The 576,716-nt window shown below is 42.1% G+C and overlaps 1 protein-coding gene and 1 long non-coding RNA gene across 4 annotated transcripts; both read right to left on the bottom strand.

The window, feature by feature from the left end:
• Positions 1–11,010: 11,010 nt before the first annotated feature.
• On the bottom strand, positions 11,011–480,361 carry TSNARE1 (t-SNARE domain containing 1). 3 transcript variants are annotated; one of them, XM_063174900.1, is made up of 14 exons: positions 480,299–480,361; positions 465,088–465,181; positions 435,709–435,759; positions 379,874–379,996; positions 325,664–325,741; positions 318,029–318,098; positions 266,179–266,269; positions 262,779–262,853; positions 260,743–260,799; positions 230,132–230,299; positions 194,343–194,415; positions 182,275–182,357; positions 70,338–70,453; positions 11,011–11,393 (listed from the first exon to the last, which is right to left on the bottom strand). In XM_063174900.1, the coding sequence occupies exons 4-13, from the start codon at positions 379,956–379,958 to the stop codon at positions 70,358–70,360; spliced, it is 876 nt and encodes a 291-aa protein (XP_063030970.1). In that variant the 5' UTR covers positions 379,959–379,996; positions 435,709–435,759; positions 465,088–465,181; positions 480,299–480,361; the 3' UTR covers positions 11,011–11,393; positions 70,338–70,357. The 3 variants fall into 3 exon arrangements, with proteins under 3 accessions (XP_063030970.1, XP_063030980.1, XP_063030960.1); XM_063174910.1 differs by having other exon boundaries at positions 230,132–230,296; positions 465,083–465,181; XM_063174890.1 differs by having other exon boundaries at positions 465,083–465,181.
• Positions 274,898–290,430, bottom strand: LOC134430714 (uncharacterized). The gene is made up of 2 exons (XR_010030901.1): positions 290,352–290,430; positions 274,898–275,398 (listed from the first exon to the last, which is right to left on the bottom strand). It is a non-coding gene; the product is annotated as an uncharacterized LOC134430714 (long non-coding RNA).
• Positions 480,362–576,716: the final 96,355 nt, after the last annotated feature.

Raw genomic sequence — 576,716 nt, forward strand, 5'->3', positions numbered from 1 at the left:
TTTATAAAACTGTGGCAGCATAGCTTTTGTTACAAAAAATGCAAAACCAGCCAGGTGAAACCAGCAATGGATTGATAAGACAAAGCAGGTTTTCATTACACATGAGCAGTGGTTGTGTGATCATGGAATAAACACTAAAAGCTTTCACCAACCCTGCTGAGGCTTTTGTGGCTCACCCTCCAAATTACCTCTCTTTCTCCTGTTCCACTCCAGGGGTTTTACCTCACCTGCAATCATCCCTTCAGGCCTTCTGACACGGCCCAGCCACTTCCCCTGGCTCATATTTGTTTTTGTGACACTTATTGGCTGTGATGGAAACCAGCAAGGGGCAGTTCTCCCACCCCCATCTCCTGCCCCCATGGAACCGAGCGCTGAGTTGTGGCTGGGGAACATTAACTCTCCAAAGGAGCATGGAAATGTTTGCTCTGACTGGTGATCTGGGAGGTTTTATTGTCATGATTAGCGCTTTGGTCTTCTATTCTTAGCTCCAGTTCTTGCTTTTAGTGCCTGCCATATCTCAAGGGGTTTTGCAGAGACAGAAGTAATTTTATGGAGAGGAATGTGGAAGTTTCCATGTGGCAAAAAGTAGGGAATGGGAGTGCGGTCAAGTGGGCAGCAAATCAGGATATGAATCAAAGACTGCTGAAACTGAGAGGATCAATAATATGAACTGCAGGGTCTTTGGGTCCAATATAAATAGATATATAGATCTATCTATCTATCTATCTATCTATCTATCTATCTATCTATCTATCTATCTATCTATCCATCTATCTATATCTATATCTATATCTATCTATCTATCTATCTATCTATCTATCTATCTATCTATCTATATCTATAAATCTATATATATCTATATATCTGTATCTATATAGATATATATCTATATCTTATAATGCTGCATCTTTGTGTGGGGCAAAAATGTAAAAATATCACTTTTTTTGGTGAAAAACTATGTTTAATAATATGTAGGAGGGACTGCTAAGAGCAGGAAAACAGTGTATTTCTCAGTACTTCTCTATAATGTTTTGTCCCTTTAGTTGTAAAGTGTTTTACTGGGAGATTAAATACAATCCTTAAATCCTTTACTGTCAACAGCGTTTGAGTCCAAAGCAAACAATGCACAGAGCAGTATCAAGCATTTACTCCTGATCAAGCAGGGAATTGATGAGCTCAGAAGGCAGCGCCAGGGTTGCCTCTCTTGGCCACAGGTAAGGGGAAATCTCCGCTCCAAAATGAGCATCTGTGATCTTGCTTGCACAGATCAAACCCCTGTTTATACTGTTGTGAATTTGGGAGAAATCCATGGGAGACTGTGAAGAAGAAAAAGGTTTCAGTGCTGTGCACAGAGAGGTGGAAGGGGAAAAGTGACTTTTTGAATCTTCCCAAACATCCTCACCACTCCAGACCTCACTGGATTGTCTTCCTAACTCATCATCTCCCTTTATCCTCTCTCATTTTTATTCTTAACCTGTATTTCTTGGAGGCCTGACATCATCTTCACATTCTTCCCCTGGAATTCTACCACACTTTTGATGCCTTAAAGGGCTGGAAATGAGAGTGAGGATCCCAGAGGTGCCAGACAAGTGTTTTGCCTTTTGGGGCCATCTCACAGGGTTTTTTTGGTTTTTTTTTTTTTTTGCCACAGCTGACAGAACAATGAACTTTCTGATTCAATTACAAACTTTCATTTCCCCTCACCAGGAAAAATGAAGCAAAAACCCAATGCACACTTCTCATCAATAAAGCAGACAAAATCAAGCTCATGTACAGGCACAGATTAATTAGTTGTGAAGAATAACAACATACTAGGATGACAATTTGTCTTCTCAGTGCTTTTCTGTTGTCCCTTAGTCTTTGGAAACTGCCCCTGCCCTTCAGGAGAGGGCAAACCTCGACGAACTGAGTGGCTGGAGAAAGGCAGAAATATTCACCTCATGTAAGAAGCTGACAAAAGTGAAGTGATCTTTCCTTTCCTGGTTATTCTTCAGCTTCTAATACGAAATATTGATGATTTTTAGCCCATGGACACTCCATAGAAGTTGTTGATCATGGAAAGGGGTGGCTGACTGTCAGGATAGCATAATAGATCCTGTTTATGTTTTAAAGCATAGATTATTTGATCCCATTTCTCAATAAGATCAAAGATCAGAAACTGAATTCTATTGCTATAGATCCAACATGGAATAGGTCATACCTGGAATCCACGTGACTTGGAGGAACAAAACACATTAACTGAAGAATTAGCAACAGTTTCCACTTCTGCCTATCTCAGCTCAAACATGAAAAGTTGTTTTGTCTTTACTATATATCCATATAATCTGAATCCTCTTCAGCTGGTGTTCAATTTCCTCCCTGTGGATGTACCTTCTTTCTCTGAGTTTTCCCAATAAATTCCTTCACACTATCCAGTGCCAGAGTTTTGTGACCATAACCCACAGATATCATTTCTCAGGTGTCATCTACAGTGAAGTTCTTCACAACAAAGTTTTCTGATTTTAGTAATATATAAAGCCATTGATGAATCCTCTAATGACTTCAGGGAATGGAGAGTGACCTTTTTTTCAGTCTTTGCACTGTGCTTGCACTTTCTCCTTGGGGGACCTTAAATATTTCAGGGCATTTATAAAGTTTGACTTCTTCTTGCCTGCCTGCCTACCTCTGCGGAGTATTTTATTTGGTCTTATGTCAAATGAAGATGCAGGCTCAGAAGGTTAGTAACACTTAAAAGCAGAGGAAAGATCAATATGGGATTTGGAAAAGTGGGAAGAAGCAGCCCTGATGGAACTTTATAGCCCACCAGAGAGTGTTTTTATCTTGGAGCTTTGTGAAGGGAAAATCAGTCTAGACTCACCCTACCTAACTGAGGCTCTAAATTTTGAACACATCAGCCCTTGGGAAACATCAGAATCTCCAGAGGGTAGTAGAGTCTATCCCAAGATCTTTTTCCACTGACTGTAATAGGAGCTGAAAGTGGCTGTGCTCATTTTTAAATGCTTAAAGTAAGATAAGGTGAATCTGGGCTCAGCACTGAATCCAACTTACCTGTAAAGAAAACGAATGCTAAAACCATCCTGCAGATTGAAGAATTGCTGAGTCTGTGCTCGGAACGTGCAGGGCTGGAGGATCCTGGCAGAGGCTTCTCAGCACTTGGCCTTGCTGCTGAGCATGTCAGAAACGCCCCAGTGGAATCATAAAGCCAGGAAAGAAAAGGCAAAGGACACCCCAGAGCTGCCTGGTGTTTTCCTGCCTGCTGCTGTCAGCACTGCCTCTCATTCCAAACTTCTGCCTTTTGCCAACTGCCTGGTGGTCAGGAATTCCAGGAGCTGCTCTGGTGCATCAACATTCTCCATGAAGTCTTTTTTAGCTTTGCTTCCTTTCTTTATCTTGTGTGCCAGCAAGTTGGGTACTAAAAAGTTAGTGCCACAGTTAGACAGAGGTTTGGAGTACTCACTCCTGGGGTCCCTTTTTAGCAAAATCTACCCTGATCTTGTGAGACCTCTTCTTCAGTATTGTGGCCAAACCTCAGCCCCCAATACAAGAAAAATGCTGGAATGAGTCCAGAGAAGGACACCAAGTTGATCCCAGGGCTGGAACACCTCAGCAGTGGATCCAGGCTGGGAGAGCTGGGGTTGTCCAGCCTGGAGAAGAAAAGGCTCTGGGGAGACCCAAGAGCCTCTTCCAGTGCCTGAAGGGGATCCAAGAGATCTGGAGAGGGACGTTTCACAAGGGCATGAATAGCTAGGATGGGGGGTGATATTCTTAAACTGAAGAAGATTGGGTTCAGAAATTCTTTATGGTGAGGATGGTGAGGCCCTGGCACAGGTTGCCCAGAGAAGCTGTGGCTGCCCCATCCCTGGAAGTGTTCAACACCAGTCTGGATGAGACTCTGAGTAACCTGGGATAGTGGCAGCTGTCCCTGTGCATGGCAGAGGGGTTGGAAATAAATGACCTTTAAGATCCCTTCCAGACCAAACCATCTTGTGATTCCTTGATCCTGCTTTCATGTTTTGCAGCCAGCATGAGCCAGAGTCCCCTGGGCTCTCTGGTTTGTCTCTCAGGCAATTATTTTCTCCTCAGAGTTCAAGTCCTCCAGGGATGTCACTGCACTCAGCATGGAAGCACCTCTGCAGCTACACAAACACATCCAGACCCTGCAGGGTCTCTGAGCTGTGTCACCCCCTGAGACACACAGTGCAGTGACAGTAATGACCCATATAAACCCCAAGTTTATCCAGTAAATGCCTGCTACAAAGTCTTTCATTCATATCTACAAGCTGTGTGAGCAAAGGATGGAAAATGATGCTCCAGCTACACCTGTCATGAACTTTTTGGCTTTTTCCCCTTTAAATAAAAAGGAGGCTTAGGATGGGGATGATTCACTATATCCTACTGTACTCTTGTGATTCTTGAGCACAGGGAGATTCTGTCAAAGGGAGCAAAGCAGCCAGGCAGAAGTTGCAACAGTAGATTGAAAATTGAAGCAAAATATTTTGAAAAGTGATTTCAAGATGGGATTTTGAGGAATTTCCCCAGGTGGTTGGTAAGAGTCCCTCAATGGAGGTCAGAATTCATTTTTAATAGAGTTTTTTTCTGCATCTTCAAATATTCCACTTCAGGGGCAGAAAGATGTCACTTTAGATGGAAGGAAGTGGCAGAAGTGGCAGAAGTGGCAGAAGTGGCGGAAGTGGCGGAAGTGGCGGAAGTGGCGGAAGGAAGGAAGGAAGGAAGGAAGGAAGGAAGGAAGGAAGGAAGGAAGGAAGGAAGGAAGGAAGGAAGGAAGGAAGGAAGGAAGGAAGGAAGGAAGGAAGGAAGGAAGGAAGGAAGGAAGGAAGGAAGGAAGGAAGGAAGGAAGGAAGGAAGGAAGGAAGGAAGGAAGGAAGGAAGTGTCGGAAGGAAGGAAGGAAGGAAGGAAGGAAGGAAGGAAGGAAGGAAGGAAGGAAGGAAGGAAGGAAGGAAGGAAGGAAGGAAGGAAGGAAGGAAGGAAGGAAGGAAGGAAGGAAGGAAGGAAGGAAGGAAGGAAGGAAGGAAGGAAGGAAGGAAGGAAGTGTCGGAAGGAAGTGTCGGAAGGAAGGAAGGAAGGAAGGAAGTGTCGGAAGGAAGTGTCGGAAGGAAGTGTCGGAAGGAAGTGTCGGAAGGAAGTGTCGGAAGGAAGTGTCGGAAGGAAGTGTCGGAAGGAAGTGTCGGAAGGAAGGAAGGAAGGAAGGAAGGAAGGAAGGAAGGAAGGAAGGAAGGAAGGAAGGAAGGAAGGAAGGAAGGAAGGAAGGAAGGAAGGAAGGAAGGAAGGAAGGAAGGAAGGAAGGAAGGAAGGAAGGAAGGAAGGAAGGAAGGAAGGAAGGAAGGAAGGAAGGAAGGAAGGAAGGAAGGAAGGAAGGAAGTGTCGGAAGGAAGGAAGGAAGGAAGGAAGGAAGGAAGGAAGGAAGGAAGGAAGGAAGGAAGGAAGGAAGGAAGGAAGGAAGGAAGGAAGGAAGGAAGGAAGGAAGGAAGGAAGGAAGGAAGGAAGGAAGGAAGGAAGGAAGGAAGGAAGGAAGGAAGGAAGGAATATTTATCATCCTTACGCATTTTTCCAGGAACCTCACTATATGACTTTCCTTGCTCTGCTTATATCAACCAAAAACATGTTCACCTTGGAGGTAGGTTCTAATTTAATTTTTACATATATATATATGATTTCTAGCTATGATGATCAGAGATTTTGGCATTGGTCATAAATCCATTACACTGAAACAAAGATCACAAAGCAACAGTGACCTATTTCATTTTCTAAATGCTACCTGATACTCTTAAACCTGATATTCCTGCGGCTGACAGCATCCAAGGATCAGGAATCCCCATATTTTATTGTGAAACTCAGCAATTTCTGCCATCACTGTGTATAATCAGCAACCAAATTACTAATCATCATCATATTTTTGTTCATCTGCTTTCCATGGCAAGGTGAGGTGGATTTGGCCAAATGTCCAAAGCAAACGATAAATTCCGGAACCAGTAAAACAAAGAAGAAGCCAATTAAACTTCCTCATTATGTACTACTGAGCTGCCCCAGACCAATTACAACCATATTTCTTTGTGGTCTAATTAGGTTCAGCTCAGTTCCACAGTGTGGAAGGCTGTAATGAGTGAGCACATGAGAAGCACAGCCCAGACTCCATGTGAGGGATCATTAACATGCGCTGGGCTGCTGCCTTGGAAGAGACTGCACCTCATTATGTGGGTTAACACACTTAAACTAAATGGATGAATTGCAGCCACTCTCAGTGTTTCAAGTCCCCTTGGACTGACAGAACTGCAGATTAATAAGTTGTTAGAGAGTGATCTGCTGACCTGCTCCATTGTTCTTGGCTTTGGCTCCATCTGCTCTTGGAGGCGCGAAACGCTCAAGTGTAGGAATGTGTCAATCTCTGCATTTTCACTTTTGTGTCTCTCTCTGGTTTTTGACTAAGAAATTACCAAAATAGGTGAAAGGTAAAAATAAAATGCTTGGTATGTTCAATAAGTTCAGTTGGCACTGTATCAAAATGCAGCATGCACAGGAGGTAACAGGTCCCCTGCTAGCACAAAACAGCTCAGGGTAAAGGCTGAACTCTTTTCAGCTGGATGGGGCTGTCTAAAAGTCAGCATTTCACAGAATCAGAGAATGGTTTGGGTTGGAAGGAACCTTAAAGACCATCTTGTTCCAATCCCCTGCTGTGGGCAGGGACATCTTCCTCTAGACCACATTACTCCAACCTGGACACTTCCAGGGATGGGGCAACCACAGCTTCTCTGGGCAGCCTGTGCCAGGACCTCACCACCCTAATAATAAATAATTTCTTCCTAATATCTAATCTAAATCATTGCTCTTTGGGGTTTATATCCCTTGTTTAACAGGCTATGGAATTATGATGAGGTGGAAAGGGTGTATTGAAACTGACTGCCAACATCTTTTGTCAATGGAAGGAGAAAATGAATACGGAATTATAATAGTTGGAGCCAAATTAAATGAGAAAAAAATAAACAACAAAAACAAACCCTGGGATTTCAGGATTTCTTTTTTTTTTTTTTTTTTTTTCCTGTTGGTAGTAGATCTTTGAAACTTGTTTTCAAACCACACCATCACCTGGAAATGCCCTCAATGGAAAAATTAGGATTGAAGACGGTGAGATTATTAGATAGAAAAGACTGAAGGCACTTTTTCTGTCTCCCATTTACTTGTTTTTGCCACTGCTGGAGACAGAATACTGAGTGATGTGTAGCATTGAGCTGGGGCAGTAGAATTGTCCTCATGTCCTACCTTGTGCTGATGAAGGCATAGAAGGCTCCTCAAGGCTTCCTCCTGCTTAGTTCAAGCAGCTGTTTTCCCAGCACAGCAGATTTCACAGAATCACAGAATCCCCTGAGTTGGAAGGGACCTACAAGGTTCATCAAAGTCTGACTCTTGGAATTGTATATACAGTAAAATTTTTCATGTGTGTCCTGAAAGGGGAGAAAAAGTCACGAAAATTGTTGAAGAGGTGATGGTATGTGCAGCACTGTCAGTTTTGAGATCTGTCTCCTTTTGTGGACTCAGTTTTGGGCAATCAGTCATTTCTAAAGGTCTCAGAATCTGAGAAATTTCCCAGGCTCATGCATGGTTTGTCAGCAGCAGCACAAGGCACCCAAACAGGTTTCTTTTTTCATGTTCACATTTATCCTGAAGGCACCAGAGAAAAAACTGTTTCCTATTCCACTCCAGACTAAGAGGACCTGACAACTTAATAATTGAACTGGGTACTTAGCTCACCATGCCTCTGATGTGCCTCTTTTTAATTGATTTTGTCAGGATCTTTTTAACTTCTCTTCCACTGTTGCCAGCATGCTCTCACTCCTTGTAATGCCTTTGCAAAGAGGTTTTATTAGAATTTTCCCCTGTCATATCCCATTCTCACCTATTTGTTACCAATTAACCCTCTACACCATGGTGGTTTGCAGAACCTGCCAAAGTGAACTGTCTGCTGTTGGAAATCTTTGAGCTCTGTGTCTCTGCCAGAGATGATGCAAAGAGGAAGAAACTGTGCCTGTGTTTTCTCTCAAAGCATCAGTAACAAAAACAGCTGCTTAATGGCATTGTTAGATATTCTATTTTCCATGAGGAGGGCAAAGGAAAATGTACCTATGGAGTGAGTGAAGAAATAGAAAATAAATCTAGAAAATAAATCTTCACTTGCAGTTGCAGTCAATGGCTCATTGTCCAAATGGGGATTGGTAACAAGTTGTGTCCACGTGGAGCCAGCATGATTTAATATCATTATAAATGACACAGACATCAGGACTGAGGGCAGCCTTCTGCAGGGCTGTGAAGGATACCCTAGAAGGAAAGGATGCTGGGCAGGGGGAAATGTGAATTGTGTGAATCTGAACAAGGCCCAAGAACAAAGTCTTGCACCCCATCAGCAGTTCCTGCCCTGGGCAAAACACTCACTTGGGGAAATTAGTTTGATGTGTTACCAATGAAATCAGAGCAAGATGATGAGAAATAAACCCAAATGTTAAAACACCTTCCCCCCACTCCTCCCTGAATTTGACTTCTCAGTCTTTTGCCTGCTCCCCCTCAGTGGGGCAGAGGGGCAGGGAATGGGTCTTGCAGTCACTTCCTCACCATCTTTGCTGATCCTTCTTCCTCAGGGGAAGGAATGGTCTCCTCACATTCCTCCCCTGCTCCAGTGTGGGGTCCCTTCCACATGAAAGTTTTCCAGGAACTTCTGCAGTGTGAGTCATTTCCATGAGTCCTTTTCACAAACTGCTCCAGCATGGTCCCTTCCATGGGGGCAATCCTTCAGGAACAGGCTGAGCCTTTCTGGGATGCTTGTGGGGACAATCAAACCTTCTCCAGTGTGGGCTCCTCTCTCTGCAGGGTCACAGGTCCTGCCAGGAGTCCCCAAGAGCTGCAGGGGCTTGGCTGCCTCACCAGAGGGTGCAGGGGAATCTCTGCTCAGCTCCTGGAGCAGCTCCTGCCCCTCCTTCTGCTCTGACCTGCTCTGCAGAGCTGTTCTCTCACATTCTCACTCCTCTGGCTGCTGCTGGGGTTCCACTGCTCAGCCTGGAGAGGAAAAGGCTCTGCACAGACCTCATTGCACCATCTCAATTCATGAAGGGAGCTTATAAGAAAGACAGAGATTCCTTTCACCAGGGTGTGTAGTGACAGGAGAAGAGGCAAAGGTTTTAAACTGAAAGCAGGGAGATTTAGATTAGACAAAATGAACAAATTATTTATAGTGACGGTGGGGAGGCCCTGGCACAGGTTGCCCAGGGAAGCTGTGGCTGCCCCACCCCTGGAAGTGTTCAAAACCAGGTTGGAAAAGGGCTTGGAAAAACCTGGTTTAGAGGAAGGTCTCTGTGGCACGGACTTGGACTACACAATTCTTGAAAGTCCTTGCCAAACCAAACCATTTTCTAATTCTATGATTTGCCATGAATACACTGTTTTATAATGACCTTGTGAATAGTTTGCATTTTTTTAACAACATTTATCATTATAACCAAATTTCTAATACACAACACCCCATCTTTGTTGCCACTTGATTTCCTCCTTTCTTGACAACCTCTGTAGTTTCAGCAGAGAAATTCTTTACCTGGGTCATCAGTGCCAAATGATCTGCTGTGTGAGCTGGCCCAGGGAAAGCTCAGTCATACTAATGAGGTAATCACTGAGCTCCTAATGAATGGGATTAGTGACTGGGCAAAGATTGTTTGTCCTGGATCCCTTGTTCAAATGCAGCTCGAAGCTCTCAAAATATTTGCTTGCAATCAGCCACGAGCTGGGTTCATTTCAGCTCTCACTAACTAGATGAAAATTATTTTCATCTCTGCAGGATTTGCCAAATGTGCTGATGGAGGCAGTCTGCAGTTTGTGGGGGAGAGAAAAGGGGAGTTCTAGTTCAGAAGTAAACTCTCTGTAGTGAGGTAAAGCCATAGGTGTCATAATTTTTAATTTCATGCCAGCATGAAGCTCGGCTGGAGAAAAAGAAGAAGAGTGTCACTCTATTCATTAGCCTTTCTTAATAGCAATTAATGAATATTTAATGTAACATATACCAGTCCAGTTAGGTAGATTTTGTATATCTAAAGAAAAGCCACCAGAAACTGTGACTTGTGTTTCTTCTCCAAATCTGACTGTGCTGATTTAAGTTTCGCAGTTTTGACCCTGAGTGAGATTAAGCACCTGCAAATGCTCTCTGAGCATTTTCTGTGCTCAACCTTTACTGATGAAAGACTGTGTCAGCCCTTTGGAAAGGGAGCATGTAACTGATATCAGTGCAGGTGAGAATCCAGTTTAATATTTGTTATTAATTTCTAAAACTCCACAGCACCCAACCCCCATAACATAGAGAGGTAACATTTTTTTCTTTTTTTTTTTTTTCTTTTTCTGGTAATAAATATTTTTCAAAATCAAAAGATTTTGCTTTACCCAAAGAGTAAAAAATATATAATTTTGTTAAATTCTCTTTAATAATTCCTATGGTGTTTTAATTAAAACCATTTTTGAAATGCTTTATTTACTGGAGGAAAACTGCATTTATAACACATGACACATTTAAAGATGAATTTCAATGGCATTTTCAATCATGTTGTCAGGAGAAAACATTATGGATGAAAATGGAACAAACTCACAAACGCTGGTTGCATTGAAACATATTAAATGAAATCTGGAGCAAGACTTGGCATTTTTCATGAGATATCTTTCTTGTTTTTTTTTAAAGGCCACCAAAAAATCATAACATAATGTTTTGTTTATTTGTCCTGCTCTTTCAGTGAGATTTCTCATGAATAAATATGGTGTTCTGTGCATACAGTGGGATCAAATAAGCATCTAATTGATGTGTTGTAAACGGCACATGAAATTGTGGAAGTGCTTAGCTCAGATCCAGCAGAGCAAATTCTAAAGCAGCAGTGCACAGCAGGGAAATCTGAGCTAAATTAATTTTTAAACATACAAAAAGAGTAAAAAAATAAAAATAATAATAATAAAAAAAGAAGCAGACAAACATCTTGACTTTCACGGTTTTAAATGAGCAGAATTGGAGATCAGGAGCATGTTAAAAACACAAACAACAGAGATGAATTAACAGCTACTTGTCTTACAGCACATGGTATAGCAAATCTGGAGGCAAAGAAATCGAATTCCCCAGATAGAGGGGGCACAATTAAAATCTGTAACATAAGGTAAAACATGCCTGTGATGAAGAGGGGGAAAAATAGGCAAAATTATTCACAATGATACCAACACACAGTATAAAACTTGGCTTTTCTTTCATACAATTAGTGCTTGTTGGCTATAGCAGGATTAACATGACGTGATCAGAAATGCAGACACGGACGCGGGGCCTGAATGTGCAGTGCCTTGAGAATCCATCCCAGGGTGACCACGGCCTCTGTAAAACCAAGAACAGCTGGTGAGTATTCACAGGGCCCCCAGAGAATTTCTGGTGCAGAGGTGTCACTGATGGAAGGGTGGCTGCTCCCAAAAGGTACAGACAGCAACAAAGCAGATCAAGCTCAGGAAAGTGTATTTTCACTGATTCCAGACCAAGGTAATTGTGGAAGTGCGAGGGATGAGAAGACTGGGACAGATTACGCACAAAGGCTGTGGGCTCCTCATCCCTGGAAATGTTCAAAACCAAGTTGGGAGGGGCTGTGAATAACCAGGAAGGACTCCCTGTCCATGGCAGAGAGGTTGGAATGAGATCATCTTTAAGGTCCCTTCCAACCCAAACTTTTCCATGGTTCTGTGACTGAGAATACAGAAAAAAACCCAAATTCATCAAGAAAATACAGCATATAACCTGTAGCAAGGAAAAAAGTAAATTTTGTGTTCTCTTCAATGCCAGCAGTTCCCATACCTGGAGAAAAGTGCATTTAGTTTTAAAAATATAATTTTCTGCAAAATGGACAAAGAGTAGAAGACAGAGCATGGCACTGTGCACTTTGCTGGACAGAACAGAGCTGGGAAATTGTATTGTTTCCCATTTTTCCATGCCATTAAAAAACTAAAACCTTAGGCACTTCCTCTGACTAGGAACAACTCATTATAACTTGTAGATGTGTAATTAGAGATCAAAAACATGTAGATCTAAACCATAAAATGTTTACACTATTCATGTAGACAAGTTAATGGAATTTATTAAAAGGGCACTTTTTGATCAAAGAGTCTGTTTCTCTCCAATTACTATAAAAGAAACTTCTTAAGAAAGACATCAGCAGCAGGAAAGCACCTCCAAGATCAGCACTTTGCACTTCTGAGGTTACACAGATTGTATTTTTGCACTCACCACCTATGAAACAGCCCTGAGTGTTTGTAGGAAACATCACTATGAAATATATCAGCAGGCTTTTGTAGAATTTGTGTTTATTCTACCTCTGATTCCTCAGTGACTGTGTTTGTGTACACATTCAGTCTAAGAAAATCAGGTTAAACTTATTATCCAGGGTGAGGATAGGAATGAAAAACTGGATTGTCATTATTATTACTGAAAGCATAACTGATAACAACTTCTTTTCTTTTTTCTAGCTCTTTTTAATACAGGTGAAAGCCTCAGAAACACTGTTTTAATTATGCTTTGCTGCAAACCAACAAGGTGTTAAAATAGACCATGATCAGACACAAAGCAGCCAAATATAGACACAAACATATTTTCATTTATGCTAATTTTTAAACTGCTCATTATAAGATTGTTCAGATAATATTTTTGAAACCAGATGTCCATTATGTGCTGTGCTGCAGATACAAAGCAGAGATGAGGGTTCCTGCATTGTATTCACATAAACACCTCAAAGAGGCAATAGAAGCACTCTAATGGAAGGGTACCCTTCTGAAGATGACATTCATCCCAGCTAATTTAAGGTCTAAGCACCTCCATCTGAGTAGAATGACTCCCAGGCTCCAGGCTCCTATTACAGTAATTACAGATCTAATCAATACAGCCAAAGATTTTTAGGGTTTTTAGGGTGGGGATCATTTGAATAAAGTAATCAACTCCACATTGACCTAAATTTCACTGGCTGGTATTGACTCACATTAACTGCAAAGGGATCTTCAGGATGACTTTCCCAGATGCAGAGAGGGTCACTGTTGGCATCTAAATTTAGCTGCACAAATTCAGCAGCCAAAGTCCTTTTAATGTCACAGGAGGAGTTGCTCAAGTCACTCACACAAGTAAAAAGCCAGCTCTGGAAAGGAGATGCACACCACTAATCATTTAACCTTTCCTTCAACTTGGGAACTATTCTCACTTTTCTGAGATTTAATATTTCCCAGCACTTTTTAAAGAGGAAAGGCTCTAAGGTGAACTTTAAGGGTCTCTTCCAACCTAAACCATTTTATGGCATTATAGAATCCTATCCTATTTCTGCAGGTGCTAGCCAACAACATTAAGCACCTGTTCAAGTTACATAATCACAGAAATTCACAGATTCTGGAGATGAAGTAGGGTGAGAAGGGCTGTGCCCAGTTGGATTTTGAATAGTTCCAAAGCTGGAGGCTCCATAACTCTCAGCAACCCATTTCCCCATTTGGTCAATCTTATACTAAAAAAAAAAAAAAAAAAAAAAAAAAAAAAAAAAAAAAAAAAAAAAAAAAACCAAAAAAACCAAACCAAAGCAAAGAAAAAAAAAAAAAAGTGGTTTTACATGCCCAAAATATTTTTCATTTTTTTCAGGTTGTGATCACTGCCTTTTGACCTATCAGTAGAAACCACTGAGAAGAGCCTGCTTCTACCTTCTTTATCCCCCTGCCTCAGGTATTTACAGATGGGAAAGCTCCTACAGAGCCTTTCCTTCCCCAGATGCAATCCCAGCTCTCTCAGCCTCTCCTCACATGTCAGAGAGCTCCTGTGCAGGCACACACATGCCTGTGATCAGGAGAAAAAGAACACAGATCCTCTGGAGCTTGGACAGAATTCTCCAAGCACTGGGATGAAGATGGGTTGGACATGAATCCAAACCCTATGTCCAGCACAGACCCATTGCTCTTAGCAGGCTCTGCAGCTGCTAGGGATTCTGAATTTTGATTTGAAATCAAGGAAAATATTTATTTAAATATAAATATTTAAAATGCAAAAGCCATTTGGATAAGAAATAGGTAATCTACAAGGCTTGGAGTGCAGCAAGGGAGATTCTCCAGACACAAACTGGCTAAAAGATATTGTGGGCCAAAAACCCAACAGACTTCGTATACCTGTCAGGTGTGCTTGAGGATAAATATGAATTTAAGTTACTGAGAGAGAGTTTGAGTTCTGTCATACTCTTAGGTTTTGATTAAAGATTTTTTTTTACTTTTTGTGTAGTAATACTTATGCTAAGTTTAGCAGTTCTACTCATGGACCATACAGTCTTATCTTAGTTGTTGTACAAATAGAGAACTAAATAACAATCTTTGGAAAGAAATAAATTAAAATTATGCTGGAACGTATCTTAAGTTTTCTTTAATGTCTTGGGAACTTTATTGGTATAAACGTGTCTGACTTGAGGCTTTGTCTGTCTTTATTTCTGTGATTATTTTCATAGTCATTAAAAGGAAACAGATATATTTATCTTGATTTTTTCCTCCATGCATAAAGAGAGAGGGCAAATAAAAAAAGGACCCTGCTGCTATCAAGGTGCAAAAATTTTGCTTCTATAAGCTGACAGACCACTGAGAAGTGTAAAAGCAGCCTGTAAAGAGCTGCAACAAGAACCTTAGGTAAGGATCCATCCTCCAACTCTCCTTAGCTCAGAGAAGAATCTTTCCCCTCTTTGAGGTTTTCAGTGTAGACTCTGCTCGTTTATTTAGTCTGGGCTGTTCTGGCTGTGAATTAAAGAGGTGGTCTCATGGGAAGATAAATTATTAAGAGTAATAAATAATAATTTGTCCCTACCTGCTGTTGTTCCAAATCAAGTGAGATCTCTGTCTGGGCAAATATGAGGATGTGTATCACACTGTGTAAATAAGCTGTGATAATACAACCTTTGACATTTGCAAATTTACATGGATTTAGGACTTTCTCATAGATGCAAATCTCAAAGGATTTCTCTGTTGGAGAAGGCTCATCTAGACAAATCATATTCCGTTATTAATGATAGGTGACAATTATATATGCAGAGCTTTTGGGTGGTTGAATGTTTCTTTAAAAGTGTGAAACAATGACAATCATTGGAAGCTGATTGAGAGGATTGAAGGTGGCCCATGAAATTACCAAGTGGAATTTTGCCTCAGTGAAAGGGGAGAGATGACCCAAATCTCATTAAAGTCCTGGCAAACACTCTCACTGACTTTATCCAGCCCATAGGAAAGGTCTTGCAGCTGCTCTGCAAAGTCATAGAATGAACAGATGGATTTTGGTGGTGAGCACTGAAAACATGGACATGGAAACATCTCTTCAGAGTTATTTAAAGGCCCTTGCCAACGTGTCAAGCTCAGGCAGGGAGGGAGCCTGTGCCAGTGCTGGATGCTCAGTACAGGTGTCTTGAAAGACAGATAACCCACAGAAAGGAAATGTTAAGCCCTTGACTTGAGCTTGCCATTTTTTGTTTAATTCAGTTTTATTTTCTCTTATTTTGATTTTGATTTTCAGTGTTCTGGTGAACCTGTTTCCAAGTCACTATTGCCTTTTGATGTTTTCAAACTGAAACTTTCCCATATGCATAATTTACACTAATTAAATCCATGTCAAAACTTTATCTGCTTTCCTCTAAAACTGTTGCATACTTTATAGTTTCAGATGCACATTGCAAAGTAGCTTCCAAATATCACAAAGCTGAAATCCTGTGACATCATCTCATTCATGATGTGAATGTAGAACCTAAATTAATCTGTGAGGCTGACAGTGGAGACAGCATCTTATAACATGAGGATCTAAATTGTCTATTTCTGAAACCCCTAAGAGAGTATTAAAGGGAAACCAGGAAATCTATGGTTGTTTACATTTTTCTGGCTCTAGTTCCTTGTAGCTGCTAATATTCTGATTTTCATTTCCTGACAATATGGCAAATATGCTTTTCTTCTGTGTTTAGGATTCAACAGATCACCAGCTTTGGACATCAACATTATATTTATCCAAAGTCAGATAACCTTTCTCTGCAGTTGGGGTGCAATTCATGGCTTAACTCATTTGAAATTAATCTCTTCCATCTGTGGTGGCAGGGAATGGCCTCTGAAAACCCTTCCTGATCACTCTGTGAAGGTTTCAAAATGGGCTTGATATAAGTTTTATTTTATACATAAATTTTAATGATGTATTTTCAGGATAGAAAATAAAGAAAATAAAAGGAAAGAAAGAAAAAGGTCACAATACTAAGAAAACCTGTGACGTTTCCTGCCTCTTTGAAGCTGAAGTTAATCAGATAGCAAATTAGTCTGAGAATTACATTTCTGACATTGTAAACCTTCCAGGCCTTTAGCTGGGCCTTTTTTCAAGTGTAGTACACAATAAAGAAATTTTGCCTTCAGTACAGACTGTTGTTTCATCAGTTAAAGTTCATCTCTTTAAAGAATCCTTCCCACTAATTTTCTAGGGAAGCAAATGATGTCCACTTTTCATTGCAGAATTTCTTCAGTGCACGACTGCCCACAGCAGGAAAGCTGCTGCTCTTATTCAGCCACTCTGGTCATTTCTGCTTATTCTGGAGTTCTAACAGCAGCTTCTTAATATAGGACAGGCCTAATAACCCAAGAGTCTTCTGTCAGAAAAAAAATGAGATGGCAGGGTGATGATATACCCCATGCAATATGGCTTAATCTTCACTTACACTTTTATTTCCCCTGTGCTTTCTCTTAATTGCATCAATGGTTCCCAGAAGCCACCTTTGATTCAACTTCACTGAAATAATTTCTTTTTCTGCTTAGAAAGATGGCCCAGTAGAAATCCAGGCCCTTTGGAAGACTAGGGTATTTTGGGCCCTGATATGAAGTTCTTCAAATTTGGCAGCTGCAGCTCATTGTTAAAATAGGAGTTCTGGATAAAGATATTAAAGATATTAATGCAAGTGCATGGGTATCTGTCAGGGACCACCACAAGAGCATAGGTGTGTTTTATGGAGAGTATGGGTTAACCCTAAGGCAAAACTAAAACAAGGGATTAGATGATACTGGGAAAAAAACAAAACAAAACAAAACAAAACCCCAGGAACAAAACCCAAGCCCACAGTCCAGGCACTGTTTGGGGCTCCCAGACGGGTGTTGTCTATCCAAATCAGTTCCTTGGGATTCACTACACTAAAGGAAATCCCAAATCTTTTCCATCTTCATGTTTAGTCATGTTCCCAGTGGGAATTTACCCCTGTGCATTTCAGTCTGACCCCTAAAGATTTGTCTTAGCAGTGCACAGTACATGGCAAAGCTTTTAAGAAAATGTGCAACTGGTACTCATATAAACATGCAAAAAAGGTCCGCAGCAGCTCAGAATTTGCACCTGGGAGGCAAAGCTGCAGAAGATGACATAATAATGGCCAGGGATACAATGGGTGATATCATGATATCATATTTCAGAAGTGAATATTGCTAGCTGAACTTCGGGGATCATGAGAAAATTCATTTCTCAGAGGTGGAATGCCCAGAGCCTGGGAGGTGACACGTAATGAATTAGAGTAATTTTGCCCAACCTGTTAAAAACAAATGCTGTTATAGAAGTAGCAGGGCCATTTGCATAAAGATTTTTAAATTACCTGGTGTTGAATATGTGAAACATCAGGTAATGACATTGCAAACTCAGCTCTGATTAAATGGCAAGTGAAGAGCGAATCTCAGCAGCATTGTCTTATCACATTAAAACAAGGGGAAAATCTATTTATGAGTGAGCTGACCTCATTTTTTCTCTCATAGCCCGCTGTGTGTGGCAGAGTTCGGGATGATTGAAAAGTCATTGCATAGTTCTTTAACATGACAATGTTTAATACAAGAAAAAGTTCTTTTTCAACCTACAGCAACCTTTTTTTTTTTTTGAGTGATGGACCTGGTATAAGTCCCAAATGAATTTTTTGATGTTGTGTGAGGTTTAAAATTTGGGTTCTAACAAGTTGTCCCAGAAAGTTCTGACAGGAAACCTCAGGAGCTACTGAAGCACAAACTTCATTCCTGTACTATAGTAAGTCAGGAAATAGAAAGAATCAAACCCACCTAATAATTAGGCCTTGCTTCTTCTCAAGGTCACAAGTCACAGGAGATGCTTCCTCCAAAGAAATGTGTACTCATTTTCTCTTAATATTACTTTTCTTGTAGAAGCACTGTCACCCTGTTTAGCCTGGAGGAAAAGGGGTGACCTTATTGCTTTCTACAACTACCTTAAAGGAAGTAATAGTGAGGTGGGTGTCAGTCTCTTCTCTCAAGTAACAAAAGACAGAAGAAGAGGAAATGGTCTCAAATTGTGCCAGAGAAGATTTAGAGTTGATTTCTTTCATGGAAATGGTTGTATAGCAATGGAGCAGGCTGTCCATGGAAGTGGTAGAGTTGTCATCCCCGGAAGTGGAAAAAAACGTGTGGATATGCACTTGAGGATTTGGTTCAGTGGTGAACTTGGTAGTGGTGGTGGTAGGAGAACAGTACAACTCAATATTTTGAACCTCAACAATTCTATGATTTTACTTCTCAAAAAAAAAAAAAAATCCTTGGAAATTGGGATTTCCTTCACAACATCCCAATAACAAACTAAATAAATTTATCTGAAGTCATCTTTTTCTGAGGGCTGAAACTCAGAAGAGTGAGGCTCGAGTTACAGAGGAGGGCTGTGACTTTATTTTATTGCCTTGACAAGAAAGTTAAAATTTCTAGCAATGTGTGATCTAAATCTAAATGACTGAATGACCAAAAAAATACCATTGGTTGTTCTTCCTCCATGGGTTCACTTTGCAATTTAAGCTGCAGTAACTTTGCTCATTTGCAAGAAGGTTCTGTGAAAGAGGCCACATCCCTTCTGGTCTGAGCAGCCACTGCCTCTCCCTAGCAGGACAGGGCTCCCTGACTCACATTTGGCAACTCCTGCAGTGTGGAGGGAGGAAGGACAGAGAAAAGAAGCTTCATGAATATGTGGAATTATTCTGGGAAGCACTCAGGATAATGTAAAAACCAGAGACATAAAACACTGGCCAGCTGAGACACTAAGAGAGATTAGATAGCAGACCTGGCAACTCATCCATTTGCACCAGTGAGGCAAATTTTGTGGGTTTTTTGGGAACAAGCAGAGTTACTGGCATTAGACTTTCATCTTGGATTAAGCATCAGGAGGAAAAATGCTGACTTATGTTAAAATGTGTCTGGTTGCAGGACAGATTCAAGGAGATGGATGCCTAAGCACTGGAGCACACAGTCAAGGCTACCAAGGATGCAAATCTCTCAGTGCCCATCCAGTGCTTCGTTACTGTCCCACCATCCCTGAGAACCTGCCATGGGGAAATACCAGGCTTTCACCTTGCAGCTGCTTTTAACTACAGAGCAAGCAAATCACAGCCGTAAAAGGTGACAGAAACCCTTAAATTCTCATTCACGTGTTACTGGAAATAAACCTTAAAAAAGCCCACAGAAGACACACAAAATGGTTGGCATTAAAATATTCCAGCTAAGGGAGCAGGAGCTGTATGCTCCAGTTCTGCTGAAAGGGAGCTGGTGGCAGAATAATGTGGTTTGTGCAGAACTAGGGAAAATGAGAGCTGAAAATGTTCCCTATCAGGAAAGAAAAACACACTTGCATAGCAAGAGTTGCTGTCTCACACACTGATGGGTGTTCTCAGAGCAGCAGCAATGCATATTTAAACATAAGAAGTACCTTAGATAATTTTTTAAAGACTATTTAACTATGAAGGAAACAAAACTGGTTTTAGTCAATGAGGACAGAGATGGAATGGACAAAACTCTTAACACTGGAAATAGAACTGCAACTTATGACGTTTTCATTAAGAACAGCACAGGAAATAAATTGCTGCATAGAGAGCTAATTAAAAAAGAACTAATAAATTCTCTAGATGTAAATATAATGCATTTTTTTCATCCATCTGGGCTCTAGCTGTTGTTAACTCGGGGTGATGCTGGTTTTACATGCGTATGCTGGTGTTATTCCTACAGATGGTGCCAGGGCTGAGGCACAGGATGGAAGGAAGCTTCATGTTTGCTTTGCTTACATTCTAAGAGTCAGCACTGGATTAATGCAAACCCTAATCCCATCAGAAAAGAGATATTTTTGTAGACACCAGGGAGACTAATGCAGTTGATCCCTGCTTATGGCAGGAAAATGCACACATGTCAGGGATTTCACTCTGATATTTGTAGACAACCTTGGTAAACCTTTTGGACACCTCCTCATTTGGACCTTAGTGGGCTGTTCATAAATAAGGGTGAAAACAGCTGAGTTGACTTTCCTTTTGATCTCTTCCACCATTATTCCAGTGTAGGTGGGTGAAATATCCTGCCTAGTGGATGTTTATTCCCTTTTCTACTGCTCCAGATTAGTTAATATGGAATATTATGGATGAGATTCTTTGCATTCAAATTCAAATGTTCAGATCAACACAAATCACTCTCATTTCTCTTTAGAGAGGAGAGAGGACAATCTGGCTCAACTTTAATGAATCCATTCAACCGCTGAAAAAAAAAATTTATGCCTTAGCCTGAAAGGGAACATAAAGTAACAAGTTCAGGTTTAGTTGTCTAAACTTCAGTGACACTAATATAATCTTTCTTTTTGTTTTTAATATTCTAATGCTGGACCAAATATTTCTGTACTACCTTATTCTGTTCACAGGTTTTGATGGTTTACCCTGTATATTTTTTCTATAAACAAATCTTCAGTGACCAGATAAATGAGTGTTGCAACCACTAGGATCAGAAAGAAGCCTTTATTCATAACATGCCTTGTACATCTTCCTTCCTTCCTTCCTTCCTTCCTTCCTTCCTTCCTTCCTTCCTTCCTTCCTTCCTTCCTTCCTTCCTTCCTTCCTTCCTTCCTTCCTTCCTTCCTTCCTTCCTTCCTTCCTTCCTTCCTTCCTTCCTTCCTTCCTTCCTTCCTTCCTTCCTTCCTTCCTTCCTTCCTTCCTTCCTTCTTTTTTTTATTGTACACACAAAGTGTTCCTATTTTCATATGGAATCCAGATTATCTTCATTTTCTTGGGTAGCATTATTGGAAATAAGGATAAGTATCAACTCTCATGTCAGATCTTACTGGGACCCATCTAATTAAAACCTTATAAATTCTTTAGTTACTGTATGGACACAACTCCCATCTTGTTTTCCCCATAATATTCTTTGTGTACAGAAAAGCAATCCTATCCTCCACTATGTATGCTCTCCTACCATACTCACCAAAAATGAATAAAATGAAACCTACAGGTTGAAGGGAATAATAGAAAAATATTTCAAAGAAAGATCTCTGAGTTACTGAGCAAGGAACAATGTCAGAACTCCCTGAGTAGGAAATAATCAGAAGCTTGGACAGTGCCCAGGGAATGTTTTATGTACATCATTTGTTATTACTCTTCCTTGAGTGCCTGTTCATGGGTACTGCTGGAGACAATGAAGGGTGAAATATTTTGTGCTGGCCAGGCTGAGTGTCCTAAAATCCCCAAAATAGTTGTGTCAGATTTATCAGGGTGCTGCATCCATTTAACTCCTCCCTGTTTATTATCACTGCTGGGAAGACCAGCACTAAAGGCATTATGCAGAGTTCTACAAGTGTCTCCATTTTCTTTTGGAAAGAAACAGGATTTTGTTGGGGAGGGAAGACAATCATGAGTAATCACTGAAGAGTCAGCTATACATTACATATTCCGCATCGTGCCACTGGCTCCATTTTTGGGAGCAGAAATGATTAAGATTTTACTTACTCCTTAGCATGTAGTGCTATAAGGGATTAAGACAGAAAAGAGGGGAGATGAAGTATTTAAGGGCTCCAGTAGACACAGAGAAAGCATTTGTGTATCAAAAAAGCCATTTTTCAGCTCAAGTCTATTAGACAAGAGGCAAAGGAACTAAATAAAAGGGATCAGTTTTAACAGGTCTTGTGTACTACAGTGACTGAGGTGCTTAAGAGTGAAAAACTAGTGTAGACAAAATACAAGATAGGAAATTCCAGAGAGTTACTGTGAATTCATGGAATGGATAGAGATTTTTGAGGTTTCTTTATGTCTCTGTAGTTGTTTGAAAAGCAGAATAATTTTGGTAGTTGATGCACAGCCTTCTCTGTCCAGCACACCCAAGATCTCCAAGACAATGGTATTTAGCAATAACTTTTGGGACTTCCCATGGACTTTTTCAGAGGGCTTTTCCTGCACATCATGTTTAACAGGTCTGAACAAAAGCCTACACTTCACATGCACCAAACAAGTGGAGATCCTTTCCCCTCAGATACTGAACTGTCACAGACATCTTTTATGAAAAATCTTTTCCTTAGGATTTTTTCTCCTGAGAAGCTGAGAGGCCTCAGGAACAAAATGTAAACAATGATTATCTGTGCTGTGGAATGCAACAGGTGCATCTGTGATTGGTCTCATAGAGCTGTTTCTAATTAATGGCCAATCACAGTCAGCTGGCTTGGACTCTCTGTCCAAGACAGAAACTTTTGTTATCATTCTTATTCTATTCTTAGCTAGCCTTCTGATGAAATCCTTCCTTCTATTCTTTTAGTATAGTTTTAATTTAATATATATAATAAAATAATAAATCAAGCCTTCTGATACATGGAGTCAGATCCTCGTCTCTTCCCTCATCCTCAGACCCCTGTGCACATGGTCACACTGAACTTTCCTCTTAACAAGAATAACAGCAACACTGAAAAACCAAGCAAACAAACTAAAAAATCAAAGGCATAATATTTATTGTTCTTCACCTGCAGCTGGCAGCAGCTGGAAGAATCAGAATAAACTCAAAGTTGCCAACACCTTGCCAAGTGTTTCTTTAGATGTCTTTTGCCTTCTCTGCACTGGGTTCCTAGTTAGGAATTCCTTCTTTGGAGGTGGCAGATTCCTCCAGCACCGAACCCCAGCCCATCAGTGGAAGTGACACCTCAAAGCACACGATTCCTCTCTGTATTTCCCCCTCAATTAAGCTGTAGTGCAGCTGCATCTGGAAATAAAGAATTCCCTCCTCCTCTGCAGCAGGTGGAGCCCAGAGCACAGCCTTGTCTGCAGCAGCAGTGATGAGGCTGGGAAGATTCCTCCACAGTAGGAGGGATCACACACATTTGGGAGACCACTTTGCCTGTTATCCCCAACTCTGAGGATGAAGGAGAAGGAGGGGAGCACTCATTGAAACAGGTCAGGCTGTGATTTAGACCAGCTTCATCCTTGTTCTTTGGAGAGGAGTTATAAATATTTTAAGGAGAAACAGCGATGCTACTTAAAAAGCACTTACCTAATTAAACCTCAAGTGCAGGAATCTTTATTCTGCAGAGCTGCACTCTGTGATGCTCAGCACCTCGGGCTATACCTCAGCCATATGGCACTTTAATAGGCACTAGCAGAGGGAGCCCTTTTTATATTTTAACAGATGGGTGCAAGCTACTGGGGTTGGAGCAGAGGGCAGAATGAAAGGAAATGTAAGGGAAGAGAATAAAGAAAAAGACAAAGTTCAAATAATGAATTCTTATTGAACTCTTCCACTTCTGCTTGAAACAGCTTGAAGTCTTGTTTCTTTCCTAGAAGGAGCTTCTGTTGTTTGGACTCAGACTCACTGATCACAAACCATTTCACAGCAGATTTACCGTGTGAGGCTTTGTCCTTGCAGCAGAAATACCACTGCTGATTTCAGAATTTCAGAGTCTGCTGGCCCAACAAATACCTGTACGAGTTTAGAAGCAGGATTGAAACTTTTACAGTGTTTCCTCTGCTGTACCTGTGTCCCTGTATATCACAGTCTCAACAAGTTTGGGCTGTATCAGAGAATTACTGGAAGACCTCACAAAGGAAAGTCAGTACAGACATGTTGCTGGGGAAACAGAGTAAAGAGAATCCAAGAAAAGAGTCAGAAATGGGAAGCCTATTTGAAAATAACCGATTTATTGAAACATTTAGCTTTCAGATAGATCCTGATCTTGTGGCCAAGAAGATCAATGGGATCCTGGGATGCATCAGGAAGAGTATTGCCAGCAGACTGAGGGGGGTGATCCTGCCCCTCTGCTCAGCCCTGGTGAGGCACATCTGGAGTGCTCTGTCCAGCTCTGGGCTCCTCAGGACCAGGGAGGCAATGGAGCTCCTGGAGCAGGTCCAGGGAAGGGTGATGAAGATGATGAAGGGACTGGAGCATCACTGATAAGGAAAAGCTGAGGGAGCTGGGGCTGTTCAGCCTCAAAAAGAGACAACTGAGAGGTGACCTCATCCCTGTGTGTCTCTGTCTGCAGGGAGGGATCAGAGAGGGCCCAGGCTCTGCTCTGGGGGCCCAGCAGCGGGACAAGAGGAACAGGCAGGGACTGACCCCACAAAGTTCCACTGGACATGAGGCAGAACTTCTTCCCTGGGCAGTGACCAAGCCCTGATGAGATTGCCCGGAGAGGGTGTGGGGTCTCCCTCACTGGAGATATTCCAGAACTGTCTGGACACAATCCTGTGCCTGTGCTGGAGCAGAGAGGTGGCACCAGGTGACCCCACTGTGGTCCCTTCCAACCTGACCGATCCTGTGGCTCTGTGTGATCTGGTAAGACTGAGGTTTTAACTGCAGCAATTGCATTCAGCAAATAAGATCATCAGCCAAAAGGACCACAGGGCTAAAGGATCATTATTCCATTTACATTGAGGTTGCTACATGGTTTAATGTTTCCCAAATCGGCCATTTCATAGCTTTGTTGCCTCACCCAAAACATTGTGTGATTCCTGTCTCACCTTCCTGTCTTTCCTTGACTGTACTTCCATAAATATCATTCCTTCCATCCCATGCATTTGTTTCCCACTCCACAGGGTAAGTTTAATTTGTCCCAAAAGGCCTGTGGCAAGTTTTTACCCTCTGGGGATTGCTAGGGACCCCCTTCTAGGGAGCTCTGATGGAGAGTGGCTGCATCATTCCATGTGGCACTGCAAATAATTCTGCCTGATATTGCAGATATTCCTGCTGATATTCCTGCACCAGTTCTGGAACTGCATCACCCAGGGCGAAGCACCTGCGGCAGCTCAGTTTTCCTTCTGCAAGGGTACAAAACCTGCAAAGTATTTAATGTGTGCTTTTTATCAAACACTCTGTGTGTTACCTTGTTCTACAAAATCTGTGAATCCATTAAACATATTAAATATTTATTTAATCAGTGATTTTCCTCTATTTGTTCTATCTTCTAGTGTTCATCAATGTATCATAAAAAACAATGTTCTGTGAATGTGTTCTCAGAGCATTAATTCCTTTATTGAGAAAATCTCTTGTTATTTTAATCCTCCACCTGAATTCCTTATGAAGAAAATGTTAATTAATGTAGAGTTTTTATTTTCATTATTATTCATCACTCTCTGCAATAGCTCAGTATTTTAAAAAGGCAGAACTGGATGTTTCCAACAAAGCACAGATTTCATATTGGATTTCTACTGAATTTTAACTGCAAGGAATAATAAATGGAAATGTGTTAAAATGTTTATGTGTATTTCAAATTGTGTTTCCCAAACTATCTGTACATCTATGTCAGATTTGAATGTCTGTGTGAGAAAATTAGATCTACTCATGGCTCCCACATTGTAAGTTTTTTGATGGCCCTAGCAGGTTATGCCAGCCATGACATCAAATTTTATTCTTAGAACATTATCAATTCTTATATTAAATTTTCCTTTTAATTAACACACTTGAGACTTTTGACTGGAATTACCTGGTTTATATGTTTTAGGGTTTTTTTTCTATGTGGCCAGGCCTGTTTTGGTCAGGTTTTACCCAATAATTGAGAAGTAATTCTCATGGATCAGATGTACACAGGGGTGGGATATTCTAAGTCCAGCACAGGGTTCATGCAGTCAATAACAGAACTTCAGCAATGCACCTTTTTAATTTTTTTTATTTTTGGGAAGGGGATTTTTTTTTTAACATTTCTAGCTAATCCAACACTGTGCAAACTGAAAGGAAGAAGCTCTTCCAAGTTGAACGTCAGAAAACAGCCATGAACCCTCTGTTAGGAAACTGGAAAGGGTGTCACCATCTTTGGGAAGTTGGTTGTAAAACTGCTGTAAACACACTGGGTCTGGTTCTCACATTAGAAACATTTTATGCTTAATGTAATTCAGTTTATGGCCCCAGTGCACTGCAAGAGTGGTGTAAATTGGCATTAAAGTTAATGAGAATTAGGCCTAGGGAGTCTAATATTTGCTTTCTACAGTGGTTGAAATTACTTCTGTTGTTTTATAGCAATGTTTAAAAGTCAGCACAGAGACATTATAAATAAAAAAATCTTGGGTCACATCAATCCATCCATCCATCCATCCATCCATCCATCCATCCATCCATCCATCCATCCATCCATCCATCCACCAAAGAGAAATGCACTGCAACATTTAATACAGAGCCTAAGCCTTGATTTAATTACAAGTAGGATTAATTTGGCCTTTTAAATGTAGATGCAGATACAGTAATTTTTATAAATCCACATCTTTCAATCATTTAAAACTGTCAGCACTTTATTCAAAGGTAAAAGTTTTCATGAGCCTCATTTCACATTTCTTCTGTGAGTAAAAAATGATGCAAAGATAACAATGATAAATGAAAATAGTGTACCATGAATAAGTTTCAAAATGCTGACAGAAAATATTTGCCCTTGCATGAAATAAATGCTTTGGGAAAACAGAAATAGAGATTTCCTTTACCTTCAAATGTAATAACCTTTTTAATGACTTGGGAGCCATCTGATTGTTTGTTATGAAACTCACTGTTTCTGCTTATGTAGGGATTTTGTTTATTATTATGGTCGTATTTGTCTTTCTCTATCTGAAATTGGTTGGTGCCCAAAGGAAAGCATTAAAAAAGAATTCACAAATTTCTGATATTTCATCATTTCAGTTATATTTTAGCAAATATTCAGATCTCTGAGGTACTCTCAGAGCTGTGTTTTGCAGTGGTGTTATATTTCTATGAGGCAAGAGAGAAATATCCCAGAAATCCAAGACTATAAATGCATCAAGACTGTTCTTTTTAGGAGGAAAAATCTGTATGACTACAAAAAAGCAATTGCAATCCATGCAGATACTCTTTGCATTTTCTAACTAAAAATGATAATTTTTTAAAATAGATATTCTTCATATAAACCTAAGTTCTCTTGTAGGTTGAAATTTCATAGATATTCATGGTTTGTGTCTCTATGGTATGAAAATACTGTTGAAGAAACATTTTTTACATAGAATATTTAAATCTGGGATAACTGGAAATGTGAGAAAATGTGTCTCATGGGAATCTCTGCAAAACTCATTGACAAAATTACATGCTCCAGGCTTGAGGCTTCTTCTGAGTAATTAAAAAAGGACACATAAGAATTCCAAATCCAGTAAAGAAAAGGTCAAATTCAAAGTATCACATCCAAAATACTTTGAAGTATAGTCAGAAAACCATACAAAGGCTTTAATATAATCCTTTAACACAAACAGGAGTATGTGTTTTGGAAACTCGAGGAATTCTGACTCACTACTCACAGAGTTTGAAATCAAAATACACATAAATAGAATTTTTAGCTCAGGCTATTTTTTTTTTTTTTTTGGGTAGTCATTACAGAGGATGACTTAATAAAGGACTTGAATGGGGAGACAGATTTCCTTCTCTTTCCCTATGCAGGGATTGAGAGGGCAGAAATGCCAGGGTACACTTACTGCCTTGCAAAACAACGGCTGGCAATTAACATTTCTGTTTAGAAGTTGGTGTAATTTTCTCCCCTCCAGTATGCACCAATTAGCTCTGGAAATGCAAAACATGTTTGTGTAATTTTGTGGATTCTCGTTTTCTAAACTTTGCAATCAGGAGGACAGAAATTCCTATTAATGCCAATCTTTTTGCTTAATGCTTTTCTCTTTGGAGTCTTATTTTTGCTTGTTTTGTTTTAAAGGACTGCCAGTGAAAGATCCTCACTTTGTAGAATCTGTTTCTAAATTGAATAGAGGGATTTCCGAACTCTACAAAATCACACTTCTTAATGGAACAGAAGAGAGAAAAAAGGACAGTTTGCTGAAGCAAATTATCCCTTGAAAAATTCAGAACCACATGGGCTACCCTCAACATCAGCAGAACATCACATTTCAACATAAATATAAAAGATCCTAGAAAAAAATCCTAAATATTCCATCACCAGCACACCCATCTCCTTCTGCCATATGCCATTTCCCTTCTCCTATTTAATTTAAAAGTCTTCTACTGCATTTCCTTCATATCATATTTGGGGACGAGACCTCAGAAGAGATGGATTGAAAGGAAAACCTCTGTCACAGGCCCTGGTGTCACATGCTAGCAGTGCCTTTGTGGAGGTGACAGCTCATTTGAAGGGGACAGTCCTGGCTCTGCTACTTTCTCTTGCTTTCTATCTCTGCTCACACTGTGCCATGAAGCCCTGAACCCTTGCAGTTTTTAGCTCATGGACTCTAAATATGAGCTATGTTCACAGAATACAAGAATCAGAATGGTTTGGGTTAAAAGGGACCTTAAAGATCATCTCATTTCATCCCCTGCCATGGGCAGGGACACCTTCCACCATCCCAGAGTGCTCCAAGTCCCATCCAGCCTGGCCTTGGACACTTTCAGGGATGGGGCAGCCACAGCTTCTCTGAGCAACCTGTGCCAGGGCCTCACCACCCTCTGAATAAAGAATTTTTCCCCCTATTTAATCCAAACCTACTGTCTCTCAGTTTGAAACCACATGTTGTACAAATTATATAAGCCATGTCCAAACATAAACGAAAACTCACTGGGAAGTTGGGCTCTTGCCTTATCTCTGAAGAATAGAACTCCCTATCTTGCTGCTCTTGCTTTTGGGATGGGATGGGATGGGATGGGCAACAGAATGCAGAAGGACCTCATGGAACCTGAAGTGAAAAACATGAAAGTCCAGGTCTAACTTAAGTGTTATACAATATGGAGCACTTTGAATGATCAAAAAGCTTTAGTGATGTTCTGCCAAGAGGTACTGACCCCAAAATTGATTTAGGATCATGGGCTATCTCAGGTTGGAAGGGACCCATATTAAAACTAAACCATCTGACTAAAAGCTTTGTCCATACCTTCCTTGAACTCTGACAGACTTGGTGCCAGGACCACTACCCTGCTGAGTCCAGCAACTGACTTCCCTCTCAGTGAACAATCTGAAAATGTTTTTTATCCTAATGGAAAACCTTCCAATCCTGCTGGATGAGGATGTGGTGTGACTCACTGGGTTTCCTTAAAGGCTATAAATAAATGCAGATTGTGGGGTGCTTTCCTCTTCTTTTCATAAAACATTTGGAAGGCGGAGGGAACAGACAGTCTAATTTTCTGTTGTAACAGTGGCTTGTTATGTATGAAGTCATTAGGAACAATTAAGTGATAATGCTGAACAATTTAATAATGGAATTAGAAACCTGAGAAAGTACAGGAAATGTATAATCTACGTAATTTGGGTCCCAATTCACCCAGTTATGATGCTGCTACTGCTCTGTGCAGCTTCATCCCAGCAGACTGTGCTCTCTGTGACCTCCACCTTGGCACAGTGAGGAAGACTTTGGAATTCAACTCCCTTTGTGGGAATAAATAAATCCTCCTTGGATTTTAATATCAAATTCAGTTGGTAATGGGCTGGATTTGGTTTGTGTTCAGAGAAAAAAGTCACATTTTTTTTCAAAATCACAAAAAAAAGTTCAAGAAAAAGGAGAGAACAAAAAATATTATTTACAGCTTGAAATGAAAATTTTTGGGATAACTCATTCAAATTTCCTTTTGAGTATTGAGCCAGTAATCTTGTAAAGATGGGAAAAATTGTGTGTCAAAAAATTGTTATCTTTTTTATCCCTATTCTGGTAGCTGCAGATACTTTAGGTACTTTGGCACCTAAAGCTCCAAGTGCAGACCTGAACAATCTTGCCAAAATATGAAAGACTTAGGACTGCAGGGACTGTGTTCAGCCTCAGTGGAGCACAGGGCAGGGATCTCTGGGTTGTGTTAGATCTTTTAGAAGATGCACATAAGTTCGGCTTTTTTTTGGAAAAAAAAAAAAAGGAGTTCATTTCTTGTGTCCACAGCATCACTCAGTCCTTCTGGCACCAAACTCCAACCAGCTGCAAAGTTCATTAAAAAACAATATTCTGTCATGAATGGTTACATCAACACCGAAGCTGAAGCCAGCCAGCAATGGGACTTTTTTCTTTTTTCATATTTTATTTTTTTTAAGCAAAACAACAACAACAACAAAAAACCTCAGAAATTTAGTCAGATGAATATTTCATCGCCCAGTTTACTTCTTCACTTTGAACACAAATTGATGTTTCAGCAGGACTACAAGGCAGGCAGCCACCTACAGAACTTCCCCAGGCAGAATTATATGTACTTTTTGAAGTTAAACAGAAATAAGACAGTGACAATTTTTTCCGTTTTGTTCCCCTAATTGCCAGACAAAGTGCAATTTTCTGTTCTGTTCTATCAACCAGATGCCCTTGTCATCCACCATCGAGCTACTGTAATGGAACTTGACGTCCTCTTTGTTGTTTCTCGCTGCATTTGTGTGACTCACTGCTCAAAATAAAAATGTACTAAGAATACCAAAGGTTGTTGTCATAGAAAAGTTATGAAATTCCCTTCATCTAATTGCTTTCAGCTGTTTTTGGGGTTTTTTGCAGGGCTGGGGCTTTTGAAGTTATCTTGATATGCTGTGAGCACTCAGCCATGGGGTTATGTACCAGCCAACACATCAGTTTTCAGCAGAAATCTTGCTAAAGGTAAAGTTTTCCAAGGTACTTTGCCACCTCAAGCACCAAGTGCAGACCTGAGCAAACTTCCCAAAAATATGAAAGATTCAGGATTTCTTTTGAATACTTTATTCAGTTGAAAACCTGTCCAGAAATGACAAATGGCCACAAATTACCCCAGAGCACTACAAATCAGCTGAAGTTGTGGCGCTCAACACTCAAGGCACTGGAGCATCCCAAAAGGTTAAAAAGAAAGGAAGGAATTGTGCCATTGGTTCTTGAAGCCAGGACACACAGGTAAGTGTCAGCAGGAGAAATTCCTGCAATTTGTTAAGAATTAAGAAGGCAAATCAGCCATTCCATGACTGCTTTGCATCTCCACTCAGTAAAAACCTCAGACCAACTTTTATTTGTGAGGCCAATCCAAGACTGAGAGAGAAGTTTCACTTGGAAAGATAATGACATATTAAAAAATGGAATGGAATGGAATGGAATGGAATGGAATGGAATAGAATAGAATAGAATAGAATAGAATAGAATAGAATAGAATAGAATAGAATAGAATAGTTCAATAGGAATGAGCCTAAAATGACCATCTAGCCCAAGGGATTTATTTAAAAGTTCAGATCACTTTTCTTTACCAAAAAAGTAGATACACAAAAGTCAAAGCAAGGACAACAAGTACTGAAACAAAACTGAGGAACTGACTCATGGGAAGAAACATTAAAATTTAATGTAGTTAATTTTCCTTAGTGGTTTTGGAATATGGTGAGAATTTGTAACAATGGAAAATATAAAATTAGAAATGGCAGGAAAAACATTCAGAGTCCAAACGAGAATGAGGTGAAGAGATGGTGAGAATGGAATGACTGGTAAGAAGAAAATATTCTCCCAAACAAGAGGAAAAGATTGGGAGGTTTATTATGCAAATGCAATGACATGGTAATGTAGTTAAAAGCATGTAAAATAATCACATTTTACTAAAGTCGATTTATAACTCAGACTTCATCCAGAATTATATAGAATTATGGAGTGGGAATAAATTGAAAAGTTGTATTCCAAATGACTGACAAATCCACACATAAATCCACATCTGGATTGTGAAACCCACTGCCCTGTGATTCATTTCAGGTTTCAGTAGAACAATTCCTAGAGGTGTGGATAATAATGCCATCAAACATCATCCCGACATATTTTTAAGAATTGAGAGGGTATCACACTTTCACTGTTAATAGTTTTAAACCCCTACTTTGGGAATTAGAAAACAGTATGAAAGTAGAGTTTGGTCAAGATGAGAGAGGAAATATTTTCATCTATCTAAAGTAATTTGCATTTTATTCCAAATCTCTGCACCAGAGCTCAGGGATGCTCCTCTGCCGTGATTCCAGCCTAACTTGAGTCAAGGAGGTTATGGGCTGAAGAGTAAGAGCAGAAGTAAATCAATGATGTTCTAGGAAGAGAGGAGAGGTGAAAGTCCTGAATTGAGATGCATTTAGTACAAAACCAGACAAATTACTTCACCACAGCACCTCACCCAGACAGGAACCTCTGTCCCCAGCATCCCAACTGCACTGTGGCAGTCCGATGGCCTTAAAGATAATTTTGTACCTTCAAGTCTTGGGAAGTTTGTATATATTCTTATTTTCAGGGATTATTTTTCTGTATTCACTCTTACATCTGGCTCTCACAAGATTTGATGCAGGCCTGAGTGATTCAGAAGTTACATAAAATCATTCTAAACCAGAATGAGAGTCAGAGCACAAGGAAAAGCCACAAATTCAACTATTTTAAAAGTCAAAGGAATTTGAAAAGGCAAAATTCTTAAATCTAGAAATAATAACCTCCATTTCAACAGAGGCCAGAAGGACTCTGCCACACTCCTGCTCCCATAACCAACGTCTCACTCCAGGTACAGTGAGCTGTTAATAAAACTTTGCTTGACTTAGGATATTGCATACACAAGCTTTCATCCCAGGGGAATTTTGTTGTGTTTTGTGTATCAGATGATGAATGTAAAACTGAATTCAAGACTCCTTGCAGGCATTTTGAGCCACAAGGAGTTCAAATGGCTCACCAAGAGCTGTGAGATGAGCAGATGACAGAATTCACTTTTCATCACGGAAGTGGATAATATAAAGCTCAAAATTCTACTGCAACAGCTGTTGAAGACAGTGACCCATGTGCTTTAGTACCATTTGTTTTGCATGTATTTATCCTATAATTAGACAGCACAGTGTTCCCACCTTTCTATGCTGCAGTCGCCTACATTTATTTCAAGCTTTAATTTCCGCTCCCCGAGGATTTATCTCCATTGTCACACAGTTTATCGTGGCTGTTCCATCACTGGTTATCTCTGAACAGCAGTAGGAAAGAATTGGCTTTGTCAAAATCCTGGTTGTTCTTTTCTTTTTTTTCTCTACTTTTTTTTCTCTCTGTTTTGCTGACTTCTTTTTTTTTTATTTTTTTATTATTCTCTTCTTCTCCCAAGTTTGCAATGTGCAAGTGTATCCATTGCTGGAAATAACCTTAGCTTTAATAGCCTCATTGATGAGGCCATAAGGGGGCACATAACCATTTAAATGAGCTTACCCAGAAAGACTCGCTGCCAGAAATGCTTGAAACATCCTGTGCATCTCTGCCTCCCTTTCAATGAGGGTCATTTTTTGCTTGCTGATTACCACAGATCACCTCATACAGCGATGCAAACTCAGTAAACTGATTAAACTTTGCTCTTTTTTTATCCACAGCCCTAAAATATTCTTCAGATGCCTTGCTGAGAAATTCTAATGTAGCCATTTTTCAAACAGGGGACTGATACTGGCAGTGGCACCCAGAATATTGCTTTGGTCATTCATGTGAAAAATAGATACAGGGCTGGATTTGCCTGTGTTTACTATAAGCATAAGGATGTCCACTTCTGAATTCTTCAGAAATTTAAAATTCTTTAGAAATGTCACCTGCATGATCCATCCAGTTGCTCCAGTCTTCATCCCACAAGCTCTCAGGAAGTGCAGGCAAAGGCAATGCCTCTTCCATGCTTCCCTTGACTTTCACTCACAGGGAAACAACCATCCAACGACCTGGGTATCTGCAAGATTCTGGGAATGCACATCTGCTGATAAGACCTGTGGTGAGCCTACAGGCTGTCCTATGGCTCAGCTCTCAGAATAAAATAGGCTGTAAGCGTGAATAATTCGGCATCCAATCACTTTTGACAAAAACATCTCTGCACTTTGGGTCCTCATTCATAAAATCTGATCAAAAAAGGGTGATCCTACATAAAAGGGGTGCAATGATATGCAATGGTTAAGTGAGACATGGATGTTCCCAAAGAAGAGATTAGCTTTACATTTTTGGTTTAAGTGGTGTGCAGTAAATTATATCTGTGACCACATGGTAAAATGAAAGGGAGAAATGATTGTTCACTGGCTGCTCATCATTCTGTGCCTAATGTCATGTTCCTTAGATGACTGAAATTTATATCATACCAGAATATATACAAAAGAGAGCTGAAACAAATTATAGAAGCAATATTAATTTTTATCTTTGCTCACAATAGTTTAATTTTTAAATATTTTACTCCTTTTAAAGTTTGATATCTTTGCATAAATAGTTTGTACTCATTTCACATAAAACATGCTCCTGCTTTGTTGCTGAATCATGTGATTATTTTTTCTTAGCAGATTAAATTTAAGTTGAATATATGTGGAAAAGTGGTAATCCATACATAGCATAGTTTCATTTTAAAATACCACCAGACAACACTGAAAGTCAAGCACTGAATGCAAAATCCTTCATTCAGACATGACAGTTCTCTTTTTTTAGGTGCTTTGCCACACCATGCCACACATTTTTTTGGGGATAGCCTGTTTAAACCCAAATGCCACAGAGAGAATTCCTCTCCTGTTAGGTTCCAGTTAGGATTAGCCCTAACTGCACAGCTGGCTGCTCCCCTTTTACGAGGCTCATCTTGCTCTGCAGCCTGGCTGCTGAGGGCTCATTGCCTCTCCCTGGGTGTCAGATATAACTCGATGGGATGTGCCTTCAGGGGTTTCTTTACTCCCTGTTGGAGGAGCCAGTTGCCAGTGGAAGTTACAGATTCCAATATATCCATTTTGTCAAGGCTGTGTTAAAAATAAACCAATCCCTCCCTTAGCGTGGTGAGGCTGAGGTGCCTTTCACATTCATGGCAACTTCCTTTTGATGCTTGCAGGAGGCTCCCTGTGATGCCAATATCATTGTTCACATTTCATTGAATTTAATTGCTCAATGCAGGACTCATTACTGGCCTGGTGCTTCCCTGTCAGTGCTCTGGACTCTCCTCCCTGGGCAGGGACAGCAGAAGCATTGTGCAGTAGCTGCTCACAGTGTCACTGATGGAGAGCCAGAGCACAGGGGCTTCCTTGCTCTTTTCATGGATTATCATGGTCCAGGTGTGACTTAAGATTGGTGGTTTTAGGTTGTTTAAGATTGATGCTGCCCAGCTGTGGTCTGCAGCTTTCTCACTGATTTCTTCTCTCTGCTGAACAGTGACAGGACCTGAGGGAATGTCCTGAAGTTGTGTCAGGGGAAATTTTAGTGGGATATTAGGAAAATATCACTCAGAGGGTTGTTGGGCACTGCAGCAGTGGTCACAGCAGCAATCTGACAGAGCTCAAGGAGTGGAAAGTGTTTGAGGCCAGGCTGGATGGGGCTCTGGGCAACGTGGTCTGGTGGAATGTATCCCTGCCCATGGCAGGGGTTGGAACTGGATCATCTTTGAGATCTCTTCAACCCCAAACCATTCTGCTGTTCTTTTGACCCCTAGAATTAGACCGACCAGCATCTTCAAGGGAGCACTGCTGACTATCAAGGACCACACGGGCTCTGCTCTCAGACTATCTCATCCATTACAGCTCTCACAAAAAGAGCAACTCAAGCCAGGATGAACTGTGAGAAAACCCCCATAAAAGTGAATCCATTACAGCAGAGTTTGGGAGCACAGCAGTCGAGACCCTACTGCCAATGGGAGGTCCCACCAGCAAACAAGAGCCTTCAAAGATATCTTCATAGAAAGAGATGGTTCTTTCATCTGTCTCCTGCCAGAGAAGCAGGTTAGGGGAAACTTAGCAGCACTTTTTTTCTGAAGATGCTCAACAGGAGCCTGGCTGCAGAGATTGAGATGAAAATGGTTTCAGCTTCTCAGTGCTGGAAGGTTCAATTTGGTGGCAGTCACTTTGCAGCCTCTCCAAAGCAAATCAGTGGCCTCATCCCCATTCCTGGAAGGCCTTGATGGTTAAAGGTACCAATGATTGTGGCTGTGCTGCTGATATTGTCAGAGAGGTGCCAGGGGATAAATTCTTTGTGCCTCTCAAAGGTTTTCATGACTTTGAGAGACAGCACAAAGTCTTGTATGACCTTAGGCGAGAACTTAATCACTCATGAATTTCTTGAGTTTTGATAACACTTTCTCCCTCACAGATTAAATATATGTACTTATATATGCATATGTGTATAGGCAATTTTACCCAAACCACATAAATTAGCAGATCAAATTCAGGATGTGAAATGGGGAGGATATGACTGAGGATGTGAAATAAGACACACCATTCATACACTGAACAGGGATATGGAACAAAACTTTTCTCTCAACCATGAAAGATGTCCTTCCTCCCCATTCTTCATTTTCCCCTCCTTTTCATGCAGCATTTCTCATAACCTGTCACTTCAATCTGCTCTGTGTCCATGCAAAAGAGCCTGGGGTGGGTTCAGGTGCTCCCTATGTGCTCAGGGATGGTTTTTGCTGGATCTGGAGTCCTCCCACATGCTGGGTTAAGGATCCCACCAAAGCTCCCCAGTAACCTCCACACCACAGCACGAGGTGTTTGTGGGCAGAAATGTAAGGCCAAGGTCATAAAGACAAAACTAAGTTTTGATTCTTTTGCTCTATTGCCCCTTCTGAATTTTCTTGGGGGTGTTTCTAAAGTCTTTCAGAATGTAATGCTTAAATCCATTTAGTATGACAACTTACAGTCTTAATTAACCTCATATCTCTGCCTCTCCTGATGTCCCAGCTTAGATCCCTTCATGCTCTGTCCTGTTTTGAGAGACTGGAGAAGGGTAAAAAGCAGAATAATCTAAGTAAGTGCATTTTTAAACAGATAGATACACAATGAGAGTTAAAGTGTCAAATTTTCATCCTGTTGTCTGCAGACAGAACTGGGAACTGCAGGATCAATCAAATTAATGGAAGAGAATCACAGAATTATTAAAGCTGGAAAAGACCTTTAAGATGATCAGATTCAACTGTCAACCCAGCACCACCATGATCACCATTAAGCAATGTCCTCAATGCCACAGCCAGATGTTTTGGAGCACTTCCAAGGATGGAGACTCCACCACTGAGTGGTTTGGTTGGTGAACTTCATTCTATATTGTCTATATAGCCATGGATCTGCTCTAACACTGGGAAAAGCTATGGCTAAAATCAAGGCATTTCTAGGTCTTCTCCCAAGATATTAAACCTGTTGGGTTTAATTTCCAGACATCAGTGAGATTTTTTGTTTTGTTTTGTTGTTTTTGTTTTTTTTGTTTTTGTTTGTTTTTTGTTTGTTTTTTTGTTTGTTTGTGGTTTTTTTTGTTGTTGTTTTTTTGTTGTTGTTTTTTTTTTGGTTCTGGCTTTTTTGTTGATTTTGTTTCGTTCTCCTTTTTTACATATGAGATAATCTAGGGCAGGTGATGGCAATGAAACCATGTTTGAGCTGTTCCATGGGCAGCCTTCAGCTGAGATGTGAATGATTTCAGACAGACATGAGAGGCTCATCTTGTTCCATCAGATATTCCAAACTCTAATTGTTTCCAACCAAAATGTGTATCGGCTGAGGGAAATGATTTAGGCGTGGGGAGGAAGATTTTCAAAGGTACAAAAGCACAGTCTCTTTCTCACTGTACAGCAATGATTTATAACATTTTACACTTGATTTGGACCTTTGAAGTTCTCTTTTTTTCTTCATTAAAAAAATTATGCTCCTGCTGACTCATTCTGTGTAGATCCTTTACCCAAATAAGCACTAAAGCTCATAAGAAATCCACATGGCTACACCAGCCCATGTTTATGCATCTTCCAAAATAACTGGGACCCCAGATGATAACTTGAAACCACCAGCATAAATCAAACAGCATTGAGATAAATGCATCAGCTTCACACTGAGAGGGAAAAAGATTGTGAGATCCCTCCTGAACCCCAACACCTTTTAGGCTGCAACACCCTTCCATATTTCCATTCCCTCTGTTTCTGCCTGAGGTATTTCTGAACTTAAGCAGCTCTGCAGGCAGCACAGCGGCAATAACCAATGATGGAGAGCTACAAAGTTCTGTGAAGAGAGCACTTGCAAAAGCCATAATCCTGGAGAAATAAAAGAGTTCCCTTGTACAGCTTAGTAGACTGAGAATTCATGATTTTAGGTCCTTTTTGTTTTTTCTCTCTCTCTATGCATAAAGAAAATGCATGTCCTATATTGAGGTTTCATTGGTTTGCACTCTTCCCCCAGTTCCTAAAGAGTGTGCTTAAAGTGAGAGAGATATTGCATGAGTGGAGTGCTGGCATTTTTCCCAGCAAGGATCTGAGCACTGGCAGTTTTCCTGAACTAAGAGGGACATTTCTATTTTGTCCCTCTCTGTTTTATTTGAAGAAGGATAAAAAAAATGTGCAGCAATAAAAGGAATCAAGAAACCAACCAATCCTGCAGTTAATTCTACTTCCATGTCCTCCTATTTCACTCCAACACTGCTGCAGTGTCCAAGCCACTCTCTTATTTTCTCTACATAACACACCTCTCTCAGTGTTGTATTCCAGGTGGTGCCTGTGGAGACCAGCTGTTCCCAGGCCTGAATCTGAGCAACCAGCTCCACAATCAAAAGGTTTTTCATGAACCATTCCATATCTGTGATCAGCATCATTGCCTCCCTCTATATTTTGTTCCATGTTTCTATAACTTCCAGAGGCAGAGCAATTAGTCTGGCATGCAGCTTCTGTATCAGTGCATCCTGTGAATTTTTACAAGCCAGCTTAATGATGTTTTCTGGTTTGTTCTCAAACAGTTTTCAAATAATTCCTGTCATTATAATTGCCCTTTTGGCTGCCACTGAGCTGGCTTTTTCAGGTGATGACTTAACAATTTCTCCCCTTAGCTGGAATAGATAATTTGAGTTCTGACAATAATTACACACTGTTTTCATATTTTTTCCTATGCACCCATTTTTGTTTTTGTCAACAGTGAATTTTATTCTTTTGTGCAGTCATTGAGATAATTTGAAGACTCTTTAGCTCTAAATAACCTGAATAACTCTCTGTCAGCAGTAATTTTACCAGATCATTACCTCACTTCTTGAAAGAGAATTATGCACAGCGCAGCCAAGGCTCCTGTTCATAATTTCCTCCACCATGAAAATTAATCACCTTATTTCTGATCTCTTCTGTTTCTGATCTTTTTCTCACTGTTAGTTATCAACCTTCTCTCTTACATTGTGACAGCTTCTTTAAATGTGGATGTGGAAGCATTTTTTGGTGCAGGACTCTGTAGGAATCAAAGCCCCCTGTGCTGACCACTTGTTCTTGAGCCAGCCTGTTCACTCTGGGCTCTGACTCTGCATCTGACCCTCTGCTCATATAAAAAATAAGAAAACAACTTTGTTTTTTTTGCTGTGCTTCATTTACCCAGCAGTGCTGAAGATTCCTTTAAGACATTATCCTGCTGGATTGTCATTTAAAGTTTGTACCACTGAAATTGCACCAGCCAGGCTGGGAGAGGCTCACAAAGGGAGAACAGGCACAGACAGAATAAGAGCGAAGCAGAGGCTCTGACAAAACCCCAGATAACGAACAGCATATGGAACTGCAAACTTGTGCTGATATAAAACCAGATAAACAGTCAGGGATGCATTTCCAGTAAATCTCCAAGGATATGATCTCCAGTTCTGCAGTCCATTCTGCTTACACTGCACACCCAGCTGTCTGAAAAATACATTGTTTTGCTCGTCCCAATCTTGCCCTGAAACGTCTGACGGGTTTTATAACATCAAGCTGAGTTTATTTGTCTGCTGGGCAGGAGCCCCTTTGGAAGTCTAACAAGCTGAGTTATGGGGACTGACTGGGTCAGTGAGATATTCCCTTTGCCTCAGTGCTATCAGTGATGGAATAATAAGAATTTCAATAGGGCACAATGGCAATCAATGTAGGACTCATCACTTGAAAGGGAAGTCGCTGAAAATTAACCTCTGCACTCCTTCATTCCTAAAAACATCTGCTTTCACTTCTTCCAAAATGTTTTAATTTTAGTTTTTATGAGTACAAGGCTGCTATTTTCCTACTGAAGGAAAATAACTTTACTGAAGGTACAGTACTATAAATAAAGGGTGCAAAACAATACATACTATTTTCTTCCTGGTTGTCCAAAATCTGGGTAGTTTGAGTGCCTGGCTAAAAAAGACACAGATGTATCTTGCTGTTTCCTATGTAAGACATTTCTTTTACTAAAAAATAAAGGTAATCTTCATTTTCAGAGGTAACCATCAACTTCAGAGGAACAGGACTCAGCTTTTCTGAAGAGGCTTTTACTTCTTGCCATAACATGAACAAGTATAAGGCATGCATAGGGAAAAATAAAAACTTGAATGGGACTTCTGAACCCTCTTTGACAACAAATACATGATAATTACCTGCACCTCCAGCTCTCTGCTATTTTAATACATTTTTTAGATCTATGGGACTATTGTGGAAATGGAAAAGTACACAATGGATTTTCAGAGTTGGTTGTGTTTGTAATTGTGTTCAGTTGTTATTTCAAAACTTGAGTATCATATGGTTTTTATCCTGGGATGGACAATACTCAGACAAAGCTGGTGTAAAAGCAATTTATATGAAATTATTTGGAAGACTGTAGTAATTATAATGCCTCAAAAATAAATTTTTTGTTACAGGTCTATATCAACAACTAGAAATCATTTTCATGTGTCATTGGACTCACTGGATCATAGAACAGCCCAGGCTAGAAGGATCCTCAAAGCATCATCTGATCCAATGTTTTCTGGGAAAGGGAGTCTTGGTGATTCCATTTGGGACTCTGTCCAGGCACAGATTAAAAGCTTACAGGGACAGGGACTCTGTCACATCCCTTGGGAAGGTTTCCCAATGATTGGCTGTTCTCACTGTAAAAAAATTATTTCTTCTCTCAAGATGAACTTGTCCAACTTGTCTTGCCCATGTGCCTCCTTGTGATGAGAGAGCCTCTGTCCTCTTTGTAGCCACCCTTTAATTTCTAGAATACCATAAAGAGCCTTTCCCTCTCCAGAAAGAGCAAGTCTAACTCCTCCAGTCTTTCCCTGATATTTTCCTTATTATTTTTCCACTTTTATAAGGGTTATAATCAAAATAAGACTATATTTGATATTGTGCTGCTCCTGTTGGCACCTCTGCCAATCTCCCACCACTATTGTAGTCTGTCCTGCTCTTTTTTATCCAGACTTCCATCCTGATCCCACAAAGCTGCCCTTGATTCACTTCCACAATTTCCCGCCCCAAGTGGATCTCTCCCTTGCCTTACAGGGCCACTTTACCATGAAACTCTCCTTGCAAACCTCTCCAGCCCCCCATACTAAGTGAGATTGATGTGAAATTAAGAACACTTTGGGGAGTGTTTGTTCAGCTTGTACGGTCTGCAGTTCCATTGCTTTTTTGCATAGAATGTTACATTTATGCTAATTAAAGCTGGAAAATGGCTTCTGCTGCAATTGAGTGTTTGCAGGATCCTTTCTCTCCTTTTTATTTTGGAGTCAGAGAACAAGTTTTACTGAGGGAAAAGCTGGAAAGGGCCCCATGAAGGGTAGTATGGGTGTTCCTGAATTCCTTGGTGCACCAACCAACCTAAATATCATGACATCACTGAGCTCCTAGTCTGCCAAATTGGAATCAATATCACTTAGGACAACATTTCATTAGAATTTTATGCCCCTAATTATAATATATACTGCAGCTCGTGGAGGGCCTGTTCTCTGCTTGTCGATTCAAGTGCCCTTGCCAAGGTAACCTGTAAACTGCATTATATAGGATTTATTACATCATTTCCTTTGTGAATATAAGGTGATTATCACCTTCATTACCAGTCATAGATGTATGCACTATTGTATTTTAAGTGTATTAGTGCCTTCCACGTGGCACAGGGTAATTTACAATTACAATCGCTTCCCCTTAATCGTTGCACTACAGTCTATTAGCAAATTGCATTTCCTAAGGCCTAGAAACATTTTTTTAAATCATCCTTGAAACACAAGGGTTTTGGTTTCTTGATGGTTGATTGCTGTTTTACTTTTTACACTGACTTCCAAATTGTTTTTCCTTGTCTCCTATCACCCTTGAAACCAATGTGCTGACAGTATTACCCAGCAATCCTCACATTCTTATTCTGGAAAACACAAAAAAACCCAGGAAGACACTGAAAATTACCAAGAAATAAATTAAATTACCCTTTATCTTACACTTCTAAATGCATTTCTCAATTCTCTGCCAAAATCATCTCAACTGCAAAGCACCTCCAGAGCAATTTTTAAACCAAACCTGGATGGGAAAGGAGTTGGTACTTCAGGGCCTGAGGTATTTTCTCAGTGTTTTAAAACCCAAGGCTATCAATTAATCATCACTGTCAAACTCTATCCAGAATGCCACTATGCTGATAGTTAAGAAACCCTCTTCACAGTGAAATAGAGGAATAAAGGATAATATTATACAATCTGTGTGATTTTTTTTTCTTCAACTTCATCTTCAGTCATCTCCCCATATAAGACAGTGTTTCAGATATTTTTATACTTTTCTATAAGTAAAATTTACTGTTTACTCTTCAGTTTGTCAGGCCAGATTTGACTTGTCTGTAGATTTTCTGCCCCTCAGGGGATTGGATCATATCACAGAAGCTAAATGAAAATTTTTGTAGCTTCTAAATGAAAGAAAAATAAAATAGAATAGAATGATCTGTCCTCAAATTTGGGAAAATCTGCTAGAGTCTCTTAATGACCAAGAGTTTGACAACAGAATCTGCAAAACATGTTTTTCCTGAGAATATCCATTTCATATTGATTCAGAAGAGAGGAGACTGTATTTTGAATATAAACTAACACTCTTCCATCAATTCTTCTCAAGGCTTCTTGGCCAACAGCAGCAAGGAACAAAAAAATATTATCTAATTTGAGGCACCATTGATTAAATCCCTGGTGGGCATCCCAGCTGAGTGCTTGAACCCAAGAACCCATCCTTGGGAACTTCAGCAGGGCAGAGGATAGATCTTCACTTGTGGGAATGGTTTGGAAAGTGACAGTGACAGAGATTTGGGAAGTGACAGTGACAGTGGCTCAGGAAGTGACAGCAGAGCTGAATTTTGTATTGAGATCTGTGTTTCCCCATCAGAAAGGCTCTGGATGAGTGAAGTTGAACAAATGAGCCCAGAGTAGATATTCTGGTTCACTTATCTCCGAGCTGCAGTCTGCACTTAGCTGTGTTGAAGATTTTCTAATCTCTGTTTCCCCAGCATTAGAGTCGGGCAATGATGGCATGCTCAGTCAAGATTGCAGCACAGACTCTTCCTTTCTCTCCCTTTGACATTTAGAGATTTAATCCTTCCTAATCTCTGTGTGTCTCACTGCCCACTACAAGATGGTTTAACCCTTTGTTAGTCTCAGTCAGCATTTTTGAAACAGGACTGAAAAGAAACAGAAAAACCTCCCAAAAAAAAAGCAGTTTGAATACCGACTTCTGAACTGTCTACTGATCTGTATCAGGGACATGAAAGGGAAAGGAGGAAAAATTACATACAAAAGAGAACTTTGGGACAATGCATTGGTTTATTCACAGGTTTAAAAACTGGATCTGTGAATATTTCTTAGCTGGATATTTGTGATGGATTTACAGCAAGGGGTTGCATCCATTCCAAATTCCCTTTTGCAAAAAGAAGCAGCACAAGCCCTTTGTGGGCTCTGTCACATTTCACTGCACACAGGAACATGGGAGTGCTGAAGGAGAACTCACAGTAAATTGGGAAAACCATTGCAAGTGACCTCCACTACCTCTGAACAGGATCAAGTGCCCCAGCCCAGGAATGAAATTCAGCCCTGCTCATGGCCAAGCTGAGCTGACTGGGGCTTCTCCAGAGCTCAGCTGATCGGTAGAACCTCATTAGACACCTTTTGTAAGACAAGGTTGTGAAATTCAAAGTTGAGTTTCGTGTCAGGTACATACAGGCAAAGTGTGTATTTGTGATTGCAATGTGTGCAGAAACCAACCATGGGACAGTTATAAAAATGAATTCTAATAATAACTGAGAAAAATAAAGCATGGAAGAAGGCCTTTGAGCCTATCCTTTGTTTGCAATTAACCTTTATAAGTCTTAAGTGGATTTAGGAGCATTTGAATTAAAGCTTTAAGGATGTTGCTTTTTGACAGTAACTTTCTGCTTGTAAGCCTTAAAGAGTTTTGCAATAATAACCTTTTGAAGTATAATTTTAGAATATTTCTTGTAGTAAGGATCTTTTGAAACTATAGCTTTAGAATATATAAAAAGGAAACATGCAGCTTGAGAAAGGAAGATGGACATCAACTCAAGGACTAATAGGTTTTACCAAGGGAAGCTGGACATCACTGTTTTGAGATTTATAGTCCTTGCAATCAAAAGGTGGACCCACATCTGGAAACTGGACTTCGCCAGATGAAATACTCTTTCCTTCTTTTGGAAACTGGACTACCAGCACCTGGGATACTCCTTTCGGGATGTACATCCTGAGAAAAACTAAATCACAATAGTGTATAGAATTGTGGTGTAAAAATTGGGAATAGAAACTGCTGATGAGTAAAAATTGGGAATAGAAACTGCTGAGAAAGCTGATGAGTACCCCTATAAACACCTGTATGCCCCAACTATCTGTGTGCAGTTGGAGGGAAAACTTCCCCCACTGTACCCAGCTCTGTACTGCTCATACTTTACCATATTAATCAATAAATTGATTGCTGCTTGAATATTGACCTAGTCAAGCTTCTTATTTATAACAAGGTCTCCTCCTTGCTGCCACAACAAGCCCCTGCAGTGCTCCAGGACATTTCCAGAGTGTCTGGAAAGCTGCTCAGTAGGAAAAGCCCTGGGGATGCTGGCCAAGAGTGGCCGAACATAAGCCCGAGTGTGCCCAGATGATCTCCTGACCTTCTGTGTCAGAACCAGCGTGGCCAGCAGGACCAGGACAGGGATTGTCCCTCTGAGCTGGGCACTGGAGAGGCCACACCTCGAATTTTTGGGTCAGTTTTGGGCCTCTCACAAGAGAGACATTGAGGGTCTGGGGTGTATCCAGGGAAGGAAACGGAGCTGGGGAAGGGTCTGGGGCACAGGTCTGAAAAGGAGCAGCTGAGGGAGCTTTGCAGGGGCTCAGCCTGGAGAAAAGAAGCCTCAGAAGGGACCTTAACTCTCTCTACAACTCCCTGAAAGGAGACCGTAGCAAGGTAGGGGTTGGTGTTTTCTCCCAACTAACAAATAACAGACCAAGGGGAAATAGCCCCAAGTTGTGTCAGAAGAGGTTGCTATTAGGAAGAATTACATGGTCAGACACTGGAACAGACTGTTCAGGGAAATGGTGGAGTCACCATCCCTGGAAGTGTTAAGAAAACAAGCAGATGAGGAACTTTGTGATATGGTTTAGTGGGCCTGGTGGTATTTGGATGACAATTGGACTAAACGTGTCAATTGGACTAAATGTGACAATTAAACTAAATGATCTGGGAGGTATTTTAAGCCCTAATGATTCTGTGAGTCTGTGAATCACTGAGCAGTAACTGCTTCTCCCTCTGCTCCACCTTCCCAGTTTGAATTTAGATTTCTAAGCCATAAGTATGTGTTGTATTCCAGAGGGAAATCCTGTCATTGCCTGTGCAATGCCACAATTGTTTGTGTGTCCCTCCTGGAAATGATGAATTTAAAAAGGCCTCCTGAACATCCCACATCAATGCCTCACCCTCCAATCAGCCAAGTCCCTGGATAAGGAAAGAAGTGGCATCATTTCCCTGAGTATCTCTGCACTTTGCTGGTGAAAATCAGCTTTGTTTCTCTAAACTATCACTGAGAGGAAAATGAGATGGGTTCTACTCTGCCTCCTGTATAATGCACTCTATATTTTGCCTGAGTATTTGTGACAGGGTGTACTATTAGCAATGATAGGTGATTCAGAAAGAATAGGGGGATTGTCATATCCCACGCATGATCTGGTCTGTATCGAAAAACAAAACTTCCAACTGACACATAGAAATGTCAGTTCATTTTGTAGGAATGATTTCCCTTTCTGTTTCCACTGGAGATGTGCTATCTTTGGATTTCACTGCAGTGTGATTTTACACTCATTGTAGTACTGAAGAAACAGCTGCTCTTGTGAGCAGGAATGGCAAACAAAAATGCTGAATGTCCAATAATCTTGAAGTTCTGATGAAATTTTAAAGAAGAGGAATATTTTAAAATATTTTTAGCTAAAAGATGAGTGTCTTGGTTTGGAAAGACAGGAGTCTGCTGAGGACAGCAGGAGCCTTCCCTGAAATGGAGAATGTAAACCCCCCCCACCCCTCCAAATTGCTATAAATTTTAAATTAAGGGGCTCTCACGCAAAAATACTGGAGCAGGAAATAACTGTTCTTTAATGGAGAAAAGAAAAAAATAAAGGATAAAATAAACAATGCAGTAACTAGAACAACTCTGACAGAGTCAGAACCCAACCTGACACCCTGTGGGTCAGGCTGTTGGTACCAGTCCAATGGGAAATGTGGCTGCAGCCCTCCTGCAGTGTCAGGGGTGGTTCTGTTGGAGCAGGGGGTCCTGTAGAGAAGGATGTATTCTTCCTCCAAAGATCCAGTGGAAGAAGAGGCAGCTGCTGTTCCTGTGGGGAATTCAGTGGAGAAAACCGTGCTGGTGTCTCAAAACCTCTGGATTATATCTGGGTAGCAATGCTTGGCTCCTCCCTCTGGGCGGAGCATCTCACAATGGGATGTTCTAGTTCTTATCAGCCATGAAGTGACATTCAATAGTCTGTTATCAGCTGATGTCCCCTCCTGAGGGAGGAGTGATTGTGGTCACTCAAAGAGAGAGATAAGGCAAACTGCCCGCTTGACAAAGGTAATCTGCCATACAAATGGCAATGGAATAAATCTTGCATGCAATCTTCAGCAATGAGAGATTTAGATTAGATAATAGGAAGAAATTCTTCCTTGTGAGGGTGGTGAGGCCCTGGCACAGAGTGCCCAGAGAAGCTGTGGATGCCCCATTCCTGGAAAATTCAATGCCAGGTTGGATGGGACTTGGAGCAACCTGGGATAGTGGAAGGTGTCCCTACCTATGGGATGATACCATGAGATGATTCTGGCTTCCCTACAACCAAAACCATGTTATGATTCAATGATTTTTATTTTCTTTATTCTAAGTTATGTCTTTTAATCATTAAAAAACAATAAAGTGGGATTGACAGAAAGTAAAAACCTGTTGTCTCTCTCAATTCCTTTATGTCTTTATGTGAAATGGGAGAGATCCACATGTATTTTCTAAAGGTAGGGAAGATAAAAGGCCATACAGAACATGTCCTGCACAGCTGCAACTATTTCAGAATATGCAGATGACCACCATGCAAACAAATTCTTGTTTGAGATCCCAGAAGCAGGAGAGAAGATATTAACAAAGCATAAATCTGTTTTCTTACATTCCAAGAAACAGCATTAAGATCTCACTAAATCTGAAGTGAGCGAGAAATTGATGTTCTTTTTCATAATAATGCTAGAAGTATTGATGAAATTCCTAATAAATAAGTAAAGCTGAGTTTTCCTAGTCACACATAAAGAAAAAAAATCCAAAATCTTGGTGGAAATGTAATCAAAATTAATCTTTAATGTTCCAAGACCAAAATCCATAGCTTTTTCCACAGGAGAAGGAAGTCCTGTGCTGACTGCTCTGACAGAATAGGAAATATAAAACAAAAAAGACCAGATAATATATGAGGACAAATGTTAAATGCTTCATCAGGCAGGAGCAAGGAATTATCTCTTAACAGAAACAGTTCAGCCCTCTTTGGTTTGTTCTTGTAGAACTGAACTAAATAGACTCTAAAAACAACCTTTTATTTTACAGTGCAATGCAACAGATGTTCTCTTTTTTCACCTCTGATGCCTTTCCAGAACAGGGCTGTGTAAAGATAACTTTTAAGAAATGGAACATCTAGTGCAGTAAAAATACCTTATCTGGGAATGCATTTTTTAAGAACAACACAGTCTATAGAAAGATTATGAGGGTATTTAAGTTTACATAGTTTTCACTGTTTCTTAGCGGAAAAAAAAAAAAAGGGGGGGAGCATTTTGGTAATACAAAAAAGAATCTGTTCTCACCCTTTCAAAATCTAAATTTTGTCCCTGTACAGTTTTATTTTTGAGTCACAAAATCCTGTTTCTTTGATAAACCCGTTTAAGAGATTAATTTCTTAAACTACTAAGAATTAATGACAGAATTTCAAAGCAGTCCTGACTTCAGCAGATGTATCATTGAGGAGTGTGTCCTCCCAATATTTGTGCCCCTGTGATTCTCTCACTCACAAGTTACTGATTACTCTCTCAACCTTCTACAAAATATGCCAGAAAGTTCATAAAAAGGAAACAAAATCTGAAATAATTAGATTTGGTGGCAGTTGCGCAGTTTTCTGAAGGAGATGGCTGACTCCTAAGGAATTACTGGGGAGGAAAAGGCGATTACAGCAAATCTGAGCTCTTTGAGCCAACACATTGTGCTGGGCAAAAGGAACAAGGTAGAATAATTTCTGTGCATTCATGAATTTATTTAGATTATGCGGACTGAAGGGCATTGAAAATGCTGCCCTGGTTTCCTGTTGGCAGGCAGGACCATCCCAACACAATTAACTCCCAAATCCATTTAATAAATCCACAAATCACATATAAAAACAGCAGTAGGTCTCCCAGACATCCATGGAGCCAAATACAAAGCACAAAATCCAAACAGAGCTAAGGGGATTTGGTAAAGGAAGTTCATGTCACTCACTATCTACTTGCTAATGAAATTTGTGACAAGCTGCAAACTTGATCACACCATTGTTTGAGGATGTTTGGCTTGTCCAGGCAACAATGTTCCCAGTTTTCTCTAATTATCAGCACCTGAAATCAAAGAGTCTTGGAATGGCTGAGGTTGAAAGGGTTGATGTCCACAGGGAGCCTCTTGTGCTTCAGTTTGTGCCCATTTAATCTGATCCTGTCACTGGCAACCACTGGAATGAGCCTGGCTCAATCTTTGCTCCCTCCCTCCCTTCCCATATTTTGGGAATTAATTAGATTCCTCTACAGCTTTTCTTCTCCAGACTGAGCAGTCCCAGCTCTGGAAGAGATTCTCCAGACCCTGATTCCTCTTTGTGGCCCTTTTGCTGGACTCTCTCCATTATGTCCATGTGTCCCTTGTACTGAAGAGCCCAGAACTGGGAACAGCACTTCAGGTGTGGCTTGGAAGAGCTGAGCAGAGGTAAAGATCACCTCCCTCACCTGGCAATACATCCAGTGCAGCTGAGGATTCCCTCTGCTGCTTTTGCAGCAAGGTCCTGCTGCTGGCCCCTGCTCATCTTCCTGTTCACCAGCACCTTCAGGACATTTTCCACAGAACTTTCCAGAGAGCTTTTTCATAACTGGTAGGACCATTATTTTTTTTAATTAAAAGCACCAACATTTCTCTTAAGGGCATCCAGACCTTGCTTAAAAAGTAGGAAAGATGCAGAACTTGAGTTCCAGACTGGGCAGTAACACAAAGTGCTCAACCATGTGAGGACATCAAGCTGAGTGGGACAAGTCTTCAACCAAGGGGGAAGACAATTTTAAGGGAGACAACAGGATGGTTGGTTCATGGATGTGGATCATTACCAATCAGAGAATCATGTTATAGAATTATGGAATGGCTTGGGTTGGAAGGGACCTCAAAGATCACTTAGTTCCACCCCTGGCTATGGGTTGGGGCACATTCCAGCAGACCAACTTTCTCCAAGTCCTGTTCCAACCTGGCCATGGATACTTCCAGGGATGGGACAGCCACAGCTTCTCAGAGCAACCTGTTCCAGGGCCTCACCACCCTCTGAGTAAAGATTTTCTTCCTAAAATCTAATATAACCCTGCCCTCTGTCAGCTTAAAACCACTGCCCTTGTCCTGTCACTACAGGTCCTTGTCAAAAGTCTCTCGGCAGCCTTCCTGTAGGCTCCATTCAGGTACCTGAAGGTGAGAATAAAGTCACCCTGAAGCTGCCTTTTCTCCACTCCATCAAATAAAAAAAAAAAAAATATATATATATAAATATACATTTAATATATATATGTAAATATATATATACGTATATGTTTATATATATATATATATGTATATAAATACATATATTCACAACCCATTAATTTCCAGCAGTATGTCTGCAGTTTTGTTCTACCATTTCAGGAAAATGCTGTTGACAAAGAATGCCACAGCTTCCTGCACTCATAGTGGGAAATGACATTGATAATTTGACATTATTCTTCCAGGACCCCGTTAATATTATATAAACTTTGATAAATTTTAAACTACAACTGTCTTGCCACAAGATTCAAAGGTTGCTTAGGGGGCATGAACTCCCTCCACAAACAACATCAAACTGATAAAAATAGGTTTTTAACTCAAGTAGTGCAATCTTTACTCAAAAAATACATTGGTTCCAGTTTTAATACTGGCTGCATTAGCCCACAGGAGCCAGCAAGTCTCTCTGCTGGGTAAGGTACTTAGTCATTTGATGAAGACTGTTAAACTATTTAGCCATTACTGATAATACAATTTACCTTGCTATTAAGGTCATTATTATCAGTATTTATGTTGCTCCTGGAAGGTTGAATCAGACAATGCATTCACTAGCCTGGACTTCACCTGCAAACACAATAATTGCCTCCCATATGTTCTCCAAGCATCCTGCAGTGGATCAGAGTGGCCTTTCCCCATTCATGGAATTATTTCTATCACAATTTTGGCCTGGGTCAGCTACTCCTGCCTAGAAAACTTTCCTTTCCTAGAAAACTTGTAACTGTGGCTGAATGGTAGCAAGGACCAAGGACAATGGACTATTCCCTACATGGATACAGGAACTCTGCCAGCTGAGCCTTGACACTTTTTTCTGCAATGGATGTCGTAGGAGAGCTCAGCTCTTCCCAAACCAGCAGAACATGGGCAAGACAAACCAGATCTATTAATGTTATTGACCTCACTGCCATGTGATGGTGGCAGACACGTGACTGGGATGTGTCTCAGGAGAGGCAACCTTGCTAAAAAGGCCTGGCAAAAATACCTGGCCTGATATCCTTTATTTTACCTTTTTTTTTTTTTTTTCCTTCCTCTTAAACAAAACCTGGATGCTTTTTGAAAGCTGGGACTGCTGAGCAGGACCCAGGTGAATTCACCTGAGCTGGTGCAGGGCACTCTTCTGCAAGCTGGTTGATCACAGCGATCCCACTGTGGGTGGCCCCTAAAAAGCTCCAGGGATACTTCAAAGGAAATGCATTGAGATGAGGGGAGGACAATGGGAAGGAATTTGCATTTTAAATATGACACTCACATGAATGAATAATAAGGGATTTGTAAGGCTGGCCACCAAGAATTAAAATCATTGGTGCTACAGTTAATTCTTCAGGCCTGTTTTCCAGTGATATTAACTCACAGTTGCTTCCAGCAGAGGCTTTAGGCAGCCAAAATGATTAAAGCAGCCCATCAGTTAAATACCAGACTACTCTGGGGAAGGTGGAGCCCAGAACTTAATCTCATGACACTTGAAACCTGTCTAATTGGCAGCTGGACTTCACCAGTCAATTTTAGGAATGATCTGTACATCTTAATTATATGAAAATTAGCATGAAGCAGTTTTCCTAGTATTCCTTTAAAATGGAAGTAATGGTGATTTTTTTTATTTTAATTTACACTAGATTTCTCTATTTTCAATACTTCATGTGTAGCAGGTGGTGATACACATCAGGAGTAACTCAGCTGCATCTCCTCTGTGCTTGGGCCCTACAGTTTTGTGAGAGAAATTGGAGAATAGAGCAGTACATTCATCCTTCATTAGTCCTGGCCTCATTATTGTGAGCAATTTAATGTCCTACAAGATTCAGAGTCATATCTCATTTACAGCCCCCCAAACATGAGCCTTCCAGCAAGAAAAGTCTCCTGTGACACTGAACATGCTGAGAAACCTCAGGGATGAGCACAGCACAGGACTCCCATCAGAATTAATTAATTACTAAAAAATAAACAGATAAATAAATAATTTGTTATTTATTCATCTCCCAGTCTCAAGCAACTCCTCCCCTCAGTGATCAAACTGCATCTCAACAATGATCAGTTTGGAAAGGGACAGATTCCTTCTCTCCTGTCATCAGAGTAACAATTAAAACACGGATTTATCATTAAATCACATCTAACCAAGCACAGCTGGGTGCAAGAAATTCAGCTGACAGAGGATGGAGAAGATGATGCAGTTGAAATAACCATGTGGCAATCAAACAGGAGGAGTCAGGGTCCTGTGCTTTAAAGTCCTTTATTGTGGACTTTCAGTGTGATACTGGGAAAATTGCTAAACTGTGGGCTGCTGCTTCCTCAGTCACTAAAGCAGAGTTAATATCATGGGCTTTCAAAAGCATCTGGAGGTCTCCAGATGAGAAATTGTGGTGCACAGCAGACAGAATGCTTCTGCTTTTCATTATTGTTATTATTATAGGGAAAAAAAGGGACAAAATCAGGGTTGTTTCCTCCTCTGTAGTTTCCAGTATCATTTAGAAAGGAAAATAGAAAGCTATTTCTGGAATCATTCAAGGCATAAAATAAAAGCATAACTAGTATCTCACCTGAATATAAGAATTATTTTGAATTTTAGATTATTAAAAAAAAAGAAAGAATTATCAGAAGACACAACACTCTGCTTCTGGTAGCCGAAGGCAAATTATATATGATGTCATTGAAGCTACATTTTCAAGGTAAATTTCAAAGAAAGAGGTCTGAAGAATAAACAAGAATTTAATTTTAGACATCTTATTCTAATACTTGCCTTATTTTTATCTTTCATATACAAAGGAGAAAAAACCCCTATTTTTCTGCAGAAGCACCACATTATTTTTGTGGAGTTCTGTCCATTTTATTGAGCAGATTGTGCAATGAATCACATTACAGTAAAAAAGTCAGCAGTCCTAGCTCCAGGTACAGGCTTCCTGAATATGGAGCTGGATTCTTAAAAATATTTAGGCATTCAGTAAAGATTAAGTCATTTTTGAAGGTACTAAAATGCTGCTCCTACTCTCTGGTTTTTTAGCAAAGCCAAAAAGAAATGAACACAAAGAGCTGGGACAGTTGGAATAAAGTAGGACAGAAATCTGAACTCCACACTGGCATGTTGCAAGTTTTTGAGAGCTATTTTGAAGCAATTAATGATTTTTGTTCACCTGATGTCCTATAACACCAGGGTTGTTATTTCCAATAGTTTGGAAATAACAATAAACCAAATATAATCTTTTGTTATTTGCGATTGAGCTGTCCCCTTGCCTACACCCATGACCAGTTTGTCCTACTCTGTATTTGTCCTCAGTTTTAGCCGTGGGCTCTTCCCAAACAATGGGATAAAGCTTCATGTACTTCTCCATCTTCACTGTCTATTGGAGTAAATTAGAGCAAGTAAACAGAAAAGGTTGAGTTAAACTCCATGGTGATTTTTTTTAACTTAGCAATGCTCTAATTGGCTTCTTTAAATGCTTCTTGTTCTTTTTTTTTTTTTTTTTCCTCATATATTTCCTCAGTGTCCCTAAATGGGTCCCATTAAAAATCATGGTTGTGGACTGGATAGACTTCTGTCTTTAAATTCTCTTCTCCTTTCTCTCTTTCTCTTTCTCTTTCTCTTTCTCTTTCTCTTTCTCTTTCTCTTTCTCTTTCTCTTTCTCTTTCTCTTTCTCTTTCTCTTTCTCTTTCTCTCTCTCTCTTTCTTCCTCTTCCTCTTCCTCTTCCTCTTCCCTCCCCTTAATTTTCCTAAGGCCATTAACCCAGATCTGTGCAAAGCCATCAGGAAGGAGCAGGCAGCTCCCAAAGCTGTTTCATCATCTAGATACCATCAAGAGAGGCAGGACCGCTCAGCCTCTATTTATAGCTACAATTTTGGCTGTTCAAAGAGTTCAGAGAGCTCACTGAGGCTGAAAATCTAACTTTTAAATGGACAGGTTCAAGATGATGAATCTGACTTTCTTCAGTCTGCCTTTCCTTAGGAATCCTTACAGCTGGCTCACATGGGAATTTTTTTTTCTTTTTTGCATGAAACAAGGTGTAAGAAAGAAAATTTGATGTTAAATATCAACACCTTCCTCATGCAGGGGTCACAATCAATATTTGACCCAAAGACAGCAGTGGAATTATTAGCAGAGGTTGGTGGTGGGGGAATACATTTACACCTGAAATCCTTTAGATGGTGAAAAATACACTGGACTGGAAAATAATGAAACACTATTAAACCCAAACAAAATTATCAGCATGAAGACAAATGACCTACTGCAACCCAATAAAATCAATTCCCCAGCAGCCCCAATAGGTGGGACCAGTGTGCTTTAAAAACACACAGCAGAATTCCTGGTACCTACCCAGAAATGAGCAGCTCAAATTAATCCCCAAAGCACTTCTGCTGAAATCGCCAGATTTATGCCACAGATATTTTCCCTTCACTTATCTAAATGCATACTTTGTAAAGAGTGGGGTGCAAATAAAATCTCTTTGAGCTTGAATGGTGAGAGCTTTGGAGCAACTGACAAAACTGAGCTTCTCTAACAGCCTCCAGCAAAGTGACTTTAATCTCTTTACATCTCAGTTTTGCTGCCATTAAAACAAGAATATTGAAAGTTCTGCCCCTCAGAGGGGTGCTCGGAGTGTAAGCTGAGACCTGCTGGATGAAAGGCGTGCAGGGCTTTTATTTACATTTGTGTTACAGCATCTTCAGTTCAGCACACAGGTTTGTAAGAATGTGAGGCAAACAACACTGTTCAGCACTAAATGCTTCAATTTCTATTGATTCCAACAAAAAGAGTACCTGGATTCTCGCTGAATTACAGAACTGACAACCTGGGCTCACTTAATGCCAGCCTCCACAATGTCCTTTTATAAATCCATTTTTAATTTATTATTTTTTTACACTTGCCTACATTGCAATTCTGCTGCCTCTTGCTCAGGAATCAAACCCTTGGTCTCAGCCTTTGCAAAACCTGATAGTGCATTTCTCATTATGTCCATAGTAATTTCAATTATTTTCCTTTGTCTAAGACTTCTGTTACGCTTTGGTGCCTGTGGACATTTTAAGTAACTACCTTTTTTATTAGCTGACTCAACACATGACAGATTATTCTGTCCAGTTCTTCTTCTTAAGTCCTTTTATCAGCCTAAGTCCTTATGTGACCTCTCTTAATGTTCCTGTATTATCTGTGAGGAATACTCAGTGATTTGACATAAAAACACACCTTTAGGTCAGAGATTTACACCCATTTTTAGAAGAACTGACCTAAACGACCCAAAGGATTGAAACAATTGGTCCAAACACCACTGTCCAAATCTGGGAAAGAGAAATGAGCATAAAAATGGGCTGATTTTCCATGGAAAGGGACAGGTCAAAATCGAGATTTAAGCTGGGATTGTCATTTTTCCATCCAGTTCCTTATCAGTCATCAAATTAGTCCTTCAGTCCAAAGGAATGAAAATAAAATATAGGTTTTGTGCATTCTGGAACCTAATTGTTTGATTGTTTCTTGGGGTTTTCTTCTGTAGAAAAAGAAAGGCTGAAGTCCCTCAGCTGGAGTTGCTTTTCTTGCAGAAGCGTTTTCACTTTTGTCAATGTCTATGTCCCCAACAACATCAGAGCAGTCAAATATTTAAAATCTGTGCAACCTGAAGGTTTCTCTATGAACTGACATTCTCAGGCAGAACACACCATTTTCCTTCTGCCCAAGGGTCTTCCTAGGGGTCGATGACTCCAGGCCATTCCATTCCATTCCATTCCATTCCATTCCATTCCATTCCATTCCATTCCACTCCAATTATTCTATCCTCTCTCTTTGCTGAACACCACCACGCCTTTGAGAACCCTTACCACAAATCCTCTCCTTGCTGTCTCTCTGGAAATGACTCAAACACAGAAGTTTTAGGCACAAGCAAACACAGCTATTCCAAAATTTTTCCCAACTGAAGCTAAAAAAATCTCTACACCTCTTCCAGCAAATTCTGTGGAACATCTTGGCTTTTGCTCTCGTCCTCCTTAGCAGTGTGTAGAAATGTGGGTACTTCCAGTGTCAGAAACACAACTAAAAATATATAAAAATGTCTTAGGACCACAAAAAAACCACACAGGACTCAGAGAAGACTCAGAATTAAGGAATATGAGATGCTTCCCTAGACTGTGGAACTGCAGGATTTGCTCAAGTAACAAAGACGTAATTTAGCCCTGAGGCCAGCAAAATATTCTTGGTATTTTTAAAATCAGCAACACACCTGAGGCCCTGGAGGTCTGGCCTGAGCTAGAGCAAGGGCTGTGAATGGAGAATACACAAATGTTTATATTCAAGCATCATTTAGTCTGCTTTCACTGGCATGGCAATTTTCCTGTCTCTACCACCATTGCACTGAGTTTTCAACTCCTCTTCTCCCCCAAGAAAAGCAACAGCAAGCAAAGTTTGTGTCTGGAGAAAAATCCTCATTAGCACTCTGAAATAAGTTTGGTATATTGTGACATTTTCAAGAGATCTTCCTCCCTCTAGGATTCATTTCTCCAGGAATTTAAGGCGAAATGTACAGAAAAGAGACATCGTTTCCAATGAGTGACTCTTCTGTCAAAAGACAAAAGGATGAAATAACACATAAAATTTCCCCTAACCCTGAAACAACCCCCTTAAAAATCAAAGCCTTCCCTTCCTTCTGACATAACATCCTCACTGAAAAACAGCCTCTTTGATGGAATTGTTTCTGCTGTCTCTGGTTCTGGATACTGCGAGTTAAAAAAGAAAATAATTCGGAAACTAATATTAAGTTCAGAACAAGTCTTAGTGATCTCACTAAATGCTAATTGAGTTTTAATGCTGTTTTCATTAACTTTGTGCCCTTTCATATAAAGCTGGAGGGCTACTCAGTGATAAGAGAGCCCCACCAATAGAGTCATATGAATGGATGCTAAATGCAAATTCTGGAAGCACTGGGCAATGCTCACAGCAGGGCTTTGACAGGATAAAGATTTTATGGAGTGTCACATCAGGACTTGAGGAGGCTGAATGTCAAGAGTAAAAGCAACAGCAGGGAAAAATGAAAGCAAGAAGGACTCTGAAGTGATGAGGGTGTTTTGTCGGGTTTTTTTTTTTTTTTTTGGTTGGAAACCACAATTAAAAAAATTAACTTTCTACTGTAAGTAGCTAAAAACCCAAGAATAAGGAAGCTCATCTAAAGGAGATTAAAAATAAAAAATCAAAATCTGACAGAGAGCAAAACCCTGCCTTTCACTGAAAAGCCCAAGACAGGCTCACAGAATATTTCTGGCAGGCCTAAACTTTCCAAGCATGTTTCAGCGAGGGATTTGGTTCTCTGAGTGTAAAGCTTGGGCTGATTATTTTGTGGCAGGGATTGGATAAAGAACTTGTACTTAGGCTGGCAGGAGGAAGAATTCTCATGACCAGGAGAGCCTTACAAAACCAAAATGTCCCTGCATGGAACTACAGAGACCCCAGAACCCCTTCCAGTGCCTAAAGAGGCTCCAAGAGAGCTGGGGAGGATCTTTTCCAAGGGCATGGAGGGACAGGACAGGAGGGAATGGCTTCACATTGCCAGAGAGCAGGTTTTGACGGAATACTAGGAAGAAATTCTTTACTGTGAGGGTGGTGAGGCACTGAAACCTCTCTGGAAGTGCTCAAGGCCAGGCTGGATGGGGCTTTGAGCAACCTGGTCTGGAGGAAGGCATCCCTGCCCATGGGGGGAGGCTGGAACTGGATGGAGGTGGAAGGATGGAACATGGTGGGAGGTTTGAATGAGATGTTCTCAAAGGTCCCTTCAATTTCAGTTTCACATGGATGAGACAAGAAAAGTGGTGCAGTGCCCTGGAAGATGAAAATCTGCCCTGGAAGATGAAAATCTGCTTTCCTGGCTACTGCAGCTTTTCTCCACTTGGTGCCTGCGTGCACCAAGATCTTACCGGGAAAAGGCATTACATGGACTCACCGTGGGGTTTTCTGTTCCCATGGAAGTAAGCTCATTAACTTCCCTGGTGTTTAGACAAAAACAGCCCTCATGACCATTCATTATAAAAAAACACAAAAGAAAGAATGGCCACCTTTTTTGACTTAGAAAAAACCTTTCAAAGGGAACGCATTCAGTGCTTATTCACAGAAATGTAGTGTAATCTTAAAGCCCTTTGTTTTGTATTGAAACAACTGAAACTAACAGTATCCAATTTGTATGATATTTCATGGTGCAAATGAAATGAAACTAAATTGGTTTTAGCAAAGAAAGTGATCATACAATCAGAATGGCATGGGTTGGAAGGGACCTTTAAGATCATCTCACTCCAACGCCCTGTCATGGGCAAGGATGTCACTCACTGGATCAGGCTGCTCAGAGCCCCATCCCACCTGGCTCTGGACACTTCCAAGGATGGGGCAGCCACAGCTTCTCTGGGCAACCTGTTCCAGTGCTTTATCACCCTCTGAGTAGAGAATGTCTTCTGAACATCTCATCTAAACCTGCTCTCCTTCAGTTTATAACCACCTTCCCTTGTCCTGTCACTGTACAAAAAAAAGTCACCATCCCTTCTTTTTATCAGCACCTTTAAGGTACTGGATGGTGCTCTAAGATTTTCCCAGAACCTTTTCCTCTCCAGGCTGAACAACCCCAAATCTGTCTGTCTGACATAGATATGAACAGAAAAACACATATATACACACACAGATTAATGCACATAATACTTAATCCTGTTAGTACTTTTCCCTTCAGCTCCAAGAAAATGGAAGGGAAAGCTGGCCGTGTGTTAACCTCTTGCCCTTTCATTCCACTTCATAACTGGAGCTATCTCTACTTTTACCCTTGACTGTAATAATTTCTGTGAGTTTTTTCCATACACCAAGTTTAGGATTTTTGTTAGTTGCTGATAACCCCAGATTCCAGGTTTATGTGTGTGTGCATATACGTCTGAGTGTGCTCTAGCAAAAAAAATGAATGTTGAGTTCACCTAAAAAACAGAAAACTGAACTGAAATTGCCACACCAAAATGGCACCAGATGTACTAAAATTCAGTATATCCACAATTTTAGAGAAGAAATCCCAAGGCCATGGCCTTTCCTCACCCACCTTTTTCAACAATTGTATGAGACTCAAATTTCACTTTATCCCTGTGAGAATGAAGGACAGGAATGGCTCTGCCTTTGAGTACTCCTGAATTCTGTCACATTGGTTCCTTTAATCCCACAGGAGTGAAGGAGAACAGTTTAGGGCTCTGCAAAATATTCTTTCTAGCTTTATATTTATGGGGTTAAATGAGAAATCAGACCTAGATCTTGCCTTAAACCCTGAGTAAGGATTTGAACCAGATTCTGCCATAAGCCAGGAGGGTATGAGGCATGCAGGAGAGGTCACCATTTAATCTGTTTTGTAGTTGCTTCACTGTCCCAAAATTGTAAATGACTGCTGAGACAGACATTAAAGAGGCACAGTCCCATTGCTTGATGGCAAATACAGGAAGGAGAGGCAGTGCACTCAAATTCTGGTCTTTTCATCAATAAATATTTAAGTATTCATTGAAAGTGGAAAAGATGTAAGGAAAAGAAATTGATTTCTCTCTCCCATGTCTGAGCTGGTGTGAGTTCCCTTTACCAGACTGAGCATCATTCTGTCTCTGAGATAATTTGATTAGATTTAAGGTAGAGTTGCTCTTCAGTTTCTCTTCAGATCAAAATCAAGAATGCATTAGACATGGAGAACCTTCCCTGGTGATCTCTTGGAAAACCTGAGCCATGAAAAATCTGCCTCTCTCTGGCAGATATCAAACTCAGATGTGCCATGGATGAGGAACCCTCTGTCTCAGCCAGATACTGAGCAAAAGGCACAAGGAAACTCTGTTTTCCATATAACAGCTCATTACAAACAACAAAACAATAAATATTTAACTCAAATCCAGACTGGAAAATTGCCTCTCCAATTATCTCTGGAAAACTGGTGAGTTTGACTGCATGTGAAGCTACTGTGATATGCTTTGTTTATATTAAACAATAAACTATAGCTGCCCTTTTTGACCCAAGAAAAACACAGATGTAAATTAATACATGCCCAACTCAAGATCAGCATTTGCTACTGCCCAGAAAAACTCTTGATTAAAAGCCACAACTAAGTAGTTCACAGTAAATACAGTAGAAAATTATCCAAGACCAAAGAAGAAAATCAGAAACTATTGCTAGCAGTAGATGGCAGAGAAACATTAAAAAAAAAAGAAGCAAAACTAGCTATTAAAATATATTTTGTACTGATAAAATTAGTCTTAATGAACTATAAAATAAATAAGCCTTAATGAACTATAGCAGCCACTTGCAATTATTTCTGTACTAATAAGCTTGGAAAATACATTTGCCATATACTGGTCATTAACAAGATATTCTTTGAAATATGTAATTCAGTAAAGGAGAAGTTGTTACAAATTAAAGGGATTCCAGGAAATTTTTGTGCCTATTACTCCACAGAAATATTTGAATGTCAGAAGAGAAGATTTTCTAGGCCAGTGAATGCCCAAATTTGTTCAACAAGCTGAAATGGAGGTTTTATAGCCCCTCTCTTGCATTACATTTCTTCTCTATTGTCTTTTCAATACTGTGCTCTGGAAAAAATGTAAATAAACATTGGTCATTGGGATCTGCCTTGTAAGAACATTTAATAGGAGTCCTTAATTGCATGTTGTAAACATAATACAAATGGCAGTTGTAAAACTGAGAACAATTTTGTTCCAAATAATCAACAAGAATGCTTCTTCATAGAGCAAACTCTTACCAGGCATAGTGCTATACATCAAAAAAACCCAAAACCAAAACAAAAACAAAATAAAAAAAAAACAGAAACACCAATCCTTGCAGGAATTGAAGTGGAGGAAATTCCATTTTTGGCTAAAGAAAGAAACTCTTGTTCATTGGAAAGGATTTTATGAAAAAGCAGATGCCTTGAAAATATTCTACAGATGATACAGATTTTTTATTTTTTTCTTGAGAGGAGGCAGACAATGGAAAGGGATCAAATGATTGCTGTTCAGTGAGTTAGTGCTTGTCAGCTGAGAGGCAGCAATGGCTGGGATGTTACTCTTGGCAAGTTTTGATGACGTGACATCCGGACTAATGCATTTCACCCTGCGCTCTCAGCAGGCTGTGCATGGACAGCCAGGCAGTTCTGCTAACGAGAGGTAATTCAATCAACACCAGAAATTGCTAATTGAAGTCATCTCCCTCCACTCCACCTCGCTCTGTTTCAGTGACAAGGAGCTTTGCCCACTTTCTGGGCCGGGAGGATGAGATCCATGTGAGGTGCACAGCTGGAAATGAGGTGGCTCTTTGGACAAGACCCACAAATGCAGAGATTTCTGGTGGCCTATTTGGGAGAGGAATTAAATGGTTTATGGGCTATGCAGCAACACTGTAATGTGAAAAAAAAAATCCCATTTCAGTGTCAAAATATGGCTGTTGAGGAATTAAGAACCTATCAAAGCTCAAGCAACGTCCATACCAAACTCAAAAGTAAAAAAGCCTTTTCTCCAGAAGTTTCTTAGGAAACAAAGACTAAAGTCAAAAGTCTCCTTTTCCAGATACACCTCAAAAGTCTATTTTAGGAGCTGAAGTACATTTTGTAAATGAGTGATCCTTGTGAAGCAGATTTCAACTCCTTGTAAAGCCTGATGAAGCTACAAGGAATATTTCAGAAAATTCACTGAGTAGGATGGAATTATAATTCTCTTTTTAAAGTTGGTTTGAAGAATCTCACATCAGAGAGATGATTGCAATTAGGAGGTCACGATCTACATGTTGAATATATGATATATTCATATATCATATTCTTTGATATATTACCAAAATGTGGACATTTCTAGTTCTGCTTGAGGAGGTGGAGAGCTACCAAGGACATGGTTACCACTACATGAGAAAGAACACAGTAAAGTGGGAATTTAAGAATTTTTATCTTATTTTTTTATTTTTACAATTTTTATAACTTTATATTTTTTTATTTCCTAAGAAGAAAAGGAGGCCACCAAAACAGCATTGAAGGGGCTCTGATTTCACTCTCAGTTTGAAAGGATAAATCCCAGATCATCGTGGTGGCTTGGAAAGAGTTGCATGGCTCCAAAGGAGAATTTAACAACCTGCAGCACATCATGGGATAAGGCCGTGTCCCAAAAAAAAGGTTTACCACCTCCAGGGCTTCAGAGGAAATGGCTGGGACAAAGGACAACAATTCAAAGAGTACATTTAATTACTTGCAGTGATTTTCCTCTGACACTAAAACACTTTCCAACTTGTTGAACATCCTTAGACAGCACTCAAATTTTGGAACTGAAGAAACAGAACAATCTTCCCATCTACCTCACTCTGAGAGTCACAACACCAGACACACTGTCCTCTCCAGCACCTTTCTTCATGAAGAGATAATCACAGATTTATTGCCTTTCTAAGAGTCCAGCCCTGCTGGAACATGAGATTTCCAGCTAAACTGACAAAATATTTATTCTTTAACAGACTTTTACCAAAGAAAACCTCCTGGGCTGATTTTCAGGTTTTCTTCCAGAAAACACTGATCCAAAATTACCTTGCTTTGACACCACCACCAAGGATAACAGTCTAGTAACACTTTCAAGGAGCTTGGATAACAATAGGAATCAGGCCCTGTCATGTAGGGAATGGCTCTGATGAACTCTGTGTCGTCCTATCCCCAAGAAACCTCTGAGAGTCTGTGGTGGGTTGACCAGGTGATCACCAAGCTGCTCTGTCTCTCCCTTCCTCAGCAGGATTCCAGTGGTGTAGGTGGAAAAAATAAGATGAAGCAAATAAACACATTTGGAAAAGATAAAGGAAGTTTAACAAGGCAGAAGTAAATGCTGCACATGGAAGCAAAGGAAAATGGGAGATTTATTCTCTACTTTCCACCTACAGGCAATGTCCAGCCAGTGGAGATAACTGGAATGATGATAAAACACTCAGAATTTGTGGGTTTTTCTTGGATCAATACATGCTAGAACATAACTGGCCACCCCTGATCCCCCAAACACCAAACTCTGCACCCAGTGGCAGCAACATCACCCTCGTCCCCACCACATCCAGGACAAGAGGAATTGCTCTCCACAGAGGAATTCACTGCTTTAGCTTTATCAGAAAGAACCTCACACTTTCCCATGCTGACTTCACTGCAAGTCCACTCACTCCACAGTCCATGGGCACCAGGATGAATGAGGGACTCCCTTGTGCTGATCTTTGCTCTTGGCCCTCACTACAGCACAAGCTTGCTGCATTTTTGGGGCTCAATGAGACAGATAATTCCAGCATTGCCAACTGAAAATATCAGCTGATAGTGCTGCAGTGATGTGAGAGCAGTTCCTCACTCTGTGCTGCTCCTATAAAGAGTTTAATCCTCCCTTCTCCTGGGGCTACAGATTTATGCCTCAGAGAACCCTCCTGAGCCATTAATCAGTGCAACTGCTCCCTGAGCTGAGCACCAACTGCTCCCTCAGACATCACTGCTCCTGAGGAACCGGCACTACCCATAGGGAAGCGCTCACTTGGCACTGACTCATTCAAATATTTTAGACTTACACTCATCACAATCTTTTCAAGTCAAAATTGAAATTTTGGTCATCTAAAGCCTCACTTGGGCTGGTGTTGTCCATAATTCTTGCTGAAATATCAGCTTTTCACATGTTATTTCCTTAAACATCTGTGAATGGGACAGAAAGTGAGAGAATAACCATTGGTCTGAATCAGTGCATCCTTTTTTGTGCTGTTTCGCAGTTCAAACTGAATGTGATGAAAATCTCTGCCCTCTTCTACCAGTTCCTTAGAGGTGTGTCAGGATGGTTTAGGTTTAAAAGAGTTACAAAGCATAAATGATTAATGTCTTCAGAGTGCTTTGGGAAGCTCAGATCACAGACTTGGCATCCATCAGAAGGGTCAGCATTGCGCATTCACTGGGAGTATCCCATTTTCCTACTGATGGCAAAGAAACCTGAGATGGGATGGAGAAAGCTGCTGGCTGTTCCAAAGTCCTCCTGATTTTGGAATCAAATCAATGAGCTCAAGTTAATTGAGCTGCAGGAACTGTCTGCACATCGACTCTCAAGAAAATGTAATGTGATACATCCCCCCTTCACTCTCTCACAGAGTTAATGACCTGGCATTATGTGATACTTATAAAGGTCAAAGACCACAAGATGGGCAACAACCATAATCTAAAATACATTAAAACACAGTAACCTGATTGTGTGGTGTCCCATCAAAACATTAATCTGTTTGAAAGTTTGTCTCAATAGTAAGAACTCAGAGAAATTAGAAATGAATCTGCCTATTTCCTGGCACTTCTGCCTTTCTTGCCCTGTTATTTTGAGGGATTTTTTTTCACAAAGCAGACTCTTGTCTCTTAAAATTTCTTTTTCTACTAATAATAATTTCTTTCTTCTGCACATTTGTGGCAGCACATTTTTATTGTGCTGTCAGGGAAATAATTTAGTGGAGTGAAGTGGAGACATGGGCATTGGAATCAGGAAAATCTTAAAGAATACAAATGTTAGCCTAATTTAAGAAATTGGGCCAAACCATAAACCAAGACCCAGTAAATATTATCCAGGGAAAATCCAGGTCTCATTTCTCATATCTTAAATTTGAAGCAAAAAGTTACCGCAGAATAAGGATGTACCTCAGCCTTCTTGTCAGAGCAACAATTGAGCTGGGATGCCAGGATCTGAGCAATTAATTATAGGCTAAAAGACAAGAACTGAAATGACAAGAATTGACACCTGACTCTAAATGTTGGAACTTTTTCAAAGTAATAGGATACAGGGGAAAAAAATATTACAGAGCTATTGATTCCTGATTGTGCTGCACAGCAAACAAAGCAGCAGTGCCACAGCCAGGGCAGAGGGGTGAATTATTTTAGGATTTCAATGACAGCTGCCAAAAATATTATGACCCTTAGAGAGCTTGAAAGATTGAAACAAGGTTGAAAACTCAGCCACTCACACATTAAGCCACATATGGATGTGTGGTGAAAACAGAGACAACAAGAAAAGCCCTGTGATAACAATTTAAAAAGCAAAAGCAATACCACGAAACAAAACTCTCAGTGCTTTGCCTTTATTTACAAAGTTCCTTAGGTTAAATTATTTCTCTGTTCAACACTGAGTAGGAACTGCTGTGCTTTAGCAGCCTGACACAGCCAGGGAGAGATGAAACGGGCAAATGTCAGAATTTCTGCTGTGTGTGTCAGCAGAGGGTGCCCAGATTTGTCTCCTGCTTGGAAGGAACAAGAGACCTGCACAAGCCAAGTGCCACAAAGCCACCTGTCAATCTGTCCCGCTCTGCCACCCTGACCCTCATGACAAGGCTGTGATGCTGTGACTGCATCTGTTGGTGGCAAGAGGAGCAGCACACAGGGACAAGTGTCGTGCACGAGGCACTAAAATAATCCAGGGAAATCAAAAAGCAAAAGGTCTGAAAGAAAAACAAACACCAAGGATGGGCTGTGTAAAATCAGCTGTCTGAACCTCATCCTCATTGATCAGGTTACATAAAACACTTAACCACATTAGAAAGCCATAAATGAATTATGCAAGGAAAGCTGTAACTGTGAGGCTGGGGAAAAATAATCCAAACTAAAACAATATTTTATATTTTTCTATCATAATTAAATTTAAATTTAAAACAAGACAGTTGCATATTTTGGAAACACATACTTGGAGCCTGATTATTTCATTTTACATGGACTACAGCCCAATTAAGAAGACACTGTCCAAGACATTAAGTGAGATATTAGAAAGAAAATCTTTACAGAGAGAATGATGAGGCTCTGGAATGGAATTCCCAGAGAAGCTGTGGCTGCCCCATCCCTGGAAGTGTTCAAGGGATGGGGCTTGGAGCAACCTGGGATAGGGGAATGTTCCCTTGCCCATGGCAGGGGGTTGGAACTGGATGATCTTTAAGGTGCCATCTAAACTCAAACCATTCTGTGATTCTAAGGATTTTATGTCTGTACATTCAACATTACATGGAGACTGTAATCAGAGTGCAACTCCTCACTCACGATAGTCAACATTTTACAAGTTTAGGATGGTTCAAAGTCCAAATGGTCAAATTATCAAAAAAAGAATGAATCAATGTCCATTAAAGATTTAATAACTTGTCTCCTGTATCAGGAGGGCTTTGAGCTTCAAGCTGCTGAATGCTGGGACAATCTGTTGAGTCACAGCTCACGGGATTTAAGGAATCTACATGGTAAAGTGTGTGTGCTCAGTCTAGTACCCTTTATCTGACAGAAATGTGTCTTGGTAAGGGTGAAGGCACCTTCTGCTGCTTCCAAAAACAGGGCTCAGTCAAGTCATCACTGATTCTTTCTTGCTTTGGCCAATGGGATTGAGATTATGAAGTTGTTGTTGAAAACAATATTTTCCAGCTGTCACACACACACAGCAACTTTCTCAAAGTTTGTCACCTCTGTTTTCCTATAAAGAAGCCATAAAACTTAAGATTCCAGCAGTCTTGATTGTCACTTTGGATAAGTGTGCACTCATGCAAATGAGTCAAAAGAAGGGCACAGGAGGTCTGCCTAGCTGAAATATTGACACTACCCAAAAAAGCTCCTTTCAGACTGCTCCTGCAATCCTGTCCTTTTGAATGGTTGCTGATATTGATGGAACAGCAAGAAAAGAACAGCTGCAGCGTTGCTCCAAGATGCACACAACGTGACCCAAAAGTTCCTGGGCTATTTTCCTAAGGTGTCAGCAAACAAATGTACAGACACAAGTCCTCGGGAGTTTCTCTGCATTCGCTGTAGACACTTTCCTCTCTCTCTGCCAGACAAAACTGCCCCAAGGGAGCAGTGACACACTTATGGCAGGGCCCTGACAGGCAAAGCCAGGGCTGGGAGCTCTCCCGAGCAGCTGCTCTCCCTCTGTGATGGCACAGCTGCCTGGGAAACTCACAGGGAAAACTGCTTTTCACTTTGCAGGACTCACCAAGTGATCTCCCCTCTGGAAGGAATGGGCTTGATTGTCCAAGCCATGTGTGATTCATGGTGTGGGGAAAAAAATTCTTCTTTTGAGAAGAAAAAGTTGATTTGATACTGTTGATCAGTATCATTATATATATTATGTATTTGATACTGTTGTTCAGTATCATTGTTGCAAAAGCAGAAACATCAAGCAATTAAAAAAAATAAAATAAGAATACCTTATCTGCTAATGATCAAAACGATAACTATTAATCATAGATATTAATGACACAATTTCTTTAATTTACTGAATAATGACCTTCATATTTCTTCTCACCAGCCATGAAAGTTAAAGAAGCCTAACTTTAATATCCTGCAAATGGGATTTAAACCAATGGAATGGAGTCGTTGGGGCTTTATCTTCTGGCCCCTTACTCATCCAGCATGGAACAAACATTTTGAGGAGATGTTAAGTGGAAGGTCTTAAGACCAATTTTTGGATTTTATTTAGTGATATGTCCTGTGCCAACCAGAGTATTTAGTAATTAGTTCCCTCACCTGCTTTCCTCCCCTTATTTTGTCTGAAGTCATGCAGAGCTGTTACACATTAAACCCCAGCTGTTCCTTATCTCCCTAAAGTGTGTAAGAGAGTTTTATATGAACCTGTTTCTTGAGGTAATCTTTATGTACACTGATATTTTTAAAACCATGTATTTTTTAAAAATCTGTTTGCATTAAAATTCAGAACAGAATTTCATCTATCACTGTGGACACAGAAACCCTGAAAACATCCTGGTTTAGAAGTCCTCAAAGCATAAATATGAATTCTGCTGCACACCACTAGGGCTAAGCCAGACTTAGAACCATTTTTAAAGATCAGAAATCATCATTGTTCCTGTATAATTCAATGCAGGTCCTGCCTCCAGTTCTTCTGCTGCAGAGTAACTCTTGTTTTAGAAGCTCAATAATTAGTTTCACAACTGATGATGAAAAGTAGAGCATGATATTTTTCCTGGGGCTTTCATTAGTATCTCTAGGTTCACTTCCCTCAAGACATGGATCTCATAACAGGAGATTAATTTTAGTTTTCCAATGGAGTTTTATTGTAAGATTATTTTGTTCTCTGACTTTCTCCACTAAAGGGATTTTGATTAAAATGTGCCTAGACGAAGTCAACTGATGATAAGATTTGCAATTTCCAGTAGATAGGAATATTTAACTATACTAAAAGAAATTGTGTTATATTACAGATTATCCTGATGGAACAAATTTCCAAACTAATGCAGACTAAAAGCAGAGCAATGCAATTGAAATTATTGTAGTTGCTCTAGATTTAAATTACCAGTATAGATCCTTGTTTGAACCCATAAGCAGTGCCTCTTCTATAAAAATGTGATAAAAATATATAGAAATGATGGATAGATAGATAGATATGCTGTAAGAACATCAATATTCAGTCAATTAAAGGTCCATTTCACCAATATCATCCTTGTTTCGGGGCTGGCCAAACACCTAAGTAAAGATTCAAGTGTAGCACAATATTTCTACGTATTTCTCCTTGGGATCATCCTCATCCAAACCAGTGAGATGGTTCTTGACATCCTTCAACCAATTTTTTTTCTCTTTTTTTGATTTATACAATTCTTTATTGTACCCAAATTGTGATGACCACAATGTCGTGGCAGAAGAAGTGCCAAAGCTCAAGAAGTGTGAAGAATCCTCTTTCTATGATGGTTTTGAACCAACTCCTTTTAGTTCTCAGTGGAAAAAACGCACTTTAGAAGCCCCGCCCCACATGGAAGGAGAGCATTTTCAACTGAACCCTTGCTAAACAAAAGGATTAACAAAATCTCTCAATCCTTTGACTTTCCCAAGGATAGTTTCACAGGAGAGTTAGTGTCTGCAGGATAAGTCCCATTGCTGCTTTTGGGTTCTGACTTTACCATGATGCCTCAGGTTTTAGCTTTTATGTTTTTCAGATTCTGTGATGCTTTAGTGTGTGGTTCTGAGCTTAATATTAGGGGGTGGTGAGCTCTCTTCACAGAGTAGGGAGACAAAACAATTCCTGCTCTTGCTGGGGACCAAGGACAACTGATCCAAATCTCAGGCCCAAGAGCACAAACAATATGGACTGAAGAAAGAAAAACCAGAAGGATGAGACTTCATAAGCTAAAGCTGTAATTGGACAATTAACTCCAATATGCTAATGAACCAGAACCTATAAAAGTGTGAGACCCCGTGACTGGTCATCCGTTTTGTGACCATTTTGGTTTTATCTTATGTGTAGCCCTGGCTGGGCTCTTGTGCTGCCCAAGGTGGATCCATTGAGGCCTTCTAATAAATCTCCATTTTATTCTTTAAGTCTGTCCAGCCTCTATTCTAGGTCACAGCCTCCCTTTGGAGGGCAGAAAATCTGTAAATCTGATATCTCTCCTTGAACAATGGCCTGGCAACCTTTTAGAGAAGGAGAAACCCAGACATGCTTTGCATCAGAAAGAGAATATCAAAAATAATTGATGAGTCATTCTCCCAGGGCAATGAGGCAAGAAAGAAATTTTTTTTTTTTGTGTCTTATACTTTAAATTTAAACTAAATTTTGTATTATAAAATACAATTTGTATTACATTGTAAACATGCTATAGGTGAAACTTCACTAATAGGATGAAGGTGCTTTGATAACTCACCTATATTCCAAAGCCTACAGCCCAATCCTCCTACTAGAGACCAACATTCCTTCTAGGTGTAGATCCAGAGCAAAGATAACCAAAGATCCGTTTTTTTTTTTCATCCCTACTGACATCTGCAGTTGTTTGTCTTCCTGTTCCTCAAGAGGATCTCTGGAACATCTCAGAAGATAAAAGTACTTGGGAACACTTCAAGAACTTGGGAACACCAATATTCTTGGGCTGCTGGATTGCCCTTGACCCTGCTCCAGCCTGGAGTCTTTAAATCTGCTTCTGCATCTCTAACTCCTAATCTTAATAATTAGGATCCATTAGTTATTATTGCTATGAGATTCCTGTAAAATCATGGCACAAACAGCAGAGGAAAGGGTCATATGTTGTTTTGTTGGAATAACACCTTGGCTTAATTTTAAGGATCCATTAAGAATATCTCTAACACCCTTCAAAAGAAAATATTTTAGTATGCCAGACTTGACTCTGCAGGTGAAGATATTTTTTTCTTACCATGATCAGCTTCCTAAACTGTCTTTCAGGCACCTTACAGAGAGTGATAAAAGACTTGGCCAAAGGGTTTTACCTGTGGGAAGCTCAGGCAGGTCAGCGCTTGACAGAGACCGCGATGATGATGACAACGAGCAGCAGAACAGCCAAGGCGATGGACAGAAGGCAGCACTTCATCTTCCTGGCTCGTAGCTGAGGGGAGACAGACAAGAAAATTAATTCATAGAGATTAAATCCACTAAGAAATGGGTTTTTTCCATTGAAAGAATGGTTTGGAACAAGCTGAAGAAACATAGAGAATTTCATTATTTTTTTAGACTGATTTATCCTTCTGGATAATCCAGATTTCTCCTCCTGGACACAATCCCCTTTTTCTACAATACTTTCTTTCTGCCTAAATCATTGTGTCATACTAAATTTCCAGGCTCTGCTTGGAGGGCTGAACTTGGGTAAGGCCACTCAGTTTGGTTTTGGTCTGGGGTTGTTGGAGCTGCATCTGGCTGCCAGGTATAGGAATGTGCCCCCTGTTGACGGAGTGACAAAACTTTCCTTTGTCCCCTTAAAAAGGAAATAAGCCCAGGAGTTTCTCTCCTCAATTAGGTGAAAAGACATCTCATAGGACCTGGGGGACTTCACCTCAAACTTAAGGATAACTAATTGGACAGAAGCCAAAAAGTCCCGCCTGAGCAATTTACTAGAAAAAGAAGAGAACAAAGAAACTAATTGCTTTTGTGAGGTGTTTTACCAGGGGCAGGGGGCCTCTTGCACCTGGCTAAGTTTTTCTCTGTAAAGAATTTTGTTATTTTGCCTTTTATTAAAACCTTTTTTTTGCCAATATTACCACAGAAGCCATCCAGCTGATTTTATGCCTTCTAAGGTAGCTGAGCTATCTTGGGTGTGAAATAGATCTCCAAGAGCTCATGAGACATGGCTCGTTTCAGCCAGGAGAAAACTGTCCCCTGTAAGAGGAAAAGTTCCCTCTCCACTCTGCTGTGCAACAGAATCGAGACAAGCACTGACATGGGCCATTCACAGGGCAGGCAAATGTGCTCTCAGTGCTAACCACCCTGACCTCATCCACTTTCAGATATGGTAAAAGAGATTCTGTGGAATTTTAATTTTGATGTCTGTTTCTACTTCAACCCATCAGTCTTCCTAGTGACCTCTGTGGATATGATGTTGTTTCTTCCTATTTAAAATCTTTGCAGATAATCCAATTCCCCTGTCTCCTTTTTAGATGGATTTGAAGAAGGTTGTTTCCATGATCCCACAGTGTAAGGAGTCCTGTTATCCCATACACACAAAAAAGTAACTTTAGTGAAATCCTTAACTTCGATATTTTCCTTGAGACCAGATCAACCAGTCCTCCAGCCACCAGAGTTGATAACATCATCTTCATGTGACAAACCAGTTGCTTTATGCCAGAGTCCTTTACCTTCCTTACAACTGAAGCAACATTCTCACAGGAGAGATGATGTTAATGTCACTGGTCTTGTCCACTCTTCCTTCCTTTCCTTTCCCTAACTGCTGCAATCAGGTCTGCCAGTCTACCTTGGATATTTCTCTAACTTCTTTACATCACTCTGCCCTGCATTTCCCCAGAGCCATTGCTCCCCAGCTGCTCTGTTCTGTTCTGGGGATGTTTTGGTCTCTACACTGCAAAGGAGATTCATCTCTTCCATCGGTGCTCCAAATCCTGTTCTTCATTCTCAGTGCCCAAACAAGCTGGAGAAGCACTTCCAGCAGGGAACAGTGATGCATGACCTGTTCTCTCTTTCAGAATCAACCACCAATCAAACTGTGGTTTTATACAAGTGTGGATTTGCAGATTACTATTTTTTGCACCTAAAAATGCTGTACTGTCCTGCCTCCCTAACAGATAATCAGTGAATCATCATGGCTCTCCATCAGCTTTTCAATCACTCAAATAGAAAAGTTTTCTCTGATTTGGATGAGAAAAAAAGTTTTAAATATATCATTCCATGTGCATTTGTGAAGAGGGATCTTCTTGTCAGGCATGCCAGGAGGGAGTGTGAGAAGGGACACAATTCCACTTCCCAAAACCCCTGCTTTGGAGGGGGTTTTGATTTTTTAAAATGCAGATTTTTTCATGCTTTTCCATCAGTTTACTGTGACTGTGGGGGAGAATATGAGTGGGCAAAGGCCCACAGGAATTATTGTGATGGAGGTGAGGCCCTGGCACAGGTTGCCCAGAGAAGCTGTGGCTGCCCCATCCCTGGATGTGCTCAAGGCCAGGCTGGATGGGGCCTGGAGCAACCTGAGATAGTGGAAGGTGTCCCTGCCCATGGCAGGGGATGGAATGAGATTTTTAAGGTCTCTTCCAACCTAAAACATTCTGTGATTCTCTGATTTCTTTAACTTTTTTTATTTTTCAGACACAAAAGAAGGTTTCCTCACAGCAGATCCTCACCTAACACTTCAATTTCTTCAGAAGAAACTGCAATGCATCCTGAAAGCTCAGCCCATGAGACAACAGACTTGCTACGGGTTCCCCTTTAATTTTAACCTTCATTAATTCCAAATCAAACCAGGAAACCTCTGCTTCAAACTGCAGACTTTCAAAGGCACTAGGGTGTCCTTGTCCACTTCTAAAGTCAGAGCCTGAGTTTGGTCAGCAGAGGATGCTAATGGGTCATTTAGCTTCAAGCAGAATTCTCAAATAGTCCATTAAGAGCCTCAAAATTATCACTTCACATGGCTTTTCCATCATTCCCTTTGCAGAGAGATTCTCTTCTTTTCCTCTTTGCCAGCACTACAAAGTCCAAGTCAGTTTTATTTTGGATTTGCACAGTCTCTTCTCCCTTCCCTTTTTCCTTGCTTTTAACCAACTAAACCATAAACAGACTGAGACTGATCAGAGGACAGGAGAGCTGCAGCCCAGACTGAATCCTGGGATTTGGTTCACATTTTATGATCTTGTCCTGTCTGGCAAGTCAGGGCAATGATTCCTGCTCTTTAAAATATCTCCTAGTATATTTAGTATAACTGTTCTTCACAGCCATAAAACCCATGGCAGGATTCTCCTGTCTATTCCTAGTTTTGGCTTGTTTTTTTTCTTTATTCTTATTTTACATTTAAATAAGGAAAATGTTGAATTCTTTGAGTTGCTTTAGTCTCCAGCCATAAATCTGCACATGCTGGTGGATCAGTAGAAGCAGCTTCTGATCCCTTCCTGGACATACCACCTTTCCTACAGATCCTGAGGAAGACGGGCAGGATACCAGCACCCCAGGGGTTTGTCACTTTGTTAGAAAAATGCTGATATATGAACAAAAGCAGTGTGTCCCTTCACTGGACAGGTGCACACCCTGGTTCAGAAAGAGACTTTAAAGAATCCCTTCAATGAGACCTGGCATGAAGATTGGACTTGATGACCTTGGAGGTCTTTTCCAACCCTAATATTCTAAGATTTTATGATACCCTGTGGAGCTCACCAAGTCTGTCCTGTGGAGAGCACCAGCCTGAATTTCTGTGAGCTCTTGGGACCCCTTTCCTGCTTTTATCAGAGGAGAAAGATGCAAGAACAGAATGTGTTGAACAGATTCTCTTCCCCAGACAGGATCTGATGTGTGCTATGGGCACCCTCACTTAAATATTACATAAATATTCACTAATAAACAGCATAAACAATAATATTACATCTAACTAACTCTGCTATCATCCCCTAGTTTAGGTTAACAGAGTCTGATTGCCAAAGTGAAATTACAAATGGTGCCTTAATGCCCCACTGCCATTCTTGAAGGGCATTGATAGACAAAAGCAAACACATCTCTTTTAATGAGTTTTTCAAAGCGTTTTTTAAAGAACCCCGAGGTAACATTGCACACTGGAAGCACAGAAACCTCACAAATGTAAGCACTGAGCAGTGAAGAAATTTCAGAGTTTGTGTTTTCTATGTGTGCATATACAGGGAGCAATCTTTGCCTCTCTCTAAAGCAGGATTTCTGCCTCATTCAGTAAAGCAATAATTATTATGCTGTGTACATCATACATGTTTAGAAATTTTACTGATCTACTCAGGTTTTCTTAGGACATCTATCTAAAGTCGTGTTCACATGAGACCACGCAAAGATCTCACTTAATGTAAAGATCCTGATTTTTTTTCAAGGGGTTTCCATGACAGCAGAATCATATAATTAATGCTTTCCATCCCAAACATCAATGCAATGATGGGGTTATATCCATTTTAAGTGGAGGAAGTAGAAACACATCCCTTGGGTGAAAGTACAGCTGATCTCAAGAGAGTTCCAGTTTTCCCAAGGCATAAAAAACAAGAATAAAAAGCAAATGATGCTACCCTTTTCATCAAAGTTAATCTACACTGACATGGAAATGGAAAACTCTTTCCAAACCTGTAACGGGATTTCTCACCAGGACAAGTTCCTTTCTGCCTGAGACAGACACTACGAGGTTTCTGCCATAATTTTAGAAGTTTCAGAATAACAAAACCACAGCCACAGAAAAGTTGAGGAAAATTTTTAAAAATACAAAACTGAAACAACCCACAAGAAGCCAAACCCACTGTAAAATGAATCATTTATATTACAGCATATTTCTTCAGGGAGCTTTGCATTTTTGTAGCATTTCCCACATATTCAACTAAACCACAGTGGATTTCACTCATTTTTCCCCAATACTCTCTCCCCTCAGCTGCTGAGGCTCCTTCTCTCACACTCTGCATTATTCCTATTCCTGATCTTCCTTGACTTTCCTGGGAGCTCTGAGGCAACGTGACCTCCTCTCAGTTCCTGCAACTACACCCATGATTGCTCACATGAGCAATTTTTAGGTCATTTTGCCCAGAATCTTCCACCTGTCCTTGGAGTCAGATGTTTGCAGACAAGACAAACCCAAGGTCATTGGCACAGCAGATGGATCAACAGCTGAAGGGCATTTTTGGTACAAACCAAACTTGGATGGTCTTCACCTCAACTTCACAAAGTATGCAGAAAACCTGAGGAAATAACTGTTTTGTTGGGTTTTTTTTTTCCCCCAGGGACCTGGAGGTTTTGCCAAACACTCCTGGAGGTCACAAAAAAAAAAAAAAAAAAAAAAATCTATGGCTGCTCTCTCCATATTTTTTCCTGTTAAATTGTAAAACTCTGTCCACATACAGGAGCTGCTGGAATTTAACAAAACCTCCCCAAAACCATATTTCTCCCAGGGAAATGAATCCTGGAACTCCACCTTGGAAAGCACTGACTCCCTTTAAATATCTCTTAAAATAAGTATTTAAATACAGATACAGAAATCAACGCAACAAACAATTTCAGGCTGAATTTGGGAAAAGTTCAAAGCTACGAGATTATCTTCTGCTGGAAAATGTATGAGAAATAATTATAAGCTCACTGTCTGATTTCATTTTAATTATCTTAGCTTATTCTAAACCTTGAATGCTATGCTGCAGCACTGCTCTGGTTTTATACCTCTGTCTCAACCTGTTGTAAGTCCATTTCCCTTAATACCTAGAATTTGTTGATTAAATTGGAGCTAATCTATTTTCATTGTACACATTTTCCCAAGATGAAAAGAATGCAACATGGGACCAAAAAAATTCTAATCCTGTAGCAAGATGTAATGGCTTTTTACAGTTATTTTTTCTGGGCTCTCAGGGTTTTTTAGCAAAATAAGTAAAGATATATTTTAATCCTGACAGAGGCTCTTTAAACACACATGTGAAATAGGAGTGAAAAGCAGGGAAGGAATGAGCAAGGCTATTTAGGGACACAGCTGAAAAGCACTTTATATTGACAGGCAAACTGGATGTGACTGAGCCTGGAAGAAACCTTTCCCTCATCGTTTCAGAAAATTAAGCTGCAAGTCATATTTTACAGCCTAGAAGATATTTATTTCTTGGGGGTGAAATGTTGAAAAATATTTTAATTATGTCACAACAGATAGTTAAGTAATTAAAACCCATTAAAGCCCATTACGGCCCCGGGCCCAGAAGAGTAAGTTTCATCTTGGAAATTCCTAAGCAAACACATTTACAAGGAGAAAAATAAATGCTTTCTTGCTAAGGATTCAAAAACTAGCTGAGGCCAAGCATAAATAATAGAAGAGGCTAAAGGAAACTGTTTTTCCTGTATTTATATTGAATGGAGAAAAACAAACAAATAAAAAAGCACTTGATTCACATATAGAAAAGCAGCATTCTCCACCCTTGGTGGATTGATTACATTATGAAATGTAAGGCAGGGAGGAGTAAGGCAGTTATGGATTGTAAGGCAGGAGTTGAGATTTCTCAGCTGCCTCCACAAAGGAGGTGAAAATCCCTAGAAACAGGAATTCTAGTTCAGGCAGGGATTTGTACTAGAGCAGCTGCTCTATTCTGGGAACATCAGAGTGTGTGACACCACTTCAGAGCACAGTCACACCCTACAAATCCATGGCTGGGGAATTTTCTGGGTCTTCTGCAGGACAAAATTGGGCAGGTTGCTCTCATTAGAAATTAATTAAATTAATCTCTCCAGTATCCCACCTTTGTTCCATCACTCCCAGGTCTCAGCCCTGGCACTGGGATAAGGATGAAGACGGTAACCAAAGAGCTTTGCCCTAAAGGGTTAACCCAAGACCACCTGACTCTGCCTCTCCCTCCTGCAATGTTAAATAATAGAAACATTCATAGAAAAATGGGATTGTTGAGGCTGGAAAGGACCTCTAAGATCATCAAGTCCCACCTTCAACCCCTGTCCTTGAGTTTCATATCCACAGGTTTTTAAACACTTCCCCGGGCAGGTTCTTCCAATGCTTCCAAAGCTTAGGAGTGAGGACAAGAAACAGGTCTAGAAATGCCCTGAGCTTTTCAGTTTGGTTGTATGGGCAAGAATCTGTCTCCTAGTGAACAAGAACCAGTGTTCCATTATCATTTCTTAGGTTATTATGGTCAGCAAGCAAAAATCTACTCATGTACTCAATGCCAACGGACTCAATAAGAAAATCCATTTTACTTACAGAAATGCTTACTCATGTTTCAAACACATTTTTAAAATAAAGGACAATTCATGAAGCATCTTTGAACAGAGCCAGGAGTGCAAGAACTTCTGAAAGTACAATTCCACTACTGGAGCAAAGAAACCATTGCAGACTAATCTGCTCTGGAAATTTATTTCCTGCATACCCGTTGAGTAGATAAAAAACTAAAAATATTAAATTTAGCAACCACACAATAACAGCCTCCAGTTATCAGGTCAGGTCCTTTTAAGGGCCTCTGCTGGGCAATGAAAACGCACCCTGATTAATTTTCAAGTGCTGCTTCCTTTATTGTAAGATTAACAAATCTGTTTGACATAAAATGGTTCATTCTATATGCAAATCTCTGTAGAGAGTTTTGTGACATTAAAGAGGTTCATACAATTTTGTTCACCCTGACCTCAGAGGTCATTTGGAATTTCATGAAAGCATTTGTCTATGCTCTTAATATGCATTTTGAAAGCTAATTTGAGGTCTGCTGGATTGAGAGCCCAGGTTCTTAATTATGCTTGGACGTGTTTATACAGAGCTGATATTATAAATCTGAAACTGCTGTCATTCCAGTGGACAATGGCAAAAGCTCTGCTGAAGGCTGGAGAGGGAGAGGAAAAGAAAATATTGGAGCTACACAGTGGAAAGTTAGACCTTGTAGACGTGTGGTTACCTCCAAGAATTATGTAAACATACAGAGGGGGAAAATCCCCTTACACTTGCAACAGCATTATTATTATTATTATTATTATTATTATTATTATTATTATTAGTAGTAGTAGTAGTAGTAGTAGTAGTAGTAGTAGTAGTAGTAGTAGTAGTAGTAATAGTAATAATAATATTTTTTTCATATTCCATTTGCATTTATAAGCTCCCTTAACTAAGCCATACGCAATCAGCTCTGATAAGAGAGTAAACACTCTGTGTTATTGCAGTGGAAGGGAGGAACGTGACCTTTAACGTGTGTACAAATTAAAATGCACTGACCAAATTTGGTGACCTTTATGGTATGGCTTCCTTATAGAGCTACAATGAATTTGCTATCAAATATCACTGCTTCTGCAGGCAGGCTAGAAAAGGCCAGGAATATTATTAAGCACTTACAGTGTTTTTAAATGAGAACAAAGTAGACAAGTTGCAAATGAATAAAACTCACAAGATATGAGAGCAACACAGAAAGGCCAGCCCACAGCAGCAAGGAAATAGATCACTTGGCTTTGACATATTGTTTTTGAGCCTTCACTTGCATGTCATTTGGACTGATTCCATGCTTTCCATGATGTGTCTTTGTATTTTCTGCTTTCCACTAATTCTGCGCAGTTTTCCCATTCCCCATAAGTCTCTTCATGATCCCCTCCTCATTAATTAATTTTCTTTGCATACATCTCTGGAAGTGTTCAAGGACAGGTTGGGTGGGGCCCTCAGCAACTTGGTTTAATGGGAAGTGGCCCTGCCCATGGCTGAGGGGATGAACTGGATGATATTTAAGGTCCTTTCCAACCCAAACTATTCCATGACTCCCCATGTTTCTATGATATAACCCAGGTGAAGCCAAGTGCCATCTACAGGTATGATTCCTCAGCATAGCCTACTGCAAAACTATATTTTCTCCCACTTATTTATTCATGGACAACCACCTAGGATTGGATTTTTCATGCCTGGATCTACCCCAAGCTATTTCTTTTAAATAAAAATATGCCAGCCAAATCAAAGGAGAAAACTATTTTAAAAAAATCCAAGTATTCCATACTGAAAAAGATAATGGAAATATTTTCTCTAGTCTCTCCCTGCTTTGGAGAAAAATCACAGAATCATTGAGGTTGGAGAAGACCTCCAAGACCAACAAGTCCAACCTTTGGCTGATCACCACCTTGCCCATTAAACCATATGGAGAAGTGCCTTATCTGCTTGTTTTTTGAACGCTTACAGGGATGTTGAGTCCACCCTGCCTCCAGGCAGCCTGTTCCTTGATCACTCTTTCAGTGAATAAATTTTCCCAGATATCCAACCTGAACCTCCCCTGGTGTAACTTGAAGCCCTTTTCCCTTGTCCTGTGCAAGGAAGATTAGGGCGAAAAAGGAATGTGCCTTTGATGAAGGTCCTCATTTTACTGATTCTGGGAAATTTGGCTCAGTTTAGGAAAGATGTGACTTCTCTCAAACCTTTGTTCATGTACACTCTTGACTAGTTCAAAATTTGAGATAATTTTCACCATCTGCCACCTCTATCAGGACGAGGATGGCAGCACAGTGTTTTCTGTGCTGGCTTGCCTAAAAGCTGACAGGGGCTGATGCTGAGCCTGCACACACAGATTTAATTGCTGCATTTTCTACCTTCTGAATGCTTGAATTAGCAATCTTAATATTCTCCTAATACACTTGTTTTTCTAATGGCTGAGACATCATTTGTAATAACACATGATAATGGCTTACATTTCTAGCACGCCTTTCAAGGCAGCAAACCTCCAACGTGATTTACAAATTCACTATAAAGAGGATTATCTTTTTACCAGCTCTGGAATGAAGCCACCTACCTCTGGCAGCTGTTTTGAGTTCCACACAGCAGACCCAGCCAGCAATTTAAAGCAGGTAATGACTGGTGTGTGCACCTGAAACACCAGAGACTGCATTTCCCAAATCAGAATTCACCCAGAGTAGCAAAACAAACACACTTTTGTAGAAACCACCCTGAGATGCTTAAAAGCCCCACACAGGCAGATGCAGAGAGAATTTAACTCCCCCAACAATTCCAACCCAGAAACACTGCAAGGGAGCAGTGATTTGACCACATTAAAGCTGTGCCGTGCTCGAAGAAAACCTTCCTGCTGAGCTGTGTTGATTAGTTAGATTATAAAATTTTATGAATGGGTCTACTTGGAAGGATTGCAAATAACAGATTTTGGCTCATTGTGCTGCCAGTCTCAGCATTTTGAGCCCATAAGTTCATCCAGATTTCGACCAACCTCTTATCTGGTCTGTACATCATCAGTTTCTCTTTCAGGGCAGAAAGATTTAATTCTTGAACCATCTCAGCCTCTGCTCCCAAAACCACTTCAACCCTCCCCAGACTGGTTTCTTTTGCCAACAACAACCAGGTGAAACTTTGCAAAATCTTAAAAGGACCAGAGCCAAAAAAAGCATTTAGTCTGGCTTAACTCCAGTGTACTCTGATGAGACTTTGGACCAAATAATTCTAAGAATTTCTCCTCACTGCTCTGTATAAAGGTGCAAAAAAGAATATAGATGAAAATTCTAATAAAGATAAAATGCTTTACAAAAGAATGCAGCATCAGCCACGAAGGATCTTTTGAAAATTCTCAAACAAATACAAACAAAGAAAATAAAGAAAACGAAGGAACTTGCAGGGGGTAGTAAAGAAAGAATCCCAGAAGAATTTGGGCTGAGAAAGACCTCTAAGATCATCAAGTGCAAACAGCACTGCCAAGCCACCACTAAGCCATGTCCCATTTACACATTTTAAATCCTGCTAGGGATGGTGACTCCAACACTTCACTGGGCAGCCTTTTCGAGGGCTTGAGAACTCTTTTAGTGCAGAATTTTTTTCCTAATATTCAACCTAAACCTCCTCTGGTGCAATTTAAGGCTGTTTCTTCTTGTGGTACAACAATATTGTTCATGCTGGGACTGAAAGAAAGGTTTTCTGTCTTCAAGGTACCATGTTCTTGAACCCAAAATCGCCTTCAAATCTCACCAGTAATAAAGATAAATTAGGATTTTTTTTTAACTATGTCCATTGATTTAATATAGAACGTTGCTTCCTACAAACTTTGCTCACCACTATCACTAACATCACTACTATCTTTACTACTACTAAAATACTCCTGTCATTAGCATGTCAAACAGTGGTTGACAGGCACAAACTACCCTGAATTATTTTGTAAAATCACAGAACAGAGCTGAACTTGTGCTGCACTGAATTTTAAATAGACCTCTAATTGTTTGGTTTTTTTTTCCTGGTAGTAAAATCCAAAGAGAGCAGAAAATATTTACAAGCACCCACCATGTCCCTGCTGCTCCTTTTCAGAATACCTGTGAGCAGAGGGCGAAGGAAAAGTGAGAAAATTACATGAAGACCAGGCATGAAAACCTTCCTTTTGAAAAGTGACAACTTGTCTGCTAGGAACTCAAGGAATGCAAATCTCACATCTTGCCTAATAGAGACTGAAATCTATTTTACTGCTTCTTAAACCCATGTATACTTTTACAAATGTGAGTCTTCACCTGTTCAAAGTAGAGTTGAGACATAAAAGCTGAGAATCTTAAATAATTGCAAATGACAAAGGATATTTCCATTTTACTACTTACTTATATGTCTGTCACAAAAAAGAAGTTGATAAAGTCACATCTAGTGTAGCACCAGTAAAACTAAGCAGAAATAGAGCCACCATATCATTTTATCGGGTGGCACAGAATTAAATTTGAGGCAGCTTGATTTTCCTTAGAAGTCATGGAGAACTGGTCAGGCTGTCAAAATACCTGATCTAAGCCTTTGGTTAAACCCAAACAACTTCTTCAAGGTTTGAAGAGGATTTTGACTCTCTATTGTTTTTTCATTTTCATTTTTCTGGTGGATTAAATGCACAAATGGTAAGAGGTAGACTGAATTGATACTGAGCTTCTGACTCCAGGGGGAAGCAGCAACTATTGGGAAATCTTGTGTGAGACAGTTTTCTCCTGAGGTTTTCTGCTCAGGCTAACAGCTGAAGATCCAGAAAACGTCAAAGAGCAAAGTTCAGGACTGGTAAGAAGAGCCTTTCAATATAAATAACAAAAATAAATCTGAAAAGAGCAGGCAATGAGGGGAACTGTACAGGGAGATATAGCACTATTCATCCTTTTCTCATTAAATTGCAATGTGGCTATTTATAAGTCATTTAATTTCTTCATTCCGAATTTTCCATGTTGTAACATCAGGGATGTGACTTCATTAAATAAATAGAGCAAAAATAGTGACCCCTGTGATGATGGAGCCATTACTTGCCGCCAAGATCAACACACAAACATCATATTTTTAAATATCTAGTTTTTATAGGGATGGGTTTTTTTGGTTTTGTTTTAGGTAAACTGTTTGAGCCATTTCTAACTTAAAACCTTTATAATCTTCTGGGATGAAAGCATTTCTCTTTAATTATTTAATCACACAGTAGAGTTATGGATATGACACTGGAGCTCATCTTACAGAGGAATAAGTTTTTGTCCCTTCCTTCATCTCTCAAACAACCACTCTAAGCAGCATCCTTAAATGTGGTGGTGTTTGCAGGGGTCCCAAGGACGAGGGAAGAGATGAGAATCTTGACTCCATGCTTCAGAAGGCTGATCTATTCTTTTATGATCTATATTATATTAAAAGAAAATTGTATATTAAAACTACACTAAAGAAAGAGAAAGGAGACATCAGAAGGCTAGCAAAGAAAGAAAAGGAATTGAATGATAATAAAATCTTGTGAACTGACCAGAGTCCCAACGCAGCTGGACCTGTGATTGGTCATCAAGTAGAAACAATCCACATGAAACCAACCAAAGATGCACCTGCCACGTTTGACAGCAGCAGATAATTATTGTTTACATTTTGTTTCTGAGGCCTCTCAGCTTCTCAGGAGAAGAAATCCTGGCAAAAGGATTTTTCAGAAAATATGTGTGTGACACTTAAATACATCCTAAAGTGGAGCTTGGTCTGATCTGAGCTGAGGGGGACAATGAATATGAAAGCTGAGAATGACCAGAGGTCAAAACGTTTCAGTGTTCCTCAGTCCCTGGCAATGAGACAGCATTCAGAGCATCCTGAATTATTCACTGCCATCAAAGCTGAGAGTTTCCTGCCTCTGTGTCAAAATCACGGCGTAATTGCAAATTGCAGTGGATTCTGAATGAAAGAGATGATTGTAACAAACAATGGAATATCAGCACTGCTTCACAAATGGCCTTGGAGCCTGACCTTGCTGGTCAGAATCACAGCTCCCGTGTCTGGGCAGAGTCTTGTCAGCTCTGCCAGCACAAAGGGCTCCTTACGTGAAGAGTGTAGGAATAACTGGACTGTGATAGACAACATAATAGAGCTCTGGGAATGTCACAGAGCACAGTGCCAACAGGCTGTCCTACAGAGCATATCAATCCCTCACAGCAACGGGAGGACAGGCTGGAAGAGAAAGAATTAAATTAAATCACGGGTCTGTAAGGGTGGAAGTGAAAACAGCCCTCGTGTTTGAGTTTTATGTCATTGCAAGCATGGAAAGGGGCAGAAAGCAATGAAATGTATCAAATCCAACGTATATTTGTGTTTATGGTTTCTGTCATGGTGCCAGTTTGGAGCCAGATTCACATTAGAAAGCTCATTTACTCCATCCAGCTATTCTGGGTAAGGAACAACCTGTAAACATTTCCTCCAATTAACAGAACAGCAGAGAGATGGGATTCTCCAGAATGGCAGAACCCATGACATGCAGCCTAAAGGCCACATGTCACTCAACCATAATTAACTTTTAGCCAACAAAAACAAATTTAAGTTACACACCATCTAAAGAAAATATTCTTAGAGGCGCACAAACAACAAATTAATAAACTGCCAACTAAGTTAAGTTAAAAAGAAAGGAGTTTATGTAGTTCAGTTTGTTATGACATAGTTTTCTTAAACCATGCTGAGTGGTTCTCCTCCACTGCTGAGAAGATGAGGACATTAATCACTTTTTAGGATAAGGCTGATCTGAAAATCCTCCCAAACTTACCGACAAATTCTCCCAAAGTCCTGAAAACTGGACTGAACGAATGGCTTGAAGCTCTGAGAAAGTTTCTAAAGTAGTTCTGAGCACTTCCACCTAAACTGAAACCTCCATGGGAGATTATGCCCTGGTGCTATTTGGAGAACAGCTCAAAGACAGACATCTCCAGGGAGGTCCTGCTTATGGAATTTTTTTGAGGTTGACATTGAAGTCACCAGATATTTTTGAAGAGTCTGGAGAAGTGAAGGGAACCTCTGAACTTGTGAAGTGTCCCAGCTTTTTTTACAGGCAGCTGATCAAAGCTTTTAACTCTCCATCCCTTTTCTCCTGGCATCTATGACAAGAGCTTAAATAGTTGAGCTCCACGTGGGGAAAAGCCCATATAGATATCTGTAAGGATGTGTGTATATTTTCCCCTCACTGCTTGTCAGAGCCTCTGTACTTAACATATTAATTTACCAAGTTTAACTTTTTAATGCTAGCTCCTTTAAGTCATTAGAGATCCTTTTCTCATCATAATCCTCTTATTTGGTAATCAGTCTGAGCCTGTCTGTATTTTTTAAGAATATTTAAAAGTTTCTGGTGAAGATCAAGGGAAGTTTTCTCTTGCTCTACTTCACAAACTCCAACTTATTATTAGTAAGTGGTTCAGTGCAACACTTACTCCACAGTCAGTTTTTTGCTCTTCTGTCTCATCCTTTATACAACCATATTATCACAGAACTATTTAGGCTGAAAATCCCCTCAAGAATCATTGAGTTACAACCATTATGAATGGAAGTGTTACTTTTAAATGCATTATGGCTGTTGAAAGCTGACCAGAGGAGAGATGGAGGAATGGAAATGGACGTGGCAAAGATGGTGGTAATAGCTACTGTAATGTGCTCCAACTGGAGGAGCCACCAACAGACCCTTTTCCTTCATGAGTCATTCCTAAAATTAGTCATAATGCATTTCTTAATGCTCCTTTATTTGTCATGCAGGACAGTCATTGCACAAGAGGTCTCAGAAGATAAACTAATCTCAAGGCACCAGGCAGATATTACACCATGAGCAACAAACCCTCAGCCACCTCTGACTCAAGTTTCTATTTCTAAAGACAAATAAATCCACCCCTCACCATTACCACCCTTCCTGCTGGTAACTAGATGTGCTTTAACAGCCAGAGAAATCATGAATTCATAACTACATCATATCCCAGTTTGAATGCATCAAAGAAATTCCTCATAATCCCTTTGGATCTCAGCAAAGGGGCACAGTGAAACTCACTGAAACAAAGGCCCACAATAGACTTTGCAGAAGTTTAAAAGCTCTCCTACACCCTCTGTGAGCTTCCAAACTGCGTTTAAGATGGAACTACATTTATCCACATCAAGCCAAAAGCTCTATACAAAAAGCTGTTTATGCTTTTCCCTCATATTTAACGTTCACAGGGGGAGGGGAGAAAATAAGAAAATCAGTGTAAAGGCAGGCTCACATCAGCTAACCTCTGCAACCAATTAATTAAACAATTATATTAGCCAAGGCTTCACTTCTGACATGGCACAGCTGACATTAATTGGGCCACAATCAAGATAGTAATTCAGGTTAATTGGATTTCCACTGTCAGCAGCTATCAGCTTGTTTCAATATGCTGCTGTCATTTAAGAATAATTAATCATGGATGACTTTATTGGATGGCACTGGTTGACAGCTGATGGTGTGGTGACGCTTGAAGGAGTTGGTGATAGCTGCAGGCCTGGGGAAGGGGAAATCTGGATTCCTTTGGAGAGATTATTGTGCTTTCATTGCATACTGAGACCCAAAATGTGCTGCACGAGGTGTTGAGCCAGTGATAAAAAGAGGGGGCTGGAGAAAGGAAGAAGAGCACAGCAGAAGGTCAGAGGGATGGACAAGTTCCACCACCTTCAGGCACTCAGGGATTGTTTGGCTCTTGCTGCAGCAGCGCAGGATTCAATAAAATATCCATTCACGTGCTGCAGGAGCAGAAACGCCTTCATCTGGTGTTGCTTTTCTCCATTCATAATAGACCATTACCCTGGCTAACATTGGATAATATAATTTATTCAATCTGTTGTCAGAATGTCTGCAAAAAACGTCAAGGAGCTGATGGAGCCAAGTCTTTATTTGTTAATAACTTGAAGCAAAAAAAAAAAAAAAAAAGAAATGGGGAAAAAAACCATGATGAAATTGTTGTAGGGAAGCAGAGAGGGGGAAGCTAGAAATGAAAGTATAAGCTGAAAATAGTTTAGAGTGTTCCATGAGGGGTAATAGGAACACATTATGCCTCTGAAGAAAAAAAAAATAAAAACGCAATTTAAACTTGAGGGAAGAAAAAGCTTTAGCACCAAGTTCTATTAGACTACATAATTATTCCCCAAAGGGGAAAATATACATATATATTTAAAAGTAAAGTACAATTTTAGGTTATTCATGACAGAGTGCTAAAAAATCATACCAGAAGTGGCAACACTACTTTGACAGCTGGACGGTGAAAATTTTCCATCAGAAATATGATGAATTTATTGTGTAACTGCCAGAAACCAGTTCAAGATGGATGGAGTACACAGAATCAAATTTCTAAAGGAAAATTTGACACCACGGCTGATGAATTTGGCTCCCTCCTTTTTAGCAAAAATATTGGACAAAAAATGATCATGTGCACTGCTCAGCAGAGCACAAATTCCCATTTTGGAGATATTTTCTTGCTGTCAGAGAAGTCTGATGAGGCAAAAGCACCCATTAACCAAAGATGGGCAGAAGAAGCCATTAATTGTGACTTCTCTCCAAAATGGGTCTGGCACTGCTGTAGGTACGAGAGAGCAGCACACAGGAGGTTTTTACTTTCTGGGGGTTTCAATGCAGTGAAATTCTCCAGCATTTTACCTTCTATTATAGCCAAGACCTGGTTGCTTTCTTTACCTTTTTTTCTTAGGAAATTTGTGGGTTTACAGAATGCTTCTCTGCCAGGATGCAAATAAGCAGTCTGTTGAAAGCTAGGAAAACTCCTAGTTGAAATCCAACCTAGTCTGAACAATTGGAAAAACCATCTAAATTTTTTTTGTCTTTCTTTGTGTTTTGCATGACGCAGCACATCAAGGGAGGTGATTCTGTTCCTTGTGAGGTCCCACCTGGAACAATGTCCAGCTCTGGGCTCCTGAGCACAAGAAAGGTTTGGACTTCTTGGAGGAAGCCCAGAGGAGGCCACAAAGATTCTCTGAAGACTGAAGCACCTCTGCTGTGAAGACAGGTTGAGAGAATTGGGGTTATTCAGCCTGGAGAAGAGAAGGCCTTTGGGAAACCTCATTCCAGTGCGTTAAGGGGCTTTTAAAAAGGAGGGAGAGGGACTTTTGAAATGGAAAGGTAGATCAAACAAGGGGGGTGTTTTTTTAACTGAAAGAGGAGATGTTTAGCATATTTAGGAAGAAATTCTTTACAGTGAGGGTGGTGAGGCCCTGGCACAGGGTGCCCAGAGAAGCTGTGGCTGCCCCATCCCTGGATGTGTCCAAGGCTGGGCTGGATGGGGTTTGGAGAAACCTGGGATAGGGGAAGGTGTCCCTGCAAATGGCAGGAGGTGGAACTGGATGATTTTTAAAGTCTCTTCCAACACAAACCATGGGATTCTGTATCTCTTTTTCAAACCACGCAGTAGCTGGCTGCCATTTAAAAGAGGAGTAATTGGGAATGTCAATGAACTGCTTTGCTTAGTTCACCATTGAGTTGTTGGGATTTTTGGGCTTTTTTGGTTTTTTTAATCCATAATCCTGCTAAATCTTATCAAAATTCCTTATTAAATTGTGGGCATAAATTACTTCTCTAATAGGGGAGTTCCTAAAAGCCCAAAATGCTGCTGTACAAGTGAATGTTGCAAACAGTTGATGCTGATCAGATTATCTGTGGGATCATTGCTGACAGATAAAAAATTGAATCTGAAGCTACATGTTTTTAAATCTTTTTTTTGTCCTTCTACACATATCCTTTTAAATCAGGATTGATGTTTTTTGTCAGTAGCCTGTAATTTGCAGGAAAGCAGGTATTCTGTTTGTCAGTCCTTTTCCTGCTCCCAAGTGCTCCAAAACTTCTTTGCCAAATTCAATCACATCTGAGAGAGAAATGAAGCATCTAAAGTACTTCTGTTCTCAGGACACTTGATGCCTTGTACAGAAGACACCTCTTTCTTTGGTTAGGCAGAAATTAATTGCTTAAGCAGCAAATAATGCAGTTTCTGGAAATACAATATTCTTACAATTTATGTATAGTGGAGTATAAAGGGGAGAATGCAAGAAAAAGAGAAAATTTGGGTGAGAATGGCCACAGCTGACAGCAAATTAGAAATTTTTAATTCTGCTCTTTGGAGAAAAACTTGGGTTTCACTCCCAGAGTTTCAGGAAATGCATCTGGGACTCAGTGAAATGCAATGTCCTGCTCCCCATGACAGCTGCAGTCTGTGGATCCCTCTGCAGACCCAGCAGATCAGCATGGCAATATTTGGACAGGGTGATTCCAGTGGGTCCTTCCCAACTCAGGACTTTCTTTGGGTCTGTGATTCTATTTGAGGAAGAACCCGTCACAGGCAAAACATGATGGAATAATAATTCAATTTTTGTGTTATTTTCTCTTTATAAGGCAAACGTCCCTTTTGGATCTGCTCTCAAATAATTTATCCAGCCAAGAAAAACCTGAAAAAGCAGGAAACAGCAGCCATGCCTCTGAAGCAAGCAGATAAAATTCTAATGAGATCAAGAACAAACACTGCTCCCAGCCTTTTAGTAGTAAGGCCAAAGGTGAGCTGACCATGAACAGCATGGCCTATGCTCACATCTCCACATTTAATAAAAAAAATGAACCAAGGTGGAAGCAAAGGTTGCCTTCACAGGCAGCTGTTTCTTCCCTGGAGGTTTTGCTCTTGAATAAGAGATTTTCTGCTTTGTAGTCTCAGGCCACCCTCCTCCAGGAGCTCTCCAGTAACTAAAAACATGCGAAAAACAGGAGGAAAAGCCTAAACAGGCAGGTGAGCTCAGCTGCACCTGTGATGTGAACCATATGATGTGAACCATCAGAGCAAAGCTGATGTAGAATGGCCGTGAACGATGTCAGGGAGCTGTAAATTTGGGACTGCTGTTGCCTTCCAGGTGTTCACTAACATCTGATTTCTCATCCTGCAAGGAACATTGAGGCCATGACAATATTGCCAGGTGTTGTCATCTCTACAGGGTGACACTGCTGCCAAGGGGTGGGAGAAAGGAATGGCCAGGGATGTTGGAGCTGTGGCTTCAATGATGCTCTGGGCATAAAGCTCTAAATCTTGTTCCTTGCCAAATCTCTTCTCTTCTCTTCTCTTCTCTTCTCTTCTCTTCTCTTCTCTTCTCTTCTCTTCTCTTCTCTTCTCTTCTCTTCTCTTCTCTTCTCTTCTCTTCCAGATATCTTGGAACTGTTTTAATATTTTTTTTTAAATAAGGCTCAGAAAACAATCCCTATGGCAGGCAGGTGAATGTAGTGTTGTTATATTTTCATCTTGGAAAGACACAAAGATGATGTTTCCAAGATGAAAAAAAAAAAAAAAAATCAATGTCTTTTGTGCTCCACCTGCTCAATGGAACAGAAATTTTATCAAAAGATTTATGGGGGTAAATTAGTCATTATTTGTTTGTTTTATACAGCTAAACATCACATTGGAATATTCTGGGGGTTTGATAATTGTCTGAGCTAGTAGCTTAATTACTCAGAGCACATTGCCATTAATAACAGATCACAAAGACCTCACAGCTTTTAAGTCTAAAAACTGCAGAAAAAACCAAGGTGCTCCTCCTTGAGTGCTTATATAGAAATACCATCTGATGTAGCTTATACTTTAGAAAAAAAGGTGATTTTACCTCTCAAGTTTAGCAGTACGTAGCACCTGGATGTTAATAAAAAGATAAAAACAGGTCTTTCCTTTTAACCTCCTGTTGGAACAGCAGCTTACAAGGGGAGGTGGATCTCACATGTAGCATTTTTTGAATTTCTCAAATTCACACAGTTTGTAAAATCCCTGCAACTGGAGCCTTTTTGGATGCATGAGCCTATGATGTTCAAAGCAGTGGAACTGCAATAATTACCATCTCTCTGTAATTAGTTCTGCTAATCTCATTAGCTGGGCTCAGGTGTTGATCTGTTGATTGTCAACTTGTAACTGCCATGAATCAATGAATGACTCTGTGGGTGTGGTGGTGAGAGACGAGTGAGAAATTGTGTGGTTTTTAAAGGAGGTTTCTCTTTTTCTTAGACCTCCTCATTTTATTATTTGCATCTCCATTCAGTGGTTGATTCAAACATTAAAATGCCTTTTTTTTTTTTAAGAGCATAGAAGTTCTGGGTAAGCAGGCTCCAAAAATCCAAGTATTTCAGAAGAAAAGCCCCAAAATATAGGCAAGAGCATTTTCCTATCCCTCATCTCTTGTGACACTTTGGAGTGGCATTGCAAGAGAATAACACTTCAAAGGAGAGGTTTGTCTGAGCTCATGGCCTGTTCAACACTCCATCTTCACCAGGACAGCCAATGAGGATGCTCTTCTTGACCAGATTTTTCTGGTTAAGAAACTGGCTTGATCTTTTGTAGAATCATAGAAAATTAATGCTGGAATAAAAAAACCTCTCAGATCATGAAGTCCAACCTTTGATCCAAAACCACCACACCCACCAAATCATGTCAAGAAGTGAGACATGGACTCATTTTTTAAAATACTTCCAGAGAAAGTGACTCCATCGCTCCTCTAAGGAGCCTGTTCAATTCTTGACCACTCTTTTCAGTGAAGAAGTTTTTTCCTAATATCAAATGTGAACTGCTTTGCTGCAACTCAAGGCCTTTTCCCCCTTTTTTCCTGTTTGATTCCAGCTGTTCCCCAGCAGCTCAGCTGAGATAATTTGAGATACAACAGCTGTAAAACACTGCTAAATTCTAAAATGCTTCTGGGTGAGTGACAGAGATTGATGTAAATAAAAGGATACATCTGAGGTCTCACAGGAGAACATTATTGTGTGTGGTGTGTGTACAGGCATTTCTGGTAGGGAGATTCACAGTTCTGCACCTTGGCAGATGCTGAGCCCTGTCTTTGGAAGGGGAGGAAGTAGCCCATGAGGAGAGAAGGGCAGTGAATTTAATCTCTACCTGGCAGTTTAGTGATCTGGGAGCACATTTTGGGATGTTCACCCCCTCAGCTTTCCCAGAAAGTCAAACGAACCACTTCTAAGTATGTTTAGTACTTATTTAACAAGATTCAAAAAGGTGAGAGGGGCGGAGAGGACAACATTAGGAACTCTTCACCAAAGATACTGCTTTTTATTAAATAATTATTACCAAATAAGAATTTTATTTCTAAGCCACTATTGCAAAATAATTCACATTTCTGAAATTCAGTCCTACTAAGTAAAGCCCAGGAGCAGACACAGATGAGGGGATTTGTTATAACTATCAAATAAAAGAGAGAAAATGAAGTTACTCCTTAAACACCTGCCTGTTGATGAGAGAAGGTTAAAAATTAAAACCAGAATCTGTGTTGGGAAGCAAAATTTCAGTTTGTGAGGAATATGATTAAGGTTGCAAAGAGTCACTATTAATGCATAAAACCAGCAGCTGCTACTCCTTACTTTAGGCTGCTGTAGCCACAGCAAAATGCCTTGGTTGCACCTGATTATGAGGGATATAGATGAATTACTTACTGGGTTGGAAATCTGTAGGCACCCAGGGATGAGTGATCATGATTTGATTACATTCAAGATGAAAAACAGAATCAATTCTCAATCAGTACCATTTTATGTATGTAATTGGTGCCTCTAAAGGGCACATCTCCTGAAACTGAGAAAGTTCAGAGGAAAAAGAAAATCACAGCAGAAACCGTGTAAATAGGAAAATAAGAAGGAAAATTGAGTGTGCTCAAAAGAACAGCCCATTAACTGGTGAGGATGCCTTGATCTCGCACCAAAAATTTGAAAGTTTTAGCTAAAACCTCATCCTGGTTCAGTGATAAATTTTGGGCAGCAACTAGAAGTTGAAGGATTTGTCCTGTGAATGGGGGAGGAATGTTCTCTGCAATCCTCTAGTTCTACATCCAGACTGGAAATGTCCCTGCAGTGGTGACAACAGCTCTTGGAACTCTAAGGTCCCCTCAACCCAAACCATTCCATGGTTCTTTAATTCTCTTACAATGGAGGCCACAAATAGCATATCCATAGTCTGGAATCCCCAGGAGGGACACCCAAACCACACCTTACTCTGATACCCCAAAATCTCAGTTATGACAGATTGTGATAGAGTTTGATTAAATGCACCTCACTTCCTTAAGAGACGGAGCTTAAAAATATAAATGTACTATAAATAGGTTGAAAGGTCAGCCACACATTACAAAGAGAAGCTAAAAGCATCAGTAGAAACAATTCTTGGCCTGGCTAAGGAAAAAAGTTTTGGGGATCTGGGACAGAATGAAAGAAAAGAAACACACGAGCAGTGAGACAAGTAACTACTTGTGCTTCTTGACCCCAAAAGAATGCAACAGCACAGGACTCAACTGAGAATGAATTGAAGTGTGAGGCTGGACCAGAAGTAAACAATAGATACATATATAAATATTTAATTTTTAAAAAACATTAATTATTCAGATTATTTTCCCTGCATTCTGAAATTAGAGAAAAAACTGAACTGATTGCTGAAAGTGATTAACAATCCAATTGTCAAGTATGAGGTCCTTGACTTGCACAGCCCAGAACACTCTGATGGAAAATGCAGCACTGAGAAGTTTCCATGGAATCATAGAATGGCTTGGGTTGGAAAGGACCTTAAAGATCATCTTGTTCCAACCCCCCTGCCATGGGCAGGGACACCATTAAAGCATCTCCATTTCAAATAAAAGTGTGGGCATATTACCAGGGTAGACATCATTAAGGAATGAAGTTCAGGAAAGGAAAGGAAAGTCTGAGACCATCAATTATCCCTTCAAATCCATTTCCTGGGACATGGTCATATCCATAAAGCTTCCCAATTCTTCATGCTGTTGTTGAGGAACTCACTGAACAGAACAAGTTCTAAGGTGGTTTTCTGAAACAACCACTGGATCTGACATTTCTGATCTTTGCATCAGTGCTCAAAGTGCCGCAACGAGCACAAGGCAAAAGAGATGATGAAAGAGACCCAGTCAAACAAATTAAAGCATTTCAATGCAGATAAATGTAAATCTAAACATCTGAGAATTGCAAATATACACACTGGAAATGGGAAAATATATTTTAATATGTAGAGAGTGCAGAGGATTTAGGAGTCAAAGCAGATAAACAGCTCAAGATGAGCTCTTGGTGCAGTCATGTGGGCATGGGTCTGATGCAAACCTTGGCAGATTTCATGGCTGCGAGACACTGAAGAGATTGGGACTAAAATGTTCAACACATTTCAGTACTGGGTTAAAATGGATGATAAGTAACACGGCATGGGTCAGAAGACAAAAATTATTTAAGTTTTCTAAAAATCTTTTTCAGCAAAAAGACAGAACATTAAAACCTTTAAATAAATCCAGGGACAGAAAAACAAAAGCCACCTATTAAAAGATCCTTTAAGCTAATGGGAAAGACAACAAAAAAGAGTGTAATTGGAAACATCGATTATATTCTAATTAGAAACAAGGTGTGGTGCTTGGGAGATTGATTAACCACTGGAACAAATGGTCTAATTCCTGAATCTGGTTTACTGGTTAAGTTTGAACACGTTGGAGTAATAAATATTTTTAAATAAATAAAATGCTTTTAAAAAACACAGTTATGAGATTTAATAGACAAGTAATTGGGCTGGGATATAAGCAATCTGACAGATCTCTTAATTACTTCTGAAAATCAATGCATCATCAATGATCTACATATAAATTTTGTGAAGTTTCAGAAGTATAAATGTCACCACTTTAACTCAAAAAAGGGAATATTTGATTCAGCAAGGTTGTGTGCTTCTGCCAGGTGGAAAGCATCTGTATTGCCTAGATGCTGCACTTGCCCTGAACATGAGCTGCAGCGTTTCCAAACAGAATTATCAAAACTGTGTAAATGCATTCTATGTAAATATATCCATAAAATATGTCATTCAGGATAATTTGTTTATATTTAGACTACATGTCAGATAAAGTACTCTAGGAACACACCATTTAGATAGATCGAGGTGGAATGTGTTTATTTTTTAAGTGGTGCTGCATACAGTGCTACATTTAATAAAAGAGTGCATTGCACTGGGGAGAGACATAAAAAAGGGTACCAAAACACATGGATGTGTAAACAACAAATCTGCTGAGAAATTGTAATTACAAAAAGCATTTATTAGTTCTCTGGTAAAGGTAGCTAATACAGACCACACTGTTTTCTTTGAAGGCAAAGTATTGATCTCATTAATAACATGGTGAATCACCATGAATAACTTCATGGTGATCTCATTAATAACTTCTCGAGTTATGATGATTTCACCCTGATTTCATCACACCAACCCTCCCTGGCTTCTGTGAGGACCCAGAACCACAACCCATTGTTACCCATATTTAATGGGCGACATCTCTTCACATCCAGAGGGGTTGGAACTAAATTATCTTCAATGTCCCTTCCAAGCCAAACCACCCTGGGATATCCAAGAAGAAAAGCTTGTGTCACCTAGGGTGAAACAAGGCATCTTCATGAGGCTTAAATCGTCTGTTCTCTATATATTTATTATTTATGGTCTTTGCAGTTATGAAGAACTCTGTGAAAATATCTAAATCATGTCTATTAAGCCGTAGAGTACTTCCATGTTCCTGGAAATTATCACTACTTGCCCTCCAAAAAGCTTCTGTAGCATCAAGCCACAGGCACATTTTTCAACTATTGCATTCCCTGCTCTGAGGAAGAATGGTGTGGTTTCTTTTTCACTCATTTTAGTGTCACCTACAGCAGCTGAGGTGGGAGGTAAGGAGACAAACAGCCCCCTGCAAACTCAAGTGATCTGCACTCCAGATTGTTCCCAACACCATCACCAGGAATCCTTACTGGAAGGCAGGTGGGATCTGCCTGTAAATGCATCATTAGCATTTCCCATCTGCTCTTGCAGACAGCAGGACCACCTGTTGTGAGCAGCACGGCTCTTCTTCCAAGAATTCTCTCCCATAATAAATAAATAAATGAGTAGGGGGCCCACACAAACCCCTGCAAAGTTCTGCACCTGGGATGAACAACCCCCAGTGTCACGAGGCTGGGGATGGGAGTTTGAGAGCAGAGAAGGATTTGGGGATTCTGGCCAGGACTCAGCAGGGTGAAGGTGCTGTCAGTGGTTTTGTGGGTGTAGCAGGATGCCTCACCCCAATAAATCTTCCCTGCTTGCCTTGGAACCCAGTCAGGAGACACAAACAGTACAAACTGTCTGTGGTGAGTTACCTGAGGCACCAGTGGAAATTTTTTGGTGTTGAATCTGCTCAAAAACCAATCTGGCTGATTGCTCTCAAGCACACATCTGTCCCTCTGAGGTGAGGTTTGGCAGATAAGCTGTTAAACTGCCCTAAAGGGACGTGACTGGCAGCTCTGTTATCCTGTAAATCCAGAATGCCTTCCATACAGTCAGATTCTTCCATATAGGCCTCAAAGAACATGGAGCTTTTCCATGGGACAATTCTTCATGGTTGCTTCCCAGGGATTGAGAGGAAGAGGGAGAAGTACCCCAAAAACAAAGGGAGAGTGGTGACACACATCACTCTCTCCTTAATGTTTTGGGGTTTTTTGCTAGTTTTAATATATGATTGCTTTAATGTTATTCCTTTAATATAGTGCACTTTGCCCTTTAATGTTATAGTCAATTATTGTTTTTAGCATTCTACTGTGCAGCAATTCTGATTCAGATCTTCTGTCTGTCCATTTGCCCTAATAAATAAAACATCTTTCATAAATATAGCTGATTTATCATCATTAAAACTTACAGGACAAAGTTTCAAAACTTAAACTGTTGAGTATAAGATTGGAGCCAGCTGTCTCTAAACTCCTCTGAGGAGGGTTTTGAAAGCCAGGGGCTCTTTTTAGTGCCTCATGACTCAGCCTCAGGGCTTCTTTAATAAACTTTGAAGCTCCTACTCCATCCATGACAGGGGCTGCAAAAAAAGCAGGGTGGGCAGCAGGAGAGGGGGGTGATTCTGCCCCTCTGCTCTGGTGAGACCCAGTTCCGTGGTCCCCACATTTGGAAGATTTGGGCCTGTTGGGGTGGGCCCTGAGGAGAGCCACAGAAATGACCACAAGGATGGAAGCATCTCTCCTATGAAGAAAGACACAGAGAGGCTGTGTTGTTCAGTCTGGGGAAGATAAGGCTCCAGGGAGACCTTTCTGGAGCCTTCCAGTGCCTCAAGGGGACTTGGAGAAAGATGGGGACAGACTTTTGCTGTCACTGTAGGGATACAACATGAAATGGTTTTAAATTAAATGAGGGGGCATTTAGGTCTGACAAAAGAAGAAACTTTTTTGCAATGAGAGTGGCAAGACACAGGAACAGGGTGTCCAAAGAAACTGTGGATGTCCCATCCCTGGAGGTCAAGGCCTCATTGGATGGGGATTTTAGGAACCTGGTCTAGTGGAAGGTGTCTCTGTCCATGGCAAGGAGACTAAACTAGATTGTCTTCAGAAGTCGCTTCCAACCCAAACCATTCTATGATTTTATGATACAGAATCACTTTGATTATGCCATAACCACATTAAATAGTTTTATGTTTCATTTGGTTCTTCTCCAGTGCCTTATATATTATATATTATATATTATATATTATATATTATATATTATATATTATATTTTATATATTATATTTTATATATTATATATTATATATTATATATCTAATATTATATATCTAATATTATATATCTAATATTATTCTATTGGTAAGTATTGACTGCATCTGACCACAGTGTACCTGGGAATATTGTGCCCACAATTCAACAGCTGGTTTCAACCAGCTCCGGAGAGAAGAGCTGAGCACTTCTGGAGAGAGGGAGTTTGCAGTTCTGCTCCATTAGCCATTTCCAGTTCTTGCCTTCTCAAGAAAAATCCAATGAAATAATTCTCTTTCTGTCAAAGTAATGAACACAAAATTCATCACAGCTGAGTCCACAACTGTGAGACTGAAGCATCCCATGCTGTACAGAGAAAAAATGTTCAGAGGAAGGAAAAAAACTAAAATCTCTACTACTTCTGGAAGGGAAGAACTGCTGGCAAGTTCTATATTTTGTTTAAAACCAACCCAGGTTCACAGTGATTCAAGAAAAAGAGTTCAATCATTTGGTGTCTGAAAAAAAAAAATCTGTTTACTCACTTTTTTTCAGTTTAAGTAGGAGAAGGAAGAGGTACTGACTTCGCAATTTTTAAGTGGTGCACTCCTTTCAAAACTGGTAGTGTTCCCTTTTTAAATGGAGTTTGTGCCACTGACGGTGTTACTACATCATTTTCCACTCTGTTATTCCAGACCAGCATGGGTAATCAATCATTTACTTATCACACCAGCAAAACAGACTTCTCTTGGAAGGAGTGTAAAAAGTACCACAATAAAGCAATTTTGCCAATTTGAGTGTTCCACTTGACAACTATTTGCATAATAAGGTTTTGCCAAGATAAGAAGATTGGTAATTTTCAGCAGTATGGAGGGGATTGAAGTTTTTAAGCTTTTTTGCCCACTATCTACACACTCACAGACCTCCGCTCTTGATGTATGGTTCTTTTTAAAGTACTCCATCTGTCTCTGTTGTGTAATGAATTCTGTCACTCTCAATTGTGCTCCTGAGCACTGAGCAGTGGAAGGGAGTTTGCATTTTGATTACTAAAAGGTACCGTCAGCTCTTATTACAATGGAAAACCCATCTCCATGTGAAATTTTAAGGCACTTATAAGCTTAGTTTCCCCCTGAGAAGCTGCCTGTACATCACCCTGTCACCATCTGACAGTGAGAGCACAGGGATGGGCTGCACTGCACAGAAGAGAAGTTCAGGGAAATGGGAATAAATCCAGTTTCTCCCCTAAGAAGCTCATGGGGAGGGATGCTGTCATGTACAAGTTGTTCCACGTGCAGCTTGTGCTGGAGCTCTGAGGGAAAAGGGTGGCAGGAGGAGATCAAGCCTGTCAGCTTAAGTCTCTTTCCATCTCCTCACCCTCATGAGCCAGTTTATCTCATCCTGAGACTTGTCAGCAGTTTTCTGCTTGGGATAGTGGGAGGGCAGGAGAAAGATTAGCAGAGCTTTTACAGGTTAAGCATTAACATACTTTTAGGGGCTTTGATAGCAAAGTGCTCAAGGAGGATTAGGATGCTGGGGAAAATGTAGAAACACTCTGCACCATGCAGAAAGAGCTGCACAGATCCTGAGCTGGGTGGGAATAAACCTCCTCATTGTGATGCTGTCTGGAACTGAGACTCTCACTCCTGCTAATGGACCCAGTAAAGAAGACCACCATAAATTGGCTTTTTCCTAAACACTCTGGAAGCACGTTTGCAGATTCAAAGTGTCCGCTGTCCAGCCAGCTCAATGGGCAACTTTTAGCCCAATTTTAGCTCCAGGTGTGGTGCAGGTGTGTTATGAGTAAAAAGTTGTCCAAAGTTCACAAGTTAAACCAATTGCTGCCAAGTTGGAGTTCTAACTATTTATTGTTAATAATTTCATGTTGTAATCTCCCTTTAGCTGGATGAAGAAAACAGGTGATAATCACAGAAGTCTTGGCTGTAGTGAACCCCAATTAGTGTAGCTCAAGATCCTGAAAGGATAAAGAGGAACCCAGTACAAACCCCAGACTTCATGAAAACATGTTTTAATTTGCTGAGGGAGCCAGTCAGTGGATCCCATGTGAGGCTATTCTGAAGAGGAATGAATGGAGTTCAGAAAATCTAGCAGATTTTAAAACTAGCAGATTCCATTTAAAACTAGTTTTAAAGTCAGCATCCTCTAAGCACAACAATGGTGGCAATGGGGCATCCCAACACTTAAAATACAATCAGACATATCATAACATGAGTTTGGCTATGAAGAAAATTCCTGACAGGCTCCAATGTGCAAAGGCAGGACTCAGGGGGCAGAGGCAGCAGGTTTGGAGCTAGAGTTTGAACTGCAGAGCTGTTGAAGTCACTTTGAGCCTGAGTAATCAACTAATCTTATGCACTCCCCTGGAAAAAATCATCACCTACCAAACCCAAACCATGAGCTAAACAATGTGGAAAATAAAGAAAATTAATCCTTTCATTCCCAGTTCTGGATTTGTGTGTCCCAGGTCTGTAGTTCTACATCTGGGGAGGAATAGTCCCACATACCAGCAAGGGCTGAGAGCTGGGATTTTTCCTAGAAAATTCTCAGATGTATTTTATTCATGTGTTCTGGTACCTGAAGAGAAACCCTAAAGGGTGACAGGTGAGAGAACAAGAGGCAATGGGACTATTAAATTAAAATAGAATAAATTTCCTTTAAACACAGGATTTAACATTCTTGTTTCGTGAAGGCGACCAAACATGGGAACAGCTTGCCCAGAGAGGTAGAGGAGTCTCCATCCTTGGAGATATTCAAACCTCAACCCTGAGAAACCTGCTCTGGCTGACCCTGCTTTGAGAAGAGGCCTGGACGATGCTTTCTCCAGAGATGCCACAAATGGAATTATTCTGTGATTCCTACTATTATTATTATTATTATTATTATTATTATTATTATTATTATTATTATTATTATTATTATTATTATTATTAATTGTTTATTATATTATTTATTCTTTATTATTCCTATATATATGGAATTATTCTGTGACCCTATTTTGAGAAGAGGCCTGGATGATGCTTTCTACAGAGATGCCACAAATAAAATTATTCTGTGATTCTGTGAGTGCATTCCACGCCAGCTCCCAGACATGGCCTTCATAGTCCTGACCCAAGAGTCTGTTTTGCTTTGCCACCCCTCTTTCCTCTCATTACAGTGTTCCAGAGAGTGTCCCTGACTGCAGAGAGCAGTGAGAAGAGCAGTGCCCAGTTAAAAAGCAGCCAGTGCAAGGTCACAGAACCCACGTGGCAAGAAAAACCCCATCCAGAGGCTGCAGATGCTGCTCCTCACTGCCCTCCAATCTGGGCTACCAGCTGTCATATTAAGGTAGGAGCTGGCATGATAACAGTGTTAAAACTACATCTGTGCCTCCAAACCATTCCTCCACCCTTCCCTTTTAAATCCCTTTGTAAAACCCACTTTATGGCTGACAGCCTCTTAGGCACTTAGCAATAAAGAGGTTTAAATGAAATAATCACAATAACTAACTAATAAACATTCTTCATTATTTCGAAGATGATAATAATCCCTTGCACTTGCATTGCACTTTACATATTCAGGCACTTTATAATCATTAACTAATTAGTCCTTGCAAAGCTCATCTAAATATTATTATCCTGTTAATGCAGAAAGAGAAGCTGTAAGAGAGAAGGTAGAGAATTTGCCTAAGGGCATACATCAAGCCATTTGCAGAGCCAAGATTGGAGTTCAGCTCTTCAGCATCCTAATCCTTGGCTCATATCCCTCTTGCTGTCTCTGATAATATGGGCTAAATTACATGATAGTAGGATCATTTTCTTTAATATCCATCCCCAAATGCATGACGTGGGATATTACATTCCGCCTCTTTGTTGTCCTCAGGATCACTTATTTCTTTCTCCCTCGCCTTCTGTGCTGATATTTCCTCCTGCATTTTATCATGAGGAAACACCCATGGCCTAGCTCCCATTTCTGCACTGGGATATTGGAATTGGCCATGTTATCCAGGGATAAAAAGAGCAAAATTTGGGCATGAACCTTTGAGCAAGCACAGGAAACTCCAATTCTTAAGGGAATAAACTTATTGATGGTTCACAGACAGAAACTCCATCATCAGCCCTTTGATATTCCTCTTGTGAAGCCTCAACTTCACAGGGAGAGGTACAGGCTGATTTACCCCAATACCTTTTATACCCCCAAAATAAGTGTGAGGATCAGCCCCTTTCCATAATTTTTTAGATAAATTGGGGGTGGTGGTGATCACAGAATCATAAAATGGTTTGGGTTGTCAAGGATCATAAAGATCATCTCATTCTAACACCTGCCATGGGCAGGGACACCTTCCAGTGTCGCAGGTTGCTCAGAACTCCATCCAACCTGGCCTTGGACACTTCCAGGGATAGGGCAGCCACAGCTTCTCTGGGAAATTTGTGCCAGGGCCTCACCACCCTCAAAGTAAAGACTTTTTGTTTTAAAACCTAATCTAAACTCACTCTCTGCCAGTCTGAAGCCATTCCCCCTTGTCCTGTCACTCCAAGCCTATGTAAATAGTCTCTCTCCATCTTTCTTGCCATCTCCTTCAGGTACTGAAAGGCTGAAATTAAAACACCCCAAATCCTCCTTTTCTCCAGGCTGAACAATCCCAGTTCTCTCAGCTTTTCCTTGCAGTGGGGCTGCTCCATCCCTCTGATGCTTTTGGTGCCTCCTCTGGATTCTTCCAACATCTCCACATCCTTCCAGAGCTGGGCCCAGGGCTGGGGCAGCTCTGCAGGTGGGGTCCCACCTGAGTGGAACAGAGGAGCAGAATCCCCTCCTTTACCCTTTTAACCTGCTGGTGCTGAAAGGAATTTTGGGGATTTTTTTTTTTTTTTTGTGGTTTATTTTTCCCCCACTCAGATAATTTATACAAGAAAACCAGACCTTCACATGAAAATATCATAAGGCGACTCTGAAACACAATGATGGATTTTATTTTTTTTTCCCTGTCATAATAATCCAGACTGTGGAAATTATTCCTACGCAAGAGAGTAGATGCTAAATGTCTTCATAGTTGCAAAATATTAAATAAAAACATAGAATCATACAGCATTTTGGGATAGAAAAGATATTAAAAGGCCATCTAGTTCTAACCTTCTTGCCAAGGGCAGTGACACCTTCCACTAGAGCAGGTTGCAAGATAAAGTGGGAAAATAATGGAAAAAAATTAAGTATATTTCCATCAAAGAGTATTAAATACATGGTTAGCATGGTTAAGAAAATGCCTGAGCTAGGGAAAGTGGTGTCAGGGATGGATCATCACATATCTGTACCTGCTGTTCTCCCCAGTGAAATGATGAAGTAAACTTTTTCAAAACATGGTCACGCATGTTCTATGCAGAAACCCTACCCAAACCAAACAAATTTGAAGCAGGTCCTGATCTCCTGTTGTACTCTCTCAGTACATTCTCATTCTCATTTTATTTCCTGCAGCTGTCACACCAATTCCCTAAGGTAATTTTAGTTAATTGAAAAGGAATGATTGCCATTGAAGGCACTCTTCCTAGCGAGGTAAATAATGTTTTTCCCTTAATGTGCCATTGGATTTTGTTTAAAAATTTAGTTCATTTTAATTATATACCTTTTTATAATTGAAAAAAAAGGGGCAATAAATTAAATTATTATTTTCCACACCAGTAGGGACAAGTTTCTCAAAGAAAATTAAGCTGATTTGTGCCTGTGACTGTGCCTTCCATGTCTGCAGTAACACTCAATGCGCCCTTTAGCCTCCAACATCCCCTTTTTTCATTGATGAGGACAGAAAATCAGACTGTGATCCTGCAGCCCTAAAGATGAAATCTGAATTAAAACACAGTGGAATCACCATCCCTGGAAGTGTTCAAAAAATGTGAAAATGTGTGGATGTGGCACTTGAGGACATGGTTTGATGGTGAACATGGTGGTGATGCTGAATTGGTACTTGAATTAAAGATCTTAAAAGTCTTTTCCAACCTTAATTATTCTGTGATTCTGTGAAATCACTAGCCAATGATCAAATTTGAATGGGACATCATGTTTCAGTTGAATTATTCAGTACATCAGAGTTCAGGCTGTATCTTTATGTGGCATTTGCTTTTACAGAAAATTAATAGAAACTTAATACAACCCCTGGCTGACCTACAGTCTGTCATGGCAGGCTAGTCCAGCCAACTTGAACAGATTTTACCCTGATCAATGCCTTTAGACAACCAGTACATTACATTGCACTGATGCAGCATTTTAAATTCATTTTTAGTCATTCAAATCACAAATTTCAGAGCCTCATGAGCTTTTTAATAAAAAAATTATATATATTCTTTTCTTTTGAAGCTCATGGTTGTATCAGTTTTATTCCAGTGACTGACTGTAACAACTGTAACAAAAGCAATGGTGAATTCTCAGATAAGCTTTTCCATGATGTGGATTCACAGCCAGGTGTATCCAACAAAGCCAGTCTGGCATTCTCCACGCGCCAGCAGCTTCAGACATCTCAGCATCCACTAAAAGCAGTTACATCTGAGGTTAGATACCTTCTTTCCATTTAAAAAATGGGAGTTTGTTGTTGCTTGGGTCCTACTTGGAGCCCTCTCAGCAAAGATGCTGTCCCTGCTACTTTTCCTGCTGGAACAGCCTGGGAACAGTGAGTGCTCATTCATAGCAGCTCATCTGAAAGGTGTTAATTGGAAGTTGAGGTGTGGAGGCTTTTTCAGCTGCTCTAACCTGACTGCAAGATTAGATTAAATTTGTATTCCCTCTAGCCCAGGAGAACCTTTGGGCTAAGAATTGGGAAGGACTCAAAACTCCCTGACGGTTCCTAGAACTCAAGGTCAGCTCCAAACAGATTATGGGAAATGAACCTCTGCTAAGGAACAGTAGATAAATTAGCAACATAACATTATTTTTGGTTTGGTGCATGTGCTTCCCACAATAATGGGATTTTAATTTTTAAATATTTTATATCAGCTGAAATCTACATTCCTTTGGAGAAATTTCTCATCTCAGTCCTGTATCACACACCCTTGGTTTGCAGTTGTGTTCTATGACCACAGAAGCTGTACAAACCCAACATGGTTCATCTTGAAGAGTTTTTTTATAGTGGAAGGAGCTTGTGAAGAGACAGTGGAAATCTGAGGGAAGCTTCAGCCCAAAGAAAGCTGCAGCAGCCACTGCAGCAGAAATTATTAATATATTCATGCCAGAGGGGCTTCTGATGGCAGGTGGAACAAATTTCTTTCCTGAGTGTCTAAAGCCTGTGTGCTGCATCACAGTCTGCAGTGATAACCAATCTCAAACACTTATCACTGAGGGGGTAGGATGAATTCCTTATTGAAGGAGTCTTTCTTTTCCCACTAGGAGCCCAGATGACTTAGTTTAAAGCAGGCAAATCATATTTGGATGGTGTAAATTAGTTACAGCAAATCCTGATGCTTTTTACAGACAACTCATAAACTGTTTTTTAAACTGAAGTGCCTCTCCACTCTCTTCTAGCATGTGTGAAGGCTGAGTGTGCTTTGCATACTGTGTCTGGACCTGGCTTCCTTGAAGATATTTAAGGTGGTCACAATAACCACAGGAAATTTTCCGTCTGTATTTCTGAGAGATAGATTTATTATCCCATTTCTTTTGCTCAGCTTTTTTTTTTTTTTTTTTTTTTCATAGCAGGCTGCTAGGATTTAAAGACAGGTATTTTATCCAAGTGGGCTCGTTACAGATCAGCTCTTTAATTACACCTACTAAAGAAGTAATGCATAGTGATACCCTGAACTTGTCCCTAATTAAAAATACTGTACTTAAAGCTTGTGTGATTCCCTTCAGCTGAAATCTTTAATCAGGAGATGAATAAGGCTCTGGAGCCTTGATTAATAACACAACCAAGTGCTGTGCAGCTGAAAATGCCAGGGTATTAAATTTCCTTAAGTCACCTGGTATCCCCATCTAATAGAGATCCTGGCAATGTTACTTATGCAACAGCACAGAATAATTGAGGTGTGAAGTTACTGTTCCCAAATGAGACAAATGATCCCAATTCTCCTGGAGACAAGTCTGACATGGATGTGTGCACTAATGTAATAAACACCATCCCTTTTTAATTGCATCATTAAATAAAATAAATGGCCTTCTCTGAAGTAGTACCCATGGAATCCAATGCACAGGTGAGATGCACTGAAATTTGAAAAAAAAAATCTAAATACAAGGGAGTTTGGAAAGCACAGAGAGAAGCATCCTAAACAAAAACAGAACAGATATGACAGCCAGGAAAGTAAGATGAATTTTCAAAGGAACAAATTATGCAAAGAAGAAAAAGGTGTCTGATTATTTTACTACAAGTGCTGGGTTTGGATCAGGCAAAGAAAACAAACCAAACATAATCCAAAGCTCGTGGATATGAGCTGTGTTTTCTCTGGGCTGGTTCAAGAACAGCTGGTGGCAGAACAGATTCACAATTCTCAGGAGCTGTGAACAGTTAAAACTAAAATATGAAGAAGAAGAAGGTGCATTCCTAAATTTTTAGGTACAATCTCCTCCTCTTGAAGAGAATTGTGTCATGTAATCATACTTAGCTATTTCACTGCGCTTAAAATAATGCAACATTATTACTTTAAGGCATATAAAGAAATTAAAGTGGTAAGAAATAGTTCCAAAACAGGTCCCAGGTACCACTAAAACTAAGTTAAAGGTTGGGCTTTATGATCTTGGAGGTTTTTTCCAACCTTAATGATTCTATGATTCTGTGAAATGAGGAGCACAGGAGCAGTGTAGAGTCCTGAATTAAGAACTGCAGAAGGGAGGCTGCAAAACTTTTCTTGAAATGTTCTCATTATTCTGACTTTATTTTTTTTTTTTTTGGAGCATATACTGAATCAGGCATCTGCATTGGTGCTCTGATATCTGCAACTGATCAGAGTACACCTAAACCTGGGTCAGATTGTGTTTCCTGGACAGTCTCAATGCAAATTTAGCATGAATTTACTCATGGGTATGGTGTGTTTGTTTTTCCAGTATTAGGGGTCTGAGGGATAAACAGCTCCCCTCAGCCCTTCATTAGCTCTCCTGCAGTGTCTCATACAGACAAACTCAGCTCTGAGTGACTTCACTGAAGTGTCAAGTGCAAAAGCTCTGGGTTTGGTGTTTGGGAGGTAAACAGCTGAATTTCCAAGCTGGAACTTTGTCCATGCACTGCCAGTGTTTGCAATATCTGAGCAAGCCCATGCAGAGCCAGCCAGCACACTCCAGTGCTGAGCTGCAGATTGCAGCAGGTAAAAATGAATTTATTCAGGTAACACCCCCCTCTCCCCATCATGTCCCCTCTGCTCTTGCCTGAACTCAGGTTTTTTGCTCAGAATGACCCCAAATCCTCCCATTGAAGTCCCCACAGTGTCTGCTACAGTGGCAATAGCCCCTCTTAGCACCAGAAATATCTTGTCTAACACATCTTATGGCCACATATGTCTTTTCAGGAACCTGAGCATTAATAATTTATTCCCACCCTGGAATGCACAAGCTCTTTTCTTTCTCAGTTTCAGCTGATATGATTCCATTTTGCACTGAAAATTATTAGTCCCTAAGTGAATAACCTGGCACTTTCTGTTACGAAACGTATTTGCAGCTTCACTAGCAGGGGTAAAGGTATTCTCTGTGATATCTATTTCTTCCCTTAGCTCCAAATACCTCCTGACTGAGCACCAGGCTAGGATAACATGTGAAAATCCTGAACAAGATCAGCCCCAGTTTGCACTGCCAATTCAAATCCAGCAGCTACTGATCATATCTCAGCATCTCCCCTTAAACCAGCGCTTTATCCACTTCTAAGTGTTTCCTGTAATCTCCAGCTTTTACAAATTAAGTATTCACTTTCCAAGTGATAATATATCAAAGAGCTCACTGAATTTTTACATGCATGCCATCAGCTTAATTTCCTTATCTAAAAACTCTTGAATGTTATCATAAAATAAATATTTTTGTGGCTGATTTAGCAAATGGATGTTGGCCTCTAAAAACAGATTACACAGAAAAATACAGATAACACATCCCTACATGGTTTTGACCTATAGTGTCTAGTCTAGTAATTTCAATATGGAACAGCCCAGGAATTAAAAGCTTCTGATTTCCACTCCATGCATTGCCTACACACCCTTAGCAAGGGCAATAATCCTTGCACATAGAATCTGAATAAAATCCCTGAAAGAGAGATAAGGGGGAAATTATAGTGAAAACAGTTGTAGCCAAATAAATAAAATTTCTTGTGACTCCATCTGCAGATAATAAAGTGTTATTGAAAATTTTTTTGTTTCTTTTGCAGTGTAACAATTCTCATGTTGTTTTGGCATAGGTAGAATTGTAGCTGGAATCCATGTTTTAAAGACCATGGATGTGTACAAGCCTTGTAAAACACATAATGTTCACTGATAATAAACACTGTTAATCATGCTTATGGCAGTACTTAAAAAGGGGCCAGGAGTACCAGGCATGGTACAAATTCACACACACAGAATGACTGGGTTGGAAAAGACCTTCAAGATCATTGAGTCCAACCCAGCCCCAACAACTCAACTAAACCATGGCACCAAGGGCCACATCCAGTCTTTTCTTAAACACATCCAGGGAATGGCCATTCCAGAACCTTATCACTCTTCTCATAAAAAAAGTCTTCTTCCTAATATCCAGCCTAAATTTCCCTTGGTGGAGCTTGAGATTGCATCCTCTGGTTCTTGTTGCCATTGCACTGTGAAAGTTCCATACCTTCTTAGTGATTTCTCATGGTCATCTCCTCACAGCTCTGACTCCTCCTTCTTCACAACACAGCCAACAAACTCAAACTCTCTTCACAGCACAAGCAACAAACTCCAGCTCTCTTCACAGGCAAAAACTCCATCACCTCTGGACCAGCTAACCCACTCTTTTATGCCAGTCTTCCTTATTAGCCACAGCTGTGGCCTATCAAGGGCAGGCCTGTTCCTAATCTTTGGTAGTTAGTACAGCTGCAACTCCTCAGAGGTGAGATTACCTTATGCACTATCTTTATTTTCTTACATTCTATCCCCCCTCACAGGTTCTCAATACCATCAGTCCTTTAATGAAGGATTGGAGCTGGAGTGGTGCCATGGAATAGGTGAAATCAGCAGAGTGCCAGAGGTCAGATTGGTGTGTGGGACAGCAAAGAGGAAGACAAATTTTCATCTTCCATCTGGAGGGAGTCCCAGTGCCAGGACAGAAAATGAGCCAGGCTCTGGGGATGCCTTTTCCACTCTCTGCTGTGTGCCAGGCAGGGCTCAGACCTGGGGTGGACATGTGGACCTGCCTCCCACAGCATTCCCACCCTTTTCCTGCCATCCCCCACTGCCAGGCTGCTCTGGCAGCCACTTCCAAGATGTCCTGCCCAGCCAGGCAAGAAGTGATCAAAGAAGAGGAATTGCAGAAATGTTTCTCCCCAAGCCTCGCTTACCGCTTTTAATAAGCGGATTTTATGTAAGCAAATTCATTTGTGTTTCTTCACTTATATTTTCATTGTGAGGCCTAAATCAATGCCATATTAGAGGCTGAAAATAATCCACTCAATGGTTATTACATTTATTCCTTCCTTTTTTTTTTTTCCCCTCTTAATGCAGGCAGCTTAAACACATAGATCACTGAGGAATTTGGCCAGTTTTTAAGACATTAAAGTGCATGAAAAGTAAAGTAATTCTTCAAATGGATATGATGGCTTGGATCAGCAATAGTGTGGCCAGCGGGACCAGGGCAGGGATTGTCTCTGTGCTGGGCACTGGTGACTGAGGGCACACCTTGAAACCTGGAGAGAGATTTGGGCCTCTCATGATAGAAAAAAAGACACTGAGGGGCTGGAGTGTGTCCAGAGAAGGGAATGGGGATGGGGAAGGGTCTGGAGCACCAGGAGGGACTAGGGGGGGCTCAGTCTGGAGAAAATGAGGCTCAGGAGGGACCTTGTCACTCTCTACAATTCCCTGACAGGAGGGTGCAAGCAGGTGGGGATCAGGCTCTTCTCCCAAATAACAGGCAACAAGACAGAAATGGTTTCAAGTTGTACCAGGACAAATTTAGATTGGGTACAAGGAATAATTCCTTCACAAAAGGGGTTGTCGAGCATTGCCACAGGCTGCCTAGGGAACTGGTAGAGTCCCCAGTCCTGGAGGGATTTTAAAAGACCTGTAGATGTGGCACCTGGGGACATGGGTTAGTGGTGGACCTTGCAGGGCTGGTTGGACTCAAGGATCTTCAGGGTCTTTTCCAACCTAAACAATTCTGTAATTCTACATAGGAAATAGATCACATAATGAAGATGGGAACCTACACCAGTATGGGCCAGTGAAAAATGGACAGAACCACAGGAATGTTTTCCCCACTGCTTTCCATATTTAGGTTAAGATTCCTTATGGATTCTCCTCTTTGTCCCTGAATTTTCTCCTTTGACCTGGCCAAAGGTGAGTTCTCCTGCACCAGAGAAAGGGCAACTTCTCTTACCCAAATTTTCTCAAGTACTCTGCAAATCAGCACAATTTAGGATGCAGATATTTCCTTAGAAAGGTTGCTAAAATTACCTAAGACTGCCTGCATTAAAAACTGTCTCCCCCAAATCCCAAACCAAGCTCAGGAAAATGTCTGCCCCTAAAGACAAAGCTTTGGCATCACCCAGATGTTTCAGGCCTTTCTTGCATTTGGGTTACAACATGATAATGATGATGATAATGCTTTTAGCTTTTGCTTCCTCAGGTCTCAACACATCAGTGTTGAGAGGGAAATCCTGGCATCTCCTGATGAGGGAAATCCTGGCATTTAAATGATTTTTTGACAGTGTGGGAAATGGAAATTCATGGAGTTTTCCTGCAAAGTCTAGCAATGGATTATGGATTTCACTCGGGAGGCAGTCAATCTGTGGACCATCATTTGTTAAAGACGTTGGGCTGAATTTTGGTTGGCAAAAATTCTCCCATTTTGTCTTAGTTCAGAATCATAATTTACCATAAGATTTTTCACGTCTAATTAGACTGAACCAAACAGCAATTACAATTCCATCACTTATGTTATTCTGCTGTCAAAAAAGAAGAGGAAAAACAGTCAGATTTTGTTTGATTTTAGCTTTGTATGCTAACTAAGGCTAACATGAATTTACATACTTTTTTTTTTTTTTAACAAAGTGTCATCTTGTCACACCTCCCCCAAAGAAATTACAGTTTAATTAAAGAGCAAACAGAGTGAATCAGATGAATTGCATCTTCAATTTGCACAGAAAATATTTGAACAAGACAAAAGTAAAGAATTTTTCCCAAGATTCACTGGACATAAGTGACATCTTTCAACAATGGAAAACAGAATTCCAATGTCTAAATTGTAGTCCAAGTATCCAAGTGTGCTTTCAAGCAAATATTGCATGTTTTTCTAGAATATAAAACTCCCCTTTCCTTCAGGAAGAACAGAACTAAAACATTCCAAGATTTGGCACTGTAGTTTGCAGGGATGAGATAAACCAAGAAATTCTTAATGAGAAATCTGTCTGTTCTAAAATAATCCCATATTAATCATTTAACAAATTAATAATCTCACCTTAATTAAACTCTTCATAAAGAATACACAAGTATTAGAGAAACTAATTGATTAAATTCTAGTTTAAATCCCACCATTCATTTTTTTAAATTTTTTTTCCCCCTCTCTGTTTTGTAATATTGAACGTGGTCCTGTCAGGAATGTTTTATCTCTCTGCTTGTTTGCTTCCCTGACTTTTGGAAGTGAATTTCACAAACCTCTCCACTTATGACTCGCTGTCTCCCCTGAAGATACAGGGCAGATAATGTCAACACATGGCTCTCTGTGTGTTCAGTGAACTAGAAAGCAAAATTTTGTACCTTAAGAATGTTCTTGTTGCAGCTCAGGCTCCTGGAGGACTGTGGAAGGTTAAGTAAATTGAGAGAGACTCTCAGTGCTAAGAGAGCTTTGCTTTCACTACCTGGGAGTTCTACTGAAAACACAGCACTGAGATTGGTGATAAGGTCAGGTGATCCCTTTGAATTTTAGCCTCGCTGATAAAAGTAGAAAGCAACATGAATGAGGATCTGCTGTGCTTTGCATTTTGGTTTGAAATCCTATGTGTGAGAGGAAAAAAGTGACAACTAAATCTACACTGCATGGTCCTTCCCTTCCCTTCCCTTCCCTTCCCTTCCCTTCCCTTCCCTTCCCTTCCCTTCCCTTCCCTTCCCTTCCCTTCCCTTCCCTTCCCTTCCCTTCCCTTCCCTTCCCTTCCCTTCCCTTCCCTTCCCTTCCCTTCCCTTCCCTTCCCTTCCCTTCCCTTCCCTTCCCTTCCCTTCCCTTCCCTTCCCTTCCCTTCCCTTCCCTTCCCTTCCCTTCCCTTCCCCCTTATTTTTCCTTCTCCTTCACCTCTTTTCCTTTTCCTTCCCCTTCTCCTTTTTCCTTCTCCTTCTCCCCTTTTCCTTTCATTTCTCTACCCTGAAATGCTTTCCTTCTTTGGATGGATTTCTCTCATCCACATTTCCTCCTGTTCTTTGCCACTTCACAGACGCACAGAATCCCAGAATGGGTCAGGCTGGAACGGATCACAGTGGGGTCACCTGGTGCCACCTCCCTGCTCCAGCAGAGCCATCCCAGGGCACAGGGTTGTGTCCAGATGGCTCTGGAATATCTGCAGGGAGGGATTTACCTCTCCACACCCTCTCTGGATCATCTATTCCAGTGCTCAGAAAATTCTTCCTCCTGTGGAACTTCCTGGGATCAGTTCCTGCCCATTCCTCTTGTCCCATTGCTGGGAACAGCAAGCAGAGCCTGAGCCCTGCTCTGAGCCCTCCCTGCAGACACTGACAGGGATGAGGTCCCCTTTCATTTTCTCTTTTTAAGGCTGAACAGCCCCAGCTCCCTCAGCCTTTCCTTATTAGAGCAATGCTCCATTCCCTAACCCTATTTGCAGCCCTCCACAGGACCTGCTCCAGGAGCTCCAAGTCATTCTTTTATTATCTCTATTACCCTGCCATGAAATTTTTAAATTCCTGCCTCTTAAAATATGGCATGGAAGCACCCCAAGCATCTGTGCCTGTAAAATATCCCTGAGATCACAAAGACAGCATCTGAACATGCAAGGCAGAACAGGACTCAACCAACAGCCTGATATCAGATGGTTACTGAGTGCTGGAGAGAAGTTATGAATAAATGACAAAAAACGTGCCTGCTCTCCTCACAGAGCAATCTGAAATGTGCAACTTTGCTTGCAGAATGTTGTATTTCCATCCCCTCTTGCCAATTACTGAGTTAAGTGGTGCATGGAGCCTTTTAAAGACTAGAATTATTTTCTAAAGAGTAAGAGAATGTGAATCAAAGCTGCTCATTACATATTCTCCTAACTTGGATGGTGTCCTCCACAGTAGGCTGCAGCTACCGGTTATTACACTTTTTTTTCCTTTCTGTTAACAACAAGAATAAAAGGCTTTGAGCCAAAACCCAGAAATACCCAACAAGCAATTATAAAACCCCATCAGGAAATAGCTGCTGGTTGATTCTGCTTATTATAGCAACTCCCAATAACAACAATGTACTTCTAAAGTCAATTTGGGCACCTCGTGCTGGATGATGATATTTAAAAACACATTTTGGAATTTTCCAGGATGTGTTTCATTGTTGGATATGGTCACAGAATATCCTTCTGAATTAACAACCCTTTCCTCACTTTTATATCTATTATGGATGTATGGGGAGACTTAATTCTACTAAAATAGAATGTACCTATCTATCTATTCTAAATATATATCAAGGGAGGAGGAAAAAAAAGGTTTCCTCTGTTAGACAGATCGTTTTCTGGGAGAAATGTACTTTCCTTTTACACTGGGGAGTAGAGTTGGTGATTTATTATTGATCTTGACACAGAGAGCAAAAGCGTAACACAGTAGTTCTGCCACAGACTGCTCATTGACTTGCTTAAAGCTGCACTATTAAAAAAAAAATCTGTTAATGTACAGTTCTGAAAAGAATTCTATAGTCTGATACAAATCCTGAGCTGGAGGAAACAGTCATACCTCCCACAGACTTCAAAGGCTGCTTCACATTCCTGCACCAGACATACCTTTTTATCTCTCTGGGATGTATTTAATCCTGCCTCATCTCTTTAGCTCCAGCAAAGATCCAACAACAGAAAATCAGCATATTAAATACATGTCAGTTATACTGGGGATCCCTGAGACACATCTGGGCTGGACCAGTGGACATGTTCTCCTTGAGGATGTGAAACTTTGAAAGCTGACACATTTCTCTGCCCATCATTCCCTTCTTCTCCCTTTTTCTTAATAAAATCCATGAGGAAACTGCTCTGTTGCACTATTTCTAATCTTTACAGCAAAAAACATCCATGGTAGAAGATACCATGAACATGGGTATAAATGACATGATTATGAGATTTTCCTGTGAAGAAGAAATGGCATTGCAAGGATCAGTTTGCAAAAATGGTCCTGATAAATCAAAGCAGTGCTACAAAAAACAAACAAACAAACAAAAAAAAAATCCAGACAAATCTGTTGGCTTCTGCTTTATTGTAGATTTTATGTTTTTGTTGGTTTGTTGTGGCTTTTCCCCCAAAACTCTAACCAGGAGGACTCTAATGAGAAATTTGATTTGCAGTCCCTGGGTCTAAAGCACTTCATGCACATGCAGCTAAAAATACCTGAGTTCCCAACAGCTAAAAATCTCCTCTCTCCTCAGAAGCAGAACCTTAACATTTGTGTTACCCTCTGATTTCCATTGAAAAAGGGTTTTCCTCGAAGGCTTTACTCCCCTGAGGGTCTAAAATAGCAGCCCCTTTAAAGGCACAAATAAGACAAAGTTATGTAATGTCCAGGGTAAAAATATGAGAGTTTCAGTCACGATCCTGGTTCATGCAAAGCTCCCAGTAAAATAGTAAAATCCTGAGGAGCTTTGCCTCAAATATCTTCAGTGCCTTGTTGTGCTGGCATCACAATCAGTTGTTAAAGCTGTGGACCTAAGCAAGCTTCTTCATCCCCAAATTTATAGGCTGCTGGATTTATATTTGATCCCATCTCTCATTAGCAACAAGCTAATGAGCATAATTGAAGGTCTTGGAAAACTTATTTACACTGCATTATTTGTAATTGCTGATAAATCCCTTGAAAAGAGACATCTGTTCCATATGCCCGGTGGGAATCAGAAAGTAACATTCTTTGTGTGTAGGTAAATCACAGGATATTAATAGATCTCGAGAAGGAACTGGATGGGGTGGAGGGAAGGAGTGGGCTGGTGAGATACAATGAGAGTTTAAAACCAAGAAAACTCAGGAATTGTTGCTAATTGCTGCTTCAGGGGCTCAGTGCTGCACACAGACTAAAGACAGGACATGTGGGTGGCTGGGCAGCTCTGGAATGGGGAAAACTCTGATTCCAGCTCCCAGAAATTGCCCCATGACCCAGCAGTGCAAGCAGAGTGTTGGTCTTGCAGTCTGGGCTGAGTTTGGGTGAGAAGTTGGCCACTTGCAGGGGTAAATGCAGATTCCTTGGGTCTGATCTGTCTACAGCTTGTTCAGGTACTCCACACAATAAAAGCAAAGAGCTTTTGGGAGCAACAGAGGAGAGAGTATCAACCCATACTAGGATGAGCTGGTGATTGTCTCACTCTGCTCTGCAGTGGGGCAGCCTCACCTTGAGCACTGGGCACATTTTTGGGTACCACTAAATCAAGAAGAATACAAAGTTATTAGAGACTGTCCAAGGAGGGCTGTGAATATGGTGAAGGGTTTGGAGGGGATGTATGAGGTGCAGCTGAGGTCACTTGGTTTGTTCAGCTTGGAGAAGAGGAGAATGAGGAGACCTCAGTGGGGCCTGTAACTTTTTGCCAGGGGAAGAGCAGGGGCAGGCACAGATTTCTTCTCTCTGGGTACCAGTAATATGACCTGAGAGAATGGCCTGAAATTATGCCAGGGGAGGTTTAGGTTGGATGTTAGGGAAAGGCTCTTCATCCAGAGGGTGGTTGGGCACTGGAACAGGCTCCTGGGGAAGTGCTCACAGCAGCAAGCCTGACAGAGCTCAAGAAGTGTTCAGACAATGCTCTCAGAACACGGTGGGACTCTTGGGATTGTTCTGTGCAGGGCCAGAAGCTGGACTTGGTTCATTTTTGTGGGTTCATTCCAACTGAGCATATTCTAATCCCCTATGATGCCATGAGTCTCTGAACAAACCATCCAGCCCTCCCCCACAGTCCCAGATCTTTGCCCACTCCAACAGAAAAGTCATCTATTTAATCTATTTGCATCATCTAACTCCTGAGGAGTGACAATGTCCCACATCCCATGCTGCTGTGAGCACCAGGGACTGCTCCACAGTCAGTGCTTCACCTTCAAGCTGTGGAAACTGCCAAATCTAACATATTTTAATTCCCACTGATGCTCAAACTCTTCAATTCTACCACGTGATCCCACTGACACCATGTCCCAACATGATCCTATGTCCTCCTCCACCAGAAACACCCATTTTCCACCTCAGTGTGGAGAAGATTTCTCCTGTTAAGCTCTGACAAACAGCTTGCTGAAACACCCCCAACCAAGATTTAGTGCTCAGTGTGGCAATTGCAATTCTGGTTCTTGATTTTATTATGTTGTTTTGATTGGATTTTTAATTTTCTTTAACATGTTCTTCCAGGCCCTTCAATCTCTAAGTTGTCTCTAAGGACATCTGGCACCCAGAATAATGAGATGAGTGGATGATCAATTGGTCAACATTTTTCTGGAGCCATTTACCATCAGGAGGAGAACATGCTTCAGGATGAGGAAAACCAACAACCAGCATCTTGGTCAGTGGCAATCAATCCTTTTATACACTCAAATACATATATATGAATATACATATATATATATATGAATATATATAAATATATGAATATATATAAGTATATGTATATATAAAGGTTTAATATTCTCCATCTGTTAAAACGCCAGAGCTACAGCAGAAGGCTTCTGTATTTCCCACTGAAACATAACAAATCCCCTCCTTGTAAATTGTCAAAAAAAATAAGCCAGAATCAAACCAAGAGCAAAACCTCAAAAAACCAAAAAGAATTTTAAAACCCCAAATCCCAAACAACAACAAAAAAAAAAACCAAAAACCAAAAAACCCAAAAAAGAACAACAACAAAAAAAAAACCAACAAAAAAAAAACCAAAAAGACAAAATCCCCATACTTAAAAAAAAGAAAACCAACTCACATGACCCAAAGGGGATCCTGTGACTAAGTGTGTGTTATACTCATAAAAGCCAAAGGCAAAGGACTATTAGTGCACACTTGAGATCACTTAGAGAAGCCCAAGGGAAATGCTCCAGTATTACTGTCAAAGTAACACACAGAGAAACTATGTCTCTGAATACCCTGAAGGGATGAAAAAAAAAAATGTTTAATAAATGAGTTCTTTTCAGAGGTCAAATATTAATGATTTGTGTGTGTGTTTTCTATTGAAATTTCATTTCTCTGTTCCAGCCTGGACAGGGAAAAATATCAGGAGACGAAACTTTGATTAAAATAAACGAATCAACACAGAGCTGCGTGCCTGGGTGAAGCTAATGCATGAGATTATAGAGTGAGACAGCTGCAATATTAATAAGGTGAAGAAGAGAGGGAAAAAATGATAGAAACCTCACAGACTGATCTTATTTGGCTTGATTTTTTCATGCATTATCTCTAGGAAAAGAGCCAGAACTGGACAAAGAATGATCTCTATTATTCTGGATATTCTTGTTTTCTGATTCTGTGTCATGGTTAAGCAGAAAAGGAGAAGGAGTGGGAGAAAAAAATTAAAAATAGACATAATGGAATCATATAATGGTTTGGGTTGGGAAGGATCTTAAGATCATCAACCATGGGGCACCTTCCACTAGAGCAAGCTGGTCAGAAAGAAAAAGAAAGAAAGAGAAAGGATTAAATAAAAATAAAGAAGAGTTAAAAATATAATTAAAGAACTAATCCTGGAAGGAGTACAGTGGTAAAGATGAGGTTGGAAAGGAAGAGAGGAACACTGGACGCTGCAAATATTAAGGCAGACAGGCAGAGGAGGGAGGGATGCTGTTTGTGTCAGGGAATCCCTCCTCGGTGGTGTGAGGAAGGATTGATCCTGGCCAGGCTAAGGTACAGCTCCAGGGTTTGTGGCTGCGCAGGGCTGATGGCAAAACCTCCCTGTGCACCTGGCTCTGCATTATTATTTGTTGTAATGAGATCCATTACCGCCTCGTGCTCCGCTGGAAACGCTTCCAAAGGTTTAACGGGAGCCACACAAATGAGTATTTACTTAGGCAGCTCTTCATTAGCTGCTCCTGCCCTGCCGTGCAATGTGGGATAAATTATAATTACTGCCTGGTGTGGCCAGCACCACACCCAAACTGCCTGCCCTGCTCATTGTGCAGGGGATTCTGCTTTGGAGCTGAAAAGATACCACTCCTGGCCAAAAGAATTCCAAAATATGTGCAATATTTTGATTTCCAGGCACTGCATTTATGGTCTAAATGTTGCATGTGCCAGAAAGGGAATCAAGTCTCCTCTTCTAGATAACAAGTGGCAGGGTGGGAGGAAATGGCCTCAAGTTACACCAGGGGAGGTTTGTGTTGGATATTAGGAAAAATTTATTCCTGGGAAGGTTTGTAAAGCCCTAGAAGAATAGACTGCCCAGGGAAGTGGTAGATTCACAGTCCCTGGAAGTATTTATAAAATGTGAATGTGGCCCTTGAGGACATGGGTTATGGGTGAACATGGTGGTCCTGCTGGGTTGGCAATTGGACTTGTTGATTTCAAGGTCTTTTCTAGCCTCAAAGATTCTATGAATAATTTGGTATGCGTGGCTTGAATTTTGTCCCAAGCCTTAAAAATCCACAGAGCCCACAAAACAAAAGTGCCCTTTGCAGCCTCTCCTGCTTTCACCTGTTATGAGTAGAAAATCTGCTCATTTTTTTAAAAAAGTTGCAGAGTTCACAGGTTGGGCCAGTTGCTGCCAGGGTGGAGTTCTAACTGTTTGTTGTTGTAATCACCTGTCCTTTTCATTAATTACCTGTCCTTGATGGTTAAAAATTCCCCCTTTTGTGAGTGACACCCTGCTGCTTCCTGGAGGATGGCACCCAGATGGTGAAGAGGAGGAGACCTTGGAGTTAGCATGCAAATGACCTCAGAACTATCATGCAATGGGAGGGACCCCTCACTAAACATAGCCAAAAAACCCCTAAAAACAGCGAGCCAACACAAAATTGACAAATCAAAGTGATAACTAGACACAAAGAACAGAATCCAGTGTCTGCTAAGAACCTTTTTACCCCTCACCCTATCCCAAAAGATGTTGGCTAGACAGAGGACCTCTAATGTTGAACCAAAAAGGTGGGATTCACCTGGTGCTCTTATGAGGATGAGACCCCCAGCTCTGCTCACTTCTGTCTTTGCTGAGTCACTCCTGAGAGCAGCAGCAACATGAGCGTGGACCTGTAGGTTCTTAATAAAGGCATGAGAAAGGAGAAAAGTCTTTTGCCTGAGTTTATTTCACTATGATTCTACGAGTATTTTGATATGCGCGGCTTAATATTTAGTCCCGGGCCTTAAAAATCCACAGAGCCCACAAAACCAAAGTGCCCTTTGCAGTCTCCCCTGCTTTCATCCCCTTTGGTTTTCACCATATTCTTTGTGGAGATTCCTCTCAACAGCACCAAGGTGTTCAAAGCAGGAAGAAACCACAGTTCAGGCAAAGAGCTCAGAGACCCAAAGCTTGGAATTGGTGTGGTTTGGGGGACCTGACACCCAAAACCATTTGATGCTGGGGAGCAGAAGCAGGATGACAACACCCCATAAGTGTAAAATGCTCCCCCCAGTTTTAAAAGATACCACTCCCAGCTGCTGAAGCCAAAATCAATCTGGTTTGTTAAAGCTGGATGTTAAGCCTTATATTTTTTATTTCTTTGTTGAAGTGAGGCTGTTCCTGTGTCTGTGTGGAGCTGACACTGCACGCTCCCAGCCTGTGAAGTGTGGCACATTCCTTGTCATTTAGATTTCAAGGCAAAGGGTGGCAAGGAGGGGTCTTTGCATGAAGATTTGGGCCAAGACAAGTAGAAACTTGAAATCTTGCAAATTGCTTTCTGTGGGATTTCTAATAACACAGAGTCTTCTGCAACCGCTGAAACGCGACGAGGCAAACACAGACTTTATTATTAATTAAGCCTGTGAAATGCAGGTGGATATTTTCAGCTCATGATGATGCAGGCAGCACTTTTCCCTCCCCTGATCCCACAGAGATGCCCTGGCTGTGCTGGCAGTGGCCTGGTGGACAGACAGGCACCGGACCCTCATTCCTCATGGGCTGCCTTGTCAGAAGGTTCCCTGGGTAAATTCTCTGTGCTCCAGCAGCTCCTGGATCCATTAACCTCCACATTAGGCAGGAGGAGAGGTGGCTGTGGAATCCTGAGGTGTATTGAGCCATTTTCCCCACAGCACCAGCTAATCACCCCAGTTTTACACACAGCTACTCAAGCATAGGACTCAAATATTTCCTGAGGCTCTTCCATCCCAGTAGCAATTTTGATTTACATTCATTAGTTGGATAAGAGGAGACCTCAGGACAGCCACAAGCTGTCAGAAAACTCTTTAGGATACTTCACTTAGCTCTCAAGACCTTTATTTTTGTACTGTTTGCACAGCACCTTTTGGGCTGTTTCTGAGTGCAGCACAGCCTCTGAAAATGATTTTAGAGGGAAGAATCACAGTCATCAGATTGGATATTGGAAAAAAAAGGAAATCAGATTGGATATTAGGAATAATTCTTTATTGTGTGGGTAGTGAGGCACTGGCACAGGCTGCCCAGAGAAGCTGTGGATGCCCCATCCCTGGAAGTGTTGAATGGGTCTCGGAGCAGCCTGGTGATCTTTTAAGTCCCTTCCAGCACAAACCATTCTATCTGAAAAACCTGAAGAGCTGGGAAGATCTGAAATAGTATATTTAAAACCCCCAAAAAAGGAAAGTGGCCAAGCACTTTTAAAAGCTGTAGGAAGCTGGTTTTCCTCAGTACCTTTTAAATTCAAACTCCTCTGGCTTCAAATTTTCTCCAAGCAGAGCACCATGAAGGCCAACCCTTCCAAACAGAAGTAATGAAAACACAAAGCAAAATGATTCAATTATTTTCTTTAAAAAAGTATAAAAATATGGCAGTAAAAAGTGATGCAATCATGGCCAAGATGAACACCATCAGAGGAGGCTTTCAGGGTTGTTTTCCATGCTGTAGGTGTGACATTCCAGTAATTCCTTAACAGGCACCACTTCATGCCACTGTCCCAGGTTCTCACCTTGCAGAATAAATCAGTGCAGTTCCAGTGCAGGCCACTGACTTCAGCAATATTGAATCACACCGCAGAGAAACCCAGGATGCCGACACAGATGGAAAATGATGTGTGATAAATATTCATAACCAACCACTGGGATTTCTCCTGAGCTTTGACCAGACCAGTAGAATCCTGGACTGGACTGGGAAAAACAGCGATCATTATTTCCAACCCAGAGAACCTGCCACAATCACCTAACACCTCTCAAGGGCTTCCCAGGGATCTTTATAGCCCAAGTCTGCCTCAAAAATGTAAATAAATATCCAAGGATATTTATTGGAAGAAGCTGAGCATCACATTCCATGAACACCTTCCTATGTCTGGAAAGTAATTTTTCTCTCCCCCATCTCTTTCTCATCTTACAAATATATTTCCCAAGATTCCTCACTCAGCCAAAACACTGCTCCATGCACAGACTTTTATGCAAATTATTTTGTTTATTTTTATGATGTATGCAAATGAAGTCTTTACTCTGAACATTCTTTATGGTGCTATAAACATAAGAACAGATCTTGAATTAGCCCTTTTCATTGTTAGAGTGGCATTAAAACCAGCTGAGGGATTCAGAGGCTTAAATGTGTAAGCAGTTGGGTATAAAACAACTTTTATATCTTGTAAAAATTAAGGGTCTGGGCTGAGGTATTTGAGCATTAAACAGCATCTCTAAAAAGATCCTGTTTAAAAAATACATTTTTTTTCAGAGCTAAATGGAGATCAAGACAAGAAACCAGTGAGTGAAGCAACCTGTGGTTTAACAACCTCTTTCCTTTTAGTATTCCTTTTCCTATATTAACTGGTGAACTTCTAATGGGACCCAAAGATGGCAATTCCAGCAGGAACTGAATAAAAAGGATGATGCTCTATAACTTTTTTGCTGTGTTATACTCTCCATTCTCTGCATTTTCACACTGTACCCAATAGCCCACAGTACTCTAAAAATAGGTTTACTTGGCAAAATACCTCATCAGATAAGCTCCAGTTTTACACAGCTGGGACAAAAGGAGGTGCAGAGGTAGGGAGGAATCAGAAACGGGGAAGATGAGGAAGATCAGAGGCCAAGGACTCTGATGAATAAGAGGAATAACAGGAGCAGATGAAGGAAGATCAGAGGGCAAGGACCGCTGGGCAGCTCTGAGGCAAACACTTGACTTTGCCTCTAATTGTGTGTAACTCTGGCTGCTGCTCAAATACATTTCCCTCCTTACCCTGACTGTCCTCTTAATGGGAAAAAAGGAAACCATATCCCAGCCTTTTCCCACAGAGAAGGATATAAATTCCTGCCATTGGGATGGTGGAGGACAAAAAGTCAGTCACAAGAACACTCCCATGTTGCAGGTGATCAAGATAAATATTTTTGCCTGCAGATATTCCACACTTAACAAATGGCTCTGGTGAATGAAGGGAAAAGGTGTAGGAGATGCTGGACTTGCACAGTTATTCCCCATGGTTAAACAAAATCTCTAAATTTATAGAAATGGATAAATATTTTCTCTTACTCTACTGATTTACAGTAGAATGTTGAAATATAAAGGTTATTTCATTCAGAACTTCCACTCCTTTCAAAGAACCAGAAGAACATTGTTGATTCCTGTCCCATGGCAGGGGCTTGGGACTGGGGGATGTTTAAGATCCTTTCACAAAAAACCATTCTGTGATTTTATGGTTCCATGATATTTCCGTAATATCAGCATTCTGAAATCTGCTAACACTGGAAAACAAGAAATTCACTGCTCTAATTTTCTTGAGGAAACCCAAGTCTATCATATTTTTGTATCACTGTGTTTTGATCAACACAATGCAAAACACCAAAAAAGTACCACTTAACATATGTAGCAAGGAATAGGAGAAGCAAAGGGAATTTTTTTCCATAAACTTTGTTCTCAAATTGTTTGAGTAGCCAGGAAGGCTCTGTGAAGACAAAATTCATAGTCTGTGGAGAGGATTTAACTGCATGTGCCAGCTGGGATGAAGCTGATGCTGTGGGAAGAAGTTTAACACAGAGTAAGAGGGAAGGCATAGAGGAGGCTGGATGAAGGAAAAGATCTGAAGAGCTTAAGTGTTTAAGTATGAAAATATCCACATTGACACGGTGCCAGTGGCTCCCTGTGCCACTTGCAAGAAGTAAATACAACCCAAAGCTCCTGTGAGGAGAATTGATCTCCCTGCCAGGTGTATGGCTGGCAGGAATGCGCCTCTGCATCTTGATAAAGTCACTTGGAGTACAGTGAATACAGTGTGAGCACAGGCTTCTGCACACAGCAATTCCAGACCTTTCCAGAATGTCCAGATTGTCATCTCTGCTCCCACTGGACCATGGAATTCTGGGGAACGTTGACTTTCTTTGGCAGCAGCCCACAATGCTGAACAGAGCTCAGCACGCTCCTGCTCATCTTCCCAAAAAACATCCTTTGCATGGGCAACACTGGAGGTTTATGAAGATTAATTTAGTCTTGACTGCATAACCAGCTCCTGCCTCCAACTTCCCTAACCTTCCCAGAAGAAGAAATTAACAAATCTTTTCTCACAGAGTGGTTGTTTCTGGGGCCAGTCCCAGATCAGGTCCCTTGGCAAGGTCCTGTTCACATTCTCACTGCTGGAGCCCCAGATGCCTCCACTGTGCTCACACCACATCTACCCTGCACTGCCTACAACACAGGACAGAAATTCAAAGGCACTGAAGAGGGAAAAAGTCAAAGATCTTCTGGAAAGAGTCTCATGGAGGAAAGAGAGGCTCAAGGAAGCTGATGAGTATTCAGGAAATACCTCTTCCAAGCTCCTGAGAGTTTCCACCCCAGTGCATAAGAAGTTAGATGAGAAAATGCTATTTTATCGCTGGAGAATAAAAACTCAGTGAGACAAAACAGCTTCTTCATTATTTTTCTATGTCAAGAACTGACCTGAACTCAGATCCAAATTATTTTTGTAGTGAAAAGGAAACTTCCTTCCCTAGACCTCCACCTCCTCTACAATGAAAACAAAACAAACCAAAGCAATTCAGCCTAAGGTTTCTTTACAGCCAGACAAAAGTTACTCTGGAAAATAAGTGAAGAGTTTGCCTGCTGAGCTATATCTCTGAGCCTGCAGTACAGATGCCTGCAGTAACCTCTGTGGGACTCTCAATTCATCCATTCAGAGTCCAAATATGGATATTTCCATGAATATATTTGCCACATCCACAATGGCAGTTGCAAAAGAAAAGAAAATCCTATTGTGCAGAAAGCATGGAAGTGAGAATAACAGTGGAAGTGGCACCATTATAGCATTTAATGAGATGCCCTCACCTGGAATATTGTGCTCAAGTTTCACTGTACTGCCTCAAAACTGAAATTAAATTAAATGAAATGAAGTGACATGAAATAAAACACAGTAGGTAGAAGGGGAGGAGGAGGAGGCTGGAAGAGGTAAAGAAAATTATCAGAAGCTTGGGAGAACTTGTGGGAGAAAGAGGAGAGGAGAGGAGAGGAGAGGAGAGGAGAGGAGAGGAGAGGAGAGGAGAGGAGAGGAGAGGAGAGGAGAGGAGAGGAGAGGAGAGGAGAGGAGAGGAGAGGAGAGGAGAGGAGAGGAGAGGAGAGGAGAGGAGAGGAGAGGAGAGGAGAGGAGAGGAGAGGAGAGGAGAGGAGAGGAGAGGAGAGGAGAGGAGAGGAGAGGAGAGGAGAGGAGAGGAGAGGAGAGGAGAGGAGAGAAGAGAAGAGAAGAGAAGAGAAGAGAAGAGAAGAGAAGAGAAGAGAAGAGAAGAGAAGAGAAGAGAAGAGAAGAGAAGAGAAGAGAAGAGAAGAGAAGAGAAGAGAAGAATTTCATTCACACAGCAGAATTGTGATTGGCACAAGGAAAGCCAGGCAAACAAGAGAGGGAAAAGATAGAAGGAAGGGAATCTGGGAAAACTAAGACAGCACAGCCCTGCGAGAATAGGACAGGAGACAAGAAAGAAGACTTAAGCATTTTGTGCCATAGATTACTGAGTAGATTTCCTGAATTATAATTTATGATTTTGTTTTGTGAAGCTTTAAAAACATCTGCATCTTAAATAAGCAGGTGAGACAGATGGAGGTTGTTTTACAAGCATGAATCCTTCTTGTAAGAAAAGACAAATGAAATTAATGAAATAAAATTAATTTAATTAAATGAGATTAACAGCAAGGAAGAGAAGCATCTGTCTCATGGCCATGGCTACATGATTCACATATATGTGAAATGAAGTTTTATTACAAATAATAATAATGCAGCACCATGAGGCACATAATAATTCTTCCAACCACAAAAAATCCCAGATTTTCTACTAGGCTCCCATAAGAATCAGAAAAAAACTGCCTTCCTAGGCCATCCAACCAAGTTTTATCCTTTGCTGGTGCAGCCTTTTACAGCATCTCAAGAGTTTAAACAAGACCTCACACAGTGCAGATCATCCCATCCCAGAACAGCCACTAAAGCCTTTAAAGGCTTCAGCCAGGATCTACAGCAAGCTGCTGGGTACACAGGGCCAGGAAACCTGCTGGATCACAGAGGATTTTGGGAGGTTTTGAGTAATTCCTGGGCTTTGCAGAAGACCATCTGATCAGAAGTGAACACCTTACCCTAAACACACACAGAATTATAAGGCTCTGGGGCTGGGGGCGTATATGGGATGTAGAAAAGGAGGCTCTTTTTTCCTTCTAGTGTTTCCATGTTCCCACTGCTCAACGTGGTCTGATCATGTTGTGATCACCCCTTGGAAAGAGGTTAGACTTAAATCTTCCATTCAAACCCTTTTCCCCAAGCTGGGCTCAGTGGCAAGGAAGCTGGAGCTGGGAGAAAGGCACTGGGAGTTGAATTAACTCTTCTGTCACAGGATTATCTCCTGTTTATATTTACACTGCTGCAAAATGTCTGCTCTGGGACTCTGGCTACAAAGGGCAGAGCAGCTTTATCTACCTCATCCTGGATTGGCTCCTCTGGGATGGATCAGGTCTAACTGAGATGCCTTCACAGCTCCAAGATATGGGATCACAAAATCATTAAGGTTGGAAAAGACCTCAAAGATCTTCAAGGTCAACCATTAACCCAACTCTGCCATGTCCACCATTGAAATCAGTCCCCAAGCACCAAATCTACAGGTGTTTTGAACACTCCAGAGGAGGGTGATTCCACCACTTCCATGGGAAGCCTGTTCCAATGCCTGATCACCCTTTTGGTGAAGAAATTTTTCCTGATATCCAATCTAAACCTCCCCTGGTGCAACTCATTACCTTGGAGGAGAGTGATCCCACCTGGCTCCTGTCAGGTGGTTTAGGAATGAGGAAGTCCCCCCTGAGCCTCTTCTTCCCCAGGCTGAGCCCCACAGCTCTCTCAGCTGTTCCTCATCAGCTTTGTGCTCCAGCCCCTTCCCCAGCTCCATTGTCCTTCCCTGGACATGTCCAGCACCTCAAAGTCTTTGTTGTTGTTGCTGTGATGGGCCCAAAACCAATCCCAGGTTTCAAGGTGAGGCCCCACCAGTGCCAAGTACAGTGGGAAATAATTATCAAGTTTTATGTTTAGGTATTTTGATATTTTTGGGGGTTTTTTTCATGTCAAAGCTGCCTGAAACACTTGAAATCTTCACTGCTACCCACCACAGCTGGGTTTTATTACATGATTGTATGAGGATATTGGAGGCTCACAGTGAAGTGTTGGAGTGCTCTGGATGGGGCAAGAAGCTAAACCTGGTGTGTTTCCATTCACACAAAGGGGATTCATCCCAAAATCATCCAGGTTTCACTTTGATGTAGACTATTTGGTTCACACACACACAAAAAAATGAACCCAGGGAATTAATATTTATGTAATGTGGATGATCAGAGGAGCAGGGTGTGGGAGTTATTTGACAGTGTAGATGCATCTTCTGCTGTAGCCCTTGTTTATTCCTCCATCCTTTATCTCATACTGATTTTTACAATTTAAGGTTCCTGAAGCAGGAACAAATTTTCCTCATGGATTTGGGTAATGCCTGGTATGGGAGGTCTGCAGTCTCAGCTAAAAATTACTGTCATATCAATACCAACATTCCATCTTCTAGATGGAAGAATCTCACAGGACTTTATAATTTTTAAGTGATTTACATAGGCTGGGGTTGCTCTGTCTGCTCCTGAAATGCTGCAGTCTCTGGGGGAGAAGGTTTTGGCCTATAAAGAATATACAGACTGTGCATGAGGGAATTGGGATTGAGTAGTGATCTCTCTCTCTCTCAGAAACTTGTTCCTCAACTGCTTGCACTTAAAGGAATTTAAAATGCAGCCCATAAAATAGATGTTAAGTAAGGAAACCAGCAGTCTGCAGAATAGGTTGTACACATTCTACAAAAAGCTATTGAGGGAGAAATATTGTCATAAATTGTGTAAAGCACAGTGTGTAAAGTCAGAAGCACGGTTCTGACAGAAATTACAACAGCAGTTCGAAGACAAGTCATTCTGGGCCTTGTACCATGCTGAAAAGGTTGTACAAACTCTTGCTTGATGGGGCTGGCAGCAGCAGGTCCTGGTGTTTTCCTCTGCCACAGCCATTCCCCTGGAGATGCACCCCTGTGGGGAGAAACTCTTGCACAGAGAGTTTCTGTGGGCTGCCCATCCCTGGAAGTGTTTAAGGCCAGGCTGGATGAAGCTTTGAACAATCTGGGAGGTGTCCCTGCTCATGGTAGAGAGTTATAACTGAATAAACTTTGAGGTCTTTTCCAAACCGCTCTGAGATTTTATGATTCGGCAAAATTTGGCCAAGGTTGAACAAACTGAGCATCAATATTGTGCCCACTGATTACAAAGAATTCTTGGAGCACTTTTTGGCCTCATTCCTCATAGGTTGCTCAGGTTTGGATTTGAAACCTCTAACTCCTTGCCCTGCCTCTCTCTGTTTACTTAATGGCCACCAACTTCATGGCTGCTTGTTTTTAGGATTTTAGAGCATCTGGCAGGAGTTCCAGCATCCTTCCCTTCCCAAGGATACAGTAGCTGACATAAATCCTCACCAGATGCTTGGGTTTAGACCATTTTGAGCATCAAAGCAGGACTTCCGTGGCTTTCAATACACATGTTTTGCACACACAGGTAAAGATCAATTAATAAAACACCTGGCTTCAACTGGCTTGAAAATTTACCAGCTCAGCCTCAAACTGGATTTGCTTCCCTATGCTGTATTGATGATAAGGGAAAAATATGTAGAGTAATTTGCAGTTAAAAGGTAGGGAGCTTAGCAAGCTCAGAGCTTCCTGAATACAGAGAGAATTGATTTTTCCCAGAAATAGCTGATGGGGAATTTCTCTGCCATTTATACAGCTCTAGTGCCAGATGACTGCTCCTAGCTTGACACAGGAAATCTGCTAAGGAAGGGACGAATGGGAGTGTGACAAAATAGAGCCCTGCTGTTCTTCCAGCAGTGTCAGCACCTCTCTGTGAGGGCAGCAAACATCATTTTAGGATTCATCCCCATGTTTCCTGACACTGCCCATACTGCTGGGTTCACTGTCAGACCACAAGCAACCCTTCCCACTGGTGAGATTCCAGGTGATTGTTTCGATTTGTCTGCCCTGTACAGAAACTAGAGGTTGGGCATCAAACTGGGAGTTGTTTCCTAAAGGAGGTAAGAAAAATAAACACAGAAAAGTGTTTTGGTAGGGTTTCATACCCAGGAAAGGTCATGTTGACTCAGGAGTTTCTGCCAGAGTCTGGAATGTCACCTTCCCTGAGTTATGGACTCAGTGAGCTATTTTTGGAAGCCAGAAGCAAACAATGAATATAAGTCAAATGAAAATGGATTTTTCTTCTGATTTTGAGTTAAGAGAAAGCCATTTACAAATAAAACCTAATAAAATAAATAAATACATAAATAATAAAAGCTAATTTTGCAGTCATCTAACTTTTAGTCACCAAAATTCTTGAGTGGCTTTTCCTCATGAGGACAAAACTCGATCTGCTGGGAAGGAAGGCTGCTAGGAAGCTTTCTTGCCCTTTTGTGGGAGTAGTTTTTTACCCTGAATTACCACCCAAACACCATTTGCATTTTTCCATACTCCTCATTCACATATTTTTTTTTTTTTATTTTTCCTTTAGCTGTCAGATCAATACAGAGAATTCAGAAGCTGGCAAAAAAAATGCATGTGCAAGAAGGATTCTGAATCATAATGTATAAGACATGTGTTTGCCCCCTGAGCAGCAGACAGTGAGGATATAATTGGCAGGTTTTTTTCTTCTTCATGCACTCTAACTTTGCCAAGAGCAAGCTGACAGGGAAGCTGAGAGAACAGCAGAAGCTTCTCAGGTTTCAGAGGAAACCATGGCCTGCAGCTTAGCCCCAGCTTACAGAGAGCAGCTGAGTGGAATGTTAGTTAAATGTGGAAGGCCAGAGTGGTCCAGAATTCCTCTTCCTTGGTACTGCTGTAGTGAATTAAATGTGAGTTTCTCCTTGCCTTTGAACTGTGAATGCACAGATCTGAGACCCACAGGAGAGTGAGCAGTGGAATCTCTCTGGCAGGGATGGCTGGGGAATGCACAGGATGAGGAAATCATTCAGGGCCAATGTCAGAACCAGAGAATCACAAAATGGCTCAGATTGGAAGGATCATCTTGTTCTGACTCCCTGCCATGGACAGGGACACCTTCCACTATCCCAGGTTGCTCCAAACCCCATCCAGCCTGGCCTTGGACACTTTGAGGGATGGGGCATCCACAGCTTCTCTGGGCATCCTGTGCCAGGGCCTCACCACCCTCACAGGGAAAAATTTCTTCCTAATATCCAATTTAGACCTACCCTTTGTCAGTTTGAAGTAATTTACCTTTGTTCCCTCCATCCTTTGTCCCAAGTCACTCTCCAGCTCTCTTGGAGCCCCTTTAGGGACTGGAAGGGGCTCTGAGGCCTCACTGGAGCCTTCTCTTCTCCAGGCTGAACAACCTCATTTCCCTCAGCCTATCCCCATAGAAGAAATGCTCCAGTCCTCTTACAAGGCATGGCACCTAGCCAGAAAATTTAGTAATTAGCCCTGTAACTTTCCTAATGCAATTCCCCAACACAGGAATCAGTGACAGTGGATGACAGGACACTGGAGGAGGACATCCATGGATAAACATCCATCACATCCTTTTATCTCCTGTGCTAAGCCTAGAATTCTCCTAACATACCCCATGAGCATGGAAAAATCAGTCAGATCCTGTATGACACCCTGCTCTGGGGTTTAACCCATAAAATCCTCATATTTCTGCACAATAATGATATTTTCCATAGAGGAACTGGATCTGATTGTCTGATGTCAGGAGAAAGTGTTCCAAGTAACTCCATAAAAGTCACTACTGGTTCTGAAAGCCTGAAAGGAGCAATGCCACTCTCAAAAAGTAGAACTGTGAGGTCTTACAGCTGCTCTGTGGCTTGGGAGGTTTGGACAAGGCTTTTTGTTCCAACAAAACCAAGTTCAAACCCCATGACAGTTGTTTTGACAATTATGTGTTTCATTTTGAGTGTGTGTGTGTTTTTACACTACCCATGGCTGGTTCAGACCAGGACACCAAAGGCTGAGGAAGGGGATGGCCAACCTCTGAATAAAACAGGAGAATCCACATCAGGGAGGGAGACAAGCTACATAAAAACAACTGAAAAAGTTGTCACAAGGACAAATTTTTGCAAACTAGCCACAAAGACATGGAGACTAAAAATTAGAAGGCTGTCAACATAAGAGTTGTGAAGCTCTGGAACAGCCAGAGTGGGAAGTGATGTGGGAAGGAACAAACTGATAGGTACCAAGATAGAAACTGATGCATTTATATTCCTAAATAATGAATAAATAATGCTGGTTGCATGCACTAAGTATCAACCAGCTCTCCTCTCCCTGTTAGCACACAAGCTTCGGGGACTCAAGGACAGTTCCAGTTTTAAATTGCTGTATTTTCCAGTTTTTTTCTCCTCCAGAGAATCAATAAGTAAATACTCACATAAATTATAAATCTGAGCTGGAGACAAGAGAACAAAAACAATGAAAGCACCTAGGAAAAAATCAGAGAATGAACCATCCTCCAACCCCAGAAGAATTAGGAGCTGGGTTGCAAAGAAAGTCACCAAGCACAGGGACTGCATGTCCCTGAAGCCCTGGCTGTGAATGTTTCATCTGTCCTTACAACTTAGAACTGAGAACATTTAACAAACTACACAGTGCTCACAGATCAGACCCACTGACATGTGACTGACATGTGAGAGATATTTGGTTCTGTTGGGAAAACACTGAGAAATTGAGATTCTTTCTTCCTGCTTTTTACTTCAGAAGAAAGGCTTTAAAAACCAATCCAGGCAAGCTCCACACAAAGGAATTTTCTTAGAAGAAGAGTGACCCACTTAGGTTTATTTTTAATAGATCTGGAAGACCTGAGATATTTCAGAGACTAGAAAAATAAAAGTAAATAGCACAACCTTGTTTTACTCTGTAAATGGTGTAATGAGAGAAATACTGGAAACCTGCTGTCTTTCAGGAAAAAAAAAAGGCAAAAGAAAAGAAAAACTAAACAGTGTGTGGGAAAAATTAGCAAATATTATTTTAAAGCTGAAGAAAAAGCTTAAAGGAGTCAAGGAGATAAATTGACTTCTTAGGATGGCTTTCTCTTTTATACAAAAAAAAGAGAACAGGTCAAGGCATGGGCCTGGAACTGTGACAGAATATTGTGCTACACTGGATATTAGGGCATCTGGAGCTGAATTCAGGCCCTGCTTTCTTATCTGTGTTTACTCATAAAGCTCAGCTGGGTGAACTGAGATGTACTGGTTTGGTCCAAATAACAACAACTTGATCCTGCAGCAGCACCTTCACCCTGGCTGTATCCAAAGTTTCTGTGGTCTGTATAAAGACATTGATGCCAACAATTTTCTACCATTCTTAGACTTCAGAAAACAAACAAAACAAGAGCAGTGAGTTGTCCAAAATACAGAGAACTGACAGTAATTACAGAGACCCAAACTGTTTTTTTTTTAATTTTCTTCTGATAATGGGAATGCAAATCACCCACTTGGTGGTTCTTAGAAGCATAAAATGACAGACTCATTAAAATTGGAATATACCTTTAAGATGATGAAGCCCAACCATCAACCCACCACCACCACCATGTTCACCACTAAACTGTGTACTCCAGTGCCATATCCAAGTTGTTTTTGAACATTTCCAGGGAAAGTGATTCCACAACTTCCATGGGCAGCCTGGTTCAGTGATTTACAGCCCTTGCCATAAAGAAATTTCTCCTAATATCTAACTCAAACTTCTCCAAAGCAACTTGAAGCCATTTCCTCATGTCCTATCATTTGTAACTTGGGAGAAGAGCCTGACCCTCAGCTGGCTATGACCTTATTTCATGCATTTGTAGTGAGCAATAGAGTCTCCCCTCAGCCTTCTTTTCTCCAATAGAGGCTACTAAACTTTCTTGCTAAGCTTTTATACCTCTAGACTTCCTTCCTAAAAATTTATTCCTCAGGTTGCAAGCACAGAACAAAGTCCATGTCTCAAGGAAAACTTGGCAGTGTTTGTTTCTGCAGCAATGCAGCCATTGATGGTCAAAAATAGTGGAGAAATGGGAAGAAAAGAGCCATAAAGTTCCTGCCCAGTGATGGGGAAGTGGCAGATAACTGAATTACCTGATAGGAGGCTGTGGTGAGGTGGGGATAGGGGTCTTCTTCCAGGCAACTCGTTATAGGAAAAGGGAAACAGCCTCAGGTTGCACGAAGGGAGTTTCAGGACAAATATATCGGAAAAATTTCTTTGTTGAAAGAGCGGGGAAGGATTGGAACAGGCTCTCCAAGGAGGTGCTGGAGTCACCATCCCTATACATTTTCTAAAAAAGAAGTAGACCTGGAACTTTGGGGTATGGTTTGGTGGTTGTGGTGGTCTTTGGTCAAGATTGGACTTGATGATCTTGGAGGTGTTTTCCAACCTCTATGATTCTGTGATTCTGAGACAGCTTCCAGATCCCATCACTGGCTCCTTACTGATTCCTGCTGTGACTGATACAATATTTGTGGCAAAACTGGTCTCGAAATGCAAAGAAATCCTCCTTCAAATATCCTCTTTCCCTCCTTTAGAGGGGGATGATAAACACACTTCAGTCTTTACCTTTCACACCTGTGTTTCATTGCTAAAATTGCAGCTGGTTCTGTAGAGGTTCCCTTTGTTTCAGAGTAATTATGCATTGTACACAACAGCAGAAAGAAAAAAAATAAAAAAGGCAAGAGGAGGCTGCAAGAGAAACTCTGCCACATTTTTTGTCATTTCATGGGATCCTAACCAAAAAAAGAGACTTCACAAAGCTATTAATTTGCTCAATTATGGCTGATAGATGTTAGCTCTTTCATTCCTGGGAATCCATCTCTTTCCTCAAAGCTTGTCAACGACTCCCTGAGTGACACTACAACCTTCACCAGCGACACATCTCAGGGCTTCATTATGGAAGATTTTTATATTGTTCAGTGATTTGTGTGTCAGTAGGTGCTGCACACTCACAAATCTGCATGCAGAGACAAGAAAGACAATGTGACAGTTTGGTTTCTTCAGCATTTTCTGCCGTGTAATAATGGAGTGTGTTGTTCAATCTTCATAAAAAAGAGAGATTTGGTAACATAGCCTGTCCTCAGCAACTCAGCCCAATCAGATCCAAAGTGCTCATTAGCTGATGTACCCCATGACAAACTGCCTACCCAAACCTACCATGATATGCAGAACCTCTCATACCAATTGCACCCACGAAATGGTCTCGAGTTAAATAAGATCATTACAGCTAAATTATAAGTGAGGGAAGGAGAAATTAACAGGCAGGGGCCAGGGAGAGATGAGCTGTTTTCAACTTCTGTTTGAAATGAGTCAGAACAAAGGGACACAAGGATAAAGTCAGAGCTGAAATAGCCCAGGAAATGCCAGCTAATAATGAAAGAGGGCACAGTTGTGGCAGAGGCTGGTGTGCCTCTGTGTCGGGTTTTATAACACAGAAGGGCCATTTTAAACTGGAAGGTGTCATGCATGAGGGAGTTAAATATGTAAGAGAGGAGAGTGTGGACTTTGCCTTTTAAATACGTAGAAAGTGGCAATAGCATCTGTGTTTACCCTTGATGAACTGCAACAGCAAAAGATGCTGATAGTGGTAATGAAGACCAGAGGAGAACTAATTGAATCAATTTATTATTATTACTCTCTATTTTTCCGTGTTCCATGCTGATTATTACGTATTTGTTTCATAACCAGGCTCCTCCTGCTGTGCTGCTTCCTAAGCTGCTCTGAAAAGCATTTGGAGTTTCCAGGATGCAGCAGGTAAAGCCACTTTGTTTGGGGTAAACATTTTAGATTGGAAATTAACTGCTGATTCCTGCCAACAGAAATCTGACAGTCCACAGGGAACTTCCCAAATCCTACATGAATGTTGAAATTAGAAGGAAACAAAGTTTAAAGTCTCTAGTTGTGGCACACAGCTGAGGATAAAGGTGAGTTTGTATTGTGACGCAGAATGAGGCCTTTGTCAGGGATGAGCCATTTGTCGGTGAGGGGAGACTCGGACACTCAATATGAGTGATAAGCAAGTTCCGTTTATTGAAGAGAGCATCAGACACTTATACAGCAAGTAATAAGCTTATGAATATTCTGTAAGCCAAGCGATCTATTGGTTAAACTATACCATCAACTATTCCTCATTCCTTTGGGCCTACATTCTCTATTTCCCACGTCTCTCTGTCCACTTGTTATCATACCCAGCTAGGCCCAAGGACACGCTATCTTGCAGGTGCAGGACTTGGAATTAGCCACGGCCTTGTACTTTTCCAGTCTCTAGTCAGCTAAATTCCCAACAGTATTGCAAACAAAAAAAAAAAAAAAAAATGTATTGTTTGTATTGCAAAGGAGGTGTTTTTGGAGGGTATTTGATGGGTGATCTCCTACTGGGAGAGGTTGAAGCCTGTCCTACAGAGATCCCAACAGATCCTATCAGTCCTCAGAGCAGGAATCAGTGAGGTCTTGGAGCATTAAACAGCACACAGGAAGGGCCAGGAGGAGAAATTGCCTATCCCTGGTGAAAATTTCCTAATCCAGAGAGTAATAGTGAAGTTTGAAGAAAAATAGGATGAACCATAAATTTACATGGAAAGAAAATGGCTTAAGTACATCTGAATATTTCACTGTCACACTTAGCTTTTGTTTATTTTTCCTTTCTTTTTCTTTTTCTTTTTTTTTTTATTCTATTCAGCAAAATTCTTATATGAAGGAGAAAAACTCCACAGGATTCAATAAATCTGCTCCACTTGATCCAGCCTAGGATTCAGTCTGACGTTCTGCTATGACCTACCATTATCTTTCTACTTCGCTACTTTTTATTACCTGATTCATTCCCTGTAGACACCAACACAGAAGTTCTCAAGGAAGGTGGTGAGTGTGATTTATGCAGCAAATCAATGCATGGTTCACAGAAGGGGTGGGATTAATTTAATTTCACTTTAAGGATCTGATAGGGGTGTCCCACCTGAGTCTCTCGTCTCCCATTGAAGACTCTGGAGGTACAGAAAATGCAGTTAATGAAGTTCAGTGTGAGTCATCTGGCCAAATGTGGGTGCCTATTTTGGGATGGGAAATCACACCCTGAGCTCCATTGACTCTGCTGACTCACCCTCCATTGACTGTGAGCAGAATCCAGGGCAATTTGCCCAGATCCTGACACCCACACTGCAGACAATCACAGCTGATGAGACAACTCCCACCAAACCTGCTCCAGGTGAAGAGCACGACCTGCAAGGTGCCATATGAAGGGACAGAGGGACAAAAGTGGTCCTTCCATAGGGGACAGGGTGTGGGATAGGGAGTTTTGTTGGCTTGAGAATGAAAGGGAATGGGTGGGAAAGATGCAGCTGTTAAATATTTCTGCAATATGCTGATCATTGAGAGGCTGATTTTCAGAACTGCTGAAGACAATGGGAGCTCAGCACTTCCTAAAATCAGGCTCTTGATGCTTACACTGAATGGAATCTTTAATATTTAAAGGGATAAAAGGGTCTGGGGGACGGGCTTGCAGGAAAGTGAATGAGCTTCCTCCTCAGATGCTTTGCAAAGCCCTTTCCATCATTAATAATAATGATGAAATTCTGTTCTAAGGAACACTACAGCTGGAGCATTACGTGGGAAGGAAGATTACAGAAGGTTGGGCAGACTGGCTGCTGTGCTCCAAAGGCTGATCCAAAGATTAATAAAGTCTAAAAGAAAACATCTACTGGAGTGACAGAACAGAGGTTTTATGTGGTTGGAAAGAGGTTCCCAGTGGTCCCTCTCTGTCAAGGCACTGGGGCTCATTGTCCCTTCAGAGTGAAGCTGTGTCACTTGGCTGAGATGATGTAAAAACAGATCTCTCAATAAATGTGTGTCTTGCTCCTTAACTCCTGTCCCTCCTCACCCACCCAAAGTGCCACAGTGTGCCAGCTCCAGTCCTGGACTGAGAACTGCAGCTCCTTTCTGCTTTTGAGGAATTTCCCTGCTGGGTGAATAACTTGAACTGGTTCTCCACAGCGCTGGGCAGACACCAGAGTCAGCACAAAGCAAGGTGAAGCATGAGATTTTGGGAAAAGGGAAATGTGTACTTTCCCTTTTACAGATGGTCACATGAAGCTACACCCTGCTGTGCTTAGCTGGAAGGAGATTGGAGTGAGGGGAGAGTTGTTCTCTCCTGACGTGTCTCAAATAAAAGAGAAACCAATCTCAAGTTGTGCCAGGGGATGTTTAGATTATTTTTATTCATTTTTTTTCCACTGAAAGAGAAATTGGGCATGGGAATAAGCTGCTGAGGGAGGTGGTGGAGTCAGTGCCTCTAAAGGATTCAAAAGGTGTCAGGATGTGGCACTTGGGGATGTGGTTTAGGACTGGTCATGGTGGTGCTGCACTGGTGCCAGCTCCAGTCCTGGACTGAGAAGTGCAGCTCCTTTCTGCTTTTGAGGAATTTCCCTGCTAGGTGAATAACCTGAACTGGTTCTCCACAGTGCTGGGCAAACATCAGAACCAGCCCAAAGCAAGGTGAAGCACGAGATTTTGGGAAAAGAGAAATGTGTCTTCACCCTTTTACAGATGGCCACATGAAGCTACACCCTGCTGCATTTACCTGGAAGGAGATTGGAGTGAAGGGAGAGTTGTTCTCTTCTGACATGTCTCAAATGGAAGAGAAACCAATCTCAAGTTGTGCCAGGGGATGTTTAGATTATTTTTATTTATTTTTTTCCACTGAAAGAGGGATTGTGCATTGGAATAAGGTCCTGAGGGAGGTGGTGGAGTCACTGCCTCTAAAGGATTCAAGAGGTGTCAGGATGTGGTGCTGGGGATGTGGTTTAGGGCTCATCATGGTGGTGCTGCACTGATGGGTGGACTCAGTGACCTTGAAGGTTTCTTCCAACCTTGATCATTCTGTGATGTGCACATGCTCTGAAAGAATTCATGAAATCCCCATGTGGTGCTGGGAAAAACAATAAATTTCTTTCTGGTTTATTACTTTCCTTGTAAAAAACCCACCTGGATTATTTTCCCAGCATGGTTTTTAGTGTGATCAAAGTGCAACTCATGCAGCATAATAGGGATGAGGCCACTTTGCCACTTAATTGCTTATCTCAGTGGCCAGGAATACACAGGAGTGTATGTACATGGGTGAATCCCATTTCCAAAGAGAGAAAGCAACTCCTGAGCGTCAGGTCCACCATCAAAAAGATAATAATGCTTCTAGAAATCAGAAACAAAATAGTGATGGTTAATAAAGGTGCAGAGAGATCTGAGGTACCCCAGGGACATTTTGCTTGTCTTGGCAAGGATGGCAACCTGTGAGCAGATGCTGACAGAATTATTCTTACCACAGGAGACTGGATGGATGTTGTGTCACAGGAAGAGTGGGTTTGAAATATTTCATGATGCCAGAGATGTTTGAATCAGTTGGGTCTTGAAGATTTTGCAGGAAACCAGCTAAAGCAAACTGAGTCATTGGTGATTATGTTCAAGACTTTGTGGAAGATTCAGAAGTACCAGAGGACTGAAGAGGGACAAATATAGAACCTGCCTGCAAAAAGCAGAGTTGATGACTGAGAAATTACAGACTGCTAGGCCTAACTTCAATTTGTGGGCAGATGCTAGAAGAAATTATTAAGCAATCATCTGCACATACTGAGAAGATAATCACCTTCTTAAAGACAAATAAATAAAATGCAAATGTACTATAGGAAATAATTCCAAAAAACCTAATTTAAATTCTCACTTAGAAAAAGCCAGATGAGAGAAAGATGGCAAAATAAGATGCTACATGAGCCTAGAAAAAGTTATCAACAGCAAGGTTAGGAAGAACCAATTGTAGTGAGGAAGGGATAATTGGCAAATCACTTTTGAAGAGCAATTGTCAGAAGCTTCTTAGCATCAGAATAGAAGGGGTTCTTAAATGAGATATCTTGGTGATGTTTTTTAGACCTGCTTCTATTTCAAATACAACCCCTGACTTGTTTTAGTAAAAAAAAATATAACTAAAAGCTCATGAATATCAGGAACATTTTAGTGAACAGAGGTGGAATCCAAAATGGTCTTGAAAAAAATGGAGAGATGTGAATTTAGGAGGAAAAAAATTAATTTGCAGACATACAATATGCTATGCCAAGGATTAACAAGTTAAATCATAGAACCATAAAATGGTTTGAGTTAATGACCACTCAGTTCCAATCTCCTGCATGGGCAGGGACCATTTCCACCAGACCAGGTTACTCCAAGACCCATCCAAAGTGGCACTGAATACTTTCAGGAATGGGGTATCCACATCTTTACAGCTCTTCTGGGCAAAAATAACAAATGCAAAGATGTTTGGCAGGATATCAGACACAATTCTGGTGCTGAAAGGGGATCTTGAACTCCCTATAAAGCAGCAGTGTGATGTTGTACCAGAAGAGCAGAACTCCTTTGGGAATGTCTTGATGGAACATTATCAGTCAGGCAGAGCAGACTTTCCAGGGGATCTCAGTGCCAGCAGGGTCAAGAGCTGCAGCTGATTGTGGACTCTGCACTTCACAAATTGTAGATATTACCAGCTAATAGTCCTGGTGGTGGAGCAACAAGAATTACAAAAGGGTTTGAACACTTGTTATATCAGGAGAGATTGGGTAAATAACCCTTTTCTGTTTCAGCTACTGCAAACACTTCTCTGCTTCTCAGACAGTTCTCTGATTCCCAGAGCGAAGCAATGCTCAGACTCCAGATTTGATATTTTGACCATCCTGACTTCTTCCTTAAAGACCTTCCTCAGAATATCCAGGCAAAATTCCTTCTTGCTGCTCTCTAAGGCCTGCATTTGCTGCTTTTCCACACTCACTGAATTTTGTATCCCCGCTGCTCTGCTCCTCAAAGGATGACTCCCTTCTGCCCAGCTGACACCCTCATCCCTTCAGGGGGATTCCTTTTCTGTGTTTGCTGTTGGCCCGACTGAAGAGCTTCTTAACTTGAGGAATGAAAATCAACCATCTTAATTAGACCTACATTTACCAAGCAAATCCTTCTCAGACCTTCTCAGTTATCAGAAAATTAATAATTACTGTCTTCTGCAGGGCCAGGAGTTGGGCTTTGATGATCCTAATGGGCTTCTTCCAGTTCAGGATATTTATATGATTCTGTGATACTCCAGTAGATGATTTGATACTTCAATTTGATATTTCAGAGGCCCAAGCCCTAATTTGGGTACCTCAATGAAATGCATAAAGTCAAAGGCTGTAACTCCAGCCCAAAATGTCCTGCCTTAAGTCATCCATGTGGAATTCATCCTTCAATGGAAACTTCAAAAAAGTTTTGGTTTCTGTTTTTTGTTTTTTTGATTATTTTTTTTTTTTTGCAAGGATGCTTGTAAGAAATCTAGCATGTCGTCACATGTATCAACATTTTCCCCAACTCTTTTAGAAAAAAGAAAAAAAAATATAGACTGTTCCTACCCTAACATCAGTGTTTTTTCGTTTAAATAATAGGACCTCCTCCAGATAGGGAGTTTTCAAGAACTGACATCTCACAAGCACTACAGAAACATTTAGTAAGTAATGCATTTCAAAAATTCCCATTTCTCCCTTATTTTCAGTGTTCTTGTCCACATAATATATAAAGTGTCTTCTATTTCCATTCTTCCTCCCTCTAAAAGCTTATTTTTCCTTACAAACCCAGAATACATGCAATTTGACACGTATTTCCAATATTTCCAGAATAACCACTCCAAGTCACTGTAAACCCAACCCTTTAAGATAACCCCCTGCTAATCAACCACGAGCTTCCCTATTTCAGAAAAGACTCCAAAAGAACCCCACAATAATATTTAAGGTAATGTATTTTCAAGCCAAAATTTTGAACTAAGTGCAGTGAAAAGACATTAAGTGCAGGCAACACCTCTTCCTATGTGAACTTTTCATCTTCAAGAAAAAATGTAGCATTGTTTACAGGGAGAAGTCAGGTTTCCAGCCCAACTCTGCAAATGATTTACTGTCCAGTCTCTTGGTTAATTCAGTTATAAACTCTGCTTATTTCCTGCCATGTAAATCAGAAGGGAGATGAACTTAGAATCTCATCAGAAGTGGAAAGTTCTCCATGGTAAAGGGATTAATATTTCCACACTGGCACTACTCGTGCAGTTTTCTGTTAAACTGTTGTTGTCTGGATCTGAGTTAGATGCCAATCGAAAAGTCGTAAGAATTAATGATAATTCTTCATAGAGTTGTAAATCAGAAAATTCAGCACTGGAATGTAAAAGATCTGATTCTGATATAAAATGGTTGGAATACAAAACTCGGAAATGTTATCAAAAGAAAACAAGCAGTGGCAGCTAAGCATGTAACTTAGATTTTCCTAAAATTTATTTATGAATGTAGGAGCATAAATTGTAACTAAATTGCATTTTATACCAAATTGTCATTTGGCATCTTTGCTCTAGAGGACTTATTTCCCATGCTAGTCTGTTCTGTAGGGTTTGATCAATAAAAATCCCAAGATATTTTACAAACAGGGGAAAAAAATAAGAATGTGCTACAAATCAGAGGATAGAAAATGAAGAAAATTCATTCAGGTGAACTACAGGGCACATGACAAAAACTGTGTCTGGCAATAGTAGGGACAATAAAGAAGAATTTTCCATATATGAGAAAAAAGACAAACCAAAACCATCTTTAGCTAGACTCTGTTGCTGCAAGTGAAATGCAAGAGTATCAATAATAAAGCTGAGGGGGGGAAAAAAAAAGAAAGATGAACGAATTCAGTGACATTTAGGTCCATTATTTGTGAAGAAGCCAGATGATGTAGACAGATCAAAATAAGGGATGAGTCAGGTAATTACAGCCCTGTCAATCTAGCATTGATCTTAGTCAAAATAGGGAAGCAACTGATATAGGACTCTATTAATAAAGAATTTAAGAAAATTAATATAAATCTGTATCAATCATCACTGGCTTCTGGAGAAGAGACTTCATTAAATAAATGTTATGTCCCTGTTGGTGATGATATAGAACAAGTTGGTGAGATGAGGCTAATTAATGTAAAATTAATGTCTGGACTGGTGCAATGAATCCCCAGGACACAAATGATACCAAATAATGGATGGCCAAGCACTCTGTCTCTGGCTGCTCCAGTAACCAGGAAAATATCCCGCAAAAAAGTGTTGATATGGTTTTCCTTCAGACAAAATGGGCATTTCTATCAGCAACATGACAAATCTATCACATTAGACAGATTATTGCAGGATCCTCGTTACAGAGGTATCAAAGGATGCCCAGAAGAGCAAAACAGTCAATGGGGACAAATGGACATCCAGACATGGATTGAAAAAGGATTTGAGATCCTGCAATGTGGGACTCCCCAGCAGGAATGAGAAGAGTTCATTTTCAGCACTCATTATTGAAGTGCTGAGATCCACATCTGGATCCACAAGCTATGAAAGATTTTGAAAAATAAGAAAAAATCCAGCAAAATTCAGTAAGTGATAAAAACTAAACAATCCTGCCCTCAAAAAAGAGGAAAAAAAAAAAAAATCCAAACAGACAAAGAAACAAATAAAAACCCAAAATCCACATGAAGGGAATGGTATGAGGAAATTGTATGAACTGTCCTTATCAAAGAGAAATGGCAGCCTCTCGTGGCACCAGGATGTGGTTGTTTGAGGAATATGACTTTGTTAATGAGGGCTTTGATAGATGATGTAAGGGAAAAGTAAAATACCATGGTAGGACTCATTGGATGGACAAATTCACTTTGGGAGTCCGGTGTGGGCTTTGAGCACTGGAGGGAATTTCCATCAGAGAAGCAGAATGCAGGTTATGGTCAGGCCACTCATCAGTCAAAATTTCAAACTGTAATTCCTTTGTCTCCGAGGTGAGCTAGTGGAAGTCAAAACTGATTTGGGTGAAATTCACTGGCTAATGATCACTTTATGTGATCACAGTTCCTTCTGCATTCATCATTCAGGATACCATGACTGAATCCAGTAACTGATAAAAGCTTCCTGGTACTTCCACACATTTTCTCCCCCTGCAATGTACTTACATAGTGTAACATATGTTCACTGAGTGCACAACACAGTTACTAAAAAGCAAAATTAAAGGAGGGAGCCAAACAGACCTTCCCAGGCTGTATTTGCTTCACACTGATGTGTGTTTTCCATCCCATAAATTTGTTACGGCTTCAGCTCCCAAGCTTGAGTGAACATTCATCTTTCTTCCTTTACATATATACCCAAACAAAGCCGAGCTGTGGGCTGGCAGTAAAGAAATGAGACTCACATTATTGGCTTTACATTAGGTTTGTTTATAAAAGACAAGGCATATTAATCATAGATATCTACACTGGGAGAGGCATGCAGCAATGCAGGAAATGTATTCATTCCAGAAAAGCAGGATGTCAAGCAGACCAGGAGGTGCTGTGGATTGATGCACTGGCTTCCCTCTCCTAAAGAAAACTAAACAAGATTTTGCTTCAGCACAGGCAGAAAACACAAATTAACCCTGCCTGTTTCTGGCTCCCCAAGGGACATTTTAAAACAGGCTTTTTTCCTTGGAGCTGCCAATTTGTTTGCACTGCTGTGACACTCAGTAGGTGATGTTTGAACAAGGGTTTGCTCTGAAACGTGGTCATTGTCATGCTCCCACAGAACATGCCTTGTGGATGAGGCAATCTGCTACTGAAAGGACAGGCTAGCAAGTCCATTTGCTTCAATTCTGGTTGCTTCAAATTTGAAGACTAATTCTGCCTCTAATTTTGCAGTGCTATGCAAAAGTCAGCAATACTCCACAGGGGAATGTCTGCTGAGTGGCAGGAACCTGCCTTTAAGATGGAAATTTGCCTTAAAACCAGGGTGAAGGGAACCCTATCCTATTCTGCATCCAAATGCTCAGGCAAAATTACAGGAAAATATGGTTTGAAAATGGGAGATAATTTCAGAAGTGTCTGGACACAAAAATCCTGTGTCTGGCAAAATTCTGTGCCATGTGCTCTGGGATAGCCCTGCTTGAGCAGGGAGGTGGGACCTGATAATTCACTGTGGTCCTTTCCAACCTGTCCCTGTCTGTGATTCTGTAATTCAAAATTATGCATTCACTGCTATTAAAAGGCAGCACAATTTGTGCAATCACACATTGAAGGAAAGAAAGGGACCCTGTCCAAAGGAACTTTTTTTAAAACATCAGCCACTGGGGACAAGTTCAGTTCCTAAAAGCTTCCACAGAGCTATGCAGGAAATTTGGATGTATGGTCCCAAAGAAGAGAAATTTCACCATGAATAATTTGTGGTGACTTGCTCCTCAATTGCTTCTCCTCAAATTTCTGCCTGTAAATGTGACCGAAATCTTTTAGTGGCTCTCAGTTAGTTGCACAAAAAACTTTCAAATGGGTGAAAAGACAGGGCATGTAGTCCCAGTTTCAGTGCTAAAATAGGAGCTCTTTTCCTATGGTGGTGTGCCATGGTGATAGACCATAAACCCTGAATTTCTCTCTAGCATTGCATGACTGAGAAAAACAGGATTGACAAAATCCCGGGAGAAAACTGAGCTCAATTGGGTTTTATGTGTTCAGTGACCCTGGAGTTTTTAAGAAACAGCTGTTAATAGTGAAAATAACACAAGAATGGCCACATGACTGCCTTACATAGTGGTGACCTTGAGAAGTCACTCACAGGAATGTTAAGAGGAAAGTCAAAAGTATCACAGAGTGATGTCCAGAGCCTGGAGATCCAGATCACATCCAGACAACTGGGATGTTACAACCAGAGGATACAAAAAAGAACTTCTGGAGTTGGAAGTGAACCACCTGACACCTTGCAAGGCTTCCACATTTGTCTCATTGCATAAATATAATTAAGCAGCACAAGAAGCTGACTGTGGCCCTCAGAAGTCTGCAGATACCAAGAAGAAATGGTCTTGGTGGAGAAGTAAAGTGATGCAGAATTCCTGAACAATGGATTTTATTCTCCAGATAAAACTGTTGCTCAGTGTGAGTGGGAACAAAAGACTTGGAGCCTGTGAACATCTATCGTTCTTTATTTATTTATTTCAGATCAGCCAGCATCTTGATCTAGTCATGCCTCCAAAGGTCTCTGGAGGATTTCTCTCTTTCTTTACCAAGCTACTACACTCGCAGGAAATGGAGGTTTTGACTGCTCACATGGCCGTGAATGTCACAGATAGTAAATGGACATGGAATCAAAAAGGAGTTGAAAAAGTGAATTAACTTGACCTTCAAGGACAAGATGTGTTGCCCTGCAGAAAACCACAACATGCCCTCTGTTTTCTGATATTAATCTTTCTTGGGAGAACATTCTATGGAAAACCTGACCTGGCAGCCCCTGCAGTTCCAGTGGAACATGAGTGCTTTCCACAGGATATGTTCTGCACCATAAGCAAAGCAGAACAGACAGACCACAGCAAAAAAAAGAAAATACTAAAATCCTCCCCACTGACAGATCTTACAAAATCGCATTATCACATTATGTTTGAGGTTACAAGGGACCTTTGGAATCTGGTTCAACCGCCTTGTCCAAGAGCCACTTTCTCAGGTGCATGTACAGGATTTAACACTTCTTGTTCAAGTCCATGAGGTTGATGCCAGCCTATCTTGACCATCTTTGCTTTTTGCTCATGTAGATTAAAAAAAAAAAACAAAAAACCTCAAAGAATTCATTATCCATCAACCCAGGTCACTGTCTGTGCCGGACATGTGGCAGTTTGACCTCTCATATACAGCAGTGATATCAGAGAATCATAGGATGGCTCTCATCACCTTGGTGGCCTCCTCTGGACTTGCTCCAACAGCTCCAGGTCCTCCTGTGCTGGGCCCCAGAGCTGGAGGCAGCTCTGCAGGTGGGGTCTGACCTGAGCAGGGCAGAGATGCCGCCTGAGATACCACAACACCTGACCTCTGTCCAGACCAATGGTCTGTCCCTCTCCAGGCTGAAGTGAGAGTGATTCCTGGGGTTGATCCTGTGCAGAGCCAGGAGCTGGACTGGACGATCCTTGTGGATCACTTCCATCTCAGGATATTCTGTGATTCTACCATGCTTCCCCTCCATCATCCTCCCATTCCAGCCTCTGGCAGTCACTGAGTTTAGAATTTTCTTGACCCAGAGACCCACATGAACAGACAGCACACATGACAGCCACCTCAGCAGGCCCAGCCACAGGACAGGGTGGTGGAACAACCAGAAGAATGAGTCACACCCCTTCTCCCTCACACCCCATGTCATCAGCAGCAGCTGCAGCCCAATTCAGCTCAATGGTTTACAGGTGTCTCCAGGAACAACTGTTGTAAAAAGATCCTAAAATATGCACTTTTTTATTTCTTGTTTTGTTTTTTGGGTTTTTTTTTTACCACTCTTAAAATCTTGTACAGCAACAGTTACCCAATGAAAGCAGGAATTAACGGAAACTAAAGGAAATGAGAGACACTGAAGGAAAAACAAACATAATCAGCACCAGCTGCAGCTCAATTAAACAACCGCTCAGAGAAAACTACTCATTCACAATTTACTCACAGAAATCCACTTTCTTACATTTTCTTCAGGATTTCAGAAGCACTCTAAGGCTCCTTACAAAGTAATTTAAGGCCCTCCAAACTGCAGAGGCAAATGGCATCTGCTTCACTGGCCACCCTCAAGGAAGGTAGTGAGAGGTGAGGCCAAGAAGTGATGTCCCACTTGTGCCTTAAGGAACAGGCTGAGCCTGCACTCACAAGGGAAGAAAGGAAGAAACCTGAGTTTCTTCTCATCAGGGTCCTGAGCTCTGCCTGCAGCCTCCTCTTTGTGGTTTGATTAGCTGGATTTTTTTGGCAAGTGTGCACTCACCATTTTTCTTCACCCACTTCTCCTTATCTCATTCCTCATTGTCTGAGATGATCCCAATGTTTCCAATTTACACGGGAAATGTATTATGAGCCCAGTGCACAGCTGGTGACAAATGTCCCAGGAGCCCAATTTAAGATTGAAATACTTTTTCTTCAGACTCTGACATTGAAATGTTGATCCTTCTTCCCAAGACACATGCGCCCTCACTTCATGTACTTGTCTCACCCCAGCAGAAATCAGCTTTTATTCCAGCATGAGCTGTGCAAGCAGCAGTAAGGAAAACTCCCAAACTGGAGAAGGGATCAAGTGCAATATTGTGCCTTCTTATTTTAAACCCAGCTCCAAGTGTGACTAAACAGTGTCCTGAAAACACTTCTCATATTGCCCCCTCTGTGGGAGAGTAGCTGATCCAGTGTGACCAAAGCAGACTGTTGGAATCTTTCCTTCTGCATTTAGGATTTGTGGGGTTTTTGCAATGAACCATGGTTTGTAAAAGTATGAATTCAGAAAAAAACATGGATGCAAACAAAGTTCCTCCAAATATTTCTCAAACCTCAGCAGCATATACTTCATGTTAGGATTTAAAAAAATAAATAAATCTTGAGTTTTAAAGGATGAATAGTTAATATAGAGGTAAAGAGAGAAATTGTCTTGTCTAAAATCTTGCTGTTATTGAAATACCTGTCAAAGCTCACAATACAATTTGTGTGTTTGGGAAAGGTGGATATCACTAAACCACTGACAAGCCCTTAAAGTGCAGTCTGGGAAGACTAAGATCCACTGGCATTTCCAAGGTGGTACTTATCTATCAAGCCTTCATTCTGGACACTGGATACTGCTATACTTTCAGCATGTGATATTCGGATTTTCTTAGGCAAGCAAAACTGCACTGACATTGCTTTCCTGTTGCTGCTCACAGATAGTAACTAATGAAATTCTATCCTTATATTTTTTTATCAGAGAAAAGCCAACCCTCCCGTCCACTCGCAATGGTAAAGGACTAAAGGATTTATAAAACATGAAAACAAGACATTCACTGCATAATCAGTGTAATTACCACTACTTGGAACCTTGGTTATAAAAACACATTTGTGCTGTTTTGAATGCCTGAAAACCACTGAAGCCTGAACTCTGCTCTTCCTTCAGACCTCTCAAACCATTGCCCTATGCTGAATCACACAGCTCTTCCAGGACTGAGTGAAATTCTCTCAATTACAGGGCAGGATGTGGGAAGAAATATTGTGAGTAGTCTCCCCATTTATTAATTCAAGTTCAGTAGCGAATGGTGTTGAGGAGCACAGTTCCACATTGATTCCAAGATGGGCCAATCAAGAGTGTTGGGTTAAGCTTTTTTGACTTAGAGATGGGGTAACTGAGAGGCATTTAAAAAACTTTTATTCTATTTTCAATCTCACGTGAAGGGTGAGATAATACAAATGTTATATTGCAATCATTAGCTAACTATTTCTTAATTACAATCCATTATAAGCATTTCTTAGCCTATCAGCTTTTGGTAGACCATACTGTAAATGTCTTAAAGCTAATAATCTAAAACTACCTTTTTTAAGTCTTACAATGTATCTTTTATAGTTCTATTTTTCTAAAGTATCTAGTCTTATTTGTAAAGCTATCTTTTTGAAATTTGTTTCTAGTTCTATTTTTCTCTTACCAATATCTATCTTATTCTGTAGCATTTCTAAGTCAACATTTCTCATCTCAACGTTTACATACAGACACATTCTATGTGAGCCTTCTGTCAGGCTTTGAAAATTCTCTACAAATTCATTTCCCACAGACCCGTCCAGAGAGGTTCTGGACTCCCCATCCCTGGAAGTGTCCGAGGGCAGGCTGGACAGGGTTTGGAGCAATCTGGGATAGTGGAAAGTGTCCCAAAGTCCCTTCCAACATAAACAATTTAATGACTAAAATTCTAATTCTGTGACCATTCTCAAGGTGACATTTTAAAATATGCCACCATGCTCTGTTTCCCCCTCACCAATACAGCTTCTACCTCTCCTACTCAATCCTCTTCAGTGCACACCACATTTAGTATCATCCTGAAGTGTCTGTAACTGATTCAACCTCTGGTGAGCTGCTCTGTCCTGCATCATGACCTAACAGAGAAACACAAGGAAAAGGTTTCAATAAAACGAAGGCCCCTGAGGAATGGGCTGTAAATATCCCTGTCCTCAGTCCAGCTCTGAGCCTTGAACTGATGGAGCCCCATGAATTTCTCACCAGCAGCTTTAGGCTGCTCTGGTGCAGCTGTTTTGTCTTCCTCTCCAACACTTTGCAGCTCTGTGGCTGAGGGAAATTCTATCCATCACCAGTTGAATATGTAATTAATTCTTTATTAATTAAAGAGTAATTTAATTCTTTACCAAAAGAGAGTATTTAATTCTTTACCAAAACCTCTCCCTGGTGTAACACCAGCTCTAATGATCAGGCTCTTCTCTTGGGATACACAGAAAAGGGAAGAAATGACAAGACCCTGGATGACCTGAGCCCATGTAAGAATGTTCTGAGCATGGGCATCTTCAGCATTCTGATGTTGAGAAAAGAATTTTTGCCAAACTGGTCTATTCATTGCAGTAAAATAGGAAGAAAACCCATAAATGTTTAGATTTACCCCAGAGCAAATTTGGGATAACAAATTAAATATCGGAAAGTTTCCAAGGGAGAAACAGAACCAAACCAAACCAAAATAAAATACCTCCTGGCTCTAAATCAGAGTCCTCTGTCCTACAAGTACCTCTACATAACTTTATCTTCTTCTTCATGGGTAAATGAATTTTCCTTTGCTCAAAGCTTGAGATTGATAATTGTGTTCCTACAGATTTGCATGTGCTCCTCCCATCCCCATTTTAAAAGCCCAAAATGGTTTGTCAGGACATTCTGGGCAGAAAGTTCCATGGGATTGTTTGAAGACATTTCTCTGATTAGAAAATGTCTTTGTCCCGTATTTACATATTTACAACTGCAGTCCTTGAGAAAGCTGTTGTGTTGTCTGGCTTGCTGAGCAACACAAAAGTGCTGTGAACACCTTTTGGGACTCTGTAAATGACAGATAAATATTAACAATAATGTGACTTAACAGCTGGTTTTTCTATCTTTTACTACCCTGCTTTCCATGCAGTAAATTGCAATGCTATAAAAATGATTGGAGTGAAGAGAAATTTTAAGAGGCGTTATCGATTAATATTTCGGCACGAAGAGCTGAGTAATTCTTGGCAAAGGATCTTACTGAATTTATTCACTCTAAATTGCATTCAGTGCCAGGAAAAGGTGACCAGCTGACATCACTGGAGGCAAAACTTCTGAGAAGCAGATTTTCACTAGGAAAATCGTCTGTGCCTAATGGGACTTTGCAAACCAAAGCAAAAGGGAAGGTGTGGAAGTTTCCAGGTTTAAATCTATGTAGAAGGCCATAATAAACCCAAAACACTCTGTAATCACTAACCCAAACTCACAGCTGACTATTGTGATAAGAATTATATTTTTTTTTTGTGATTAAGTGAAGAATTTGTGCCTTTTAAATGGAAAGAAATTAATGAAAGTAAGCACAGAACCAGTGAAGTGGCCACGGGCGGTACAGGGTCCAGCACACATTTCTGTAACACAGAAGGATAATGTCCAAGGATAAAATCACAGATTTATAGAATGGTTTGTGTTGAAGGAACCTTAAAGATCACCTATTTCCAACACTCCTGCCAAGATCTGGGGCACTTTACACTAGGTTGCTAAAACCAAGATACAACCTTGCCTTGAAAGATTCCAGGACGGGGCAGCCACAGCTGCTCTGGGCAACGTGTTCCAGGCCTTCACCACCCTCCCAGGGAAGAAATTCTTCATAATATCTAATCTACCTCTCCTGGAAGTGTTTAAAAAATGGCACACGAGGACATGGTTTAGTGGTGAGCACAATGGTGATGTTGGGTTGACAATTGCAGGTCATAATTTCAGAAGTCTTTTCCAACCTAAAAAATGGAATGGTTCTATGGGAAGAAGTGTGAGACACATCCAGCACCCTTGGGCTGTCTCTGTGTTGAACAAATTGCATCATTCTGTGGCACGGAGAACAGGTTGCAAATTATGGGATATGTGAAATGGTGCTTTAGTCTTTTCCTTACTAAACTGGCACTTCCAATTTACAAAAAATACTGTTTGAATACACAAAATACACAATTCTATTTTGAGCCAAATTGCCACTGCCAAACAGACCACCTGTGGTTTCTGAACAGGGATTAAATATGGGAAAAACTGTGATCTTCAGATGAGCTTCTGAAGAGTGTCTCATGTAAGTGGCAAAAGTCAGCCTGTGAAGAGATGCCAAGCCACCCAGCTCTTCCAAAAGCTTCAAGGAGGTGCCTAACCTGAGCCAATAAACCCTTCCAAATATCTATGGTGTTCCCGCAGTAGTTCAGGTGGTCAGTTTGTTCCTGTATTTCCATTTAATGCTGCATCATACCATGGGTGCATTTTGCTCATGACACACAGAAAAGTTGGGAAGACCAGTGGATCATTGAGTTCATAAAAACTCCATTAAACACAGGCAGAGTTTCTAAAAATGCTCCAAAATCACTTTTGCAAATATTATCTCCAGAGGTCTGAGATGAAAAAAGGCAGAGACCAACACACATCCCACTGCATCCAAGGAACAGTTCAGCTGAGCAGCCCCTGTGCAAATATTTTCAAACATTGAGCTCAGAAAAGAAAAACACAATTTGCGAACATGAATGAATGAGAATGGAAATTACACGGCTGCCTTGCAAAATAAGTGGAAAACAATGGAGTGAAAAATAAGTCGAGTAAGAGAGAGAGAGCAAGCACAGCACTAATGATAAGGCAAACTTTTCCAGATGTGAAAATCAATTTTATTCCAAAACTTCCCAGCCTTTTCATTTACAAAGCAATAAAATTCTATTTGTCCCCTGTTCATTTGCTACATAAAATGCCACTAAGCTACTTGCTCTCGGCAACCACACAAAACGTAATAGGTTAGGACTGCAGCCTTAAAATATATTAGGGTTTTTTAATGAAACCAATTTATATCAGTTTGTGCCAGTGAAAGGGCTGAAGCAACTTAATTTAGTTTCATTTTCCACACATTTGTGGCCATAGCTAGGATTCACTTATTTCTAATTCAGCCCTACTTCCACATGCCTGCCTAAGCCATTTCTAACTGATTTAGCTGGTGACCTCTATTAAATAGCCAGGTGTTGGGCTCTATTAAATGGAAAATCTCTTGGTACCTACACATAACCACGGCAGCCACCTCCTCATTTGTATGGTTTTGATTTGTGTGTGTGCTCAGTCAGAGGGCACAGGACTTTGTGCAAGTGAGGGGGAAAATTATGGCCATAAAATTGAAGATTCTTGTAGCTAAAAGCTGTCTGCGTCTGTCCATGCTGCATGCAACAGCATTGTAATCTGAGATTTAAACATTATAAAAGCCCCAGATAAACAGATTTTCAGGGCTTGATTCTCTAATAAATAAATAACTTTTTTTCTTATCGTTATTGTTTTTTTAAATCTTTCCTTGTCTGGACACTGTTTCTTCACTTCATAATATCATTGAATCACAGAATGGTCCGGCTGTAAGTTACCTTAGAGATCACCTAGTTCCAATCCTGCTGCCATGGAGGAATTGTAGCTAATTTAGATCAGTGTGATGTCACTCAAAAAAGCTTTGTGGGAGGAGAATAAATCCCCTATTAGAGAGAGGAAATAATTAAGGGAAGAGGCAGAAAACTTTGAGGCACATGAGCCATTCTTCAGGCCACTCCAAGATCTGTACTCCTAAGAGAATCTCTTGGGGTTTTTTTTTTTTTGTCCCAGATATCTGGGTGAGTCTAATAAAAAACATAATCTTCACTACAGATCCTGTTGGATTTTTATCTCAGAGCACCACAAACACAGACAGTCCATTTGTTCCCTGCTCTTTGTTGTAGTAATGGTGGATCCTTTTGAAATTGACTTCAAAATTTAATAACTCAGAGAGCACCAACACTGCCAGAGTTGTTTTTCTCAAGCCTTCTGTTGTGCAGGGTATTTCACATCATTTCATCTATAGGGAATGAACCTGCCCTATACCCATTCCCCTGGTGGAGTTATTAATAGTATTTCTCCTCTGCCTGGGTAGAAATTTTTCCAAAATTTTGTAGGAATGTAAAACTGAAGACTTCTGCTTTGGCCAACTTGATAGAAATCAGCTAAATAATCGTAAATTTATGCAGACCAGAGAGGACACACAGATGCAAAGACCCAAAAATGGCGCATCCTTGGAAACAACATGTCTGCAGACAAAGTGGAAAGGAGAAGAAGGGAGGTTTCAAAGGAAAAGAACCATCCTGGTTTCTAAAAATTCAAATCCAAAGCCAAACTGTTAGAAAACAAATTTGAAGAGACGTCTTTCCATCTGACCTCACCCCTTTGAAAACCCTGCCTTGGCCACGGGGATTAAGGGATCTCTGTCCAGTGAATTCCTTGGACCTGTGGAGGGAATTTCTTTTCACATTCAGTGGAAAACAAACTCCTGTGGTCATTTCTCAAAGGAGTGATGAAAGGCTGAACTTCTTCTCACCTCTCTGAGGATATTTACTTTGCCATTACTCCCTAGAGAATAACACTGGGACAACACAGCTAACTTGTACAAGAATAACATCCTGCTTGAGGTATCCTACAAATGAAAGGGTTGGAAAAAAGCTCTGTTTTTCCCAACACCTGGCAGCATTAAATATGAGAATAAACAATGTGTTGTTTTGAGATTTCATTTTTTGATGGTCCAAAGTTAATATTTTCTAGTCTGGGACTGTGAGATCAAACTCGATGTTATAATCAAGGAATCTTTCATACCTTGCTTTACACTCAGACAAAAGGGGGGTGATGATTTTCAGTGTTTGGGGTTGTTCAGCCTGGAGAAGAGAAGTCTCTGGGGAGGCCTCGCTGTGACCCTCCAGTACTTGAAAGAATTTTATGAAAAACAGTGAGAGCAGCTTTTTAAACAGGCAGATAGTGATATCAGGGGGAACAGCTTTAAACTAAAAGAGGAGAGATTTAGATAAGATACTAGAAAGAAATTCTTTACTCAGAGGGTGGTGAGAAACTGCAAATGTTGCTCAGAGAAGCTGTGGCTGCTCCATCCCTGGAAGTGTTCAAGACCAGGCTGGAAGGAGCTTGGAGCCACCTGGTCTCATGGAAGGGGGAGTTGAAATGAGATGACTTTAAAGTCCCTTCCAACCCAAGTCCTTCTATGATTCCATGATTCTATGATTATTCTCTTTCCCTTTTACAAAAGAGGGATGCTTTAGTGGACTAATTGGTTACTGCTACACAGATTGAACTGTGGCCATGTCAAAGTGTAAAGAGATTCATTCCGCACCTGATGGACTAAAGTGCCTGTTCAGTGTGTTTGAAAAAGCAATGCCTCACATATTTGGCTCTGCTTAGACTGATTTTCTATGCAGAAAGTTATTTTTAGTAGTTTTCTCTTGCTCTCTTATTGCTGTTGCGATCAGAAAAGCGACTGTGAATATTAATCATTTCACTTTCCACATTTCTCTCTTCTTCTAGTGTGAATTTCATCAGTGTGCATGCCAGAAGTTTATTTCTGAGAGCCAATGTTTCAAACTTCACCGGGGATTTGATTATCAAGATGTCCGTCCTTTCTCCTCTGCTCATCCTCATCATTCACAGAGATTACAGAAAAGTATTAAATGACTGTGTTGTTGTTGATGCACGAGGCAGAGCACCACAACATCCACCCTGCTGTAGCTCCATCAGTCTGCCAAAAAAACGAGTGAGATGAAACCTAATGTGTTTCAGTAAAATCCATCAGAGTCAACGTCACAAAGGACAAGACTGGCAAGAGGTGGAAGTTGATGTAGTGCCACAGGCTGGGGCTTTGCCAAGTTTTGCAGCTGAAAACACAGTCCAAGGGGAGGAAGCTTCAGATATTGGATTAAATATTGCTTTATCTTATAGACTCTAGTGACACTTCATTAAGTATGAGGGCGCAGGGGCGAGGATGTCAAATCTGACGTGCTTCTTCATTTGCTTAAATCTATTTGAAAAGTTGAAAATCCTAGACTTATTTTCCCTTGAAAATTAAAGCTGTCTTTTAAAACTCTTCTGGTGTTTCTAGCTGTACTGGTAAAATAGAGACCTTCAGGAGCTCTGGTTTGGTTTCCTTTTGTGCTTATATGATCTTGCTTGTTACCCTTTCTCTTCACAGTACAGCAAATCACTTCAATTAAAGCTTCATTAAATCAACATTGCCATAATCACCATATGTTACTTATGTATTTTTAAAGCATAACTGTTACCAACTGATCAAAATACAAGTGGGCATTTTATATGTCTGTATTCCATAGTGTACATACACTATTTATGGTACACTTAAATTTTCACTTCCCTCAGCACGGACCAGAATGAATTGCTGAAATAATTTCTACATTCACTTTCTATGAAAGTCATAGAAGTCTCTCTTGATAGGAGGCTGTAGCCAGGTGGGGGCTTGTCTCTTTTCCTGTGCAGCATCAGGACAAGAGGAGACTGCCTCAAGTTGCACCAGTGGAGGTCTAGACTGGATATTAGGAAAAAAAATTAATCACAGAAAAGACAGTCCAGCATTAGAAGAGTGTGCCCAGGGCAGTGGTGGAGTCATCATCCCTGGAGGGATTTAAAAGACATTCAGATGTTGCACCTGGGACATTGTTCAGTGGTAGCCTTGGCACTACTGGACTCGGTGATCTTCAGGGCCTTTTCCAACCTAAACAATCCCATGATTGGAATCCATGGACAATTCCGCTGGAATCCATGATCATCAGTTTTCAAAAGCCCTGTGCCCCTGTGATAATGGCATCCATCATCCATGGCCTTGACCACTTGCTGCTTTTTGGGTCTTTCAATCCCTCTCCTGTTTTTCTGCCATCAATATGATGGAATCCAGAGGGAAAGAGAAGCATGGAACTCTCAGTGAGGCAAGCCTGGGGGATGCACAGGGCTTTGAGCAGAAAGGAGGAGCTCCAGCAGCAGCCACAACCCCACCACAGCTCCACAGTCTGTCCCCACTGGCAGGAGCAAGCTGGATGCTGTGGCACCAGTCCAGCAGCCCTTGTGATGGCCACAGAAAACAATTCTCCCAGCAGTGAAGTCCAGATGAAGAGGAGCTGGTGGAAATGCGCGGGGTTTTCCTGGCAGGCCTCTCCAAACAGCCTGTGGTTATGTGCAGATGGACCAGCTGATCACATCATGCATTTCACATGATGTAAAGGACAATAATGGAAAACAGTAGTTGTCAAAGCACTGTGTTTATACCTGCATTTATTTTTCATTGTCTTGGAGCCTGAGTTTGAATCAATAATATGATTCTGATGCTTTATGGAGCAAGGAACAATTTTGGATTTAAACCTCTCCAAAGAGTGGCAGCCACATGGATCCAGGACCCTGGCTCAGATTCCTGTGTGATAATGTATCACTTCTAAAGGTCAAAAAGGAATAAAAGCTGGGCTGGATGCTCAATTATGAAACAAAAGTGTAATTATCTCTTTTTTTTTCCCTCTCCCCAAAAAACTTCACTGACAATCTGTATTCAAAACCAGTTAATACCAAAGAAATACACTTTTTTTTTTGTTTACTGATGAAGGTAATATAATACAATCCTGACTGCATCCTGCTGGTCTTCCAGAGATTTACTAAATGACACATATGAATTATTCTACTGCTAAGGAGAGTAGATAAAGGCTGGGGGATTTTTTAAAACCTGATAACTGGCTCTAGCAACTGTTGAAAACTGGTACTACGTGCTGTATCTTGATTTGTTGCTGGTATATGGAAAGATGTATTTTATTCAAAGAGGAAATTTCCAAAGATTTCTGGTGTAGCCAGAGAATACACATGTGAGGAGACAGGCAAAGAAAAAGGAATAAGAGACAGAAAAAAAATCCAGGGGAAAATAGCAGGTACATAAAACCTGAGAAAACTGGTCCTAGATTTATTAGCTGTAATTGCATTTAGGCACACATTATTAGTACTTACTATTTGTGTTCCAAAGGAAAGACTAATAGATAAATTAACACTTTGTGTATCTTCCAAAAATGTATTAAACAGATGAACAAGGTACTTACTAAGAAAACAAGGCTAATTAAAATTGCCCTTTTGTAAAGATTGCTCTTTGTAAAGATTAGCTTTACATTGCCAAATGATATCAAGGCATGTGCATTTTTTTGCTGGTCTCTCTCATCCCAAAGACTCTAAATGTAGAGTTTGATGTTGCTGTTGGTTTTTCCAATATGCTTCTCTCTTAGGAACAAACTGCAGTTTAATACAGGGTGAAAAGGGTTTTTTTTTCCCTTGTTCAGAGAAACAAGCTCAGATGCCTGTCACATTCAGCTGTTAATCCATATTTATAGTCAGTGTGAGAGGAATAAAAGCCCTTCATGACCAAGCCACAGCTCTAAGTTCATAGTTCAGAAGGGTCACAGAAAGACAACAAAGGGAATAATCGATGTAAATCCAACCCTGCACTTTCAGACTGGCTCTCATCAGAAGGCAATGAGAAGTCACACAGAAAAGAGAGTTAAAAGGACAGTTCCACACAAATCAATGCAGAGAGACAGAGGAACAGCTCTTAAAACTGGATTAATGTCTCTTTTCTTTCCCCTACTGAGAAGCTATGATGCCAGCCTAAGCCAGGACTTCAAAAGGTGTTTGGGTGCCAGTTGAAGAAAAATAAGCTTTGAGAAATGCATGATGGATACAGGGAAAGCAATTCCAAACCTCTGGAAGGTAGTACATGAGAAAGTGACTATCCATGCCATTAAAAGTGGGACACCAGAGCATCAGGGCAAGGTTTCCTTAGTGAGGTGTTTGTTGAGTGGCAGAGAAGAGCACAAACCTGGGTAGGCAACTCCTCAGGCAGGAACAAGAGGAAAAGAAGCAGCAGGATTTTAATTTGGGGCCTCAGTTCAGATGTCTCAGAGCCCAGTGCCATTGAAAATTTTGGGGCATTCCAAAGGGCCTTCAGCTGATCCAGAAGGCCCCAGAACGAGTTTGTCCTGTTCCTGTATCTCACATGGAAAAGGAGATTTAATTTGGGGTGTCTTGAATCCACTGAAATATCACAAGCAGCACTAAAAGTTTTTTAGAATCATCTTTTGGTGATCTATGCCCAGGACAGTCTATTTAAATTGTGGGCTCCCTCAGGAGGAGATTTTCTTTTGTGTTACATCTGCCATGATAGAAGTCCAGATTAGTTTCAGAGGCACTAACATATCATGCTATGTAAGAAATGGAGAGAAAAGGAGCATTTCTTGTATGGTGTGATGTGGACAGCAGGTAAACATCATAAAAGCTGTTGTTTGTCCAGCTCCTCAGTGGTAAATACCTCCATGGAATCTCAAAAATATCCTGCATCAAAATCATAGAGAGTTTTCCATGGACTTTCACTCCAGGAAGCCTCAGAACTCCAACATCTCAGCAAATTCATCTGACAATCCCTCAAACCTTATATAAAATTATTTTGTTTTCACTGCAGTTCTCTATTCTTCTCCAAGAAAAATCAACATTTTATCTTTGCTTGCTGTCCCTTAGACACTGGAAGCTTCTGGAAATGCTGTGGTGATATCAAAGACCTCACTTAACCACTTACAACACAAAAGATCACCAGGGATCACAACACTGCCTCAGAAGGGGTAAACTGAGGCAATTAAATGACATCTGAGGACATGTGAACTACTGACAGACCTTGAATAGATTCACTCTCCACTGCATTGGCCTTTTTTATAAACACTCCTTTTGTCTTTGCAGAAGGACTTGGTGATTTCAGCTGATCTCTAAGCTGACAGGGACCAGCCCAAACTCTGCTCCAAAATGTTTCCAACAGCTGCCAGGGCTGTCAGCTTGGCTTGAACCCAACTGGCTAAAACTCAGCCCTGAAGCTTTTGGCTATGACAGAATGTATTTATTTTGTATTTAAGGAATAAAGCTAATTAATTTTTTAGACCTTGCTGAATATGAGACTCTTCCCCTTATTGCTGGCAGTACTTACAATGGTTTCTTTAATGCTTTTTATACTGACCAAAAAAAAAAAAAAAAAGAAAATTAAAAAAAAATTCACAGCTTTAGCTGAATAAGGCATTTCCTAATGGTGGTACAGGACCTGGAAGCATTACAGCTAATTGAACTTACTGTTCTTGGAGTAGACACACAAAGGTCAGGTTGTCTTAACAGCTTGTAGGCTGTCAAGCTGTATTTGTTCCTGAATACATACAGCAGTCCTTTGCACCCCGAGCAGGAATGACTCAGTGCACCCAGCTCCAGGAGCCCTGCTGGGGAGCCAATCCCTTCCTTCCTCTCTGCTAAAATGGGAAAAGGCAGCAAAGACAGGGGGTTTATCCCAGGAGTTCCCACAGGCTGGGGAGGAGGAGAGCAATTATGTCACCTTCATTAATTCAGGCTGTGGCAGAGTGCCTCACTCCCCACAAAACCTTATCTGTTGATTGTTACCTAGCCAGAAAACTCAAGCAGGACAAGGTGTCTTGTAGGGAGTTTTTGGTGCCTTGGCGTAACCACTGGCCTGGCATCTCCCAATTGCCAATAAAAATCTTGCTTTTGAAGTGAGAGCTGGCAAATTAAGCTGGATTTCTGACTGACAGACACTCTCTTGACAATTTTAAAAGCCACGCCAAACTTTCACAAAGTAGAAATCTTCTATACATTTCCCTGGAAATACATGGATTTTTTTCTTTGTGGTTACTCCCAGGGGTAGAGTGAAGGAATTTATACATTATCATAATTTTGTTGTGAGTTACATTCAACTCTGTTGCCCTGATTTTTTTAAGATTTTCTAAGCCTTCTGATGTTGACATTCTTGTAGCGAACTTTCTCACACACTTTCTGTAAATAACTCATTGTTTCATATTGTTTTATGGAGGAGGAGAAATTTGATGGACTGTTGGCTTGTCCAGTGTCATTGGAGAGGTGACACTGTCAACCTCCAATCCATTGTCACTTTTGGAAAACTGTAAATGTTGGAGTGAGAAAATGAACTTCCCCCTTCTTCACCTTGAGAGCAGCGGTGTGAGCTTTTGTTTTTTCATGTCCTATAGTGACACAACTCCTAATAAATACTGTTTTTTTTGCTGGCTTAATTATAGGTACCTTGATATAGTGCACTGTTTTATGCTATGCTGTGATCTACCAAAAGTTCTTTTAGTTTATACTGTGCAGTAAGTAACTCTGGTTAAGATCTTTAATCCATTATCTCTTATCTGCTTAATAAATAAATAATTTTTACAAATAGATCCGATTTGCCATCTTTAGAACTTGAGGGCCAGAGCGATTCCTTAAAGTGTTGTGAAAATTTAAGTCCAAGGCAGGGCTTGTCTGAGGCTGCCACTCTCCCTGTGACAGTGTTTCATAAGCATCAGGTACAAATAATTCCCTCAGAGAAAAAGCTAGCCCTGAGGAAGGCAAGCAGAGTGGATTGCAATGCAGCAGAAGATGAAAAACCTTCCCCTCTTTTAGTAATCTCCACCAGTTTTCTATTACCCTTTCTGTTAGAAATAATGAAGTAAAGTATAAAGTGCCTGGCTCCAGCTTCTGGGCATTGATTCGTGTTGTGTTTTCTCTCTGCTACATTTCAGAGCCCTCAATGCTCAGTATTCTCCTGCAAGCACAGTGCATGTACAGTGCAGTAAACTTTGCTCTAAGTCTTCATTCCAATAATCTATACACACTTCTAGTTTTTTCATACATGCTATTCTTTTCAACTTGGGATTTTTCCATATCCCTTTTGAAATGTGGCAGAAAGAGGTGCCTATTTTTGACCATTCAAAGCAGGATTAAATCCTTCTCCTACATCCTCAGGGGGACTCACCTGTCCTGGATTTCTACTGGGTGGAATGGCCACTTGAAAGGATTATATCTAAAGATATAGGTATGAAGTTAAAGTAATGTAATAACAGGTAAAAAAAAAATGGCAAGTAAACAGCACAACCATGAGATTCAATAACAGTGTTAAGGAGTCTTGGGAAAACTTATTCTTCCCTTTTACTACCCCACAGTCACAGAGAGACTCATCCTTGGAGACTCTCACTGAAGGAGGTGCTTTAGCTGAGCAGTAATTATTCCTCACACATCCAACATTCAGGATCAGGACACATCACTGGCAACGAGAAGAATTTATTCCACTCATGTTTAAGCCACTGTTTCATTGGGGCTCCCTTTTAAGTCCCAAAGTCCCTTTCTCAGCCCTTTTGAACCCTTAAGCAAGATTGATCTGGTAACTCAATCTCCACTCTTGCAATTGCTAAGTTGATTATCTTCCCTCACAGGTCTGCAAAGGCATTATTTAGCTTTCTTCAAACTTTAACTCCCTCAGATTGTCTGAAAAGCTGCCCCTTTCTTGAGCTATTTCTGTTCCAGTCTGACAGGAACAGTAACTAAAGCACAGATCTATTGATTAAATATCCTTATTTTTTTCCCCTGCAACAGCCTAAGGCATTTAATCAATATGGCAATGCCCCATATCATGGACCAGAGATACAATATCCAGCGATCATAAACTGCTCCAAGAAGTGGTATAAAGTGATTTTATGACCTGACACCTGCTAAAACATCCATTCTTAGTGGAATAGATACATGCATTTCCTTCTGCATGCCAGATACATAAAGAGAGCTGAACGTCACATGGAGCAGCTGAATCACAGAAAAGACCCCTACAAGATTATGACTTCACATACATCAAAAGCAAACCGATTTTGCTAAAGCATTTCTATACAAAATGCCATTTATTTCTTGAAAGTGATGCACAAACACTTCCCAAGAGGAGAAGGACATGGCAGTCTATCGAACATTCTTTATATGAATCCTCCTCCTATAACCTCTGAACTGCTCACAAGCTTATTCTTTTTTGAATTTAATTCTCCTCACAACCTTTTGGAGGAACTGGCTGGTATATTTATCCTTGGGAATGTAGAGCTGATTTGTGTTAAAAGAGTTTTTCAATACAATAATGCTACTCAAGGTCATTATTCTTAACTCTGTGTAGAAATCAGTGAGTGCCCTACTGCAGATACACCTGTTTGTAGTCAAACAAACAAACAAAAACCCCCAAATTAATTAAATAACAGCCCTAAAAACTTGGAAACAAATAATGGAAATAGTGGCAAATGTTACAGCTGAAAACAGCTATGAACAAAATAATACTTTTTTTTCCATTCAGGGCATAGTTTAAAAATTGATGGTTTTTGAGCCACTTTTTATGAGCATGGCCCATGTGGCAAGAATTGTAAGTGGTCAGAGGACAAAGTCTTTGTCAATGTCTTAAATGCTTGGTTGGAGTTTGGCAACTGAGACTAATTATAAAAACTCAGTGGTCATCAGCAAAACTCAATATTCATCAGCTCAAAGCTCTTGAAAAATTAAAGGGCCAATTGATGTCTATGGGAATCTTAGGAGACAAGCCAGGGTTATTCATCTTATATAAGACCCATGCAAGACTGGAAACAAAAATTATGCTGGTGGTCACTATGAAGATCTGCTTTTCCCTAAAGTTTGTCAGTCATTTTACCAGTAAATCCATGAAAAATAAACTCAGTGATTCTCAGTCCGTACCACACTCACGACCCTGTTCTGAAAGAGAAAAAAATTTAAAACCCCTGCACTTAGTCCTGTTTACTTATGGGGAAAGATGGATATTTACAACATTCCTTCATTCCCCACCATCTCCTATTTCAGGATTAAATCTGATTTATTTGGTCATAGTATGGAGTGTTTATTGAGTTACCTCAGGTTGGGGAGCACTTTGGGCTATGAACCAGAAGGTTCAGTGTGTAAGGTTCAACTCATTTGGCATTAAAAATGTAAATGCCAGGTGGTCAAACAGCCAGGGTAAGTCACTGAATCCTGAATTAGATCTTTTAAAAGGGGGAGGATCTTCTACAGGCACTGCTCTTTCTCAAGTGGTGATGAAGCAGAGCTTGAGAATTCAGCACAGGTTCAGAGAGAGATCCTTGTAGCCAGCCAAGCCCTCCTCACACTCCTTACAGCCAGGAAAAGGATATTGGATAGCTGCTTTTTAGGATATTGGCTTGCTTGCTTGGTTTTGTTTTTGGTTTTTTTTCTTTTTTTTTTTTTTTTTTTAATTTCAGCTGTCTGCTGTAGGATAATGTGATTGGTATCCAAGTACAGGATGGGTGAGAAACAAAATAAATCGAATGAGGGTGATTTCCTTCAGATTATTCCGTATTTATGCAGTTATTATGAATGCTTAAGGAAATATATCTACACCTATATATGCAATTCTCAGGCTGGTGGGATAAAAGCTTGAAAAATTATGTAAAATGTATTCACATTTAACTTGGAAGACCTCTTTTTACTGTAAGATATTTTGCCATAGCTCAATTTTTTCCTTTCTACACCATCCTTATAGTTATTGTGAAAGAACACACTGATTAAAATTTTTTCAAGGTCATTTTCATATTTTTCATTAACGTTTGCATATAACAGAAACAAATCAACCACTGCTTCTGAAACCAGGGGGACAAAGGCAGGGAGATTTGAAGAGACTTGACAGGAAACCAGCCCTCTGCTTTTAAAGAGGGGAAAAATCAATAATTAAATGTGCAGTTCTCATAAGCACAGCAGGGATTGTACATAATGCCACAAAAGTACAAATTTATAAAAATCTGATCAGCTGAATGACATTTGTAAAAATGCTTCTTTCAGGGGAGTTCTGATTTTTTAAAGCCCATTGTAGATTTTTGTGAAATATGCTTCCTTATAATTTAGTTTGATGCACCTGAAAATTAGAAATTTTCTGGGGGTGGCTGCTGCTGGTAACAATAAGTGAAGTTCTGCTTTCACTGCCCTGAAAACACACTTGGACAAAGTTCTGATTTCATCACTTAGCTGAGTTTATAGTGGAGTAAGTTGGAGTAAATATTTTACAATAAAACTGTAATTTAAACCTCCAAAAATCCACTCTAAACAGAAGGAAAAAAAAAAAAAAAGGAACAAAGCAAAACAAATTATAAAATAGTCTTGTTACCTGAATTTATCCTAGTGTGAAACTGGGAAATCTGAGACTGAAATTTACCTTTCTTCAGCTCCAAATGTAACTACAGAAACCATTAGTTATTTGATTTGGTCACTAGATCTGGACACACAACCGCAAATACCTTTTCAGATAAGGAGAAGGAAATCTATTCTAAGTTGGATTTTCTGTTCCATTCTTTGTTAGAAAGTGAGCTCAGCTGGAAGCAGACTGTTTTACGATATGAATTGAAATGCAAAGAATCACAAACAGCTATAAATATAGAATTTCTGTGAAGAAAGAAAGGAGCTACAGGATAAAAGTGAAAGAAGCAATTGTTTTAATCCTATTAAAACCCTGATTAATGCAATTAAAGAAACATATTTCAATTAGGCCATGTTTGAAGCTGCTTTACTCCAAGGCACTTTTCCCTGAGGTACCACCCTTTAGCATCCCAGATATGCCATCGAGGCTGGCACTGGCAGTACAATCTTTCTGTCCCATTTATCCAGCAGGAATTAATTTTCTTCTCATAGTTTTAATAATTTGGGCCTAAGGGATTTAGACACGTGGAACAGGGATATAGGTAGGATCAATCTCAAGTTCAGATTTCTTCATTTGTGGCAAAACAAACGCCCTCGGAGTTCTTTTGTTAGGAGGCTGCAAAGCAAACAGAGGAATAATTTTTATGTTTTCTTGTTTGAGGGAGAGGAAAGAAGATTTTTGAGGGCTGAAAATCCAGACTTGATAAACTGAACTCATTCTGAGCAATGATGGCTGTTGCCAGGATTGGTGTTACGGGATGAAGGAGCAATGGGCACCTTAAAGAGAAGCAGGTGCTTGTTTTGCTCAGTGAAACTCTCAGGAAGGTCGGGGGGAAATGCAGAATATTTGTTTGTGAAGCTCACCGCCAAACCTTGGACTATGAAAAAAACAAGGCAACTGTGCAGGGAGAGGGAATAATTCAGCCTGGATCCATCCTGGGTCCATGAAAATCCTAAAACCACCCCAAATCCACAGAAAACACCTTTTCAATTCCTAATTAATTTTGGTACTCTGGACGTCATTTGGTAAAGGATGTCCTTAACTTTTCATGGTGTAGGGAGAACTGGAATCTCCTAAATAGGATTTTCCTGTAAGATTAAAAATGGGATTTCAAATGTGAAATGTTGACTTTCACATTATCACCCCTGACCTCTCCCTGAATATGGAGTAAATATAGATAAATAAATGTAGAACTTCACAAATGAAAAAAATAAGAAATGTTGATTGTGAATGAGGGGGGGTAAAAAAGCTTAAGTGATAAAACATCAAGGTACTTCCTTTTTTCCCCAAGAGCTTCAAAAAGATTTGTTTTGCCATGGACTCATCCTGATCATTCCTCACTTTGAGGTAGGTTAAGAGAAAAAGCATGAGGGGAAGGCCACTTCTCACCCTGAAGAGAAATTTTCTGTTTGGCTTGGAAAAAGAAAAAAAAAGAAAAAGAAAAAAAAAAAAAGAAAAAAAGCACCACAAGAAAGAAAGAAAGAAAAGTGCTATGTAATAAATGAAATAAAGCTACATACAAGTTCAGTCCAAGACACCTCATAGACTTGGGAATGAAAAATTTTAAATGAACCACTGATTTGCTCTGATGGAGAATGCTATGGAGGAGAAATAAAAGGAATATAAAACAAGAAAACAGGAGTGAGTTTCAATGGAAGACTGGCTTGTTGTCAAGAGCAGCATCTGCAGAACAAGAATTACAGGGCTACCTCACGCTCAGTGCTTCTGGGTACCAGATGCTCACCAGCTGAGGACATGAAGACATCCTCACCACGAGGCATGGATGTGCACAGCTGATTCTCACTGGATTTTCATGCCTTAGTCCAAAAATAAACAAAAAGAAACCCAAAAAACCCCCAAAACAAAATAAAACCCCATAAGAATTCCATAAAGGAGTTGAATGTATCTGCTTATTTTAGGCAACCCACAAAATGCTGACATTTGAGCAATGAAAAATTCTCCTCAAATAAAGGAAGAGTTCTAGCAAAGTTAGTCCTGCTCTCCTCCCTTGCCCTGGTGAAGGTAGAGCTAGCTAAGCCTTGATGTACAAAATTCATGTAAATGCAAGAAAGACACCATAATTCACTGCTGCTGCTGCCTTCTGCTTTCATTTTGAGCATCACCAGGTCACAGATTGACTTGCTTTGCCTGGAGACAAATGAGTTTGGAGGGGAGCATCCACTCTTATGAAAAAGTTGGTTAAAAAAATCAGCTACATGTTTAGGAAAAGACAGGGAGAAAATATGGCCTAGGAAGAAAGGTCATTTAATAAATCCCAAAAAAACTCATTAAAAAAAAAGATTTTTTTTTTAGTAATTAGTGAAATCAAACCAAATGTGTTGGACTAACATCATGGCAGGGGATATTTAGTGCTTCCCAAAGAATACCAAAAAACCACTCTCAAAAAGCCATTTAAGCAAATGATCAGCCTGACTGGAGTGAAGAATAAGTCTCACAAGAGTATATAAAATCCTCATATTTTTCTTTGAAACATGGAAAAAACCAAACCAAAAAAAAAAAAAAAAAAAAAAAAAAAAAAAAAAAAAAAGAATGAGATCAACTAATATGCAGGAGTTCTGCTGAACCATTGAACCATTCCCAGCTGGAGGTGACACAGGGCTTTCCCAGATGTTGGTGGGATGGGTGATGGGCTTGGCAGCACAGCCCTCCCCAGCCTGCTGCAGAACAGAGCAGAAATACAAATACAATCCAAAAAAGAGTGAGTAAGACAGTGCTGAGGGCACGGGGATTGGAACTAGGTGATCTGATCCTTATGGCCCCTTCCAACCTAAACCATTTATGATTATCACAAGTAAAGTCACAGGAAGTTTGAAATGAAATGGTTTTGGTGATTGAAAGGAAACTGAGAAAAATGCAATTAAAATACATCCTGGTTTTGGTTAAAAATGATTGAAAGGACACTGAGCAAAATGCAAAATAAATCTTGGTTTTGGTTAAAAATCCTGTGTTCTTGACTGTCAGTCAAATCCAGCGTGGACATTCCATGGCAACACAGGAACAGTAGGAATTTCCCTCAACCTTCCACCCTCAGGGTGCAGATGTTGGTATGAATTTATACATCTAGTGCTGCAGCCTCTGATTTGCCAGCAGTCCCTGCCAGCAGGGACATCCACACTGGGAAAAAAAAAACCAATGTATTGCACTGCCACAGCAGGGCTGGATCGATCTGCAGCTTTTCCCAGGTTGACATCTGACACTGCTTTCAAGGGCCAGCATGTTTTGTTAGCAAGGTGTCAAGCCAGAGGCAGCTCAGGGTGCAGCTTAACTGCACATAAATGCACTCAGCGTGCTGACAGACTGAATGAACCTGCAGGGAGCTACAAAGGCTTTGTCCTGGGGGAAAAGAGGCTCAGGGGGGATCTGACCACTCTCCACAAGCCCCTGAAATGAGGATGTAGCCAGCTGGGGTTGGTCTCTCCTCCAAGACAACCACAGGACAAGGGGAGATGGTCTTAAGATGCACCAGGGAGAACATCAGGAGAATTTCTTCACTGGAAGGGGGATCAGACACTGGAAGGGGCTGCCCAGGGAGGTGGTGGAGTCATCGTCACTGAAAATGTTTAAGGAAAGGCTGGATGTGGCAGTCAGTGCCATCATCTGGTTGACAAAACACAAGGTGGTGTTTTGTGATAGGCTGGATTTGAGGATCTCAGAGGTCTTTTCCAGCCTATTTAATTTTGTGATTCTGAGGTTGGGGAGTTTTGGGAACTTGTGCTGAAGCTCTTCTAATACAAGTGTGGTGTGTTGTTACAGCTGAAGTTACTCAGATTTTTCAGGCTTCTCAGGTCTTTTCCTGATGCTGCTCTACCCCTGACACATCCCTCCCCATCTTTCATCTTGCTCCAGGTAGGTTCAGCAACTTGGGATCAGTCCTCTCTCCCAGGCAGTTAGGGACAGGACAATGAAAACAGCTTTGAGTCATGCCAGAGAAGATTTAGGTTGGATATTAGGAAAAAAATCTTCATTGAAAGAATGGTTGAACATTGGAACAGGCTGCCCTGGGAAGTGGTGGAGTCACCATCCCTGGAAATGTTCAAAAGATGAGCAGATGTGGCACTTTCTGATAGGGTTTAGTGGGCAAGGTGGTGATCAGTCAAAGGTTGGACTCAGTGATCTTGGAGGTCTTTTCGAACCCCAACAATTCTGCAATTCTGTGAAAAATAAGTCTTCCCTTCCACCTTCTGGAGGTAAGTCCTTTTCTTATTGCTCTCCATCAACAGATCTGAAATTATTTTGTTTTGATTTTATGATGAAGAAATTCTGCTGACTCCTTACCTGGGCTTCAGGGATTGGAACTGCATTTAGAGGCTGGACCACAAAAACCCCAGCCATGGGGAAAAGCTTTGCAAGTTTATGCCTGTTTCTCCCTGAAGAGCCATCTGTGGATGGCTACACAGGGGCCAACATTTATTCATTTGTGCAAACAAAGCAGGTACCCCAGGATTGTCTGATCTGCTGGAGAACACCAATTCAACAACTTCTTTCTGTTGTTCAATCCTAACTAGCTTTGGATGCTAAAATGCAAGGAAGACCAAGGAAAAACAATAAAATAATACCCAAACTGCCTGTCACTGAAGGCAGGGCTGCTCAAAAAGGCTGGGGAACGTGTTGGGGATGGAATCCAATTCCTGGTGTTGGTGGCAATGGCCATGGATGCCGCAGGTGAGTGCCACAGCCAGCAAGCACAGCAGGCATTTCACAATCTCTGGGGCTGGGGAGAGCAGACAATATTGGAATTAAATAACAACAAGACAGCATCCCTCAGCTGGTGCAGAAGCAGCATGGTCAGAGTGGGGGCTGTATTCTGCTTTCTTTCTGCCAGATTATTCCTGTCCCAATTCCACCATGATTCTCCAGATTCAAGGCAATGGCACCCAAAGCAGGCTATGACTTGGTGGCTCTTTTGCTGCATGCTGGAAAACACTCCAAGTATTTAGAGAGCAACTTAAATTTAAAAAAGATAATTTAAAGTAAGCTTGACTTTGTCTCCCCCATCGTTCTGCTGCTTTGTATTTCTCTGTGCTCTCATTTCCTGCTGCATAGATCAATCTGCTGCCTGGTCTTGGGCATGCTGCTCTCATTTCCAAATCCTTGGACTTTCAGGTCTTACTTTATGGCTTGCTGCTGATCCTCTGCTATGTTTAAATCCTCTCTAAATGCAATACCCAGAATTCAATGTCTTCCCTGCCAACACAATTCAGCTTTATGCAAGCTGTACCTATATTCAGCATTCTTTTTCTCTCTACAGTGACTTTCCAGGTTGATACAGAAATATGCCATCTCTCCTTTGTCCTCCAGCATATCTGTTCCTAAAAGTTGTGAGTTCTAGTTGCCATTTATAGAGGCTTTCCAGACAATTAATGACCATCATCTTTGTGATCATGGTGGAAAAGATTCGTTTCCATGTGTTATTTGGGATTAGTTTCTATCAGAGCCCAAGGGTCCAAGTAGAGCTTCAGTCCCCTTTTCACTTGGACTCTATTATCTCTTTTAGCACCAAAAAAAGCCATGTCTTATCAAATTAAGAACTCCTTTTGGCCCTGGAAAAGTAGCATCACTAGTAAAACAGCTATTCAATATCCTCACTGATCACACCAGAGCTATTTCAAAATCTATGGGTCAAAAAATGCTTCTTCTGTTTATATTTTTTCCTGTTTATTCCAAAAAAAACCCAAAACCAACAACAGAAAGAGCCAAAACAAAAAAGCACTGAATTGAACAAAGAGCACACCAAGTTCACTTCTGACTGGACAATCAGAAATAAAATTAAGGTTTCTTGTGACTCAAAGCACAACAACCAGAGCTGGTGAACACTGGGCTCAGCTTTCTAAGAAACCCTTCAAAGGGATTAAGTTTCTGCACCCCTGAGAGAATTTTTATTTTGAGTTTCCAGGGAGCTGCAAGCCCAAGCTGTTCTTCCAGGGAGGGCAAACCAGGAAAGGAGGGACAGGAAGGGGAGCTGGGGCAGCATCCTCACCACCAAGGGTGTGACAGTGGTCACAGGGGTTTTCAGGTGAGGGAAGAGATGAGAATGTTGACTCTATGTTCAGAAGGCTTGATTTATTATTTCATTATATGTATTACATTAAAACTATACTAAAAAGAATAGAAGAAAAAGTTTCATTTTATAAGGCTACCTAAGCTAAGAATAGAAAAGAAAAGAATAATAAAGGTTTGTGTCTCAGACAGAAAGTCCAAGTTACCTGGGCTGTGTTTGGCCATTAATTATAAACATCTAAGATGGGCCAATCACAGATGCACCTGTTGCATTCCACAGCTGCAGATAACCATTGTTTACATTTTGTTTTTGAAGCTTCTCAGCTTCTCAGCAGGAAAAAATCTTAATGAAAAGATTTGCATGAAAAAATGTCTGCAACACAAGGGTTCAGCATCCAAAGCAAGAGCAAAGCAGGTCCAGTGGCAAATATCAGGGTCACCCTAAGGGTTCAGGGACCTCCAGAGAGGAAATCAAGGAGATCCAAGGCCAAGACAGAGAGACAAATTAATAAGTTGGGTTCAGCACAGAACATGGGCAAGAGGGGCAGAATAATGGCACCAAGGGACCAAGAGCAAGGGGCTGAATTTCAGCTTATCTCCCAGGCAAAGGTGCTGCTCCCATCTCAAGGCATCTCAACTCTGTAATCCAAGGATGTAGAGGGATGTGTCTCAGACCTGGCCTAAATCATGGTCATACAAAAACCCTGGGGCAAGGGGGAAATAAACAAAGTGTCTGTGCACAAGCTTTGGCACAAAGCAGCTGTTTCTGTACTCATAACTCAAAGAGGGATGAGGCAGAGGCACAAATGGTGGCTCTTCATCATCTATGCATTCTGTTGGGTGCATCTTTGTTCTGTTCTCCCCAGGAATGTCCCAGGTCCTGTGTAGCACACGGCAGGGGCCATTCCCAGTGCAGTGTTTGGATTCTGTCCTTTTTCTGCACAGGAGATGTCCCTGCTCATTGCAGGGGTTTGGATTAGGTGACGTTTAAAGGTCACTTTCAACCCAAACCATTCCATGTTTCTATTTCATAATTTAATCATGAGGACATAACCAGGCCTTGGATTCACAGGACAGCCCCCGGCCTTATTTAATTCAGCAGTAGGGATTTATTCCCTCCTGAATTCTACCATCACATTCATTTTCCCTCTTCCTATAAATCCTCCTTATTCCCAGCCCTGATGCTAATCAAACATAACCAGAACTCAGAATTCCAGCAGCTTGTTAAAGTGAAATGTGGTGATTATCTGTTACCCTTAAAAGAGAGTACAATGCCAGCTCCCACAAATGTCAAATCAATGCCTGTGTGGCTCAGCTGCCTCATCCAAAGGACTGCTGAGGACACCCACCAGGATTTTATTGACCACACTTCTGTGGAAATCGCTTGGACAACAAATCTGGGACACCTGGAAGCCACATAGAAAATGCTGGGATGAAGTGGTTTATGGAATTTAATAGCTTTAAGTTGAAAGAGGGTAGATGTAGATGGGATGCTAGGAAGAAATTCTTCCCTGTGAGGGTGGTGAGGCCCTGGCACAGGCTGCTGCTGTGGCTTCCTTATCCCTGGAAGCGTCCAAGGCCAGGCTGGATGGGGCTTGGAGCAACCTGGGATAGTGAAGGTGATTTGGAACGGGATGATTTTTCAGGTCCCTTCCAACCAAAACCGTTCCATGATTCTATGATTTGTCCCCAGCACCCATTCTAAGCAGAGCTGACAGAAAATGCTCAATCTCATCACCTTTGTCAAACTAAATCAGCAATTTTGGCCCCTAAAGCAGTTTCCAAACAGGAACTTTGGAGAGGAGAAGGCAGGGGATGAGGAAAGGATGACAATGAAAATCAAAGAATGATTCATGGCTGCAGCATTTTCTGATTAGATAATGATGCTTTGTGATACAATATGAACATGTCCTGTTTACACTGGACCTTGCAGCGTGATCTGACAGGCAACAGTAAAAGCAATTATACAAACACCATTCCTGAAATATGCTTCACCAGATACTGTTACAGATATCCAGTGCTAGAGACTCTAAAATCTCCCCAGGAAGTATTTCAATCTCCTTATCATTAACAGCTTTTCTTAATATCAGCCCTGATTCTTTTCTGCTGCAGCTTAAATCCATTACTTCTTGTTCTTCCCAACTGTAATAAACAAAGAAAAAAACCCAGTGATTATTCTTTTCCTCTATGCAGCAGACTTTTATGTACCAAGAGACCTTTATCTACAACTCTATCTTTTCTTTTTTAGCTTAAGCAACTCTTTTTGTAATCTTTCCTCTGCAGTCTGGTTTGGCAGCTCTCGGATCCCTCCTGCTGCTTTCCCATGCCCTCAGTAACTGCCCCAAAGTGCCTCAAAGGGAGTGCCCAGCACCAGAAAAAAGATTAAAGTGCCCTATTCTAACGTGATGAAGACTCACACAAAAGCCACATTAGGATTAATTAATTTAATAGAGAATTAAATTAATTAAAGCCGCATTAAAGTAAAATTAATTAGAGAATTATTTTTTGTGAGGAAACGAAAGCTTGTGTTCTCAAGCCAGGCAGAATAAACTGCCCTGCAAAGGGATCTCCCCTGCTCAGCGTGGCTCACTTCCACCCAAAGACAAAAATCTGGAAATGAGCTGCCCTGTGGGGTCTGGCACATCCACACAGAGCTGAGGGATGCAGCACAGGCCACGTTTGGGGCTGGTACAGACCCCGTAGTGTGGGGACCCTGTGGCATCACTGATCCCATCTTCCAGCAGCCATATGAAACCAAAATGCTTCCTAAATCTCTGGTGAGGATGTAGAGCACCTGGGCAGCACAGCCAATGATTAATTCCTAGTTTGAATACACCCAAAGTGTATTGGATGGATCCCACTCCATGCATCAGCTGAGCTGCAATGAATTCCATGCTCATTGCTCGTGGCAAACAAAAGCAGCACTTGGATTTTCTTCTTCTTGAGATGTAAGGAAGCCATGCTGATAGTCACCAAAAATTAGGTTTAATTGTGTCTTCACTAGTTTCAGATCTATTTAAATCTTGCCTGGATAGGGAGAAACATGGCCTAGTATTAACAAGATTGCAATCTCTCAAACTAGAGCAAGATTAGCATCCTTATACTACTCAATATTCAGTAATAAACCCTTTTAAAGGCACAGCTGGGAAGAGTCAGGGAAAGCTTGGAGACTGTGAGCAGAATTTAAGATTTCTCTGCTTAGAAAAAAAAAAAAAAACTTACCTTCACACTCATGAATTCTCCCCAGTACCATTAAATCAGCAAATGTGATCTGTACAGTGGATAAAGCTCTATTCTCCTTCCCTTAATGTGCCTTTGACATCAGTGAAAGCCTGAAGTTACAGATTATTCCCTTTTTTTTAACTCTTAACCAAAATAAATGTTTCAGAAAAAAGGTAATATCCACTGGGACGGACTCTAAAGAGGAAAGATAAATACAAATAGAGTTTATTTTACTTTTTATATGCTTCAGGTCTGTGTAAGAAAAATGTCTTCTACAGTAAAAAAGAACTGATGCAAGAATTGTTTCTTGTAAATGGACAGCAGTGTTGTCTGTAAAAAGGAAGAATGATACCTCGTGGCTCACTAGAAAAAACCCAAAGAACTATGAAGAATATACCCAAGCCCACTAAAAATGGATCAAATGCAGCACTTACTGTAACATAAAAATCATAATGAATTTTTGACCCACTTTGCAAATTATTTTTTCCTAGAGTCACCTTAATAGAAAAGGAAAAATGAAGTTGTGCTTTGTGAAGGGGAGCAGGTTCCTGTAGATGTTTCCCAGTCTCCTAAATTCATTCTGCAGAAAACCTTAATCCCTTAATTCCCCAGCAGGGAATTTAGGAATGATTGAATCTTGTCAAAGGCTTGAGCTGACAATGCTGAACTCATAACAGGGTGTGAGGTAGAAGAAAATTAGGAGACATCAGAGCTGGCCACAGAAGAACAAGTTTCTCCTACAAATCTTCTAAACAAGGACAATCCTCATGTGATGGAATTATAGAAAATATTTCTCTGGAGACCAGGAAGTCAAGTGTCTCTTTGTCTAAGGAAATCCTTTCTCCTCACAAAGAGAGATATGCAATGACCCTTTCAAAGTGAAATGAAATCCCAAATTGTCCCATCCTGCACAAAACTCCTTTGCTTTTCATTCCTCATTTCAAAATGCTTCCAAGAGCTTTGCATGTTGCTGAAGTCAGATTTAGAAAGGCTATAATTGACTCTCTTTTCTCCTCTTGAGCGCAAGTTGAACTTAACAATTCCCATTCTCCACTTCTGATAGTGCCAGGCCACGACCCCAGAGCTGTGCCACAAAGGTGTCCTACCAGGCCTGTGATTTCTTTCAGGAATATGGAAAACACCTTTGATTAAAGTGCTCCCAGGCTTTGTCAAAATGGAAATAAAAGCAATTTCGTTTTCTGTAGCTTTTTTCTCCTTACATATCATTTTCCCTTCATGATCAATACAGTTATTAAAGCACACCAGGGGAAAAAGCATTTACTTTTTCAGCTGCTTCCTGACCATTGGAGATATCCCAGGTTCTTTGCAGCATTTAAACACAGCTAGCACAGGTGAAAGTGATTTGGGGAGGAACAACAGCCTTCCATGGCAGAAGCCAAAAGGGCAGCAGGATTCTCTACTCAGCTCCAAAGGATACTAAATATTAATTTTTAGGCAAAGAAGTCAAACTCTCACTGTCTAGTAAAGTGTTTTTTTGAAGGTGCTTGCCTCCTGGGCACTGTACATCACAGACTGAGGTACAATATCCAAGAGAAACAGGATGAACAATCTTCCAGAGGCATGGGAAAGGAAGCTTAGCCCATTTTCTTCCAGCTGCCTAAATTTTAAGTACCAAGTCTGATGAGATGACACTGTACTGACTGCAGATCCCTTACACTGTCCCTTTGTAAAGACGGGCTGTTAAGCTGGTGCTCATCAAACAAATCAATTTAAAAATCAAGACACAGAGACTGGAATATAAATCCCCAGAGTAGAACTCAACTATTAGTTTCACTGTGGCTTTGAAAACCAATGTGGCATCTTTAGAGTCAGCTGGTGGTTTGGGTTGGACTTCAAAGATCATCGCCTTCCAAACCCCCCACCATGGTCAGGGACAAATTCCACCATCCCAGGTTGCTCCAAGCCTCATCCAACCTGGCCTTGGACACTTTCAGGGATGGGGCAGCCAAAGCTCCTCTGGGTGATATGTGCCAGGGCCTTCACTCTCCTAGTGAAGAATTTCATCCTTATATCTAACAGAAATTGACCCTTTGTCAGTTTAAAGCCATTGCTCCTTGTCCTGCCACTCCAAGCCCTTCTTAAAATTCCCTCTCCAGGTTTCCTGTCTGTTCCCTTTAGGCACTGGAAGGGGCTCTAAAGTCTCCCCAAGAGCCTTTTTTTCTCCAGGCTGGACACCTCCAACCCCTTTGTGGTCTCCTCTGACTCACTGATGCTTCAGTGACTATCGATAACATTTTTGTCCCCGACAAGGGGAGGGGAATGATGCATCTGACTCTATCTTATCAGAAAGCTAATTAATCACTTTATTATACTATTTTATTCTATATTATATTACACTATGTTACATTACATTTAAACTGAATTTTCTAAGCACTCAACTGCACTTTATTGCACATCTTTTGATTGTCAGCCAACAGTCCCACCACACACACAAGCTTGGCCCTGATAGGCCAAGGAAACAAAACACCATGACTTTGGGTAAAAAATCTCCATATTGCATTCTACTTTTGCACAAATATAGGCACAGCAATAAGACAAGAATTGTTTTGATCATTCTCTGAGGTTCAGAGAATGTGAATCACAGAAATACTCTTGGGAAAATTGTCTTGATTTTCTCTGTGAGGACAAAAGTGGCTACAAGTGACTTTACATGAAATACTTGAGGAATGGTGACACTGCCTGGACAGAGTCCCTGCAGCAGACAGGAAAGCTGAGCAGGAGAACTCTGCTGCCTGCTTGTGCAGATTTTCAGCAGAGCTTTCCAGTGCAAACACTGACCAAGCTTGACCATTTTGCTGCTTGATGAGATGTGACAAGCTCACAGCCCAGTGCAATAACACTTCAGGCTACACAGCTGGGACTCAAGGATACTTAAATTCTGTTCCTCATTTCCATGGATCCCAGCTAGGTATGCATCTCCAGTGATAATATTCCTAACTCCTTGGTATCTCTAGCCCATTAAGAGGTAAGTTTAATACAATTTCTCAAAGCTTTGACCTTTGAGCAGTGCAATTTATTATATGTGCTGCCACTGGGCACAAAGATGAGTCTAAGTGTGGTTTTCCAGTCAGTAACCAAGGATTTCCATTCACTCCTCTGTTAAATGAGGCCATTAAGAGAAATGTAACTCACTAGTTTATGCTGCTGCTAGGAAGGGAAAATTGCTTTTTAATCTCTGACCCCTCAAAATGAAATTGTACCCTGGAAAGAGATTCTGTTAAACAAATGAATTAGAAAAACAAAAGACAGTCTGTGATTTCCTTCTGCCATCTCTGAGTCATCACAGATCAGACTTGTTCAGAGCTTTCAAAGAGAAAATTCTTGCCTTTGAAATACTGAATGCAGGCCACCACAATCAGTGTAAGTGATATTCTTAAAATAAGAATATTCTTGACTTGGAACAGCCCCAGAGCTGCATTCCACCAAGGTGAACAGTCAGTAAAATCTCTGTCCTACCTACTCATGTTCTCACCAGAGAAAACAGATTGATCACCAATGGCTCATCACTAAACTTGCTCCCAAGTCTTTCATATCACACCAAAAGACAGAATAGTTTGGGTCAGGTGGAACCTTAAAGATCATCAAGTTCCGACCCCCTGCCATGGGCAGGGACACCTTCCACCATCCCAGGTTCCTCCAAGCCCCATCCTTGGACAATTCCAGGGATGGAGCAGCCACAGCTTCTCTGGGCAACCTGTGCCAGGGCCTCACCACCCTCACAGGGAAGAATTTCTTCCTAATGTCCAATCTAAACATTCAATCTGTCAGATCAAAGCCACTCCCCATTGTCTTATCACTCTGCCCTCGTAAAAGTTCCTCTCCAGATTTGTTGTATCCCCCTCCAGGTACCTCAAAGGCCTCAATAAGTTTATGCTGGAGTCCTCTCTTCTCCAGGCTGAACAGTCACAATTCTCTCAGCTTTCCTCACAGCAAAGCTGCTCCATCCCTCAAATCATGTTCATGGCCTCCTTTGGATTCTTTCCCTTCTCCACTCATGCCCCTTCCTCTTCCTTCTTGAATGGTTTGTGTTTAATAAAAAATGAGCCCATGGTGGACAATTTTTATTTTTTTCTCCCAAAAATTTCACAGTTGGTGTTTTATAATAAAGGGAAGAAAAAAAAAAAAAAACAAATTAAGGTACAACCTGGATCAGGCATCTCCCCCTTTTAGATGGTACAAATGAAGAGATGATCTGCTGTGATTAAAAATGGCCTGAAAGATTTTACCTTTACACACAGGAACACACAATATCCAAAAGCTCTAAGCAACCCCTTTCTTAATAAATATTTGATCACACAGATCCATTATTTACAGAAAACAAAGAGAGTTTTAAATAAATGTTGTGGCTCAGACCTTGCTGAGGTTAAGTTGCTGGATTCTCACAGTTCATTTATCACATGGACTGGCGCTGACTCGAACACCGCTTCCCACAGAAAGCAGCTGTTTTGTAAATGGCTGCATTAAAATACAGTAAAAAAGCAGGCAAAGGCAGAAGCTGCTTCAAAACAAAGCACTCTACAATCTGAAAACTCAGCCTGCTGTTTACAGGGAGCCAGTGAGCAAGGAAAAAAGGAGGCAGAAGTTTTATTCCAACCAACTGCTGCTGGTGAAGGGTCTGGAGCACCAGTCTAATTGATGCCTTGTGAAGGCTGAGCTAGAACAGAGACTGGACAGAGCTAAAGAATAAAGCAGGGATTTATTAGAAGGCCTCAATGGATCCACCTTGGGCAGCACAAGAGCCCAGCCAGGGCTATACCCAAGATGAACCCAAAATGGTCCCAAAATGCACAACCAGTCATGGGGTCTCACACTTTTGAAGATCATCTCCTCCTCTTCATTGTGGATATGCTCTAAGACCTTGCCTTTTGCTGCCACTAAATAATTTTAACCTTAGTTTTATAATTAAGAGCCAACTGGCACCATTATTGCATCCTGACCTGTTCAGGAGTCATGTAGCAACTGCAAAGTCATGAGGGACCAGCATGGTTGGATTCTCTTGATGCAAATTGAGGCCATTTCCCCTTAACTTGTCACTTCTCACCTGGGAGAAGAGACCAACCCCCACCTGGCTACACCTTCCTTTCAGGGAGCTGTAGGGATTTATTAGGAGGGATTTATTAAGAGGCCTCAACAGATCCACCTTTGGCAGCACAAGAGCCCAGCGAGGGCTACACCCAAGAGAACTCAAAATGGTCACAAAATGCACAACCAGTCACGGGGTCGCTCACTTTTATAACTTCTGGTCCATTTGCATATTGGTGTTAATTGTCCAGTTACCGCTCCAGCCCATGAAGTCCCATCCTTTTTGGTTTTCTGTCTTCATTCTGCCATTGTTTATGTTCTTGGGCCTGAAATTTGGATCAGTTGTCCTTGGTCCCCAACTAGAGCAGGAATTGTTTTGTCTCCCTATTCTGTTAAGAGGGCTTGCTATCCCCTAATATGAAACTCAGAAATATACACTAAAGCAGCACAGAATCTGAAAAATATAAAAGCTAAAACCTGAGGCATCAAGATGAGGAGCAGCTGAGGGAGTTCAGCCTGGAGAAAAGGAGGCTCAGGGAGAACCTTCTTACTCTCTACAGCTCCCTGAAAGTGTAGCCAGATGGAGGTCGGTCTCTTCTCCCAGGTACAAAGTGACAGGTTAAGGGGAAATGGCCTCAATTTGCACCAAGATAATCCAACCACACTGGTGCCCCATGGCTTTGCAGTTGCTGTGTGACTGCTGAACAGGTCAGGATGCAATAATGGTGCCAGTTTGCTCTTAATTATAAAACTAAGTTTAAAATTATTTAGTGGCAGCAAAAGACAAGGTCTTAGATCATATCTACAGTGAAGAGGAGGAGATCTTCATTATCACAATATTTATAAGCAACAAGTGCTTTGAGAGGCTACCATGCCAAAAAATTTCAATGACTCTGAGAAGGTGATTTTTGAAACTCAAATTTTCTTTTGTTGTTTAAATACCAATGAGTAATTTGAGTGAAAGTTGAAGACAGTCCCTTATCAGTGGTCACCAGGCAATAAGATTTCTGCAAATATCACAGATTTCTGAAGCTTTTTTTTCCTCAGAGGTCCAGCCTTCAAAGTGTGTACCCATGCAAGCCAGACCCGGGAATTGTTCCATTACTGGAAAAAACCTCATTGTTCTTAGACTACACAAGTGGGTCACTGAACTGTTGTTTGCCTTTCAATGCCAGGGAATCCAAATTAGCTTGACTTCCACAGAGGATATAGGGAAGGAAAGCAACCAGCATGAATCAGAGCAACACAAGCAGCTCTTCCAAAACAAATTAGCTTCAGCAGTCAGCACACAGAGTCCTTCAGTCAGTGAGGCCAAGCTGAGCTTAGGCCAAACTTTGCATGGAAAAAAACCAGAGCAACTGGTTTAATGTGCACCCATGGAGTTTGTGTTGGTTTCTTCTCCTTCCTCTCAATCCACCTGCACAAAGCTCTGAGCAAAGTGAGGAAAGTAAAAGTGCTCATCTCCACACAACCACCCCTTTGGTGTGATGTCCAGCCCACCTAAACTAACCTCAGGGGCAGGTTGGGTGTCTAGATATTCCCTTTTTCCCAATAAAGAGACATTTGGATTGATTTTCCGTGGAATATTTGTAGTATAATTGATATAATCTCAATTTATTGGAGAGAACAAGCTTTTCCTAAGAGGCAGCCAGCAGACCTCCCTATGTCAGACATCTCCTGTGGGATGAGACAAGATGTGCTGAAAGCAATTCCTCCTCATGTATCATGGAAGAGAGGTTTAGACACCTAAACACCCATCACCACCAAACACAGTCATATCTGGTCCAATAAGTCCCTCTCTTCCAAAGAGCAGTTTGACCCAAGTTAAAATCGGTGTTTTGAGATGGGTGGGATGAATCATTTTCTCTGGGGGCAGGGAAAAGGAAATTTCAAGAGGCAAATCTGGGCTGTTGGTATTAATGGCAGGAGTCATCATTCCTGCTCAAGGCCCAAGAGAAATGAGACCCACACTAAAAACAAAGACATGGAAGCAGGACCAGTGCAGGTGAGAATTTCTACTGGCTTCTCCCAGCCACGTTTGTCTGCCTCTCAGTCATTTTTCAAACTCTTATTTTCTAGTCAAAGTAGGATAAAAAAGTCAAAATTGTCACATTTCTGTGACCAGCAGGGTTTTCATATGGAAAAAAGACTTCCTTTTTGTATCAAAACTCAACTCCTATTGCTTTCATCTGCATTTTGACCCTGTGTGTTCCCACAGATAATGCACTGAGGCAGCTTAACTGTAATTTGTAGTAAAAAATAGTTTAGGCAGAAACAATTATTTTCCAATTATAATTTAAAATGAAAGAAAAAGAAAATCTGCTTTTATATAAGTATTCCAAAGCTCTGACAGCTCCCACTAATCTTTTAGAGTTTAGATGGGGCACATGAGAATTCACTCAAAGTAATAAAACACTGCTGTTAGCACACACATCTCAAGAGGAAGGAGCACCTTACCAAATTTAAAATGCAGACAAAGGAGCTCCTTGTGAAGATATTTACTTTTTTTTTTTTAAACATTTCTAGCATTTCAGGGAAACTAAATGTTTTATTTTCTAGTAGCTAAGTAAAAACAATTTACTGGTTCTTTGTTATGTTAATGTGCAGGTTGGGACTGGTTCTCCAAGTTGTATTGTTGAAGTGACTGCATGGGTTACATGCAAATATTATGCTAAATAACCAGCCACTGAATCATTATTCCTGACAGAAATCCCTCCATTAAGTTCTACAGAAGGTCTTAAACTCAAATGTTTCAGTGGTGTTGACATTTCTGATTTCTCAATTTATGCACGCATTTGTTCGTAGACTAATAAAAACACTACACTGACTAATAAAAATACTGCATGCACACACACACACGTTTATATACATATAAACAGTAATAAATAACAAATGTTTGTAAGCCAGCCTGCATTTACAGGATAATCACACTGTAACATAAGTAACAAGCAAACACACTCATGAATTAGCAGTTTAACATGAGAAGGAAAACTGCCCAGTAAGATTTAAGAAACGGTTTGTGCCTTTGGTCCCTGAGCAGCACAGATGGAATTTGGAGCATGGAAAGCTCTGGCAGGTCCCTTAAAAGCATCTCACCCACTGGGCCATCCGGCTGATGGCTCTCCCAAACCCATCCCAGATATTTCCTAATCATCCAAAACCAGGCAAAACACCAGGAAGGACGGTCTGCACTCACACTGCATTATCCAAATGTCTGCGAGGGGCACCAGCCTTCCTCCCTGCAGCATCCCTGAGGGCTGTGGCACCAGGGCCCTTCCTGGCCCACCATGGGGACCGTGTCCCTTTGGGTGTAAGATGAGCAGATTTTGTGGCACACAACACATGAGGCAACTTGACCAGCCCCAGGCCAGCAGTGGAAGTGACAAAAATGTCACCTCATTTTCTGTTCATGGTGACACAGAGGGAGCTGGGTTTATGTTGGAACCGTGGTTGCTGCGAATTTTAGACTTTCTGTGCTGACAGGCACTGACCTCCAAGAGAACATGCATTTAAACTGAGGCTGTGGAGAAGGCTTCCAAAATTGAATGATAGAGCTGAGATTATGGGTGTGGAGTTTGAGTAGAAGTGTAATATCTCATGGTGGAAAACTTAGAATTTAAAGTTTTATAATGCAGTAATACATATATAAAGCAAGATGGAGGTTTTAGGGAGGAGCCTGGTCCTTCTTCACCTTCTTCTCCATGGGTTTGGGTGGTTTTGTGCAATTGGATTAAAAAATCCTCATTTCGAGCCAGGGGTGGTTGGTTATTGGGTTAAAAGTAAAAATAATTTAGGTGTCATTTCTTAATTAGAAATTTATCCTTAAAAGGCCTTGTAGAAAGAGAGATGGGTCTCAATTTTCAGTTTGTTATAGTGAAGTGCTGTAGAACTCAGGGTTTGTGAGACTGCAACATAAATAAGAAATAATAAACATCTGAGTCCGAACAAGAAATATTGTCTCACTCATTTAATCCCAACCCTGGCAAAAAAGAAGCAAGGACTCTGGAGGTTTATACACATTTTTCTGGTGATCCACATCCAGTAGGGCAAAGGACAGTTCCCTGTGCTCCACAGGAGATCTGGATTGCACATTTCCTTTAGCAGCCAAAGTTTCTTAAGTGATATTTGTCATTATGGGCTTGTTTCAAGTGCAAGAGAGACTCTGTTTTCTCATGTACACCAATCAGTTCATATTTATGCCCCTGGCAGGGGTTGCCTCGCTAAAACTGGCTTTATCTTTTTCCTGATGAACATATCTGAGGAAAAAGGGCCTCCTGTCTGGGCAGGCTATTTCAGCAGCTCCTGCTGGCTGAAGAAAGCAGAGCCTTTAGACTGTGCTGCATTCATTTTCTGCCTGACTCCTCTTTGACCTTCTTAGCCAAAGTCATCATTAACTCATTTGCAGCTTTGCAATCAGCTCTACAGTCAGGTCAAGTATTAAATCCATTCCAGTTTCATTTTAGACTTCATGTAACAAGTTATTTTCAAAGTGAATGCAGGATTACATGCAGGGCGACGCGCATTATCTTAAATATATATACATTAAAAACCAACATGGAGCCAGAGACAGCGCTTATTTTCTGCAATACCAAAGTTCTACAAAACTCACCCTTATTACCCTAAATTGGGACAATGTGTTTCACCAGAAAATGAGCTGTAGATAATTTTAAAATCACGACACTCTATTGCATCAGAGTAGAATGCCTGTGAGTTTTCTCCTTTGGTCTGAAAGCGACCTCAGCTAAATTTTGTCAAAACTCCAAACACATGGAAATCACCAACTTATGCTTGAGGAAAAAAGAAAACTAGCAGGTTTTTCTTCTGTCAGTCAGAATGCAATTGATAACAATTTTTTGATTGTTCATCCCCCCACCCCCCTTCATCCCCTTAGAAAGTACTAACTATAACCATCAAAGAGTTCTTTCTGGGCAAGCTGTTTTCAAAAAGATTAATGTTTGTGTGTGTATGTGTTTGTGTGTGTGTTTATGTTTTATTCTTGATCCAATGAAGGAAAAAAAAAACAATTCACAAAAAATTCCCTCAAATTGCTTTTGAAAAGTGCTGAACACCACCACCACAGCCATTATTCACCAACCACATCGTGTTGTTTGACAACTCAACTTGTTTTCTTAAAGTACTGTTGCCTGATTATAGGGAAACACACCAAACAGAAGCACATATGCACTTAAATGATGTGCTTTTTATGGTGCCTTTCCAAGAACAACAGTAGCTAATTGTTGACTTTCCTACTGGCAAATGTCTGTTTAATATGCAGATTTCTTAATGACTACTCTAAAGCAAATTGGCTGTGCTATGGTAATCTAATCATATATATATATATCTATATTTATTTATATAAAAAGGTTTAGAATACTTAGAATATGCTTTATAATCTTTCCAGGTAGCACAAATCCATGTGCCCAGTGGTTCACAGCTGCCAGGTGTTTTGTTTATTGTAAATACTATCACTGAAAGCATTTGTAGGGGTTTTTTAGTCCCACTTACTTGGTGCTGACTTGCTTTTGCCAACTGCTCATTGGCTGATTCTACATTGGAAGAAGAGGCCTCAATGTTGGCTTCAATGCTATCTGCAAATTAAAAGAAGACAATTACAGGGTAATTGAACCAAATTACAAAAAAAAAAAAACGAAAACAAATGACAAATTAAATAAAAAAAATAAAGATTTTACACCAATAGCAATTCAGCAATTTACTCATGGGCATAAAGAGAGGAGCAGCCTCTTGTTTGCTGTATTTCTGCAGGCAAGTAGGACCAACACCCATTTTGACGAACATCCAACCCATCAGTCAGAGGCAGGATGACTGACAGCTCTCCTCTGATGGGATGGAGGTTGCCTCTCATCCCATTCCTTCTGAAATCAATGGGAAGAGTGACAGGGAATCCAACAGAAAGTAGCTCAAGACTCACAAATTTACTGGATTAAATTACAGAAGGATCATGGCAGTTGAAATCATCTCATTATTAGAGCTCAAGGACAAAATTGATGTGGGTCCATGTGGGTTATTGACCATGCCCAGGTGTCTGTTCTTGATCAAATCATCTCAGACAATGTCACAGAGAGTAAATCCACGATGTGCAATTCCTCCCACTCTCCAGGAGTGGATCAGATTAAACAAACCACAAGCCAAATTTCTGGATCACATTTCCAAGCTGCAGTGGAGGTCTGTAAAATGGCTCAGATTGAGAAAAATTGCTGGAATCTACAATTAAGGGAGAAGAATCTCACCCTACATTGCTATGTTTGGCACTGGGGGAAGCCTGGATGAACCAGAGGGAATCAAAATGAGACTGGAAAAGAAAGATTATCAGCTACCCATCACAACTGGCAGGTCCCCAATTCCATCAAAATCAGATATTGACTCCTGACACCTATGATATAAAACCTGCAAAAAAGGTTTTGTTTTTCCAGCAGAAATCTTGGAAATCTCTACCTTCAAGAGATGTGCAACCAATAATTTCTGCTCACAGTGGAAGAGGATGTGCCCTTGGTCTGTTTCTTGATCAAATGGGTGGTTTTGAACACAAAATAAACCACAGAGTGCATGAACTCGATCAGGAGAACTCAGCCTCAGGTAGAAATTGGAGAACAAAGTTCCAGGGATTTCTCTAATCCTTAATAAAATCAACTGAAATTCTTCAATTAAAAGTATAAGGAGTTGGATAAAGACATGCCACAAAAGATTAAAGCAATTTATTCTTTAAGGTTCTAAAGGAAAGAACAGGAATTAATCTTGCCACTTTTGTGGTGGACAAAGAAATGAGGGCTTTCAGATAATTTGTGGAAAGTGCTTGCATTCACATTTTTGCCATTTTTAAATGAAACAGTGTTAAAGTCCGTTAAGGTAATTATGCACTTAAAATAAAATCCATTTTTAGAAAAGCAAAGAAAAGGAAAAAAAAACCCACAAACAAAAGAGAAAAAGAGCAAAACCCCAAGTGCCTAATCAATGTAACAGAATTTGGTCATGTATAAAGTTCCTTGGGATCTTAGTGCAGACACCCTTCACTGCTCAACATCTCTTAAAGGCTGATTGGCCTCAGAAAATGAATCATTTAGGCAGAAAGGAGCTACAGAGGAGAAATGTATTAAATATATCCTTCAAAAACAAGAGTAATCTGTCTGCACATCTCCTGGGGAAGGAGGAAATCATAGAAGCAGCTTAATTTAGCTCCCTTAAAAGGCCCCCCAGAGGAACCCAACACTTTCCTCTGCCTGCAGGGAGGCCTGAGGAGATTTGCCTTTGTTAGATAAAATTAAACACTATGCACACCCGCTTAGTGCTCCCTAGAATGGGAGAACCACACGTTGGGCAGAGCTTTTGAGAACATCATCTCTGTTTTTCCCAGGTAAGAAGGATGTGCTCCATGTCCTGGGTGAGTTGATGGCAAGTCACAGAGGGAGCCTGGACCCTGGTGGAATTACTTCTGCTCACTCCTTCTGCCAGTGGTGGAATACCAGCCTTGGAATAAGTAAAGCTCCCATTTAAATCCTATTTTTTGAAGCAACTTGTAATCCTGAGGCACAGGGGAAAAACTAAGACAAACAAAAAACCCCACCAAACCAGCTCTAAAACTCTACAATAATGAGACATAAATATGTAAAGCAATTTAAGCAGATACTTCTGCTGATTAACACAGGGAAGCGAGGAGAGGAAAGAGAATTTGGCTGAAATCACAGAGAAATAAGCAATAATTCAATGATGTTAATAAGTCAATGATGAATATGTCACTGATAGATATTTCAGTGAATCTTTGCTGAACAAGTGATGGTTCACAGCATCGCCTTGGCCACTTTCAGGCTCCTTCACAAAGTACCTCACTTGGGACGGAGAAAAAAGGATGGCAGGGTCCTCAGCAGGCTGAAAAAAACCTGCTGGAGGGATCTGCCTTTTCCTTTCCCTTTGGCATGAAGGGACAGTGAGTTTGTTCCCAAACAGATGAGATAATCCAGCCCTGGGTCCAGAATTTCTCAAAGAAAGTGAATCCCACAACAGCTTTCTGCCTTCAGACTCTGGTGACAAATTTATTTTACAATTTGAGAACAAAAATCCAAAGGGGATGCAGTCGACATTTTGATAAACTCAGGGATAGGGCTGCACCAAAGCAGATGGTGTTTGTAACCAAACACATCAGAGAATTAGGAAAATATTTGTAATTTTTCATCTAAAACACAGTCTTGCAATAGCAGTAGTGAAAGTGACAGAGCTAGCCAAGCCTCAGATTCAGTTTTTTATGATTTTATGACACACTCATCACACAGAGATGGAAATAATGATGACCACAAGAGGTATCTTTCAATTCCAGCTATTTATCTGTGTCCTGAGATCAAGCCCTTCTGATGACCATTTCTTATATGGGAAATTGCTGGATTGACACTGGCTGGAGTGGGAGTGATGCCCTAATCTTTCAAGGAATCACTCACATGGCCTGGATTTTTACAGCAGCAACAATGGATTGGTTTCACAAGGCAGAATTTCAGCTAAATCACTTTAAAGACAGGAAAGTGAGAGCTCATGAATGAGAATTTTTAAATGCTCCCACTTGGCAGTAACCAAAATGGGCCCCTTCAGGTTTTCATAGTATGCTTTTATTTTTAGCACTTTAATAAGCTTAACCCTCTTTTATGGCTACAACTTCTGGCTAAAAATAATCAATATAGCACACTGAGAGGCACAATAAAAAGAAGAAGAAAAAATTTAAAAAAGGAGTATTTTGGTAATGCATAGAGGTTTCTTTCCTAATTAAAAGCCAAGTTTGGAGGGAAATTGCTTTCAGCATGAAAATGAATTTTGCCCATTTGAATTGCCATGTACTTGGAAAGTTTTAAGTGTCATTCCAGGAACAAAAGGCCCTCAGGCTTAGTGAAGACAGAACTGTGGCTGTTAAAGGGAAGGAAAACCATGACAATTCTTCCAGAGCAAAGTTTAAAATGGCTCAGGGTTAGTAATTTGCAAACTTCAATGTAAACATCGAGTTGTAAATTCTGCACACGAGAGGATTTATAAAATAAATGTGCTCGTATGTTAAATTCAGGCTAAATGGGTCACACTGGCTTAAATTGGTGCAAGAAAATACAATTTTCAGCACTGTGAGTCATCAGGAGCTGTGGTTATTGCTTCCAAAAAAAGGCAGATAGAACTTACCTTCCCATCCGATTTTAGCAGAGCTCTAATTCTGCCACACAACAAATCACAGCCCTGAGAGGAAGGACTGAGGCACTGAACAACCACCCAGCACCATTTTCCAGGCAGGCCTGGAAAGAGTATTTAAAGTACCCTAAAATGTCACAACCAGCTCTTACTGTTGGTGTTTTTTTCAGCCAACAGCCCAAACCCCTTGGTCTGAATGAATAAAAGTGGCTACAGGGCAATGGCCAAACACCAGCATAAATTCACAGCACTTTTTCTCCTGAATGATTTATACTGTCCTTGAAATGCATCTTGGAAATGTCAAATATCTGCTGCATATGGATGTGCTGAAAAATGGTACTGCCCTGCCAGGGGTTTGCCATGCCTGCCAGGATACATCTCCCAGAGATTTAAATTTAAAACATTTTCCTGTTGGAAAACAACACATCCTGTAAGAGAATGAGGCACCTCCTATCACCTGCTCGGTGCTGAATGGCAGAGTGAAGAAATATTTTCAGTCTGGCAGCTGCAAAGCAATTTATGTTCTTTCTTACAGAGAAAAGTGACCTCAAATTCCTGATGTTTGCCACAGAAGAAGGGTGAGCACATGAGCAGTGTCCTAAGGGTGCAGGTCCTGGACCCAGTGACCACTGCACACTCTCGGTCACCCATCCAAGGGCTCCTCAATTCCCACAGGATGCTCTGACATGGCCTGGGATAATCAATCCTTTAAACCCACAAAATTAGCACATTTGAGGCTATAATATCACAACAACACCCCTGATTAATGTTTTTTCCCTATTTCTTTCCTTTGCTGATTAAAAAAAGTTATTTCAACATGAGGGGTTTTTTTGTGAAGTAATTTAGGGGTGCGTCAGATTTTTTTTATTCCCCAAATAATCTTTGAAAGTAATTTATAGGGCAAAACAGCTCAAATAGCTTTGAAAGGGAAATTCCAGAGAGTTGCCTGTAGCACACCCTTTCTTTTCACAGAATCAGAGAATCATGGGCTGGTTTGAATTGGAAGGAGTCTGAAAATCATCTTGTTGCAACCCCCTGCCACGGGCAGGGACATCTTTCACTATTCCAGGTTTCTTCAAGCCCTGTCCAACCTGGCCTTGAACTCTTCCAGGGATGGGGAGTCCATAACTTCTCTTGGCAACCTTTCCCTTGTGATTTACACTCAATACAATTTTTTTTTTTTAATTCCGTAAGACATCCATGTTTAAAAAAACCCTAAAATATATTTTTTTAAATTTACAATAAAAAAGAAGTCAAGACCATTTTTTTTTTCCAAATCCAGCTTGTGAATTGAAAGTTTGGATAAATCCCTTCCTTTCATTTGTGTGCAGCATTTTTCAGAAGTCTGTTTTTGTCTATAATTAACACAAAACTCACTTTCCATCCCACAGCTGAGTTATCAAGTCCTGTTGCTGATGAAAGTAGTTTCACTCTGAGTTTGTCACCAGAATAATAAGGTTGGTAGGGGTGTGGATTCATAGAAATAAATATATTTTATATCTGCTTGCTGTCTTGGAAAGATCATATATTTTACCTACCAAGTAAGGTCACTGATATTTACAACTCGCTTGACCTCTTTTGCTTTACATGGCTCGTTTGATTTACTTAAACTGCTCAAGCCACGTTTCCCAAACAGTCTGGCAGAGAATTGCACCTCCCAGCAGAAATAAACCACCCACCTGAGCAGCTTCTGCCTTTCTGACATTTACTGCTCAATTGCAGCATTATTAGAAACTGAGACCACGGCAGTTCTAACTTCCCCAAAAAACTGCTTTGGATAAATTGATGTGAGAAGGATCCTACGGGTGGCAATAAACCTCGTGGAAGGAAGAGCTTTGCTTCTTGTACAAAATTAGCTGGCTCATTAACTGTAATTATACCAGCCCAATCACATTATGAGGGTCAAACACAGAAATAAACACAGCAGACAGATCTTCAGGCGTTAGAAAATTTGCAAGTGTAGAGTTGCCCATCACTCTTCTCCTTGTAAACCAGCATGGGCTGCCTTAGCAGCACCGCCAGCACAAGAGCTGAGTGTAAGAGTCCCCGCGCAAAGGAGGACACAAAAATCACACTCACAGATAGCAACAGGAGGAGACAAGCACAAAAGCTCACGCAATTTTTGTGTTGCTTGTAATCTCCAGTAAAATTAGTTGGTCAGAGATCATAGTAGCCCACACATGGCTCCAAAAACTTTGTCACAGCAGAGGTCACCCACCAGTGCCTCACATGAGACTGAGCATGTCCAGCCCTGTCCAGAGAGCTTCAGTGAAGGCCCCCACTGCTGCAGTCCAGGTAAACAGGGCAAAGTGAGTGGGATAGAACACACCATGGAATCACAGAATGATTTGGCTTAGAAGATGCCTTAGAGATCATCTCGTTCTAACCCTCTGCCATGGGACACCTTCCACTAGACCAGGTTGGTCAGAGACCCATCCAACCTGGCCTGGAAAACCTGCAGGGGTGTGGGGCAGCCACAGCTTCTCTGGGCAACCTGTGCCAGCGACCCACTGACCATGTCCTTCAAATTGTCACTCTGTGCCAGTGACCCACTGACCGTGTCCTTCAAATTGTCACTCTGTGCCAGTGACCCACTGACCACGTCATTGAAATTGTTGCCTACAAGGTAATTAAGGATAATAACACCATAAGGATAATAAAACCATACAATTTCAGCAGCTGAGGTGGTTTGCAATCAGGCTTTGTTAGACTTAGCAGAAACATAGCTGATGACAGGGAATAAACTGAAGGTGGACAAAGAGGTGGGAAGTGGAATAGATTCAGGAACACCGCAGTGTACCCTTCTGTCATGGGCTCTGCTCTGTACTGACACTTTACTCTGGGTCTCACCAAGTGGCTGAAAGCAACACAGCTAAGAGAAGATTTACCAATCCATCAGGAACCAATAAGAACACAAATGTACATTTACCATAAATGTACATTTAACATTCCCATAACAGCTTCCTCTGAGATCACTAGGGATCTCAACCAAATGAGAGACTTTTCAGGCCACATTCAACTGATCAGAGATATTAAAGCTGTTAAATTCAGGTATCTGGGGTTCTCGAGATGTGTTCATTTTCTGCAGATGTCACAACTGAGGCACATAACTCGGGAGGGTTTAGTTAAGGATCCAGTTGAATGATTTCCCAGCTCAGTTTGCAGTCTGACAAGAGACTCCTGGCTGTGCCATCCAGGCAGTCAGACTGGAGGAGGACGTGCTGATGGGCCCTCTTGACAGTGTTTACATGTCGAACCAGCTTTCAGGCCAGAAAGGCCTGATTGGACTTGATTTCACAGGAAAAAAATATTAAAAAATTAAAAAGAAAAGCAAACCCCAAACTGAAAAATTCTCCCTGCATTTCAAAGCTTACAAAATAAGCAACCCATTTGCATTCATGCAAATACCTTTTCCTTTGAAGGAAGTGCATTGCCATTGTTATCATCACTAGGTAATAAGTGACAATGTGGCACTTCGGGGAATGGCAGCATCACTCAAGGGCTGAACTCATGGACCCATCAAGAAGCTCCTCCTGACCAAAGAAAAGCAACAGCTGCCATGTTTTTACTTCTTTTTCCAGGTCTCTGGGCTCCAGCCTGACAGATACCAGGCAGAGATGTTTGTTAAGTGAAGGACCATCGACTTTAGATCATGTTAAGAATTTTTTTCACCCAGTTATTTTTAGATATAAAAAGTCCGGACTTCAAGACTGAAGTGAAGTGAAAGCCAGGTAACACCAACATCTAAGTCTGGATAAGTATTGGTCTAAAAACAAAGTCTGAGGAAATCTTAAGCTTGACACAGTAGGACATTGATCTGTTCTGAGGAGGCCACCAAGTTAATTAGAGAGATGGAGCACCTCTCCTAAGAGGAAAGGCTGAGACAATTGGAACTGTTCAAACTGGAAAAGAGAAGGGTTTTACCAATCTAATTGTGGCCTTCAAATACCTGAAAGGAGCCTGCAAGAAAGATGGAGAGAGATTATTTACAAGAGCCTGGAGTTACAGGACAAGAGGGAATAGATTAAAACTGAAATAGAGTAGGTCTAGCAGGAAGAAATTCTTCCTTGTGAGGGTGGGGAGGCCCTGGCACAGGTTTCCCAGAGAACTTGTGGTTTCCCAAAAAAGCCCCATCCCTGGAACTGTCCAAGGCCAGGCTGGATGTGGCTCAGAGCAACCTGGGATAGTGGAAGATGTCCCTGCCTATGGCAGGGGTTGGAAGTGGTCGATCTTTAAGGTCCCTTCCAACCCAAATTCTCCTATGATTCCATGGTTCTTTCAGCCAGTGAGATTTGCTGTGCAATATAGATTTGTGTACATTCATTTTGGACAAAGAGGTAAATTCCTCTAAGAAGTGGTAAATTCCTTCCTGTGTTGCTGTTCTTGTGATATTAAAATAGGTGGTGACTGTGTGAGCTTGGGATCTTTTCCCATTTTAGGGAAGGATACAGATACACAAAGCTTGGTTCCAAAACTGCTCAAGAGTCAGAAATGTGATGCTTTTAAAAGTGTGAAATGTTTTCAGAACAATGTGGGTCTTTCCTTGTGGCTTTGTGAAATGCAATGGAGCTGTAAACAGTGATAGAAGTGGTGGAAGTTGAATTGGAGCAGTTTTGATAAGAGGTGTAGGTTTTGAGTGTTATTTTGGCGTAACTATTAAAGTTCCATACACAGGTGGCATGGAAAAACAGCCTTTCTAAAACACAGATAATTTCCTTTTGCCATGGGCAAAAAAAAAAAAAAATAGCATTAACTCCTATTCAGGTCAACTTTCTTCTCACTTACAAGACAAACAGAAGCCTACAAATTGGACAAATATGCACTTGCTTTCATCAGCTTCCAATACAAATATTGGCTGCTGTGTTGTTGACACTTTCTTCAGAGGAAGTGAGGATTTAAGGATTCTCTTCTCCCTAACAGCAGACACAAAACTGATTCCATGGAAGTCTGCATACACATCCCAGTGCCACCAATCAAAGTACAAGCTCGCAAATATAAAATAGAGATGCTCAGTGGGAAATACTGGGAATATTTCAGACTTTTGGGGAACTTACAGCTCAGCTGAGTGGCCATCTAGGAGCATGGAAAGGAGTGATTGTTGCTTTTGCAACCACCTCCAACAGAATTTACTTCTTACAGTTCCAAGCCTTGAATCCTTGGATGCTTTAGCTTTAGAATCCTACTGCTGCCATGACAGTAAAATTTATTGGAGATGAACCTCTGCTGGCCATCTGGAGATCTTGCAATTTGTATATCAGATCCCCAAAGCTGTCCTCAATGCATGCCAGAACCTTCTGGAAGATTTATGCCCTGCTGTGTTGTCCTTCCAGTTGATACTGGGGTGGCTGAAATCCACCATGAGGACCAGAATCTGAAAAGGTGAGGCTGTTCCTGTCTGTCTGCAGAGGGGCTCATCCATTCTGCCTGTCCTCCTTTTAATCCTGACCCATAACATTTCCATCAGCTTCTCATCCATCCCCAGGGAGCATCCCATGCACTCCAGCTGCTCTCTCTACAAAGGGCAACTCTTCCTCCTCATTTTCCTACCCCGCCCTTCCTAAAAGAGACTTCATCCCTCCAAGGCAACACTTCATCAAGGGGCCAACCCATCTCCATGATCCCAACAAAACTGTAGCCCTGCAACTTCACACAGATCTCTAACACCTCATGTTTATTCCTGATACTTTGTGCATTTAGCACCTCAGAGTGCTCAGCTCCTGCAGAGGATTTGGGATTTTTGTCCATGATGGTGGTGCCTGGTAGGCACTTCCCTGCTCACACCTCTTTTTGGTGGCTTTGGGAATTTTTCCTGCCACACCACCCCATACCCTTTTTCCAGCAATTCTCTCCTCTGCTCCCACAGGACTGCTGGTCACACCCTCCCTCTCCCACCATTACTAAAATTCTCCTTGTGTGCTGGATCCCATTTCTCCAGAGCAGCTGAAAATCCCCACGCAGGGTCCCATTGAACCCCAACCATGTCACCAACACTAATTTTACAGCCAGTTATGGTTTTCTCCTGTTAGTATCCTCCTCCTTGCCCTCTTTGCCCCCACCAGCAGCCCAATGTGATGAAGCAGCACTGGGATGTTTTTGCCAAGAGCTCCTACAGGATTCTGTTGGGGAAATTCTGCTGATTCCCACCTAACCCAGGCCATTGGCTTGTTTTGGTTTCACAGGTTTGGGCTCACTGATATGGTGATTTATAATTAAATATTTGTATCAAAGAGATGCCATGACCAGGAACTTGGGCACAGAGTTTGTTTGCAGAAGACACAAAATAAGAGAGCTATCCTCTCCCAAGTCTGCATTCTATTTCTTCCCTGCATGACAGAAATTGCTCTCCCAGTGTTATCAGAGTGTTCATTAAGGAAATGGCCCACATGCCAAAAAAAACTTCTTTTCAATTTTTGTAAGAAGCAAGAGATACTCTGCCTGTGCCATGCACAGACCAGACACACTCTTCCCCACAATTCTCCCCAGCTCAGGTGAACCAAAGAGGGATTTTCTCTGGGAGTATTTTGCTCATCTTATCTCATATTCCCTGGTTTTGTATTTTCCCTGAGTTTCCTAGACAAGCACACACAGAGCTTTCATTCCATGCATGTCAGAGGAATGGACTAAAAAAAATGAAACAAGTGCCAAGAGAGCTGTCTCTTGTCATCATGGAATTTTCACTGTGGGGGTTTCAGCATCTCTTGCCTCCTGATTCTTTATCTCCCTTACTTTGTGCAATATGAATGTCACAAGATAAACGGTGGGACCCTCCAGCAATTGCTTGGGAAGATACCTTGATTGCCTGTCAGGATTAAAAGATAGTCCTTAAAAAAACTGTTAAAAATCTGCTGAAGTGTAAGAGAGGAACAACAAAAAACCCACAAAAACCTTATGCTGGCTCAAAGACAAAATGTCCTACTTAGTCTAACAGCCTCTCACAGGGAAGTTAATACTGGGATGGCTTCTATGCATGGGTAAAGTCTTAAAGTAATAAATATTGCCTGAAGAAAAGGAGTTGTGAGGATCTTGAAGCTAGCTGATGTATGTTGTCATGTCCCTCAAGGCATTAGCATCTGATGTGCTTTTAGAGATGAATCAGGCTCCAAAGTTATCCATGCAAAAAAATAAGCTTTCAAAACAGCATCAAGAGAAAAAAAAAAAAAAAGAAAAGAAGAAGAAAAAAAGAAAATATACAAAAACTCTGATTTTAAATATAATTTTGATTTTTTTCTTTTTTTTCTGCCCCTGTGAACCTGAGTGGTGTTTCTCAGAGGGGTGTAGATCACTCATTTTAGTGTAAAAGGAAGTATCTTATGGTAATGGAAATTTGCAGAGATATGAACCAGTAAAGAAATCCAGAGTGGTTAACAAGCAGCAGAGAAGAATTTCTGCTCTTAAAATCTGCATATGGCTGTCTCAGGACTTGCTTCTGCTCCCAGGAGCACCACTGAGAATTCCAGCTGAGCCTTTAGGTGAGAAATATCCCCATAAATCCTGCTGCTCTGGAGTTTAGGTCCCTCAACCAGCCTTTAGGACAATTAGCTCCCAATTTTGGAAGTGGACAATTGTTTCAGAAGTACCACATATTATTATTGGGCATATAAAAAACAAGAGATAGAGAAAAAAATAGTCTGCTTTTTCTTCACATCAGCAGAAAAGAGCAGTGACTAAAGTCAGAGAGAAATGATCTAAAGTGCATTTTCTCTTTGTTAACAAGAACCGGTGGCTCCCAGTGATGGGCTGGGAGTGAAGATAAAGATAGGACTAGGAGCGACTCTCATCTCCCAAAGATAGGACTAGGAGCGACTCTCATCTCCCAAAGATAGGACTAGGAGTGACTCTCATCTCTTTTCCCAGTTTTCTCCACCCAATTTTTTCCTAGTCATTGGTAGCTGCAGAACAAGAGGAGATCAACTAATGGGCAGAAACTTCAGACTTTATATGGGTACATCTTGAGGCTTCTCTAAATTTAATTAGACACACCCTGCTATGTGGAATGAAAATTCTATTTGGAAACAAAAAAGCTCCTTAATTTTCCCTAATTTCATCAATAATCATCATAATAATTGCCACTACTGTTGTTTTTTTTATTACAGTTCCAGGTAGAAAGGAAGAATTGGATCCCTTTCCCGTTAATGTTATACACTCTCCAGCTTCCTTTTTTGCAGTCAAAAGGGAATGGATTCATCTCCCTGTGAATTCTATTTTATGCTAAATATACCAGCAAACTGTCCATAACATAAGAACCTTATTGCACAGGGCAGCTTGTCAGATCCAGACATCTCTGGATGTACAAAATGCTCAAAACACAGGGAAAATGAACAAAGGGCTGCTGGTGAGGGACAAGATCATGTTGGAATGGTGGAAGAGGATAATAAAGCCCATAATTTTCATGTGACACCTACCTATTGTGTCTCCTTGCTCGTGCACCATGGAGGCCAGGTCTTTGATGATCTGGTTCACATCCAACATGTCACTCTGGAAAGACAGAAATCCTAATTACCATTACCCAGGAATGGGGGATATCCAAGTACAAAAGGCACGTTCCACAGTCCAGATTGGCAAAGAAAAACACAAACCCTGAATTCTTCAGTGGTGTAGAAGTAAAAGGGGAAGTTATAATGCTCCCATAGAAAAAATTCCCTTATGGAATTAGATCCATGGTTTGCTGGATCTAAGTCAGGCAGCTGACTCCAGCTTTGTGAGAGGAGCAAGTGGAATGATCACATTTTATGCTTGCTTTTCAGGGTCGTGGAGGACTAAGGAAAAACAACAGTGGCAAACCCTTCCCTTTCTACAAAAGTTATTGTTGATGCAGGCCATTCCTCTCAGATTGTTTTCTCCTACACAAAAAGAGGCCATCTCTCAGCACAGCATCCATCTGATGCTATTCATAAACTGATGGATACAATCAAAAACTCCCTGAATTTGAAATTACCTTATTGGTAGGGCAATAAGGAAAGAGCTGCTTGATGAACTGATTCATTTATATGTTTTCAAGTAGTTAAAAAAAAAAAAAAGTAACTGCATTCAGCTCTGAAATTTTCTCTGTGAAAACACAGCAAATTACTCATGGGTTTGTTTCCTTCATTTCTGAACACTTACCATATAAAAGAGCAAATGGGAGCATATGTTGACATCATATGACACTGAGTCTTGTAAAAAGAATTAGTTTAGCAATAATAGACATAATAATATAGACGCTGCTAAATGCACTACCAGTAAGGCAGCACTACCAGAGCAGACAAAAAGACTCTAAAAAAGGATGTTTATTTTTTTTTTTTCAGCCTTACTAGTCAGAGAATCATAGAAACATTGAAATGGGCAGGAACCTTTGGAAATTATTTTGCCCAAAAGCCATTTTCAGAGCAGACAACTAAAGTAGGGTGATCAGGGCATGGCTTGTGTGTCCCCAAGAATGGAGATTCCACAGACTGTCTGGCAAACTGTGAGTCCATGGAACCCTGAGAGTTGTTTGAGCGTGGCTGGATGACAGGCACCCACACAATCTGCTCTACCACTCCCCTGTCGCAGACATTTTTTCATAGAAATCCTTTCTTTGGGATTTGTGCATCTTCTGGGAAGCAGAGGCCCCAGAAGAGAATGTAAACAATGATTATCAGCTGCTGTGAAATGCAATAGGATGCACCTGTGATTGGTTCATGTTCCATGTGTACAATTAAGGGCCAATCACAGGACCAGCTCGGGGACAGATTCTCTGTTATTCATTCTTTCTATTCTATTCTTAGCTTAGCAGCTCGGCAACTTCTCTCTTTATTCCTATAAGTATAGTAATAATGTATTATATATCATATATCAATAAATCCAGCCTTCTGATCATCAAACAAGATTCTCCTCCTTCTCTCACCTGAAGACCTCACCAGGTCGCTGTAATACTCCCCTCTGTGAGTAAACAGAGGGCTGAAAATATAATGAAGGGTTCATAAATTAGGGCCAGGATACCTCACCCTCCAAATATCATCATGGGTAAAACAGACAGATATTAATTGAATTTATTAGTAACAAAATCAGAGCAGGATAATGAGAAGTTTCAGAACTGCCTGGACAAAATCTCTTTTGCTTTATTATGATTTCTCACAGCTTTTGCTCTGGGATTTTTTCGCAGCCTGTGCTCTGGGATGGCTGGAGCAGGGAGGTGGGACCAGATGGCCCCACTGTGATCCCTTCCAGCCTGTCCCAGTCTGGGATTCCACGTTCATCCCAAAAGATCCAACTGCCTCCACCATGTTTTTTAAAGAACTCCATTTCCCCACTAACAAATTCAGAAAATGGCGCAAAATGAATCCACGTCCTCCTACTGAAGTTTGCTATGAGAATATAACTGGCAAAACACTTCAACACATAATGCAATAGAACTGCATCAATTTAAAATGAGGTCTGGGAGTCCCACTGTGAGTGCTAGAATAGACCAAATTGTTGAATAACTGAAGATGGAGGAAAAGCAAAAGATTGAAAAAGCTGTGAGAAATCATAATAAAGCAAAAAACCACTCCCCCAAAAAAGACTGGGTAATGCACCACAAAATGTGCTTCTTTCCTTCATTTGTCAAGCATAATGAAGCTTTAATTATGGATGGTATTATTCCTAACTTGTAAATACTGCAGAATATTTTGCAAAACAATGAAGTTTAAGTAATTTGAGATTGTACTTGCACAGTGTGTTAGTAAATCATTACTGGGAAATGAGGAAAAATTAGTGGTGATTTTTTTTTTTTTTTTGTGTAGGGAAGTTTTCTGAGCTTTTTGTAAAAATATTTTAAGGGAGAAAGTTAAATTTTAGCAAAATATGAAGAGCTGAGAATTAACTTGAATGTCTTGCTCTGCTCTTGTTTAATGACTTTGCAAAAGATGATTAAGGAAAATAAAAACAAAAAAAAATAATAATAGTAAAAAAGCCCAGAATGCTAATTATTCTCTCTTGGCTAAATTGTCACTGACATAATATTTTGTGTCTGTTCCTTGTAATATAAACACAATCCTTGCTACACTTCAATCTGCTTTATTTTGTTGGGCTTCCTTTTCAGCACTTTAAGTGAAGGTGGCTTAAAACTCACAAATTTGTTTTTGTAAGTAAATTTGCCTAGACAGGGTTCATTGCAATATATTGAATTACACATACCCCCACCCTCCCCAAGCATTTCCATTGGAATAAAACAGATGATACATTGAATTCTTAGAGGGTCCTTCCCAGCTAATTTAGCCATGAGGATTTGGGCTGTGTGTGTGACCTGATCCCCAGATATTGTATGAAGTAGAGAAGAATGAGGAAGAAAATTCAACATTGTGTGCAAGTGGTGCTGGTTCAGCTTTGCCATTTGTATTCAGGTACTTGAAACCAAACCATCTGCAGCTGCAGAGTACAGATCCTTTCCATAATGTTGCAATAACACTTAAAATTACTGTTTAGCAAATATGCATCAGTGAGAGCCAGCGCTGAGTTGTGAGGAAGGAAAAACTGCACTTGAGGAAAACCAAACAGGGGTGAGTTATAAAGCACAGAGCACAAAAACAACCTGACCTGAAGCAAGAAATCTGCTGAATAATTAACCTGGCAATGTGAAGTCTCAAAGTCCTTGATATATGTAAGGAAAACAAAGGAAGAAATAGAAGAAGGAAAAATACCCAGAAATAAAGACCTTCCATAATGGAATATACCTTGGAGCTACTCTCCTGCTCCTTCTTGCCAGGTCTGCTCCATCCCTCTGAACTTGCCAGGCATCAGAGTTTGTTAGGAAAATCAGATTGCCTTTGGTTCCCCGTGTTTGCACACACTTTGCAGAATTCACAATGAAATACAGCTCCTCATAAATCTCTGACTCCACAGAACCCAGGAGTGCAGCAGCCACCACCATTCCCAAAATTCTGTCTCCCTGCCAGCTAACTAGGCTGGGGCTCCCTGGGTATTAATTAACAGCACTCTTTCCTGGCTGGCAACAATTCATTCACTATATTCTGCAGCAAGAGGGAGACAGATTTAAACTGTTCCAGATAAATCCTCTTTTCTTTTCTTTTTTTTTTTTTTCCCTCCCCAAAAAGGAGAAATCCATTCATCAGATTAGTAGCCAGGATTTAATACCACTCATTCTGGAACAAAAAGAATTAAACTAGTCAACAATAAAATGAAATGGCAGCAGCTAAAGATGGCCAGAAAAGCAGAGAAGTGATAGAGGAGAAAAGCAGAGATGCAAAAGAATGAGGCCCTTAAGTTCCAGAGGATTAACTCTCACTAGGGAAAATTAGTTTGGGAAGTTCTTAACAGAAAGTAGTAGGTTAAAATGGCAGGACTATTTGAGTCACTTAACCTGACTCAGTAAGTGAATAATGTCACTGCATAGTACTGAGATTTTGGGAAAAAATTAAATTACCAAACCTGACACAAAAATGGTTGGAAATTTGATTTTGCAGATAAACCAGAAATTTCAATTTCCCATTTTTTTATTTAACAAGATAAAGATTATAATATTTTTGAAATTAATTTGCGAGCAAGTCAGGTTATAAAATCCAGACATTGTCACCAATGTGGGAACAATAAATCCCAGCAGCCCATTTCCCCACGGAATGAGCATTGCTGAAGTATTTCCATGACAGAAAATAAGCAAACCTCTCCTCTCTTTCACTCTCATGCTTTGTGGGGTGAAGATTTATTCACACTGAAGACTTCCAACATTACCCTGTGCTGAAGGTTGCAATGCAAGATGTTTTCCATTACCATCTGTATGGCAGATTATCTTTGTCAAGTGGGCAGTTTGCCTTATCTCTCTCTTTGTGTGACCACATTCACACCTTCCTGGGAGGGGACATCAGCTGATAACAGACTATTGAATGTCACTTCATGGCTGATAAGAACTAGAACATCCCATTGTGAGATGCTCCGCCCAGAGGGAGGAGCCAAGCATTGCTACCCAGATATAATCCAGAGGTTTTGAGGCACCAGCACGGTTTTCTCCACTGAATTCCCCACAGGAACAGCAGCTGCCTCTTCTTCCACTGGATCTTTGGAGGAAGAATACATCCTTCTCTACAGGACCCCCTGCTCCAGCAGAACCACCCCTGACACTGCAGGAGGGCTGCAGCCACATTTCCCATTGGACTGGTACCAACAGCCTGACCCACAGGGTGTCAGGTCGGGTTCTGACTCTGTCACTGTTGTTCTAGTGTACTGCATTGTTTATTTTATCCTTTTTTTTTTTTTTTTTTCCTTTTCCCTATTAAAGAACTGTTATTTCCTGCTCCCATATTTTTGCCTGAGAGCCCCTTAATTTAAAATTTATAGCAATTCAGGGGGGTGGGGAGGGTTTACATTCTCCATTTCAGGGGAGGCTCCTGCCGTCCTCAGCAGACTCCTGTCTTTCTAAACCAAGACACCCTGCCCTTAATGATATCCTGAGGACATTGTTGTATTCCAGATATGGGAATGGTGTTAAATAAACCAGAGAGAACACGTTCTCCTCAGAAGGACACAGAACAAATCTGTGTAGTCAATAATTCCTCTCTCACATGGAGACAGATCCCAGCCTCCCCTATCAGTGTCAGCTCAGGTCCTCAAGGGAAGGAGCACTCATTTCTAGGAATGTTTGCCTTAGGTTTGTATAAAAATGGGATCAAAAGTATCAGTGGTCTATCCTATTTAGCACATGTGTTTACTCACAAACCAGCCATCCATTTTTTAAAGGACTATAAATTAGCATTTAAATTAATTGCTGCCTCAATATTCAGGAGCTGCTGAATTTTTAGAAGCGAGGTCACATTCTGACCTGTCATTTATTCTGCAGCAAGCAGCCAGGAGAGCTGTAAAATAAACCCCAAGGAGATCCTGAAAGATGTCCTAGAAGGCCCATGTGTGCATTTCTGCACATGGAAGTACTCCAAAACACAATAAAGCAAAACAAACCCCTTGTGCTTGTTATCTTTGGGGGAAAAAAAATAAAGAAACAAGAAAAAAAAGATCAACCAACAGCCTTTTGTAGTTTCTGTCATGTTTTAGCAAAGAGATGCTGAGATGTTCCTTGTGTGTTGTCCCTTCTGCAACAGCCGTGGGGCATCTCCTACCCTGTGGTCCAGCATGTATGGACATGGAAAAACAAATCAGAGCATGGTGTTTGTCTGTCCTCATTCCTTTCTGAGAGGCAGGGGAAGGAAAGGAAAAAGAAAAAAAAATAATATAAAACATGAGCAAGCTTCTGATGCAAGATAGGCAGAAACTAAATCTTGCTGCAACAGCCTTTCAACAAATATTTTTCTCTTGTCTATGGCTGGGGAGAAAAAAATGACATTCAATAAATCAACCTGATTCAGCCTAAGCAACAACAGACCAGCAGAAAATTGTTTTGAGGGCAGAAGCCATCCAGAACAGCAATTACAGACTGAGTTAGATCTCCTCTGGGACTCAACAACAGCCAGAGTGCGGAGTTTCTCTCTCCCTCTCTTGCCTGTGCACGTTTCCTCTTTCTTTTGCTGTCTTAGTGGTCTGTGTCATCTCAGGGAGTGTAAAACCATGCTGCATAATTAAAGTAGTCATGCTGAGCTTGGGGATGCCAGTCCAGCACCTATCTGGGGACACCAGCCCGGGAAACACAACAGGAAAGGGGTTCCTGCCCACCAAATCCACATGGAGAGCCTGTGGGAGCTGAGATGCCTCAAACTCATCAGAGAGCTGAGGCCACCACAGAGGGCACCTCAACAGGGATGAGAACAGAAATCCTGCCAGCTGCCAGCTGGTGTTTTATTCATTCTGCCCCTGGCTGGATGTCACATGCCCACCAAAGCTGCTCTGTCACTCTCCTCCTCAGCTGGACAGGGGAGAGGAAATTCAACAAAAGGCTCTTGGGGTGAGATCAGGACAGGGAGAGATCAGTCATCAGTTATTGCCACAGGCAAAATAGACTTGATTTGGGTAAATCAGTTTCATTCGTTACCAAACAAAATCAGAGTAGGATAATGAAAAATAATATGCAATCTTAAAACACTTCTACCCAGCTGTCCTAGGTTGACTATATGATGCTTTTATCCCCAATTGTCTGTTCTGTTTATGCTGAATAATAAGTTCTGCACCTTTAAGATTTGTTCCAGAGAGTGAAGGAGGAGAGAAGAAGCAGCAGTTTGTTTGCAGACATGGCACTCACTCCTCTACATTCCTGCTCCTGACTGTGTTGTCTGCAGATGAACAGACAGCAGGACAGAGCTCTCCTTTGTTTTAGTTAGTTTAGCTAGCTGAGGCAAAGAAGTTCCCTGCACTGTGGTCTTTTTTTCTCTTTTCTTTGGTGCTGTTTAAACCTGCTCTGGCCTGAACACCAGAAGAGCACCGGCACCTCACACCTGAGGCCCACCAGGCCAGGCCTGGCCTGCGACATTTCCAGTGCTGGAGGGGGGACTTTCTGAGTTTGTCATCTCTTTTGGAGCAGCAAGGGGTTTTATTGTTTAATATTGTTTAGGTTTTATTGTTTAATAAACAGTTTTTTTCCACTTTACTCCAAGGAGGTATTTTTCTCTCGGACTGGCTGGGGGGAGAGGCCAATTGAATCTGCTTTCCTAGAGCAGCCCCTTTGGGGAGTTCTCTCCAAAATTTTCCCTGAACTAGGACACCAGCCTTCCCTTCTTCCCGGACTTCACTTCCATGTTCTCTCCCTCTCCACTGCTGTGGCGTGGGGCAATAGGGAGTGGGGGCTGTGGTCAGTTTGTCACATATTTCTTACTCCTCACACTCTTCCCCAGCCCTGTGGGGTCCCTCCCAAGGCAGAGTCCCCCACAAACCCCTCCAACCTGATCCTTCCCAGGGGCTGCAGTTCTTCAAGTGGATCCCCCACAGGGTCACAAATCCTGACAGTTCTATCATGGAATCAGAATAATGAAATCACAGAATGGTTTGGGTTGAAGGGACCTTGAAGATCATCTCATTCCAACCTCCTGTCATGGGCAGGAACATCTTCCCCTTTCCCAGGTTGCTCCAAGCCCCATCCAACCTGGACTTGGACAATTCCAGGGATGGGGCAGCCACAGCTTCTCTGGGTGTGCCAGGGCCTCCCCACCCTCACAGGGAAGAATTTCTTCCTAATATCTCATCTAAATGTGCCTGCTACTGGTTTAAAGCCATCCCCCTTGTCAGGGCTTTCTAAGGGAAATATAATAATACAAACATAGGAAAAGTAATTTGACCTTTTAAAAACCCTTTGGATCTGGAAATAGGAGATGTGTTAATGGAGGGGTTCATCAATAGTTCTGGTTTTATGTAGATATCCTCGCAATATATTTAGAAAATATAATAAAGCATCAAAGATCACATAAAGCATTATTTTTACCGACTTTGATTCTGATCTTCAAATAATTAACACCCTAAATTTCATTTAAATTCATCAGTTTGTAAAGGTCTGTGAATTCCCTTATGTACGTTCATGTGGGTATTTATACAGGCACATAAACACAGGTATTCTTATGTACCACAAACACTCCCACCTGTATAAACAGCCACTGTATAGAGACAGACACTAATAATTTTAAGATTAACTTGCCCTGAACATACACCAGGTGTTAAATGAACTTTTAAGGCTCAGCAGATTGCAGAGATATAAACATAGCCTATTTCTGTCTACAGTAGCAGAAAACAGACCTTGAATCTCAGGCTTCTTTTTCCTGGCTAAACATTCTGATGTAAAATAAGCATGAACACTGATATGATCTGATAACAGGCAAGTTAACAGAAAATAAAAGAAAAGAAAAATTTGTTTGCCTTGCTTAGTTTTAACCAAAAAGAAAAAAAAAAATAAAGCTGTGTTGATTCCATTTTGTCTTCAAGTTAATACCGTGAAAGTTTTTATATCAGGGAGAGCAGGAGAGATGGGGCACATCAGAAAACTGAGATGCAGCAGTTGTGTGATCATGAAAACAGGATCATAAAGTCACAGAACAGTTTGGGTTTGAAGGGGACCTTAAAGATCACCCAGTTCCAACCCCTGCCATGTGCAGGAACATCTTCCACTGGACAAGGCTGCTCCAAGCCCCATCCAGCCTGGCCTTGAGCATTCCAGAGCTGGAATCAGTGCTCCAGGTGGGGCTTCATGAGTGTGGACAACAAAAGAATTATGCTACAAATTCAAGGTGCAGAGCAAATGGAAAATGTTTCAAATTTCACCCATGATGGAGAAGAACATGTAAATTTACATATTTTGCAGAGCCCTGCCCTTCCTTCATCCCCACCACTCTCCTCTTCCACCAGACACTCAAAAAATCAACAAAGAGTAAAAGAGGAAGGGAAATGCACAAAATAAGGAAATGAAGAGGGAAGTGACTTCATTACTCTCCAGAGTGAACATCAGCTCTGCTCTCCAAATGGGAATGTGCCTAAATTTTATTTCTCTTTACTATATGTCTGATGTTCCTGTACCTTGTCAGCACAGCTGGAAGAAGACTCTGGGATGTTACAATTCATATTTGGAAGCAATAACCCTGAGCAACCTGATCCATGGCAGTGGGGCTGGAACTGGGAGATCTTTGAGGTCCCAACCCAAACCAGCCTATGATTCTATGATTAATTTTCTCATGGTTGCAGAAGAAAGTTTCTGCACCCTCACTATGAGTCCAAACTTTTGCTCTCCTACAGCCAAGTTTCTATCTACTTTACCACTAAAGAAAGATTAATATCTTTGCTTTTCAACAAACCCTTGGGCTGGATATGAAAGAGACTCACAGATCAGAAATATTGCTTCTGTTTTCTGATATGCTAGAAAGGTTTTTGTGGGATTTTTTGCCTTCTTACCTTTCCCAGCTCCCTGGAGTTGAATTAAGGAGTTCCTTCTGGGTTAATTCACATATGTATATAGGCTAATCAAATGGCACAAAAGTAATTACATGAAGGACCCAAAATGAACAGAGATAATGAAATGCCTGACATTGTGGTCTTTGTAGACCAGGAATAAAAATACTCAGTGAAAATGAAGGTTCTCCCAATAGAGGAAATCCATTTGTATTTCAAATATAGATTGTGGCTTAGGGTTTGTGAAATTTCCTGGCCCGACACACAGAAAGCAAAAATTAAATATAATACAAAAGGTAAACATAAAAGCCATGCAAATGAGAGCAGAATTGTCCACCAATAATCCACAGCCTTGTCCAAGAAAAGGCTTTTATGGGCAACAGATCCTTTTTCTTTCTGCAAGAGCTGGGCAATAACCACGTGATTTGATGCAATTGTCACAGAGTTTTTCATGTGGTGAGTACCTGTCCAACAGGAACTATTTGTCTGTATTGCACATTTATTTTGCTCTCCAACAGCTCCAAGGAGCCATTGGTCTCAACTGCAGAAAGTGATATATATGAGTTCTTACAGCAACCTATGAAAAAAAAGTTATTATTTTTTTATATGCAGTAAAAATGCTTGTTGGGGACACTTAGTCTTTTTAAAATAAAAAAAAAAATAAAATGCATTTAATATTTACAGCTCCACTTTTTTGCAGCTGCTCAGAAGAAGAAGGCCTCCTGAGTACCAAGTCACCGAAGAGATGAAAATCCGTCAGCAAATTCCAAACTCAGTTTGTTCCATGCTGACTTTTCCTTCAGCATCTCCTGCTTCCTGCCCCAGGCAGCAATGTATAAACTAATAGCAGCAGTGAGGGAAGTAGTTGTAATCTATCACCCTGACTGATACCAGCCCCAGGAAAGGCAGTTTATTGCAGGTGGTATGTTATCTTCAAAAATAGAAACCCTGCAAAGATTATGACAAAAACTTCAACACTTTCTACACTTTGTTTGCAGCACTATTAATTCTCCACTCCGGATTTATTTCCATGAGGGTCATGCAGCCAGAAAAAAAAATACAATGGAGGAATTCATTTTCTTTTTAGGAGTGTTCTGGGAAGCCAAGCAATTAGAGCAATCTTAAGCTGTCATGTATTATCAATTGCTGCTCAATTATTTTACTTAAATAAAACACTGATTGCAGAGTCTGATCTGCAGCTATCAACAGAGTGATTGATTTAGGTGCACTATTTATTCTTGACAATTTAAAAAAGAATACTAACTGAAAGGAAAGAGACAAAGGGATAAGGAAATATACAGCAGCTTTTTACAACTCACTGCTATGCTGCCAATCCTCTGTTTAGAAAACGCTGAAGCTGCTGTACCCTATGCAGAGTCACTCAGGCTTTATTACAAATGGAGTTCATGGGTTTGGTGCAAGAGAGGGAGGGAGTCACAATCTCTTACAGAGGTCACTGAAGGTTGGAATCATAAAATCATAGAAGGGTTTGGGCTGGAAGAGACCTTACTGACCATCTGGTTCCAACCTCCTGACAGGGACAGGGCACCTAGACCAGGTTAATCAAAACCCAGTCCAGTCTGAACCTGAGCACCTCCACAGACTGAGCTCCCACAACTTCTCTGGACAACCTCTTGCAGCACCTCACCACTCCTGTAGGAAGGAATCTTCTCCTAATTTGTAAACTAAACCCACCTTCCTTCAGCTCAAGGCCATTCCCCCTTCTCCTGTCACTCCATCCCTTTTCCCAAGTCCCTCTTTACCTCTCTTGGAGCCCCTTCATGCTCTGGAAGGAGCTCTGAGCTCTCTCTGGAGCCTTCTCTTCCCCAAGCTGGACACCCCCAGCTCTCCCAGCCTGGCCCCAGAACAGAGCCCTTGGATCAGCTTAGTGGCTTCCTCTGGACTTGTTTGAAGTGGTCAACATCTCTCTTGTGTTGGGGGTCCCAGAGGTCCAGAGGAGAGATCTTGTCCTCTTCCTTCAGGAGACTGAAGAGGCACAGCCAAAAAAAGGGGAATGGCTGTTCAGGCCATCCAGTGCTCCACAGAGCACCAACTCCATCAGTAACTCGATATCCAAGGTCTGTCCAAGGTTCACCTTCTCAATGGTAAATTTGGGCAAAAAGGAGATACTTTTTCCATACAATTAAAAAAAAAACAAACAACCCAACCCTCTATGCCCTCCATTTCCCTGTGCATTTAAAAGCCAAATGCTGTGATCTTTGTAGGCTCTTCCAGATTTTGTCTCTGTGGATTGCAGACTCTACTGTTGACAATTTTCTTACATGTTTTCAGTCAATAATGCAGGTTACTTTAAAGGTACAATGCTGAGTTAAAGTATCTGAGGACAAATTAATTATGACTGCAGCTAAAAGGCTCAGAAAATAAAGGTTGATGGGTATCACCTCCTGCAAGTTGACTCTCCCAAACACTCTCACATAGTTTTATTCTCCACTGTATACAGGAGAGACTGCCTATTTTAAAAATATCCATTATATCCAAAATGATTCATCTCATTATTCAAGAATTTTTTCTGAATGTTTAATTTATTTCGCTCTGTCCTTAGTTACTGCTTGGTAATTTGTTACTACCTTCAACCTTAATATTTTAAATTATTCTACCCTTTTTTCAATGCTATTACACATCAAGTATTTCTACACAGTCATCATGGCTCAACTAATCACTGCTGCACTTTCTGAGCCTGCAATTGGTAAATTCCTGTAATCTCTCTTCATAAATTATACTTAATACTTCTTCCTCATTTATTTCCTTCTGGATCACCTCCAAATTTCTAATAGAAAAAGCAGGCCAAAATGCTCTAATTTCTCACACACCTCCTTATCATACAAAAGGTGCCAAAGTCTGGGGCAGACACTAAAGGCTGTGTGACAGCTCGCTTTATTTTCCAATTGTCTGTGCTAAGTATCCAGTTGAAAATTTCCAATTTCTGGTTAAAAGTACCCAACAGGTCCAGTGGCACAGCTTCTTTAGTTGGCTCTCTCACCAGCTGTGTCAGGAATTTATCTTCTACACACTCCAGGAACATCCAGGACTGTTTCCTCTTGGCTGTGTTGTATTTCCAGCAGACACCTGGTTAAATTGAATTCCTCCATGGGGACAAAGGCCAGTGATCATGAGGCTTCTCCCAGGTACTTCTAGAACAATTTATCCATCTCTTCATCCTGGCTGGGTGGTCTGTAACAGATTCCCACCAGGATTTCTGTCTGCTTTGCTGCCTTTCCCATTATCCTGGCCCATAAACACTCAGCCCTATTGACACAAGGGCTACTCCACTGCCTCTCCTGCCTTGCTGTCCCTTTTGAAGAGTTCACAGAGATCCATTGCAGCACTCTGACTGTGTGAGCCATCCCACCCCATTTCCAGTCAGTTTTCCAGTGGCATAATTGGCGTCCAGCTCCTCCTGTTTGTTGCTCATGCTGTGGGCATTGGAGCTCTTATGTTTGCAGAAACAGTACAATACCAGCTGCTGTCTGCCACCCCAAATCCAGAAATCTTGTGTTCATTCTCAGATCAAAATTGTGGATTGCAATTCCATCCAGTAATTAAAATGATGGGTCTGAACAACAAGCAGCTCGCTCTCTGATCAAAGGATATATAATTCAAACAATTAATCATCCATTTTACTTAGACAGTTTTGCTTATGTGTCACTGGCAGATGGGGGAGATGCTCCCAGAGAACAAAGTCTGGGTCATTTTAATCTCTAGAGAAAGAAGGAGGAATTATTTATAGTATTGAGTTGGTGAATTATATGTTGATGTCTTCTACATTTACTGCTCAGCAATTTGCCCTGGCTCACTTCAGAGTCAATGGGGAGCCAACATTGGGATTGTGGAGCTCAGATTAAAGGTGAAGCATTTTCAAACTGTCTGGGACTCATAAATACTAAGGTGAGATTTTTAGAGAAATAGTGAGACAACCTTAGAGCTGTAAACTGAAAATTCATGGGGATTTAGAAGAGAGGAAAGAGAGTGAGCAGTGAAAATCCAAAAGTCTGGGAATTAGAGGCCAGATATTTAATGCCAGCCCTGTGCTGCCCCAGTAGCACAGATGATGGGGGAAATAATCCAATGTATGATTTGCTGCTGCACAAAACACAGCAGGAGAATGAGCATTTATCAAAGCTTACCTGGTGCCTTTCTAGGACAGGGTAACACCTGAGGAGGGGGAAAAGCAGCAGATGACAAATACACAAGTAGAGCAAATCAAGACTAGATGAAAATACTGTAAAACTGGCTCAGAAATCATAGTTTAAAACTATTTTTTCATCAGTAAATTCTCTTTGGTAATGGACTGGAAGGATGCATGGAAAGGATTTCAGCATCACAAAGCTCAGTGAGGACAAATACGAGGCTCTGCTCCCAGACTGGGACAATCCCCAGAATCTGAACAGTCTGGGAGATGGAATGGGAGAAGTCTTGAAGAGAAGGAAGTGGGAATAGCTGGTGGATGAAAAATTGACATGAGCTAGCCATTTGCACTCAAAGCCCAGAAAGCCACCCATGTCCTGGGCTGCATCAAAACCAGAGTGAGCAGCAGCTGAGGGAGGGGATTTTATCATGCCCTGACTTTTTGTGGTTTTCCTGGATCCAGGAATAACCAATATGTTTCAGGAATGGTTTAGGGGATGGCACAGAAAGGACAGGTCATAAATGAGAAAGTGTAGAGAAGCTCAGAAATATTTTGTGCCTGTCAGAAGACATTATTAGAATTCAAAGGGATCTTGTTAAAATGAGAAAACACAGTAAGGAAAAAGGACGAAGCCAAATAATGAAAATACAAAAGTGCTACAGTTAGACATAAAGAAATAGTAGGCAATTTCCTGGGCAGAAGTCCTCAAAAGGGAAACGAACAAACAAGAAAAGGTGCTGAAGGGTGCTGGGGACAAAGAGAGCACTCTTGAGATGAAATATTGTGTCCAATTTTGAGCAACAAATCTCAGGGGGACCATCTGGAGACAGCTCAGAGAGAAGCCATAGGAATGATCAAAAGTGTTAAAAACATAGCCTGATAGGATAAAAACAGGAATTAGTGCGGTTTTTAATGTAGAAAAAGGAGGATGTGTGGGGTTGGAGGGGTGGGGGGGACGTAACAGATGTGATAATGACAAGTGGAACTGTTGCAAATAGGAAGGGAATAACCTGTTCTCCACATTCCCCCTCCACATGACAGAAATTCATGGACTGAAACTGCAACAGGAGACATCGATATAAGAAGTTAATGGTTCAGGTTGCTGATTCTGTCTTAGAGCTGAGAAGAGGATTTGATGATGTTTAAAGATTGCTCTTTACTCCACTTGTCTAATACTCAATGCGATCAATACAAACCCTGGAAATCAGAAAGAGAGCGGGATTGTTTCAGAATGCAGCCACAAACTCCCATCAGCTCCAGTCACTAAACTGATTAAATCATGCCCCTCTCCCTCAGCCTCTCCAAGTTAAGACAAATTCAGGAAATCTCTGCTCTGTTAAAAAAAAAAAAAAAAAACAACACAAAAGGTAAAGCTCAATAAGCTTTAACCAACTTATCAATAGCCACAAAGACACTTTCTGCCATTAAACAGCAGCAGATAACAATCAGATAACAGCAAGGAACAGCAGCATCTGCATCAGGGAATCCTGACAACAGTGTGCCATCTATCAGCTGTGTGTGACAACAAACCAGAGCCAGCCCCTGTCCCAGGGGCTGCATTTAGAAACCATCAAGCACATCTGCAGTGACAGAGCAGATACTCCTGCTCTTAGAAACCCACCAGTCACTCAGCAGAGAACTGAATTATCCTGCCTTCTTTCCCATCTGCATTGCCCCTTCCCCAAGGAAATGCTAATTTAGGAGAATTTGGATTCAGCTCTCCAGTTTATTAGAAAGTTTTAAGCATTTATATTCAATCATGCTCAGCTTGTGCTCCCTGAGTTCAGATTAGCTTTCAATGGGCTATTTTAATTTTGTTTTAATTTGCAAGTGAGGCAGGTGAGAGTCTAGACTTGAAGGGGGGATGGCTCAGATCATTTCCAGCCACACACTGTTGTCTCTGGCTCCAAGGATGGTGCACTGGAAAAGCGGGATGGATCTAGGGGGTGGGGTGAGAACTTGAGGAATTGGGGAGCTGCTTTCAGCCTGAGCATACCTTGAAAAGGCTGCTGATTACTGTTAACACTGCAGGTAATTAATTGCTTTTTCCAGTCAACTTATTTCAGATTGGCAAAAGAAATAATTGCCCAGCACAGAGGACTTTAGACCTGTCATACCTCACATTATGATTTGTCATAGAGTATGATGCAGAATCACAGAATCTTTAAGGCTGGAAAAAAAAATACGACCATCAAGTTAAATCCTTGACCAAACCCACCATGTCCCCAAAACCATATCATGAAATCCCACATCTATTCAGTTTTTGAACACTTCCAGTGATGGTGACTCCTTTACTTCTCTAGAAAGCTTGTTCCAATGTCTAATCATGTGACAGTGTTCACAGGGATTGGGGAAGGATGACTCCATGTTTCAGAAGGCTTGATTTATTATTTTATTATATATACATTATATTAAAACTATACTGAAAGAATAGAAGAAAGGTTTAATCAGAAGGCTAGCTAAGAATAGAATAGCAAAGAATGATAACAAAGGTTTGTGGCTCAGGCTCTGTGTCTGAGCCAGCTGGGCTGTGATTGGCCATTAATTAGAAACATCCAACATGGGCCAATCACAGATGCACCTGTTGCATTCCACAGCAGCAGATAATCAATGTTTATATTTTGTTCCTGAGGCCTCTCAGCTTCTTAGGAGGAAAAATCCTAAGGAAAGGATTTTTCATCAAAGATGTCTGCGACATGATCATTCTTTCATTGAAGAATTTTTTCCTAATACCCATCCTGAACTTCCCCTGGTGCAACTTGAGGCCAGATTTATATTTGATTTTTTTTTTAATACTCAGTAATATCAAAATACTTTTATCAGGCCTTAATGAACAGTGATGAAAAGTCACTGTAGTAGTTCAAACACTTCTAAAAGCAAGAGGAAACAGCCATTTTTTGGGGTTTTGGCTGATGACGATAAGTTCTCACTGTTTGATGACTCTTTGGCACAAATTCATGGGTTTTCCTCTCTGTCCAGTCCTTACCAACCACAACTGCAGCATTTCTTTAGTTAGTAATACAAGGAGGCAATTTAGAACAGAAATATAATAAAGTTTCAGTTACCATAACCAAACCCAAAAAACATAGAAACATAGAACATCCTGAGTTGGAAGGGAACCATCAGGATCATGAAACCAACTCCTGGCCCTGCACAGGACAGCCCCAAGAGTCGCATCTTGTGCCTGAGAATGTTGTCCAAAGGCTCCTTGATCTTTTAAATTTGGGCCACCATCATGCTCAGCCAGCCTCAGCTCAGCAGAAGACTGAACTAACATCCTTTTGCACATTTTGCCCATGAAAGACCCCAAGCCTTGCCTGCAGAGTGGCTCCTGCCTTTGCAAAGTGTGAAATGTCAGGAACCAGCCCCCAGCTCCCTCAGCACCATCACACCCTGCCACATTGTGATTTATTGGGCTCTCAAAATGGTTTATTACAGGAGATTGTTCCTGCCCTGATTCCCACCTTTACACAGGCACTGAACCCTCACCTCCATCTGAAGCCTCTCTGAGTTTAGGTTTGTATCTCTCCATTGTGGCTTTTTTTTTAACAGAAAATAGATTGCCATAAATTTTGCCCTTTCAAGTGTTTAGTGACAGAGTGGAGTTGCCCTCAGTCACATCTGTTTATCCTGGTAAGCACATTTATAAAGTGATTTCCCATCCTCGTTATTCTGTCAATGGCATTTCACACTGCAGCTGCTTTAATGCAGCATTTTATCACTTGTCCTGAGGGCTGCTGACAGCTGCCAATTTCAAGGCTTCATTCCAATCTTAATTTTCTTCTTTTCCTTTTCTTTGCCCTCACTCCCTTTCCCTATCTTGCCCTTTATTTCCAGAAGAAAAGGGAGTTAGATGAGTGCAACGAACGCTGAGGATTTCCTCTCCCCTTTAACACAGAGACATTATAATCCCATAATAATCCCATAATGTGAAGTGTGTTAGCAAGGAAAAGTAAAAATTCAGGACAGTTCAGCTACATTTCACTTGACTATGGGACTTTTCATCTTTTTTTTTTTTTCTGACAAATTCTCCATTAATGCTCCTGGGATAAAATTTCCCTGCTCCCTTGCTATGCAGAAATTGGACTGTTCATCTCCCAGGGAATGTACTTTGTGTTCTTGATTGCTGTGAGCCTCCTGACATCCAGAAATACCTAAATCAAACCAGAATAGGCTACAATCCAGATCAAAGCACAGGAGGAGAGAAATTTTACACAAGGGATGCTTTTTTAACCTCCTTGAGACAGCTCCCTTCTTGCCACAACACTTTTATTTCATAAAACCATAAAATCATTTAGGATAAAAAAGACCTTTAAGACCATTGAGTCCAACCATTAACCAAGCACTGCCAAGTCCACCACTAAACTCATGTCCCCAAGTGCCACATCAATAACAGCTCCAGGAATGGTGACACAACCACTTCACTGTTCCAGTGCTTGACAAGCCCTCTGTGAAGAGTTTTATTTTCTAATATCCAATCTAAATCTCCCCTGTTACAGCTTGAGCCCATCTCCTCTTGTTCATTTGTTCCTTTGGAGACGAGACTGACCCGCACATCAGTCTCTCCATGACGATCCAAGGAAAATTTGTTAGGGTCTCAGTCTGAGTTTGCTCAGTGTTCCAGCAAGGAGACTTTTAAATAGCAAGAAGACTGCACAGGAGCCTGTTCCAGTGCCCAATCACTCTCTGGGGGAGGAACCTTTTGCTAATATCCAACCTAAACCTTCCCCGACACAATTCCAGGCCATTCCCTCAGGTCCTGTCACTGTCACCAGAGAAGAGATCAGTGCCTGCTCCTCCTCTTCCCCTCGCAAGGAAATTGTAACTGCCGTGAGGTGTCCCCTCAGTCTCCACAAGGGTGAACAACTTGCCTCAGTCTCTCCTTGTACGGCTTCTCCTCTAGAGCAAAAATAATGTTTTGCCAGCACCAGAAATGTTGGCCTGGGTCAAGACACTGTCACTGGTTTGCGAGGTCCTATCAAAGTGAGCCTTGCATCATTCTGCAAGACCAAAAGAAAAATTTTCTTCTTTACAAGGCCAACCATACTCCTAGTTGAATTTTCGCTTAGTTTTATGAAACAGTAGAAACAATTTTCTTCTTCTGAGCTGCAATTAACAGGAGATTCAATTACTGGGATTTTCTTCCAATAGAATCGATTTTTTTGCCCATATTGTTGCTGGAATGTACAGTCATGTTGGTGAAAAAGGGCAACGTGCCAGAATATTACTTAGATAACCCTGGCATGCTGAAATGGAAGGCTTTTAATCTGTTCAATTAAAAGTACACATCAAAATCAGGACATTGTTTTTCTCTGATTTCATTATCCTGACTGATGGCTTATAAATGCATTTACTCACAGGATCAGCAGCCTGTGATTATCAGGAGAACTGAATCATAGAAAGGTTTGGGTTAGAAGCCACCCTAGAAACCATCTGGTTCTGCCATACTTTGAAGAGGAAGCACAAAACAAGTAGGACAAGAATGGTCTCTGAAAAACAAATACTTGTTATTCCCTTGAAGACTTCCAGGGGTGCCCCATCCCTGGAATTATTCAGGCTCAGGTTGGAGAGGGCTCTAAGAAACCTGGTCTAGTGGGTGGCATTGGTCTAGGGGGCAAGGGGCTTGGAATGAAATGATCTTTAAGGTCCCTTCCAACCCAAATTTTTCTATTTTTCTCTGATTTTTATGATTCTATAGATGTAACTTAAAATTTAAAAAAAAAATCAGGAGACAAAAATCTTCTCAACTTAGACAAAAAGGGAGAAAGTGCTCTAAGACATTGGGGTGACAGAATCCAGGATGCATCACTACCACTCAAAGAAAAAGAAAAAAAAATCCACAAAATATTTTGTCCAAACAGTCTGGTGAAGAAGAAGCCTACAGGTATCACTGGTTATGGATGTATGTTTGAGGTCTTGAGATAAACAACAGGAAATTCCATACAGTACATTAAGAGAAAGATGATCATGGGTCAGCTCAAGATAGAACAGGTGTCTAAAATCACAGTGGATGAACTGTGTTCTAAAAGTGTGTTTTCATGGATTATTTTAAGACCTTAAAGTCAGGCAGAGACATCTACACCCTGGAAACCTCCAGTTATGGGAAAAGTAACTTGCTCTGGGTGACAAAGAATCCTAATGACCTGCAGAATCCCCCTGAGCTGCCAACAGGAACATCTAATCCCTGTTTAGGAACAAGCCCTGTTGCAGATTGCCAGTTACAAACAACTGAGCTTTACAAAAAGTCCTGGCCGTTTGAATGATGAATAGAGTAATAAAACCTTACACATCGTGGTGAAATGGCTAAAACAGAACAAAACAACAAAGCACATGCAAGGCTGGTCCCTGTAAGGAAAGTCACAGCTCACTCAGCCCTCACAATTCTTTAAACAACTCCATAACTCAGTGGAAATGAAAAGGAAAGTGTAAACCAGCTGCTTTAATTTTTTTTTGCTTCAGATTGTAGAGGTCTGTGATGTTGTCACTCCTCAGGTGACTACAGAAGGTAACTACCATGGAGAGAGGTACAAAGCAATGTCAAATGCAAAAGCAGGTCAGGAGAAAGAACAAAGAAAGAAGAAAAAAGAAGTAATAAAAACCAAACAAAAAACCAACTCAAAATTAAAAGTAGGTCAGTTTTCATCCGGACAAAAGGTTAACAGCCAGCTTCCTCTAGGCATTTTGCTGGATGCCACATTGTTAAATATATATAAGTGATGCAGGAAGGTGAATCTGTGGTTGGGAGAAGAAATTAAAAAAATCCTAAAAAAGAAGACTAAAACCAGTTCAATCTGTCATGATAATTCTGCAAATTCCATGTTAACATGAAAGCTCTGTTCAGGTGCAGAAGACTGTAACTTTTGGTGAGCTCCCTTGGGGCAGAATTGGATACGTAATTATCAACAAACCCAGGACCACCTGAACAATCTCATCGGGAGGCTACACAGGTGAGGCAGACACAGTTATTCAGGGGTTACAGGTAAAGCCAAAATCTCCAGGCAAGCCTTGAGACTGGAGGATGGAAAAACATGCCAGGAAAAATGGAACATGGACCTGAGTCAGGCTGCCTGGTGAGAAGCAGGGTGGACCCAAAACCTGGGGAGGACCTGGCTAAACACCACCAGGTCTCAACATACCCTAAGAGGTGCCTGAATCCAACCAGACTGAATTTGGGCAGCTGAGTTTGGACCTTGTTCCAGCTGGGTGTTAATGCCAGGCTGCAGCCAGAGCAATGCCCAGCGTGCAGGGCATGAGAGGACATTGTCTGGAATGGATGAAATAATTAATTGCGTGGACTTGGTGTCAATGTCATATTTTCTGGAAAAATCTCTTCGCCCAGGATTATTCTTCTGGGAAGCTGAGAAACCTCAGAGATAAATGAAAATCATAATTATCTGATTGCTTCTCCTGTGTTTTGCTGCTTTGGAATGTGGTTGTTTGATTGGTTTCATGCAAATTGTTTTTTTCAATGACCAATCATGGTCAGGCTGTGTCAGGACTCCAGAAGCAGTCACAAGTTTTTCATTAGTATCTTGTTAAGCCTTCTGTAAGTATCCTTTCTCTATTCTTTAGTATAGTTTAAATATAGTAACATAAAATTAAAAATTAGCCTTTTAAGAAGATGGAGTCAGATTCATCAATTCCTCTTTTGTCCTGGGGACCCCAAAAATACCACAGACTTGGTACACAAGAGATGCAGAAGACAATGCCTGTGGTTAATCACAGGGCAGAACCAGACTGCATTTCTGTAGTCAGGCTCATCCAGACTGGACTGGGATGTTGCAAACATCAGAAGGTGCTCAGCACTCTCAATAATACAACTAAGAATGATGTTCAACACTGATGAATGCAAGTGTGAGAGGGGGAAATTAAAACTCCTCCTGCAGTGTTGCAAAAGTCTATGGGATGAAGTGAGAGATGAGAATTGACTCCAAGTTCTCAGAAGGCTGATTTATTATATTATCATATTATATTAAAAGAAAATTATATACTAAAACAATATTAAACCATAGAGAAAGGAATACATCAGAAGGCTGGACAAGAATGATAATAAAAACCTGTGACAGAATCAGAGAATCTGATACAGCTGGACTGGGATTGGTCATTAATTAAAAATAATTCACATGGAACCATATACACCTGTTGGTAAGCAACTTCCAGACCACATTCCAAGCAATCAGATAATTATTGTTTACATTTCTTTTCTGAGGCTTCTCAGGAGAAAAATCCTGCAGAAGGGATTTTTCATAAAATATCACAATGACACTTCAGCTCCTGAGACCCCACATTTGGCACACAAGTCCAACAGAAAGGCTTGAACAGCCTAAGGAAAACCATTCATTGATGCAAACAAGGTATGAGGACACACAATGGCACTAAATAACACAGGGCTGGCAGCCTGGCAGCACTTCCCAGCTCCAGCCTCACTCAGGAGGAGAGGATTCATTTATCCCTCTGCTAAAGCAACACAGCCAGAGAGTGCCAGAACCTTGGGGGCTGACAGGAACAACGTGGCTGAGGCAGGTGGCACTTCAGTGACACTTCTGACTCCAGATTTCAGATTTTCTGTGGTCATCTTATTGCTAAAGTTCCATACCTTCTTGGTGATTTCTCATGGTCAACTCCTCACAGCACTGACTCCTTCTTCTTCACAACAGCCAACAAACTCCCCCTCACTTCTCACCCAGCTAACCCACTCTTTTATAGCATTCATCCTCATTGGACACAGCTGTGACCTGTTAAGGGCAGGCCTGTTCCTAATCTTTGGTAATTAGTGCAGCTGCAACTCCTCAGGGGTGAGATTACCTTCTGCACTGTCTTTATTTTCTTACATTCTAACCCCATACAGGGGTCCTGCCTCACCTCATTTGGAGGTCACCAAGCATCAGAGAGCCTTCAGTACCATCTGAGATGGCTGAGCCATCTGCTCAGCCACCCACACGACCCAACAGAGAAAACCCATCTGGGATACAAAGTGCTGGCTCCTCACAGCTCCTCCCAAGCTATTGTGGCAGCCTGTTTGACGGCACACAACAATAGGTGCTCTAACTCCATAGGAATTGGGGGAAAAAGAACAGCAAGAGGTATTTATGTAATAGTCTCTAACCCAAACCTGGTTACTCCCACACAGAGTGCTGCACAATTCATCAACACCAGGTTTAGAGGGCTTGTAGGGATGGAGAAGAAGAAAAGAGAGCTCAGACAGAGCTAGATTTGAAGCCTAGACTATTCCCCATGGTGTAACAACTGTGTGGGCTTGTTGGGGATGTACTGGTGCCCTGGGGACATCAGAGCAGTAAAAAGTCCTGATATGGCACTGTCCCCAGTTAGGAGATGATTTGATATTGGAGATTTTCATCTTGCCCCTCAGCCTGCTCCTGGCCTTCTCGGGGTTTCACAGATTCCAGCCCTAAAATCCTTCTGCACTTCCCTCTGCCTGCAGCAATGATGGTGATTGCTCGTGACCCCATGAGGTCTTCTCAGCTCTGGGAGCACACAGCAGCAAGGAATCCTAAAATATTCCATCTGCCTGCTTCCCACCCCCCAGCAAAGGTCCAGGGTGAACAGGAAAGAACCACTGCGGCCTGAGATTTAGGGGATAACATGATACCTTGAGGGAGGGACAAGGACAGGAAAACATTGAAAGATGATCTAGTGTGGCAAGATCTGTTTGAGTGTGACTGTAAAATACCTTGTGCTCCTGCAAAAACACCCAGGGGAGAGGAAAGCTGTGCATGACAGAAATGCTGTTCATGCTTTTCCGTGGAGCAGTTTGAAAGTCATTCAAAAGGAGAGACCAGTTCATTGGCAGCATGGCAGTCAGTGGATCTGTAACAATTCCCCATAGCTGGGGATCCACCCTATAGGTAAATTACCCACTCACCAAATTCCTGAACTTTATTTAGGGAACACCAGCCATATTTAAAATCTTCTCTTTTATGAGAGACTCTCCTTGGATCTCTCCTCAGAACAAGCAATAATCTTCCTCCTGCCATCCAAATAAAAGGAAGGAAGTTCCTCTAAATCTTAATAGGCAAGCTGTAAAAAAATTGTGACATTCAGCAGCACCTGGAGCTGAATGGGAAGATGCAGGACTAAAAGACACAGAGTCCTTAATCCACAGATAGGGAGACAGGTGACTGGTGGAGAAATGCACAGCCAGTTCCCTGCTTGCATTTAAAGCTCTTTATTCCCTGGCTCAGCAATTTCGCTGCGGCGTTTATTTTTAATGCTTTATTTTTGCAATTTGACTTTCTAATGGCAACACCTGAAGTCACCTTCCTTAACCCTTCTCAGAGATGTAAATTGGAAAGAACACCGGGAGAAACAACTGAGGGAACACGACTTAGCCCTGTCAGACTTCAGTAGGAGGTGACTCCCTCCTAAGCAACCAGCACCAAAGGTACAGGATTTCCTTTTTTTTCCTCCAGATACACTCAGGATAGAAAGACTTAATCCCAAAAGTCCTTGCATCCCAATGCTGAGACTTATATTTACAAGCATGAGCTGAAATCAGGGAGGCAGAGGAGTCATGGGGTTTGCTCTCAATTTCCTTCCACCCACGCCCTCCCATCCCCACTTTACATTTTCGGATGCATTTAGCAAGGAAAAAGAGAATGGGGAGAAATACCTTGTGTGACAACTGAAATGCTCCAGAAAATTCATTTTTAAGGACTGTTTTAAAGGATCCTGCCAAATACAGGGGCTGGTGCTTACAGAGCAACTTTTGGATCTGGGCTGCTCACAGCACCCAGTGATCAAATCAGGCTGAAGGACTGAAGTTTGCAGCAATTTGCAGGATTTTTATAGAGACTGTCAAAAAAGGACTAAATATGAAATTCTGCTGAATCACTGCTGATCAAGACATCCTTCACTTTGCCTCTTTACTGATCTCCCACTCCTGACTGCCCCCACCCCACGCTAAAAATGGCAAAAATAAAGAGTGACTTCTGCTCTCACCTGAATTTTGTTGAGAAAGACACAAAGCCCTGGAAACCACAGGAGGGAGACTCTCCAGGTGTAGTTGTGTCTGTTTTGGGCAGTGGGGAGAGCACATGGGGTGCTTGGTGCAACCCCCTTCAGCTGCAGGGATTCTGGGCAGATGCTTTCTTGTCTGAGACTGAACCATCAAATTAATGCAACCCCTGTTAAATTGGAGTTTTGTGAAGGCACTTTGGTTCACCTGTTTGGTACAGATGACAGAGCAGCTGAAAAGACTCCATTCTGAAGGAAAATGAAGCCCAATGTGCAGACCAGACCCACTTGGAGCAGTCCACTGCCTCTCTAGGCTAAAGATGTGAAGAGAAAACTACCTATCCTGCTACAATCCTCAGATTATTGTCCACTATTGACTTTTTTCCTGCTAGGTAGCAATGAAGTTGCAATAAAAAAGACAATCAAGAAACTCCAAGAGCTTGGGATGACTGATTAAGGGATCAGGAGCACAAACAGTGTTGTCCTCTGTCCTCCCAGGAGGTTGAAGTGAGGTGGGGTTTGGTCTCTTCTCCGAAGTAACAAGCAAAGAACAAGAGGGAATGGCCTCAAGTTGCACCAGGGAAGGTTTAGGTTGGATATTAGCAAAAAAAAAATTCCCAAAAGGGTTGTCAGGTCCTGGCACAGCTGCCCAGGACAGTGGTGGAGACATCATCCACGGGGGATTTAAAGAGGTTTAGATGTGGCACTTGGGGACATGGTGTAGTGGTGAGTTTGGCAGTCAGATCTACGGTTTGATTGATGATCTTAAAGGTGTTTTCCAACATAAGCAATTCTATGATACTATAATTCTTCAAACTCATTGAATTTGTGGCCAATTCCTAAAATTGGTTAGGCAAAGAGAGAGTAGCTGCTACCTTCAACCACTGGTCTTGCAGATGGAGTGAGTTTTTTCCTATATGAGGAACCAACAGCCTTTTCAAAGAGCGTGTAAGAGCTCTCACTGCTGCATGAGATTCAAAGTTCCTCCTCCTCAACACCAACACATATCTGGGCTCTCACCACTTCCAGGAGAGAAAAGGGTCTGCCAGGGACCATGAGAGGGGCAAAATGAGCAAAGATTCCTTTTGCCATAAAGCATAGTTCAGAAAATCAGCACATGCTGATCAAAGTCACTATAGGTTATGAAATAACACAACGTGGACACGCAGCTTTCTGATGGTAAAAAGAGAACTTTTAATTTTTTACTCTAACATTTATAGATTTTCAAAAGTGACAGTGGATTGGAGGGTGACAGCGTCACCTCTCCAATGAACACTGGATAAACTAACAGTGTATTAAATTTCTCTTCTTCTATAAAAGAATGCCAAACAACAAGGTATTAATATAAAGTGCGTGAGAAAGTTCATTACAAGAATGTAAACATTAGAAGGCTTAGAAAAACTTAAAAAATCAGGGTGACACTCCAGCACTCAGCTCTGAGCACTGAGTCCCTTGTGCACATCTGTCTCAGTCCCACAACACCCAAAACCTCATCTTTTAACCCCTCAACACCACTTTGTCTCACACAACTGACATTCACCTGTAGGCTTTCCCTCGGGTGTGTTTCATGTCTAAGAGCACAGAGCAGATCTTTCCCTCCTGCCCTCACTCCTGCAGCCCTATCCTCACATCTGAAGATTTTTCAGAGGTTCTGTCTCTGACAGAGCAATCTGTGCTTTCAGAGAGGCTGCTGTTCAGCATCTCCTGATAAAGCCATGATATCATGGGTGAAATTTCATATCCCAGCAATTCCCCCCTGCAGGGAAGATCTGCCTTCAGTTACAAATGAGGATCAGAGTTTTCCTTGAGCTTCATCCAAACTGAGTGGATGACTGTGTGTTTTCTGAAGAGCACATTCCTTCTGCCTCACAATTCAAACAGCGAGAAAAATTAGAAGCTAAATATGCCAGATCTTGTGTTTGGATCTCTCATCCCAGCACAGTCTGAAGAGAATTGGGTATGGAAGTACGGAACAAGCAGCATTTTAATCCTGGCACTGATCCTGACTCTTTCCCTGGTCTTAAGCAAGGCATTTACATTTCTATGGAGCTCCAATGGCAGAGAAACAATCCACAATGTCTCAGTTTCTCCAGCTGTGAAGTGGGAATGGGAGCAAGGTGAGAAACCCGTGGCAGCTTTTATCCCTCGTGGGAGAACTGACAAGGAAAGATGAAATTCAGGAACATTTGTTCCAAAAATCAGCAGCTCCAAAGGCAGAGTTAAAAATAAGCAGATGTTTGTTGCTGCAGGTACAGCAGAGAATCATGGAATAGTTTTGGTTGTAAAAACCCTTAAAGTTCATCTTGTTTCAACCCCCTGCCATGGGCAGGGACATCTTCCACTGTTTCAGGGTGCTTCAAGCCCCAGCCAGTCTGACCTTGGACACTTCCAGGGATGGGGCAGCCACAGCTTCTCTGAGCAACCTGTGCCAGGGCCTCACCACCCTCACAGGGAAGGGATTTTTCCTAGTATCTGATCTGAACCTGCTCTCTTTCAGTTTAAAGCCATGGAACAGTTTAAGACCTGGAAAGAAGAAAGTCATAGACATTCCCAGGAAAACTTTGAGCGATCCAGAAGAATCATTTTAGTCCTGACAGCTTAGTAGAAGATGTTAAGACTGAAATTACAGAAAACTGTCTGGAAATGTGCTGATTTTTGGTCTAAAGTCCTTCTACCACACATCCTTCAATAGCAATACTTTAGCCTTAAATCAGAATATGTTTCAACTTTTTTCTTTATATCAATAAGCGTCCACATTTTCAAAAAATGCAGATTTTGATGCCAACATGAGCAAACCACATCTGCATTCCGGTTATTGCTGGACAAGAGAATTATGAATTCTTCTGAAACATGACTGGTTATATCTCTGCATCAAAACTACAGAATAGTTTGGGTTGGAAGGGACTTTAAAGATCATCTTGTTCCAACCCCCTGCCATGGACAGGGACACTTTCCACTGTCCCAGGTTGCTCCAAGCCCCATCCAACCTGGCCTTGGACACTTCCAGGGATGGGGCAGCCACAGCTTCTCTGGGCAAACCCATACAGACCCATTGATGGCACAGGGTCACCTCAGAGGACTTCTCTTCCAGGGAAATCCACCTTTCTAATGGGTAAAATATTCCTAATTATTTCCCCAAATAAATGGCAAATGTGGTGTGAACAGAGGAGCAAAGCGTGAACTCCTGCCCGTGGTGACAACGGATGGAAGAGGAGGGAGAATGAGGCTCAGGAGCTCACACAGGGAGGGAAATAAAGAGGTTTTGTCTTTAGACTGAAGCAAGATTAGCCCATGAACTTTTGGTAGCCCTCAGTGGTGCAGTCAAAGGAGGTGGAGAGATAATGGGATCATGAGATCACAGGATAATTCAGGTTTGAAAAGGCCACAGGAGAGCTCAAGTCCAGCCTCTCACTCACAGCAGGACCAACTCTGCGGTCAGACCAGAGTTGATCCTGCTGCTCAAGGGTCTAGCTAAAAATTTGCACCGAAGAAAATATATTATAACACTAAAATCTGCAATTCTCCATGGCTCCTAGGTGAGTATAATAGTCTTTCTGCCTCAAGTGAGTCATCTGAGAGCCTCAATGCAGATGGGAAGAGGTGACTTCAGTGCAGAGAAAGAAATGACAACGAAAGGAGACACTGGGTAAATGGTGAGCAGAGTAGTGAGGATAGACAGTTCAGCTCTGCAACATCCTCTTTCATAAAGGAGCAATTAAAAGAATTAAAGAACACCTGAATTAAATGAGACTGCACAGTGCAGAGGGCATAAACTAATACTGTCTTTGTCATCAGGCTCTAAAATTTGACATTCATTGTTAACAATGTTAAGAATGTGATTTTCAGTCTAATTTCTGTGAGGATGTGGGAGAATATTCCTGTCAAGGAGAATTTATAAAGGACCAGGCACCTTTTGGTAAATAGGAGGGAATGGGAGCAGGTCTTGCTGTGAAATGTGGATTTCATTGTCCTCCTCAGTCATCTCTTCCCTTGTTACCCCTGTGGGGTCTTTTCCATATCCTTGGTTCACTTCCCTCTCTGCTGAGCTCTAACGACAGAGGGCTGACTCACTCTCCAGTGGTTCTTGAGATGCTTCAGGGCTTTGCCAACAGGAACTTTTATATTTCCATGACTTAAGACTCACCTGCTGTTATCCCCCCCATCCTGACTGGGGAAAATCCTGATTTCCCCACCCAAAATAATTAAAAAATAAAGCACAGCACTCAAGTCAGGAAGAAAAGAAGCCAAACCTGCTGGGACAGCTCTTTAGAGCACTGCTAGAGGATCTCAGCTGGTTGATGTCTATTGATGTCGATTGTTATTAATTAGCATCAGAGCACTAGAGAGTGAATCACTCTAACCTGATAGGTGAGAGGGTAATTCCCCTTTGAGGCAGCAAATCACAGCCACAGAAATTGCAGTGTGGATGAAGCATTTGATGTTTGTACTGTCTGTGCTAACAGAAATAGGGGCAAGATGTTGCCTTTGTTGAGACAGTCATCATCTGGTGGCTAAAACTTAGGCAAAAGTGCAGTAAATGGAGGAGGAAAGTAACACATTCTTTCCACCAAAGAAATATTAACATTTAAGCAGGAGGATTTGCAGAAGAAAACCAATATTTCACCACCAGCACTGGAGATCTCTCTCTTTCCAGCTCTCTGCCTTATCAATGCACATTGACAGGTCATACAGGAGATTTTAACTCAGCTCAGCTTCTGTGGATATAAATATGCAGATGTGTCTTCCTAAAATTCAGATTGTTAGCAAATTATGTGTGTCTCAGCACTATTTTCTCCTTCTGCAGAGGAAATACTTCACTTTTAGTAGGTTCTAAAGTCCATCCCTATTCAGCAAAGCTTTTAAGACACACATAAGGGATTTGCTGAATCCAGGTTTTCATTACTGTCTCCTTCATGCAAGCTCACTGAAGGAATAGGGCATGAAGGAAAGGGTTTAGGGCAAGACTCCCTGACACTAACAGGCTTTGGATAAGGCACTGGGAATGTAAGTGAGAAAAGGAAAATTATCTCTAGCACACAGTGGAAACCTCTCCAATTTAGCTGAAAACACTTCACTACACACAGTTTAGTCAAAAGGTTACACCTGAGACATGAGAAATTGCCTGGGGCTAAAAAAGATTTGTGATATATTCCTGAAACCTGGCTGTCTTGCAAAGGGATATCCAAGACTGCACATGTATCCCTGATGAAACAGTGATTGCAAAAATATACAAGCTCTAATCATGTCCATGAGGAGAGGAGGAAATACAGTTTTAGCCAGGCAAGAAGAAAAAGTTTGGACTTTTGCGTGCAGTCACAGCAAAAGTGATGTGTGAGCAGAAAGAAGATGGTGAGAGAATCTTCACAATAACTTACCCAGTGGTATTTAATCTCCTGCCTCTCTTGGATGTACTGGGATTACAGAATGGAAGGATGTGTATTGATATATTTATATAACAGCAGCACTTAATAAAGAGTGGGAAAATGGAAAGAGAAGGAAATACAGTGCGGGATGTGTTTGCTGTTTTAGTGACAGAACATGAGGGAGCAGTCTGGAGCTGTGTCAGGGGAGGTTTAGGTTGGATATTAGGAGAAAGGTTCTTCCCCCAGAGGGTGGTTGGGCACTGGAGCAGCTCCCCAGGGCAGTGGTCACAGCACCAGCTTGACAGAGTTCAAAAAAATTAACTTTTTTTTTGGGAAAAGCTCTCAGGGACATTCTTGGGGTATCTGTGCAGGGCCAGGAGCTGGAATAAATGATCCTTGTGGGTCCCTTCCAGCTCAGGATATTCTGTGAGCCTCACAGAACCCCTGAAGCTGAACAGAATGAAACTTTTCAGATGTGCCTGGCATGACAGTGGCAGTTTGAAAGCAACATGCTAAAGATGTGCAGATTGAGTGGTTTTGACATGAAGGGAAGTCTCTTACAGGCCACAGGGGCACAGAGAGGGAGGCACAGTCAAATCAATATTCAATGGAAATGGCCACTGCAGGATTCCACTGGGATAGGCTGCTCTTTGTTCTCCAGGCTTGCTAAGGCTTCTCCACGTTTTCAAAGAGGCCAGCTGCTATTTTCACTACACCTCATTTCGCCCTCAGGCTTGCACAGTTTCCCACAAAATTCACCCTTAATTCACCTTGCTCTTCCTCTTCCCTAAATGTCAGTGAGAACCAGAGGAAATTTTTGTGATCAACTCATAAATCAATAGGGCTGCAGCTGTGCAAGGGCATGGGAAATGCCTGTTCTCAGGCACTGAAACTGCACTTCATTGCATGCACATCATTAAGTCCCCTTACCCTCTGAACCGTGTGCCTGCAACAAAACTGCCTCTAGAAAATGTTACCTCTCAAACTGTGGCAATAACTGGGCAAGTACTGGCTAATCTGGGTCAAAAGTCTGTCAGGACATGCTTAACAACTAAAAAGTGCAATGAACACGTTATAGTGTCTTTGCTGAGTTTAATTCACTTGTGGAAATTATCTAGAAATTTTCCATCAGGACTTGTAATCTCTGAACTGGATCCACAGGGCTTTTTACACATTTCTTCTGTTCAGCTCTGCTACAACACCAAAATCCTATATACAGTTTGCTGCTGCAGGAGCAAAGAACTAACAAATGGGAAATAATTGAGAAGAGAACGCTGAAGTGACTGAAAAGCCAGGGAGACCAACTTGTGAAGAGGAGGATAACTGCTAGCATTTGAAGAGTTTGAAAGCCAAAGGGGAAGAAGAATTATTTGCAGGGTCCAGCAGAGTTTCACTAGGTGTAAAAAGCTGAGAATGAGAAAGGGATCTTTAGCAAGAACAGAGGGAAGCATTTCATCAACACCGAAGCCTGCTGGACCGTGAAATAGTCTCCCGAAATAAATGGTAGCAGTCCTGCAGCTCGGGTCATTTTAAATTAGACCGGGCAGCATACTGGAGCTGGTTCTTTAGGGAACAACTCAATACCAGTCCCAGGGATGGCCATGTCAACGTGGCAGGCAGCTCTGCAGCTCAGGATAAATAGGGTCCCCAGTGCTGTCACAAGGAGAGCTCGACACTCACACGGCGCCGGATCGTTCACGGATGGTGCTTGTCATGATCTTGTGTTATTTATACATTACTGTGAGTCAAAAGAGCCTCTGTGAAGAGACAGGCAGAGCCCTCATAAGTCAAAGCCCTGGACTATTGAAGCTGATGAAAGGTATAAAATAGCTTGCACTAAACTCTCCAAACTGCAACCATCGGTGAGAGATTTTACCGAAAACAGCCCTCAGCAAGGAATGATACGCGGTAATGAGGGAACAAGGAACATGTTTGAACTAACAAACACACTCTGCCAGACTCTGTGGGGCTTTCTTTTGTTTTATTTTTATTGTGCTTCATTTTCTGTCTGCCTACAAAGGCTTGAGTGACAGGCGTGGAGGCTGGCATCTATCACTTCTCTTCAAAACAGATAGGGAATAAACATCAACATTTCTCAGCAACGACCCAGAGGGAACAACCTCTCCTAAAAATAAAAGCATTTTCCTCACACCTGTTGCCACAACCAATCCATCTCTCCTTTTTTGCCGAGGGATGCATCAACTGAAATGCAGTTCCTGGGAGGTGCTTTGCTTTCCTCAGGATATCATGGAATCACAGAGTGGTTTGGGTTGGAAGGGACCTTAAAGATCATTTTGTTTCAACCCCTGTGCCATTGGAAGAGACACGTCCCACTCTCCAAGGTAGGAGAATGCCCACTCTGGAAGCAGAGCATGGGGATGGGAAATGCCATGAGAGAGGAAAATGGTTATTGGACCACCTTGAGGGAGGTTTTCCTCATTTTCCTTTCTCATCACCCCAGGGGAAGCTGTCTCCATGAGGGTGATAATGGGAGGCTTTCTGAATCAATACAGCATTTACAATCTTTTTTTTATGGGTCTTTCCAGTCACCTGCTGAAATTCTGTGAAGTTCCCCATTCAGTGCTTTTCCATTTCTTCTCAAACTTTTATCTCCTCCCATTTTTCAGATGACCACAGGTGCAAATGAAAGGTATGGGATGGTAAATTACATATATTATATCTATATATTTGCTATGACAGAGCTTGTGCCAGCACTGAGCACTGACAATGCACATTACAGTTCAGCTCATGTATTTCTGATGGCACATTTTACAGTGCTATATATAAAGCTGTTATGGCATCTATTATTCACTGCCAATACAGTTCAAGTTAAAATAGGTTTTATATAACAGTTCAAAGCAATATTTTAAGAAATAACACTTGTGTCAAGGCTGCTGTGTCCTACCAGATTTTGACATTTCCAAGCAATAAAGATCTTTATCCAAAATGTAAGGTTTTGGCGAGACATCTCCCTTGCAGACGTCTCTGGTTTTAATCTGCAAGCAATAGCAAAAGGAACACATTTAAATAAAATGAACAGCCAGGTGAACTTTTGACTTGGCTGTTATCTGTCTAGGTGGAAACTGTGAACTGCAAAGTGCCTCGAGGGATGTTCCTGACAGAGAACAATGTCCCATTAACCCAAACCTCTGAAGAGATTTTGGAAAACACACAAGTGGGAAAAAGTCATTGGAACATTAAGAAAACGTCTATTATAGGCACAATTTTATATCTCTTTTTCAGGACACAAGGTGAAAAGAGAATTTATTTCCTGATTTCTTCAGCAATGAAGAAGGTTTTTCTTGCAAAAAGGGCAAATTCAGTGTCTCCTAAGAAAAAGTTCCACAACTGGTACCAGCTACCAGGTACACAACTTTCTCTAAAATTGTGTGTAATCACAAGATGTGATGTTCTTTCAGTGTCTCCCGTGCTGCTCAAAATCTGCATGTTTCTGGTGCTGGATATGCAGCGACATGGAAATCCCAGTGAGACCAATCTACTTGCACAAAACAAGTTCTGCACAGCTCTGTTCTTCATTCTGGTCCCCAAAGAACAAAGGACAACAAATGCTATACATCAAATTGGCAATAAATTTGTTTTATTAGTTATGTTTGACAGTTAGGAATAATGTGTCATTTTAACCTTCTTGGCTACTCACTGGTTGTGAAAATATAATGGAAAAAATTTGTTGTGGTGACTGTGAGCTCAAGAAATCCTCTGTGTACCCACAATTTCTACAGAAAACAGGGAAGTTTTAATGTGCAAGATGAATCCTTTCACAAGAAATATGCTCATGTGGGTCAACAAACAGAAAAACAAAACACAGTGAAAATTATTTAAAAGCACCATCTGCTTATTCAAATACAGCTGGGGAGAGGAACAATGCTGTCCAAAAAAACTCATTTTCATTATATTTCTTTCAAAAGAGATGTTAAACAAAATACCATCGGTCCTAAATATTTTCCCCCTGAGGAGAAATGTTTAAAATACATTTGAAATAATGTTTGTAGAATGTAGCCCTCGTTAGAGGATGAACAAGGATCTTTGAGAGCAAAGCAAAATGGATAGAGGAGATGGGGAAAAAATGGCTCAGGAAGCAAAAGCCTAAACATCATTAACTGCTTAAGCTGACTGAATAATTAATTGCATATATTAAGCTATTCAGAGGTAAATTCATATTAGGCAGAAAGGTATTCAGATCAAATCAACAGATACAAACCCTGCACAATACATGAACATAGATTATTTTTTTAAGTATTAGGATTGTGATTTTGTTCACTTCATCCCCCTCAACCACCCCATCATGGCCACGTGGTCCAGTGCAACTTGGTGCAGAGACATCAGATTGTGGCACAGAAATGGGATTTAACCAGCAAAATAAATAAAGATCTCTCCAAGGAGACACAACTGCATGTCTTGATTTTACAAAGCTGGTGGGCTTGAGGCGACCTTTGGGGTTGTCATTCCCCACTACCTAATGTGCAAATACTAAATGCAGGTTTTTTTCTCTGAGGAGGACAGGAGTAATGTAAAGACAAATCAGAAAAGGCTCAGATTATATTTGAAACAAAGGAGATCACAAAATCACAGAACCATAGAATGGCTGAGGCACAACAATGGGGTCATCTGGTCCAACATCCCTGCTCAAGCAGGGTCATCCCAGACAACCCAGCACAAGATGCTGCTCAGGCTGTTCTCACATATCTCCAGTGAGCTGATGGTGCTGCTCACAAGCTCATTTTAGAAATACATTTGCTACCATCCCTCCAGGAACACCCCAAAACATGTATTTTCCCTACAGTTTGTCCTGCTGGATGCACTCGAAGAGCAAAATGACAATTCACAGCCGAAGATACTCAGTGTGACAATATTCATTGACAGTTTCATCCCTAGTAATGGACACAAGTCCACAGAGCTCATTCATCTCTGCTCAGTGAACCACAACAGAAATTAGACAAACACTGACCTCGACCTGCTCCTGTAAAACTTTCAAAATTTCTGACTTGGAGAGTTAAGTCATATGTGGCCATCACTGTTTGCAATCAGAGGTCCCAAGCTCAGAGCACCAGCCCCCAGCAGGAACTTTTGTCCCCTTTTTGCTCTGTTAACTCAATCACAATTCCTGCTCTAGTGAAACCCAAAATCTATCCTGATAAAATTAGCCCAATCCAATTAAAGGACAAAGTATAGCCCTTAATTATATGTTCTGATTATTCTGAAGCCCTCTTTTTTTGGTTCATCTTGAGTTTAGGTCTGCAAAGCATACAAATTAGGAAGGTTTAACATGTTCTTGTTTTACCCATTTATCGCTTAAATTTAACTAACAAGAGTTTCCCAAAAGCGTAAAAAGGGAAGTATAAAAAGAAAAATGTGGGATGTTCAACTTATTCAGGCCTCTTTTTGTTCCTTTTATTGCATATTTTTACAGTGCTTTCAAGAAAAAAAAAAGGGGGAATAAAAATAGTATGTCCTCTTTTAACTACGTCAAGAATGTCCAAATACTTTGACACAGCAAAATACTGAATAATTTGAAAAGGTTAACAAGTTATTTCCTTTTGCCTACCTATTATTCTCCCTAATGGTAAAGCTGAGTGGTTTTTGCCTGTGACAAATTCCAGTTGTTGAAGTTGCTTTGCTGCAGAACCCAGCTCAATTAAAGCACCTCACCACAGACTGTCATGGAAGGCTCACTGGGAAGAACCCAACCATCAGCCCATGAGCATTAATTAACTCTTGTCATTTTCATCACAAATCACACAGATTTCCAACTTTTTCTTCTATCACCGATTCCCATGTTTAGAAATCCTTGCTAGTCTCCCCCATTTTTAGCCACGCCGTACTGGCAGCGATGTAAATCAGGATTTCCTTCACGTTGAGCGAGGCACAACACAAGGATTTTGCACTTCCAGCTCACAAAACCTGGTGGTGGGAGGAGGTTACTGACCTCAATCTGCTGGATGGCCTCTTCCCGCTGGCGGATGGCTTCCAAATCCTCCTCCGTGATTTCCGAGAGCAAGGCTTGGTCCTGGCCCTGGCTCTGCCACACGCCATCGCCTCCATTAAAGATCTTCTCATCATCAGGCAGGTCAGAGAAGGGGGCCCTGGGGCTCTGCTGAGATGGGAGAATGGAAAGAAAGCAAAGGAAGTGTAAATGTTTTCCAGTTTTACACGGCTTTAGTGTGGGGAGAGGAAATATTGATACAAGAGATGGCATAAACAGTGGCGGAAAGGTGAAGAGGAGAAAAGTAAATTACATGAGAGGAAACATTTAAAGTCTCAAAGGGAATGTCAGGACCTGAAGTCAGATCTCCTGAGCTACTTTAGGGCCTGAGTACTCAAATTCAATTTTCCACAGTTCTGACAGAACAAAACACTGATGTGCAGCTGAAAAAAATAACACATTTATCTTGTTTAATTTCCCTGGAAATTCTTCCTGAATTAGACACTTTCTCAGGCACAGAGAAATCCTACTCATTTGTATTGGAGACTTTATGATCCAACTTGTAACATGCAAAATACAAAAGTTCTAGTCTTCTCCATTTATGAGATAAACAGCAAAGCTTAAAAAGGGGGAAATCACTGTAGTGATGTGAGTGCAGAGTGATCAGCTTGGGCAACTCACGGGTTTGTGGTGTTCACACTGTGGAGTTTACCTGGTTTTTCTGACACACCTGATCACAGTCAGAGTCACAGAATGGTTGGGGCTGAAAAGATCCTAAAGATCATCTCAACCTGGTCTGGAGCTCTTCCACAAATGGGGCAGCCACAGCTTCTCTGGGCACCCTATTCCAGTGCCTCACCACTCTCTGAGGAAAGAAATTATTTCTAATATCTGATCCAAATATCTCCTCTTTCAGTTAAAAATCATCCACCCATGCCCTACCTTCCTGTTTAATAGGCTTCTCTCCCTTTTGTTTTTTTTTTTTTTTTTGTTGTTGTTTTTTTTTGTTTTTTTTAAGCCCCTAACTTGTTTTATAAGCCTCAAGACACCTTTTATTTTGGGAGCTGCACTTATATTCAGGTTTAGATTTTAAAACCTTGTTCAAGAACCGGTTTGATCTACACAAAAAGTAGGGGCAGAGGTTTAAAAAGGTCTTTTCCCCCCAGCCTTTGGGTTCTGAGCCTGTGTCAGGTTCAGACCTGACTGGACTTGGAGAATTAACTGAATCAAGGTTGGTTTGGAGGCTGAGATCAAGTTCTAAACCAAGAGGTGCTGTTGAAGGCTCCAACCTCACAACTGCATGAGGATTCCACTTCAATCAATGTTCATGGCCCTCTAACTTGATCTTGAGCTGAGCTTTGACTCCTAATCAAAAATTATAATAAAAAAAGCAAACCAAGTGCTTCTGATGCTCTGAAGTTGAAAGAAGAAATGGCAGTGGCCACAGCACAACCTTGACCCAAACATCCCCAAAGCTTCTGAAAGCTACAAGAGAAAACAAGTACTTGGGGGGATCTGGATTTATCCAAAGCCCAAACACTGGGATTGATGCCCAAAAAATAAAAGCCTTTGCTGTCTTTCCGTGACTACATCTTCAAAATTATTAATTCCCTGGAATTCCCACAACATGAACAGGAAGTGAGGCCATGGGGCATTTAGATAGAAAAGCACAGGACTGGAGAACTGGAAGGACTGGGAGAACTTGAGTCTGGAAATGTTTGTTTAACTCTCTAACTCTGCTTTAACTCTTTAAACGTATGAAATTCCTGTATTTAGAAACAAAATAATTTTTGCATTTGCCTACACTTAGACCTTGTCTTATAAAATTAATTCACTATTATGAAATTATTATCACCATACCTTGTTGGAGACAAGGAAAATAACACAAATGGTGAAGGAAGTGGGGTGATGGAAGAAGTAGAAGGAAATAGGAAAATCAGCATCAAAAGTCAAGTATCTTTCCAAATATGAGGAGCAGATGAAAAGCTTTGACATTAATGTCTTACATTGTTTCACCTTCTGCTTTCCAGGGATCTACTGAGAAAGGGTGTGTTACAGGAAGAAAATCATCATTTAAAATTAGGTTAAAGATTAATTTACACTGTATAAGACATATTTTAATAGGATTAAGATACTCTGGAGGTGTTTTATTCACCAATTATCACGTGCCTTGGACACTAACTTGCCTGGTAGAGTGTTTCAGTGCCAAAAGAGTGTATTAATGGACTCTGGAAAAAAAACACTTGGGGTATTCTAATGTTTCATTTAGTGATAAAGGTGTCCTCTCATCTTCACCAGTGGGCTCAGATGAGCAGAGGCAAACTGCACATGGCCAAGTGGGCTGGAAGATCCAAAGAATCTTCCTTATGGAGACACAGGAGATGTGTTCTGATGAAATTTGTGTGCTCTGGTCACAGCAAGGACGCTGCACCAAGGGCCTCAATGCCCATGAATGGACACTCAAAGCCATGCCTGTCCTATGCAGGTCTGAATTTCAGGGGAAGATGACAAATTTACAAGTGGTCAGATGTTTCCTGGTCTGATGTGGGAGCACAGGGATAATAAGGGAGGCAGCAACCAGCTCTTCAGATTAGGTGAGTCCATGGAATAACACAGCTGTACCATAAATATGCTTTATCTTGGCCTATGTCAACTTTATTTGCCATCCTCACTGGCTGGGCCTGGTATCTGTAAATTACCCTGCAAATTACTCACAAAACACAATGCAAGGGCTGCTACTAAGTCATCTTTTAGAAGAAAACCACCTACCCACGTGTTTAAATAGGTAAAGGTCTAGACATAGATCTTTTTCTCTAAACAAAATAGTGACCTAAGTTAATTTCAGAGCTGCTGAAGGCAATTACATGTGTTTGCATCCTTAACATCTTCCAAAAAAATCCAACCATGGCCACTGAATGAGTAAATCAGTAAAACAACAGGATGCAGAGGGACTGATATTTCCTTCCAGACATAAAAATGGCTCCATAATGATGTTAAATACAGTCACCATGACCTGCCATCAGGGTCTGTACGCTGTGCTAACAAATAAAAGTGATCTTTTTTTTTGTGCTGTCCATGGTACTGAGCCACTCATTTTTGTGACAAAGCGAAAAAATCTTAAATCTGAAACTCTGAAGAAAAATCTAATCACTTCTAATGCTTCTGATTGAAAGCTGCATATAGCTGGGCTTATCAGTGCTCTTCATTCCCTTCTGAGTTATGTTCATTGCCATGTCTGACAAAACATTTTATTTATAGCAAGAAAAGATCAGATGGAGGGCACTTGCTGAGCCTCCACAGATAAAGTTCCCTTTGACACTGCACTAGAAGGGGCCATAACTCCCTGTACAGGCATTTCCACAATAAATTTGATTTAGTGCCAAATTTTATGCCCTGTGAATCTCTGTGTAATTTTCTGTCGGATTTCCTTTCATAAATTGTTAATTGGATGTGTTTGAAGTTGTTCTTTTGTTGAAATTTGCCTCTGGCAGATTTTTGTCAAGATGTATCTATAAACTGAGCTCTGTCAATGAAAAAAAAAAATATAGCAGAGGAAAAAGTTGAGTATATCTGATATGCTCAGTAGTTCTTTTAACACGAAATCCTTAGGACTGAGGGTCATACCATGCTGTTGTTCATCATATCTGAAAAATTATGCCCAGGCACAACATTTTTCTTGTCGGATAAAATCTTTTCACCAGGATAAAATCGTTGCTGCTTACAACTACATTTTTTTATCAGATTTATTCTACCAATGGGGAGACGCTGTATGCAGCTGCTGATAGGGGAAAAAAAAAAAGGTTTTATCTGGATGGTGACAGCTTCTGTCAGTGCCTGTACTTTATCAGCAGTAAAATCTTTGCCTCAGAAGTTGCATGTCTGAGACCCCTCTGAAAATAACCCCCTCCCAACCTTGGTCCTGCCTCACTCCCCATTTGTCTATCAGGAGGGACAGAACACCACAAATCTGACAACTCTTGTCACACAAAATCACCAAGCAAGGCATTGGAATGACCTCTCTTCTGGCTCCCATATGGTCCTTATTCCACAGAGAAGCAGAAATCTGATGGGAGCTCCAGCTAACATGACACCAGCCAGCCCTCACAGTGCATCTGCAGAGATCTGGGAGTCTCCTGAAGCAGTGAGAGTGTCCTGGCACCTCCTGCAGCTCTTTTTTACATCAGTAACTTCAATTATGACATCCCTGATTGCCAGTTACAAGAACTGTTCCCTGACCATAAATTCAGGGCATGAAATATTGACTGGAGTCAGATGAGAAGTGTCTTTAAGTGACAGAGAAATGTTTAGTGATTTCAAATGAAAATTTCCTCTCCAATCCTCCCCAAAATCTTAAAAAGATATAGACAAAAAATTATACCACAGAGGACAAAAATTATACAACTCCCTCCAGAGAGTTAGTCCCTTCAGGTTAGTACAAGATGGATAATAAAGGTGAGAAATAAGATGGGCCTCTCACAGTCTTGTCAAAAATAACTGTAAGAGTTGTAAATGGCCAAGATTTATTGAAGCTGGATTTACAGACTGCCCACCAGGTGACTGACACCACAGGGACAGGAGAATGAAGGGCTGAGGAAGACACTCACAAATTCTCCTTTCAACCTCAGCATGGAGACAGTTGAGAAGGGAACTTGGTTAAGCCTGGAATGAGACAACATAAACCCATTTCTACATCACCTCCTTCCACTCCAAACTCCACCAGGCTGGTGTCCTGGGGAGGAGGGTTTAATTCCCATGTGTGAAAGTTTGGGAAGATGATACAAACCCAGTACCTTGGGATGGATGTGGCAGAGCTGTCAGAGCAGGGAAGGAGAGCAAGAGGCTGGAAAGCAGCCCTTGGAAAGGGATCTGGGGGTCCTGGTTTGTCAGAAAGTTCAGTTTGAGCCAACAGTCCTCCACCTGGACTGAATACTAATTCTGGAGAATAAGAAGGAGCTCAAAGTTCCTTTTCCTCTGACCACTCATCCATTCACATTTCAGGCATCTGGAGCATGGAGGGGCTGTAAAGCCCTGGAGGTGCCTTTGATATGCACAGCACAATCCACAAATTCCTTGTTATCTCCCAGTTTGCAGGAGCACAGGTAAAACCAGTCCCACTTGTCTGAGCTAATTTCGTACAACAGACTGCAGGCAGTTCCAAGGAAGGAAATCTTGTGGAACCATGAAAAAAGAGCATTTCAGAGCTTTTCCGTGACTCAGGGAGTAAACCAAGGAAGGTTGCTCTGTCTTCCCCAATCTCCAGAAGCCTCCTGCACCTCTAGCAGGGATATGGCCAGCTCCAGCAGCAACCACTACACCTCCCACAGCTCCTGCAAACTCTCACATCTCCTTGGGTAACGTTTGGCTCTGGCTTTCAAACCAAATGCAAATGCAGAGATGTTTATCTCTTGCTTTATAGTACATATAGACACATAAACAGCCTTTATGAGGATCTCCTATTCTCAGCAGCATCCAGGCTCAGAGATTCACATTTTATTGCGTGCAGAATAATGAGGCTGGAGTGTCTGCATTAGAGATCAATAAAACACCGTGCAGGGAGGGCCACAGTGCAGAGCACTGCTGGAGTTACTCTGCCTGACACATTTTTAATGGCAGGTTGGCACTGCAAAGCTGCCTGGGACAAAAATGACACAGAGCAGGCAGTTTGGCCCGACTATCCCCAAAATACAGCCAGGTTAAGGCTGGCAGGTAAATTGGATTAGATGGTGTCGCTGAAACCATCCTTCCAAAACAACTAACCTTGCAGGCTCAATGAAATTTAGAGCTGTGCCATGCCAAGCAAAAGCCCAAAGCAATTACAGGTAGAAAGGCCTCAGGCAGGCACAGAACAAGCAGCCTGGGACTTCTAAATCTTTTAGAGGGGAGAAATAGTGATATTACAATTTTGCATTATCTTTCACACGGAAGATCACAGCAGTGATTGGTAATCTGAGCTCTGTTGTCTTAGGAGAGGAGCTTCCCACAACAACTGGGAAAGAAATGCATCACAAGAAATCACAAATTAACCACCCCCTGCTCTTCCTTTCACTCAAAAAAGGCCAAATTTAAAACTACCACAACAAGGACAACTTTCAAGTGAAATGTATTGAACCCTTCCTGCATGCATCACTGACATGGGCAAATACAGAAATGGGTTCAGCATTTTCTTCAACTTATGCAAATTTGATTACTCTGCACCGATGTAGCATGAGAGAAACCAGGATGAGGAAATCAGCATAATGGGAAGGGCTGAAGTGCATTTTTATTTAAATTAACTAGAATCCTTCATGTGTTTCTGTCTTCACTCTTAATCAAGGTGTTTACTTTTGAATGAAAGGAATGTGAAATTGAGTAAGAAAACCACCCTTTCCACCAGTTTCCAACTACAGAATCTGCAAGAAATTACTAATTTCAGGGAAAACGTATTAACAGAAACTATTTTGCTAGTTTGCTTTTCAGTATTTCTAAATTTACTCATTCAGGTCTCTGCAGTCATGAGGACTGAGAAAATCTTTTCAGTTTCCTGGAACTGGAAGAGACTTAGTAACAGAGTACCCAGTTCATACCTCCTACTGTTTTCCTCTTCTTTAGCTTGCCTTCAAGACTTTATTACTCCACCAAATTCATTCTAAGGAATCCTGACCTCATCACCCAGGGCTGCTTGAGTTCAAAGTCGATCTTACTGTACTCAGGGTGGGAGAATTAAATGACCTGTCTCTGGTAGATGAAGAAAAAGAAAATAAGCCAGGGGCCCGAGGTTTAGCTCTCTGATAACTGATGTGCTTTTAAGAAGCACAGCACATTTTCTCCCTACAGTGAAGACCGAATTTAGGAGGAATGCCCAGGCTTAGATGGTGGGGCTGACACTCACATTTTGCTCATGGAGATGATCAGCTTCTAGGTCAAACTTCAGTTGATCATGAGGGCTACATTTTGCCACATTCTTTCACGCTGTCTGATTGAAGGAAGGAGCAGCTTGTTCTGTTCCAATTTCCAGTCCTTATCCTTCTTTTTTCCCTCTTGGTTTGGCAACTTTATCTACCATGCAAGTAGACGTTCCCACAGCGATGTGAGTGACAGAAAACAGCATCAGTGAACAGAGGCACATCTCCCCTCTTTGTAACCCAAAATACTCTGCTTTTCAAACCTATTTCACTGAATAACTTCAGCCTGACTGCATCTATCCTCCCCAAAGCCACCTGCCTGAGCTACCACCACCTTCAGGTGGCATCTCCATATGTCGCAGACATCTTTTCATGAAAAATCCTTTCCTTAGGATTTTTCCTCCTGAGAAGCTGAGAGGCCTCAGGAACAAAATGTAATCAATGGTTATCTGTTGCTGTGGAATGCAACAGGTGGATCTTTGATTGGCTCATGTTGGTTTGTCTGTAATTAATGGCCAATCACAGTCAGCTGGCTTGGACTCTCTGTCCGAGACAGAAGCTTTGTAATCATTCTTTTGCTTTCTATTCTATTCTTAGCTAGCCTTCTGATGAAACCTTTTCTTCAATTATTTTAGTATAGTTTTAATGTCATATATATCATAAAATAATAAATCAAGCCTTCTGAAACATGGAGTCAGATCCTCATCTCTTCCCCAATCCAAGAACCCCTGTGAACACCGTCACATCCATACACACAGAGCAAGTGGATAAACATTTTTCCTTTAAGGCTGTCAGGAAGGAGGGCATTCACTGGTGTTTTTATAGCATCACAACACATTCCTCAAGCTGTTCCTGCCCTTTCCTAGCTGTCTGTGGTGTATTTCTCAGCATTCTATGTCTCTGGCACCACGTTTTGGCTGGCAGAGCTGTCTGAGAGCTGAGCTCTGCTTTGTCCCTGGATCGTGATGCGAGGCAGGGACCCCCTGCTCACAGCTCCCTCTCTGAGCGGCTGAAACCCCCAGCATTTGTGGAACTGGGCCCTGCTTGAAGGAGCTCACAGACACATCAAGACTGTCTAGAAAGTGTCGTGATGTCTCTGCCTCCCAACATATGTGCTGCACAGCTGGTGAGCAGGTTCCTGCTAGAAAGGCAAACAAGAGGGAGAATGAGTCACTGGCTCAGCCATTAACACCCATCTAGTACCAAAAAACATTAAAATAGCGAGGAGTCTTTTTTTTTTCCTGGGTTCACACAGAGTCAAGAATCAAATTCAGCTGGATTTCCTGCAGCAGAGACAACCCCTAGCACAGGCACAATGCCACTCTGGAGCAGTGGAAAAGCAGAAAGCTGCTGGAAATGAAAATATGTCCCTTTCTTTAAAAAAAAATAAAATAGACTGCTTTTGTATTTTGCATTTTGTTTTTGGACTGCTTAACCAGTTTTATTTTTAGAAACATGTTTGACTCCTATAAAACTCAATTGGCAACAATTTTTAATCTCTCTTTGTTCCTGGCCTTTGGCAGGGTTTCAGTGGACTGTTCAGTGTCCAAGCAAATGTTCAGAGCCTGATATTGAGAATCACTCTCATTTAGAGACTCTTTAAAAAATATCTGCCCATTTTACAGCCCCTGCACTGCCAGGATGATTCTGTTACTGCCCAAATGCCTGATCCCAAGTAAGGACAAAAATCAGAGGAATCTTGTCACCACATAAGATTCTTGGGGGGTGGGAAGTCAGTTGATTGGGATGGGGCTGGGGACAGAGGGCAAAGTGACAAAGTGACAAAGTTCCTGCCTCCCTGTGAGAGTCAGGTCCCCCCTTTGTGGGAGAGAAAGATGAAAGTAGGAGCTGAGCTTTGAGCAGCAGGATGGGACAACACATCGTCATCCCCCCGCAGCTTTTGGCACCATCCACAAAAGAACCTGATTTTCAATAATCATAAAACCAGAGTAAGGTTTGGGTTGAAAGGGACCTTAAAGATCATCTCACTCCAACTCCTGCCATGAGCAGGGACACTTTCCACTATCCCAGGCTGCTCCCAGACCTGTCCAACCTGGAAAACTTCCAGGGATGGGGCAGCCACAGCTGCTTTGGGCAACCTGTGCCAGGGCCTCACCACCCTCATATTAAATAATTTCTTTCTAATATCCAATCTAAATCTCCCCTACTTCAGTTTGAGGTCATTTGCCCATTTCTTGGCACTTCAGACCTTTATCCAAAGTCTCTCTCCAGCTCTCTTGGAGTCTCTTTAGGAACTGGAAGGGGCTCTGAAGTCTCCCTGGATCCTTCTCCAGGCTGGACACTCCCAGCTCTCCCAGCCTGGACCCAGAACCAAGATGCCTGAGCTTCCTGAGCACCTTCATGGCCTCACTAAAAATTATCCATGACCTTCTCATGTTCTGGGGACACAGAACTGATTTCCTGTTAAAATCTCCCCATGCTTCAAACCAATCTTTTTTTTTTTCCCTTTTCTTCCAAAGATCAGATGTTAAAGCTCAAGGGACATGATCACCCAAGTGGCAACATTGGGATGAAATAGAGACACTTGGAAATTTGGATTTGATTACAGCTTTATCTTTTTAAGTGTACAATTATGGAAGAGCACTGCACAGCAGAGCCCAGCTAGACAGGAAGTTTTACAATTAAAAGGTTCTGTAGCATTTGCTCCTAAAGAGATACATTCAGAGAAACAGAGATCACATTTTCAGCTAAATTGGTGAAATGGCTTCTGTCCCTTTAAATGTTCCCAAAACATCAATAAAACTTTCCAATGCCCACCTGTCCATACAGGAGGGGTTGATGGTTCTTTGTCCTGGCCAGTGATAATTCCCATCCAATTCTGTCTAATCTCCCTGCCTGTAAACATCCTTAAAACATGAGTTTAAATGAATGGAAGGAAATGCTTGCCCTGATTTCTGTGTGCTCTGACAGCAAGGACTGACATGGACAAGAGGACATTGTTTTACTGGAAATATTTAACAACGACAACCTTATTCAGAGGATGTGAGCTTCAATCTCCAGAAAATGAAGAGTGACAACTTGAATTTCAAGTCAAATCAAGTCAGAACATTTACTGGTTTAGAGAAAAACACAAGAACAGCAGAAAGAAAATTATATTCTTCCTCAAGAATAGTGATAGAGTTATTACAGATCTAGGCAATGTCTCAGGGAAGAGAAGCTAACACTATTAGGGAAATTAGGACACAGAGGTGTATTTGGCACCAAAGTGCCTGCAAAGTGAAATAATGAAAATATGAAGTGTAAACATTGCTGAAGGGAACAAAATCTTGCTCTGAGTTTGTCCAAGGAGAATGAAATAGGGAGAATTTGGCAGTTTGCTAATTTATCCTGTGTGAGTTCTTTACAGGGCAGGATGAAGTGAATTTAACCTTCCAAATGGTGACAAGAAATAGGAAGTTTCAGGAAGGGAAGCGGTGCAGAGCAGCTTTATTATCCTCAGGTGCTCGGTGCTGTCTGGGTGATATACACTCACAGAGATGTTAACCTTTCCTCATTCGGTCCCACACCACCCCATTAGCATACAGGCTTTCATGAGGATTGAAAAGCTTCCTAAACTGTTTCCAAAATAAAGCATTCAGCAAAAGGATTAAGATAAAAAAAAAATGCTGAAAGGTTTTCAGCTTAGCGCCTCCGGAACGTGACATGTAACAAAATTGTCCATAATCTGCCCATTTTTCCAGTTAATATCAGGACAATGTCTTAACTGTGTCACAGGCAGGAGAGGCCACAGATAAACATCCAGATAATTTCTACCACAGATTTTTATTGCACTATCATTATTATTTATTTTACTTCTGTCTTTACTGTGCTATTGACTTTGCAAACTGATGGGGGTTTAACCATCCGCACAAGTGTTCTTTATTAGTTTTAGCACTTAACCTACATGTTTCTTTCCTACCATCAGACTATCCTGGCTTCTATCATTTAACTCTGAATAATTCACCTGGTCTTCATTTGTATTTTCACCTTGAAAATATTTATAGACATATAATCATGTCTCTATTGATACCTTCTTCAAGACTATTTAATTTAGCTCCCTCATTTTCTCATCTGATATTTATAGACTATATACCTCACGCTATTTTACTTGCCCTGTTCATGTTCTTTTTTTATTCTCTCTGTACATACCAAAGCCCTTCCCAAACCATAAACTCCAAGATTTCATTGCTTGTGCCATAAAAGTATATTTCTGTTGGAAACTTCCACCCAAACATAGGAGAAATTTTGTCATGTGCTGAAGTCCACTCTCAAAAATGCTGCATGGGGCTTTGATTGGTTGACTTGTTGCATCTTGATAATTTTCCTTACTATTTGACCCACTCCCAAAGGACTCAAATCTGATAATTTTCCACTCCTACAGTAATAAAAAAGTAATGAGCTGATTCTGAAAGGCTGGGACACACTCACTGAATAAAACATATTTCACTCCCTGAAAGAGACCCCTGTCTGCAAACCCACATTGAAACAGGATGCTCTCTGTGGAAAGACAACAGTTTTCTGCTGTTCCTCTGAAAGTTTGTGTGCATTAAAATGAGATTTTTATCACACAAACCCAGGTTCTCACTGCACAAGAGGCTCCTTACTCACACACATGGGTGCAGACACTGCCACTGAACCTCTGAATTCTGGAGGGACAAGGGGTGAACTACAGGAAGGGTGTTTGCAGCAATTTGTTTCCTTCTGCTCCCTTTCTACTCAAAACCGTGAAGTGGGTTTCTCCAGTGGGAGATTTAATCCAATAAAATTCTGCCCTTCATTTTTTTGGCCTTTTCTCCAAACTGGCAATAGAGACAAGGAGCTTTACCCTGTTAACAGAGCTGCCACTTTGTTCCATCAGATATCAAGTGTCATTCAGAGAAGGAGGGTTAAATGAGGCAGATGCTGGTTCAGGACTGGTGGTATTGACATGCAAGTGGGATCCCTCTTAACATCAATTTGAGATGTTTGCACAGTGGATATCTTTGTTTGAATTGATCAGGCAAATTGAACTGCCAGAAATCCACCTCTCCAACTTTACATACCCACAGTGGAGGCACTGACCTCCAGCTCCTGATTAAGACTCCCACTATAATCAATGGAGACATGGTCAATAAAGTCAATGGAGATAAGAGCCCTGTTCTCCAGATTAAAAAGATTGACAGCTACTTAACACAAGACTGTGCCATAGACTATAAAGGGAGCCTTGAATGTCAGGCTCAGAAGAAGAGATTTACACTACACATGCCCAGCTGTGGCTAAGGGAGACTATGGGGAAAAACCCCCAAACAATCCAAAACAACATGAAAAAACACATAGATTTTTCCTTTCAAAAAACCCTGACCAAAAGCCACATAGATGTTTTTTTCAAAGAAACTCTGACCAAAAGCCACATAGATTGTTTTTTTTCAAAAAAAAAAACCCTGACCAAAAGCCACATAGATTTTTTCTTTTTACTGAAAACAATATATCATACTTAGCTCAGCTGAGTACATTAAGATGTGTTTGTTTCAGAAAGAGTCTTGCTGCCTTCAGAGACAGAAGTCTACACTGTGGAGGAGTTAACAGAGATTCCTTCACCATGCATGGTTTGAATTCCCAGTTGATTTGTCAGGAACTAGGTGAGGACAGAGAGGCAAAACAGATCTGGGGTGATGGCCCAGAAGCTGCCTCTGGGATTCCCTCTTCATGGAGAAATCCTGTTTTCCCACAAGGCACATATGAGAGTAGAAAACATATGTGAAATTACCTGGCTAGTGTGACAAACAAATTACAAAACCACCTCTGGTTTACTATGTGCAGTTTGTTTATTCACCTGTCACACAGAAGGCAGCATCATGTGAAAAGTTCAACTTCTTCTGACAAGTTTCCCCAGCTGGTGAGAACAGGAGGCAACCAGCATCTCCCTCACAGACCAGGTCTTTAATAGACTTTACACCACGAGAATATGAAGTGATCTAAGCTATATATTCACACTGTATGAGATCAGACTGCATCAAAACTTTGATAGATGCCCCTGCTGTTTGCTCATCCTTAAGGAGCAATGACCTGGACATTAGCATGTCTAGTAAATTGTTCTAATGTGTGCTGAAAGGGGACTAATGGATACAGTAATTGATTGTTTGATGGATAGCTGGGGAGCCCTTTGATTATGAGTTTTTGCTACGGTCCAAGACATTTTCATTCTCCAGTTAACCCAGAGCTGATTGCTTGCATGAATTATCTCCTCCTCTGACTGCAAATATCATTCACTTAATAAATATTTCATTAGAAACAAACCAGTGGTGGGGAGAGAGGGGGAAGCAGGCGCTCAGTGCTGTTTCTGTTGAAGATGCTACAGAGTTTAGAGAACAGACACAGAGATTATCCATGAAATGTGCTTGGGTCAGACAGGAGATCTCTGTTTCTCCAGGATTTAGTGCTCAGGAGCAAGAAGAAGCCTGAAGGCCAATTTAAATCAATCAAGGGAGGCCCAATATGGACCAAGAAGGATGTACTGCAGTACTGAAGCCACTGTGTAGAAGCTGGCTTCCTCACAGATCCCACCCTCCTCTCTCCCAAACTCCAGGCTGAGCTTTCATGTTATAACGAGGGATCCTGATCAAGAGATAGAATATCATCAAGAAAAGCTTTATAATTCCTGAGATTTCATGGTGAGGACAGAATTTTGATTCTAGTGAAGGTTATAGCAAAATTTTTCTGCTTATCATTGATCTGTCTTTTTTGATCCTTTATTTTCCCATGATGTCTTCTCAAAAGTTATTTCTACCTCTATTTGACTTTTAATATTTAATTATCCAGTGACACCTGCACTGAACACATTTGTTTCATTTCAGATGGCTATTTTCCAGCAAGACACTGTACTTTTGAGTTCTGAAGATCACTACTCTTCTCTCCAAGGAGAAGAGTAGCTCCAGAGGGCAGTGCAGAAATCAGGCAGAAACAGATATTTTTTTTAACCACTCAAACTCTCAATCCTGGATCAACCTTCTTTCAGATCTCTTCAAATTTTCAAATAAGAAGAGAGCAATATTTGCTGAGGACACTTCAGACTTCCACAGGCTCCAGAGAAGTGAGGAACTTCACAAACTAAGCTGGAGTCACAAGGAGTTTGTTCCAACACAGAGTCACTACAAAAGCTAATCCCAATTCACCTCACGCTCTTACTATGCTGAGAACTGCAGCAGTTTTTAAATCCTCTTTCATTGAAAAATTGTTGATGAGCAAAATACATAATGTTCCCCTATTACTCTCCACCTTGTGAGCGTCCCCTGGGCACGGAGACTCTCTTATCTTGTTTTCCTAGCTGTTCCTCCAGCATATTTATATTGTTAGCCTCACAATGGGTATCATAATGTCAATAAGCACAATTTAAATATTATTCCTATGGTTATGGGCAGAAATGTAACTGATCATATCATATGCTGTAAAATAGGAACGTGTCACAAGGAAATGGCTTCAGTGCTGTTTGCTCTCACATGTTTTGTCAAGAATTTTACAGAGGGGAATGACATGAACAAAATATAGGGGGAAATAACAGAAGGTGACAAAGGAAGACAAAAAAAAAAATGGAGCAGGGACTGTCAAGAGTGAAAGAAGAACACAAAAGGTGCTCAGAAAGGGGACAAAGAGTGAAGAAAGCTTGGAAGTGAATTGAAAGGAAGCCAAAGGCAGATCCAGGTTACCTCCAAAATGCACAGATCTCCCAGCAAGGTATGACAGGAGCTGAGATGGGACCCTCACAGGCACTGGAACCTTCACTAGTGCTGATATACTTCAGCAGGAAGGGTGAGAGAAGGAAGGCAGAAAATCTTTCCAAAAACAGAATAGCCATTATAATAATCTACATATTCCTGTTGTTTCTCCTTCATTACCATACACAGACCGACTACTGGGGAGCAGGAAATCTCATTTTTAGACAAAAATATCTCTTTTCTCTTGAAGAAATATTTGTCAGTTATTTCTGAAGATAAAACAACATTCTGCCCACATTCTGGAAAAGAATCAGCCACAGGGTACTTCTAATAATAAAGAAAAAAATGGGTAAAAAAAATGAATTAGAAAAAAACTGCTTTTCCAGATAAATACTAAGCCCTATATTTTTCTGAGATCAAACTGAGTGAAGAAACTAGCACAGTTAGTGCTGGACATATATTTTCCACACCAAATAGTGGAAGGTGACTGAATCCACAATATCCCTGCATATTTTATCATAATCATGAGGCTGCACACTGGCCTTCTCCATGGGAAGCTCTCCCTGAACCACTGACACTGCCTGCTGAGGGAGGTGACACTTTCCATCAGCCAAGGAGCATCGATCTGGCTCAGCATTTTAAAGTCCCTGATGAGTTTACATTACCTTTCTGCTGGAGTCCTTTTATTTGCATCCACTGCCTGTGCTTTTACCCCTGCTGCTGCTCAGCTCAAACACAGCTGTGCTAATACACCAAAGCCACACAGCTAATCCATACTCCTCTCATCTATTTTCAGGTCTCATTTGGCAGACGGAAAGGGGTGAGACCAGAGGGAACACAGAGGAGAGACAAAACCTTGAGGTGTGTCCTGGCCAAGTCTCCCAAGGACACTGCTTAGGCTTTAGTTTTGTGGGAATCACAGAATCATTGAGGTTGGAAAAGACCTCCAAGATCATGGAGTCCAACTTTGGAACAATCACCAGTTTGTCAACCAGTGCCACGTTCAGTCACTTCTTGAACACTCCCAGGGATGGTGACTCCACCACCTCTCTGTGCAACCCCTTCTGATGCTTAACCATCCTTTCCAGGAAGAAATTATTCCTGATGTCCAACCTGAGCCTCCCTTGGCACAGCTCGAGGCCATTTCTCCTCATCCTCTCCCTTGTTCCCTGGGAAAAGAGAGAAACTCCCACCTGGCTACAACCTCCTGACAGGAAATTGTAGAGAGCAAGAAAATCCCTCCTTTTTCTCCAGGTTAAACACCCCTAGCTCCCTCAGCCTTTCCTCAAGGACTGACTCTTCAAACCCCTCCCCAGCTCTGTTGACCTTCCCTGGACCTTCTCCAACCCCTCCTGATCTGAGGGCCCAGAATTGGACACAGCACTTGAGGTGTGGCCTCACCAGTGCTGAGTACAGAGGAACAATCACTGCTGTCACAGACATCTTTGCATGAAAAATCCTTTCCTTAGGATTTTTCCTCCTGAGAAGCTGAGAGGCCTCAGGAGCGAAAAGTAAACAATGGTTATCTGCTGCTGTGGAATGCAACAGGTGGGTCTGTGATTGCCTTCTGATGAAACCTTTTCTTCTATTCTTTTAGTATAGTGTTAATGTAATATATATAATAAAATAATAAATCAAGCCTTCTGAAACATGGAGTCAGATCCTCGTCTCTTCCCTCATCCTAAGACCCCTGTGAGCACCGTCACACACTGCTATAGTCAAAAAAAAGAAACTACACTTGGCTGAGTTTCACAAAAGGTTCTGAGCAATGCACACATCCTGAAGTCACAGGCATTTTTCCAAGAGGAACTATGATAGCTCAGTTGTCCTGGATAAGTGTCACCATTGGCAACTCCATCCTGCCAACCAAAACGTGTGGATTGTGAGGATGGAGATATTCTTCTCCTCCAGTCTCACCCTCACCACTGCAGTGACAGCGCCCAGTCCAACATTCCTCAGAAGAACTTGGCTTTCTCTGAAAGAAATTTGAGCCCTTCCACCCTGACTTATTTTAAATGTGCCTGGTAGGTCTCATGAGTAATGTACCTACACAAAGAGATCTCAGAAAACGTACAGATTATGCAGGAACGTAAATTTTGACTGAGCAAGTGATGAATAGAACGCAGAGCAACATCCTCAGATTTTGGGCAAAGAACATATAATCATTCAGTGGTGTTTGCGAAACATGTCAGGCTCTGTCAGGAAGAAGGGTTATAAATAAATGTCAGGGAGATACTTTAATAATGCTATTTCATATACACTCAATAATGAACTTTAATTATTTCTTTGGGTTTCTTTCTTCTCTCACTGTAGCGGATGAGTCAAGCCCAGATGTGTAATGAAACTCATACTGGCATCACAGCATTTTCTTTAGAGGTGGCTGAAAGAGCTCTATGGATCAGCTGTCAAATCCTGTGGGGTTTCCTTCATGCGTCTCACCCAGCATTTAATTCCTCCACATATGGTATGAGTGAATCATAGCACAAGGAATTTTCTTGATGGAAAAGATTTTGCAGACAAGCAGTCTTCTCACATCACTGGTCCTGAAATGAAGCCAAAGTCATCTTTATCATAGGCAGTGGAGGAACCTGCCAAGAGGAACCAGTTGCCATGGTAAGGCTATAACATCTACAACTTTGCATTCTGAAACTATGAGAACTAATTTAGAGCTTATCAGTAACCCCATCACCAAATATTTGCAGCAGAGAACGAGGAGATTGATTTGTTTCCTGCTGTGATGCTGGGAATTAACAGAGGATATCAAAAGGAAAGCTCTGAGGTGTTAAATGTAATGATGTGGATAAATATGAAATATCCCACCAATTCCTTGGCTTTTCAGTAGAAACTCAGGAAAATGAACAGAGGAAGGTGTCACATCACTCCTTGACAAAATGACTTCCTGTCAGCCTCTGCAATGACTACACAACTTTCTTGAAGAGGAAATCACTTGTGATGAATCTCCCTGAAATACTTTAATTCTCCCTTCCACCTTTCCTGCTCTCTAAGCAAGGAAAACGACAACACAACCTACTGAAAGAAACAGGATGTTCCCCAAATCCCCTCACCATGAAGAGACAGTGGCCCAATTCCTCTGCTCAGAGAAACAGGAGCATTCAAATTCACTGAGGGGTCACACAGAAGTGTCTGACTTCACTTGCCAGGTGTACTCCCAGTCCCATCCCAAATATTCCATGATGAAACCCAGGAATCACATCAGTTCTGCAGACTCTGCATGTAAAAGTTCTTGCACTTATCAGCTACTCAACCTATTCCTCCTTATGAACGCATCCAGGCCCACCAATTTCCATTTCCTTCTGGGAATCATGAAAAAAAAAACAGAACAAAAGAAACAACAAAAACCCCAAGACAGAGGAAGGCAAGAGCTGTGGAATCATGGAGGGATGAGCCTGTGTTGGATCAATTTTACTGGTGTGACTTAGACCCCATGGAAGGGCCCCACTCTGGAGGAGGATGAGGAGGAAAGACCATCAGAGACAACTTGTGATGAATGGTCTCATTTCCCTCCCCATTCCCCCCAGGATGCTGGTGGGGAAGAGGGAGAACTCGGGAATGAGTTTTCCTGGGAAGATGGGAGAGGTATGGGAGAGATGTTTTAAGATTCAGTTTTACTTCTCATTATCCTACTCTGATTTAATTGGTAAGAAATTAAACTAATTTCTCCACACTGAGCCTGTTTTGCCTGTGACAGTAACTGGTGAGGGATTTCTCCTTGTCCTTATCTTGACCCATGAGCCTTTCACTACATTTTGTGTCCCCTGATCAGCTGAGGGGGTGACAGAGCAGCTTTGGTGGGCACTGATATCCAGCCAGGGGCAACACACCACAAAAGGGGATGGATTCTTCCCCCTACAGACAGAAACATCTCAGTTTGCAAAATGTTTGTGATCTGCAGGGCCATCTACTAAAATTCAGCATTGGGAGGTTTCCCAACTCACCTCCTCTTTCGAGTCTTACATTCAATCACCAGTTTGTAAACAAAGCTGTTCCAAATAAAGCAGTTCCAAAAAGAGCCCACACAGCTCCATACCACACTTTCAAAACCCTTTGTTTTGGTGGTCAGTTAATCATTTGCAATGTTTTCCAGTTCCTCAAAGCTTAGAAGAGGAAAGAAACAGCACTGGTGAGCTTTGAGACCAAAGAGGACACAGGGGGAGAGTCAAGAAGGCAAAAGGATGATTAAAGGGATTTTGTGTGAACTCAAGTCTACAATGGGTCAGTGCCTGCAGGCTTGGAAGCAACAAGCAGTGTAAGGAGAATAAAAAGGTTTTTCTGACACTGGATGCCATCAAGCTCAAAATAAAATGCACCTCAAAATAAACAGGATTGGTGTAGGACAAGAAAACAAATTACATCCCATGTATGAAGAATGCATCTCTGTAAAATGAGTCCCTTTGGGTCAAAACATTAAAAAAAAAATATTAAAAAAATATAAAGGCAGATGCTGAAATATTTAAATAAAAAATATGGTTCTCTATAAACAAAAAGCCCTTTCTCCGCTTTACGTTTGTGCAAAACTCTCTCTCGTACCCCACTTTTCCCAGGCTGGCACTGCCTGGCAGGTCTGACCAGGCAGGCAGGTGTCCAACAGATCACCACCATTTGCTGTCACCTTTACCTGCTCTCACACCCATGAGCTGAGGTTTCTTGCTCATTTAAATAATTTTGAACCTTTTAAACTCCAAAACAGCAAATTACCACTTCCCCATGCTACACCAGAAGTGTGTCACTCTCTGCTATTTATCAGATGGCATTCCAGACCCTACTGTGCCTAAGGCAGATGTGCTGATGAGCAAGACCTGTGCTCACCTTTGGGTGCCAAAATTACATGAACTGGGTAGGGAGAGGACCTGCACAGCCCTGTAGAATTTACTAAAGACCAGAACCAGAGAAGCTGAGACTAAAAACTGCCAAACTTAGAGCAGATGTGACCTAAAGCTCAAATTCCTCCTCCCTAGGAGCCTCAGAAGTAATATATTTATACACAAAAAATCATTAATATTATACCTATTTAATATGTTTGTTCTCCTTAGTACAGAGAGGGGAACATGGAGCAGATTTCCACAACTGAGCAAGGTATTCTCTCTTCAGCAGACACACAAAACATCCTGTTTCACCCCTACTCTTTACAGAGTTTATTCTCATCTCAGTGATTCATCAGGGCTTCCCTGACACTGTTTTCATCCGAGCAGTGTGAAACCCAGCTCCTGCATCCCACCGGTCCTGTGCCAGCAGATGGCACTCCAAAGCGTGCAGCATCCACAGATGCTGGAAAAGGTATTATTTTGGGGTATTTTTCTCCTGTGCCTGGCTCTTCAGTGGTGTTTTTAATCATGTTTAAAAATAGGGGTCAAGTTAGGAGCTCCCACTGCAGCTCCATCAAACTTCCCAGGGCTCAGCTTCCAGAAGAGGTCACTATGTCCCATCCTCCTTCCTTAAATCACCCAACCAGTTACAAACTGCTGGGCACAGAAAGGGAGAAAACACCTTCCCCACTCACCAGAAATCAGCTGTGATTGCAAGAAAATGCTTTGATTTTTTAATTTTTTTTTTTTTTTTTTTTTTTTTTTTGCTAGGTGGTTTTTGGATTTTTTCAGGGCAATCATCTGTGCTTCTCAGCACGTCACTGCTGAGCTCTGCATGTGAATGTAACCCAATACAGAAAGGAGAAGGGGAAGGGAAAATCCTTCTTAAAGCAAGAAACGTTGCAGATCAAGAGATTCAATTGTGTCAAGTGCAATATTGAGTTAAGGTTCTAGGAACCACCTCAATAGTTTTATCACATTCAGGACTTTACAGACTCAGGGAAGGTAGAAAATAAAACACTGAAACTTTTCATTTAATCCAAGTGAGGTGTGCAAACCACAGCTCACAAAAAACCCAGGGCTTGCATGGATTGGAAAAAGAACCCATGGAAAACTGGGTTTATGGAAATAAACATTTATGGTTTCATCCAGTTTCTCCATACAGCCACTGGGTTTATGGAAATAAACATTTATGGTTTCATCCAGTTTCTCCATACAGCCACTGGGTTTATGGAAATAAACATTTATGGTTTCATCCAGTTTCTCCATACAGCCACTGTAGGTTTCTCCACGGCAGTCTTTGTGCCAAGGAAGACCTTGGGAACCTCCTGTCTGTGAGTTTGGCTTTGGGAAGTTGCACAAAAGGGAGCAGAAGATCAACTTCCATTGCCCATGAGGAAGAACTTTCCTTGCTCTACCATTCCCAGCTCCCTTCCAGCATCTGGAGAAGACAGTGAGACCAGAGGTGAGACTGAGGCCTTAGCAGGGAAAAATTCCTCTTGCACCAAACCAAATTAATCCTGGAGTGATCTAATGCTCATCCCAGGGTACCACATGGTAGCACAGCTTTAATTAAAACAAACAACAAAGGGGACAGTGCAGAGCTTTACTGTGTTGTACTGCAGGGGACACAGTGACGTGCAGTCCTGCCACCTCTCTGCTGAAGTGACAAACTGCCCCATGTGAGCACCCACAGGAGGAGAAGATCTGTGGTGGCATGGCTGCATGGCTGCATCACTTCTCCAGGATTAATTAAGAGCTTACAGGGATGAGCTGGGACGAGGGTGATGCTCAGCAGATACCAACCACACAACTTGGATTTGCTCCCAACAGTGGCAGTGATGAGCAACACTCATAACTCAGTTTTTCCATTCATAGAAATCACAGAATAACTCAAATTAGAGAGGAGCTCTGAGGACCATCAAATCCAACACCTTGCCATTCTTATCTACAATAGCACATCCAGGGAATTTTCATCAGTGTTTGCTCATGGCTCTGAACCATCACCACATTTCATATTTGGAACAATTGGGTGAAAAAGTCTCTTAAAATTCAGGGAATTGTTTGCTTCAGAGGCATCTTCTCAAACCAACAAGTTTGTGAGATTGCAGTGGAGAACCTCCATCTGTGTTTAGGTGAACACATTTATTTTATTTATCACACAGGCTGTTGCTATCAGCTCAGAAATAACTACTTGAAATGTTATCTGCACCACATGTCTTATCCTACAGATCCTGTTGTGTTTTATAATGACACTATATATAAATTATGTCTCTGATGTATGTCCAGCTTTATGAGTTAGCTTCAAAGGAATTTCCTGGTTTATCATTAAAATGAGGATGAAACTCTATAACAAACCAGTACATCCCTAGGAGTACGTCACTTGGCAAAAACAACACAAATTTGGGTTACAGTTTTCAGCTAATGAACACAATAAAGAATCAGAATTATAAGTGTGATTCTGTGTTTCCTCAAACCAGAAATAATTGTGACCAATTCAAAGAGCCTGAGAAACCTGGTCTAGTGGAAGGTGTCCCTGTCCATGGCAAGAGGTTGGAATAAGATGGTTTTTAAAGGTTTTTAAGGTCCCTTCCAACTCAAATCATTCCAAGAGTCTATGATTTCATAGGTGAGATGAAATATAGGGAAGGTAACATCACTGCCTTCTACACAGAAGTGAAAGAGGTTTAATATTACTAGGTTTTATGGTGGATATAATTTTGTTTATTTAGACCTTGAAAACAAATAAGATGTGCCCTAGAAGGGTCAATAAATATCATTGTTGTCTTCACCCTGGTGCAGCAAGGGTTAATGTATTTCCAAACACATTTTTTGGTGGGAAAATACCATTGCTGTCCCCATTTAATCATGTGATAAATGCAGCCATCAAAGTGGGTTTAGAAGAATACAATTTCCTTCCTTTCAATAATTCATCTCCACAGGGGGGTTTAAATGTATTAAATAACACTGCATTCACTTTGGAGCAAGGTGACACACTCAGTAAGATTTCACATTTGTTACTCCAGTTGCTGCACGTGATCTTTGCCAGGGCAAAAGTCAATTTAGACTCTTGCAGGGCACCTTAGGGAGGTGGGTTTGAAGGAAAGGAGGTGGATGGGGTTGTATGAGCAGCCACCCCACCCCAGCAGAAACCACTTCCACGGGCAGAACTATATAATTATGCTTCTTAAAAAAAAAATAAAAAGTCATATACAGGGGAGTCAAGCCCAAAAAATGAACAAAATTCAAGCTTTTAATTCATGTTTTAATAATTATAGTACTGCCATTGTGGCCACACACATCCTGCAGACCCAGCCCACGTTTCATCAGCTCTGGGATCTTGGCCTGTGTGTGCTCTCCTCTCCAGCTGCTGTCACACAGATCTGACAGAGCTGCCAGAGGTGACCCTCACTGCCCAGAAAAGCTGCATGCAAGGACAGAGCTCTCTGAGCAAGGTGAGTGTCCATCCAGCTGCCTCTGTATTTACACTTATATTTTATTTTTTTATTTGTATTTATTTATATTGATGTAGGCATACATCAGTGCACACATATATTTATAGATATACAAATCTGTGCCAGCAGTGCTGACTGCAACCATGAACTGCCCACACTCACTGGGTAAAAAGCAATGCTCAGGAGGAAAGAGGAATCAGAATTCCTTGAGACCATGTCTGAATCTCATATAATAGGTGAGAAATGTTGGGGGTTTTTTTAATAAATCTGATGTGGCAGAGATGCGCATTTGCAGCATTCTTTAAAATTTAGGAGCTGTTGTTACTTAAGGGGGTAGAAAGGCTGGAAAGGATATGGAGTGATAAGATATGGGGGAATGGCTTTAAGCTGAAGGAGGGTAGATTTAGATTGGATATTTGGAAGAAATTCCTCCCTGTGAGGGTGGGGAGGTCCTGGCACAGGTTGCTCAGAGAAGCTGTGGCTGCCCCATCCCTGGAAACATTCCAGGCCAGTTTGGATGGAGCTTGGAGCAACTTGGGATGGTGGAAGGTGTTGCTGCCCATAGCAGGGAATTTTAAACAGATGATTTTTAATGTTCCTTCCAATCCAATCCCTTCTGTGACTCCACAAGACACAAGCACACCAACCACCCAGGCAGCCACCACACGCAGTGGGTAAAAAACACATTACAGAGCTGTCTCTGGCTATGGAAGAACAATAACATGGGCACCAGCTGAGTGATCTGTCCCAGCCTCTGGGCACAATATTGGATTTTTTTCCCTGTCCAAGTGCTCTCTCCCATCAGCAGAGCTGGCTCATGGCCGTGTTTTCATCGCATGGCCCCAAACGCCTCCACACAACCCCGGTGTCACCGTTCCCTCAGCAGGGGCTGTGCCAGCCTGAGGTGACAGCAAAGTGTCTGCCAGCACTTGGGAGCATAACAGCGAGTGGTAGCAGGGCTGGGGGCGAGGCTGGCACACCCCAGACTAAACAAAGCTTTGGTTTGTGGCTGCAGCAGTGAGTCAGAGCCGGGCTAGAGGAGCCAGCAGAGCTGCTCTGGAGGAGGCTTCATACAAAAGAGCCCCTTCCCTCTCCTTCATCCTCTGCCCACACAGAAACCTCTGTCCTTTCTCACTCAAACAAAAGGAAAAGTTTTAAAAAAAATAAAAAAGAAGAAAAACACATGAGGGAACAAACAAATGGAAAAAAAAAATCCCCTTAACTAACCAAAACCCAGCTAGTGAAAATTCAGTTCTTTGCCTGGGTGCTGATAGAGGCAGCTGCAGTCTCTGGTTCTGTCAGCAGACACAGGCAAAAGTGGGCTGGTCCTCTGAAAGGCACTTCTTAGAGGACTGCCAAGGAAAATCCACAATGTTCAAGTTGTTCAGGCAATTTAGGAAATGGCAAGCTCCCCCCAAACTTGATGATACACATTCCTTTTTTATAAAGGTTTGGCTTTTCTTTTCTTCTCTCGTAGAATAAGGAGATTGGAATGTTACTGGAAGCTCATACCTCCAGCTTTTGAGAATTCCTTCAATAACAGCTACAGTAGCATTTGGGGTAGTTTTTAGATGTTTTTACTGAAGCCCAGAGCATTCCTGGTATCCCATAAAACCTGCCACCAGCAGCATCCAGAACCTGGATGTTTTCCCAAGGGCTCTGGTGCAGGATTCTTTATTTTACGTTTTACAGCTGAAAAATGCTGCCTCCCTGACAAAAGGGGAGTTTAATGGTTACTTAGAGAAGTTCTGTGCCTATAAAGCCCATTGGAATTTTTTTTCAAGATCGTGGGCATGATGAGAAGAAAAGACCTTCCCTTCCCAGACACACTGGAAGCAGAGCAAGAATACTTTGGGACATTCAGAATAGATTCCACCTCCCTTGAAAATACAGGGAACAAATTAAAAGATTATGTGTGAATCTATTTCCATCCACTTATTAAATCCCTTTATGAGAACCTACTTCTCTTCCCCCAAAGAGGCAGAAAAAGAAAAGAAAATATTTGAATTTTCTTAAGAAAATTGCTTTAATGACTGCCTTTAAAAAAAACCCAAACCCTTTAAAATCAAACAAAGGCCCACACTTCAGTAAAGTCAAGAAAAAAAATAACTCTGTGATTTAAATGCTCCATATTGACAACCCTAGGAACAGGGGAGTGGGTTGATTACAATATGGCTTTTAAAGGATGCACAGTCATTTAAAACAAAGTTGACATTATTGAAATAACACTTTTTACAGAAGTAGCTGCATACCAAACGACCTTGAAAAGACACAGCAATTACTACCACACATGCAAGATAAATTATCACCGAAGCTAAGGCTTGATTTCCTGAGATACAGCAGCCAGGCTGGAACATTAGGAACTGGGATGAGTCCTGAGATAAGATGGTAGAGTCAATAAGACAAATGTGTAAATAAAAAGCTCCATTTGTCAGGGCAAAAGCTGTATTTCGATTGTGAGAAATTAGATTTTTGCATTTCAGGGAAATACCCACCACGTCCTCTCACAAATGTGAGAGCTGGTTTCAAACATGAGGAGCGTCAGGAGCATCTATTGCTTTAAAAACTCATCATTAATTATTGTTCAAAATAAGCTGCTGGTGTTGGCTTAGCCCGTGAGATCCTCAGGGTGGCACAGTCTTGTAGCTGTGCTTATGCAACACCTACCATGACAAGGGCCTGGTAAAAATAGAAGCCCAAATAACCAAAGTCATTACACACTCACGTAGATGTATGCAGTTTATGCAGACATTACTGCCAAAAAAAATTATTCTTCCATAAAGCCAAGGACTGGATCTTGCTGCCCCCAAAATGAGAATTTTACTCTAATCACAGAAAAAGAACAACTTCATAAACACAGGAAGAAAGGGAGAAATGATGCTTCCTGTGGGAAGGAAGTCCATTTAAAGGCAGAATAAACTGATGCAGTCAGGAGGAAAAAAAAAGAAAAAAAAAAAAAGCAGCTTGTATATGCAAATAGACATTTATTACCCATCTTTGTACTCCTAAGAAATATAATTTACTGACCTGTGAGAGATGGGTCAAATAGGCCCATAGAATAAGAAACAAAGGCATCTTTTTGGCAACTGCCATGTTCCAAAGCAGTAATTATGTTTTCCTCTCTCCGTGAGCAGCAGGAAATGAAGAGGGATGCCATTACACCATGACAATTACTGTAATTTTAATTTCTAAATATTGCTAGGAAAGTTTCCTCAAAAAAAAAGTCTGTTCAGATTTTTGATGTAGTTTTAGATAAAAGCTCATTCCCCAGCTAACACAGAGCTGTGCTTCCCCTCCTCCCACTCCCTTGGGGGAAACCACCCACAAAGTCTGCAGGGTGAGAAAAACCCACTTTCCTCCCCACTAGTGGAGAAGAGAGAATTGCAGAGAATCACAGAAGGGTTTGGGTTGGGAGGGACCTTCAAGATCATCTTGTCCAACCCCTGCCATGGTCAGGGACACCTTCCACTACCCCAGGTTGCTCCAAGCCCCATCACTTGAACTTGTTCAACCATGGACACAAAAACAGATTCTATCAGAAGCTGATGATGTTGGATGGACAATAATGCCTTTTTTTTTTTAATTAAATACAAGGATTCTTTTCATCTCCTGTGCTCAGAGACATTATTTGCTCTGCTGTGGATTTTCCACAGTCTACCATTAATTATTTTAATACTATGGATGATCAATTCTGTGTTATTAGATTATCATACTTTGTCCAGCTGTTGCACTGTGGGATGGATTTCACCCTAGAGGACACATCTGGTCAGCTTTCCAGTCTCTCCCTCACTGACCACACTGTCCCAGGCTCCAGGGGACACCTGAAATCCTCCCAGTCCTACACTGGACTCTGCCTGAGAGGAGGAGTTTGCACTTTTGTGCATCTGTTCAGGAGAAGTGGGATTTGAAGCCCATCTGTCCCAAAAATAACCAGGAGAAGAGGGGATCACATCCTTTAATCCTATCTCTGCTGTAGGCTGCACCAGCAATTCCCACAAATTGGAAACTACCTTTCAAAATTCCCCTTAATGAGCCTTTTGAGGTCTCATTTTGTCACCAGTAGGTGAAGGCTTAAAATTACTTTCACAGATTCAAGGGAAAGGGCTTTTTTTCCCTTTTTTTATTAATTGTTGCCACAAGGAACGTTCAACAATCATCATTTAGTGTAGTAAAAAGTTGTGTCTTCCAATATATGCACCTATAGAACTCCATTGATTTGTCTATACACAAACACATTCCTACAAACATATATTTGATTAAGAATTTATATAACTTCAGGCTTCAAGGAGTTTTGGATCAATGCCTTTATTTCGCCTTTATAAACAAATAAACTCAATTAAAGAGTACTTACAACAAACCACAATAGGCAGGAAACTAATTTCCCAAGGCTTGCCATGGCAATTTTTACCTGTTACATGGGTCTAGGGAATCAATTACTCCCTAAAGGGAAATTATTAGGGCTTGTGTTACCCAAGATCTCACCTTTCCCACTCACCAGTGGGAGAAAAGTATAGGGACGGGCATACAGAAAAACGAGTATTCTTCAGACCTCTTACAATTTGCTGTAATAAATTAAAGTATAAATAAAAGAGAACAAAGCCCTGCAGGCAGGCAGAGTTTGAATCAAGGCTGGATCTGGACCAAGCCACTGTGCAGCTTCACAAGGCCCATAAATCAGCTCTCCTGAACATATGTAGTATTTTGCATTACTCTATAGGGTGTTAACTTTAATGCCTTAATATATTCACATAGTGGTCAGGTTACAGTTCCTGTGGGAACCATAAATCTGTATGTCCTGGCCAATCTGCTGCTGGAAAAATAATAATAATAAGTTAAAACTATCCACTGCACCACATTGCCTTCAGCAGGTTTTACACCTTTAATTTTCCTCCTTTCTGTACTTAAGGGAGGAAGAAGAGAAGGTGTGTGAAGCTGCAGACGTATAGGGAGGCTGAAGCAGATGTGAATTAACTTTCATCCCTTTTTTGCATGAAGGCTTGTGTGTCCCCAGCCCAAGCAAATGTCACTGCATGAAAAAGATTTGCTCTTGGGTGTGATCAAACCTTTTTCTGAGTCAGAATCCTCTCAGCCAGGACATGCTACAACCTCCTTTTTCAGAATGCAGCAAAACCATTTCACCTGCAAGTAACAGCCACAAGGAGAAACAACCTGAGCTGATCCAGTTTAACCCAATCTCTGCTGATTCTGCCTGATCCCCACCAAACTGATCCTGCTACAATCTCCCAGTGGTTGGATTCCTACTTGGTATAAGGAGGAATTGGATTGGTTGGATTCCTACCTGGTTTAAGGCAAAGAGGGGTGTCTCTGTCCCATTCTTCCTCCCGCCTCCTTTTGCTCCAACCCCACCATTACTCACTTAAAAATTGGAGTATTTTTAGTCTGGCATCCTATTTTTTTTTTCCTATATTAAAATTCTGCTTCCAAAGAAAGTTGGTTTTGGAGTCATCAAGCAATTTCAACACACCAAAAAATCTGGTTTCATCCAGGCTTGCTCCCAATGCCAACAATTTGCAGTAATTAGTGTTTTTCACTCTGTTTGTGTTGTTATTATATTTCTGGAGTCCCAGCTCTCAGGCTGCCACAGCTCTCAGCTGTCCTATCTTCTATCACATCGGGGTAACCACTGGTTGTTATCATGTTGTATGTCATACTTCTAGAGTCCCATACTGTCACAATCATATTTCCAAAGTCCCGTACCTTCTCGGTGATATTTCTTGGGGGCAGTTCCTCAAAGCACAGACTTCCTCTGCTTGTTGCTGCTTCGTAGTCAGGGCTTCTCCCTAACTGGGCAAGCCCACCCCCTTTTATCACAGTTATCTTCACTAGCTACAGCTGCAGCCCAATTAAGGACATCACAGCTGCAGCCCATCAAAAACAACCAGGGCTTATCAGGGCAAGGCCTATGTACAAATATTCAAATACAATACAGATATTTAAATACAATACAGATATTTTACTAGGACTCCTGCTATATGTTTGCACTGGTTAATGGCCAGCAGTGTCCCCAGTCCTAATGGCCATGGTAGTTCCAGATTTGGTAGTCCAGGCAAGGGCAGAGCTGTTCCCTTCCCAACCCACTCCACCAACAGAAGTCAAACCAAAACTGGTTAAAAACCCAAGAAGTGATGCAATACAGATGGCGTGAAAACAAATCAAAGTTAATTTGCACAAAATGACCCAATAAATATTTAATGTATGTAGGATTTCACCACAGTTACAAGATGTGTTATTTATGCCCCTGCTCAACACAGATCACCTTTTGTCCACAGCTGGTGGACAAAACCAGACTGTTAATTTTTATAAACACAGAGCTGAAAAGCAACACCTGTGCACAATCTCTCCACAGGTAGCAGTGGGAACCCTCACTCTGGATAAAGGAATTCATCAGCCCTTTGGTACCTTAATTTCATTTCACTGACACCCCTACACCAACTAAGCAGCAAGGTCTAAGGCAGAATTGTGATTGCTTGAAACTTAGTTAATATTAAAGCTTTGGTCCATTGATCTGCACTAATGATGGGGTTTTCAGTGGCACCATTTCACTCTTTTTTACAGAGAATGAAAAATTCAAAGTTATAAAGTTTCTTACATACATTAAGGAAGTTGTAGAAAACCAGGTGGCACAAAGTAGGGAGAGAAAAGTCATTAGGAAAGCAGCAAACCTGCTGACTGCCCCTTAAATGATAAAAAGTATCCAAAATATCAGAAATAATCACTGAAATTAGACATAGAGTTCTGGGTTTTGGTGGCACAGTATCAGCTGAAAATGCCTACAAGTTTCTTAATATGAAGAATTTGAGAGGACAACTTAATCTCTGTTGGACCCTTACTTCAGCCAAAGATCTCCTGGCATCCAAACTCTCTTGGAAATCTGTGGAGATTTCTTAAAAACACACACACACACACACACACACACACAAACACACACACACACACACATATTAAATCTATAGCATTTGGCATTACTATTTATGAAAGACTACACATTTTTCTATAAATATACATATACACTCACACTAAAATATCTTTATAGTCTTAATAATTTGCATATGTTGATGGGCATACATGCATCTATTTATATTTTTTATATATATTCACATACATGTACATATAAATTAAATATGTGCATCATATATGGAGTAATCAGAGTATATATGAATATGTATACACGAATTAGAATAAATACATATACTCTGATTCTATATAGTATTTATTCATTGAAAATTTTCCTAATATGGGCTAAAAAAGAAGAAAGAAGGCTCAGTTTGCATATGTATATAGTAGTTAACCACAGTGCAATGTAGACAAAGAAAGCAGAATACATAATCCCTCTTAAAACTGGGGACAGGTTTGATGAAAACTCTTCTTAATGTCTTCTATGAAATTGTCCTTGGAATGTGATTTCACCACACCTACAGGCCCAGCTTCCAAGAAAAGGGGGTGTAGGATTGCTTTTTGATATATTTCATAGCAGACAAAACTCCCCTCAAGAATGGAAAAACAGCCCCACGAGGACAGAAAAGCAGAGAATAATTAAACAGCTCTTACATAAATCTTTTTTCCTGAGTCCTGTTATCTTCCACCTCCAAAGGCATCACACATCTCTATTGGAAAATCACCTCACTGGCTTCAATGTGGGCAGTGAAGGAGCTCCAAGCTCTTCAGCATCATTAGTGGGGTTAGAAAACAGCTCTTTTTTAGCACTTTATTTACTTCCAAACACAGAGACACACGTGAACTTACCTGTTTGGTGCTTCTTTGCCCAGTAGGAAGCAAAGATTTGGATTTCTCTGCTATTTTCTGTTAAAAGGAAAAGAAAAAAAAATCAGAGGGAAAATGGCTGAGAAGAGTCCAAATATTTAGGGAAAGAGTCATATGAAGCTATTTTCCTCTACTTTCTAAAGAAAAGGACATAGAGAAAGCTCTTACTCTTTAGAAAAAAAACAAGGCAGTATAAAAGCATTGAAAACTTCAGTCTTGCAGGCATTAAAAGTCTTCAAAGCTTCCAGAATGACAAGGTTATCAAAACTGAAACAGGCATTTAGGGAATGACAGCCACGACGTGGATAAGTAGCAATTTATCACTCAGATTGTTTTCCTGAGGCAGCCGGGCATTCACAAACTGCAGTGGTTAATTTTGGCACTTCTGAATTGATGACAGTTTTTAAAATAAAAGAAATCCAATCCTGTACAGTTCATATGGACTGTACTCATGAACATTAGGAGGGGGGAAAAAAGCATAAAAAAGATTCGTGTGTGTGTATACAGGGGTGGAGCTCTTTACCCAAATAATTCCAACTTCTCATTTAACACATAAAATAATTTTATTTAAAGACCCCACACTCAGTTTCTTGAATAGAACAGGTAAATAATTTGAAATATGAGGCAGCACTAGAGATGATGCAATTCTATTAGACAACAGACACGCTGTTGAACTGCAATTTTATGTACACCTATTTATTTATTTAATTTTTAAGGCACAGGCAGCAAGTGCTGGGAAATCAATCAGTCAGGAGTGTTTCTAATAGAGACACATTATTAAGTGCATGTTGCCAGCCAAATTTCATTACACCTCTATAATTACAATATATCCTTCCCATTGTTGCAGGCATGCGTCAGACTCATTAAAGTGATATAGCAAAGCCACCAGAGTTTGTCCAGGTTGTCTTTTCATTAATCCAGATATATCTCCTAACTTGCACTGCCAGGGAGGGAGGCAGTTTGGGGATGCTAAATTCAAGTCATTACTACAGTGTTTAAAAGCAAAGCAAATCTGCTCATCAGCAGAGCCTCCCCAGGGTAAGGAGGGTGAGCAAGAAGCAAATTAAGGAACTGGAGTTCAGGCTTTGTTTGTTTTATTAAACAGCTTGATCTTGGTGACAGATCCCTGTTGGAAAAATGTTCCATAGCATTCCAACAGATCCCAACCACAAGATGTGCCTGGAAACTTTCTGGCACAGCCAAACAGCAAAGCAGAGCCAGAAGTTGGGGTAACACTTGAATTACCAGTGCTGCCTGCACATTTTCTGCAAGCAGAGAAGGTGAACTGTGCAATCCCCTCTCCCCTGAGAGTGGAGGCACACTAAAACTATGTCGTGGCTAAGCCAGGGGAAATCCTTCCCCTTGAACTCAGCACTGGGGAGGGCACACCTCAAACCCTGGGGTCAGTTTTGAGCTATCCACAATGAGAAGGGAATTGAGGGGCTGGAGGAGAGAATGGAGCTGGGGAAGGGTCTGGAGCACAGATCTGATGAGGAGCAGCTGAGGGAGCTGGGGGGGCTCAGCCTGGAGAAAAGGAGGCTCAAGGGAGACCTCAGTCTCCACAACTCCCTGACAGGAGGGTGTAACCAGGTGAGGATCAATGTCCTCTCCCAGGGAACAAGGGACAGGACAAGAGGAAACGGCCTCAAGCTGCCCCAGGGGAGGTTTAGATTGGATATTTGGGATTATTTCTGCAGAGAAAAGCTTGTCAAGCACTGGAACAGGCTGCTCAGGGAGGTGATGGGAACACCATCCCTGAAAATGTTCAATAAATGTGTGGATGTGGCCCTTAGGGACATGGCTCAGGTGCATGGTTGGATTTGACGATCCTAAAAGCTTTTTCCAACCTTAATTCTTTGACACTACAATCTCTTGCTGATAAAGAAAGAAAAAAAGGGAGGAAACCATTCATTAGCAGCCCTGTGGAGATGCTCCAGGCTCTGAAGAATTACATTTAACACATTCCCAGATGGAATTACATTCCCAGATTCCCAGATGGAAGCAGGAAGGACACTCACTTTCTGCACAGCTCCGTATCTCTGGATGGCATCTGAGAGTTGGTTCTTCAGCCTGTCCAGCTGAAGCCTTTCTTGCTGTATTGGGAAAAAAACAAGACTCATTAGCAGGTCTGTCAGAGATAAGTCCTGTAGTAGGCTCTGTCTGTGACCACGGGAAATTGTCCTGGTGGGAGACACCAAATAAATGATGTCAGCACCAATGGTATCCTAAAAGAATCAGTCACACCAGGGCTGCCAGGATGCAACAGGATTTTATTTTAGGAAATGTGACGCTTTGGTCTTTCAGGCCAGGTTAAATTAAAAAAAAAAAAAGCCACTTTGGATATTCAAGATAGCACTGGAGAAAATACCTGAAGGGATCTTTCTATAAAAAGTTATTTTTCCGCAGGATAAGTCATGATAGAGTTGATCACCTCATTTGGGAAATTTATTGGACTTGAAAAGTCAAACAGCCACAACATCCCCTCTCCTTGGTCTGACTGTGAGAAACCAACTTATCTTCATGTTTTCCAATACATGAACCCAAATGTCACTGCCTTTATGGCTGGAGCTTGCTCCAGCAAGGTTTTAATATATGTTTTAAGAAAACCCTAGTGTTTAAAAAATCCTCAAGTGCTAGAACCTCTGTTCTTGGAGGGAAGAGCACAGCCTGATGTAAATATGACCAAACCCAAGCAGTTCTCCTGGAACTGTTCTACACCCTGGATTTCAGATTTCACATATGCAGGAGCCCACATGTCCAGATTTTACAGAGGGAAATGCTGCAAGGAAGTGGGATGTCACCTTAAAAAAACAAGTGGAAAGCAAAACTCAATCTACACTAAAGCTACTGAGCAGAAATGTTCACTCTCCAGCCATTTCAGCTGTTTCAGAAACTGCTTGGGATTACAAAAGTAGATTTTATAAAGGATGGAATAAACATTTTTAATTTTAATGGTAGTTTTTCACACACAGAAGAATATTTCAGTTCTTCATCCAAAGATTTAAAACCATTTTTAGAGCAGGGCAAGTGTCATTATTCCCATTTTACAGATAAAGGCCCATAAACCTTATGTTTGTTCCACATGCAAAATAAGATAAGTTTGTCACCCTGGAGAGCAAATCTTATGCTCCAGCACTCACCCTACCAAAAAAATGGAATTCCAGCTCTACCTCTCTATTTACATCTTTTGAGGTTAGCTTGGAATGAAGCCCTAAAAGAGCCATTTTCCATCAGTCTCCTGCCTTGTGGCACACTGATCCACTTAGAGCAGCATCTTTGCTCCTGCAATACCATCAATTTGCTCAGCTGGGCATCCTGACTCCAATATCTCTAGCAGCACTTGGAGATTTATGGGAAGTCAGAGAAAATCCCATATTGCATCTCGTTGGCAGTGTGTTACTGGTGGAAAATAAGGAAGAAAGGGGGGAAAAAAGCCTTTTTTTTTTTTCCTGTGTGTGCATGCAAAGCAATCCACAGAAAAATGGATCGGTGAGGACTAACTATAAAGCTCTGCAAGGCTTTTCATGCTGTGAGTAATTTTATGGGAGGAGAGTTTGCAGTGCTACCCAGATTCCCACGAGGGACTTACTGACCAGCAGCCAATATCCACCAGAACAATTTCTTCTGCGTAAGGGATGATGGCTACAGGCTTTCTATCAAAATTTGTAGGTTTAACTACTAGAATTCTACTGTTAAAAAGAAGAATTAAAAAAAAAAATTGACCAGTGAGAAGAAAAACGTTATTATACAATTTAATAGAAAGCAGCAAGTTTATTCCTCATATTACTGAAATTACTTCTGTCTATTTCCTTAGCTCTTAAATATTTTCCCTTCAATTTTCCATTTTTCTCCCCATGACAGTAAAATCTCTTCTCCTGAGAGTCCCCATGGGCTTCAAGGCCAAATAATGACATTCTTGTGTGGCACTGTAATTGAGTTTAATGTGACCTTCCCTGATTCCCCTTTGGACCCAATTTATGTCACAAAATAGAGCCTGGAGACCAGCACAAAAAAAGAAGGAAAAAAAAAGCCCAGATCTCCATATCTCCAAGGCAGCATCTTCTGTTTCAGCAAGCTCAGATGTAATTATGCAAGAAAACAAGAAAAAAAAAACAAAACAGTCCTTGCCATCCATCACTAGTCAAAGCAACATGTTAAAAATTATTCTTGTATTAATCTTGATGTCTACATGTGGAAACAGTCATTCCAGGCTTCCCTCCCCATCCTCTGGAGTATCCCATCACCCATTCATTTTTTTTTTAGGCAGGCTGAATTGCACATGGGCCTTCACAGGTTACCAAGGTGGCCTCGGGTGATCCAAGTTTTAAATCCTCATCTCAACTGCCTGTTGGCAAGTGCCATAAATCCAGGCTGTAAAAACCACTTGGTCAGAGATGAGTTGTGTGTTTAGAGCAGTCTTATTTCTAGGTGGAAGGGCAGTGAGAGCAGAGTTGAAGTAATACAGGACTTTGGAAAACGGCAGGTAGTGAGTGAGAATAAAACATGAACTCAGGAAAGTTCCTGACTTAGAAACCATATGGATGCTGGAAGCAAGAGTGTAGCAGAAATAAAGAAAAATTGTCCTTATTTTCATTTCAGGTGCTAAATGCTATTTGGGTGAAAATTCTCCTTTAACTTTCACACTAGCTGGAATCTGGTCCCCAGAGTTTTCTTGTGTTCTTGTCCACGATGCACATCATGGGCCAAGCCAGCAGCAACATCTGGGGTATAAAATCATTGTTGGGAGGTCAAAAACCTTCTGTTTGTCCATTATTTGCACTGGGTACAATGGGATGGGGATCATTCATGCCCTGTGACACTGCTGCTGAGTTGAACCTAGAGATGACAGCCCAGTCTGCACACAAAAATATGGGATTTTCTGGGATAAACTGGAATTCAGAGTGGGGTAAATTCTAATTTAAAATTCTGCTCTGATCTGGCCACAGCCTGGATTTATCTACCCCCAAAGTTGCGTTTGCACTGAATCAGTGTCATATCCAGATATATTCCATGGCTTTGGCCTTTCCAGGCACTTAACACACTCCCAAACTCACCTGCACCCCACAACTGAGTCTTTAACCAATGCCAAACTCATGTGATGTGACTCAGATGATTTCTGCAATATTTTTCACCCAGACTGAGACCCTGAGAGAGATGTGAACTGGCCAAAGGCTTTGCTGCTGAATTCTTGATTTCCAATTCTACATGATCCAGTTTTGGGAGGAGAACTGGTGTCTGCAGCCGCTTTCCCCTGGGTCATTTATAAGTGAAAACTACACTTGTTTGAGAGGAAAGAAAGTTATAGCAAGACACAGAGCTTAACAGCTTTAAAGCACCCACTGCCACTTCTTATTTTCATTATTCCTTCTTCCACAAAACCCATCATTCTCCCTCAACAGCATCTTGAGTGACACGTACCCTGGATGAGCCTCTGACAACCTCAGACAGCTGCTTGATGGCTTTGGTGCTAGTCGTGATGGTTTTATTAGTCTCCTGCTGGGTGGCATGCCTGCAGAAGAGAGGAGATGATGGGAATTGCAATTGAAATTAATTGCATAATGAGACACTTGGAGAAATCTATCAAGCGGCAGAGCAATTGAGACAACACAACAACAGCAGCACAAGGAGGCTCAGGAGGTCTGCAGGAGTCCTGGGTCTTGACCAGCCATGGAAACCAGAAGGAATTACTGGGAAGGAGATGTCCAAAATATTCTCCTTGCTGTCAGCACAAAGACAATGCCTGTGAACCATTCAAAGGGAAATGATGAGGTGAGAACAGGGGGTGGACAAGGAACAAGGCCATCAGAGATGGTTGGTGCTGCAAATTTTCAAAGAAGGGTTGTACAGCCAAAGGAGACAGGACAGGGGAGTTGCCTGATTGTTTGCCCAGGAAAAAATGTTGTTCTCAGGAGAGAAATCTGAAATGGAGCAGGACAAATTTACTTACCCTGGTCATCTGCCCCTTAATGACACAGTATCTCCAGGAAAGCACTGGGGATGTGAAGGTGCAGAGTGCTTTTTCCAGCGCTTCTCCAGCACTGAAACAGGCAGGAATGGAGCCAAACCAGTCACCCCTCCAGTCATGGGTGTCCCTCCTTTTTACACACCAAATTCCTGTACCATTATTCCTTGTAAGCACTGGTTGCAAGCCTTGCTCTTTGGGACCATACAAACAAATGGGAAAAGACATAAAAGCTTCCCAAAGGTATTTATTAGCTCAGTCCAGTAGTTCTCAAGCTTTCTAAGGTCAACAGAGCACTCTCAGCTTCTAAGCTTCTCCAGAGAGCACTTCATATCCTTTCAGTCAGAAATAAGTGGTTTTCCATGAGGTTTCATTCAAAACCTCAAGAAATACCTGGAAAAGACCTGGAGAAAATAATGTTTTTTCTCCCTTTGAGGACACACATGAGCATGAGCCACAGTTGTATCAAAAAGACTCATTTGTCAGTGCTTTTTTTGTTTTTTAGAGTAATGAGATTTGAAGTGAATGGAGGTTCTTTGATTAAAAAATGTCAAAATGTCGATTCATGGTCCCTAGGTCCTGAAGACACATGGCTTATCTCTCCAGTTCCTTCCTTTTTCTCTGTCAGTTCAGATGGAGAGCACCTCTTTTGAGAGCTGGGTCAGCTCTTCCAGCACCTTCTTTGAAGACCAAGGCCAGTCACCAAACACAACCAAACACAGTCAACCAAACACAGTCTTAATTACGAAAACATCATGACCTCACTTGTTGAGGTCTTAATCCAAAGTTCAGCGGTTTTTTCCCCATTTCAATGTTCTTGTGCAAACAACTCAGTTGGGAAAGATGTCCAGGATCATGGAACCATAGGATGGCCTTGCATGGAAAGGACCTCCAAGATCGTCCATTTCCAACCCTCTGCCATGGGCAGGGACACCTTCCAGTGGACCAAGTTCCTCCAAGCTCCATCCAACCTGGCCTTGGACATTTCCAGGGATGGAGCAGCCACAGCTTCTCTGGGAATCTGTGCCAGGGTCTCCCCACTCTCCCAGTGAATAAAATTACACTTGAGTTCATACAAGGTACCTACAAGTGAAAGCGTAGTACACATGGAGAGAACATCTCTCAGTTGCAGAACAGGAATTCAGATGTGTGTCAATGGTTGAACGCTCACACAGAAGGCATAGATTCTTCTGGCACAACGCAAGAAGGAGAAATAATTCCATATGAAGACAAAACCAGATCCAATAACGAGTTATTACCTCTGTTTATTTAAATTAAAATACAATTTCTGTGTTAACTCATCAGAATGTACTTCATTTACTGATGATCCCAGGACTCATCACACCAGCTGAGCAATTACATCACTTTTAATTTGAGATGGAACAGGTCATATCTATCACAGACAGGTATTCCTCACTGCCATTGCGAGAGAGGGAGCTGGGAATTGAATCCTGTCACACTGCTAACATTGAGGAGTGCACAGTCAGCCTGATCCCCAATCTCTTAATCAAGTATATCTTGCCACCAAATGCATGAATTCTACAGGCAGTAGATTCAAATCTCAGATTTCCATACCTAATTCCCCTTAACAGAAAGCAAGATGCTGGAGTTGACATCCCTTTTGCAGACCTCATTAAATTATCTGCCCACAGAACAACTCAGGGATTTACATACCACTAATTCCCCATCCCCAAAGTAAAATGGCTTGTTAGGCTCTTGCATCTGATCCTTCCCAATCTCTAAAGTTAAATAAAGCCTTCTTCATTTGCATTGTAATGTAAATTTTGTGTTAGATATCTTACGTAATAAATTCGTGCTGGGCACGAACTTTACTCTGCTAGAAAAATAAGTGGGAGCAGGAGTACAAAAAAATCAAAGTTCTGCCTTCCACCTCTTAATTCAAAATGCACTTTAACTAACATGCTGGTGCTTGATTTTGGCACTTCCCACTATGTTGTCAGCACAATTAACTTCTCATTCTTCAGTCTCAGAGATGTTCTCAGGAATCAGACAATGATTATATTTAATTTACATTAAATGCTATTAAGATCTTAATTAAAAAAAAAAAAAAGCCGTCTCAAAACGCCACTTCCTGCAGTATTTTATTTTAATTTGTAATGGTAACAAGACATGTTGCTGTTGTTGTTGCTTTTGTTGTTGTTTTTATTATTAGTATTAACAGCATTATTAGTATTATTATCTGTCTTTATATTCTGCTCCCCATGGAAGTGTGGAAGTTAATTAAAGGGGTGTCTCTCACAAATAAAATTTCCTTCTCAAAAGAGTCCTCTACACACAACAGCAAGTTAATACTCCATCTGTGGAGCTGCCAAGCACCTAAAATACAAACTCAGTAAAAGATTTACCTGCCTACATACAGAGCTCTGCTCTGAAAACAAACCCTGGCAGGGTGAGCACCAGAGAGGGCATTTCTTAGGAGGGGTAACATCCCTTGCTGAGCATCTCTGCATGCACAAATGCTGCAAAGACAAAGCACTAAATAATCCAGGGCATGCCAAACTGCTGCCTACGAGCTCCCCATGGCTGCTGTTTCCTCTGCTGGAGGAGCATGGTCCAGTGAATCCCTGATCCCCAGCTGCTCACAGTTTGTTCTTTGAACGATCATCTCTCTAATTTATTTATCCAGTTTTAAAAGGAGCTCTGCGGAGAGGCTGCTCCCCTCCATCCGCAGGGAGCACCAGGAAGGAGCTGAACTTCTGCCTCTGCTGCTTCTTTGAGACACTTGATGAATGGCCAAGCCAGTGCAAAAATAATCAGGCCCCAAGTGCAACAGCAAACACCAGCAAGGGAGGGAGTTCTCTCTGCCTCACCGTGCCTGACGATACTCACAATAATCCCAAAGAGCTTTGTGTTCCAGCTCCAGCAGGAAATGCCATTTCCACTCATAAAACAAGATACAGCTTATTTTATTTTCATCTGATCCCTAATGGAAGAGCAATAATGTGGTTTTTGGGTATAGATCAAAGATACCTTTGCTGTAGTGGTTTGAACATCATTAGATTGAGAATCCCCTTTTTTTAGCACAGGGGAGCTGCACAGCAATGGAGTAATTTTTCACTTAAGAGTGGTCAAGAAGAATTGGCAAGAATTAAATCAGATAGCTCAGCATAACTCAAAACTTGTCTTTTTCACAAGCTACTGTAATATTTACTGTAGTTTTCTTATCCAAAAAGAGGTAAAAATCAGAGGACTTTAAGCAGAGCCCTGAGCTGCAGGATCTGAGGCTTAAGCAGAAGTGGGTTGAGCAGCTGCATTTACATTTATTCCATTGCTGCTGGAGACAGATGCAAAAGGGAGCATCAAATATGCAGGGGGAGATTGGCACCACAGGACATCTCCTTCCTGTGGTACAGATGGATTCTGTGCAGGACTGGTGGCTGTGGGAACGGATAGACCCAGCAAACCTCAAATACATGTAGATAAAACATCATGAACTGCCCACAGGGACAGCAATGGTTCCTAAGGATCCTATTCCCTTTTCTCCACCTCATAAAGGGAGAACTACAGAGAAAATTTTCAACTACAGAGAAAATCCAGTGGAGATTCTTTGTAGTTTGTGGAGGAGGGGGCACCTCTAGCATGAAGTTCTGCCCTGGAATATGGTCAAAAACCTCAAAAAATGCCCTATTTTTCAAATTATTAGGAGTGAGCTGAGAGGGGCACCATGTGCTGGGTTTTGGTGTTGAATTGTATTAAAAATGTTGAATTGTATTAAAACCCATCTGCCACACCAGCCTCAAACCAACACCCTGAGAGTGAGGCAGAGATTTGGCAGATGAGTTGCCAAGCTGACCTGGAGGCACATGACTGGCAGTCAGCCCCTCTAAACTACAAAAATTTAGTCCAGTTTTCATCCATATGAAAACACATATTCACACATTTTCTAACCTATTCCTCTTTAGAGTCTGTGTGGACATTCGTCCTTTGGGTAAAGGATGTGCCCCAAGGACATCCATCAAGGCTGAGTGAAAAAGATTTGCCTTCAGTTATTGGCCTGGGTGAGTAACATCAATCTCTAATAATTGTTTGTTTTGTTAGCTTTAACATAATTTCTTTAATATTGCTTTGATTTAGTGCACTATCCTGTCTGATACTGTAAGTTTTTTTAGCTTTTATGCTGCGTAGTAAATAAACCTGATTGAGTTATTTTGTTCTAATCATTTATCATAAGAAATAATCCATTTTCATAGACATGTATCTGATTTGCCACCATTAAAATCTCAAGCACAAAGTTGTAAAACAGACTGTTGACAAAGTCTGGGCGTAAGCCTGGTTCCAGCTGCCCCAGGCTCCTCTCTGAGGAGTTTAGAAAGGAAAGGGATCCTCTCTGCACCTCATGACTCAGTGGGAACTTCTCAAACTGTCTGAAGCTTCAACAGCACCTCCAAAATAATGCAGAGAATCCTCACTGGAGAGGTGACCCAGCCTTGCAGTGTATCTTACACAGCCAGGATGATCCCACAGCAGAACCAGAGAATATACTGAGTTAGAAGGGACCCACGAGGATCATCCCAGCTCAACTCCTGGCCCTGCACAGGACAATCCCAACAATCCCACCCCAACCCTGAGAAAATTGTTCGAATGCTCCTTGAGCTCTGGAAGTCTTGGGGCTGTGGCCAGTCCTTGGGGAGCCTTTTCAGTGCTCAATGACATTTTGGGGGAATAACTTTTTCCTGATATCCAGCCTAAGCCTCCCCTGACACAGCTCCAGCCACTCCGCTCCTGTCACTGGTGACCAGTGAGATCAGTGTCCCCCTCCCCTCTTCTCATCATGAGGAAGCTGAAACACTCATCTATAGGACGGAAACGTTTTCTGCCTTACATCACTGCACTTTAGAGAATCACAGAAATGCCAGGATGCATGGAAAATCACGCTGTGAAAAGCTGACAGAGTTGTTCAGCAAATTTATGTAAATGAAGGGAGAGAGTCCACCAGGGCACAGCCTGTGATGGTGTTCACAGGGGTCTTAGGTTGTGGGAAGAGACAAAGACATGACTCCATGTTTCAGAAGGTTTGATGTATTATTTTATGATATATATTACATTAAAACTATACTAAAAGAATAGAAGAAAAGGTTTCGTCAGAAGGCTAGCTAAGAATAGAAAGGAATGATAACAAAGGTTTGTGGCTCGGACTCCCTGTCCGAGCCAGCTCATTATGATTGGCCATTAATTAGAAACAGCCACATGAGACCAATCACAGATGCACCTGTTGCATTCCACAGCAGCAGATAACCATTGTTTACATTTTGTTCCTGAGGCCTCTCAGCTTCTCATGAGGAAAAATCCTAAGGAAAGGATTTTTCACGAAAAGATGTCCGCGACACACACCCACAGGGCTTTCTCTCTCTCAGGGTTTTGGAGGGTGCAGCCTCCTTTCATCCCAAACTCCCAACCACATGTTGCCCTCCTCCTTTCCCCATTGCCTGAGGCACCAGGAAGGTGCAGCCTTCCCAAACCACCTACCCCATATTCCCCCTTGAATCTGGCATTTTACCCCAAAGTTCAGAAACTCAGGCTTGTGCAGACTCACTTGTTGCAGGAGTCAGTGTCCGGGTTCTGTAACAATCCTTGAAGTTGACAGAGACATTAAGACCCATTTCAATGACATGAACACCCATCCCCTCATCCATGGAATTGTCCATAAAGGCATTAGCACACATCTTCCCTATCCAGGACTGGACTTGTGGCTCTGTTTCTGCATGATGAATGCAGGAGGCATCTCTCACATCTAAGCATTTACTGCAGATGTAAACAAAGCAGGAAGATGAACTAGGAGGAAAGGTTCTTTTTTTACGTTTATTTTTACCTAGAATCACAGTCTTACAGGATGGTTTGGGTTGAAAGGAACCTCAGGGATCAAATCCTGTGCCATGGGCAGGGATGCCACCCATCAAATCAGGTTCCTCAGGATCCCATCCAACCTGGACTGAGTTGTTGCACTAATTTTCCCCAAGCCCTAAAGTATATTTACTGTGTTGTTACAATCATCAAAGGAAGATCAGTTAAATCTACCTATTCTGGCTCCAAACTGACTTTCTCAGCCATTTTTCCCCCCCACTTTTTCTTCTTCAAGACCTAATTGTGCATTTTGAGGAATAGTTTACAACAGAGCAAAGTAAGAGCTCTAATTCTGATCTGTCAGCAAACCTCTTTGCATAGGTGTAAATCATCCAGCAGAGTAAAAGTCAGGAGAAATATGGACTGCTACGTCCAGGTTTCAAGCCACACAATATTCTAAAATAAAAGCATCATGGATTTCCAATTTACCTGTCACTTGAAAGTATTAGGAGACGTGGCACTATTTTTCTTACAGGAGCTTAGGGGATGGTCTGTGCCTGTGTGGGAAAAGGAGGGGAGGTATTTCAAACCCCCCTGACAAGGGTGAAATACCATCTCCAGAGAGGAACACGGTTTGCACTTCTGCTGTTCAGTGGTTCTGCATTATAAAGCAGGAATTTCTGTCAGCAGCCCTCACAAATTTCATCACAGAAGTGCAAACCTTAGCAAAATTTTTCATGGCTTTTTCAATACCTATTTTTAAATACCTTTTCTATCATGGCTTCTTAAAATTAAATAATCATAAATAAAGAACCAGTTATTACTGAAATAAGGAGAATGCTTGCTCCCCTGCAGGACTTGACCAGCTGCAGGCAGCCAGTTACTCATCAACCACTACCAGCAATTCAGATTTGTGCTTTTCAATGGAATTATGTGCCAAACAGTTTATGAGACACCCCCTTAACCCTGCATCACCTACAGATTAGCTCAGTACCGCCTCAGACTCCATCTGTCAAGCCATTGCTGACAGCTCTCAAAAAGGACCCCATGGAAAGCAGCCCAACAATGTCACTGCCATTAGTCACCTCTCACTTTGTTTCTCTTTCTCCCACCCATACTATTCCCAAGGAAGTTTTATTTTTAAAAGTTCCACTTTCTTTCCTAATGGGAGAGCCCCTTGAATCCTTTGTAAACGCCCTGTTAGCACTTGAGATATATTACACCTCCCTCTCCCTCATTATGCAGTAAGCCTCTTAGCTTATGAGAGGCAGAAATTAATTTAATTTGTCATAATTCCATTTTGATGAACCCTGATGCCTACTGATCATGATAGTTATATTTTTTAATTTTTATTTCTTTCCAGGTGCTGATAAACTGCTTATTTCTTTTTACCTATTCTTGCAATTTTGCTTGTGCTGAGGTAAACCACCCTCCTGCACCAGATTTCTGCAAAAAGCAAACAGATCCCTCCCTTCCCAGCCCAAGGACATCAGCTGCCCTCCGTGAGCTCTAAATATTCACCCAAATTTCCAAAATTGCCCCGAAAATCCTTTTAGCGCACCGAGATAAACGGCACCACGGCTGTGACCGCTCTCATTGCTTTGCCCGTGCTCTCTAATTCTGTCCTGCCTCTCACATTCCTGCATTAACCAGGGGGCAGCAGCTCAGCATCTGTCACAGAGAGGTCACAGGGATGCAGGGATGTGTTCCTGCAGCAATTCCCAGCGGCAGAGCCGGCGGCGCCTGCAGCAGTCACCGAAAGCAGCTGAGCAACACTCAACCTACAGAGCTGCTATCACGCCTTCCTCCCCGTGATTTGCTGCAGCTCCTTGATGAAGCTTGGATTGGAGCTGCCTTTCCAGGTTTTTCAGGGTTGGGACTCGATGATTTTTAGGGTTGCTTCCAGCACAAGATATTCTGTGATTTGGCGATTCCGATTCTGCGCGGGAAAGCTCAGGGTCGCTGCTTTTAGGGCTCTGTAGAAGGAGTTAAGTCAACTTGGAGAGGAGAACTAAAGACTTTCCGAGTCCTGCTTGTAGTTCAGAATACAAAGAAAAAAATTATATACTGTAAAAGAGTTTTAGAGACTGGTGGAAGGTGCCCCTGCCCACGGCAGGGGGGTTTGAGCTATATAATCTTTATGGTCCCTTCCAACCCAAACCATTCAATGACTCTGTCATGAAAAATCCCCCTGCCCTGGAATGGCAGAGATGTGGATGTTGTCTTAATTCCATCATCAAATCTTTCTGTGTGTGGATCAACAAATGCAAACTCCCTCTTAACAACATGCTCGTTGCAGTACGTGGGCTGGAAGCTCCAGAGTCAAAATCCAAAATAAAACAAACCCCAAGGACTTCATGACGATAAAAATGGTGACTTTTGAAACAAGTTTACTCAAAATTTATGGTCCTGAAGATTAGCTTGTGTGTTTCAGCATAGAACCACAGAGATTGCTTTGAGGGTGCACAAATGTGCCAGAAGGTGCCCTGCACACACACACACAGACACGTATGTGGGAAAGACAAATGGACAGGAGATAAATGGCACTGCAGATTAATGGAGTCTATTATACTTTCCACACTCCCTCTCTTGGTTTTAGCATTTAACATGCATTCAGTGCTCTACAGGGCTCTGTGAAAAGCAAAGATGAAGGGTTCTTTGCTGATGTGAATGAATGATTGCTTCAGCTCTCCTTGAGAAATCACAATGGAACCACCGTTAATAAAAGAGCCAGCACTTGGAGGATGAAAAGTTTTGGTAAAGAGAGATGTAGATTTTTTAGGTTTTATTTCCATTTTTAACGTTGCTTTTGCTGGTTCATGTGTTTTGTTGCCACCAAATTTTTTCAGTGGTGAGAGCATGTAGAGCAAACATCTGCAAAAAGGGAAAAAATCACATCAATTTCTGAGAGTAGGCATTTTCATCCCAGAAAATACATGTTTCATTAAAAAAATAAAACACCAAAACCCCCAACATTGCTTAAACCCAGGCAATTTTAATTGAAAAATGAATCCATTTCACTCAAATTGCTGCGATGAGTTTTGTTATTTTGTGAAGTGAGCAAGAAATCAAAGGCAAACAAACAGCCTGAGACACTTTTCAGCTGGCTGTGGTTATTTGTGTATTTCTAGTTAGGGGCATTAAAGCACAAATGCTCCTGTGTGTATGCTTAAATTAAGAGATGTGCCCAAACCCGGTTCCTCCATCAGGATTTAAGTGAGAGGGAAAAGGCATTAGCAGCAATTGTGCCCCTGGAATTGTCAGTGTGGAGCAAACAGGCTGTCTCATACAGCCATGAAAAATGTCCACCCTTGGACTAGCAGGAAATCTAAACAGAAAGGCAATGACCAAGCAATTCTTCTGCAGTCCAAAGAGCAAAGCCAGGTGGTTTATCATCTCTGGGAAAGTCAGCTTTAAGAAGCAGCAGACAAATATCCAGAGCCCTGCAGGGACACGGTGGCTTCGTGCACAGCCCTGGCAGGAATCAGGGGCTGTGGGGTTCAGGAGGAAGCAGCTCAGAAAACACATTTGTTACCCTCATCTCCAATTTCATCACAGGTTAGAAATGAAGGGAACCTCACCATAAAGTTCACAGACCAAACTGGAGCAAGGTTTGATTAACACTGATTTGCTTGATGGGGAATATAAAGACGATGTTTCAAAACAACAGCACTGGGGACACCAGGTTTGTTAGAAATACACTTATTTCGGCATTATAAAAAGATTTCATAAAGCTCCGCACTGATGTTAATAAACAGAGCACTGTAAATATCAATTATTTAACCTATCTGTGCAATGAAAATGGACTGGTATTTGCAACAGGTGTTGAAGATGATGCAAACTCCACTAACAGTGACACAACATGCAAAGAAATCCAATATTTAGCCAACTCCTGCTCTATTTGTTTTGCTTTGGTACCATCACTGGCAGAGGCAATGGCACAGCTTTTGGCTTCCAAGACAGGTGATTATGGATTCCATGAGTTGGGTTTCTCCTGGCATCTCTTTCTTTTCCATCTGGAAACTCCATTCAGGTGGAACAAGATGATTTTGGGTTTATTCTCCCAGGATTTAAATGTAACTTCACAAACAAGTCCTGCTTCAAACACGGCTCATCCATAGAGTCCATGCCCTTCTAAACAGAAATGCACCTTTTGGACCTCTCATTACACAGACAGACCCCTTTCTGTCCCAGAAAAACCAGTCTTATTATGCTTTGTTTATGTCCCACATTTCACCTCCCTGGTCCCAAACCTCTCTCTCACATGTCCTTTAGAGAAGGAACTAAATTTTCCCTCCACACCATTTCCACACTCCCAACAATAAGAACTTCACCAAAACCAAACACCATCCACAAGTTCTCTAATTCCTAAAAAAAAACAAAACCCAAACAAACAAAAAACCAAACAAACAAACCAACCCCAAACAATTTCACACCAAGAGTTTGCTACTATCCTATTTTTATATCAATCTCCCTAAACCCAGACGCTCAATTCCAACTTCCTGTGTAAATCTCCTCAGCCCTGGTGAGGAGGTGAGGCACATCTGGAGTGCTGTGGCCAGTTCTGGACTCCTCAGTACAGGAGAGACATGGAGCTCCTGGAATGGGGCCAGTGAGGGGTGATGAGGATGATATGGGGACTGGAACATCTCTGATAAGAAAATGCTGAAGGAGCTGAGGGTGATCATCCTCAAGAAAAGACAATGAGAGGGGATCTCATCCCTGTCAGTGTCTGCAGGGAGGGCTCAGAGCAGGGCCCAGGCTCTGCTTGGTGTTCCCAGCAATGGGACAAGAGGAACAGGCAGGAACTGATCCCAGGAAGTTCCACCAGAACATGAGGAAGAACTGCTTTCTGAGCACTGGAATCTTCCATAAAGGGTGCAGAGTCTCCCTCCCTGCAGATATTCCAGAGCCATCTGGACACATTCCTGTGCCTGTGCCCTGGGATGGCTCTGCTGGAGCAGGGAGGTGGCACCAGGTGACCCCACTGTGGTCCCTTCCAGCCTGACCCATTCTGGGATTCTGCATTCCCCAAACATCTCCCCAGCCACATCACCCGAGCTAGGACAGCACCTCCTGTCCCATGACACCTCCACACATTTATAAAGCCACTCCCAATCCTCACCTGTCCAGCTCCAGCATATGAGGAAACAAACCAGGGCTTCTCCCTCTAGTGCTCTGATCACATTTTCCCTGATAGGGGATGTCCAAACCACTTCCTCACCCACCTAAAATTCATCCCACATTTATCCCCACCAACATGTCCCGAGCCAGACCTGAAGCTCTCAGCCTGCCCGGTGCAAAAATATTGGGACCAGAATGGGAAGCTGCAAACTGCTGCTGCTTCAGACAGAAAAAAAAAAAAAAATTACCTTCATGACCCCTTCTGAATGTGATCACTTCCTCTGCTTCTGAGAATGACTTTAACTGCTCCATGCCCTGTGGGCTGGGGCTCTCTGCTCTCACCAGAGCCATTTCTGCTCTCTCTGAACCATCCTGAGAAGATCCCTCAACTCCACAGCAAGAGCAAACACCAAGTGCTCCACAACTTTGTTTTTCCTCTCTCCTCCACCTCCTCCTGTGCTGGAAGGGGTTTTGGAGTACAGTGCTATGCAGAGAAGGAGGTCAGCTGGAGCAAAGAGACATTTTAAAGTACAAAGTGAAGCGTAAAAGTCGATGTTGGTAACAGTGCTGGCGCTTTCTGAACACACTCCCTTGAGGCACTTGTGCCAAGATCTATTTTTTCTGATTTTCGGGGGTTTTTTTTGAGCAGGAGGCAGGAGAACAGAAAAATGTGAACATAATATAAGGCAGGAATCAGCTTTAAAATATGTTTGCTTGAGAGCAGGATTTTTTTGTTGTGGTTTTATTTGTTTTCATATTGCACTTTGTTCTCAAAAGCACAGAGATAACTGGAAGGAATTGTGCTGGGAAGAGAAATGGATCTCAGCAGCCTACTTGCCACCTATTGCTCTATCCCTTATACTTCATATGCCTCTTTAAATCTGACATCTCTGCAACTTCCTGAGCATAAGGGCAAGCTGTGAAGTACAAGGAAAATTAATATATTTATCCCGCACAGAGTGCAATGCACTCAAAATACAGAGTCTAAATCTCCAAATACTTTTCTTTCTCCTTCACTGTCCTTTCCATTCACCTTACATTTCCCTCTGCCTGGCAGTGCTTTTCGAGCAACACTTTAATTTAGCAGGCAGATAGATGTATCTGTCTCTTTTCAGGAATGATTACCTTTCCAAAACAGGCAAAAATCTTAAAAGAAATGCCACTGGTGAGACTCGTCTGCTCATCAGCCCCACATTTCATTACTTTAAAGATCCTTCAGGCTCCCAGGTGACAATAATGCATAATTTCCAGCGTGCCAGAAGTCGCTCTTCCCCACCACCCTGCAAGTGACATCAGACCATAAAGCAGACGAGCACTTAGATTACAAAAACACAAGGCACTTTATTGGCCCATAAAACACCCGCTAGAGCGGCCATGTGAATGAAGACCCCATTTTGTGGGGCAATAAATTTTGCCCCAGCACCCAAAAGGCACTGTTATTACAGGAATTGTGCAAATCACCACCCCTGGTCCATGACACAAAAACCCCTTAGACTGTGGCCAGGATGATTTGTGCCTCCACGACAATTAAAATGCACCACTGGTCGTCCAAAAAATTAAACTTCAAAGAGACCCTGCCCTAGTAAGAAACTAGTACAAATAGATAATAAAAGGATAAACAAGCAGAATGAAAGACATGAGGAAGTCCATTACAAATCACCAGGCTCTGAGGTTTGTTTCAGGTGAGGCAAGACTCTCTGCTGGCAGGAGCATTTAATGAACTCAGATACAGCAACTCTCTGTTTACAGGGAGGGCCAAGGGAAATATCCAAGCTTTCCAATCCATTCAGATGTGAAAACTGTGAGCCCCGTTATCAGAAACCTCTGCTGCTGATAGCAAATTTGTTCTCTAGGGGGAAAATGGATTCAGCTTAAGAACCACTGTTAAGAGTCCAATGCAGGTGCTTAAAAGAAAATTACCTGATGAAAGATCAATAATGTTTCTCCTCTACCTGAATCGAGGCTCATGTGCAGAATAAAAAATTCCAGAGACTGAGCCTCTGTTGCCTTGCTTCAACACAAGCCATTGTAAATGTAACCAGGGTAGGAAATGATATATTTAAAATCATGTGTTGAAAATCACATTGCATTTGTGCAGGTAGGGACCCAAAAAGACAAGAAAACAGAGAAAGTCACACTTATTGCACTGTAAAACCAGATGGAGCAGCCCAAACATGTTTCCTTGCAGCCTCAGTGCTTAAAACCAGCCTTTCATACAAAATAGGTAAGTGTGCTAAGTGTATGCAACAGCTGCCAGAAAGTTGAGCACATGGATCCAGCTGAGAAGTTCCCTAAATGAATTCAGCAGCAATTTCCATTGAAGGACCAAAGCACCACATGAGAGATGCTACTGAAGCATGTGACTGACTTTTCTTTTTAAAATAAAAGGATTTTACATCAAAACGGGGTCAGGCTGCAATGCAAGAAGCTAAAGGGAGTAATCCTAAATATAATTTTTTCCTTTTCTTTCCCGAATGAACAGAAGAATTTGTTCACCTGAAAATGGACTTCTGGAGTACAGTGAAAATCTGGGGAATTTCAGACACATGATATTTGGATAAATGGTTATGGATCAGCTGTTATAGAGCAGAAAGAGATTTTCCCCTCCTTGTCAGTTCACTAAAATCTCTCTGTTAATGTGTGCTGTGGTAGCAACAGAAGGCACATGTCAACTCCAAACTTCTGAGCTACTTTTGAGTGATTTGAATCAATAATCTTGTTTGATTTGAATCAATAATTTTTTGAATAAAACCATTGAAATTGAAAGTTGGGGATAGTTTATTATATGCAGAAACCTGCTCTTGGGTCACAACAATTCCCTGCAGTGCTGCAGGCTGGGGGCAGAGTGGCTGGAAAGGGATCCCTCACTATCCATTATTAATTCTTTAATTGAGAGAAAACAGTATCAGATATCCCAAATCCCAAACCCATTCTTGGTTTGGCTTTTATGTTTCAGGATTTCTCCCAGCTGAACAAACCACAAACACTGGGTGAGATCCAGACTCATGACCACTGATGCGTGTGACATCCAAGCCACCCTTCCAACCTCCTCTTCTCAGGGCTGCACCACCCTGGAGGCACCAAAACACAGACTGTGGCTCTCTAGTTACTCAAAAACCTGTAGGAATTGAGTGTCTGCTCCTTCCATGTGTTTAAAAACACCAGTTCCCTGGAGACAGGCAGATTTCTTTCCCTTACAGCTCTTTCGCTCTCCAGGCTGATGATTCCTGCACAGAGAATGCCACAAATCAGTTCTGCTCTCAACCCACAATTTGTGCACTGGATTCTGGCTGGAGCATTCACCTGGATCCCTTATCCCAAAATTGCTGAGAAGGTACAAAGATTAGGAAGCTGGAGGCATGAGGTCAGCATGGGTGAGTGATAAGACAGGAATGAGTCCCACCATCTCCCTTAACTGAGGCCTACAGTCACCTGAGGCTGCCAAAAGCCTGATCAGAGTTGGCCTTGTTCTTCTTGTTGGTCCAGGTGACAACCAGAAAATCATCCCAAACAACACAATTTTGTGATGTGTTGAGCTCTGCTCAGATTACTGCATTGGTGCTTTTCCTCAGAATTTATCACCCTTTTCCTTCCACCACTTCATTCCAAGGGTAAGCGAGGACTATCTCTGGTCAAAAAAAAAAAAAAAACAAGAGTCTATCAAAATGTTTGGAAAGCCCTGGAGCATCCACACAATTTAAATAAAATAAAATTAAAAAAATAAAATCACTGCTTCCTGATTATCTACGTTTCCTCATTAATGACGAAAAATTAAAAGAAATTAAGTCATCAATGGGTGGAACAGCTAAGAGAACTGTTGATATTTTTAGCTGCACTGCCAAAGAGAAATATTCTGCCCATATATTCCACCCTGTTAGACCAACATTTAGCTGGGTATTTTGGGGTTCTCTGAGCAGCTCCATCAGACCAGAGTGCCCACGATGGTCCTGGCAAGGCTGCAGCCATTCCCAGCCCTGCCTGTCCCTGTCACAGGCAGCCACAACTTCAGTTCAGCAAGATTTCAGCAGATTTTACACCCGTGGTGAGGTAAAATTTTGTGCCATACTTTCTATCTCTTACAGAAGATAAAAAATCTCTATCAGTGCAGGATCTTATCTACCCTAAAAACTCCCATAAAGGAACTTGCTGAGTCAGCTGTATTCCTTTGATTACTCCATATCAATCTCTTGCATAAATGTATTAATTTAATGCCACTTCAGAAGTGTGCTTTATTATTATTTTAGAGGCTGGAAGATGTCAGAGATAATCACAAAGAAAGGTCTTTGGTGCTGTCTCACTGAGAACAGAAAATAAAATCAGCAATCCATAGCAGCAGCTTTCTAACAATGATAGAAAATCAAATTGACAAATGCCTGGATGTTTGTCAGATCACATCCAGAATCAGATCAGGGAACTCTTTTCTTAATAGAAAGAAAATATTGCAGAAATCTCCTTCTTCCCTTCTGCCCTCCCTCCCTGGAGAGCTGATTTTTAACACTCCTTTGCTATTTCCCAACCAGCCTGGCACTGTCCAGGACAGTAAATTGGAGATGATAAAAAGTTTACCAGAGTTTAGACAGCATGCCTTGTTAGAAGAGCCCAGCAGTTCAGTAACAGCTGTTGTCTCTTGAGAAAATCTGTTTGCAGATGGGATGGTTGGGGAAAATCCAAGGTATTTCAGTTTCAGTTAATTGTTAAAAATTCAAAGCAGCTTGGAAGCCATCAGTGAAACCACACAGATGTTAAGTAATAATAATAAAAAACTAATAAAACTGTGGGTTCAGGAGAAAGCACTGACCATACCAAAGCCTATTTCATATATGCTGGCTTTTTCCATGTTTCCTGTTCAGCAGAACAAATTTTTCCTTTTGTTGTTGAAGAAAATAACTATTCCTTACTTGCACAATAAGATGAAATTTAACATTGTGACTGCACTAGCTGATTTGTTCAGATGTTGAGTGGAGGAGCAAAAAGATTTTTTAAAAGCTTGAGGAAATAACCTTAAAAAGGAGATGTTTTCCTACCCTGCATTTTCTGTTGGATTGTCTCTTATTTTTTCCTGCTAAGATAAAAAAACTGAGGTCACCCCAGACTGCTCCTTTCCAGCCAAATATCCAAGTGTCTCACATCAGCTGCCCCGTTCAAAACCTTTTGTTTTGCTTTGTTTTTCATTCCACAATTGACTCCAAGGACAATTTTTCCTCCGCACTGAAAGCACTGGCCAGGTGCACACTGCTCCCACAGAGAGCACAGCACTCGCTTTTCCTTTTACAGCACTATTTTAAAAAGTGCATTAATGAGCCAGGTTACTTCTGTTTTAACATTTTTGCTTCTTTCCTGCTTCAGTTCCCCCTTTCTGGTCTACTCAGAATTGATTTCTGCTTCTTTCCTCCTGTTTTCTCTGCCTTGTCCACGGGGCTGGGAGGTTCACCCAGCACAGCAAAGTGATGCTCTCATTTGGGGCTCTCACTGCACTTCAAATGCTGGCAAACAATATTGAAATCTCATTTTAGGACCAAGATGTAATTGGGTCTGAACTTCCCTCCGGTCCTACCCTGACGTAATTCCATTACCTGTAATGGAATTACTCTCGATTTGCACCGGTGTCTTGAATTGAACTTTTGCTTTTCAGGATTTATATATCTTGTTTTCCTACCATTTAAAACAAGAAGCCAGCCAAAGTCATTTCCAACTCATTTTCCCCTCCCCAATAAATTCAGGCATTATTACAGTTTATCTCTGTGACCTCCACTTGCTCTTGTACATCATCCATCTCATTATTCACGGTTCCTGCAGGACTTTGCATTCCATTATCTCCTATTTATAAACCCAGATGTCTGAGAACAAAAGGGGGCAGGGTTCTCCAGAATACACCTTTCTGGCCTCTTTACAAATTTTCTTACTCATTTCCAGCTGCTCCCTGCCTACAGCCTCTTCCTTATCCTCCCAGAATTTGTGTTCTGTCCTTTAAACACAGCTTCCCATGACCCACCTTGAGACTAAGAAAAGGAAGAGCCAAAGAGGCGTTAAAGGTAATTTGTGAAGCAGCAGAAACATAAGGAGACATTTGACATTATCCAGTTTTTAGTTCAGTCTAGGTGGGAAACCATAATTGCTGATGTGGTGGGTGATCACAAAGTGAGAGGTGGGAAGAAGGCTTCCAGTTCATCATCAAAGAACATTATTTAGCCCACACTCTGTAAATAATACTAAATTATTCAGCAGTGTAGTGGTGGATATGTTCTTCAAATTAAAAAGAAAGTGGAGAAATAAAAAAAAAAAAATAATATATCTGAATGCAGTCACCAAATGGGAATATTCCAATTAAATACAGGCAGCTCTATGTCTTGGCTGACTACAGAGCATTTTTGTGTGATCACCTCAATAAAAACACCTTTGCTACAAGATGAGAATCCCTCTCAGGAGGAGAGGAGACCTTCTCACCTCCAGCCTCTGCCCATCTTCACAGGGTGGGAGCATTTCCTCCTGTTCTGGGAGCATCTCCTCAGAAAAATACAGTTCAAAAGGCTTTGAGACACCTGCTCAGCCTCTTTCATTCCACAAGTGGAGTCAAATGTGCACAGCAAAGCCTTGGTGATGGGTTTCCCCAGTTAAGCACACTCAAGTCTATTTGTTAATTGTATTTTTTTCTTTAAATTTTTCGAATTTTTCTGGTGTCAACCTTTTACCTTCTCTTCTTGTCACTCCTTTCCCTCATAGATTTAAGAACTTTCCCCCCTTGAAGGGGCTTGTACTCTGTAACAAGTCACTTCTCAGCATCATTTATAAAAAAAAAAAGAAAAAAAAAGTTTAAAAAATGATAAAAGAAGTTAAAAAATAAAAAAAAAAAAAGCCCAGACTATGTTACAAGGTTCACTGAGAAACACCTTTTTTTTTTTTTTTTAATAGATCTCGATTATGGCTTGTGTTTTCTCAGGATCTTTTTTAATACTTCAACCACAAACTGTGAACACTGAAAATGTTCCACTCTGTCCTGCTGCATAATTCCTGAGTTATAGAGAGTTTTTACAGAAAAAAATCCTTTTATTTCCTTCAAACTCACTTGTTAAATGGTCAAACCTGGGAATGCCATTCCTGGGAATTCCTGATGAGTTTCTTGACCTACATCCGGACTCTGCTTTGCAATGTCCATCTCTGTTTTAAAAATGGTTCAGATAATTTCCTTTTTGGAATAACTTTGTGCCTGGCTCTACAGAAATGTGCTGCTGGGCAGGGCTCAGCCTAACTCAGCTCCTCCAGACTTCCCTGGACTTTGTGCCAGCTCTCAATTCCAGTAGAAATATTTTCACACCCACTTAGCGCTGACAAGAGAAATCACTTATGAGGATCAGGCCTGATAGCAAGCACAGAGAAAACCCATTAGAAATGCTCAGTTTTGATTCCAGTTAACTTTGCAGAGAGCTGTCACACTCCTTATCCTGCCTTTCAGACTCAGTAAACCGTGGAGGAAAACTCCTCTTAGGTGTGCCTGTGCTGGGAGAAGAGCAGAGAGATTTGAGTAATAAGAATGATGTTTTTAGGTGACAAGGGAGCGTTCAGTTCTTCATCAGAGTGAGACCTGGGCATTCATCCTCTTCCCTCTCCCTTGGAAAATGAAGCAGGTTGTATAAGCCAGAGGAGACACAGGATGTCCCAGCCAAATCCCTGGAATTCTGTGTCACCAATGTGCGGCAGCAGGAGCAGGGCAGGGATTGTCCCTCTGGGCTGGGCACTGATACCATGGACCACCAGACCAACCCAATTAAAGCACTTTAAGAATCTTAATTAATGGTACTCAAAACCTTAGGTATTAAAAATCCATCCCTGGAATTCTGTGTCACCAATGTGCGGCAGCAGGAGCAGGGCAGGGATTGTCCCCACGGGCTGGGCACTGCTGAGAGATTGCTGTGTGCAGTACTGTGCTACTCATGACAAGAGGGACATTGAGGGCTGGAATGCGCCCAGAGAGGGGCAAAAGAGATGGAGAAGGGACAGGAACAGCAGGAGCAGCTGAGGGAGCTGGGAAAGGGGCTCATCCTGCAAAAGGAGGCTCAGGGGGAACCTTATCCCTCTCTACAACTCCCTGGCAGGAGGATGCAGCCAGGTGGGAGTCAGGCCCTGTTCCCAGGTAACAAGTGGCAGGATGAGAGGAAACAGCCTCCAATTGTTTCACTGAAGGTTTAGATTGGGTATCAGGAACAATTTCTCAACCAGAAGGGTTGTCATTGTTAAACCAGCCCAGGGCAGTGGTGGAGTGACCACCCCAGAGGAGGATGTGGCACTTGAGGATGTGGTGACTGTTATGAGTAGAAAAGCTGCCCATTTTTTAAAAAGGTTGCAGAGTTCACAGGTTGGGCCAGTTGCTGCCAGGGTGGAGTTCTAACAGTTTGTTGCTGTAATCGCCTGTCCTTTTCATTAACTACCTGTTGTTGACAGTTAAGAATTCCCCCTTTTGTGAGTGACACCCTGCTGCTTCCTGGAGGATGGCACCCAGATGGCGAAGAGGAGGGGACCTCTGAGTTGGCATGCAAATGACCTCAGAACCAGCATGCAACGGGAGAAATCCCTCACCAAACATAGCTAAAAACCCCTAAAAACAATGAGCCAACACAAAATAGATGAATCAAAGTGATGACTAGACATGAGGAACAGAATCCAGTATCTGCTAAGACCCTTTTTACCCTTCACTGTAACCTAAAGGGATGTCAGCTAGGCAGAGGACTTCAAATGTTAAACCAGGGAAATTAGGGAATTTCCCGATGCTCTCCTGAAGATGAAACCCCCAGCTCTGCCCACAGACCAGCAGACAGAGCTGCACTCCTCCTCATCACTCCTGGGAGCAGCAGTGACGTGAGTGCGGACCCGTTGGTTCTCCCCACCTGAGGTGATCACTTTAAATAAAGGCATTAAAAGGAGAAAAGTCTCCTGCCCGTGTTTTTTTCAGTGACAGTTGTGGCAATGCTGGGTTGGCAGCTGGACTTGATAATCTGAAATCTCTTTCCCCATCTGAACTGCTTGACTCTGTAACATCACACCTGTGCAATCCGTGCCAGGCTCCTGACACACATCTCACTACGAGGCTCAAATGCCCTCACAGCCCCAAAATTACTCTGCCATTGGCTGAATGACCGTGGGCCAGAATGACAATGCCATTGGCATTGTGATTGGCTGAACATCCTTCACAAGGGCTCAGTTTCACGGAAATCATTTTCTGCCTCCACAGGAGACAGGGATTAACAACTTGACAGGGCATCTTCACCTGCAGCAGGCAGGGCTCTTTGTCCCCTCCACAGACAAATTATCATCATTCCTGGGACTAATGAAGAAAGTGGAGGTGTCTGGTATGGGCAGCACCAGGACATGAGAATACACAACACATCTCATCGTGCACAGCTCACTGTTAGAAAACTGCTACTATGGTCCACCAGCCCAGCCTAATTAAAGGAATTTAAGAATCTTAATTAGTGTCACTCAAAACCTTAGGTGTTAAAATCCACCTGCAGAACACGGGTGAAATTGCTTCATTTATTTTGCGTTTTTTATGCTAAATCTTTCTGAGCTCAACTTCCCATTAGCTGAGAGTATCAATCCTTGCCAACTTTGCTTGGCTTCTTCACCAACTCAGCCAAAATTGGAGTGATTTGTCAAAAAAACCCCACAAAACCTCCCTTGATGTCTGTGTTTCCCTGGATTTTGCAGGCATAGGGAGAGTGTTTCCTTATTCTTCTTTCTGAAAAGGGTTGGTTTGAAGAACTCACGTGCTGCTGATGTAATCCTGTTGATTTAGAAAGAAAACGCACAAAGACCTGATCCTCAAGTTCAGTAAAAGGAGGAAAAAATGCACCAACAAATAACACTAAACCAAGCAGCAGTTTTTGTTTTTTCTTAAGCTGCCCCTCTGGAAATGTCTGTGAATCTAAAGCCTCCTGTCCATCCCAGCGCTCCCACAGCCACCCCTCCAGCCCAGTTCCTCTGCATTCTGCAGGGTGAGAGCTTTTATCAGCTGCAGAATGGAGCTAAACTGTTCCTTCTGGTTGGTCAGAGGAAAAAGCAGCCTGAATCCCATCAGCTTTGGGAGAGGGAGATTATCTCTGAGCAGTTGCACTTGTGGGACCCAGCCACATATTTCTAAATACTCCAGAAAATAGAGTGTTACCCCTGGAACCCCTGCTGGCTTTTTGTTGCTGCAGTTACTGAGTGCTGGAATAAAGGTGCTGCTAACGCTGGGGTGAAGTGTGATTCCACTTCTGACTGACTTCACATTTCTGCTTTGTCTTTTTTTTTTTTTTTTTTTCCCTAATGTTCTTCTTTATGCAAGACCTTGAGTATTTATTTTGACAGTTTACATTATTCAGCAAGCAATTAAACTTTCAAATGTATTGTGTTCTCATAGCTTAAAATAGCTTTGGCAACATCAGTAGGGTTTCTCAATCCCCCACACAATGTAGATAAAGAACTTCTCTGTTGAAGTTTTTTTAATTCTTTTTTTTTTACGTTGCTTATTTTAAGCAAGTACAGTATTTTAGAGAGCCTTCATGTTTTGACGTTCTTACACAAACCAGGCAAATACTACACATGGAATTTCCCACAAAAAAAGTTAAAACTGGCAAATTGGCAACAGGTACATAAAATGTGATATAGGATAATGGAAGTAAACAGATGGAGTGTGAGGAACAAACCAGACTGATCAGCTCCATGAGCTCCTCTTGTTCATGGCTCTGCCTGTGCCCTGCACTCTCCTGTGGAAGGCTGGGAGGGGTGGGAGAGGGAAAAATATTTCCAGGATTCAGTTAAAAGCGATAATTAAAATAATTGTGAACATGCCCAGCTCTAAAAGCAGAGGTTTTCCAGCCCTTGGAGAATCTTTGTGGTCTCTGCTGAACTTGCTCCAACAGTTCCACATCCTTCTTGTCCTGGGGGCCCAAACAATCCAAATCCTTTGTTTGAAGAAGTGCTTTGAAGAACTCAAGGAAACACAAGCTACCAAACACAAACACTTCCAGTTTTTCCACATTTCCAAGCACAACTCCAATTCTGGTTTAATTCTTTTACTGTTTCGCTAAACCTCCACATTTTGCCAGCTGAAAACCAAGATTTTGTGCCATCCAGTCTTCCCTTTATGCTGGCAATGGCTGCCCACAGAGGAGCCACCTCTGCTCACTGCCAAGTGCTCACATTCCTGACCTGCCAACCTGCTGGAACTCTGATGGCTGAAAAGTTCAAGCTTTCTGAAATTAAGTAAAGTAAATTTTAGGTAAACACCTCGTTTGAGCCGAGACCTTGGAAAAGGCTTCAGAAGTTGAGTGATAGCACAGAAACTCTGTGTGTGTAGTTTGGATAGTGCTGTGTGATCTCACAGTGTGAAAAAACTTAGATTTGAGGTTTTTGTTTATGGTGATATATGGGAACCAAGATGGAGAATTTTGGGTGTGGATTAAATGTCTTTTCTGCACCTTCTTCCTTCTTCTTCATGAATCTGAGTAGTTTTCTCTGACTGGGTGAAAGATGTCTGCATTGAGGGTTTTGGGTGATCATAATTGGGTTAGAAGCATAAATAATATAGATGTCAACTGATTATTGGATAATTGAGACTTCAATAGCCTTGAACAGAGACCATCTTAGCTCACTTTCTTGACTTGTTAGAGAGAGCTCACATCTCAAGAGTTTGTAATAGATAACGATAATGAACTTCAGAGTGAGATTTCAAAAATAAAATCTCCTGAGTTTTATTCACCCTGACCTTAGAGCAAGAAAAGGCCTGAAATTCCAACACCAACCCACAGGGAGCCTCCAGCCAGAGATTTCTTGCTCAACTCCAGGACCATGGCAAAGTGCTCCTCCCATCAAATGGTGCCTAAGGAGGGCTAGGATGGCTTTGAGACATTCCTGAGAGCTTTTGAATGGAAATGGAATGGGAGGAATCAGGCAAGTGCAATTTCAGAGGTAGAAGTTTGGGGTTTGGTTTGTTTGGTTTTGGTTTTGGTCTTAAACCAATACCGGATGTTTTGGTGTTTGGTTTTGTTTTTTGGTTTTAAGTTCCACCTTGGTGTGGAAAGGAGGAAGGGAAGGGAAGGGAAGGGAAGGGAAGGGAAGGGAAGGGAAGGGAAGGGAAGGGAAGGGAAGGGAAGGGAAGGGAAGGGAAGGGAAGGGAAGGGAAGGGAAGGGAAGGGAAGGGAAGGGAAGGGAAGGGAAGGGAAGGGAAGGGAAGGGAAGGGAAGGGAAGGGAAGGGAAGGGAAGGGAAGGACATAATGACATTTATAATAATAATAATTTACAGTTGTTATTTCTTACACCATTCAATATCCTGGTGACGCTGGACTGAAGGACTGGTACCTGCAACTTTTTATTACAATTGTCACCACTCCCTGTGAACACACCTCAGCTGTCTCTGCTCAACAGAGCAAGGATCAGATGCTACTTTTTTTTTCCCCTCTGTCATTTAACATGAGACAATCTCCCTTTCTCCCTCTAGTAACCCCTGCTCCCCTGTAATTTATTGTCCTATTCCTCTTGGCTTCAACCACCCAGTGCCAGAGGACACAGGCAGGCAGTGGTTCAGCTGATAGCCTTAAAATCTAAAATTTGCATAGATTTTCCACTCTTTAAGTTGCACTTTCAAGTGAAGGGATGTCTCTGCAGAAGATCTTGCAATTTCTGCACTGCAATCCAGTCCCACCCAGGAACCACAGCAGCCCCAACAACCTGCAGAAAAAGGAGTTTTTTCTTCCAGAGCACTCAGGACAATCTTCCTCCTTTCCCCAGGTAACAGAGAGCAAATTTCTGTAGTTGTTCTGGCCTGAGAACAAATGTAGGACATTTTTAGGCAGAGGTAACCTTTTTTCATCAAAACAAGTGGTAGAGCTGGAATAAGCTTTAGGCCTACAAGCAACTCCCTGTACAGCTAAAGGAAACTTATTTATTTTTACAACTCTAACACTGGGTCTAATAAAAGATGCCAACTCTTTAACACCCAGACTGAGCTAGGCCAGGTCCCTCTGAAGAGCACAGTGCTGAAATACCTGTCTTTACATGGCAAAGCCTAAGCTTGGTCTGCTCACACACCCTCCTCCCAGATAAAAGTACGATATATACCCCCATATATATAATATATGTATATGTATATGTATATGTATATGTATATGTATATGTATATGTATATGTATATGTATATGTATATGTATATGTATATGTATATGTATATGTATATGTATAAATATTAATATTAATATTTTATATATAAAATATATATTATGTATATGGAGGTATATATACATATTATATATTTTTGTATATGTATATATAATATATATATTATATTTATATATAAGATATATATATAATATATCATATATATATATTTTTATATATATATAATATATATAATATATTTATACACCCAGACAAAAAGACAAAAAGTGGTGTTTTTCTGACTTGCTTTGCAAGGCTGCTGTCACACACAGCATCACAACTCTTCCTTTCCTTTCCGTTTATACAAAAAAATTAAGGGAAAAAATAAAAGCCACCTCTAACTTGAGGCTCACCAGAGGAAACTCATCTGCAAAACTGGCAGGTCCCCCTCACTGCTTGTCCCCTGTGTAGGAGGAGGTGACCACAGGGATGTCCCAGCCATGTGTGGAACGGAGGAAGGGCCACAGCAGGGTGGGGACCTCCAATTTGGTCTCTGAAAGGCAGAGCCAACAGGCAAGGTCACACAACCTGGCATTCTGGATGAGCCATGAAATTTCTGTCCACCCCTGCTGGCTTGTCACAGCCTTGAGATGGTGAGAGATGGTTTGGAGGCAGCCTGGGAATGTGAGGAGGGGATGGTTGGTTGCTTGAGCCCTGCTGATATTTTCTTTGCTGTATTCACCACTCTGAGCACTTTGGACTCCTCAGCACCATCCTCAAATCAAAGGAGCTTTGCTGAACCAAGAGCTGTGCTCAGCCCCCAGGGCTGGTTTAGGTAAAAAACAGCATTCCCATGGCTTATTTAGGTAAAGAACAGCATTCCCAAGGCTGGAGCTGGCTGTTTGTAATCCCTGGTTTCCTAGGAGACATTTTCCATGGGATGAAAACAGTGACTCACTGGGCTGCGGGAGTGTCCCTGCTCCCTCCTCCTCCTCCTCAGAGATCAGCCCCCTGCTCTTTGTCTCCTGTGAACACACCAGAGCTCCCATTTCAGCACCACATTAATTCACACTTGTTTTGAAGTAGCCCCTGGGGAAAAATAAAAAGCCTTCTCCTCCCATCTCCCTCAAAGACCGGATTGTGGAGGTCAGTCCCAACAAACCCATCCCAAAGTGATTGATCACCACCCAGGCTGTCCTCAGACATTAATGAGCCACCAGCATTAATCCAATGTTCGTGATGGAGAAAGTTTAATTAACAAATCGTGGTTTTATGCGGAATTTAAGATTCAGATGATAAGAGGGAGTTTGAATACCACCCTGACAGGCAAAGGCAAAATGTTTTAACAGTCATTAGTTTAATCATCACCCAATAGTTTAGTTCAGTGCCAGGACAAGCAAAAGGCTCAGGACAGAGCAATGGAAGATCTTTTGAGGCAAATCAAGGAATGCAGGAGGAATTGGAAGAAGCACCAAAAAAATGAAGGAAATTCCAGGAGACTCCCAGAAGGTAAAAAACAAAACCAAACCAAACCAAACAAAAAACCAACCAACCAATCAACCAAAACAAAACAATAAATAAAACAAGCAAGCACACAAACAAACCCAAACCAACCTAACAAAACCAATGAACCCCCACTGCCAAAAAATGCCAAACAAACAAACAAAAACAAAAAAAAAAATAAACCAAGACAAGACACCCCTCCCCAAAAAAAAAAAAAAAAAAAAAAAAAAAAGGTGTGATTTAGAAGCTGTGAAAGGGACAGGAACATTATCCTTCCCAAAACAATGACACCCCCATCAATCATCCCCATCACTTCAGGCCTGTTTGCCCCTTACAAAAGCAAAGGCAAAACCCAGTGTGGGAAAGATGGGACAAAACACACAAAAAGCACAAAACTGAATCCACAACAAAGGGGTGGGGATAAACCAAGTTAATACTGAAAGTTGCACATGAGCAGCATAATCCTTTGGGTAGGAAAATCTTTTATTAAGAGGAGAACAGGAAGGATGAAGAGAATCTTTGCATGGAAAAATGACAGAGCTGATGTTTTCTGTTTGATATTTCCCTGTAATGGGAGGAATTTCAAATTTATCAGGCATGAAAAAATAGTGACCATTGCCTACATCATTAATTAAAAAATAAAAATAAATCAAATTTAATTATTAATTAAACTATGCAAGTCCTCAACACCTTCTGTAGAGCACATCCTTTTTGTTCAGGGACACACACCTGTGCAAATATTCAGTATTTTTTATACCCACTTGAAGAAGGAGTTTTTGCCAATATAAAACCTATAGAAGACCTTTGGGTAGCTTGTGCTACACATTGAATAGTAAATCCCATTTGTTGCTTGCCCTCAGATTAAGTGAGCAACCCTGGAAAAGAGGGGCTGCAGTCCAAACCTGTCACCAGAATTTCACCTTTTTAGAACTGCGATGCTTGGTCCTCAAAAGTAATTTCTAATTAGGGACACTTTGGTCACTCTGCATCATTCATTCCCTATTCCAAAATCATTTCCCAAATCTGGAAGAACTGGCAATAACACAGGGTCATTTCTCACACTGACCTCAGCTCTTAACACATTTAAGCCTCAATCCTCTTTTCTGGGACAATGTGGGTTGTCACTTTTTTTTTATTATTAGTCACACCAAAATTTGTTGTTTCTACTTGCTGGTGTGACCAGAAAAGTAGTCAGAAAAGATGATTTTGCCATCATTTAGCAAAAAGCCACAGTTTTTGGCCTGACCTGACAGTACAGGGTCTCAAAGACGGAACTTGACCTGAGCCCATCTGGGCTTATTTCAGCTGCTGTAACAATGATCTGGATGATTGCCACTGACTGAATTTGTTCTGGTTTTGTGTCAGCTCACAGAAATAACAGGTGACTGCTCTGTGTAAAGCCTGGATTAAAATGAGGAGTGGCTGAGTGCAAGCACAGGGGAACAGCAGCAATCCCAGTCTGAAACACAGCAGCGCTGCCCTGTGAACAGGTAAGAACTTTGGGGATGGTGAGGACTTTTTATAGGCAAAAAAGGACAAAAAACCTGAATAACTGGGAACCAGAAAAACCAGAAGTTCCAGCAAAACCAATTTAAATTATATTATTAATTAATCAGCTGTAGAAATTAGATAATTTGGACAGTAAGAGTGTGAAAAAATTCATTAGATTAACAAGAAAATTGGACTAAGAATAAAACCACTGTGCTCCCTTTTGACCCCAACAAGTTTTGGGGAATAACAAAATGTACCACCCTGTGGTGCTGCAAGGCTGGGATGACTGGAAGATTCCAGGGACTCACTGCCAGGAAAATTGATGGGATTGATCTGCTGGATCCTCCAGTCCCCTAGAACACCTGCCCTGAGAGACACAGCCCTGCTTTGGGAGTGAAATATTCATCCTGACAGTGACCAAAACACCTCCCTGCAACCTCTCTCATCCTTGCCACTGTCACAGCTGCTTCTGGCACAGCTGCTGCCCCAGCAAAGCAAACACTGTGGGAGTTTTTCGCACCTTGTTTTGCTGTTCAAGGCGCTGCTGACTAAAGCCATCATAAATACCAGCAGCTCGGACATCCCTGCAATGGAGGCAGGGTGGAGGTAAATTTAGGTGTGTGCCAAACCAAATGCTCAGGCTGTGATGAATTATTATAAGCCTTGCAACTTCACTTGTAATATTTCACCCAGAGACATTGGCTTTAGTCAAGAACTCAAGTCAAAGAGCAAATTTAAGCCTGACTACTTCCCCAGGGTGAAGGGTAAACCAAATTAATTTTATAGAACATTTGTTGTCACGTTATAATATAATTTATTTTGCTTGTTTCTTCTAGAAATGCAGATTTACAGGACAAACTATTTGGCAATAACAGAGGTTTTTATCTGAGGAATAAAACCAATAAGAACCATAATGGGGCAGGGCCACCCCAGGAGGGCTACAGAAATACAAGCATTGAGTTTGTTTACACATTTTCAAACAAGTCTGGTAATTTATCAAAGCCAAGAAATGAATAAAAATAAGTAAATAAAAGCCAGCAGGCCTTTTTTAGTGTGTTTAAATCAGGCCATCCCCTAATTACCCCATTAAGGAGTGCTCTACACCCAGGATGTGCAGTAATGCTTCTGTCAGAGGACAAACCTGGAGACTGGGAATGAGCAGAGGGGTGGACAACGGGCTTGACACATCCTTTTTATCCAAGCATTCCTGTTTTCCTCTTCTCTTGGAGACTGGATGGCTAAAATAACGCGGGCAGTTGTTCCTAGGTCTTTAAAAAGGAGGTGCCAACATCATCTAAAAGCTTAAAGCCTCAAACATTGTCCGTGTCCCATACTTTGTTATGGGGGTGCTCAGGGCCCCTCTGTTTCACCCTTTGAAAACCAAATTAGTCTTTCTGCATTACTGCACTCTAAAGACATTGCAACAAATTGTTTAATAATAAAATAATTTTGGGTTATATGTGAAGCATGAGGTTGAAGAAATTCCAGAGGAATTGTTTTACCACATTCCAGTACCATGGATGTACAGAACATTTTTTTCTTAAAACATTTCCTCTGAATAAAATTGGGATTGGGACGGCTGTGGAGCCAGTCTTAAGGCTTTATAGGAAATAAAGGATTGTACTTTTTAAAAAATTTTTGCTTGTCTGTCCTTATTCTCACCAATCTGGATTTCAAAAGCCAGAGTTTAATGTTCCACCATAAACACAGCTCAAAGTGCACAGACAAGTGTTAACAGCAAAAAACTAAAGAGGGCAAAATGATTTAAAAAGGATTAAAAATAATCTGTTCATTGTTATTTTGCATATTGAGTAATTACAGCTGTGACAAGTAAATTGAATTAAAAATCACTCCAGTCCCCAAAAAAACCCAACAAACATTACCACAAAATAGCCTGAACCCACTACTGAAGGAAAATACAAATCATCACAAATATTGTGCATCTTCCCCAAGGCCTCAGACATTTATGTATCAAGCAGCACCTCTTTAAATGCTGAAAAAACCCCACAAATGGCTGCATATTACCATCAGGTAATCCCCAGGTGAGCAGACTGCTGCCTATAGGTGTGTGCTAAGATTGTACAGCTCCAGTCAAGGACACCATCTGGTGTCACAAGGAACTGAAGTATCCATGAAATCAGCATTTAATTAAGAAAGTCATAATATGTGATTGTATTAGATCACAGAAATAGTGAATTTTTAATGTTGGAAAGGACCTTTAAGATGATTAGTCAACCAGCATGATGTTCACCATTAAACCATGTTCTCAAGTGCCACATCCCCTGGTTTTTGAACACTTTCAAGGATGGAGACTCCACCACTTCCCTGGGCAGCCTTTTCCAACGCTTGACAAGACCTTACACGATGAATTATTTCCTAATACCCAACCTAAACCTCCCCTGGTGCAACCTGAGGCCATTTCCTCTCATCCTGACGTTTCCTGAGATAAGAGGTTGACACTCACCTCACCACAACCTCCTTAGTTAATGTAAGGTCCCCCCTGAACCCCATTTCCTTCACACCAACGCCACTTCCAGCTCCTTCTGTGCTTCTCACGAGACCAAATCTTTAAGCCAGCGAAATATTAAGAAGAGTGCCCCAGAAAACACAGCAAATTCACAGGCACAATAAATAAGGATGCACAGGATACAAGGCAAGCAAGCCAGAGTGTAAATCTGATGCTGCATCCACCAGCATGGAAGGAATCGAGCTATAAAAGCCATAGGAAAGGTCATGAAAGAAGGGAGTGATTTTTATTAACCCCATTGATGAGAGAGGGAAGGGGCTGAAAAGAGCAAGTATGATGCTTATGGGTACAAACAAAAGGATGGTGTCAGCTTTCTGTGTTTTATCTGACTTCATTATGTACAGCATTCTTTTGAAGCCAATCCTGTTCTTGTTCCACCCAGGAATTATTCCGAGTTTGTGTTTTCTAGGCATCTCTGCAATTTTACAATCATCCCACACTGTGCCAAGGGTAGTTTAAAATGTCATATGAGGTTCTTTACTCACGTTATTTATTTTTTTTTCCCCCCTGGTTTCTCTGAACACTGTTTTGTTCCTGCTTAGGCAAACTTTGATTTCAGCTAGAAACTCTATCCCTCCACGAAAACAGAAGGCAATGGGGAAAACAGTGAGCCATTCACACGTTCATCATAAATCTCTCCTCTCTCACAATAAACAGTCCATCATGTTCCAGCTCCCCCTCACGCTGATGATTTTCCCACTCCAAAAATGCCAGATTTAATGCCTCCTTCAGCTCCTACTCCCCTCTTTGTGCCCTCATCTGCACCATCATTTATGAATAAAAGGCTGCCTGGGTCATCTTTTATTAAGCTACCACATTTTCTCCATGGGTCCAACAGCTCCTGCTGATGTTAATAAGACTCTGTACAGAGAAACCTCACAGAGGGATGTCACACCAGCAGCTCTGGAGCCTCTCACACAATGGTTTGGGTTGGAAGATCATTTAGTTCCAATCTCCCTCCATAAATTCTCCTGTCCAGGTGTTAATCAACATGCAAAAGCAGCAGATTTGGCCATGGTCCAGCCAGGAGGGTTCCTGGTGAACTGTTCAGAGAATCCTGCATTATACAACAAAGGGAGCAGCTCTTTGCACCACAGCTTTATTCTCACAGCTTGTTAGTTTTAAGCCTAATCAGCATTGAATAATTTCTTAATGCTTTAGAAGATAATAAGAAGTTAGGGCTGAGCAATAAAAATTACACCTTGATTTTCACCAGTCCCCTCCAAAATCTAGGGAAAAGATCCACTTGAACACAGTCCAAGGCAAAATCCCCCATGAGCAGCAGACTTGTAAATAATGGAACCACACTCTGTGCAATTACCAGCAATAAATGACTTTTATCCTGGGTAGCTGTCACCTGCCTTGAGGTGGAAGGGGAGGGATGAGAGAGGCAATCCACCAAGGTGCATTTTTCGGGAGCACTGCCCATCTGCACAGGAATAATCTCCTTTTGCTGAGCAGGCACAGCAGCTCATGCATAAACCAGATCTTCCCAGCCCTCTCCATGTCGCAGCCCCTGCTGAATGCAGAGAGGGAAGCAGGTGCTGCTGTGGTTTTGTGCATTTTATTTGGATGGGTGGATTGGGAAAATTGCTCAGACCAGTCTAGGGAAAATGCTTTTTCTCTGAAAAGGAAATCTGGGCAATGGCAATAAAGAGATGTTCTGGATTTCAGAGTATAACCATAATGATAATTAATATGTGGATATTTATTTTAATTTTTTTTTCTACTTCACAACGACTCTGTGGTCTAGCAGCTGGATTCAGGAATATCTTCACAAGAAAAGATAATGTGGTTTGTTTTTAACAGAATATAAGCATCACTGACAAGCCCAAGCATTCCTTCTTTTCCTCTTTATTCATCATTTTGCCAGTTGACAAGTGTGAGAAGAGTACTCACCACATACTCATTTCACATCTAAACAATGGAGGAAAAAAACTGGTCAGCAGTCTTGAATGAGAGAAGAGTCCAATACTAAAATATTCAATATTTAATGAACTTTACATACTAGAAATAGAAAAGGAGGTGTATAACTGTTTATATATTGTTGCTATCCAAATAAAGTTATGTCTTCATTAGAATAATGGAATGGTTTGGGTTGAAAAGGACTTTAATGATTGTCTAATTCCAACCCCCCTGCCATGGGCAGGGAACTTTCCACTAGGGCAGGTTGTATTCTTACATCTGTTACCTCTGTGCTGAAAGCTGGAGCAGGAGGAAACCTTCCAGTGGGAGCAGAAACTGCTGCAGCAGGACCAGGAAACTGTGTCCCCGAATGGGGGTTTAGATAAATGAAAATACCAATTATTTTTTCACTTCATCTTTTTCCATGCCTCAATTTATGTGTCTTTCTAACAGACACACCAACACACAAGACACTTGAAAATTAAAAAAAAAAATACAAAGTGATTATTTTATATGGATAACAAGATGTTTTACATATTTATTTAAGAATGTCTGTGTAGTGTACACATATATATGTCTGTGTATATAGACACATATATATGTACACCTATATAAATAATTTATCTCTAATTATATATCTGGAAAAAAAAATAAAAAACGAAACAGGTAAATGCTAAAATAATTCTTGTTGGTTGCACTGCTTGAGCAGAAAGAAAATGAGTCTCAGTGGCTTCATAAAAATTAGGATGAAACACAGCTGACATTTCCTTGGCTGTGACTAATGAGCCCTGAGCAGCAGCAGTGACGTGCACTGGAGCACTTTTCCCCCAGGCAGTGGCCAAGGCTCTGAGTGTGACTGGGATTGCTGGGTGCCAGCATCACAGCCCATCTCCCCAATTCTCCTGGCTCAGCACGCACAGTGAGCTCAGATTTGGGAAGGGATGAGATCCAAAAGCCCACACCTGCCCATGCAGAAGAAATCATGGTGGGAAGTGATGCGTTACTGGAGGTGGGTGGGTTTGGGAATGAATTTTGCGGGGAGTCAGCTAAAGCTGAGATCAGCTCCTGGAATTAGGGTGTCTCATGTGCCACCCATCCAGCCCAAAGGCTTTGGACACATGAAAATACTCAACACATATTGTCCTGTAAATTTTAGCTTCTCTTTCCTTCCATAGCAATGAGCCATGTGGAATTTCCTACAAGGCAGGTGAGGGAAAAGCAATCACCCTGAATTGCACCACCTCTGTCTAAAGCATCAATCCATCCCTTGCTTCTCCAGGGCTGAAAGGTGTGACGGTGTTCACAGAGGTCTTAGGGTGAGGGAAGAGATGTGGATCTGACTCCATGTTTCAGAAGGCTTGATTTATTATTTCATGATATATATTACATTAAAACTATCCTAAAAGAATAGAAGAAATGGTTTCATCAGAAGGCTAGCTAAGAATAGAAAGGAATGATAACAAAGGCAGCTGTCTCGGAGAGTCCAAGCCAGCTGACTGTGATTGGCCATTAATTAGAAACAGCTCTATGAGACCAATCACAGATGCACCTGTTGCATTCCACAGCAGCAGATAATCATTGTTTACATTTTGTTCCTGAGGCCTCTCAGCTTCTCAGGAGGAAAAATCCTAAGAAAAGGATTTTTCATGGAAAGATGTCTGTGACAGAAAGGATCCTTCCCTCCTCAGGCAGGAACTCTGTTGGGTGACACCTGCCTGGTCTGGTGCCCAAAAACATTTCCAGTGCCACAATCCAACCTCTTATCCCAAAAGCATCAGTCCCAAACGGACCTGCCTCCCACCAGCCCTGCTGCCCACCCCTTTGCTCAGCATTTTGCTGTGTTAAAACCAGCCAGGCAGCTCAGGGGGTGCACACCCAGCCAACAGCTTAGAGAAGAGCACTTTCAAATATTTCTTTTTCTTTTTTTATTTCCTTATGACCACGTTTTCCATCCCTCATCTTCCTCCCCTAGGTACAGCCCCGCCATGGCACATAAAATGCCAGAGGCAGCCGTGCTCTGCTGTAAAAACAGATGCTTTTTTAATTGTCCATCTCACAGGCATAATTGGTGGAACGAAGAAACTCATAAAATAGGCTGCAGCACACGTGTCAAGGGAGGCAGCTTTCCTCAGCTGCTGCGAGAGGGAAAAAATCTCCCTCTCCCAGCCTGAGAATGTAGTAATTTGCACTCAAATTCACTTTTCAGGGCTGTAATTAGCATGTTCTGGCCCTGTAATGCAGCAACCTTTACCCTGTGACCCTGCTGTTTCTTTTTATGGCTTGTTAGCAGTGTGGTCACTCAGGCATAGCCAAGGAAAGCAGATTCATATGGAGCCACGGGGCTGCTGCCAACCAGGGATGGGAGTGCCTGGGTAAAGTGCATTCCCTCACCCACCTAAAACTAACATTTCTTACCCTATTCAGAGCATTTCTATGCAGGAGAAAAAGTTATTACTTTTTTTTTTTTTTTCACCCTTGTCATTTGCTCATTGCGGAAAACCTTTTCTCTTGTCAGCTCAGTCAACTCTAGAATTGACCAGGATGCAAAGAGCCTGCACTCCCAGGTCTGTGTGAAATCATATTCAATAAAGATGATTAACACCCAGAATGCTGGTAAAAAAAAAAAAAAAAGAATTTAAAAAAAATTAAAAGGATCATGGCTTCCTTTTATTTAAACTTGGTTTGGTGTCTGACTTTGAACCTTTCATAATAGACTGCTACCCAACTTTGTGATTAATTCACTGTAGAACCTTAAAAATTCACAAGGCCTCTTTTCTCCATCTGTGAAATGAAGAAATAAAACTAGGACCTAGATTTTCAGCATTTCTACTGAGGCTTTTAAAATGCCTGTTGCTATAGTACTGTGAAATCTTTTTACAAATGAGTCTGAAATATTACCAGCATTCCAAGAGGTAATTACAAAAGAAAAAAAAAAGAAATAAATCACTATTTTTTTCTTGTGTCCTTTACAACCTTTAAACCTGGATTTGTAATTGAAGTGCAAACTGACCTTTATAAACTGTACAGCATCACTAAAATACATTATTCTGCAAGGCTTGGGGGAATTTTCCATGCTCAGCAATTCAATAATCTCACTTGCTTTCATTTCTGCTCTCCAGACAATGTGACATAGCTGGATTTTCCTTCATACTCCAGTGGCAAATCAAGCAGGAGAGACTGAGGAGCTTTATCAATGTAATAATCTAAATTTCCTGTCAACCTGCTGCTGTCACCTGCTTTTTTGGCAAATAACTCAGCTGTCTTGCCCACCTTCTCAAACATCTCAGCAGTTAATACCAACCCATATTAAATCCCATTTGCAATCTGCTACCTCAGAAGGTTCAGTGGTCTATGGAGAAATGATCCATCAGCACCAGCTGAAATAGCTGAGATGATTTTATCTCTAACCTGGCTGTACACTTACACAAATGCACTCGTGTGCAGTACCATGAGCACAGCCAAAACTTCAGGCACAAGGCTTTGCTACAGGGTAATTCACTGAAAGGAAAAGAAAAGTGCACAGTGGGAAAATCACTGCAATCCTGCACTGAACAGGAAGCTCCCAAAGTGGTGATTCCACAAAACTTTCAGTTCTTGGGAGCCCATTCACAGACAATCACTGAAACCCTGCTCTGCCCCAGTCAGCTCTGCTCCCTGCAGTACAGCCCCAGCTTCTCTTGCTTCAGAGTGGTTTGAATTGTCAGGGCTGTGGAAACACAGAATTTTAGTTGGAAAAGATCCCTTAAATAATCAATTCCAGCCCTTAACCCAACTCTGCCAAGCCCACCCCTAAACCTTGTTCCCAAATGCCACATCTGTGTGTCCTTTACATCCCTACAGGGGATGGGGACTCAGACACTGCCTTGGGCAGCCTGTTCCAATTCTTGACAATGCACAATATTTTTCCTAATATCCAATCAAAACCTCCCCTGGCACAACTTGAGGCTGTTTCCTCTTATCCTATGGCTTGTTAATTGGGATAAGAGATCCCTCACCTGTTTACAACCTCCTGTCAGACAAGGTGTGCCCTGAGCCTCCTTTTCTCCAGGCTGAGCCCCCCCAGCTCCCTCAGCTGCTCCAGAGCCTTCCCCAGCTCCTCCCTGGACACATCCCAACCCTTCAATGTCTTTCTTGTTGTGAAGAGCTCAGAAATAAACCCAGAATTTGAGGTGTGGAACCTGCACCCGTGCCTGCAACTGCAGGGCAAGGCTCTCGTTCTGCTCTCATCCCCTTCTTTCCACCAGCGACAAATTCACCTGAAAAAGTGGCATCAATTTACCTCCCCCCATCCCACAGGCAGCATCCTTTGTGTTGATCAAACAGCAATTGGGTCCACCCCTTTTTCATTTACACTTTTTGGTCAGTCCCCTCCATCAGCCTCCTCCGGAGCCCTGAGGTCCTGCCCAAAGCGATGCTCAGAGACATCCAGGAGGAGAATTTTGACTCAAGGGTGGCACAAGCTCACCAGATCAGCTACATTCTATTTTTGACCAGGATTTTTCAGTTTGCCACCTCCTGGGATTCAGCGCCAGAAACAAAAGCTGCTGCTCCATCTCCTGCTGCTGTGTTTGTATTTCTCCCCAGGTTTTGCCTCCAAGAAGCAAGACTGGACTCCAGCCATAATCACCTCCTCTCAAGGCAACAGATTTTTCCATTTTTTGCCCAGAAGGGGGTATATTATAATTTATAACACTCTCCAAAAGGGTGTTAGACAAGACTTTGGCACACAGGGTTAACATTTCCTGCATCTTAAGGGAAAGAAAAGGAGAAATACAGCAGAAACAAAACACTGTTCAATGTTGTACCAAGTTTGCCTTGTCTGCACCTTTCATAGCATCATTGTTGCCATGGGACCAAGTGGCAGAGCACTCATGGCACTCAAAACCACTCAAACTTCATGGAACTGTTTACTGCTGCAAAGAGCAGGGATTCAAGTGTGCAGTTTGAGCCTTCTGTAACTGTTTACTGTATCAATACCAAAAAAATAACTTCAAAAGGAGGTTGAAAATTCCCCTTTAACTAGTTTAATCCCTAAGGATGTACACTGGGGAAGTAAGATTTTTTTTTTCCATTCATTATCTTCAATCTAGAAAGAAAATTCCTATTTTTTGACACTGTAATCTAGGAAAGAAGCATGACATTACTTGTTCATTATTCTGCAAGGCTGAATGCATGAAGATCACAGGATGCAAACAGGGAAAGACTCCATGTACAAATTGCATCTGTGTTTTGTGAACAAAGAATATAAGCAGACAGCAATAAAAAATATCCTGGTAAACACATATAAATCCCCTTGAGGTTTCAATTATTTCAAAATAAAACACATCTGCTTGTTGAACACTTGACCTTCAGCTTTGTTATTCAAGACGATGTTGTGGACCCATGGCTGATCACAATGATTTTCTGGAGTAAATCTGTTAGTTCACATGTTATATGACAAAAAGCTGTGCCATTAGTAACAACCAGTCAATATTAAAAATCTTTTCCTTTTCCTTTTCCTTTTCCTTTTCCTTTTCCTTTTCCTTTTCCTTTTCCTTTTCCTTTTCCTTTTCCTTTTCCTTTTCCTTTTCCTTTTCCTTTTCCTTTCTTCTCCCTCTTTTCATTCCCCTTTCCTCTTCTCTCCTTTTTTTCTGTTTTCACCTGGAATTATCCACTTCTATTTCTCCAATACATTTTCCCAAAGACCATCCTGATCTGCCTTACCCAGTTTCACTTCAAACAAGGCAGGAAAAGGGGTTTAAACCAAATCCCCTATGAATTTCCAGCTCTAGTGCAAGGTGTCCCTGTCCAGGGCAGGGGGTTGGATCTGGATGAACTTTAATGTCCCTTCCCACCCAAGCCACTCTATGGCTGCATGATTTCCCTCTGACCTCACAGCAGTGCTGAACTTGGAAGTTTTTATTTGCCAAAAAGCACCTTCTTGCTCGGTTTTAGCACCCAATGTCCACACAAATAACATAAAGATCTGTTTAACCCCTGGTGTGCCTCCTGCAGGGGGCAGATGTGGGGGGTTTCTGCTCCAAGGGTTTATTCCTGATGGAGCAGAGTGTGAAAGGAGTCAACCATTAAATCACTGCAGGAAAAATGCAGATATTCATCCCAGAGTGACTCTCCCAGCAAGCAACAGATTGGCAAATCCTTGTACTCAGCTCTGAGATCGGAGTATTTCTTTCTTTCTCTTTCTTTCTTTCTTTCTTTCTTTCTTTCTTTCTTTCTTTCTTTCTTTCTTTCTTTCTTTCTTTCTTTCTTTCTTTCTTTCTTTCTTTCTTTCTTTCTTTCTTTCTTTCTTTCTTTCTTTCTTTCTTTCTTTCTTTCTTTCTTTCTTTCTTTCTTTCTTTCTTTCTTTCTTTCTTTCTTTCTCTCTTTCTCTCTTTCTCTCTTTCTCTCTTTCTCTCTTTCTCTCTCTCTTTCTCTCTTTCTCTCTCTCTTTCTCTCTTTCTCTCTTTCTCTCTTTCTCTCTCTCTTTCTCTCTTTCTCTCTTTCTCTCTCTCTTTCTCTCTTTCTCTCTCTCTCTCTTTCTCTCTCTCTTTCTCTCTTTCTCTCTTTCTCTCTCTCTCTTTCTTTCTCTCTCTCTTTCTCTCTTTCTCTCTTCCTACCTCAAGCACAGCAGACCTTCCAGAGGATGCCAATTGTTCCAAAAGACATCCTGCAGAAGTGTGGGATGGCTCAGTCACAACAAACATCACTCTGCCATTGCTCCCAGCTCTGTGGGCAGCACCAGGCTCAAAGGATAAACCAGACCTTACACAAAAACAGCAGAAGGATCCCAACAATCATTATTACACAAAGCAAACAAAAGGATCCCAATCATCATCATGCCTGGGCTGCTGTGCCAGAGCCCTGGAGGAGCCCCTGGAAATGCTCAGCCCTGATAAATGCTCACTCCAGACAGGAATTCCCAAACAAACCTCATCCCACAGTCCCTCTGGCCAATCCACATGAACTGCATGGCTCAATTTGGAACTGATGGCATTAAAAAACTCACCATAAACATGGAGTTGTCCTATCCCCCATTCAAGAATTATTTTTTGGCCTGAAAAAAATTTATAAAACTTGTAAATACTTAACCAGAGCAAAGTGGCTCCAGTCAGGATCTCAAGTCATTAGATAAACTTCCTGCCTGTGGATATTACAACCCAAATATAAAATTATTTTCCCTCTGCAGGCTATGCTAACTGAATGTGATCTTGTCTTGCACTTTCTATAACTCTGCAGGAGGAGAGAGGCAAAATATCTGAAGCTGGTTTGTTTTTCAAGGTGAGGGAGGATGAATTTTTCTTGGTTCCTTGAAACACGAATTTTTACCTAATCATATCCCACATTTCATTGCTAATACATGAAAATGTCAAAAGATGCAAACTCCAAATTAAAAAGCTACTATTTTGGTAATATTAAGAAGGGAAATTTGCATACTTTTTAATGATTCATCTCAGAAAGGCTTCTGAAAAATTAGCAAAACTATTGTGGTGCCCAAGAGATGAGAAGGAACATTTTATTCTATTTATTTCTTCGTCCTTCTGTCACCCACAAAACAAACAAAAAAAAAAATAAAAACAACATCAGTGTGAAATCAGCTTTTCCCAGATAAACATCTAAGAATAAATTTATTAAAAAAAACCCCCAAACATGACAATATTTTTACACATTGCAATATCCAGCCACACTTCTGGTAACGTAAAATTTTCAAGCTACAAATAGAGTGCTCACTGGGGGAAGCAGTTGGCTTCCAAAATGCAAAATAGAGGAGCACAGAAGATAAGGGGGATAAAGTGAATGTCTCCAAATCTGATAGCTGGATGGTCGTGGAGCCAAGCAAGGATTGTTGGTAATAATATGCTGTGAGAAGGAAAAGGATGTGGCTACAGAAGGGGCCATGCAGAGGTAGGGCAGCACTTTTCTGGGAAAAATATCCTGGTTTTGGCTCCTGGAGATCAGCAAAACTCAGCACAGTGCAGGCACAGGAATGAGGTTGGGAATGGGGGAAAAATTGTAGGGGGGATCAAGACCATCCAAGATCCCTGAAGGCTCTGACAGGTCTAGAAGAACAGGCTCTGACTGACAACTGATTTGCATGGAAAGAGAGAAAATAGCAGGGAAAACTTACGTATGAAAGGTAACCCTGTGAAGCCTGAGCATGGACACACTCCAGGATCCTGGACATCCCATCACCTGGGTCAACACTGGAGCCAAGATTAGTGATCTCTCTTTCTCCTTCTCTTTCTCCCTATGTTTAATCCATCTCTGTTCACCCTACTCCCTTATCCAAAACCCTCTGCCTTTTGCTTAGATAGGAAGTCAGGGATTAATTTATACTGATTTCCATGCTAAATTTACAATTTATTAATGAATCTTTGTATGCTTGTGTGGAGCCTCTGACTTTTGCCGTTCCTTTTGGCCACAAAGATCCACAAATCTCGGGTGTTCCCTTCCCCTTAAGTGTGGGATGCCACAAGAGCAAACATTTTTTAACCCGGGGCACCAAAGGGGGGAATGGGGTGAGGAGGATTATTTTTCCAGTATCTAGACACTGGCAGAAGACAAAAAAGTCATCTCATTGTTTACCCAGATCTGTGCTCCAAATGGCATAAAGGCCATGGGACACTGCTGCAGATCCTTGGAGCAGATGTGCAAGGATGTGGGCTCACACAGTGTTAATTTCTCCTGCTCCTCATCTCCCTTGGTGTTCAACTCAGGGGGCAAATCTGCAACCTGGAGATGGGAACAAGGATGTGTGGGCAGGCTTGGGCTCCGAATCAATGCAGTTTTCACCAGTATGGAGTGTGCTGTTCTCCCCTTGACTCTGCAGAGCTCTGAGAAGGAAAACCAGGGGGTCCTGGTGGACAAGCAGTTGTCCATGAACCAGCAATGCCCTTGTGGCCAGGAAGGCCAATAGGAACCTGGGGTGCAGAGGGAAAAGCATGGCCAGGAGGTCAAGGGAGGTGATCCTGTCCCTCTGCTCAGTGCTGTGAGGCACATCTGGAGTGCTCTGTCCAGTTCTGGGCTCCTCAGGACAGGAAGGACATGGAGCTCCTGGAGTGGGTCCAGTGCAGGGCCATGAAAATAATCAAGGGACTGGAGCGTCTCTCTTAAAAGAAAAGGTTGAAGGAGCTGGGCTTGTTCAGCCTCAAGAAAAGGCAGCTGGAAAGGGGATCTCATCAGGTTCTGTCAGGGTCTGCAGTAAGAGCTTAGGAAGAAGAGCTTAGGAATAAAAAGAGGATGTATCAGAGTTGGAAAAAGGGTCAGGTCTCCAAGGATGTATTCAAGAGGGCTGCTAGAGTTTGCAGGAAAAAAATTAGGGAGGCCAAAGCCCAGTTTGAACTCAGGATAGCGACCGCTGTTAAGGATAACAAAAAATGTTTTTTATAAATATATTAATAGTAGGAAAAAAGGTAGGACCAGCCTTTGTTCCTTAATGGACACAGGTGGGAATTTAGTATTTACAGACGAGGAGAAGGCAGAAGTGTTTAATGCCTATTTTACCTCGGTTTTTAAAGAGAAGATGACTTGCCCTCAAGACTCCCGTCCGTCTGGACTGGTAGATGGTTTTAGGGAACAGAATGGTCCCCACATTATCCAGGAAGAGGCAGTTATAGAACTATTGAAATGTTTGGACATTCACAAATCTATGGGACCAGACGGGATCCACCCCAGGGTGATGAGAGAGCTGGCAAATGAGATTGCAAAGCCACTCTCTATCATTTATCAACAGTCATGGATTACTGGTGAGGTTCCGGATGACTGGAAGCTGGCCAATGTGATACCTATTCACAAAAAGGGCGCAAAGGATGATCCTGGCAATTATAGACCAGTCAGTCTAACATCTATACCTGGCAAAATAATGGAACAGTTCATATTACGTGCCATCATGCAAAATTTGCAGGATGGCCAGGGTATCAGACCCAGCCAGCACGGATTTAGGAGGGGTAGATCATGTCTAACTAACCTGATCACTTTTTATGACCAGGTAACCCGGCTAGTGGATGCAGGGAAGGCTGTAGATGTTGTTTTTCTGGATTTCAGCAAGGCCTTCGACACTGTATCCCATAGCATACTCCTACACAAGCTAGCTGGCCGTGGTCTGGATAGGAATACCCTTTGCTGGGTTCAGAACTGGCTGGATGGCCGGGCCCAGAGAGTGCTGGTGAATGGTGTCACATCCAGCTGGCAGCCAGGCACCAGTGGTGTCCCTCAGGGGTCTGTGTTGGGACCAGCTTTGTTCAATATTTTTATTGACGATATGGATGAGGGCTTAGAGTCTTTTATTAGTAGTTTCGCTGATGATACCAAATTGGGAATGAGTGTAGATCAACTAGAGGGGTGTAGGGCTCTTCAGAGAGACTTGGAACGGCTGGACATATGGACAGAATCAAACGGGATGAGCTTCAATAAGTCCAAGTGCCGAGTATTGCACTTCGGCCCCAATAACCCCCTGTACCGATACAAGCTGGGGATGGAGTGGCTGGATAGTGCCCACGTGGAAAGGGACCTGGGGGTGCTGGTTGACAGTCGATTGAATATGAGCCAGCAGTGTGCCCAGGTGGCCAAGAGGGCCAATGCCATCCTGGCCAGTATCAGAAATGGAGTGGCCAGCAGGAACAGAGAGGTCATTCTTCCCCTGTACTCGGCACTGGTGAGGCCTCACCTGGAGTATTGTATCCAGTTCTGGGCCCCTCACTTCAGGAGGGACGTCGAGTTACTTGAGCGTGTCCAGAGGAGAGCAACGAAATTAATAAAGGGCTTGGAACACAAGCCATATGAAGAGCGACTGAGGGAGCTGGGGTTGTTTAGCCTGGAGAAAAGGAGACTAAGGGGTGACCTCATCACTCTCTTCAACTTCCTGAAGGGTGGCTGTAGTGAGCTGGGGGTCGGCCTCTTTCTCCGGGCAACAACAGACAGAACATGAGGACACAGTCTCAAGTTGCGTCAAGCTAGATGTAAGTTAGAAGTAAGAAGGAAATACTTCACAGAAAGAGTGGTCAGAAACTGGAATCATTTACTCAGTGAGGTGGTGGAGGCATCATCCCTTGAAGAATTCAAAAAAAGACTGGATGTGGCACTTGCTGCCATGATCTAGTTGAACAGTTAGAACATCGGCTGGACTAGATGATCTTATAGGTCTCTTCCAGTCTTGAAAATTCTGTGATTCTGTGATTCTGTAAGGTGTCAGAGCATGGACCAGGCTCTGCTCAGGGGGCCCAGCAATGGGACAAGAGGAACAGGCAGGAGATGAATCCCAGGAAGTTCCACCTGAATGTGAGGAAGAACAACACAACCCACTGTGGTGCCTTCCAGCCTCACTCAGGCTGGGATTTTGTGTGATTCTCTGACCCCACCACTGCACTGAGGAGAGGACAGAAACCATAAGCTGAGACATGAAAGCATTAAAAAATTACATTAAAGCATTAAAAAATTACACAAACAGCAGCAGCAGTAAGAGACCTTTAAAACATTATTGGTTGTCCCCCAGATGCCACCACTCCTTGTCATCTCCTGGAGGATCCATCCCTTGCCACAACAAATAATTCCTCCATTACTAAAGGGTTTAAAGCTCCCAGCCTACATCCACAACCCATCTAGATGTGGGAAGACACTTTTGCTTTGACCAAGGTTTCTGGCCACCTCAGAACTCCAGCAAGGACAATTTGGGGAGAAAAACACTGGAAAGCAAAACTTTGCTGACAGATTGATTTGTAGTGGCCATTAGGAACTGCTCGAGCATGTGAAGGGATACTCCAAGGACCTCTCTAAGCAGGGCAGGCAGTTCAAAAGTGTATGAATTTATCATCATTGGAGGATTCTGCAGTTCATCACCAGCTTTTGTAATTTATCACAGGGATGTCACATAGCTGAAGCTCTGGGATTCTTAAGGGTGAGATCTGTCACATAAATACAGTTATTAAGGCAAAGAGTGTATTATACAGTTAAATGCAAATGTTGCAATCTGGCAACCCATTTTTACTGCCAGAACCTAGAAGGTTTCTCCTGTCAGAAATTGATGCCAGTAGCGATAAATGGGGGATAGATAAAGTTAATCCCACTGCTTTGAGTTGAACAGGGAAGGTATTACTTTGAAGGGTTTAACATATTAACGGAATCAAAACGACATTTCAAAATATTTATGGAAATCTCTTTTTTTTTTAAAGCTTCTACAAGCAGTATAACAAAACCATATAAAACATTATTAAATTCTACCCTTAATTAAACATGCTGACACTTAAAAGCTTCTGTCTGATTTACTTTAACAAATCTTCTTTCCGCAAATTATGACTTTAAAACATCATTCTGCTCTAAATGAATCTGAATGCCAGAGGAATTTAAATCTTTTTTACAGATGCTTTAAAAAAATAAATTTAAGCTATACCTCCAACTTATCAATCATAATGGTGAAAGGAGAAGGAAACAATACTCATAAATTATAAAAGTAACTGAGGAAAAAAAGTCTTTACTGTTTCATGTCAATGCAAAAAAGCTGAGGGCCATGGATCCATCTACCTCTGCAGCAGGTTGGTGAGGCTTCAAGCCACGAGGAGAACTATTGAACCTCCCTGGAGCATCCAGAGGAACAGGGGAATGTCCAAAGGTCCCTCTGGTCCAGCTAAGGTACAAATGACCCCACAGCTCCCCCCAAAAAGGGTTGTTGCATTTCTTAGTGCAATGTGAGTTGGGTGGGAACAAACTGAGTCACCTCAATCATCCACCCTGAAGGTGAAATTCCAGTGCCTTCCTTGGAATCAGGGGGTCACAGAGTGCCACTGTCATATTTTCTGAAAAATCTCTTTACCAGGATTTCTTCTTCTGGGAAGCCGAGAAGCCTCAGAAAAAAATGAAAACAATAATTTTCTGGTTGCCTCTCCTGTGTTTTGTTGCTTTGGAATGTGGTTGGAGATTGTTTATCCAACATGTGAATTCCAATCATGACCAATCATGGTCCAGCTGTGTCAAGGCTCTAGAGAGTCACGATTTTTTCATTATTAACTTGTTAAGCCTTCTCTATCTATCTCTCTATCTCTATCTCTATCTCTATCTCTATCTCTATCTCTATCTCTATCTCTATCTCTATCTCTATCTCTCTATCTCTAAGTATCCTTTCTCTATTCTTTAGTATAGTTTATTACAGCATTCTTTTATATAATATAATATCACAAAATAATAAATTAGCCTTCTAAGAACATGGAGTCAGGTTCATCATTTCCTTCCTGCCACAGGGACCCTGAAAACACCACACACAGAGTGTCACTTGAGATGTCCCAGTGTGCCACCACCACCTAATGCTGCCATTTCAGAAGGGAAAGAACAGCAAGTCTTGTGCCAAAATTCCCAACCTGTCTCAGACACCCTGGGGCACCTCAACAGCTCCAAGAGTCACCAATCACATCCTGGGCTGCATCATGAGAAAGTGTGGTCAGAAGGTCAAGGCAGGGATTGTTCCCCTCTGCTATGACCTCGTGAGGCCCCACCTGCAGGGCTGGGTCCAGCTCTGGGGTCACCAACATCAGGAGGATGTGGAGCTGCTGGAGTGAGCCCAGAGAAGGCCACAAGGATGCTCTGAGGGTTGGAGCTCCTCTGTTCTGGAGCCAGGCTGGGAGAGCTCCGAGTGTTCACCAGGAGAAGGCTCCAGGGAGAGCTCAGAGCCCCTGCCAGAGCCTGAAGGGCCTCCAGGAGAGCTGGAGAGGGACTTTGGACAAGGGATGGAAGGACAGGAGAAGGGGAATTAACTTTGAAGTGAGAAGGGCAAGTTTAAATTGGACACTGGGAAGAAATCCTTGGCTGTGGAGGTGCTGAGGCCCTGGCACAGGCTGCCCAGAGAAGCTGTGGCTGCCCATCCCTGCAAGTGTCCAAGGCCAGGCTGGATGAGACTTTGAGCAACCTGAACTCGTGGAGGGTGTCTCTGTCCATGGAAGGGGAGTGCTGGAACTACACAGCCTTCAAGGTCCCTTCCAACCCAAACCATTCCATGACTTTCTGACCTTGCCAGGATGAGCTGAAGCTTGACAGAGACCAAAAATGTAAGCAACCACTTTAAGGGTCTTATCCATAAGAGGTTGTAACAACCTGTGCCAGGCAAGACTCACAGATGAGTCCAATCTGTCACAAACTTTCTGATTCTATCCTGAATGTCAACAAATGTGTCAAAAAATGCTTCTACAAATCCAGCAAAGCACCTCAGACTGAGCCTGAGAGCCCTGAAGAGCTCGTGGCTTCAGTCTTGGACAGGGATGTCTCTCTTCCCAAAAGCACCCCAAACTGACAATATTTCACCCCAAACTGACAATATTTCACCCTAGGCTTCCATCAATTTTAGGGTGGCAAAAGAAACCGATTAATTAATTTTACTGCTCCCAAAAAAATCTGCTGGTGATGACGCAAATTTCCTGGGGAAGGGTAAGGAAGATGGAATTCCCTTCAATCCTGGTAGAGAAAATGGCAATCTATACATGCATGCCCAAGGAAAAGAGGTGCTCAGTGAAGTTAATATTTCACAAAAAAACAGGTTAGAGCAGCAATACAAAAGCTGCATTTTCAATCTCTTCCAGGACTGTTGAGTTGTCTCACCCTGGAGCAGCTCAGATCACAAACTCGCCTTCCCCACTTGGAAATGTTTTGGAACTCCTTTGTGGCCATAGGAATTCTCTGACTTGCATCATGTTAATGAAGATTTTGTATCAGTTCAGTCAGAAAAGCAGGTTTGTTCTTCACACTGTACAGATGTAGAGCTGAGCCCTCTCTCAGGTGCAAGAAAAAAATCCTACATATTTCAATAATGTGCACTTAAAAAAAAATAATGCCAGTGGGAAAAGCGAGGTGAAAGCTAAAAATCTTTTTTTTTTTTCAAATCAGGAGAAATCAACACTTTTTTTACTAAATCTCATCAGTGCTAAAATCTCATCATTGCTAAAAGCCCCAAAAATATCCCTCTTATAATTCCTACTTACACAGGCAAATTCTCCTGCTAGTGACTAGTCAAGGAGTGAAGACTCATGGGTTACATCCCAGACACACCTGAAAATGGTAAAGAGCTGTGATTGTGACTCAATGCTCTTATTCCTCCTGACCTTGCAATGACAAAAGGTGAAATGTCCAATAAGGTGACAAACTCAGGTGGCACTCAGCAGTGCAGGAGCCTGGTTTGGAAAGCCTGGATCACTTCTGTAGCCACCCAGTGTCCAAGGAAAGGTCATCAAGGACCTTTCACTGTCCCTTCAAGCTCAGTTTCATGGCTCCCAGGTGGTCAGCAAAGGCCTCTTGCAGCCTGCATGGCCACTTTGCTTTTCTTGAGATCACAATAAGACAGGGTCAGGTTGTGTGAAAATGAAAGATTCCTGATTTTTTTTTCTTCTTCTACCTCTCAGAGAGTATTGTCCAGGTTAGAGGGAGGCTTTCATTTTCACTTCCACTTTGTGGAAGATGGTGGGAGACCAAAGAGCTGCACCAGTCAAAAGGAAGGAGATTGGTTTTCATTGTCTCTTGGAGACAGTGCTCTACCTGGGTGTTTAATTTGATTTGCCTGAATTAAAAAATTAACAACAGTGCCTGATGTTGGAGACCCCCCTCATCCCACACAATCTGGCTAAAGAAGCAGATAAATGCCTTGGAAGCCTGGATTATTAAACCAAAGGTCAGAGAGAAAAAAAATGAGTCGATTTTTCCTGCATCACTGGAGAAAGCCTCAGCTTTGCCTCCTGGCCTCAGCTCCTCGTCCCAGCTCCATCCACCTTTTTTCCCTTTGCTCCCACTCCCTTCCCAATTAATCCAGGGTCAGTTGCATTCAGCCAAGAGCTTTGTATGGGCATTTACATTTCACTTGCCAGCACATCCAGCTCCAAGCATGCAGCACACAAATATTTGTGCTGGTTCTGGGAAGAGCCTCGACCAGGATTATTCACTTTGGGTCTGATGTATACCCTGCTCCCAGCAGCAGCCAAGTCTGTCTCACTGACCAGAGCTGGCACTCCATGTGGGATGAACTCTCCCAAATTTACTGGCCACAGATACAATCCTTATTCTGGAAGACTCAGCTCTCAAAAGCAGAGAAAACATTTCAGAAAAGGAAAGAGACCAATTTGACAGTAAAAATCCTGCCCTCATCTGATGCCTTTTTGAGTCCTGTGCTTAAGAGGCAGAAAGTCTGCCTGAATTTGGCAAGGAAACAGGTAACTTTGGGGTTTTTTTTTTTTCTGTTTATCAGGACCCTGCAGCTAGGTAAGCAAACACTTCTGCAGCTTACAGTCCAAAGTAGCTGAATGTCCTGTGTGGCAGAACAATTCACCATTAATCCCTATTCCCAAACACTCTGCCTTCCCTCATCTGCCTAATTTTAGGCAGCCTCATTTCAGGCAGAGTGACAGCCACTTAACAAGGAAGCAGAAATTGTGGCAATTTTACTACTTAGACACCCAAACCCATTATCCTTCTCCTAACAGCCAGGGCTATAAACCTGCCAAATGTTCCCTCACTGCTCCCATCTCCAAAGCTAGAGGGTGTTCAAGGAGAGCCATGCATCAGCCTCTGAAGGAGAGGGGTCAAGAGGCAGAGGAGGAAGATTAAGCCGTGATTTGCAGCCGTGGAAGCAGAAAGCACTGCCCCAAAGGTCTCACCTGAAGAGCTGACCCTCCTGAGCAGAGATCTATGCAGCCCTGCCAGCTCTAGTGATTCATGGCACGCTGATTTTTGCTGGTGCAGCTCTCAGGAGGGACAGGCTGAAGTTCTTGCAGAGCACTCGGGGATGTTTGCCTGGTGGTGAGAAAGGGGGGCAGCGGAAGGACACATCAGTGTCAGCGTGTGAGAGTCTGTCTGAATTTTCTCTCATCTGCCTCACCATCATCATTCAGGCACCACTGAAGAGAAGACCCCTCCTGTCTGAAAATCTCTGGCTCTGAAGGAGAAAGTTACACACGCCAAAGGCCCTGAGACCTGAGAGCACAGTGCTAGGTTATTTTTTTCACAAGTGTTGTTTGCTGTATGTTACACTGAGCCCAATGAGAAGAGGGCACCGTGCCCTTTTTGCACATTAGCTCTGGAATCCTCCCCTCCTCTCGGCCTGGCTGGTCTCCTCCTAAGCTTCAGGGTGGTCTAAAGGAAGACCCCTCTCACCCATTCATAACCACCGTGACAGACAAGTAGAGATGTAAGGAGCCTCTCCATCAGGGACTGAGACATGACACCCCCATGTGCAAAGGCCCCTCTGCTCCTTCCAAGGACTGGGACTGAAACCCCCAGCCCGGGGGAGGTGTGTGGGGGAGGCAAGCTGAACAAAGCGAGATGTTTGCCTGAGATGTTGTGATCACTGGACCAAGCAGACAATGGCTCTTGTTTACTGCTGAGAACATGGACTACCTGTTACATCTATTCCTTATTGTATCTGTTTCCCCTCCCTCCCTCAGAATTATCATAATAAAAACCTCTGAGTTAGCTAGAGATTTTAAAATCTCCCCGACGCAACAGGCGGATCCTCGACTGGACTGGACCAAAGGACTTCGTCTCTACGTTTGGTAGCTATATGCCCTCCCTCTCTCTCTCTCTCTCTCTTTTCTCTCTCTTTCTCTATCTTTTTCTCTCCCTTAATCCTTCTATCGCATTTTGCTGTGGTCATTCAATAAATGTGCATTTGTTTTCATTATCACTGCAAATCCACTGTGCCGTGTTGGTTTTTTGCACCCTGAGATCAAATCCATGAACCATCACAAAACCCGTTCATAAGGACGGATCGTGACACAGGGCAGGATGACAGACAGGCAGGACTGAAGGGAAGGGAGCTGCTGGTCCTCCTCAGCAGAGCACCCTGGTTCTGCTCTGTATGGAGACGCAAAAAACCAAATGGGAGAAATGGGAGATCCATTAGGCAATGGGGAGAGGGGATGAACCTGGAGACAGCTGGAGGAATTCTGGGGCTGATGACAGGGGTAGGGAAGCACAGCTAAAATTTTAAAAACCTGCATTTAACTATCTGGACAATTAACAATAATTCTGAGATCAAAAAATAATTAGTGCAATTAGTGCCTTATGCAACTGTTTATGTAACTGCTCAGGAAAAAGGAAAATTATCCAGGCATGCTTCTGGAGTGCTCTGAAGAGTCAAGGAATTGATTCTTTAATTAAAATTTAAAAAAAAATAGTTTAGAAGAGTAAACACAATATCTGCATGATGCAGAGTCTTTTCTGGGTTAAGGGTCTCCAGCAGTTATTAAGGTGCTTCATGCTGCAAATTATTTTGTACATGTAAATATCTTCCCTGATTACATCAATCTCCACAGGCTGACTTTTTACTCTTACATCCTCTCCAATCTCCTAAATTTACTTTCAAATCTTCTGACTATTACTGTTTTTAATTCTCTGGTTTGCAAAACAGGGTATATGGGAATTAGGGCAGATCTGATGCCCTGATGAAAGCAATGGATTGGAGAGAAAAGGAGAAACATTGCAAACAGGTCTGAGAGTTTATATTGCATAGAGAAGGTCAGTCAAGTCCATTAGGCAAATAAAGAAATAAACCCCAAATTCTCCTCTTTCTTCACAGCCAAATCTCAGCAGGAACAGCAGCCACACACATGAAATCAGAGACATATCCCAAACAGTTGATTTTTGCCTGCAAGCTGCTTGAAGGGAGGCACCTTTAATAAACTGTGCTACGTTTGGAGAAGTCATTTGAATTCTGTAATTAGCAGACATACAAGGAGAGCTAACTGTGCGTGTTTGTGTGTACACAGCTCTGGAAGAGGGAGTTTAATGAACTGTGTCCCCTGCAACTGCAAATCAAGTTTCATTTTGTCAGTGCTGTGCCACGTGATGCTGTGATGCAGCTTCCAACACCACAACACACTTTTCCTCCTATAAAATATGCTCTCCCTCTTTTATTTTTTCATAGAATCATGGAATGGTTTGGGTTGGAAGGGTCCTTGAAGATCCCTTGGTTCCAATTCCCCTGCCATGGACACTTTCCACTGTCCCAGGTGGCTCCAAGCCCCCTCCAACCCGGCCTTGGGCACTGCCACATCCACAGCTTCTCTGGGAAACCTGTGCCAGGACCTCCCCACCCTCATAGGGAAGAATTTATTCCTAATATCCAATCTACATCTACTGTCTGTCAGTTTGAAGCCATTCCTCCCTGTTCTATCACTACATGCCTCTGTCACAAGTCTCTTTTCTCTTTCCTTTTGGGTCCATGGACCTTGGCTAAGTAGAACTGGTGGGTGAAAGAAAAGGAACAAGAAAAAGCTACAGAAACATCTGTTTTGGTTTAACTCCAGCCAGCAGCTAACCTCCCACAGCTGCTCAATCACTCCTTATTTGTTGGTAGGGTGGGTGAGAAGCAGGAAAGGCCTTGACTCTGTGTCAGAACTGCTCAGCAGTAACTAAAATATCCCTGGATTATCAACACCGCTTTCATTACAAATCCAAACCACAGCCTCTCATACTGGCTACTGTGAAGAAAATTATCTCCATACCAGCCAAAACCAGCACAGTTTCCTAGTCCATCTTCACTTTAAAAATAAACAACCACCGCCCCCAACAACAAAAAAGCACCAAACAACAGAAAAAATAACCCCTCCAAGAACCACAGAATGCCCTCTTTCACTGAGGGCCACCATCTTTTCTATGTTATCTGCACACCATTCTCTGCCACATGAAACCAGCACAAGCAAAGCTTTGCACGATCAATACACATCCTACCGCCATTAATCACAAACAGGAACGAAAAGAACCAAAGCAATCCTGACAAAAAGGTGCCCAGCTATAATAAAAGGATGGAAGAAAAGGTGAGGATGAGGGGAAAAAAATGAAAAAGCTGGGACAAAGAAAGATCTGCAACAATTTAAAATAAACTCACAGTCCATCCTGCAGCTCTTGAGTATCGTTTGAGGTCCCCAGGGATCGAAGACTTCTCTCCAGAGAGGTCACTGTCAACAGCACAGAAAGAAAAGATAAGCAGCAGCACATCTTCTCAGAGAGAAAAAAAATATACTGGATCTTAGTTCAGATGTTTGTCTTTTAATTTTATTTTATTTTTTTTAAATGCAATTAAGTACTTGAACAAGCAAGCTGTGAGAGAAAGGGGACAACATCTACCAGTGGCCACTGCCACAGAATGATAAATTGGGTCCTTTGGAAGCTTATACGATGAATCCATGTAAAACGTGCCATGACATGATGGAATGTGACCCCTCGTCAGGAAAACCTCAGTTCCATGGACCTTGCACAGATCTCTGACTCTTCCAGCCTTGAGGTGACACAGAATTGTGCACTGAGCACTTCCAGCTGGAAATGTGCCCCTGGTGAAGAGGCAAGAAATTGCATAATAACTGTTTATTGCTCTGAATTATAATTAAGAGGCAGAACACTGATGTCTACTCTGGTATCTTCCATCTCCTCGTTCACGATGCTTAAACTCAAAATGTTTTCTATCTTTTGGCTCAGAAAATATGGAGATGTAATTATCTCCTGTGTTTGTGCTCAACAACTTCGTGGGTTTTTTCACCAGAAGAAGAGAATACTCTAAAAGCAGTTGGAAGGTGAAAACATGGTTTGCTTTGTAATTTTCAATTACTTCAGATTTAAGAAATATCTATATATATATATGCATGTGTGTATAAAAAAAGCAGAAATCTAGGAATACTGTTGTCTTTTTCCATCCTTTAATTTCACTGTCTCAATTCACTTTCAAATTAACAACAGGTCACTACTTTTGGACTTAGCACAGCCAGCAAGCAAAGCACTTCACAATTTCCCACAATGGAAAATGTTAAATAAATTACATTCTTGATATTTACATGTGGGATTTCTTTCAGGACATTTCCAGTTGTAAAAACCCATAACCCGTTATCAGTCACGCTTCAATATTTAAGGATAGAAAGAAGAACAGATTAAAAACATGGTTCAATTATTTCTGCAGAAATTTAAGAAATCCTCTGTTTTAATGACTCTGCAGACTTGGACTTGGCCTGTAATTTTGAAAAAGTCACTTAATGATATTTCCACTGTCAGACAAAATCCTCTCTTCTCTTTTGGGCTCTGCTGGCTTGACACCAAAAGTCACTAAACAGCATAAAAAGTAACTAATGTGCCTGAACTACATGAATATTCAAAAAAACTTCGAATACCACCATATATTTCCATCAATGCTAGCTCTCAATAACAGATTTTACTGCAGAGTTTGGAGATTCGGTACGATAAAGCCTCAAGGAATTGTCTGTAACTGAGGTGATAATTATTTTTCTTTGCTGGAAGCACAGTGTTCTAAAGAATAAATTGGAAGTTTTCACTAATAACCATTTGCTTCTGTAGAAGGACACCACTGACCCTGCAGAGATCTCATGAATACTATAATTCCCTCTTTCCCTCTCCACAATCCTAACAAATCAATTTCCCTTGGAATCCACATGCTGTACAGTTCAAATACAAAATTTTGCATCTACCAAAAATACTTTTTGGCCCATCAACCCTTTGGAACAAAGCAGAGTGTGGTCCTTGGAGAATGGAGAGCAAGCCAAGGTAAATAAACAACTTGTGTGGACACTGAATTTGTAAGAACAAGTTAATGGCATGTGTGCAATTCCAGAACAAAACCAGCAGCTACAGCCTCCACGAACCTTTCTAACCTGACCTGCAAAAATAAAGACAATTCAAAGTGAGTTTTACTGCCACTGCTTGGGAGAAGACTGGAGTGGGAAGCAGTTTTGCTCCTGAACAAAACACTTCAAGACTTCACACTCAAGCCATTTTGCATCGAGGCAAACCCAGGAGCTGTCAGATTTGTTCAGCATTTTGGAAAACCTACAAAAAGGTGAAAAGAATATGAGACATGAATGCGAGAGGTGAGGAAAGCGTTTATCAGTTAGATGAGAAAGTGATCTGTGATTAAGTTCTTATCCAATAGTTTTACCTAATATTCCAATTCAAACACAGCATTTAGACAACTAAATAAATGTCAGTTGTCCCAAAATTACAAGATATGCACACTGGAGGAGCCAAAGGTTACCATTTGATACACCAATTCTTATGTGGAAAACAGCAGGACTAAAACTCCAACGTGACTTTTCTAAATCTCAGGAAAGCCAAAAGAACCCTGGGCTGCATCAAAAGTGGAGTGGCCAGAAGCTCAGTGGAGGTGATTCTCCCCCTCCAGTCTCTTCCCTCATTGCATCCAGCTCTGGGGCTCCCATCCAAGAAGGACAATGACCTGTTGAAGAAAATCCAGGTGGCCACAGAGATGATCTCAGGGCTGGAGCAGCTCTGCTCTGAAGCCAACAGCTGGGATTAATCAGAGAAGAGAAGGCTCCAGAGAGGACTTAGAGCACCTTCCAGTGCCTAAAGAGGCTCCAAGAGAACTGGAGAGGAACTCCGGGCAAGGGCATGAACTGATAGAACAAGAGGGGGAGGATTTACAGGTTCAGATTGTATATTAGGAAGAAATTCTTCCCTGTGAGGGTGGTGAGGCCCTGGCACAGGTTTTCCAGAGCAGCTGTGGATGCCCCATCTCTGGAAGTGTCCAAGGCCAGGTTGGATGGGGTTTGGAGCAACCTGGGATAGTGGAAGGTGTCCCTGCCCATGGCTGGGCGTTGGAACCAAGTGATCTTTAAGGTCCTTTCCAACCCAAACCATTCTGTGATTCTATAATTAAATCTGAGCTACTCTGGGCTAAATCTAACTCGCTTCGACCAAGAATGAATTTTATCAAAATCTCTGCAGCTCCTGTTCTGGATGTGGAAAATCTCTCTCAATGTACCAGTTCTGGTCATGTGAGCAGTAATTTGACCAGAGGAGCAAAACATCAAGCTCTGCTGGAGGAATGTGTGAAGCCATTCTTAAAATCACAGAATCACAGAATCACAGAAATTCAAGGCTGGAAGAGACCTATAAGATCATCAAGTCCAACGCATGTTCTAACTATTCAACTAGATCATGGCAGCAAGTGCCACATCCAGTCTTTTTTTGAACTCTTCGAGGGATAGGAATGTCGCAGACATCCTTTCATTAAAAATCTTTCCTTAAGATTTTTTCTCCTGAGAAGCTGAGAGGCTTCAGGAACAAAATGTAAACAATGGTTATCTGCTGCTGTGGAATGCAACAGGTGGATCTGTGATTGGTCTCATGTGGTTGTTTCTAATTAATGGCCAATCACAGCAGAGCTGACTCAGACAGAAAGTCTGAGGCAGCTGCCTTTGTTATCATTCTTTTCTTTTCTATTCTTAGCTTAGAGATGAAACCTTTCCTTCTATTCTTTAGTATAGTTTTAGTGTAATACATATCACAAAATAATAAATCAAGCCTTCTGAAACATGGAGTCAGATCTATGTCTCTTCCCTCATCCTAAGACCCCTGTGAACACCGTCACATAGGAATCTTATTTTAAAAGTCTTGTTCTTTCTATCATTAAAAGGCATGCCCAAGTGCTCCAGAATGAGGCACACTCACAAGGCATCAGTGATGTTGGAGCTGCACTGATTTACTTCACAGAGAGCTTGGCTCCCAGTTGCCTGTGCCATTGCAATCCTCAGATCAATGGGGGATGAGGAACCATCCTGAGATGGAAACGGAGACTCAATCACACCTGAGGGATCCAGGAAAATCCTTTGCTCAGCCTTTAAGATCGAGGTAATGGGACTGCACATGGCACCAACCAGTTATGGGCAGTCATTAAAGAGTGAGGAGCAGGAATCAGAGAGGCAAGAGAGCCATCAGAGAGTTCAGGTTCTCAATCTGGCCAGCACAGGCCTGATTCCTCCAGGATATCCTCCACTGACTAGGAAGGATGCACCAGATCAACTCCATTTAGGAGTGTTATTTATTGTACTTATAAGACACTTACTAAGAGGCAGCTAAAAGCTGCACATGAAAAAAAAAAAAAGTCTTGATAAAAGTATAGATAAAAAATATAGCCATAAATGAGACAAATTCAGGCAGTATTTGAGCTCCTTTTTGTGTGCTGATAGGAAATCAACTACACTGAAAAATAACCCAAAACATGAACGTTGCAAAAGTCAAGGCACTATGTGACAACCTGGTCTACTGGAAGGTATCCCTGCCCATGGCAGGGGGTTGGAGCAAAATGACCTTTAAGGTCTCTTCCAACCCAAACTATTCTATGATTCAATGAACCTTCCTTATTTTCAGCAGGGACAGCCCCAAAAGATTAAGAGAAAGAAAGCAGGTGCAAAGATTAGGAAAAATCTCCCTCTACCCTTTCATACGTCCATAATAGATGGCATTAAAAAAAGTCTATAAGCTCACGACCTGGCAGGAGAGTGATCCAGTAGCATATAAACAGAACCAGCTGTCCTGGCTAAAATTTTTATTCAACAAATGACGAAGATTTCCATTTTCATGGCAGAAAAAGGGAGCAGGAAGCATTTATGGGTGACAATAATCACAATCAACTCAGAGCTGTAAAATCCCCCTTGGTCAGGAAGCAAGTCCTGAAGGGCCCAAGAAGAATTTAAATCACCTCAAAGGCTCAGAATTCTGTAAAAAAAATAAGGACAGCAAAGAGGGACAAAGCACACTGTGTTTATTACTTCTGCAGTGTTACTCAATAAAATTCAATGGTGCTTTAAAATCCTGGTACAAAGTTGACTCCTTGTTTCATTAGAAATAGCCATTCCCCAAAGACATAAAAGGTATTGCTGAGATTGGCCTCAACCCGGGATTTTTAGAATGTAAACAACAAAATCATAACATGGCCAGCTCCTGCCAGCTTGGAACAGCCTGGCCAGGGAAGGGGTAAAGTCACAATTCCTGGGAATGCTCAAAAATAAACTGAAAAGGCACTTCCCAAGGTTTAGTGGCCTTGGTGGCATTCAAAGCTTGGACTTGGAGATTTTGGAGGTCTTTTCCAGCCTTAATGATTGTATGACTCCACAAATCCATGATCTTCAGCGCCCCAAAAGGGACAAGAACATTTCAGGTGCACAGTTAGATCTCCAAACACAACAGAGAACCTCAAAAACCCACAGAGCTGCAGCAAGCCAGGAAAAGGAGGGAAAGGGGAGCTGTGATAGGATTTATGCAATTTTTAGGATGTTCAGCACACCATGCCCAGCACAAAAGAAGTAACCCCATTACCTGGTGAGCATCTGGAATGTAGCTGCCTGTTCCTTGCTCAGCCACAAACAACATCACTGACTTATTTCCCATGCTCCAAGCCAGAGCTTCCTGAGTTTTCTGAAGAGATTTTATGCTACAGAAAGAATCATGGGCATTCTTCCCCATTTCCTAAGCCTAAAAATTCTTTACCTAAAGTGAATTAGCACTGCCAAATCTCAGCACTACACTCAGCAGCCTTCTCCTGAAAATCTCTAACCACTTTTTGGGGGAAAGACTATAAAAAATAAACTGAATGAAACTGATTTTGTCAGACAAAAAATAATATGGGTAGTGAACAGAGCAACAACAGTAGAGTATCTTATGGACGTTTCTTCAACCTAAAAGCACTTTAAAAGGGCATTATAGATTCATTGATTCATAGATTTTAAAAGCCAGAGAGAGAGCAAATCTGATTATCCAACCTGATTTCCTCCCATAAAATTTTGTCCCATCACTCCCACATCAAGACTGGAGACTGCAGCTGGACTAAAGTAAATCTTATAAAAAATATATTTGAATCTTGAATCTTGATCCTGGCAAAGCCAAATCCATCAAGCCCCCTCTACAAGCAGTTCTAATGGCTGGTTACCCCCATATAGAAGAATTGTATTTATCTAGCTTTAACTCTTATCTCCTGATCTCCTCCTATGTGAGAACAATAGATTAACAAGCCCCTTCTTATCTATGTGATATCTTTCTTCCTAGAGAGATACTTACACACCAAGATTGAGTCCTCTTGGATGTCTCAAACAGAAATTTGGATGGCACAAATTTTAAAGTCTGATTTTCAGGCATCAAACAACTTTGGCTTTTCTCTGCACCCTCTCCATTTTTGCAAAATAGTTTTAAGTGCAAGTATTGTCATTATCTGCTTCACAGAGCACTCAGTTCAGGCAACTCTTAAGAGGAAACACATCCTCACTATCTCAAGAGGAGAAATAACAACAACAGTGGTTGTCAAACACGAATTGAAGGGTTTAAGGCAATTCCAACAAAGAATGAAAACAGAAATTGGGTTGTGGTATTTCGAAAGTGATGTGCCATTCACCTTTAGGTTTTCTCAGGATAAAACTCCACTGTGGAAGGAGTTGTGTTTGAAGCACAGGGGCACATCAAGTCAGCCCTAATCCGGCCAGGTTGGACAGGAACAGCACACACAGACTCAGGAGAAGGTTGCACAAATTCAGTCTGAGCCTTCAGTTTGGAAGCAGAAGTGCTACTACCACTCATCACTGGCATTGTCAAATTAAAACTATTGGTGCTGGAGCAGCCAAAATTTGTTCTAAAGCAGGTATTTCTGTGCTTTATGGTATGGTTGTTCACCCACCTGAAAGCCAAGTATCACAGCTGGGAGGTTCAAGCTCCCACAGGGGCCATAATCCCTTTTTTACATGGGATGTGTGTCACCAATTCAAGGGTCACCAATCCCTTGTAATCATAGAAAAATTGGTGCTTGAATTTTCCTGGGAGATGAAGCACACACAACTCATCAAAAGTGGAGACAATTACATTTTAGAAGTTTTTAATTCTTAGAACATCCCTGTTCTAAAAAGGATCTTGCTACAATGACCAGGACTGCACCCTGGAACACACTGGGAAAGAATTTCACAAATAAGGAGGCACTAAAGTCCTTTCCCTACACTTAGGTCAGGCCTCTCTGTCACCTAAGATGCAAAAAGAACAGACACAGAGGCTGTCCAGATGATTCCAAAGCAATTTCCAGGTCTATTGTAAAATCAGCACTGATAATTTCAGATCCCAGTCTGACCCTGGCATGTTTTAGAACTGGGGTACAATGGCATTACCTTCAACTCAGCAATTTCAGTTTACATCTGTCTGCAAGATAAATTCCTCCAGCCTAACCCACCAAAATTGATGAGCCAGAGCTTGTTTCAAAGGAAGGAGGACTCTACATCTCTAGGAGCTGGGGAGATACCCCTGCCCAACCTAGAGAGTGAAGAACAGCAGAATTTTGGTGTTTTTCTAAGTGAGGTAGATGTTTTGCAAGCTCATGTGACAGGCTCTGAACACAGCAGTGCTGCAACATATTTGAAAACGAGCCTGGCTTGTTCCACCTTTCTGAGCTCTCAGCTCTCTATTGTAACAGATGACACAATTAAAAATAGAAAAAAAAAAAAGGATGTGGTCTCAGCAAGGATTGGAATGTATCTGTGCCTGTTGGATGGAACATATGGTGGAATATTTTTACATCTTTTAAGGAGCTGTGTGTTGGACATGTGCTGCTGCTCGTGAGATGCAGCAGCAGAAAAGCTGCATTAATATTTGCTCCCTGACAAGAGGAGCTGCCAGAGGCCGTGGCCATGCACAGGAATCATCAGCAGGACAGCACAGAAGGCACCAGGAAAGCTCTCATTTTACTCACCATTGGAGTTAATTCGGAAGACATTAGCCGAAGTCTCCTGAAAAAGTTCCTGCAGCTCACTGGGATCAATCTGAGTGGCTGTGAAGAGAAAAACAGGAAAAAAAATAAAGTGTTATTATTGGACACCACCAATCACTTTGAAAGGGGATGGTGCTTTGGAAAGGGATGTAGATTCCTGCTTGCTGCAGAAATTTAGCCCAGGTAGGGTGGTCTGATGCTGCTTTACACAGGGCCTGGTGGTGGAACTTGCACTGGGCAGACAAATCCAGCACCACCAGGGCAGTGAAGATGCTGCTGCAACACAGTGGATGCAGCCCACATGGACTGAGACGGCATTTGTAGGGATTGTCAGCAACCTGAATACAAATAATTCCATAAATCCTCATTTACCAAGTGGGAGTATCAGAACCACGAGTGAATGAGAAGCCCCAATGCCAAGTGATGGCTACCCAGCACTCTCCAGAGCAGGAGAGCCCACAGCAGGTCCTGCCTGTGGAAAAAGCAGTGAGCAGAGGGCACCTGCTCTGTGGGGTCAAAGCTTTTGGGGCAGGAGGGAACTGGGAACTCAGTGGGATTCCTCTCCTAACCCCCAAGAGGGGTTCCTCTTCTTACCATTCCTTCCTGATAGCTCAAATGCAATGGATAATGTATCAGTGCCAGGAATTTTTACTGCTGGTGCACAGAAAAATTCTCAAACCTTAATTCCCATAGTCCCCACTTAAGCAAGGTACTCAAATCTACCCTAACAGGAGAACACAGAAGTGAGGGTTTGAATATTTTGGGGTTTCATGTTTGGTGGAAGTTGGGGTGGGGTTTTTTTTTGTTTATTATTATTATTATTATTATTATTATTATTATTATTATTATTATTATTATTATTATTATTATTATTATTATTATTATTATTATTATTATTATTGCTGTTTTGGGGCTTTTTGTTTGGTTGGTTTTGAGGTTTTTGTTGTTGTTGTTATTTTGTTGTTGGTTTTTTTTATATATATAGGATTTTTTTGGTTCTTTTCTGGTTTGCTTTGGTTTTTCAGCTGCATTTCCCAACTTTAAAATCCCTGAAACTGTCCCCAACTTCTCCACATTTTCATCACCCCCAGAGAAAGAGTCATGTGATGGTGGACTGAGCTATGCTAGAGAATCACAGAATATTTTGGGTTGGAAGAGACTTTGAAGATCATCCAGTTCCATCCCCTGCCATGGGCAGTGACACTTTTCACTATTCCAGGATGCTCCAAACCCCATCCAACCTGACCTTGGACACTTCCAGGGATGGAGCATCCACAGCTTCTCTGGGCAACCTGTGCCAGGACTTCCAGACCCTCACAGGGAAGAATTTCTTCCCAATATCCAACCTAAATCCACCTTCCTTCACCTTAAAATCATTAATTATGCCTGTATTAAGTCCATCTCAGAGTAAGGATACAACACACAAATAAGCTTTAACTAGGCATTTCAATTTTGATTGATCACAGTCACCAGAGAAACACTCATTTGTAATGATGTCTTTGTCACCAGTTTTACATCAGCAGCTTTCCAGATAATTTTTTTTTATTCTGCCCCTCCCACCTGTGTCAGCTTTTGTGGCGTTCCCAGAAACTTTGGTCACATCCTGAAGCATCCCAGGGCTTGTCCACCCAACAGAGTCCAACAGCCCCTGTTATCCCCCAGCTGCTCCTCTGAGGTGAAGCACCTCAGGCTCAAACAGGAGCTGAGATTCATTTATTTAAGTCAGCAGACTGGAATTCTGATTTACTCTGCCTCCCTTCACCAAATTTCCCTAAGCTGCTAAAGCACCACACGCCCAACCTGCACGTGCCAGAGCAGAAAGACAACGATGGAGCAAGGCAAAAATGAGGAAAATTAGGCAAAAGGAGAAGCCTGCTGGGTGCACAGCTCAGGTTAGGGCTGAGGATGCATCTCCCAGTGCTGGAGGAGCAGCTGCACATCCGGAGAGCAGAATTTCCACTGCTCCTCGCACTCACAGAGATGGCTCAGCCCCGTAACAGCTGTAAATAAAGTCATGGATCAGCCTGTCAGCATGACACAAATCCAGGGTATTAAATGCAGTTTAATCCAAATGCACAGGGCCTCATTGCTGGAGATTTTCCCACTCTTCTCTTCCTGAAATTTCTCCTAAATCAGCTGTCCCAGACACTCCTTTCCTTTGTTCTATTGTGACAGTGTTCACAGGGGTCTCAGGATGAGGGAAGAGACAAGGATCTGACTCCACGTTTCAGAAAGCTTGATTTATTATTTTATGATATATATTATATTAAAACTATACTAAAAGAATAGAAGAAAGCATTTAATCAGAAAGCTAGCTAAGAATAGAAAAGGAAAGAATGAATAACAAAGGTTGGTGTCTCAGAGAGAGTCCGAGCCAGCTGACTGTGATTGGCCATAAATTAGAAACAACTCTATGAGACCAATCACAGATCCACCTGTTGCATTCCACAGCAGCAGATAATCATTGTTTACATTTTGTTCCTGAGGCCTCTCAAGAGAAAAAATCCTAAGGAAAGGATTTTTCATAAAATGTGTCTGTGACAGTTCTATAGAGGAGGCTGCAGAACAGCAGAAATTATTGTGGTCTCCCCTGTCCCCCAGGAATTTCATTTGTTAGTAACAAAGTCCATCTCTCATTAAATAAGTGGTGAAAAAGCAGCACAGGAAAAGATTTTTAGGTCTTTACGGACTGTGATTACCCCCATTTTAGGAGTTTTTTATTGGATTTTTAAGGTGCTAACATGTTCCAGGGAAAACTGGTCTGCACATTTTGGAATAGAACTCATTTTGGATCGGTGGTGTTTTTTTTTTAACTTCGTTTTTTATTCTTTCCTTAGAAACACTAAATTTTCCTCAAAAGATTTTTATCCTGGCCCAGTGATCCTGAATCTACATGCACTGAGGTACTGAGCAAAGCCCCAGATGAACCATGAAGCAACCAAACCAAGGGCTGGGTTTTTTTTCTGGTTTTAATTGTGCCATCTCAGTTGGAATCCCCCAGCTGGGAACAGCTGGGAATTAAATCCCCAAATAATCCAGGCTGCAGAATCCAGTGTGCTCCCACCTGGGGACACTCCTGTCCAGCCTCCAGCAGGTGCCTCTGGAGTCATTTCAAATGCCAGAGTCACACCAGGAGTCACCATGAAATTTCCCAAACGTTGCAAGGAAGCACCAATTTCACTGAGAAGAAAATGCAGAGCAACACTGAGAGCCCAGAGTTGTTCCATGAAGTTAAAAACTACCAAAGAATTCGGGTGCTAATTTGGGAGGGTGAGATTTATTTCTATTTATTGGTGGGAGACCAGTTTTCTCACCCTGTGCCACAATTCCCTAATGGGAAAGAGACAATGCATGTGGATCATACTCTGAAATCATGGAAATAATTATTTTTTTAAGCCTCCATGTATTCATTGTAGTCAAAATCATATAAATGGAAAAGGACTGTGAGCTTACAAACTCCTCCTCAAAGGCCTCTCAGTCCACACCTATCCAACAGCACCCACAATCACTCTCACATCAAAAAAATGCAAATTAAACCCAAAAAAAACCCCAACCAACATAACAAATTAAACTTTTGTCCAAAATTTCCAAACAAATGCTTTGAAAATGCAATTCAAGGAGAATGTTGTTTTTTATTTTTTTTTTTCTGAGAAAATTGCACTGTATCTGGCTTGCAGTTTCCTGCCCCTAGACTTTTTATTTCACGTCACAGCATGCTGCCAGTTCTGGCTTTTATTTCGTTTTTATTTTGCAAAAGAAAAGAAAATAGTAACAAGGAAGGCTGTTTTAACTACTCCAATTTCAAGCTCCAACACGTCAAGCCGAGATGTTGTAACTATTCATGGAGGATGCAGCAGCTCAAGCAGACAAACAGAACAATTTAAAAACAGCAGCAGAAAGCAAAGCAAAACTGCCTCTGTGCTACCAAGCCAAGGAAGAAAAACCAAGACTGAGAAGTAAAGTGGATGTGAAGTCTGATAAAAAATTAAATATCTTTGATTACATCAAGTGAATGCTTAAATATTATGATTCCTCAAGAAGGATTAGGAGGTTTCTGATATGCAATAAGTGATGTTATGCATTAAATACATGCCCTGACACTAACAGAGTTCAGGGACACAGCTGGGAAAATGACTTTTATTTGCACTGGGATTCCTCAAGGCTGTGAAGGCTTTACAGTGGATGAGTTACAGAATCCCAGATGCAAATGGTTTCTCCTTTACTGCCTTAAATGGACATTTAAATGGACATTCCAAAAAAAAAAAAAAAAAAAAAAAAAAAAAAAAAAAAAAAAAAGTACTGTTTCCATTTATTTTTCCAGGAAAATCACCTTGGATCCCAGAACAGCCCAACTTCCTCTGCTATCAGTTCAACCTCCTCCTTGCCTAGCATATACTGATTTCCTGCTATATTCATTGCTGTTATATTTATTTTTATTCATAGAAATCACAGAATGTTTGGGGTTGGAAGGGACCCTAAATATCATCTGGTCCTGCCACCATGGGCAGGGACAATTTCCACCAGACCAGGTCCCTCAAACTCTCATCAACCAACTCCTAAAGCAGCAGCAAACAATGGCATTTCTGATATTTGCCTACTTAATTATTCGTTTCTTTGCCTGAAAAGATCCACAGGCACCCAGGTAGGTGCAACAGATGGAAAAAAAGGGTTTTTCATAGCATCTGTTCTGACAAAGCAAAATATGTCACTGCACACTCTGCAGCTGTGGGTAGGACCTTGAGGAAATTTGTGACTTGGGTGTGGAGTTTTAGCTCAGAAATTGCAAAAATCTGGACAAAAATCTGTGGAGCTGCAGCAAGTTTAAATCCAGCCATGCAGCATCACCTCACACCCATCTGGTGGGCAGGACTGGCCTCTCAGACCTCTGTGTCACCTGTGACACTCTGGATCAATGCAAAAAAGGAGAAAAAGGAAAAAAGGAAAGAAAAATGAAACTGAATCATGGAATCAGTTAGGTTGGAAAAAACCTTTGAATCCAACCATTAACCAAGCACCACCACTGAACTGTGTGCCTTGAGAGTCACTTCTACACATCTTTGAAATATCTCCAGGGATTTTGACTCAGTCACTTCCCCTGACACCCTGTTCCCACGACTGATGACCCTTTCATTGAAGAAATTGTTCCTAATATCCAATACAAACCTCACCCTGTGAATCTTGAGGCCATTTCCTCTTTTTCTACCATTTCCTGCTTGGGGAAGTGACAGACCCCAGCCTGGCTGCAATGTCCCTTCAGGGAATTGTGAGGAGTTGTTGAGAAGCTTAAAAATCCAGGCAAGCCTTACACATGATTTTTGCAACCACTATTTCAGAGAACATTCAGAGTGCATCACTTTCCACGATTCAGAGCAATTATAATCTTTAATTCATCACAATTTTGTCTACAGGAGACAACTCTGGGTGAGGAACGGACAGTGGAGGGATGTGGTGTCTGTGCTTGGAGCAAAACACAACCCAAGCACTAAAATACACACAAGCACCACCAGCAGCAGCTTTGGTAGGGAAGGAGAAATCCCAGCAGGAATTTATTTCAGTTCGTCTTTAGGACAAGCCAAATACGATGCCTGACCAGGTTTATAAGGTCCTGTCTGGAGTGAGCTGGATAAAATAAATATAAAATTAATGTAAAAGGGAATTGCTGGAGGTCCAGGACAGCACTCATGGCAAAAGAACCTACAGGAACATCCTTCACTTAATGTTAATGAAAAGCACCCGTGTTTGCCACGTTAATCTTCCTTTCCTATTAATTATTTCACACTAATTTGGAGCTCCTAATGGCTTTTCTGCAGCCAGGTGAAGTCAATTCCCTCCCTGAACTCAATTTGGCAGCAAACTCAAAATAACCTAAAAGTTGCAAAGAAGAAGCTGCTGTAATTAAAGTAACTCAGGTAAAATGGGGGAAAAAAGGAAAAACAGGACAAGAATTTGATCTTTCTATTTACAATACCTAACGTGGCTGTAGCAAAGCAACTCAGCACCCCAAACTGCCATGGATTTATCACCAAAGCACCACCAAGAATTATATCTATGGTCTGGTAAAGAAAGTCACAGATTTCCTGCATCTCCTCTCCTTTGAAAGCTTTAGCTGAGGTTACAGAAACTCCCACAGAAAATTACTTGGTCTCCAAACTCCTCTTTTGTGCCATGAAACACCTACAAGGAGTGAAAAAAAGCAGGCAGGAAGCAACCTGCTCACTCTGATTTCAAACCATCCACCCCAAATCCTGAATTTACCTCCAGCAGTGTGGGTTCAGCCCCATCACACCCAGGCCTGTGGATTAACCCTTTCACAGCTGAGCTGAGTGGATGAGTCTCACCCATCCAGCATCTTGTTCCTCCTCCAGGACCACTCAAGCCATTGCAAAGCTTCGATTCCCCCCTTTTCGTACCATTATCCAAGAGAATAATTCCTCATTGAGGACTGAGATCCACAATGAGAGCCATGAAATGAACTCCAGGGAGAAGAAAAGATTGATTTTTGGCTGCTGGCCAGAGAGGAAAAGAGATTTGCTCTGGAGAAAAAATGTGGTAAATTCATGTCAATTCAACAAGAGCTGGCATTAAAGTGAAAAGGTGGAAGAAGGTGAAGGAGGCCAAGGACAAGAATCAGTAAAGAGAAAGGAGCAGATTGTCATGTAAGGAAAAAAATGCAAAAGGCAAGAAGTGATGGGGACACAGACACCTGCACCCACCTTTCAGCCCTTTAGTCCCCAATACTCAAAAGCTTCCCAGGGTGTTCCTCCCTGTGGATTCTCTGGTGTCTGATCCCACGTTCCACACAGCCCTTGGTTTCTTCCACTCCCAGAACATTGTTTTGGTCTTCCATTGCCTTCCCCTTTTATATAAACCACAGGAACCTTGATTCTCCTCATCATCTCTGCTCTCCTGTTGACACTGGTCAGAAAATGCTTCAACAAACACCAGGACAGAAAGGATTAGCCAAGGATGTGTTTGAATAAAGTTATTTTCCTCAAAACATTGAGCTTAAAATAAAAAAGGAAATGGAAGAGAATGAAAGAATCATGTGTACTGTGAAGTTGCTCCTGGCGTGCAAGCTTGGGAGGTTTTTATTTCCTGCTGATGAAATTTGAGTGAAATAAGTGATAAAGGGAAATGTAAGCAAAAATCACACTCATCAGGCAATGTGATTTTCATCAGTGCTGTAAAATGTGAGGCTGTTTCACATGGAAAAGCTCTGAGGCCTTTGCTACAGCTTTGTCCAAAAGGGCCTGGGTCTCCTCAGCACGGCCACAGCACAAAGAGGGGGCACATTTGGAATTACAGGTGTGAAAATTGTGATGAATCTGGTGTTTGCACCAATCCTCCCTCAATGCCCTCCTCACACAGCAGGGTCAGTGTGTTCAAGAACTCAATTCCCCACAGGTTAACTCAAGGTCTCTGTTTGCATTAACACTTATAAACTCCTATTCTCTTTTTTTTAAAACTTTTTTAATAATCTCCCCAATTTGTCCAAGTTCTCCTGAATGTACAAAATACATTTTTTTTGGTTTTAGAAATGAAGTTTTACCTGAAGGCAAAATTCTTCTCAGCTGGAACAAAAAGTTTCATCCCACCCATAAAAGGGAGAGGTGTTAGGTAGTGAAGTACCTGCTTTCTCCTCCTCTCCCTATGGGAAAACCAAGAATCATAGAATTGATTGAGTTGGAAGAGACCCACAAGAATCACTGAAGTCCAACTCCTGGCCCTGAACAGGACAATCCCAAGAATTACATCAAATGTCTGAGAGCATTGTCCAAAAGCTTCTTTGCCTCAGACAGGTTTGGAGCTGTGACCACTGCCCTGGGGAGATGTTCCAGTGCCCAGCCACCTTCTGGTGAAGAAACTTTTCCTAATATCCAATAAACTTCCCCTGACATGATTTCAGACCATTCCCTCAGGTCCTGCCAGTGGTCACCAGAAAGGAGAGATCAGTGCCTGCCCTTCTATTTCAAGGACATTGCTCCCACCTCACTTCCCCACCAGATAATACTCCCAGAAAAAATTACAGAGAAAATGAAAGTAAAACCAACCCATCTGCTTTCACTGAATAGATTTTTTTTTTCTTTAAGAGTTCTACCACAGCTACAGCAATTTGGCCAGAGGAGACAGAAGTTTCATAATCTCTAAGCCAAATTAAGTTCAGGGCCTAAATTCAAGAAGTGGATACGGCCAAGGAGGCAAAGCAGGCAGGGAGAATAATTTCATGTTGGTAAGGATCCTGCCTAGGGTCTCATTTTTGCTTGGGTTCTCCGAAACAGTTTAAATACCTAAACCTTATCCAAACCTCTAAATTTACACTAATTAACACATTCCCAGAGAAATACGTGCAGTGTCCCCATAACCAATGCTCCTGGTAGAGCTTGCAAGTTTGAACTGGAGCTCAGCATGGTTCTTTCTAGGAAAAGCCTAGAAAATAAAATATAAGAGAAGCCTTGAATACAGAGACAATACACATTTCTGAGAGAAATAATAAATACATTGCCTATCCCAAGGGAAGTCTAGGAAGCCAAGGAAAAGGGCTATTCAGGAAAAAGTTTCCCATGTAATTAAGGCTAGGGAAGTGGGACCAAAACTTGGCAGCTTGGCAAGTGTCTGTGCCCTTGGTGGCACAGCAGGCACTGCAAGGGACACTCCAGCCATGGAGAATTATCCCTTATGGAATTCCAGAAGGTAAAGGGTGGGAATTAATTAGCAGTAAAAGTCAACTTCAGAAATTAAAGAAGATACAGGATTTAGAAAGTCCGTCCTGCACAACCTAGCTGAGGAAAAAGGCTACACAATTACTGCACTGCCATTTAAATCAGCGAAGAGATTATTTTTGTCCTAAACCACTTAGAAGGAGCATTAAACCCAGAAGTGCTTTGCCTAATTCCCATCTCCACCATGAGGGAAACAGCCCCATGCTATTCCAAACGCAGCACCAAGTCCTCTGCCACAAAAATACAAACCTCTGTGTACCCAAGAGCTGGTTCAAAGAGAAAAGGAAACATTAGGAAATGTTAGAGATCCATGAGGCACTGGCATAAGTTGCCAGAAGTTGTGGATGGGTCAGCCATGGAAGTGTTCAAGGAAAGTTGGATGGGATCCTGAGCAACCTGTTGTAGTGGAAGGTGAGTTGGAACAAGATGATTTTGAATGTCCCATCCAACCCAAATGATTCTATGGTTCTATGATTAATTATCTTTTCACAGTGCAATCAAGATTCAGTCAGATTTGCTTTGCATTATTTCTGGTTAAGATGTTTTTGTTCACTTTGGTTTCCTTCTTTAGCAAATATGCCAATAACAAACTGCTGAAGAAGAAAGGAAAAGACTCTCCAGTGAATAGCACCTCACCTGGTGTGCCCAGGACAGCACAGACAGTGCCAGAGTCCCAGCTCAGGTACGAGTGTGGCCAAGGAAATCTGAAATTGTGCTAAAATCATAGAAAACATAGAAGGGTTTGGGTTGGAAGGGACCAACCCAGGTTTGGTTGGAAGGGACCAACCCAATTTCAAGATCATCCAGTTCCAACCCCCTGCCAGGGCTGGAGAAATGTGTCAACAACTCATTGTTCAGCTTTGCCAAACCTTTGGATCCTGAGGGTGCATCTCCAACTTTCTCACAGCAGCCACAAACAGCCTCCCAAACCCACCCATGTGCTAATAAAGGGAATAAAGAGAAATATCCAAACTGTTCCCAGAGCCAGCCCTGAGACAAACACTGTGCCAGACCATGCCCTGACTCTTGGTTATGTGGAGAGGCTCCTCCTTGGGGACATCACACATTCCATGAGCCCAGAGTGAGCAATCAGCATCCCTGCCCAAATTCCCTCCAGTTCTGGAGGCGGATTTTGCAAGTGAACGGCAAATCCATGACCAAATTCCTGGAAGATCAGCAAGCACAGTCTTGACAAGGTGCAGAGAACTCCCAGAGAGGATCAGAAAGAGCACAAGAAAAAGCTGTTGGCACAAGGTGTTACTCAGAAGATGAGCTGCACTCCATTGTAAAAGCAAACTGCTGGATAAAGCAGACATGCTGCTTCCAACTCCTGATAGGGAGGAAAACACTCAACAAAACTCAAACAAAACTTCCAACCAAACAACAAACTTTGCTACATTACTACACTAACGGTTTATTTCAATTTATTATTAACAAGTTCCATGCTTTTGAAAAAACACTAGAAATATATCAGATATTTTTCCCAGCAGAAAGTGACAGTTTGTGCTCCTCACTCTTTTCTTCCCAAGCTTGTTAAAGATGCCAGACAGCAACATCAGCCTTCAGCACAAAACCTGATATTCCCTACATCTGCATTAATGCTGCCAGAGAAATCTGTTCTCATCCTATGCTCCTGCTTAGGCAGCAGGGAACAAAAACTGAAAGCAAAAAAAAAAACCCAAACCAGCATGGGAAAAAATAAAAAAACCAAAACCCAAACAAACACACTGCCTTCTAATTTCTAAGAAAAACAGCAGCTCCTGTTGATTTAGTGGAAGGAAATGTCAAAGACTCACGAGGCTGTTACTAAAATAAAGAGCCCATCACTTCATGGGGGCAGCACAATGGCTAAAAGTGACTTGAAGGTCAGGCAAGGTTGGCAGCCCATGGGGAGGGAGCTGCTGGGATCCTCAGCCCTGTTCCACCTGCTCAAAACCTCTGTAAAATGAACAAAATAATTCAGAGGACTCACACTTTCACCACGGGAATCCACACAGGCTGCAATGCTCTTCTCCAGATGGGACAATTAGGGGAAAAGTTGGTTTTCTGTGATGGTGAAATGCAAAATAGACTTCGGATTTTAAGCAAAATTTTATGGAGGATAAATGCAGAGCAGAGCTAGGTAGTGAATTTAGAAGCTGCTAATTTTGGCAGTGTGGAAATTTTGGTTTTGGTTGGACAGTTTTACAATTAAGAGTTTTTTCTCCATTTTTAAGCAGTGGGGAGACAAACTTTAAAAGATTTTGCATAATTCTGATGTCTTACCAAGGTGCAGTTAAGTCCCTTCTAAATGAAAAAAAAAAATCACTTTGTTTTTGGTATTGTTTTTTAGTATTATTTTTGCTGGTAGTGGATTAGGATATAGTTAAAAGGACAATTCATTTTTGATTGAAATAAATCAATGTACTGGAAAATAGCAATTAATTTTTGAAATATCCCTATCAAATCCTATTGCTCCTTGCTTTTCAAGATGGAAAGTCTAATCATGTTCCCTCCTTCATGCTCCAAAGCAGTGGCAAAAGCAAGCATTAAGGCAGTGTCTGCCTGAATTTTTGAAAAGAATACCTAAGTCATTAAAAAAACAAAAAATGCAATTTAAGGTATTTGAAAGTTTGTTTCATTTTTTAATATTGATGCTGTATGAGGATATAAATCAAACCTGAATGAAAGCAAGTTTTGTTTGTACTGCCATGTTCCTGGGATAGTCTGCAGTCCTGTGTTAATGCAAACACAAACAACAGCACCAACAGGATGAGAAAATGTAAAGGAATTGACTGGAAAAGCAAAGTGGAAATGATTAATTTTACACTTGCTGCCTGAGCTGTTGGGAGTGTAACGTGAAAACAGCCAGCAAAAAAAGATGAAGAATCCAAATATTTTTGAAATGTCGTTATTTAAAAATTTATTGGTGATATAAATCACAAAATACTCTTTTTATTTTTAAACTGGCACTTAATCAGCCTCTCTTCTGGTCTTATTAATGAACTCAGCACTAATTGCCTTAGAAAATATCTTTTTAAAGATTCAGGCTATTAATGACAAGATGGAGATGATTTTTTTCCCTGATTAAGTCCATGTGATGCAAGTGAGTGGTAGCAGAAAAAAACCCCATCCCTATGAACAAAAGAGAGAAATCCAATAAAATATTACCTTGCCATGACCTTCCAGATGAACAAACACATCCCATTGGGATGGACACTGTGAATGCTCCATCCATAGAAGTGTCCAAGGCCAGGTTGGATGGGGCTTGGAGTAGCTTGGGACAGTGGAAGGTGTCCCTGTCCATGGCGGGGCTTGGAATTGGATGATTTAAGTTCCTTTCCAACCCAAACCATTCCATGTTCCAGCTAAATTGATATTTCTACACTCCTTGTAAATATGATGCTGGACCCTCAAGTTTGTTCCAGAGTCAACACTTGTTGCAGCACAAAGCTGTAGAATTTCAAGTGTAGAAAATGCCTTTTCTTCCCATTTTCTTCTTCTTCATAACTTTCTTCATAACTCAAAATTCAGGCCATTTCAAGGACACAGAAGAAAAATTGCTCCCATAGTAAGTAAAACCAAAAATCTCAGAGAGACCTTGCAGAGTAATTGAGACCTGCATGAAGAGTTTTCACAAACTAAAAGCCCTGGAGAGATGGAGTGAGATCGGGGATGACAGGACAGCAGAAATTGCTGAAACAGAGACAAAGTGGATGCAATGGAAAGTAGCAATGGAGCAATGCAACAGCTGGCATCCATCGATGGGAAAAAGAGGTTGTGCATGGGTAATGTTGTAAATGCTGGAGTAGATTTCCCCACAAAAAGTTCCAACTGATGCAGCCTCCTCTTCTGGAGAGCTTCAACTCCCCATCAAAGAAAAGAACGGAGCAAGGTAATTTATTAGACATTTAAAAAGAAATGAAAAATGTTAATACACCCCTTGCCATTTTTTGGGAATCTTTACAATGTTTAAATAAGAAAACCATACTGCTAATTCATGCATCATACTTTATATACCTTCTCAGCATTACTGAATAGAGGAAGGAAAATTACTCTTGTTTGCTTAAGATTAACCATAATAGAAACCATCTGGCTCCAAGAATCAGCTCTTTTGGAAGAAATCATAAAACCTATACAGGGTTTTACAATCCATATGTACCAGACCCCATACGTCGTTCAGGAAGATGAAGTGCCATCTGCTAGAGCTTCTGGAAGTCTCCTGGGCTTGTTTCTGTGGGACACTTGATGTGGATCTGGCCACCCACAGCTTCTGGAATCTGCAGCTGGTCAGCAGAGGTTGTAGCAGTGGCCATAGGATGTTTCTTGTTACACAATTATTGCTGTAGTTATTCCCTGGAAAGGAAGGACTGGCACAGGAGGCACCAGCTCAGCTGCCTCCCCCTGGGATTCACAGGGATCAAATTTTGATTTCTCAGACCCTGAGCCCTTTTATTGTTCCTCACAGTGAAATGGTCAATGTGGGGAAACATTTTACAGGATTAGTAATTTTTTTTTTTGTACACATTCACTCAGGAACAGTGTGTCCCCATGTACCAAGGGAGGAGTAGAGGAGAGCATCCTCTTACTGCCGTGTATTGCATAGAAAAAAAAAAAACATTACTTTGCTGTTCCACAGATTATTTCAGCTATAAACATTGAGTTGTAGAATGGTTTGGGTTGGAGGAGATGATAAAAATCCTCTTCTCCCAACCTCTTGCCATAGGCAGGGACACCTTTCACTATCCCACGTTGCTCCAAGTCCTGTCCAGCCTGGTCCTGGACATTTCCAGGGTTGGGGCAGCCACAGCTGCTCTGGGAAACCTGTGCCAGTGCCTCATCATCCTCACAGTAAAGAATTTCTTACTCATATCTAATCTAAATCCATTCTCCCTTGTCCTCTACACACCCTTATAAGAAGTAATATCACAGACCTGTTACTGTACAAGGAAATCTCTAACCCAGCACAGCAACACAGCCCTAAAAGGACAGAGCTAAAAAATAAAATCCAAGTAAAAGAGAAGTTCATTAGAAGTTGTGCAAAGTTACAGAGGAAATGGAGTTTCTCCATGTATGATGTGATTTGGACAATGAGCTTTATGCCCACACTTGCACACAAAAGGAAAGGACTATATGGGAGTTACCATTAATTTGACATTATTAAAGTGTCCTCTGCACCTTTGTAAAGCAAAAATATCCCTTCCTCATGGGTAAACCAGTAGCATTTACACTGCACTGGGGCTCAGCCCCATGTTCAGGAGGACTGATCCATCCTCAGGGTCAACTGTGCCTTCAGCTTCAAGACAAAAAGTGGCTTTTTGGCTGTTTAATTCAGCAGAACTTTGCTCTGTTCCTCATTCTCAGCAGGAGTCATTAAATATCTGCAGACCAGATATTGCTCTCCATCTTAATTGAAAAGACTCTATTATATACTTGAACACAGACTTTCTCCCTTTCTTTCAAAATAAAACTGAGACGTGGCTCGAAGTATTTGCCTAAAAAAAAAAAAAACAACAAATTCCACGGCACAGAGATACTGATGAGTATGAGAAAGTGGAAGTGACAGGAAACTGATGAAGAAAAGGCTGAGTTAAATTTTTTAGACAACTGGTTTATTAGCTGAAGCATTCTGGTTTAGATCAACAGATACAAATGCCAAACCCAGTAAGCTGGTTTCAGCTGAAAGACTTTTTCCTTCCTCCCTTTACCATCGTTGAAGCAGCCCCTTGCAAGCTTTCAAAGGGAAATGTTTTGACATTCTGAACTGAAACACTGTGTTTTCAAAATTTGCCTATATTTAAAAAAATGAAATAGCAAGAAAATTAGAAAAAAGAGGGTTTCCCCCAAATATTTCTGTTAATGCAACTCTCCTTTATTTTTTTTTTTCATTTGCAGATAAGTTCTAAACATAATTGGCAGCCATAAGGAGGAAAAGCTTAACAAGTAAATAAAAATCATTTACATCACCCCCCTGAGTACCAGCACCACTGCTCATGCAGAGAGAAATGCATAAATGCACGTACAAGTCATAGCAAAGAGGTGAAACCAAAATATGTATCTGAAAGGTTTTGGCTCCAAGAGCAAAGCTTGGGCAGATGTGCAACCTCCACAGGAGGGAATCCTTTAGTCCCTTTGGAAGATGCCAAGGAATCCCCAGGCAACTAATCATTTAAGGGTCAGGGAAGTAATTCTGTCAAAGAATCCAAGAAATGCCATTTTGAGCTATTTCAGGTCTGTTTTCCTCCTTTAGCCTCTCTTCAAACATTCTTGCCAGGTGCTACAGGAATTTTCTGACACTTATTCTATGACTAGTGATAGAACCACAGAATCACAGAATGGTTGGGGCTGGAAGGGACCTTAAAGCTCATCCAGTTCCATCCAGGACTGGGGCACCTTCCACCAGAGCAGGTTGCTCCAAGTTTCATCCAACCTGGCCTTGGACACTTCCAGGGAGGGAAGCTACAGCTTCTCTGGGCATGTTGCTGCAGCTGAGGTCAAGGAAAACCCTTCCCCACACCTATTCCTATCAAATGCCCATAAAAGGGTTAACACCTGATTTCCAGCACACCTACAACCATTCCCTTCTGTGCACACCTCTATAAATAGTAAATGTGAACATGTGAGCAGGGTGTGGCCAGCAATGACTCTCTGGATTTTTGTCGGCGTTGGGATTGCAATAAGAAAATTCAATGTTCCAGCAGAAGGAACAGGGCTGCTGCCAAATCCCTGCTCCACCACCTTCCCTTCTGCTGGTTTTGCATCCACCAGCATTAAATGGTGGGGACAAAAGGTGGGGACGGCCTCTGGTTGGGACAGGGGACTCATTCACCCATGAGCCAATACAGGCCACCTAATGGGGAGCTGTCCTGGATGTGAGTCTGGGGATATCCCATCCCTGGAAGTTGTGGGTGTCTCATCCATCCCTGGAAGTGTTCACAGACAGCTGGAGGGGGCTCTGAGCAACCTGGTCTAGTGGAAGGAGTCCCTGTCAAAGGCAGGGAACTGGAATCAGACAATCTTTAAAGTTTCTTCAAACCCAACCTATTTTATTTGTCCTTTTACCTCTTTTTGCCTTCTTTTCCTTTTCTTCATTCCCTCAGCCTCTCACTTGCTTTTCCCACCCACCACTTCTGAAGTCAGCAGCAGCTGCTGCCATGCAGAGCTCACAAAGCAGCTCAGGGAGACTGAGATGTGTCACATTCCTCCCTGGGAAAAATCCCTTCCTTGCTGCTTCTTAGGAAGAGAAGGTTGAAACAAAGGGATGCCCAAAACTGCCTCCATCTCTGTTGCCAGGATGGGGCATCCCCAGGGCCTGTGTTCATCTACAGCAAATTTCAGCCCATCCATATCACCGGCTGGGGGCTATTTACAGATCACAAACGGGACAGGGCTGCTGTGGAACGTGCCTTGAGCTGTTTTATTTTTCAGCATCACTCTCATTACATGGTTATGACAATGGGAAGGTGCCATCAGCTCACATCCCAGGCAGCAGACCAATAACTTAATGTTACAACTTACTTTATAAGTTTTTTGACCAATCACACAAATCAAAAGCACATTGACAGTAGTTCTATCCAACCACTAAAAGCACTCGTACCTTGGTTAAAATAATGCTTGCTTATTTCAAACATAATACCTGCTTGTAAGCCTTAAAGCACCATGCAGAGAGCCCCATTATTAAGCTTTAACCTTCCTAATATCTTGCTAGATAAACTTTTCTGTAGCTTAGGGAGTTATTCTAGACGAGCATTAATACACAGACTATTCTTCTATTTGTCCTTGCTTTTCTACAGTTTTAATAATTTTTCTGCTGACCTATCTCATGGCTGCTGCTTAGCTCTAATCACAGTTCTGCTGTCTCTCAGGCCTGCCTTTTGCAGCTTTCCCAAAACCCTCTGATTTTGTAGATTCCCACACATCCATTCTGGTCAGGCTTGAGCAGAGATCTTGGAATTTATAAACTCCAGAGGTTCTTTCCAACCTTCCCTCATTCTACAGCTCCTCAACAAATCATTCCTCTTCTTCCTTATAATAAACAGTGATGAAGATCCAAGGAGCAGGAGTGTATGATTTTCTAGTCAAAGGTTGGATTTGATGATCTCAAAGGTCTTGCCCAGCCTTGATGATTCTGTGATTCTTTTGTGGTCATATCCTTCCTTTCTTCTTTCCAAATCCCTGTTCAGGGGGAACTGGCACTGGGCAGCAAAACAATCTGCAGGAAATCTGCTACACTGCTGCTGAAATGGGTAAAATTGTGCTTTTTAGAGGCAATTATTGATCCTCAAGTGGTCAGAAATTGCCTCCCACAGGTTTCCCATCATGTTGCAGCTCCCAGGTGTTATCCCCACTGGGCAACCACAAGAAAGATCATGTCCACCAGCAGGGACACATGGATCTGCTGGGGAAGGAGATGTTTTGCAGGTCAAATTCTCCACTGCTGGTCTGCACTGGGTGAATGAACTAAAGGAAAGCACCAAGAAAACCACACTGGGTGTGTAAAAGTCACAGTAGCCCATTCCTCCTGAGAACAGAAAATATCTCCCACTGGACACAAAGAAAAGACATCTTGAAGCTCTTGAAGGCTTGTCAAGAAGGGGGGGATCACCCCCTAACACCCATCCAGTTCCAACTTCACAGCCTGGCTGGAAAGTTCAGCATGAGGTGATTTCCCCCAAAACAGGTGGAAACAGGAGTTTGGCAGCCTCACTCATTCTCCTATCCCACTCCCTGTGCTGTGCTAATTCCACACTTGAGATGGTTTAACCTCCCCCAGAGATGTGAGGAGGTCAATCAGCACTTCTCCTCCAGTTCATTGTACCCAGCAGCCTGAGCAGTTTAGCAGCAGCTCCTTTGAGTGAGTTGATTTTATCAGAAATTCCTGCTGCAGCCTCTGTGCGTGCACAAACACAGTCAAGGCTTCTATAATTAGAGCACACCGAGAGAGAAAAGCAATTTGTAAGGAGAATTACATCTCTAAAATGTGTCTTTCTCAGAAAGGTGCTGCCTGCATGTCTGGGGGGAAAAGCTTGAATATTCAAGAGGAAATTCTCCGTACTGGTGCCACTAGACATTAACTAAAAAGCTAATTGTTTTGGGTTTTTTCTCACTGCGTAACAGTCCCAAGTCATAAAAAAAGCAACAAAACCCCACATAGGCACACACAGGTGCAAACTTGCACACACCTCTCAGTCATCTGTGCTTAGTCAAAGACAAGATACACACAGAATAACCAAAATATCAGCCAACATGCTGAGCACTGTGACTGTGGATCTGTTTGCAGTGCAATGGCACAAGACCTACAGGAACAAACCTGGGGTAAATTTATACAGGTTGAGATTTATAACAGCAGAGTACGTGGTGCTTTTCACCACGCTGGTATTGGTGTTGATCCAGAGAAATAGAATTTTGATCTACCAAATCCCACAGCATTTCTGTTCCCAAATATTTAAATGTGTCAAGATGAGCTTGCTGGGCAGTTGTATCTACCAACTGCTGCTGGGTCCTGGGGATGTTCAGTCTGGAGAAAAGTGGGCTCAGGGGAGACCTCACTGCTCTCTATAACTGCCTGGAGGCAGGTGTGGTGCTCAGGTGGGGTTGGACTCCCAGGAAACTCATGAGAGAAAAATTGGAAACCTCAAAGAGGTTCAGATCAGTTATTACAAAACATTTCTTCACTGAAAGTGTGGCTCAGCATTGGAACAGGCTGCCCAGGGCAGTGGTGGAGTCCACCATCACCAAAAGATGAGTCAACATGGTCATGGTGGTATTTGGTCAAAGGTTGGAGTTGATAATCTTTGAGGTCTTTTCCAACTTTATGGATTCCTTGGTTCTATAATTCCAAGAAAATGTTCCCACCCACAGCCAACCCAAGGCTTTTGCTGGTTTGGTGCAGCCAAAATCACCTGTACAGCCCTGATTGGGCTCTCACCTGAGTCATTTTGGCTCCTTTTGTGTCCCCTTCCCTCCCCACAGACCCACAACAGGCACCCATGAAGCAGAACCACCCTGGTCTCTGGGCCACCACACAAGAGATTTTGGGTTATTGTGGCAAATAGGAGGAAAACAAAACCTTACCAGGCTGTGGGCCATGGTCTGTGCAGGCTGGGGGCAAGAGCAGGGGAATGGTCCCAAGTCCTGGTCCTGACCCTGCAACATATGAAGCTTTCTCCCTTCTCCCCTGGAACCCTGTCCATGTTTCTATGGAAAATCTCTGTGATCCTGCCTGCAAAACTGAGGGGAAATGGCAACTCTGGGTCTCAGTTGCAAGGATGATGCAAGGAGTTGAATATACATCAAATAATACTGCAGGAAGTTCTTCACATGCAGGTAATTCAAAAGGACTGACAAAATAATCTCATGATCCCTTCCAGCTTTAAAATTCATGATTGTGAGAGCTGAAAGGCATGCCAGAAAAATATGTATCTAATGTTACTTAACTCTTAATGCCAAGGTTAGATGCATTTTCACCCAAGATGGCTAAATAACAGAATTTCAAAACTTTCAGTGAAGTTTTGCACCTATAGACTGAGTAGGTGGAAAACAACTCTTTTAAAAGGACCATCTTTGCATCACTAAAAGCACTCTCTGTCTAAATGGGCTGGAACTACGTCTGGGGACTTCCATGCCATTGTCTTGAAATATTGTAAAAATAAAAAATTTAAAAAAACAAGCTTCACAGACATGGAAAGTTAAAATTTTTGTGCTGCCATTAAAAAGTTGGAGGCTTCTATCTCTTAAACAATAGTCGGCTTGTTTAAAGAACGGAGCTCAAAGGACATTAGCAAGATTCATCTTGTTAATAATTCATTATCATTCTTTTCCTCTTTCATCAAAATGTAGGTTTTTACTCAGAAGGTTGCAATATACAGAGTTTTTGAAGATTATTTTTTCTTACCCTGTTTCCCTATTGAAAGTACACTAAGATGATATTTTGGGGCATTTGTGGTGGATTTGGCAGGGATGGGTTATAATTGGACTTGAAGGTCTTTTCCAATCTTGAAAAATCTCTAATTCTATGATATTGGTCATTGGGTACAAATAGGTTGTCCAGAAAAGTCATGTCTACCCCATCCTGGAATTGTCCAAGGCCAGGATGGACAGGGCTTGGAGCAACCTCTGTAACCCCTGCTGGGATCTGAACCCAGGTCAGATCTTAGCTGTGCCAGAGTTGGACAGCCTAAATACAGACCTGGTACAGCCCACAAAAATATGAGCATCAAGTACTGGTTTTCTGAGAGAAAAGCTATAGTGATGCTCTAAAAAGGCTGCAAATATTTCCTGTTCCTTGCTAAACTCTCATCTGACTGCTCCACCTCTTGACCCATCTCATGGAGGGCAATTTTCTTGCAGACACCTCAGACAGGGGATTGAGGATGGGGATGGAGGACACTGAGCTGTGGAGGGCAGCACAAGGGAAATCTTCCTGAGTCAGGATGTTCACACCAGATGTGGGTCTGGAAGTGCTCCAGGTTGGTCTGGAAAGCCTTTCCCTTCTCCCAGGGGGTCAAGAGCTGTCCCCATCCCTCCACCCAGCCAGAGCTGGCAGCGCTGCACTGAGCAGCATTCAATTAGGAGAGCTCCCTGCAAGCTGGGAGAGAGCTGAAGCACAGAGGGAGGAAGAAGCCAGCTCAAATAAATGGATAATTGCCATTTAATTCCCACGTATTAGATTTGGCAACACTCACATTATGGTTAAGTCAATAAAGCAACTTTGACTTGAGCCTGATTTGAGGATGGGACAGAGCAATCAATCTGTCTGAGAGGAGCTGCCAGCCCTGCCAGGAGCCCTCGGGGTGGGGACAGAGGAAAGGCCACTGCCCCACTGCCATGTGAGCAGGGAAATGGTCCTTTGTGTGCCAACATGAGTATTAAGCAATGATCCCATCCATGCTCTCCCTAAATTAGGCAGTTTCCCTCATGGACAATGCATCCCCCTCTTCCTACATCTCAATTAGGCTGCACAGCACAACTCAGGACCTTGCTGGGAAGGTGCTGCTGTGCCAAGATGTAGGTGGGTAGAATATAGGTAAATAAAGGTAGTATAGAAAGCAATTTTACCCCCTAAAGAGTTGCAGCTGAGCCAACTATTAAGGATTAGGAGCAGGCCTTTTGTTAACAGGCTGCAGCTGTTGCCAATAAGAAGAGTGTTATAAAAGAGTGGGCTGGTTGGCTGAGGAGGAGCTGGAGTCAGTTGGCTGCTGTGAGGATAAGGGAGAGTCAGTGCCTAGAGGAGGTGCCTATGAGAAACATCAAAGAGGTATGGCACTCTAGCAATATGGAACCCTTACAATATAATGATAATAGAACCTTTGTCATATAACGGCAACAAATGGTGTCCCTGACGTGATTTGGGAGAAAAAGAACTTAAATACTAAGCTATATGACCCTGTGGATTTGGGGAAACAGAGTTTGACTATATAACCCTGTGGATTTGGGGAAAAAGACTTGAATACTAAACTATTGGTAAAATATATCAATTGCAGCTATTAGTGTTTGTTAAATATGAGTATAAAAGATTTTGAAGATAAGTACTTGGTAAACTGAGAAAAGCTGCAAAACTGAACCAAGACTCAGAAATATATATACATTCATACTGTATTATGTTGTCTGAACATCTAGATAACTATTGGTTCTGAATGAAATATATGAATGTGTCATACTGTTAATTTATTTGAACATGTCCTTCTAGAAATGCTGTACCTCTTTAATTAAAAGAAAAAGGAGGAATTGTAGGGGGATAGAACATAAGTAAATAAAGGTAGTATAGAAAGTAATCTTATCCCCTAAAGAGCTGCAGCTGCGTTAATTATTCAGGATTAGCAGCAGGCCTGATTTTAACAGGCGACAGCTGTAGCCAATAAGAAGAGTGTTATAAAACAGCAGATTGATTGATTGGGGGAACTGGAGTCAGTTGGCTGCTGTGAGGACAAGGAAGAGTCAGTGCCTAGAGGAGATGCCTACAAGAAACATCAAGGAGGTGTGAAACTCTGGCAACATGGAACCCTTGCAATGTAATGATAATAGAACCTTTGTAATATAATGACAACACCAAGCCACTCTGTCCATCCTGTCCATGTGAACACAGCTCAGGAGGGAAGCCCATGCAGGAAATTCACTGGCACTCAAGGGAATGAGCTAATTACAGCTGCAGCAGAGAGAGGAAAACTTCCCAGTGCTGCCTCTCAGCTTGTCTTTCCCACCTGGCTGCACATCAGTGAGGGGAGGGTGTCCACAAAACCTGCCAGGGGAAACAGCAAAGGGAAAAGCCCTTGTAGATGTGTTTAGTCCAAATCAATACTAATAAATGTTTCCTGGCATCTGACATCAATAGATATAAAATAATTCATTTACAGGTGCAGCTCCCTTTCACTGAGACAAGTGAAGATCTTTTTATTTTGGTGAGCTACAGTTTCCTTTGGGAGGGACAAAACCTGCCTCTAGCACAACACAGAGTTGCTCCTAAGAGATGAGGGAAAGCAAGTGAAACCATGGGAATTTCAGTTCAGCAGAAAATATATAAAGACAGAAATTCCAACAAAAATCCATTATTTATTAATAATTATTATTTCTATTGCAACCACAATGCATCATTTTGCAATACATGGCACCTATAAAATGGAATTCCGCATTACACCAGTGCTCTAGTGGTGTGCCCTACCCAATATACACAAGAACCTGTGAAAGGCTGAAAAGAAAACTGTGGCAAATTGGTTTGGGTGAGCACACAAGCAGGCACTGCACAGGCTCCCAGGCTCTATTTTGTGATAAACCTGGAAATCCCTGGAGATATTGCCATTAGTTTCAGTGGATTTAACACATATAGGGTACATTCAACAGCAGGATGCATTATAAGAGTATTCAGCCATGTAGACTGAAACTTCACCAGTATCAAGTGGGGACTTGTTCATCCCTTGCTGTTTAAAAGGAAAAAACAAACAAAAACCCCAGTCCATAACAACAACAAAAAATATTAAAAAATATCAAATATTAAAACATCAATAACACTTTATTTTATGAATATTAAAGCAGGTAAATTAAAAAAAATCTAAATTCCTCTGTACATTTGTTACCATTGGAATATTAGTGATAGTCCTTCACCTTACAGTATTTAGATAGATGTGATGTGGCTATAGATACACATAAAGCACATTTTATAGCATATTTCTGTTCCAATGTAAATATTTTCCTGAGATGTCCTACAAGGCAAGAACATTAAAAGCACCTGCTATTAAATCTTTGCTAGAACCTCCAAATTTCTCATGAAAATTTGAAGTGTGCTGTTAATGAAATTGTTGAGTTTTTAATGTACATGTCATTCTGATGAATGTAGAACATAATTTCCATAATGTCTTACATGTTTCATGCCCTTCTAGGTATTACACCATCTTCTGAATAACCCAGGGAAATAGATTATTAGCAGATTATTAGGAAGAAAAACAGAATTATGGAGTCATATATGGTTACAGAGAATTTGCTTCAAGGTAAGAATCACTGCACAAAACTTCCCAATCGCTTGCTCACTTTACCCAACCATTAGATTAATACTTTGCAATCTTTGCAATAATTTAATTAAAGTGATCAGAAGATGAGAAGTAATACTGCATCACTGAATATAATTAAACTTCAAGTTTGTCCTCTAGAAATCAAGAAAAATATATATTTCTTCAAGGAAAGACATTCATTTTATTCTGACAGTGGAGAGGATAAAAGTAAGAATCCAGTCAGTTTTGTTGATAACATCTCTCTCGTCTCTCTCTCTCCAAATGACAACTCTTGCCTGGCTAAATAATCAAATAATAAGCATTCTGCAAAGCTAATCTTCCTTTTCTGAGCTGTCTGAGCCGTTTTATCCCATCCCACCCCTGTCATTGTATGGCAAAAACAGCAGTGCTTGTGTAAAAATGGCAACAAATAACCGTGTTGGAGTCTGCCCAGAAGAGAATCATGGAATCACAGAATATCCTGAGTTGAAAGGAACCTACAGGATCATCAAGTCCAACTCCTGGCCTTGCAGCAATTCCACCCTGTGCCTGTCAGGCTTGTCCTGGGGAGCTGTTCCAGTGCCCAACCACCCTCTGGGGGCAGAACCTTTCCCTGAAATCCAACCTAAACCTCACCAACACAACTCCAGGCCATTCCCTCGGGTCCTGTCACTGTCACACAGAGCAGGGATCAGTGCCTGCCCCTCTTCTTCCTCTCACGAGGATGCTGAAGGCCACAATGAGGTCTCCCCTCAGTCTCCCCTTCACAGCCTTCCCTCCAGACCCTTCCCCATCTTTGCAGCTCTCATTTATATTCCTGTCAATAGCTTTACATCCTCCCTATGTTGTGAAATATTGCCTACTTATTAAAACCAACACCTGAGCATGAGCTGGTGCAAATGAGAAGACTTTGGGGGAGGCTGAGACCACTCAGGTCTCTGATGAGAACTTAAATTACACATTCATGGAACCAAAGCCACTTTTCATTATGACATAATGAAGGATAAACACCAGAGCATTACTCAGCTCCCGGCACTCAGAGCTCGAAGGACACTGAGTGGGTGGCAGAGAAAAGCTGAAAGCAAAGGGAAAAATCAAACTCTGCTCCATGGCATTATTTAGAGCTGGTCTTCTGTTCATGCTTTGTCTAGTGGCCTCCTCCTGATAAATCATATTATCGCACCACAATGCCACCCTCAGGGGTCACCAAATGCAGATCATCAGGGCTCAGCTTTGCTCCTCTCAGCTGAGCATCTCTCAGATGTTGCTCTCACCATGGTGAGGCAGCTGTCCTACTGCAAATCCATGGGGGAGCAGAGATCCACCTGCAGCCCATGGAGGATCCCACACTGGAACAGCAACAGGCCTGAAGGGGGCTGGACTGCATGGGAAGCCCAGGCTGGAGCAGGTTTGCTGGCAGCAATTGTGACCCCATCAGAGATCCTCGCTGGAGCAGCCTCCTCCTGAAGGATTACATCCAACGGGAGGGACCCACCTAGGAGAATTCATGAAATCTGCAGCCCATGGTGTTGGAAATGTTCATGGCGCACTGTCTTGCATGGGAGGAGCAGGGGAAAAGTGCAATGTCACCATCACATTTTCTGAAAAAATCCCTTCACCAGGATTTCTTCTCCTGGGAAGCTGAGAAGCCTCAGAGAAAAATGAAAACAACACTTATCTGATCTGCTTCTCCTGTGTTTTGCTGCTTTGGAATGTGGTTTGGACATTGTTTACCAACGGGTCATTGTTTGATTCATTTCATGTGAATTGTTTTGACTTAATGACCAATCATGGTCCAGCTGTGTCGAGGCTCTGGAGAGTCACTATAGGACACGAAAGAACACAAGCACACACTGTTGTTCTTAAGGTGAAGAAAAAAGGGACTCTAACATTTATAGTTTTCTAAAAGTGGCAGTGGGTTGGAGGGTGACAGTGACACCTCTCCAATGACACTGGACAAGCCAACAGTCCATCAACTTTCTCCTCCTCCATAAAGGAATGCAAAACAATGAGTTATTTACAGAAAGTGTGTGAGAAAGTTCGCTACAAGAATGTCAACATCAGAAGGCTTAGAAAATCTTAAAAAACCAAGGTAACACTGGAGAGTCACGAATTTTTCATTATTATCTTTTAGCCTTCTGTCTGCATCCTTTCTCTACTCCTTAGTTTAGGTTAGTATATAGCATTCTTTAATATAATAGAACATAATATCATAAAACAACAAATTAGCCTTCTAAGAACATGGAGTCAGATTGATCATTTCCTTCCTGCCATGGGGGACCCCAGAAAATACCACAGTGTAAAAAGTCCAAGCCTTGAGGAGGGAGCAGCAGACACAACCTGTGATGAACTGACCATAAGCCCCATTCCTTGTGCTCCCACACCACTGGAGGGGAGGAGGTGATAAAAACACTGATAGAATTTGAGCCTGGGAGGAAGGTAGGGTTGGTGGGAAGGTGTTTTAAGATTTGTTTTTATTTCTCATGACCCTAACCTGACTTTTGAACAGCAATGTTAAATTCATTTTCCCTACGTTGAGACTGTTCTGCCTATGTCAGAAATTCTCTCCTTGCCCTTATATCAAACCAAAAGCATTTAATATATTTTTTTCTCCCCTTTCCAGCTACAGAGGGGAGTGAGAAGGAGGTTTGGTGGGAGCCTGGCACGCAGCCAGTGTCAACCATCCTAGCCAGGACCACTCCAGTACCTTTATGGGCCGTGCTTAATGCAATGGAAAGGGCTGTGGAACATTGAATTTCTACCTCGAGGACAGACAGCTCTGCAGGACTGAAGGAGCTGGCTGCTGTAAGGCTGGATCCAAACAAAAAATATGAATATTAAAAAAAATATTATAAAAAGTAGACAAAGTGAAGTTTTTGCTGCCACGAGAGAATAAACACAGTAACAACAAGGAAAGGTTTATTTTTCTCTATCAATATTAAAGAATTTAAAAGCAATTAAATTTATTAATTAAAGGCTTAAAATCATCAAGGCAGAGAGAATCAACGCCTTGTCTTTATCAATGGGCCTATGTTTTTAGCCATAAATTAAAAGCCAGAAACTTAAAAAAAAAAAAAAAAAAAAAGAGAGCAGAGGCTTAGAATAAATTGAATTTCCTTTCAGGATGGTGGGCCCCTGGCACAGGTTGCCCAGAGAAGCTGAGGCTGCTCCATCCCTGGAAGTGTCCAAGGCTGGGTTGGATGGGGTTTGGAGCAACCTGGGATAGTGGAAGAGGTCCCTGCCCATGGCAAGGGTTTGGAATGAGTTGATATTTAAGGTCGTTTACAACCCAAATCATTCTGTGATGCTACCACCATCCCAGGAACATGACAGCAGCCTTTCCCCACCCTGCCCAAAATCTTCCCAGAAATTCCTCCATTTAATGAAGATACTCTTCCCCAAACAACAGAACCCACAGAGACTGCCAGGGTGGCTTTTCAGAAAGTGCAACACTTATAATTGCAGGAGTGATGAGAAAAAAAGTAGGTGGAAGTTTTAATCTTAACACATCCATATCTGAAAAACAAAATATATTTCCAAACCTCATTTTCCAATATACCTCAGAATTGTGAGGAAGGCAATAATTATCCCTAATTTACAGAGGGAGCCACAGCAGAGAGAATTAAAGGCTCTGACTCACCAGGACTAAATCAAACAGTGGCAGGAGCACACACTGGTTTTCCCTCTGGGCTGATGGGTGATGCCAGTCACTGCCAAAAATATTAACACAAACTCTTTTTTATTGGTCCTTTAGGATAACACAGGTTACAGTGCTCACTTGGGGGAGAGCAACCTCCAGATCTCAGCTGGACTACAGGTATGAAAACAGGGCAGAATTTCTCTGAGGTCAGCCTGAGCCCAAAATTACATAATTTGGGAGTCATTTAATTAATTATGGAGCATGGCAGTGATGAGCACCCCAAATTTCCAGGCTTCTCCAAGGGTTTGCAGGCCTGTCCAAAATGCACTTCAAGCCTATGGAGGTGCTCACCATGAACTCTCCAAGTGGCAGAAAAAAACAAAGTTGGGAATGTCCACAGGTGTGTGAGCAGAGGTATTTGACACACACAGATCCCCAAATGCGGCTTGAAATATCTAAATGTATTAACCAGGTGCTCAGCCACCATGAAAACTGACCTGATGGGAAAAGGAGAGAAAAAGCTCTGAGGGAAAGCAGATAATAGAAGTTGTAGAGTTTCTTTTGTGCTTCATTGATTGAACTCAGGTGATTACCTATGAAATAATTATGTAGGCATAACCTAAGCATAAAAACACACTTTGATTTTTTTCAAAGGATTTCACATTACTTTAGAGCTGAAAAGCACATTTTTGATAGGTTTGCCTATCACCTCAGACTTTAAAAATTCCTTTTTTATTTTTTTTCTTCTGTAGAGCAGGTTTTTATCTCCCTGAAGCTGCCTGTAAAAATAGGCTGAATTCCATGGTGCTGGTCATAGGCACAGGTTAGGAGGATGACTCAGGCCAATCAAAAGTCCTGCCAGGGTCTGCAGGACTAAAAAGAGGAGCCTTCATACAGCGTTCCAAGGAATTGTACCTAAACAAATTCACAAAACCAGAAAATGTATGACAAGGAGGAAAATAATCATATATCCATGCCCCTTATATACCCACAGAAAGGCTCTGCAATGTCAGTTTTGGGAACAGATTCACTGGGATCACCTTTGTTGAAGATTGCAATGCAAGATGTTTTCAATTACCATCTGTATGGCAGGTTATCTTTCTCAAGTGGGAAGTTTCCCTTATCTCGCTCTTTGAGTGACCACAATCACTCCTCCTTCAGGAGGGGACATCAGCTGATAACAGACTATTGAATGTCACTGCATGGCTGATAAGAACTAGAACATCCCATTGTGAGATGCTCCGCCCAGAGGGAGGAGCCAAGCATTGCTACCCAGATATAATCCAGAGGTTTTTGAGACACCAGCGGGGTTTTCTCCACTGAATTCCCCACAGGAACAGCAGCTGCCTCTTCTTCCACTGGATCTTTGGAGGAAAAATCCATCCTTTTTTACAGGACTTCCTGCTCCAACAGAACCACCCCTGGCACTTCAGGAGGGCTGCAGCCACATTTCCCATTGGACTGGTACCAACAGCCTGACCCACAGGGTGTCAGGTTGGGTTCTGACTCTGTCAGTGTTGTTCTAGTGTACTGCATTGTTGATTTAATACTTTTATTTTTTTTCCTTTCCCTATTAAAGAACTGTTATTTTCTGCTCCCATATTTTTGCCTGAGAGCCTCTTAATTTAAAATTTATAGCAATTTGGAGGGGTGGGGAGGGTTTACATTCTCCATTTCAGGGGAGGCTCCTGCCTTCCTCAGCAGACTCCTGTCTTTCCAAACCAAGACAACCTCACACATATTAAAGGAGATAATGACCAAAAAGAGCTGTTTGTTAATAATTTAAGAACTTCAAGGAGAGGGAGAACAGCAACATCCCACACAGACAGACAGACAGACCCAGCAGCAGAAATGTCCCCAGCATTTCTCAACAATGAGAACATCGACTCCTGCTCCACTTGAGACCAGACCTGCAAAAAGCACCTTCTCTGCTGGGAACACCTTTTGCTGACAGAAACAAGACTGATGTGTATTGTGCTCCTACAAATTACTTACTTTCTCATAAATGGGTCAAATTAACCCTGATTTATAGAACTGAAGTTCCCACTCAAACTCCTGCACAAGTCCAGGAAGACAAATCCATTCTCATTAGAGAGTCTTAAACAACTCACCTTAAGTTTCTCTGTTATGATGAAGAACCTGACATTTTAAACCAGAAGAGACTCTTGATCCTTTCTATTGCAACATTTTTCAGAATTTGTTAAAAAGGATAAATCACTGGCTGGTTTGGGTTGGAAGGGACTTTTAAGATCACCTAATTCCAATGCCCTGCCATGGGCAGGGACACTTTCCACTATCCCAGGTTGCTCCAAGTCCCATCCAACCAGGCCTTGGACAATTCCAGGGATGGGGCAGCCACAGCTTCTCTGGGAAACCTGTGCTTAGGCCTCACCATCCTCACAGAGAAGAATTTCTTCAAAGTATGCAATTTAAACCTGGTTTCTCTCAGTTTCAAGCCACCTCTCTTGTCCTAACAGCACATGTGCTTGTAAAAAGTCCCTCTTCATCTGTCTTGTAGACCCCCTTTAGGACCTGAAACATTGAATTTGGATGACTACCAAAGGTCTGAGAAAAAGAAACTTGGTCTTATCAGCTCCCAAAATGAATCTGAGACTTCAGAGGAGCAGCAATAATGCCAGTGGGTTTATTATCAGAAACAAATCTCTTCCCTTACCAGTAGAATTTGTGACATCTTTTCCAGAGGTTTGACTGGACAGGAATATCACAGAATCATTAAGGTTGGAAAAGACCTCCAAGATCCACCCAGAACTGGTCCTAGGGTCCAAAATACCATGCAGAGAACATCCCTGCACACTGACAAGCCTTGCAACCACCTTTGTCTGAGAGAGGAGCTAAATCATGGAATGGTTTGGGTTGGAAGGGACCTTAGAGACCATCAGGTTCCAACCCCCTTCCATGGGCAGGGATGTCATTGGATCAGGTTGCTCAGAGCCCCATCTAACCTTGGCTGGATGTTGTATCAGGACATATGCAAAATTCCACCATTAATCAAATTTCAGCTATTCCTTATATTTAGTCTCCATACACACATTACTGATCTTGCAGAAAACTACCAAGAAGGCAAAACTGTTATTCAAAGAGTACCAAAAATACTCTCAATGCCTATGTAAAAGTTTTCTTTTCCTTTTTCTAGATAGCTTCCTTAAACTTCAGACAGTCTTTGTCCATAATTAGTAAAAGAAGCTATTGTCTGTTCTTCTTAACACGACACTTATCTTCCCAAGTCTGGCAGAGTATTTCTTAAATACTGACAAAGTTCCTCACTTCGTATTCATATTTTTCTACTTAAGCTGTACCCCAAAATAGCAGCCAATTATTTCTTCAAACACTCTTATGACACTGGCGAGCAAAGTGCTTGTTGATCCAATAATGCCACAAGGATGTTGCTAAATCCAGCCTTATGTTCAAAAGAGATTTCCAAATATTTTGCATCTCAAAAGTAGTTTGCATCAAAAGTGAAGTTCTGAAGGCTGCTGGAATCTCTTGGCTCTTGCAGAAGGATGCATCATCCACATCTTGAACAAGGCTATATCCAAGCATAAAACACAACTGAAATTTAATAATCCCATCATAAACACAAGTCTGAAATTTAATTATCATTGTTGGACAATCAGATTCAGAGAGGATGTTTGCATTTTGCATTTTTAGACTGAATTCTTGGTGAGAAGTGAGAGTGATTGGTGTCACTGTTTCAATGATTGAAATGTACAACCAAATTACAGCACTGAGCCCATGAAACCAATGTGCTCTCAGTCAACAACACACCAACATAAATCTGCCCTGCTTACCCCCATAGGAAAGATTTAAGTGCATGGGATTTATCTCACATTTGCATCAGGTTCACTGGACAAACCACAGCAACCTGCTACCCTGATGTGGCTTCTCTGTGCCTCAAAGCCTTCAAGGGGATAAAATCCCACACTCTTTGATCTCAGCAAAGAGCACACACATTCCTTATATTCATCCAGGCCTTTCTTCTAAATTAGAAGTCCATTCCCTTGAGAACAGAGGATCTACATTGTGAGAGCTAACTACACCTTTCTCCCCAACTTTTATTCTACCTTTATTCACCATATTTGAGACTCAGCAGAATTAAAAGGCATCTGTGAGTCACATCAGGAGTAACACAAAACTGTTTTATTAACCTTTCCAAATTTTAAAGGAAAGTCACATCTACTGTTTCAACTTTACTATAATACTCAAGATTTACTATAATATTCAAGATACATTACACAGCACACACTGTTGCTTTCTGGCCAGATTTATTTTTTTTTAATAGCAAGGAACAAGTTGTCTTCTGAAACACTTGGCATATTCCTGCTTGACAGAGGTAGGGGTTTCCCCAAGTATTTCTTAAACTAACTTGACATTTCATATAATTATATTGGAGTAAGCACTTGAGCTATCACATTATCCAAGTTTTGCATATATGAAAATAATTGCACCATCTCCAGAATCAGGGAGAGGCACCACCAGGCTAGTTAAACCCTAGAATTAGAAGGATAAATGGTTATAATTTTATTAATCACCATTTCTGCACTTCTGCTGGGGGTGAACTGCTCCCTGAAATTCCATCACGAGCACAGCACACACAATTAAACCCTTCCTCCCCACAAGAGTCCACTGTGGATGTTTCTTTGTTCAAGCCCAGGACATGAACTTGCCAGGCACGTTAATTAATTAAATCTGCTCATTAGGGGTGGGCCTGATCCCACAGACATGTGTCTGTTAGCAGCCCCTCCAAGAACAACCAGCTTGCTGGGGTGTGCAGCAGGGCTGGAGCCCCAAAACAGTGGCTGGGATGAAAGGCAGGTGCTCAGCACTGTGGTGTTCATTCCTTTCAGGCAGCCAGGCCTTTCTTTTCCATCCAGCCCATGAATCCTGTTCCCTCAAAATGGAAATTATGCTCACACCACAGTGGTGTCCTTGGGCAGGAGACATATACAATTCTCTCCTGGAAAACACAGCTTGGAAGAAGTTTGGAGAACTTCTCCCTCCAGAGCACATTTAAGCCCTACCAGTCCTTCTGAGCAAAGAACAAAGCTTGGTAATCATAACACCTACATCTGATAGACCCAAATATGTGCATTCAGCATTAAAAGAGGCTTACAGAAAAAAGTGGGAGGAACTTTTTACATGTGCAGATAGTGATAGGGCAAGGAATTAATGTTTTAAACTAAAAGAGGAGAAATTCAGGTTAGATATTAGGAAGGAATTTTTCCCTGTGAGGGTGGTGAGGCCCTGGCACAGGTTGCCCAGAGAAGCTGTGGTTGCTCCATCCCTGGAAATGTCCAAGGCCAGGTTGGATAGAACTCTAAGAAACCTGGTCTGATGGAAGGTGTCCCTGCCCATGGCAGAGGGTTGGAACTGGATGATTTTTTAAGATTCCTTCCAACCCAAGGCACTCAATGATTCTACAACTACATATATTTATTTGCATTTGTCAGCTGTGGGAAAATTGCAAGTAGCAGCAAATGTTCCTCCCCCAGCGCTGAAAATAAATAAATAAATAAATAAATAAATAAATAAATAAATAAATAAATAAATAAATAAGCTGTTGTTTTGGCCTCTTGTATTTTTTTTTTTTTTTGCAAATTTCTGTGATTAGTGTCTAACCATTTTTCTTGCATTGCTGAAGCACTGGGAAGAACCCTGCCCAGCTCTACAGAATCCTCTGGAGGCTTCACAGGCAACAATTGAATTATCAGCACTGGTACAGACTGTGAGAAAGCTGTCTGGTCACTTTTCTTACCCCCTCCCTTCTTTATTTACAATACACAAAAAAATCACAGAGTTACAGATTGCTTTGAGCTGGAAAGGATCCTCAAGATCATCTCATCCCCACTCCCCCTGGCATGGGCAGGGACACCTTCCACTAGACCAGAGAGCCCAAGAGACCAAAGCCTGGCAGGCACAGACTGAAGCCACACCAGGACAGGGTGTCTGAGCTAAACAGCCCTGCCAGTATCAGCTTAGGAGCAGCACTAAACTAAATCCAGCCATCCTAAACTGGCAGCTGAGCTGGTGGCTCACAGAGCCTCGTGCCCCTTCAGGAGAATGTATTGAATTATCCTCTCCAGTGGCTAAAGACATGAAAAAAGAGCGAGGGCTGTAGGTTCTACCATTTCTTACAGCATCCCTCCAGCAAAGTGCACAAAGTGACTTCAGATTGCTTCTCATAAAGGCACTTTCTCCCCTGTTCCCTTCTCTCCAGAGGGAGAGATGAATTTGGAACACAGTTCCTTGCTTTGGTTGAGTGCTTAAAACCTCTGGTTTTCTTAAGAGTTAAAAAATGCTGCTGAGTATATTTACAGCCCACATAAATAGTGTTTGAAAAGTAAAAAAAAAAAAACACAAAAAAACCCTTCCACCCTCTCTTGCTGTGGAGCAGCACTGGAGGAGATAGAAGAGTAAATTCATCCCTAAGCTCTCTTTACTGCAGCTGTCCTTGAAAAGGAGAAAAACTTATTTTCAGTACACGAATATCAGTTATACTGGGAGAGAGAAACTGTAATTCCCTCCAGAGGAATTCAGCTAAATCCACTCTATGGGCCAAGAAATACCTGGTGGAACAGATCACACATATTGCATTCCCAGGCTTTGCTTGGCCAACGCCCAGTGTCACAACTGCACACCTTGAGCATCAGCAAGATCTTTTCTGTCCTTGCCTTCCCAAAAGACAGCACCACCTGTCCCACCCTGTTTCCACTGCCTGTCCCTCTGTGGTGGGCAAACACAGCTTGGAAATGTAAGTTTTTCTGAGAATATAAAGCAATGTATAAATGCACCAGAACCACAGCTGAAACTGGATGACAGAGACAGATTTAATCCCTATTTTCCAGGGAAAGAATACTGATCCCGCTCCAGTAGCTTTTAGAACCAATATTCACATAAATATTAACAATTTTCATTTACTATTTTCCCACCTTCTGGCAGATACCCCTCTGAGGAAATTATTTTCCCACTACACCCGAATTTCCCAGCTGAAGCTTTGATGCAAAAGCAAGAAATTTCCCAGAAAGCAAATAGCTCACAGTTTTCATTTGTGTTTTTGTTTGTTTTAACCCTATAGAACATAGCCACACAAGGTTTCATGTCTGAGAAATTACATCTTTGCCATTCATTTCACTTCATGTGGGACAAAAGACGAGAGAGGGAAGAAATTTACTGTCCATGTTGGATGGCAGCTAAACCATCTCATCCTCCCCTTTGTCCACACAAACAGCAAATCAAATACAACAATTTTGCACCTTTTTCTGCACCTTTTCCTGCAATTGGTACCTGTTAGAAAGCCAGCAGCAAGAGGTCTTGATGTCTTTATCTCTTTTTCAGAAATCTGAAGGTTTCCCTGTCTTCCATTAGGAATCCCAGACCAAGTTATCCCTGCACCATGCCATACAACAATCATTGAATCACAGAATGGTTTGGATTGGAAGGAACCTTAAAGATCATCTTTTTCCAACTCCTGCCATGGACAGGGTTGTCATACTAGACCAGGTTGCTCCAAGCCCCATCCAGCCTGGTCTTGAAAACCTTCCAGGATGGAGAGTCCACAACTTCTCTGGGAAACCTGGAAATCCTCTCTGGGCATCCTTCTTACACCTGAACAGATCCAAGTGGACAAAGACATTCTCAACACATCTCATAATTTGTGAACAAAGAAGGAAAATTGGAAATTGCTACAAAATGGCAGGAAGCTTAGTAAACACAAGTGAATTCACCAGCATCCACATTCCAGAAAAAAAAAAATAAAACAAAACCCTGATAAAGGCATTTCCTGCCCTGGAGAACAGCTCTTCTCTGTGGCACAGGTGGTGGATGATCAGTCGTGTCCTCTCCAAAGCACTTCTGGAGAAACAGAAGGTGCAGGAAGGCCTTGGTGCTGTAAATTCAGCTCAGACATTAAATATCCATTAGAAATGGATAATTAAATTAAGAAGGAGACAGCCAATGGGAGGCAGTGCATGGAGGGAGCCCTGCTGGTGCTCAGCAATGGGGCCAGCTGAGCACCGACAAAGAGCAAATTGAGTGTTAGGAGGAGGGAAATAAAGCAAGTGCCAGAGCTCGGCTTGGCAGGAGAAGTGCAATAGATTCTGTCTCGGAGATGTATCAGCATCTGGGGCTTTTAAATCACAGAGGAAGGCAGAGGGGAGCAAAGCTTTTAGCACTCAAAGCAAAATCTGCAATGAGACTTTTACGATGATGAAACGCACTCGGGAGTGAGGGAATTAACAAGAGGCAAAATGTCTGGAAGGACACTGGACCCCCAAGCTCTTCCTCCATCTTTTACCAGCATTTTGATTCCTAAGAGGAAGATGGTAAGATTTTTCATCTTTCCTTGTTGCCCAGTCTGACAGCTTGGAAACAAAAAAATTATTCCTTTCTGTAATTTCTGTAATTACAGCAAGATCCTCAAAATGCTCCAAAATTACAAAGGAAAGAGCAACTTGTAACAGAAATTGCCAGCATCATTACAGAAAGAAGTGGTGTGTCAGATTTTGCCTTGAAATGGTGATGGAATCAGTGTCAGGTCTGAGGTAAGACCATGGGGTATCCAGCTCTTCAGTCTTGTCCTGAACACTAGGAAAAACCAAGTTTCCACAATTCCCACATCCCTTCTTCCTATGGAGAAAAGGAGGAGACCTTCTTATTGAAAAATTGGGGGACTTCTGGGCCCTATATATTTTCAGAAAAGCTTCAGATCTAATCTGAACACTTTGGAAATACCTAAAAGAATCTGATTAAGGAATCACCCATTCCAAATAATTCATTTTCAGTGACACATCACTGCACTGCTCAAAGAGAATTTACTGTCCATGTTGGATGGCAGCTAAACCACCTCATCCTCCCCTTTGTCCACACAAACAGCAAATCAAATAGAACAATTTTGCACCTTTTTCTACATCAGTATACCCCTAAAAGAACAAAAACTTGCACATTACTAGGCTGGTTGTGTCAGTGGACAGTACTACTGGAGACAAAAAGAGGGCATATTTATATTATCCACCTTTACAATGGGGGAAAAAAAAAAACTCTTTTGCCCCTTAAAATGACCTTGAATCACTGAGAAAGTGGAATTTGGTTTGTGTACCTACAAAGGTACCTCTACACACCCTGGCTAAGTGCAGCTGCCCCTGGCATGAGGTGAGAGAGCTGCTTAACCCCTGAGCTAAAAGCCCTCATGGAGCTCTCCATCAAAGACTGATCAAGACCTTGAGAGGGAAATAATTGATACAGACCAAAAAGCACAAATGTATGCCTCAACAAGGCCAGGAAAGGTGAAGCAGCATCATTTTCCAGTCTCATGCAAGGTAGCTCGCAAGTGGGGAAAGGTGTTAAGAGCTTACAACATTAATTAAGTTAATAGTTTGGGATTTAAGACAGGACATCAAACATGCCTGCTGTATTACAATCCATTTGTGTGTGCCTGCTCCAAAATCCCAGAGCAAAATTGTGTCACTGCAGAGGCAAGGACACGGGTTCTGCCTTGCAGATTTCAATCAGGCAGAATTTACCATTCAGCTGGGTCCTTTCTGGAACACAAGAAGTTGACCTTGAAGAATTATCATGAAAGCTTCAAAAGACAGTCACTATTTGATCCTGCATAAAATGCAATCACCAGGAACGTCAGGAGATCGTGTCCAAATGAGTACTCTGCTCTGTTCCACCATGGTCTTGTTTTCCTATTAACAAAGTCAGTGATACATTCTTGCTCCAGTCTCAAGAGTGGGAAACTCAGCATGGACAAAATATTTCTCCTCTGATCTGACACTAAAACTGGGCAATGTTTGTAAAGTTTGACCAGGAAAGTTACTTTCACCCAAGTGGGGTTGCAACTTTACCTTGACCTGTCCCTAATTACTGTGAAGAAGTTGAAATACGCAGATTGGGAAACTTTCTGTTCTCCATTTCTTCTGCCCTGAGGATGGTAGTCCCATTTCCTGGGTCTTATCATGGAATCACAGAATGGTTTGGACTGGAAGGAACCTTCATGATCATCTCCTTCCATCCCCCTGCCATGGGCAGGGACATCTTCCACTATCCCAGGTTGCCCCAAGCCCTGTCCAACCTGGCCTTGGACACTTCCAGGGATGGGAATTCCAGTTTATCTGGGTAACCTCTGCCAGGGCCTCACCACCCTCTGAGTAAAGAATTTAGGACTGCTCTGCCATGTGGGATTGCCACACCCATTCTCCCCATCTCTCTCCTCCTTCCCCCACACGTGGCAGTGATGTGAAATCCTTCCAAAACCTCCTTCTAAGGACAGCAATGAGTCTCATCTTGGCCAGGTTGCCCAGAGAAGCTATGGCTGCCCCATCCTTGGATATGTTCAGAGCCAGGTTGGACAGGGCTTGGAGTAATCTGGGACAGTGGAAGGTGTCCCTGCCCATGGCAGGGGGGTGGAATTGGATGATCTTTAAGGTCCTTTTCAGCCCAAACCATTCCATAAATTCTATGAATCTGTTCATTCATTCATAAAGTCCCTACCAGAGACTGTAACCACATCTGTAAGAGATGATTATTTTTTTTTGCCTTGTTCCTCACCTCCCTAAATTTATACAGTGCTGTTCCACAGACATCCACCGAATCTTTATTCTCTTTATACTCCCTCCCTTCCAAAACTTCTTCCAGCAGAAAATTTAGAAGACTTTTCTCCAAATATTTTTTTTCCCAAGGCAAGTACAGGTATTAGACAAGATCTGAGCCAATGGATCAGGACAGAAATTCATGGCCTCCAGGACCTATGGAGAAGGTACAAAATGGAAAGATAACCCACAAGGGAATGGTCTGTCAAAGCTTTCATTTTTTAGGAGGTTTTTATAATTAAAAGGAGAAGGGTTTGATCTCCTTACCCTTTACCACAATCACTAGAGCTGTGTATATGCTTTGGGGTGACAGAAATAATTGGCCCCTCTTTGTGCTCAGATGAATTTTTGGCCATGGTGATGCCTTCCCACAGCAACTTTCATTTGCTGATGGGTAGCAACTTTGGACCAACCAACCAAAAAAGACTCTGTTTATGTCAAAGCATAAAAATTAAGTTTAACTTTTAAATTAACCACCCTCTTGAGTGCAAACCATGAAGGAAAATCAAGGTTTTGATTTTCAAAACAAACACACTTAAGCACTTGATCTGTTTCTTGGACCTCCATGCTCCAGCTCAAATGTAGTTTTGAATCCTGAAGCAGCAAGTTTTACAAGCTATCTGTGAGCAGAGCAGTCACAAGTTTGATACCAATGCAGGTACCAATAAGCATTTTACCTTTTCTAACTTTAAACCTGGAAATAGAAACATCCTCTCTAAAAAAAAGCAAAGCATTTAGCCTACCAGAACATCCAAATGGAAAATTAGCTTTGGACTTCCTCTGAATCACTGAAGTTTGAAGGCTAGTTATCAAGTATATTTAAAAAAGGAAAATGAAAAGGAGAAAAAAAAAAAGGTGCAGAACAGCTCCTGCATTAGAGCACACCAACACAAACTTGTTTATTTTTAAATGATTCATCTTCAAACCTGGCGGCGCTCCTCCCAGAAGGCAAAGCCAATATTCTGATCTATTTTTTTGATCTTCTAAATGCAGGCACAGCCAGAGGAATCCAAGCTGGAGCTCAGGGGGAAGCATTCACACGCTGCAGCCCAGGAACCAGCCCTGCCACAAGGAAACTCCAGTTGGGTCCCAGCCTTGGGTTAATCACGATTTCATTTTCCGGCGCTCGGCCAAGCTCTGTGCACGACTTTTGCTGCAGAGCCTTTCCTCCGTGGGCTTGTGCTTCTGCCAAGCTGCAGATAAAACTGATCTCGGCCACTGGGGGTCATTAAAAGGCCTGTTAGAGCCTCCTCCCAGGAACTGAGCTACTTCTCATGCTGGAATCTGACACCTTCGCTCCTTTAAGGATTTCTCAGGACCTCAGCATTAAAATCCTTTAGGACTGGCAGCCACTAAATCATCTTCATTTTCTGACACACTGTAGAGGCTTCCCCTCCTTTCCTGCCTCACTTAGATCTGACACAGTCATTGTTGAAAGGCAAATCAGCTCTCAATACTCATCCTGGGTGAATAAATATGACTTAGAAAGCAACAGGAGAAGAAATTTAACAGAAGACAAATTCTCCTGACTCTTGAGTTGGTCTCCTGAATGCTGCCCTGCCTGCAGGCTGGGCAGGAAAGGAAACCTTCTGAGGAAATGGTGATAACATTCTCCTCCCTCCCCTCTTCCTTGTCAAGGAAGCAAGACACACATGAGAATCCTTCAGTAAAGCCTTTGGCATTGTTTCCCACAATATTCTCCCGGAGGAACTGGATGTTCATGGATTGGATAGGTTTTCTGTGGAAAAAACTGGCTGGTGGTGCATGGAGTTAAATCTAGGTGGTGGCTAGTCACAAGTGGCTCAGTACTGGGCACAGCCCTATTTAATATCTTTATTGATGATCTGGATGAGAGGGAAAAGTTTAGCCTGGAGAAAAGGAGGCTCAGGGGGAACCTTCTCACTCTCTACAGCTCCCTGGCAGGAGGGTGGAACCAGGCAGAGTCTGGGCTCTGCTCTCAGGGAACAAGGGACAAGCCAAGAGGAAACAGCCTCATGGTACCCCAGGAGTAGGTTAGATTTGATTTTAGGAAAAATTTCTTCACCAAAATGAAGCATTGAAACAGAATGCCCAGAAAGTGGTTGAGAGCTGTGCCCCTGGTTCCCATGCAGATGCAGATCAGATCTGGAGCTCCAGGGGATTTCGGGGTAAGGGTTGAGTTTGAGCACAAAGCCATTCTTCAGTCTGCACTGAGCAGGATGTGGATTTAAATATGCTCGTGCCAAACTAGGGAAAGTATTTATACAGCACAAAAAACAATGCAATAAACAATGGCATTGCCTTCACTTTGGGAAATCTGGAAAGCAGCAGGAACAAGAGAGGGACTGAGAGATGGAGGATTGTTGCAGTGTGTGGGAAAGTGCCTCTGATGAGTGTTGCTGAAGACACCAGACCAAGGCTGCTGCCAAGACCACCTCAGCGTGTTGCCGTTGCCAGCCCTGCACCCATTCCCTCAGCACAGCAGCACCCTGGGCAGCAGCAGAGACCAGCACTGGCTGAGCCCACAAAGCCATGCCTGCTTTGTAACAACCTAGGGCACTGGAGTAACCAGTGCCCCCTGAAAAGGGAATTTGATGAATTCAGACATGGCAAGGGAGGAGAACTACAAGCCCTCCCTGGGGGTCAACAACAACAAAAAAACTGAAAGGGGAGCGCCCGCCTGCCAGGCGTGCAGACACAAAAAGAGCAGGCCAAGGGAATAAGGGTAGCAAAACAAATCAAGCGCGTGATAATATTAATATTTGTGTAAGTGAAGCAGGTGCTTCAAAGACCATGTCTGCTGATCCACTGTTGAAAGTGAAACAAAATAACCTTTGTTATGATTTAGGTGATCCTGTGTTAACCACGTCTTCTGTCAATGAGCCTTACAGGTTGCAGCTGACAGAGCCACTCCACCTGAAGGACACTGCCTGGCATTTTGTCTCTGTCAATCCTGGACAGAAGGGTGCTTGGAACTGAATTCGTTTTAAGTACATCGTCATTGGGGACACCAAACACACACCACAAGAGATCGAAATTGCTCCAGGAGAGGACGAAAACAACTGGGGAAAGATGGAAAGAAAAAGATGGCAGGGAGAATAAAGCTGAATTCCTGTTGTGTCTAAACCATCAGATATGGAGGGGGTGGGATTTTTAGAAATAGGAAATAGAGGGACAGCAAATCAAGAGGAATACCAAGCATTTCTCCCCAAAATCAAGGCTGGGTTTTGTTTTCAGCCAAAAGAGGAATTCACAGGGTGTTCCAGCAGTGAAACCCCTCCTGCCTGACTCACAGCCCCCTGATGCAAATTCCACAGAGAAGAGATGCTAACAGGAGTTTTCCTGAGGTTTTCTACTGCAGGCAGGCACTGTCTAGGGTGATGCTGAAATGCTGGACTTGTCCTCACTCTGTCTCCCTCAGTTCTGAGGACATCTCAAACATGCCTGGAAGAAGTAAAACACAGCAATAAAAAAAAAGAAAAAGAAAAGGCAGAGGGAATGGTCCATTCAGACCAAAAAGTACAGGATGTTCTACCAGAAACAAAAGAATTGGAGAGCAGCAGCAAGACAAGAAGCCCTCTGCCCACCAACTAGACATCATCAAAATAAAATAAAATAAAATAAATTTTTAAAATAAAACAAAATAAATAAAAAATAAAATAAAAAATAAAAAATAAAAAATTTTAAAAAATAAATAAAAATAAAATAAAATAAAAAATAAAATAAAAAACTAAATAAAATAATAAAAATAAAAAATAAAAAAATAAAATAAAAATATAAAAAATAAAATATAAAATAAAATGAAATAAAATAAAATAAAATAAAATAAAATAAAATAAAATAAAATAAAATAAAATAAAATAAAATAAAATAAAATGGATTTTTACCAAGTCAAATCTGAGCGTATGGAGGGAAAAAGAAGCATTGACATTAAGACACACTAACAAGTCAATTAAAATCCCTCATATAGTGGGACCAGAGGGTGCCAGCTATCCCCCAAATAGAAAGTGGCCCAACCTCTCTGATCTCCAGGAATTTCAATCTCCCAAAAGGAAGCTCTTGTTTGCCACAGTGGCTATTTTCTTATTGTACATAAACATGAACTTTTTCTCCCTGTCAGGATGTAAATATGGCCTGGTTTCTTCTTCACTAATGAGCAATAAATGTGAAAACCCCAGGAAGTTGAGAAAAAAAAAGAAAAATAACTGAAAATACTGAAATTGTGTTAACAGAACCAAAATTTAAAAGTATGAATCAACAGCACTTTGGTTGAGCAGTAAGACTATAAAAGGAGACGTATGAAATGACAGAAACCTCCAAATATGACAGAAACCTCCAAATTACATTTCAAAAAACCCCCACACACACTGCACATCCATTCCCCCCAGGTATACACATCGTGTATATTTTTTCTTAGTGATTTTATTGTTGTTAGATCCTGGCTTGGAATTATCTGTGTATTGTTCAAAGTCCCAACCATCTGGCTGCAGTCTGGCTGGGAAAGCACTTCAGGAAGATCAGCTGACATCTCCTCCTTCCCCACCTGGTTAACTCCTGCAGTACCTGAAATAAATCTAAGAAAAATGACTACTACAGGAGTGCAATAAAAGGGTTTTTTTTTGCTGCATTTTGTCATAAACCCAAATTCTTTGCAAACCTGTATTTTACAGCAAACTCTCTTTCTAAATCTCTGCTTTACACCCTCTTGCAGAAGTGAAAATAATAATAAAGAACTCAGAGGAACGAGTGGGAGAAAGTGATACAGAAATCTTACTTTGCTCAGCCCATCACTTTGGTTGCCTCCACACAGGTGGAAAAGTATAAGAGGTCTGAAATTTCCAGACTCCCAGGATTGGTTTTTCCCTTCAAAACCTCTTTTTTAGGGGAGAATGGGATGGTTCCCAGTGGTCTTGCTTCCACACAGCTTCATATGCAATAAACCTGTTTTACATGCCAAGCTCAAGTCCAGAGCTATTCCCAACCCCAAAAGATGGATTTATGACTTTAAAAATCTTCAGAGGGATTTGTGACTTCAAAAAACCTTCTTTACATAACTTTGTCCCTCTACTTTTCAGCTGTATCCCTGTTTCCATTTCTGTATCTCTGTTAGGAGAGGAGAAGGAATAGAGAACATTGTATTTTATGCAGCGTGGTTGTGATCAGCTCTTCATTCTTCTGCTCCCCACTAAGGACCTGAGAAGAGCATTTAGAGAAAAAAGAATAAAATAAAATTCCCCACCTAACCAAATAATGCTCTGTGCATTCACATGTATGGAATATTCTTTGTCTTTCTGAAAATCCACTCCCAAATCTCTTTGGCGAAGATTTCAAAGCAAGGAATGGCAAAACACGCAGAAGTGTCCACGGGAAATATTCCACTTTAGCACATTGCTGGGCACCAAGGGATTTAGGAGAAATCAGGTTTGACTGGATGCAAAAAAAAAAAAAAAATCCAAAAAACCTAAAACCAAAACCTAAACAAAACAAAACAAAACAAAACAAAACAAAACAAAAACACCACAAAAAAAACGCCCCAAACCCCCCAAAAAATTCCCCCAAAAAACCAACAAAACAAACAAAATCCCCAAACCACATTGGTTGAAATTTCAAGAGATCCTTAAAATCCTTCCAGAGCAGAAAGGGGAACCTTGGATGATCCACTACCACTCTCACAGCTGCATCATCAGGTACCTGGAGATCTCTGAGGTCTGACCTTAAAGAGATTCTGAAAATAGGACATAAACTGTAAAAAAGCCCATTGGGAATATTTTAATCCCGGTACTGTATGTCCCAAGAATCACCTGCCTACCAATTCAAGCTTAATTTCCACTAAAAATATTTGCTTTAGAAGGAATTATAGAATTTTTAACGTACTTAGGATGTGCTCATTTAGAAAAAATAATAATATCATCATCCCATTGTAGCCCTCAGCAGCCAGAAAAAAAGGTGAGAAACACAGAGATATCCCCAAAACATTTTTCCAGCTTGGGATTAAGAAATAATTGGAAATTTGTTTTACAAACATCTACACAACCACTTGTACAACTCAGAATGTCTTGAAGCTGCTTCTCCACACCAACAGCCACTGAATGCGCTCATAAATCCCAACCATTAATATCCAAGTCTAACAGAGAAATTCTGTGAAGATCTGCAATGCATACATGCTAACATCCAATTTTAAACCCCTCCTTGCTCCTAAATGCTTTCCATCCACACTAATTCACCCTAATCCCCAATCCACCTGCCTACATCTGTCGAGTCCTTCCCCTGCTGATCTTTAATCCCTGCCCACTGCTAGCTGCCAGTGTCAGTCTCCAAGCCAACATCACCTGGAAGAAGAAATATTCACAAATAACATTTCTGGACTGACAGCATGGATAAAACCTTTATTCCCTTTTTTTTTTTCTTTTTTTTTTTTTTTCTCTCCACCCATATTCTGTTTGTGTGATACGTATTTGGGTCAACTGTGCCTACCCTTCCATTATGTACAGAAGTGAGATTTGTGTGTGTTCTGCAAATAAATACATCCTTAGAGTGGGGCTGCAGAACAGAAATCCACAACTGTGTTGTCCCAGGGTGACTTTATTGTATCCACCCTCATCTGTTCTGTTTATGCTGGATATTAAGTCCTGCACCTTTAAGACTGATTCTAAAAGCAAAAGGGAAAGGAAAAAGAGCTCTCCTTTGCTTTACACACACAAAAAAATGCTCTCTCTGCAATCCATAAAAAGACTTTCTGAGTTTACCATCTCTTCAAAACAACAAAAGGTTTTATTGTTTAATAGTATTCATTTTTTAATGCTTATGAATGCTTATTAAACAAACAGGTTTTTTACACTTCTCTCAAAAGAATTTATTTTTCTCTCAAACAAGTGAAAGGAAAGGCCACTAAATTTTGCCCTTTAAAAATTCATCCCTGTAAAAGTTCCCTTCCAAATTTGTCCCAAACCAAAATATATGTTTTTTCAGTATCTCTATAAATCTCCATCTCCATTTTCTTGGCAGAAGGTAATGCCATAAAACTCCACTTGCATTTTTAAAGAGAAAAAGGAAAATTCACTCACACAGAGAGGATGCTAAATTCTTTTATTTCTAATTAGAAAATTATTTCAGTTAAGAAATTCTATGTCCTCAAACATTTAATTAATTGGATAATACTAAGTATAGGAGGGGAAAGAAACAAGAAAACAGGGAAATTAAGACATTTTCACCTGGCCACACCATGGTGTAGTGACAGAGGGACCAAGACATGGATGTGCTCTCCAAAAGATCAGACACTTGGTAGGCTACAAACTGCATTTATACACAGAGATTTTGTTGGTTTACCTATTATTACTTTAAATATTAAGAATAAAAATAATATCTTAACATCTGAAACATGCAGAGTTCCATTTCACCCAGCATGTCCTGCAGCACCCATTGTCCATATCACAACAGCACAGGCAACAGAGATGTTTTTTCCTTCCTAAACTTTATCCCAGGTTTTAGACTTTTTGGATTGGTTCCCTTTCACAGCCAAAACCCTGAGTGGAAATTCTGCAGCTGCAAAAAAAACCTGAAAAAGTAATTTTGGAGCAAGTCAGTTAATATCAAGTTTGGTTTGCAGCCAAAGATCAGGGTGAGGTAGCACAGTCTCGCCTGGGCTAAGAATCTGAGCTGTGCCAGTGTCTGATTCACACCTGGGGAATTTTTGGGACAAAGCAAATTCCTGCCAAAAACTATTGCAGCTCTGTCTCCAATGCCCAGGAATCTCCACTCCCAAATTTACTGGGGTTATTACAGCAATAGAGGAGGAGAGAGAGCATCACTGTACATAGATATCCAAACTTAGACAGACCAGGCTGAATTCAATTTCAACCTCATTTGGTTTCCTGATGAGCATATTAATAAAAAAGCCAAAAAAGCAATAGGAAAAAAAAAAGACCTTTTAGCAGCCATAAGGGCAATAAAAAGTGTCAGCACCTTCCCAAGAAAGAAATACAACATGGAGTGGATAAAGCTGTGTTAGAAATGGCAGTCTGTTTCTGGACACCACCTTTTCCAGTGAAGTTTGGGACTTCTGCTATTAATATTGCAGGAAAGGAGTTGCAGAACCTCAGGAAAAAATGCTGGCTGGAGTATTTGAGTATTTAGCCTGTCTGGATGCTGATGCTGCTTCCTCCCTGGGGAGACAGCTCGATGAACCAAACCAGGATGCAGCCACCACACCAGACACTGGAAATATTCCAGCAAACCTGGAATAAGCTCTGATCTGCACTACCCCTGATTTCAGAATGAAACCATCCTGGCAGCACATCTGCCTGGCACAGCTGGACCCTGGGGAGCACTGGGATGTGCAGGTAGAGACAGCTCTGATGGAAAATCACACAGCTGCAGAAGGGCTGCTCCAGCCCCATCCTATTTCCCATGGATCCCCACTCAGCAAACATGGACAGATGTTCATACAAGGTCATGCAGAAATCCCACTGCTCAGTTTCAGTTGTATCTTGTTTCAGGTGGACTTTTTTGCAGGCACAGATCAAGAAAAACAGGCTGCAGATCCTATCCAAGCATTGGGTAGTGCCAGGACGGAAAGAACGGGATGCAAAGCACAGGGTGGAAGCCCAGTGGTGTAGAAAATGTGGAGGAAGACTTGCAGCACTTGCAGGAATTTCATAACAGAGCCAAGCCCTCCCTTATGGCTTGTTGGAGAAGCACTCTGCTCTCCTGACCAGAGAAGTGCTCTTGAGAAACTGAGGAAGTTTCAAAGCCACACAATTGGATTCAATCTACAGAATTAAAGAATCTTGGAAGCACTGTTCAGAGAATCACAGAAACACAGAATGTTTTGGATTGGAAGGGACCTGAAAAATCATCCAGTTCCACTCCCTGCCATGGGCAGGAACACTTTCCACTATCCGAGGGTGCTCCAAGCCCCATCCAGCCTGGCCTTGGACACTTCCAGGGATGGGGCAGCCACAGCTTCTGTGCCAGGGCCTCCCCATTCTCACAGGGAAGAATTCCTTCCTCATATCTCATCTAAACCTTCCCTCTTTCAGTTTAAAATCACTGATGTCTTGTCCAGGTCTGAACAGCTCAAACAAGAGCTGGTACAAAGTTTGAATGAGCCAGTAGCTGAGTTTTATTTTGTTAATAAAATGTTTTTCCCTCTGCCTCCAAAACCAAGAAAAGCTTTTGAAAGAGCAGCCAGAAGGAAAAAAAAAATGTTGAGCTAAATTCATTTCAGGAGCTGAAACTGAAGCACAGCGCAGTCCCTTCTCCTTTAGGAAAATACACTCATGTGGAAAGACATCCCAGAAGGGCAGCCCCAGGTCTGGGCACGCATTGGGAAAGTAAAGGGACCACAAGAACATTCATGGAATCACAGAATCACAGAATGGCCTGGGCTGGAAAGGATCTTACAAAACATCTGCTTCCAAACATCTGCAATGGGCAGGGACACTTTGCACTGGACAGTTTTCACCAGCAACATAAATTCTGTTTTGCTTTCCCTACCAAGGCACCTCTAGCGCACAAGCCAGCTCTGGGCAGAGGATCTTCTTAAACTACTTCTAATTCCACTGTAATTGAGTGGAAAATGAAGCAAGCTGTTCTGAGCTGTTCTGATATTTAAATGCATTTCCAGCTGAAATGCCTAAGGAAAGGTAAGTCTCTTTCATTTTTGATTTTCTGTCAAAGACTGGGACGGCCAGTATGAGTCTTATATGTTTGCATTAAAATTGCTTTGGATAACCAAGACCAGCAAATAAAATTGTAAAGAAAAAAAAAAAAAACCAGTTTATTTTACTCAAGATGTTTTTGTATTGGTTTGTTGGTTTTGTTGTTTGTTTTTTTTTATTTTCCTGCTAGAAGTTGTCACCTCACCCTCACATATTTCATTAAAATACTTATTTATTCCAATGGTTTTGCTAGTTATATAAATAAATGCATAACCACTTCCAATTCCTGAAATACTGAAATTATAGCAAAACGTTCATTATAATGTTAAAAGTGCCAAAAGGGATAGGGCAGAGGTTTTCAAAACAGTTTCAAAGTCAATCTGTGTTTGAAAGTTAATTCTCCTGGCAATTCCTTTTGCTATAAAATATGCTGTTCATTATTCTTTAATATGTTTTCTTAATTTAAGTCTTATTAATTCATTAAATCATCGCTAATATCTCCAAGAATTGGATGTAAGGCAGAGAAGATCCTCTGAATCTAGTGAAAATGGACTAACAAAATAAACATATAACTTTTGGAAGTTTTTCACAATAGCAGAGAAACAATATGAAATAATTCTGTAGATGCCACAAAAATGTTTTTGGGGTTGCCTAGTGAGAGAGATAATCTTATTATGATTTTTTTTATTGATTGCACTTAGACTTTAACTTCACTAAGGATTTATTAAATATGACACCCAATTCCTCAACTTCTGTGGACCATAAATTCAAGAAAATACAATGAGACCCAAGACTTAGAAGCCAAGTCAATCATTAATACCCTCAGAAATGTTTTACACAGCATTTGACAAGCCCCATTATTGTTTAGAGCTTTCTAAATTAGAGATAACTCCAGGAGGAAACCTTGGAGCAATGTTTGTGAACCCATATAAGCATGACAGAGGAAAGCTGCTACAGGAGGTCACATCTTCAGTCCTTCCTTCTTTGAAGCTTGGACTTGATGATCTTGGAGGTCTTTTTGAACTTTAATGATTCTGTAATATCACACTTGACAGTTTGTTTGAATTACTGAATGTGATCTGGCCCAGCCCTTCATTTTGAGACTTCAGCCTTTGAATAAACCATTCTTAATATTGCATAATAGCTTTGAATGTCCCCCAAAAATTAAACAATTTTATTCTTGTTTTCTTTCACTGTTTTTAACTCTTTCTAGCACTCTTTCCTGAGGACATTTAAATGTGTGATTTTGGACAGCGTTGCCACAACCAGACCTGGACAATGCAATGACCACAGGTTTCAATTCCCTTCAGCAAAGCATTCCAAGTACTGGAATTAATTTAAGAAACCAGTGCAAAACCAAAGCAGTTCTCAGACCCCAAGAGAGCAGGACTAATCACCTGCTCAGTGTAAATTAACACCAAGGGCACTCCCTGTGTAACTCAGGAGTTTGTTCTGTGCTTCAGCTCTTTGCAGGCCTCGAGATGTGGGGCCGGCAGTGGATTCCTACCCACGGTTTGGCACCAGACCGGGGGCTGCAGTGAGCCCACACGGTGCTCAGGTGTGTTGGGGTTTTTCACAAAGGGATGGGACTGTTTGGACACCTTCCTTGAGCTTTATTGCAGCATCAGCCTCATAACATGGTTGAGACAATAGAAAGACGGCAGCAGCTCACGTCCTGCCAGCAGCAGCCAAAGATTTCCTTGTTACAGAGCATTTTAAAAACTTTCCAGCCAAAAGCATATTGCTAAAGCTTACAGACAGTTGTTCTAGCCAATCACTAAAAGTACACATGCACCTGAGTCACACAATGCTTGCTTGTATTCTTTCTATTAACAATTCACAATACTTCATTATTAAGCTTAAAACCTTCTACTATCTTGCTAAGTATATTAAGTATATTTTTTTGCAGAATTAAGGTCTATCTTAGCCAAGCCTAAAACTCAAGCTATTGTTTCATGGCCTTGCTTGCTGTACAATTGTAACTTTTTCTACTTTCAGACTTTGCAGCTGCAGCTAGCTCTAAGTTTTCTGTTCTTTCTGTTTCTAAGGCCTGCTTTTACAGCTTTCTGGAAATCTTCTTACCTTTACTATTTCCCACATTTCCCCCTCTGGGTACAAGCACAAAGAAACTCTCTTAACTTTGTTGCTTATTGACTACCTTTCTAGAAATCTTCTTACCTTTGCTATTTCCCACAGTCAGGCCTTGGTGCTGGCTTTTACCTGAGCTTTTGAGTGAGTTTTGCCCCAAAACCAGAGCTTCTGCCAGCCCCACCCCACCAAAGGAGTCACCATCATCTGAACATCCCCTCCCATGGAGCACAGGAGCTCTGTGACTCTGCCAGACTTGGAGACAACCATGAACTCCATGATGTGTTTTTAAAGAAAAATCATTTTTCTGAACTGCTAGAAAAAGAGGGAAATCGGATGGGAATGGACAGAAGGGTGGTTCATCTGTAAGGAGTATTGGATATTTGGGAAAAAACTCTTCACCTGAAGTGCTGTTAAGCCCTGGAGCAGGGAAGGGGCTGTGTCCCCATCCCTGCAGGGATTTACAAGATGTGTAGATTTTGGGGACTTGGTTTAGTGGTAGACCTGGCAGTGCTGGGTTAATTGCTGGGTTTGAGGATCTCAGAGGGCTTTTCCCACCTAAACAATTCCATGACAAGTCAGTGGCACCACTGGCACATGACTTTCCACCCAAGGGCTGGTTGGTGCAGCACAGAGGCAGGTGAGTGGTAGAGATGGGAGGGGAAAAGAAAATTATAGACCTGATTCCAGGAAAAAAAATGTTAGAAAATATAATTTAACAATTGCTAAGTATTAAAATGATAATTAGGTGATTTATACCCAGAGAACACTGCCAAGGACAACTTGCAGGGACCAATCTCATTCTGTTCAGTGACAAGATAACCAACCTTATCCAACCAGGAGAAAGACTCACGTGTGATATATCTTGAGTACAACCCTGGCCAGAGTCCCACACAAAATCTTCAGGAGAAACTGAGGGGGAAACGGTCTAAATGAAGTCACAGCCAAATTAAGCACTGACCCAGCAGTCCCTTGAGCTCACCTGGAAGCAATGCACTGCTGGAATATGAAATTAACCTTACCTTTTCAGAGCTGGCATTTAATGTCCAGGTTACAGTAAGGTTAATAAAAGCAGTGTTAAAAATTTCCTGTCTTGTGGCATTTTAATCCAAGTTATTTAAATTCCCTGACCTATATGCCTCCTCGTGTAAGGCAGGTTTTGTTCATTTTCCCCACAAAAAGATGGTTTTGGGAAGGTAGGTTGAGCATGGTAGAGAGTGCAGGTTGCACATAGGAGGGTCCAGAGTTCTCTACTGCTGTACAGTGTTTGCTCTCTGTTTATCTTAGACATGTCACATTGCTTATAAAGGAGTATTTTTAAGTCAATATTTTCCATTTCTCAGGTTTAAACTTAAAGCAAAAAGCAAGAAGAAAAAAAAAACAACAACCCTGCTTTCTAATTTGTCCATGCAACACCAATGCCCAGATGAAGCCCAGAGAAACTCCTACAAAGAAACAGGGAACACATGGATTTACAATGATTTTGGGCATCAGAATGAGGATATGAGAAGCAGATGTTGCTGGAGGAGGTTGTAACTCCCAGCTGCAAAGCAGGGACATGGATTATGCCACCTCCTGCCACTCCTGGCTGTCCCTCAGTGGCTGTGGGACAACCAAACCCCCAAAGTACTTTACTCCAGGTAATGCTGGTGATCCTGCTTGTGACACACCTTAGGGTGCTCTTTGGTTAAGGCCACAGAACATCTGAGCTCTGCTGAGCTTCTCTCTCCCTCCTCCTAAAACCTGCCAATATTAAAATAATAATATTGAAAAAAAAAAACTTGGTTTTGTTTTGCCCAAGAAATCCTGGATATCCACCATCAAAACCAGAGTCTGAACTAGAGTTTTCTGACACCAAGGTGTGCAGAGCAAACCAAATTTCTGAAATCACTGCCTCGGGATCCTCCCCAAACTCTGCAGATGGAGTCTGTGGATCTCCCTAATTAGGCTGGTCAGCAGCATTAACCTCCACATGGCCTGAGGACGGGCTCTGAGTCCATCCATCATCACACCAGCCCAGAGCCAAGGGGATCACCTTCCAATAATTAAACTTTCCCATCCTGGCTGCACATTTGGATTGAGCATGGAAGAAGCAGAGCCAAGGCAAACAGATGCATAAGCACAGAGGAAACCCCCATGGCAGTATCACCCCTCATTAAACAAAACCAAACTAAACCTGAGCCCTCTTTTTTTTGCTCTCTGTATTACAGATGAAGCAATTCCACCCCCAACACCTTTACTGCAGCTGTATCTCAGGGTTTTCTGTTGGATATTGAATATTATCACTGGACCACTGTTGGACATTTATCTGCAGGGACACCTGGTTTGATTTATTTATTATCTACAAAGAGAGGGGGAGGTTTAAAGCACACACAGAACATTCCCATTAAGGTCTGTCCCTGCTGAGAGCAGAGACACAAATGCTGGTGGGAAGGCCATGCTCCTTTGTTCCAGCCACACCATGATCTAATACAAAAGGCAATTTTTCTTCGCAAGCCAGTCATTGTCCAGGAGCAGGAGGCAGATAATTAGTGCTGCATTAACCTCTCCTGGCACTTAATTAATGGAATATTTGGGGATGCTGTGACAAAAGGCATCCAAAGTGTCCATCTTCTGTGGCAAAGGGACACAGGTTCAGACGAGCATGGAACAGAATCACTGGATGCCAAGTTGGAAAGGAACCTCAAGGTTCATCTGATCCAACCTCTCCTGGCAAAAGCACAGCCTGGACAAGATGGCCCAGCACTCCATCCAGATGAACTTTAAAATTGTCCAGCATTCAGGAATTGTTACAGACGTCTTTTATGGAAAATCCTTTCCTTAGGATTTTTCCTCCTGAGAAGCTGAGATTCCTCAGGAACAAAATGTAAACAATGATTATCTGCTGCTGTGGAATGCAACAGGTGCATCTGTGATTGGCCCATGTTGGTTGTTTCTAATTAATGGCAAATCACAGCCCAGCTGGCTCAGACAGAGAGCCGAGCCACAAACCTTTGTTATCATTCTTGGCTATTCTATTCTTACTTAGCCTTCTGATGAAATCCTTTCTTCTATTCTTTTAGTATAGTTTTAATGTAATATATATCATAAAATAATAAATCAAGCCTTCTGAAACATGGAGTGAGATCCTCGTCTCTTCCCTCACCCTCAGACCCCTGTGAACACTGTCACATGGAATCCACCACTTCTCTGGGGACCTTATTCTAAAGGCTGATTGCTCTCATTGCAAAACATTTTCCTCTTGTCTGAGTCTCTGATAATCTCCCCAGGAGTAACCTGCACCCAATACTCCACATCTTTGCCATGTGAAAAGAGAATCTTCATGTCATTTGTAGCCACCTTTTAAATGCTGGAACAAAACGAAAAGGTCTCCCCTAAACCTTCTTTTCTCAAGGTTGAACAAACTTCTGACTGAGACACAGAGAAAGGAAACTTCTCCAAGAAGCCTTGGCCAATGCAAACAGGTCCCTCCCCTTGCAATCTTTTCCACATGGATGCTTAGCTAAGGGACCAACCAATTTTGGCTGGTTGGGAAAATCCACACTGAAGGACCCTGGAGATGCATCCATGGCAATGCCACCAGACAGGATGTGCGCAAGCCTGGAGGGGAAACCAGCTCTCAAGTCTAAGCCATAACCCAGAGCACCAACAGGCTCTGCTGGGCAGACAACACACTGTGGCAGCTTCAAAATAACTGAATTTTCCACACCAGCTCCTCTTTGCCATCCACTAAGGGTGGCTTCAGCTGCCAAGCTGAGGACAAGCTGGGAAAAATAAGGGATGTCTTCAAATATTTAGAGATTTCAAGTGTCTTGAGTTATTCTGTGAATTTTTATTAAAAACAGAGGCTCTTTCATACAGCACAATAAACATTTTTTTAATGGTTTTTTTTTTCAATCGAAGCTACAATGCATTGACATCCATTGTTTGTCTAATCCACATTTCAATTCTGTTTTCTTACGGTTCTTTGATTGTGCCCAAGTATCCTATTCTTCCTTACTTTTATGCCTTTAATTTTGCCTTGCAGAATAGCCTAAAAAATCACTATTTACAACTGAACAGACAACTTGTACTTACTTCAATACCTTCTTCCTATTCAAAGAAAGAAAAAATCAAAATTAAACCCAAATTTCTAAGAAGAGAGAAAGCCAAGAGAAACCTCTGTTTTTTAAAAATATATATATATTTCCATCCAGGGAGAACCCCTATTTATGAAACAAAAAAAAAATGTTCCCAAAGAACATTTGCAACCCTCAAAACATGAACACCAAATCAGGCTGTGTTAGTGAGTATTGAAATCAAAGGCTAGTGGAGAGTGTGGTGATGTCCTTCCCTAGTGAAAAAAGGAAAAGATACCCTTTTCCCTTGTTACCACAGCAAGCCAGATCCAGGAACAAAATGAAAGATAAGTTCCAGATAAAAATACTTGCTCAAAGCCAGACTAGATGAGCCCAGATCAACCCTAGAGCTGGTCTGGCCTCTGCTTAAAAAAAACAACACAAAGAGAGAATCCAGGGCCATTTTCAAGCCACTGTTTAAGGTTTCAGCATTTCCTGAGTGAGTTTTTGATCCTGTTTGCCACATCCAAGCATGTTTCCCAAATTCAAGCAGCTTCCACATCAAAGTTATCCTGTGGGAAAGCACAGCCCACTGCATTTTGTACATCCTCTCATCTAGTCCCTCCATCTGCCAGCCTGAGAACAACCATTGAGACAAACTTCTTGTAAAGGTGATGGGGAGATGACAAAAGACACAAGCCACTTTAGGGAATATTCTGCATTTCTCCTTCTGGTTCCCCAAAATTCCCTCCAAGACCCCCATTAGTGCTGCTCCCCCATGCCACAGCCTCAAATTCTGAGAGTGGTCAGGCCTCAATCACACAGATCAAAATGCAAACGTTTGGGTTTCACCTTTGAAAATCGGTGTCAGGAATGACCCCTGGTGAGGGTGTGACATTTACACAGCAGCCACAGTGAACCTGAGCAAGTCAAACTTCAGCCCTCAGGTGGAATAAATTACAGCAGGGGATCAATACTTCACCTAGAGGTTGATAGCCTTGTCTGGAAGGGCCTCCAAATGGGTTCCTGCTCCCAAATCCACTCCCATCAATGGATCCATAAGACATTTTCTGGATAGTGATGGATGCTGGATTGCACTTCGAACCTAAAAAACAGAAAAAAAAAAAAAAAAAAAGACAGGCACAGCCCTGTTAAAAGTCAGTTAAACCCCAATAGCCTAAGGAAAAAATAGGACTGAGAAGGAAAATAAAAGACACAGAGCAATCTCCAAACTTCAGGATGCCCACCTGCAAAAAAATTAAAAGCACTAAAATCCAGGTGTTCTGGACTGCAAATGGTTTTGAGGGCAAGCAAGTCATTTGACCTCCCTGCGTCTCATTTTCTCCACTGATTCAGGGCAACTTTTAATTCCTTGCTGTTCACAAAGTGCTTTGAGATCCTGAGCTGGAAGGTAAAGACTTAAACACTCGATCAAAAAAAAGGTGATGCTGTCTCCTGGAACATTACCAGTACACAGCTGGCTGGAGTTTATCCATCACACTGCCGCCCTGATGAACTCTCAAAAGAGACAGTTTGCTGTTATAAGCTCTTGGGCCTCCAGCAGAAATATTGGAGCCAGATTTATTTTGCCTTGCTGGTTAAAAAAAAAAAAATAAAAAAAATCTGCAAGGCCTGAGGAAGCAGCAGCAGAATGAAATAAATGCAGCAACCAGGGGAAGACAACTTCTTCCTCCTTATCCACAGAAATGCCTCACCAGACATCCTCCAGCATTTCAACAGTGTCCAGGGCTTTTGTATCAAAATAGTTCAGCTCAAAGGCATGGAGATGATGGCAGCAAAGGAAGAGAAGAGATAAAGGTGCTGCATGCGCTGGGAAATTATACAGGACCAAACCCAGCCGCTGCTTTCTTACACCAAGGCTATGAAAAAACCACCCCAGACTGGTGTTTCTACCACAACAAAAAAGTTACAATCTTGCAAGAATAGCAACACTTTTGGTGAGATGGCAAAATCAAAATGGTTTGGCTTGGCAGGGACCCTTAAAGGTCATCCAGTCCAACTTTAGTCTGAAATATTTCTAGTGAAGTTCCAGTATTTTACTCACCTCACCATAAACTAAAATTCTTCATTATAACTACTCTGTATCTACCATTTTTCTTAGTTAAAAACCACTGTCCTATCACTACAGGTGCTGCTAAAAAGTCTGTCCTTTTCTTTCTTATATTAAACATTGCATCAAGGAATCCCCAGAGCCTTCTCCTCTCCAGGCTGAACAACCCCAGCTGTGCAGCCTTTCCTCACAGCAGAGCTGCTTCATCTCTCTGATCATTTTGTGGCTCCTCTGGTCCTGCTCCAACTGTTCCATGTCTTTCTTGCACTGAGAAAGATGCTGGGGTGTTAGGCTGGATGACATGAGCTGTGATGCTTCATTCTGGGCTTGGATATTTAAATTTCTCATGTTCTGGACCAGACATTTTCCCTCTGACAGAGAGCTGGCAGTGGCCTCCACTTTCTGTGGTACATGACCAGGTGTTACATGATGTCCTAATTGACAGATATCTGAGGAAAAGTCGATTTTGGGGTGCACTGATAATTATACTTGCTGCTATTCCTTTGGTTTGTCCTCCATGCAAAGCAAAGCACCAGAAAATCCCAGTTCTGCACTGTACTGGGAACAGCCTGATGGCCTCAGGCACCTGTTGTACTTCATTCTCCTTTTTTTTCTTTCTTTCAGACTTTCAAAACCAAGCAAAAAAAAAAAAAAAAAAAAAAAAAAAAAATCAGCGCTGAGATTCACCAGACAGCGGAACTCTGGGACCAAAAGAAATCACTCACCATCCTCCCTTAATTGGGCCAGACACATGAAAAGAGGATGAAAGTGCAATTGCCTTGACAGAGCAATGGTTGGGAGCTAAATCCATTAAAAGTGGAGAAAATCCAGAGTGCAGCTTCCCCTGCCAGCCTCAGTGTGCCACGCACACACATAATTGGCATCCCAGGCTGCAGGTGCCCCCAGGGCAGAAATCCTTCATTTTAGGGAAACAGCCTTCAGCCCAAACTTGTGGAATTTGAGCTGTGAGAGCCTGAGCAGTCAGAGAAAAGGTGAAGGTGTGTGTTGGAGTGTGCTTGAAGGAGACAGGAAATGGAACAAACAGGAGGAAGCAAGGGGCAAACTTGTAAGCCAAGACACTCAACAGCAAAACAATCCATCAAAGCTGCACAACCATGAGTTCCATGGAAATACACCCTACAATTGTACTTAAACCACGAGCTCCATGAAATACACCCTACAACTGTACTTAAACCATGAACTCCATGGAAATACACCCTACAACTGTACTTAAACCATGAGTTCCATGGAAATACACCCTACAACTTTACTTAAACCATGAGCTCCATGGAAATACACCCTACAACTGTACTTAAACCATGAGTTCCATGGAAATACACCCTACAATTGTACTTAAGCCATGAGCTCCATGAAATACACCATACAACCATACTTAAACCGTGAGTTCCATGGAAATGCACCCTATAATTGTAATTAAACCATGAGTTCCATGGAAATACACTCTAAAATTGTACTTTAACCATGAGTTCCATGGGAATACACCCTACAATTGCACTTTCTCCCAGGAAACCTTAGAGCAACTTCCAGTAGCTCAGGAGGGTCTGCAAGAGAGGTGGAGAGGGACTTTTTAGTAGGGCATGGAGTGGTAAGACAAAGAGTAATGGCTATGAACCGAGAGTAGGTTTAGATTGGATATTTGGAAGAAATTCTATATTCAGAGGGTGGTGAGGCCCTGGAACAAGTTTTCAAGAGAAGTTGTGGCTCTCCCATCCCTGGAAGCACCCAAGGCAACGTTGGACAGGGCTTGGAGCACCCTGGGATAGTGGAAGGTGTCCCTGCCCATGGCGAGGGGCTGGAAGAAAAGGATCTTTGATGTCCCTCCCTACCCAAACCATTCTGTGATTCTGCGGTGTCTTGGTGGAAATTCTTGATCACAACCACTAAAGCCTACAAGACTCGTCTGTGATGGACTTGGGAACAAACCCCAGCTTTCCCAGGTCTCAGGGGAGCTCAGAACTACCAGCACAACCTTCATCACAAAATGCAACCCAAGACCCAAAATTTACCTGGGAAAATATGGGCACATGGAAGACAGTTATGAGAAAGTTTTTGGGCAGAAATAAGGAATATTTTCTTTTTCTCCCACAGTTTAAGATCACTGCAGGGATTTGGGACAACTAAAGAGCTTGAAAACAGCCTCTGTACACAGATTTTTCCTGACTCACCCTCTCTCTTTAGAGATAAGCAAGTGGAAACATTTCTTGCCATGACTTCCCCAAGGCCACAGACATCAAACACGGAGGGAAAGTCTCCACCCTGTTGTAAAATGCCTTGATTACAACTGGGCAAGTGTTGTTTTGGCAAACAGTGAATGCATCTATTTTTTCTCCAACAGAGTGGTGTGAAAGGGGGAGAGAAGGGGGGGTTTTAGAGCACTCCAAGTGTTTAATGTTGATTTATCATTTTCAGGACGTGTTTCCATTTTAAAGCTTTTTCTCCTTGTAAGGGAGGAAAAATAGAAAGAATTGAAAATGAAATATTTGGTTGTAGCTTAACCAAACCTTTTTAGCAGCAGCCACCTCCCACCTCATCCTACCAAGCTATTGAAATATCCCTTATTCATACAGCTCTGGAGCCAAATTCTTACCCCACAGTAATATATTTACAAGAAAATTTAAGAGCCGATCTAAACGCCTTTAATTTGATTGGCAATAAAAGCATTTCCCTCCCCATCCCCATGGCACTTCCCAAGTCTTTTGTCTACTGCTCCTCAGGGAAACTTGTCCAATTTACTGTGAAGGCAGTTTGTACAAATTGGAACAAGCATTTCCTAACCTACTAGACACAGAAAAAAAAAAAAAAAAGAATAAGAAAGAAGAAAAAACCTTTTATCACAGCTTTATCCTCATCAACTGAAATACAAATAAAAAAATAAACACATCCAAGCCAGACTAAAAAGGGGCATGAATTTGTATTTTAATGAAATTAGGTACTTGCTTTGTATATCCTGTACACAAGCCAATCATGCCTGACTAGAGTAGCAGGATGTAGGACTTCAAGGAAAGAGTTTGTCCATATATCTTGGACTGGGAAAGATATTGGCAAGTAAAACCATGCAGGCAAAATTAAATTTTAGAGCTCTACATCCATCAGTTTCCATTTAGAGACACTTGGATGAGCAGCATTAGTGGTGGGAATGAAAGGTGAGATTTCATAATGGAAATAGTAATAATAATAATAATAATAATAATAATAATAATAATAATAATAATAATAATAATAATAATAAATCTCAATAATTAAACCATTCTTATTTAAACCTACAAGCTTTCTCACTTTTACTAATCCACTTCATTTCCATCAACCTGCTGGGGACTGTGGAGGGAGTGGCTGTGTGGAACTTATTTGCCAGCTGGAATTCAACCACAACAGCACTTTAGACAATTTATTTATATTTAAAGTTGAGATTGGCTGAGAAAGACATGAGCTGGAACATTTATTTCCAGGCAATACTGGAAAAAAGTGGGGAAGGAGGAGAGACATGGACATATTGGAGAGAATCCAGTGAGGGACCATAAAGATGGTAAAAGGATGGGATGAGGAAAGGCTGAGGGAGCTGGGGCTCTTCACCCTGGAGAAGAGAAGGAAGTGGTGGTATTAAACTGTCTCAATATCTGATGGAAATAAGCAAACATGATGGAGCCAGACTCTTAACGGTCTTAACAGGACAAAAGGTAAGAGGGATTGAAATACTGGAAATTCCACTTCAAAAAAGAAAAATAAAAACTGCTTGTTTTGGGGTTGGAGTGGCTTTTTTGCTTATTTTGTGGGGTTTTTTTATAGTAAGAGTCATCAAACATCATAAGGCTGCACAGAGAGGCTGTGGGGTCCCCATCCTTGGGGATGTTCAAGCCCTGAGTGACCAGGTGCCAGAGAAACCTGCTCCAGGCGACCCTGCTCTCAGGAGGGAGTGGGACAAGATGACCTTCAGATGTTCTTTCCTGCCTATGGGATTCTGCAATTCTCCTCCTGTGATGCCTGAAAGAGCATCAGAGCCATTCATGGCCCTCCTGGCAGACTGGAGGGTCCTTACTGTGCCTATTTACTAAACCGGTGGAGAAATGGGTAAGAAAATTGCAAATCCACCAGTTTGTTTTTTTTTTTTTTTTTTTTTTCTAATTTCCTGTAAAGACAGTGGAATAAAGCCACTGAAAGTAGGGTGAAAATCAGAACTGCCAGCCACTATGCAGCTGGCAAGAAGTCATATCAAACCAAGCTTCAAATCTTTATAGAAGTTAGCAGACAGTGGGTGCCTGTTATGGTCTCGTGTCTGCATGGCCAAAGAAATTGATAGTAGGTATAGCAATTTATTTTTCTTTTTAAGTAGAAAATCATAGAATCACAGAACTGTTTGAAGGGCTCTAAAAACCCTCTACTTCCAACCCCCTGTCAGGGGCAGGGACACTTTCCACTGGACCAGGTTGCTCAAAGCCCCATCCAACCTGGCCTTGAACAACTACGGGGATGGGGCAGCCACAGCTCCTCTGGCCAACCTGTGCCAGGGCCTCAGATCCTTCACTGTAAAGAATCTTTTTCTAATACCTAATCTAAAACTACTCTCTTCCACCATTAAACACTCCCAGTGGACTGTTGTCCTACCCAAAGAACAGTCTGGGTGGTGTCCACCAAGCTCTGCTCTCTCCACGAGTATTTTGAGCAGTGAGCTGGGTGGTGGAACTGGATTTATCCTCATCCAGTGCACACACAGCACCCAACAGGGGAGTGAGATGACAGCTCCAGCCTCCAGAACAATCTTAACAAACCAGAAGGAATGTTCAACAAAGAAAATGAGGCTCTGCACAATCCAGGTTGACTGCAGGGGCCTGAATGTAGAAAGAACAAAGGAGAGCACCAACAGGGGATGGGGAGCTGCTGGCCAGTGCTGCATGGAGGGATGGATGGATGGATGGATGGATGGATGGATGGATGGATGGATGGATGGATGGATGGATGGATGGATGGATGGATGGATGCCACAGGCTTCCAGCTGAACACAGATCTGCAGTGACATTTCCTGTAACAGGGGCTGTGCAAATGGGATTACAATCTTCTCAACAAGGGAAGCAAACCTTCTGCTTGACCCCACACTGTGGATTCTCAGCTGTAAGCAACAAATTCTGCAGCAAAGATTTTTATTGTCAGAGACTGAAGAGAGTCTGGAGGGAACTGGGAGAACGACAACAGGTCAAGAAAACATAGCCTAGGAAAGATTGAGTAAATGGGGTTGCTTTTCCTACAGAAGTGAAGATTGATGGGAAGACTCAATCCTTCAATTCTGCAAGGCTGCTGCAAAGACACAGGGAGGAAAATATTATTTCCATTCTTTTTGAGCAAGACAAGGGAATAGATCTAAACCAAAGCTGGAGAGATGAACGGAGACATTGGGAGAGCCTATGAGGAAGGATAGAGAACCTCTGGGAACAGGCACCATGGAGAAAGATCTTCTTGCACCTGGAGGTGATAAAACCACTCAATAATGGGTCCAGTCCTGTTTAACATCTCCATTGATGACCTGAATGAGGGGGCAGTGTATCCTCAGCAAGTTTTCCTGTCCCACCAAACTCAGAAGAATGGCTCCAAGCCCAATCCAGCCTGACTGTGGGCACTTCCAGGGATGGGGCAGCCACAGATTCTCTGAAAAACCTGTGCCAGGGCCTCACCACCCTCTGACTACAGAATTTCCTTCTAATATTAAATCTAAGACAGCTTTCTTTCAGTTTGAAGCCATTACTCCTTGTCCAAAGTCCCTCTCCAGCTCCTCTGGAGCCCCCTCTGGCTCTGGAAGGGGCTCTGAGCTCTGCCTGGAGCCTTTTCTTCTCCAGGCTGAAGAGCCCCAGCTCTCTCAGCCTCTCTCCAGAGCTGCTCCAGCTCTCTGATCCTCTTTGTGCTCTCCTCTGGACTCACTCAGGCAGCTCCACATCCTTCTTATGTTGATGACCCCAGAACTCCAGGTCTCTCACCAGAGCAGACCAGAGGTTCAGAATCCCCTCCCTCACCTGCTGCCCATCCTGCTTTTGACACAGTCCAGGACAGGTTTGGCTTTCTGGGCTGTCAGAGAACCATTGCTGGGTCACACTGAGCTTCTCATCCACCCACAGCCCCATGTCCTTCTCCTCAGGGCTGCTCTCAATCCATTCTCTGCTCAGCCTGTGCTTGTGCTTGGGATTGTCCTGACCCAGGTGCAGGAACTTGCACTTGACCTTCACTGGGTTCACACAGCTCCCCCTCTGTGTCCTGTCCAGGTGCTCCATTCCCAGCTCTAACACCACCTTGCTGACGGAGAAGCGCCTTCCCTGGGGGCTTCAGAACTCTTTAATGATGACACCTCAATTTCTGGATGGCCCACCTGAGACATATTTTTTCTGAGGTTTTTTAACCAGATAAAATCCTTTGACCAGCCTGACCTTCATAAAGAGCTTGCAGATAATTTCACATAAATCATCTTTACACATCAACCCCTTGAGCCTCTGGCCAGCGCAGGTCACTCTTTCCATAAGAGCCTCTCTGAGGCTCCAGTTAAGGAAGGACCATCCCCAGCCACTGTTAGGAGAGCTGTGTCTTCCCAACCCCTGAATTTTGCTGTTTGATCTCTCTTTTGCCTTTTAACCTTCCCTCAGATGAACTAAACAGGTTGACCTCCTTTCATTTCTCACTGGGAGTTTTGTTTACACAGGAGCCACAAGGAAGAATACTCAGAATTTCCTTGCTTTCCATAGAGCTGCCTCCACTTCCCTGCCTGTAAAATGGGCAGAGCTCTCCTGTTGGTAGAGTACTAGAGGCTCACAGAATAATTATAAAAATAAAATTAAAAAGGAACCTTTTAAAGGTCTAGAACAACCCTCATGCAATGAGCTGGGACATCTTCAGCCAGGAATAACTTGGTGAATATGGAAGTTTTTGAAGTCATGAGATCAAAGGGCATATTTGCAAAGCCTTCTGCTTAGGGTTGACTCTGTCACTTGTGTCATAGATATTCTGCTTTCCAGCTTCTTTCCTTAGAGTTTTTTTCTCAATTATTAAAACCAGAACTCAATAAACCTGGAATTTACCTGGGAAAATGTCTCTTTCCTCTTTCTCCCAGAGCCTGAACTTATGAACAAGCTCTGCTGTGGAATCACCTTGTTTTGTTTTGTTGGGTTTTCACTCAATGGTTTTAGCTTTGAGTTGGTGTCATTGCACAGACCCCCAAGTGCCTCATAACACAACTGTCAGAAGTCAATCAGAGTGGCTGGAGGGGATGACTTTGAGTTAATTTATTTCCTTCTGGATCTTTTGCAGAGTTTGTAATATTAGTGTCATGCCCCTGGGTGGCTTTGGGCAGGCAAGGAGAGGAGAGCAGAGCTCAGGACCTGCAGAAATGCCTGGCAGGAGGGTGGGTGGTCAGGAGCAATGCCCAGCCTGCAGCAGGGCTGGGAGTGCAGCAGTACAGATATTTCCTCACACTTTTCTTCCCAGATGAATTCTAAAGCTGATGGAAGGTCCTTGGAGGATGAAGTCATCTCGGTCCCCACAGCCTGAGGACCTCACTGTCTAGCCTAGGTTGACAAGACACAAAATACAACAACAAAAAAAATAACAACAACAAAACCCCCCGGGGGCATCATATCCATAACCTTGTACAAATTAAACAGGTTTCCAGAAGCTTCTAGAGACACTTCTGAGGTGCTTGACTGGTGTGACATCAGCAATGACTGTGAACAGCCTGACTCAATCGCTTGAACTGTGCTCTTGCCTCCCCTCCTCCAGTGAAGCTCACGGCAGAGCAAAGCGAACGCCCACGGAGGCACCGTGGAGTAGCTGCAGAGTAAAACCAGCAGAGATTATCTCAGGAATGAGCTGTTCCTGCTCTTCTCCAGAAAGAAAGACGAAAATTTGTCTTGCTCAGAAAGAATGACAAAAATTCTCTTTTTTGCGTTCTTCCTCATCAAAGCCCTTATTTGAGGAAAGCACCTGATTGCTTCCCAATGGATTTGATTTCTCCTCCCTGCTGCCACTGTAGATGTCTCCAGGAGCAGAGCATTCTGTCCCAGGAACAGATAGGATCAGGACAGGCTGCGAGATAAGACACTCATGACATTTTATGGAGATATACACCGAGCCACAAGCAGAGACAGCTGGCTCACTGTGCCTCTAATTGCAATGACACCAAGAGCTCTGGCTGCTCTCAGCACATCTGATTGCAGCCTTTGCTCAAGCTCATTTTTCACCCAGCTCAGCAACGCCATGCAAAGCCACCAGGAACAGTTCCTGTCTAACCCCTTCTTTCATCACCCAGTCATCCCCAAGGTTTGCAGCTACAGCAGCACCCATCAGGTAGGACAGACCCTTTCCTGCCCATCAGAAGGCACCTCCAACCCCACCAAGCTCTGGATGCCTTCACCCAGCACCTCCTGTTGATGTCAGAGGGCTTCACATCTGATGGACTGACACGAAACATAAAGCAGAAGGAAACCACAAGCAATAGAGTTTAGAAGGGGTGGGTGCAAGTTGTCTGCACACATTTCACGTTGCACCAATGTCTGCACGTCAGACACGAAGAACAGAGGCAAGGAAAGCAATCTGGAGGCTTGCTGTCCTCCTTTCATGTCAGTCCCAGCTGCCACTTCAATGAACAGACTCTCCTTCCACACCTACCTGTCTTCACATCTTCTCACAAGAGAACAGAAGACAGGCTTCAAATCCTGCACCAGACACAGGCTGGCCTTAGGCAAATGCCAAGAAGAAGGGCTGGATATGTTTTGTTTACCTTGGGAATTTCAGATTCATAGACCCTACCACTCCCTCCCCTTTAAGGTATGTAAACTTCTGGAGAGCAAAACTACCTGCTAGAAAAAGTCTTCCACCAAAAGGATCACAGATGCCATGGAAAGAAGGATGTATTCCACCCTCAGAACACAAGGCAGCACACCCTGAGACAGTTTGGTTCCCCAAAGCAGCAACTCAGGGTGATAAATGACAGAGTGATGGCACAGGCAAGGCCAGGCCTCAGAACCCAAATATCTTCACTGCTGGAGAAGCAATCAGGCTTCCCTGATACTGAGGAATTCAAGATCAAGAGAAAAGGAGCCTCCTGAGTCTTTGGGAGACCAGAGATCTTTTGGGCACTGAGCTGTGTGTAATGTTTTCTGCTGTTCCAGGCCTTACCATGACTTAGTGCCAGGTCACTCTGAGCTCATTTTGATCAAGATGTGATGTCACTCTTCCTATTTTTTAAACTGACATTATTACAACAGTTAAACATTTCTTCTGGCTCCTGAAGAAGATGATCTAGACAACTTCAAACTCTGAACTGCCCAAGTACAAATGCTTCAAAACTCTGTTGCTTCTACCTCAAGGGTTTTATTTCTACTTTTTACCAGTATTGCCTTCTTCTATTTGCTTTTTTGTGCCATGCTGTCTATTTTTTGTGAACCTTGCATGTAGAACAGTCTCAATCTATCCATATGCTAGACAAACACAGAAGTATTACATATTTCAGTGAACAGCAAAATTAAATTTCCAGTCAGTTCAAAATCCAGGTTTCATCCGCCTTTTCACTGGTTACAAAAGATGAATATTAATGTCTATTCGCTGTAATAAAAAACAGGGAGGAGGAACACAGGGAAGAGGGAACTGGTGTCTAGTTTGCTACTCTGACGTTAGAGTAAACTTATTAATTATAAAAGATGTACACGCACGAATGGACAGAGACCAACTGCACCACACTAGGTCAGCTTAACAAAATTAGAAATGGCATTTATAAATTTATATTGGATTTCAACAGAATAATGAAAAATGCATCTGACGATGGCAACAAATTCCGAGTCCTCGGGAACATCTTGATAGACAGAGCTGCAATTGCTGAGGGAAGGAAGATGCAGGGCAAAATGGGTGAATTAATAAAGTAATAGATTCCTAAATCCCAGGATCCTGCTCCCCCATCAACAAGCATAACTCGTTTCCACTGCCCAAAGAAGAAATATTGTTATTCAATACACACAATCAGAATATGCTCTCACTTCCACCCGTGTTTACTACCAGTCACATTATAAATAAACCTTGCAGAAGGGTAAATGAGAAGCAGCATGGTCTGGTGAGGATACAGTGCCCAGTGGGAAATAAAGAATCTACTTCTGCCTTTGGCTGTGATTCATCAAGAGACAGAAAACAACTTGGTATCTTCATTTCATGTTTCCTACCAAGATCATGGAAGAAGACCCAAGTCAGTTATGTCCAGTGTAAATCTAATCAGCAGATCACAGAATAATGACGGAAAAGACTTCTAAGATCATTGAGTCCAACCATTAACCCAACACCACCATGTTCACAGCTACCAAATCCCCAAGGGCCACTTCCACAAGCCTTTTGAACAATTCCCAGGTTGGTGATTACACCACCTCCCTGACCAGCCTGTTCCAGTGCCTGACTACTCTATTGGTGAAGAAATTTTCATGAATAATAGCCCAGAGTCAGCAGTGGCTGTGAGCCAATTTTCCTACCAGACTAAAGTGAATTTGCTAAAAAACTTACAGTGAACCTTTCATTGCACATATTTGAGGAAACACAACCATGGTCAATTTTCCAACTCATTCAGTTTTGCTACAACCTCTCACTGAAAGAGAACGTGGTTGTTTCCTTAATTATTTCAAGTTCTTAATATTCCACCAATCTGATGTTCACAGACTTTCTGCCTATGTTTTTAAACCACAACGCTGTCTCCCTAAGCCAGGAGGGAAGATGAGCACTGTCATTACTTTAATTTCAACTTTCCTTCTTTTCAAACAAAAAAAAACATTTAAAAAACTGTTTGAAAAGTAAAGGAATGTTCCACAGTAGAAACAGTCACAGGGAGGCAAGGAATTGCTGGGGCTGCTTGCAGCAAGGCAACAGGATGAATATTAACATGGACTGAAGAGGAACGAGCAGTAGAGGTGTTTTTCACCACAGACATTCACCAGAGGGACAAAGCAGAAAAACACAGCAACAAATCCTTGGAAAACATGCTAACACCCAACCCTCATTAGGTGGGGATGCTCCACAATGGAGCTGAGCCTCCTGCCACATCTCCTGCTTTCAGCAGAACATGGTAGGAGAGCACAGGATTAGCACAGCAAGAGAAAAGAGATTTCACCTTGTTTGAAGGCTTTACACGCCAGGACAAGAAGACAGTGAACACAGAACATCTGGATGTGTAAATATGTGCTGTCAATGGAGTTTGTGTTCTCCAGACCAGCTGCACTCACCAAGCATTTGTGAGACAGCAGAGACAGCTACCAGCCTGAGGCAGCCTGTGGAGAGCTAAATTCATTCCCCATCATTCTTTCACCCTAATGACAGTGCCTTAGGTTGAAAGATGGAGCTGGGGGTGTTTATTCTATTTGCCATCAGTTAAATGTGGGGCAGTTATCTTCTGTTAATTGGGCAGTTTTCTTTATGTCTTTATCTCTTTTAACCAATCCTCCCTCTGGCGAGATATATTCTGTTAATGGACCAGTGAGTGTCACTGCATGGCTGATAAAATTCCATCATCCCATTGGGAGATGCTCTGGCCAGGGAGAGGAGCCAAGCATTCCTACCCGGGTATAATCTGAGATGTGGAACAACAGAGCAGCCTTTTCCTACTGCATTCCCAGAGGAGCAGCTTTCTTCTCCACTGGATTCCCAGAGGAAGACCAGGCCCATCTTCACCACCCCTGGACCTTCAGAGGAAAACTCCACCCTTCTACAGGATCCCTGCTCTAACAGGGCACTGCAGGAGGGCTGAGCCACCACAGAATGGGACTGTGCCACCACCCTGACCCACAGGGTGTCAGGGCATATTGTGACTCTGTCAGTGTTGCTTTGTTTGTATTATTGCATTTGTGTTTTTAGTTTTGCTAGTAAAGAACTGTTTTTCCTACTTCCATATCTTTGCCGAGGAGCTCCTTAATTTCAAAATTATAATGATTTGGAAGGAGGAGGTTTGCATTTTCCATTTCAAGGGAGGCTCCTGCCTTCCTTAGCAGACACCTGGCTTTTCAAACTGAGACAGACAGATATTTCAGGGTACATTCACCCTCATGTTGAGAAAAGCATTGGTCAGGTCTGCTCTGACACAGCTTCCAATCAGTGATGAACCAGAGACCCTAAAAAGCCCCATTTCAGCCAATTTCACAGTTCACCAGGCACTGGAGGCCTCCTCCTTCCTGCTGAGGAGCTCTTGTAGCACATGATGGCACCAAAGGGAACCGAGAGCAAATATCAAGGAGGAGAAGCAGCTCGGCTCCAGCGCGTGACTCAAGCGAGAGCATCGCCAAGCCCCGAGCGAGCCGAGGCAAAACAGCTCAGTGGCAAGCCCTGCACAGGAGAGAAGAGTTGCCCTTAAAAATGCAGACTGCTGGTTTTTCCACCAAGAAAGGGGGTGTATTTTTCCTCTGTGAACTGTATGTAAGATCCTGGTGAAGACAGGTCGCGCAGTGTGGGGTGCATTTGTCAAAATGTGGGTGCCAAATACAGCTCACATGTCCTCTAAGGCTTGGGTGGGGCTGGGACACCTGGCTGGTGATGCACAGCCCTCTGGGCTGGCAGAAGAGTGGGAAACATCTGTAAATTAAGGCACCTAAATCACAGAATTTTTTGGGTTGGAAAAGACCTTTAAGATCATTGAGTCCAACCAGATACTGCCAAGGCTACCTCTAAATCATGTGCCCAGGTGCCACATTCACATGTCTAATAAATTCCCCCAGGAATGGCGAATCCACCACTACTCTGGGAAACCTGTTTCAATGCTTGGCAAGCCTTTTGGTGAAGAAATTTTCCCTAATAGCCAACCCAAACCTCTTTTACCACAATTTAAGGTTATTTGTTCTTTTCTATCACTTTTTACCTGGGAAAAAAACCCGACCCTTACTTCTCAGTGTGCACCCAAGCTACTGGAAGAGACTTAAGTGAAGAGTGGAGACCCAGTCAAAACACATAGGAGGTGCCTACTTTTCAGCAGAGAGAGGGAGAGGGAGAAGTTTGCAGTTCCTGGGAAGCTAAAATATATAACAGATTTTTTAAAATCCCTGAAATTTACTTTTAAATGTATAATTTTCATCTATCTTTTCAATGTTTTAACCAATTCTACCACTTTCTTCCCAATGCAATAGAAGAACTAAAAAAGCAATGTCTCATCAGACTGGGAAAAGAATGTTGGACTGCAGGGAATTCCCATAAAATAACACCCCATGAATTCCTGAGTCACCTGGAAAAAGCAAACCTCCCTCTCTTTTCTTCCAGTGCAAGAACTGTGGGGTAATGAAGTAAATTCAGGAGAAGACAGGAATGAAAGAAAGAAAATAACCCTCATGTAAAGTCTAATTGAGCAAGAACTTCATGCCACAGGCTGTTGTGCATCCTGAAACCTTACACAGGCTCAAAAATGCAACAGGAATGTGAAAAGAAGGAAGGAAAAAGAGAAGAACAAAAATACATTGTGTGGTATTGAATGCACCACCTCTGACTGAAGAACATGGGAAAACACTGGGAGAAGCCTTGACATTTAAACAAGGTTACACCAAGCCCCAAGGGCCAGGTTTGAAGATAACCAGATCTCCATAACCCAAGAGAGGAAAGAAAGGAGAAAGGAGAAAGGAAGAGCAGTGACAGAGACCTATCACATACCAAGGGCTCATGGCTGAGCATCCTTCTGTGTCCAGGCAGATAAAATATAATCCATCTGTGAATTTATGAATTTATTTAAACACATTTTGGAGACTAAAGGCAGGAATGGGCACAAGGAAGTAACTGCAGCCAAGTTCACACCTGATGAAGAGCACAAGATCCATCTGTGCTGTGCTTCATTTTGCTGCTCTGCAAAAAAGAACTGCAATTATGTCATATAATTGCATCCCTGTTAGGGATGAATGTGAATTAAGGTGGTTATAAGGTATAGAAATATTTAAGTCCCAATAAGGTGAGGTGAGGTGAGGTGAGAGACAGACTCTGCTCTGCTGTGCCTGCTCTCAGCTGGTGACAGCAATTCCTACAGAACTTGCACCACCCAGGAATCCCTGTTCCAACATCATTACACAGAGATGCAATATTGAGTAGAAATGCAGACACCCACACTTGATTTTTTATATTCTCTATCCACAGTTGTCAAATCTCAGTGGTCCCTTATTTTTTTTTTGTTTGGCTCTTTTTAGAAACTTGACTCTGCATAAACAATAGGATCCACATTTGAGAATTGTTTCCTCCTGCCCTTTGTAGCCATCAGACAGGTTTTTAACTGATTTTTTTTGACTCAAAAGCCATTTTCCAGCCTTAAGAAAGCACCATTCTGAAAATAAATACAGCACAAAAGGAAGGAGACCTCTGTAATGGAGTTGGGACATGGACCAAAAGAACTTGTATTTCAAATGTTCTATTGCACCATTTACTTGTGCTACATTCAGAGCTTTGGGAAGCCATCCAAACCTGCACAGGAACAAAATAATGCATGGAAATTACAGCTGCAAGGTGCCAGTGGCAGCAAGAAGTATTTTGATGGTGAAAATGAAACTGAAGATTCAAGGATGAGGTGAAAAGCATGGAACAGCTTATGTAGGAAGAGTCCAAACATATGTCCAAAATAAAATGATAAATAAAAATAATAAAAATAATAATAATTTAAAAAAGAGTCCAAACTTTGTGTCCAAAACATAAAGGGTGAATTGAGGAGATTTGTCACCACCAAAAAATAAAGTGACAAAGGCAACAAAAGAAGTCATGTACAAAAATTAATTGGACAAAACCTGGAGGAGTTTTTGTCCTGTCCAGAGGTTTTTGCTTCTCCTCCTATGTCATGGAGGATCCAAGGGGTCTAGAAGGGATGAGGGGAGGGGATGTGGTGGCTGCTGAGTCCCTGAGCACATAAAGCTCCAAAGAAGAAGAAGAAAAATCATGGGAAGTCCAAGGACACCTCTCTGTTTCCAAAACCACTCACAAGCTCATGGCTCCTCTGCAACGTTTTCACAAGGACGTGAGTTGATGGGCAAAGGGGGAATGGCTCCAAACTGAAGGAGCCAGGTTTAGATTGGATATTAGGAATAAATTCTTCCCTGTGAGGGTGGTGAGGCCCTGGCACAGGCTGCCCAGAAAAGTTGGGGATGCCTCATTCCTGGAAGTGTCCAAGGCCAGGTTGGATGGAGCTCTGAGCAACTTGATCCAGTGGAAAATGTCCCTTTCTGTGGCAAGAGAGTTGGAACTGGATGAGTTTTTAACCCAAATAAACCATTCCATAATTTGCATTCCCCTTGGCAAATAACCTGATTAAGTGACATTTAACTTGAAAAAAAATAATGCTCAAAAGACACATCAGCTATGCAAAAATGCAAACTGTCTTTAAATTTAAAGAGGATAGAAAAGCTTATCTGTTGTACCTTTCAAATCAACCACTAATTTCACTATTAAGAGGAAAATAAAAACACTGCAACTGAAGCATAAAGGAAATAATATAAGGTCAAACAAAATCACAAACAATTCAGGCAATTAAGATCATGAGAGCACTGGGAGGGTGCAGGGAGTTGTGTCTAATGGGTTCCACAACAAGACCAGAAATATTAATTCAAATTGAGCGGTGCCTCCTTCTTTGCGCTGCTTTAATCCAAGGATTAAATATTTTCCATGAAAGAGATGGGAATCTGACCCCTAATGATCACATGCCCATAAAAATCAGAAGGTATTGCTGTTATTTCAAGTAGGTATCATAAACTGCACCAACTAAATTTTGCCAAGCACTGTACACATTGCAGATCTTTCAGAATAAAACATTTCACTGCAAAAACAGAGGGTGTGCAGCCCCAGCAGGGAGGGGGAGTCCCACTTTAAATTGCTCAAAAGAAATACCTGCCTCTACCAGGCCATTATTTTACAGGGAAACATTTTAAAATCCATCTTCAAACACTTCAAACACTCAATTCAAAAAGTTGAGGTAGCTGCTCTCTGCAGATAAAATTAAGACAAATTATAAGAGAACGAAACGCTAAAAAAAGAAATCTGGTCCAGATGGATTCCTGTCTGAATTCTATAAAATATTTACAGATCTTCTGTCACCAAAACTTACGTTTCTTTTTGATGAGGTGGAAACCAAAGGCTCTCCACCTGTCTTATTTTTTATTTTTTGGTCTTAAACTTTCATGGAAGATATAATCAAGTTATTTAGAAAAAAAAAAAAAGAAAAAAATAAACACCAAAAAAAACCCCAAGACAAACAAACCAAAATAAACCACCAAAACCCAACTGACTTTAATCAGTGAGTAATTACTGCAACTCCAATTAATCAATGTTGATTCTACAAATCCTATACAAAAGAGAGATTGTTCCTTTGCTAATTTAGTCCAAATTTTTTCCCTAAATTCCAGGTTCAAGGTTTTGATCATTAAAATAGGCTTAGCTTGGTTAAGCACAGTCCCATACCACCATCATTCACGTAATAAATTAACAGCCTAGTCCCCTGACAGTGCTGTCTCTAGATACCAAAAGATACTTCATCATGTGTCATAAGGGTAAAACACCCACTTTATCATTTCAGGCCAGCCAAATTTTCTGCTCCTAAGTCTGTACATTCCATTTTCCAACAGCCAGGCTGACAGAGCTCAGCTCCCCGAGGAGGAGCGGGCAGTTTATATGTACATGACATGCTGATTGACTTTCTGTTTGCTGTGGTCCCGTGTGATGGAGCAGAGGGAAACAGAGCAATCCTTTAAACTGATGCCAATTATCCCATCAGTCCTGGCAGGACTTTTGGAGAAGGATCTGACTTGAACACCAGCAACTCAGCTCTTTTCTTTCAGGGTGTGGATCCAGGCATGGATTGATAGCTCTGGATTTGATGTTAAAAATAACAGTGGGCTAAATTCAAGGGATGAAGGTCCAGGTCATGGCTCTAAGATTTCTTGCTCATGGCTCTGCATCTTTATTCTCCCCACCACCAGTAAGGGAACCAAAGGTCTTAAAACATGAATTTCTACCACAACAATCACAGAACCATGGAATTTTCATTGATTAGAAAAGCCCTCTGAGAATATTGAGTCCAATCTTTCCCCCAGCACTGCCAAGGCCACCACTACCCCCGTCCCCAAGTGCCACATCTGCACATCTTTTAAATCCCCCCAGGGATGGTGGCACCACCACTGCCCTGGGCAGCCTGTTCCAATGCTTGTCAGCTCTTTCAGTGAAGAAATTTTTCCTGGTGCATGTGCTCGCCCAAAATTTCTGTCTTTGTTGGCTGTTTTCAGCTCTGTGCAGCACAAAGAACTATCTCCACATATCTATTTGCAGATTAAAAGGGAAAAACAAGCAAACAAGCAAAACCCACCCCACTGTGGTCTGCTTCCAAAGCCATTTCACGTATTATGAGATAAGAACTTTAAATGTTTTAGATGTTGGAGGTGTACCTCTTTTTTTCAATCTGACCTTGGATTCATTACTCAGTTATTATGCTTTTTACAAGCAGAATAAGAGACTACATAATGATTTGGTCTCCACTGGATGTTGACTTGATAAACACTACAATTAATTCAAATTACCATGCTGCCCTTCCTTTCCCTTCACACTTTCAGAAATGTCTCTCTAAACCAATCTATGATTACCAGTCATACATAAAAGCTTCAGAAAAACACTCCTCCACAAGCATATGGCAGAGCAAATTCATCCAGCACTGCCGGCTTTCCATGGCCTTTATCTTGAGGAAGGCATTACACAGAGATAGAGATGTCTCTTCGTGCTGGCTTTGCTCAGAAAGGCACAGAGATATCCTTTATCCCATTCTGGAGTGCACCATGTCCTCAGGAGAGCATCCCAGAGATGCTCCAGGCAGATGCAGACTGTAATCAGCCACCCAGGATCTCAGCTGTGACATCCACGCTCAAAGTCAAGCCTGCGCTTTCTAGGAGCTGCACCAGGCTTCAGGCACACGCCATGGCAACCAAATTCAAGTGCACTTGTTCAAAACCATCACTTACACAGAGAGAAAATTAAAAAAAAAAAAAAAAAGCAGTGATGGGGGAGGAAAAATATAGCAGCAAGTTTAACTAAGTATTTTATGAACAACATAATTGACAGAATCACTGAATCATTTAGGTGGAAAAGACCTCTAAGATCATCAGGTCCAACCTTTGACTGATCTCCACCTTGTCAACCAGACTTAGTGCCATATCCAGTTGTTTTCTTGGACACCTCCTGGGATGGGGATTCCACCACTTTCCTGGGCAGCCCCTTCCAACAGTTAACAACCTTTTCCATGAAGAAATTCCTCCCGCTGTCCAACCTGAACCTGCTCTAATGCAGCTCACGATCATTTCCTCTCATCCTGTTCCTTGTTCCCTGGGAGGAGGGACCAACACCCACCTGGATGCCCCTCTTGTCAGGGAGTTCTGGAGAGCAAGAAGGTCCCCCCTGAGCCTCCTTTTCTCCAGGCTGAGCCCCTCCAGTTCTCTCAGCTGTTCCTAATAGGATGTATTTTTAGACCCTTTTCCAGCACCATTCCCTTCTCTGGACATGCTCCACCTCCTCAGTGTCTCTCTTGAAATGAGGGGCTCAGAACTGACAGGGATTCCATCAGTTTCCTGGGCAACTCCTTCCAGAGACAGGGATTCCACCACTTTCCCGAGCAGCCTCTTCCAACAGTTAACAACATTTTTCCATGAAGAAACTCTTCCTGTTGACAACCTGAACCTGCTCTGATGCAGCTCAAGGTCATTTCCTCTCATCCTCTTCCTTGTTCCCTGGGAGAAGAGACCAACACCCACCTGGAGTTGTGGAGAGAAAGTCCCTCCCAAGCCTCCTTTTCTCCAGGCTGAGCACCTCCAGTTCCCTCAGCTGTTCCTTTTAAGATGTATTTTTAGACCCTTTTCCAGCACCATTCCCTTCTCTGGACACAGCTCCTCAGTGTCTTTCTTGAAATGAGGGGCTCAGAACTGGACACAGCCCTCGTTGTGTGGCCTCACCAGTGGCCAGCACAGATGGACAATCACTGCCCTGGTCCTGCTGGCCACACTATTTTTATACAATCCAGGATGCCCTTGGCCTTTGTGCCCACCTGGGCACACACTGGTTCACACCCAGACACAACAGCCACTGTTTAAACACAGCAATAATCAGAATATCCCCACCACAGACCCACTGCTCCTGGAATTCCCCCATGCAAGGGAAGGACGAGCACAGGGAACAGCACTTCAGCTGTCAAACATAGCAGGTATGAGTTAACCTGAGCCATTACAGCCTCCCTCCTGCATCAGGACATTGTCCCAGAGCACACTGAAGCAATTCAGCCTCCCAGATTTAACAGCATGACACTGGTGCTCAGGTACAGCGAGATGGAAAAGCTCTTAAAATAACAACCTCAAACGGTGTAATTTCATTAAGGCAGGCTGACCCTTGCTGCTTCTGCTCGTGTTCCTCCCTGGTATTGTTACTCTGTGATTTAGTCCACTCCCTGGAAAAAGCTCCTCTTTCTTCCTGTCTTCCCAGTCGTGTATATATTTATAAATATGGAGGAATAAAGAGAACACAGATAAACCCTCAAGGTATTTCTTTCCATGTTGGTCTGAGCGAGAATACAAGAACAAGATATTTTGTGTGTTACAGACAGTGGTTTGCAAGAGTGTGCACAGCCTTCCTTCAGTGCTTATTTAATCACCAAAAACAGCTACAAGAGCTAACAGTGCCTGATGGAGACATGGAAGACTCTTCAAGCTCAACTGATGGTTCTGCAAGTTAAAGGCTCAAAAGGTACTAAAAACTGCAAAATCCACAAACCCCAAAACAAACAAAGGAAAAAACCCAAACCAACAACAAAGCCTCAAAAGCATAGGATAGTTTGAGTTGGAAATGTAGCCCTGCCCTCTCTGCCATGGGAAGGGACAGCTTCCACTATCCCAGGTTGCTCCAAGCCCTGTCCAACCTGGCCTTGGACACTTCCAGGGATGGGGCGTCCCCAACTCTTATGGGCAACCTGTACCAGGGCCTCAGCACCCTCACAAGGAAAAATTTTTTTCTAATATCCAATCTAAATCTCCTCAACTTCAGTTTGAAGTCATTTGCCCTTGTCCTGGTACTCCAAGCCCTTGTCCCAAGTCCCTCTCCAGCTCTCCTGGAGCCCCTTCAGGCACTGGAAGGGGCTCTGAGGTCTCCCTGGAACCTTCCCCTCTCCAGGCTGGACATTCCCAGCTCTCCCAGCCTGGCTCCAGAGCAGAGGGGCTCCATCCCTCGGAGCATCTCCATGTTCTCCTCTGAATTCACATCAATAAGTCCATGACTTTCATATGTTGGGGATCTTGGACCTGGATAAATTACACAAGGGGGTCTCACAAGAGTGGAACGGAGAGGGGGAGCTGAATTTCCTGCAAGGAGAAGAAAAGGAGAGAAAAGAGAAAGCTGCATTTCCTGCAAGAAGAAGACCGGATGAGTTCTCAGACATTTCATTCTCTAGCTCCTCTCCAGGAGTTCTGCACAAGTTTCTCCATCAGCAAAAAAACAATTCAATTTTGCGTATATGTCAATCTCTGTATTTTAAATTCGTGTCCCATCCCTGGAAGTGTCCAAGGCCAGGCTGGACAGGGCTTGGAGCAACCTGGTCTAGTGGAAGGTGTCCCTGTCCATGGAAAGGTGGGATTGGGATAAGATGATCTTTTAGATTCCTTCCAACCCAAACCATTTTGTGATTCCATGAAAATTACAACATACACCCTTACAGTAATTTCAATTCTATATTTTAATTAGCTTTTAAAATAACTCAAAAATTAGACAACTAGAATCTCTTTTAAATACTTTGATTTGTCAAGTGAGTCTCAATATGTAATTCCATGTTATTTGATCCTCTCTGAAACAAGTTTGTAATTAACCAAACAGAGGCATGAGAATCCCGAATAAAGATAAGGACTGTCAACCTCCACCCAAAATCCTCTGGAGAGGGTGAACACCGATCAGTAATTTCAAGCTGTGGTCTCAGGAGAGCTTCTTCCTTTCCCAAATCTGTCAAAACTCTCAACTATCACAGTCCAGCCCAGCCTCTCATGCTGTTTTACCCATGGGAGAACCCAGAAACCACATTCACCAACCTTTGAAGAAACCTGTCAAACTTTTTACTTAATGAAGTAAAATTTAATTGCATTTGAATAATTCTTTGACACATTTCATGACCAAATCAACCCAGACCTTTTCAGACAGTGAGGAAGACAGGGATGTAAACTTCATTACAGTTCCGTACAACCACCAGAAAAGGATATAACTTCATAAAAAGGGTTGGTTCAGTATATCACTGCCAACTTTTCCTACAGAAATTACTTATTTCACCACCAGCTCCTCAAAGAGTATTTGGTGGTCAAAATATTCAAAGTCTATCCATTAGGGGAGCTTTGATAGCCACATAAGGATGGATATCACCAAAAAAGGTGTTCCTGCCACGGTGGGGGTTGGATAAGATGATTGTTAAGGTCCTTTCCAACCCAAACCATTCAATAATTGTATGCCTGAAAACCCACAGAGGCCTTGGCATACTTGGGACATGATTTTTCCATGTTTAACCTCTTCAAGAGTGACCAACAAAGCAAGAGAATCCAAACCCACATGTGACAGCACTTCCACACCACTGACAAACACACCAAAGACCAGCACTTATTTATGAAATGTTAAGAAAAATTCTTTCTTGAGGGACTTCAGTCTAAGTGGCATCTGCTTGTAGCCTCATGCTGTCAGTGCTGAAACACCCCTGGAATTATTAAACATCACAGCTGACAAGTCTCCTACCTCAGAAAGGTTGTTCTTTACTCCAGGGAATTTAGTGATAGACTTCATCTTGATACAGAGGAATTGATCAAAGAACTGAAAATTAGTGGCTGCCTGGGTAACCATGACTCATTCACTAAAAAAAAAAAACAAAACCAAAAAAAAAAAAAAAAAAAACCAAAAAAACCTCAAAAACTATTAAAGAAAAATTAAGTCTAGAACCTTGCTGGTTTTAAAAGGCCTCTTTTAAAAAGGTATTTAATTATAAAAATAGAAGGGTGTAAGAGATGATAAAAATAACAACATGTAGAAATTTCAAAGGAATCCACAATTCTCATCTAGGGAAGATGGCAGCCCTTCCTACAGGGGGTAAAGAACTGTATAAAACACTACAAAACCTTATGTTGGCATATGTTTTTGGGAGAAAAAAAAGAAAAAAAATCAACTAGAGAAAAAATCCAGAAAAATTTCTCCCATGTCACCACAAAAAAAAAAACAAAAAACCCCCCAAAAAACCCCAAAAAACAATAAAAATAAATCTATAGCCAAAAAAATGCCAAATAACTAAGAAAAGAAAAGTTGGAGGCAAAAATTAATTTTCACAGTGGAGCTGGTAAAGGACAGGAGACTGAACTCAGGAACAATTCAGATAAATCAGGAATGTTTGTAAATTATTTCCACCTTCGGAAAATATTTGATAAACATCCAAACACAAAATTTCACTAAAAGTAAGTGGAAATTAATGTCCACCCCATCGGTTGCTCAGGAAAGCCCAAAAATAGCAGCTCAGATGTGATTAAATCCAGCAAGCCTGGGTATCACAAGCACCAAACACTGTGAAACAGCAGGGCAAGCAGCGATTTGGCTCATTAGTGCTGATTTGTGACACCATTTGGAGAGAATCAAGGGGATTCCAGAAAAAAAGCTAACGTGGAATCAAAGTAAAAGGGTAAAGCGGGCAATGCTGGGCTCATTAATGGCCCGCCAGCCCAACAATAAATCCAGGAGAAGAAGAGGAAAAAAATAAATGAAAGGAAAGAAGAAAAAGAAGAAGAAACAGCTGATGTTGGTCTCTGTTATTAAAGAAGAATTATTTAATTTTGGGCTGCAATGGGCAATTTAACACTTCCTTTCTCGCCAGCAAGGAAGGGACAGCTCAATGCACTGATCCTTCATCTGTTGGAAACTTCAGTTGTGAGAGAGTTAATAAATATTCAAATCAGTATGGATTTATGGAAACTGTGGTTTATTGAACCCTAGGAAATGTTTTCATCCACAAGATCACACTGATGACATGAAACCTGTGGGACAGAGCATCACTTTGAGTGACCAAAGAAAATGGATGTGTCCCAGAGTTAACAAACTCATCCACCACAAGGTATCAGGCTATAATTACATGAAAGCCAATTCCAGAGGTGGGGTGAGTTTCCAAAACAGTCCAACAGGGGTAGATTAAGCATTGGAATAGTCTGTCCTGTCCAACTCTACTGCCAAGCTTGATGAAACATCAACAAAGCATCAAAAGAGAGCCCAGAGGAAAGAGGGCCTACAAGAGAGATGGAGGAGGACTTTGGACAAGTGCCACAGGACAAGGAGGAATGGCTTCAAACTGAAGGACAGAAGGTTTAGATTGGATATTAGGGGGAAATTCTTCCCTGTGAGGGTGGTGAGGCCCTGGCACAGGGTGCCCAGAGCAGCTGTGGTGGGCCCTGGATCCCTGGAAGTGTCCAGGGACAGGCTGGATGGGGCTTGGAGCAACCTGGGAGAGTGGAAGGTGTCCCTGGCCATGGCAGGGAGTTGGAACTGGATGATCTTTGAGGTCCCTTCCAACCCAAACCATTCCATGATTCTTAGAACTTGCTCCCTTGGCATGCAAAAACTTAAGCTCCTGGAAGAAAGCAGCACCAAAGACAATTTAAGTGGAAAACTGATGTGCAGCAGTAAATGATGAATTTAGGTCACATAAATCCAGGAAAAGAACTCTCTCTTGGCACTGAGGTTCTCAGGGTTTCCAAGCCATCCTCCCTGGATCAGTAACCTCTCATCTGGAGGTCTTGAGCCAGTGGTTGGAGTCCACAACAGTGTCACCAACACCCCAGCTGGCTGTCTGAGGTCCTTAAAAAAAGAATCATCCTCTTCCCCAGGAGCTATTTACATTCCATTTTTGTTTCTCTCTCTGTAGAAGTGTTTAAATTATACAGATACATCACAGCCTTACTCTTCTCCATTAAATATTAAAAGGATTTTTTTTGTTTGTTTATGGCCTTTTTTTATTCCTGTTTGATCCTTTTTTTTTTAATTTAGAAATAGAATGCAAGGAAACAACCGTGTTCAACTTTGCATTAGTACTGCTCTGCCTAAATGATTGTATTGCAAACATTTATTTCTTGTCTTTGCACAAAATTTTGTTTGATAATGGGAGTTTAAAATATTCTTGATATCTCACCTAGGAGGGTATTTCTTCCATGAAGAGAGAACTACAAAGAAATATATTTAAGGCAAGAATACCTAAGACCGTTAACATTATGTAGTGAAGTAAGTAGAGCACTTGGAGGGAAAAAAAAAAAGAAAATAAATTAAAAAAACCCCACACAGTACCCAAAACAAAATATTAGAATAGGAGATTTACACCTACAGAAACTAAGAAAATTTGGAGAGACAGATTTTATTCTAGGTAATGACTTGAAACAGCTCCTGGGTTTTTCCATTACGGGAAAAAAATCTGGGGTATGGAAGGAAAGTGTGGGTTTAATTTCTTCTTTATTTCTCACTACCCAAATGCATTTTAATTTGCAATAAATTAATTCTCCCTGAGGCAAGTCTGTTTTGTCCATGAGGGTGATTCGTCAGTGATCTCCCTGTCTGTGTCTTGACCCACCAGCTCCTTTGTCCCATTTTTCCCCCTCTCATGCAGCTGGGAAAGAGAGGAATGAGCAGCTGGGGGAGTTTGCAGAGGCTGATCCACCCCAGGCAGCAACAGGTGTAAAACACAGCAGCTCAAAGGTGAAATTAGAAAGTTCAGGTCCAACCACATCCAAAGGCTTGGCCCTGTCCCTGTAACTCTTCTCCTGACCTGCTCCTGGCCTCACACATGCATGGGATTTTTCCTTTATCCTGAGATTTGGCACTGCTCTTCTTCCACTTGCTCCACATTCCCTTACAGGACAGTATTTCCCTCTTGCAGAGCTATTTTCCAACCTATCCCTTCCTCTCTTGCTACACCAAAATATTCAACACATGAGCACCCTTTAAAACACTCCTCCAGAATCTGAAATTATTAATTCCACATGGAACCTGTTTCTATTTTTTTCCTGTGTTTGTGCAGCACCTGGGATCCCCAAATTGCCTATTAAAAAAAAATATGGCAAAATGGAGCTACAAAGAATTAGACACCAAAAAAAAAAAATACTGAAAGACTGTAACAGCAGAAACCAGCAAAAATCTGATAAACAATGAAATTAATTCCACCAATCTGCATTCACCCCAGCTTTGATTTCAGTTATTAATGTGGAAATGATGACTGCTCAGATCTGCTGTGCTGCAAATTGCTCAAGTTCAGATTCACCCACCTTAATATGAAGCTAATAGGAAAAATGTTATTATTCATCTCTGTTACATTTCCTGTAAGTGATGATATGGGCCATGATACAAATGCACACAAAATCACCACTTTGGATTCTTAAGACATGGACATTTAACAAGTTATTCAAGTGCCATTTTAGCTACATGCAGGACAATGTCCTTTGCTCCAGAGAAGTAAGTCCAAGCATTTTAACTTCAGAATTTCATGAATTTAAATTCAAAGAATTAAGTTTCTTCTCTTCTAGAACATCAAAAAGTTGTCAAATTCCCATTTGCTGCCTTTTAACTCATTTATGCGATCACAACATATCTCCCATAGAAATGTCCATGTCCACACAAGAGTACCAAGAATTACCCGAATTAATGAATTATTGAATACATTAATTCCTCCTCCAATTTCTCCTACTGGTTTTCATGTCCATTTGCTGGAGGTACACACATACCTTTTCTCTATTGTCTCCCTGTTGCAAGATGCCACCATCACCTTTTTTTATTTTTCTGAATCCATATTTCTGTGTAATTTTATACTTTGATTGTGTCTCTAGCATGAGGAAGCACATGATTACATGTGTGGGTTGTAACACATTTTCTCTATTAAATGTGGTAGCCTACAGTCTGCAGAAACCACTGAAAATTATTATTGGTTACAAGAAGATTATTTTTTGGGTTGGATTGTTGATTGGTTGGGGAAGGTTTTTTTTGGTGTTTTGGTCAGTTAGTTTGTTTTTTTTCTTGCAGGTCATCAAAAAAAGACTTCGTAACCTGTTTTGATTTCCCTGTCCTCAACAATTTCCAGATGGGAAAGAGCATTAGGGGAAGGCTGAAAAACCCAACTCATAGCAAAAAAAACCTTGTAATTTTCAGCTCAGACTCCACTAAAAATTCTGACTTCTCTGACACCTGGTACCTTCCACTCACCTTTTATCAGCTCACCCTGCGCTGAGTAAATGAGTGCAGTGGTTTTAACATCCCCATCGAGAGTTTCATCCATTAACACCAGTCCTCCCAAATTCCTTGTCAAAACAGGATTCCTCAATTCCTCCTCTTCCCCACACTGAGCCTCCATAAACCACCACAGCATGACAGACACATCCTGGAGTAATTTACGTTGGAAAAGACCTTTAGGATCATCAAACCAACCATTAACCCAGCATTGCCAGGGCCACCACTAAACCACGTCCCCATGTGCCACATGTCTTTAAGATTCCTCCAGGGATGGTGGCTCCACCACTTCCCTATGGGAGCCTCTTCCAAGGCTTTTTATGAAGATTTTTTTCCCTAATATCCAATAGGCAGAACTTGAGGCTGTTTCCTCTTGTCCTTTTTGGTTGAGGGATGTGCCTCACATGGTTCCATCCTATGTCCCTTTAACCAAGAGCCTCTAAGTGCACAGCCTTCTCCATCCACATCTGGCTTCCCATGGAGGAAAAGAAGAAAGAAAGAGAAAGGGAAACAGAAAATAAAAGCAGGATGAAATCCCCCTGGCAATATTTATCTACTCTCCCATTTGGCCTCACAGATATTGTCTCCACTCCAGAGCCACCAACCAGGTCACAGAGCAGAGGAAAGAAAAGGGGATTTAATGATAACTCTGATCAGGAAGATGCCACCAAACAATACCATGTGTACAACAACATTTCAATCAAAATTAATTTAACTGCAGAAGTTCAAACGATTAAGCACATGCATAAAAGTTAGTGGGTTTACCATCCTTTAATGCTCTAAAAAAAAAAAAAAAAACAAGATAGCACTGTGGAAGTTAAATGTTCAGCTAAAGTGATGGTTTAAATCTGTAGAAAGGCTTTCACTTGGATGAAGCACTCCAGAACAGGGGAAGAAAAGGAAAAGGAAAAGGAAAAGGAAAAGGAAAAGGAAAAGGAAAAGGAAAAGGAAAAGGAAAAGGAAAAGGAAAAGGAAAAGGAAAAGGAAAAGGAAAAAGGAAAAAGGAAAAGGGAAAAGGAAAAAGGAAAAGGAAGGAAAAAGAAAAAGAACAACCCTCCAGTCTCCCCAGGCTGTCATTGCACCATCCCTCTTTCCTCTCTGTCCTTGAAAAAATCACAAGTTTTAGTCATACTCAATAAATTCATGATTTATAAAACAATCAGCCTTTCTATATATCATACTTAGTTACCCAGGGAAAAAAATCCAACCAACCCACTGTATTTGGTGGGAATATGCAGTAGCAAAATAACCAAAAAAAAAGCAAAATCTCGCTATTTCACTTCCATAAGAACCTCTCTAGAACTTCAGATCACCTCTACTACTGCTTTTTACTACTGAACAGCTCCATTTCACAGTTCCTGTCTGTCTGCACACACCTTGGATTCCCACATGGCCATCCAGGAGCTCAAAAATGTCACGTCTGTTATTAAAAATAACCTCCAAACACTTTTTTCCTTCATTCATTCATTCATAGCAAGAGGTGCTTCTTTCTGGGTGAACTTGCAGCCTGCTTCAGCAAGCAGAACTGACTCACTTCTCCCACAAACTACTGCATGCCTTTTACATTATTCATACTCCAAGTTGTTATTTCTCTGCATTAGCAAACAAGAACAAAATATCCAGGGTTTCATTTTTATGTCTTTCAATGAGGTGAAAATGCTGTCGATGGATTTCTTCCTCAAGCAAAAACTTTGCTGGACCAACAGCCTGCTGTAATTAAGGTTAGACACCTCAATTAAAAAGAAAATCCAATTTTTGGTGTGTTGTTTCTTTCCGTGACAAAATCATCATTTCTGTATGTGATACGTGAGTTGCAGGATGCTGCCAAATAAAATGTAGCACATAAATATAAAATGATAGAGATTATTAAAGGTTATTCTGAGCTAAATAATAAACATACTGCAGCAGAATTTTCTCAGAGGTGCTGGACCAATATGCAAAAGATTGGAGATGGAAAAGAAGTAATTAAAGAGGTAACTCCCATCCCTAGCCCAGCTGCTATCCCAGTCTTCTGGGTGTTTTTCATGGCCTGAAGCTGTCACCAGTTTTAGTTTGACAAATGGGGAGTGGGGAAAAAAAAAGAAAAGAAAAACCTTATTTAGGACTTTTTCCATATTAATTAAAAACTTGCTGATGAGACAGAAGAAACAATGCAAGCCATGTTACTGCCCAGAGAGGTTGTGGATGCCTCATCCCTTGAAGTGTTCAGGACAGGCTGGATAAGGCTCTGAGCAACCTGATTTAGTGCATGGCACTTCTTCCCATGGAAGGGCGTTGGAATTATATGGTCTTTAGGGTCTTTAAGGTCCCTTCCAATCCAAACTACTCTATGATACCCTATAAAGAACAAATAAATATCTGCAAATACAAATACACAGTTTGGTAACTTCCAATTGAACATGTTTGGTTTAATGGTTTGAGAACCAGCTTGATCAGATCCTTGCTCCCCACTCCCCCTCATCCCTGGTCACCTGGGATGCTCCCAAGGGAACATCCCAGCTCTCTTCCTACCCCATTCACTGGCTGCATTAAGAGGGCTGTGCTCTGCAGCTAAAATCAGCAACGTTAGCTGCAAGATTTTACATCCTTTCTCAAAATATGGGTGGGGATGATGCAAAGAGCAATGGGATTCCCTTCCTGTTTCTATCACTACTTATTTTCTTTTTTTTTTTTTATTTTATTCTGAGTTTCCTTTGCATAAATTAAACCCCGAGGAAGGGTGGAAGGAGCAGAGAGAGAAATGGAAGGGGTGGGGAAGTGTAATGCAATTATAACACCTAAACCAATCTATTACAGAGCTGCAGGGGACAAGGACAGAGAGATCCTGTCGTGAATAATTCCCGCAGCTCCTGAGGGCTTCACCAGCCCAGCTCCAGCCTCCAACACCTCCAGCACCAGCAGCAGGAGCTGCCTGTGCCGAGCATCCATCTGACTGGGCAATGGAAAGACGTCCTGCTCCCCCTGGCTAAGAGGGATGCAGGTGAAGCACAGCCAGGCTTTAATCAGAGAAGAACTGATAAACTGATAAATAAAAATTCACATCAAGGTGAGTTTGTGAGTTTTGCAGGATTTAGGGCTGGCTGGATGCTGGTGTCACTCAAAATATATGACCAGAAGCAAGGCTGTATAAAACATATTTAACAATTGCACTTGCTCCTCCTCTGAGTCAGAGAAATTAACTTTTCCTTTGAAAAAAAAGGCAGGAAAAAGTGAATGCAACGAAAGAGATGGGAAATTCCAGGTGTTTTTCCTGGAAGTTCATGGGAAGAACCACCAAGATCTCAGGGTGGATGTGGAGAACTGACATTGTAGAAAGGAGTGGGGAAATTACAAATCAAATTTGAATTTTCATTGCACAAAAAAAGAAGGGAGAGGGATGAAATCCTTGACTGTGTGCCACCGTGTCACTTTCAGAGAGAGGATTTTCTGACTGCCACTGTACTTCACGTGGCAGCTTTAAAGGTTATGGCTGAAGGGGCTCTTCCAGCAAAGCCTTCAATGAACTCCGACTGAAATAAAAACACACACCAAACAAATCAACAACAAAAGCAAGGCAAGGACAAAATTTCTGAGCAAATATCCCCAAGGGCTGCTGCCTTGCTCTGGAAATCTTCCTGCCTTCTGCAACACTCTCCCAAATTAATTTAGTAGCATGATCATGCATAGCAACAGCCAGGTTCAGTAAACAGCAAAGCACATCCTACCACAAGGTCAAGAGCAACCTAGAACTTCAATCCCTGTCTGTCCAGCCAGGCAACACAAGTGTGCAGCATCCCTCTCATTTCCAGGCAAAATGTTTCCATTTTCAGATATCTGCTACCGGCAGTGAAGCGCTCACAAATAATGGATCGTGATATGAGCTCAGAGAAATTTTTAGAGGAAGCAATTGAGGATAACCAAGTTCAAAAAAGGCTTCAAGAAAAATTCTGCCAATTCACACTCGGGAAAACAACAAACAAACCATAAATTAATAAAGTACACCCAGCCAATCATACACACCACTTGTCCCTATTTTGAATTGAACAATGAAGTCCTGAGAGCTCATGATGTTGTCCTCCAGCAATCACCATCATCTTGCTGGTGTCTAAATTGGAAAGAAGGCTCAGGGGAGACTTTATTGCTCTCTAGAACTACCTGAAAGGAGGCTGTGGTGAAGTAGGGGTTCAGCCTCTTTGCCCAGGCTTCCAGTGACAGGAGAAGGGGTACTGGTGTTGTCATGCCAGAGGAGGTTTGGGTTGGATAAAAGGAAAATTTCCTCACTGAAGAGTGGTAAAGAATTGGAACAGAGAAGCAGCGGAGTCACCATACCTGGAAGTATTCAAAAAATGAGCAGATGTGCCACTTTACCATATTATTTAGGGGGTGTGGTGGTGTTTGTTCAAAGGCTGGACTTTGACAATCTTAAAGGTCTATTCCAACCCTAAAGATTCCATGATTCTACAATTCCATCTCAAGACTCTTCTCCCTGGACAAGATTTACCCCAAGGGCCATTCAAGAGCTCCACCAGTTGAGAACAGCAGTGGTACCATCACAGCTGATGGTTACAAAACTGCCCACAGGCAGCAGAAACCAAGCTGGAAGCTCCCTGAGAGAAAAGCTGATGTCCACAAGCTCCACCCAGCTGGAAAGTCATGGCAATCAGAGGACACACGCTTGGCCTCAATCCTATTTCCATCAGAAATATTTTGACTTGCAATGGGTGCCCTGAAGTTGAGATAATTTCCCACTAAAGCAGCAGTTACACCAGCTAAAAAACCCAAACTGAAAATAGAAAAAGATTGTTTTCTATTTTTCTTCCTCAAGCTGAATCCCACTTGGATTTTATCCCTGGGGTAACAAGGATACTGATGCAATAGGAACACCCAAAACCAGAATATCAGATTCCATATTCCCTAAAGAGTCAATAAATACCACATTGACTTTTAAGCTGAAAACCATTTGTTGTGGTTGTTCACTGGGGCTCTGCATGTGTGTGTGTGCTGGTGGGGGTGGGATAACCATAAAAACATCCCACATGGAAACAGCATTAGCATATTCCTTTTGTAGACATTTTTCTCCATCTATCAAGGAACTATTTCACAGAATAACCCCTCACGTGCACCACCCAGCACAAAAAATATAAATACATTAGTCTACAACTACAAGAGCAGAAGGTGAATAGTATCAGGTAGTTTAAATCATGCTTTCCTTGCTTGATTCCACTGGTTGCAACCTTTGATGGAGTCAAGCACCTTATTTAGGGTATCTGCTTTGGAATAAAAGGAATCATTTTCCAGACCATAAAGGGCCTTAGAGCTAGATGCACTTTAATCCCTTCTGCTGTGGAGAACAGCTGGCTAGGTTCCAGTAAGCTGTTTTACTTATTTCCCATTTTTATATTTATCTACTCGTAGATATTAAAAAAAAAAGGGACAAGGCAAAGAGGCGGTGGAATAGCAGGTGAAAGGCTCAAGAACTGCATCTCCCAAAGCCCATCCATTATCAATTTGATTTCCTCAGCAGAAATCATCTCATTTCCAAGTGGGAAACAAAATCTTCTCCATAAGCACCAGAACACCCACAGACCCAGGATCACATCTTCAGTACAATTGAAATGTTAGTCCACAGATGCTCCCAGCTGGGGCTGGGAGAGCTGGGGCTGCTCAGCCTGGAGAAGAGAAGGTTCTGGAGACATCTTATAGACCCTTCCAGTGCCTAAAGCAGCTCCAGGAGAGCTGGGGAGGGACTTGGGACAAGGGGTGGAGTGACAGGACAAGGGGGAATGGCTTCAAACTGACAGAGGGGAGATTTAGATTGGATTTTAGAAAGAAATTGTGTATTTCTTTATGAGAGGGTGATAAGACCCTGGCACAGGATTCCCAAAGGAGCCCCATCCCTGGAAGTGTCCAAGGCCAGGTTGGATGGAGCTTTGAACAGCCTGGTCCACTGGAAGGTGTCCCAGCCCATGGCAGGGGGTTGGAACTGGATGGTGTTTAAGATCCCATCCAACCCAAATTGTTCTGTGATTCCACGACTTTTTGCAGGATGAGAATATTCTGGGGAGCTGAGAGCAGCATCTGTTTGCAGTAAAGCCTCACTACCTGCCCTCGAGGTTTATTTGCATCAAAACTGCCAAAACCCCATGTGTTTAACTGGAGGAGCAAGCCTTTTGTATTATGAATTTAAAAATAAATATATTATAATTCAAAGATATTATAGTCAGCCACCAAACCCACCTCCCTCCTGACAGACATCCCTGCTCTAAAAAAGAGAAACAACTCAAAGGGACTCTCTCAACCTCCCCCTTTCCCCAAGCACAAAGTGGATGCTATTTAAATCCAGTGACAATCTGCAGCACACAAAGGACAGAGAAATTGAATTTTGTGGAGAAATGACGTAATATGGTGAAAAATAATAATCAAAGGCTGAATTTGTGCTATTTCCAACAGGCAGCTCAGCAGCCATAGCGGTGTTCCTTAGCTGGGCTCTCCTACAAGTGCATCCTGTCAAAAAGTAACATTAACTTTCTACAGCCCATATATAGCAGTGACATTTTTATTCTGCTAATTGATTAAAAAAAAAGAGGTAAAAATAAAATCAACTTTTGAACTACCTAAGAGCAGTAGCTTTTTTGGCTTGGAATGATGCTATTTGAGATGAGTGCAGAGTCTTTAAACAGCACATTTGCCATGGACAAAGCTCTCTGCAGGCACCCTCTCTTGCCTGCAAGGATGATAATTATTTTCAGAGGAATAAATCCTAACTTGTAGTTTGCAACATCTCTTTCAGCCCTTCGAAACAGCATGATCTGAATTCTTTTCAGTGCAGCACTGCTGACCTTCACACATATAATATTACATTCATTGAACATCCCTTCTAGCCTTTTTGCTGAGATCTACCACTCTGGACAATTTTTCTTGTCCAAAACTGTAACTCCACACCATGGAAGGAGATGACTGTGGGTAGTACCCACCTCAAAAGAGTCTCATGCTTCTATTTTTTTATTTTCATGCATTTATTTTCAAAACAGGTTAGGAATAACTGGAAACATCTTAATTTACACTGCTGGCAGCTCCCAGTCCAAAAGCAAGTACAACTCTGTGGCAGAGAAAAGCAAAGTACTTTAGATTTAATTATTTGCCATTTAATTCATGAACAGAGTTGTAGCTGTTTACAACTCTGGAGCTCTCTGAAGCTTTTTGGTATTGAGGGAAAAGGGGAGAAGACCAACTTTAATGCACACATCCAAACAAAGCACATTTTAATGCTTAACAGGGACATTTTGATGCATCAGTAGATGTCACACCTTTGGAATCCACAGTAAATACAAGCTGTGGGAATCAACGCATCATCACTGCTTCTAGGAGCAGCAGAAATGGACCAGAAATGGATTAGATGTTGATATCTTTTGGCTGGAAAATAAAGCAGATTGCTTCTCAGGAAGGCACTCAGAGCCCAACTTCCCAACCTTGCTGCAAGCAGTGGCACAGAGTTATTTACAGGCACCAGGGGCCTACACCAACATTTACTGAGAGCACTTGATGCTTTCCCCTTAATTTCCAATTCCTTCTGCTCAGCATTCCCTGCCTGCGCCCTATGGAGGACTTTGCCTTTTACTGAGGCCATCACAACCCTGATTTCTTTTGCCAAACATGACATTTTAAAGGCATCATGGACTCCAAGGGACTTCCACACAGCTCCTCTAAATCCCATGCCAAGTTAAATCAGAGAAGATCAATGGTATCCAAAGGTATAAATCCTCTCTGGCTGCCAGATTTGGAGTCAGACACTTCACAGACAGTGAGAGATGGGTGGGCTGATTGCACAATCCATATTCTAAATTCACCTGAACACCTTCATCTAGCAAAATTTCAGTTGTCACAAAACCATGGGACCCTTAGAAATGCTCCTGGCATTCCTTTTCCAGGGTAACTGCGTGGTTTGTAGCATTTAGTGGGTGGAAAAAGGACAGAATGAGAGCAGAGCCACAGAAGTAGATGATATTGTGGATGGCTCTCATAGAAAGCCATCAAATGTCTACAAAATGACATAAAAGGAGCTTAAAATGGGATACAGTGACCCAAATCTGCTACATAAATCGGCCTAAAGTGCTACAAATTGCTTGGAGGCCTTTCTGCCTGCCTAGTAAAGGACCGCGCAAAACTACTCCTCAAAACACCATGTATTTTGCTTAACCAAACGCCAAATACACCAAAAATGCTGTTTTCCAGTTGCTCATCCCAGAGACCAATGCCAAGGGCACCACAGATCTCATCTTTCAATAAACCATAGCCCCTCTACACACATCCATTAGGATTAAAAAACATTCAGGGATCACAGAAGCTGCAGGGATCCAAGAGAAATTCAAGAACACCGATCCTTCTGGGATGGTATCTGCCACTGGAATGTTATTTTCCAATATTTCACTGTGATCTGCAAGGAAAGGCAGTCACTGGTTTATTTCATGTATAGAGACAGGGGAACACCTGATTTAAGCTCAGATAACTCAAAGATGACCAGGTTGGAATGACAAGACCTTGAAGGTCTCTTCCAACCCAAGCAATTCCATGATTCTGTGACAACAGCACTCCAAGGTGTGAACGTGAGGGAAGCAGAAAGCATCTAGGCAAACCCTCCAAAATTATTTTTGGAACACTTTGTTAAAGGCAATGAATTCAATTTCAATAAATTCAATGAATTCAATAAGAGCATAACAGGGACTGATGGTTTTTTGCCTCCCACTCTTGGATCAGCCTCTCCTGGGAAACTCTAAGAACTCAAAAAAATAACTTTCAAACGCTAAACTAATAATAATGGTATTGTATAATAAAAATAATTGTAAAATGCTAAACTAAAACACAAGAAAAGGTCAAGTTGAATTACTGCATTGGAGATAAATTTTCACATTCATCTTCCCACTGTGTGCAGTTCTGAGCTTTCCTGGAGACAGAGATGAAGGGATTTTGGAAAGGACAAAAATGAGAGTGGTGAGGCACTGGAAGGGTTGACCAGAGAATTTTTGGCTGCTCAGTGCCCGGATTTGTTCAAGGCCAGGCTGGATGGGGCTTGGAGAAACCTGGGAGTGTGGGAGGTGTCACTGCCCATGGCAGGGGGTTGGAATAAGATGGGATTTAAGGTATTTTCCAACTCAAACCATTCTATGGGCGGAAGCAAAGCTCAACATGGAATTTTGGGATGAGCAATGCTGGCAAATCTCTCTCATCATCCCAGAAGTGGTTTTGTAGCTGTACAGGGAAAGGAGGGGGAGGCTCAGAACTGCAAAGTGAAGAGGAAGAGTCAGCAACTTCTCCACAGCCAGAACCACTTGCGAGCAACAAAAAAAAAATTGGTTACAGAGAAACCCAAAGACTCAGCCTCTATTTTATAAACGAGAATAACACTGACCTACTTTCCAGCACACTTGCAAAGCTGCTGGAGATGCCACAATGAAAGGCACTACAGAAACCTAAACACCGCCTCAGATATACAGCAATAAGGTTATCACTGAAATGCAGCAAGGCACTTGCTACAGTGAAGGTAACAGATAACGGATCAAATAATACAGAGAGCTGGAAAATATTTTTTTTTTGAAAAAAAGTTTCTAAAAAGTATTCAGGACATACTCTTGCAAATGGTGCCTCACATCTTTTAATAATCACAGAAAGCAAAAGGACCTTCTTTACGTGGCAAGGTTCTTCTCTGGAAGAGCCCCAAGAGATAACCTCCATGGAGCTCAAATTATTAGCCTGAAATACAAGGAAGAGCTTATCCAGCCAGGATTCACATCTATATGGGATAAGGAATTAATCAGGTCTTGGGCGATTCAAAGGAAGCCCTCTGTGGTAAAATGGAGGAATGTAAAAGAACAGAAATTTCCCTGGCGGAGAGAAGAAGAGGTCTTGCACCCTGCACAATATATGTAGCTTTTCTAGGGGAAAAAGCAAAGTTGGGCTGTTGAGTTTTTTAGAAATAACTTGGTTTCTTGCTTGCATTCGTACAGCCATGCAAATGAAGCTCAAGACTCCACCAAGATGTACATTAAAAATATTATTTCTTTCCAAAATGCTGAATTCGCCCTTACCATTTATAGAGACAAGTTTTCAAATTTTCTGCTGCAGCAGTTCCTCCCTACATTCCCACTGCCTATGAAAAGACATTCTTTCCTCCAAAATGGGAAAAGAAAGTCAATCTTTGCAGGATGGGGGCTTTGGTAAGCAGAATGCAAGTGTGTCTGCAGATTACCATAAAAAAAAAAAAATAGAAAAAAAAAATTGAGATAAAGATAGCAGGTCCATCAAGAAAGCTTTCAAAACGTGAAAAATAACCATCAGCTCTTGATTTCAAGAGCTCTATTGCACCAATCAGCATTTGGTCCTTTCATTTTCATTTCAGCCTTAAGACCACCACCTGCTCAACACTTTGTATTTCTTCAGGAGTCCTATTCAGACCTAAAAATGAAATCACAGAATCATAGAAAAGGTTGGGCTGGAAAGATCCTTTTCAGGTCACCTAGTTTCAATCCCCTGCATTGAGCAGGGACTTCCTCAACCAGACCAGTTTACTCAGAGCCCTGTCCAATCTCACCTTGAGACTTTCCAAAGGTAGGAAGGCCACAGCTGGACAATCTGTGCCATGGCCTCACCATAAAAAAAAATAGAAACTAGAGATTCTTAATCTCTAGTCTAAATCGACCTTCCTTTAATTTAAAACCATTACCCCTTCTCCTAGCAATATGCACCCCACATCCCCTTTTTATAAGCTCCCTTTAGGTACTGAAAGGCCCCAGTAAGGGGAGGGAAATTAAAGCTTTTAAACAAGTGAGAGAATATCTGGAATTAACCATTCAGAAGCCATCAGAATGAAGAAACACAGTCCAGTAATACACAGAAACTTTGGCTATTTCATTGGAAATGCATCTCAGATGTTTTAAACCCACAGACTCATAGAGTGTGATGGTGTTCGCAGGGGTCTTAGGATGAGGGAAGAGATGAGGATCTGACTCCATGTTTCAGAAGGCTTGATTTATTATTTTGTGATATATATTATACTAAAACTATACTAAAATAATAGAAGAAAGGATTTCATCAAAAGGCTAGCTAAGAATAGAAAAAGAATGATAACGAGGGCTTGTGACTGACCGAGACAGTCCAGACAGCTGGGCTGTGATTGGCCAGTAATTAAAAACAACCACATGAGACCAATCACAGATGCACCTGTTGCATTCCACAGCAGCAGATAACCATTGTTTACATTTTGTTCCTGAGGCCTCTCAGCTTCTCAGAAGAAAACATCCTAAGGAAAGGATTTTTCATAAAAGATGTCTGTGACAACAGGGAACAGCCAATTCTGCTCCCAGCAGGACCCACCCACCTGTGGAAAGGTGAGCCCAGCACGGGTTAATCCATCCCAGCCAGGTCGCCCAGGCACCATCACCTCCAGGGGGGATTTGCCCATCCTCTGGGCTGCCTGCCTCGCAATAACTCAAGCTGTGGTGCTCCCAGTGGGCCTCCTCAGGGCCCATTTCACACCTTCATAGATCTCATTCTAAAGACATTTTTCCTCCCAGTCTAATCTTTGGAAAAATTTGACAGCAATAAAAATGTAATAAACCAACCAGTCGGATTATATATATATATACTGCAGTCTGAGAAAAGATGAAAGGCTGCATTGTTCAGAGATATAATTCCAGTGGCTCCCACAGTGTAGCCTGTGCCTACACAGAGGAAGAAAAGGAGCTGAAGCAGCTTATATTTTGTCTTATAAGTCGCCTAAAATAAACCCAGCTTCTGATCCTCGGCTCACATCAGGAGAACGGCGCTGAGAAAGCCAATAAAGAGCTGCCAAATATCTCATGAGGACAAAATACCTGTTTGTTCTACCCAGCCCTTGCCAATGCATCAAGTGAAGTGATATGAGGAAGGGAAAGGAGGATTGTGTGCCTGGGAATCAAATATTCAAGAGCAGAGGGAAACACACCCGGAGTTATTCTGGGTCAGTTTGAAGAGAAATCACTGCAGTCAGATTGTGATGAGCGGTAGCTGTGTGCCCACAGTACCTCTGCAAACACTCCTAATTTCATTTATATTGATAGACATTAGAATGCTCTTAATTTAATTTCTATTGGTAGACATTAAAAAAAAAATTAAATCTACCAAGCCTCAAGGAAAACAAAATAAAAATTAAAAAATTTAGCCATGAGGCCTGATCAAAGATAAATTGCAGCTTTTATAACAACAATAATAATTTATGTGGCACTGGACAGCAGATGATTAAAGATGAACAAAGGTCTCCATGTGTCTGGATTTATACCAGGCCACTCCATCCACGGGGTTACAGGAGCAGCAATTAATCACTGCTGGAGAACGGAGGCATCTTAAGAGAATCTTGAGGTTTCAGAAGTGAGTTGTAACACCTTTAGGAGAGCTGTTTGTCTCCTCAGGAGCTGAGACATCTTGGAAAAAATGGTAACTTACAAGATTTTAGCTTGTCTTTTTAGAGAAACTGCTGTCACCCTTTTGTGTTACAGTAAAACAAAACAAAAACCCAACAAACCATCATAAGAAACTGTTTAGACACATAAATTCAAATGTGTCAAACAGCTTTCACCAAAAAGATCAATGGTACACAGCTGAAGACAGCATTAAATAGAATTTTACTGCTAAACTCTTGGAAGAAAACATCTCCTTTTTTGTTCATAATTTTCTGACTGTTGCCTCATCAACCTAACAGCCAAATTTTCTTCCCAGCTTCCAATCCTACTTAGAGAAATGAAAATTCCCATCTGAGAACAGCTGTTCAAGAAATAAATCTCTTCAGCAGCTTAATGGCAGAACTGCAAGGGTAATTTCACAGTTGCCATCAGAGGTGTTCTGGAAATCTGCAATTTCCTGCTGAACTCAGGGTAAATCTGCACAGATCCACTTCATGGGGTAGGAAGGAACTCCCTGACGTTCTCCCCTAAGACAAGACAAACTCACAGTCAAAGAGAATCACATTCAGATTTATATTTACATCCTTCACTAAATTTGAATTTAAAATTTCACCAGTTAGTGTGGATTTTTGGGCAAAGAATGATCTTCCAGTAAATGAACTGGAGGTTGAATCAGCAGCCTCTGTCCTCTCACTGTTGGGTCTCACCTTGGCTCTGAGTCCTCCTGGTCATTATTCTTTGCCATTCTCAATACTCTCTCAACAAAAATAACTTTCCCCAGTCTTTACAGACCAGTTCCTCAGATCATGGAACTCATAAATCATCTTTATTGTGTGGGAGGGAGGAAAGAGAAAGCTTTGCAAAGTTTTGACTACAAAAAATATTAAAAGTTCATTCAATTCGGATTAGAAGCTCAACTACGTCCATATGGTTTTATTTTCTTTTTTTTCCCCCTCTGAATCCAGAATTCTACACATATAAACGTTCTAAAAAAAGTCTATTTAAACCAAAAAAATTATAGTATGAAAGAACTTGTACTGAACTAAAATATTCAGGAAGAAAAATAATTTCACCACTGGAACGGTAGCTTTAAAAATCCATATTTTGGTTCATTTCACTTAAAACCAGGCAGCTGCTTTCACAGTCACCCACAAAAATGAAGGAGAACCAGAAAAAGTGAAGGGCAGCATGATGGGGGAGAAAAGTTGAGAGAATCTGAGCACAAAACAAAAAAAATATTTGGAAGAAACTTCCACAAATGCATTGTTTGAAAAAGAGCATGGAAGCCACATCCCGTTCCACAATATAACATCCTCATTCTTCATTCTTGACTGGCACTCAATTCCTTCCCCTGGTATCCCTTCTGAAACAGAACAGCATGACATGATCACAGAAGGTTAAAAAAAGGCCACACAAATTCACATCTGCACTCAGACCTTCAAAGGGAGGGAGGATCTCAACAATTGTTATCTGATGATGTATTTGAAAACACATTAAAGAATAAAATGCAGCCAAACAAAAAATAATGATCGCTGAGCAAAAGCTGCCAGAAGAGAAATGACGACGCCAACCCGGAGATTGATTTTGTGTCATCTTTTACACAGAGAAGAATATTACAAAGAGGAAGTTTGACAGAGCAAATAAATTTGTGTTGGTTTGACTCTTCCACCCTCAATCAAATACTCATGATCTACAGAGGAAAACCAGATAAGGGAAGAACAGAAAGAGAACAGAAAAAAAAAAACTGCCACAGCACCAGCCCCAAAAATTAAAATCTGTCCTAATAAAGATCTGAAAAATGAAAGTTCTTTATAAAAATAAAAATAAGGAAAAAAAGCCTTTACACTAGATAGAGAGATAGCAAGTAAGGAAGGAAATTTCATCCTACACCAACTAAGGAACTCTGTTTTCGCAAGCCCTTGGAGGGCATCTCAGCTGGGAAGCAAAGCTCAAAGGTCTCAGCTTAGTCCTTCTTGACAGCACTTCACAGCAAAAGCCCTTGGGGAGCCAGTTTCCTTCTCTATGAATTGGTAACATCAGTACTTGACAGTCCGCCAGGAGCTCCATGAGAAAAAAAAAAAAAAAAAAAAGAAAAAAAAGCCGATTTTGGTTGCATCATTCAGCAATACACCAGAAGAAATCCCACAAGTCCATGTGGAGATCCACTCCCACATGAGAATTTTGTTTTGCAGCACACTTAAATACCATCTGCAAGAGAGATAAGGAACTGGAAGACACTCACAAAGCTTCAGAACACGATCATCAGTCATCCTCTGTCTCCAAAACTACCAAGTGCTAAAAAGAGCCACACCAAGAGGGTGCAAGCAAAGATGTGGGGCTGATTAATGCATTAATCAATAAACAATTCCCTTGGGTTGACAGAGGGAGAATGAGCCCATGGGACAGAGGAAAGCTCTGTGTCATGGAAGGAGAAGGGTGAGCAATGCAAGGTTAACACACATTTTTATGTTAACACACATTTAATAACAAGGGTAACACATTTTGCCCACGAACTTGACACCTACATATTGCTCCTGGGAATGTTCAAGGCCAGGTTGGATGGGGCTTGAGGCAACCTGGTCCAGTGGAAGGTGATCCTGCCCATGGCAGGGGGGTGGAATTGGATGATTTTTAAAGTCCCTTCCAAAACCCAAACCATTCTGTGATTCTGTGATTATGTACAGGTGTACTTCAGACTTCATCTAAAGGCCTTTACAACATTAGGTCATTTTTGGGTTTTTTTCCCCTTTTATCTTCATGGAATCTTCATTAGATCCTGTGTTTTTTGGGCCAAAAGCTTTGGTGCAGAATTTATTTCACAGCTATTACAAGGTACATTACACTAATTAGGACACACATTATGGCCTGCTCTGTGCCCTGTGATAAATCACACAATGCTGTGGTCTGGGGTAAACATTGCCATACATCTCTGGACACTACTGCATGTTTGACCACTTCCATAAATACAACTATTTCTGTGCTACAAGTAGGATTGGCTACAGGGACTAATTTATCACCATTTTCTTTCAGCACATAAACAGTGTAGTAAATTCTGTAGCTTCCAGGGAAAAAAAAAAAAAAAAGAAAAAAAGAGGCAGCAGTGGGATTTCCTTCAGTAAAGTAGCATCAGTTGTATTTTTCCTTCAGTAACACACCAATTGTTCTTCATTTTCCAAAAATATACTCGCTGTGTCATGCCTAGTGTGCAGTCAGAGACAGGTTTCTGGCTTTCAAGCTTGTCACACCTGAGAAATTGAGGTGAAGAGAGGACAGCAGGCTCAGGCTCATAGCTTTTAAAGACTTTGGTGGTATTATGAGCTTTCCTTCCATCTATCCCCACACAGGTTTGTTCATACACAAAAGCTCCATTTCAGAGGTAAATCTTATCATTCCATCAAATGTGCTGAATTTCACACACTGCTCAACAAATAAAGGGAGGGGGAGAAATCCTGACAAAATATTTCTGCAGAAGACCAGCAGAGGTTGGATGCTCATTGTCCCACACACACATCACATGTGCCACCATGAGCCTGGCATGATTTCCATTGGGGGAAAGCTTTATTTCAACATGTTCAGGCTCCATCCAGAGCAACTGAGACAGTTTTATAGGCTGTGACATCTCTGGGATAGAAGAACCAGAGCTGGAGCATCACCTGGGAGTCAGATCATCACCCAACTAGAGCAGTACGAATGGGTCCTGGGACTGCAAGAATTTAATTTCACAATTAGATATCCAAATTTAGCATAGTGTTCTAAGAACACAGTATCCATTGACTCATTGTACTCCAGCCCATCCATCCATAAAGTAAAAAAAAAAATGGACAAAAAATAAAGTTCCACCCTGGATGATATTGCAGGTGAAGCCCCTGTTCCCCTCCCTATGGCAGAACTCACCAGAATGGTCCCTCAATTAAACAACCAAAAACATTCCCTGCATTCCCACCTGATACACCAAGACGAAAACCATCCTGCAAGATGCTGGTTGGGGTTTTGTCCTTCCTGGACACTCCACTCTCACTTCTAGCACAGGAATCTCTGCTGCATTGAGATTTCCTCCTCCAGCAAAGTCCTGCCCTGCGGATCACACAGTGATTCGCAAGCTGCTTTGAACAGATAAATCATTTATCTAGCTAAATTTTCATGGACAATCCCACAGGCAGGACAGCTCTGGTGCTCTCCATGTAGCATGGAGCCAGCAGAATGCCACCATTTACAAACATGTCCTGGATAAAAAGGACAAAAAATTCTGAAAGCAACAGCAACTTTGCCTCCAGGTCTGCCTTACCCAGAGTGAATTGGACTTGAGAGAACAGCAGAGTCCAAGCTCCCAGGAAAGCCACCAAAAAACAAGCAGTTTTAATATCATGCAAATGACAAAGGGAGAAGGAAATGAGGTGTTTTGAAAGGGGACCAGAACATCTTGTATCAATGTAGAACCCCAATTCAGCAGGAGACAGCCTGACAGGCAGATGTGACAGCACAGAGAGGAGAGCATACAGAAGGAGACAGAGGCTTAAAACTTCAAAGGATTGTGATTATGGCTTAGATCCTACACAGGTATGGCCTGGAAATAAAGGACATCTCCGTGTTCCAAAGTTTTGAATGGAATTTCAGAGAGGTTTATGGCTTTTGGCACGGTTAAATATTGGGATGTTGCTTAGCCCAAACTGGAGACGTGGTGGGATATGCACCATTAAAACCCCCCTGATCCCAGTGGGATCCCTGTTCCATGAACTAAGAAAGAGGAGGATCCCTGAATTTGTCTTGTGGAGGAGGAGACACCACCAAGCAGCTCCCACAGGCTGCAGGGATGGGACTTCACTGCACATGAGCAAACATGACCAGCATCATGTACAGATTTGTTCTTCAGACCTAAACAGATTCCTAAGAAGGCTTCTATGTGTGTTTTCACCTGAAGATGCTTCTTTGCATTGTGGCTGTGGTCAGATTAACATTTCCACTACACTGAATTTGACAGTCAAGAGAGATGAATGTCAGCAGCCCAAGCAAGCAGATCAGTCAATGCACAAAACTCAGATAGCTCAACACAAACAAAAGCCAAGAAATGTTAAGCTCTGCTGCCACTCTATTTCCACTCCTTTGCTTCTCCATGGCATTTCAGAGCTCAGACATGCCTTGTATTGCCATTAAATGTGAATATTTCAAAAGGTGCTGCATCAACAACTGACAGTAGAGCTGTGTGGCACAACTATAGCAGCAAAGCTGGACCCTTGGCTGGACCAAAGTCCTTCAGAAAGCACTTTTTTCAAATAGGGCTCAAGCAGGATTAAACACCAAAGCTCATCCCATTAATAGCCAGAGAAACACCCAACTGTGAACAACCGCCTGATATCTGGAACAATTCTGCTGCAGACACTTCCACGTGTGATGGGTCAGCAAACCCCCATATCCCAAATCAAGGGAGCGAGCAAATTCCACATTAAACCAATGGGAGACAATGAAAATTAAGGACGGGCAGCCCCACCATCATGCCCAGGTGAGGAGCCTGGACCACACAAGCAGCAGGCATAGCAGCAGAACCACAGAATCACAAAATATCCTGAGCTGGAGAGGACCCACAAGGATCATCAAAATCCATCTCCTTGCCCTCCAAGAATCCACCGTGTGCCTACAGATGCATTGAAGAACTGCTGAACACACACACCAGTCCTGAAAAACCAGCACTGAAAGTTAGGGCAGCAGCTTCCATCTTCTCTTTCCCAGACACCCCAGAGACTCATATTACTTCCTCAATTACTTTGAGGGAAGAGCCAAGAAAAACAAGGCTGTGGTCCAGACATCTCTGCTGAGCCCACAGGGAAGACTGGACAGTGGTTAGAGGATTGCAAACCAGGAATTTGTTCAGAAAGAGAAAAATCCACAGCCTCAGACCTCCCACAGGAGTTGAGTTCTTTCCTCCTCTGTACAAATTTATGTTGTGTCCAGCTGCGAGGCAGAAGTGGCCAAATTGTGATGTGCAGGAGGAAATTGAGCCAACAAGACACCACTGTGAGCTGTGCCTGTGTCTGAAGGAAAGAATTAGGGCTGGGCAGTCCTTCCTGGCTACAGCAGGCACTCAGAAGATTCCTGGGTGTCCAACTGCATGTCCAGCTTGAAAAATCTCCCTCAGCATCTCCAACCACTCCACTCAACCTGTTCTTGCTCAGGTGGAGGAGATGAAAAACTCCTGACATGGAGCCTACACATGGCAGAGGCTAAGCAAACTTCGATGCCACGAGCCAAAGGCAAAGGAGTTCATAAAATAGATTTTGCCAGAGACAACCAGGCAGAATGAGATCAATCTCCAAGGCTCCTTCCAATCCAAACCATTCTGTGATTAAGAGCCCAATTATTTCCCATGAGCTGGGCTAAACCAAAAAGAAAGATATGGAGATCTGGACCTGGAGATGCAGCCCCAACAGCATAACCTGAAATAGCTCTGTCTCCATCATAACCCCACTACAGGATATGCAAGGTGCTGGCTGAGGACACGAGGGAAATTGAGACTTTGCCAACAACTTAAAAAATTCCCTTACAGCAATTCCAAACAGTGCCAAACTCTTGCCAACTAAAAAATAAGAGTGGGTACTCACTAAACCTCACAAATTTCTTTTCCTGACTCACATGCTCCTTGTTTTCCTTCCGTGGAGGATAAACCCTCCCAATTTTCCATTTGAGCAGTGGGATTCAAAATCTCATACAACCAAGCTCATGTACAAACAAAGCAGCCCTGTAGCTACACCTCAGCTCAGAAATGAGATTAATTGCCACCAGTAAAACTATGATGTTATTTGAAGATCTGCAGGATATATTGGTATTTAATGTATTAAAACAAAGGTGCAGTTACATTAAGTAAAAAGGGGTAGAGTTTTTAAAACACAGAGATCTATTTTATACCAAAGCTCAGGATTTCTTCAGAAACATCTGCAGGCAGAAACAGGACCAAAAAAAAAGGCCACAGGAGAATTTAATCACTCAAGACAGAAAAGCCAAGGTTAGTTCTATCCAGGTCAGGACTTTTCAAAAGTTGGGATTTTGTTTGTTTTGTCCTCATTAGAGGGAAATGCTACTGCAGAAACCATGAAAAAATTATGGGTGGGTTCACAGCTCGTGTCTGTGGCAGTGCACTTCTCCTTGGATAACATCACATCCTCGCAAACCCTGTCAGAGCATTGCCAAAGCTGATCTAACTGGCAGTGACAGAGTCAGAAATCTCTTCCCCATCAAAATCAGTTAAGACATAATAGAAAGTCTATCAACTTCCAGTCCTGTAAATATTAACTTTCAAAAGCTACTGAAAAACACAGCCTTTTGGGTTTTTTAAGGAGAAAATTGTTTATCACTTCAATATCATGAGTCAACTTCTCTCCCACCCAACTTTTTTCCTCCCCTTGTTGTCTAATAAGTAATTATAAACTGAAATTTTTAGAGTACATTGCAAATATCCCATCAGCTTGTAGAATGTCCTCCCCCCACCCATATCCATCTCTCACCATGTTTAAGTATCTGCTAAATTAGACAGAAAAGTTTTCCTTTGAATTATGGCTCCCCTACAGCAGCAGCAGAGACTATGTAAGGTATTATAAATACAGAATTTTAATTCTTAAAAGGCAATTTGAGCTGCTTATCAGAAATGCCATTTGTGAGAGAAAAAACAACTTAGTCCAGTCAATGCCAACAGCCTCTGCAGGGCAGGTCTGGGAAAACTTTACCTCAGCCAAGAAACAGCACTTAGAACCATGGAATGGTTGGGGTTGGAAGGGACCTTCAAGACCATCCAGTTCCACCCCCTGCTATGGGCAGGGACACCTTCCACCAGGCCAAGCTGCTCAGAGCTCCACCCAAACTGGCCTTGAACAATCTAAGAACCCTTTTCTTCTAAAAATCCCCCACTTTCCTGAAAATAAATGTGGGGAAAATATTTCAGCAGGATTTGTTTCAATAGGACAAGGGGGAATGGCTTTAAGCTAAAAGAATGTTGATTTAGATAAGATATTAGGACAAAATTATTTACAGTGTTGGTGGTAAACACTGGAAAAGGTGGTGGATACCCCATCCCTGGAAACATTCCAGGTCAGGTTGGATGGGGCTCTGAGCAATGGGATGTGGTTGAGGATGTCCCTGATCATTGGACTTGGTGACCTTTAACAGCTCCTTCTTACCTGAACTATTTCATGATTTGTAAAGATTTCCAGCACTGAGCTTTTGTTTAGCCTGCTTACATTATAGATACAGTAGGGCAAGGAAAAGGAAGGGGGAAAAAAAGAAAAATGGAAGGGCAGGAAGAAAGGAAAATGGAAAAAAGGCAGATCTCTAGACAGTGAGGGAAAGGAAAAGAAGAGGAAAAGGAAGGAAAAGGACAGGGAAATTGATGGGGAAAGGAAGAGGGAAAGAGAAAAAAACACAAGGTTTTTCTTGTCCAATTTACAGGTCAGAGAAAAATGGAAACACCATCTTTCCTCAACTGGCACTGGGAGGGTATGGAGCTATTTAAAAATACAGTGATGTGCCAAATTTACTAATTCCTACAAAAATCAATGTCCCCAGCCACTGGCTTTTGTTTCCTAATAGAGGCCTTGCATGTGCTTAAGTTAACTGAGCTCTGGTCGATACATGATGTAATTTTATGTATTTTTATTAGAAAAATGCCTCCAGTGTGACAAAAGGCTGGTTCTAAGTGCAGGGGAGGATACAGACTGTTCAATGCCCCTGGCAACAGCTTAATGGGAAAGCACAGATATTTTAAATTGCTTTTAAATCACTTCTAGATATTTCACCCCCAAAACTGTAACTTACTGAACAACTACACCTTATTGGGAATGAGCAATGCCAGCAGGCACAGACAATATTTTTCATTTGGCAAAGGTGCTCTGATCCTTTGGAATAATATTCACACAGAACAGCATTGAAGTTGAACTTTTTCAATTCTCTGCTTGCAGGTTTCCTTTATTTACTTCAGCATTTATTTATTTTTTATGTTCTGCTTAAAAACCAAAATTGATAGATTTCTTTATCTGCTTCCCAGCTGCTCTTTCAAAACAGACAGAGAATACTTTTTTCTAACTTAAAATACAGTTCTAACTCAAAGATTCCCAGGACAAGATCCTTCCTGGCTGGCCAGCTTGAGCCAGAGCAGATCATCTCAGGCAATTACATTGCTGAGGAGACTGGGATTGATGGCATAAACCAACCTGCAGAAACAACATTAAAACCACAAACATTGATTTAAAACATCTCAAAATGCTGAAATGCTCTCCCTGTGTGACTGGCACTGTGCCATGGCCTCTATCCTTCATTATCCTGACCCTCCTTGACTTTATGATCTCTCCTGCCCTGCTATGGGTTGTAGCTATCCTGGAAAATGAGAGTGGGAAGCAGAACTGAATTGGGAAGTCACGAAGAATTTTGAAATTTCATCAACATTTCAAATTTTATAGAAAACCTGTCATTTCAGAAGAGAGTGATGTCCTTTCCCTTGGAATTCATACAACAGATTTGGATAGTGCCACAGGGTTTCCTCCTCTTACTGTTTGATGCTGGGTGAGTATTTTTTTGGGCTCTGGAGATCATTCCTGTGCAATCACTGCTTGTTTGCCTTCCTCTGCTCTGTAGCTGCCAACACAATCCTCTTCCAAACCTACACACAGCTCAACATTGTGATCCATCTCTGAGGGATGCTGATCACAATGTTGAGCTGTGTGTAGGTCTGGAAGAGCATTTTGTTGCTGGAACAAGAAGATCTGTAATGCCCCTTCCAACCCAAAGCATTTCATGGATTCTGTGATTCCCAGAGTGGCTGCTCTAACACCACCCCTTACATGGTATCTCCATCTTTACATACTGTGAGAGGACAGGGAAAAAGAGGAAATATCCCAACCATGGCTCCATAAAATAGCCTCAATTTTGCAGCAAGCAAGCTGGAGGGCTGCCATTTCATTCAGCTGAAATAGAAATGCATTCAGCCTTTTGGATATCTAAAGGCAGAAGTAACTCACATCAGCTTCTTCCTTTCTGCTCAGGAAAATAAAGGGACATCTGGATTTACCGCTTTTGCTGGTACCTTGCACACACTGTCATCCCAAACCAGCACAGGAACCTGCCTGTGTGAGGGGGAGATGTTTTTAAAGCACACCAAAAAAATCCAAATCTGGCAATAAGGAGCAAACAGAAAGCTGCAAGGCCCAGGGATGCAGATAATTCAAAATATACTGATGGGCCCTGCAAAATAGAGGCTGCAGCCAAAAGGTCTGGCCTGACACAGGACAGATTCACTGGCAGCTCACTGCAGAAATGAAAGTGGTTTCACAGATGTCTCTGCCCTAAGACAAAGAGGCACCTGCTCTTGATTTTGGAACCTGAGTTTCTGTAAAATCCAGGTCAAAAGAGGAAAATTAATCCTCATCCTTTAAAAACTTAATGCATAAATAAATCAAATGAAATCCTCAACTCTATCACAGAATCCCCACCACAAATTGGCAGCCATTAGATAGAGGGAGGGCAAGGGCAGTTTCATCTTTCCCCCACCACACTTAAGAAGAAAAAGAGAACATTTTTAGGCTGGAAAAGAGGTCACTAGAGCTGCTGCCATAGTGTGAGATGTGGGAACAACATTAATTTCTATATCCATGTGTTTTCAGGTGCTGGTGCTTGATCCAAACACCTGCACAGCACAGGAAAGCTTCCATCAATCCCTTAATATGCAGTGGAAATTATTCTCAATTTTTTAATATTACAAACATCCAGGAGCTGCCCTTAGCTACTGCAATAACTGTAATTTTACTTCCCTGTATTGCCTTACATCGCAAAGAAAATAAAAATCATAAAATAATAAAATCACAGAATGGTTTGGGTTGGAAGGGATCTTAAAGATCATCCAGTTCCACCCCCTGCCATGGGCAGGGACATCTTCCACTATCCAGGTTGCTCCAAGTCCCATCCAACCTTGGACACTTTAAGGGATGGAGCAGCCACAGCTTCTGTGGGCAACTTTTGCCAAGGTCTCACCGCCCTCACAGGGAAGAATTTCTTCCTAATTTCTAATCTAAATCTCCTTTCTGTCAGTTTAAAGCCATTTCCTCTTGTCCTGTCCCTCCATCCCTTGTCCAAAGTCCCTCTCCAGTCCTTCTGAAGCCCCTTCAGGCACTGGAAGGGGCTCTGAGGTCTCACTGGAGCCTTCCCTTCTCTAGGCAAAACAGCCCCAACTCTTCCATCCCATCTTCCAAGGAGAAGTGCTCCAGCCTTCTCATTAGAAATCCTTCCTTAACACCCAGGTTTTCCCCATCTGAGGAGCACTCCCAAATCACAAGAAACCCCCTTCCCATGTGGTGCACAGCAGACACCTCCCCACAGCCCGACAGCAGCGCTGGCATCCAACAATGGAAACTTTCCCTCCATTTGCATGCTCGGCTCTGCCAAAAACAAAGCACCCTGCTCAAGTGGGAGAACACCTTCCTACTTGTTCAGGGAAGGCCAGGGAATTTGTGCAGATCCCTGGTGATTTGGAGGCAGCACTTCTCAAGGAAGACAACCGAGCTCAGAGCAGCAACTCTCAGCGCTAAGGAGCTTAGGAGGGCGGCCCAGGGAATCAGCAATCCCAGCACATCACAGCCACACGGCCTTGCCCACGGCTGTCACTTTGAGGAGAGTTTGCTACACAACCAGCACAGAGATTATCTTGTTCCCTTGCAGGAATGCAAGGATTGAGATGCAGGGGGGAAAGCAGCAGGACGGGAGCTGCAGGCTTTGTGGAGGCGAAGCCAGCTCCGCTCACTGAGCAGGGACCACCACGTGGAGGAACTCTGGCCAGAAACCACCCCAGCGCTGGAATGCTGGCCAAGAAAGCGGTTTGAGAAAACACAAAATGTGCCAGCAGCCTGATGACACTGCCCATTGCTCTGAGGGGGGGGGCACTGAATGCCAGGACATTCCCATCAAGGCAGGTGTGGGTAGTTATCAGATTATCCCACCACCCAGGAAGAAGGGATTTTGGGTCACCACAGGGCTCACACCACATGCTGGATTTTGGGTCACCACAGTGTTCACACCACGTGCTGGCAGCTGGGAGAGCCACACGAGGGTGTTGCATAATGGCTCTTTTTCCTTTCCACACACACTCAGAGGCATCCCACAGAGCAGTGCCACAACCAGGGATCTCCTGTGTGGTGAGCACACGGAGCAGCTTGCTGAGAGCCAATTCCACCAGGAGTTCACAAAGAATCATGGAATTGTTTAGGTTGGAAAAGACCTTTAACATCACTAAGTTCCACCATTAACCAAGCACTGACTGCAAAGGCCACCACTATGCCATGTCTCCACATGCCTGTCACTACTGGAATTAAATACACATCACATTGCAACATGTCACAGACATATTTTATGAAAAATCCTTTTACCAGGATCTTTTCCCCTGAGAAGCTTCAGCTTCCCCATGTTTTGCTGCTTTGGAATGTGATCTGGAGAACTGTTTACCCAGCATGTGAATTGTTTTTACCTGATGACCAATGACAGCCACCTGTGTCGAGGCTGTGAGCAGTCACAAGATTTTAGGATCGTTCCATTCCTTCCCTTTCAAGCCTTCTGATGAAAGCCTTTCTTCTATATTTTTAGTATAGTTTTATTATATCATTTTCTTTTAATATAATACATATATAATAAAATAATAAATCATCCTCTTGAAACATGGAGTCAAGATTCTCATCTCTTCCCTCGTCCTGGGACCCCTGTGAGCACCACCACACGTGCCACATCCATACACCTGTTAAATCCCTCCAACACTTCCTTGAGCAGCCTGTTCCAATGCTTGGCAACTCTTTTGGTGAAGAAATTATTCCTAATATCAAATCTAAACCTCCTCTTGTGTCACCATCATATTTTCTGAAAAATCTCTTCACCAGGATTTCGTCTCCTGGGAAGCTGAGAAGTCTCAGAGGAAAAATGAAAACAATAATTATCTGATTTGCTTCTTCCATATTTTGCTGCTTTGGAATGTGGTTGGACATTGTTTCCAACTGGTCACTGTTTGACTGGTTTCATGTGAATTGTTTTGACTTAATGACCAACCACGGTCCAGCTGTGTTGAGGCTCTGGAAAGAGTCACAAAATTTTCATTATTATCTTTTAGCCTTCTGTCTGTATCCTTTCTCTATTCTTTAGTATAGTTTAGTATAGCATTCTTTAATATAATATAGATCATAAAATAATAAATTAGCCTTCTAAGAACATGGGGTCAGATTCTCAATTCCTCCTCCATTTGGGGAACTCAGAAAATATCACACCCTGCCACCACTTGAGGCCATTTCCTCTTGTCCCATCACCAGCTTTGAGCCCTTCTATGTGCCCTTGGACAAAGCACCCAGGTCCTTCACACCCCTGAAGACAAAATCAGCGTGTGTGTTCATGAAAAGCAGTATTTGTGAGGTTCACCACTGACACCTGAAGAGATCAGAAGGCTGGGGACAAGGAGAAAATGCAATGAGCTCTAACAAGGACCTGGGCACAATGAGGACATCAACACATGGATGTTTGATCTCCATTTGTTTTAAAGGCTTATTTTATGGATAGTTGTGTGCACACAGATGTACATTTATGACTGATAAAAACACAGCTTTTCCAATTACTGTGCCTATAACTGAAAGCACCAATGACCAGCCAGAGACAAAGACAGAAAACCACTCAGTGACACACAAAAAGTTTGAGCAGTGGGGCTGATGCTGGACACAAATCCAGGCACCAGCTTAGCCCCAGTCAACCTCTCTTACTTGCATCACCTGAATGGCTGAAGCACGGGTCAGCCCAGTTGAACAAAGTCCCCAGGGGGAGCCTGCTGGTCTACTTAGCAAGGAGTGGCCTCTTCAGACCTCAGCAGCCTCTGGCAAACACTTGGTGATGTGGATGAAGGGCTGGGGCCAGGGAGCACCTTGTGCTCATGCCCTGTGCAGCCCTTCCAGCACAAGTGCCTTTACCAGTGGCTCACCCAGCACAGAGCATGAAAAACCTCAAAACAACTCCACTGCCTGGACTTGCAGGGTATCAGGAGGTGAAGAAAAACTGAGCAGGGAGAGATTTGGACTCTCAGCTGTAATTCTGCCCTTCTATAGCTTTGCTCCCAAAGCACCACCTGTGGCTAACAACAGTGAGGTTTTCAGGAGCATTCCACACCCAACTTGGAGTGTGTGGCTCTTCCCTAAGGGTTTCCATCCACTTTTCTCATCATGCAACAGATAGACAGGGAGAGCAACAGACCCCTGGTACACATGGGGTGAGGAGAGGGCGATCAACAAGTGTGCAAGAGCACAAATTCAACAAAGGGACCGTGACAGGACTGACAGGTCAACAAATTGATGGGGACTAAAATGTTGTCAATACAGCAAAGGACCACCATGAGAGCTGGGGATAGAGATCCTGAGCCCAGCATGGCTGACACCATCAGTGCAGCTCCCAAAGCACCACAGGACTTTCACATTCATCACACTTGGTGCTTTTTACAGTTCACTCCACCACCACCAATGCCCTGCACTGGGTGACTCCAGGTCCAGCAAGAGCAAGACTGGTCAGAGACACAGAAATGCCACAAGAGTTATTTCCCCCCTCACTGCTGAAACAATCTGCTCCATCACCTGGCTAATTACAGCTTTTTTTTTTCTTTTTCATTGTCCAGGTTGTTCCCAGAGGCCACACTCCCATGTACCTGCTCCTTTCTGCCACACAGAACAAACTGCACATGAAAGTAAGAAATGGGAAGAGAAAACCATAAAGCTGAGAAAAGATGCCCTAAGCAAAATTTGTTTTAAATCACAACTAGCTGGTACTGAAAGCCAAATCCTCTGGTTTTCAGCCCAGACCCGTGGGGGAGGACAATTTGTGTTCTCTCTCTTCAGCCAGATGTGGTGCTTGGGGACTGTTCAGGACAGCAGTAACATCACTAAAGCTCTGGGCTCAGTCCTGCTGGGAGCAGATCCAGGGGAATGAGCACTGGGATTTAGGGAAACATCACCTGTATCAAAGGGGACACCCATCACACTGATTCAGCACCAGTGCTGCACAGGGGACAGGAAAATTACACAAAGCACTGCTCCCTCCCCAGATACGAATCAGTTTCTGTCTGCAGGATCACCAAGAAGGAGTCCTATAAACCTCCCTATGCCTCCAAGGGGAGGTAAACCAGGTGGGAGGAACAGAATAATCCCAGAAAAAGCCAGTGGAACTTGGCTGTGGCTGTGCTGCCCACAAATGGATCTGCCACAGCTGGATCTGCTGCTGGAGCAAGAAGCAATTTCCCTGGGAGGGGACACATGAGCATCCCAACAGTGTGACATGGACCAGCACTCCCCTGCTTGCTTTTCACACTGCCCAGGAGACCAACAAGGCTTTGCCACCCTGGCAGGAGTTTCCAAGATGAGTAACATGAAGTTAAATCTGAAGATCTGCAGAACAATGCAGTTCTCAGTGATTTCAGGGAATTTGGGGATGGACAGTTTAGCAGGGCTTGTAGTTTCAGGGTGATGGTTTCAAACTGAAAGAGGGTAGGGGTTCAGGTGAGATATAAGATTTTGGAAAGACACAAAAATGTTGCCCACAGAGGTGGCAGGCTAGAAAGATTCAAGGTCAGGTGGGATGAGGCTCTGAGCAAGCAGATGAAGTTGGAAATGTCCCATCATTGGACATCTCACTGCTCAATGAATTTTATGACCTTCAAAAGTTGTTCCCAACCCAGACTATTCCACGATTCAAATTCTGCCTGGCATCCTTAGGCACCCAAGTTTCAAAGCACTGCATTCTCCATGTTTATTTTATTCCTGTGCATGGTTTGCTCCAGAGATAAAGACATGAAACCAGCAAAGGATCAACACAATGAGAACACAGGGAGAACATGAAAATATGGCCAAAGCTCTGAGACAACTCCTGGATAAGGTTGCTTTCCATATGAATGAAGATAAAGCAACTCATTCCAAAAGGGAGTGAAACTCCTATAAAATGAAAGTCATGGGGAAAAAAAAGGTTTCTCAAGGGAAAAATTTTATTTGCATCTGCCTGAGCCCCATAATTCCACGTTCAGGTGACCCTCTCCTGAAGAGATGCTCTTACCAGCTGCTTCCCAAGTCCTGCTCTCCTGGGCACACAAGAATTTCTTCTAATCTGGAAGAAAAAGTAAGACAACTGATAAGTACTGGGGAAAAAAAAATTTCACTGTCATGGTTAAGAACATGGCAACCAAGAGCTCTGATATCCAGGCACATTCTGAACTGAGCTGCAGGAACAGGTACAAAAACAACTGTTGGTTCCTCAAAACATCACAGCTGAGCATGGGGAACATCACCTCCTTTTGCAAAGAAAGTTGATATGAATCTTTAAAACTCCTAGAAGGTTTCAATATTTCCAGCTTAGCAACAGTACTAAACTAGGGGGTTGGAATTGTTTGCAGAACACCTGCAAAAATAATAAATTATATTAAAACCTTATAAAAAATTACAAAAAAAAAAACCAAAAAACCCCCCACAAATTAAAATCTTCAATGGAAAAGGATAATCCCTTGTTTAAGTGTCCAGTTTTGCTGTGGGAGGAGCACTCTGGCCACAATCCAGTTGAGCATTTCAGTGTGTCAGATCTGAGAGAAGAGGGAGAACCCTGCTGAATCAAGGTCTTGGCATTTCTCACCAGCTGCTTGTTTCTCTCTCCTGCTGGCCTTCAAACACGTACACACACTCCTACCTTCCAAGAATTTCCAATTTTAGCTTTTATTCTAGAAACAACACCCCCTGGTTACAAAAGCGGCCGATTTTGCTGCCAGGAAAAAGCACTTGTAGAACCCCAAGGGGCAGGTCCTGCATTAGATGAGCACCAGGCAGCTCTCAAGAGCTCACAAAAGGCATTTTAATGAATATTCCTGCTTGCGTTGCTCAATTAACACCAGTGAGGAAGCCCTTCACACGCTGCCTTCAGCTCTGGTCACTGTGGGCTGAACACTTTGATAATCCTTTTGCATTTATAAATGCTTCCTATACAAATGGCTTATACTTCCTACATGCATGCTGTCTACAGAAAGCTCAGTTAAGAAAAAAAATCTAAAAAAAAAAAAAAAATTAAAAAAAATATGCAATTTCCCCAGAGAGAGAAATTCAGAGATAAAATTGCAGCAATGATTTATATCTGCCCAGAGGAGCAGAGCAGCAATCCCAGCCCTTGGTGACCTCTGTGCAAACACACCAAGCCAATTACACACTGCGACAGAGGATTTTCTTGTTGCTCGGAGTGAGAAACATCAAAAAGTGGTGCAAGTAGTGAGTGTGTGCTGCTGAGCAGGCTGGGGACAACCAGCCTCGAGGTTTAATCAACATTTGGATCCAGTTGTGTGAGGGGTTTTGTAAACACTGATCTTATGGAGTTGTTACATCTGGAGGATGTAATTCCCACTGACCTGCCCATTTAACCTATGGAAATCACCACAGGGCAACTCAGCTCAATCCTCCCACTCCTTCCCTTCTTGTTTCCCTTCAGATGAGTGCTAATCCACCTCATCCTTCAGTGTCCCACACTTGGGACATGCCCAGCAGCACTTCTATGTCCTTTGGCATGATAAAAGGCAAAACACGAACTTTTTACAGCCACCGGTCATAGCCAGCAGCTGACAGAAGAAATGCTCTCAGCTTCCCAGAGTTACAGAATAATTTAGGTTAGAAAAGACCTTTCAGACCCACTAGTTCAACTACTAAGTACTGCCAAGGCCACCCTAACCTATGTCCCCAAGTGTCACATCCACACATCTTTAAATACTTCCAGGAATGGTGACTCAACCATGTCCTTGGGTAGCCTCTTCCAATGCTTGAAAAACCTCTCAGTGAGGAATTTTTTCCTTAGATCAAATCTAAACCCCCTTGATGCAAGCTGAGACTGTTTCCTCTTGTCCTGCCACTTGCTGCTTGGGAAGAGTGGGCAGGACATGGTGATGTGCAGACCCCTGGTTTGGCCCAGGACATCCTGGTTCCAGCTTCTTGTTGAGCCACACCATCACTGCTCAGGTTATAAGGATGCTTTTTCTCCTGGACATCCCAGAGCCCCTTTCCTTCACCCTGTTTCTTTAGGAAAAAAAAAATCAAAAAAACCCAAAAAAACCAAAAAAAAAAACCAAAAACAAAACAAAAAAAAAACCCTAAAAACAAAACCCAGGGGCTGAGAGCTGGGAACTTGTGACTTGACAGGCCATTCTTTTCTGGTCCAGAAAAAAAAATTAAAAGAAAATATTATAAGAGATGCATTTAAGTCTGGATTTTAACCATCATAGGCTCACTGTCCTTATTTCCTGTAGGGTATCACTCAGAGTAGCCAAACCCCAGGTGATTCCAGCAGGAGAAAGAAATACAGCAGCAGGTACTTCAGAGGATTCAAAACTCAGCTCATCCTACCAGTGCCCACAAGGACACTGAAATTCCAGATCCCATCTGCTCCCCAAAAGAGGAAGTTATCCCTCCTCCTGAGATGTTTACAAGGGGAAAACTCGGAGATCAGTTTTACAGAAAACCACCTCAACTTCCCAGCTGGTGCTTTGAGTCTTCCCCAGTCTGCTCCATCCATGCTGTGCATTCCATCATCTGCTTGGAACTGGGATGGGAGCATCCTTTTCTAACACCCCAGCTTAATAATTAAGCACCAGCTTAATTATTATACTTTGTGCATTTTGGGGAGTTTTGCCTGTTTTCGTATTTGTTTGAAGAATTCAACCATGGGGCAAAACAATTTCTGCCTGCACTGAGAGAGGAAACACTCCTGACTGTTTAGGTGAGATTAATTTCAGGATTGTGGCCAGACTGAGGAAATTGGTGGCAGAAATCCTTCATAGCTGGATAATGAGGTTGTGGCTTTATGAGTAATTCTCCTGAGTTATGTGCCTGGCACCTTGGGTGTGGGTGACACATTCCTTCCTCCCCTCCATTTTTTGAATGGGAAATGTCATCCAAGTGCACAAACACAGTATTTATTAAAAAAAAAGTAAAAATAGCAACAACACAGCTCATGAGGTGGAGGCACAGATTGCATCTCACTTGTACGATGTACAATCAGCTGCTGTCTGGAGGAATTTCCCTGCTGGGTTCTCCAGGAATATCCCCAAACCCCATCACAACTGTGATGTACCCAATATTCCAAACATCTAAAGAGCCTCTGGGGTGGAAATCAGGACAGTACCAAGCCAAATCAACAAAAACACTCCCCTGAACACCTCTGTTGTACCAATATTTTTGATATGGAGAGATTAATCCAGGCTTCCTCACTCCCTGCTGCTGAGCCACCTCACATCCACACCCATGGTTCTGCACTATTCCTCCTCCCAGCCCAAAATGGCATCCCTGGATGGCAACCAGCTCCCCCTTTTTGAGCAAGCAAAGGCTTTCACATGGAGGTCACCTGAAGTTTTAATGCTGCCAAAGCTGAGCTGCAAGGAAATTAGAGAGGAGGAAGGGCAGCATTTTTGTGGAGATGCCTCTGCACCAGCTGGAGCCATCACCTTCCATCACTCAGCTCCTTTTTGGGAATTCTCCATGCCCTCCCCTCTAATGACAGTTCCTGCTGTCTTTAGAGGGGAGGGCACGGAGAATTCCCAAAAAGGCATATCCACCCTGCTTCTCTTGGAGGATGAATGAGCAGATGGGACCAGTGGAAGATGGATGAACTGCACAACTGGAGTCCTTCCAATCCAGTAACTCCCACTCAAAAGATCCAAAGATCCTTCAGGGGTCAGAACCTTTTTTTTAGAGGTAGGAACAGGATCAAGGAAGACATGCAGGTGGTTACTGAGAGGCTGTGCAGACTAACTCATGTCTGCATGGTTGGTTTTACCATTCCCCAAATTCCTGCTTTGCTTGCTTATTCCCCAGCCAACCCACTGCACTATTACAGCAAAATAAGCACAATCCTGGAGAGTTTTGAAATTAATATGATGGGCTTGCAAGCATCTTCCATCATGCAGAGCTAAAATTAAAATGTACACCCGCCCTCGCCTCACTCCCTGAAATCCACCAGGCAGAAACTTCCCTGCGTCACATCAAGAGACTCCAACAGCTGAAGGAGTTAATGGAAAACTGCATTTGATCTCCTACCAGGCTTCAGAGCAGGGTTCCAGCCCCACCACCACGTCTGCTCCAGCAGACCAACCCCTGCCTGAGACACAGCAAAGATGATTTAGAGCAGCTTCCTCCATCACAGGGCTGACAATCATCCTCCAGTATAAATGGCTATGAGAGAAGCAGGGGAATGGTAGTTTCCAGATATTTTGGAGAAGGAAAAGGCAAACATGAGGTTTTCTCAGGAAAAAGTTGCTGAAGAGCTCATGAGTGTTCTGCCTCCACCATCATACTGAAATGAGAGAAGTGAAAAACAGAAACCAGAAGAGAATTCATTCAATTTCTGCAAAAACCTCAGGGGACAGCTGGGAGCAAACACAAAGTTCAGGGACAACCCCACAATGACACTTCATGAGGCATCCCAAAGGAGAAAAAGCTTCCGAGAATCACAGAATCACAGAATGGTTTGGTTGGAAGGACCTTAAAGAAGATCTTGGTCCAAGCCCCTGCCATGGGCAGGGACACCAGACCAGGTTGCTCAAGCCCTGTCCAAACTGGCCTGGAACACTTCCAGTGATGGAAAATCCACAGCATTTTTGGGATATATGTTCCAGTGCTCCCAACCCTCACATGGAAAAAATTCTTCTAAATATCTAATACAAACATGGCCTTTTTTCAGTCCGAAGCCATTCCCTCTTGCTACTCCATGCCCTTGTCCAAACTCTCTCTCCAGCTCTCTTGGAATCCCTTTAGGCACTGGAAGGGGTTCTCAGCTTTCCCTGGAGCTTTCCTGTCCTCAGGCTGAACAACCCCAACTCCCTCAGCCTGTCTCCATAGCTCCAGTCCTGTGATCAGATTAGTGTCCCTCCATCTGAACCACCTGGGGAAACATCTCCACCCTCAATGCAACATCAACAGAGAAATTTGGGGCAAAGACCTAACACTGAGCTACCAGACCAGGGCAAACCCCTGACATCTGAGCTACAGCTGGTCCTACACTGCAGTTCCAGCTCAGATGAGCAGTTCTATCAGAGGGACAGACCCTGACTCACAGCCCTGAAATCACTGTGAAAACCTTGCTCATCAGCAAGGCACCAACATGGCAAGTCAAGACATTCCCAAGGTCTTCCCAAACTGATTTTTCTTTTCCTCATGCACATGGTTGACATTTCCTTTGTGGCTCATCACACCATCAGGACCACAGGAAGAAAACCAACACCCTCTCAGACACCTTCTGGGAGAGCAAACACAGCTGCCTGCCCTTGATGGCAATTTTGGGGTTGAAATTCAGATGCAGATTGCTGCCAAAACAACCACCCTGGGGGAGCTGTTGCTTTTTCTCTTGAGACGCAGAGACACTTTCCATTTCTTCCCTCCCCTTACTTCTACTGATTTTACCGGATTTCTTAGAGAAGGGAACAGCAATTGCATGACTCAGAGGGAGAATCATCTTCTACCCAGCACAGAAATGATCACGTGCACTCAAGGAGCTGGGTGAGACACAGACTTTTGTCCCAGGCCATGGTATCAGACTGGCAAAGCTCTGTCACGTGTCCAGAAGGAAACACAGGCAAGAAAAGAAGCACCAGCACCAAGAGTCAGAGGCTGAAATTGCAGGGATGTGATGAACAGAAAGAGGTTTCCTACAAGAAATCACCAAGCCAAACATGAAAGTCCTCATCCCATGTGCAGTGGAGGTCACAGGAGGAGAAATCTACAACTTTCTGCAGGAAGAGGCTGTGTGGGATCAGGACAGGATGATCAATGTGGTCAAGGGATAAAAACCATGGCCCAGGAGCAAAGTGAAAGCAACAACCCTTAGTGATGCCCACAAAATCTCATCTACCATGCTGATTTGCCTTCTTCACGTGCTTTAAACTTTTGGAACACACCTCCAGAAAAAGTTGTGATTGACTGGAATATGTTTTCCATTGACTCCACTTTTACTGGATTTTTATGGTGCTGCCCAAACATTTAATTGCTGAAAAGGTGGAGTGAGGGTTGACAGGGCACATGATGAAAAATACCAGGAGAAGAGATGGCTCCTCTGACACAGGATGAGAGGTCTGGAAACAGCTTCTAGAATTAAACAAAAGTCTTGCCATAGGAACAAGAACATGATCCCCTGCAAAACTGCAAAATTCACTTGATGGTGTGCAGATATTTACAGCCCCCAGGGCTGTTTTCACAGTTATGGTTCCTCCTTATCCCTAATACAGCTGGCAGCAACACGTGTAGGATCTGGAGACTCTATGCAGGGGAAGACAACTCATAAAGGCATCAGTGCATTTCAGCAAGGCTTCAGAGTCAGTTATCTGATGTTTCAGACTTTGCTGATGGCATTTATGAGCTTAAAAATGTATATAAGGCTTCAACATCCTCTCCCAGCCGCTCTCTTTAGGATGCAAATGCAGCTTAACACAATTAGGCAGGACAGAAAGCCCAGACATTTTACAGGATCAACTGCATTCCAGTCGTCAGGGGAAATAAAGAGACACCAGCTCAACAGACAGGCTGGACAAAAGCCTGTTTTCATCTCTGGATGGTTTTCAGACAGTGCAAGGAGGAAGAGCCTTTTTCCAAAAGGCATCAAGCCCTGCTACAGCTCTGCATGGGGGAAAAATTGCTAAAAATTAATCAAATAATCCAGTATTTGTTAGCAAGAAAATACAAATTAAAAATTATTTTTTTTTAAAACCTCATCTTTAAAACTGGTGAAAACCAAAACTCAAATAAAGTTGCTTGAGCAGGGCACTTTGCTCCATTTACAGATGTAAATAAAGCAGGAAGTAAATGAAGGAGGGCGGGTTTGGATCAGATGTTGAGAAGAAATTCTTTACAGTAAGTGTGGTGAGGCCCTGGCACAGGCTGCACTGAGAGGCTGAGGACTCCCCATCCCCTAAAGTGTTCAGGGCCAGGTTGTATGGGACTTGGAGCAACCTGGGGTAGTGGAAGGCGTCCCTGCCCATGGCAGTAAGATTGGAATAAGATGATCTTTAAGGTCCCTGTCCACCCAAACCATTCCACGATTTTGTCATTCTCTGTGTTATCTGAAACTCTCAACATCAGGGCAGAAAAGAGAGAGGAGAGAGAGAAAGAGAAAGCTCTCAGTGTGAGGGTTCTGGAAGCTCAAGGTTTTTATTTCCACTGCTCAAGGATCAGAACTGAGAAGCTGACAAAGTGTCTGGAGGTACCTTGAGACACTTCCCATCACGACTGCTCTTTCAAAGGAGAAGCAATGCGAAAGTGGCAGGAAGTATATATTTCTATATAATGTGTTATCTTTCACAGAAAAATCAATCATCCCTAATTCTAGGTATTTATTTTTTTCTATTAAAAGACCTAAATAAAGCATTTCTGTTATTGCAGACTGCCATTAAAATATAAATTAAAAGAAACAGATTTATTAATTAAATCTTCTGAAGCATCTCTACTATGAAGACAGGATGAGAGAGTTGGTGCTGGAGAAAGCTCCAGGCAGAGCTTAGAGCACCCTTTGAGTCCTCTAGGACTCAAGAGAGGAAGAGAGCTGGAGAGGAATTTTGGACAAGGGCATGGAGTGACAGGACAAAGGGCAATGGCGTTAAGCTGAAAGCAGAAAGATTTGGATTAAATTTAGGAAGAAATTCTCTACCATGAGGATGGTGAGGCCCAGCACAAGCTGCCTAGAGAAGGTGTGGATGCTCCATCCCTGGAAGTTCCAGTCAAGTTAGATGGGGCTTGGAGCAACCTGGAATAGTGGAAGGTGTCCCTGCCCATGGCAGGGGGTGGAACTGGATGATCTTTAAGGTCCCTTCCAACCCAAACCATTCTATGATTCCGGTAATGATTTTTGGATCTACCCATGAAGTCCCCAGTGATTCTAAAGGACCTTTAGGCGGCAACAGAAACATTGACAAGATTATTTCTAGGAAAAATTCAAAACAACTTCTGCTTCTCTTCCTAAACAACAGGATCAGGAGGCTCTCAGAAATCATCAGTTTGGCAGCTCTGTCACTGCAAGAGGGAGATGGAAAACCACCTGAGCACAGGTACAAGGTGCCAGGTGCTGATTTTGCACACCTGACATGCTGAAGCTGCTTGGACCATCCCTCCACACCTCTGTGCCTCCATCTCCCACCCTAAATCCCGCACCACAGCCCTGACCTTTGGGCAGTGCTTTAAGACCTCTGGGTCTGTTACACAAGCTCAGGTGTTGCCACTTCAAGCCCAGGTAATCCAACACAAATCACTGCAGAGAGATAACAGCATGGCCTATCTGAAAATAGACAGAAATCCCCATCAAAAACATCTAAGTCGTCACGATAGAAAAATAAATCCAGGCAGATTGTTGCTCTCATTGTATGAATCATCATGTTGTTATAGCAACTTCATATCTGCACCCAATCTGAAAACCAAGCACAGCTGAAATAATATAACAGCATTAAGTTAAAATGATATATAACAAGACAAAAATGGATCGGCTCGATCTCTGAGGAGCACCCACACTTCTTTTTCACCCTCTTCCCTGCCTTTGGAAACATTGCTTTGCTGTATTTAAACAATAGATAAAAAAACAGCCCAGACTTGGAGCTCATGGAGAAGAGGAACCCAATAATGAGCTTTTGAATTCAGGAAGAATCTTCAAAATGAAGAATCACAGAATTGTGGAATCAAAGAATCATTTAGGTTGGAAAGGACCGTAAAGATCATTTTGCTCCAGCCCCTCTGGCATAGGCAGTGACATTTTTCACTTGTTTTAAATAGAAACAAGTGCAATTCCCAGTTACAACCACCAGACCCAGCCAACTGCCCCTATTGCTCCCATGCACTCCAAAATTCATGAATTGAATTAATTACATAAATTTTATAAATTTTTTATCTTTATTTTTAATTCATGCAATGCAGGACATATAAAAATATATATGTACATTGTGTCTTGCTCTGTTCAGGAGTCTTGAGCAGACATTCCAGCCTGAACAGAATATTTAGAAGCAAGAAAGGGGATGCACAAGTTCTAGCTTTAAAACTGCAGGTCTGCGAGGTGATTTTATTGCTGGAGAAAAAGCGAAAAGTGTCACCAAGGTTCTTTCCATCAGAGCAACAAAGGAAGGAAGGTAAATAACCAGAATTGTTTCAGGGACTTGGCAGGAAAGCACAGCTCCTCTGCAAGGCAAGGGGAGCCCACCAACCTCCAAAACACTGCAGGTGCCTCAAAAAACACTGTTGTGCCCCAATTAGTGCCAAAGATGAGCAGAAAGCACCACAGGGCACTTCACTGCTCCTCTCCCCATGCAATGCTGCCAGCAACAAGGTTTGAAGAAGAAGAGAAAAGAAAGAGGCTTGGGAGATTTGCAAATTTTGCTCTTGATGTTTCAAGCAAATTAAGACCAAATAAACCCCAAAATAGAAAAACCAACCCACAAACCCACAGCTCTAGTCCCAACAAAGTCCTATTAGTCTTCACAACAGCACAAAAGTGACTCAATTAATTAAAAGCAAACAAAAAAGAAGCAGCCTAACTTATTATTTCAGAGTTCAAGACAGCAAAAGCACCACTCTGCCCCAGACAGAACTCTATTTTTTCTTTTCTTCTTTTTCTTAAATGCATTTATTCATTAAGGCTTCCTCGTAGGCTGTGTAATGAGTCACTTCTTGCTTCTCTATGAAGTGCAAAGGGATGGAAAGAAATAGGATTTAAATGGAGGATGGAGACACTCACAAAGCCTGTTAGAAAAGCTTGAAAGGCTTTTGAAGGAACCACAGATAAAGAGAGGCAACTCCTCACATGGACCCCAAACCCTTTTCTCTATCACCAGAGCTTTCCCAGGGTCTAAGCCTGGCTGTCTCCTCGCTCTCAGCCAGCACAGAAAATCACCCCCTCTCCTCCACTGGGCTTTCTTCCTCCCCAGAACAGAGGAGGGGATGAGAAACCTGAAGCAGGAGTGATGCTGCTCCTCCCATGGACCTGGTGGCTCAAAAGTGTGGCTGTGGCTTTCCCTGCACCAGTGAAATATGACCAGGGGGGATTGATACCAGTTCGTATCAACAGCACAAGGCATTTCATGGCTCTCCCCCCAGCAGCCTCCAGCTCAGAGTGAGCCACACACCTCCAATTATTCTGCAATTGTTTTTCCGAGAATCACACAAACACAGAAGGGTTTGTGTGGGAAGGGACCTTAAAGAACATCTGCTTCCAAGTCTCCTGTCGTGGGCAGAACACCTTTCCCTAAACCAGGTTGCTCCAAGCTCCACCCAATCTGGATTTCCAGTGGAGAGGAAGAGTCTGTCCAATCATCAGATCAGAGATGCCAAGCTCAATGAAAAGCTCAGGGGATAAATCTTCCCATCATCAGTCTTGTCTCTGACTGGACCTGGAAAATCCTGATTTGGTCTCCCAACTACTGTCAGGAGTTTCCCCTGGCTCTCCAGGTCCTTTGAGTCCTCCCACCATAAGTTTTGAGGAAGCAGAGCCAGCACAGAGATGTGACACAAGTCTGCAAAGTGGCAGAACAACAGGAAGGGCACAGATGTTACTGCAGTAAATACAAATCCCAAAAAAGCACAACCTGATCCCTAATCCACTGCTGCCAGCCTTCCAGCAAGGACTACCATCTTGTCCATGCACAGAAGTAGAAAACTTGAAATAAATACTAGGACAAAATAGATATTGGGGAAGAAATTCCTCTCTGTGGTGGTGGTGAGGCCCTGGCACAGGATCCCCAGAGAAGCTGTGGCTGCCCCATCCCTGGAAGTGTCCAAGGACAGGTTGGATGGGGCTTGGAGCACCCTGGAATAGTGGAGGATGTCCCTGCCCATGGCAGAGGTTGGAATGAGTTATCTTTAAGGTCTCTTCCAACCCAAATTATTCTATAATTCTATTTTTCTGTGAAATTGCTCTGGAGACAGCCATGATCATGTGTCATTCCCCATGGCAGAGATCTTCTATCTTCCCTAGAATGGTGTCTCTCACTTTCCTAACATTTATTCCATCTGAGAAAAAGAAAATTTAAACCAGAAAAAAAAAAAAAAAAGCAACCAAAAAAACAAAAGCAAAACTGAAAAGTGACAAAATCCCCCACAAAATCTAAAATAAATTAGAAATCTTCCTAAATACAGAATCTAGAGGAACTTTTTTGCTGCCACCTAGACCCCTTCCAAAGGGTTCCCATGCCAATGTAATAATAAAGCTGTCGTATGGGGGGATGTGATTTTAGCTTTCAGCTGAAGGTTGCTATGGGAGGCTGTTCCCAGCAGCAGCACTGTGCTGCATTTGTAAAAGCTCTTTCCAGCATCAGACACTGATTTTTGGGTAGGAAAAAAAAAATCACTATTTTTGTTTTTAAAAATTTCCATAAAAAGCAGCAGTGCTGGAGAAAAATGTAGAGAAAAAAAGCAAAATATAGAAGGGGGCTGTAATTCAGATGCCTGCAGAAATGCAGATGCACTAAAATCCCCTTCCCAAAGCTAAAGCATCAGGAAAACCTTTTTTTTTTTTTTTTTTCAAATCAGTGCACATCAGCTGAGTTGCTGCAATTGCCAACACCAGGTTTGCTGGGATGTGGGAGAAGTTAAAGACAATGAGATGATCTCAGGTGCTTTATAAATGAGGTGCAGAAATGGGAGCAGGTATTGCAGTGCCTCTGTGGGGTCATCTGCTGTGCACCGAGATCTTGACTTGCATAAAAATAAGGCATCGCTTCAAAACAGGTTGAGGAAGTTTATCCAGCTCTTTAGAATTTAAAGAAAAATATAATATATATAGGGATTTGTGCAAGGAATGAAGTATTATGTGTGTATATATATCTATACACACACAGAGTTATGTAAAGCTGGTCAAATACAAATGACCCTCTTAAAACTAACAAACAAGTGAGTACAAAAGACATTTTCTACAGCAATCTGCAAGATTTAGGGGACTGTTACAACCTGCAGGATTTACAGAAGAGACAGAGTAAGAAGGAGAATTTAACACAAGGACAGAGCCCTGAAGCAGCAGCAGAAAGAGACACAGTTACTTTTTACCTTTAAATAGTGAAGACCACCAAAAACAGATTTATAAGAGGCTTTCAATTCATGCTGCCAAAGCCTCCAGCCATTAAGTGCCTTAAATCTTTGCAGGTTACGCAAAGGAGAGTTGGTAGATGAGATGTGGGGATGGGGGTGAATATCTAGAGAAAAAACACATCCCAGCTGGAGATGGGAGAGCACAGGAGAGCACACAGCCACACCCAGCATATGGAGAAGGGTGAGGATCAAGATCATCCAGTTCCACCTCTGCCGTGGGCAGGGACACCTTCCATTATCCCAGGTTGTTCCAAGCCCCATCCAACCTGGCCTTGGACACTTCCAGGGATGGGGCAGCCACAGCTTCTCTGGGCAATCTGTGTCAGGGCCTCTCCACCCTCACAGGGAATAATTCCTTCCCAATATCCCATCTAACCCTGCCCTATGGCAGTTTAAAGCCATTGTCTCCTGCCCTGTTACTCTGTGCCTTGTCCCAAGTCCCTCTCCAGCTCCCTCGGAGCCCCTTTAGGCTCAGGAAGGGACTCCAAGCTCTCCCTGGAGCTTTCTCTTCTCCAGCCTGAACTCCATGATTTTTTTTTGCCTCAAGTCTTTAGTGGGAAGTGCTACAGTGACATCACTGAGACACTCCTTTTTCATCAAGAGCCAGGAGGCAAGAAACCCTATAGACAGACCCACAACCAGAAATTTCTGTATGTCAGAGATTCCAGACCCAATTTAAACTCTGAAGGAAGTTATACACAGGTGAAATCTTAAGACAGAGGAAGAAAAACTGATTTGAGTCTGACATTCAGATAAGCAACTGAGATGCTGCAGCAGAAATATTTTCAAAGCACAGATCTAGCCTGGGTCCTTCACCTAACTGATTTCTTCTAACAGCTTCTGAGACAAAATTTCAATAAAGAATGGAGAATCTTTTGCCATTACAAGCTTTTACCAGAACAGAACACCTGATCAACAAGTCAGAATTTGTTTAAATGCCCAAACTCCAAACCAGCGACAATCAGGAGCCCACAGTACCAGGCAAAACAGGAACCATCACTGAGATGCACTGACTGCACTGGCAGTACCAGGAACACAGCATTCCATTAAAATTATTATATTAAATTGCTAAAACCAGACCGAATTATTGCAAAAGACTACACCATCAGCCCAAGGCTTCAGAGCCCAGCCAACCCACCCTCCACATTCCCAAAACTCCTCCTTCCCCAGCACTCTGCTAATAAACTCAGGGATGTCCTTCCCAGAGGTCTCAACGCCTTGTCAGCAGAAATTCAAATCAATCCAGCCCTGGAAGCAGCTGCAGCAAATAACTCAATCACGTTCATCATTTTAACTTATCCTATTTATGAATCAGGTCAAGCTTGAAATCTCCATTTACATTATCAGCCTTCATGATATTAAGATAATCATGCAGAGGACTGATCAAAGGTTCCTTGTAACTCTGGAGCACAGGAATTACCATACAATAACACTTTATCTCCTCCAGTGTCCTTTGTGACTGTCAAGAATACTTTTCTTCCCTAGAAAAAAGGACAAGGAATAACACACTGAAGAAGAAACTGCTGCCAACACTAAATCTAAGAGTAACGGGGCAGTGGGTGCTGTACACACATCTCCAAAAAAAGCCATGAAGATCACCAGTTTTTAAAACAGAACAGGTTGGGTTGGGCTGTGAGTATCCTGGTCATGGCGCTGCCCATGACAGGGAGTTGGAACTGGATGGTCTTGAAGGTCCCTTCCCACCCAAACCATCCTGGAATCCCAATATCTGCTGAAAGTCTCTGAGAAAAACAGAGAGATTCAAGCTGCCTTGAATTACCTTTATTTCATCTCACCTGTATGGAAGGACATTTTGATTTTTCCGGACTTGATACTGAAAATGACCTGAAATGGTTCTCTAAAGGGCTTCAATTTCTCTCAGCCCTGCTTTGATGGGAAGATGAATCCTGCAGCCTCCTGACACCCAGAAATACTCTGCTGATGCTCTCACAGCCCTCTCTGTGCTGTCCCTCCAGCAGCTGCAGCACCTGCCCAGCATCACCAGGTCACTGCTGCAGATCTGAAAACAACCACCAAAACATAAGAAAATAGAAAAAAGCAATTCCCATCTTCTCAAAGAACTTTCACTCTTTTGTTCACCTCCAACTCACTTTTTTTCTTCCTGCAACAAATAAAGTGCAACATCATTCTGCTATTTTTGTGAAGAGATGTTTTATCCAGAGTTTGGGCAAAGGGAAACAATTTCTAACCTGATTTTTAAGATTATTTAAAGAGGGTAAAAAATAGAAGGACATAAGCTTGTAAAACAGTCTTATGTGGGAAGAAAATATAGGAACACTTTATTGGAAGTGCTTCACTTCTGATACCAGCTATTAAAAATGTAGATATAATCCTTTATTTATCTCATTTGCAGCAAGAAAACTCTCCACACACAGAAAGAAAAATCACATGGGATATAATCCAACAACAATCTCCCCCATTAACTCCAGAATGATGTTCTATTGAATATTTCAAGCGTGATTACACTGTAACAAAATGGCACCATGCCACCAAGCCCTCTAAATTATTTTCTCTCAATACCTCCCTCCATTGCAAAGATGCCAGGAGGCTGTATAAATAAAAAAAAAAAAAGTGCTCCCACATCAAAGTAAAAGGCAGCAAAGAAACAAGGAGGATCCTTCAAGCGACAATCCCAATGTTTGTCCCTAAGTGGAAAGATGACCTTAGCAGTTGATGTTGCACCTTCTAGGTGGGATCTGGGCTGGGAATTATCGTACCAAGGGGATGTTTCTGCAAAGGAATTTAATACACAGGATTCAAAATGATGGCAACCTGCTCTGAGTCATAACTCTGAATGCAGTTAATGCTTCTGCTTTGATTTTAGGTCTTCCAGTGGTAGAAAAATTTCACCTAAGTTTCTCTAATGTGGAAAAACCACCACGAACAGCAAGAGATGAAAGCTCAAAACAGCTCCCTGGGTGATGCATGAGCTCAGAGGGATCCCAGGTCCAGTGTGCTTTGACTGAGATGCACAACTGTCTTTTTTCCAGTCATGACTGAAGAGGAAGCAAACACAAGCAGAATCACAAATATTGCCAAGTCTGGGCAGTGAGGCTCTAACACAGCTAATTATCAAATACTTTGTCAAAGATTTTCTGATCGTTCAAAGGATTGGGATCTGCAAGAAGAGGCTTGTAGGGGTGTGAACAGCAGCCAGAGTGCTGAGTTGAGCACATCTGAAAATGGTAAATACTAACATGGATTCAATTTAAATTCCCTGAATGTGTTAGGGAACAGGGAAGGGAGAAAAAGCCAAGTTCACCCACGTAACTGAGGTGTTGTTTCTATGAATCCAGCTCTGTAGCCAAGGGACCAGAGCCACCGAAAGGTGCTCCACTGACCATGGAAGGAGTCACAGGTCTCCAGGAACTTCTTCAAGTCCTTTGGGACTGCTGTTGTCACTGTCTGACCCCAAAATTAACAAAACCAGGATCAGCAACCTGGTCTGGTGGGAGGTGTCCCAGCCCATGGCAGGGGTTTGGATCTGGATGACCTTTAAGGTCCCTTCCAACCCAAACCATTCTGTGACTCTGTGATTATGGAGGACATCAACTGATGGGCAAAGAAGGGGGATGACACCTTAAGACCCTCACAGCAGCTCATGGTCCTCAAAACTCCAACTTGCTGCCTTCCTGAGCTTACAAGTTGATTTTCCTTTCTTATTCAGAAATTTTACTTCAATAAGGCTTAGAATTATGTACACCAGGCCCAATAAATGTGAAAAAAAGATGAAGTGTTGCAGCAGGCACAGTCCTAGCAGAAGCTGAAGCCAATGAGAGGAACTGGGTGTCACCACTGGCATCTCAAAAGGAAACTCTGCCCAAAGCTAATCCTTTCAGGTGACCAATGGGAGGCATAAGAAAGGAGACAGAATAATATCAAAATTATTTTAAGGAAAAATAGAATTATTATGGATGACTACCACATAAAATTCACCACCATAGAGTGGTGAGGCCCTGGCACAGGTTGCCCAGAGGAGCTGTGGCTGTCCCATCCCTGGAAGTGTCCAAGGCCAGGTTGGATGGGGCTTGGAGCAATCTGGAAGGTGCAGGGGCTTTGGAAATAGGTGATCCTTAGGTCCCTTCCAACCCAAATCACTGAAGAATTCCAGGAAAATTGTAAGGTAAAATTGGTGGTGCCGTTTAATTTGATTCTTAATCTTTTTAATAGAGAAGCAGCCACTCAGAAAATGTTGAGAGGCGAAGACCTGAAATGCTTCTTGCCCTATGGAGACTGGGGAGAAGAAAGGAGACACACTGAAGGAGTGAGTTTGATTTGGAAACTGCACCAAACACAGCAGAAAAAGCTTCAACAAGGAACAGTTTAGAGAAGAATTTCTCAGCTTCCTAAAACATACTAGAAAAAAAAAAAAACCCACCCAGGAAATCTCCCTCAAGAAAAAACAAAAAGAAGTCAGGAAATACTCAAGAGATATGTGGATTTTATGAATAACTGACACACAGCACAGGTTTTAGAGGGCAAGAACTCCAGGATCCAAAGGCACAGGGAAGCACATAATGAGACCAGCCAAAGCTGTCATAACTAAGTTGCAACATGAAATGCTGAAGCCAAGCCTTAATGATTTAACACCAGGAGAAACCCAGGGAGGATTCATCACCACATTTGCATATAAGGACACTGCTTGCTCTTCTTTTCAGCACGTTTTTCCTGATCACCATCCAAAAGAGAGATTCTTGAGCTAAATGAAGCCTGTGGCTCTCTAGGCAATTCCTAGACTACTTATAATTAAAGGCACCATTAAGCCTCCAGAGAAGCAGATGCCAATCCATGTCAAAAGTTACACAGCTGAGCAGGGTCTAATTACACTGAATTCAAGAGATACATCACATCCCCAACAGATGTCATTTTATAGAAAGCTTTTTCCATATCTCACAGTCTTAAGATCCTTTGAGAGTTTCTCGCCTGTATTATCCCTTTTCTTTAGAAAAGACCATCCAGAGTCATCTGCTTGCCGGCTTAAGATGAGGTAAGTGGGAAACAGAAGAAAAAGACATTGATGTGGTGAGGAAGCCAATTAAAAAAAAAAAAAAAAGAAAGTTTACATGGAGAAACAATTCCTTCCTTCCCATTTCACACTTTTTTGATGGTAGGATGATATTTTGGGCTCCCTTTTTTTGCATGTTTATTCAGGGTCTGTACAGCCAAGCAACTGCACATTCTTGAGAACTGGTAAATGCTACAGGCAGAGTTCATCCATTCCCAAAAAAAGAGTTTTATGAACAATGTAAAAAAACAATTCAGAGCCATGAAGAGGGTTCTTGCACAGCCTGGCCCAGGTGGCAGAACAACCCAAAATATCTTTTGGATTAAGACACTGATCAAGTTTTCTCCTCTGCATTTAAATGGTAAAAGAGAGTCCAAATAAACTCAGAAGCAGCCATCATAGAAGATACTAAAAATATTATCATCTAAACACAGAAAGGTCAAAAAATAAATTCTTAACTGCCTTCTCAACATAACGCAGAAAGCACATCTATTCTTAAGCATCCACCAAGGCCAGTGAGTTTGGGAAAAAGACAGATGGGAGAATATGTAGGAGAATATGTTCTCTGAATACTTCCACAAATAGGCTACCAAAAGTCAAGAGAGATGCTGTGTCACAAGGGATGCAGAAGTCACAGGAGATGCATTTCTTGACACTGCCCTCCAGGAAAGAGATCTTCTTGAGCTGAGAGAGAAGTCTTTACTACTTGTTCCCATGGCATTGCCTCCAGACACTCATCCTGTAATTTTCTGATATGTTTAAACAAAATGGCCCCATGGCTGTGCAGTGACAGATGCCACTTTTTCAGCCTTTCCCAGCAACATGGTGATGATCATCACAAAGAATGACAGTGATACAAGAATCACCAAAGGTCTGTGCTGAACTTCCCTTTTACTGGTCCCATTTCCTGCCTTTTCAGCTGCTGCTGTAACTTGAAGCTATTGGAAAGCTTAAATAAATCAGAGAAAAAAGAAAAACAAATTTAAAAAATCCTGAATCATAACTATCAGCCTGAAAATCAAGGGAAATTTTAAGCATAGGAACCCTTTTCCTATGAAGACAGGCTGAGAGAGTTGGGGCTGATCAGTCTGGAGAAGAGAAGGCTCCAGGAGACCTTAGAGCCTTTCCCAACACCTAAAAGGGCCCTACAGAGAGGGTGGAGAGGGACTTTTCACAGGGGCATGAGGTGACAGGACACAGGGGAAATTAATTAAATTGAAGGAGAGTGGGTTTAGATTAGTTATTAGGAATAAATTCCTCCCTGTGAGGGTGGTGAGGCCCTGGCAGATTTCCCAGAGAAGCTGTGGATGCCTCTGGAAGTGTCCAAGGCCAGATTGGATGGGGCTTGAAGCAACCTGGGATAGTGGAAGTTGTCCATACCCATGGCAGGAGCTTGATCTTTAAGGCCCCTTCCAACCCAAATTATTCTGAGATCCTATGACTCAAGGAAAGAAAGATAATTAAACACCAGGGTGGAGAAATAGACCAGAGCACAGCACTTGCAGCAAATACCCAGTGAGTGGATTATCTATGAGTAAACAAATGGGAAACCAACCAGGTTTATGGTTCCTCCTGAGGTGGAAGGGCAAGTAGACACAGCAAGTGGCAGATGAAGTGCCAGGAGGTGAAAGGCACTTCTGTGGAAAATGAGGGGCCTTCTACTTGCTCTTCAGCAGATGGAGTGTGGAGAGCAGATGGAGATGTTCCTCCTCAGCATTGTGCTTTAGCCATTTCTTTTGTGACATCCTGGCTGGTGTCCCCATCCACAGCAAGGCCAGTCTTGGTGGTGTAACCAAAAGCAATGGAGTCAGCCACTAATGCTCCAGTTCTCCAGTCACTTTCATTTCACAGCGCAATGTTAAGGGTTGGACTTGATGATCTATAAGGTCTTTTCCAACCAAAATGATTCTATAATTCTGAAATGGGCCATGAGGAGGGATGGGACACCTCCCCTGTCAGGAAACACTGAGAGAATCTGGACTGTTCAGCCTGGAAAAGCAAATGCTTCAGGGTGACCAAAACGGGGGCCTTTCAGTAGATGAAGGGGGGTCTGCAAGAGAGCTGGAGAGAACAAAGAGGAATGGCTTCAAACTTAAACAGAGCAGGTTTAGATTAGATGTTAGGAAGGAAAAATTCTTAACTATGAGGGTGGTAAGGCTCTGGCACAGGCTGCCCAGAGAAGCTGGCTGCCCCAATCCTGGGAGTGCTCAAGGCCAGGATAGAGAGGGCATGAAGCAATCTGGTCTAGTGGAGGGTGTCCCTACACATGGCAGGGGGTTGGAACCGGATGATTTTTAAGGTCCCTTCCAACCCAAGCCATTCTGTGATTCCATAATTTTTATATACATACTCTGACAAGCACCAGAATATCAATGTACTGTATCCCAAAACCCCCATAAGAAGCAGGTGTCCCTCAATCAGAGGTTCAAAGACTCAGTTCTTGCTTCCCAAGTATCCTGTGCCCAGCCAGCAAATGCTACAGTTTGCTTCCAATATAAATCTGTTGTGCTCCAACCAATGGATCTGCCACATTACTCTGCCATTGTTGTTGAAGAAATTTGGACCACAATTAACAGAAAAGTGTCCTTCAGTTAAACAGTGGCCTGATTTTAGTCACTTTAATCCAAAAATTAGATCTGTATCATTCATTGCATGAATTTGCCTTTCTATTTTAAGGATTTTTCACCATCTTGACTGCAAACAAAGCATAGGGTCTTGTTTGCAGTCAAGTCAGAGCAAAACTGATGAATGCCAACACAGCTGGATCTCAACAGCCCTTCTGCTAAACTGCCGTGTAAAAATCAGGGGAGTGTCAGAGATTACCAAGGAAAATACAGCAACACACCTGTAGGTGTCCAATCAAAAGTTATTTCATGGAGAGGGAAACAATTCCAGGTGCAGAGGAAGCATGCAAAGGAAGGCACAGATAGCAGAGTTGGCATTAGTGCAGCTGCCTTTACTGCAGTGACCCTAAGTGGCATTTCCAGATGTGAGGCAGGAAAATCAGCTGACAGGAGCATCTTTGCCTATAACCCTAGAAAACCTAGGGTGAAGAAGATACAGGGCTCCATATAAGTCATACATGAAGAAAAAAATAAAATTAGAAATCCCTTCTTCATTCTTTTCCACATATTGAGCTGGTTAAAGCAGTCCACGTTCTCCCGTTGCTACCAGCAGCATTTATTTATCACCATCCTCAATTCTGAAAGCAAACTCCAAGTGATGACACACGATCTCCCTGCAAAACCAAACTGAGATGGATGGAGGACAAGGGGTATAATTTAAGACAGTTTACATTGCTCACAGTACCAGGAGCACTGCATTCAGGCTGCAGGAAAGGTCATTAGTAAATTGAAGGCAGCAGAAGATAAGAGAAAAGTTTACAAACAACATTTCAAGAGGAAAAAATGTGCTTATTTGGGCACTCAGGGAAAAGAGCAACCAGAGAGAAAGTCTGGTGTGCAAAGAGCCTCCATCACTCCAGGCAGAGGAGTGAGCTCATCTCCAGTGCTCATGATGGAGCACACAAGATCTGCATCAGTGCCATCAATAGTAGCACCCAGTGTGACAGGAACCTCCTCCTTGGCAAAGTCATCCACACCAGCAGAACAGTCTGGAGTCATCTCCTGCCTCCCAGATGGCTCATTCCTGTTGGTGCAGAAGTCTGGGGAGCCAGGATCTCCCTGCAGCAGAGTGCAGGGGATTGCTGCCCTGAGCTGGCTACACTTCAGCTTTCAGCCTTTTTGTGACTGCTCCAGGAGATAAGCACTGAGATACAGGAGATAAGCAATGTAAAGAGTTCACTTCTTCCCTCCTGAACACTATCACCTGATGAAAACACAGCTTCTCAAGTAAAGGAGAGGCTCTTTAGGTTGTTTTTTTTGGAAGAAATTTATGGAAGTCTGTACTGCCTGTAGCCTGGTTTAGTGGAAGGTTCCCTGTCCATGGCTGCGGGCTGGAATGGGATGCTCTTTGACATCCCTTCCAACCCAAGGTTCTATAGTTCTAGGTTATCAGCAGTCAACTGGATTCAGTGGATTCTCCATGGTTCAAAGTCCACCTGGGAGAAAGGTCTTTCTTGTGAGGAGACACTGTGGGAGCCAGGCCTGGTTAGTCTGGAGAAGACTGAGAGGAGAATCTCATCAATCCACACAAATATCTCAAGGAATCAAGAGGATGGAGCCAGGCTCTTTTTATAGTGCTCAGCAACAGGACAAGGTCAATGGCCATAAATTAAAACCCAGCAAGTTCCACCTCAACCCAAGGAAGAACTTCTTTTCACAGAGGGTGAAACAGCAGCCCACGGAGGGCATGGATTCTCCCTCTCTGGAGACATTCCAAACCCACCTGGATGTGTTCCTGCATCACCTTGCCTTGGCAGGGGATTGGATGGGATGAACTCCAGAGGTCCCTTCCAACCCTGAATATTCTGTGATTCTGTAAATATATGAAAAAGCTCAACGTAGCAGGACAGGCTGAATCTCACCCTACTTTCCTTTCTAAATTTGGACTATCCACATGAACACACTTGCCTTGAAACACCTGAGGATCTCTAAAACACAGGTAGTCACCCTGACCTCACAGAGGTCCTACTTTTCATAATTGAGTTCCTTGACATACTCATCAGTTCTAGGGGAGGAGAGCGCATACACCAAATATATGGAATGCCAAATAATTCAGTTATTTTGCATCAGGAAGATTATGGACAATGTCCTAAATGTTTCAGAACATATTGAAAAAAAAGATATCTCTTCTACTCTTTTTTTTTTGCCAACACAAGGCTTAGTAGTGATAAACCCACACATCCCTTTTGTGCATAAACTGAGGACTGCAGAAACCAACAGCGAATCCCCACCTATGTCCCCTAAAAAAAACTTCCTGCCATGACAACCCCTGTTCTCCTACTCCATATCCTCATGATGCTTCTCTCACAACCTCTCCACACCCTCCCTGCATCCATGGACACTCCTCTCCTCAGCTTCAGGACTCATCCATGCCCCAATTTGTTCTCCAAAGCCCCCAGAGAGGCAGCAAACAATCCACATGGATAATCTAGACCTGGACACATGTTAACTGATTGACTGTGTGATACCAAAAAAATAGATAGTCAGTGAATTTGCCTGAGTTTTCCTTGAGGACACTGAGATATTAAGTCCTTACGTGCTTGGTGAATACGTACATTGATGGTTGGGTGGAGGAGAAAATCAGTGACCTGTATTTTTTCCCTCTGATGTGATTAACTCAACCAACCTACTTCAGCGGAAGAGCCAGAAAGACACCAACAGAAGAAAGCCTTAAAGGAAGTGAGAGACTTCAAACTATCAAAAAAGTAAAAAAGTATTTCTGTAAACAATCCAGTAGTGCTCATCTGCTCTTACTTTTAGACCCAGGCCCCAGATATTCTGTTTGTATTTAATTTTCTGGCTCATCAAGTAGAAAAATCACCCACTCCTGAGGCTTTCAGCTTTATTTACACACTTGGTTAGGACTGAGCTGAACACTCAAACCTGTCATTGAAGGTTTCAGGTGCTCCCAGCTCCCATTTACACTCCATGAAGGCTTTGTTCTCCACATCACAGACAACCAGAAAATCATTAAGGTTGAAAAAGACCTCCAAGATCATTCAGTCCAACCATTAACCCAGCACCACCACCATGTTCACCACTAAAACACATCCTCAAGTGCTATATCCACGTTTTTTGAACACTTCCAGGGATGGTGACTCTACCACTTCCCTGAGCAACCTTTGCTAGTGCTTAACAACCCTGGCAGTGAAGAAGCTTTTCCTAAAATCCAATCTAAAACTCCCCTAAACTTTAGGCCATTTATTCTCATCCTGTCACTTGTCACCTGGGAGAAGAGACTGACACCCGCCTCACTACCATCTCTTTCCAGGCAGTTGTGGAGAGTGATAAGGTGAGCCTCCATTTCTTCAGGAGAGAATGACAGTGCCCAGAAGAAACAAACCACCCACCATCCTCTCACATCAGCCAAGGTCCCACCATGTGCCAGTAGCTGAAACTCAAACTCTTCATCTGGGAATGCAGCAAGATTAATTTAACCTAAGAGAAAGCACAAGCTGCTTCATGAGAGCTGAAACTGCATCTTGTCTATCCAAAATCTAATCATTTTTTTAAATTATTCTTGGTGGGGTTTTGTTTGTAATGCATCAGACTCTGGTGTTGGCTTAAAGACACCGAGGCCAAAATGTTGGACAGGGCTGAAATCCATGAATTCACCTACAAGACAGTGGAGCCCTGACTTTTACTGGCCTAAAATTATGCAAAAAGTCATCTTTAGGCTGCAGCTCTGTGATGAATTAGCTCTGACAAGGGAGGGAACTCAAGACCTCCCCACAGCACTCCCTCCCTGTCCCACACCACGGATGCCTCTCTGCTCTCTTGCTAACACAGGGACCAGCAGCGAGTGCTGTAAATGAGATCAATGAAACATTCAGTTAAAAATAACAGCCCAAACCTCCTCCATTGCAGGAGAGCCTTTCGGATCACAAATGATGAAAGCACATTTCTAAAAAAAGCGAGCTGAGTTGACAGCGATTTCTGAGAAGGTGGCAAAATAACCAGCCCTGAGCCCGACCAGCAGAACGAGGGCTGGGCTGCTCCAAGCATTGCTGGGGCTCCGGAATAACCCTGGCAGTGGGAAAACAGGTCTCAATACCTCCAGTTAGTGTCCACCTGTGTCAAAGATGGTGCCTGGCTCCCATCCCGGTGATGCTGTAGGAGCAGGACATTCAGAGGACACCACCACCCACTATTGTGAGCTATTCCTTGGGCATCTCCTTGCCCACTGGGCTGTATATTCCTGCCTTGTAGCTGTTAGGGAGAAAAAGTCGGGATGCAGCTTCTGGGGTAAAGAAACATCATCCTTTTGGTACCCACAAGCATTCGGCCTGTGGTGCTGGCTGAAACTGTGAGGGAAAAGAGAAGCAACATCCCTGAGGTTTCCTACAACTATTTTTATGATTGATACTGGGAAAGAGGAGAGGGAGTGGGGAGTAAGCTTTTTCCCCCTTTTTTTCATGTCATCTAAGCACCAACTAACAAAAAAAACCAGATGTATTCATCCTGCAATCCAGATGGATGCCCCTCTGCAGCAGGGGGATGCACCCCAGCATCTCGCCTCACATTTCCAATGCCAGGATTCAACACAGCCACTGCAACTTTTAATGCCTTTTACAAACATCTAATTAACTCTGTATTAATCCCTCAGAGCAGCTACTCCTTCATTTTACCCTTGGAGACATCAAGCTAAAATATTCATCGGCTTGAGCACAAAAACCTACAGCTCTAAGCAGTTGTTGAGGACAGAGGACGTGCTGTTACCCAGTTCTCTGATATATACAGCAGTATAACACCATCCTTGCAATAAAAGTACAGAACGAGCCTCTAAAGATGCCTTTTTACTAGATGTTTGTAAGTGGATTTAGGTTTAATGACAAGCTCCTCTTGCTTATTTCCTGCTTTTACTCATCCTTCTTTTTGGGGGGGAGGGTGGCTGACAGGGGCTGTTCTTTCTCAAGCTTAATATTAAATAAAAGAAACCCAAAAATATATTGAAAATGCCCTCTTAAGTCAAGGCACAAGGCATATTTCAAATGAATGCTGCTGAAAACCTCCAAACTATCAAAAAGCTATTTCAATAAGGGATTTTCACTTACTCGAGACATTCAAGGCATTGACACAACTTCTAAAAAGATGAATCTCTTCCAAGTATTTTAACTCAATTAAATGGATAAAATCTCCAGCACATGAAGGTGACAACAAGCCCATGGCCCCCATTTCAGTGTTCCCAGGCTACAGAGGGGTTTCCAAAGCTCACTATTTCAGGGAGAGCTTTCAGGCAGTCTCTCAGCTGACTCTTGCAGGCCATGTCCAGATATGCCCAGAAATCTTTAGCATTGAAGTGTGCAGTACAGAAGTGTGCATTAACTCGTGTGCGCATTCCACATCTCAGCCACAACAAATCACAAACACGGAGCAGGACCTGACACACACTATTTAAATTTGACCTTTGACTACAACAGAGCCAAAGCAAGGTGATTCCAGCCCATAAATACTCCTGACTCCACCAGCATTGAAGATGTTCAGCCTTCAAACCTTGAAGGGAAGCAAACAACAGCATCGAATCCCTGCAGTTGTTTCACCTAAAATAGACAGAAGGCAGGTGATGACACTGAAGTGATGCTTTGCAGTTCAGGCAATCTGTGTTCAAGTGCCAGGCTTGACTAAGCTCTGGATGCAGCAGGAGAATTAAAGAGAAGCCACAGTCCTCTCACCTCATCCAAAGCATCCTGGAGCTGCAAAATGCATGGAAGGAACTCCTGGTTGAATGGGATGTTACTGCGCTTCAGTACAGCACAGCAAGGAAAGGACCTGCATAATTTTCATTTTTAATGTTCAAAAAGATTAAATTAAAATAGTCAAGGAAATCACAAATATAGAAAGATGCAACAATTGTAATCAAGGTGGCAATGTGCTCACAACTGGAACAGTTTGGGAGTTACCCGGAACCAGTTCAAACCCTTGATCAAGGCATTTCTTTGCATCAACCTCCTGCAGTAGGCAGATAAAATGTAGCTGTTCCATCTACATAAAACGTGTTTAGATACATAAATCCCTGCAAAGTGGCTTTTTATTTTGAGGCAAAACTAGAAAGAATTATACGCTGCATTAAATATTTTCTTCTTTGTCCTCTTCTTGACTGTCTGAAAGATCAATTAAAGTGCTTTTGCATAAAACAGGCAGAGAGGAGCACGTTCCAAAAAATAAATAAATAACAACGCCACTCTTTGCTTTCAGTATGATGCCTGAAGAAAACAAGCATAACGACTTAAAGATTCCCACAGTGAAAAGGAAGAAAATTATGAAGGTTTAATCATACACTTACAAGGCAGAAAAACACATTTCTCAAGTCTTAATATCTCTTGTGAAATTTAAGCACTCAGACACAAATATTAGCAACAAGCTGAAGCAAGCTGAGTCGTTTCCCCTGCCCTCACACAGAAATATGTGCAAGTCCCTCCCTTGCACTCACACACACACATTTTCTGTTTCCATCACATTTCTATTTGCAGAAATATCCCAATGAAACTATGGCCATTTAAGATGTTACGATTTAACATGTTTCTTGACTTATGGAGGTCTCGCTGTCCTGGAGCTCAGCAACCTCTCTGTCCAGCTGCATTGCAACATCTGGAAGCACCAGCAGGATTTCCCCACAGGCTGACCAGCAATGGGAATCATGGCCTTGGCATGGAGAGACAACACTCAGATCAACTGCTCCCCCAGTTAACAATGGGGAGCAGGGGAACAGGAAGAGAGATCACCCCATCAAAAGAACTCAGTATCTACTTTACCCTCCCTCAAAATGTCCTTTATCATGTCTGCAAAGGACAGGGGAGGAGTTGTTCCTATCAAAACCTCATCATCATAGGTTCTAAGGAAGAAATTTTTCATACTGAGGGTGGAGAAACATTGGCACAGGTTGTCCAGAGAAGCTGTGGATGCCCCATCCCTGCAAGTGTTCAAGGCCAGGATGGGGCTTGGAGCAACCTGGGGCAGTGGGAATGTCCCTGCTTTTTGCACCTGCTCATAGCAGGGTGGTGGAACTGGATGATCTTAAGTATTCCTTCCAACACAAGCTATTCTGTGATTCTGTGACCCTATGTGGCCCCAGAGAACTTGTGGTGGCCCAAGTGGCACAGCAGGTCCCTGACCATTTCCCCTTGGATTATGGTGCCTTCGTTCTGCTCCCTGTCCCTCCAGCTCTGGGACTCATCCCACCATGTTCCCCTCATGGCAACTGTGCCATATTTTTCCTGCTGCACAGGGTCTTCCAGCTCCCTCTGTTTGTTGCCCATGCTGTGGGGCAGGTGCACTTCAGCTGGGCTATTGTTCCCATATCTCTTTTTGGGGAAGGAGCCCTAATTCCTACACGGCCATTCTCATGGTTTCAAACACATCAATAACCCCGCTGCCTTTGCTGCTGCAGGGATCTCCTTCCCCTACCTGCACTGAGACAGCAGAACAAAGGGCCTCACTCACACAGCATCCCATAAGAAAACCCAAATATCTGCTGGTGATACCAGGCTCAGGGCCTGGTATTGATCTGCTGGATCTTCCTGCTTCCTCCTCATCATTCCCTACAACTGGAAGGGTAGAGGAAAACACTATGTGTATTTTTGATCCCTTAACCAGTCAACCTCACAACAAAACGTGAAAGAACTGAGAGGAGAGAGAAATCACTGCACTACACAATTGAAACAGGAGGAGAACAACTTGCAATAATAAAATAAATCTAAAAAATAAGCCCACGCGAAAAAGAAAAACGAATAACCAAGAAATGAAAACAAAAGCTAAGAGGTGAATAATTCATTTAGGCAATGTGCAGTGCACCTATTCTACCTGAATTGTTTACATGGAAAGTTCATGGTTTAATCAGAACTGCCGGAACAAGAAAAAACAGAGTCATAAGTACAACATTTATCTTGAGTAAACGAAATAGGTCTCTGGGTAAGGCATTTTCATTTAAAACAGAAAAAAAAAATAGGTTGCAGTTTGTGACGTGACCAGCAAGGGGAGTCGGTGCCCAGAGCTTTGAGGGAACCACGCAGATGCAGTTTTGGGTGGAGAAAAATCAAATAAACAATTCTGAGGTAGTGACATTGATAAAACATTGAAGACTGCCAGAGGATGCTGGAAGATGATGGACAGAGAGCAGAAAACCCACTAACCTGGAAAAGAGAGAGGGCTTGAGGGATACTAGAGTAGAAAAATAAAAATGTTTTGCTTGGAAATTGGACTTTCTGTCCCTGCTGGACTTACTGGAGAGCATGTAATGAAGAGCTCTTAGAGGGAAAAAGGCACAGGACAAATGAAATTAAGCCAGGATGGATCTTAGGATAAGAAAACAAGGGTTAATCTCAAAGTACTTCTGAATACAATATTCTGACAGTAACATGAAAAGACTTTGGTCAATTCCTCTTGTGGCTTTGAGGAGACATCCATGAGGGTACCAGATGTCTGGGAGAAGATGTTAGAGAATAAGGGCTAACCAGGCACCTTATTACTGATCCCCAGAACCAGAGCAAACAGGGGGAAAAACAAAACTATTAAACACAACTATTAAAAACAACCCTCACAAGGAGTGGGATTTAACAACATTATCCAGCATTTAAAGCAGAATGCCAGCAGTAGGAACTCATTAGGCTCTGTTTGGGGAACAGCAGCAAAATCACTGCTGCAGCTCCAGCCATGCTGGGCTTGTCAACAGAAACGGGGCCACCCTGGGCTCCGGGGCCACCGGGAGGGGCACTCAGAGCTTTCCTTCCTCTGCCCCGTTAATCTCATTAACCTCGAATTTACTCTGTTGTTGGTAATTACTCAGAACGCTAATGGGCACAATTTATGCATATTATTTACTGAATGTTACAAAATCTCTTCAGCTCTGTGTATGAGTCGGGGCTGGAACAAGCCAACGCTCCAAGGGCTGTGGAAAACAGGAGTAAAGAAATGAAAAATATTTTAAAAATTTAGAAAACCTTTTTTAGGATTTGTTTCAAATTTCTTCAGTATCTTCAGTTTCTTCGTGCAAGATAACCAATCAATTCAGATAAATATATCCATTTTAGATATATCAGAATCATTTTAGATATATCATTTTAGATATATCAGAATCCACTCATTTTACTAATTCTGTTATAACATCCTAACAAGGAAAAAACAGACACTAAACCAAAAATACCCAAGAAAATACTTATTTCCTCCTATTAAGCTGGAGCCCCTGAAACAACCATTCCAGCCATGATACAAATTACCCTTAACGATATTCCAGGTGGGAAAACCAGATGCAGTTTAAGAAAACTGTTATTGCTGTTAAAGAACTCCATAGGCTTTACAGACACAGTCTGCTGCACCTTGAAAAATGGAACTTTCACTGACCATCTGTTCCTAGCAGAGAACACCCAGCAACTCTGGCTTTGGCCAGAAAGCCCAGCTCCAAGTCAATATTCCATGAGAAGGGGGCATCCCAGAGCTTAATGTACAGCCAAGATCAGAGGTCAGAGGGAAAATTTGGATGGAGATCACCCAGTGGTAACCAGTTAAAACAAAGAAACCACTGCAAGAGCAGAAAATGTGATCCAGAGGTGAACATCTGCAAGAGCAAAGCCCACAGCATTCTTACACCCCTACTCCCCTACAACACGCAGCATCACCTCTGGTGAGATGAAAGGATGTGGAGAAAACCAACCAAAATCAAAGAATAAAAAATGAAATGAGAAGGATTATCAAGGAAAGAAAGCAGCAAACATTACCTCACCCACAATTTTATTCCGCTGTGCTGCGGAGCCACTTGTTGGGAACTTGGCAGCAATAACCCAATGGACCCAAGGCCCAGCTCAGCAGTATTGTTCCTGTTTAGATAAAAGGGAAAATAAAAAGAAAATCAGATGTGAAAAGCACGAATAGACTTTCATCTGCTCTGTTTCCCTCAGCCTGAAGCTCAGGGATTCCCAAGACTGAGGTTTTAGCTGTATCTTTAGATTCAACTGGGAGTTTTCACACCCTGTGAATTTGTTAAACATATCCATATATTAGGCAAGCTTTGCTTTTGGCCTACACAATGTTGACAATGGAACACACACACCAAAAAAAAAAGGAAACAAAAGAACATTTCTTCCTTTTCATTTCAGGGTGCAAACTTTAGGGGATGCCTAGTGAAACACAGTAAGTAATTTTCATTTTCTGCAACTTGTCTGCACATTATTGTCATTTCCCCCTGTTTAGCCATGTCATATTTTATAGTCAGTATTAGCCAGTTAAACTGGGTTTATGATGTTTTTAGTACATTTTTACAGCATTTCCTACAAAAAGAAAGCCCATGCAAATATAGGGATTGCTGAGAGAGAACAACACCACTGAGACAACCAAGTGGACCCAGCACTGGACATTTGAACATTTTCAGGGATGGTGATTCCACCACTTTCCCCAGCACTCTGCCCAATGCTTGACCATGCTTTCAGTGAAGAAATTTTTCTTATATCCAATCCAAACCTCCCCTGGTGCAACTTGAGGCCATTTCCTCTCATCAGGAACAGCAACCATAAGAATCCAGAAATTCAGATAACTCTGGAGACTGTAATGATATCATAAACTCATTTCCCACACACACTTTCACAACTGTTTGTGGGGCTTTTTTGCCCAAATTTGGAAACTAATGCTCCAGAAGGAATTTAAGACACTTTTAATGCAGTTTGTTATGTTTTAATAAAAAGTAAAAGAGAAAAGAGGAAAAAGAAGGGCTTAGGCAACTCAGATAGAGGCACTTATACACTGGGCAAAGTACTGAAATAAAAACATTACAGACTTTTTACACCAATTATTCCTCAAAGAAAGCGTTTTAATGAAAATGCTGATATTTTGGGCTTGTTTTAAGCAGGAGGAGCATCGCCACACAGGAGACAGCCTTCCAGACTAACCATGAAAGCCTTCTGATCCCTCCTTATGATGGAATGGTGAAGTAAAATCACATGGGATGACATCAGGGCCAAAGAGAGCAGCAGAGGATGCCAAAGGAGCTCCTGCCTTGAGTTTTTCTACCCTTAGAAAAAACCATCCAATTACCCTTTCCTCCTCTTTGATTACACAATCGACTTCAACACCCTCAAAAGCCAACACCTCCAAAACACGGGGAAAAAATAATGATTAAGAGCCTTTAAGTTAAAGTGCAGTACCCAGAACCAGCTTTCAAAGACAGGGTAAATAAGGAAGACCTTTAAATTTTAAGATGTTGCTCAGCAGCACCTTGTCATGCCACATCACACAACACTTCTTCCTTGTTATTTCTCTGGCCAAAGGTCAAAATTCCTCTTCCCAAGAGACAAGCCTTCAGATTAAAAGAGTGGTGAAACTTTTACATCCAAGTAATTCAGGAACAATCCACATCTCCATCCTGGAGACTTTCCTACATATGATTTATTGCAATTGAAGGTGGGGAGAAATAAATGACAAAATTTGTCTCAAACTGAGGCACTTCTGCTCCAAACGAAAACAGAATTATTTGTGCAGCACACAGAGTCCAGCACTGAAATCTCAGGATGTTCCTGGATGCTAGGTAGGAGTTTTTATCACCTTCACATAGCCTTGGGACAAGCATTTTTAAACTGCCTGTACAAGCAAAAAACCAGTGGTCATTGCAATTTTCCAGAACAAGCTAAGCCATGGCACACCCCATCCTGTGTGGATTCAGTGTGGATTCAGGTCCTTAAGTGTAGAAACTTGGTGGTCCAATTTCCCAGAAATATCATTATGCCCCTCTCCCAAAGCACCCAGGGCAGCCCTAGGAGGATGAAAACCAATACTGGAATGATCAAAACCACCCCGCATTGCACATGAGACTTCTTGCCCATCCATCTTCTCCTTATCTCATCCTCCCACCAGTTCCATACCCCAAATTGATGTTTTCTTCCCCAATTCAATCTTTTTCTGGTGGTTTTTCCTCAGCAGGGCCTCTCCTTTGTGTCCCTTTTGCATTCTCCATACAGGAATGCAAGAGGGATGTGATCCTTGGTTGGCATCCACTGGGACAATTCCATTATAGGGAGGAATTAATGACAACTCTGCCCACCTGCAGGTTTTGGGTTTTTTTTTTTAAGCCATCGTGTATGTAACTCACATGATGTCAGTACAGGAATATCACTCTGAGGCTCTGGAAAGTAAGGGGCGGGTTTTCCTCGTTTCTATGGTTATGAGCAATTTTAATGACCAACCTAAATAAAAAGGCTGGAAGGGAGAGAAAGTAGGAAGGAGTGAGGTGGGCGTTTAATTTTGATTGACAAGACAGAGCAGATCTAGTTAAGATCTGTCAAATGCTTGCTGAGGATCACAAATCCTCAGCACATTCTACGGCAGGCAGAATTAGTCTAAATGCACAGCTTTACAAAAATATTTCCTATCTGCTGAGATCAGAGTTCAGCATTTCAGCTGCCCCACAGAAAGCAGCTGGTGTCGTAACTACCAAAGGAACTAAGGTAGGGCCATAAAAAAATACATATATTTTAATTATTTGAATTTGATTTTTAAGTATTAACATTTACAATGTATTAATATGTCTTAATTTTTGTCTCTGACCTATATAAATAAATATGTTTATGTAAGATGACAGCATTCTCAAGATTTTTAACTACTAAGACAACAATTTTAAAGGTATTATCAAAGGCACCCCTTTGGAATCACATCTGCATCACATGAAATGTTGTATAAATACAGACTACGGAGATAATTCCTGCAATAAAGACCTTAAAATAGGAGACTGAACGCAGAAGGAGTTGAACACAGATTTGATGGGAAATTTCAGGAAACACAATCTGGAAAGACAAAAACACTGGCATGACAGTCAGCTGTGATGTTCCCTGATACACCACCAAAAAACAAGCTTCAGGGAAAATTAAGAACATTCCTGCAAATGAAATAATCAAGAAGGAACAATAATGGAGAGGTGGAGACCTGGAGCATTTCAAAGTCAGGAGCAGAGTTTCATCACCTTGAAGGGAAGAATCAATATCTCATCAAGGCACAAGGCAGCATGAGAAGACTAAACCAGCATCTTGTGTTTAAGGCCAGGGAGAGGCAGGATGCACCAAAGGACAGACACAAACAAGATCCAAGCAAGATGTGCCTGAACCAAACTCCAAAGATGTTGTTCTTGTTCTCACTTGGCTCTGTTGGGATGCAGGCAGGACACAGTGATCTTCACAGGGCTACACACCCATGAGCTTGGCGATTTTATCAAATGATGTTAGAATTTTAAGGAGGAAAAAAACTCGGCAAGAGAGGATGAGGTTACAAAAGAGGGAAGTCAACAGCTCCTGAGATGCCTGCCAACAGGATCTGCACTTAAAGCGTGCAGTTTTGGCAGAGAACATTCTCAAAATCTGATATTTAAAAGTCTCATGGTGTTGGAACACGTAATTAAAGTAAAAGGATACAAGTGAACTAAGATCTGATCAACACAAACTTGTATCAAAGTCAGAATGTGTTCCCACAGAGTCTCAGCCACCTGGTTCTTCCATGCTTCATTCAAAGTGAGAAAAAATAGCTACCAACTACTTTTATTCCCACTCAAAATCATCTCTCTCCAGCCTCTAAAAGGGATGGATTTGTAACAGTCTTCAAGAATGAAAAAATTCAAAAAAACACCAAAACTCACATGTTGTTTTAATTTACTGCCACTTTTCAATTCTAAAGCAATGTATTTGTTGTGACATGAACTTTTCCTTTACCTATCAATGCTGGGGCATTGATGGGTGAAGGAAACAAAAAATAATGAAAACACCTATAATTTCATCCTTGCTCCTCAAGAACTGGAATAAATGAAAGAATTCAAATCCTCTGTTGAGAAAAGCCCTGAGGAGAGGAAGGACTTGGGGATATTGGTGGATGGGAAGCTTGACATGACGTAAATGTCAATGCGGCTGCTCCATCCCTGGAAGTGTCCAAAGCCAGGCTGGACAGGGCTTGGAGCAACCTGGTCTACTGGAAGGCATCCCTGCACACAGCAGAGGGTCAGAACAAAATGATCTTTCAGATCCCTTCCAACTCAAACTGTTCTAATATACCACAAATTTACTGCTGTTTCCTTCCTAGTAGTGCCAACATGAACTCAATAGCCAAGAAAATAAACCCAAAAAAACCCAACAAAAATAAGGAATTAATGTGTGATCTGATTTCTTACTGCAAGGTTTCCAACAGACAAGCCATCCACCACCAAAGTTGAAGAGAAAAGTCCAAGCAGTGTGGAATCAGCTGGCACAAGCTCATTTTTTTCACCAGGTAATGCCTTGAAACCTCCCAAACCAACTCTGCTGCCATCAGAGCCGCCTCTTCCTTGGACAGCGCCCAGGAACTGCTCACAAATGAAATCCAACCGAATTTATTGCTCCTGCAAGCCTGGAAATTTCAGTTACAGAGGTGACGTGACATTTTGTTTCACCAATGCTAATCTAATACCTTTTTAAAGGTGCATACGTTTCACCCTGTTGGCTTCCAACACTGAATTACCAGCTCTGCTAAGCTTCGGAATAAATGAGACGAGCGTGGCCTCCAGGCAAAACCCCTTTGCTGTAATCTTTATTCAAAACACACCGCTCTGGAGCCTTGCATGCATTGCCAAAAATCGCCTTGAGGTTTGCTCTTAAGATGGCAATTTGCATATCAACATTTTGCTGCAGAGCTTACCCAATGTCCCCGCTATTATTTTAATACTCTGCTGTGGGCGGCCCCCTGAGCAGCTCACAGAAGTGCAGGCTAAAAATATTCCAGCCTTCCCCACCGGCTCCACACATGACCACAGCGAGCGCCGGCTCGGATGCAAAGCCGGCAGTGATGGCATCCACCCGCTTCTCCAGGAGGATGCTCAGGCTCCAAAGGTGCTCAGGAAAACATGGCAAGAAGGAGAGAAGTAGCTCTACATGGATGGAGGAAAAATGCACAGGCGCTGGAGGAGGAAGAGCGCAGAAAGAACTGGTTTTACAAGGGCAGCGGGAGAGGTTTATCCGCGTGCGAGACATTCTTGGGAAAACACATTAGGAGGTAATAAAGCAGGTGAGGGAGGCACCGCCTGGGATATGAATTTAAGATGATGCTGAACAGAGGAAGGGGAAGAATTCTCAAGCACAGAAGGGGAGCGATGCCGGGCGGATGCGAGCACAGCCTGATTCATGCCCCAGAAGGGAAATCCCAATCCCACTGGCAGCACCACGTTGACGACAGCGCACGAAAAAACATGGATTGCAGGTTTTTCTCCTTGCCCTCCTCCCCCTCGCCCAGCAAACCCCAGGCTCAGAGGTTGTAATTATTTCTGGCAAGGTGTAAACAGGTCTGGGAAATGAAACTGAAAACTGGAGCTATTTATGAGATGCCACATAGGGAACTGGCATCGGAGCCCGGCTACCAAATCAGCGAGTGCAAGGTCACCCTGGTCTGCTCAGGAGAACTCTGCAAAGTGGTTTGCAGCCAGCCAGGCAAAATATCCAGGCTCAGTCTGCCCAGGATGGTGAGTTAATGGAAACAGAGGGTGGAGAACCACCAGAGGACATTGCTCCAGCCAATAATAAGGGATTTATCATGATGCTGGTAGGCTTTGAGATGATGTCCATCGAGATGACATCCACTCATGACAACCAGCTGCCTCTCTGGGGTGTGGGAGAGAAGCAAGGAGGATATCAAGTCCAGAAATGTCCCTCGACCAAGTTGTTGCAGAGGAAAGCAACCAAGGGACTAACCTGCCTGGAATTGTTCCAGGCCAGATTGGACGGAGCTTGGTCTAGTGGAAGGTGTCCCTGCTCACAGCAGGGGGATGGGAACAAGACGATCTTGAAGGTCCCTTCCAACTCAAACCCTCCTATGACCTGCATGTAAATGAGCAGTGGAAACCACTCATCCCCTTACCCTGCAGGCCACCACTTGCTTCCAAGGACCTGGATTATTGCCCCAACCAAGGAAGAACCACAAAATTTGAAAAGTAATTTCCTTTCTGCTGGTGGAGGAAAGAAGCAAAAGCCAAACCATCCCAGCAGGAGGATCTCACACCCTGATGGGGCTGAAGGAGCCAGCAGCATCTCAAACCCACAAAACAGCCACAAAGGAAAATTCAAAAAATTTTTTTTGGTCTCACCAGGAAGGAAAGGAAAAGAGATGGTCAAATTCAGGAAGTACAGGCAGAGAGGCAGTGAGTGCCCCTGGGGACAGCAGGATCTCCAGACTATTTTCTGCACATTCTTTATATTCTGTGCTCAAATGCCTCACAAACAGGACTAGGATGCACAACTCTGTTTCTGAGATTACACTTAAATTATAATTATTTTTTAAATGGAAGGCAAGCACAGTGAAGTAGGAAAAGAAGTGTCCAAAGAGAGAAGAGCAAGCCTGAAGACCTCAGAGCCTGTGGGATATCTTTATATATGAAAGGAAACAAAGGTACACCTGAACAATGTGCAAAGAAATAGAAATAAAATAAATAAAATAAAAAAGCAGACCTTGGCTTCCATGCACAGGGAAGAGGATCTTGACAATTAATTTGCCAGTATTCCCGTAAGAGGAAAAAAACCCCAACCCACCAGAATTCCAGTCTCATGATTGCCCTATGTTTGGGAAAAAGGAGACAAAACCAGATCAGTTGTGGATGTCCCATCCCTGGAAGTGTTCAAGGCCAGGTTGGATGGGGTTTGGAGCAACCTGGGATAGTGGAGGTGTCCCTGTTCATGGCAGGGGGTTGGAAGAAGGTCTTTTCCAACTCAAACCATTCTAGTATCCTATGAAACCCACCTGCCTCAGCTCTGAAGATGATCAACAGGAAAATATCTGCAGTGAGAGTCTCAGTTTGCTTTTTCAAATTATAAGGTGTCCTGTTTTACACAAATATTGCAATCCTGTTTTCACCACTTGCTAAGACATCTCTCCAAGGGGCCAGTTTGAGTACTAGGACAGAACCCATTATATTTTTAGAAAACCAACCAATAGCTATGAAACCTCCCCATGGTGCATGATCAAAACTTAGGAGAGCTTTGGAAAGCACACAGTTTTTCTCTAAAAGACAAGTGTCAAAAAGCTTTGGACAGCATTTCTCAGGCTTCCACATCCACATTTTGCCACCTACTACCATCTTTGAGCACTTGCTGTTAATGGAAGCTGAAGGTCTTAGACACTGAGAAATTGAACCTTTAGCATGCAGTAACCTCAACACAATTTGAGCACCACTATTTTAATTATTGTAGAGTTTTACCATATTTATTATTAGTAAAAGTAGATTTGGTAAAATGACTTGATTTTTCAGCATTGCTGCAGCTCTGGATAGCTTTAAAACCTGCATGGGATTTTAAAGCAAGAGGATGGGGAGGATCAAGAGGTTGGACAAACTTCCCTGATCACAGCTATGAGTATTCACCATGGCCTCATCCTGCCCACATCAATCCCACAGCACTTTTGGCAGAGAAGAGACTAAAATTTTAAATTCCTTAAAACAAAGGCCAAAAAAACCAGAACAAAAAAGCAAACAAAATCACATCCAGTATTATTATATATATTTGAGTTTTATATATATAGTCTTATGCACTATATTACAGAAATCAGTTGTTAATTCAATAACATATGTATTTTGTAAGGTTAATTTTTCATACTTTTTCCCTGAGCATCCACAACCTGCAGCAGAATATTTGATGGGACTGACATCAGGGTCACCCCAGCAGCAACAGGCCCTCAGGTAAAGAGCAGCTGGAGATTACCAGGCACACAACAGAAGACATTCAGTACACTTGGGGAAGGTAAATCACATCTCTAGCTATGTAACAGTATGTCTAAATTTGTATAAATCAGGTATTTAGAAATTAGGAGGCTCTCATGAGAGTCTAGAAAGCGAATTGTGTCACAAGGGATCACAAATCAATTGTTTTTGTGGGGAAAAATATAGTAAAAAAGTGTATTAAGGTTTAGCTCTTGATTCAGTTCACACAAAGGGAAATCTGAAGTTCTGCAGCTTCCAACAAGAATTTCTGTCACGTACAGGGTTATATGAAACAAGGTGCTACCCAGCACTTCTGCAGTCTCATCAACCTCCCCATCTCCAGATGCACAGCAGCATTTTTATCTCCAAAATCAGAAGAACTTGGAGCATGGTGAACATCTCCATGCTGGGATATGGGATGCTGCAAAGCATTTGCTAATAATTCAGCTCAAACCTAATTGCAATTACCTACAGTGAATTGCAAGCACTGGTCCCTGTGATCCTGAGCATTTCCCATCCCTGGAATGTCCACAGCCAGGTTGGATGGAGCTCTGAGCAGCCTGGTCTGGTGGAAGGTGTCCCTGCCCGTGGCTGGAGCTGGAATTAGATGATCCTGAAGGTCTCTTCCAAACCAAACTGTTCTATGATTCAATGAATCTAAAATTGAAGTGACTATTCCACAACCAGTGAGACATCATCCAAATCTTCCCTGAACAGCCCAGGAGGATTTTGTTCCTCTAAGACACCCCAAAAACTGGAGCACACGAGCTGGGCAGGCAGCACCACTGCATGAGGACTGTGGTGACAGTCATAAGATGTCACATGTCAGTAAATCATAGAATCACAGAATGGTTTGAGTTGGACGAGACCTTAAAAATTATCTCATTCCAAACCTCTGTTATGAGCAGGGACACTTTCCACTAGACTGCTTGCTCAGCTCCTTCAGCTTAAAGCCATCCCCCCTTTTCCTCTCACAAAAATTTAGGGAATTTCAAAGTTGGGGAAGAAGGACGAAGAAAAACAGAACTCCTGGCTTTGTATGGGATTTTTTACAAAGCAGCCATTAATAGCAAGTTTGGGAGTTCCCTCATACCATATTTGAGTCTCTGGCATCTCACGCAGCCCAGAAATGGGTTAATCCAAAAATCTGGGTTATAACACCTCCAAATCTGCCTGATTTTTCACATGTAGAAAAACAAAGGAGGCACCTCCCTCCTCCACGCAGAAGCATCACAAGAAGATTCATTAAAAATGGGGAAAAAAAAGCAACAGGTTTCAGCAATGAGCATGATCAAAGTCTCTCGTGGAAGAAGAAAATGTTTTATTTTACAGAAATAAGAACTATGGCAACAGTTCTGGAATAAAATCCTACAGCACGGCTGTCTCCTGTACTCGTTTACTCCATGCACCAGATGATGGAGGAGTCCTACAAGGGGAAAAAAAATACATGGCCAAGTTATTCAAGACCAGAATGACAATAAATGTATGCAGAGAGGAGAAGGAGGACTAATAAAGTCCTCAATAACCTCAAAAAAATCTTATTTTTGCAATGTCTGGCTTTGCAGCAGGGGGGACAGCAGAGCAAGAACAAAAACGCTACACAATGAAGAGCATCAAACATTTTGCAGTTATTTCCTGCTTTTATTTGAGAAATAAATGACAGCGAGAGTGAAGAGATCATCACCTAACCCAACATCAGTATTTACTTCCAAAAAAGGAATTTTACCAAAAACATTAAAATCGTAAGTATAGGTATTGCAGCCAAGTTTGAATTCATTCAAGGAGTAGTTGGAAAATATTTTCCAGATTTTTCTTGCAGCATCCCAGCAGATGAACTGACAAAACACCTAAATGGCCCTTGGGAGAGCTTTTCCCTACAGCTCTGCATCCCAGAAAAAAAAATATAATTCAAAACCACCTGCTGATACACCATTTCTTCTTATTTTTGTACCAATCTTCAGGATATATTTAAAAAGCAACTGATGATCAGTGCAATCCTTGCTTTTCTAATGGACACACAAAATGGACATAAAAAAATAAAAAATATAATCCATCCTGCCCCGTTTTTATTTTAGTTAAATTCTATTTTTCCATCATCAGAAACACTGCAGAGATGTGCCCATGCACTGCAACAAAGAGATGGCACCTGCCTACTGAATTTCCTGACTAGTGACACTTCGAAGAAAAAGAGTTTTAAATAGAAACCTCCCTGCAAGTGTTAAATCAGATTAATTTAACTCTTGCTTTATTTTAATCTTAGACGTCACCATTTGCAAGGCAAGCAGAAAAAAAAAAATAGGGAGTAGGATTCTCATCTTGACCATATTCTTTGGGAAATACAGTGGATTATTAAAAACCACAAATAGCCTTTCTGACAGCAAAATACAGACACTTCTGGCTCTTTTGCAGTAGCAAAAAAGCACCAATATTTTACGAAGCTTTCTGTTCAGCATCAAGTGAAAGGCAGAGCCTTCCTCCAGCCTTGTGGTGCCCTGTGCCAAAAACACCAATGCCAGTTTGGGGCCACACTTTGGATTTGCACGTGGCAAAAAGTGTTCTGTAAAATACAATGCACTGGGAAAGGTTGGTGATGCTGTTGAGGAAGAAGTTTTGCAGCATTTTCCCCACAAACATCATCATGGAGGTACATTCTGATACTCCAGTTGCGAGTTAAGGTCATGCATAAATAGCTGGATTAAATTTAGACTGAGGGGATCATGTCATAGGAAAACACACACATTCTAATGGTCAGGAATCATGGAATGGTTTGGGCTGGAAGGGACATTAAACACCATCCAGTTCCAACCCCCTTTCCATGGACAGGGACACCTTCCACTATCCCAGGTTGCTCCATGCCCCTTCCAAACTGGCCTGGAACACTTCCAGGAATGGGGCAGCCACAGCTTCTCTGGAAAACTTGTGCCAGAGCCTCCTCACCTTCACAATAAGGGATTTCTTTCTAATGTTGAATCTAAACCTGCTCTCTGTCAGTGGGAAGCCATTTTCCCCTGTTGTATCACTCCAGGTCCTTGTCCAAAGTCCCTCTCCAGCTCTCTTGGAGCCCTTTTAGGCACTTTGGGGACTTTACACCCTCCCTGGAGCCTTTTCTTCTCCAGGCTGAACATCCCAGTTCTCCCAGCCTGGCTCCAGAGCAGAGGGGCTCCATCCCTCTGAACCCCTTGGTGGCCTCCTCTGGACTTGCTCCAGCAGCTCCAAGTCCTTCCTGTGCTCTGCAGGTGGGGTCTCACCTGAGAGGAGCAGAGGGGCACAAGAACCCCCTCAGCCCCTGCCCACCCAGCTTTGGATGCAGCCCAGGACACGCTCGGATTTTTGGGCTCCAAGTGCAGTGGCTGGGTCATGTCCAGCCTCTCACCCACCTGCACCCCCAAGTCCTTCTCCACAGAACTGCCTTCAATCTCTTCATCCCCCAGCCTAGACACCAGAGGTGGAAACACAAGACCAACCATGCCCTGGGTGGAAAGATCCATCCATCCATCCATCCATCCATCCATCCATCCGTCCGTCCGTCCGTCCGTCCGTCCGTCCATCCATCCATCCATCCATCCATCCATCCATCCATCCTCACTGGGACCAAACCTGTCCTTTCCAGTGCAAGCAGCCTTTGCCCTGACAATGTCAACTTCAACCCTAAATAAAACAAAGGCTCCTCCTGCCCACCTAAAATCCTCAGGTCTCACCAATTTCCAGTCCTCTGAAGCACCAGCAACCCTTGGAAAGTCCATAAAAACCCAAGTGAGAGCCACCCAGCTGACCCCACTGCACAAAGCAGGTGAACTGTAGGAAGGAGGACAATAAAGATGGGATAAGTAAATTTCAAGTTTTTAACACTTCATTCCACTTTCATGGAGCAGAATGTGTTTATGGTACAGGCAGGGAATCGAAAGTGTTATTTTTATCTTGATATTATTTGCCCTTTCACACTTGGTATTTAAATATTCCTGAAATCCTAGAAGAACAAACCAATTCAAAATACCATTTAAAATATATATATATATATATATGAAGGGGAAGCACATACTCTCATTCATTTTCAGCTTCCCTCTTTTATTTTTCTTTTCAATCACGTTTTAAGTGCTATAATATCTATGTGCAAATTTATCAAGACACCGAATATTTATTTTTCCTCCACTCCTGGTCAAGATTCTCCAGACCCAGAGCAGGTAGGGAGACCTGGTCACACCAGAGGGTTGTGTGATGAGGAGTAAATGATAAGAGGTTTAAAATATCTTAAATAAATAAATAAATAAATAAATAAATAAATAAATAAATAAATAAAGAGAGCTGTGAGAAAATGAATGAGGTTGCTTGCACAAGAGAGGATGGGAATAAAATATTGTAATATTAAAATCTCTGTTCTACCAGTATCTTTGGCCAACTAAACTCGACCAGTCTCAACTAAATAATTTACAGAATCACAAAACACTTTGGGCTGGAAGGGACCTTTAGGTTCATCCAGTTCCAACCTCTGCCATGGGCAGGGACACCTTCCACTATCCCAGGCTGCTCCAAGTCCCATCCAACCCAGCCTTGAGTATTTTCAGAGATTGGGCACCCACAGCTCCTCTGGGCAGCCTGGTTCTTTGCCTCACCACCCTGGAACTCTTGCTTTAGACACAATAACAGGAGGAAGGAGGGATGGAATCTGAATCAGAAGCCTGGATCAAGCAGGACACGTGGCTGCACTGATCAGCCTCTCCCACATCCATCAAAGCTGCATTACTGGTCAAGCTAATTTTTGGTATCATTAATAAACAAAAGCAAACCAGGAAGGTGGGAGGCCTTGGAGAGCACAAGAAGGGTGATTTGTTGCATGGATGACCACTGGAAAATGGGAATCAGCACATTTAACACCCTAGAAGAAGTCCAGAAACCAGACTGAGGATGAGAGAGAATAGGATGTTGCAGCTGGCAAAGCAGGAGGGCAACAAGGGGTAGGACAGCAATGCCCTGACACATCAGGGATTTAAAAACCTGAATTTGCTTTAACACAAAGAAGAGGGATTTTCCAGAAGGACATGGGGTGATAGGAGAAGGGGGAATATCACTGAGCTAAATGAGGGTAGATTTAAATTGGATTTTAGGAAGAAATTCTTTACTGACACAGTGGGGAGGCCCTGGCAGAGGCTGCCCAGAGAAGCTGTGGCTGCTCCATCCCTGGAAGTGTCCAAGGCCAGGTTGGATGGGGTTTGGAGCAACCTGGGACAGAGGAAGGTGTCCTTGCCCATTGCAGGGGGGTGGAACTGGGTGGTGTTTAAGGTCCCTTCCAACCCAAACCATTCCATGATCAACACTCCAGACAACACCCAGAGCTCAGCCTGGAGATGAGATGGAAAAGGGCATCACAGCTGGAGCAGACAGCAGAGCAGGAGAGCATCAAGGGGTCAGACAGCAGCTGGGCTGAGTCAGTGGTGACTTAAAGAGCAGAAACACCTGGACAGGGACACCTGGACCACAGCAGAGCCCAGCAGGGCAGGATTGAGCACTGTATTTTCACAGCCCCACTGCAAAGGGAAAAAAACAGCCTGGAAAAAGGGATAAATGCTTCATAAAGTATAAACCTTATTGCTAACCAAAAAAAAAAAAAAAAAGGGTGGGGGAAAACCCCTCATATTTTAATCAATCCTTCCCACTCCACAGCTAGTAAAAATTAAGGATTCAGTCAGCTGAATCCTAAATCCTCTGTGCAGAATAAAGCACAAAGCAAAACTGGGAGCCGCCACCCCACGCAAGGGTTTGCAAACAAACATCTCCTTGTTCCTGCAGCACTCCCAGACACAAGGATGCACCTCAAGCTGCAAAATGTCACACACAACTTCAAATGCTAACAAGAAGAGGGTTCTGCAGGGCGTATTCAGCGTGCTGGTGGCAGAATGAAACGTGCTTTTAGCTCTGCAAACCCTCTGCTTTTTGATATGCACACAAAGACACCGAGCACTTCCATGGGAACACGAGGTTTCCCCAGCAAAGTCCACTCCAGCGCCAGATGCCGAAGGTTAATTGTACCCCACAGCTCAGGGGAGCTTTTATTAAAAGCTTCAAACCACAAACACTTTTCCAACTACAAAAGCAACCAAAAAAAAAAAAAAAGTTTCTGCAGTCAGCCGAGGGCCACCACAGAAAGCGGCGCTTTGTACTTTTAAAAGTGGTTTTATTTCCTCTCCTTGTACTTCCAAAGCCATCCCACTGCCTCAAGCTCCTGAATTAGCCTGGAAGGAGGAAAAAGTGATAAATAAACAACATCATGCCCTCTGTGAGGTTAAAATTGAGCAAAAACGGGACACGAGACAAGCCAGGAGCAGTTCCCAGCATTGTCATTGTGCTGGAAATTGATAAATCAGGGTTTCTTCCTGAGCAGCTGTGGGACAGTGGCAAACTGGGTGCAGGGACATCCCATCCTCAGCCAGTCACTGGTGACATGGGACACAGCACCCTCACACGTGTCCCTCCCTGCTCACAGCCCTGTCCCCAAATCACTCATTACACACAAAAACTGCTGTGCAACAGCAGCCACAGCCCCCAGGTTTTACCCACAGACCCTGTGCTAGCCCCATCCCTGTGTCACACAGCCCTCCAGCTTGCCCCAGCCCAGCTCTGTCCCCATGTTACACATTGCCCCCTGTGCCAGGGCACTCCTGTCCCCATGTCACATCCCTCTGTGCTAGCCCTGTCCCCATGTCACATGCACACCCCAAACTATGCCAGGCCAGCCCTGTCCCCATGTCACACACAACCCCCCCGTGCCAGCCCTGTTCCCAAGCCACATACACACACACACCTGTGCCCGTGCTGCACACACCCAGGCCAGCCTGTCCCCATGTCACACACCTCTCCCCCATGCCATGCCCTGTCCCCATGTCCCCATGTCACATCCCCCCTGCGCCATGCCCTGTCCCCAAGTCACACACACCTGTGCCCGTGTCGCACACCCCCAGGCCAGCCTGTCCCCATGTAACACATCCAAAGTGCCAGCCCAGCCCCATCCCCATGTACACACCCTCCCCACCCAACCTGTGCCAGGCCAGCGCTGTCCTTATGTCGCACGCCCACACACAGCGCCAGGCCATGCCTGTCCCCATGTCACACACACACGCGCCTGTCCCCGTGTCACACAGACCCCCAGTGCCAGCCCAGCCCGGTTCCCGTGTCACACAGCCCCAGTGTCACCGGTGTCCCACGTTCCCAGCCCGTGTCACCCCCCGTCCCCTCAGCGGCACCGCCGCGCGCCCCTCACCTGCCGCCGCGCGCCCGTCACAGCCGGCACCCAAACATCACGTGACCGCCGCGGCCCCGCCCACCGCGACCACGTGTGCCTTCCTCCCCCCCATCGTTGTAGTCCACATCCCGCTGATACCCCCGGCCGAACCTCCCCTTTGGAATACAACTCCCAGAGTGCATCGCGACGCGGCGCTCTGTCCCATTCACCCGGCAACCAATCGGCGGAGGGGACGGCCCGAGAGGGCCCCGCCCACCTCATACCACCTCCTTCTTCAGGGCGCGGCCCGGGGCCGCCCCTCAGGAGCCGCTCCCCTCCTGCCACCGCTCCGGGGGGGTGTTCCCTGTTCCACATATTCCTCATCTTCCTCGTCTTCCTCGTCTTCCTCATCTTCCTCATCTTCCCCCTCCTCAGGGACGGCTGAGGGAGCTGGGGGTGTTTAATCTGTAGAAAGGGGTCTCAGGGGGCTCCTCATCACTCCACAGCTCCCTGACAGGAGGGTGTAGCCATGAGGGAAGTCGGTCTCTTCTCCCAAATAACCAGAGGTAGCCTGAAAAGAAGCGACCTCAAGTTGCACCAGGGGAGATTCAAGTTGGATATTAAGAAAAATTATTCACTGGAAGGCTGGCCAAGTATTCTAAAGGGCAAGTAGCGGGTTCACCTTTCCCTGGAAATGCTCAAATAAAGTGTAGATGTGGCGCTTGGGGACAGGGTTGAGTGGTGAGTTTGGCAGTACTGGGTGAATGGTTGGACCCAGTGATCCTTCAGATCTTTTCCAACCTTAATGATTCCGTGATTCCCTGACAGATCCATGCCCTCCTTCGTAGCCTCACAGTGCCCAGGGCACTGCTTACAGAAATAAATGAATAAGCCCCACCAACCTGCTGCTGCTAAAGCCACTAATTCTCTCCAAAACACCACAAATTGCAGCCCGAGACTGGAGGTTCACCCAGCCCAAGTGCTTTGATAGAGCAGTCTGGAGTACAACTGTACCTGCCAGGAGTTCGCTTTTTATTTGCCCAGCGACACCAGCTTTACGTGGTGGCTGGCTTGCAAAAGGAGTTATAAAGAGGATTTTCTTGATAGAGCCTTTAACCAACAATTCATTTTAACAAGGGACTGACAAGCCAGCTGCCTGTTCAGAAATGGAGTTCTGCACCAGTAGCCCTGCTCTGCTTAAAAAAAGCTTTAAAAGGGCTGAGGGGCCACCTGAGCCTCCATAAACTTTGGGGTTTTACAGCACCGAGTTGCTATCGGAGCAGTTGCCTCCATCTTTTGCTGCATTGATAATCATTTATTTCTGGACTCTGAGAAAATCCCTTAGGAGAGGGGACATAAAAATATACTGATAACGAAATACAGCTGTCTGCTTGTCGTCTGCAAAATCCTCTGACTACAGATGCATGTGCAATGCCCTGTGTCTTGCTGGGTGGTTTTTTTTTGAGGGTGGAGGAAGAATGAGTTAATCCTGCAAGAAGCATAGATTACATTTCAAAAACCACTGTGAAAATTTTGCAGTAATTTTCAGTACAAATCATATTTACCTCCAGCGTGAGCCTCATGAAAGTAAATAAGAAAAGAAATATATAAACACGTGCCAATATAAAACAGCCCAAGTATTCCAAGGGACAGCAATCATAAAAATTACAGTGGGATAAATCTCACATGACTGCTTTGGTTTGCAGGCTGCATCTTGCTGGTTTTGCATTTTGGAGCTGGAGAAATAGTGCTTAATCAATACGTGCGTTATTCATACAATAATAATGCTGCACATTCTCTTGGGACGTTTTTCTTCTGAGGAATTTGAGCTGTTGCAAACCTTCTCATTGTGTGCAGCAGGGCTGGTCCTTGTTATTACCAGCTGCTTATTGATCTGTAACAGCTTTTAGAAAGAGTGAGGGTGGGTTTTTGGCATGGTGTGGAAGTCAGGTCTTTTACATAAGCAGGGCGTTGTGCGTCATTAAGATGTTGCTTTCTCTAAATTCAGGGAAGAAAAAACCCCCATATAATTAACAGCTTTGTTCCATCCCACAGTGATAACATCTATAAATCTGAAAAATATACAGTCAGCTGTATGGGAACCAAAAGCTCCAGGGGCCAAAATTTTATTAAAACAGCTTAATCTTCGTGTTCCTCATCTTTGAGTGGGAGGAAGTTGCCAGTTTCCCAGATGCTGTGTGGTGTTTCCCAAGGTGGAAGCAGTGATTTCATTCCACACGAACAAAACTCCTGGAGGTAAGACCCTGAACCTGAAAGGGTTTGGGAAATATGACTTGGGGATGAAGTTGTCAGTGTGTTTCTGCTTTGGAAACCTGCCCCTATTCCTCCATGAAGATGAAATGGAGGATCTCTAACAACATTTAAATAAACTCAGCTGTGATGCTTTCACCTCATCCCTGCTGGGATGATTACCCTCTTAGGCTGGCTGTGTCTTTAGGGAATTTCTTCCACTCCTTGGAAGGAGTTTCCTTTTGGCTCGCAGGTTTCTTTTGTGAATCATCTTAAATCATAACCTCTTAATAGCTGGGCTATTGAAGTATTTATGGAAAGGTAATCCAATTGTCCTCTTGCTTACTTTTTCCCTGAGCTGTGTGGATTTGGCTTCCCTGTAACAATTTGTATTACACCTTATTACATCCTTACAAATAACTCACTGGGGTTTCATTCCTATACCACAGGACTTTTCTACAAAGCAGGAGAACCCAGACAAATAACGTGCATTAAATAAAGTGTGGGGTTTAGGTTATAATTTGGATTATGTTGTTAACACCAGGTATATTGTCTGAGGTGCTGTTTACTTCTCTCCTCTATTGGATTGACTGGAAGTGTTGACAAATTCAGGAAGAGTGAGGTAAATAAAAAATATGTCACAAGAAAGTGTCAGAGAGTGCCTAATTTATCCCATTAGGACACAGATGTAAACATGGCAACAAAACCATTGGGGAAGAAAAAAGAACAATTTATCATTGCAAACAGATGAAGGGGACAGCCTAGATATTTGTCCAGAGCATGTACAAACACATTTCTCCAGATTTTAAAATGTTCCAGGAATTATTTATTTAGGGTACTTTTTCATTTTTGCTTAAGGAGTCTCCACTTTAAGAAAACCAAACAAACAAAAAACCAAACAAAAAAAGCAAGCAAAACCAACAAAACCCCCCATCCCAAGCAAACAAACAGAACCCTCCAAAAAAACAGCAAAAGCCAACCAAACAAAACAAACAAACAAAAACCCAAACCAAACCTGACAAAACTTCTTTTCAGAAGTTTCTTTCTTTGTTTCAACCATTTTTTTTCAGATTTAAACAAGAAATTATTCCCCCCTTTCCTTCCCAGATTCCTACTTTCTTTTACTATTTTTTTCCTACTCTTTTCAGTTATTAGGCTGGGCTTGTGGCTTTCCTGAAGACTGCTGGAAAAAAAAAAAAAAGTTTTTTTTTTATCAGTACTCAGCTTTTCAATGCTGAATTAATTGGCTGACCACACAGTAGGAAAAGCATTTTTCTTTGATAAAAATGCTGTTTTCCACTCAAATGCTTTAAACACCAAACCAGTCAACTGCAAGGAGCACGGCAACAAACACAAGTCGGCCTGAATGCTTCACAAAACCAAGGCTGACTCTTATTTCCTATTTCCAGACATTCATCCAGTGACCTGAGATTCCCTGAAAACAGCACAGCTCAGAGAGCTTATCACAGCACATCCGCATGTTGCTACCTGTGAGCAATTTAATAAAAAAGATATTATAGCAACAATAAAAGGAGTCTGGAAAAAGCCAGCTAATCCCTGAACAACCTTATTTCAGTCTATTTAAAGTCCAAGAGAGACTTGAATTCCAGGACCGAGCAAAATCTGGCATAAAACAGATGTTTTCATCAAGTACTGCAGTGGCAGCAATACATGTCCCAAGCTAGTGACCACCTGGCAGGTCTGGTAAGTCACAAGGAAGAATCCCGAGCCATAAAGAAATGATTTTCAATCATTTGTGTATTCCTGAATCAGTTACATCTGGTTATAGCTGTGGATTAATAGCAATAGCTTTGGATTTTAGTGGCATTTCACTCGGATTTATCTGAGCGTTGCTACATCTGACCCTTCCTTTTCTGGGGACATCTGACTGCATCTGAATTAGGAAAATAAAAGCCACGAGCCAATGTAAAAAACTTTGTCTCCAAGGCAGTGATAAGTCAATCACCTCATCAATAAAGCGTGTCCAATACTCTCAGTAATCCTGGTGATCAGTTTTGCTTATGGAAGCTGGAGATATTAAATCGAGCTCGGAGCAGGGATGACAAGTGGCAACTGAAAGTGATGTTGACAGAGCTAAAGGAGCCCATGCTGAGAGCAACAGATGTAACACAACGGTGAGGGAACGGGGCTGGTGGCAAGGAAAACTCAGAGGTCGGAACAAATCCCTCACTCCACTTAACTCCATGACAAAACACCAGCGATCTTTCGCTCAGTTCAGCAGTGCTGCATCTGGATAATCAGGAGGAAAAATTGGAAGGAGCAGAGGAGCTGTGGCCCAGGAGCTGCAGGTATGGAGAATGCAAGGAAAGCACAGCAAAGAGTGAATGTGTCGGGATCTCCAGCTGGCCAGAGTGACCCCGAGAAAAGTTGGAAAGTCTCTTTTCCCAGCCCAGCGCTTGGAGGAGGAGTCAGGGCTCTTCATTTCTCAGTCTCAAGGTTGTTTATTGTACCTTATCTATAAAATTCTTTCTCCTGTCTTGCCAAGGTCCACTCAGCAAGACAGAAGCATTCTGCCTGCCTCAGAGGCGATGCTATCTCTTTTTATACTAAAAACTACGTGTACAATATGTACAATTACTTTCCAATACCTATCACCTATGTTAGACAGTGAGCTTCTACTCTAAACCAATCTAAAAGTGCCAACATCACAGCAGAAGATGGAGGCCAAGAAGAAGAAGGAGAAAGGCTGGACATGCCCAGATCCCTCCCTCTTGCCCCCCTGGATCCCCATTCTAAAAACCCCAAAATCTACTTTTTCACCTTGTGATAAATTCACTGTCATTCTACTTAATTTGTCGTGGCTTGCAGATCTTCATTTAAGTTTGGTAACTTGCTCCACGGGTCATAATCAAAACCACAGGTATTTTGGGCTCTGTGCCAGGGTCTCTGAGCCCCCTGTCAAGGGGTCTTGACCATCCTGGACAGCCAAAGGGATGCCCTGGGTCCTGAAATGAATGGAGGGAGATTCAGGTCTGAAAATCTCAGTGCTTCCTCCTTCCCTATGATAATTCTTCGCCAAGGCTGGCTTGGATGTGGCTTTGAGCAACCTGGTCTGGTGGAAGGTGTCCCTGCCCATGGCAGAGGGAATGGAATGGGATAATATTAAAGTCCCTTTCAACCCAAACCATTCTGAGGTGTCGCCCTGATTTTTTAAGATTTTCTAAGCCTTCTGATGTTTACATTCTTGTAACAAACTTTCTCACACACTTTCTGTAAATAACTTGTTGTTTTGCATTCTTTTATAAAAGAAGAGAAATTTGATGGACTGTTGGTTCCTCCAGTGTCATTGGAGAAGTGGCACTTTCACCCTCCAATCCACTGTCACTTTTAGAAATCTATAAATGTTAGAGTCATAAAATAAACTTCCCTTTTTTGCCTTGAGAACAACAGTGTGTGTGCGCCTCGTGTTATTTCATGTCCTATAGTGACACTGGGCCATCTAAAGTATCCAGAGCATGACTGAAAACCTCCTTTTTATGCTGCACTTGTGAAATAATGAAAAAGGAACCCCTGAAATATGAATGGGTCTATAGGAAAATAAGAAAATAGGAAAAAAAAAATAGAAAATAAGAAAAACATCTGGACTTAAAATGTCTAATTCTGGTTTAATTAATCATCGGTTTTTAAGGCTGAATTTCCTCTGCCCCAATCAAGTCTCTATTTGGTTACTGTTATTAAAGCTGCAGTTACTACCACTCATTAGTCAGGAATTGTTATTCCTGCCTCTGCTGTCATCGAGTAAATAGTTTTTTCCCCCTGAATTACACATTTTCAAAGGTAAAAGGTTTTCTATACATTTGTACTACATAAGTGGGCACTTAAAGACATGGTTTAGTGATGGACTTGGTAATGCTGGCTCCACGCTTGGACTCCATGATCTTCGAGATCTTTTCCAACCTTGATGATTCTGTGATTTTATGATTTTATACATCTCTCACAACAGATTATAACTCTGTTCAAACTGCAAATGCCACTGCAGAATCATTTTTAAATAGTAACACTGGTCTGAGACATGTGAGAAAATCTTCCATTTCCTAAAGAAAATTTTAAAAATGCCCCAAAGATAAAACCAAAGTTTTGGGGATTCGATGCCAAAAGTAAAAGTGCTTTTTCCAGTGTTTATAAGGACTGAGCAAAACTTATGTTGAAGTTTCTGTCCACACTATAAGGCAGTGAGAGAAAAGAACAAAGAACAACAGCAGGAAAGATCCAAGATGTAGACAATGTAATTACTTACAAACATTGAAAGAGATGAGCTTGGTGAATCTAGAAAATTGAAGATCTGGGGAAATGGGAATAACTTCTCTGATACATGAAGCCTTGCTGCAAAAAGAAACAGAAAAACTGTTGTCCATGCCCACTGAGGATAGGTCAAGAAGCCATTGGCTTAAATTGGCTTGGATTGGTGGGAGAAGATTTAATTTAGATATGAAAACCCACTATCTGGTATTAAGGTTTGTATACCACTTGTACAAACTACCTGGGAAGATCTGAATTTTGGTTGTTGGAAGTTTTCAAAAACAGAATTAATCACAAATCATCGGTAGAAGTGGTTTTTTTGTGATGGTCGAGATGATTTGGGGATGGACCAAACAGTCTCCCAAAGCCTCTGTATTCTGTCGGACAATCTTTTCTTTTGGACAGTCAATTCCCTCTTCAGTGGGATGGGTCGGATAGATTAAGCCCATAAGAAATTTGAACACCTTCTGTTTTAAAATAAACATTTTTTAAAAAATCAGTGTTGTTTTAGACCCACGTACATTTGACCCATCTTCTCCCCTCACCAAAAGTGGTTGCTGAAGGAGCACAGGATGATTCTGATGAGCACTCTGCAAATCTCCAGCTACTTTCAGTTCTGAGGTTTCCTGACCCTGTTGTGATCCTTGCTGACTCCTTCCTCAGATTTTAGCTCATAAAAATGTCCATTTATATTTTTCATGACTGACATCTGCTCCATGAAGAATGTTCTTTGTTTTATTTTAATTTCCATTACCTTCATTTAAGGACACAAGTCCTTGCACCAAAATAAACCAAATTGTTGCTCCCACCCTTTGCATCCTGCCTTTAAAAGATGATTTATATTACTCAAGACCAGATAAGAGGATGATCTTATCCCAAGGCTGCTTATTTCTTTTAAATACCTTTTGTTAAAACTTTTTTTGGACATCCAAAATAATTTTATTTTCTGGACTATTGACAACTTGTTAGTCCATTAAAAAAAAACCAAGAAATCTTTAAGGTGCAATTAACCAGAAGTGAAATCTTTTTACCTTCCTTCATCAAAGTTTCAGATAATTTGTCTGGTTCAGATGTCAGGTTTATAAGTTTGCAGTTCCCTGGATCTGTCCTGGATCCTCTCCAGTCTTCACATACCAGAGACACTTTAAGTGAAACATTGCACATTGTTGTTAATAATTCAGATATTTAATTTTTTATTTGCCCTAAAACTCTTGGGTAAATATATCCAGCCCTGCTGTTTTGTCTGTGGTTATTCTGTCTTTTTAATCCAAACTTTTTTTCTTTTTTTCAGGCATCCTCCCAAAGCAGGTCTGGGATTTTTATCAACCCTGTTTCTTCCATATTTCTTTCTTATTTCTAATATCAGTTTTACCCTCCTGTTCAACCACAATCACTCAATTTTTTTGTCCAAGAGCAAACCAGTGACTTGTTTCCTTCTCAACACCCTGATGGTACTGTCAACACCTGTAAGGATTTAATTCCTTTCACTTCCCTTTTTTAACTTTTCTTTAAGAGCTTTTTGTCTACCCAGTCCTGCTGCTGGATTTGAACAGAGCTTTGGTGGATGCTCAGCCCGTTTTCTCCCATTGGGATGTTGATGCAAGGTATGTGGTGGAATTTGCTGCAGGATGCTGACTTCATGATGAGATTTTGAACTAGATTTCTATAGCAGCCCAAGATTTGTGTATCTTCTTGTGGGATCAGTCACCAGCTGCTGCTTCAGACTCAGATGTGATCTTTGCTCAGTCTCCATGGAGGGACCTGAAATCCCTCAGGATGCTGGTGGGTGAGAGGCCATGTCCTGGGCTGCAGCAGAAGAAGTGTGTCTGGCATGTCAACAGATGGGATTCTGTCCCTCTACCCAACTCTGGTGAGACCCTACCTGGGCTTCTATTTCCAGCTTTTGGGACCCTGAGATAAGAAGGTAGTGGACCTGTTGGAATGAGTCCAGAGGAGGAGGTGAAGATGCCCAGAGAACTGGAGCAGCTCTGCTGTTGAGAGAGTTGGGAATGTTCAGCCCAGCTGAGCAGAGAAACCTCTGGTGAGACCTTAGAGCCCTTTCCAGTACCTAAAGCTGCTCATGGGAAAGACTTTTTACCAGGGACTGTTGTGATAGAATCTTTTTAACAAAAAGATGAGACATTTAGACTGGATTTTTGGAAGAAATTCTTCCCATGAAGGTGGGGAGGCCCTGGCACAGGTTTCCCAGAGAAGCTGTGGCTGCCCCATCCCTGAAAGTGGTGAAGGCCAGGTTAGACAGGGCTTGGAGCAACGTGGAATAGTAGAAGATAGTCCCTACCCATGGCAAAATGATTGAATTAGATGATATTTAATGAGATATCACAACCCAGCCCAACCTATTCTATGATTTTATGATTCCCCTTCCTGCTATTCCTACATTTTTGGATTTTTTACATCAGTCAGTACCACTGTACAGGTGTGTAGAATTGTCTGTTGGCCCAAAGGTGCATTGTTCCATTTTGGCCTGGAGTTTCAGTTCATAGAGGTTCTTGTTGATCTGTTTTCCTCTCTCCTGACAGCATCTGGCTTACCTGATACAGTGTCCCTTTGATTGTTTTCCCTCCACCAAGTTTTTGATGTGTGTATTTCCATTCTCCTCATTCAGGCTCAGAAAGGCCAGTCCCATCACCTGCATTTCTGAGGTTTCCAGCATTTACATAGTAAAACTGCCACGTTAGCTCCTGTCTCCACAACCTTTTCAAATGTCAAACGTTTTGTTTTCCATTTTCCGTTTGAGTACTTACTTCCCATGACCTATTCTTCATTGAGAGGCACCTACCTTTGTGTCTTCATCTTTAGAAATGTCATCCCAAGCCGTATGCTCTGGTTTGACTTCCCTCACTCCCCACTCTAAAAGCTCCCTCACAGCCTCCCTGATTTTAAATGACCATGCCACGGGTGAACTCTGCCTCTCCTGTGCTGGATTTTGACACTCTACACATGTCATTTGAGCCTGAAGTTGTCTTACATTCATACTCTGCCTCTCCACCAGTCTCTCTGGACCTGCAAGAGATAAGGAAGCACTTCACAGAACATCACCTTCCTTTTGGTTTCTAATTTTTGCTTCCACACACAGGACCTCCCTTACCTGTGTCATTGATGCCAGTTTGGGCTGTGGCCCCAGGCTGCTCCTCATGTGTCTCTTCTAATCTTCCATCTGCCTTTATGTCTTCTAACAATAAATGGCATCATCTTGTATTTCTTAATACCTTTAATAAGGGATAACTGCTTTCCTGATTGATCTTCCAAGCATCTTAATTTTGCTGTCCTCTTGCAAATGGTCTTAATATCGTATTGCTAGGGGTTTCTGTATGATTTCTCTGGAGGAAATAGAGAAAAAATATTGTAGTGAAACAAAAACCTTTCAATGTGATTTAAAATTTGTAATGACCTGGAAAGGAGACAAGGTAAGGGAGATTTGAGGATATCCCACTGCAGAGCTCAAGAACATATGCTTTAATTAAATTTAGCAGCCTAAATCAGCTCCTCCCCTCCCATCTGAATGGCTGGCAGATAGTTTGTGATCAGGAAAATATGCTTTCCTTTGCCCTTATTTATGTTGCTAAAATTCCTCCTAAAATTTCTCAGTGTCATGACTGCATATAGCAATAGTGGGAGCAAGAAATCAGAAAACAAGATATCACCCAGACCCACACGAGGCACTTTGGCTAACAAGGTGATAGTAGTACAGGTTGCCAATACTGATTGGATCTCTGGTTGCTTTCTAGCACTGGAAATGAGATCCAAATGAAGAAATTTTAGCAATTAGGTCCTGTTTCATGGAGAAGGTTGGGATGGTTACTCTGCAAAACTGTCTGAGAAAAGATTTCTTCAGGATTTTTAGGCACGTGTGTCCATAAATGCCAATGCTTTTCCTGTTAGAATTGCATAATGTTTAATGTTGGAAGGGTGACATCTCATCCTTAAGGGAAAGGGAGCTTTCAGGAGCAAAAGGAACAACAATAGTCAGACAAAGTTTACAAAGTTTTATAGGTAAATTGCAGACTTAGTGTGGAAAACTATATAAGTTACTCCCTGACCTCCTGTGTAAGCACTGGCAGTGGGTTCTGGATAAATGGATAGAATGGAAGAGAAGGGGGTGAAATGGATTCAACAGAGGAGGGAGGGAGGGAGGAAGGCAGGAAGCAGGAAGGAAGGAAGTGGCGGAAGGAAGTGGCGGAAGGAAGGAAGGAAGTGGCGGAAGGAAGTGGCGGAAGGAAGGAAGTGGCAGAAGGAAGGAAGTGGCGGAAGGAAGGAAGTGGCGGAAGTGGCGGAAGGAAGTGGCGGAAGGAAGTGGCGGAAGGAAGTGGCGGAAGGAAGGAAGGAAGTGGCGGAAGGAAGTGGCGGAAGGAAGGAAGTGGCGGAAGGAAGGAAGTGGTGGAAGGAAGGAAGTGGCGGAAGGAAGGAAGGAAGTGGCGGAAGGAAGTGGCGGAAGGAAGTGGCGGAAGGAAGTGGCGGAAGGAAGGAAGGAAGTGGCGGAAGGAAGTGGCGGAAGGAAGGAAGTGGCGGAAGGAAGGAAGTGGCGGAAGGAAGGAAGTGGCGGAAGGAAGGAAGGAAGTGGCGGAAGGAAGGAAGTGGCGGAAGGAAGGAAGTGGCGGAAGTGGCGGAAGGAAGTGGCGGAAGGAAGTGGCGGAAGGAAGTGGCGGAAGGAAGTGGCAGAAGGAAGTGGCGGAAGGAAGGAAGTGGCGGAAGGAAGTGGCGGAAGGAAGTGGCGGAAGGAAGTGGCGGAAGGAAGTGGCGGAAGGAAGTGGCGGAAGGAAGTGGCGGAAGGAAGTGGCGGAAGGAAGGAAGGAAGTGGCGGAAGGAAGGAAGGAAGGAAGGAAGGAAGGAAGGAAGGAAGGAAGGAAGGAAGGAAGGAAGGAAGGAAGGAAGGAAGGAAGGAAGGAAGGAAGGAAGGAAGGAAGGAAGGAAGGAAGGAAGGAAGGAAGGAAGGAAGGAAGGAAGGAAGGAAGGAAGGAAGGAAGGAAGGAAGGAAGGAAGGAAGGAAGTGGCGGAAGGAAGGAAGTGGCGGAAGGAAGGAAGGAAGGAAGTGGCGGAAGGAAGGAAGTGGCGGAAGGAAGGAAGGAAGGAAGGAAGGAAGGAAGGAAGGAAGGAAGGAAGGAAGGAAGGAAGGAAGGAAGGAAGGAAGGAAGGAAGGAAGGAAGGAAGGAAGGAAGGAAGGAAGGAAGGAAGGAAGGAAGGAAGGAAGGAAGGAAGGAAGGAAGGAAGGAAGGAAGGAAGGAAGGAAGGAAGGAAGGAAGGAAGGAAGGAAGGAAGGAAGGAAGGAAGGAAGGAAGGAAGGAAGGAAGTGGCGGAAGGAAGGAAGGAAGTGGCGGAAGGAAGTGGCGGAAGGAAGTGGCGGAAGGAAGTGGCGGAAGGAAGGAAGTGGCGGAAGGAAGGAAGTGGCGGAAGGAAGTGGCGGAAGGAAGTGGCGGAAGGAAGTGGCGGAAGGAAGTGGCGGAAGGAAGGAAGGAAGGAAGGAAGGAAGGAAGGAAGGAAGGAAGGAAGGAAGGAAGGAAGGAAGGAAGGAAGGAAGGAAGGAAGGAAGGAAGGAAGGAAGGAAGGAAGGAAGGAAGGAAGGAAGGAAGGAAGGAAGGAAGGAAGGAAGGAAGGAAGGAAGGAAGGAAGGAAGGAAGGAAGGAAGGAAGGAAGGAAGGAAGGAAGGAAGGAAGGAAGGAAGGAAGGAAGGAAGGAAGGAAGGAAGGAAGGAAGTGTCGGAAGGAAGTGTCGGAAGGAAGTGTCGGAAGGAAGTGTCGGAAGGAAGGAAGGAAGTGTCGGAAGGAAGTGTCGGAAGGAAGGAAGGAAGTGTCGGAAGGAAGGAAGGAAGGAAGGAAGGAAGGAAGGAAGGAAGGAAGGAAGGAAGGAAGGAAGGAAGGAAGGAAGGAAGGAAGGAAGGAAGGAAGGAAGGAAGGAAGGAAGGAAGGAAGGAAGGAAGGAAGGAAGGAAGGAAGGAAGGAAGGAAGGAAGGAAGGAAGGAAGGAAGTGTCGGAAGGAAGGAAGTGTCGGAAGGAAGGAAGGAAGGAAGTGTCGGAAGGAAGGAAGGAAGGAAGGAAGGAAGGAAGGAAGGAAGGAAGGAAGGAAGGAAGGAAGGAAGGAAGGAAGGAAGGAAGGAAGGAAGGAAGGAAGGAAGGAAGGAAGGAAGGAAGGAAGGAAGGAAGGAAGGAAGGAAGGAAGGAAGGAAGGAAGGAAGGAAGGAAGGAAGGAAGGAAGGAAGGAAGGAAGGAAGGAAGGAAGGAAGGAAGTGTCGGAAGGAAGGAAGGAAGGAAGGAAGTGTCGGAAGGAAGGAAGGAAGGAAGGAAGGAAGGAAGGAAGGAAGGAAGGAAGGAAGGAAGGAAGGAAGGAAGGAAGGAAGGAAGGAAGGAAGGAAGGAAGGAAGGAAGGAAGGAAGGAAGGAAGGAAGGAAGGAAGGAAGGAAGGAAGGAAGGAAGGAAGGAAGGAAGGAAGGAAGGAAGGAAGGAAGGAAGGAAGTGTCGGATAGAAGTGTCGGAAGGAAGGAAGTGTCGGAAGGAAGTGTCGGAAGGAAGTGTCGGAAGGAAGGAAGGAAGTGTCGGAAGGAAGGAAGGAAGTGTCGGAAGGAAGTGTCGGAAGGAAGTGTCGGAAGGAAGTGTCGGAAGGAAGTGTCGGAAGGAAGGAAGGAAGGAAGGAAGGAAGGAAGGAAGGAAGGAAGGAAGGAAGGAAGGAAGGAAGGAAGGAAGGAAGGAAGGAAGGAAGGAAGGAAGGAAGGAAGGAAGGAAGGAAGGAAGGAAGTGTCGGAAGGAAGTGTCGGAAGGAAGTGTCGGAAGGAAGTGTCGGAAGGAAGTGTCGGAAGGAAGTGTCGGAAGGAAGTGTCGGAAGGAAGGAAGGAAGGAAGGAAGGAAGGAAGGAAGGAAGGAAGGAAGGAAGGAAGGAAGGAAGGAAGGAAGGAAGGAAGTGTCGGAAGGAAGTGTCGGAAGGAAGTGTCGGAAGGAAGGAAGTGTCGGAAGGAAGGAAGTGTCGGAAGGAAGTGTCGGAAGGAAGGAAGTGTCGGAAGGAAGGAAGTGTCGGAAGGAAGGAAGTGTCGGAAGGAAGGAAGTGTCGGAAGGAAGGAAGGAAGGAAGGAAGGAAGGAAGGAAGGAAGGAAGGAAGGAAGGAAGGAAGGAAGGAAGGAAGGAAGGAAGGAAGGAAGGAAGGAAGGAAGGAAGGAAGGAAGGAAGGAAGGAAGGAAGGAAGGAAGGAAGGAAGGAAGGAAGGAAGGAAGGAAGGAAGGAAGGAAGGAAATTATCAGTACTGTCCTGTTCCAGCTTATAGGGTGCCCATGTGCCCAGGCTTTGTGAAGGTATATTTTTATAGATAAATTTTCCCCATATTGGAGATAAATTTCTCACTTTTATGCAAATCAGTTGTCATCCACAGCCTGTTCTTCTAGACCTGTCTGGAAATGGGTCAGAGGCTTCTGGGATCTTGGATGGTCTTGGCCCTCCTTACACCAATTCTCAACCTCATTCCTGTGCTTGGGCTTTGCTGAGTTGTCCTGATCTCCAGGACCCAAAACAAGGATATTTGTCCCCAAAAGGGCTGCCCTACCTCCATACAGCCCCTTCTTCCAGACATAAAAACCCTTGGCTGGATCCACTGTTTAATGTTAGAAGGAAGTGTGTTTGAGCTATTGGTGTTTGAGGGATAAACCTCAGCCCCCTTTTTCTTCTAGGCCTCTACAGACGCCTTAAAGATCATCTCATTTCATGGGCAGGGTCACCTTCCACTAAAGCAGATTACTCAGAGCTCCATCCAGCCTGATCTTACAGAGCCCCAGGGATAGGGAGTCCAGGGATGGGAAGTATTAAATGTTGGATATCTAAAATTTTCCCTAGTGCATATGCAGAGGTGCTGCTTTCTCAGCAGAGCTGAGCAGTTCCTTCCCAGCACTTCATGAGATTCAGGACTCTGGTTCTCTTCTCCAACACCCCAGGAAAGCTCATCTCAAAATCATGTTCTGGTTGCATGTAATGATCACCAATTACACAGTCCTGACTGTCTGGTAATGCAGAATCTGTCCTTTTTGCAGTGTAATAGAGATTATCTTCCCTGCGTTGGAAGTGGGTGGTTTGGACTCAAGTCTCACAGGTTGGGAAGTTTCCAATCCACCATTTCCATGTCCTAGAAAAATGTGCTAATCATGCAGCTGGGTTAAAGCTGCTTTCTATCCTGCTAGGCAAAGCTGTGCTTTTGTGTGGAAAAAGGGCCCTAAAGCTCCATAAACCCAATGAAGGAACAGCCAAAAAAGCAACATGACATTGCCGCTCATGAAAGAGGGGATCCTAGGCAACCTCTTGGGGGAGAGCATCAAAAGGGTGTAAAAAATATACTGCAGAGGACCTTTAAGGTTAAACAAAACACTCATGTCTGACATGATAAAGAAAGGGAATTTGTTTGAATTTCCCTAATCCTCATATGGAAGAGCTTTTTCCTAGAGGGTGTCCAATGAAATAATAGAGGTTACCTCCCTCGGTGGATGGCCTTTGTAATGTTGTTGAGCCTCATCCCTGCTCTCGAATAGATTGCCCAGGGATTGGAAAATTACTTTGCCTTTCTTCTTAAAAATGAGCTTTTACTAACTATTGTAGTGAGCTACAGCTGTATGTTTCAGAGGAGAGGTTTTATCACTGATTCTTTTCAGCCTGAGCATCCTTTTTCTAAAAGGAAATAAATGCTAAGTGCAAATACACCCTGCTCTCATTAGGACAGCTTTGTTCTTTGTGTTGTGTGAGTGGGAGAGATGAGCACAGGTCTGTGAAGTGCTTCTGACTGGAGAGGACACAGAGCAGCGCTGAGACTGGCACTTCACACCTGGGTCTGTGCTGTGGTCTCTGGGCATCCTTAGTGCCTCATCCCCACCTTCAGTACATCTACTTCCTTAAAATATCCTGGTTATTCAGCCATTTCAAAGCTGTCATTGATGGCAGATCTCCAAGGAAGAGGCTGGATGGTGCAAAAGAGGCATCCACAAGGTAAAGCTTTCTCTGCTTCAAAGCTGAACAGATGTTGCAGTTTGTGGCTGGAAGGATGCTGCATTATAGGGAATCCCTGGATCCCAAATTAGTTAAAGTTGCCTCTGTCCAAAGCAGCATGGCCAGCTGGTCGAGGGAGGTGATTCTCCCTCTCTGCTCTGGTGAGACCAGCACTCTGTTGACCCTGGGTGACAGGAGGTGCCCACCAAAGTCCCTGTGTCACTCCCCTTCTTTAACTGGACAGGGGAGAGATAATGCAATGACTCATGCTGTGAGATAAGGTCAGGGAAAAACACTCACCAAAAGCCATCATGGGCAAAACAGACTCAACTTGGCAAAGAATAATTGAATTTATTACCAATTAAATCAGAGTGTGATAATGGGAAAAAAACCCAAATCCTAAAACCACCTTTCCCCCACCCCTCCAGGCTCTGGGGTGACCTTAGAGAACCCTTCAGTAGCTAAAGGGGCTGCAAAAGGGCTGAACAAGGCATGGAGTGCCAGGACAAGGGGAAATGGCTTCCCATTGTCAGAGGGCAGGGTAAGGTGGGATATTTAGAAAAAATTCTTCCCTGTGAGGGAGGTAAGGCCCTGGCACAGGGTGCCCAGAGAAGCTGCCCCATCTCTGGAATTGTTCAAGGCCAGTCTGGATGGGAATTTAGTAACCAGATCTAGTGGAAGGTGTCCCTGCCCGTGGCAGGGGGTTGGAACTGGAGGATCTTGAAGGTCCTTTCCAACCCAAACTATTCCATAATCACTTGGAGTCAGTAGAACTGATGAGGATAGTTGACAAAGGACATTTTCATCTTAGTCTTAGGCTGAGTGACAAGCTGAAGAGTTTTATTCTGCCCACTTAAATTTCACCAAGAATTCAAATCATGACATGACTCATTAAGATAACACGCCCCAAAATTTAACAGAGCAATTGTTGTTGTGCTGTTGGGTAGCACCTCCACCCTGGATCAGAACTGTTTCACCTCAGTCCTGGATCAGCTGCATTCCAATCCTGGTCCAGAGTTAATGTGAAGTCAATGGAAGAACTTCTACTGAGTCAATAATCCCTGGATCAATTTCCTATGTCAGTTCACAAAGTGCTTTTGAATAATGTATCCTGAAGGCTTTATATAAAATCGAAATTAGTGTTTTCATTCACTTGCATATCATCAGAATAAAACTTTTTTTGGAAATTGTTTTACTTGGTTATTTATCTGTTTGGAGATTGGAGCTGAAGTCTATTGATCAGCCTGATTAAAGAATGTGAAATCAGAGTGAGGCCGGCACTCTAATTTTAATGAGTTAGTGTATTCTTTTTATTTTTCTCAGACAGATTTGATAAAATGAGACACAAATCTACACACCTGCAGGCCATTGAGATAATACAGTGCTGGGCTAGAGAAATGGAGAGACGATACCTGCATTCATCAGCATGATAAATGCAAAAAAGGAAAATGATTAACTTTGGAAAATGTTTTTCATATTCCACTAGCTTAAGATATTAATGAATTGGTGCTTGAATGAGCCAGACCTCTTAATCTTAAAGTGATATAATTTCAAGCACAACAGGATTAAATGTGGGCAACTTGATGCATTTATTGGGAGTGTAGAATATCATAGAATCATAGAATATCCTGAGTTGAAAGGGACCCTGAGCTGAAAGGAATATTGAGTCCATCTCCTGGCCCTGCACAGGACACCAAGACTCCCACCATGGGCCTGGGTGTCGCATTCATATTTCCTGAAAATTCCCTTTGCCCAGGATTTTTCTCCTAGGAAGCTGAGAAGCCTCAGAGAAAAAGAAAACAATAATTATCTGATTTGCTTCTCCTGTGTTTTGCCCCTTTGGAATGTGTTTGGACATCGTTTGCCAACAGGTGGCTGTTTCATTCATTTCATGTGAATCGTTTTGACTTATTGGCCAATCAGGATAAAGCTGTGTCAGGACTCTGGAAGGAGTCACGAGTTTTCATTATTATCTTTTTAGCCTCCTTTCTGTATTCTCTAGTATAGTTTAGTTTAGTATTCTTTATTATAATATAGTATCATAAAATAATAAATTAGCCTTCTGAGAACATAGAGTTAGATTCATCATTCCTTCCTTCCACCCTGCAAATAGAATACCTGGGAGTGTTTTAAATGCCCCTGACTTAGTGTTCTGATCTGTGTCACACTCTGATCTCAGTGTGGGCTGCCACCACAAGTGCAGCTGGTCCTGCTCCTTCCCTTTCCCAGCTGGCCCTGGCTGCTCATTCCTGTGCCTTCCCATGTTTGGCTGGGCAGTTCTGTAGGTGAGGGCAGCAGAAAGGGCAGGAATCACTTCCAGCAGCAGCCTGGAGCTGGACCAAGTGAGAGTGACATGAAACCTGAGCTCTGAATGGCATCATAGCCTCATGTGGCTATGGAAACTTCAGTAATTAGGAAATCCTCTGTGGTGCAGTGGTATTTCAGGAAAAATAAAAAATTATACATTCATAATAAAAACAGGGACTACTTTCTTTTTGTCTTCAAGGTGATTCCTGCTTCTGAAAAAATTAATTGGCAATGAAGATGGTGAAGGATCTGGAGGTAAAGCCATGTGAAGAGTGGCTGAGGTCGCTTGGCTTGTTCAGCTTAGACCAGGGACAGGGCCCGAAGGAACGGCCTGAAGTTGACTGAGGGGAGGTTTAGGTTGGATATCAGGAAAAATTTCTTCATCCAGAGGGCGTTGAGCCCTGGAACAGATTCCCCAAATAAATGGTCACGGCCCCAAACCCGACAGAGCTTAAGAAGTGTGTGGACAATGCTCTCAGGAGCAGGATGGGATTCTTGTGGTGTCCTGTGCAGGGCCAGGAGTTGGACTTGATGGTCCTTGTGGGTCCCTTCCAACTCAGGATGTTCTGTGATTCCATTTAAAACATTTGAATAAGACTTTAGTGAAATCTAAGGGATAATATAATGGGAGAGGATGGAGGTGTGTCCTTTAGGCAACAATTTCAAGGTTCAGCAAAATCTGTTTCCTGGCAGGTAAAAAAACCCAAAAACCACCACAGGTGTTTTGCAACCTGTGTTTTGCAAAAATGAGATTTATTAGGCTTCTCAAAAGGGAACTGCTTCTACTGAATTCACCTTAATAGAGAAGTGGGATTTAACAGTGATCTTACAAAAAGCAAAAAGCTCAGAAGAGGAAACTGGATTTTAGAGCTCAAAGGTGCAGGGATAGCACAAGCATTCCTAAAAGTTTATTCAGATTAATCCTCACAAGGAAAATTAAAACACAGAGCAAGGATTCTTCAGCACTTAAACATGAAACCAGAAAGAAAACATGGAATTAGAAGCACAGGGCAGACATTGAAGATAATGGAAAAATGACCCTGCAGTTTAAGGTCTACTTCAGCTCTGTTTCCTGTAAGGACTCTGCTGTGGAACCTGCTAAGAAAAGACAAGATGATTAATGGGAAGAAGACTGTGGACATGGAAATTTCTATTACCAAAGTGGAAACAAAACTCTCTAAACTCGTTTCATTTAGCCAGGGAGAAGGGAGGAGATACAGAGCTGGGTAATCAGCATCCTTGATATTTGAAAGAGCTGGCTCAGGAAATCAGTGCTCCATCTCAAAGCTCTTTAATAAATGTATGAATTTGGGGGTGGCTCCATCTGTGTGTCAAATAATAAATATAGCGTCCATATAGGAGTGCAGGAAAGCAACCACACAGACCCAGAAATGTGCAAGCTTTAGAATAAATCTTCCCGAAAACAAAAATGAATGAATAATTAAAGAAAAGGAACGACCACAGGAGGTGAAAATAAATCAAGATGGGAGGAAATACAGATTTATCAAAGGCTGTTTGTGTCTGATATCTTTCCTTAAAAAGGATAACCAATTCTTATGGATGAGAAAAATGCTTTAGACATAATCCACTTAGACTTCAATGAATATCAATATTGTGCCACATGGGATATTATTAACGGGAGAAAATATGGATCATTTCCAAAATACTAATGTAGTAAGTAACTACTAAAGAGAAATGACCTGGGATTCTGAAGAAAGGAGAACTTGGAGTTTGCAGGGCAGTTTTTAGTGGAGTTTCACAATGCTCTGTCTTCAGACTAATCTTATTTAACGTTGCCATTGGTGACCCTGCCTTAAAAATAGAGCTTTACTAATGACTTTTGTAGACAGCACAAAGCTGGGAGGTACAGGCAATTCAGAAGAGGATTGGAGTATTAGTGAGGTGAATTGGATGGAGAACTGAAAAATATAATGGGACAAAGAGTAAGGTCGTGTGTGTGGGGATTAATAACAAGAGAATCGGCTGTGAAGCTGGAGCAGTGGAAAATGAGGGAGTAAAAAGGGCACGTTGTGTTTGCTGATCACAGAATGATACAGCCTTGGAAAAGCAAACATCCCAGGGCTGCCTCAGCTGAGGGGTTCCCAGGAGAGGCCTCTGGAGAGACTGAAACGAGGCCTCTTAAAGGGTACAAAATCCTTGGCTCCCACAAACAACAAATGTGACTTCCTGAAGGACTAACCACCAGTGGCATGGAGAGGTCACCAGGTAGGTGAGGTCACAAAACCTCAGGGTTTTTGTTTTTTGTACCGCCTGGGATGGGGGCAGCTCAGATGGAATATGGCTATTCCTTAATAAAAATGAACTCCAGGAACAAAGAAGGATTCTTTAAGCAGAGGGAGAAGTGTGATTTTAAAACCATATAATCATAGAAAGGCTTGGGTTGGAAGTGATGTTGAAGTTCCAAACCCCATCCATGGGCAGGGATGCCACCCGCAGATCAGGATGCTCAGAGCCTTCATGCAAGAATGGTGCAAGAGTGATGCAAGAATAAATTGTTATATATTGGACATGGATTAATTTATTCTGGGACATCTTAAGAATTAAGATAGAAGGATCTGGGACAGTGTCCTAATGCCAATAATGGAAACAAAAGACCTTATTTACAGGTAGATTTATAAGGCAGAAACTGGAAGATATCACCAGCTGTTGTAACAGAATGGGTCTTGATTGCCCAGAAAAAAGCCTGGAAGCTCTGAGCTCAGCTGTGTCACCCTCAGTCCCAAAATAGGAAGATGCTGCACTGACAGTTATGAGTCTCTGATAGAATCACAGAATCAAAGAATAGCCTGAGCTGGGAGGGACCCACAAGGATCACTGAGTGCAGCTCCTGTCCCTGCACAGAACATCCCATCTTCCTGAAAGCTTTGTCCAAATGTTTCCTTCACTCTGGCAGACTTGGGGCCTTTTTGTTGTTCTCTGTTGCATGGTGCAAACCCATCTTAGAAGAGTCTTGAGTGAGACTTTGAGGTCTCCTACTGGTTCCTGGCATGAGGGGTTTTTTTTCCCACCTTTAGGTAAAAGAGATAATCCTGAGGGTAAATGAGCTGAGCCACTCTCTCAAGGTGAATCTTTTTCTGTATGGAGAAACTTGGGAGTCCAGAATGCTTCCTGTTTTAGTTTAAACACTACCATGATGAGCAGGGATGAATCAAAGCCGCTCGGGAGGAAAACAACTTGGGTGTCTTGGTTGATGAGGATCTCAACCTGACCTGGCAATTGTGCCCAGAAAGTCAACCCTGTCCTGGGCTGCTTCCAAAGCAGCGTGGGCAGCAGATGAGGGGAGAATTCTGTCCCTGTACTGTTCTGTCCTGACACCACACCTGGAGCACGGCATCCAGGCCTGGGGTCCACAGTGAGAAGGATGTGGATCTGCTGGAGCAAGTCCAGAGAGGCCATGAGGGCTGAGCAGCTCTGCTGTGGAGGCTGAGAGAGCTGGAGTTGTTCAGTCTGGAGAAGAGAAGATTCCAGGCAGACCTTGGAACCCCATCTGGTACCTGAAGGGGCTGCAAGAAAGTTTGAGAGGGATTTTTCACAAGGGCATGGAACAACAGGACAAAGGGGAATGTTTTTAAAATAAAGGAGAGTAGATATAGATTTAAGGAATAAATTCTTTCCTGGGAGGGTGGTGAGGGCCTGGCAGAGGTTACCCAGAGAATTTGGGGCTGTCCTTTCCCTGGAAATGTCCAAGGCCAGGTAGGATGAGGCTTGGAGCAACACTGGGTAGTGGAAGGTGTCCCTGCCCATGGCAGGGGGTCAGAGACTGGACCTGGATGACCTTTAATATCCCTCCCCATCCAAACCATTCCATGATTTTATCATTTTAATGACCAGACCAGGCCTACGTAAGGAAGGAGGAAAAAAAATAAATCTCTCATTTGTACTGTGCATTTCTACTGAATTGAGACAAAGGACTGCAGTTACAACTGGGGAACGTTTCTGTGTGGAGAGGGAAGGACGTGTCCTTATCGAGCTGTCCTTTCACAGCTCCTCTGAGTAAATGTTTTAGCAGAACACAAAGTTTCCCAGTACAAGGCCAACCTGCTGTACTTGCACAAAACCATTTACATGCTCACTCACACCATGTATCCCGAGGAAATGTTCAGAACCAGGCAGGACACCTTACTCAGCAGTGACATTGCTCTCTGGTTCTTGTAAAGGATAATTTACACAGTTTACTGAGTGAGTGAAATACAATAGAAGGTTAAATGTCTCACCTGCAACCAAATACAACCTCCTCATTGCCCTCCTGAAATTACAAAAATCCCTGCAATGATAAAGGGAAAACACATTTCTTTAAGGCTCTGAGAGTTTGCTCAAAAATAAAATGTAACAATAACAGAGAATTTTATAAAAGAAGCTCCTTTTTCTCTTTTAGATCATTTAAATGCATGTCTCCTTACACTGCAGTGTCTTATCCACATCAAAGATGTATTCCACAGGTTAGCTGAGAGCAATGTGCTGTTCCTTGCTCTTGACAGTTCATCCCAGTCAAGGAGTCCTCCTTGTGTGGGATCAGCTGTGAGAAAGGAGGAGGCTTCCCCCCGTTGCAGAAATCAAAGTGTCACTTTTTGACTCATGTTAATGAATGCTCTGCCGTGTTACCTGAGGCTTCTTGAGGGGAATTATCTCTCTTGTAGCTTCTGCAAGCCGGGTGCTGCCAGGTCACTGTGACCTGACAGACACAGCCATGGGGGAGTGAAGTGGGAGAGTGACAGCACAGTTATCCTGGAATATCTGAGGAGGGTTTATGGAACAGTCAAAAAAAAAAAAAAAAAACAAACCAGGATGTATTTTTAACGTGGAGTGCGAAAAAGGAAAATGCAAAAAGGAAAAATATTAAATTTAACTTCTTATTTAGAAGTCATCAATTTATTTTTTTTTTCAGAAGCCCACACTCAAGTGACAGTTGGTGATGTTAATACAGGCTGTATCTGGGACATGTCACATGGAAAGAAGTGATCCACTGAGCAGTGGGGCTGGAAACAATGAGGAATATCAGCCCTTGTTTGGAGGAGAGTGTTTGTGGAGGAGAAAACCGTCATAACTGCCTTGTATTCCCATAGTGACAGAGGGAGAGGACAGCCCTTGGTATCCATGGTGTGTGTGAGCAAGGAATGCTCGTGATGCGCAAAATGCTGAGAGCCACTATCAGAGAGTTTTAGTAATTTAAAGGGAATGATAGAAATTCAAAAGTGATTCAAAAACTGTCCACACATCTATATTTATTCTCGTTTTGGTGAGTCAAACTCTGATTTTGGTGAGGGATGCTCTTTGGTGGGAGGACTTGAAGAGCTCAACTCCGTTTTCCCCTGGTTCATCTCCAAGGTGGCACCTGGTTGCAAGCCAAGAATTCTCTGTAGAAGAGGAGAAAAAAGAGCAGAGGATAGAGAGGGGATCAAGACCAACAGAAGACTGAGATTTAGTGAAGAAACAGAGGGATGTGGTAAAGAAAGGAGAAATTTTTCCATTCATAGCATCAATATAGCTCCAACATGATGCTGCAGCAGAATTGAGACTGACACAAAACATGCCTGTGCCCTTGGTAACTTTGAGCTGATCATTGGAAGCAGTGATGGATTCTTAAATTTAAATCATTAAAATAAAGCCAAATCAAAGCAGCTTCTGATAATCCATTCAGAGAAAGCTCTCTTATTGTGCCAAGAGTAGCCTGCGTGCCAGAGCTCTAAATAAGCAGTCTAAATATACAGGTTCATAAATCTTGTGTGCGAAATTAAAACAAGGGAAAGGACATTGATTTATTATATGTTTGCTGGAAAGCTTAAGACTTCATCTTTCATTATAATAACAGTGTCCTCCGTACTCCGTAAGGGGGCAGAACTGCTTGACTTCAATTGTGCTCTTTTTTGTTGTGGGTTTTTTTTTTTTGTTTTTTTGGGGGGTTTTTTTTGTAATTATAAGGTGAGTAGAAAGTTTTCCCAGAACACCAATCTTATCAGTTCCACTTTTATGTTGTTTCTAGATTCCCATTAAAAGTTAACAGCTCAGTCCAAGTTCCCCAAAAAGAAACCAACCCTCTTGAATTTGCAGTACAGCTCTTGTTTCTGGGAAAGGATTTTGTGGGAATTGCCACAAAAATTGGGAGAAGCATTTGAGAGCTCAGGTGACTGATGGACATCAAATAAATGTTGCTTCTTATTGAGGATTAATCATAGAATCATAGAGTGATTTGGGGTTGGAAGGGACCTTAAAGATCATCCCATTCCAATCCCCTGCCATGGATTTCTGCTATCCCAGGTTGCTCCAAACCCCATCCAACCTGTCCTAGAACTCCTCCAGGGATGGGGCAACCACAGCTTCTCTGGGTAACCTGTGCCAGGGCCTCAACACTCCAATATGGAAGAATTTCTTCCTAATATCTGAACTAAACTTGCCCTCTTTCAGTTTAAACCCATTGGCAAAGCCATTAATGAATGAACAGGAATTTTATACCAGATGCAGATACACACTGATCTATTAAAAATTTATTTTATGGATAATTCCTAAAAGTGTGGTGGCTTTTTTTTTTACTTTTTTTTTTTTTTCTTTTCCTTTTATTTTTTTGTCCCTCACTTGTAGTGCCTTCATACCCTCCAGACTTGAGTAGCCCCACTTCCCTGTGCTGTGTGGAGAGAAGGAGGTGAAATGGTTAAATCCCTTCATCTCTGTGAATCACAGCCTTGGGATGTGACTGGGGCTTGTCATCTCTGAATTTGGGATCTACACTTATTTTCCAACTCTGTCACTTTTCATGATCTTTATATCCCTAAAACTTTCATGATCCAGATGTTCCCTGCTGGCCTAGGTGGCTGTGCTGCAAACCATCCCCACTTAGTGCTGCCTGATGCCTGTGACACAAATCTGTGTCCAGTCATCAGAGGAAGAAAATGGTATCTGCAGAGCATAGCTGGATTTAATTAGAAGAATAATAAATATCTCAGACTTTGGCACACGACATCCCCATCATGGTTCACTGCCTGTACCAACAGCTCCATGAGCAGCTATTCCCCCTCTCCATACCTCAAGGCTGACTTTACCTGGATAATAGTACTCACTGCTGAGGCACTTAATAAGGAGAAATATTGTGTCAGGTTGGAGGAAATCAAAGAAAAATTATCTGGGCAAGGAATTTTATTAATGTTGCTCAGTGTCAGCATCTGAGAGAAGTTTTAGGAAGACTGTCTTCAGTGCTGTAAATAGCATCATGCTAGATTGATACCTTAAAACAGCTGGCACACCTGATTTTTTAAATTTTTTTTTCCAGATGGCTGAAGAAAATCTTCATGCCAGTCATGGTCAGGTTTTTCTGTCAAGTTGTTTTTCTTTTTCTTTTTTTTTTCCCTCAAGGTAGGGATGGTATTTGAAAATCTCCCTTCTAAAACTGACCTACTCTTACATAAATTGTTATAACTCAAAAAAGACAGTGAATACAAGGGGTGGGCTTGAGCCAGCAACCAGCAAAAGATGTTCAGGACTTTAACTGGAGGGTTATGTCCTCCTCCATTGTATCTCAAAGGCAAGACCAAACAGGATGTTCTAGAAAAGATGCCTGTCTTGGAGAAAAAATTGTCTTCTATTTTTACCCTCAACATTTTCTTTTGCTCTCCTAAAATTTCTTCTAAACCTGAATTGCTCAGGAAAAAAATCCTCATTTCCTGGCATTCCAGCTTGTCTGAACCCACTGTGAGATGAGGCTTCTGTTGGCACAGGGGCAATGGGCACAGGCACAGCTGGGTTTAGCAGTGGCAGGATGAGGTTGTAGTTGGCTTTTCCCTTTTAAAGTCCTTCAAATGGGCGAAACATCAACTTTTTCTCCCATGGATTGTAGGCTGCTCCAGGGTCTAGAAGCAGAAGTGGATCTGGGCTGAAGTGCGAAGTAACTCCACTTTCCACCCAGATTTTGCTGCTGCAAAGAAGGAGAATCTTCAAATTTGGGCAGGAGCCACGGAGACTGATATCTCTGCCTCAGTGCAGCTATGGACCTGGTCATCAAAATGCAGAATAATTCCTTGCACTGCCTGACCCGATGGCCCAGATGGCTGTTCCATTTCACATGAGACCCTCCAAAGACCTCAGGTCATTGATTTAGTAAATCCTGTGAGTCCTTCGGCCTTTCTCAAGGCAAAAAAGTCTTTGCACAAAGACCTTGAAGGGCAGAAGCAGGAGGAGGATCAGAATTTCCATCCCACTCACTGGGCACAGAGGACACTGGGAGAATTCACGATGGGCACTGGGCTGGAGAACTCTGCCCACATTCCCAGCTTTGCTTTGCTTCCTTGCTGGAGAGGGGAAAATAATTTCCCCAAGACTCTTGAGTTAAGCAGATGGGACAGCTTGATTTTTTGGGAGTTTAGGGGTTCTTTTCTCTGTAGTCTCAGCCTAATTTCCATGTTCCTCAGGGAGGTGGTCATGGCATTAACTCTGCCAGAGTTCAAGAAGTGTTGGGACAGCACTCTCAGGCCCATGGTGGGGCTCTTGGGCTGTTCTGTGCAGGGCCAGGTGCTGGATTCAGTGACCCTTGTGTGTCCCTTCCAGCTCAGTTAGGCCAGTGAGATGGAATTACCTTCTCTTTCCTTAGAGGTGATTTCTAGGAATTAAGCTTCAGAATTCCCTGGAGGTCAGTGTGCCTTTTTTTGCTCCTTGCACTGGATAATGGAAAAGCCACAGACTTCAGCAAGCTGATGAATTTCAGCAGTGGCTGAAAAGGCACAGTACAAATACAGAGTCCACAGGTACTGAGAAACCTCTGGAGAATAGCAGCGAAAATGAGAAGAGGATGTGAAAACAACATGTGAAGAGAAAGTGAAACAGTTGGATTTGTTTAGCCTAGAAAAGAGAAACGTAAAGGAAGCCAGGTGTGTGTTCTTCCAACAAAGGAGAGGGAGGCTATGAAGATCAATAGTTCTGTGCCCTTGGTGACTAAAACAACATGAAATCTGTTCCACTTCCAGCAAAGAAAAGAAATTAAATGCCATGGAAGAAAATGAAGAGTGAATGTTGTCTGGAGAGGCTGTGAAAACTCCTTGGATGTTTACCAGGAGACCCGAGGCACACAAACTGTGGAGTGGTGTAGGTGTCCTTGATTCTGCCTTGGTGCAGAGGAGGGGGTTAGGACAGAGGTTCACAATTTGGGGAAAAGAAGGTACCTGAGAAGGTGAGAAGCCCCACAAAATTACTTTCAGCCTTGTTTTTTGCTGCTTCTATGCCCAAAGCCTCTATTTTTGAAGCTGTAGGATGAAAAACAAACACACACCACCTCCAGCCTCCTTTCTTTTTACCAAAGCAAACAGCCAGACTAGAACAAAATAATTTTCAAGGGAATTTGGGAAGAAGAGTGAAGCAGAGAGGTTACTCATCTGCTCTAGAAAAGAAGGATAGCTCAGAATTAAAAAGTCCAAAAGCTTCAGAAGCCGACGACCTTTATGTCCATTGCATCCCTTGGAAATCCACTTCTAAATAAATATTGCTGGCTGACGCATGCTCTAATAAAAACAGCATATTACAGTCATTTGCTGGTTGGTTCAGAGCCTTGTCAGCTCATTCACAGCACATTTACTGCCAAATCATTCCTTTAATCACAGAACAAGAAATGTTACACACGCTGAGCAAATCTCCCTCATTAGTTTGGGTGGGTTACCACTGCAGGCTGGGAAATCTCAGCTTCAGTTTTTCAGAGGAGGTCGTGTAACCCACTGTGTGTGTCAGTCACAGCTGGCACGTCCAGGGCTCTGCCAGGATGGAAACCACAGCCTTGGACTCTCATAAAGCTGATTGTCAACCTCTGAAGAAGTTTCACTATCACCACCCTGGGTCAGACATGCTTGTGCTTTCACTGAATGGTTTTTTTTATTCCTAGAAGTCTTGTGGAAATAATTAAAGTCCTGCTCAACCTCAGGGTAGTGCTGGGATTTGACTCTTTCTAATTGTGATACACCGGGGGAAATTAAAATAAGTAAAATTAGTAAAATAAGTAAAGCAAGTTAAATAAATAAATAAGTAAAATAAGAGGTGTGGCTGCACGTGCCCCTTGTGCCTACCATCCTCAGCCTTTGAAGGACGTTGGAGCTGTTGGAGCAACTCTAGAGGAAGCCACCAAGATGATTAAAGATCATCTATTTCCAGCTTCTCCTGTCATAGAAATTTCATATTTATACTGTTCTGGCAAACTCAAATCAAGAAAAAAAAATTTGTTTTGAATCTGTGTGTGTCAGTCACAGCTGGCGCGTCCAGGGCTCTGCCAGGATGGAAACCACAGCCTTGGACTCTCATAAAGCTGATTGTCAACCTCTGAAGATGCTTCACTATCACTGATCTGGGTCAGACAAAGCTAAGCATTATTTTAGCTGCATGCAGCAATCCACTGAATCGTGCTTTTTATTCTTAGAAGTCTTGTGGAAATAATTAAAGTCCTGCTCAACCTCAGGGTAGTGTTGGGATTTAGCCCTTTCTAATTGCGATACACTGGGGGAAATCAAATAAGTAAAATTAGTAAAATAAGTAAAGCAAGTTAAATAAATAAATAAGTAAAATAAGTGAAATAAGTAAAATAAGAGGTGTGGCTGCAAATGTCCCTTGTGCCCACCATCTTCAGCCTTTCAAGGACATGGAGCTGTTGGAGCAGCTCTAGAGGAGGCCACCAAGATGATTAAAGGGATGGGGAAGTTCTCTTATAAGGAAAGACTGAGATAATTGGTTTTTTCAACCTGGGAGAGAAGGCTTTGGAGTACCTCATTGTGTCCTTCCAGGACCTCAAGATAGCCTGCAAGAAAAATGTGGAGAGATTATTTACAGGAGCCTGGAGTTATAGGACAAGGGGGAACAGCTTTGAACTGACAAAGGGTAGTTTTATGTTGGATATTAGGAAAAAAAATATTCTCTGTTAGGATGGTGAGGCCCTGGCACAGGTTGCCCAGAGAAGCTGTGGATGCTTCATCCCTGGAAGTGTTTAAGCCCAGATAAAAGAGGGCTTGGAACAACCTGGTCTAGTGGAAGTTTTCCATGCCCATGGCTGGGGGTTTGTAAAAAGATGACCTTCAAGTTCCATCCCAACCCAAACCATTCCATGATTCTGTGATTCTCACACCTTAAGTTTTACTGTCAGCTCTTGCAGGGGGAAAAATAATTCAGCTTGCCGTTAATATGTAGAAAAAGGTTAGGTAATGCCTGAGAGCTTTAACCAGTACAAGCTGTGGGCTGGAGTTTAACATTGCACATAAACAGAGACTTTCCTGAATTAGGGCCCATTGCAGATATTTGCAACCAGCAAAGCAAGAGCAGAAATTCCCATTGGCTTGCAAAGGCAGAAGCTGCAGATGCCATGTGCTCTTTTTTTTTTCCTGGGAGACTCTGTCTGTGCTCGAAAATTAAATATTCTTGGAAAATTTCCTGTGCAATGAGGGCAACTGGCACCTCCCGAGCTGCCTCTGTGCTGGGAACTTGTTGAGATGCAAAAGTGCCAAGGGGGCCTGAACCCTGGATGCACTGATGCTGGAGTGGGACTGGGAGGGATTTGGAGAGCCCCAAAGGCTCTCCAAGGGCCTCTCCAAACTTTTTCTGAGATAGATGGATCATGTTCTGCTGTCTGAGGACATTCCCAGACAGTTCAATATAGTGTTACACAGCCATCCAAAAATGCTGTCCCAAACTCATCTTCATCTTTACAGTTCCAGCAAAGAGAATTTCATGCCAGCACATGCCATTTTCTGACAATTCAAGCACTGTCATCCTCCTTTTGGAGTGTTTTTTTTTTTTTTTTTAACACCCCCTCTGTCATCCAAGGTCACCAAATAAAAGTCTGGTCACTTTTTTTACAGAATCACAAAATCCTAGAATGGTTTGGAAGAGGCCTTAAAGATCATCTATTTCCATCCCCCCTGACACAGAAATTTCATATTTATACTGTTCAGGCAAACTCAAATCAAGAAAAGAAAAAATATTTTGAAGCTGCAAATGCAATAAAAAGCAAAAGTCTCTTTAGTTTAAGGTTATCCCATGGTGCCACTGGCCTTGGCTCATGTTAATAAGTGTTACCACACCATTCAGTCACTTTTGACCCTCCAGTCCAGGTTCTCATTTTCCACATGAGTTAATTAGTTGCCTGGAAATCCAAAGGAAACTAAAGTTATGCTTGAAATTCTTTTTTCCTTTCTTTTTTTACAAGATGTTAATCTCTTAAGGGTGTCTAGAAAATTTTCATTTCAGAGAGCACAGATAGGCATTGATGTATATCAGAATGACTTATTCAATGGTAAGATGATATCAGTTAAGAAAAAAAAATTGTGAAACTCATATTTTCATCTTTCTAGCTCACATTGTCTCTCTGCTCGTGCGGTATATGCTGATCTTAAACGTTATCATCAGATTGATTCCCTTCTATAAAAACATGACTTTTCAGAACCTGACAATATTTTTATTTCTCATCATGATTCTTTCCCACATGGATATCAGCTTTATCTGGGGCGTGACTGCACATTTCTGCCAGGCTCAATGCCTCACACATTAAACTTTCCATTGCCCTGCTTGGATTCACTCCTGGTCATTTCACTGAGCTGTGGAAATCCTGACCCAGGAAAGACCTGTCCAAATCCAGGTGCTACCACCACAACACCAACCTGTTGGATCTCTTTTATCCAAAGTGAGGAATTTCCACCCAAATTCGAGATCCAGGAGGGTTCAGAATGGCACATTCAGTCCCCAGCTACAAGGGGCATTAAAATGAAAATGGTTAGGTTATTTGAGTGATCTTCTGTCCATGAGAGATGTTGAACACACCCTGATTGAAAGCTATATTATACATGTTCATGGTTTGTGATACCAATGTATTTGCTTCTATTTTTGTTTGTTAAAGGGAATCATAGTTGGCATATGAGCTGGTTTGTTGACAGAAGGGGGAAAAAAAACATCAAGCCAAGCCAAACCAATCCACCTACAATATTAATTAGCTCCAGCATGAAGAAGTCATTCAGATTTTATCATTTTTTTTCGAATATATATTTATATACTGATTAGAAGAACAAGGGCCCAACTACTGTTTATCAGCTCATTTGAGCCAGTTATATTATTAATATACTTAAAGTTTAGATGCCCTGTAATTTAAATGTTCACATCCTCCATCTTATTTGTGAATCAGATCCAAACCCCATTGAGCACAGGGACTTTTATTATAAAAACATTGCCAATTGTCGAGATAAAATCCTGCCTCTTGTGAGATTCAAAACCAAATTATTACATACTCAGCTTCTATTGAATAAAATAAAAAACAAAACCAGTAATTTTAATTGTGGGTGAAAGAGGCTGGAAGGTGGGACCTGAATTAATCTAAAAGCAAAACCAGAAAGCCCAGAAGCTGAAGAAGGTTTATTTTTGTTGCTTCTTTTATCAGAGGTTTTTAGTCCTGTTGGATGAAAATCAAAATGTTTCTAGTCATGCCAGGGTTCCTCAGCGCCTTCCTCTACAGATCAGTCACTGGAAGAACTTGGCAATGAGTGTGGGTGGTTTGCAAGGCACTCTGGAATATGGCAAAGGCACAGAGATGATCTCATCCCACGCCAGTGGAGCCAGGGGCTCCCAAACAGAGCAGGAACTGCCGAGACAGACACGGCCAGGGCTGCATCTGGTGATGCCTTGTGAAGGCTGACCTGGAACAGAGGCTGGACAGAGATAAAGAATAAAATAGGGATTTATTAGAAGGGTCTCCTCAATGGATCCACCTTGGGCAGCACAAGAGCCCAGCCAGAGCTACACCCAAGATGAACCAAAATGCACAACCAGGCATGGGGTCTCACATTTTTATAAGTTTTGGTCCATTTGCATATTGGGGTTAATTGTCCAATTACAGCTTTAGGTTATGAAGTCCCATTCTTCTTGTTTTTCTCTCTTCAGTCCACATTGTTTGTGCTCTTGGGCCTGAAATTTGGATTGGTTGTCCTTGGTCCCCAGCTAGAGCAGGAATTGTTTTGTCTCCCTACTCTGTGAAGAGAGCTCACCATCCCCTAATATGAAGTTCAGAATTACACATTAAAACAGTAGAGACTCTGAAAAGTATAAAAGCTAAAACCTGAGGCATCAGTGAGAATTAGTGCCTTTCTGAGAGGCTCCATGGCTTTCCTGATGCTTCAAGGGATCTGTGGGAAGGTGCTGATAAAGAGGAGGGCTTAAGGAGGTTCTATGTCACAGACACATTTTCTGAAAAATCCTTTCCTTAGGATTTTTTCTCCTGAGAAGCTGAGAGGCCTCAGGAACAAAATGTAAACATTAATTATCTGCTGCTGTGGAATGCAACAGGTGCATCTGTGATTGGCCCATGTTAGTTGTTTCTTATTAATGGCCAATCACAGTCAGCTGGCTCGGACTCCCTGTCTGAGACACAAGCCTTTGTTATTCATTCTTTCTATTTCTATTCTTAGTTAGCCTTCTGATGAAATCCTTTCTTCTATTCTTTTAGTATAGTTTTAATATATCATAGAATAATATATATCATAGAATAATAAATCAAGCCTTCTGAAACATGGAGTCATATCCTTGTCTCTTCCCTCATCCTAACACCCCTGTGAACACTGCCACAGTTCTACATCCTCAGAGCCTTCCCAAAGAAGCAGTGAACTGTGATGGTCAGGGCCACAAAGATGATGAAAGGGAGCACCTCTCCTGTGAGAAAAGCCTGAGGGGATTTGGATTATTTAAATTGGAGATGAGAAGGCTCCAGTGAGACCTCATTGAAGCCTCTTAGTACCTAAAGGGACTCCAAGAAAGCTGGAAAGGGACTTCTAACAAGGGCACGATAGTTCAAAGGGAAATGGTTTTAAGCTGAAAAGGAGTAGGTTTAGATTGGATATTAGGAATAAATTCTTCCCTGTGAGGGTGGTGAGGCCCTGGCACAGGTATCCCAGAGAATCTGTGGCTGCCCCATCCCTGGGAGTGTCCAAGGCATGGTTGGATGGAGCTGTGAGAAACCTGGGGTAGTGGAAGATGTCACTGCTCATGGCAGGGGATGGAATGAGATGGCCTTCAAGCTCCCTTCCAACCCAAACCATTCCATGATTCCGTGGTTCTATATTTTCAGCTAAGGAATGCCCCCTGAGGTGGGACTCTTGCGAGAAACATGTGGGTACAACACATCACACGGGCTGTGAGCCTTCTGCTACTGCTCCAAGACAGATGGTATTTGAAAATAAAAGACTTTGTTACAGGTTTAGGGAGCCTTTAGTAAGGGAAGAGACATGAACTTGACTAACTATCCTGTATTTAAGTGGTTATCCCTTATTTCTGAAAGATTTAAACATGACAAGCTCTTCCTTTGTTGAAATAGTCATGGAATCACAGAATGGATTGGGTTGGAAGAAAACTTAAAGATCTTTTAGTTCCATGGGCAGGGACACCTTCTATTTCATCCATTTCTTCTAGGTAAGTAAAAGATCAGCTAAATCATCAACCACATTTTAGCAGGACAGAACTGAAGCAGAGTGGCTGTTTATGGCACTTTTCAGTGCAAAACCTGCCTTGAGAAACCTTTTAACAAAAGTGAGCCCAAGCCTGGAAAAATTAGTCCTAAGAAAAGCCCATTCATGTTGCCCTCTGCAGTCCTGAATTGCACACTTGAAATAAAAATAATGGACTTTTCCTGTCAAAATGTGCTATTACTCCATATAAACTCCTCCTTTTCACTTTTTACTCACGTAGAGAAATTGCATGCAAGGAAGCAGATCTGTGGAAGGCCCATTAGCAGCTCAGCAGGCAGCGGGTGCTCACCAGAGGTGCAGATCAGTCCCTTTGCAAGGCTGCAGTGAGGTTATCTGTGGGTTAAAGCCTCCAGAGGTGATGGCAAGTGAGATATTCATGATGGATGATGTCTCTGGGAACATCCTTCCCTAGCCCAAAAGCTGCTGGGTCTTCACTCCAGTGTGGATGCAACATAAGATGTGTCTTACTCCAGCCTGGATCAGCAGGAACATCTCTGAACCACATCAAGAAGTGATCTTGGTTCAAATACCTGAGAAAGTCTGGACAGAACGTCTGGCATGAGCAATTTGAGAAGGGCAGCAAAGCTGGGGAAGGCCCTGGAGCACAAGTGTGAGCTGAAGAAGTTGGGAATGGGGCTCAGCCTGGAGAAAAAGGATCTCAGGGGGACTTTATTGCCTTCTACAACTCCCTGACAGGAGGCTATAGCCAGGTTGGTCTCTTCTCACAGGGAACAAGTGACAGGATGAGAGGAAATGGCCTCAGGTTGTACCAGAAGTGGTTTAGATAAAATATTATGATTTTTTGTTTGTTTTTTTTTTCTCATGGAAAGGGTCGTAAAGTATTGGAGCAGGCTGTCCAAAGAAGTGGTGGAGTCATCATCCCTGGATGTGTTAAAAAATGTGTGGATGTGGCCCTTGAGGACACAATTCAGTGGTGAACATGTTGGTGGTGCTGGGTTGATGTCTGCACTTGATGATTTAAAAAATAATTTCCAACCTTTAATAGTTCCTTAATCCTGTGGCTGAGAAAATTCTCATGACTTGACCATCATAAATAAGGCAACACGAAAGCAAACCAACTTATAAACAATTTTTGTACAGGGCTGAAACACTTGAAATGTTTTCCCTAATGAAGATGTGAAGAAAATTACACATTCTCACTTTGACAGGAGCAACTTGTGTGATACAATTGTATCTACCATCATTCCTATGGGTCATTAGATTGAAAGAACAAATTAAAACGAGTTCTTCTGAAAAATTCATCCATTGTTAAATAATATATCTTGGCAGAATAAAAGCATTGCCTGTTTCAAGTGATATGCTAGCTCCATTTGCAATCAAAAGAATCATTAAAGGCTTGGTTGAAAAGGGCGTATTTTCCTCTGTGGCCACTGGTGCTTTAAACCATGGAAATGTTAAAACGCTCCTGGCAGATGCTCGTTCCTGTACAGGAGAAACAGAAGTGATCTATTGTCTGCTTAATTATTTTTAATAACAGAGTAAAAATTCATTAGAAATGCTTGAAATTGCAAGAAGTGTATTAGAGTTAATTGGCTTCACAACGTGTCATCATTTGTGGATGACAAAGCTCACACTGACTTCCATGGGACAAGTGCTGCTGTTGGTCCTTGGTCATAGGGAAATTTGAAATAAACAAAGTTCTTAGTCAGACGTAAAATCCCTTCTTAGACAAGCTGATATTTTTTGTGCCCCTCACTGCAAGAAAGTCTTTGAGGGGCTGGAGCATGTCCAGAAAAGGGAATGGGGCTGGGGAAGGGTCTGGAGAACCAGGAATTGCTGAGGGAGCTGGGAAAGGGGCTCAGCCTGGAGAAAAGGAGGATCAGGAGGGACGTTCTGGCTCTGCACAAGTCCCTGATGGGAGGATGGAGCCAGGTGGGGATCAGGCTCTGCTCCCAGGGAACAAGGGACAGGATGAGAGAAAACAGCCTCAAGTTACTCCAGGGGAGGTTTCGACTGGATATTAAGAAGAATGTTTCATTGGAAAGGTTGTAAAAACAATGGAATGGGTTGTGTTCCCTGGAAGTGTTCAAAATGTGCAATTGAGGTCATGATTTAGTGCTAAACATGATGCAGCTGAATTGACAGCTGGAATTGATGATTTTAAAGGTCTTTTACTGATTCTGTGATTCTGTGATGTAAATGGGGAAAAAGAAAAAGAAAGAAACAAAAAACATGAGTTTTTTTTGTGCACCAAGTCTTCAAATAGAGAGTAGAATCAGCAACCTGCCAAGCTCAATAAAAGGAGGGAATTATTATCCAAAGTTAAATTCATTTATTTTTAACCAATTTTTGGATGAAAAGCTTGGAAGTGTCAGTGGAGCCAGAGTGATGTGGAAACCAGGACAGATCATAAAGTGGTTGGCATCTCCAGGACATATGGAGAGGGTGTTCATAATTCATGGAAAATAATGAAGGTTGAGTTCTAGAAAATTCCTAAACAGTGAAACTTTTGAGGATAGGGACAGAAAATATGTATTTGTCAAGTGAATATTCAACAACAATACCAACCACACTTGTGAAATTTATCCCTAAGTTTTTTTTTTTTGGGAAAACTTTTATTTTCAAGGCTCTCACCTTCATTTTAGTCTTGGATTGCCAGAGAATTTCACAGAAAATGTTGCTTGGAGGACACTCATGGAAGGCATTTAGTGCAGCCTCCTGCCTGAAACAGGACTGTTGCCAGCGTTAGATCAAGTCACCAATGACTTCTCCCAGTTGGGTCTTGACACTTCCATGACCTCTCTAGAGAACAGGTTCAATGCTTTTTTAGTGTAAGTGATACCTCAGGTTTTAGTTTTTATATTTTTCAGATTCTGTGCTGCTTTAGTGTGTAGTTCTGAGCTTCATATTAGGGGATGGTGAGCTCTCTTCACAGAGTAGGGAGACAAAAAAATTCCTTCTCTAGCTGGGGACCAAGGACAACTGATCCAAATCTCAGGCCCAAGAGCGCAAACAACATGGACTGAAGAGAGAAAAACAAGAAGGGTGAGACTTCGTAACCTAAAGCTGTAATTGGACAATTAACTCCAATATGCAAATGGACCACAACTTATAAAAATATGAGACCCTGTGACTGGTCGTGCATTTTGTGACCATTTTGGGTTCATCTTGGGTGTAGCTCTGGCTGGGCTCTTGTGCTGCCCAAGGTGGATGCATTGAGGAGATCCTTCTAATAAATCCCTACTTTATTCTTTATCTCTGTCCAGTCTCTGTTCCAGGCCAGCCTTCACAAGGCATCACAGGGTTTGTTTTGTGGTTTAGTGAGGGCCATGTAGTGATAGGACAAGAGGGAATTGCTTTAAGCTGAAGCAGGGTAGGTTTGGGTGGGATATTAGGAAGAAATTCTTCCCTGTGAGGATGGTGATACCCTGGCACAAGCTGTACAGGAATTCTGTGGCTGCCCCATCCCTGGGAGTGCTCAAGGCCAGGTTGGATGGGGCTTGGAGCAGCCTGGGATAGTGGAAGGTGTCCCTGGCCATGGCAGGGGTTGGAACTGGATGATCTTTAAGGTTCCTTTTCCAACACAAACCATTTGATGATTTTCTTAGTTCAGTGCCATGCTTAAATTTGCTGGGGGTGCACTGTGCCACCACCAGGGACACTGAGGAAAGGGAAGGATGAAATCAGCCCTGGCTGCTCTTGTTGTGAGCTGCCTGACAGACACTCAGCCCTTGATCCCTGTCCTTTGAACAAGGTGATCCAGCCAATTTTCAACCTACTTGACAGCCTGTTCTTCCACCACTGCCTCCGAAGGAAAAAGCAGTGGGAGGTGATATCTAAAGTCACATTAAGCACAAGACATGACATTTACCAATCTTCTTTCACCCACCAGCCATCCAATTCTGTCATAGAAGGCAATTAGGGCCCTCAATCACACTTTGCCCTTCCTGTTGAACTCCTTGATTTTTCCAGAGAGAAGAGCGACTTGAAGTGACTGATACTTTCTAATATTTTCCTCATTATAATATCTATTGTTGTTACTGTGTTTTACTTACTTTTGGTGATTTATTAGATCAGTCTTTTTCAGTTATCTGGGGTGTCCCATATCACTTAATTTTTAATCACAATGACCAGGCCTTGAATGTTGAGCAGGATTTCTTAATGACATTTCTCAATTCTTCAAAAGGAGTTTAAAATTTGCACATCATATTTCATCATGCAGTTCATGAAAACAGGAAAACGTTTACACACATCCCCAAAATGTGGTTCTTTTATGATTTGTGATACATTTCAATGTATTTGCCTGCCATAAACCCCTTCTTTTGCATGTTAGGGTAAAGTTTCTTAATTTAATTTTCTAAGTTCTCTAAAGAAGATAAAAGTGAGGAGAGACTTGCTCATAGTCACTCTAAATGTGTCTTTTGAAATGTGTTAAAAGTCTATCTGAGTTTTATGGTTCAACATTAAAGCTTAGAATTGCACTGAAGTGTAGACCGAATATGGGAACTATTAGAAAACTTAGGAATTATTCTGAAAAATTGGTCATATATTTGTATCTTACCTGCAATGACTCTGATAGCCAAACAGGAAATAAATATATAAATAAAGTTTTATTCAGCAACATAAACTACTTCTGAAATACCCAATGTTTATTTTTCATGGAACACTGTGTTCTTAACCTAATTTATTGATGTTCTTTAAAGAAAAAAAGTTTGCTGTTTCAAGATGTCGTAAACATTATGAAATAAGTGGGATCAGCAAAAGGATAGAATGAAGTGAAAGATCAAGTGGAGTGTGTTTACATGCCTCAAGAAACATCCACTCAGAAATAATAACGTTTTTTCTTCGAAGAACCTTTTTTCCCATTTTTTTAAATGTTGTGGAATTTGATTTATTCACAGCAGCTATGAAAAGCATCTTTTCTTTGTGCAAGCAAACAAGTTCCTGAAGCTGATAAATACATATTCTATTAAAGTTAAATCCATCATTTCTGTAAAAAAAATTGTAATAGATTCTGAAATTAATGTTTTATGAAATATCTTTGAGACCTTTTGTTATTTAGAAAAGTGAAGCTTGTAATCAGTCAGTGGTGTATTTCAGGGCAATGTAAGGTTCACTTTAGAGGAAAATACCTGATACTTTAACAGAAGCAGTTTTTTCCCTAAGTACTGTCCTTTATTCTGAGTGCTTTGCCTAGAGCATTGATTAGAACATGTAATTACAGTCAAGTTTTGCTGAAATCATTATTCTAAACAGGCTCCACAGAGGTTGGGACCAATAGTTCACACACAAATATACAAATGAGGAAGGGAGGTGGTACCTGAGGAGCAGCTCTGTAAAATCCTCCAGTTGGGTGCTGTGGGGTTTGTATTTTGCCATACACATCTATCAGGAGATAGGACAGGAGGAAATGGCCTCAGACTGCTCCAGAGGAGGGTTAGATTGGATTTTAAGAAGCATTTTTTCCCTGAAAGTGTTGTCAGATGTTAGAACATTCTGTCCAAACCATCCCTAGAGAGATTTAAGTTTTAAAACTCCATGGATGTGGAACCATGGGTTGATGATGGCCTTGGCAGTCTGGGTTAATGGTTGGGCTTGATGATCTTAAAGGACTTTTCCAACCAAAATTATTGGAAAATCATTTCCATTATTCCATTTTAGCACCTTGGCTGCTTCATCCAGGAGCACTGGGGCCATTCCTTACCCAGGGTTAACTGGGATGATGCTGTGATACTGAACTGGGAAGGGGCTCTTCGTTCACTGGAGCTTGTGCACCTCAGATTCATAAACTGGTGAGAAGAAGAAGGAGATGAAAACTCTGTTTTTTAATGGGAAAATTCTCCTGGGACAAAAAAGCCCGTGGAGGTGAGATGAGATGATGCAGCACTGCAGACACTTCAGCTCTCCCTCCAAATACCTGATTTTGGAATATAAAAATAAAACAAGGGGACATGAAGGAATAAACGAGTTTGGAGTAGAAAGGAGTTGGTCAGAAATCCTGGAGAAGGAAAACCTGTGGGAAGGGGTTGTTGTGTAACAGGACAGACTCATGACAAGAAACAAGCTGCCAACACATGAAAATAAAATATTTTTTTTATAGATTGACTTCTGAAGAGTCTTCTGTGTCCTAGGAAATATTAATGAATTGTGCTCCTCATTTCTTCTGCCTGTATCTCATCTTTTGTCCTGAGCAAACTCCCTGCTGTCTCCCCTGCCTCTAACTTTGACTTATACTGGGTTGTCCAAGGGATTTTCAATCATTTAAAAAGTGCTGATTTTTTTTTGGAACAGCTCACTTTTTAGGTGACTGATGTGAAGTATCCTAAATTGTTGCTGGTTTAGGAGCATGAGACCTCAAAAGTGATTTACATACTTAGCAATACAATTCCAATTCTTTTCTATACCTAATTTTTTTCATCACTGATTTATCTTAGGAAGCACAAATAAATTATTTTTCTTTTTTAACAAACAAGCTCAGCTGTTTTACTGCATGCCAAGTTGTCTGTATAAGGTCATGGAAAATAACAGCTCTTGAGCATCTTTTGGGGTTTTTGATTAATGTTTTTCCAGACATTTTTCTGGAAACCAGGTCGGTAAGGTAAACAAGTAGTGGCATGCTCAGAAAAACAGAAGAGCCAGGCTGATCCTCAGGAGTGTCTCATCTGGATGCATGAGGACAGATTGTACAGACAATTGTACAATCAAACAGCCCAGTCTAGCAAGGAGCAGGGACTGACAATGACAATATTGGAGTATTTAAGCGATGCTCATACTTAGAATCATAGAATGGGTTGGAAAAGGGACCTTAAAAATCATCCAGTTCTAACCCCTGCCATGGGCAGAGATTCCTTCCACTGTTCCAGGTTGCTCCAAGCCCTGTCCAATCTGACCTTGGACACTTCCAAGGATGGGGCAGCCACAACTTCTCTGGGCAGCCTGTGCCAGGGCCTCACCACCCACACAGGGAAGAATTTCTTCTCAATATCCCACCTACATCTACATTTCCCCTTGTCCTGTCACTCCAGGTTCTTGTAAAAAGTTCCTCTCCATCTTTCCTGTCAGCTCCCTTTGGGTACATGAAGGCTGCCACTAGGCCATCTCAAAACCCTCTCTTTTCCAGGCTGAACATTCCCAATTCTCTCCCAGCCTTTGCTCACAGCAGAGCTGCTCCATCCCTCTGATCATCCTGGTGCCTCCTTTGGACTCTTTCCAGCAGCTCCACGTCCTTCTTGTGCTGGTGTCCCAGAGCTGGAGGCAGCATTGCAGGTGGGGTCTCACCAGAACAGAGGGACAGAATCCTCTCCCTTGACCTCCTGCCCACACTGCTTTGGATGCAGCCTAGGATAACAGAGCTAAAGTTAAGGGAGTTTAATAAAAAATATAATTTTCAAGCCATCTGCAGCATCATATTGTCCCTCATTTCCTCCTCCAAGCTGTGTTATTGTCCTCTGGAGTCAATATCATCTTCTGCTTCCTCCTTCCCTAGCTTCCCCCACCTTCCCAAATACCGAGACATTGTTTATGCCAGTATTTTCTGAGGTTTGTTTGTTTGGGTTTTTTAACAATGAAGTAATAACCTCTGAAATCCCATTTTTTCCTACAGTTGCCGTAACTGCCTTCATTAATGATATTTCTCTTTGTTAGGAGGAGCTGATTTATTTAATTGTATTTGCCAGGAATGTATCTGGAAGGAAAATAAACTGTGAGAAATAGACCTTATCATGCCATGCACGCCTGAATTTCAAACTGATTTTACTGGAAGCTACATTATGGGGACAAAGCTGAGGCACTGTCGTTCTCCTGCACCTCAAAGGCACAGCAAACCTTGACAATCCTCCAGGAGAAGCTCTGGAGCTTTAGCAGAGTGTCCATTGAAATTCAAGGAAATGCCTTTCCTCTCCTTTCTGGCTTCAAACTTTGGAGTTCACAGGAATGTTAGGCAAGCCTTTTGCTTTGAAATGATCTTCCCCTCACAGAGCTGGGAGTCACCTTGGGTAGCCAGACTCGGGCATTCAGCTTTAGCACATAGCTACAGGACATTTGTGTGCTCAGGGAGAAGAGCTGAGCAGACCAAAGGTATTAAAGATGGTCCCATTGCCTGCCCATTTCTACTCGTCAAAAACTGCAAATCCCGCTGGAAAACATCTCTCTCTGTGCTTTAAATTTTAAAAAATACAATAAAAAAGAGTGGCTGGTTAGGAATGTAAGGCTGTTTGGAGGAATCCCAGCAAGGGCTGATGCAAAAAACTAAGGCAGAAGCCCTGAGAGCAGCCTGTCCAGGGGGAATTTCATCTGGGCTAAATAGGATGATCTCCAGAATGAGAGTGGAGTTCAAACTTTCCAGATTGTCTCTGAGCAATGGAGAATGTTGGGTCTTGTGCCACTGAGGGATTTCCATTTCTAAAATAGCATTGGGATAACTTGGAATTGGAAAAGGCAATCTGCCAACAAATCTGAAGGTGTCATTTGCGAGCTGTGTCCAGGACTGCAACTAAAACAGAGTGGCCAGCAGGTCAAAGGATGGGATTCTGTCCTTCTACCCTGGTGAAACCCCACCTGGAGCTGTGCTCAGCTTTTGAGCTTCCAAAAAAAGACTTGGACCAGTCCAGAGATGTCATTAGAATAACAGAGGGATGGAGAACCTCTCTGTTCTGGAGACAGGCTGAGAGAGTTGGGATTGGTCAGCCTGGAGAAGAGAAGGTTCTGGATGTTGAGTTTTATCTTCTTTTTTTGCCAGGATCAGGATTAAATGTGTGAGACAGCATTTCTTGTTCAAACTCAGATGTTTATTAGCTCTTATCTCTATTACAGTCTCACAGACTGTGAGTTCTACAGCACTTCACTCTAATAAACTAAAAATGGAGACTTATCCCTCTTTCTACAAGGCCTTTTAAGGATGAACTCTCCAATTAAGAAATGACACCTAAATTATTTTTACTTTTAACCCAATTTCCAACCTCCCATGGCCCAAAATGTGAACTTTTTATCCAATTACACAAAACCACCCAAACCCATGGAGAAAAAGGTGAAGAAGAAGGACCAGCCTCTGCCCTGAAACCTCCATCTTGCTTTATATATATTACTATATTCTAAAATCTTAAGCTCTAGGTTTTCCACCATGTGATATTACACACTCCTATTCAAACTCCACACCCATAATCTCAGTTCTATTGTTCAATTTTGGAAGCCTTCTCCACACCCTCAGGTCAAATGCAGTGTTCTCTTGGTGGTCAATGCCTGACAGCACAGAAAGTCTAAAATTCTCAGTAGCTACCAGGGTTCCAGCATCTGGGGAGACCTTAGAGCCCCTACAGTGTTTGAAAAGAGGTGAAAAAGGATTTATTTTGCAAGAGTTTGATGTGACAGGACAAGGGGGAGTGGCTTTAAGCTGAAAGAGGGAAGATTTAGATGGAATATTAGGAAGAAATTACTGTGAGGGTGTTGAGGCCCTGGCATAGGGTGCCCAGAGAAGCTGTGGCTGCCTCATCCCTGGAAGTGTGCAAGGCCAGGTTGGATGCAGCTTGGAGCAATCTGGGATAGTGGAAGGCATCCCTGATCATGGCAGGGAATGGAACTGAATGGTCCCTTTAAGGTCCCTTCCAATCCAAACCATTCCAAGATTGGAGTCTCCAAAAACACAATCCAAGCTCTTTGGTTTCCCACTCATCTTCCCCCGGCCCTCTCCTTGCACAAACATCCACCTTGGCTGAGCTTTTTCTACTAGAAAGGAATTTCTGCACTTTTATGGTCAGAGGGTTTGTGCTTAGGAGGGAGGAATGGGTTGTGTTTTCAGCATTGCATTGCTTTTAATTCTCACAGGATTTTCTACATAGGAAAACTGCATGGGAGTCTCATCCAGAGTGTTGGACAATACATTCCACACTTAGGAACGATCTAGAGCCATATTAAATTTTGACCAGTGACTGAGAAATATTTGTTCCTGGTTTATTGGGTCTTCAAAAGGAAGTTTAAGTCCAAAGTTTAAAATCCCCAAAAGGAGAAAGAAAGCTGGATTTGAAATTTTGATTTGAAGCCTTTAAGGATAACTTTCTATAATTCAATTCTGATTCCTAAAACATGTTCTGCCAAATTCCTATTATTGAATCAACATTAATTAACATTGCTTTTACCATGTTCTTTGCATTACCATGACTTTCAGCCATGACTTTTATCACTGATATATTTCAAAATTATCATTCTAAACCTTTAAATATCAAAATTAGTCAGTAAGAGGCTGAAGCAGCGCCACGCAAAAAGTGATTCACCTGTTTCACCATGACTCAAATACAAATAGTTGGAATTTTTTCATGGAAAAATAGCTTCCAATAGCAGTGTTATATGGGAGAAGGATTCTTGACTAACCCAAGGTGTGCTGTGCCAGTGATGCAGCAATGACTGAATTCAGTTATTATTTAAAGTTGCAGCTTATAGATTCAATATTTCCTCTATTTTTTTTCTAACTGACCACCATGTGGGCTCTGTGTTTGAACTTGGGCCATGTCTACATCACCCAGCACAAGAGTTAAAGAAGTTCTGCTGAAATAAATGTCCCCATGGCCAGACCCCCAAGGACTCTCCCTCCCAGCAAGATGCTGAGCAGAAGATTGGCAGTTCCATTATCTTTTAATTTACTTATTTATTTTACTTAAAATTGATCTGGAACCCTGATCGAGATTTGTAAAGCTTGTCAGTGTGGGACCAAAAGTGAGATGGGCAATGTGTAATGGGGATGAAGAATAAGCAAAAAGCCAATCAGTAGTTACAAAAAACTAAAACCAAATTAAATTAAAATAAAAATTGGCTAGTCCCACTTATGGTGTCTGCAGTGTCCTGCACGCCAACACCTCTAAGTTTGAACCTCCAGAGATATTAATATTGTGCTAATAATAGCCAGCTCTGTATCTCTGTGTATTCCACATATGCATAAGATGTTCGTTGCTAATTTGTCTGCAGGAAGGTCTGAAATCCTCTCTGAAGATTTCAAGTGTCTTACAAGTTTTATTTTTACATCGAAGTTGCCGAAGGTGAGCCCAGTTTCACCACCCACTCATGCACTGAAAAAAAAAAAGCTTCTAATTTGCTTGGAGAAGGTCCTCCAATCCCCACCCACAGCAGCATGGTATTTTAAATTTTCTCAGAAGAGTTGATCATGGCGAGACCCTTAAATTACCACCTACGTCCACACACCCACGGGTAGATGTACTTGGGTTCCTGTAACGTGGAGCCCTGGAAAATTGACTTTTTGAGAGATCTGGATGTAGGTTTCTCCGTGTTTGTTGACAGAGAAAAGGTGAGAAATACAAATCTGCTTGCAAGCTCTGCACACGGGAGTTTTCACCACCAGAAAACAGTGTCTAAACACAAGCTGGAGCTCATCTTCAGGTTTGCACAGCTGTAACTGTTTTTTTTTTTTCTTTGGATTTAGGCTGGAAATTAAGTTAATTTTCTGTGCTGCTGCTGCCTTGTATCTCGGTGATGTTTCAGTCTGGGTAGAGAATAGAACTTGTCTGTTTGAAAAGGAAAAGAGATCACTCAGATTCATATTGAGGCTGTTGACAGAGCATTCCATCAGGGGAAAAGTGAGCAAGCAGAGGTCCCTGAAAGACCAGCACCATTCCTTTTTGCCAGGCAGGGATGCAGAGGCACAGGAGGGATGAATGCCATGACTGATTGATGCTCACTGCCTCTTGCCAGGAAAGAGTTAGGAGGAGATGCTAAATCTCCCCATTAGCAGTTTCCTGTCTCAAGTACTTCTGCAGATTTTATCCCCTCCTGTCTCTCTGGGACACTCCAGTCACTTTCTCTCCCCTGAGCTCTGATCTGCTCCCAGAATTCGATCCTGTGATGTCTCCACACCCTTTCCCAGCCCGGGATCTTGTTTTGGACCCAGGTCACCTTTTAGGATTCCACATTTCAATAAAAGAAGCCTATAAAGCTTTTATAAAGCATCAGAAGGAGATTATGAAGATGGTGAAGGGTCTGCAGGGGAAGGCATAAGAGAAGTGGCTGAGGATATTTGGATTTTTGAGCCTGGAGAAGAGGAGACTGAGGAGATCTCGTTGCAGTCTTCAACATCTTCACAGGGGGAAGTAGAGGGACAGGTACAGATCTCTGCTCTCTGCTGAGCAGTGGCAGGCTCTGAGCTGTGTCAGGAAATGTTTAGGTTGGATATTAGGAAAAGGTTCTTCTCCCAGAGGGCTGCCCCTTCTCCCCAGGGAAGTGGTCAGAGCACCAAGTCTGAGCTCAATGAGTGTTTATACAACACTCTCAGGCTCATTGTGGGATTCTTGGGGTTGCCCTGTGCAGCATTTGGACTTTGATGATCCTCACGGGTCCCTTCCAACTCAGGGGATTCTCTGATCCCAGTAATCACACAACTCTCTGTTCCTAAACAACACAGTTGTTTCCCTGGACCTCCTTGCTGCATTTCTGCAGAGCTGCAGGGATTCTGGCTAAAAAGACCCAATTTCCAAAAGCAAACGAGGTCATTAATATCCCAACTGAGATTCTCAATATACCAAAAGCCAGGACAGTGAGGGATGTTCAACATCCTTTAAACACTGATAGATTTTGTGTCAGCATTTCAAAATTCATGGCTGGATCTTATGCTCAGAAATGGAAATAACATGATGATTATTCTTTAAAAAATCAAACACAGGATCACAGAATGTCCTGCTTTGAAAGGGACCCACAAGAATTATCAAAATCCAGCTCCTGGTCCTACTCTTCAAGAGTTACTATGTGCCTGAGAGCATTGTCCAAATGCTTTTTGGGATGTGTATACAATTGAAGAGACCTTGGATCTACCAGGACTCATTGCTTTGCTGTACATGTATTATACACTTTTTCCCCCATCTGTTTGCAATTAGAAGCAAAAAACTGATTGCAAAAGTATAGAAATGACTATTAAAAAAGCAATGAAAACATGTTCTAAGTTCTAGGTCTGAGATTCATCCTCATGGTGTGGTTCTCCACAGTCAGAGTTGTAGAAATATCAGACACTGAGTCCTTTCCCCATGGGGGGTGTGCAAAAATGCCCAGAGTCACAGAGAACAGCCACAGATGGAGTTCAGCTTCTCCACTCCAAGGAGGTCCAAAAATGCAATCAGAGATGGATGGAGAAAGGCACTTCCATTTTTGGCAGCAGCTACAGAGAGGAATCAGTGATTCAGGAGCTGTCTTTAAGACAGAAATATGCAGTACCATGAGTCTTAAAACTGGAACATGGCTGGGGGACCTTTCATATGCCAGTTCTGACAGCTTGGGAAGGGGACCTGAACTTCTTGGACTGTCATCTCATCCCAATGGGTCCAGAACAGCCTTGAGGTTCATGGCTCCATGGCTTGGTGGAGGTCTGTATGTCCATCTCATTGTATCCCTTGCCTAGGCCTTGGTGGCACTTAAGAGCTTGGCCAAGCTGTGCTGGTGAGGGGCATCATGTCACAGCCCTAGTGACAAGGTGTCTGTGAGAATAGACATCCCCAGGAGTGGCAGATAATTGGGCTTCTTGCTCTGAGGCTGAATAATGAACCTCCAGGAAGGAGCAAATCTTGTGCTGCAGGACTTGGTGAGCTCAGGGAAAAAAACAGTGAACTTTGAAGCCAAAAAGTCTGATACCTTATGAATGCTGAGCAAAGAAGTATCCATCTGATCTTGAATTCCTCACAGGAGAGGGAGAATTCAGAGGGAAAAGTGGAATGATGAAATTGTCTAGGAGTCAGTGGTTCTGAGTTGTCAGGCTGGGGCTGAGTGACTGCTGGGTAAATGTGACCTTTCCTTTGCTCCCTCTTCCTCCACATCACTCCTACCTCCTCAGAGGTGACAGAATAATATCTAACAGCCAGTTTCTCACCTCTGCAGGCTATGACTGACACTGTAAGGAAATGAGGGAATACATGTTGAGGCTTTTTTTCCTCTTTTGATTCGAGCCAGGAAGAGCAGATCCCCGCCAGCCGCATGACTCGGAGTCATGGAAATTTTGCTGTGCTTGTTCCTGCTGTGCTCCCCAGTCATAAGAAATGGCCTCTGGACTAGAAAATGCACAGGATGGTGGGATTTCTCCCATCTCTGGGAGAAAGCGGTAATAGAAGTACCACTTCTCAGTGAAATCAGCCAAATTGATCCAATTTTGACTTTAAGTGGCACAGGCACCTTCTTTGACTTTGTGGACAGATGCACCTTCTCTTATCTCTGGGTTTCACCTTCCATTAATGACATAAAAAAGGATGCACATAAGCACCCAGCACATGTCTGCCTTTCAACTGCTCAATCTGAGCCCACATAATGAACTAGGAAGGTCCAGCTGGGGCATGAGACCTTTTTTGGGGGATGACCAGGATGCTTGGTGACTCAGAATATTACTACGACCCCTCTGAGCCTGAGCTAATGCCAAGGAGCAGCCAGGAGGGAAATGAAAAGGTGATAACTGCATCCACAATAAGCTTCTCTAAATTAGCACTGACCCCTCAGGAAAGAGATCTTGAAGTCACTGCAGATAATGCTTTTATGTGTCATCTCAGTGGTCAGCACAAGCAAAATATGTGAATAAAATCCTAGAATTTACTAGGAAACAGATGGAAAACAGAGCTTCTGTTTAAAAGTGTGTGTGTACATAAATCCCTGGTGAACCTAAATCTGGGGCACTGTGTGGACTTCCATTCATGCCATATTAAAAAGCATGTGGTAGAGTTAGAAAAGGTAAAAAGAAGGATGATCAGAGAAGTGGAGTAGTTTTAATAGGAGGAATGGCTAAATAGTAATTCTCACTGCAGCTGAGAGTCATTCTGTGCACCAGCAGCCATCTACAAAGTGATGAGGAGCACAAAAAGGCTGAGTAAGGAAAAGCTATTCATTATTTCTCATGCCATGACAACCCAGGGACACTAATGAAGTGATCAGATAGCAGGTTTAATGTAAACAAAAAGAACTTCCTTTACACACATCCTGGAACTTGTCATGGGAGTTAAAAATACAATTTTTTTCAGAAAGGGTTTAGAAAAATTAGGAGTGAAAAGTCTCAGGGATAGCAACTAAAGACCAAACTGTGCAGGTGTTGGCTGAGATACCCTTAATTTTCTTCATAGTGGCATTCATGAGCTTGTGGTTTGGATTTGTGATGCAAACAGTGTTGATAACATAGAGATTTTTAGATATTGCTGAGCAATTCTTACACAGCATTTTCTGCTCCTCACCACACCAGGGACTGGGCTGGGGGTCCACAGGTGTTTGGGAGGGGGCCCAGCCAGGACAGCTGACCCCAAATGGGCCAAGGGAGGTTCCAGACCCTGTGACATCATGCTCAGCATATAAAGGGCTGAAAATAGGGAAAAGGGGGCATCCAGAGTGATGGAGTTTGCCTTCCCAAGTCACTGCTGCATGTTCCAGAGACCAGATTTCCTGGGCATGGCTGAACACCTGCCTGCCCATGGAAAGCAGGGAATTAATTCCTTGTTTTCCTTTCCTCATGTGCATGGTTTTTGCTTTACCTATTAAACTGTCTTTTTTTTCACAACCCTCTCTTTTTCTCACTTTTACCCTTCTGCTGCCTTCTCCCACCAGGGCAGAGCGAGTGGCTGGGTGGCACCCAAGGAAGAAGGGTTCAAGACAGCACCAGGTTTGATGGGATGTGCTGGATTGAATTTATGGCTGTTATTACTGCCCAGCTGTTAATTGGCAGCCCCTGTGTTTGCCTGAGTATCTGTTTGAGCCCGGTGCTTGTCAGTGGCTGCTCTTTTCTCTCTTTTCTTGCACTGCTCTTATCTCCTTATCCCACCCCTGTGCCGTGCCTGGGAATGCTCTGATAACAGCAGCAGGGATGTGCCTGCCCTGGCAGATGGCCAGGGAGTCACTGCTGCTCCTGTGCTGCTTCACTGGACACTCTGGACTTCCAGAGTGAATTCAGGCCAAAGAAAACATGACCTGTTGTGAGAGTCTGTCCAAAATATCCCTCATCTGCCTCACGATCATCATTTGGGGACCACTGAAGTGAAGACCCCCCTATCTAGAATCTCTGGCTCTGAAGGAGAAAGTCACATGCCAACAAGGCCTCGAGATCTATGCACAGTGCTAAGTTGTTGTTTGCACATGTGTTGTTGGCTGTATGTTACACTGAGCCCAATGAGAAGATGAAGGGGACACTGTGCCCTTTTGGCAACAACAGCCTTTGGAGCTGTCCCACCTCTTGGCCTGGCTGGACTTCTCCTGAGTTCTGGGTGGTCTTCCAGAGAAGACCCTCACCTGTGTTACAACCACCATGACAGAGAGACTGAGATGTAAGGAGCCTCTCCATCAAGGACTGAGACATGACATCCCCGTGTGAAAAGGCCCCTCTGCTCCTTCAAGGACTGGGACTGAAACCCCCAGCCCGGGGGAGGTGTGTGGGGGAGGCAAGCTGACCAAACCAAGAGATGTTTGCCTGCAGGTTGTGACCACTGGACCAAAAAAAAAATGGCTCTTGTTTACTGCTGAGAACATGGACTACCTGTTACGTCTATTCCTTATTGTTTCTGTTACCCCCCCCCCCTCACAATTTTCAATAGAATTATCACAATAAAAACCTCTGAGTTAGCTAGAGATTTTGAGATCTCCCCAATGTAACAAGCAGATCCTCGACTGGACTGAACCAAAGGACTTCGTCTCTACGTTTGGTAGCTCTATCCCCCTCTCTCTCTCTCTCTCTCTTTTCTCTCTCTCCCTCTATCTTTTTCTCTCCCTTAATCCCTCTACCACATTTTGCTGTGGTCATTCAATAAATGTGCATTTGTTTTATGTATCATTGCAAACCCCTTGTACCGTGTCAGTTTTTTGCACCCTGAGATCAAGTCCATGAACCATCACGAAACCCATTCGTAAGGACGGATCGTGACACCTGTGGGTGAGTCCATGAGAGAAAAGGACACTCTAAAACATCTGTGCCTGTGATTGTGCCACACCAGAGCAGGCTGAAGGATCCAAGACAGAGTTTTTTTCTGTGCTGCATTTCTGAAAGGATTGTGGCCAAAAAAACCCTCAAGGCTGGAGAAGGAACATCCCAATGCATCAGTGGTTGTGCCACTGGAGCACCTCAAAGCTTGTGACCATGGAGAATCCTATGATGGAGCAGAAACATCCCTGGATGGACCTCAGCTTGTGCTGGAACAGGTATCTGTCCAAAGAGACTGCTGGACATGGAAAGATTATAGCTCATGGATATGATTCCAGCTGGAGTGGGTACATTCCAAAATGCTGCAGCCTGTGGTTAAATCCAAGCAGGGTTAAGAGCAAAGACAGGAGCTCATTTCAATACTAAACCCTTTAATTTGACTTAAGAGGAGCAGGGGTGGGGATTGTAATGGAAATACCTTAAAATTGTTGTGACCTGTGTTTTGAGGTGCATGTTTTTAGGAATTATTCCCCCAGGAACCACCCAAATCAGTGGACAAGCTTTATGAGCAGCAAATGCAGCAGTGAACTGGGTTTGGGGCACAAAAACTCCACACCACACATCACCTTTCCTTTCCTGAGTGACACCATCACAGCTGGAGCCCAAAGTCATGGACTAAGTGCACTCAGTGGACATTTGTGGGTATTTGTGGGCATTTTATGGGCATGTTATGAACATTTTACAGGATTGTTCCATAGATTAGAGGAATGATATCTATGTGTTATATGAAGTGATGGGAAGGGGACTGAAGGGTAACACAATGTGTTGGATAATGTGGGACATGAGCAGGCTGTAAATGCTATGGAATAATGGGTGGAGAAGGTGTTACTTTAGGTCATTAATTTAATTTCCTTCATAGTAGCTGATGTGAGGCTATGGTTTGGATTTGTGCAGAGTCCTGCTCTCCTGGATATGGCTGAACTCTTGTCTGGCCATGGGAAGTGAGGAATGAATTCCTTCTCTTGCTCTCTTTGCATGTGTATGGCTTTTGCTTTAACTTTTAAACTGCCTTTATCCCAACTCACAAGTTTTCTCACTTTTGCCTTTCCAATTCTCTACCCCTTCCCACCAGAGAGGAGTAAATGAGCATCTCTGTGGGGCTTCTTTGCTGGCTGGGGTTAAACAATGTCACTAATTGGGAATAATCTGGAAAAACCACTGAGAAAAGATCAAATTCCCTTTGTATCCTCTTTCTTACTTTCCTCCCAAGTCCTGTTATCAGTAGATCCGTGGCTGGTCAAAGAAAATTCAGATCTTGACCATGATGGTAAAATTTATAGCAAGGAAACAAATGTTCCCACACTCACCCTATAGCCTGGTTTCATTCCATCATGGCCTTAGTCAGGAAGTTTAACTTCAGTAATTTCCTAATTAATTTCAGGGCTGGGAACAACTGATCAGACATCAACTCTCAGAAAAAAATAAAAATAAATAAACCCACATCTGGAGGCTGTAATGAATCACAACCTGCCCCTAAATCAACATCTTGGGCTGCCATGAGAAAGATGAACACAGTTCGAGGCTGTGTAACCTGGCAGAGATGCTCTGCTCACCCCTGGGGACCCCTCACTTGGAGGAGATTATGTAAAGTGGGGCACTCCATTTCCAGAATGGAGATTTGTCCTACTTCAGGAATACCTAGTGGGAGCCAAAAGAGTGGCCAACAGGAAAAAATTACCTGTGGGGGAATATTGAAATAATTATCTCCTTCAGAGGGCTGAGTGGAATATGGTAGTGCTGTTCAAATCTATAAAGGGATTTTTTAAAGAAATCCAGGGGAAAAGGTTAAGCTGTTTTGGGCTGTGTTGAGTTGTTTGAGCAGATGATGGAAGTGGAAGGGCTCAGCCTGGAAAAAAGGGGGCTCAGGAGGGACCTTCTGGCTCTGCAAAATTCCCTGACAGGAGGGGGTATCAGGCTCTGCTTCCAGGGAACAGGAGCAAACGGCCTCAAATTGTGCCAGGAGAGGCTCAGGTTGGACATCAGGAAGAATTTCTTCATGGAAAAGGTGGTTAAGCATTAGAAGGGGCTGCCCAGGGAGGTGGTGGAGTCCCCATCCCTGGAGGTGTCCAAGGGACAAATAGAGATGGCACTCAGAGCTCTGGGCTGGGTGACGAGCTGAGGATGGGTCAAAAGTTGGTCTCAGTCTCAGAGATCTTTTACAATCTAAATAATTGTGTGATTCTGCAATATCAGGAGAGATTTTCCAATGGTCAGGACTGCAGAATACTGAGATTAATTGCCTGCAACATCTCCATCATGGGAAGCCTTGAAAAAAAAAAAAAAATTTAAACAAAGCTCCATCAACAGTGACCTAGAAATACTGTGTCTTGCTTTGGGACAGGAAAATAAACTATGCAACATCTTGAGTTCTCTCCCAGACCTATGAATTTGTAATGCTGTCACAAACTTCTCCCATAGGCTTGATAATTTGTGTGAAAACACTTTGGGTGTCTTGAATTAATTACAGAGCCCTTTACTAGATTGTGGATTGGGACTGGCAATGTCATTCCAGCCAGGTCCATGAAACACAGCTATTTTAGCTTTCTATTCCTATAGAGACATCTTCATTTCTCTTCCCTGCTGTAGAGTTCAAGAAGAATTCAGGCTTTGATGAGTTTTTAGGGTAGAAATTGGAGGAGCAACACAAATGATTCAATCCTTGTTGCTTTAATCACAGCTGGCAGGAGCACAGGGTACAGTTTCCCTCTCCTGGCTTCTGTCCTTCCAGGACAGGGTGTGCAAAGATTTCATGGTCACCCATGAGGAGCTGTTTTTGGGGGGATTAGAGAGGAGAAGGTTTTGCCACAGAGGTGCTGGCAGAGGCTGCTCAGAGCAGCACAGCATGGGAGGCAGCACAAATGGATGTGTGGATGAACTCAGCCACTAAAGAGCAGGACTGGGCTCTTCCAAACTCTCCAGAGAGGGGATCCAGCCCTGTCCTTCAAGCTTGTGTCCCCATCAAAGCTGAAAGACAAAATCTAATTTTATACCATGGAAAACGCTTGGCACAAAAGTTTGTGGTGCAGGATTGGAGTGAGCTGCCTGTGACAGTGGTCACAGGGGTTTTCCGGTGAAGGGAGAGATGAGAATGTTGACTCCATGTTCAGAAGGCTTGATTTATTATTTTATGATTTATATATATATATATATATATATTACATTATAACTATACTAAAAAGAATTAGAAGGAACGGTTTCCTCAGAAGCTAGCTAAGCTAAGAATAGAAAAGAATGATAGAAAGAAAGGCAGCTCTCTCGGACTGTCCGAGATAGCTTGGTCCTTGATCAGCCATTAATTATAAACATTCAAGATGGCCCAATCACAGACAAAACCTGATGCATTCCACAGCAGCAGATAACCATTGTTTACATCTTGTTTCTGAGGCCTCAGCTTCTCAGAAGGGAAAATCCTAAAGAAAAGGATTTTCACAAAAGGATATCTACGACAGCTGCCCTCTGTCATGCACTGATCACTGCAGCCACCACCGAGTGACACCTGAGACAGATTTTGGCTCACACTGGTGCTCATTCAGCTCACAGCTGCTGGAGGATGGAGGAATGAGCAGGACCTTCACATCTCTCTGTCTTACCACAGGGATGAACATCTCCCACATATCTGCCCTGGCTGTATAAGATGTAAATGTCAGCCCTGTTCATCACTGAAATCAGCAAGGAATGGCTTGGAGATGGCTGTGATCATCCAGATCTGTGTGCTTTATGTAGCTGATATTGCTGGGGCAATGCCTTGTACACAAAAATTAAGTGAAAAGAATGTAATCTTGTTTATTTATCAGATGATTTCTCAGTGCAGCTGGTAAATATTTGCTACAGCTTGTAAGGAGCAGTCAGTGAAAATTTCTACAGTGTCTGGAAATTCTCCCTTTCTCAAGCAAAACATCTGGTTGGACAAAGTATTTTTTTCCCCTGCTGCTCACAGAGTTTTTGGTGTGGTTGTCTGGGATGTTCTCTGTGCATTTTTTGCCAGATGAGCAGATTGTTTACTCTACCCACTGCCTTCAGCTTGTGTTGTCAGGCAGGGCTGCTGCAGGCCCCTCTCCATGAGTCTGCTGGTTCCTCTCTCTTGCATTGGCATTCTGGCATGACTGAAAGGCAACAGGAAATGTATGGGAAAAGAGTTCCCTGAGAAGATCTGCCAGGAGGTGGCTCAGGATTCGCTTTGTTCTGAACATCCCCAAAAGATTGGAGCATCTCTCTGATGAGTGCAGGCTGAGCGAGTGGGGCCTGTTCAGCCGTGAGAAAAGACAAATGAGAGAAGAACTTATCAATGCCTAAAATATCTACAGGGAAGGGTCAGAGAATAGAGCAGGGTCTGCTCTGTGGGGCCCAGAAATGGGAAAAAGGGAACAGGCAGGAGCTGGTTCCCAGGAACTTCTACCTGGTCATGAGGCAGAACTTCTTCCCTGTGCAGTGACCAAGCCCTGAAGAGATCCCAGAGAGGGTGTGGAGACATTCCAGAACTGTCTGGAAACACAATCCCGTGCCCTGTGCCTTGGGATGGCCCAGCTTGAGCAGAGGTTGAACCAGACAACCCCACTGTGGTCCCTTCCAGCCTGACCCATTCTGTGATTCTGTGTCTTCTGTGAAAACCCATTTATGAGCTGCTTGTCTTTGCACTGGAATTAATGCCTGCAGCAGTTCCTCTATGTCCTTCTCTATCCCTTTCCTCCAGACTGTGTGAAAACACTCCAAAAATTGAATGAGGACCACCCAGATGCTCTGTGTGGAATGTTTCATGCTGTGACATCGGATGCCATCCAAGGCCTCTCCGTGCTGCAGCACCAGACACGGAAACTTGTGTTTCCACTGCACAGGAATGGGGAAGGAGATCATTTCAGCACAGCTGTTGTTGGCTCTTGGTCCCTGACAGCCTGGGATGGCTTCTCATCCAAAATGTACCCCATACTGTATTTTAATTAAACTGAACAAACAAACCAATCACGAAGCCATCCAGCAGAGCTAACTTTGCTTTGTGGCTGAGCTGGACTCTGCACCATTATGAGGAGAGAAACTGGATTTTTGGCACAGCTCCTGCTGTCTAAATACTTCCAGCCAAGAACTAGGATAGACTTTCTTACAATAAAAAGTTGCTGGGGAAAAAAAAAAAAAAAACAGAACAACACAACAATCCACAAAGAAAATGGCTTCAGGACTGCTCTCCTCTCGCCCGTATTTATTCAAGCTGTCTTCCTCTCTCTGCAAATTTGGCAAACAGAGCCTGGCATCCCAGCTCAGGGGACACCTGTTAAATAAATAGGCTCAGTCTCTAACTGCTGCATTCATGGCAGAGTTTCCTGGTTCCCTTAGGCAGCTAATTTTTTGTTGATTATCATACAGTACAGAGGGATGGTTTGTGCCTCCGCATCCCATCCCGGCTCTGCCGCTTGTGATGGGCATGGCCGCGTGACTCAGGCCCACTGCCTGCGTGGAATAAAGAATGGTTTGATTCTAAGATTCCATGACTTTTTAATGCAGACAGAAGCAGCCAGGTGGGGTTCTTGTGGAGGTGAACTGAGGCCCTGTTGATTTGCTCAGTTTTCCCTTACCAACACTTTTTTTGAAGAAACCTGAGAGCTGGAGCAAGGCTTCACTGAGAGCAGAATTGTTGTTGCCTGAGGTAGAGACAAATAAGCTCCCCAGGAGGCAACAAATGGACTGGAGGCCCTCAGAGAAGGACTGAGCAACAGAAGGCATTGAGGGTGATAATTTTAGTGCTGAGGGCTTCAGGATACTCAGAGGAATTTGAAGTTGTGGCCTTCCCCTCACTGGCAGCTTTCAGGGCCAAGTTGTATGGGGCTTTGAACAGACTGGTCTAGTGGAAGGTGTCCCTGTCCATGTCAGGGGGATGGAAAGAGATTTTATTTAAGCTCCCTTCCAACCAAACCATTTATTTATTCTGTGATTCTATGAATTGAATTGTCCCAGGAAATGCCTGCACACAGAAGGAGACTTGCATACAGCACACAGGCAACACGGACAAGAGGAGCATGGAGCCACACCAGCATGATGAATTACATAATCTTGGGTCTTCATCTCCTGAGATGGGCCTCAAAACTTACATACAGTGCTGCCCTAGGATGTTTTCAGAGGAGAATTTTTCCCGCACCAACTACAAATACAGGCAGAAAGAGCTCAGGCTCTATTGCCTCCACCACACAATTGGGTTGTGTGGAGGAGCCACCTCCAGCAACCCTCTCTGAACAGAGATGTTAGGGTTCATCGGCTTATTAGTGGTGTTTTTAATTAATAAAATCATAGGAACATAGAACAGTTTAGGCTGGAAGGGACCTTCAACATCACCTTGTTATGACCCCTGTGCCAAGTTTAGGGACACCTTACACTAGACCAGGTTGCTCCAATCCCAATCCAATTTCCCTTGAGCAATTTGTAGGATTGGGGGCCCAGAGCATCACTGGACAACCTGTTCAGTCTCTCACCACCTTCACAGTGAAAAATATCCTCCTAATATCTAACCTAAATCTACCTTCTTTATGCTTCAAGCCTTAAATTGTAAGGTCTTGAGGATTTAGGAGCACAATGACTTGATGATCTCAGAGTTCTTTTCAGCCTCAATGACTTTAAGCTTCTATCCTCTTTCTTGCTAAATTTGGGAAGCAGATGGCACTGCTCAGTTTGGCTTCTTTCTTCTCCATATCTTGTAGTCCCCAAATTTCAAATCCAGCAACTTCCCTGCCCAAATGGGGTATCCCAATATTGCCATCCTTGTTGTAGGCAAGGTATAAGTTGCATGTGGAGGTGACACCCTTTGTTAAACCAAGAAATACGCTGAAAATGGAAGAAAGTTGTGTTCACACACACATACTTTTTGTCAGCCAGATCTGTTCTGCCCTCCTGGGAAGTCTGGGATCTAGAAAGGGGTGGATTCACTACAAACATTTTTGGAATAAGGGTGGGATTTCTGCCAAGGATTTAACTGAGAGGAGCAGCCCATCTATTTCTGTGGACTCCTGTCTGAAGTCGGAGACTTGAGGGATTCTCCATACTGGCTAGAGAGATTCACAGTTTATTTCTGATCACAGAATAAACTGAGTCTATCTATAGATTTGGCTCAAAACTGGAACTCCCTGGGAATTCCGCTGAAAAAACCCCTCTGTTTTCTTTTTAGAGATAATTATTCTGAGATAGAATGAAACTCTAATCTCCTGTGGAATGGGAACTCTCACACTCAGTTTAGAGGAAGTTGTGAAGGGCTTCCCTCTAAATCTTTTTTCAAGCATGTCTGAAGCTCTCTGAGGAGCCTGAAACCCAAACTTTCAGCTCTGGAAAAGATGGGAACCCAAACGGTCCTGAATAAAATCCTGAATAAAAGCCAAATATGATGTTGCAGAAAACCAGAGGAAATTGCTTATTTTTTCTCAGAGTAAAGTAGTTGATATTCTATAAACTTAACTTTCTCAGATAAAAAAAAAAATTCTTGTGAAAATATCATTTGCATATATATATATATATATATATGTATTCTAAAGCAGTGCATTAAATGGAAATGTTGCTACTATTGCGTGTATAGAATCAGAGATTGGTTTGGATTGCAAGGAACTTTCAAGATCATCCAGTTCCAACCCCCTTCCATGGGCAGGGACACCTTCCACTAGATCAGGTTGTTCCAAGCCCCATCCAATCTGGCCTTGGACACTTCCATGGATGGGGAGTCCACAATCCCTCTGGGTAAAGATATATGTGAAGATTATTCAATCCCACTCAAGAGGGCATCCAGCTTTTTGAAAGAAACTATTAAAAATTCTTAGCCCTGACATTCATGGTTGCATCAAACAGACAGAGAAAGCAGAAGAAAACTCACTTTTAATGCCCGTGTATGTGTTGAATGAGACACTCATTGATTACTTCCATGGTTCTAACAAACCATCCCTAAAACAGATGCAGAACCTGGCAACAGGTCTTGCATAACCCATTCAGCTGCCTAAAAACAACAATTTTTTCATCACATCCAAAAGAGGAGTGCAGGTTAGCTTGCAACTCCCAAACATGGATGATCCAATCCCTCTTTTCTTCCAAACTCTTTGATCCCTCCAGTTTTTGAGGTCTTGCCTGTGAAGACCTTCAGCCTGAGCCCACTCCTGTTTCTCAGCCTCTTCTGCAGTGGGGAGCAGCAGGAGCAGACACTCTAAAGCAGATGCTTTAAAGCTGGGTGCTTTAATAATTGTCTCCACTCAGGGTTTCCCTGCCCAGCCATCCAAGACTGCATTTCCCATTTTAGCAGGGCTCTGCTTGCCTGGCTGAACGTGTTTTGCAAGGCACAATCCCCTTCCCTGTCTATTGTTGTCATTGTTTGTTAAAACCTGACCTTGCAATGAGACAAATCTAAACACATTGTATTGGGATAAACCCAGCTTGTCTGGTTACTCTCCAGCTTCAGCCTCAGCTGAGAGGTGCAGGAGAAATCCCCTATTTTTCTTGTGTTCATGACTGATCAAAAAAGATTAATTCTCAGCTCTAGCTGAAAGAGAGAGTCTTAAAATGCCATTACTCCCTGGGCCTTTGCTTCGCTTGAGGTCTATCAGTGGATCAGTTATGGTGTATCTGAGTAGCAGCTGAAATCCCTGTTTTAAAAATATTTGCTGTGCAGCCTTAACAGAAACTCAGGTACCAAGAATTCTTTTCTCCATTGTCTCAAAGCTGCCCAATTCTCATTCACTGTGATTTTGCCTCTTTAATAATTAATTTTCATAGAATCATAGAATGGTTTGGGTTAAAAGGAGCTTAAAAATCATCTCGTTCCAGCCCCCCTGCCATGGCAGGGACACCTTCCACTAGATTTTAATGGGAGTTGATTTTTTAATTCACAACAATTTTAATGTTCATGTCAACAAGTTACACACACTTTTGATTCAACACCTAAAAACAATATATCCTAATCTTCTTATTTTATTGGTGTCATTTGTCTTAATTCTAGCAGGGGCAATATTGCTTACGAGGATTTTGAAATACAATAAACTAATTTTATTTACTGTACACCTGGTAAGTCTGAAATATAACCACACTCTTTTTTTTCATCTTATTACAAGAATGACACATCTGGATAACTAGAACTTATTAAGTCATCTCTTCATTTTAATATCTGCCACTCATGCTGCATATGCAGGGTAATTTAAATAGCAGTAATTACCTAGAAAACATCTTTGTCTTGGAATAATTTGCAACGTGCAGCACTGTTTGGCTGCCTCTCCTGAAAGAATAATTGTGGAGATTTTTGGGTATTAAGTAACTACATAGGAGCATAAACTTCAGATTGCTAGGCATACCCGTTATTCGGTAGGGTTGTGTCTTGCTTTGCTTCATCTCAAGTTTACACATATTGAGAAAATTGACTTATTTTGTTCGCTGGAGTGAGATCAGAAGTCTAGCTGTGCTCATGAACACCAGACATTATCTTCTCATGACAAAAAGTAAAGAAAGAGGTAAGAAGTGAAACATAACCAAGGAATATTGACCAGGCCCTGGTTCACATCCAGATTTGGGGTCCATTCCCAGCTGTGCTCAGACACATCACCAGACTGCATAGCTGAGGAAAGTTTTGGAAGCCACTCATTTTAAAATATCTTTATTTAAAGCTCTGTCTCAACTTCTTCTGGACCTATTCAGGTGAGAAAAGTTATTCCAGAGCTCACCAGCTCAGGCTTTGGTGTCACTCCAGGTTTTCTTTCATCGCTGTTGAGTAGGAATGTCCTCCAAAGCCTGCTTGGGGATGTTTTGGGAATCTGTCCATCCAGCCTTTCTTCCACATCACTGAAGGGGTGGATGAAGCACTCCTAGGAGCTGCTTTACTTCTTTTTGATCCCTTTTGAAGCTGGATAGTGAAAGACCCTCCACACATGTGAGCTGTTGTTAGCACTGGGGTCTTTCCACTGCAATGTTTGCATCACTCCATGTCACTCAGCTGCTGCTGCTGCTGCTTCCACATGGATGACTCAAAAAGCTGTAAAATAACTGTATATCTACCCTGAGATTCTCTCCTTTCTTCACTTTCACAGTACAGACTAAATTTAGCTGCTGCTTCTGAGCCAAATCATGCAGATTTTAGATGCATTGGCTGCTCTGGATCATTTAAATGTGCCCCAAAATTAGAGGGGGCAGAGGAAACACTTCCAAATAGATAGGAGAGGTATCAGGTGTACTGGAGTGGGTGTTCTGTTCTGAGCATGGAAAAGATGATGCCTAAGGGATGGAAAGATTGATTTTGGGACTGGGGGGACATTGGGGAGTGGGATATTAAATCTAAGCTGTGCTTGTTACTGGTCTGATTGCCATGAGCATAATTTTTTAGCCTTGAAAAGAGGCAATTGAGAGGAGACCTCATCCCTGTCTGTCCCTGTCTGCAGGGAGGGATCAGAGAGAGACCAGGCTCTGCTCAGTGAGGCCCAGCAATGGGACAAGAAGGAATGGGCAGGAACTGATGCTCAGGAAATTCTACAAGAACATTGTGATGGTGTTCACAGAGGTTTTCGGTTGAGGGAACAGACGGAGATCTGACTCCATATTTCAGAAGGATTGATTTATTATTTTACGATATATATTACATTAAAATTATACTAAAAGAATAGAAGAAAAGGTTCTCCTCAGAAGGCTAGCTAAGCTAACAATAGAAAAAGAAAGGATGATAACAAAGGCTCTGTCTCAGACTCTCTGTCTGACCCAGCTGGGCTGTGATTGGCCATTAATTACAAACATCCAACATGGGCCAATCACAGATCCCCCTGTTGCATTCCACAGCAGCAGATAATCGATGTTTACATTTTGTTCCTGAGGCCTCTCAGCTTCTCAGGAGGAAAAAAATCCTAAGGAAAGGATTTTTAATGAAAAGATGTCTGCGATATGACATGAGGAAGAATTTCTTCCCTGTGCCTCCAAGGTGAGCTGAAGGTTGTGAGGGAGGTTTGGTTCCACAGAGTCAGACCAAGAGGTCACAGAGTCACAGAATGGTTTGTACTGGAAAGAACCTTAAAGACCATCTCGTTCCAGTCCTCTTCCATGGGCAGGGACACCTTCCACTATCCTGGATTGCTCCCCATCCTGTCCAACTTGGCCTTGAACACTTCTGGGGATGGAGCAGCCACAGCTTCTCTGGGCAAGCTGTGCCAGGGGCCTCACCATCCTCACAGGGAAGAATTTTCATGCCCCCTCTTCAAAATATTTAGATTTCATTGAGGAAACTCCACAATTGCCCATTTCTGGACTTGTTTACATTTTTCCATTTGCCAAAACTGTCAACAACCTTGTGGGGCTCAAGTCTGGCACCTGAAATCTTTTATATTTCATAATGATCTGGCCTGGGGCAACAGAGGTAGCCAAGACAAACTTCCTTGAGCCACCATTTCCTCTGATCATCCCAGGGAGCAGCTCATGTCAGGAGCGTTTCCATGGTTTCAGCGCCTGGAACAGACTCTGTGTGGTTCCATCCCATGCGTTACTCATGACAGACACTGATGTTGGGGTGATTCAGGTGGGCTCTGGGAGCTGGGAGTGACTATCTGGAATGAATTTTTGTCCTGTTCCAATGTGCATTTTGAAGCAGAGGGTCACTGGGAGGAGATAAAGCATGAAGGAAACAAAAACGTCGTTCACAAGAGCAGGATGGAAATGATGGGAAAGTTCTGAAGATTTCTGCAATTCCAGTCTTCACCCCACAGCTGTGGGAAGAGCAGGTTGGGGTCAAATACTTGAAACTTGAAGGTTTTCCATACTCAGGTAGGAAACTCTGGCTGAAACAAATGGCCAAGGTACAAAGATGCATCCAGGACGTGCTCCTCATCCTTCATGTATGTAATGGAATAAATGAAGGACATGGAATTGCAGGACGTACATAGATTTCTAAGATCTGCTGGAAATTGAAAGACTATTTTCCCAGTAAAGCGCTCAAAAATATCCCCTGAACATGCTTTATTTCCCCCAGGTAAGCAATTCTACAGATCTCCTTCTAGCCTTTTAGATTTTGTTTGGTTTGTGTTTTGGGGGGTTTTGGTGTGTGTGTCAGGGGGAATTGTTGTATTTTTCCATGAAACATAAAGAACATTTCAGTGACAAGTTTTTATAGGACCTTATCTGTGTGTTCCAGGCCATGGACTTCTTCCTTCTTTAGAAATCAGCTTAGAAAAGAACTTTGAAAAAATATTTTTGAGGGAAAATTTTTCTAGCTACAGTTCCATTTTTTTCCCAGAAATAACCCAAACAACAATGAGACAAAAATGCTTACCTCAAATCCTACCACCTGCTTAAGAGTTTTTCAACCAAAGGGCCATTACTTTTTGAAGAGTTCAATTTTTACTTGTTGTAATAACATCAAGTGGCTTCTTCTTGTCATGGAGAATGAATTCACTTGCCTAGACTTGGATATTATGACGTAAAAAGACCCCAAAAACATTTTTCTCCAAGATATCAAGGGCCCATTGGCAACTTGAATTGCAGCTGGCTCCAAGGCAGGGAGAAAATTCTGTTGTGCCCTGGGTCCCCCTCTTGGATAGGTCCAGTTTTGTATAAACATAGACCAAAGGAGGGTAATAGATGTCCAAGGAAAAAATAATCTTTTGTAATGGTCTGGGGTTTAAAAATAAGCTGCCCAAAGCAAAAATATCAGAATTTGCAGCCATTCTCTAAGTTAACCTATTACTGTGATGGCTTGTTGGCACCTCTGAGACTCACTTCAAGCTCAGATGAAAATATCTGAAAAAATGGAATTGTCTGGGTTGAAAGGGACCTTAAGCATCATCTCATTTCAACGTCCTGCCATGGACAGGAACACCTTCCACTAGACCAGAGTGTTCCAAGACCCATCCAACCTGGCCTTGGACTGCCAGGGATGGGGCAGTCACAGCTTCTCTGTGCATCCTGTGCCAGGGCCTCACCACCCTCATAGGGAAGGATTTCATCCTAATATCTAATTTAAAATAATATAATATTAATTATTATTATATAAAATATAATACTGTAACATAAAATATATTTTAAAATACATATTACATAAAATAGATAAAATATATACAATAAATATATAAATATTTAAATAAAATATGCACAATAAAATAACACAAATTAATTAATTAACTATAAAATTATCCTAACATGTAATCTAAAATACCTTCATAAGAGATGTCTAATATTCATTTTGAGGATTCTCCCTCACATCTGTTGGCATTAAAATTGGATGTGGCCTTGCTGATGTTGCTGGGAATGGAAGATGCCAGATTGAGAAACAGCTGCAAGTTGTACCAAATATTGAGATCAAACTATTTGGTGTTCAGCAATCCAGTATTTCTTTTATGTGGTCTGAAAACACTCCTGTCTTTCACCTTTTACTTAAAAAGGGTAGAAACTTTTTTCTGATTGAGACTGGAGCTTTGTGGCCTGATTTTGGTCCCACACACAAAGCACTGGTGGCTTCATGTGTTTCCTCTCAGGCTGGATGTGACTGAACACTTCAGTAAAGTATAAGCAAGAGGGAAAGAGAGTTTGTTTCTTTCTGCATCTCCTGATCTCAGTGGCACCATGTGATCTTAAATAACCATCTGTTGATTATTTTTCTCCTGAAGATTGATGGATGTGATTCATGGCCCTTTCAAAACAGAGCTGCACCCTGGAAAAAAAATAAAAAGTGAGAGCTCTTGAGAGAGAAAAAGAATCACAAAATCATAGAATGGAAAGGAATCCTGAAGATCATCCTGTTTCAACTCCCTGGGGTGTCTTCAAAAGCAGAGAAGGGAAAATATAGCAGATAGACCCAGATCTTCTGTATATTTCACAGAGGAACTTTGGGCAGTCTCACCAAAACCACTGGAGTCTTACTCAGGTTTTCTGGGGGATTTTCCTATTTTCCCTTGAACTATTGATCTGAAAAAGGGTTGCACACAGTTATTCCAGCTGAAGTTGGCAGTGAAATTTCAGGACTTCTTCAAGATCCTTCCAGACAGTTAGATTTAGATTAGATCACAGGAAGAAATTCTTTATTGTGAGGGTGGTGAGACCCTGGCACAGATTGCCCAGAGAAGCTGTGGATGCCCCATCCTTAGAAATGTCCAAGGCCAGGTTGGATGGCATTTAGAACAACCTGGGATAATGGGAGGTGTCCCTGTCCCTGGTAGGGGGCTGGAACTGGATGATCTTTAAGACCTCTTCCAACACAAACTGTTCTGTGGTTCTAAAGGAAAAGAAAATCAGATTTCCCAAAGCGATCCCAGCAGATTCCTCTGCCTGAGATCTCAGTAAGGTGTGAAAAAAATCCCCTCTTGCTGGAACCTGCTCAGAACCCATAATTTCAGTCACATTGGGTGCTCTGAGCTGGACCTCCCAAGCAGCAGCTTCCCCTCTGAGACCTCTCAGAGACTTCCCCTGGAATTTTATGCAAAGGATTTCAACTACTCTTTGACAGCATTTCTTGTATTTCTAGAATAGATCTAATACTTTCTGAAATCATTGAAATATTACAAAGGTGAAATTGCAAAAGAAAATTGAAAAAGGATAAACCAACAGGTAAAGCTGAAAGATTTTATTTTCTTTAAAAAAAGCAAGCAACCAACAAACCACAGAACAAACAAACAAACAAAATAAACCAGGAAAAACCCACACAAGTTAATTTCTGCTGAAAGTAACTTTTTTGCAGCTCAAGCACATGCCTCTGTTTACTCCCAGAATGGGTGGAGGATAAGCAACAGCCGGATAATCTGGAAATTAAAGAAAGAGAAGTCAACACGTTGAAATGATGTATTGTAGTCATTAGTAACAGCACTGCAATAACCCAGCTTTCAGCACATTTCCAAATGCCCATCTCCTTGTGCACTTTCCTATGATAAGAACAATTTCCTTACCTGTTCTCCCAAATCCCCTTAAACAGTATTTTAATAGCGCTTTAAACAGTGCTGGGGCAATGTTGTTCTGCTTCCCCTGGGGTGAATCTTGGGTTATTACCAAAGTGGGAACAATATGAGGTTTTTATAGAAGCAAATCTCACTGGCTCTGTTTTTTCCCCATGGAAGAAGCTCTGACCATTATTTGTGCCTCTGTTTGCTAAAGCTGGTCTGGAGTGGTGGAGCTGGTCTGGAATCCCTGCACCAAAGATGAGAGGGCTCCTGTTAACACAGAATCACAGAATGGGTGAGGCTGGAAGGGACCACAGTGGGGTCATCTGGTCCAACATCCCTGCTCAAACAGGGTCATGCCAGAGCAAATGGCACAGGATTTAATCCAGGAACTTCTTGAATATCCCCAGTGAAGGAGACTCCACAATCTCTCTGGGCAGCCTGAGGGAAGTCTTGGTTGTACCTCGTTTTTGGCATCCATACCTACCCTGTGACAGTGTTCACAGGAGTTCTTGGACCAGGGAAGAGACGAGGATCTGACTCCATGTTTCAGAAGGCTTGATTTATTATTTTATGATAAATATTACATTAAAACTATACTAAAAGAATAGAAGAAAAGGTTTCATCAGAAGGCTAGCCAAGAATAGAAAAGAAAGAATGATAACAAAGGTTTGTGGCTGGGCTCTCTGTCCGAGGAAGCTGGACTGTGATTGGCCATTAATTATAAGCATCTAAGATGGGCCAATCACAGATGCACCTGTTGCATTCCACAGCAGCAGATAATCATTGTTTACATTTTGTTCCTGTGGCCTCTCAGCTTCTCAGGAGGAAAAGTCTTAAAGAAAGGATTTTTCATAAAAGTTGTCTGCGACACCTACCCCACCTTCCAGCTTTTCAGATGGATCTGCCTCCAAGTGAAGACTTTATTTGGACCTCTGGCTATGCCATCCAGAAAATTTCATGCCCGGCCCTTCTTTCAAGGATTCCTGAAGTCCAAACTGGAAAAGTCTTAATATAACCTGTCTCAAGTGGCTAAATTTGTAAGGAATAAATTTACACATAACTTTATCTGGCTACATGAGAGGATTTTCTACTTGTCTTGGTAAAGAGTTGGGAGCATTCAGGTTTTTTTTTCTGTAACACTCTCTGATATGAAAGTATCTCGAGATACTTTAGGAGAGACACTCTGGGATCTGGTACATCACACACGTTGAAAGGAGCTGCAAACTTATAATGTCAAATTATTGCTGTCAGCTGGGTAGGCTGTAAACTGCTCGATTAGACTGCAAGGCTCAAACACCCACCTTTAGAAAAAGCTGCACTAGCAAAGAAAACAAGAATGAATGGTTGAACCAGAATCATACCCCAGCTCTCTCCCCAAGGGAGAAGTGAGGGGGCAGTGTATTCTGTTCAGAAAATCTCACATATAGGGAAAGAGCCTCAATTTGCTCCAGGGAAGGTTTTATTTGAGTAATGGAAATGTCTTCACTGAAAGGATGGTCAAGCATTGGAACAGGCTGCCCTGAGAAGTGTAGGAATCCCCATCCCTGGAAGTTTTCAGGATATGTGTAGATGTGGTGCTTAGGGACGTTGTTTAGTGATGGACCATGGTTTAGTGATTGATTAATGATCTTAGAGACCTTTTCCAACCTTAATAATTCTATGATTCTCCAAAACTCCTTCACCCTGTTGAAGAAGTCCCTGCCTTGCCTTGCTGCTGCCTTTGTGTTTCATTCCACCTTCTCCTGTGGATCAGCCCAGACTTGGAGCTTCCTGACACCACCCATGAAGAATTTTTGATTGCTGGGTAATAAAACCTTGGGTGGAATTCAGTGGCATTCAATCCAAGCATTGCACACAAGGAAAACAGCAGTTCCAACTCCGTGCATGGTGATGGGCTCTGAGCTGATTATTGCTGCCCAGGAATGGCATTTGGGTCTTGTAATGAACAGTTGAATGAAATTATGAGCTCATTGTTCTGTAGCAATCAAAAGAGGAAATTGAATGTTAAGGATTATTAAGGAGGGAATAGAAAGCCAAACAGAAATCATCATAATGCCACTGAAGAAATGCATTTTGGACCTGCAGCTTGAATATTGTGTCTGGTGCTGGTCGTCCCCTCTCAACAGGCTTTAGTGGCCCTGGAAAAGGCTCTGAGAAGATGCCAGAAGGATGATAAGGAACAGCTGCAGCAGCACAGAAAAGGATTAAATAGATGTGCACACTTCAGTCGTGGAAAAGAGATTTTAGGGAGGTTCTTTTCAGGCTAAAGTCACAGTGGGTGTGGAGCAGGGATGGGGAAATGGAGCAGGTTCTTCACAGGCAGTGTGGTTGAGCTGTGGCATTCCTTGCCATGGGATGGGGCTGCTTCCAGGGAAAAAATAATGGAGAAAAATCTGTTGAAGTTTATTAACACATTGTTGAGCTGTGGCATTGCTTGCCATGGGATGGGGAAGGGAAAAAATAATAGAAAAAAAAAACTGTTTAAGTTTATTAACACACTGTGTAGTATCAGAGCCTGGCTGCCTTTCTTTTGCACTCTGTTACCACTCTCAGTCAAAACATGGGCTGAAATTGTTTTGATTAGACACAGTATTTTTATTTTAGTGTGCTCATATTTGAGGTTTTCCTGCTGAATTTTTACAGATTTACACAGCCACAGCTGACTTTATTAGGTAGGAAAGAAGAGGAAAGTCTCATTAAAATCACAAAAATTATTTATTTGGTAAGCAGCAGGAAACAGAAATCCCACAGAAAAGTCCCAACACGAGGACAGAAGTGCAGAGATGGCTTCTAAAACTGCAGATATTGCTGTGAGAGGACATCATCCAATCTATGGGTGATAAATAGGGGAGAGAAGAGTCAATGAGAAAGTCAGAGTAAGCTTCTCCCATGAAAAGCTCCAAGGATTTGGTAATGCCTGTAATATGAACTGGTGCCAGGCCTCTGCAGCACAGCCAGCTGCAGGCAGAATAACCTATTTAAATAAAAAATCCTCTCTTTCCCCACTTTGCACTCTGTTAATAATAACAATAATCATTCAGGTTGACTTGGACAGGCTTAGAACCAGTGAAGCAAAGATTTAATAGGGTTCAAACAAGTCTAGATTTTTTTTTTCAGAAGTGCTTTTTCTGCAGTGTGCTCGAGGCTGTACTGCAGATTCACACTTTTAATAACATCTTACATGTATGGAAAGGTGGGGGAAGAGGAATTTCCCGGATCACCGTGTCAGCTTCTCACCTGAACCACCACACATTAAAAACCAGGCAAAGGATCTCGCTTTCCCTTGCTCCCACTTTTAGATTTTCTCTTCTGTTTCCATTTGGATGCATCTCCCTGAAATGTGAGTTGGCAGAGCTCAAGGACTCAAGGTGTTTTCTTGAGTCTTTGTGAAAGGGCATCAGCACCTCTTCCCCTCACCTGAAATAAAGGTCAGTGAGTCACAGCTTGTCCAAGGAGGCTGTCAGGGACACAGATATGCACCAGGTTAGTGCATCTCTGTTTTAATGTGCATGCACACAGATAACCTGAAAGGAAGACAGTTCTGAGTGGTTTCTTGCTAAATTATCCCCTCTTTGATTAGATGATGCTTTCCAGCTTGATTTGCAGTTGCAGATCTGGAGTTTGCAAACAATAAGCATCAAGTGTCAGGCAGCAAATTAATCTTCTGCTGAAATATATTGCTAAGTGGAAAATGCATATTTTTCCCTTTATTTTACACTGGTTTTATGTCTCTTGCAATTTGCAGATGGCAGCTCTCGTAGCTTTCCTTGCTCGTGGCTCTAAAACTAAAGAGTTAAAATTATAATCTCCTTTAATTTCATAAGTGAATCAACCAGCAGATAAAGTAAAATTAAAAAAAAAAAAAGGAAGGAAAACAAGATATGCTTCTGGCAACAGAGTTGTGCTGTGTTGGATTTGAGTTAGATGGGAATGTCTGCTGGCTTCTTTTGAGCAATGACTTTGCAAACCCTCCTCGTGGGGGAAATAATTTCTTTTTTTTTGTGTGTGTGCTTTTATGGAGCTTTTGATCCATCAGTTTATGAAGGAATAAGTACAAAGTATTGTTAATGAGGATGGCTGGGACTCATTTGTAGACTAGACATTTAACAGAAAAATTAGAGAGCAAGTTCTGTGCTGGGAAGAATTTACAGCGTCAGAAAGCAGCAAAGATGAGGGATGGGAGGTGACAGAATCCAGCAGCAGGAAACAAACAGCGATGGCATAAATCCTCCATCCACCCAGCAATGATCACACTCACTCTGCTCCTTTATTGACATGCCCTCAAGGACTGCAGAGCTTTCCAGCAGGGGCTTCAGAATGAAGGAGCTGGGAGTGTGAGGTTTGGGGAGGAGATCTGCAGTGAGACACAGAGGGGACAAAACCATTTCCACATTGCAGCCACCACCAAGTGCAGCCCAGGATGATGTCCCCACAGCACATGCTCCAACTGCCCTTCCAGAAGGAAAACTCCTTTATTTTGGTCCATTTGCCTGAGTTATGTCAGGCTTGCTGAGCTCAGTTTATGCTCGCTGGGTCCACAGATGAGGATTGTACAGATCAAGCTCTCTGCCAGCAGGAGGAGGAGGTGGAATTTTTTGGGTATTTTTCCCATGTTAATGTCTACCAATGTAACCATGCCTTTGCCAGAGCTGAGGGAAGCAAATTGGATGTGTAAGGGCAGATAAGTTCTGTGTGGGTGTGGAAAGAAACTGGGTGAAGTGAGCTGGACTTGCTTAGGGCAGGATTTGGGTGAGTAAAGTGTCTGTTCTGGAAGTGCCAATGTCTGAGGCCATCAGGGCTCCCTTTAAGGTCAAGGAAGAGTGAGTCAGCAGAGCCAGGGGATTTTAGGGCATTGATCATCTCATCTCCATCTTTATTTGATCAAACAAAACCTGCCCCATGTGTCAGGTGGGATGAATCCCACCTCAGGCCAAGCCTTTGCAGCAGATTGTACCAAAAATTCCTGCTCAGGTACAGACACTGCAGTAGTTTTTTTCTGGGAAAACTAAATTGATTTTAGGGGATAAAACCCTCACTGAGCTCCCTGCTGCCATAGACACACTCCTGGCTGTAGCCACAAGAGATAATTTAATGATATTTTGGAAAAATCTTCCTGATCTGCAATAGAAACTGTGTTGGCATGTGTGGCTTGTGGCTAGAAAAAGATTAAATTTTGATTGCACAGGTGGTTTTAACCAAAATTTTCAAGTTGGAAAGGAAGACCTATCAGTTATGTATGGAACACCTTTAAATTATAGATTCACCTCTGGTTTTTTTTGTATTATTCTGATTGTGTAGACAAATAATTAAATGAAAATATTCCCTTGCATGACAGGAGGGAAGTGGTGGGGACTGGTTGGGTGACCACAGCAAGGTCATAGGAGTATTTTCTCCATTGGGACAATCCTAAATCTCCAAGCTCCTGTAGCCAGCAGGGCTGGAGGGCTTTGGGGCCATTTCCAGAAGGCTTGTAGAATTTTCGGGAATGTATTATGAAAGCCGTCAGACCCCTCCTAATGGAGCTTTCTTGTTTGTGCTTATCCCTTTCATTATTTTTTCCCCATAATCAACTGTATTTAGAACGTGAACTGTTTTAATCTCACATCTTGCAATCACTGGCACAATTAACACCTGGGATGACCAATTCCAGTGGCTCTACACCCAAAATTTTATCCTCAACCTTATCACCCGCTGCAGAGTCAATTTCAATAACATCTGCCAGCCCAAGAGGCCCAGAAAAGCTCTGAGCCAGCAGCCACTTGCAAACCTCAGCACTGGTTACCCAAAATAGAAAGAAGTCTAATCACTGTGATTGTGGATCTGATGGTTCCCACCACCTCCTCTGAAGCTTCCCAGATTTACTGCTCTGATGTCAAGGTGTGTGATTGGGCTGACCTAAATATAGATGAATAGTTCATTCTCCATTATCTACCAGACAGTTACTGAGTTATTTCCTTATTTTTTTTTAGGTCTGAAATTCCTTGAGTTTACATGAGTCCTGCTACTTGTGCATAACCAAGTGTCACAAACTCCAAACTCAATGCAGGTTAACTTTTCCAAGGTCATTGAGATAATTTTAGGCCAGGAGTGAAATTCAGAATGTCCTATAAACTCAATGGACAATTATCCACTGGCCCAATCATTTTCTATGTTCTAACCTTTTAATACAAGCTTTCAATTTGCAGAAAAAAAAATATCAAACAAAACCAAACATGGCCAAACTTTATCAGTAAAAGAAAAGTGCTGACTCACAATTTTTTTTTCAGTGAAAATTCAGTTTAATCATTTTGTTTTTGCAGGAATGGGGTGTAATTAGAGAACCAGTGAGCATGTAACTCTGAATTTATTATGCAAGCAGCTATGAAAATGACTGTCTTCAGCACAAAATGATTGAATGTCATTAAGGAGAGTGAATCCAAGGGTGAGCCCCCAGTGGGATGCCCTCGCATGGGGAAGCATAATTGGATAAAGTAGCATGGGGCCATGAAAACCCAATTTGCCTCTCTCTGATGCTTGCATGGACTTCCTCCCCAAAATCTCCATCAGCTGTGGATCTGGGAAGTCAAATGAGGCAGATCAATCACTGGGATGAGCTCTGCCATATGTAGGAAAGCTGTTCTGGGTGCAAAACAAAGCACAAAAATGCAGCTACAGCCACATATTGATGCTAATATGTCCTTCTGCAGCCACCAGCTCCTTTTTGGCTGTTTGAGCCTTGTTGAATGAGGTGAGTGCTGGTGAAGACAATGGAATCTGTGCACTTGGGAATCTCCAATTCCTTTACTGAGTCACTTTCCAGCATCTCCAACACCACTGCAGGAATCTGAGATAGCAGAGGGTCCTGAGCAGGACTGGTCCAAAAGCAGAGAGCCCAAGAGCTCAGCTGCAGGGTCTGGTTTTAAGTGTGTTCACCGCCCAGCCCACTGGGATTTTGTGTGATTGAGCCACAGTGAACACAGGAACAATGCAGTCTGATAGCTACCACAGCCAGCTGACAGGTGGGACTGTGCTGAAAGAGCCACAGATCTGAGTCTTGTGCTTCTTAAAATAAGCATTTCCTTTAATTATGTGAGTTGGAGGACATGGACACTGCTGTCCAGAGATGAGCATCTTATTTGTAGCCTTGCAAGTTTTGGAATTTGCAGACATCTGAAGGAATAAGCCTGAATAGTTATTAGGATAAATAAATAATAACTTTTCTTGAAAGAAATCATCCCATATTTTAATAAATCCCCTGTTTTGAGGAAGTCATTGGTTGGGTTATTGCTATTACAAAAAAGGTGGCTCTCCACAGCCTGGCAGCTGCATTGCAGTTGTTTGAGATTTTGCATTACTGATTTCCATGTTTATCCAGGGATTTACCCTTAACTGTACACGGCCTTGAGAATGACAGGACAAGAGGTGATGGCTTTAATCCAAAAGAGTTCAGGTTTACATTTAGAGACTGGGTATTAGGAGGAAATTCTTGACTTCTGAAATTTAATTCCTGAATTCTGTGAGGGTGGTGAGGCCCTGGCACAGCTTGCCCAAAGAAGCTGTGGCTGCCCCATCCCTGGAAATGTCCCAGGCCAGGCTGGAGAGGGCTTGGAGGAGCCTGGAACAGTGGAAAGTGTCCCTGCCCATGGCAGGGGGTTGGAATGAGATGATCTCGATGGTCTCTCCTTCTACAAATGCATTTCTGGGGGCTTATCTCTGGTGTTATGCAAATATTTCAATATTGACATGATTGCACTCTCACATGCAAGTGTGCATTGATGCTTGTGAGCCAAAGTGTGAGAGCTCTTCGTCTGCAGAGTTGAATTTACTGCTGAAAATAATAAGGTGCTTCTCAACAGCACATAAATTCACTGCCTGCTTGTTGCCTCCCCTGCAGAGTGAGGACACAGACACTTGTTAGTTTGAGCTACTGCTCCAAACTGTCAAATTTCTCCCTGGCCAAGCAGAAGGCAAACAAAGCAGCTCCTGAAACTGCTGCTTTTTTTCCTGAACCTGGGCAGGATGTTTCGGCTGATTTAGGGCATTGATTATGCAGGGCTGGGGGCACCTTGTACCTTCATTTTATATCACTGCTGTCTTATCTCCCCTGTGCTACCTGCTCCTGCTTCCTTCTCCTGAAAGTCTTTGCCTGCCCAGGAAATATCAGGTGGGAAAAGCTTTGTTGAAAGGGGGTGAGGGAAGGGCAAATATAGTCTCTCTCCCTGGACAACAAGTTTGGGTGTTATTTCACACTCCTCTTTAAGCCATATACTTAAAAGTGCAAGGTCAGTGTTTCCCCAGCCCTGTAATAATCTGGAATCAGATCAGTTTTCTAAAGACTTTTTATTTGAGATATGAGAAAGTTGCCTGAGACCCTGCCTGTAAAGAACAGAGTTATTACCTTTGTGGAGAGAGCAGCTGGAGCATAATTGATGTTCAGCAATATGATAAAACTGGTACAGTATTAAGCTCTTTGGGGAAGGGTTTGTCCTTTAGCAGGATGTTGATATAGCGTCTGGATGCTGCTGCTGTCTGAATGCAATGAATTAATATAATAACAATGAGAGGCAATAGAGTTTTTTTCATGCAGAGTACACTGAAAGAACATTTCTGGGTTCCAGTTTGCCCCTGAAATTACTAATTGTAGTTATTCTGGCCTGGATTATTGTCCAGTGGTAGGTTCACTGCCCCATGGCAAGAAGGTTGGAACTGAATGATGCTTGTGCTCCCCTCCAACACAAACCATTGTCTAATTCTATGATTTCATTATTTTATGAAATGTGTAAGTTCAGTATCAAGGTTTAGCTTTATAAAGGCATCAAATGACCCTGGTATAAAATATTTTTTAATTAAATACAGAATTACAAAAAAACAAAAAAAAACCCAAACAAACAAAAAAAACAACAACAAAAAACCAAAAAACACTGAACAAAAAACTACATTAAAAGAAAGGCATCAAAGGAGCTGTCCAGGAAGGCATCATTTCCATAGAAGGAAAATTAGTTGCAGTGGTGCAATAGAGAAAATAAACAGTGTCCTCTGGAGGGGAAAGCCGTATCTCAATAATCAGCAAGAATCCACTGCAAAGGGTTGTGAGATGAAGTCCTGATGGATTTATTTGGATTACCAAAAGAAGGCTAATGCCTTGAGGTAGTGTAATGCATGAGATTATTAAGAATCTGTGTGGACTTAGGAGAAGAGTTGTGGTCCTGTCATGGGATCAAAGGTACCTAAGAAACCACATCTGCCATGGACCCAGCCTGGAAAGCTGGGGGAGTCCAACCTGGAGAGGACAAAGCTCCAGAGAGACCTCAGAGCCTCTTCCAGAGCCTAAAGGGGCTCCAGGAGAGCTGGAGAGGGATTTTGGACAAGGGATGGAGTGACAAGAGAAGGGGGAATGGCTTTAAAGTGAAGAAGCATGGTTTTGGATCAGATACTGGGAATAAATTCTTCCCTGTGAAGGTGGTGAGGCCCTGTCCCAGGTTGCCCAGAGAAGCTGTGGCTGCTCCATCCCTGGAAGTGTCCAAGGCCAGGTTGGATGGAGCTTGGAACAACCTGGGACAGTGGAAGGTGTCCCTGCCCATGGAAAGGGGTTGGAATGAGTTGATCTTTCAGATCCCTCCCAACCCAAACCCTTCTGTGATTCTGGCTGTGAGTGTGCCCAGCTGTGTTAACGAGGGGTGGGCTTCAAGAAGGTGGATGCAAAAATAGGTGCCAGCAATGTGACAAAATCTGCAGTTGCTCAAGCTGGGCTCGATGAAAAAACCTGCAAAGAACATCAGAGGTTTGAATGCTTTGCTGAATAAACGCCTGTTCAGTAAAAAAAAAGAGGCTCTTCTTCACATATTTTTGGTAAACAAACAAGTAAATGAGCTTTCACACTTAAAACTACTGAATACTTCTGCACTCTGATTTATGAAAGATGATCGTAGCTGGCAAATATCAACAGATAAAAGTTTGGAAGATCTCATATGGGATTGTCTGGAGCAATAATTCTCGTTAAAGTTGCAGTTAATTTGAAAATTTAGCAGCAACAAATGACATTTTAAAAACTGTTTTCTGTCACAGGCACTTTCACAGGATGGAGGTAATTTAGAAAACAAATTTTATTGGATATTTTTAGTGGGAAACTCTTTATGGGGAAAAAAAAAGTTAGATCATTTTTAGCAGATAATTATGATATCAGGATATTCAACTGTTGGTATTCAAGGAAACCCATAGACTGGGACAGATATATCTCCTAGGGAACCCACTAAAAATACCTTTAGGATTATTAATGTTATAGATAAAGAAAATTAAAAGAGCAGTGACAGAATGAGAGCAGGCAGTGAAAAAAGAGACCCATTCTCTGGTGTCTTCTGCAAAAGATTTAGGAAATGACCAGTTTCTGTAGTAGATGAGACTTTGTGGGTCTGTCAGGCCCTCAAATGTTCTCCTCCCTTTGATTATCAGCTTTAATCTCTGCATTGCCCGGGCTCCCACCCCCAGCCAGAGCACAAATTGTGCAAAGCAGCCAAAACGGGTGTGATGACATCTTTCTCTGCTTTTTTAAGCTCACAGAAACCCCCATTCCCATCCCCTTCCCTCTCACTTCATTCTCCCACCCCCACAAAAGAAGCTCTGGCAGCTACAGGGTCATCTCAGGTTCATCATTTCACACTGTTGGAAGGCCAAGCATCACATGGCCGCCACATCTTGAAGGCAATTTTCTGGCTCCTAATTCTTATTGAATTCCAGAAGGTTTTGGGTTGGAAGGAACCTTCAAGATCGTCCCATTCTGCCTCCTTGCCATGGGCAGGGACAATTTCCACTAGACCAGGTTGCTCCAAGTTGCATCCAGCCTGGCCTTGAGCATTTCCATGGAGTCCACAATGTCTCTGACCAAGCTGACTTCACCACCCTTATAATAAAAAATTTCTCCCTAATATCTATTCTAAATCTCCATTCTTCCAGTTCAAAGCTATCACTCCTTGTGGTATTACATGTTCTTGTGGAAAGTCCCTCTCCATCCTTTAGGTACTGGAAGGTGCTCTCTCTTCTCCCTGCTCTCCCCTATTCTGCCTTTGCCAATGCTCCACATTTTTTTGAGTGACATTCTCAGAACCATGGCTGGTTTAGAGACCTTTCCAGGGGTTCAAAAAGTGGATGGGAGTCTGTGGACAAAGCTGAGTGGGTGAGTTGTGCAAGATTTGTTCCTGCATGGATATGTTGGCAAGTTCCTGCAGGTTCCCCTTGGATGCTCACATTCCCTGTGACAGCGTGACAAGCATCATCCCTTTGTCAGTCCCAGCTGTTCCACATCCATCTTCAACAGCTTCCTTATCTTCCTGAGGAAAATGTCATGTGAAACACTATCCAGAGCCTTTCTGCTGCCAGCTCATAACCTCTGCTGCTTCTCCTCTGCTCCCAAGACCCATCACCATGTCCTGGGAAAAAAGTCTGACATAATTGGTTCTGATAAACTGAATATTTGGAGCTCGTGCAGGAGCCAGGATAATAACACAGGTCTGGGAAATAAGATGGGGTGAGGGGAAAGAGTGAGGGAATTTGAGTAATAAACAGGCTGAAACAGCAGAAATTCCTGTCCAGGTTCACCTGGAAGGTTACTACACCTGCTGTTTTATAGAAACCACCACCAGATCTCCTAGGGCAGCCTTTTGTACCACTATTTTATTCTAGATGGCTTCTGGGGACTTCTTCTTCTCCTGCTTGTTAGAAAATCTCACCTGAAGAAAGGCTGAACAGAAATGAAGATAAAGCAGGATGCTTTCCTGTGGAAAGGAGACCTTTAAATGATTTCTCTGATCCATCAGCCTGAACAGTTCTCCTTCCTCCCTCCTCAGCTGTTTCAGTGCTCCGCAGCAGCTTTGCCATAGGGGCCATTACTTTCCCACAAGAGATGCCCCCAAATTTCCCTCCTGGGCATGCCCCACTTTTATTTAGAGACAGGATTCCTGAGTCAGATAATGCCTCCCTTTGCCAACTCTCCCAACACAGACACCCCCCAGCCATCAATCCTGCAGCTTCCCCCGCCTCCACCCGCCGATCCTCCTGCCAAGAGCAAGAAGAGCTTCCCTGTTCCCGAAATCCTGCCACTCCAATTTAGCAGGTTTCTCACAAAGTCTAGACATCTCCTGAATCGCATGCAAAAAGCTTCAGCTCTGCTTCAGCTCCATTAATCCTGCAGCTCCAGGCCCACCGAGGCTGGTGCTTCTCCAGTGGCTCTGGGTGAATTACACTTGAAATGACAACCGTCCAACTTCTTGGCAGTGGCTCCGTGCCCTTCATTCCTGTGTTTTTCTGGAAGGAAGGAAAGAAATGATAAATCTCTCTGAAGCCTCTGCCTGTCCCATTACAGCAGGAATTAACTGGGCTGGGAGAGCTCAGTGCAAATTGGATGGTTTGTACCACAGTTAGTTGATAGCATCCCTCAGCAAGCCGCTAAAAACCCTGCTCTGAGACTCTCAGGGTGTCTCTGTTGGCTGTGTCATAGATGGAGAAGATGAAAGAGGGCTAATGGAGCAGTTAGAAAGTCTTTTGGTGCCTCATTTACTTTCTACAGAGCCTTCCTTGGCATTAAGTTCACTCTTGCTTCCAGAGTCCTAAATAGAGCTATTTGCAATATTTTCTTTTAAAGTTTTCTTTTAGATAAAAACAACTTTTTTCCTTAAACAAACACAAAACATGGCTGTTTGTAATTTTCACATTTTCCTGGTTTTAGTGATATCTGGTGAAACCTTTTGAAAAATCCATCAGCATTCAATATGCATTTTACCCATCCTTTCCTCCTTTCTGTATTCCTTTTTTGCCTGTGTCAAAAGATAAAAAAAATTAAAATAAAGAGAAGCATGAGAGAAACAAGAGACATCAATAAATTTCTATTCATATTCACCACTCTAAAAGCAAGAACTGAATTGAGTCTTTTTGCCTCAGTATTGCATTGGGAGTTCATGGTCAGTGTCTTATCCAGACATGGAGGGAACAATCTCCAGGGCTGGGCTGATCTTCTTTATGGAACATTTCACTGAATCATTTTGTTACTATTTATCTGTTGCTTATCCGTTTTTACTAATGCCATTGTTGATGGTGTACACGTTGTGTAGATCAGGTGAAGAAATCCCCTCTCTGTATCCCTCTAAAACTCCTCTTTTCCCCACTGAGGATTAATTGCTATTGATTATCAATTTCATCTATTTGCCATGTGTTTTACCAATATCTCCATCTGCTAATTTTGTCATCACTGCTACATCAAATGCTTTAGGAAGGTTTGTTCCTCTGCAGAAGAATGCACAAGGCAGCTTTGCAACCCCAGATCAGTTTAATTTCATGACATCCACACTCCCACTCTTTCTGCATTTTCTCCCACATTTAAAGGTTTCTCAAAAGCTGACCCCAAATGTAAGGCATCCATTTGCCCCTACATTTCAGAATTTCAGGGTGCAGATCACTCTGCCTAAAACATCCAATGCATTTCTGTCAGCAGATATGCATTTCAATGCTCCTGGTTTCTGAACAACTGCAAAGGCTTTGACACCCAAAGGTGATATTAATTTTCTACTGTTATTGTTATTCCAAAGGGATAAAAAAGAAGCACTCACTGTACGCTTTTTCTTAGACATCATAAGCCATCTCCCTCTATCACTGGGTCACATTCCACTGCTATTTTTCCTTTTCTATCCCAAAGTGCGTGGCCTTTTAATTGATGCCTTCTTTTTTTTCTTGGATGGCTTCTCAGCACTTCAGATATCACTATTCAGCCCAGTTGTTATCACTTTCCTTTTTCATCACAAGTTATTACACTGCTTTTGAGTCTCTAATCAGCATTTTTCAGGTCGCTCACAATGAGGGGTTTATTGTGTTTTACTGAACATCTTGTGCAATAGCAGTGGCTTTTACAATGCTGCGTCATTGGGAGGAAAAAAAAAAATAGGCTGTTACCTGACTTGTCCTGCAGTTCAGTCTCTCAGCCTCTCCTGGATTGCTGCCTCTGCCTTCTCCAAAGAGAGGTTCTAGGGATGTTCTGCAAAGATTTTCAAGGTGGACTCTTTCCTGCGGATCTTTTTCCACATGAGCAAAACACATCACCTGTAACTCTTGTGCAGAACATCAGGGATTTGGTTTTCTCACTTTTTTTGCACGTCATCAACACAAAGAAAGATTTGGATCTCCTGGAATGAGTCCAGGGGAGGCCACTAATTTGATCACAGGGCTGAAGTTGATCACCTTTGCTATGGAGACAAGCTGGAAGAGGGGGCTGGAGAAGAGAAGTTTTCAGGGAGACCTTGGAGCTCCTTCCAATGTCTAAAGGGACACCAAAAAGGGCTGGAGAGGGATTTAACACAAGGGCTTGGAGTGACAGAACAAGGGGGAATGGCCTTAAGCTGAAGGAGGGTGGATTTATATTAGAAATCAGGAATAAATTCTTTCCTGTGAGGGTGGTAAGCCCCTGGCACAGGTTGCCCGGAGCAGCTTTGACTGCCCCATCCCTGGAAGTGTTCAAAATCAACTTGGACAGGGCTTGGAACAACCTGGGATAGTGGAAGGTGTCCCTGCCCATGGCAGGGGATTGGAATTAAATTATCTTTAAGGTTCGTTCCAACCCAAACCACTCTGTGATCCTACAGTTCTATGACCTTCTCCACTAACAGGCTCCTGACAGGACTTTAATTCCTGAGAAATTAAATCCATTTTGTTGTTTCTTCCCTTGTGAGGGATGCCTTGATTTCTGTACCAGTTTCCAACCCACAGCAGCCATCAGGATTCTCCAACCTCTGTCTTCCATCTTGCTAATAAGGCTTTTAAGCAGATTGATCTGACATTGATTCACATTGTGATCCAAGTGACAGCTCCTTGTGACTCACATGTACCTTGTATCCCAAAGCAGGACATGCTCCTATTAAAGCATTGGATTTGGATTTTGGAGGCATGGCACTTGTCCATCTCTCTCTCATTTATCTTCTTGCTGTGTTTGCACAGGGGATCTATTTCCTTTGAACTGTTTCTCCTCTGGTACAGCATGCACAAGGTCACTGCCCTCCCACAGGGAAGAGTTTTTAGGATGTATTAATTAAATTTGCTATGGATGCTGTGTTATCTGTGGCCACATGAAGATATCCACACTGAGGAGTCTCTGGTTGGCTGAGCTGGTTGCCAGTCTGGAGTTAATTTTGTATATCACAAAAACAGAGATTTTGTTATCCTGTGATTTCTCAGGAAATTGTAAATATGAATTTTTGTCATCTCAAGTATTTGTGTGAGGCATCTCTTCCAATCACTAGAGGTAAAGGGACCAGAGCTGAGGGATCTTCATCAATCTTCTTCTGTGATTGCTTCCTCAGTCACTAAGAGAGGGCAAATATTGCAAATGCTATGCTGAGCACAGTGAATTACTTTAAGTTCCCGGTATCTTGATTTTTCTATCTGGTTAAAAAAGAAAAAAAGGGCAAAAGAACCCCTTGGATTTTAGCACTTAATTAAAGACACTATTAGTCCTTTTGACCAAAACTGAAGGTTATTGAGACCTCTCTGTGGGTGCACACCAGCTTGGATAAAGGCTATCCTTTGTTTTCTATGCTCCCACCAATTTTAAACTCAGCAGTCCTCTCACAGACGATATCAATTAATATCATGAGCAGTGCTTTGTGTGAGACTGTTTCAAATGTCAACTCATTAACTGGCATATTAAATCTGCAAATTTCCCTTCACCCAATAATTTTATAATTCTGTCAAAGAAAGCAATTTTTCATACTGTAATTCCTTTTACCCTTTTACATCCATCCCCTGCTGCTCACCACTCAAAAGGTGGCACATTTTATGGTGTCATTGTTTTCCTCACCCCACACTTCTGTGCATGAGGCTTTCAACAGAAAGGCTGGCCTGGTCCTGGCCACAAAATAATCAGGGTGGCAGGTTTATGAGTGAAATTGTCCTCTTCTCCCTTTCCCAGTCCCACATTCCAAGGAATTTTCTGCTCTGAGCTCTCTCTCCTGCTCTTTTGGCTGTTTGGATGGGGAAGGAAGAAGACCTCTGAAGGATGAGGAGTTGTGACCATTAGAAAATGCACTAAGATCATTCCAATTCTACTTGTGTTCAAGGCCAGGGGGGTCAGGTTCTGGTCTAGTGGAAGTTGTCCCTGATCATGGAAGGGGATTGGAACAAGATGATTTTGAAGGTCCCTTCCAACCCAAATGATTCCACGAGTCTAGAATTCCATTATTCCACTTTGAACATCAAAGTAAACCTGCAGAGTATCTGAAGTGGAGATTCCCACATGGGTTTCTCCCACAGAGTGCAAAACCACATGTTCCTGCTGCCAAAACGTGGTATCAGAACCTCTAAAGAGAATGGGAAGAAAACTCCCGCTAGATTCATCCTAATTACAGTAAAGCCTTCCAGGATAGGTGGCCTTGCCTGCCCATGCCCTTGGGAAAAATGAGTTTGCAGATAGTTTAGTCAATGTGTGATCATCCCATCAGGAACCTGCAGTTCCTGTTGGGAATTGGTGGGACTTGATGATCTTTTCCAACCTTGAAGATTCTATGATTCCACAATGATTTTGTGGAATATCTGATGGTATTTGTGAGCCCAGTTTTGGTTTGGATTTGAATTGAGAGAGAGCAATTCTAGAAATGGAAACTGGGACTCTCGCCTCTGCTTCTCCACAGAGAAGACATTGTCTCAATTGGAACAATATCAGATTTCCAGATTCTAAATGTAGATGACTTGGTGGTGAATCTCAAAACCATGGAATGGTTTCGGTTGGAACAAATTTTAGAGATCACCTTATTCCACCCTCCCTACCATAGGCAGGGAACCTTCCCCTCTAGACCTTGTTATTCAGAATTTGAGCTAATTACTCATAAACACGATTTAGAGAGGTTTGTCAGACCTGTTCCAGTAGATCAGCCTGTCCATCAGTCCCACTCCCCTGTCCGTGACCGCTGGATCTCATGAACAGTTAGGCTAAGAGCATGAAATTGGAGTCATAAAGAGGTAATTTCTTACATTTCCTGGCTTGGAGTACATCTTATTAAATAAACATATTTGTCAAAACGAATGGAGAATAAATTGAGTCAGTAAATGGACAGCTAGTCAACACAGACAGTGGAATTTAGGACATGATTCATTGGATCATGAAACAGATTTGTAAAAAAAGGTCAGGTGACTCACTGCTTAAAAGTGCCTATATCTCTTCATTAATTATAGAGACAACTTGCTTTGACATGTTCAGTCTCAACTCTATAGACATCCACAGCCACATGGCCTGAGCCAAACTCAAGCTCTGCGCTAAAATCCTGCCATGGAGAGTTTATGTGATAAAATCCTGTCCTGGTGAGCATATCCCTGAAGGGATTTTTTTTTTCCCTACCCATGAAATCTTTAAAAAGTCTGTGCTTGCTCCCCTCTCCCCCTCATTTCTGAAACTGCGAAGCTCGGGTTATCTTTCCATAGACTTTCAAAACGAACAGTGCAAAAGTGTAATTTAATTAACAACTTGCCACCATCAGCAAGAGTTAGTTTGAGCAGAGACCAATTCATTTTGAAATTGGATATTCCTGTTACAAACAAGGCAGCAGCGAGCGTGATCTATGGCACTTGTAAATTTTACCAGTAATAATTTTTTGTATTCTTTGAAAATCAGTTCCAAATTCTATTAGTTTACTCCGCTATTCCCCCTCCTTCACCATTCAGATTTAGATCGGAGTACTTGGAATAGTTTTAATCCATTACCTGAATAATTCCAATTATCATTTCATAGTACTTTATGGCCTTTAATTTTACTGCTATTTTTTTTAACCCCCTCAGTTACAAGACACGGCACATTAAATGCAAAAAAAGTGGATGTTCAGGAAGATTTCAAGTATGGACTAACTCAACTTTTCCAGGTGTATTTTCCAGCTACCTCCATCAATTTTTCCCTCCTGTCCTTCTGTCTGGTCCTGACAATTCCTCTCTGCTGCAGGCGTGAGGGAAGTTTGCAGGTGGAGGAAGGATTTCGGACAAGCACTGCTCCACCCGCTCTGCTTTCCCACAACAGGGGACCAGCCATGTGTGAAGAATGATAATTACCCACTGTAAATCAACAAGAGTCAGTTTGATGTACTGAATTTTCATCACCCCTCTCTCTGCCTTTCCCCACCCCTTTTTCTTTTGGCAGGATTAATGTTCATGTGTATGGATATGGAGACAAGCAGAAGGAGGAAAGGTCTTCTTAGTAAAATTGCAAGAAATTGTGGTTGTTTGCTATAGTAAGGTGCTTCCAGGACCTCAGAAGAGGTCAGGGTTGTACTTCTGTAAATCCTAAAGTAACTCAGAACATTTATAGTCTGAGCAAGCAGGACAAAGGACAAGTTTTACACCTGTTTAGCAACTGGAAACTGAGGCAGGTGACTTTTGATAAATTTAAGCTGATACTACAGAGGGAATTGGTGCCACAGTCAATGAGTGGATTCACATCATTTTACTCTTGAACAAGGTCTTCAATGACAAGAACACTGATAAAAACTGTCTCCCCAAACTATTTAAAATAGAATCATAGAATCACAGGATAGTTTATGCTGGAAGGGAAGGCAGAGATCCTTTTGTTCCTCCTACCATGGGCAGGGACACCTTCCACTAGACCTCGTCAATGTCCCATCCAGCCTGGCCTTGAACACCCCCAGAGATGGGACACAACTGATGACACCCGCATTAGGGATCATCTGAACAAAGCTGTTCTGATAAAGTTTGAAAAATCCAGCTTATGTTTGTGGGGGTTTTTCTGTCTTGTCCTTGTCCAAGTCCAGCCATTATTCCAGAGTTTGTCCCTAATCTGTGGCATCAGTGATTTTCATAAGGTGAGGTACTGAACAGAAAGATGATGTGTAGCTGACCCCACTTTTATTTATTTACTTATTTCACCATTTGTGATAATGGATTGGAAAGCTTTATTTTATTCATTTTATTTATTTTATTTATTTTTAACTTTTTTAATTTTTTTAATTTTTTTATTTTATTTATTTTATCAAAAGGAAAAATTACTTCATTTGTCACCACTCATCTTCAACCTCCCTGAGCATTTGCTTTCAAGGTATGGATCTCCCCTCTGCCAATTCCACCTGCTAATCTGTATCCCAGTGCCAGCCCCAAGCACTGGAATTGCTTATTCAGAATTCTCCAATGGCTTTTCCCAAGCCAAAGCTAAGATCAGCACTCCATTTTCCCTTTACTCACCATGGACTCTGCTTTTTCTCTTTTTATTTCCATGCTTAGTGTCTTCTACCCTTCCTATGGCACTTGTGAGGGATTCTCCTTATCCTCCAGCTGGTTGGGGATTCCTACCAGCTCATGGTGTCATCTGCCCCTTTAATTGCCATTTCTTTGTAGCTGCTTCAGGAGTTTCCCTTTCATCAGTTATCTCCTGAGGTGGGATTGATCTTGCCTTGGCTTTATACAGCTACAAGAGACACTTCTGCATCTGAGCCACTGATGAAAATTCTTTTTGTAGTTAATGGGAATTAACAGGTAATTTTGGAGCATGGTTCTTCAGGATCTCCCAAAGGATGTGGTGAGAAGCACTGAGATATATTTGTGTCTCTCCAGTGGCTGTTGGGATTCTCAGTGTTGAACTGAGAGGAAGGAAGTCTGTAGTACAGAAATCTGAAGTTAAATGAGAAGAATGTTGGCCTTTCTGTCCAAAACAGTAACACAGGCAGTCTCCCTCTGGCATCTCCTGGTGGCTGACCTCAGATTCGTCTAATATGTCCAAAAGTTTAAAATATTCCTCTGCCACAACCCTCCTCACTGCCTGCATTTTAGTGACAGTTCTCAACATCCTGTGAATCCTCCATATCCAAAATATGAGCATCACAACCAGCTGGGACCTTGCAGGTCCTCACATCCCGGCACCTCAGTTCTCTCATGGAACTTCTCTTTTCCATATAAACTGGACAACCCTACAAGTCCCACATGTGTCAGAGGATGTCACATTTGATTCTCTCCTTTTATTCTTCACCTTTGGGATATCCCTGCCTAAAATAGCAAGAAGATGCTAAAACATGGGGAAGAAGAGGTGGTGAGGAGGACAAAACACCCCAAGAAGGGTCAGGGGGTGTCAGATGAGGTGCAACATTTGTGTTAGACCATGTCTGGATCTGAGCAGGACATGTCTGTAGTGCCTTCTCATTATTGTTGTTTCATTCTAGTGCTCTTACGTAGCTCTGGCAGTTTAATCACACAGAACACCCATAAATTCTCCTGAGCACTCATTCAGCCTTCTGTTGCTCATGAAGCAAAATGATTGACAGCACCTTTTATCTGCCTCAATCTGTAAATACACATCACTCCACTGCAGTTCTGCTTCCCTTTCCTTCCTGAACACTCCACCAAAGCAAAAACAACAAAAAATGTAAAGCTAAAAAAAAAAATAAAAATATTATAAAAGCTCCCTTTTGATCAACACCATGTATTTTTCTGAACAGAAAAAAAAATTTATATAAAAATAGAAGTGTGCAATGCAATGCAGACCCCAGAAGAAAACATTGCCATTCATCTGCTTGAGCAGAGTTTAAGTCTCAGCTGGTTTCTTGTGTGGCTTTCAGCTGATGAAGGCAGAGCAGTGTGGAAAACATCTACCTTCAGTTGGCATGTAGGGTGGGCAGAAACCCACCTGATTTCATCAAATGTAATTCCCTTGCCATAGAATCATAAAATCATGGGATGGTTTGTGTTGGGAGGCATCTTGAAGATCATTTATTTCAAATCCCCAGCCACGGGCAGGATGCCACTCCCTGGATCAGATTGCTCAGGGCTCCATCCAACCTGACTCTCCCAGGGATGTGAGGGAGCATCCAAAAATTCTCAGGGAAACCTGTGCCAGGGCCTCACCACCCGCACAGGGAAGAATTTCTTTCTAGTATCTAATCTAAACCTGTCCTCTTGAATTGTTGCCCCCTATCCTGTCACTTCATCACTTGCCCCAAATCCCTCTCCAGCTCTCCTGGAGCCCCTTTAGGCACTGGAAGGGGCTCTGAGGTCTCCCTGGAGCCTCTTCTTCTCCAGTTAAATACCCCCAGCTCCCCCAGCCTGGCTCCACAGCAGAGGAGCTCCAAACCTCTGATCATCTTCATGGCCTCCTCTGGACCTGCTCTAACAAGTCCACACCTTTCTTGTGCGGAGGACTCAGACCTTGTTGGAGATTGCAAGATGTTTTCCATTACCATCTGTATGGCCGTTGTCTTTTGTCAAGTGGGCAGTTTGCCTTATCTCCCTCTTTGAGTGACCACAATCACTCCTCCCTGGGAGGGGGCATCAGCTGATAACAGACTATTGAATGTCACTGCATGACTGATAAGAACTAGAACATCCCATTGTGAGATGCTCCGCCCAGAGGGAGGAGCCAAGCATTGCTACCCAGATATAATCCAGAGGTTTTGAGACACCAGCACGGTTTTCTCCACTGAATTCCCCACAGGAACAGCAGCTGCCTCTTCTTCCACTGGATCTTTGGAGGAAGAATACATCCTTCTCTACAGGACCCCCTGCTCCAACAGAACCACCCCTGACACTGCAGGAGGGCTGCAGCCACATTTCCAATGGGACTGCTGCCAACACCCTGACCCACAGGGTGTCAGGTCAGGTTCTGACTCTGTCAGTGTTGTTCTAGTGTACTGCATTGTTTATTTTATTTTGCTTTGTTTTCTTTATTAAAAACTGTTATTTTCTGCTCCCATATTTTTGCCTGAGAGCCTCTTAATTTAAAATTTATAGCAATTTGGAGGGGTGGGGAGGGTTTACATTCTCCATTTCAGGTGAGGCTCCTGCCTTCCTTAGCAGACTCCTGTCTTTCTAAACCAAGACAGACCTGGACTCAGTGGAAGGATCTGGAATGGAAGAATTCTTCTTCCACAAAGTATTTGTCCCCAAAAGACACCCAAATGTTCAAATAAATATATATATGTTATATATGTGTGTGTGTGTGTATATACATATATACATATATACATATTTAAGTACAAAATCTAAAGGGAGGGAAATCCAGGCCTCATGAGACACAGACCTGTGGCTGCTGTCTTGGTTCATGACACCTGCCTGTCTCTCAGGTCTCTCTCCATGCCCTGTTCCATTTTCTTGGATTGTAAAGTCAATCTGTTTCCCCTTCACTCCCTCCTTCAGCTCTGCTGGCCATGCGAAATTGCTTTCAGAGCTTGCTGCAGGGTGAAAGTGCTTTGGAGCTTTGGAAAACAGGCAGGCAGCAAAGCACGGAGAATTTAGCAGAACAAAGGAGGGGAACAAACAAACCCATTTTCATATTTGCTGCTAAATGTCTTCCAGCCTCCAGCCCTGTTATTCTTCCTCTTAGAATTAGAAAAACCCTGTTAGCAGAAAGTGTATTTGCTCTTTGACAGTTACCAGCATATTATTTAGATGGATACAGCAATTCTCTTCTCCCCTTAATAATAACCACTTTGCATTTATATAGCAGTTATGGATGTATTTAGATATATAATTCTGCAGTACACAGCTAAACTGGGGTTTGCAGGAAGCTCCTAAAGAAAGGGAATGCTATATTTAATAGCTCTGGTACTCAGTGATCAAGCAGATCTCAGATCTCAGACCTACAGATAAGAGTTCTGGAAAGAAACACCTGCCAAGAGATACTGAAGGAGCACAGAGTCAATCAGATCTACTGCCCAAGGCAGGGATTCATAGTATTAAAAAAAATCAAACACAAAACACTCAGTTGGAGGATTTAAAAGGGTTTCTATAGGAGTATTTTGTTGAATCACAGAATGGTTGGGGTTGGAAGAGACCTTTAAGACCATCAGATTTCAAATTCTTTGCCATGGGCAGGGACACCTTCCACTAGACCATGCTTCTCCAAGCCCTGTCCTACCTGGCTTTGAACACTTCCAGGGATGGGGCAGCCATTGGGTGCAGTAGAAAATATGATTTCATGATTTTGTAGCTACAGTAGGAGTTGTGAAAGGTGAAAATGCCTGCTTGACAAGTGGATGAAGTAGAAATCAGTATGGAAGGCCCATTCACTGCTTTAATCCAGCTCATGCCTCACTCAACAGTCTTTAAATCTCCCCCACTGACAGCCCGAGCCTCTGCTTGGAAATTATTTTCCCCTTTGAAAAACTAATCCCAAAGAGATTTGATTTGGTTGTGACCAAAATATTACTGCGCTGAATTGTTCAAGAAAAAAAAAATGTAGACCATATATTTTAAACATGCATAGAAATTGCCCAACCACACACATACAATGGAAATCAAGTTCTTCCCTGTGAGGGTGGTGAGGCCCTGGCACAGAGAAGCTGTGGCTGGAAGTGTTCAAGGCTAGCTTGGATGGGTCTTGAAATAACCTGGTCTGGTGGGAGGTGTCCCTGCCACATTAACCAGGATCCTCCTCACATCAGGAATATTTGTGTGCTCTGGGAACATTTTCAGTGTATTCACCAGAAAATCTTGTTTGCTCTGCATTCAGGAGGAGTTCACCTGTCTGGGACCAGATTCTGCAATAAGCTGAGCATCTCTGGTTTCCAATAAACTGTGAAAAATATCCATGGCCAACTTTGTCTTCTTCTCCCAGAGTTTTTGGGAATTTTACTTGTTCCAAAACCATCAAAATTTGGCAGGATGCTGCTCTGGGAATTGTCTCTTCTCCCATTGGCTTTTCCCTGACTGCAGCAATGTCCCTTTCCATTTGCTCCTGGTTCCATCCCAAGCATTGTCCAAGGGAAGAGCCTTCAGCTCTCATCTAATCCTTCTTCAGACCCAGGAGCTTCATCTCACCTGGCAGGTGCTGGGAACGCAGCCAGGTCAGGAGGTGCCAGGGATGGATCCAGGCTCTCCCAGAAGTGCAGTTGTGCAGCTGAAGGAGCCACAGCATTCATGTGTTACCATTAACACTCCATCCTGCCTGCTTGAGACTCTTTCCCCTTGATTACCTCCTTAAATCAATACTAATGTTCTCAGAGTTAAATTTTTTTTTTTTTATTTCTACTTTCAGTCCTTTCTCACCCCCCATCCCCACCACTCTCCATCTCTGGAATCTTTGCCAGCTCCCCTCCCTTGCATCAAAGCCCTGTGTTCATCACAGGACTGTAATTTATACAATTTCTTCTGCTCGCTTTGCTTAATTGTCTCATTTGTAATATTCCGTCCTTTTTCCTTTTCAGTTCATTCAGAATACCCAGGCTGGCTAAAATAAATATGTATTTTTAATTTTAAGCAGCCTGATTTAATTTGGTGAGTGCAGGATGAGTATTAATCGGGGCTGCTTCTGAATCCAAGGCACATCAAGTCTCAGCCATGAAAGCAGCATGTGTGGCTCATTTTCACACCCCTCCTGTCACTTTTCTGTAACATGCAAAGCTCTGAAATTCTCTGCCTGAGGTGCAGGTGTCCAGAGGACTTCCCAAACTCCCCAGGGGTGATCAATAACCAGGTAGAAGTGGAGGCAGACTGGAAGACAGAGGGCTCGGGCAGGGTTTTTTTCTCGAAGTCAAGAAACACCCAGTTTTCACAGGAGGTTGTAGTAGTTCCATTTAGAGTAAATCTTTTTTCCCCAAGTATCTCTCATGGACCATTTGCTATCCCCACCAGTCCTTGTGTCTTGTCTTCATCACAGGCTTTATCCCACCACTTAATATAGGTCCCCAAACTGTTTTCCTGGCAGTACCATTCCCTGTGAATCCCCACTAAAATCTGCCTGTGTTACAATCAGAGAATCATTTAGGCTGGAAAAGACCTCTAAGGTCACCAAGCCATTTCAAGGCAATTTCAGTTTACAACAGGCTCAAAGTTTTATTCCAGCTTGGAATCAAGATATTTTTTAGGAGTTTCTCCCTATCTTTCATGTGAGACTTCAGAGTATTCAATGAACATCCAAGGGGGGCTCAAACTCTTCTGGCTGTTCTCTTGGTGACTGACACCTCACTCCATTGTGTAAAGATCCTCCAGGTCTTCAAATCACATCAGTCCTGTGCCAGAAACATCCAAATGTTGGTGTCTGGAGGGTCTTTAGTGGTCAGGCCCCATCTCAAAAACTCCCTTTACAACTGCCAGTCATGAAGGAACTCCCCTTTGCAGAAGTCTTGTTGGAAAATTCAGAATGAGAATATGAGGGAATCTCAGGAGACAAAAATCCCTCCCCAAAATGTCCATTTCTCTGTCCAACAACCCTGAAGGTTATTTCAGCCTTCCCTCATTTCTGCTGATGCAAGAAGGGAGGAAAGTGCTAAAGCTGATGGGCAGGATCAGGGCTCAGGTACCCAGATTATGATAATTTGGCGTCTGTTACTTCATTAGCAGGACATATTCCACTTTCCCTCCTCCCTGCCTCCATTCTTCCTTTGATGCCTTAACTTTTAGCTTTCATATTTTTCAGATTCTGTGCTGCCAGGTGTAATTCTGAGCTTCACATTAAGTGTTGGTAAGCTCTCTTCACAGAATAGGGAGACAAAACAATTCCTGCTGTAGCTGAGGACCAAGGACAGCCATTACAAGTTTCAGACCAAAAGCATAAACAATGTGGACCAAAGAGAGGAAACAAGAAGATGGGACTTCATCATCTGGAGCTGTAATTGGACAATTAACCCCAACATGCAAACGGACCAAAATTTATAAAAGTGTGAGACCTCATGACCAGTTGTGCATTTTGTGACCATTTTGGGTTCATCTTCGGTGTAGCCCTGGCTGGGCTCTTGTGCTGCCCGAGGTGCATCCATTGAGGCCTTTTAATAAATCCCTACTTTATTCTTTAACTCTGTCCAGTCTTTGTTCTAGCTCAGCCTTCTCAAGACATCACCTTTGCCTTCCCAGTAGTAAACCCCAAAACTGTTTTCCCAGCTAACAAATACACCCCTGAGGTGTTTCCAATCAGTTTCCCAAGGTGTCCCAAAGCTGTCATTCCTGGTGGCAGTCCACCCTGAGAACCCAAATCTGAGACAGGGTCTGGGCAGTGTCAGATTCACAACAGGAGCTGGAATGATGCATCCAGTGCCTGATCCCTTTAGGAATTTCAGGTGGGCTTTACAGAACTCAGGTAGGAGCTGCTCCAAAAGCTTTTCCTGGACACCTGTGTGCCCATTGCCCAGGGATTCACACACAGCTGCTGAACTGTTGTATTTTGTCTGTTTTTACCCAGCTTTGCCCTAAACTTGTATAATTTCATATCAGTCCATGATCCAGTGAGACAAGCTGTGACCGTGTTCACAGGGGTCTTAGGATGAGGGAAGAGACAAGGATCTGACTCCATGTTTCATAAGGCTTGATTTATTATTTTATGATATATATTATATTAAAACTATACTAAAAGAATAGAAGAAAGGGTTTCATCAGAAGGCTAGCTAAGAGCAGCAAAAGAAGGAATGATAAAAAAGGCTTGTGGCTTGGAGAGTCTGAGGCAGCTGACTGTGGTTGGCCATTAATTAGAAACATCGAAGATGGACCAATCACAGATGCACCTGTTGCATTCCACAGCAGCAGATAACCATTGTTTACATTTTGTTCCTGAGGCCTCTCAGCTTCTCAGGAGGAAAAATCCTAAGGAAAGGATTTTTCATAAAAGATCTCTGTGACAACAAGCAGAAATTTATTTTAGAAGTCACAGAATTTCTGTTTGCCAGAAAGCGGCACAAGACTCCAGTACCTCTGGATATATCCCTCTATTCTCCCCACCCTCTGCTCCCTAGGACTCCCCCCAAGCTGTTCTAGCACCATTACCAGCAGGTAATAGGAGTAGCCACCATTAAACAAGGCAGATGTAAAGGCAAACTCAAGGAACCACTTCAGCTCACAATAATAGTGCCCATAATTTTTAGGGCTGCATAAATGATGCCACATATTTTTGGAACAACACTTCTTACTGTGTTATCTCTGTGCATTTTATTTATGCATTTTACTTTCTCTTTTTATTTTATGTTGTTTTACTGTGCTGAACATACCTGTAGCACAAAGGAGGGGAAGTATCTGAATTCTTTGTTACTCCCTCCTGTGAAAATGACCCCTGAAGTGTGTAGTGGATTTGGGAGCAGTGTCAGTTTCCCTGCTGCAATGAGTTCACATAAAAAGGCTGCTTCAAAGGCAAATATTTGTCCTTATGCTGTCTCAAGGATGGACTGAGGATGGAACAAGGATAGGGAAGAGGACATGATTCTTGGTAGACTCCCCTCTCTCATTCAAAACCTTTTGAGAAAGGGACACATCCAGCTCTCTTCCAGGATTCAGGAGTGTTTGGGATGTGATAAATCACCTTCAGATAAACTCTGGGGGTCTGAAGTGTTCCTGGTAGGGGCTATTGGGGATTACAGCTATGCAATCCCAGAACATCAGTCTCTAGAGGTATTATTCCCAGTGATGATCTCAGGAGTGTTTCTATTGTGCTCTGGGAGAGAGTCCTACCAGAAATAATTCTTGGAGATTTTTATCCCTGTGCACAGGTGTCCATCCACAGGGAGGCAGCAGGGAAGAGCTGCACTCAGGGTTTGCAATGCCCCCTCTTTATCCCAAGAATCTCTTGCTCCTGAGAAATGGTGGTTCTGACTTTGTTCATCTTTTAGTCACTTCACTTTCAAAGGCAACATCTTTATCTCTTTTATTCACCTCCACTAGCATCTCCATCAGATGAGGTTGTAATCCAGGCTGCATTTGGGAGAAGGACACTTTTCTTCTGCTCTCCATTTGGGAACAAAAATATTCACAGGATCACAGCTACTGGAGGAGAACACATTAAGGGATGGCTTGGAAAGGTTGAAACCAGCACATGGTTGGAGTTAAACATCAGAAATGAGGCCAATAGTGACAGTTCCTTCTCAGGCTGAGGGATCTTCTTCCCTAGAGTGTTTTGCCACTGTGGGTGGGCTGGCAGGCCCCAGGGGAGAGGATTGTTTGATGATCTCCTCAACCACTCCCTCAGGAAGCATTAGCAGCTTCATGTCCTGTTTCCATCCCTGAGGATGAGATGGACAAATCCGTCTAAGGCCAATGCTGAAGGGCAAGGGCAAAGCACTGGGAACAGTTTCTGCATCTCTTATGTCAGGATGAAGGAAATCTGGGGAATCCCCAGCAGGATAAAAAGAGGAGTCAGAAGGAACAGAAATGGGAAATGGGTTAAATAATGTCCAAAGCTTCACACTTTTAGCCCCATTCCTTCTCTTTTTCTCCTCTAGAACATACACACAATGTTTGGAGACACATCAATTACACTTGGAATGGCCTTGACCATCACTGATTGTGTGTCTGGGGGGTGAGACAAAGCACAACAAGGCAGGGCAGAGTTCTGGCTGGCCAGAGCTGATGTGGCCACCGCAAGAGAGTGTGCCATGAGGACAACAACCTCACCCAGCCCTAGTGCACACCTGACAAACTCCTGGCCATGCTGAAACATCTCCAAGACCAGCTCAAGCAGCAGGAGGACCATTATCATTGACAATATTTGATGGATGCAAGCTTGATAGCAGCCAGGTTTGAAGGATATTCCGTAGTGCCCAACCGTGTCTGTGCCCAACCATGGACGTGGGGATCACTGCAGCTCTCTTAGAGATGGTTCCAAAGGGATTTGTGGAACCCCAGATTTGCAGGCCATGGCCCTGGAGAACACACACAGAGATCACCACTAGACATGGGCCTATAACATCCCACAAAACCTTTTCCATCAGTTCAGGAAATTTCTGAGTTGCAATGGTCAGTGTGACAGCTGGGGACAAGGGTTGGCTGATCTAGGCTGGCATGGGTGACATGAGACAGCATTCACATAAAGCAAAAAAGGAGGGAAAAAAACAAACCAAAACAAAAAAGAGAGACCTTTTTTTTCCCTTCCTCTTAGTATTTTCTGCAGGGCAGTGTGACCTCAGTGCTCTACTTTACAGACTGCAATAATGGACACATTTTATTGAGTCTGTGGGCAACCTGCCATCAGTCTGGTCTGGAGGTCTGGAGTCAAAGGGCAGAGATGGCAAGTATCCCTTATTTTGTTTATTTCCAGGGACACATCTTTGCACTACAGGGACACTATTTATTTCCTCATGCTCACGGGGAGCTGAACTAGAACTTGGATTTTTTAAATAGCTTTCTCTAAATAAACTTTGTAAAGCCCTAGCCCAGAAAAGGCTATTATGTCCGTGTATTTTGACGAGACTCTTACTAATTCCACAGAGCCCTAAGGAGGGAAACCTATTTAAAAACATTCGTTAGGAGGGCTGTGACTAATCTGAGCTGACCTAATTAACCCAAAATGTCCTGTGTGGAAATGGTTGTGGATGCTGAATAAAAGGGCCAGGCTGAATGCCCATAAATTTTCTGTCTGTGCTTTCATTCCCAAGGAAGCAGTCAGTTCTTTAAATGTTATTTCTGGATTGGTATTCAGAGCCTACACCTTGCCAGTGGCTTGTTCCTGCAAGGAAACTAAATGTTTTCACCTCACTGTGGAAAATAAAAAAAAATGTGGTGCACTTGACAGCAGCAAATTCTTTTTACACTTGGTAATATAAACAGGGTTCATCTAAGTGTGATGTCTTCACAGGAAACACCTGCCCTCAGCTAACTGTGAGAGATCCACTCAATTCAGGCCGTGGAGCATTGTACAGCTGTGTACAATACCTTTTGTCATTAGGAATAGTCATCCCAAAATAAAGTGGGTCAGCTGAACCCTGGAGTATCTTCTTTTTTTTTTTTTTTTTTCCCACTGACTGTACAGGGAACCTCCAGGCAAGGAGCTGGTGTAGATGTTTCTGTGATAGGCTTAGCAGGGGTGGTGAGATGAATCCTGCCCTGAATCCCAGGGCTCTGTGCCTGCTGGGCTCTCAGACTGATGCTCACACCAGAAAAGGGCACAGGTTTACTTGGGTAGGGAGGAATCTTGTCCATGAGGAAAGTTTTGCACCTTGGCAGCAGAAAACCAGGGAGGTGAGAAGCAAGACAGTGTTTAACAAACTGCACAGTACCTTTATGTACACAGGGAACTGCTGGAGTCAACAGAGATGTGTAAAAATAGCCTGGGGAAGTGACTTTCCCAATGTTACCTGTGAGGGATGCAGAGAAAAAATGCCCAGGGGAGATGTGAAAGACCTTGGCCCACTGGTTTGGCAGAGGGATCAGAAAGGGAAGGTTGTAGAGTTATTTGCCAGGGTGAATCTTCAAAACCCAGGCACGATTTGGATGGGTGGATCAGAGACAAATCTATTCTGGAGCTGATGAGCATTCAGGGCATGTAGGGCAGTCTAGGAAATGCATTGAGGAAGGAGCCAAAAGAAAACGCTGTGGTGGCTTGCTGGTGTTTTGAGTTTTAATCTGGATCATTCAGGAGAGGAAGGAAGGCAGAGAATCATAAAAACATAGAATGTTTTGGTTTGGAGGGGACCCTAAAAATCATCTGGTTCTAACCCCTGAAGCACAGACACTGAAAAGACAACAGGACATTTACGGTCAGGGTCAAGGAGAAAGAATGAGATTTCCATTTGGAATGAGTATTTTTATGGGACCTTTACATAACAATGATGGATAAATATGTGTCTGTGGGTTAATCTTCCTAAAGAAAAGTAGTGAGATGGAGACCCACCATCAGGAAAAAAAAAAAAAAAAAACACCAAAAAACCCCAGAAGTTAAGATCAGATTGTAGAAACTGAGAAGAAACAAAATCTTAAAAAACAGAGAATATCTTAACTTTCCAATTGCAAAGTTTGCACTGTAAATAGTACAAAGCAAGGAGACAGATGATAAAGAACAAGAAATAGGCAATCCCAGACCTATCCATTCCTAAAAGGACATTCCAAGTTTGGAATACGCATATGAACTTGGAACAGTACTTCTTTTTTTTAGGGAGAAATTATTGATCAGGATAAATTGACACCACTGCTTTTGGGTTCTCTGGCAGAAGGTGCAGGCTGGAATTACCTTTTTTTAAGAAAATGAATTATATCCCTGTTATTCTAATCACTGGCTGGAGGAAATTGCAGTGCTGGGTGGTCCCTCCCTGTGTAGGACAACGTAATGAATGATGAATTTTGAGCAGGAAACAGTGGAGGAGACACTGCTGGTACTGATGCATCACTGGTGTAGCCCTGCAGCTGCAGTTTCTGGATATTTTGGGACAGATACTCTTAAATCATAAAGTTATCTATGCCTTTACAGGGGCATCACCCACAGATAAGAGGAGTTGATTCCATCGCCAAACTGTCCTATTTATAGATGAGGCTGGGTCCCAGTCTGCAGATACCACTTCACATCTGAGCTGGGCATGTGTGAGTCAGGCTCCCTTGAGTTAATTTTTCCCTTCAGGGAGAAAATCACAGAGGATTCCTGAAGAGAAATCCCATTCCTCACTATGGAGTGACAGGGATGGGAAAGGGAACTGTGGGTAAACTCCGCTGTCTTGAATTTACATGAGCTTAATTTTTACCCCTCCAAAGCTGACTGGGTAAAAACACCTGTCAAGGAAGGCAGAAGGATGAGATTCTGGGTTAAAAAGTGTCACACACCACTGAGCACAGCACTCCCAGGTGTCATGTATG

The sequence above is a fragment of the Melospiza melodia genome, chromosome 1 (assembly GCF_035770615.1).
Source record: "Melospiza melodia melodia isolate bMelMel2 chromosome 1, bMelMel2.pri, whole genome shotgun sequence".
In the NCBI taxonomy this organism is placed as follows: domain Eukaryota; kingdom Metazoa; phylum Chordata; class Aves; order Passeriformes; family Passerellidae; genus Melospiza; species Melospiza melodia.

What these genes read in the sequence shown, in the direction of transcription:
- TSNARE1 (XM_063174900.1), bottom strand. Translation starts at nt 379,958, where the DNA reads ATGTCTTATGGATCCATTGATGGGAGTGGATTTGGGAGCAGGAACCCA. An exon ending in ACAAGGCTATCAACCTCTAG is followed by an intron (nt 325,742 to 379,873) that starts GTGAAGTATTGA and finishes TTCTCTTCACAG; the next exon opens with CCACTCAGATTGATCCCAGT. An exon ending in CAAAAGCAAGTCAGCACCAA is followed by an intron (nt 70,454 to 182,274) that starts GTAAGTGGGACT and finishes GTCTCCCCTCAG; the next exon opens with CTACGAGCCAGGAAGATGAA.